Here is a 576,716-nt window from a genome sequence, read left to right as displayed (position 1 = left end):
AACAGACTTGATTGTGTTTTCCTCTTCGCTCATCTGAGCAAAACCAGAGTGGAGCTCCTGCGTTTTTTCTGTGTCTGTCTGTCTGTCTGTCTGTCAGTGGTTACTGTAACTGGGTCCCTGTCTGCGTCCAGGCCTGGTTCCTTTTCTTCTCCTCTGTGGCACACATTTCCAAATAGGGAGGTGAAACATGCCAAACAAGCCGGCAGCTCTTTCCCTCTTTCCCTGCGCTCATCAGAAGCTTTTCTTGCGACTTCCAATGAAATATTCTTTTTTCTCTCTTTAGTGTGTAAATTTTAAAAGAATGTGCAAAAATGTGTCCAGACATTGCAAACAGGGAATGCAGGTATGTATCTACACTGATGAAAGGAATCATCAACGTTTTAAATACATGAATTTTCTGTACATTTTTACTTATATATATACTGTATATATGTGTTTGTGTGTGGGTTTAAAATGTTTGGGGAGGTAAAATTGAAGTATGTGCATCTTTAGTGTTTCTGTGATGTTCTGGCTGGTAGCAACGCTGCGTCTGGTTTTCTGCAGCAGAACAGCTACTGCAGGTCGAATGGACAGAGTTCCTCACTCTGCTTCTGCTGACGGGCTGCAGCTTTTTTATCCTTCTAAGATACAAATACACTGAAAAAAGAAAACAGGTGATCCAACTAAAAAAAAAAATTGTTTCAAAATTACATTTATTCAAGTAAATGTATTAGGTTTATTAAGTTGTCGTGTCAAACAAATGCAAATAGATTCAATTTCAGAAATGTAATCTGATTACATGTAACTATTTTTTTTTAAGTTGGAGCTTCATTCTCTTTTTTTCAGTGTGGAGACTGTAAATATGGTTCAAGTTTAATAGTCACCAGAGTATTATGTGCACCAGAATTTCCCCACAATATTATGATATTTCTATTTCATACCAGTTTGATTGAAAATATAAAGATTATTCAATGACACAATAAACCTCAGAAAATTAGACCGCTCATCCAAACTGGCTCCATCCATCTCAGGCCTGACGTTTCGTTTTGTTCTTAAACTGATTTATAATTAATGTGACCTAGCTACTTACCTGTTATAACACCGACTCCATCTTCACAATCATAGTCTGATATCTCGCTGTCACTTATCCTCTGGGATCCTTCAGAACACAGACACGGACAGAAAAGGTTAGAAGAAACAAAAACAAAAAGGGTTCACTCACAGTAGATAAACTGTATTTTATCTAGTCAGGCCTCAGTGGCAGGTGGAAGCAGCTCTGCTGTAAATCTGAAACACATCACCTCCAGACCTCCATCACCTTCAAGAGAGGATTCCTCTGACCGAACTCACATGACCTCACCGGGTGGGCAGAAACAGTAGAGCTCTGCTGCTAGTTTTCGGAAACCATCTGACCTACATGCTCGTTTTGCAAGCGTGTGAAGGCAGTTCTTGCTATTATTGTCATAAAAAATACAGTACAAAGATGGAGAAGTTGGCTCTTATTTATTTGACCTGAGTCAAACTTTGACTTGACTCAGGACAAGTAGAGTTTACGTCTATAGTGCATTTAAAACAACAACAGTTGTCCAACCTGCCGCAAAAAGCTTCAAATCAGCAGTCGGAGAGTGTAATGCTCAGGCAGAATCACCTTGGGTTTTGAGAAAAGATCTAAAAATGTCTCCACAGTTGAGACTGTGGAGACATCCACTTGCCTTCCTCACAATACGACCAGAAACCTCGCTCTCTTGTTCCCCCACTGTCTTTGTTAACTTCACATGCTTCAAGTAAAGTTTCAGAAATCTCTCTTGGAGGTGAAGGTGTAAATAGTTTACATATGAGAGAGAAAGAGAAAGAGAGAGAGAGAGAGAGAGAGAGATTGCTCTTTTTGCACAGCATCAGAGCTCTATTAGTTCAGGGACTCACAGAAAAAAAAGTAACAGAAACAAAATAAGAATTAAAAAAGAGATAGAACTGTTTTTTCTTTGAATTTTGAACATTAATGCATGTTAATGAGAGACATCAAGTTGAATCTTCGAGTAATCTTGAAGGTGTGGATTGGAGAAGTAACACAGTTCTGTCTTCATCACCCAAAACAGCCTTAAACCTACAGACGCACTCTGATATCTGATACGATGCAGATATCAGAGGTGTAGTATCGGTAGGTATCGATCCGATTCAGAAAAATAGCTGAATTCACTTAAAATGCTTTTTTTTAAAAACAGACATAAATTTACTGAATTAGTAATTGATTTGATAACTCTGCATCAGTACAGCACACCGATAAACACCAATAGCTTCACAAGCTTGGTTAGAGATGTAGAAAACAACTTTAGTTTGTTCAGTCAGTGCAAATAAGAGTAAAACGGCCAATTTAAAATAAATAATAAAGAAATTGAAATGAAAACAATAGGTTGACTACTTTCATCAAACATGTAAAAATAAATCATAACAAACCTTCTTTCAAATGGTTCAGAAAGTGAGATTAAGAATTCTAAATATAATGTAAAATAAATAATAAAGCATGACTTCACTCAGAGCATAAAGCATAGAACTAGACTGAACAGATCTGCCATTATGGATTGGGCACATTGTCACCCATCTTGGATTTTTTTTTCCCAGGTCAGGACCGATACAGATGTTGGTATCAGATCGGTGCATCTCTAGTTAAAACATAAGTCCATCCATTACAACCTGCATCCACTTTCACTGTTCGGTCGACTTAAATCAAGAAGACAGCCGCGATTTTTCAGAAATAAGTGCTGCACTCTGTGCTGTGCTGCTGCCAGGCTCTCATCTCAGCTGACAGAGACTTTTCTTTCTTTCTTTCTTTCTTTCTTTCTTTCTTTCTTTTTTTTTTTTTTTTTACAACTGTCAGCTCTTTCACCTCTCACTAACACAAATGCTCAGAAAACTGTTCTGGTGAGGAGGAAGAAACCGCGAGCTGCTCACTGGAAAAGGAGTGCAGTGTAGCTGACAGAGACAGCACAGTTAGTTCACAAAATAAATGTTAGAAGAACTACAAAAGTGCAATTTGGATTTTAAACGGAGCAAAAAAAAAAAAAAAAAGTTAGATTATACACATCTACTGTATGATGATGAGTTTGAGCTGCTGCCAGGGCGTCCAAACTTTTTGTCACAAATAATCGAGACAAAAAGTACCAGCAGGACCAAACCTATTATTTTTAAGAGCTGATGGCCCAAATGGCCCCCAGGGCGCACTTTGGACACCCTTGAGTTATAGGATCATTTGAATTTTTTTAAAGCCTCTCAGTCTTTTTTTTTTCTTTTTTTTAAGAGAAAAACAATATTCAAGGAAAACAAACTAAAGCAGAACATGGAAAGCTGACAAACCACTAAATGCACTTAACAACGGAAAAGTCTTCATACTGATCAAATTACAATCACAAAACGGAGGGGAGAGGAGTGTTTAGGTGCAGCCAACTACAACTGGCTTATAGCCTCGATATTAATAGAAGAGTAGCAAATAATTCATTTTAAAAAATCTAAACCACTTTTGAGGCTATGGATGAGTGCTGCAGGGTGGGACTGTAAAACAGGTGAATACACAGAGGGAAAGCACCGTGTACGTAAATCTCTGCTTCCCCAGAGCGCGCGTGTGTCTGCTGCCCAGAGCCGACCGTGAAGCAGTTTAAGTTTACATCGGCTCTGCGTGCTAGAATCCATATAAGGCAGCAGAAACACGCGCTCTGTAGGGAATAGAGACGGGAAGTCGAAGCACAGGGAGGCATTTTTAAAGAGGACAGAAGAACAAGGCGCTCCACAGAGCAGCGACGGCAGGTAACACAGGGGTCGTTACCTGAGTTATACGAATACGAGCCTTTGTCTGTGAAAGCAGAAGCAGTAATGTTGATGTGCGGCAGAAAGTAAAGCAAGACATATTGTCTGATATCAGCTGAATCTCTCTATCTCCTTTTTTTATGTACAAAAATGTGTCCAGACTACATATTTAACATGGAAAAGAGCATTTAGTGGGAAAACGTTGGTAGAGATTCTCACTCTGCAGCCGCCGTGGTGGGCTCTCTCCGTGGAGCTGCCTGCGTTGTGCGTTTGGGGAGGAACGTGGGAGTGGCATGGATGACACGTCGTGTGTTTGTAGCTTGTACCAGTGAGGCTCGTCGTCTAAGAGAGCGGTCTCCAACTCGATGAGAATCTGCCACCAGAAATTGCAATAGTCAGGCAACAAGGCGCACGCAGAAAAATGTGATTTCTTGTAACTGGGCTGACGGAGCAGTCGTGGTCTTGAAGCTAAAACCAGTGGAGAATCTGTGGTAAGACTTAAAACATAACGATGCTATTTAAAAGAGAAGACAGGAAGGAAAAAAGGGAAGGAAAGGGAAAAAAGTAGGAGGAAAAAAAGGGAGTAAAATAGAAAAAGAAAGAAGAGAAAAGGGAAACAAAAATAAAAAGAGAAGAGAAAGAAGATGAAAAAAATAATAAAAAGGATGAGAATTTTTTTAAAAAAAAGGTATTTTCCAGGTTGTTGAAAACTGTTACAGATTGCCCAAATTTTTCTGTTTCAGACAGAAATAACAGGTTACATGTTTTCCTTATGGCTCCAAATGGAACTTGAGGAGAGCAAATGAGATTTTTAGACTTACAGAGAAAGTCAAGTTACATGACCAGGGCCTTTTTGGCCACAGTACTTCTAACAAACAGCTTCTTTCTTCAGACTGATTAAGAGAAACACAATGTTAGCAGGTAACTGTAGGATTGCAAAGGAAGCAGATTTCTGGGCTAACCACCTAATTTCAAAACCAATCTATCATCAAACTTTGCTTGACCTCTGACCCCCATTGCAAACCCATCGGCAAAATATGATTCAAAATATGTAAAGAAACATAAACTTTTAGTCACTATTCAATAATTGCCACATTATTGAATAGTGACTGAAATAATATAGTATAAATGGTGACTTAGGAGACCATGAGTTCTGTGATGGAAAATGTTATTATCAGATCATTTCTTATGACTCCATTACCTAAGAAAGTAATATTTTATCATTAAATATGTTATTTTATTTTATTCCCACTATTCTTATAGTTTTTTGGCAGCAGTGTTTTGCAAAAATACATTCAAATCAATTATTTTAACTTGTATGTTATTTTTACAAAATGATTGAATGACACAAAAAAAATTCTGAAAAATTTAGGATTAAAAACATTTATGGGCTCCACTTAGTTAGCACAGGTATAAGTGACACTTTGTTATTTGTGACATTTCACTAACTCAAATAAAAGCGAAAATGGATGCATTTTCTACCGGTGCCCAGTCTGTTTGACACAGAGCGGAAATCCCTGAAACTGACAGGTTATCATATGACTTGACGATGCTGTTGGCCCAGAGGTTTGATTCCCTTACCTCTCCCAGGAACTCGCTCTCCTCTTCCCTGACCCGGGCTTGGTCCCACAGCGTGATCTCCAGCATCCTCTCCCGGAACTCCCGCCGGTGGACCGGCGAATACATAAAGGTCTGATTCCATTTGGGCTCTAAGGATTTCTTTACTGTTTTTGTTCTCCTCTTGCTTTTGTCACTGGAGGAACAATAATTCAGACTGTTTTTATTTAGAACCTCAATAGGGAAGAGCCGCGGTCACAAGAGTTAAACAATACCACACAGCACAGGACACAGCACCACAGCATGCTCAGTGAGTGGACGCTTGTTTACTGCACTAACGCTTCACTAATAACCACTTCTCGAATGATCCAGAGAAACACACACAACCAAATGTAGTTTGAAACGTACACACAGAGGGGAGGACCCAAAAATTGTGCTAAAACAGGAAGAGTTGCACTAATGCAACATATGTTTACTCAAGTTAAAGTAAAAAGTAGCCGTCCAAGAAATTACTCCAGTAAGAGTGAAAAAAGCAGTTGATAAAAACAGCAACATCAATCATTTAATATCTAAAAACTACATAACCAGAGGAACCAAAATTTAAAGCTATGTGTTAATTTTGGTATTTTAAAGACCAAAATGAAAATAATCTATATAAATAACATAATTACAAAAATGAAATCAGGCAAAAATAATAAAATTTTTAAAAAAAACAGAAAATTTTTTTCTAAATCAATTTCTTCCAATATAAAATGTATGAAACTTTAACAAAAGCTGCAGGCGTGTCACTGGTCAGGTCAAAATGAGCTTGTTATTTATCCAGTCAAGTTACTCACAATATGTAAAGTAACCAGAAATTTTACTCAAGTAAAAATACCAATACTTCATACTAAAATGACTCAAGTAAAAGTGAAAAGTATAATAAAAAAGTGATCACCCCTCCGCCCCCACAATAAAGTTACAAAAGTAAATGTAACTGATTAAATGTAACTACACCCAACTCTGCATGCACATATTTGTCCAGCTTTTAATGGTGGAAACATGAAAACACAAGCTTGTGACATCACATCAACAATTCCAAAACAATTCAAAAAGCAAATCCAATAATCTACAAAGTTCAAATATATCTATACAGACAGTTTATTGACAAGATGATACAGACTTATATAACAGATTTGAACTATCACCAAGCTATTTTAGTCTTACCTTCTATCAGGCAGGAAGTAGATTTTGACGTAAGGGTTCCTGGGCCGGCAGTCTTCCCTGGGTAGCAAGTCTTTGGCACCCAGAATGGTTACAATTAGCTGATGACCCACTTTGTCATACCAGAGTTTTACCTGTAGGGGCAAAGCCAACACGACATGCTGAGACCTTACCAGGGGTCCACATGGAAAAATTTTTTAATAAAGACATAAGGAATAATGCAGGAGAAGATGACTTCATCAAGCCAGAGCAGAAGTTAGTACAGAACAATTGATGTCTAGCTTCACTGACTGTAACGCCCGTTTTGCTTTTAAATGAGTGATTGGTTTCAGTCCAGGATTTTCTCCTGTGTCTACCTGACGGGGCAAACATGTTTAAAGGACGTCAAGTCGCGCGTTAAGCAGGACATTTATCATGACGTCAAATCTCTTTGAATCGTCTTTGCAGATTCATTTCGAATTTGGATTCTGCTTAATTTGACGAAGACCGTCGTCTGAATGTGCTTTTTCTGGGATATGACGTATGATTTTGGTCACCTTAAAAAAGTGACTGAAAGCACTGAAAGAATACTGCAAGGGCTGGTTTTGGAGGTTCCTATTGCTGCAAAACTAAGGAGCAATTTCAACAATGACTATGTAACGCATTTGATGAACTCTGATTCAAAATCTAATTTATTTCTGTTAGTGATGTCTTACTTTTCCTTAACATAGAAATGACTCCCAGATCAGTGATTCTGTTTCTGTTTTGCGTATCTGTCTACTTAAACCCCCAACCGGTTGCAGCAGATGGCCGCTGACGCAGCTGAATTCCAGTTCTGCTGGAGGTTTTTTCCTGCTAACCCTCCTACGGACTTAAGAGATGGGGCCATTTGGACCCCACAAGTAGTTTTTTTCTGTGCGCAGTCTGGCGGGGTCGCACTGACCGTGTGTGAGCTTTAACAAGAATTTTTCTTTGTGTTGTTTCGGGAACTGGCGGTCTGACAGGACAACCGTCCCCTGAGTTTTCTTAAACAGAAAACTCCTTAAACCAATTTCAGTAATGACCTCCACTTAACTGCATTGTTTGACAACTAGAATCAATTAAATTGATTTTTCTTTGAAAAGTGCCTTGAGATGACGTGTTGTAAATTGGTGCTACATAAATAAAGTTGAATTGAATTAAATTAGATTGTCAAACCTGATACAAAGCAGAGATCCTTTGACACATTCTGTGTTTTGTGTAGTCTTTTCTCTGTCCAAATACACTGATAAAAAAAAATTAAAAATCCAAAACTTTGTTTTGTTCTCGCGCATCATCTCATCTCATACGGGGAATGTATCGTAAAATCCGTAATATAAATGCCATAATGTTATTCTAACTGAAATTAACTAAAATGTTAAAAGTGTCATGGTCTGAAATATTCCTTTAAAAAGTTTTTTTGTATCACTGATTAGGTTGTCTCAGTGTGTTTAGAAACCCCCTCAGTGACTTATAAGAAGAAACCAATCATGCCGATCAAATGTTAAAGGAGAAGTATGGACTCCGGTGAAAGACACTTAAAAGATGGAAAAGTTCACAAGAAGCCTTCAGAACAGCAGATGAAATGAGAAACAAGGCTTCGAAACATTTGTCCATACTTCATTTAAAATATGATCATGGAAAGGGAGTCCACTGTTTACAAATACCAGCTTTCATGCAGCAATGCGAGAAGAGCACTTAAAGATGTTTCAGTAAGCTTCACTTAAGCAAAACAAAAAATAAAAATACCATTACTATCTCCATTTAAAAGAAAAAAATATAGAGAAAAATATATGCAGCAATTACTTTAAAATGTTTAAAGAAAGTCCACAAACTATCGCTATTGCGTCCTCCCAGTCGGCCATGTTTGTTTATGCTGAACTCACGTTTGGTCTCCAGAGGTTTCGCGAGATTTCTCATCTAACACCTGACTATTGTTGAGTGGAGCTGGTTTGTGTGTGGCTACGACTAAAACCTGCTCTAACATAAGACTTATAATCTCCGTGTGTGGTTTCTCAGGTTTTGAATATCGGCAAACATTTTAAAGTCTTGCTGTGAGAAAGAAACAGGCATAAGTGCTATCAGACTGTGCTAACCAGAACACTCTTCAGTGTGGATGTTTTTACTGTAGCATGAAGACTCGAAGTTAACCTTTTCATCAGGATTAGTGGGGTGTTAAAAAAGAGGTCACAGGAAGCAAAAAAAAAAAAAGAGTTTCTCTACAGGAAACGAGAGAGCCAGACTTCAGCATGTGCTGGTCATTTCCCCCTTTTGCCATTTTGCACTTTTGAGAAGAAAAGTAGCGGTTTGGCAGAGGTCGCTGGTTTAAATCTGCTTTGCGGACAGACCTGGTCACATTGACCTGGAGATTGCCTTCACTTGATAACAGTGAACACAAAAATGTCCTGTTGTATTCTTCTAAGCATTCGATGTCGGTCTGTTGCAGAATACGGTTTTGTAGGACTGAGAAAAGTACAACAAAATCTCCAATGTAAGGTAAGAATCCAGATTCCTTGAGGAACAAACAGAGAGACTTATATCTACAATTGTATGATTTATATAATATTAGATTTTAAATACAGCTTAACTCTAAATAATTTGCCTTTGTAATACATTTGTAAAATTATATTTGAAAGAGAATACTTTCTCACATACCACTGTTCTTATATAAAGAAGAAGAAAAAAAAATGGAAACAACCTCATTGATTGCCAAACATAAAACTAATTATCCAGCTTGGGGCTGATCACTGAAAACAACTTTGGAAAAAAACAAACAAAACAAAAAGCAATGAGAGGGAAACTTTCAAAAGCTGCTCAATTTAGTTTAACATGCATTACAGTACAAGGGAATAATGACGTGAATGGGTTAAAATGAGAAACAACTAAGAAGAATTGATTGTAACCATGATACCAACACATCAAACTTAAGAAAAACCACACAATGCACTCTTTTGAGAGGGAAATTTGATGCTACGATTTCCCCCAAGAATGCATTTCCCAAAAATATGGGGGGAGGAAAGCCAGTCGACAGTAAGTGAGCAAAAACCAAAGAGATAGTGTGTTCCCTTTATACAGGGGCCATTACCTGGACCCTAGGGGCAAAAGGCGTTGTTCTTCTACTAAGGCTTTGGCTCTGGATAAGCAAAATTCAACAGCAAAAGAAACAAAAAAAAGAAAAAGAATATGCAATAAAACCAAAGAAATCTCACATTGCACTCAAAAACAACAACCAGTGTTTGTAGGTTCCACCAAACATCTGCGGCCATGGGTTTATTCTAAGGAGAAAAAATGCTTCTATAAAAGTTTACTGGTTCTGCTCCTTATCACCTCTATTTATTAGGTGTTTTTCTCTCTGCTTTTAGCTTTGTAAATACTCACAACAAAATCCTGAAATCTACTAATCAAGCTTTAAGTGTAATCCAAGAGGACTGAACAAATTGTTTGTGAGATTGATTCGTTTTATGCTAAATTTTTCCACAAAAAGAGAACACAAGATCTCATCTGTTGAGAAACAATTTAGTAGCTCATAGATCAACGGCTATGCTTGTGTCTTCATTAAACAACAGGAAACACTTGCAACGTTTGTCGTGAACAAAATTTACATAAAACATTTTTAAAAATTCAGGTTTGAGACATTTTTCGCCCAATTTTCACTATTAAATAACCAAACTTTGAGCAAGACGTGTTTCAGTGGTGTTACTATTTCTACACCAGCTTCCCTTGAGGATTGACTTGTTCCTAGTTTTAATGCAACCCTTTACCTATTTTACCCCAGGAGGCTTCTTATACCAGATACTGGAGAATGCACTTCGCAACCTGATCTAGAGTCCTGTCCTGGATTGGCTGAAGGCCAGCTGAACAGACTGACTGGTGAAAGTAGAGAACAGTCGCAGCAACAATCATCTAAAACCAGACTTTATAGTTTTATGGAGATTTTACGGAGGGCATAACTGTAAAGGTAAACACAAACTTAAATGTAGTTTATTGGGATTTTACGTGAAGGGGAAAAAAAGTAGTTGAAAGTGAAACAGAAGGAAAACAATGAATCGTTCCAAAGTTTTCACTTTTAAATAATCTGAAACGTGTGTTGTACGTCTCAGTTGTTGGCAGGACAACTGCTACTCCTTCACTCCACAAATTTACAATATTGGGGACTGGAAAGAAGAAAGCCAGTGTTGAAAAAAAGGCTTAAGAAGTGTTATTTGTTGAAAGAAATTAATGGAAATCCCCTTCAAACTGTGGTGGACATTTTTCACCAGCCCAGGCCTTGAAATCCAATATGGCTGCCACACACTTAAAACATGGTGACAACTACAGTCAACTTATTTACACTTGTCTCATTCACTCACTCACTATTTATTATACATCTCTTATTACAGTGTTAAAGCACAAAATACATCAATGTTGTTGGTATTTGCTTTCAATAGTTAGCATGATCACAAAGCAGAAGAGTAAAATGATTATTTTCCAGATGCTGATTTTTGATTCACTGCCGTTCATTTTAATTTCAATCTAATCTTTTGGCATTTGTAGCTTCCTATCTTGAGTTTAGCTTACACTGGTCTGCGTCATATTTAACAGTTTACGTCGCAGAAAGCAGCCAAAGAAGCACCAGTGGGATTTGTAGCACAGTTTGAGCACCGTGAGTTTAGATCAAAGCCACTTCTTGTGTTGAAATGGCCTAATTTCCAGACACACATCTAATTAAGAATCCATGGCATGACTTAAAGATGATTTTCACAGATTAATAGGCTAATTTTCATAGTATCTAGAAGTGCATAGCTGTTAGAGAGTCAACCCAAAAGACTTGCACCTGCATGTAATCGCAGGGGAAAATGGTTCCGCAAAATATTGGGTGCTGAATGAATATGCACTAGTTTGTGTTGATCTTTGACATAAAATCCCAATAATATCCCATTGCATTGAAGCTTGTAAGTGCAACATAACAAGATGTGGACAATTTTACAGGCTATGAATACTTCCATAAGGCACTGCACATGCTAATGTTGTATTCCACATTTACAAAGAACTCTCTAACTACAGACAAATTGTCGCTGTTTCTGCCTCGGTGTGTATGGAAAGTTGTTGTCACTTACTGAGAGTTGTCCTGACAGGTACTGGGGGGCGTCCCGCAGCATACTGGGACTCATGGGGGATGTGACAGAGATTGAGGGACGATCCATCTTTTGAGACTCAAAAGAGCTTGAACCTGGCAGACGATAACAAAACAGTTAAAACAAAAGAAGTGCTGATGTTAAATTTATGTTGTGCTTTTAATCAACTATAAAACTAGATAGAGAGAGAAAAGAGTAAGGAGTAGTACAGCATTGACATTAGATTGTTTTATAGCAGTTGTACCTTCAAGGCCATGGACTGCTATTGAAAACTGTGTGAGAATGTGTAGGTACAGTGGATTTTAAATGAACTCTGCATGTCTGCTCCATTCAAAATTATAACCAGGGACAATCCCAATCAGTTGTAAACACTCTCGTACGCATTTCAGAACATAAACGCTGAAAAATATTTTAACTTTACTGGTTAAAATCTCTGGAAAAAAAGGCTTTGATGGGAACCTTTTTCCTCTCTCCATCTCTGAAAGTCAGCGGTGTCTTGTATTTAAATGCAAACACTGCAAAACACTGCAAGGTGGCTGGGTTTAAACGGTGTGCTTGCAAATGAAAATACAGAACAACGTTTAGGTAATTTAATTCTGACAAAAAATATGATTAATAGGGTATTCAACCAGTGGGAAATGTTTAGAACAGGGTCCGTGCAAAAAGTCCTATTTCTGTAGCAGGACTGGTTTCTGTGTATATATGGTCCATGACTGCCCGAGAGAACTATTTGAGTTCTGAAAAGGTTTATGAATTGGCAATGAGTCTTTTCTAATCTTAATATTTACAGACATATGGGCGTGTTAATACTTGCTAAAGATTATGAGAATACTTACTTGATTCCAGTTGTGCATGTGTGCTGTCGGGTATCTTCGGAATATCTCTGGAAAACAGATATGAACAAGAAGTGAAAAGAACAGTCCGATATGGAAAAGAACTGAGTGGATCAATTTAAGCTAATGCTGAATACACTATATCACATTAATCTTCATTCTGCCTCCTCAGCAGGTAAAAGTAGGTTAGATTAGAAACTGACAAAGCAAAGTGCCAGTTTTTAAATAATTTTTGTTCAAAAACATTACTTTACCAGAAACTCTGGTAAATTTCATACAGAGCTGGTAATGACAAAGCCAGAAGGTAAAAGGAAAATATGCTGATAAAGCAATGTGGCACTGGCCCTTTAGAAGCTCATTTTTTTAAGATAACATGCTTTGCTCCCAAAAATTTGCTTTTAGAGTATCTATTTAACACATATCAAAATGGAAAAATCACAGACAGAGGTGGAGCCTAAAACCTCCCTAACTCATCCTTCAACATAAAATTTGTCAAGTATAACCCTTTATATCAGGGCTCTTCAAAACCTCGAGAGCCCGAGTCTTGCTTTTTAGATGTGTGCCTGCTTCACCACACCTGAATCAAATAAGGCGGCAGTAAGAAGGACTCTGGAGGACTTTACTGCGCTGAGAATCACCTCCTCAGCGCAGAATCACCTCCTCACACATCTAAAAGTTGACACTGGCCCTCGAGGTCTGGATTTGACCTCGAGGGCCAGTTGTTGCTCTATCTGAGCGCAACAACATCGAGGAAAAAGTCAATAAAAGCTACTGATGTGATGCTATGATGTGTTGTCCAAGATTATGAGACAATTAACTTTGATTTTGTGATTTGTGTTCTACATATAGCACTGATGCATTGCACTAAGAAGGTCTTGGGTTGAAATCCTGATGGGACTCTGGTTTCCTCCCACACACTGTTAGGATAAATGGTCTGTTTGTCCTGTGTGTCTTTCTATGTTTCCCTGTGCTGACCTGACAAGAGTTTACCGTGTCTCGGCCTCAATGACTGCCGGAGATGTGCACTGGCCTCCCAGTGACCGTACAAGGATATTTGAGTAAAGACAATGAATGGAAACCAGATACTGTGAAAGCCATGGCATAGGGTTGATTATGGGTCTTACAAATTTCATTGCTTTAAGCCTGCAGTTAATCTATATCAGATCATGATTTGAAAGTCCTGGTATTTCAAAGAGTCTGTTGCGTCATGCCTTCTCTAACAAGGTTTTCTCAGGGCTTCGGAAGAGATAAGGGCCAACGTACCAGGTTAGGGCCCTGCCATCCTTACCATTCTATCTGGTGAGCTAGCCTGTGAGTGGTCACGGAAGAGGGATAACCACCCGAGTCCAGAGAAGTCCCATAGCCCCCCCAATACATCCCCCAAAGCCATAGGTCTGAGACACAACCCAAGCACCTGCACAAACAATGCCATACTAAGAGGGGAAGACCCCATTGTCCCCTCCACCCTCTCCCTAAGATGCCGCCACTGACTCCAGGCCTTCTTACACCTACAGTCTCCACCAATTCTGTTCAATAACCAGGCCTTTAGCTTCCCTGTTCCCAGTAATACCCCTGGGTCCAGCTCTCAAATCACCACCCCCTCTTCTTCTACCCACACCAACACAGTTCCAACAAAGGTCAGGTAGCTCTCAGAGGTCTCCAAAGACACCAGGGAGGAGTCCCCACAGAGAAACCACCTACCTGGCCAGGAGCAGTCTGAGAGAACCTATCCTAGCCAAGCAAAGCGAGGCCACTAGCAGAGAGCCTTTTACTAGTTCCAGACTAGCTGTCATCCATCCATCAATCCATTGTCTTTACTTGCTTGTCCTTGCAGGGTTGGGGGAGGCTGGTGCTTATCTTCAGGGCTCATTGGGCAAGAAGGGAGGCATACCCTAGACAGGTCCCCTGTCCATCACAGGGCAACTCAGAGACACACGGGACAAACCACCATACACACGCACACACTCATAAGCGAAATTTAGAGATACCAATTAACTGAACAGTTCTGTTTGTTAACTGAGGGAGGAAGGACAGTCCCAGTTCACTTTGAATGGATGTTAGCAGCGGGTGTGGGACTGAGGTCTAATTTTCCGTGCTCACCCTATAGGCCGTGAGACTACCAGCTCCACCTGAGGCTCAGGCTTGGATTCTAATATGATATTGTAAACTTCTTTAAATGTGGCTCCCTGTAAAATCCGTCCGTTCCACTCCAGAACCTGGTCACCTGCAGAAACACCAAATGAGATCATTTATTTGCTTCTAGATATGGAATGTAAACAACAGACGGGGTGTGCTTTTGATACCTGGTCTTAGGTGTCCAACTGTGTCTGCTAGACTTCCTTTCCTCACTTTAGTGATAAAAGCACAAAGTCTGCCAGATTCTGTCATCTTGCCTCCAACTACCTGTGAAAGTAGAAATTATCACTGGATTAGCACAAAACATATTTGTGAAGTAAACTTGGGTAGAGCGTGCAGAGTATTTTTTAGGGGTGCATTGATAAATTGTCACAGATTTCCTTAATGGTGGGAGACCATAGATTTGCCAATACTTGTCCACCGTGCTTATCTACCTCTTCAAAGGTCTAAAAATCAACCACTGTCCTCTTTTGCTCTGCCATGAGAGAGGTTTGACTGATAGACCCACCCACCATGTCATGTCTGCACGTTTTCAATTAACAATAGTCACCCCACTGTTACCAGCTCAGTGACTTTCTTGTTATATTTAGCAACATTTTTGACCAAAAAAATCAGTATCGGCCAAAATCGGAATCGGCAGCTCAGGCTTTTGTAAAGATTTAGCCAGAAAACTCCAGTCAGTGCACTCCTAGTACTTATATTTATTTTCTGCTGAATGTCATGTCAGTAGAAGCAGCCTAAGAGATCTAAAACTAAAATAAAAGCGTTTCCTGGAGAAAGTCATTGGTAAATGTGAACCCGTAACTTCTAAAAACCGTCCGTGGCTCTACTTCAGTCCCCAGGGATGCTTTTTAGCACAGCTCTGTGGCTCTGAAACGGCCGTGGGTTAGGTATGCACGGTACAGTACTGAACTGCTGCACACTGCTGCACTCAGCTTACACCGGCAGCGTACAAATAAAAAAAAAATAAAAAAATCCCATTTAATGGCAGCTGAATGCCAACATACAAAGAAGCTTAGAGAAGTCGGCTAAATGAAATGACTTTATGTAATAGGCAGGAGCTCAAATGGAAGGCCAGCAGAGGAGATGAGAGAAAGATGGTCAGCGAGGGCGAGGCTGGCAGCCTGACGGATGGCTGGCTGGTCGGCTGCAGCTGCTGAGCGGACAGAAACGCACAGAAGCACTGAGCAGACACAAACATGCCATTTCAGGAGGTTCATTCAATCAGTAATGATTTTTCCCCATCTCGCTGCTCTAGGTTATCTCTCCTCGTGGCAGGCTTTATGCAACAGTGCTAAGTGACTGTAACATCTACAACTGCAGAAATAAAACAAAGGGGGAAAAAAAAAAAGAAATAAAGAAAAAAGCAACAGCATTCAGCCTGAGCAATGACGTGGTTACGTTGAAACAAAAAAAAAAAAAGTAGAAAACTCAAAATAAAACAGAAATAATAAAAAAAACAAACTAAAAGTAATTCAAAGGTACACCAGTAAAGAGAGTTAGCTTGCATATTGATATGATCCAATTATAGGAGGATACAACATTTTTATGTTGTATATTTTATGAACACTTGATTTTCCCCACTTGTTCCATATCAAGAACATAATCAAGTATATAAGAAGTAAAAGCGTTTCTAAGTATTGATACCAAACTATGCAGCAATGTAAAGCAAACAGCATTCAGGGCTAAAATTAGCCAAACATAAAAATAAACTAGAGAATTATGGACTTTAGAACCAAAGACTTATCATGCGTAAAATTTAAAAGTGAAAATTCTTGCTTTTAAGTAAAATTAAGTACATTTTTAAATAAATGTTGATGCTGTAACTGGTCATTTTTAAAACTTTGAAATTTTGTACAATTTTAGCAATTAAAACAGACTTGTCGATAACAAAAATCTTAATTCGTGATCATAGTTATAAATTTCAAAAGAATAGCATTTAAGAAAATGTGGAGCACATTGAGTCCATTAGTAAACTTCATTACATAACATTGAGTTTTTAAGTAATAAACCTTTTAACAGATGAGTAAAGCTACATAAAATACAATTCCCAGCTCATCTGTTCATATTTCAAATCTCACTAAACATATAACAATTTACAAAAACAAAGTCCTCATTAACTACCTGCTGAACTTGAGCTTGATTTTGCACATCTACCACACTGGCATAGGAAATAAAGATAAATAAACCAATTGTGAATAAACACAAAATCACAGGAAAAAAGTGATCTTAGTGTCTCTTAGAAGTTAAAGCCACTTTTTATAGCAATTATCAATCAATATTTAAGTGGCAACATATTAAATGTCTGTCATTACATATAGAATTTGACCATTATTTTACATGTTATCTAATGTATGTGTAAATCAGATCATTTACTGTGAATCATATGGAGATACAGCTACAGTAAACAGAGTTCCAGTGCTGTGAAAAAGTGTTTGCCCCCTTAAAAAGTCTGTTTTTGCTTTTTTTTCCATATTAAATGTTTTAAATTATCCAACAAATTTAAACTGCAGACAAAAATAAATAGAAAAAAAGCTATCCTAACCAGCATAGCAAGCCATCAGCAATGGCCAGACCCAAGCCTTATTACTACCTGACTGACAAAATAATAATAATGACCAATGGCAACACGACATTGCCTGATTTAAAGAAATGCCAACACAGATGACAGTCATTGAAAGCTTTCAGTCTAGAAAGGGTTCCAAAGCCATTCTTAAGACTTTTGGACTCAATTGAAACCCAGTGAAGATCTAGAAATGTAGGAAACATTAAGCAGTGGTAAACCTGCTTAATACTGCTTGATAATCCTAAAATGTGGCTGAAAAAAACTCTTCCAGAGTGATGTAAAACACTGCATAGTACACAAATGTCTTAAGGCAGTTTTTTACATAGGGCCAGCTTGGTTAGGCTAGATTTTTGCCTTAATAATAAAAGCATTTTGTATTTACCGAGGTTGACAGAAGACACCTACAAGGAGGCAAATACTTTTCCACATCGCTGTATTAGAAACTCACTTTCAGACCAAGTAGAGCTCCTGAGTCTCGAGGCACACTTCCATCTTTCATGCGCTTGTTGAGCAAAATACGGCCAATGAGGCGATCTCCGTCTTTGGATGGCTGCCATGTCACCGGGTGCTACAAAGTCAGAGCAACAATACACCTTTTGTTTAACAACTCACTCATTTGAAAGGGGTCAAACCAGAGCAAAGCAGACAACTGTCTCTGGTGAAAAGGGGGCATGAAGGTAACAGAGTTGACTTTGGGGGAAGAAAATTCACACAAACTCTGACGATTTATGAGGGATGCTTTCTTGTTTGAAAAATGCGTACATTGGTGGTTTAATTCTGAATTCACCAATAAATGTAATTCGTGCATTTGGGGAAGAAATTGACATTTTTACAGTCAGAATTCAGCCGGTGTAGTTACTAACTTCCAGAGCTTGTGTGAACCTGCTAGTGCGAGGTTGGAGTGAGCTTCATGCAGCATCCCATGCAGAGTAAAGCAAGCAGCCCTAACACTCCCCCTCAAACCAGCACTTTAAACAGAAGCAGGAAGAGCGGAGCGGCGCTCCGACGCTTCGCTGCACACGAACAGGCAACCACCAAGTTGAGCGGTGAGAGGAGAAGCAGACGGCACAACGAGAAGGAGGGGGGAAAGGCAACCCATGATACAGGTTCAAATGAAGTAGACCACTGGGTGCCGGATTAAAAAAAAATAAAATAAAATAATAATAATAATAATAAAAAATAAGGATGCAACACCAATGATTCAAAGTAAAGCCAAGAGACACAGATAAAGTAAAATCACACAACTGAAAGAAAAAAGAAAAAGGGGGGAAGGGAAGGGAAAAAAGAAAAACAAATGTTTACATTTTTGGTGCAAAACAAATTCAACCTTCCCATTTTTGTGTATGTTTGGGGTTTTGCTATTAAAGTGAGTGAAGGGGTGTTTGGAGGCACGGGGGAGGGGGGAGCAGGTTTCTGTCTGGACTGGGTGGTGTGGGATAGGAAAGTAGAGTGAGGAGGAGAGGCCTGAGTAGAAGGTGATCCTACTGAGCTAAACAGGACTGCTGCAGAGCAAGAAACACAATGTACGAAAGGAGAACGAGCATGCAACTAGGAGATAATCTCCTGGGAGAGACCCACATTTCTGTGTGCCATGACAAACAAAGAGGTTGTGCGTCAAGTGCTATCGTTTAACAGCTACTGTGTCATGTGTGTCTTCTGTTAGGAGAGCAAAACAGCAAGTACAAGTAGCAAGCAAAGAGAGAGAGATTCCAAAACTTGTGTGTGTCTGTGGGTTTTTTTGTTGTTTTTTTTTAGCAAAAATGTGATCGGATAAAAAGAAATAACCAAGTTGTGAGGAAAATTAACTTTGACAAATAAAAACTCTGAAAGTAAACATCTCATCCGACTGAACGTGGTGAGAGAAAGTAAACAAATACTGAATGGGTAAATCATAAACAAGAAGAAGAATCACAAAATGCAGGCTACATTTTCTCAGTACCTTCTCACTATGGCTATGCTCCTCGTTTAGGGTAGTGCTACTGCACGTATCAACTCCCGAGTCTTTAACCTGTGGTTCACACCATGCCAAGTCCTCTTCAAATGAGTGTCCCCCAAAGCGCACCATTTTCTTTTGCCTCTCAGATAAGGTGTGTGTCGGCTCGGATTTAAATGCCTGCCCAATAGTTTTTCTTTTTCCCCTTTGACTCTCCCCTACAGGCGTGGGATAAAAAACAGAAAGAAAACAGAAAAAACAACATGCAAAGGTGTAAATAAAACAAAGGAAAACATGAAATGACAAAGGACTCGGGGAGATCGGGGGGGTAGGGTGTTTGGGGATGGAGGAGATGGGGGGAATGGGACAGTAAAGACAGAGACAGAAACAGAGAGAGAGAAAGAGAGAGAGATGGGATTAGAGGACAGGACGTGGGGGTGGGGGGTACAGGAGGGGAAGAGGGTCAGGGCAGGGCTCCACATGTCTCACCAAAGACATTGGGGAGGCCTCGCTGCTATGCCATGACGCATGGTCCCACCAATGGCCATCCATATCTCCTGTAATGTGAGGGGGCGGGGGGGGTTAGAGGGAGGGGGGTGGAGGGGAAGGAGGGGGATAGTGGGACGCGAATACACGAGAGAGGACAGCAAGAGGGACAAGTGAGGACACCACAAACCAGACATACACAAGCACATACATGTATTACATCTACATCACTTTGACGAGACGTCCACATATTCACTCCAAACACACACACACACACACCCGCGCCTACATACTTTCACACACTGCCCCGAACTCAGACGGTGAGCATGTGTAACTGCTAAGGTTCCTGTGGAGAAACGACGATGCCACTCAGGTATTAATCTGATGGATGATTAATGATTGCACATGTATTAATATTAAACTGGGATCCAAGTTTTTACTCGAAATACATGAAGAGAATTCATCATGGATATTAGAAAACCTCACATAAAGAGTGGACAACAGCAAACTATATAGAAATGCTGTGATATACTTGATATTTTCAAACTTTTACTGTCTAAAAATGTCACTTTTGCGAATATTATGTTTGATTATTTAGGCACATCTTCTGTTTTTTACATTGAGACATTGCTGTAAAAAAAAAAATGCATACATATTTTTAGGATTCAGGCCAGTTGTTGATGTTGCACTTCGATGTCAGAAGCTAAGTTTCCACTGACAATATAGTCGTGCAATTTGACATTTTGAAGATGAACTCGTTAATGGAACAAAGCCAATTTTGAAAAAGTCTTGGCGCTAGGATGAGGTGGTTTTTTTGGTCGTATTGAAATTGGTTCTTTTCACAAAAAAACAGCAATGGAAACTTTTTTCACATCACACGAGTCACATAATCAACAACCTGATGTTGCCACTGGCTCAAACCACGAAGAAGAAAATGGTCGGCAGTAGTTAGAGCATCACTGCGTGGCATTTCTTTTAATGACTTATTGCGCAAACAAGCATATTTATTAATTTTATATTTAATAGAAACACAGCAAATGCAAAGTGGTGGTGGGGGGGTGGAGGGGTGATTAGCAGAAAACCTACAAAGATCTGCACACTTTTGTAATGGAAAAGCAGCTACTGAGAGCCGACTGCAGTACTGGAGGCAGCACGTACATTTCGTATCGTACCTAGAAATGCATTTTACCTAAACATTATGGACGTCACACGCGCTAGGATGTGTGGTCCTTTAACTGACAACTGAGAGTAGAGATGACCAAAAGTGTCTTGTAGCTGGTAGCGCATGGTCCCACCAATGGATGGCCATTGGTGGACCATGCGTCATGGCATAGCAGCGAGGCCTCCCCAATGAGTTGCATAACAACAGAACGGTGTGTGTGGTCTACTGTACACTCCGTTCTGTGGGCCAGGTTCAGGACAGAAAGCGTTTGCTGCCTTCCAGTTTGACTCTATTGTGTTTACATCTTCTTAGGCGAGCATTATAAAGTCTGGTTGTAGTTGCAACTACTTTAATATTTTTCCATCCTCCACACTCACCAGCTCTCTCTCCCCTCTCCGCCCCTCACTCAGCGTCCAGCATTTACACACTCCCTTCCCAGAAGCTTTATTAACAGTGGCACACCACAGTGGGGCATCGATTCCCACCGAGGCACAGTGTGGTTTTTCAGAGAGCAGGAAACTCATCAAAGCCATAAATTATGCGCATCAGCACTGCGTGCCCGGCCCTGCCGCTTCGCCCCGGCTCCGAGGCCCCCCTCCAAAGTGCTGATTCAGGTCGAAGGCAGAGCGCGGGCAGTGCCGGAGTTCACCAACTCCAGGCTCTCCATCACTCTGACAGCTCAATAAAAACCAGTGTAAACTATTAATTGGATCATTAATTATTGATGCTGTTTTTACTACAATTCGAAGTGTGAGAGCAGAAAAAAATTAATAAATAAATAGAGGCGGGGGTGAAACAATGTGTATGTTTAAAACATCGTCGCGATACTAAGGAGATACGATGTCCTGGTGAAACTCTAAGACTAAAAGGCCATTTTTAATATAGAAAAGCGGCAAAATTACCTTTTGAGGTGAAATGTCCAAATTAATAAGACTTTCTTTGTGGGATTTTGCGCCGTGTTGACAAACTACAAACCCATGGACTTACAGAGGGGCAAACACGGAGGGCAAAAGCCATTAATGGCAGTGTAATTTAGGTTGTTGTTACACAGTGTCCGCCTGTCTGCTGCAGTTAGCTGGCTATTCTCTCCTTTTCTGTGTGTTCGGCACTATTATGAGACTGCATGTCAGAGGAATCAATAAAGAGGAAAAGGAGAGAGGACCATCGCGGTAAATCAGTCTCCGGTGCTCAGAGACGGCAGTCAGACCTGGAACAGCAGACACATCCTTCCTCCTCCAGCTTCATCCTCCTCTCAGACTGAACCGCTCTTGTTTCCTCGTCTGTCCTTAAAGACCCCCAGAAGAGCGCTGCAGACCTGAGAGCAGGGCGTACATCCTGCTTAGCTCTGCTCTGTGTCACCGCTGCACCTTCAGCAGCTTACTGCTGTTTCACGTCTGTCTAGGCAGACTGAATGTACACATTTTAAGAGATTCATGTGCACTTATTACAGGAAGCAAAAGGTTATTTTTTGTGTCAAATCAAAACTCATAGGGCTACATCACATCAGGAAAATATTAGAGATCCACCAATCCAATACTGATGTCTGTATCGGTCCTGATATTGAAAAAAATTCTGTATCGGGTATCGATGACAATGTGCCCGATCCATAAGGGCAGATCTATTCACGATAACTCTATGTTATGTTTTGTGGAAACACAAAATACTTAACGCATTTTATCCTCATAAGTTAAATAAAATAAATCTGGATAAATATCCAGTATTATAGTAAATAAATCATTTCTCCAACTCAAGTACAAAGGACAGTAAAATAAAAAGTGCACTTCACTCTCAATTTCCCCCAAATCACACAAAGAACATCTTCGGTCTTCCACTGGGACTGAACGAAAACGTCCGGTCTCCAACGGCAAAGTGCCAGATCTAAACTGGACCCACACGGACCGTCGTTTTTTAGACAAGTTCCATGATGCATATGGCTCAAGACCATATAGGCATCTTTTAGTAAAATATAAGTACGTTATTTTTGTTTATATAAGATATCAAATGCCCACTTACGCTTACACACCTCAAAATAAAACAGTTTAAGCTGTTCAATATTACATCTTAACTTAGTCCTATAAATGTACTGAAAATCTGCCTCCTCAAATGTCTCAATTTGTCTGGTTCAAACATACCTGTTTGTGAAATCCCAAGGGAAAATGTGTTTTCTTAATATATGATCTGGCATACAAATAAACCTATTCCACAATCTGACCATATCTGCAATATATCTAACTTCATATTTTGAATTCCTAATTGCACTTTCTGAACCATTTTAAAGAAGGCTTGTTGCAGTTTAGTTTTTACGTATTTGACCAAAAATAGTCAAGCTGTTGTTTTAGTCAGCTTCAGTTTCTCAATTTATTTGTTAATCTCCTAATTGCACTGACTGAACAAATTAAAGTTGTTTTTACATGTTTGACTAAGCTTTCATTTCATTTATGCCTGTTTTTTGTTTTTTTTTAATAAATGTTTTGAGTCAATTTAGCTGTTTTTTTGTATCGGATCAGTATCGACCGATACTTAACCTCAAATATCTGCATCGGTATCAGAAGTGAAAAAAGTGGATCGGAGCAAACTTCATTGCAATGCTAATGCAGAAAACTATGATTATGAACTTGATGACATCAAACACACTTTTTTGTAACATTTTTCATCTTTTATCGTTAAACAAATCTCCCACTCATCTCTATGAGAATTATTATCTCCGCCACTGTATAAAAAAAGCGTATGTAGGCAGTCCATCGTTATAGCCAAATATATAAAATCATCAGTGTGCTCAGAATAAATATGACAGGATAATACTCTATCAAATACTTTGTCTAAGCAGTCCTTTGAGATGTTCATGTTGCACAATAATATTGCAATGACAAATGTAATGGAAAATGACTGATATCTCATAAGTGCCTGCAGCTGATGTAGTTGCTCTGGCAGCATCAGTGGACAATGTTGCACTTGATCATTAACTTCTGTGGCTGCCTCTTTATGAACAGGGAAGCAGAAACTGCTCTGGGCCGTGCAGGAGTGTAAAAACACAATGCCAAGAGGGCCGAAATAATCACAGACTTCAGGCAGTTTAAAATAAATTAAGAGAGTGAGAAAGATTACTCACAGGTGGAAAAACATTTAATACGACTCCCAATTTTTTTTCCAAACGTGGACATCCCAGCAAATTATCCCAAGATCAGACTGTGAAATTTGTAAAGTGAAGCTATGTTGCACATCCTGCAACCCGACTCTTAAAGACAGCAAAACCAGCATGAGGAGAAACAAGACAACCTGGCGTCACAACTTAGGTTTGTGAAACTGCATCAGAATGAACCACAGGACCAAAGCATTCTAGAGTCAAACCAAAGGCCAAACAGAGAAATGCATGCTGACAACAGCAAAACCTGCAAACTCCATATGAGCAGAGAAAAGCTGTCAAGCACAAGAGACCAAAATTCCAAAAGTTAACTTAAAATTGTTATGAAGTCATAGTCATAAAAATACACAAGATCTAATGTGAATCTGATGAAAATACTGGCAATTTAAGTAGAACCAGCATTACCAACATCACTAATGCGTTTTGCAGCAGCACACAATAATACTGGGCTTGTAGGAACAAGTGTTACTACAACAGGAAACAAACCTAAAAGATACACCGTCAAACTCCACCACCACCATCAGCACCCGGCTGGAACCTGTTAGACATCGATTTGCACAAGTTGAGGCACAAAGAGCAGCAAAGATATTTCAGAAATTTGAAATCATTCAAGACTCCTTGAAAACTAAACAATAATGGATGTGTGACAACCGCCAGACAGTTTCATATTTAGCATTTTTAAGTAGTTATGCTTTGATTGTGATCCACAAACAAACACAATGTTTTCAGATTTCATGTTTTGACTCTGCTGCATATCAGTGAAGCAAAGCAATAATCAGAACATGGATTTCTGACATAAGCTCTAATGAGAACAACGTTAGGCTTCGGCTAGTCTGGAAAGTTCAACAGCTGAGCTCTGATTTTCCTCTTCCTTTCATGAAGGCTGGCCTGTGGAAGATGTAGACACAGACAGAAACACAGAAGCTGTGACCCTTTCAAGACCCTATTTTGGCTACCTGTAAACATGGAAACTCCCACATTAATAATGTATTATCAGCGCTGAGCTGCTTCTCTTACCACAACGGACAAAAACTGAAGCCAGCCAAATGAATTCATTGGCCTTGATTTCTTATTATATATCGAAAAACTGAGCTTCCAATTTTTTTAAATTTTATTTCTTTATGTTGATAGTGTTATATAACGTATGAACATATACAGTAATTATTTTACTACATCCCTATTTATTTAGCATCAACTACTTCTGTCTTTTATTTTTGGGGTTGCTGCTTTTAGGCTAAAGAGTGTTTTAAAGGGGCAGTTTGATGTTTTTTTCTAGGCATATTGTGCCATTTTATAGCTTCAATCAAGTAACTATGTGAACTTCTCTTGTTATAAAAAAATATGACTTAAAAAAATGTACTTTGTTATTTAACACCTTGAAATTGGGCCTCTGTCTCTTTAAAAACTCCTGCTCTTTCTGAAACTCCGCCTTCAGAACATCATCACAACATGGCTCCTCTATTAACTCTTTAACAGTGGGTCAATAGAGTAAAACTGAAAAGTAGCTTGTATAATGAGCTCACCACCAGGTGTTTGCTAATGCTGGCTAGTCTGAAGGAGCAGAGTTAGGGGATCGCAGGAGGAGCTCTGCTGTGTGAGGCGGAAGTTCAGACGCCTGGCAACCTCCGAGGAGGAGCTGCAAATTGAAGGCGGAGCTAGGTCCACCCAAGCGTTTTGCGCAGCTCAATGGTTGCCATGGGAGATTAAAGAATTTCTCAGACATGAAAGAATCAAGGCAACACTCCAGGTGTGTTTTTGAGGAGGGAACAATATTTTAACATGATGTCAAGCTCACAAACATCAATATTTACATACATGAAACTGCCTTTAATTACAGGTTTAACATCAATTTGAAATTATGAAACTACAAACAAATAATTTTTAAGTTGACTCTGCATGATGGCATTTGATTAAAGTCCCTCAAATCACTTGTTGGAATGAGAGTTTCTATCTCAGTGCAGGCAGGACAAAAGATCTGGTGTCCGGTGTGTTCAGTTTTCTTTCTTTTTTTTCCTGTTTCTTGGTAAAGCTGATAAGAACCATACAGTACAGTAAACACAAGTGGTAGTAAGAACTAATAATTACAAATGAGTTTCAAATAACCTGACTACTAATCACTGGAATAAAGAGCTTATTAGAAAAATACTAGAAGCACATGCAGAGGAAACTATTAGTCTAAATGTGGCCATTAAGTCCAGAGCAGCTCTCTCCTATTTATCCTTTAATCTGAACAGCTTTCTTCCCGTTTTGATTGAATCGTACACTGTTTACCACCTCGTAGCAGCTTCCTTTACAAAGACTCATAGCACTGCACCAAGACAAAAAGCTCAGGTCAGTAGGATACAGACACGCCCTCTGGTCATTTGTTATCCTGAAACATTTCTAGGCATCAGTGAAGGATAAAATTATTTTAAAAAATTGAGACGGCATCCCTTTGTTCACCACACATCCACTGTGGCTGCTCCCTGGGTTTCTCCTCTAATTTGCCGCACCAATCATTAGAACAAAGAGTGCCGTTTAAAAGTTTTCATACCCCCAGTTCTGCACCTTCTCATGTTACAAACACAAACTTCGATGTATATTAATGTAACACAGTACAACACACAGTAGAGCACAATTGTGACGTTTACAGAAAATAATACTTTCTTCTTTTTTTTTTCAAATTTAAAATCTGGAAAGCGCGGTGTGTATTTGTGTTCACATCCTTAAAGTCAAGACATTGTAAAAACAGATTTCACTACAATTAAACCTGCAGGTCATTTCGAACATTTCACTACCAGTTTAAGAAATTACCATTTTTCTGTGTACAGTAGGTCAGGGCTAGTCAGAATTGACGAGGGCCTCTAAAGAAAAGCCCTTCTACAGCATGTGTCAACTAATAATTATTTTAGTAGTAGATTATTCTGACAATTGACAACTGATAATTCATTTAACCACTTAAGCCTTTTTTATACAATATTAGAAATACATTAAAAATGCAAATAAATAAACTCCTTTTTTAATGGAAAATAAAATAAATAAATGTATATATTTCTGGTACAGTTTTGGCCTAATTATAACTCTGAATGTATTTTTCTCTCAATAGATGGCCTTTTTTTTAGAGTCTGTATATTCTGGTTAACGATTAATCAATTAGCAAATTAGTTGATTATTTTCATAAACGATTAATCACAAATAATGCGATTGATCGTTTCAGCCCTGTTTTGTTATGGTGTGTTTATGGTGATATGGAACTACAGTTACATATAGAAACATATCTGACACTCATTTTAGTAACATTTTGGTCAAACCATTTAATTTTGACCAGTGCAGCTTCTACCACACATATAATCTTTAAACTTTTTTACATCATTTTCCATGTCCTGTCTGCTATGTTACTTTGTCTTCATAATGCTGTCAATGCACACAAGCTCTCTAAGACCAACTAAAACTGCTGCCTTAATACTGAAATTAAAGCTCACACAACTGCGTAGGGATGCCATCATGGCACATTTTATTCTTATTTGTCAAAAAAAACAAAAAAAAAACAAAGTTAACCTAATTTTTTTACTTCCAGTTTTCTGTTGTTTAGTCCCCAACAAGAATACATTGAAGTTTGTTGTTATAATGTGACAAAATGTGAAAAATTTGAAGTGGGGAAGAAAACCTTTGCAAGGCAGTGTGTAAAGCAAAGGAGCTGAGGAAGAAAACTTCAAGATCAGAAAAATTGCTGGAGATATGTTGACCTAATATGGTATGCACAAAAATTAACATCCGTTCACACTGAAACACATCAGGAGAGTTCAAGAACTACTAGCCTCCTCCTTAAAGGGACAGGAACTGCTGCAGCTGTTCCCTTAACAACTAAAGCTTAACAACTAACAACCTGCAGCACAGCACGGCTGAGATATAAGACTCATTACTGTCAGTTCTCACAAATATCTTCCCAAATGTGAAATTCTGAAGTCCCTTGTTTAATTTGAAGTCTTACAAGAAACATGCAGTGACTGCTACGGTCTCTTGACTTTTCATGCAACAATTCCTTACATAAATTTGTAACTCCAGAGAAGAGATGGTGATGATTATTGGTTTTTATGATTAGAAATAGCTCACATTCAAGTATATGTTTAACTGAAAATAATGAGTCATACACATAAAACTATACACACGCTCAGACACACACACACACGCACACACACAAACAACACAGACGTTCATAGCGCAGACTGGGGAAACTGAAAGTTATACAGTATTTAAGTCATCAACAGCATCAATAATCAACATGAGACAGAAGCAGTAATTAGATAATGAACTATTTTTAAAATATTCAATTTTCAAAAGAAAAATATTACTGCATAGTAGCTTAACAATGCCCAAAAAGCAGTACAAAATACTTGTATATCATATCGTCACCTTACTAAAATAATACGTAATGTTTTTGCCAAAAGTGATTTTGGCAAAAAATAAATAATTAAATAAAATACAAATAATCACCACCTCTTTTTGTTTTTTCAAAAGAAATAGGTTATTGTTTTAGGAAAGTGATGATATACTAGCATTTGATAAACATATAAATATGATAAAGAGTGAGAGGAGTGTGCAGGCTCCTACCTTTTTCACTGACTGACTCACTCTCAATCTCCACATCCTCACAGCTTGTGTACTCCGGCGTCGTGGCCAGCTCCTCCTCTGAGCTGCTCAGCGACACCTGCCTCATCTTTCCACCCTTTTTGGTTTTGTGAGGCTTGGGGGGCGGCGGCCGCACCGACTCCGACTGGTCTGAGCTGAGAGAGTCGTTCCTCAGCATGCTCTCCATCTTCTCCCTCTTGGTTTTGCGGACGGCCGAATTGGGATCCAGGTGGTGTTGCTGCCTCATCATGGGGTCCCCTCCGACGCCCAGGTCTCCTCGCCGCAGGTCCCCCGACCGGTCACCGAGCACGGGGCTCCGATGCGGCGTCGGGGGGCTGCAGTTGGAGCCCCTGTGACCTCCGAGGCCCGGCCCCATGGGTCCGGGGGAAGAACGGTCGACGGAGTATGAGCGCTGTCCCACCATCGGCGGCCGGCGCTCAGTGAGATGCTGGCGGGACAGTCTGATGGGGCCCGGCTCGTCCTGCTCCGTGTAGGCCAGGGAGACGTCGCTGTGGCGGCGCTCGTGCCTCAGCCGGCCCACTTCGGCGTGCATCCTCATCTGCTCCTCGTAGGGTTGGGGCTTCACGGGGTAGCGTGCCAGGTTGGGGTCGCTGCGGTACCGCGTCTGGAACTCCTCCTGGCGCTGGCGCTGGAGGTCAAAGTCACTGGGTGGCCCGTCTAGCTCTTGGTCCAGCGGATATTCCTGGGAGTGCCAGCGGCCGGGGCCCCGGCGGTCCCGGTAGCCCGACCGCATCGCATCGACGTCGGGGAATATGTGTGGGCCCTGCGGAACCCGCCGTGGGTCCACATCCCCGTAGTCTGACGGTGATCTGGGCATGCTGCCGTCTGTGGGTGCATACTGGTCCCCCCCTTCCCTTTGGTCGTATTTTTGGTTTGGATCCCTGGATGCAGACGGGCTTCGTTTCCTGAAGGGGAAAAAAGAAGAACAGGCGTGTCACACAATCCACTGAGCAAACGGCAAAGTTCAAGTTCAGATTTATTTCTATAGCACATTCAGCAACAAAGCAGTTCAAAGTGATTTACGTCATAAAAACGACATACCGTCACCTATTGCGAAAAAAGCAATAAAAAAGAACGGGTTAATGTTTAAAACCGGATAAACGTGACAAAAAGACACTTTAATGTCTCCATTTGTCAATCTACCTTCCAAGACTAGATCACGCGGAACCTTTGGACGCCAATAAATTGGAGCAGAAATTAGTATAAATAGTCGTTTTGAATCAAAACTCGAGTTTGAATCAAATCGAATCATAAGATGAGTGAAAGATTCCCATCACCAAAGATTCCTCAGTACCTTTTCATATTAAGAAAAATAAAACAGTAAAAAAAAAAAATAGAATAAAAAAATGTAAAAAGTCATGGTATTATAGGATTACATTAATACATGAACAACAATGGAGCCAGGTGAAATCATTGCATCCATTCTCTACTGAATCGGACGTCAAAAAGGAAACCCTGGTGAAGAAGATGGAGAGCCTGGGGGAGGCTAATTGTCCAATAATGCGTTTATTTCTTTATTCAAAGTTAATTATTCATGAGCCACTTTTCTCTTACATTTCTTCCCCTTTTTTACTCCAAAGTAATAATGACATTTCAGTAAGGAAAAAGCTCCGTGAAGCATCCCCTTCATTTTGTACCCGACAACTTTCCATACATTTTAAAGAGCTTCATAAATCACTGCTGCCAGCTCAGCTCTGTGGTCAAGGTAAGAAAATCCCAGCGTGTGATTGGCTGATGCACTGAAGAGGAATGAACAGGTATGACCCTCGCCTGCTGCATCACAGACAACTGAGGGTTGGTGTGACCGTAATGGATTGGCAATATAGCAGATATAAACACTGTGGATGGGTACAGCCGGGCAAACATATTCCTCTGTTCTCTCTGATGAGTTTTCTATGTTGAGTACTGAATAATCTCTCTAAAACAAAGTGCCAGCTCTGGGGAGAGACAGAATGATGAACGAGTGCAGCGAACAAGGTTGTGAACTACTGTACATTTAAAGTATGGGCTGTTAGAAAGGAGAGAAAGTTTAACAACTGTGTAGGACAAAATGTGCTTTCCAAAACAACAGGACACAAAAGCATGTGTTACTCAAATGGACAGGAAGGATATCAACAAACTAGACCATCACACTGACAGGAAAATGAAATAGCATTTTTCTTGAAATATATATGTTTGATGGAGTGCATGTGCCACTTTAAATCTGTAGCCTACAGTTTTGGCAACAAAAGGTGAAAACAAAATCAAAGCACCAGCTAAGTGGCTGATGATGTAGTGTTGCAAAAAAATAAAATATAATAAAATCATAATAAAGCTTAATTTGCCCCTTATTCAGTCAGCAGGAAACAAGGAATTAAAGAGCTGTGGTGTGTAACTCTTTCAAAAAATATGGTTGTTTTTTCTTTACATATTTTTAAAAACTCACTATGTTGTGACAGCATAATATGTGGCAGATAATCTGTGAAAAGATCGATTTCCTCCACCTCCTGCCTGAGCTACTGTTGCTATCTAAAGAACCACAAACCAAAAATAACCAGAGCCCGGAAGAGGGTCTTAGCAGTGTTAATCAGGCTCATGTACTCGCTGCTACATGTGCTAATGGCGAATAAACAACTTACCATTACAGAACAAACTGTTTATTGGCCGTCAATAAGGCCACTATGCTAAGTAGCCTTAGCTTTTATGGCAGGCTCTGCTGATGTGTACAAGCTGTAGCATAGAAGAGAGCAAGGTGAAGGCTGTGAACAGCGCATACATGAGGGTGATTGACAGCACTAAGACCTTCCTCCTGGTGCTCAATTTTTTCCCATTTTATCAGTCATACTGTCATGACATAGAGACAGTTTTATGTAAAAAACATATTTCTTAAAGGTTACATACCCCAGCTTTAATATTGACTTTCTCTATAGTTGATATAATTATTAAATTTTTTCTTATCCTTACCAGTTGGTAACATGACGATTAATTGCTTTTTAACTAATCTGTGGTAGACTTACACAACTTTACACAAAACCAGAGTTGCAGATGGAGCTGCGTTCGAGGCAAATGATTTACGGAACTTTCCTATGCACAGGTCTATCCTGTGCCCGTTCCCACATGGCAGTGAGTTTGGGTTTGCATTTCACGTTTGCCGCTGTAGAAGCTAAAGAAAACTTTCAGTTCCAAAGAAAAACTTGAAGTTTTAGGAAATGGAAAAACCAGAACACAAACCTCGTAAAGTAGGTGCACATGTCAAACACAGCAGACATAAACAAAGTGCATTTTGGCAACGTGTAATTCATCCTGACTCGGGTACCACATTTTACTGCCTACATTTAGCCTTGCATAAAATGCCCACGGCAGCTTGCAATCAAGCTAACAGCTCTGCTCCACCAATATTCAGTATTCAATTTGGACAAGAACAGAGAAAGAGCACAAAATCTGTCCTGCTCTCTCTCTCACACACACACACACACCCACACACACCGCTACAGCAGCCATTGTGATGTGCCATTTACCTCCACCCACAGCAGGGTGACCAAGACCAGAGCTAGCATCCTGCAACCCTTCTCAAAACACTTAGGAAGTATAGCACGACGCCATGCTATTTTACTCTACAACTGAAAAATGTAACTGATTTATCATCTGTAGAATAAAAAAAACTAAGCAGGTATACAAAATGAATGAATGGATTACATTTTTGAAAAGCAAGTACCAGGCAAATGTGTCCTGTTGTAGGTAGGAATCAGAAAATTTAGTCCACGTGTGTTTAGTTTGAATTCAGTGTGAACACAGATGATTTGTAAGTGCCACAGCATTTTGTTGAAGACCAATAATGAACCAACAGTAGCTAATAGTCATGCCTCCAGCTCCCCCGGCCCACCTTAAGAGCGCCACTGCTCTGTCTAAATGAGTTTGCACTATTGTGCAAAAAGAAATGGGCAAAACCTTTGGTTTAGATGGACAAAGTACCAAAACCTTCCAGATTTTGTTTAAAAAATTTTATCACCATTGTGCATTATATAAAATCTTAGTAAAACACTTCCCAGTTTTGAGTGGCCCTGTGACAAAAAGTGAACAAGTTCAAGCTATATGAATACAGTTCACAGTCTTTGGGGCTCTACGTCTTGCATGGAGACGTGGAAGTGGGAGCAGTCCTTGGTGTGGCTGTAGTCTTGTAGCTGCAGTCGCCGATAACAACAGGAAATGTTGTTATGCTGCCAGCCATGGCAGCCATTCTGCCATGGGTTCTGCTGCCAGCCATGTTGTGAACTTCCACTGCTCTACAGGTGACTCCAGTGATAATCATTTTTGTAAGTACACCGTCTATCAAAAGAGGCGTAGCGCATTTAGTCCACGGTTCACAAAAATCATGGGATTACACTATGGTCTTGTAAGATTAAAAAGTGGGGCCCAAAAAGATTATCAGTGACCTGACATTGGCTTGCCATGATAAAACCTTTATACATTCTTCAACACAAGCAAACAGAAAAAAAAAAAACAATTGGTGAAAATCCCTGATAAGCTGGTGTGTAATGACAAGTGAGTCTGTCGGTCGGAAGGCTGTCCCAGTTTGCCTCCAGAGGTGTGTTCGCTTTTTTGCCCCAGTAATCAGAAACATCCACAGTCCAGGCCAAGTTCCAGGGCCGACGCTAGACTATGCGACCTCCTCAGCATCTGTGTAGAGAATCAACTAAGAAGACCCAGTTAGAGGAAGCCCGAGGTATATATCACAAACATCTGATTTGGATTAATGATCGCTTTTGAAACGCAAAGCCAGAAAAACGGGAATGTTTTAGGATTTTGACTCCACTATGGAGAGTGTCAATTTGCATGTTTGCATGTTCTCCATGTAGGGTTCTTCCCTGGTTGCCTTTCTTCCCATTTCAGTCCAAAAAATGAATGTCAGGTAGTGGTGGGCATTTATGGTATCGCTTATCATGTATCGTGATACATTTCTTGCCATAATAATAATTTTTATTTATTGTTTTCACAAGGAATTCCAATTAATGATGTTTAAAATACGCCGAAACGGTCCGCATTGTTGGTTTTACCATTTTCTCAACTGTTTGTTCAATCAAAGTATCAACAAAAATAATTAAAAGCAGTTGGTGTCTGCAGTTTAGTGACACAAATCACACTTTGTTATGTGACTGGTGTCCTAAAGAAGCGTTTTACAAACGGAGGTGTTTTTCACGAGCAGTATTTGTGTTTGTGGGGCTGTGATTGTGTACCATGGAGTCACAGCCCATACAGTTACCCCCAAAAAAGAAGAAATGAATAGTTCTCATCATCACTATCATTGCTATCACATCAGATAACATGTACATTCTCTCATGTATTCACATTAACAATTAACAGGTTAGCTTATCTATAGTGTAACGCTGTACTATTCAAATGCCATGATCAAATTTTCAGTTCAGCTACAGATGCTTTAAAACCCTCACATCCGGCAGACGAGAATTGCATTTTCCACAGCAAAAAAACATCTTCTGTGAAACGACTGTATAGCTGCACCATAACTTTTCCATAAGTTCCATGTTTAACTGTAAAATCGACTCTAAAACAAGAAGTAACACTAACCTTGAACAATGAAATCGTTAAATCTGAAGGTGAAGCTCGGCTCAAATCCTCACAGAAACAGACTCTATTCACAGAGGCTGCCCCAGTTCAAATCCACGGCATCCGGAGGTGCCTTCCAATCAAAATATAACCAAACTGGAACTACGTTTCATATCTGCTCACCTACATGACAAAAAATAAAATAAAATTTAAAAAAATCCAGCAGGATGAGGTGAACACATAAATGGATAATGTCTCGCAGAAATGACTCTGCCACTGTTCTGCTTCTGCTCCTAATGAAGAAGTACGATAAAACAGGAAGCCAAAAGCAATCAAGGCTCAGACGGGGATGCCTCTACTTTACGTCTGACGAAAAGATGTCAAGAAAAAAAGAGAGAGAGATGTGCTGCACAGCTCTCATCTCTGACAAGATTAAACAGTTTTGGCTCAAAAGAAATAAAGGAGAGTAAAAAAAAATCTAAAGAAACAAAAAGGTGTGGAAAAAAAAGAAAGAAAAAACAAACCTGGAGAGGACGAAGGAGGAAAGACAAAAATGTCTAAAAGAGTCTAAATAAAGCTGCGAGAGTCATTCTACTGCACTGGCATGAGTCGAGCAGTTCCGGAGTATCTGGGATGTTCCTTAAAGTGAAAGTAAGGCATTTAATTCCCTTGTTCCAGAATACGATTAAAAACTATTTAAATCCCGATCAGACGAGAAAGGTAAAAATTTCCATCACCCAAATCACAGCAGAGCAGCAACCAGGAACCAGCAACCAGCAAGCGGCTTCGCCTCTGATAGTTTGGTTTGTGCAGTCTAATCTAAAACGACACCAACACACTGCTGGATTAGGATCAATGGCACCGTTTATGATTGTGCTCCAAAGGCTTCTGGGGCAAAGAGAGAGAGAGAGGATTTTTCTGATTTGAAACCTAAGTCATGTGATCTCCATCTGGCTGGAGACTGAGAAGTGACCTTCCTTCTAATTCCCACCAACCGCATCAGTCCTCAGCGACTAAATTGGGAGTTCTGGGTTCGCTCTTAGGGAGCTTGACTTTCTATGATCCCTAAAACACATAAAGTCAATGTGATTTTTTTAAGTGCTGAATTAAACATAAAGAAGGGATACGAAGAGGCGTAAAAAGTAAAGCCTATACAGTCTACAAATGGACATACCATGACAGATTCTGTATTCTCCTAAAGGCATCATACCTGCTTTGTTTTAATCTTTTTTCAGGCATTTTTATTTTCAGGTCAGGGATTTTGTGACAGTGGACCAATGGGACCAAATGTTTTCAGTGCAAATCTGTGATTCACAGAGTCTATTTCAGCATCATGAAGTTACTTCTAGTGCTTAGAAAAATCTGCACATCCGAACACCAATAGTTGACAACCTTAAACACTGGAGAGATGCGTGTCTGATCTCTTTATTGACAGATAAACAGGTCTCTTTTTTAATCATTTTGCTGATGTTGGTGCTGCGGCAAAACAATTTCCCACATGAGATTAATAAAGGACCTCTCTATCCATCTATATTTACATGCTGTTTAATTGGAAACCCAGCGGTTTTGCAGGTCCTGGCAGAAAAATATCGTTGAGAAATAAAAATTGTTGTTAAGCTCCAGCTTCTTACCAAGATGCAACAGCTATATGCTTTTCATTCCAGCCTTTCACAATATAATTGTTGATTAATGTGCGTTAATACATTCCATCGTCCCCAATCAGGCACAGAATTCGGAAAAGGACGGACAGAGAGAAACACTTTTTTCCCCCCCCTCTGTATTTTAAAAAGCAGTATACACTCAAGCCAGATGGTGACGAGAAGAAAATCTGTCTCGCTCTTTATCAGCAGTGGTGCTCTCCACACATTAGGCCTTCATGGAAGAGATGTAGGACAAAAAAAACATTGTTGGGAGAAAGTTGTAAGATTGCCATTTTCAGTTCGTCACAAGCCATGTAAGGCCAGAAGGAGGCAGAGGACCCAAACACGGACTCATGTTAGAGTAGAACCACTTTGCTTTTATTCAAGTAATAGTACAAAGTAGGAAATTACTCTAGAGTGGGTACAAATGTATTTGGTAAAACCGCTGTAGCACCGAATAACTCATCACTTTATAAGATTATTATTTAACAAGAATATCAGACAGACAACATTATAAAGCTATGTGAAAATTGTGGCATTTTAAAGACTATAAAGAAAAGAAATTTACAGATAAATAACATGATTTTAAAAAATTACACATTTAGGCATAAGAAGCAATTTTCCAAGTCCTTTTTTTTATTATAAAAAAACAACTAAGAAGCCAATACTTGTTAGAACAATGTAAAGGTCTTCCAGTAACAATACATAATGTTTGCTGTCTCCTGTTCACCTCCAAACGGCCCAAATGGCTCGAGCAGATAACGACAGAACAACAAAGCTTGTGTACAAACAGGAAGTCTCACTTTGACATAAACTGTAGGTGTGTGTGTGTGTCTTTGTCTGCCGTATTTTAGTTTAAAATAGGTTTGTTGTTCATTCACTGGAGTTGCTTGCAGTGGTTTTACTCCAGTAAGAGTGGTGATACTTTAGAGTAATATTACTCAAGTAAAAGTAAAAAAGAACAATCCTGCAAAAAAAATGGTAAAATATTTGAAACTGTGGTAGAGCTTGACCTTCCAAAAGGACAAAAGCCTTAAACATACAGCCACAGCTACTGTGGAAAAATGTGGATTGAAGTGTATTTCTGTGTTAGGATGACTCAGTCAAAGTCCAGAAGAAGAATTGAAGCTTGCGGCTGTGACATAACAAAATGTGGAGGGTTTCCAGCAGTAAGAATACCAATGGTTAGCTGGCAAATTACGAGGCAAATATGCAGTCATGTGTTAGGCAATAAAAGCCAACAAAATGTATGGTACAAACAGATCCAAAACTGAAATATCTCAATGCACAATAAGCAGATATCCAAGCCTTTGCTAAAATACTATTCAATCATATGACCTTAGAGTCTGAAGAAATTGTCACAAAGATCAAAAAATAGCCCTGCAATAATTCACAAACAGGAGAAAAAAAACCCCTAATTATTCAACACAATCTCTTTAAAGAACATATGTAGTGGGAAAGATTCAAATAGAGACCACAGACTGCAGATGTCATGCTCTGTCTGAACCGATTACACCCTGCCGGAAAGAACAGTTCCATCCACAGCATCTCACGACAGTCCCACATGCATTTCCATTAACACTTGACGAAAAGCGAAGCAAGTAAACGGAGAGCCAGCCACATGCCTCCACGGCTGCAAACATAACAAGTAGTGCTCTGTGTGTTTACATGGTGTTGATCTGCTGCATGTGTTCTATACTGTATCATGCATACTGCACTGCCTGTAAGGCTTCCTTTTTAAGAAGAGGCACCGCTAGCACTCTATGTAGGCCAAGCCTCAGCAGAATATTAGATTAGCTACAAGTCATGACTGTTACACTGCAGCTTGCTCCTCCCCTCCCTACAGGAAAAGGTTAGAGAAGCAGAGCATGTGTACTTTTTTTGTGTGTGTCATACTGCCAAGACCAGCTATCAGAAAAAAATTTAATTGCTCAGCACAACAGGAACGTCATCAAGCAATCACCTATTTGGAGCAGAAAACAGGCAGACAGCACAGGGAATTTCTCAGCAGAACATATGCTACTGAGCTTTTATGTTTGTATACTATTACAAACATAAATATTATAATTTACTGTATAAATGAAGACATGGCGAAAGTTCTAAACTACAGGGGAATGCGGTGTGGGCGAGTGCTTTGATTAAAACAGCAACTCTTAAAAACTGACTGCTAAGATTATCGCCTTGCCGCGCTCATGAGCACAAATGGGGCCGGGTCAAAGTGGAAGTCGACTCTGCCCCCAAGAGAACTTGATTTTAAGCTGAGAATTGAGAAATGTACACACTAAAGAAGAACATCCAGGGTCAGCATGCAGCTTCAGTTATTACTGCTAGAAACTAGAGAGCAAGTGCAAAATCTGGGTGTATTGATGGACTCAGACCTGAACCTTCAGCGACATGTAAATACAATTACAAAGTCGGCCTTCTATCACCTGAAGAACATTTCCAGGATTAAAGTGCTAACGTCTCAGGAAGATCTTGAGAAACTAGTCCATGCGTTTATCTTTAGTCGCATTGATAACAGTGTCTGCCTAAAAGTCAGTCAAATAGTTGTAGCTGATCCAGAACGCCGCTGCTGGTGTTCTGAGTAAAACCAGGAAGTTAGAGCACATCACCCCAGTTCTTAAGTCACTACACTGGCTCCCTGTAGCTCAGAGAATAGACTTTAAAATCCTTGGGTTAGTTTATAAATCACGGAACGGTATAGCCCCACAATACATTAAAGATCTGCTGTTGTTGTATCAACCTTCCAGACCTCTGAGGTCTCCTGGTTCTAGCTCTGGTTCTGCTCTGTGTCCCCAGCAGCAGAACCAAACATGGAGAAGCAGCATTCAGCTTCTATGCATCACAAATCTGGAACAAACCTCCAGACAACCGCAAAACAGCCGAAACTCTAGCTGCGTTTCTATTACAAATGTGCGCAAGACTTTGTCAATATTCCTCTAAAGTAAAAAAAAACAACAACAAAAACATTTCATAATTGCAGGGTTTCCATTAAATAAGAAGTGCAATTAAAATCAATCAAATGAATAAATCTGTTCATGTGATAAGCTACTGAAAAACGTGCCGCGCAGTCATCCTCCAACTACTTCCTGTTTTCTTCTTCGTGGTTTGCGCCAGTGGCAACATCTTGTTGTTGATCACAACAAGACTCCTGTGATATGAAAAGTGTTTCCATTGCACTTTTGCTAAATAAACCAATTTCAATGTGGCCACAAAAAATAAATCCCTCCTCATCAGAGCACCAAAAGGTTTTATAAGAAAATGAAAATTTTGTAAATTGGCTTGTTTCCATTAGGTAAATTTATTTTCGTATTGTCAGATAATGCTGCTACTTAAATCAAGGCTGAAAACCAAACCTGTGTAAAGTTGACTTTGATGAATAATTACCGGAACACTGATCAACATATTTGATGACAATTATTCTTGATGATTTTGAGAAAATGTGATATTCATTTCCCATTTCATAATTGATTACTGTGTTATGCTTAAATGATGTAAAGCACTTTGACCTGCCCTGTTGCTGAGATGTGCTTTACAAAACTATTTGACTTGACATACTAGGAAAAACCATCTTCCTGTGATTGTTATGTGGACAGCATCATGTCTTTTTGTTGCTTTAAACAAATCAGCGAGTAAGGGTCTTGTTTCCACGGTTGCTTGTGAATACATCCTACTTAGATCTTCTGGTGTCTCCTGGTTACTCATGAGAGATGACTGTCTCTCTAAAACTAAGTGTCACCAAACAGCTTTCTAAATGCATGTCAGAACAATGGGTGAAACTCAACTTATACACAAATGCCACAAAATATTTTCAAACATTAAAGTACTAAAAGGCTCTTGTGTTGCATACTTAATGTTCGGTGCTCGTCAATAATCGCTCATTATCCAAAGTGTTCTCGCCAGAGAACTTGGTGAGATGCAGTCTTAATTCTAAACCAGCATATTCAAACGTGACCAGGTGATTGACTCTATTTCTACTACGAAAGTACCATCTTAATATCCTCCCATTTTATCCTCTCTTTGACAGACAAGTCCTTTCGTATACACCCAGACTCCTCCTATGCATTTCCTCTTGTTTCTGCAATGCACGCATTTTTTCCACCATTCGAAGTCAAAGCCAGTGATGCCGTGTGGCTGTCTGGCACCAAGAAAAGAAATGGAAAAGCAGCACGGCGGCCCGCAGAATCTAATCTTTGAAGCCCAGAAATAACATCTCTGAACTAATCAATGACTCTCCTGTGAAATCAGCAGAGGTTCCAGCTGACTCGGGTTCCGCCATTACCTACCTACACATCTAAATAAAACACACTCACTTCCACCCTCTCTTTCCTCTCACGTCCTCTGAGTCTGTTATAATCATCAGATAAGACTGCCGCAGAACAGTCCTGCGTGGCACTGTGCCGAGCCGTATCTTCACCAAATATACAACAAGGTCAAGCGTGAGAGGGGATGTGTGCGCTGGAGACGGACTGCTCACAACACAGAGGAACACTGAGAGGGTGTAAGACATCTGTGCACACTGGAGCAATGTTTAACAGTCCTCTAACCTTCATCACCAATAACAACGGTAAGGTGGTTTAAGCTGGAGAAAAAATAAAGAAGTTCACCACCCACCAAGACACCTTCTCAGGATTTCCACTTAGAAGTATGCACAATTTTGGCAAAAAAAAAAAAAGCCTACTAACTAGAATTGCTTAACAAGAACTTGCAATTCTTACCTACAGGAAACAGTACTGTTAGGAAAACAAGAGACCCTAATGCCACTAAGGCTACACGGATAACAGGAAGCAGTGAGATAATTTCTAATAATAGTCATTTTCTACACCTGGTAAGCCCTACCAATTTATTTTGGGATCCTTCCATTCAGGTTTTGATGGTCATGAGAGGTTTTTTTTTGTTTGTTTGTTTTGATGCAGTTTGTGCCTCATCAGCCCAGGTTCCTAAAATAACTTCAACATACGTAAAACTCTCAGCAGGTCTGCTTCTGCAGAAGCTTGTTGAAAACACCAGAACACATCATTATCATCATAACTACATGCTGCAGTGTCGGTAATTTATGTGGACTTTTAGATGATGTCGTATTGTTATGAGTTCATTCAAGTTTCAGAGTTTTACAATATAAAGTGAATCTATTTCAGTAACTCAATTCACAAAGTGAAACATATGGGATAATTCCAAACAGGCTGATGTTTTAAAGTCTTTTTCTTTGTTAAATGTGATGATTTTCCTCTTGCAGCTACAGTAGATAGATTAGACTAATAATAAAATAATGAAAAGTTTGTTTATTACCTTCTTAAATGTTGTTATTTAGAAAAAGAAAAGTTATTTTAAAGCAACATCAAGCCTTACTGGATGTATAATCTAATATATTGAGTGTGACTGTCATTACCGGCGTCACAATAAGTGGCACTAACGTTAAGGTCTATAGCATAGTTGCAAGTGAAGCATTGTTAATATATACTTTATTTTTAAATTTGTCAGAGTTAAGAGATATTTAATGCTAATTCTTGGCTAATATTTATCCAACCAGTAGGGGGCACTCACAGAAGAGCAGAGTAAAAATCTCATCATCAGTGAACATCAGTTTTGCAGCGTTGCAAAACATAATTCTTGGAATTCTGAATCCTCAGTGTTTCATTTTCTTCATGTTTAGGCCCATGTAACAAGATTTTTAATGCACATCTAGAAAAGCTGTGACAGCAGCTGGAGGTGCCGATTTAAGAGACACTCTGGTCTACATATTGTTTTCCTGCAGCACAAAAGCCAAAAAAGACAAACTGCCAATTAACTTTACCTGTAGTTGTATAAATGACATTAAATGTGGTTAATATGGTGATGGAAGAAAAATGCTGTTAGGTAATCCAGACAGCAAGGCGAGGATGGAGAACTGTACTGGAACTAGAGAGTTTATTTACATAATTGAAAGAAAGCCGAGCTGAAGAAAAAAGGGAGGGGAAAAAAAACATCTTCAAAGTCAGCTTTTTCCAGGTCTTGGCCATCCCTGGAGAACAGATCAACCGCTATCCTGAAAACTAATGAAGTAGTATACACCAGAAATGGACTGAATATTACATACGCTTTTATTTATAATAAAACAGCAAATTGAATGAATGAATGAATGAATGAATGTAAAGCCAGTAATGTATCAAAAAGCTGAAATACTAGAATATCATGTCTCTAGAGTGGTTTGTTACGCAGTTGTTCTGATTTGTATCATAAATGCTCAGTTTTAATTTTCCATGTTGTTTTATATTTTAATTTTATTTTTACAGACTTGCCCTGGATATGAATTAGATAACAACAAACAAAATGGTAGCAGACGTTTAGAAGTTTGTCAAGTATCTCATGACAGAATGAAACACGTACACAATTTAAGATTGTCTGACCACTGTGTGAATCACATTACTTTACATTAATGTAACATTGTTGTGTATTACAATATTTTAGCTATTTGATTAATTTGTTTGTTACTGGAACACAGACGCTGTACACCATTTAAAAAAGGAAAGATCTTTGTAAGTTCAAAATAATTTTTGGACTTTCTGTTTTCTGAGTGAAGTGGTTATTCTGAACACATGAGCAGCTTGTAGAAAGAAAAGAAAACAATACATTTCTACACCAAACTTCTACAATGTCGCTGCTTAGGAGCAATTCAACAAAGAAAGCAAATCATTCCCTGACAAGCCACAATCATCATGCTAACAATAAACTACGACACAAAAGGCAAAGAAAAACGTACCACTGCTGTAAGATATTTAACGAGCACACACACACCAACAACGAAAAGCAAAACACCATCCATAGGACATAAACATTAATATTATGATACGATTTAAGGTCACACACTTATCCATCTATAAATATGCCTGTTCAACCTCTAAGGAAACCATTCTTGCTCCAGAAACATCAAAGGAGTCTTAAAGTTAAAGGGGCAGTATTACGGTAAGTCAAATCGACTTTTTGAGCTTTACATCATGTTGTAATGTTATTCCCCCATCAAAAACATACCTGGAATGTTGCCTTGATTCTTTAATACATGTTTAAGATTTCTTTTAATCTCCTGTGGCAATTGAGATGCAGCTCCTCCTCGGAACTGCAGTTTCCAAGCTTCTGCCTCACAGAGCAGCCCTCTCCCAGTCAGCTCCTTCAGACTAGCCAGCAGCAATTAGCAAACACCTGGTGGAACTGCACATCTGCTGAGCTCACTATACAAGCTATTTCTCCGTGAAACGATGGTAAAAACCCTTGTTAAAGGGTTAATAGAGGAGCCATGTTGCGATGACTTCCTGGAGGTGGCTTTTCCGAAAGAGCAGGAGTTTTTAAAGAGTCAGAGGCCCAATTTCAAGGCATTAAATTACAAATTCAAATTTCTTTTAAGTCAAATTTGATGTACATTACATTTTACAATAACTGAAGGTAAACGTTAACTTGATAGTGTCTTTATGTGCCTATAAAACATAATACTGCACCTTTAATAATCATGGTCAGACTTACCGTTCTGCTGATAAGTCTTTATGTTTCCCTTCCTGAATTTCTGTCATCTTCATCCTTGCTCACTATTGAGGATACCCTGTCTGAAGAGTGTCTTCTACATGTATTTACACTCTCTTAACTTTATCACCATTCACCACATTGCAAGTACAAAACTTTAGTGTCTTTCATTGGTAATTTATGTATTTGACCTACATTAGAGAATTACTAGGGCATGATTATAAAGTAGACTGAAAATAATGCATGGGTTTCAAACCTTTTAGAAGTAAAAATCTGGAAAGCCTGGAGTAACTTTTTTTACCCCAAGAGCCAATCTTTGCTGAAATTGCAGCTGCATATTATTTGGAGCAGCTACATATCCACCTGTTTTACACATTTAGAGACTTGGCAAAAATGTCATACTGCTTTGCAAAACAGCTGAAACCTTGTGGCAGAGTATCGGGATAAAAGACAAAACGACTAGCCACAAAGAAGTAAACTTTAGCCAACACACTACATTTCTGAGATCATTTTCACATAAAAAACAGCCACATCAGATTCCTAATACAGGCTAAAAAGCTGCATTTTGACCTTTACTCAAAACATCTTTAATATTTTCTGAATCCCTTACATTGTTTTTAGTAAACTCTAAACTGGCTTTTTTCCAACAATGCTTTTCTTCTTGTCAGTCCTCCACAAAGGTTATATACACAACCATAATTAATAGTTGTCCGGTCAACATATTCTCCAGCCTGAGCCATGGATCTCTGCAGCTCCTCCAGAATTAAAATTTGCGTCTGTGGTGATTTTCTGATTTATGCCATGTGGGGTATTATGCCAGGTCTTCTTTTTGGAAAGTGAAAATAATTGAGACGTTTGCAGCTTGGAGCTGTGTTTTATTGACTAACCCCGCATTAAACTTGCTCGGTGGTCTGCTTCTCAGTCTTTATGCTGCATTTGAAAACCATTAATAGTTCAACTTCCTCTCTCTAATCCTGTGTTCTGATGGTCTGACGCTCAATCGGAGATTCTAAAGTGATTTTATGTGAGAACTAAAGCACATCGGTACATTTGCTTCTTTCTTTTGTCCATATATACATCTCTCTGTCTCTATTCCTTCTCTCTCTCTCTTTCTCTCTCACATGCAATCATAACCATTCCCGTCTCTGAGACACCAAAGCAATAAACCTGAGCCTCCAATCTTCCAGCGCACACCTCCCCTGGTGAGGACAAAACCAATAATGGGCTGGCTTAATTACAGCTGCTGAGTTTCACCACCAGCCAGGTATAAACACCGAGGGGGTGCTGAGCGTGGGCCAGGTAGGACGGGGTGCTAAGCAGAGGTGAAGGGCTGCTGAAGAACTATTGGGGGTTACGGTCTCGGTTTGGCGACCCACACCAAACCGAAATCCTTGAAATCCTCAAGACGTTACTTTTGTAAGCAGTTTTCAAAGGCAGTGAAAAAAGACGAGGTGGAGGCCTTGAGGCTGGCGGTGAACGTGCAGGCAGAAATAAGGCGGGTATAATGTCCTACTCTCCCTAAACTGCTGCAGCTAAGGGGCCCTTCAGCCAGGCATTTAACTCTCAGTAGCTACAGGGGAGCAGCTTAGTCAGCTTGATTTTGCATCCACAAGGTTTTAATATGTAGCAGTGGGAAAGTATAGCAGGCCAACAGTAGAGCATAGAATATACGCACAGTCCATAAGAATACAGTAGAAGGCTCGAAAACAAAGTAGTAGTAAACGGTTTGTGCAGTAAACATGTTGCTGTTAGCGGTGTAGCGGTGTGAAAATGTAGCAGCAGTCACATACCGACCCTCTCTGTCACATAGAGAGGGTGGTCTGCATTACATCACATATAAGGTTTTGTTTTTGGTCTCAGCGACTTCAAAATTTGCCAAATTGTCGTGACATTTTTAGCACGGTGATGCTGATTCTAAGAGGAACGGAATCCGACAACGCTGTCTATTGCACAGGATATGTTTTATGTCCTTATTGCCGTCTGCAGAGCCTCACCCACCGTGCACCTAAAATTAAGATTGTTAGTAGTGTTTTTACAAGCAGCAATTTGCAACGTTATTTGTGTATTTGCAGCTTTTAGATGGTAAGAAGATTAACATTCATGTATAACATATAAGCTTAGTAAAATGCAATCAAATATCTCATTATGGAGAAGGTAATCATTAGCATCCATGGAGAACATGTCCCACATCAGGTAGCCTACAACATACCAAACCTCTGGAGGGCATCTAGACTTTCGTACGCTTTCAAGTCTCCTCCAGTGTAAGTGGAAACACTATTTATGACAGAATAAACCATGTGCCGTGAATTCAGGCAAAGTTGGCGATTTGACAAATCAACAAACCCATCGAGCTGGAGAAGATATGGGTCGGTTTCGGAGCTAGCTACTTCCAACTTCTGTTAACACCACTGTCTATGTGCCCCAACTAGGTGTGCTACATCCACAGACAAATTAGCTTGACTTGAACAAGTAGAAGCCATGGCTGTGCTAGCCACCAATAGCCGTTGCTCCTTTCAATACTCCTTGTCCTTCACTTCCGACATCATAGCGCCTCAATGTGATTAAGTGACGTGGTTGCAAAGGGTCAGTAAGCAAACACCTTAACTAGAATGACGGTGGTCTAAGAAATCTGACAATCAAGACCCTTTTGAAGACAGCTCACCTCTGGCTAACTGTTAGCTTGCTTGGGATTAGTCACTAGGCAGCTGGAGACAGAAGAGAGGACAAGGAGTTACAGACCTTGTCCTACAGTTATAAGTCAAAAATGAAGCTTACCCTATAGCTATTTTTGTTAAATAAATTATGCCCACTTTACTTTCACTAATTTCTGCTTGTGTCTACATGGAAACATCTGCGATATCACAGTGGATGATATCGCAGACATATTAGACAATCAAAAAACACAGAGTTTTTCCTTGTTATTCACCGAATATGATTTTAATTATAACTTCTTTTTGAAGACATAATGCTAACAATTGATGGTAATCATTAAAACCGGTAGTTGACATATTCCTAGAGGATATTACGATATAGGTTCCCAAAGTTAAAGTGTTCAAAGTGAAACAGTAACGGGAAGGAAAGTAATTAAGTTCCTGAATCCAACTAGATCTGAAATCTGATTTCTCTTCCTTCTCGTTTTATTTTTTCCCCCTTCACACTTGTTTCCTCCTCTTCTCTACCCTAATTATATGTCATAAGAACATGACTAAGGGAGCTGCAGAGGTTTGGCAAGCTGCAGTCCACAGCCTCTTGCTTGTCTTCATCTCAGTCGCCACGGTAACTGATGCTGGGATGTTCTTGTCTCTTCCTGGTACTTTTGTCTTAAATTCCGCTTGGTCCCTGCTCAAGTCAAATCCAAAAATCAGAATGGAAAAAGTGCGTCTAAGATGTGCGTACCGATAAGCTTGACAGAGAGATAGAAACTAACAAAACCCATATTTGAGAACTGCTATGTTAACATGTAGTTTTAATTCTATAATTCATTATATTACAGAAAAACACAGAGATATTACACTTCAAGGCACTGTGTTTTCGCTCCAAGTCCTAGAGTGAGAGTCCAAGTCCTGCAAACAAGACTATATTTGAAATACGGATTCTCATAAATCAAATTTGGTTTTATATCATATGCAAAATACGAAGCGGTAATACTTTCTATATATTTTGCATGTCAGCTGAATCTAATAAACTTACAAAAGTTTTTAAATCTGCTCTAGAAAACTCATCAAAAACAAATCATCTCTTTCATATGCTACACAGTGATGTCAAAGAACAGTCAGGTTTTCTGTGAAGGCATTTGAAATGTGCATTCAACTTGCTGCAGCACACGGGAATGCTCTGGGTGCGTGTGTGTGTGGGAGTGTGCATGCGTGTGTATACAGGAGGAAAGAGGCAAATTCGGCTGTAGTTTAAATGTAGTGACCACTCATATCTAAACCGTTGGAACCTTCTAAGAACAGATCCCCACACCCCATTAGGACCTCCGCAGACGCACGCATGCATAATACATGGCAGCTGGATCTGAAAAGGCACAGCCCATTAGAAGGTTTCTGCCTGGGTAAGAAAGAAACAGAGAGACAGGGGGAGATAAAAAAAAAAAAACAGACTAACCTTCAAACAGTCAAGGCTGAGCTGGGAGCAACATCTGTAAGGATGACACTCCGATCAGATTTACCAAGTTCTGTTGTTGTGTCATTGTGAGTGACGTTTCACGGTTCAAAGAAGTAAAACCAGCAGACAAGCAAACAGAAAGTGTGGATAGGCTGCCTTAGTAATAATAGAACATTTACATTGGGAGGTGTTCAAACTTAAGGACATTGAAGAGATAAAAAAAAAAGCTACTGATGGAGAATAAGTTCAATCCAATCAGTCAGATGTGATGATTGCTGGATCACGGTTTCCAGGCACACAGCCCCTCCCCGTTCCACCCTTCCAGTGCCTGAGTGTTCTGGCCATGTAATGTGAGGTGGCAGAGAGCCCAGCAGTGCTGTAAATTATTTCTGACAGTAGGGTGGGGGACAAGAGGGAGAGACTTGCAGTCCCAAGAGACAGACGACAGGGAACGGTGCGGCGATATGGGAATCAATACCAGGAGAGAAAAGAAACTGTGGCCACATGACAGAGGAACGCACGTTTGCGAGTTTTTTGTCTACTGGATTTATGGCAAGATTCAAAATCTCACGTTTTATTCTGACTCTTGACCAGTAGCCTAGTTCCAGCATTTTCTCTTACAGTAATACTAAGCTATGGTCGCACTGAAATTCCATGTTTAAAACGAACTAAGCGACGCCGTATGTGTTTTAGTAATGCCGGACAAGGCCCTCTGCTCGCCTGGTTCCGACTTGACAAATGCACAAGCTGAGTGAAAACCTTCCAAGATTTAAAGCTATGTCAGCAGAATCATGATTTAAAGCCAATCGCAGCATTTCTGCCATTTTTACTCTGAGCCAGTAAAGACGTCACGCACGCAGCAGCGGTCCGCGCACGCCTCAGACAGTAGTGCCTTTTTTCTTGTTAGCTTGTGAGCACTTCATCAAAGTTGCTGAATGTAAAAATACAACAGTAAAAAAAATAAAATAAAGTTAAAATAAACAGTACGTTTAACTGGAAAGGGGTCCCATTGGCTAAAATTCCACTTGGGGCCTCAAACACCTCGGGGTCGGCCCTGCAGCTGCTGGAGATGAGTAGGTGGTGGGCCTTTTTGCTTGTTAATCGTATCAGAAAGTTTAGTGCATTGTGAGAGACTAGAGCAGGGGCGTGGGAGAGAGTAGCAGAGGGCTGTACATTCACTTGTTTTAGGATCCTGACTCTTAATACCCCCCCCCCCCCCCCCCCCAATCATCCCCTCATGTTCTCCTCTGAGGCAAAGCAGCAGCAGCATCAGCAGCAGCAGCGGCAGCAACGGGGGCACACGGGGCTGCTGCAGCAGCGATGCGTTGGGCTGTACTCGCTCAACCAACAGCAGATTTAGAACCGGATATTTCCACAGTCTACCTCAACGAATCATTTTCAACTATGGCTCCTTCTTTTCCCTTCCTTTTCCTTCTCTTTATCCTCCAACAAGTCAATCAACAAACAAAAAAAAAAACAACAAAAAAAAAAACCTGAGCACAGCCCACCGCGGAAAGTGGTAGATCGCTCCCCGTCATCCAGCCGGGAAATATCTGCAGCAGCAGCAGCAGCAGCAACAGTACTACCGCTGTAAGGTTGCTGTTACGCAGGCTGGATGCGATCGATAAACGCAACAAACCCCCCCCTCCTCCTCCACCACCACCTTCCCCCCCCGCCCCCCAAACACCAAATAGCTGCTCGTCTTGCCATACCAAACGAGGGGGAAGCCCTTCCTCATAAATCTGGGCATTTCTTTACAAAGGAATCACTCACCCGATGTTGCCCAGCGCCTGCTCGAAAAGCTCCGTTTGCAGGATGTTCTGAGGTGCGGAGAAAGCCCCGTTGAAATGTGATAAAACCGAGCTACAGAACTGACGCAATGTCTCAAACTGCATTTTCCCCCTCCGTTTTCTTTATATCCTTTGGAAGGTGATCACCCTTTTTTCCCCCCCTCTCTCAGCACCACTTCATCCCAAAGCCGAGCCCCCCCCCCCAGCCACCCACCCCAGCCCTCTACCTCCACCTCCTCCTCCACGTTAACTCATCCGCTTTTTTTCTTCAGTGTTTTAGTTATTATCTCCAGGGGCGCGTGGAACGCAGAAAGACAGAGAAAAAAAAAAAAAAAAACACCGATCAAGTTCCATATTTCTCCTGCCGCTCCCGGTGGGAAAGTGTCCTTAAATGAGACGCAGTCGAGCTGGGGATCCTTCGGTCATAAATGGTTCAGGTCTCGAAAGAAATAAAGAGGTAGTTCCAATAATGCCGGTAAAAAAAAAAAAAAGAAAAAGAAAAGAAAGAAAGAAGGAAGACAGAAAGAAAGAAAAGAGAAAGCCGTCTGTTCTTTTCGCGGCGGTGAAAATCACATCTCGGTGTGCAGAGACAGGGGGGTAAAGGAGCGGCCAGAGTGGGAAAGAAGAGGCGGGCGGAGTAGCCTGTCCTACAGGGCAAGCGGCAGCGTCCCTTACCGGCGGTCGGATCAGCTGCTGTCTCGTATTCAACTCATATTTCCCGTAGCTTTGTGAAGAGCGGGGCTTCATACACACGCACACGCTCGCGCACGCAAACACGAAGCGGTCCCACGAACACGCGAACCAGAAGTGACAGGCTATGCAGCTCTATCGTGCGCGCGGCAGAGGATAACTCAGTGCAACGCGGCAGGGCGATACTGTCGTCAGAGTTTTTATATATAGACTACCATATATGGCTCCATACCATCAGCTCTGCATCAGTAATGAAGTTGGGCTTTGTGTGAGGAGACGGTATGCACAAAAGTAGGGCTCTCTTGACCTTATTCTTTTATTTTATTTTTTTTAAGGAACTTAAATCAACGAACCCCACAGACAAATTTTTTTACATAGACATAATGTATTTCATGAGGTTAAAACGGAATAGACACTTGAGTATGCCTGAAATTATATAGAATCATCTTTAAAAAAAAATAATAATAATTCAAACTATGTAAATAAGTTCTGTTAACACACAAAAAGCATTTTTCTAAAAAAATATATAGTTGTTGAAGCTAATTTAATTCACACACCATATGCACGCAGTCAGTGCGTTCATCACGGGAGTGGCTATCACAATGTTGTTGGAGAAAAGGGGAGGGTATTATGCAAAATCGACTTTTTGAACTTTATGTCATGTTATAATGTTATTCCCTCATCAAACACACACCCAGAGTGTTGCTTTGATTCATTCATGAATGTTTCAGAAACCTCCAGACTAGCAGCAGCAGCAGTTAGCAAACACCTGGTGAAACTCTGGTCTGCTGAGCTCCTAAGAGTGATTGTAAGCAGCGCCATTGTTGTGATGACGAACTGAAGGGGGCGTGTCGGAAAGCGTAGGAGCTTCTTAAAGTGACAGAGGTCAATTTCAAGGCGTTAAACATGGCTATGATGCAAAGTCAAATTTCTTTTAAGTTGTGTTTGACCTATACAGCATTTTCATAACAACTGAAGGTAACATACTTAACTTCTTTAAGTATTTAAAAAAATGTTGTTCTATCCAATGGTACCAGAGAGCAGCAACCAACCTTAAACCTAAAAGAATTAACATAGAATTTTAGCTACAATTATAACGGATGTGGTGGGGAAGACAACCAGAACAGCAAGCATGGAGGGACATATGCTAACCTTTGATGACAAAATCATTGGAATAACTAAAATGAAAACAAAAATTCTATTTACAGTCCTAACAATTCAAATAACGCTTTTACATAGTCTGCCACATTGTTTATTATTGTATCGTCGTCAAGAAAATCAAAGGTCAAAAACATAATTTGTTCAAAAACCAGAACCTTTGGAAACAACCTGTTTCCAAACAACCTGATGGCATCATTTTTTGCAGAGGTATTACACTCATTTTGGCTTTTTTTTAATGAAAATATGTGTGACTCCTTGTGCGAATTACAACATGTTATTAGGAAATGCAGAGAAGAGAGTCTTAAAATGGTGACAGAGCTGAAATAAAACGACTAGAACAAGTTTGAATTGAGCTAAAACCAATAGTTGAAGGAAATCACCAAAAACAAAATACTTTTAGAAGTTTTAGAAGCTTTAGTTTTGCTGAAGATAGAGATATCTTATCCTCAAACATTCAGCGATAATTTCAGCAGTTATTTATAAAAAAAAAAAGCGTTCAGCCCTCCTTCACAGACAACTTCACAGTCAAATATAGCCAAAATGATTCCTGTGCTCTACCACTTGCGTCTGTGTTTCTGAGAACTTTAATTAAGCCTTCTAATGACTGCAGCTCGAGTTGGGCTACAAATCATCCCTCAAACTACGTGAACCCAGTTAAAAGTTTTGGAGTTTGTCATACTTTTACAGTGCAGGTGAGATGGATTTGACTTGTCTGGAAAATGTGCCACTATTTGACGATCGCTGTCATGAATCACACGACTGCAGATGTTGTGTTACTGTAGATTCCAAAATGAGTTGCTTTTATTCAATCCTACCGTAACGCAACCCGTTACTGCACTTCTTTTAGAGGTTCAGATTTTCTATTATCTTATCTGTGCGGTCGCAGATCACAGCAAAACATATAAAATAAACATTTGATTTTTGTTCCATGAGAAGAAAGACAAAGACACTCCTTCTCTGATTAGTTTGGTTTAATGTACAAATGTAAGCTAAGCTAAGTTTTGTGATCATTTCTATCTTTTTGCACTGGATGTTGCCTTTGACTGGGCCAAGATTTTGAATTTCAAGAAGTCCTCCAGTGATTAGGTGAGGAATAATCGCCGTTTGAAGAGTCTCGGCCACGTTGTCGTGCTAAATCTGTGTGCTCATTTTAAATGACACCGCCGAGAACAGGACAAATTAGGGGTCTTCCCAGGTTAGTTCTTCACATAAATAGTCTGTCAGAGTCTCTCCTCCCTTCTTTAGCAGAGCAGACCCCCTGAATTAATTTATATATTGTTTAAGATTAATGAAAGTGGGCTCCGATGCCTATGCAGTGGGAGTTCTATTTATGGAGCTTCTGCTATCCATCACCGGGCATTATCCTGTAAATTTTCAGACATCCAGCTTCCTGTTCCCTGCTAGTGCAAATGTAAGCAACATCGGTGCCAGGTTTTCTCACTGGAAACAGTTCCACTCCTGCAACCGTACTATCAATTAATATGCAGTAGCCAGGGTTTAGACCAAGTCGCGTTTAGCGGTCTGAGTCACTCCCTGCGTCTCTCTCTCTCTGACTGATGCTTCACGTCTGGAGCAGCAAAAAAAAAAATCAGAGAAAAAGGGAAACCGGACAAAACGAAATTAGATCACCGAAGCAAAAACTATTCATGAAGAAAGACAAGACGACGAGAGATTGCTCGTAGATATTTCTGTGTGTATACAGATTCAAAATATAAGCTTCTCCTTAAAAAAAAAAACAGTAGAAGGCCCTCAGTGGGCATAAATTTAACTACAGTACAGCACACAACAATCAAGAAAGGCAAAGCAGAATCCCAAGTGCAGCATGTTTGTGCTCTCAGCATCTGAGTGTTTTACTCATTCACTGAATGAGGCAAAAGGAACAACAATCTTCTACATTTTCCCTACCTGAGAATTGCTTTTTTTAAATTATTTTTTTATGTTCCCTTAATTCCAAAGCAATGACATTTTGCTTTGAAAAGTATGTTTAGGTTTAGGCCTAAACATACGGCCAGTTTAGTATGCCTAAACTGGCATAGGGCCATAACAAAAATAACTTCAAGTAAATAACACCAGTTCATTTCAAGCACAAAGAAAACACAATTGATTATTACCACCCTTAATGTCCCAAAGCTCCATCCTGTCTGAATCAGACAGGCAATTATTTGTCTTGATATGCGCCGCTGAAGAGAGGATGAGTGGGTGGATGACTGTTGTAGAAATGCTGACTTAGAGCTGGATACAGAGTATGTGCTTCTGTCTCCTTTGTAGGCATCAGGGACTCGGTGTACCAGCGGTTTTATGTGGGCTCTTGCTTGGCTTGTGAGGTTCAAATCACATCCCACATAGACCGACGCACACCCATGGAGATCAGCGCTAACGCTAAAAAGCTTGCCTTAGTAGAATCCTGCACTGCGACTTATAGTTCTGATCTCTCCAAAATCATTGGATATAAATATCAATAAAGCATTAATATCCCAAACTTCACCATGCGTTAGCTTCTGGCTGGGGAAGCCCTTTGCAAAAACCCCCACAGACAATCCTACAAAATATGTAAAGAATTTTTTTTCCTCACTTATATTCACTATTTGATAATTGTTACATTTCTTTAACATGTACGCTGCCTCGTGCTTTCTGAGGCCTTTGGATGATTCCCTGCGTCTTCTTTTTTTGTCAGAAACGTTTCCATTTCATGCTTGCTAGTTATAACATTGCTAGCTAAAGCAGCAAAGCAGCTTGATAAATTTGACTGACAGCCAATTAGGAAGATGAGCGTGCAAATAAATAACATTTTATCAACTAAAATAATGGCGTATATGTCACTTTTTGTGCCAAAACCCTTTTTTTTTTGCCTAAATATTTTTTGGCAATGAAAAGTGGGTGATTTTTTTTTTTTTTTTATGTTTTTGCAAAACAAAATAAATAAATCACGCACATACAGTAAGTCACTTGATGACTAGTGCCATTAAATTAGGAAAGTGACCATTTCAATAAATTATTTTAACCTCTGTTTTATGAAAATGATTGAAAAACACATTAGATTTAATGCTACAAAAAAGTATTAAAAACATACAGCAGGGCGTGCCGTGGTGGCGTAGGGGTTAGCGCGACCCACATTTGGAGGCCTCAAGTCCTCGACGCGGCTGTCGCGGGTTCGACTCCCGGACCCGGCGACGTTTACCGCATGTCTTCCCCTCTCTCCTTCCCCCTTTCCTGTCAGCCTACTTCATGAAAAGGGACTCTAGAGCCCACAAAAAGACCCCCTGGAGGGGTAAAAAAAAAAAAAAAAACATACAGCAAAAAAAAATTTTTTAGAGTCGATATTTTTATTTTTGCTTCTTTTTTCCCTCATCTTCTCTCCAACATTCTGAAACCCCCCCTAGTGCCGCCCCATTCAGGCCCATGGGGCGACTGGCCCCAGCTGCATAAGTGGCTGGATTAGACAACATAAAGACCCTTTCAACTTCCATAGAGCATGAAATATCACAGAGCATACATAGCAAGTTTTTCAAAAAAAACAAATTAAAACAAAGAACTGACCTGTCTATAGGTGCATCACCAGACCCCGAGTACCTCAGCCCCGTTCCATTGTCAAGGGACGCCTGTCTGGGCAGGAGCCCGCCGTGAGGTCTGCTTCTGTCTGACGCTGGTGTCAAGTCCCCTGAGGCTCCCTGGTGGGCATACAGGGATGGGTGGTGTAGTTTGGCCTTTTTGCCCAGCGGCCCACCCTCAAACACGCCACGCACCTGACCGGGCTCCGAGTCGTAGAACCACGCTCCTGACTTAGTGAGGATTTCTTGTTGTTTTCGGCACAAGTTGCATACCCACATAACCTGTAAGCAAGAGAAGGGCCCATTTACAACTTCAAAACGACCAGGCAGAGATTTTCTTTTCTTTTTTTTATTTTAATTGTATGTTAGACTGTGATGATGTGAGTGCTTTGCAAAAGTATTGACACCATGTGAACTTTCATGTATTGTCTCGTTCAAACTACATAGCAGAATGTGTTTTTATCAGGGTTCTCTGTGACATATCAAAGTGGCTCATTATTGTGAAGAGGAAGAAAAGCAATACATGGTTTATTTTTTTGACAGTTAAAAATCAGTAGCTGTGGCGTGTGTGTTTATACATTTAGCCACTCATGAGTCAATAAGTGTACAACCACCTTCCTCTGCTATGAAAGCTGCGAGTCTTCTGGGTTATGCCCATTTTGTGCAATTTTCTTAATAAAAAAGCCAAACTCAGTCAGGTTGGATGGAGAGAGTCTCTGCAATTTTAAAGTTTTGTCAAAAAAAAAGTTCTCCTCCAGATTTTAGTCCGGGTTTTTGACATTGCCATTTTACTTGACCCAATTTCAGGTCTTCAGCACCATCTAAAAGGTATTCGTCCAGTACTGTTGCGTAGTTAGCTCCATCCATCTTCCTTTTAACCTCAATCAAGCTCTCAGTCTGAAGAAAAATATTTCAACAACATGATGTTTTTTTTTATTTATCATAGGAAAGGCGGCTGAGTACAAACAAATGTTCTTTGTAAACCATCCATCCTTTTCCTCTCACTTCAAAATGATGTGCTAATTTGTGTCGATCCGTCACAATGAAAGACTGCGGAGATTGTGTGGGGGAAAAAATCCACAGGAGAAAAACACTTTTGCAAGGCGCAATAATGTACGTTCAATACTGCAACATAACCGTATCACCAATCAAATCACTGCTGTAGGATGAAAATTACTTTTTAACCTCGCTTAAAAAAAAGTTGTTGTTTTTTTTACCCTGGAGCAACGCAGTTCATATAAATCCACAGTTTATGTTGAAGAAATGAATAATGAAACATCTTACACATGCAGCAGCTCTTGGAATCTTTAGAAATGGAAGTACTGCAGTTTCAAATTGACTTCTTTTTTTGTCGTAAACTCAAACACTGTGAGTCCATCCGGCACACACTCTCACTCCGGTTAATGTTTTTATTTGTAAATAAATTTGCAACGGCACAACACTATTAAACTCATTTTTCCACGTTCGATTGCGCCGAATTCAGGTTTTCCTGGACAGAGCCGTAGCGTACCAAACAGCCAGTTGAGAGGAGGAAAAAGTTTAATGCGGCACCACAAACCTCGTCTTTCACTGTCGCGGTGCTGACTCGGTTCATTTCTGTTATTGGTACGAGCTGAACCTGAATTGACCGATATGTTATTTCTATAGATTAACTGAATTCACTTAAACTACTATCATCTCTGCGCAGCTGCTCAAAAGGCTGATTTGTATCTGCTCCCTTTCACAAACTGAAGTAGATATTAACAAAAAAAAGAAAAAAAAAGAAGAAGATTGAAAAGAAAAAAAACGAGGGAAGATAGCAGGGTACTTATGTGAGGCTTGGGATGCACCAATGCAAAACAAACAAAGACACATGCTTGATTGAATGACCTAAGAACAAAGGAACTGGTAAAATCACTCAAGATCCCAGAATTCATAGTATTTCACATCTGGGTGTGACGTAAACACATTGGTCGAAGGAACTCCAAGGATGAACAGAGAAGGGCCTATACTTTTTCCTTTATCTATAAGCACGGCGCTACGCTGCAGAATTGTCTGGATCTCACTGGCTGAGTGAAAGACCTCTCTACTTGGAAAAACATTGGATCTGAGCAAAAATCAGCTGCTGATGAAGAACTGAACCCAGATCTGAACCCAGATCGTCAAAGTATAAACAGTGCACCATTCCCCAGTCGACATACTGCTTCTGTGTTGACCCAAGAGAATGGACCTGGTACTGGAGTTGTCCGGGTTCATTCAGCTCCAGGAAGTCTACCAGAGACATTATCTCACAGAACAACAATACTCTTCCACAAAAAGCAACTTTACAAAAACAAGGGAGTTTTCTAGAGGATCTCTTTGCCTAAGTTGCTAAAGCTAGCTGCCGGAGCCTGCTAGCAGACCTAGCTCCTTTGCTTACTGCGACGCAAATTTTATCCGCCATATTGTTTGCTACATCTGACACATCGACCCTGAGTAGCATCTTGTCTGTTAGCTAGCATAACCTTGCTCACTCACACACATATCTACCCATACACACGTTTGTGATGTTGCTGCATTGTTTTTGATAATAGTTTAGTTGACGGTTGCTAGTTTAGTGACAGTCAGAGTTTATAAACTGTGAAGCTGGGGTTCTGATTTAATAGATTCTGCTGTGACATAAAGAGAGGTTGTTGGTGTTTGTGTATATGTATGCAGCGCTTGCTGACTGAGAACGGCTCTGATTCTCTCCTTCCTCTATTCTTATATGATATTCCACCTGATCCCAACTGGTACTTGTACAATAAAAGCCCTCATAGACTGAAAGTGATTTGGCTATCGATTTCTGATAATCAGGTGGTGCCGCGACATGGGAATTTAATCACAAATTGCTCACTTCTATTTATAAATGCCCTTGGGCGCTTACTAGTAGCTATTGATAGCCAAGCAAGGCTATCATTTCCCAATAGAGGTACTGCAAGGTAGCTAATTACATGATCACACTTTTAGCAATAAACGTTTTTTAAAAACACTACACAACTTAGTTTATTTATTATTTTAGTACCACATTTCCTTTCAAAGAACTTTACAAGACAAACTGATCCGATTTACTGTATACAAGACATGCAAAGTCAAATCACTGCAATTATGCAAGCAGATTTAAATTGGATGTAATATATTCCAGTTTGATTGCCATTATAAACTGCAGTCATATTCAGTCTATAATGCTAAATGTTAAGAAATGATCTTGCTAAGGAAGTCCAGTCAACTGAAACTGAATCATTGACTTTGCAGCAATCCCTCCTCCTGAGCATCCATGCGATCACTCCACGCTACATCTGGTTTCCAATTATAGTTTGTTATGTTTCCGCCCAAGAGTAATAACTGGTAAAAGTACAGGTAGTTTTGGGTTATTTGAATTTCAATATCTATGAGGAGAAGGCAGAATATTCCCTTAAAAGTTTTGATAGGTGAAAAAAATTTATCCGCGAAAAATCTAGCAAAGCTTTACCGGCAAACATCTGCAGGAGTTGTACATAGCTTAAGGTTTAAAAACCTAATTTACATTTCAATTCACTCGGAATTTCTTCATCATTTTTTCAAGCTTTCGGAATTGCTGGAATATGGAGGTCACGAGTGACAGAAGGACAATATTCTTAAATCCAGTGCTAGGACTACGCTAGCTTCATACTTTTAGTTTTGCTAAACACACACAATTGAGCTAGGTTACATTTGTGTTTTCAGGCCCAACACTGCTGCCATGCTCCGGTTCAAGAATGGGCCAGAAACAGAACCAGCAGCAGTCCACAGAGAAACAGTAAAACACTTAGAGGCCTGAAGAGCTACTGACCAAGACCACTTGAAATAATTGCAAAAACAGCAAAATATAAAGAACAAAGCAAAAATGCAAATCTTTTTTGCTGCAATTTTTTCAGATATTTGAAAATGCTGAACAAAAAAAGACTTATGACAAACTGTTACGCCCCCAACGTCTAGGAGTATGATTCTCGCTTGGGGTGTGAGAGGTCCTGGGTTCATATCCCGGACGAGCCCCCACTTATGTTACGCCCTCAAGGGCGTAACTTAAGTTTTATAAAACCTCTTCCTGCTAGCTGCCCCAGTGGAGGAATGATTTCAGGAGCCTTTTATATGGTGAAGGTGAGCCTCATCAGCGTCTGATTGGCTTGACAATCCTCTGCTGGTCCAATGGAGTAGCAGCTCTCCTGCAGCCTCCAGGCAGCCAATCAGGAAGATGTGCTCTCACAGCTGAACCTGCATAACAAAAAGGAGCCTGCACAGCCTTAAGAGGCCAGGGGCCGTAACACAAACATTTTAGCCTTAAATTCTACATTTTTGTGGAGGGGGTTTGCTGTTGTTTTTCTGTAAATTGGATTGTATAAGTAGCTAAATTTAATTAGCGCCTCTTTTTTTTAATAGAGGAAAATAATAAAATGTGAAATATATATATATATATATATATATATATTGAGCTACATCACACTTTCAACAAAACAAACATGTTCTCAACATGCAGCTTGCATGCTACTGTCTGATTCTGACACAGACAACATTTATGACCAGCTATCAGTGTTACAGATGTGCTGTAACTGTGCTGACACACAATGGAAGCTATAAATTGCACTTCATGTATCCCGGGGGAACGCGTCCAGTAAGACAGTGACTGCCTCGTTTAAGTGGGGTTATACAAAGAACTCTGCAGTGAACCGCATGTCTTCGGTTGAGACCCGAGAACCACCGAGGTACGCGCACTTCTTTTCCGGGACATCCGACGAAGCGGCAACATAACGGCATCACGGGAACCCTGTAAAATTTTTATTGGTTTTCATCTTCTGAAAATCGGGTCAACAGAACTGGAAGAAACAGACTTGGTGACACATGCTGCAGTTACCAGAAAAAATATATATATTTCAATCCCACTCGTACCTTACGTCAAAATAATCCAACATAAACCCATTGTTGAATCCATCAGAGCTAGTGTACCTCTGTTCAGCAGTATGACGTCATGCAGATGTCTGCATTATAATATCAGTGTGTGCTGTACTGCAGTCACAAGGACTGCTTAGATGGAATATTTGTTAGCTTATTATATTTCAAGCATCATGCATTCACGCCCTGGTTGTCAGTGATATTTCTGGCCACTAGCATAAACTCTGACTGCCCTTCATGTCAACATTCTATATGATTTTTTTTTTTTTTTTTTTTTTTACCCAGATCCTAAACTAGGAATATTGTTATGATGGAAAAGTGGTGAAGAAAATATGGGCTAGAGGCAACTGTTATTCTTGTCACAACATTCAAAAATACGATCTTGATCACTTTTTACTATCTGGTAAAAAAAAAATAAAAGTGTGACAACATTTTTGTTGTATCAAATATCAAACCATTGACCTACATGAAAATAATGATTACCATTCACATGTTTAGTTACATCAAAACAAGTCATTGTATCAAAACAACAAAAAACATGAAAAATTGACTATTAAACATGTTTAATTGTATGAAAACTAGGGTTTCCCCCAGTGTATTATAAGCCTGGCAGGCCACCAGGCTTTACTTGTGCCCCCATCAGGCTAAGCATTGCTTTTTTCTAAAAAAAACTTTTTCATGTTTGCATTTTTTAAAACTTTCTAGTTGGTGTTCAGATATTAATCTTCCAATCTTTCAATAACACATAATTACCAAGTGATACTTTCAAATTTCCTGCCAACTTTAAGCATCGTTTAACTCTAAAACACGATGGGCCGCTGGATGAGTGACTGCCCTACGCCCAACCACCGGGCTTAGCAAGTTATCAGGGGAAACCTTGGAAAACAATTTTAAAAAAACATGAAAAATTGACTATTAAACATGTTTAATTATATGGAAACAATAAAAAACATGAAAAATTGACAACTATCAGCATGCTTGGACAGATAAGAGCCGAAAAGCAGAAGAGCCACGTCAACTATTAGATTTGGTTTTCTTTTCTAGTAGATTTTCTTATTTTATTTGAAGAAACCACAGTTAAAAATATGGTTTAAAATGTCATAATGCTAAATAAATTAAACTATGTCACCAATTGTGGCTTTAAAATTTAGAATGAAACACATTCTAAACGGTACATCCTGTTCGACGTACCATTAAAATTGGGAACAGCTGAAACAGATTATCTGCCTCCTAAACTGAAAGACGATGCAAAACGCAGACACGAGGCCAGGTGGGGATAAAATCCAGACACAGGTGGAGCTCACACAGAACGGTGAATTATGAGAGTTCATGTTCGCAGCAAAACCTCACCACAGATTCATACGCTGTGAAATAAAGCAGCCGTAACACACTCGAGTTGTGTATACATTCTCTGAAGACATTCTGCTCTGGATTCTCCCAAGACACACACACACACACACACACACACACTTCCCATCCATCTCGAGGATGATGGCTGTGGTTTGTAGACAGGCCCCATTTCTCAGTGTGATCCTGTTAATTTCATTGTTATTATAACAGCACTTAAAAAAAAAAAAAAGAAAGAAAGAAAAAGCCAAGTTCATTCTACATGCTGTGAGCAACGGAGGGGGGAGGGATGTATTCTGTTTAATGCGCGAGACGATGTTTACTGAGGCAGTGAAATAAGAGAAACAAACACCAGAACCCTGAGATCAATAAATAATTTCCCTTCTAATGGTTTCTCATCAGATCCAGCGATGGTTTTAGGGACACTAGCAAAAAAGAAACAACAGCAAAACAAAACAAAAATGGCTTCTAAAAATACATTTGCGCTTATAAAGCTGCCCAAAGCAAGAATGGAGGTCATTCATTATTGAGAGCCATGCTATATAGAAGGTAATAAAACATCATCATCTAATATAATGTCCCATATAGAGCCCCATCTGACACACAATATGTCAGCTTTAGATTTTAAGGGGAGAAAAAAAAACCCTAAACATTTTACAGTAATTATCCTTATCTGCCTCATGCTACAGCTTTCTGCCACGTACTCTCTGTGTCCCATTCAAAAGAATGGAAATGTAACCATTCACGCCTATGGAGGCTGGATTTTGCAGCATGTATGAGAACAATGAGCTCTCTCTTGTGGCCATCAAACTGCACTACAGCCTTATTTAACCCAGGATTTAGAATGAATCAGCAGGAAGCTTTCAGCCGTATCAGCACGCTGAATGAAATGCAGAGCTCAAAGTTAAATCAGCTGCTCCTCCGAATGGCGTGCATTTACTCTAGTCTCCGGCACATACAATCAAATCCATCTGAGAAGCACATTTCTATGTGTAAAAAAAAAAAAAAAAAAAAAGAGGCTAAAATTAGGAGAGAGGTAACCATTGGGCGGGATGCATTATTCATAGAGCAGTAAACGGCGTGTCATAGGTATCGTATTGCATTACCGTTACTCTCCTTTACCTGAACTGAGCCACACAGTGAACACCCATTGTTCTGCGAGTGGAGCGTTCCTCCAAACATCGGCATCTGGATGGAGTCCAGCTCCAGAACACACCCGCCAACAGACAGACATCCTGACCAACACACACCCGAGCAAATTGCTGCCCCAGCTGGGTGGGTGGCTGGGAGAGGGAAGCGGGGCGGTGGGGGGGGATACATGAGGCTGATGGGCTGCAGTGACAGGCATTTCAATCAGCCAGTGAGGCAATGGATGAAACTGCAATTCTACAAATCATTTCAAGTGACAGAGTACCCATGCATTGGCAAACAAAAAACAAAAAAAAACATCATGCAACACTTTGATCTCCCACTTAAAAAAAAAAGAATTCTCTTTATATATATATATATATATATATATATATATATATATATATATATATATATATATATATATATATATATATATATATTGACTTAAAATCAAAGAAGAAAAAGTGTGAAGAACATTTGAAGGAAATGAGAGGAAATGCTTGCTTTCACATGCCACTGACACAGCCTGCACGTGGTGAATTACATTTTAATGAGCTTCTAATTTTAGGGAGTCCGTTTGTAATAATAATAGACTTGATGAATATTTATGTTCCTTGTTTGAAGTTCAGCAATACAGAGGAGGGGAGGGAGAGAAAAAAAACCCGGAGATAGTATTGTATAAATCCGGCGAAATGGCTGTCTGTCAGACCCGCACATCTTCAGCCGCTCTATGACCTAAATAAACCGAACATTTTTTTTATTATTATTATTTTGACTGACGACGCCTGCTCGCTGACATAACATACACACACACACACACACACACACCCCCACCCACCCACACACACACACACACCAACACACACCCACACACACACATACACACACTCACAGTGGGTGGTTTCTGAAAACCACTTTACATATTGGTGAGAGGGGATAGAGGTTATATTTTAATGCATGTTTTGTTTTTTTACTTCGAGAAAAAAAAAAGGAAAAAAAAACAGCAGAAATGATCTGCATTACAAATGATGGCAGAAAACGCGACGTTCATTCATCTTACCCATTGTGCCGCCGATCCCTGAGCAGAAACACCGCGGTCTGCAAGTCCTTGCGGTGTGAGTGAGAGTCCGCAACCTCCCGCAGCCTCCCGCTCCCAAAGAGAAGAAACTGCTCCGACCTTCAGCACCGCGGACAGCTCCTGCCGCCTCCTTTTTTTTTCTTTTTCTTTTTTTTTGTCTCCCCCCCTCCCCCTCCTTACTGAAGGTTAAACTCAAATCGACCCAGTTCGATTAGACAAAGCACCTATAGTTCTGAATGTAGTGTGTTAACGAAAAAAAACGAAAAATTTACAAATAAAAATTTAAAAAAATACATCCGAGCCGGTAGGTCCGATCAGAAAACGTAGAGTGCGCCGTTCTCGGTGCTGCTGGAAGCCCCCAAACCAGCCGCGGCTTCGCGGCGTCGGCGGTCCGTGTCTCCGCTCGGTTCTTCTCCGCTCGCGCTCTCCAACGGACAGACGCGGAAACGCGCGCGCTTAGCGGCGGAAATACACCGTCTGCCGCTCCGTCCGTTTTTCCACAGAAACACTTTGCGTAATTGCAAACTCAGTTTGTATGTCGTTTTTTTTGTTGTTGTTCCCCCCGCCCCCCTGCTGCCTCCACTCCAACAAATCATGATTGACCGTCGCTGCTTTCATTGGTCGCTTCGCGTCATGCTGCCAGTTATCTACAGGTAGCCAGCGGATCCAAACTTTGTGGAGGAAACTTTGGCAGATACAAAAATCCTGCAATTATTAAGTTTCATGTTTCTTAAATGAGAAGTTATTTAGGGGGTTTCCGGTTTAAGGCCAGCACGTGCCGATGGTGGCTTCTTCACATAGACACAAATGATTTTAAGTTGCACCCGGCTGGATATAAAATTATGACCACTGACAGGTGAAGTGTCATGCAACAGTTTCATCTCCATAACCAACTAATAACCTAATGTATGCATCCTCTTTCCATCCCCAACGCACAGGGGATGGAAAGAGGATGTATATACTAGGTTAGAGCAATTTGTCCTAGAAGTTGTTGTGTTAAAAGCAGAAAACGTGGAAAACATAAGAATTTGTGAATTATCCAGCCAATACAGGCTGACGTTTTTCTAAATTCCTTCAAACTGAAGCGTCTGTGTTTGTGTTTCTGGTCTGCAAAGCTCACCGTCTATCAAAACGAGTCCAAGGAGGGAACAGTGACGACCTGCCTAGAGGGAGCGTTGCACCGATTGCAGTTTTAGGCCAACTTCCGATATTTAAAAAGGCTTACTTGCTGATTCCGATTTTGGTCTGAAAAGTTTCTAAATACAGTGACAAAGTTGGTAAATCGGCAACAGTGTTTTGTTGTTCATGTCTGTCTCATTTGTGAACGCCCACTGCTGTGTCCCATCAGCAGCACAGATTTTAAGGGACGTAGGGATTGTTCTCATCTCACCTCCTAGTAACTGGTATTGTGTTAATACTGATACTTCGTTTTATTAAAAAGAAACAAAACGAGTATGACTGTATTATGATTCCTACTAGAAAATACAAGTTCTGAATCTTTTTCCATGTTGTTGTTACATTAATACTCTAACCATGTGTAACTTCCCACCAATCCAAAAAAAATCAACAAATGTTGGTCACTATCTATTTCTATTTCCAAGTTAACATCAGTACCTCTTTTTCCAAGCAAATAAACAAACACCAAATCCACAGAACATACATCTATCCATCCATAAATTATCTCCCACTTAATCCGGGTTTGGGTTACAGGGCCAACAGCCTAAGCAGAGAAGAGCAGACTTCCCTCTCTCCAGCTGTTTGGGTCAGCTCCTCTCGAATCCCAAGGTGTTCCCAAGTCAGCTGAGAGACACGGTCCCTCCAGCGTGTCCTGGGTCTTCCCCTGGGGCTCCTCCTGGTGGGACGTGCCCAGAACACCTCACCAGGGAGGAGTCTAAACCAGATGCCCAAGTCTCCTCAACTGGCTCCCCTCGATGTGGAGAAGCAGCAGCTCTACTCGAAGTCCCTCTTGAATGACGGAATTTCTCACCCGATCTCCTAGGCTGAGCCCAGACAGCGTGCGGAGGAAACTAATTTCAGTCGCTTTTATGTCCTCTTTCAGTCACTACCCACAACTCGTGTCCATAAATGAGTGGGGACATATTGACTGGTAAATCGAGTTCTTTCTTCACCACAACCCACTGGTACAGCCTCCTCGTCACTGTAGATGTCGTACCAATCCATCTATCGAACACCTGCTCCATCTTTCCCAAGATTCTGAGATATTTATAATCCTCCATTTGGGGTAGGACCTCCTCCCTGACCCAGAGAGGTCACTCAAGACACATGGAGGTACCGATTCTCATCTCAGCTGCTTCACACTCTGTTGCAAACTACTCTTGCAAAAGCTGTAGGTGTTGAAGTCAATAGGCAAACATCATCTGCAAAGAGCAGAGACACGGTCCTAAGGCCACCAAAACACATCCCCACAACACCTCAACAAGAAATTCTGTACGCGAAGGTCATGAACTGAATCGATGACACAAGAAAACCTTGGTGGAGACCAACTCTCTCCAGAAGAAAATTATAATTACAAAAAAAAAATAGTTTGTCTTGTCACAGAGTAACCAACAATAATATAATATTGATTTTTTTAACCAACTTAACAGATATGTTTCTTAAATGACATGTTATTTTGAAGGCATAAATAATTTGGTAGGATGACCCAACTCTTAGACTTCTGTTTTTGGTTTATGTCATCCTCTCTCTTAAACGAAAACAGTACAGTTGAATTCTGTGGTTTTTGAAGTTCAAGCTGAATATTAGTGAACTTATGGTCATATAATGCAATCAAAAAAAAAACAAACATTGAACATGTCCAGTTAAAATCAATTCAGCAGACCCCTCATCTTACCCTGTACCACCAATTTCACAATCAGTTCCTCTGCAATGTATCGCATGCCGATGTAGCATGTAGAGCTCGGCCAGTTGCCGCTGACACAAAGCCTTGTGAATATTCAATAGCGTTTCACAGAACAAGATCTCTCTCGCCACTGCTGTCACCATCTGTGGTAGAGCGAAAGAGTAGACGGATGGAAAAAGAACGGATTTCACCACCGCCGCCTATTTCACTGACACACAAGCTTTTAGACAAGATTGCGGGACACACAAATGCGTGTTCCTTTGTCGGTCCCAGAGTAAACAAAGCATCTGTCCATCTGCGGCCACAAGCGCGCTTGCACAAAACGAGATACATTTTATATCACAGCGGCCCTGATGTGTTAATAATATATGGGAGTTATCTTGCGAAGCTGTTGCGCGCTTGTCTTTCTGAGGAATGTAGGGTTCACAAATTCCAAACGTCCACTTCTGCGTAAAAAGCTTTCCACCTCAGCAAACTCTTTGTGCCACTAACTGACCCTGTCTTCTAAACTTCTGCATCCAGGAGTTGCACTGCTTTCATAGTCCAAGGCTACTGTAACTCCTGTAACTGCCTACAATGCAGAGTCAAGTATTCCTTCTGTATTATACTCTCATGCTCGGTTAAAATGGAGTATGTGGCGTATTTGCTGTAACTTAGACCACTAATGGAGATCCTTCCTTGAGCACAGCAATCAAAATTCAAGCATTTTGAATTTAATGCAAATTCAAAATGCTTTGACATTGTATTAAAGGGGCAGTATTAGGTGTTTTCCAGCCACATAGCGTCATTTTTACAACACAATCAAGTGAAAAATGACACAGTTGTTATAAAAATGCTGTATATATCACATGACTTTAAAAAAAGTGCAATTTAACGCCTTGAAATTGGGCCTTTGTCTCTTTAAAAACTCCTGCTCTTTCTGAAACTCCACCTTCAGGAAGTCATCACAACATGGCTCCTTGATTAGCCCTTTAACAACGTTTTTACCAACATTGCACTGACAAGTAGCTCCTATAATGAGCTCAGCAGATGCACAGTTCCAGCAGGTGTTTGCTAATTGCTGCTGGCTAGTCTGAAGGAGTTGAGTGGGGGAGTCACTCTGTGAGGCGGAAACTCGGAAACTGCAGCTCTGAGCCGCGAAGGCGAAGCTAGGTCCACCCTGACGTTTTGCACAGCTGAACGGTTGCCACGGGAGATGATAGGATTTCCCAAACATGCACGAAAGAATCAAGGCAACACTCCAGGTATGTTTTTGACAAGGGAATAACATTATAGTATGATGCAAAGCTCAAAAAAGTCAACTGAAATGGTCTGCATAGTGAGGTAACAGATGTGACAGGGAGGCAGGGCAACAACAGGTAAGTGGGTACAACTAGAAGCTCATGTCCTAACCTATCAGGCACAGCCTATGAAGTCCATCGTCAGCCTGCTGCCACTGTTATTACTCAACACCATCTGCACAGAACAGTAACCGATCTCCCTGCTATTATAATCCAGAGGATGATGGACAGCCATACAGCCGGAGGTTTGGCATCAGGGGGACGAGCAGGACAGTGTTCTGCCTCTGTCTTTCTGCTGCTCTAATTTTTCAGAGGACCCTAATCACGTGTATTTAAATGTATCATAATCACCGTTTAGCAAAAAGAAAAAAGAAAAAGAATTCAAAAGTTAGCTGTCACAGAGTGAATCATTACATTTTAATACCATTACATATCCAGATGAACATTCACTAGCCAAATGATCCACATCTAGTTTTAGATGACAGGAATAAAGATGGTGAAGCATACAGAAAGTGATAGAAGAGTCACGATAATCAAACTGTTACATCATATTACCAAAGCAGAATCTGAAGCAGCTCCACATGCCAAACGATGGTTATGACAGTTATCTGGCCTCGGTTACCGTCAGGAAATAAAGCAGTGACACAACTGAAAACACAAGCGACGGCGACTTTATCGCTACACTTAGCAACTTTTCAAACCCCTCCGGTGCCTTTTTGTTGTCTTCCGCAGACCACCAACAGTCAGAACAGAAAGACTCATTTCACTTTGTGTGGCCCCACTGCAAAATAAATCACATGTGCAAAGCTGAGAAATGCGATCGCACACATCAACCAAGCTGTTCCGTTGGAGCCAATAGGAAAATTCAGCCGCAGCGCACACCTTTAGACCCAAAGAGGGCAGCACTGAGACGGTTTTGCGGCCAAATATTACAGAATCAAACTGATTTACCCTGAAATGTCGCAATTTGGACAAAAGCATAAAAATAGCACCCTTAAACCCTATTTAAACAATTTATCTGCAAAAAAAATGTAAGAAAATAAAAGTTGATTTAGGGTTTAGTTACCTTTTAACATGTTCTTTCCTGTTTATGAAAGACTTTTTTGTTTTTTCGTGGTCTCCAAGTATATGTAGTTTAGCAACAACAACAAAAAAAGGAACAGACTCACAGATGAGACTAGTACTTTGATTCGAATCAATCATGGCTGCTGAATGTGTATTTAGTCACACCACGGCATAATCACACAATGCTTGTTTTCAGATGAAGTCCAAACAAACAGAGAAATGTTCGCTAACCACTTTGTCCTCCTGTTGCAATTCCATGAGAGCAGGAATGCAGCAGAGAGAAGGAGCAGGGATACAGACGGCGAGGAGGGGAGTGTTGGGTGGGGGGAAGGAGTGGAAGAGAGGGGGAGAAACAACAGACCGTGAGCGTCACCAGATCCTGGGAGCACTGTCACATATTCCAAAAAAGCAAAGATAGATAGATAGATAGCATTTATTGTCATTGAACAGAATTCAACGAAATTTCCATTGCAGCTCCCGTGCAAAAGGTCAAATATATACAGTATAAATAAGCAAACACACAATAATAATAATAACAATATATACAACTAAATTAACTAAAGGCACTCAACCATCCAAAGAAGTAGCAGCAGGTCCAATTATGGCAAAGTACAGATAATGTGACAGTGCAAAGTGCAGAACAATATGGCTGTGTGGGGGTGGGGGTATGTATGTGTGACTGCGAGGTTATGATATGTGTGGGAGGGGGGGGGCGGCAGGGAGTAATGGCTCTGACGGCTGTGGGGAAGAAACTGTTTCTCAGTCTATTTGTTGTAGTCCGTATATTCCTGTACCGCTTGCCTGATGGCAGCGGCACAAACAGTCTGTGGCCCGGGTGGCTGGAATCCATCGCTATGGATCCAGCTCTCTTCTTGACCCGGTCTGTGTAAATGGAGTCCAGGTCTGGGAGGGGGCATCCCACAATGCTTGTGCTGTTCTCACCACCCGTGTCAGTTGTTTCCTCTCCAGTGCTGTGCAGCTGCCATACCACACAGTCATGTTGAGGCAGAGGATGCTCTCGATCATCGCCCTGTAAAAGTTCACGAGCAGCCGTGAGGAAAGTCCAGCCCGTCTCAGTTTCCTGAGGAAGAAGAGCCTTTGTTGTGCTTTCTTCACCAGGTGGGAGGTGTTTGTGTTCCAGGAGAGGTCAGAAGTGATGTGGAGGCCCAGGAACTTGATGTTGTCCACACGTTCCACCACTTCTCCATCTATGAGAAGGGGAGTGTGAGCCGTCCTCCTGGACCTTCTGTAGTCCACAATGACCTCCTTGGTCTTTCCTGTGTTCAGCACCAAGTTGTTGGCTGAACACCACTGAGTGAGCTGCAGAATCTCCTCTCTGTAGTGGGTCTCGTTGTTGTCTGAAATGAGACCCACTACTGTTGTGTCGTCCGCGTACTTCACGACTGTGTTGGTGGGGTGGATGGCCACGCAGTCGTGTGTAAACAGGGTGAAGAGAGCTGGGCTGAGCACACAGCCCTGCGGCGTGCCTGTGTTGAGGACCAGTGGGGACGATGTTGAGCCACTTATTCTCACCACCTGAGGCCTGTTGGTGAGGAAGTCTCTGATCCAGTGGCACAGTGAAGCGGGCAGCCCCACCTCGAGTAGCTTCAGCACCAGCTTGTCTGGGATGACGGTATTAAATGCTGAGCTGAAGTCTACAAATAGCATCCTGACGTAGGTGTTGGGATGCTGCAGATGGGTCAGGGCTGTGTGCAGAGTGATGGAGACAGCATCCTCTGTTGACCGGTTCGCTCTGTAGGCGAACTGAAGGCTGTCCAGGTTTGCGGGGATGAAGTCTCTGATGTACCTCAGAAGAATCCTCTCAAAGCACTTCATGATCACCGGGGTCAGAGCGACGGGCCGGTAATCGTTCAGGCTGGTGATGGACCTCTTCTTCGGTACAGGGATGATGGTGGAAGACTTGAGGCACTCAGGAACCATGGCGAGCTGCAGGGACAGATTGAAAATGTCCAGAAACACTCCTGCCAGCTGGTCGGCGCAGGTTTTCAGCGTCTGGCCTGACACCTTGTCCGGTCCTGGAGCTTTGTGGGTGTTGATCCTCCTCAGGGTGGACGTCACCTGATGCTTCTGTAGGACGAGGGGCTGGTGCTGCTCTTCCAGTTGGGGTAGATGTGCGGCTTCTCTGCTGCCCGCCGTGTCAAAGCGGGCAAAGAAACTGTTTAAGGTGTCAGGCAGGGTGGGGTCGCGGCTGGTCAGCTGAGTGCTGTGTTTGTAGTCCGTCATGGTTCTTATGCCTCTCCACATGCTTCGGGGGTTGTTGTTGATGAAATGTTCCTCAATCTGCTGTTTGTACTGGAGCTTGGCCTGCTTAATACCTTTTTTCAGTTCCGACCGGGCCCTGCTATAAGCCAACCTGTCTCCAGACCTGTAGGCAGCATCCCGGGCTTTCAGCAGGGCCCGTACTGTGCTGTCCAGCCATGGTTTCTGGTTTGGAAACACTTTTATGGTCTTAACAGGGAGGACAGCGTCGGTGCAGAACTGAACATAGGACAGAACGGACGATGAGTATTCCTCCAAGTCTGCGCCGTCCCTGAACACACTCCAGTCTGTATGCTCAAAGCAGTCCTGAAGTGCAGAGGAGGCCTCCTCAGTCCAGACCTGAACTATTCTGGTGGTCGGCTTAGTTCTGCAGGCCAGAGGCTTGTAGACAGGAATCAGCTCCACTGAGATGTGGTCAGACATGCCCAGATGTGGAGCTGCTACAGCCTTGTAGGCTCCGGGGATATTGCAGTAGACCTGGTCCAAAATGTTATTGTCTCTGGTGGGAAAGTTTATGGATTTGTGGAATTTGGGAAACACAGCCTTCAGTTCCACGTGATTGAAGTCCCCCGCCACAATCACGGCCGCCTCCGGGTTGGAGTTCATCTGCACGCTGATCAGGCAGTACAGCTCCTCTAATGCTAGCTTAGCATTAGCCCTCGGTGGTATGTAGACGGCCACGATCACAATGGACGAGAGTTCTCTCACCAACTTGAAGGGTCTGCATTTCACCGCCAGATATTCCAAGTCAGGAGAGCAGAATGTTCCGACAGAGTGTGTGGCTGTACACCAGGCATTGTGTACATACAATGCCAAACCTCCGCCTCTGCCCTTACCCGAAGCTGCAGTCCGATCCGCCCGGAACAGAGCGCGCCCCGTTATCTCCACCGCTGCGTCCGGGATGTTATCCTCCAGCCAGGTCTCTGTGACAACAGTCACACAGCTGTCCATCCGGCGAGAAGTAATCCGGAGTCGCATCTCGTCGATTTTGTTGACGAGGGACCTGGCATTGGCGAGGAAGAGGCTGGGGAGGGCCGGTTTATGAGGGCTAGCTTGTAGCCTAGCACGCACGCCGGCTCTCTTACCCCTCTTTTGTTTGCGCTGCCTCCTCCGTCGCCTTGGCAGCAGGGGGGGAATGATCATAGTCCCAGGTGTTCGTAGCAGCTCTGGAGGAATAAAGTCCAGCTTGGTGGGTGTGTGAAGTCCAAACTGTGTTCCTATGTCCCACAGTTCTAATCTGCTGTAAGTTGTAACGGCTTCCAGTAGTGTGTTGAGCGAAGACATCAATAAAAACAGGCTAAAAAAAACGAAAACACGGGAGCTCCGAGCCGCAGCGTCTACACGCGCCGCCATCTTGTTCATCTTGCGTGGAACAAAATAACACTTGTTTTGTTTGCATTTAGTTAGTGCAAAACTAAAACCTCTCAGTTAATCTGTGGAAAAGATTTTTGCATCAGTAAGCGACACAGGGAGTGTTGCATTTAAAAGAAAGCATAAAATAATGTTCTTTAGTCAGAACAGCAGTGGAGAGTGAGTTCCCTCTAGTGGTGAAACAGCATTAATACAAGCCATAGCAGTTTCTCGCACAGCTATTCATATTCTGTGAAAGTTTTCATATTTTGTCATATTCCAAGAGCAAACTTCTGTGTATTTCTTTTATGGTTTTATGCAATAGACACAAATGTTCACAATTTTCACTTGTTTTTTTTTTTGTTTTGTTTTGGGGGTTTTTTTTACAAATAAAACTCTGAAAAGTGTGGCATGCATGTGTGTTCTGCACGCTTACTCTGATGTCCCACAACAAAACTCAGTGAAAACAATTGCTTTTAAAGGCAGGAGACAGTAAGTATTAGTCATTCACTCCACAAGCTATCAAACCAAGTGTGCGGGGCGGGGCGGGGGTTCCTGTCAACGTCTGTGTGAGGAGGAAAACAAAAACTCACCATTCCCAGCATGAAAAATGGTAGCGGTAGCATCATGCTGAGGGGATGCTTTCCTCAACGAGGACGGGGGTGAAAACGTTTCAGAGTTCACTGGAAAACGGGTGGGGCTAAATTCAGGCCAATCCTGGGAGAAAACCTGCTGACGCCGGCAAAAGAGTTCATAACGGAGTGGAGATGTGAACTCCAGTGGGGACGTTGCCATGAGAACGGAGCCAGAGCTGCGATGGAATAGTTTGTCCGTCAAAGTTCAGACTTGACAATCGGCGGTCAGGCCTAAAACTCCATGCTCACAGATCACATCCGACACATCTGACTGACCTTGAACTATTTTTGCAAAGACAAAATGCACAAAAAATGAGTTTCCAGAAATGAAAAGCGGGTGGAGAAAAATCCCAGCTGTAATTGCAGCAACAGGTGGCGCTATAAAGTATAAACTAAGGGGAGCTGAATGCAAATGCAAATACATGCAACACTTTTCAGTCTTTTGTTTGTCAGAATAAAATAAAATCATGAGGGTTTTTTTTCCCACTTCATAATTAAGTCTCACCTTGTGCTACATAAAACCTCAGAGAAATACAGAGTTTGTGGTTGTGACAAAATATGTATATATAAAAAAAAAAATTAAGGAAATTTTATAAAATATGGAAATTCTTTACGAATCCCTCATCATAAATAATAAAGAATTAGAAATGCCTAATGTCTCAGAGCAGGTTAAATGTAAAGATTTCATTAGAAATACTGTTGGCTTAGTTCTCACAACAGGATTCAACTGCAGAGTTGAAGACATTAATATGTATGACTGACTGTTTGCTGTGTTGTGTTTGTAGTGGTGATGAGGCTGGAGGGGTGTGTGGCTGTGTGTGTGGGGGTGAGGGTGTGTGTGTGTGTGGGCGTGTGTAGGGGTGCGAGTGTATGTGTGTGTGTGGGGGGGGGTGCGCGTGTGTTACCTTGTTTGACCGCAGAGACACTCGTCCTCCGCACCTAGCACAGAATTTCGTTTGGCAATATGAACAGATGTGACCGCAGCCGTCAGCAAATTTCGTCTTGTGGCAAATTCCACAGGTTGGGGCTTCGCTCTTTTGGTCCTGAGCTGGCTTAGTCTCCTCCCCCATCTTCTTAACCTGGTCCTTGTACGATTCAAACTGCTGGTGTAACTTCCTGCCAGCGAATGGACAAATAAACCACAAAAAAACAGGTTAGAAAATCAAACTGGAAAAGCGGCAAACTGGATGACATGTATACCTGAGCATCAGGACAGCCACACCGTATGACAACATGACAGAATGTTTTTTACTGATAGGTATTTTCCTTTCGAACCTAAATAAAAGAAAGAACCACAGACAACGTATATGAATTTTATGTAGAGCTTTTGCAAAAGGAGAACGCTCTATCAAAACCTCTCCTCCGATCAGTTCTACAGAGCGTTCTGGTCTGCCCTCACAACAGCTTCTGTTTTTATTGTCAAGAAGGACAGGCAAGGGGGCAGTCAGGAAAAACAACAGAGGTCGTAAAGCTTCTAACCCAAACATCTAACAACCCAGGTCCAGATGTGATATCTGATCAAAGGTCTGAGCCCGGTTCAAATCTCGGTCAATACTGTCAAGAAAACAAAATACGACTGCTCACAAGTGGTTACTAAATTAGGAGGTGTTCTTGCAAAAGGGTTTAAGGTCTGAGAAACTTAGTGTTATCTATTTCTCGTAAAGTTGAACAGACAGTAGTGACCTCCAGGTCATTTAAAGAAGAGAACACTTTAAAAAGAAAATCACAAAGATCTATAGACTTAATGTGAACTAAAGTAAGAATAAAATGATAATACCAAAAAATCTCTAACATTACCATTTTTAATTCTTTAATTGCATTAAGTATTACATATATACTTAAAATAATGGGATTATTTACAGAAAACACAACAAGTCAAGCTGTTCTTGTCAATTTTGCAGGCAGCAGACACATTAAACGGAGGTTCAAGTTGCCACATGTTAATCGGAAATCAAGCACTTTCCAAACCTTCAAAACACCCAATTGAAATTCAAGCATTTTCAAGGATCCCAAGCATGAACGACATAAATAATGACACGGTTCGCTGCCTAACAACAGAGGTAAACAACCAACACTGTGAAAATCAGTTTTGTTGTTTTTTTAGCCCAAACTTACGCTCTTCCAATAAGCCTCTACTACGAGCCGAAAAAGTGACGCAACCCCGGATAAGAAGTGAATTTCTGAAAGCAAAAGCCCATAAAGTTACATCAGAGGTTTAAAAGTTGAGCCTCTCCTCCCCCCGCCCCCTCTGACACAGCATCTCTTCAAACTCAGGCGTTTGGGTATCAGTTCTGCTTTGCAAGTTTGAGGATATCACTTAATTCTGGTTACTCGGGTTCCTCTGTATTAGATGAATAATTTGCACCCGTCTGTCTGTATCAAGGCGGTTGTAATGCGAAGCGAGGAACACCGTTGATATGAACCGCTGGTTATTAAAATCCAAATTTAATTTTATTTATTTTTTTATGTTATCTGCAGGCAACCATCAGTGGTCATAAGCAGAAAACTTTACATCTCACTTTGCAGGAATCCACGCAGCCTTCCTGTGTCTCTTTGTGTTATCCTTAACCTGATTGCATAGAAAAAAGGAAGAAGAAAAAAACTCAACTACCACCCAAAAATAACAACAAAAAAAACGTCTCCTTACATGCATTTTGCATGACACATGTCAATTGAGTGTCTCCTTGGAAACTAAACACTGGGCTGACTTCATAATATGGCGATTAGAAGTGGTTTCGCCCCACATATCCCCTGCAACATTCATTAGCTCTTGTGAATTATTGAGCACTGCGATCCTTTTACCACATACAGGTCTGCATTTGACATAAACATGCTTCCTTTTCCCACAACCGGAGCTTTAGAGCCCAAATCCAGCGGGCGCACACATCTTAAGACACCGCATGTGTGCGTGCGTGGTGTTGTTGTTGTCGCGTCTGACTCTCTGTGCCATCAGAACATTAGATAAAGTGCCACTGACATGCTCCACGTTCTATCCACAAAAGGATTAAAGAGCTAATTATATCAGCCCTTGTGTATTTACTGAGCAGTGATTAGACTTGTGTGGCTCTTTGTTTAAGAGATTCAAACTAAATCACATTTACTCACAGAACGACTGATAACCAGCTGAGTTAAAGCCGCTGTTACCAAGGATCAGGGAGACGAGACATCAAACGACATATATATATATATATATATATATATATATATATATATATATATATATATATACACACAGTACAGACCAAAAGTTTGGACACTCCTTTTAATCCAATGACTTTCCTTTATTTTCATGACTATTGACATTGTAGATTCACACTGAAGGCATCAAAACTATGAATAACACATGTGGAAATATGCACTAAACAAAAAAGTGTAAAACAACTGAAAATAGCCCTTATATTCTAGTTTCTTCAAAGTAGCAACCTTTTGCTGTGATTACTGCTTTGCACACACTCTGCATTTTCTTGATGAGCTTCAACAGGTAGTCACCTGAAATGGTTTTCACTTCATAGGTCAACCTGTCCTGTCAGGTTAATAAGTGGGATTTCTTGCCTTATAAATAGTCATGAAAATAAAGAAAACCCATTGAATTAGAAAGGTGTGTCCAAACTTTTGGTCTGTACTGTATATATATATATATATATATATATATATATATATATATATATATATATATATATATATATATATACGACTAGTAGTAGGCCTATGCTGAGAAATACTAACTTCCATCTCTACTCAAAGAGCAGTTGGAGGTTTTGGCCGACTAATTTTCTGCCATTGTATAAAACGACCTCACCACAAAAAAAAAAATCTATTCAGACTTTGAAATGAACAGGATCACTAAACACATTAGAGAACATCAAATGAAACATCAGGAAGGGCACGTTGTCGACGGCGCGCAGCAAAACTACGGAAAGCGGCACAAACGCGATGCAGGTCGCCGCGGCAGCTGGTACGCGTTAGCCGTTCAAAACTGGGTGGCTTGTTGTGTAAAAACATGGTCAAACGCAGGTGAGACTGCCGATGAGTAATCATACACTGCTCATTGTCCAGCTCAGTGCTTGTGGATCGGAGCTCTCTTACCTATGAGACTGCAGCTATACCCGGTCTGAAACCTGAGCCGTCCTCCTGGACGTCAGACAGATTCAGCTTCTCGACAGCAGGGTGAACTACGTGACGTCTTTACAGCAGCTGGATTTTACTTATTACATTATTTATCGTTGATTCATTTGTAACTTTTTGGGAATCTTTAGCACATGTCCAAAAATTGTAAAAAATAAAAATAAAAAAGAATTAGCATTATAATAAGGAAATAGCTACGTCCTTGGAATAGGCAGCAAGGGCTTTAAAGCTGCAGTGAGGAAATTTTTTTGTTTTATTTTTTACATATTTGTTGAAATGGTGTGTTGAAACACATAATGTGTGAAGAAAATGGCCTTCTCCCAGTGCTCCTAATGCTAACCCTTACCCTAACCAATCAGAGCCAGGAGGCGGGTCTTAGCGCTGTGAACCACTCTCCGAGGGGTGCTGCTCATCTCCCCGTCTTGTTCCCCACCTTGCTCTCTGCTGTGCTGCAGGCTAGCAGAGTCTGTCGTTAATGCTAGGGCTAGTTAGCATGGCGCACCTATGATGGCTTGCTGTTAGCTTTGTCTAGCCTTAGCTTACCAAAACCTTTGGCTGTTTTCAGCTTACCCCAAAACAAATAGCAATGAACACAACCTCATGAAGTAACACAGAATACTATTAGCAAGGTGAAGCTAACACAAAGAAGCTAAAGAAGATACATTTACAAATACAATTTGCTGACACAATAACTACTTACAAAAAAGTAAAATGTTTTTGAGTGGTTTAGCCTGTAGTTTTTGCTGTAATATGGCATAGTATCTTTAAAGACACATGTATTCAGAAACAAATATAATTTTGGACTATAAAAATGTACTCACTTAAGCCTCTAAGTTCTTTTCTTTACTTTCACAGCTTACATTTTTACTGATGTAAAAAGCACAGGTGCAGCTAATATTGTTAACGAAGTCTAACTTTTACCTTTTCGCCTTATTACATTAGTACAGCTAACGTGTCAGAATCAACTTAAAGGCCTTCATTTTATTTTCCCCAGTCTTTGAAGTTTGTCTAGTTCACGGTCTTCTTTGGCTGACTGCTACAGTTTGAGATTACTGATTTATTCTGATAGCTGCTGAGGAATGGAACTTGGTGCTACTTTTGGCTAGCATCTGGAGGTTTCTGTCCTTTTTTTTTTTCTGGTGAAAAACAGGGTGAAGAACACCCGCTCGGAGTGACACGGCCTACATTTTATCAACTGAAGATGACACAAAGGAGCTGGAAAAAGCTAAATATGCTCACTCTGATGCACTGATGTAACAATTAAACACCATGCTGATAAACCTTTGGCGGGTTTCCTGAGCCTGCTGTGTTTAACAGTTTTTGGCTTTAATTTGATTTTTCCTGCAACACTTCTTGTTCTCTACCGGCAGAGGGCGCTACATAAGATTTATTTACCAAGGAGAAACTAAACTCTGTGGCAGAAACAACAGCAAATGAAATTGTCATTGCTGATATTTGTAAATGACAGGGGCATAGCTAATGGACTATAATTTCATGCCAAGAATGTTGCCTGAACAGCAAAACTATCATTAGCATTATTATTATTTCTTTATGTGACTCTATCTACCATAATGTTTACAATAAGGTTTTCATTTCATTCCTTAGAGTGCACTGATTATTCTAGTTGGGTTTCATCATTAGAGGTGATTATACATGTATATTATAAAATCTAGAAATGTTTCTTGCATTCAGAGTTTCACTCTTCAGTTTCTGAGATTCTTTGTGATAGTTTCCTGTGATTTCTGTGGTTCTGTTCCCTTCACTTCCTGTCGTGTTCGGGGGGTTTTTTTCTTACCTCTGTTGTTTGAGTTTTGTTATCTCCTTTTGTTTTGGGTTTTTTTTCTTGTGTTATGTTCTGTTTGTATGCTGTTCTCTGAATACTGGCCTGTGTGTTTTGCTTCTGCCCTGCAATTCTTTCCATTTGATTTGATTCTCTCTGTGCTTCAGCTCTCTGCTCTTCTCACTCAGCAGCTCACATTCTGGCCATTTAGTCTCCACCTGGCTCTTGCTCCACTGATCACCCCTCCTTTCCATACCGTACTCACCTTTCAGTATCTAGCCATGTAACATGCAGAACATTAATTTGCAGAACAAAAGTGTGGAACCCGAAGTTCTGCCGTAGATCTTTTAAAAAGTAGCAGAAAAAGGCCAAAAAAAAAAAGCTACAAATTCTTTTTTTTAAAGCATAGCATGTGAGTCAACACCAAAACAAAGCAGAATGGAAAACAACACTTACAATCCAAGACCTAGTAGGATTTCTTTTTTAAGTCTGTTGTTTCAGACCATTACAATTTCTTACCCGACCACTGTAACAAAAATAGATGCGTCAAACGAAAGGTTTGTGTCAGCAAGGTGTGAAGCTGATACTCACTTTATCAGACAAGAATTTGATACACCGCTAATCCAACACCAATAACCACTCTCCAAGCTGCAGTATGTAACTTTTTCAACAAAAAAAAAAGCTTTTTAGAATATTTGTTCAAATTATCATAATGTTGTGTTGTGCTGTGTTGAGTGAGTCCGATAATCTGTGAAAACAAAAAAATCGAGCTCCTCTGCCTTCTCCCAGTGCTCCCAGTACTAACTGCAGGAAACTCCACACACGGTCAGAAAAACCAATCAGAGCCAGGAGGAGGGTCTTATTGCTGCCAATCAATCTTGTTCTCACCCCCTCCTGCTTGCTCTTTGCTAAGCTACAGCTGCTTCACCAAAACATAGCATGCTACCAATGCTAAGGCTAGTTAGCATGACCACCAATGACGGCGGATAAACGGCGACTAGTTTTTTCACCATCAGCACATTGAGCAGCGTACAGGAGAATGATTGACAGCGCTAAGTCCCTCCTCCTGGTCCTGATTGGTTGTTTTTGAGCAGGAGTGATGCATGCTTGCACCAGAAGGAATTTTTTTTTTTTTCACCCATTATCTGTCTCATACCATAATGTTACAACATTGTTACAGTTTTAATAGATACAGAAAAAACAGCAAAAGTTTCATACTGCAGCTTTAAAAACATCTTAGGAACTTTGTTTATAACCAGCCTATTGAGCTCCTTTGGTCGCCAGTATATTTTTTGTTTTCTTGCTAAAAGTAGATCAAGACGGGTCTGTGTTATTACTTACGGGTCTGGTTCAGGCTTCTTGTCATTTTGGGGCTTTTGCTGGGGCTGAAGAACATTATTTACCAGGTCAGTGATCCCACTAAAGGGAAACCACCTGTTCAGATAAGCAAAGCGTGGCTGAAACATGGCAATCGGTTATCAAAGGAGAAAATAAGTTGACCGTTAAGAGAGGTTTTTGGGTCGCAGGGCAGTTTCAAGGAGTGAGAAATAGCAGTAACATTCACTACAACCACAGCAGATAGAGGAGAGGGCCAGGACACTGCAGAAGGGCAACAGTGGGGGCCACCAACATCCAGATATGGACAGAAATACAATGGAAAAATCAGAAGAGGGTAGAAGTGCAAGGCTGTCAGAGTTAAATTAGAAATAAGAATGGTAGGGGAAAAAAGATGTGAGCTCCACAGCCAATGGAAATGAGCGTTACAGACAAGGCTAACAGAAGTATCACTTGTTCTAGTTTACAGGGGCAGCAGAGGTCAGGTTTTCCAAATGACCAGTCTTAAAGAGAGATTGGATCAAATGAATCAGTAGCACAGTAGAGGAGCATTGAGTCCACGTTTGTAGTCGAACTACAGGGTTTGCACAGGCCAGCCAGAGTGCAGCCGATACACTGGATGAAGACGGACAGCCAAGTAGAAACCAGGGACAGGGGGAGGGTGTGCTAGAAGTCTGGCAAAGAAATTGAAAAAAGCACCAGTAAAAAAAAAAAAAAAAAAAGCCACTGCCATTAACGCCACGGATGTCAGCTGTTTAATATCAATACAATTCACCTGTCTGGTCAATTTCAGCTCACAGTGTGGCGTACATGTAATCACATATAGCTCGATTACTATAACTGTGGAGACACCCAGCTGTCATCGCATGACATTGATGTCATTTCTTTCGTTTAGCCCCCAGAAGACGAGGAGAAAGCCACAAGAAGCACACAGCACAAACTGCCAGGAAAAAAAAAACTGTCAAAGCCTAGAGCACTCTGGGTAATGCAGTTTACTTACTGTGCTTGCTGAGGTTTTGGTTCTTCTTTGAGCCTAAAACATAAAAAAATAAAATAAAATAAAAAGGGTATGGAGATCTCATTGCATACAAAAACAGAAATAGATGAGGAAAATGAGGTGACGACACGACAATGGGACAATAACGATGTTAACAGAAGACATGCAATATGTAGAATGATCTATATAAAGACTCAAACAACAATGGAAGAAATAGAATGGTAAACAAATATATGTTCACATGTCTATGTCGCTTTAAGAATGGAAGCCTATAAATCTGGCGCACAAGCGACATCTGGAAACAAAAACGACCGATGAAAAAAGTTAAATTCCGCTTCAAAAAAAAAATTTAAAAATCTTATGAGACACCGGAAAAGACTATTGTTGAGTTCCAGTTGCGCTAAAAGGAGTTAGCCTATCAGAGAAGCTATTCAACTAGCAACTTAGTGCTAAACATGTTGCAACAAGCGTTCCCAACGCTGATGTCAGCGTCCACAGACATAAAGAAGTATTTTTTCAAAGACGTTACATGAATTATTATGGCTTCCTGAATAAGTATAATACCACTTTACATCAGTCTGACGGCTCAATGACCTAAATAACAGATTAAAAACAATAAATATCTTTGTTTATGCGCTCATATGTCTGCAGGATTTAATATTCTAGCAGCAGGGTTTTGAACTGAAAACGTTTTCTTTGTCAATACCTCGTTTTCGATTAATTACAGACTCTGCAATTAGCTCAGTTAAAAAGTCCCACCACTACTTAGAAATTATTCATGTGATATTAAGAGGTTTGCTTACAGGAATAAAAGATTTATTAATAATAATAATAATAATAATAATAATAATAATAATAATAGTTCCCTATACTGATCAAGAAAAGCAAGGAGCAAATATTTGGTGGAAGAGATTTTTTTGAGAATGGAGAAAATACCTCCACTGGTGATCGGATAAAAAAACACAAAACATAAACGATTCATCTCATCTACAAGTTGATAGAAATATATTTTCAGCACTCCCCCCGCTCCCCATAAGTAAAGCAGAAGTCAGACAAACACACACACACACACATGTTTGCCCAGCTAACTTTGCGGGGACTTTCCATTGACTTCCATTCATTTCTACAGCCTAACCCTAACCCTTACCCTTACCCTTACCCTTATCCTAACCCTAACCAAAACTCAATTCACACCTTAGTCCTAAATCTGACCCCTGACTCAAAAACAGCATTTCGCCTTGTGGGGACCAGGCTTCGGTCCCCACAAGGAGCAGTGAGTCCCCACAACGTAGTATATGTCAGGAAAATGGTCCCCACAAGGTATTAGAAACAAACGCACACACACACAGCTGCTACATGACCATCTCACATGCCTCAGAAATCTGTACACCATCCGACACATGAGGCTGCGACTTTAGCCTCTCTCGCTCCTGCTTTGGGAGCAAACGTCACCTTAAACTAACCAGAAACGAGCAGCTGAGAATCCCACTGCAAAACCCCTACAAGCCCCTGGTCACCACTCAGTCATAGTCACAGTTCTCCTCAGAAGGTTCGTGCATCCCCAAAACAGTGCATCTTTGTTGTTTTGAACTTTGACCCCATCTGATTAAGACGGTGACCAGGGTTCACTGTAATACTTAACTTCCACTGCGAAAGCTGCTCCAATTACATCAATTGCACTTAATTGGAACTATTTAAAATTGTATGAAATAAAACCAAAGACTGCAGTAGCTTCCAGTAGAAAAAAAAATTAATTAATTAATTAAAAAGGTGATGCTAATGTAAGTCTTCTGAGAAAGCTTTCGGAATACTTAAGCGCTTCCTGGAAAGAGGTTGAATGGAGCGGCAACTCAACTTTTCTCCAGTCGAAGCAAATGTGAGCCTCGGAGTGAATATCTAAGTGAGACAAACACTTCCATCCAAAACAGAATTAGTTCTAATGCTGTGTGCATATTAAAGGGTGCGCTCCGTTTTAACCCAAACAAACAATTAAAAAAAAAAAAAATAACAAAGAAAAAACTGAGACCGAGTTTTGGACAGATGAAGCTTCACTTTTGAACACTTTTGGTGAAAAGCAGAAAAGCGGCAGAGCAGGAAATCGGCCGGCGTGGTCCGCGGCCAGGTCGGCAGCCACAGAGAGAAGATCCGGTCCTGCGTACCCGTCAGTGTCGCCGCTCTGCTTTCCGATGAGCCAGTCCATATTTATCCTCTCGCTGTGTTCTCCCGGTGACCTGCAGCGCCGTTCTGTATTGATCCCATCAGCCCCGTCTCTGTGGTCGCATTACAAGCCTCATATTTATCTGATGGAGCCTGCTGCCTGCCTGGACAGCTGCCGGGCACTGAGCGTTCGTGCGCGCGAGCCGACGTCGTCTACGCAGAGGTGTACGCGTGCGCCACTGCGCCTCCATCCGCCGCCCCCTCACCTCCCCCCACGTACTTTAGCGTGTGCGAGTGAGAGCGGCAAGAGACTTGGCGAGTGAGTGTGCCGCTGTGTTTTATTCGACACGGGGCAGTAAAAGGAGAGAGTGTAAAATGTCACAAGTGACGTATTCAGTGTCCTGGCTGCTAAAGGAGGCCTGCAGGGCTGATCCAGTCTCAGTTTTCCGTCTCTGTTAACCCGCAACCTGCGTCCCTTGAACTCCCTGTGACACAAGAAGAAGAAATAAATAAATACACCAACCTGTTGCAGTTTAGCAACTTGGTTCTTTTGCTCTTTCTCCACTTTTTATATCACAACAGAAACAGTTTTAGTTTTGTTTTTTGTATTTTTTTTTATTATTATTATTAGATTTGTGTGACTTTGAACCGAGTTTCCAACAAAGACTAATGCTACAGTGCCCTCTAGCGGACAAATGGATTTCTAATGTTTCAAGAGAGACTTGCACACATGAAGTGTCTTTAAAATATGCACCGACTGAATCTTTTTTTTTATCGGCTTCATGAGTCATTTGTGGTTCAAATTAGGCATGATCACAAATAAAAATGAATGGAAACTATTTTCAAGCAAAACCGTGCAGTTAAACTAGCAACAGATGGGAACTGCTCGGAACTATTAAAAAATAGCTTCTTTTTTAAAAAATAATTTATTTATCAAAAATGTTCTTTACATATAAATTACCACTTTGAAAGTCTTGAGTTTTTGTACAAGTTACTAATTATTTTTTGACTTTAGTGGCAAAATCCAAATTTACAATTTCACAAGTTGGATAAATTGTCCCAGTAATCATTGCCATAAATAATAACATTGTTGTTTCGGAAAATTTTCAAGTTATGTATTTATAATGGTGTAATAACGCAATTTTGCCCTCTGAAAGACCAAGAAACTGGAATATTGCAAAAAAGCATTTAGCACTGAAACTGGAAGGTATTTGAAATGTCCAAAACAAAAACCCGACAAACCAAAAAGCAATCAATTAAAACGGAAACCAAAACCACACACGACTGAAACCACAAATAAAATCTTGCTCTTCAAGAAATGTTAATCGGAATGGAAATGATCAAGCTCATTTATAGCAGTTTATCATGCGATTAATTAATTAATTGCTTATCGCGACGGGGCTAAAACCTTTCAAAAAGGGTCCATTCATTTTTACATTTTTACAAAACAATATAAAGGTGCTTATTGAGGGGATTATCTAGTTAAAGACGGGAACCGGGGCAATGATTCTGAAGGCCAACACAATCAGAGTGATAACTGGATCATGAGGAAGTGAGAAAATACCAACTACTGTACATACATCATTAACGCTGCCGCCCTGCTGGTCAGGAATGCCAGCAGATGCAGGGTCTGTATGAGGTAAGTCAAGTGATGCAGAAGGTAAAGTTTCACTTTCACTGCTCCTGCTGTCATAACGCGGTAAAATATCAACATGCTCAGTTACCGGATACAGGCAACTGCTTAAGAAGAACATCTGACGCTCATGTAATCAAAGACACTGAGAAGAAGAAGAAAAGAAGTTCTTAATAGAGTTTTATCAGTTTCTGAAATATGTCAAAATATCATCAGTGGCAAAACTACCCTATTAGCAAAAAGAGAAGAAAAAGTGACTGTAAAGTCTGACAAAGACGGTGTTTTCCTAAACAACTTCAGTCAGAAGTCGTCCACTTCAGGCAGCCATCCTAAGCAAATCAACATGCTGTGTGTGACGTTAAGTCTTTTTACAGCAAAGTTATGCAAGTCAGAATCCCCCCCCTCCAACTCTAGTGTGCAACCTGCAAATCTTAAAGAAAGGTAGAACGCGCTAAATATAGCAGGTCAATTTCTGTCAGTCGATGAGGCGGTGAGACACCTGCTCACTCAGCCTCTCCGGTAAATGCCAGGAGAGCCGCTACTGAACGCTTCCTCTCCGTCATCAAAGAGGATTAGGAGCGGCGGACAGGGCGCTGATGACTTCCTCAGGTATGGGGCGCTGGCATGGTGAGATAAGGCAGGGCAAACGGGGACGACGAGATGGCCTCGGCATAGACGAGTCGGCCGGCTACGGCGGCTGGGCCTTAGAAAGTAAAGATACGATTGAACGCACACGCCCCCACTCATCAGAATAGGCAATCGAACAGTATGCAAGCCGGACCCCCCGGACCGAGAACTAATATTCAGATTGTCAAAACGGGAGTTGGCAAGAGTAAGTTCTTTTTTGGTGGGGGGGAAGCGACGGGAAATGGCTAATCTGCAGCCAAATATAACTAAAAGTCCATCTGTTTCCTTAGATTACCCGCCAGGATTCAATTGAGCTGCCTCATATCTCCCTTCCCCGAGAGATATCCAAGTGGCAACGAGTCAGCGAGTCGCCACGCAGCCGTGTGACACGTTCACAAGTGCATCTTTTTCGTGCGAGGGCTCACAAGAACCATACGTACAATATTCAGTTTTGCAGCCACTTTATCACACAGCATAACTCATATCAACACCGTGCCTAGCATTTAGAGAAAAACTCACAGAGTCTGTATTCTTGAACATATAGATGAAGAAACATTTGTTGTCTCTCTGGGTAAAATTGGGTTCAAAGTCATAACACATATATTTTTTTTACAGCAGCATAACCTGGCTCTGAGGATTGTTTTTGGAAAAATATTTGAGTTTTTTAATCTTTAAAAGCTAAAAACAAAAAAAGCTTATTTTTAACAAAATTATCGGTGTCAAAACATTGAACAACCCACTTTCTGACCAACGTAGCTCTATGTGGAAATGTAACTGATCCCCTTAAGAAACATTAGTTAGCCTTGATTACGTTTTTTAGAGAATCAAGAAATCACATAACATGAGCCCGTCTGACGGCACACAGTGGGCTAGGATCTCAAAACGTAACACATCATGCACCGATCGAAAGAAATTCGTCAACTACTCCCTGAGGGCCACCAGACAACCCAGAACAGCTTTAAAACTCTACAGGCCTTACTTCCATCAGCTATCCTCAGTACCAATGACTTTCACATTAAAGAAACAAACGGGAGGGAAAAATGCCACTGAAAACATCCTGATGATCCCCAAGATCTTCTGAAAATATTTCATGGTGTTGGAACCCAGCCATGAAAGACTAAACTACAGCCGGGGAAGAAAGACACTATTAATCCCAGATTGCACTGCATTAGCCCACTTTCAGTTCAAAAACATGCTTTGTAGGTTTTCTCAGTTAGCATTAAAATTAGCTTGATGATGTGAAACATTTGATTGTGACCAAAAGTCAAAATAAGAAGAAATCGGCGAGACGGCAAATGCTTGTTTTCACTGTGGCACATTCATTACCTGTGTGTCACACCAGACCCAGATGGAGACTTAGCTGTCACTGATTTTATTTCTCTCTCACATTTGAATTCTGCTGTAAACACACAGCCATGACACCCCCAGTGTCTGAATCACTTTTTCCTCTCACAAGTCTATCTGCTACGCTAAGCTGTGTGTAGCTGGGGCGGGACAAACGTCACACATTTACCTCTGTAATGTGCTAGCCTGTCAGGGATTTGCTTGCTGTCTGGTGGAGTTCTGTGTCGCGGCCCCTAGCCCAGGCTCTCCAAATGCACGTAGTGCTTTACAAGCAAAAGCCGTTGTGCATCATGTTCAGCGTGGTATCATCTGCATCAGATTCTGCTGATTAAAGTATTTGTTAGATCAAACTCACACCGGAGGATTATGCGGTGGCCCTGTACCATCCGCACCCACACACTGCTGCTGTTTGTCTTTGCTTGGTATCGTATCACCACTTCCCACTTTGTTCCGCAATCCTATATTACAACTCGCAGATCACAGTTGTTATTGTTTTGTCTAAGGGTTTAATTTTTTTTCTTCGACAGTAGAAACTTTATATCTACTGACTGTTACGTTTGTTGTTTATTGGGTCCTCCATATTTTTTATTATATGGAGGACTCCCACTGTAGGGTTGCACATTTTTACCCACCCCAACAGCAGAGTTCAGAATTTGATTAATAACAAGGAAATCAGATTACTACTGCAATCATCTTAGATTGTTTCACAGCGATGTTTAAAATTAATGTTTAAAATCTGTGACTGGTCAACAATTGTTGGCAAAGTCTTCGATTTAATCTGCATCTCTGACCAGAAATCCTAACATTTGAATACATACAGACAACAGTCTGTATGTCGCTGTTGTCTTTAATAATTGTGCTTGTCCTAACATGTCGTTCTGTGTGAACACCAGGTTGCTTCTCCTGTCAGCCTAACCTACTCGTTCTGACGTTTTCATTACGTCTGTGATCAGCACTTTCTTGGCAGTTGACAATGTCCCGTCTCCCGTAAACGCCTCAACAGCTTCTCTGGGAACATTTCAGACGCTCAGACGTGTTTCAGCTCCGTCCGCTGCCTTTTTCTGCGTGTTAATCTAGCTGGATGAAGCCCACTCATTTCCATCTCTTCATCCACGCCAGAGACACAGCAACATCACAGCCGCTTGGCCAACACCAGCTCTGCCTGATCAACATTTTCTTGTAGAATTTACAGTCACGTGATCCTACGACGGCCATTGTAGATGAAAAAGAAAAGAGGAGGAAATTTCTGGCACAAAATCTCACAAGTTTTGAGATTAATCTCAGACATTTTCTAGAACAGACAAGGACATTTTTTTGCTTGAAAAGTCGACTTTTGGAAATTTTCAGTGTTTGAAAGTTCTGCCAAAAAATCTCGGAAATTTTCTAGAAAAAAACAAAGGCATTTCTAAGTCTGAAGAGTTGAAAGTTTTTTCATAGAAAATTCAGGGTTTTAAATTTACTCTTTTTTTTCCTTAGCTACAATGGCCCTAATATGCCGTCGTATGATCCAACTCTCAGTGATCAGTGATGAAAAAAAATAGGGTTAGTGTTCCGCTGTGTATTATAAAAGATTAACTGTAGCTGCTGAGATGATGTCCAGAAATTAAAATAAGAAAACATCTCGAATAGCATATATAGCAGTTAAAAGTGTCCTATTCCAAGTATTAGCATACTTTTAATTACATTTAGATCTCTAAGTCTCTGTCTCTATCCGAGATTTTTTGGGGGATCAGAACTAGTGAACCAGTAGAGAGCCAGTAATGTTCTTCAGACTTAACACCAAAATAAAACTTGCACATCATAAGTTGAAGAAAATCTTGTAACCGTTTGTAGTATTACAAAAAAAACAAAATTTCTTACTAATATTCTACTTTTATAAACATTCTCTCTAACGCTCCTCAGTCCAATGTTTAAGCAGACACACATGCTGGAATTGTTCCAGGTAGAAGCAATGGGTGGACTGTTCTAAAAATGTCTCACACTGAGGGTTATAATAGCCCAGTCATAGCTAACAATAGAGCGGTATTTGATACCTGGCCTATTGTTGATCCATCTCACTCCACTCCTTCTTTAACCAATTCCTCCCTACAGGCAGGGCTGCTTCTTGGCTATGGCCACACGTTTGCCAAGGGCGCCAGCTACAGAAGGGGGCGCTGCTGGGACAACTCAAAGAAGCAGAAGAAGAAAAAACAGAGTGGGATAACTATTAGAGCTAAGGCACAACACTCCATGGCACCTTTTTTTCTATTCTCTGTATTGAAAATAACATATTTGAAAATATAAACAACCTGCCCATGTTGCTCACTATGCTAACATCTTCCTAACTTACAGTGCAGCTAACATTAACAGGCAGACTAAGTTGTCGCTGAAGGCGGAAGTTAGCATATCGGTAGCTTCTGACCGAACTATTTCACTGTTTGTTTTCCACGTGGAACATTAGCATGGCCTTATACGAGTTTGAAAGTATTGAAATAAAATATATTTTCTCATAAGCACCGCTATCAGAAAAAAACACACTGCGGCTATCGATATTTATTAAATTATTCTCTGCAAAATATTAAAACTGAACTAGCTTATCTGCAAAATGAAACTTTTAAGACATACAACTGTTGATGGGCACTACTTCCCTCCCCAACCCTCTCATTTTTTTTCTTATTCTTTTTTTTTAGGTTTCCCTTTGAGGAATTATAGGCTCCCACGTGTACTTATTCCACCACATCCTGGCTACACAGAGTTCAAAGGTCAGCACATTCATCAAATGGACAGATGCGTAACTGCCACACACAATAGGACTTCAATTAAGTTGAACTTGACGACTCTAAACATCTGTCTGACGGCCGGCAGATCTGTTTAAATTCGCTTTCTGTAAAATCCCTAATGAAAGGATTTTCTTGCGTCAGTCGCCTCTCTGTGCAGATTTAAAGCCAGCCATGCAAACAGCCATCCAAGCAGCTGGCCCCCTGAGGATAAGGCGAAAGGTTTCTGCTGTCCGTCAACTCCAGCACTCCAAGTTCTTTTCAAATTTTTGCATCTTCACTGAAACTGAACTCCTGTTATTTGCCGGTCCCCTACCTCCTTGTTCAGCTGCTACATTTTCATGGCACCTTATATATAGTTTTTACTGTATTTCTTATTTTTATGTATGAAATTGGATGAAAGCGTGTATTTTGTGTTTATTTTATGGGACTATGGTTGGAAATGAGCATTTTTGCTAAAATCCAGTACATTTACGACAACAATGTATGTTCATTAAAGCTGCAGTATGTAACTATTTTTTAAAATGTTTTTTTTTAAATAAAAACTATCATTATGTCATCACAGTATAATATCAGGCAGATAATCTGTGAAAAAAAAGTAGAGCTCCTCTGCCTTCTCCCAGTGCTCCGAGTACAAACTGCAGAAATACACTGCTCAGTCAGAAACAACCAATCAGATCCAGGAGGAGGGTCTTAGCGCTGTCAATCACTCGTGCTCACCCCGTCTCACTAGCTCTTTGCTAAACTACAACTGGTTCACCACAACATAGCCTGCCGCCAACGCTAAGGCTAGTTAGCATAACCACCGATGTTGGCAGATAAACGGTTTTCTGTAACAGTAGGTTGTTTTTCCATCATTGGCACATTGAGCACTGTACAAGAGGTTGATTGACAGCGCTAAGACCCTCCTCCTATTTCTTATTGGTTGATTTTTTTATTTTTTATTTTTTTGCAAACCGCAGTTGTAGCACTGGGAGGTGATTGATTTTTTCACAGATTATTTGTCTCATACCATACTGTCACAACATGGTGACGGTTTATAATAGACATGGAAAAAACATATTTTTGTAGAAGTTACATACTGCAGCTTTTATATGTGTTGTTCAATTGAAATAAAATCAATCAATTCATTGTTGTTGTGATGGTAGCAGTATTTTATAAGGGAGAAGTGGTATTACGGAATTAGTTGGAGATCCTCTACTAAAATTGCAATCCCAGGATGGAAAATTAGCTTTTTGTGCTTCAACCCTCAGCAACATACTCATGTGAATTTTATTTGTTAAAAAAACACAGGCTCTTCTGCTTTTAGGCTGATTGTAGTCCAATGCCTTAAATGTCACAGTAGTGATCGCTCTTTGTCCTTCACTACAGTGTTTATCTCAGCTGGTCGCCTTGGCAATCTCTACCTACAGCAGCGTCCTCATCCACAGCACTTGTTTCAGCAGCGTAATGCTCCTAAACATCCCACCTCCTGATCAGCGCCAGGCGAGCAGCAATCGATACAAACAGCGTTCGCTAGAATGTTTTCACTGCTGACGCCGCTGTGTTTAACGTTTCCTGTGAAGCCAGCTCAAGCAAATGTAAAGTTATATTACAGTATCACTGCACCACTTATTACATAATGAAATATCACAATTCCCTTGTTGGGAGGCCTCTACGGAGCAACTGTGTGTGTGCGTGTGCGTGGGGGCGTGTGTGTGTGAGTGGATTTGCTACATGTCTGTGTGCGCGGCGCCGGGTACTTGTTTTAAAAAAAGCACTGGATGGTTTGAGATTTAGGCCAAACAAAGGCGTGTTTGAAGGGCCCGGTCGGCAGCGGCACACACGTTGTTGAGTCACCGGCTTGCACCTGCTTCGGCCAGCTGAAACCTGAATGAGTAAAACTTGGACAAACACACACCAGCTGCCGTCTGTTGCCTAGGTTTTCTAGACGGGTGCGTCCCCACAGGTTTTCTGCCTTTTCTGGAGGCCTGGCAGTATATTGGCTACAGCAGGAAGCTGAGTGTGTCCGCTTCCGCACTGGAAGCATGAGATTTCTATGAATGGAGCAAGCATGAGATAACGTAGTCTGATCAAAAAGCCGTGTGTTTCCCGCTTCCACCGTCTGCCTCTCTCACCAGATCTGCACAAACGTTTGCAGGAAATGCTACTTTTTTTCTCTTTTTTTTTTACCTCCACCGTTCACAAGTCTTAACTAAGAAAACAGTATATTTTATTAGAAATCACAGGCAGTCTGGCTCTTATAAACTCCACCTCTTATTTTTTGCCAAGGACATTTCTAACTCCGAAGCCAAGGGGAAGGAAAGGAAGAAAAAAAACAAAAACCTTCCCAGCTTTATTGGAGGGATAAAATCCGGACAGCCAATAAAACTACATGCTGACGAATGCAGATGTCATTTAAAATAAAACCAAAGGAGACAATAGGAGCTGGTGAAGTGCGGCTGTGTCGATGGGATTTTGAGGCGCTCGTATCGGCAGAGAGAACAGATAGGATCAAAGACGTCAGCGTCTCTCCTCTCATTTGTTCTCTGATGTCCTGCTCTCCTTTCCTGTCCTCTCTGCTCCTCTCCCGTCCCGTCTCACTTCCTCTCTTTTCCAAACCCTTACTCTACGGTACCTTCTTCCTGCTCGTCCCAGTCGCTCCAGCCGTTGGGCCGTTCGATAGCAAAACCGGAAGGCCCAACATCTGGACGTCACCGAGTGCTGGATGCTGAACCCTCACTACAAATCGACACAAAGGCACCACGCTTTGAACGTACGCATCCGCCACTATGGTTTTTGGTTTGGATAACATCTGAAAAGAGCTCTGGGCATTTGTGTTCAACCAGGGCCACAAAAGTTTTGGATTTCTCATTGTAGATTCGTTTTATTTCGTTGTGACTTTTTTGCTTGTCTACTTCGGTTAGCTTAAATTCGTTTTAAGAGTGTATTTGTTTGTTCTTGTTAGGCTTTAGTTAAATACTGTTTAGTTGATGTTCAGTCTGTATTATTTATAGTAATAGTTTTTTCATACTTTGGTTCACTTTTAGATGCCGATTTCAAAAAGGTCAAACTATTGTACTGTAATGAATAATCAGCAGAAGATACCATCTTCAAAAAAAAAAAACGGTTTAACAACAAAATGGTGTTTTCTCCAAAGTTTTGCTGTCGCCATTTTGCAGACCAACATAAGTTCCAGCAGGAGGATTAAGGAACGCTCTAATTTGCCGGCAGCTGATGTAAACAGCTTGAGCGGAAGAGAAGAAGAAAAGAAAAACAATTTCACATCAGTTGAAAAGGCTAATACATTGATTCATAAACATGAAAACTATTATGTCTCGAGTTTCAGTATGTTTTAGTTAGCTTTATAGATGCATGACATAGTTCCACTTGCTTGTAGTTTTTTTTTTCCAGTTGCTAAATGTTTTTATTTAATTCAGTTAACAAAGTTTTGTTCATTTTAGTGAACTATAAAAACCTTGTTTTCAATCATCTCTACTCTGATATCCCTGAAGCTAAACTAGCCTAAGATCCGAGCCGTTCCATCAATCTACCATCCAAAAAATGGTAGTATTAGGGGTGTTATCACACATTAAACTTGCAAGACAAGACGAGACACTTTGTCGAGTTTGTGAGAATGAGTTGAGAGTTGAATATTGCTCTCGAGAAAACTGCAGAGATCAAATTTCTGGAGCAAAAGCGTCCATTGATTGTTAAGTGAACCATACAGACTACGACAAAGGCTATTTGCTGAAAGCCTTTGTCGGAGGCTTTCAGAACCCTCGGAGAAGTAATTAAGCCAAAACTGTACAAAAGAAATAAATATAAATATTTTGCATGTAAGACAAAAAAAAAAACAAATACATCTTTGTGTCTAACTATGTTCTACCCAGAACTCCTCAAGTGGTTTTAGCTTCATCTGGTTCCAATTCTGCCAAAAGAATTCTCATATTAAGTACTTTTTGCTATCCGTTTATTAATTGTTTAATTGGAAAAAAATAGTCAACAGAACTTGGTAAGTTTGACAAGTCCAGCAGAAAGGGCTGAGCTGCTCACATGTTGATGTTATTCAGGGTTTATTCAGCTGCAGATGCATCCTTTGCTACAAATGACTAAACATTCACTAAAGAAATGCTGTGCTATTGCATTTTAGGCAACGAAGTGTTTATTTCGGAATTTTAAAAACGGAACCGAATTATTTATTTACTTGCATCTTTGAGCATATTTCCAACACTGTATATAAAAAAAAGCCGAAGTGGTTAAATGAAAAATCTGTAGAACGTGCCTTTTTTTCTAAATCTGATTAACCAATTAATCATCAGAATAATCATTAATAACCGATTACTAAAATCATCATTAGCTGCTGCCCTACTCTAAACTGTCACTGTATAATATTTTTTTTTTATTCACTGAAATTGAATTAGCTTTTCTTCTCACGGTGCAAAACTAGTCAAGTATTTCTGAACACACTGTCCAACACTGCACACTCTGCATTTTACTGTAAAGACATCCGATCTGAGACCAACTACGTGACGCGTCAACCGTCCGTGACTACTACACGTTGTTCCTCTAATTAGCTTGATGATGCATTCATTTGCAGCGCGCTCTGCTTTACAGAGTCAAGACGATACATCCTCTCCTCCACTTTCTGTTTCTCTCTCTCCCTCCCTGAGGGAAAGTGATGGGGGGATGGAGTGGAGGGTATTTATGACAGAATGTGCTCTCTGCCCAGGATGGCATGAGTGAGAGTGTACTCTACTACACTGTGCGGCGGAACGCCGTGGAGCTTTGCACCCTCATCGCATCCTTAAATTTGACTTTTAATTTAAGCTAAGGCGTTAGCTTCCGCCACGTTTGAATCGCCAGCTGCTGAAACTCCATCGGCGTGTACGCTTATGGGACTCAAGATGTCCGTCACTTCCTGTTGTCGGTTCGCAAAAAAAAGTGTACAGTAGCAGAAAAATATCCGAGGTCCAGGCTGGTGTGACGTGTGTGTGTGTGTGTGTTCTCCTCTCTCTTATAGCCTCCAGGGACACAGGACCTCTCAGGAGCACTGACCCAGCTGGTACACCGAGCACACCGTAGCACAATCAGATAAACGACCAGCAGGCAGAGGAGAGGGGTAGGAGTGTGGGAGGACAAAGGGGAGGTGTGTGAGTGTGTGTGTGGTGAGGGACGACTAGGGTGAATGGAAAAAAAAAAATAAAAAAAATCGGATGTGATCAATCATGGCTAATTTTAGGTCTGCGCACTCCATGTTGAACGCCGTGCTAAAGTTGCAATTCTGCAGCCATACTTTTAAAAAGTATCCACCCTTCTACCGACTGCCTGAAACGAAGGATAAAAATAGCAAATGAATCACAGTTTACAGTTGGAATTATAAAAAAAATAGATTTAAAATGACTCTGAAATCAGGTTGCTAACATTCGGCTACAGATAACAGTGTCAGCTAGCTTAGCAGCTCTGGTAACACTCTGTGGTTACCGAAAGTTTTCATACACCCTTGCGCTTTTCCACTCGGTCACTTTACAGACACACACTTCATTACAGCAGTGTATAATTGTGAATGTGTGTAAAATAACACAGAGTTTTAATTTTGTGTGTGTGTGTGTGTGTGTGTGTGTGTATGTGTTTGGGGGGAGGGGAGGTTGCAAAACAAAGTGTGGTGTGTGCTATTGTGTTAAAGCTAAGAGTTATTTGCGTGGCCTGACACATGCACATAGGGTATGATTCCTCATATTCTGAGTTGGATTATAGTCCGGACTTTGATTCCGACTTGTTTAGGGCTGAAACGATTAATCGGATTAATCGCGATGAATCGATTATTGAAATAATCGTAAGCTAATTTAATAATCGACTGATCGTCAACTGGAGTATACAGGCAAAAAAGGCAGTTTGCTCACAGAACAACACTCTCAGAGCAGTGAGTAAGCCAAAACTACATAAAAATATATACATTTTGTATTTAAGATTTTAAAAAAAGTATATTCTACCCAGAATTCCTCAAGTAGGCTAGCTTAGTTTTAGCTTCAGCCAGTTTCAATTCTGAAAATAAATAAATAAAAAGTTTTAAAAATAAAAATCTTTTAGCCTTTGATACAAATAATCAAGCATTCACTCATGGAATGCTATGTTATTTCATTTTAGGCAATAATAAAATGCTTATTTTCTTACATTAAAAATGAACATTATTTATTTGCACCTCTTCATGCTTTCTAATAATGTATATAAATTAAAAAAGTCTTACATGGTTAAGCGGTAAATGTGCTAGAACGTGACAATTATTTTATTTTTTATCGTCGCAATAATCTAGAGAATAGTCAGTTACTAAAACTAATCAGTTGCAACCCTAAGCTTGTTTCCTACCAGGATTTCCTTGTGACTGGCTAAATTTATCGTACAATCAACTCGGAAAAGAATCCCCAACGCGTGATGCTGCCGTGTTTCGCACTGTGAAGTTCTGTGGGGGTTTTTTGGTTTCCTAACCACACACAGCATCAGATCTCCTGTTTCGGTAACAAATCTCACAAAAATAAACGGCTCATGGCAACTTAAAGACACAGGCGCGAGCCACGTAGTGAGAATCAAACAGAAACAAGCTGCAGTCTGGTAGCGTTAGCCTATTCTGGTCCTCAGAACATCTCGCCCTACATGTTGAATTAAACCCCGTCTGACTCAGTGGACTCAAAACACTCAGGGTTGTGGGTTTCTTGAACCACAAAGAGGAAACAAAGTAATGAAGATTTAATGTTGTGGAGCTTTAGCAATATTTCTGACTGCAATTTAGGATGCCTCTGTCCATTAAATATTTATAGTCATTTTCCAGCCTTTTTTATGTGTGTATTACATGGTCGAAAATTATGCATGAGCAAAGCTGAATTACAGGAATAATCCTTACGCTCCAAGTCGGTGGGTTTTTAGGGCGCATTCACACCAGCCCTGTTCAGTCCGCTTTGGTCGAACTCCAAGAAAGTCCGGTTTGCTTGAGGAGATGTGAACGCGCAATCAAGACTCTGATGCGAACTCTGGTCCACCTAAAAACATCGGTCTCTGTTCGGTTGAAGGGAACTCTGGCGCAGTTTGGATGCATATGTGAACGTCAAGCGGACTGGAGACCGCTCCGAAAGCAGGAGGTGAACCGTAGCGCAGGGCATTCTGGGTAAATACAACCAAAACAAAGGCTTGTGTCTAGCGTTAGCGGCAGAAATGGCTTGAAGATTTTGGCCATAGAAAAAGAGAAATTGTGCACTCGCTAAAAATCTGACGCCACTCCATTTTTGTTTACATTTTCTGAAAAAGAAAGTAGTTCCTTCCTTGGTGCGGCGCCACAAATAAGGAGGTGAACGACTTTTTCACAGGGTTTGTTGTTTTTGTTTTTTGGTTGTTGTTTCTTTGATACAGTACAGTGTTGAAGTGGACCACACCAGCTGAAAACGTTACGCGCTAATTTTGGTCCCCAATCCAACAGAATGTAGCGGACTATCAGGTGTGAAAACGCACCATCAGGCCACATGTAGGCCTCAGTAACCTAAAGAACCCTGCAATCTTGCATACAGTTACCACTGTATCCATCGTTGTGGTCAGCTGAACTCTTCCTGGTGAATACATATATATATATATATATATATATATATATATATATATATATATATATATATATATATATATGTCTTTACGGTTACAAATAAAAGCAGGAAATGGGAAATGATGTTATCTAATACTTTTCCATCTCACTCACACCAAACCAACAAACAGCCTGACATTTCAGGCTGTTTGTTCTTGGTTCTCAGTGGAGAACCAAGAAGAAAGGAGAGGTTGAGCCCCAGGCTTTCTGTGGGTCAGCCCATCCCAAAACAGCTGATGCCTGGCTGGAGGGCACACGGAGCGCAAGTGAGCGGACCGGGCTTCCCATAATCATTATCACCGTGACCATAGACTGAAGCACCCAAGTCCAAAAGGAGGTTCTTGATAGCACAGCGTCTCTACCTGGAGTTCATTCCAAAGACTGTGTGTTTTGTTTATTTGTCATGACTGAAAATTGTTAAAATGTTGGCTTGGGGATGGATAATACATATGGACTTGAGGTTTTATCACGGTATGCATGGCAGCAATCCACGCAACACAAGCACAAATTCTGCTCTTGAAAAATATTTTTAATACGCTCCTTAAAGAAGTGTGATTTATAGCACTAAACTGCTCACTGTAACTGCTTTTGATCGTATTTTCAAATATATTGATAATCTCATTGAACAAACAGTGGAGGAGATAGTGAAACTAACAATCCCAACAATACGGACAGTTTACCAAACATTAATCGCAAGGATGAATCAAAATTCTTTTACAAAACGTATCACGATAAATGATAAATGACACGATAAATGCCGACCGCATTGTTGGGTTAGTTGCAATGTTGTACTGACGTGTCGAGCGCCACCATGAACTCTTTTTTTTTTTTTTTTTTTTTCCTCCACGCACACACACCCGCACACACTGCAGCAAGGATGAATCGACTCAGGCGGAGAGCAGCTAATTACATGCAAGTCAGCATTGCTGGATTTCCGTCCCCGCTCTCTGTAGCACCTCCGAAGAGATGACAGTAAGTTGGCAAGCCCTGCGTGCTGGAGGCTCCTCTCGTCCTCTCCTCCATCCCGCCATCCTCTCAGGATTCCCTCGGTTAGACTACGCACTTCAACGTTCGGACTTTCCACTTCTTCTTTTTTTTTTTTTTTTCTTTGCAGCACCAAACCAAAAAACTTCTGTGTGGTTTTTTTTTTTGTTTTTTTTTGGAGAGACTGGATTGTCGCTCTTTGCGTGAGCTAAATGAGACGTGGGAGTTTGTTTCTGACACTCACTGAAACGCCGCGAACGATCCGATGACAACTTAATCCGCCGCGGTCGTACCTTATTGCGGGGCTGAGCGCATTAAAGCTCCTCCAGGATATGTTATGCTTGTGTGATTCATAGGTTTAAAAAAAAAAGTGGGGATTTACTGTTTGATGAGTCAGGGTGAGTCACCAATTATGTAAAGACAGTGGACGTCAAAACAACTGTGGCGATTGTGAATTGAAACGTACAACAAAAAATGACTTTGCTTTTGAGATATAAGCACATTTATTTAAGAAAAGACAATCTTCTGGAAAATCCGAACCGAAAATATATATTTTTTATTTCTACTGTATCGTGGCACCATACAGCCGCTGAGCCAGAAAAGGCATGCAGAAAATATCTGAATGTTATTTTGTTTCTAGTCTTAGTTAATGTTCTTTAATTAAAAGAAGTTTAGGAAGTTAAACTTCCTAAAAGAAGTCCCTTTTTTTTTTGTGCCTATTGCGTCTTTTGGAAAGACGGAGGTGGTGACATTGTTGGCAAAAAACGGAAGAAATAAATCACTAGTGGCAAAAAAATGACAAGCCATTATTATTTTTTAGAAAAGTGACAATATGATGTGGGTGTGGTGATATTTTGCTCGCAAAACACAACTCGAATACATAAATAAATAAATAAATTACTCCATTTCGCAACAGGATATGAACTTGTACGCCTATGTTTACTTCCGGTAAACAGTTGGCAGGAGCGCGTGACATAAAAACAGATTGTGTTCTACTACTCAGATTTCCAAGCGTAGAATCATCAGCTCCAGACGAAACTTTTGGATAAAACAGAAAATGTCATACCACATATTCTACTGTATATCCGTTTTATTGGCGTCTAAGTTGTTCTCCGTTTGTGCTTCTCTGTGTGTGTGTGGGGGGGGGGGGGGGGGGGGGTGCGTGCGTGTGTGTGTGTGTGTGTGTGTGTGTGTGTGTGTGTTGAGAACTCTAAAAACAAAATCGAGTAAAATTCTCAACAAAGTCAAATTCTCCGGAGCCGCCCATCCAAACGATTCCTTTTGCATTCGGTACGTTATGGAATATCGCCCTGAAAACAGAGCGCTCCCTTTCACCTTTCACCCCTACGAGAAACAGAAATGGGGTAGAAAACGTGAAGTTGTTTTGGGGTTGTTGTTTTTTTTCTCTCTCTCTTCCCCATGAGGAGGGAGAAACAGAACGAGAAAGCGGGCGGAAAAGGCCTGGGTGAATCACACGGCACGTACACTGCAGCGGCTGAGGCTATTGCTGCGTCTTACAGAGGACATGAGTCATGGTTGTCGTGCAGCTGCACGAGGCAGGGGATTGCGCAACTTTCCCTGCTTCAGGAGCGCGGCTTTGGGAGGACGGCATCACAAGCGATCTTCGCTAGATAGTGGCAGGAATCTCTCATACTTCAGTGAGTGGCACAGATTTGGTGGTAAACCGCCTTAGTCTAGAGGCTCGACAGCCATTGCTAGAAATGAGAAGCCGGATTAGCGTCGTTAAGGGCGTGTGGGAGTTTAGGGTGCCGGTGTTTGCGTCTCCCACTTTTTCAGTCACTAGTTTGTGGAGTTTCTTCCTTCCACAGGATCTCATCTTAATTACATCATTTTAAGAAAAAAAAATTAAATAATAATTCTTCTAGTGGTTGGAGAACAAACACGGAATTATTTATCATCCGTTTAAACAGCCTAGAGCTAAAAAAAAAAAAAAAAAGAAAAAAAAATGTCATCTGTGTTCTTCTTTATGAATAGTTTTTGTGCGTCTCTTGTTACTATATGATTCTTGTAAATTGTACTGAAGTTTATAAAAGAATATAGGGATCATGTCCAGAACCAGAACCATACGCGGTGAAGCAGCATTCAGCTTCTATGCACCGCAGATCTGGAACAAACCTCCAGAAAACTGCAAAACAGCAGAAACGCCGAGTTCCTTTAAATCCAGGCTAAAACCCTGATCTGTTTAGGAGTTGCTTTCGACTCATATGGAAAATTGATCAATATGTCTGATGTGTATCGATGGTTTTGATGATAAGTGTTTGACAAAATGTAACGTTTGGTTCTGGTTTCAAAGTTGATGGCTACGATGTTTTTTATGATGTCGAGCACTTTGGACTGGCTTGTTGCTGAAATGTGCTCCACAAATAAGCTGTTTGATGGCTATAAATATTATCTAGAAGAAATAATTAAGTAGAAATTGTCCAAAACCAGCAGCTTTGTAATCCCACAACGAGAACAAGCCACAATCTTCTGAACGGACACATTACACCTTCTAAAAACTACAATTACATATATAGACACTGGCACACAAACATACTCACAACGTTTGAGACTTTCCGCATTTTGTCACGTTGTCAACCAAAAATAAATGTATATCGTTGCAATTTTATGTGATACACCAACATAGACTAATGCATAATTTCCAAGTAGAAGGAAAAAGATGGGCAGTTATTAAAATGTGTCACAAAAATCAAAAAACTGTGCTGTGTGTTTGAATAGAGCCAATCTGAGACAACACTTGGCAGATGTTTCAGTGGGTGTTTCTCTAACGTATGTCCTCATGTAGAAACAGATTATTTTTCACCAGCTTTTCGTAGCAAAACTCAAATGAGTTCAATCATATTCCATCAGAGCCACGGGCTTAAAAAGGCTCAACAGTCCGATAAAAGAAGGCTGGTTCCGGCTCGGTTCCGGGGACGACTGTGGCGCCTCTGGGGATGATGGTCAAAGAAGGATTTCACATACAACAACACAGTGTCTTCAGTCAGAGGCTTCTTCAGATTCTGCTGCAACACAGACTGCACAACGGGAGATCCCAATTGCCCACGGCCACCGCCATCTACAATAACTCGTTGAAGAATCTCGAAGGATTTGTGTTACAACATCATTTAAATTCCCTTTGGGACCAATAAAGTATCTGAAAATCAAACTGAGCATGAACCTCTGCCCCTGGTCTCAGGTCTTCTGTTGCTACTTGAAGGTTTTCTTCCAGACAACTTGACTGTTGGCCCAAAAGTTTGGTTTTGGGCCAACATTTTGGGCTTGTTTGACCTTTGACCTTCCTCTAGATGTTTGTTTCTGCATTGGAACTTGTCATGGCTCTTTCCTCTTGCCACTCTTCCAACCAGACCGGATTTGTGGAGTGCAGAAGCAAACAGTTACCCTGTCCACAGATTCTGCAGAAGATCACCATGGAGACTTTCTCGATAATACTTTTCTTGCCCCGCAGCTTCACAGTTAAGCTAGAGGACCAATGTCTTGGTTGTTTCCTTTTCTTTTCTATTTTAAAACAATGGATTGAACTCCTGAGACATTGACTTTCTTTTATAGTGGTTGTGTTTTTCAGCTTTTGATTCAGTGATATTTCTGTTTCATTGTGTTTTCTGTTCGTTTTTTTTTTTTTACTTTGTGAGGAACTTTGGTCAACGGAAAGCCAATGTTAGAAAGGAGCCTTATGAATAAAGTTTGATTTGACTCAGTCATACTCAGTCAAATTATAATGTATTTTCTCCTTACGCTTCAAAGTATGTGCTTTTGTTGGTGTGTCATAAAACAAAAACACAATAATAACATTAAGTTAAAAACTGTGATTGAAACATGACTGGATTTGAGCTGCAGAGTAAATAAAAACAAAGATGCTGCTCATTAGCCTAATAAGTGCATTTAAACAATGTTTTTGAATAGCTTAGCCTCAAAATTTAGTTATTAAATTCTGCTACTGCTTTTGTGGGGCTAACTATGCTAATCTGGCTTACATTTCTCCAATAAGCTCTTACTATGAAGTTAGCAATGATGCATTGAAAAACAAGAACACAACACATTCGCTTTAAGGCTGAGTACAGAAGCACGTTCACCCTGTCGTCAAAGGAGAACAAATATAAAGAAAAATCAACAGGATGGACACATTTAAGGTCACCACCTCTACATCTCCTCTTTGCTAATCTAGTTCGCATTGGAAACCTAAAGTTCAGCAACAACAACAAAAAAAGAAAAATACAACAGAAATATTTTCACAACCAGGTCTAGACGATGAGTGGGGGGGCGGGGGGTGAATTATTTAGTCATGAATTCAATGTATTCGCCAGCACAGATAAGGTTATGAAGTAATGATGGCGGAAGTGGGGAGGGGAGACACGCTCCGCTCCACCTTAAAAAGTAGAGGCTCGGAGCGGACAGCACCGCGGTGCTGAAATAGCTCCGCGCGACATCTGTACAGCGGCAGAGCGGAGCAGGGCGGGGTGAGGCGGGTTAGGGGGGTCCAGCGGGCTCTCTGTCCACACTTTAACGCTGGACGCCGGGCACAACACCGCAAAGGACACCTGGAATGATCTTTCCAGTGTCACATTGTGTAATCTCGGTGACGTTAGCGCGGGGAAAGGTTGGGGCGGCTTGGCGTGCTTTTTACGTGAAAATGGCGGCCGTCGCTGCTCACCCAGCCCACTGTAGCACATACAGGCTTAAATACAGTCACAACAAACGTGCGGGCGAAACTACAAACGAGTGCCGCATTATGGAGCGACACCCTGCCGTAAAAGACGAGACATTTCGATACGAGAGCGGAGGGGGGAGCTGACGGTCTCCTGCTAGAGGTCCAGAGTGAATGGGCTGGATGTCAGGGGGGGAGTGAGGGGGACAACATGACCCTCCAGTTTCCACACTGAGGGACAGAAATGACCACCAAAAACAAGCCCCCTCCCCCCCAAAAAAGCAGCCGCATTCCCGCTTCATTTCCGCCTTTTTTCTTACTTTAACATGGACTGCTCCTTCGCCTCCTCCTTCTTCTGTCGATCCATGACACCGAGGATGATCTTCCTCTCCTCCTCGGTGAGGTGGCTGAGGTCCGGCATCTCCGGCATGGCGCCGGCCGCTGAGGGAGCAGCGGCGGCGGCGGCAGCAGGGCCGGGGGCGCCCCGGGCCCCGTGTGGAGCGGACATCTTTTACCGAGCGGTCGCTGAAAGAATATCAAATAATAATTAAACAAATATATAATAGTAAATAAATGTTTATTCGTCTGGTCAATGTACTAAACTGGTGGTTAGGAGAAGGCACACACGGCATGACGTGACACGAGTTAGCTCGGTAGTCATGCACATTTTTCTTTTCATTCTTTCTTTCTTTTTTTTTTTTTTGGCTCACTGTGGTGCAGAAAATAAGTGTCAAAATGTTCTTCCTTGCAGCTGTTAAAGCTGTCACAGTGCGATTTAATAAGAGTCAAGCTGGTGGGGACTGGAGAGCCAAACGTATCTACTACTACTCATCAACATCTCTAAAAGAAGAAGAAGAAGAAAAAGGCTAGATTTCTCTGGAAAGAACCCCGGGTTGTAGGTTATAACCCTCAATCCAGGGGAAGGAGGAAGGGAGAGAGAAAAAACAACAGAAAATACAGTGTAAAAAGAATAACTCTTGCCTTTTACTTAGCAGACATGGTAAATCCTGTCTAACCCATCGCTGCCATCCTTCAGAGGGCTTTCGCTCGCATGTTGGAATAACAGATACCCGGCGCGTCCTTGTTTGCTTTCCCTTTGGAGCCCCGAGCCCCCCGCTGCCACTCTGTTCAGCTCGCTTTCCTCCAGGTTGGTAATTCTTGGAGATTTCTTAGATGCACAAAAATGGATGCAATGACAGAGAAAGTGGGGGGCGGGGGGTGGGGAGAGGAGGAAGGTTTGAGAGATACAGAAAGAGAGAGAGAGAGTGAGGAGGGAGGAGATGTGTGTGTGTGTGTGTGTGTGTGTGGGTGTGTGAGAGAAGGGTTGGGGGGGGGGGGGGGGGGGGTTCAGAGAGAAAGGGGGCGGAGCGGTGGAAACGTAGAAGCCAGAGAGGACGCGCTGGATGTTCATTGACAGCAGGCGCGACAGTGAGCGCGAAAACACGGAGTGGAGGTGAAGCTGGAGGAGGAGCAGCAGCAGCAGCAGCCGTGGCTGGAAGAGAGCTGATGCATATTTCATAAGCAGATCATGAGCGCTGACCGAGGGGACAAACGCGCGGAGGATGACTAGTGACGGGCGGCTGTGGCTGCAGGTGCGGCAGCGGTTCCGGTCAGTGCTTTCACACGCGCTCGCGCGGCAACCCGCGGGGCTTTTGTTGTCAGCTGACGTGACCATTTCTGTGACGTCGCATGAAAAGAAATACAACTCAAAGCGATTACACATGGAAGGACAGCTGTTGTTTCTTTTTTTTGTTCTTTGTCTTTTTCAATACACCAATATGAAAACGAGATGGTTCGATAATGTTTGAACAACTTAACATAAAAAAAAGTCAGCTGGGAAATTGTTTTTGGGGTTATGTTAGCTGGTTCAAATGTTTCAATCTTTGAAAAACTGCAACGTTTTTGACGATAAAATTGACAGGGCCGACCCGGAGTTTATTGAGGCCCTGGGTAGAGTTTTATTTGGATACCCCCTTCCAGAGGATAGTTTAAAGATGTAGGCATAGCAACCATTGGGGGGCAAGGTTTTTTTTTAACAATCACGCTTTTCCTTGATGATTCAAATGACTGTTTTTCCTGTATTTCACCAGCCAAGTCCAATTTGGACTCATTTCAATTCTAACACACAAAACTAAATACTATTAATTTTCTTTATGCATTAAAGCTCATGTCTCTAACACTTATCTGATTTTTAATACATCTTAAAAAGGTGCATCAACATACAGTATATATTGTCGTGTTTCTTGTTTGAAAATAGCCTTAGGTTTTCATTTTGATTCATTTCAAGAATAGAACTAAATATGTTTGTTGTATTTTGAGAACTGATCGGGGGGGAAATTGGCTCATTCCTATAAACCGTTACAGTGCGCATGAAATGTGAACACACACAGACACAGCTTCTGTGCTACCAGCAGAAATGATTCAATTAAGCATTTACTGATTTTAAATTTTTTTAAAAAATTATGACGATTTTCCGCAAACTGTCAACTTGCAGACTGGTACCGAGCTCTTGGCGCCCCAAATCAGCAGGAGCCACAAAATCTGCTTACAGCAATTTGGCACAAACACTCTGACCCTACATCAGGCAAGGCGAGTTCATTTGTAAAATACCATTTATGTGTACCGAGTAATTGGGAGTGAATTATAGAAAAACCATGACACGGAAGTTGGACACGTTAAAAACACCTAATGCATCAAAAACACAAAATTAATGAAAGGAATATCATTAAAAGAAAGAACGTGAAACCAAATCTAAACAGCTAAAAAAAATAAATAATAAAGCATTTGAGAAATTCAGTGATAAACGCGTCATTACGGGTTTGCTGCAGTAAACAGAAATGTTTTCAATCTTGATTGAAAAGAGCCAAAGACTTCAACACCTCAGTTCCTGACTCACTGTGATCTGTTCCCATCTCTACCGTCTTCGGAGCTGATCTCACTTTATTGGCCTCTTTATTTTTACTCGCACACGTTCTGAGATTTGACCGCCGATTCATAATGCAGTGAAGATGTGGGAAGTTTCTTGTCCAACTGACCAAAACTGCAACGAAAACACTTCTTTCAATAGTGACGGATTTTGCCACTGGCGCGAACCACGAAAAAGAAAATGACAGGAAGCAGTAGGAGGATGATGGCGGCGTGTTTTCTTTAATGACTTGTCGCGTCAACAGTTTATTGTATTTCTTATTTAATGGAAACAACGCAATTACAACATTGTGGTTTTTTTCAACATTAGCAGTATATTGACCACGTTTTGCATAAATCTGCAATGGAAACACATCTAGTGACTGCTGCTCCCGCTTAAACTTTTGCCCTTTGACGTGGTGCTACCAATGTAAACGAAGTCCTGCGAAGCTGGTAACAATCCTAAGTAGCAGAGCAAACATTCAATTCAGTTCAATTTATTTATATAGCACCAATTCACAATACATCATCTCAAGGCACTTTGCCATAATCAAAGAATAATTTTAATTCAGCTACTGTGGTGTATAAAATTTTAAACAACTTACCAAATGGCGCTGTAGGCTAAGACATGGGTGTAAATTTAAGATGCACCAAATCTTACTGTGAACTTTCGTTTTCCATTTCACAGTTTTGACAAACGCAAACAAAACACTTGGTTGTTTGTCGATCACATCATCACGCAATGGTGTTTCCAACAGAGGTGATCAAAAAGTCGACAGAAAATTGTTCACCCCACAAATCCAGGTCGTCTCCGCGCACCTGCACACACTCAAATTAATAACGCCACCACCAAGTGCTACCTCATAAAACATGCCCACGTATGGCAGCACAACAGGGTAAATTATCAAAAAAGAAAAACAAAGTAACATGGCTTTCATGCCTACATTTCTGCTTAGGCTTGTGCAACACTAACCTGGTAAAAACCAGACGCTTGTTCTATGCTTTGCGTCGTACAGAGGATCTGGACCCCCGGCTATTGAGACACAATTGGAGGTGTGGAGTCTGTCGAAGTCTAAAATTTTATCCAGTTGCTAGTGTTTGTCCATGCCGTATGCAACACGCCAGTTCGGCGCAATGAAACCGCCTGCGCCATAAACAACCGTTTCCCACCGCGGAGAGAGAAGTGCCGAGCCGAACGAGGCGGCTGTTGATGTCGATTCAGTATTTTTGAAAGCTCGATCGACACTGTCCGAACGGCTTCCTTCACTTCCTCCGCTGCCACTGCTAAAAATGTAGACTACAATTCTAAAACGGCGCAGAAAATCGACGGCACTGTTCCCGGTAGAAATTCTACCGGAGGGAATCCGAGTTAAAAGTTATCTTTGTCAGTTATCACAAACAAATTGCTGCAAACTGAATGAATTCAGCTGAACTTTTTTTTTTTTTTTTACAACTCCACCGCTTCTGATGAACCTCCACTAAATTCTTAAAACTTTGAGCTAACACTTTAAACCATTTTAAAAAAACAAACAAAAAAAAAACGACAAACAATTCAAGTTCAGATGAAAATATGAACCTGTCAGACTTAAAACACAATCAGACTGTGTTTAAGTCTGATTCAGGATCAAACTTGAACACAGTCAAGCGTAGCAAACATAAAAGAAAAGCAACAAAAATCAATTATTACATTTGAATGTGATAAGACTTCAGTGACAACATCTAGGACATTTATTTAAATATGGAATCAAACTGTAGAAACTAAAGAGTGGTGAAGGGACATAAGAGAATCTTAGAACCAGATTTATTTAAACCAACTTTATCTTTTTTTATTTCCAACATAAACAACTCCACTGAAGTCTTTCATTTTCCATGGCTCCAAAGTGAGGACCGGATGTACCATGAGCCTTAATAACAATCTGACTGACTCATGTTGTGTATTTACAGTACAGCTGACTAACATCCACAACACAGCCACTGGCGCTCGTTTTCCATCCACATGTGAATCCTCGCAGTTTTAGATTCCAAGTACGAGTCCTTGGTGTCTCCACCTCACCACCAAACAGGAAGTCCTTCTGCCTCGCGAGCGGGATCTATTTCACCACACTGACGACATGTTTCTCCTTCTCAGACACCACAGGCACGCTTCCTGGTTTGCTGTGCTTACGGACGTTCATCTCCCTGGAAAAACAACAGAGGAGCCATGAATTACTCAAACTGCTGGTGAAACGAGTCAGGAACAGGCAGAGTGAGAGAGAGGAGAGAGAGAGGAAAGCAAACAAAGACGAGGAACAGATTGAATGTGTGACTGTTGGACTAACAGCTGCGTCACACACTGGTGCTTTCGAAAACCAATGCATAAAAGTGCAGATTTAAAATCTTTTATGCATAACAGTATGTTACCAGAAAGTTTGTAAAACAAAATATGAGATTTGCAGTTAGAATTTGAGAGGATCAGAGGTTAAAAAAATACATAAAATAAAAAAATCTGAAGTGAACATATGGAACGATGTATTTCTGTTTATGGAACGAATCTGTCTAAAGAAACCAAAGAGAGTAAGATCTATTTTTACTTGTGAGAAAATAATAAAATATTATATTCTATCAAGGTACAAAGATAATACATGTTTTTTCTATCTTTAAATGCACACATTGTCTGTCTGTTTAAAGAAGCGTCTATATGGGTATGATGTTTACTTGCTTATGCTATAGCGAATTGACGTTTGAGAGAAGAGGTAGACTATATATGTTTTGTTTTTCCATTCAAAATGTGGCTTGTTCACTTTAAACTGTAAATGAATTAAATAAACAAATTTGCAAAGTCTTATGTCTGATATATTATATTAAAGCAGTGATGCAAATCAGAGAATAAGCTGCGATTCACAGGAGGGAAGGGCAAACCGGGACAATCGATCCGCCATCCGAGCTGTAAATGAGTATGTAATGCCTGTCGCGGCTACGTCAGAGCGGCCCGATCCCATCTGTGAAATTTTCCATCAGGACAACTGCGTAGGTCACACCTTCTCCCTGGCACCAGCCCAAATCGCTACCTCTCCCTTAAACGGAGGCAGCAGGGGATTCCCATCGTTTCTTCCCTGTGTGCTGCCGGGGGAGAAAAAAAAGAAGAAAAAGAAACTGGATACGCACTTTCGCCGGCGGGCCTCCTTCATGACCCTCAGCTCGTTCCTCTGGTGGTGGATGACCTTGGGCAGGTGTCGGTGGCGAGCGATGCGCTTGATTTGTGGGTGGTGCTGGAACTTCTCCTTCAGCTTCTGGCTGTAGTGAATGGCCTGCTTCTCTCTGGGAGACAGCTGTGTCAAAAAAAAAAAAACAGGGAGATGGAGAAACACAAATATACATGAGCCCAATTAGTTCATCAAGAAATGACTGAAACGTCTGTTAACACTCCCCGGTTTTCACAACCAATTCTCAGTGGGTCAATATTTTCATTTTGTCAAAATGCTCTGATCACTACAAGAAAGCCCTGATTAAAACAACATTTGAATGGCGGACACAATGTGTGTCAAGAACTAAAACCTCAAACATGAGGTTCAGGATGGATCGACATACAGACATGTCAAAAGGCCATTAGCTTTAAATATCAGCAGTAGAGAACACTCTTCATTTAGTATAAATCCAGAGTCGGCCATCCAAAGCTTAAAGCCAACGGCACCTAATGGCTCAGAAGGGCAAAAAAAAACAAAGTCCATTCTACCAAAAACAAACTAGAATCTCAAAAACCTCACAGCAGCCTATGCAAACATAGTTTTATTTTGTGAACTGGTAAACCATGTGGGTGGATATTCACACAGAAAGTAAAGATTAACACAAGAAATTGAGGTTGGAGGCGGTTTCATACAGGAATGATCCAGGATAAAACTTGGTAGAGCTTCAAACGAAGCGTTTAAAGCGAGCTCAGCTGAAACTGATATATTTGTGTGTCGTTACAAGTCAAATCAATTTTACATCAACAAAGTTCAACTCACTTGTAGGCCTGTTGCCATAAACAATAAATCAATTCATCGCATGATAAATTAAAATTATCGACCTCACTTTAATTTATCGGCTTTATCGTTTCTTTCTGCCTTTTCCCTCTTTCTATTGATGACACTGGCTGAAAAAAAGGCCCGTCTTCTCTATCTAAATCTAATGATTATTGAAGGGCAATATAGTATACAGACTTCATAATCTGCACTCTTTTGGTTGAACGTAGTTTTTGTTTCCACTTTGGTTTTATGTTGTGTTTAGTTTTAACTCAAGTGCATTTTTTGTTAATGGAGACCGAGAGTCCATTTTATTTTTTGTTCCAGTGTTCTTTTGAAAATAAAGTGCATTTACTTTTGGCAGAATGTGCCTGCATTATTATGTCATGACCATTACATGAGTTTAAAATGGTCTTCAAACAATATTGTTGTTTGTTGCAACAATTTCCGAGACAATTAATCGCTCAGCAAAATTTGTCATCGTGACAGGAATACTCGCTTGACCGTACAATGCTGATCCGTAGAGTTGAAATGACTTCGGAGCGACAAACTCGTTTAAAAAACAAATCAACGTCTGTTAAGAACGTGAAACCAGCAGCTCGACAACATGCCCACCTCCGTTTGGCCCATGAAAGCCACCGTCTGGTGACTGCCCTCCTCCGAGGCTTTTATTCTAATTAGAAGCAATGTTTTATCTGGGATTCAATTTGAGGGGGAACAGTTGGTACAAGCTGATCCTGTTGCACCAATCTAATCCCTCTAAAATAATAATAATAATAAAAAAAAAGTAAAACTGGGAGATTCCTAGAGAGATCTCAGTGGATGTCTGATCAACAGACGGTTTGTATCACCCAAAACTGATCAAAGACCAATCAGGATCAGGAAAACTGCTAGAGGAGGAGGTACCTGAGATTATGTCCTCCAGTTTTCTGGATCATCAACACCATCAAGCAGAAGTTTAGTTAAGATGGAGAGGGATTCCAAGGAAGTCCAACAAGTCTATAGAATCGTGGGCTCATAAAGACATTCTCCTAAAAAAAAGTCAAAACCTCACTTTAACCATTATTTTAAAACACTGAAGATTGAAAAAATAAAAAAATAAAAAACGCTCATGCGTTTGCTACATTTTCTGAAATTCAGTGGGTACGCTCGCCGGCAGCCGTGACGGTCCTGATCAAATCAATCAATCACATTTTATTTGTATAGCACATTTCAGCAGCAAGGCATTTCAAAGTGCTTTACATCATATCAAACACAGAAACACAATGCAACTTAGAATCAACAATCAAAACACGACATTAAGTCAGGTTCCATCAATAGATTTGTAATTGATTACGTTTCAAATACAATTTAGACAGGTGGATTTTTAGTCGAGTTTGCATCCATAAAAGATTTACCTGTTACACTCCTACTGTGTTATATGGAACAAAATACCTATTGCTATTTTCATTCCCACTCACAATCACACAGTTTAAAACGATGTAGAGGCATTTTAATGCATCACTGGAATCCAAATCTGAAGGCTTTTCTCTCAATTCTGTTGGTTCAGTCTCAGACTGGTAGGGTTATTTAAAATTTACCCCCATAAAGTTTTCCTGCATTTCTTCATATACAAGAAAAATAATTCTTATTCCATTTCCACTAACAACCAAACAGTAGCATCAGCAATCAGTGGCTGAATGAGGCATAGCGCACGTGACGAACCGAGTCGCTACTGAACTGTAAGTCTGCCTCCCAAAATTGCCCCACTTTAGCATTTATTGAAAAAAAAAAAAAGTTAATATTTAAGTTTCAGGTCAGAAAATGTTTTGTGGAAGTGTTTCACTAAGTGATATTCCAAAGTGATGGCCCAAAATAAGTTACCACAACAGTTCTTCTACAACAAAGAATAAACAGAACATGACTGAATATATAAATTTAACCTCGAGTCCAAACGTTCCAACATGTTGGGGAAACTTCTAAAAAGTGAGTCGCAGCAGTCAGGAGAGTCTCTGTCTGTCCAGAGTAATGCCTTCAGTCCCCCGACTAACCTTTGATTCAGCATCTCGGCGTTTCTTGATAATTAAAGACGCTCTCAGTAGAACTTCACCGTTAATGCTGCGTTACGTTCAAAGTGGCCTCCGTTTAAGTGATTGGCCCATTTCAAAGTGCTGATAGGAGCAGCGCTTGTCTGATCTATTTAAGTGCAGAGCCTGCAAGTAAATCTCCCCGTGCACAGTGACAGTGAAACAAGTGCCAAAAGCAGCCCGCCTCCACCAGCGAGCTGCATTAAAAGAATAAGCAGGAGCGAATCTGATTAGGAGTGAAAGACGGCTGCTGGAGATCATCTTAATAATCTGGCAGCAAACCGTTGTTTGAGGCAACAGAGCATTTCTTGGGAAGTCTTAACAAGTCCCATGCGACAGCCGAGGACGCAATATTATTAACGTAAAAGCAGATATTATTGACAGAATCCAATTGATATCAAATGTTTCCAATCTGAGCTTTTCTTTTCAGGCTTTCCTTTCATCAGGAGACACTGTGCCAACAGGAATATAGCACTTATTGAGAGTAATTGTACCCTAAGTCAGCATCCATCAGTGCATTTGGCAACGGTCGTCCCCCGTAGCGTAGCTGCTGGCAGAGTGGCCCACTGTTACAGTGCGGAGGCGGGCCCGGGGCCAAAAAGAATGCAGCCAATTCATAAAACTGGCTCGAGTAATAAAACCTGACGGAGATACGAGATATTAAGACAGCTGAGGAAAATTCAGCTGCTGATCAGCATGTAGACATTACTATTAGTAATGACCCGGGCCGCGTGCCAACAGGAAACTAAGCAAAAAATAAATAAATAAACTCACCACTCCCAGTTTCTCCGCCGCGTTCGCCTTCCACAGCCGGATGTTCATTTCGTCCGAGCCGCTCAGGACGTACTTGCTGTCCGCCGACCACTTTACGCAGATGACGTGCTGCATGCGCTTGGTGTGGTAGACTTCTCTGCAAGCACGCCCAGAGACATATTGCACCGTAAGCTTCTAAAAGCCGGATGGGCCAGGTTTTAAAAGCGGCGAACGCGACGAGAACCGACCTGCTGCTTGCAGAGTCTTTGGGGAAGATGCGGATGGTCTTGTCGAAGCTGGCGGAGACGAACTCCCGTCCGGTGGGAGAGTAGTCGACGTCCAACACGGCGGAGACGTGGTCCACGTGCACTTTGACGGGATTCTCCAGATACCTCATGTCGTATGTGTACAGGCTAGTGAGTCAACAGGAAGCAACGCTAACGTTAGAGTCTGCATCTTTGGTACAAACCAGGAGGTGTAAGCGACATTTGAGCTACTTGTGTGATGACGAGAGCTGGCAATCAATTTAAAAAATTTAATCAGATTTATCACCATGCTTAACTCGGGCAGAGTTAAGCATGGATCATCTTGAAATGTAAAAATTCACACTGTCCTAAAATCTTTTACAGTCTCAAACCAGATATCTCAGTTTTCCAAGTAAAGAAGTAATGTTTGTTTCAAACATGATGTTTGAAACAAACATTACGTTGTTTCAACGTAATTCAGAAATGTTAGCTGTAAGCTGGTTGTGCATCGTTGGAAGGGTAATTCATCATGCCATTAAATACATACTATATTGGTTTTATTCAGCACAGTGTTCTTTAAACCTTGCTCATCTTTTCACTCGCGTTTGCAACTCTGCGCTGCTGACCGCAGTACAAGACCTTGTAAAGTGTGGCAGTGAACTAAGTAACCCTCTCCAGGAGAGAGGCTGAAAAGTCAATAAATATAGCAACAAAGTTGCTAAGTTAGCAACAGTGGAGCAACGATTGTTAACCACGTTAACCACATTTTTGACAACTTTTCAGCACAACCAGTACAGACCTGAAAACTTGCTGCACCTTTCTTACGATCCCGCCTTAACAGAGCCAGTCATTTCTGTTGAATTAGACTTTTTATCTCAAATTAAAGGTAGAAAATTATTTAAAAGGATCTACATGCTTTTAAATTCACTATTTGTCTTATTAAATATTTTCAATAATTACACAAACCAGAAGCTGTTGAAAGAATAAACAAAATCCAATTCCCTCTTAGACTCACTTGTAGTCTTCATTTGCACAAGTGAAGTAGTAAGCTTCCATTGGGTTCCAGCTGATCGTGTTGGTCCTCATTGTCATGATCACCTGAAGGAGAAGCAGAATTTTTTCAATATGAACTTCAAAGAAGGAGAAGAAAGAAGAAGAATGACCCACCTTTTTAAGAGGTGTTGATTCCCTCATGTCATATAAAACTATACTTCTGTCAGAGGCACAGCTGCCAAGGAGCTCCGTCTGTGGAGAGGAAAATGATCCAATTGGACTAAATCAGCAGGTTTCATATGAAACAGGTGCAGTTCCAGAATGGTGTGCTATGTCTCACCTCCACAGGGTTAAAACGGACGGAGCTGAAGCTGTCCACGCCCCAGGTGAAGGAGCGGATGGGGGTGCTCCTCTGCTCGTCCCAGATGTCCACCTGGTGGCCGCATGTTGCAAACACAGCGCTCTTCTGGTGATGGTCCAGTCCTGTGAACACGGCCTAAAGAGGGATGCGTCTCTTTAAGCAAAAAGAAATCATAAAGCAGGAAAAATTTGTCCTGATGAATAAAATTAAAGAGGCGTTACCTTGCCGAGGATGGTGTTAAGAGGCTCCTCCTCCTCTCCGTAGCCCGGCGCTTCCATTTTCCAATGTTTGATGGTTTTGTCATCTCCGATCTGTTACAATCAAGGATAGGTTTTCATTAAGGGGAGCACTGATTGCAGTTTACTGGCCGATCATCAATCTATGAAAAAGACTCATTTGTTAATTTCAATTTTGGCAGATACCAATTTTTTTTGTCTGGGAAAAAAAAACAAAACAAAACAAAAAAAACGATAAATATAGTAAAGTGGCTAAGTCGGTCAGACCTCTCTCTCATGACAAAGCAAAAGAGGACAGTGGCCGATTTTCAGATATTTGCAGATAAGATAAGGTCAGTGGATAAGGTCCGTCTCACGTGTTAGTATCAGTCGCTTGGGGCTGATTTATTGGTGCAACTAAGCCTGGAAAGGTAACAGATTTTGCTGTAGAATCTTTTATAAATCTTTTATGGTTGTTTTGAAACAATTTTCAAGTATTATTATGGCAATAGCCCAATAATGCAACAACACATTCTCAAAGATCATTAAGCTTTAAATTCTAATGAGCATTTAACACTGGAAGACATCTTAAAGGTCCAAAATAAATAAAGCGACCGAAACAACAAATAAAATTAATTTTGTTTGTCACAAAATTATCCTTCAAAAAAAAAAAAAGGGAGGCTAGTCGAGACCAATGTGTCAGACTGAAGACTTTAGTCATCCAGGTTTTGGTGGGAAGACACAAGAAAAAAAAGATTAAAAAACGATAAATCGATGCAAATGGAAATTATTGAGCTGATTTCAATTTATTATGCGATTAATTGATTTACTGTTTATTGTGACAGGCCCAGGTGCACCCCTAGTTCTTATGCTGCTGATACTTAAAAACAAACAAGCTGAAGGGAAAAATGTGAAGATGATGAAGTAGACTGCTTACCGTAAAGAAGGAAGAACCGCAGTATCTGACGACCATTCCCCGGACAAACCCTTCATGTGCCTGGAGAGTGCGGACGCACTCGTGTTTGGTAAGATTCCACACTTTGACCTACAAACACATTATATATATATATATATATATATATAAGCAAACAGAGTGCATGAAGCTCCTCGACTTTCAAGGGCTTCAACGGCTTACCTCGCCATCGCAGGAGCCAGAGAGCAGGGTGGAGAGACTCCGGGGGTGCTTGGCCAGACAGTTCACCCCGTCTCTGTGTCCGTCCAGGGAGGCCAGAAAAGGCTTGGCAAACACGCGCTCCAACTTCGTGGCGTTCAGAGCCCGAGTGTACTCTCTGCTCACCTCGAACGGATGAAGGGAGGGGTCGTAGTTCCTGGGGACTGACACGGGGACAGCAGTCAAAGGTTGGTACAGCAAGTTGCGTCGCAGAAGAATTCACAACCTTAAACTATGAACATTTTTTTTTTTTACCAAAAAAAAAAAAGAAAAGATAAACCGAGACTCTAAATTCTTTCCGTTGCTCGAGGAATGCTGTCCTGCTTTTTTTTTTTTTAATGTGCCACTGGTCCAACACGCCTGAATCAAATCGCTTAAATAGTCCTGCTAATGACCCAACTGTTTGATTCGGAGCAAAGGAAAGCTAAAAGAAATGAACGTCACACGTTTTGTACTTAAAAAAAATAAAATAAAAGCTACTCAACAACTAATTCCAGCTTTGTGTTGGTTCTGTCGTATAAAATGCCAATAAAACACACAGAACTCTGGAGAGGCAACGAGACAAAAAGTTTAAAACTTTTAACTTTAGTTATTTTTGGAATGGGGTTAAATGTTTTAGAGTTTAACATAAAACTAGTTATGATAAACTCTTTCTATTTTTACCATACATAACTACTGTTCAATACAAAGCTGCTAATGCTGGTGTTGTCGCTGCAAGAGAAGATCAGAAGTTGATGTTTATGCTAATCGTTAGCCTCTGGAAGCTAACAGTCACGCGCTTACCTCGCTGAATATCGTGTTTAGTTTCCCGGACATAATCATCCGGGTTTCTTGAGAGGACCTTGACCTTCATTTGGTTTCAGAGCCAAGAGCAACGCCAATACAAAAGAATGTTTAATAACAATATCTTAATGTTCGTGCAAAAAAAAAAAGAGACTAGCCGACATGTGTTGATAGTGAAGAAGCGGCTTGGTCTGCTCGCGTTGCATTGTGGGACATCCGCGCCTGTTGATTGCGTCACTGAAAGAAACAATAGTCAAGTTAGATATTTTAGAAAGAGAACGAACCGGAAATAATACCGGAAAGGCGTCAATTTACAGACTTTAGTGGCAAGTAGGAGCACGCGAGGCTTAGGGAGTATAAATGAGATTTGTTAGCGTGAAAAACTGCAGTAGCAGCAGAAGCTCGCGCTGAACACGTTTGAAAATTACATGTACACTTATAACATTCACCTAATAGGGAGAAATGTTAAGAAATGACTGTTTTCAACTAAACTGTAGGTGTCCCAGTTATAATTATCATACGCTTGGACAATACAGCCCAAGATATCTCTGTTCATTTCTCCTTTCAGTCTCCTTAGGATGCTTGGTGCTTTTTTTCCCTTCACCTCCCTTCAGTGTTTGTATCGATCCAAGTCTGGAAGCTGAGGTGACCATGGAAAAAGATAGATTTTTTTAAAAATTATTAATTTATTTTTTTTGGCCTCACAAAATGACTACCGTTTATCAATACAATATTTTAGTTCAATCTCCTGGAATTTCAAGATGTCACATGTTCTAACATTTCCTGATGCAACGAACATTATTTTTTCTCTAATTGTCTTTATTTCACGATGGATGGATGGATGGATGGATGGATGGAGAGAGCGAGAGAGAGAGAGAGAGAGAGAGACAGACAGACAACGGGCTGGGACTCGAACCCGTGACGGCCGCGGTAAGATGTGGGGCTCGGATTCGAATTATTTTGAAAGTACATTCCGGAAGTACAACTCTGAGGAATACAACATGACATTTATCTAATCGGTTCCTCGCAACAAGGTCGAGCCGGAGGAGTGTGAGACTTGACACTTGTCGGTGGCGATGAGTTTCGCCTCATGTCAGAAACGTGGCTCGGCGTCCGACGTGCCGTGAATTTCAGGCGGTTTCCTCGTATCTGTGCCATATCTAAATGTTGTCGCGGAGTCCACCAGCCGTTTCACTGTTACTGAGTTGTTGGGGGTTTTTTTTGCGTTGTTAGGAGCTCAGCCAGCTGCGGCGGAGGAGGCTAGCTGAGCTCGGTTACCTGCTAAGGATGAGCTCCGCACCGAATCACCGTGACGCTACAGAGACAGCAGGGCAGCCCAGAAAACACGTCTCCGTCGCCGGACACGTCCAGCAGGTCTTCAGCCATGTGAAAATAGAAAACCTGGTGGCGGGACTGAGCGGTGGTGTGGTGTCCACTCTGGTGCTTCACCCTCTGGACCTGGTGAAGACCAGGTTTGCAGGTACAGCGTGAGGATCGGCTGTTCTGGATGTTTTTTTTTTTTTTTTTTTTTTTGAACACCTTCACTAAGATATGAACGTCTCTTCCAATGCAGTGAGTGACGGACTGGAGTTGAGGCCCAAGTACAGCGGTATTCTTCACTGTATGAAGAGTGTGTGGCATCAGGAGGGAGTGAGGGGTCTGTACCAAGGGGTGACCCCCAACATCTGGGGCGCGGGCTTGTCCTGGGGCCTCTACTTCTTCTTGTATGTATAAAACCTGCATCAGGACGACTTCACCAGCAACAGTGACATTCAGAAATCTGTTGATGTACGTTTTCCCTCTGACTTTCCAGCTACAATGCAATCAAAGGCTACACTAAGGAAGGCCGTCAGGCTGAACTGAGCCCAGCAGAGCACCTGGTTTCAGCGGCTGAAGCAGGTTAGAGCCGACCGCTCAGCTGGATAACTCTGCTCAGAACTGGATGCAGCCGAGACACGGGGCGTACGGAAGTGACTGCACACCCGTTTTGTTTATTATACTTCCTAAGGAGGTCACACTGGTTTGTTTGTTTTCTGGATAAATTTAGCTCGGGTAATAAAATTGAAGCTGCCACACAATATTTCTGTGTAAACAGACGGATCCAGGTAGGATAACGACATCATTCTGAGCTCTGAATCACTCAAGTAGCATGTAATGCCAAGGAACGGAGTGCAAATTCACTTGCACCTGCAAAACAATCGAGCAAAACGAAAAATCGCAACAAAATGCTGTATTTATTCCAGATATTTTATTACTTTATTTGATTTCTTTCTCTTTTTTTTTTTTGCAAGACGATTCAAGTTGATTACTATAAACAGAATAAAAAATAGCTTTGAAAATAAGGTAGTGATCCACTAAATATGTGGTAAAGGGACATTAGCATCTAATTTTGAGATTAATATTTTTTTTGAAACAAGCAGCACCAAAGCCCTATCTTAAAGACTTTATGTATTTTTCACATTCTTACAATCAGTCTTTAATTCACGCAACCATTAAAACTTCAAACTATGAAATGAGTTGCTTTTTGTTTTCTTTTTTTTTTGCACAAATTAACTATATCCTTCTTAAAATATATATTTTTCTTCTACTCCTGTTTAAGAAAGGTTTCATGTCAAAGCCTGAGATATTGGCCGTAAGTTTATGGTGAACATTTGATTTATTTAAATCTTTTTTTACTCGGCATGAAGTGCTGCTGAGAAAGCTGGATCTGGAGAAAAATGTTTATATGACAAACGAGTAGAAACCTATTAAAATCTTAATTGTGGTACTGAAATACTTTTTTAATATTTTTCTTTTGACAAAACTAACCTATTGAGTTGCAGCCAGACCTGGCAGAACATTAAAACAGTGTGTTTTTAGAGCGGTGTGTGTGTGTGTGTCTGTGTGTGTCAACTTGAGAGGCTCTAGCAGACCTTTAGAGTCTTGTTTCCTGCTTCTTCTTCTCAGGCATCCTCACTCTCACCATAACCAACCCGATCTGGGTCACCAAGACCCGACTGGTTCTGCAGTACAGCGCCGACCCCACCAGTAAGCAGTATAAGGGGATGGTGGACGCCCTGGTTAAGATCTACCGCCACGAGGGCCTGCCAGGACTTTACAAAGTGGGACATTTTTTTTGTGGACTTCCATGCGTGACATATGAAATGTGTCTGATGATTATAGATGCTAGATTTTGTGCCATGAAAGAAAAACGTAAAAGTCCAACAGGAAAGTCATAATTGCAAGTTTTATAGTAGTAATCATGAGGTTTAAAGCCGTAATTATGAGCTTTAAGGTCATCATTTGAGGGTGAGTTGTTGTTACTTTTGGAATAAAAGCCATAATTTCACCTTTCGGTCATAATTATGAGATCCAGTCAAAATTATGAGTCATAATTTCAACTTTCAAAATCATAGTTTTGATTTTAGTCATAATTTTGAGGATACAAGTCATCATTTTGACTTGAAAAGTAATTATTATGAGAATGCAGTCCACAATTTTAACTTTCCAAATCATAATTATTAATAATCATACTTGAGATACATTCGATTTCGTTCAGTGTCTCATAATCATGACTGTAAATTAGAAAGTCAAAATTATGACTTTGTTTTTATCAACAACAACAAAAAAAGATGACTTTATATCTCATAAGAAGTCTGCCTTTAAAAATCGGAATTATAACTTCCTGTTGAGCTTTTAGTCTTTTCTTTCATGACCTGAATGAGCTTCCATACTTCCCTGCCGTCACTTCGGCAGGAAATAGTCATCCCCCACTAGGGGGCATCATTACTCATCACACGCATACCTCCAGCTGAAGTAAAGTCCGGTTGTGTTCTGCAGGGTTACGTTCCGGGCCTGTTCGGTACGTCTCACGGAGCCCTGCAGTTCATGGCCTACGAAGAGCTCAAGAGAGACTACAACAAATACAAGAAGGTGCCTTCAGATGCAAAGTTGGTGAGTTTCAAACTTGGGGTTACGCTGGATAAAGTCATCCCTTCCTTCTTCCTGCTCACCCTCCTCTCCATCGTTCTCTTATGAGCAGGATGCTCTGGAATACGTCACAATGGCAGCGCTGTCCAAAATATTCGCCGTCGCCACGACGTACCCGTATCAGGTGGTGAGAGCTCGGCTCCAAGACCAGCACAACAGATACGGCGGGGTCGTGGACGTCATCGGACGGACGTGGAGGTACGGATCTGCCGGCACCGGTCGATTGGACCCGGCTTCCTTTTCACCCTCATTATCTCCTCCCCTCCCCGCAGAAACGAAGGAGCTTCGGGCTTCTACAAAGGCGTCGTCCCAAATTTGATCCGCGTCACGCCGGCCTGCTGCATCACTTTTGTGGTTTATGAGAACGTGTCCCGCTTCCTTCTGGGGACAAAATGAGAGAGACAGAGAGGACCCGGCATGGACAGCCACACGGGGCGTCAAGCTCCGGCTGAAACGTTGGAGACAAAGAGGGGAGCGTGTTTTCCCCCCAGAGGCTTTCCTTAAGTACGTGGAGATGCGTAGAAGTGAGAGGAAAAATAGTCAAAGCTTCAAATCAACTAACTCATTTTCGGTCAAACATATTGGAGGCGGATTGGGGCCACTGAAGTAAAAGAATTCTGACTTTAATCTCAGAACTTTGGCTTTTTTTTTTTCTTAGAATTTTGGAAAATAATTTCTCGTAATTTAGAATTTTTTTTTTTCTCCCAGAATTGTGACTTTTTTTTCCTCAAAATTCTGACTTTTGAACTTAGAAGATTAAAGTCGGAATTCTGAGAGGAAAAATTCAATCTGAATTGTGAGATTAAAGTCAAAACTCTGACTTTTGAACTCAGACGATTAAAGCCGGAATTCTAAAGAAAAGTCAGATTTTTCAGAGAAAAGTCAAAAATCCTGAGATTTAATCCTGAATTCTGAGTCACTTTTTTTTTCAGTGGCCTCAATCCTCTTCTGTGAAAACATGACGGGAATACGTGTCCGATTTAAGCGCACAGTTAGTTCGTGGGGATGTGTTGCTTCAGTTTGTCCCTTTGGAAATGATATAAATGTGATACGGTAACTATTATTTTCAAACAAGAGGGGCATAGTGTAACGATGTGTGGTGAATTCAGCATTCTACCACAGAGGGAGTTTTGTTTATGTTTTCTGGCAACAGAAGGACGAAAAACAAAAGTGTATTTTTAAAGCTTGATCATCAGCATCAAGATCTCAGGTCTCCAGTTTTACCTTTATTATCAATTATCCATGCATGAACTGCAGCATTGATGATGCTTCTTCCATAACGTAATTTTTTCCTCATTACACAAACTTAAGTGTGTTGTTTTATGGCATTTTGTTATGAAATGTGAAGTGCTTTATTAGTGTGTGAACACAATAAATGTTTTATTTTTGACCTATTTTACTGCAGGGTGTGGTCTTTGGTTCCAACGCGTAATTCCACATTTTTCCAGGCTGCCAGTTTCCAGGCTTCCCGACTTCTATGAAGACAGTTAAATGTTTTTGGGTATTTTTTACCCCTCCAGGGGGTCTTTTGTGGGCTCTAGTGTCCCTTATATGACAATAGGCTGACAGGAAACGGGGAAGGAGAGAGGGGAAGACATGCGGCAAATGTCGTCGGGTCCGGGAGTCGAACCCGCGACGGCCGCGTCGAGGACTCAAGGCCTCCAAATATGGGTCGCGCTAACCGCTACGCCACCACGGCACTCCCCGACAGTTAAATGTTTAATACAGAAATTTTACAATGCTTTTATCATTTGAAACCTGTAAAAAATAAGTGATTTTTTTGTGCAGCCTTAGACCACTATTCAAGAATGGCACAAGCTTGGTTTTCCAGCCTGAGGTTTATAATATACAACATGTATAAATGTCACAGTAAAATTTTCACTGCCTTTCAAAAAAAAACAAAAAAACATAAAAATTAAATTCCTCTAAAAAGTGAAGGTACAAAATAAAGTCATTTTTTTAAGCAACCATGTTTTTCCTTGTTTCATACTTATTAGGTTCGCAAACCTTCATGCAACAGCATTTTTTTTTTTAGTGCGCCCATTTGTCGTGAGATGTTGATGAAGATGACTTGAATGCAGAAACGCTGAGGCAGTAAGTAGATTTGAAGATTTAATGATTAAAAAAAGAGAACAAAACATGGGAGTATGGGAAGAACAAAAAAAAAAAAAAAATCCAGGGATCACTGACCAGCAGGGTCCTTGTGTGTTATTCTCACACAAGGAGGATAATAACGGGAGGAACCAATAAGGAGTGACTGAGAATGAGACGTATATTTACAGGAGGTTGATTATTGAACAAGGAACAGATGGCTGATTAAAAATGGGTTGCAGGCGTGAGGGAAGAGAGAGAAAATGGCACAGGATACACAAACTGGTAACAAGAAAAAATGAATCCAACACTAGCAAATACCTAGACATAAGGAACATAATTAAACTAAAATAACTATGAAAGGACTGAAGCAAAGAAAAGCAGAAACATGGTTGATCTAACGACTAGAAACTAAGGAACACTGAAATAACAAACAAACCCAAAAATGACTCAAACAACCCAAGATTGTGACGCCGACTTGGTAAAGTTTTAAATGAGTGACCCGTATCCTGTATCGCCGAGAATACACACAATAAAGTCCAACAGGAACAAAAAACAATCAACATTTAGGACATTATTTCTAGTTTTTATGTCTCAGATCTACGATGACTTACTTGCGTCCTCCCCCTACAGAAACCACTTCTTTATTTGAATAAAATATTTTTTGTTTAAGCGTCTGTAGGTGAAAAGAAAACGTTCAGCGAAATTGTAACGTTCAAGAATAAATCCACATTTTGTCGACCCTCGGTTGTCAGCTGGAAAGTTTTGGCCCATGTCATAAAAAAAAAAAGGACGTTTAAAAAAAACAAAACAATGGACAAACAGATGGGTGGGTTAATAATAGATGAGCTGACAGATGAATGATGTTGATTAAATGCATGGATCAAAAGACGCAACGTTGGATGAAGAAATGGAAAAATGGAAAAAATGGAAGGACGAACTAACGAATGGACACAAGTCAGACAACGGGACATTTTCTGTAAAATATAAATATGTTCCTAAGCTCAGTTTTCTTGTCCACATTTCTCAAAACCTGGAAATCCCACGTCTTTCACTTCCTACAAGCGATAGAGTCGAGTCTTTAGAAAAAGGTGATTTTATTGACAGAAACAATTCACACAAACACACACACAAACGTCATACAGTACATTTGAATGGTTACTGTAATCAATTACCAGGCCACCAGCAGACCAACAACAACAACAACAAAAAAAACACAGTACAGAATTTACTTCTAGGAGGCGGAGCAACAGAATTTTCTGTATGTGTAATTAAACAGAACAAAAGAAAAAAACATTCAAGGTACCATCAGTGGCTCTGTCACTCCTCAACCGGCCGTACCTGATTATTTCTGGCATGTCAGGCGACTTGCTCCTACACAACAAAGACCGGGTCCTCCCTTTCATATCGCTCTGTCTTCTCATTTAGGCAGCTCCTCTATGATGATCCTGGACACAGAATTCCACCCCGTGGAAGCGTCTCCCCGGGGATAATCGGCGCAGGTCCCCACCCACACCGCCACGTCCACCAACCCTGCCTTGACGCCCTCGCACAGCCCCTCGACTGCAAAAGGAAAACAAGAGCAGAGGTCAGAGGCAAGGATGTTTTTTTCTTCTTTTTTTTTTTTGTTTTTTTTTTTTAGCAAAATCACACAACTTCAATCGTTTCACGTCTTAAACCCTGAAGTTGTTTACTGACAAGCGGCGGCCCTTGTGAAGTCGAGAAGACGCCTGCTCGGCAGCAGCTGAGCACACGGAGGATTACCTGGGGCGTGCTTCTTGGCGAGCTCCAGCCAGATCAAAAGCTAAAAACGACCGCCTCTGTTATTTTCTGTTGGTTCGGGCCGAGCAAAAACACTGGCACAAAGATACGGTTGGTCTGTTTGGCAAAAAAAAAAAAAAAAAAAAACGAGAAGAGGAATTGTCACGGTTGATATAATGTATAGCCTCTGTCTGAACAACAGGTAAAAGACAATCCCGGCACGTTGAGGCTCCCGGATACGCTCTGCGACGTGCCGGTGTGATCCGCCGGATTTGTTTCAGAAACGTTTTGCGTTGCTCTCGCTCAAATTGTCCGGATTAAACACGAAACCAAACCTCAGTTGGTTTCCTCTTGAGACGACCGCAAGTCACCTTTCAATACCACGGTTTTAACTGTGAGAGCAAAATAATGACTAAATAAAACAATTTTTTTTTTAATTAGGCAAACCTACTCAAGTACAAAATGAGGTGGTAACACTTTATTTGAAGTGGGTGTGCATAATACTGACATGGCAACACCATAAGCATGAAGGTGCCTTCATGAATCCTGTTGTCATGAAGTGTCACTCGGTAAATAAATACACTTTTAATGCAAGTTTTAATAGACTTTTGCATTAAAAGTGTATTTATTTGCCACATGATGCAAAATTGACATGTTTAGTGGACTTTTAATGCAACATTTAGTGCAACTTTGCATTAAAAGTGGAATTATTTACCCAAAGACACTTCATGAAGACATTCGTGAAGACTCATGCTGCAGGTGTTTTATCATGTTTACGACAGTGTCATGTCAGTCTTATGCACACCCCCTCAAATAAAGTGTTACCAGTGAGGCACAAGCCACTATTCAATATTTTAGTCCTTTTTTTTTTTTCCTATTTTTTATTTTTATTTTTTTCACTACAGGTACTCCCTTACCTGAGGATGTTCTGTGGATGTTGATAGTGGAGTTGAGCTCCGGACTCCCCTGGTCCAAGTAGATGATTGACTCCACCGGCAGGGGTCCCGTGCACTCGGCCCCGTTGAAGGTGAAGTACCACCGCTGGCAGCAGGCGTTCTTGCACTTGAGTCGCAGGGAACCGCTGAAGAGGACTCTGAGAGCGCTGTCCGAGCGCAGCTTGGTGAACGTGCAGTCCTTAGACACGGCAACAAACAAGATTCTGAGTGAATTTGTGATGTTTTACAGAACCTATGTAGAAAAAAAAAAAATATATATATATATATACACCCCTTAAATTATACCATGTTTTCTCACTAAAACCATCCGCAAACTTTAATGTGTTGTACTGGGACATTATGTGATGGACCAACAGAAGATGGAGCAAAATTGTGTAAAAGTGAAAGTAATGAGAAAGAAAAAATGGTTTTCAGAATTGTATTATATATATATTTTTTTTTAACAAATAAAGACATAAAAAGTTTGGTGTACATTTGCACTCAGTCCATTGCAACACGGTGTCCAGGGTGACCCTGAGAAATATGACTTATCTTAACACTTTACAAGAAGACGGCTGTTTTTTTGAAAGAAACATAAGTAGATCTTTTTAACGTGTGCCACAAGTCATGTAGGGGGTTTAGCAAAATATATGGGAGAATGTACTCTAACCATGGGGCGGAAACGATTAGTCAGATTAATCGATTTTGGAAATAACCTTCAACTAATTTAGTAGTTGATTAATCGTTAACTGGAGTGCACAGACTCAAAAACAGGCCATTTGCTAAATGAAAAACACGCTCAGAGACAATACTGTACAAAAAATATTGACATTTTGCATTTAATATAAAAAAAATATTTGAGAATTATTCAGAATGTGCAAAATGTTTTATACGATTAATTGATGCAATAACTGCTCCTGAAATAATCAATAGTCGCAGCCCCACTGTTTCAGATGAAACAAAATAAAAATTCAACATTCAATTTCTAGATGCTCATGAAATATGGTGGCGGCAGAAACACGCTTTTCTTCAACGGGGACAGATAAGCTGGTTAGAGTTGATGGGAAGACGGATGGAGATAAATAACAGGACGATCCTGTGAGGAAAAGCCGACTGCATTCGACTTGGAGACGGCAGCGGAGAGGTCAACGTCCAACAGAACAACTGACCTCAACAGGCAGCGGGAGGATTCGGATCCCAGCGCATCAGCGCGCTGGGATTTCCCGAAGTCCACGCATAAACCTACATTTTCTGCGCACACATTCGGAAAACGACATCGACACACGATCTCAATCCAACCTGACGGAGTTTGAGTTAGATTTTTTTTTTTTTTTTACGAGAAAGAATGGGAGTTTCCAGCTTGAAGCCGGTGAAGACACACACACACACGCACACACACACACACACACAAAATAAAAAAGCCTGGAGCTGCAGTTCATGTGTCTCACAAAACACCAGTAAACTACATTATAAAGCTCGCGGCTACTTGAGGTGAAACTGTGAGCCCTTTCCGGAAGCGCCGTGCGAATTCATAACACAGACACTGCGCAGGCGGTGATACTCACCGCCACTTTACCCAGGTCGATCCCATAATTCAGTGCGTTCCAGGCGCACTGCTTGTAGTTGGGCCTCCAGGGTTCCTCAAAGATCTCGCTCACGCATTCCCCTTTTTCACCTTTGAGCCCGTCACGGCCCGGGATGCCCGGCGTGCCTGGAATGCCGTTGGCTCCGGGGTTGCCGTCTCTTCCAGGGGTTCCTGCTGGGCCTTGCAGGCAGCTGCCATACTGGAGATTAATAATAATAATAATAATAATAAAAAACAGGAAGGGAGAGAGTAGCCCATGAATGCCAAGAAGGGCAGCCGAATCTTGGGTAAATGAAGTTCCTGATTCGGTCTTCCGTTTGCTGCTGCTGCTGCTGCTGCTGCTGCTGCCTCGCGCGAGTTAAATCCATGTTTAGGAAACATGCACGTAAAATGAGGCAAGATTATATCTCATTTTACAAGTCACGTAAACAAAATCCGATGCCAGTCGGGGTGCGGTGGGGAAAAAAACCCAAACAAACAGATGTGTCTCCAAATCAAGGAGAAGGTTTGAGAACCGACGGACATCAAGCCACCAAGCTAATGAATGATATATTGTGCGTAAATGAGGAACTGCGAGCTCGGAGGTTCGTCTAAATTAGTAGGTGTGCGACTCATTGTCCTGCTCGGTTGTTGTCTGCCATCTTTGGGCAGATGCTGCAACACACTCAAGCTGACTCAGACTCACTCAAAAGTCAGCAGAGAGCTTGCCAAAAAAAAAAAAAAAAGCCACCGCACACAAACGCCGACACAATGGAAGGAGCCAAACGAGCGAGACGGGACACGTTCCTCGAATAGAAACACCGAGTGATTGCAGCGCAAAGGTTTGGAAAATTGGTGTTTTTTTGTTTGGGGAGGGGGTGAGGTGATGGGGAAGGCGGCAGATGGGTTTTAATTTAGGTTATTTGTAGGTGCTCTCTGTCAGGCAGGATAAACCGACACGTAGGAAGTGCATCCTTGACCTTAGGCAATCATAGTTGACTGGAGCAGCTGGGTTTGCTGCCCTTTTTTACTCAGCATGCAGCTGTGGAACAGCAGTGGAGCCAACAGACATTAAGTTTGGGGGGATGGGGGAGGGGTAAATCAAAAAAGTAGGGGTGGAGAACAAAGAGTTTTTACTTCGGTTTCAACATCTTGTCCTGACTTGGGTCCCAGAGGTAAAATTCTCAACCAAAAAAGAAAAAAGAAACAAAACAGTGTTTCAGATTTCCTAATCTAAAAAAAAAACCAAACAAACTAAAAATGGGACGAAATGCAGAATTCCTCTAAGTCTGTTCCTGCCATTAAGCTGCGAAAGGGTTTAGCTCCCAAGAGATACGAGACTTTACGTCGTCTCCAGAGGAAAGGCTGGATGAAGCGATGAAATTAGAAGGTTCTCGTTTGGCACTGAGTGTGCCGAAATAACACTGGAGTCCTTTCAAGGAAAAAAAAATGGGACGAGATACTTCCAGACATCCCGGGGGTTATTGGTGACGGCGTCTGGGAGTGATTCGAGAAAACCGGCGTATTCACAGGGTGGAAATGTCTGCAGAGTTTATTAGAGGTTGCATTTCTGGACGGCTTTCAAAGGCAGACAAATGAATGGAAACTCTGTCCGCCCTGCAGTACAGCTGACTTTTATATTAGCTGCCTGTATGCTCCTACAGTGGCAGCTTGCCTGCCTAGTTACACTATGGCCATATTGCACATAAGACAGACTCTGTTCCAGTACCTGGGTGCATGGCATGTGCATTAGTTCGGAAACCGTAGAAGTGCTGGCTGCATTTCATGCATTAGTCCACACCAAAGCACAGGCAAAAGCTTTTCAGGAACATGCAGAGTTTGATTTGAGAGATTTCCGATTCAACGGGTCTCGGGCGTAAAAAGCTGGATTTAGAGATTACCATGCTGCTCCGACAAGGAGGTCTTCCCTCGTCCGAGGAGTGTCTAGTGCAGTTGGGTTTGTCTGCATCGTTTCCTGTGCACTGGATACAGACGGTCACAAAATACGGACTTTGTTACACTCTACGACAAAAGAATTTTTGAGCGAATCGTAAATATTAGTTGTGGAAACTTAAACATCGGAATAGAGCATGTTGATTTGTAAAGGTGATGTTCGGTATTGGTTGAGCTGTAACATTTTTTTGATTTCGGTACCTAAAGGTTTCGATTGGTAATTTACCGTCTGCGGTGTCCGACAAACAACGGTGGAATTGACGTGTTTGGATTATGAATTGATATATCAAATTATTAAAATAAGGAAGTGGCGTAAGAGAAGGGGTCAGAATTTGAGTTTGTACTCAATTTTTAGCAACAGCGCTAATGCTAATGCTAAAAGTAAGGTCAGGTCAAACTACTTCATTTTGAAAGTGTTTTGCTAGCAAGCTTTGTCTTAACTAATAGGCTCCATACATGGGTTAGGGTTAGCAAGCGTCTCACTTGGGAACATACCTAGTTAAAAATCTGAAATTTGGCTATGTCTTTTCATTTTGGTGGGGTCAACACAACATCATTTTTTTCTTGCCTTTTTTACTGCCCCCCTTTTCACAAGCCCCTAGGGGAATTTCTGGATCCGCCCCTGCACAAAAAAAAAAAAAAAAAAAGAATCTGAAAATCTATCCATCAAAAACATATGCATATAGGTCTCTAACAGTTTGTTGGAGGCATAAATTACAGTAACTGCTTGAAGGTTCATTATGAACACTTCTGGGAGCAGAGGGACGGGGGAGGGGAGGGGGCACTGGTTCTAGGAAACCTAGCTAAAATAAACACAAGTTTTATTTATGAAACCCCAAAGTCAAGGGATAAATGTGTCATTTCTGCGTCAACGTTGCCATAGGCAGTAAATCTACACAAATATCCTTTGGATTCGGGGTGACGATCATTAAAATTAATCATCTGCAGAACCGTGAATGCATTTTTTTTTTTTCAACCGTGAAAAAAAAACAACAAAAAAAACAAAAAACAGCTCACACCTATAAAAAGTTATTTTCAACCGGAAAAATGGGAACACAAATAACAAAGCCAGACAGCACGAGCCAGACCCCAGCTTCCTGTTTTCCCTTCTTCTTCTTTTTTTTTCTTTTTTTTTTTTAAAGAGCCTACTCGGTTCTGTTGGAGGGCTGCCGACCGTGAAGTCACGGAGAACCAGCTGACCATAGAACCACACAAACGGCAATGATCTGCAGATGGAGGAGGATCATTTTAAAGTGCCTCGTGCTCCAACAAGTGAATTAACCAATAAAAATAATGAATTCTCCCGTGTTAATCAACTCCACGATATAAAAAGACACGTAAAACAGCGCTAAACAGCACAACAATAATAAAAAAAAAGGGCAAGAGCGAGACTAATGAATATGCAAAAACAAATCAATGAAAGTTACATGAGACGCATTAATAATACAAGGGGCGCTGACACGAAGGTCACCGACTGCGACAATCCCATTTTAATGAGATTGATCAAGAGAATCTACTTTGAAAAGTTGAGTCTTTAAGGTGACTTATTTTTTTACAGGGTCTTACCTTGTCAACGTCGGGTTCCTTTCGGTATCCTCTGCTTTTCACCTTTTCCACGCCGTAAAGAGGCAACGCCAGGCAGAGGAGGACGAGCAGGCGGCTCGCCAGAGGAGACATCGTGCCGGTGGTGACAGCCGAGTCAGTGTGCCGCCGTGTGAGGGAGCGATGCGAGGCGACAGTCCGTCTAAGCAGGAGGCCGGAGGAGGGCAGGCCGACAGGGGAAGGAGCCAGTCACCGCGCAGAGACGGAGCTAAAGAAAACATTCCCGGGTGATGTGGAGGGGGCACAGTGAGGCCACTCTGTCAAGATGTTGAGTCAGTGTAAAAAAAAAAAAAAAAAAAAAAAATCCGAGCTCAGATCAAGAGTGCCTCGCCACAGCGTAACTGTAAAGTGTAAGCGAAAAAGATTTTTTTTTAAAAAAAACAAAAAACAAAAACGTGGTTTTCGGTTCTTATTCTTATTTATTTTTTTGAAATAACAGTCTGATGAGTTCAAATCTTTAGTAGGGCATTTATATCTGCTTTCCATATCTTAAGTTTTTCTATTATTTGCAATAAATAAATAAATAATCAGGTGACTTCTAAGATAAATTGCTTGCACAGGCTTTTACTTAAGGGTGTCAAGAGTAAAAACAGCTGAACACCACATTTCAAATGATGATATTCTTTTCCTTCCGTTACCCAATTGTACGCTGATGTAAAAGAAAGAAAAAAAAGTCTCAATAAAATACAGTGACTCACACAAGGTGGAAAAGAATTGTACGTGTTTTTATTCAAAACATCACAGTAATCCGAGCTTACAAACTACAAAAGGTACAAAACTTGACCCAGGAAACAGAAAAAAAAAAAAAAGAATATTTGACAGACTACACAAGGCACATCATTAACTACACCTATAATAAGGTGACAGAAATACAAAACAAAACATTCATTGACACGGTTTCCCTTTTAATTTGTGACTCTGGAAATGTCTTATCTCCCAGAGTTAAAAAAAAAAAAAAATCAACTCAAAGAATCATGCAGCATTAAAGACGCAATGTATTGTCATATTAGTCACTTAAGGTGCGCAAAAACAACTTTAGATCATTTCTCTGTGACTTAAATGTTACGAATACTCCTCAACTAGAGCCAGTTCAAAGTTTAAGCAGAATTTGAGGCGACATATCGCCCCCTGCTGGCCTGGAGGTCCCAAGAGAACTTGAATTCACACAGGACAGGTCAAATGCACAGGTTGTATAGATATTAAGAAAAACCTTCACAATTTGAAGATTATAGTAACAGAGTTATATTGTGAAGAAAAGCCAGGCCTGCTCACACTTACATCTATAAATCACTGCTTGCATTTATTTATTATTCAGTAATTTGTGGTTTGTGCTTCTAATACCATACAGTGCAAAAAGGCCTGCTTGATTATGTTTGGATTATTTCCCAAAAGTGATTTAACCCAGTCCAGTTGATATGTCTTTAAAGACACCAGTGTACAAAAATGTAAAAACAAAAGTTCAGGACAGAAAAAAAGTGGAAAGCTTTTCAAAAATAAATTTGCACATTCAACTATTTCAAGTTTAAGAGCATCTTTTAAGAGTGGTACATACTTGGTCTTATAACAAACAATGAATCCAAAAGTAACAATAAGACTTCCAAAAACAGCACAGCTTTCATGTTTGGCGACATCATAAGCCACCTCATGAAGATTCAGTGTGTGGACTAATACAGTAAAAAAGCTTGAATTCTACAATAAAAAGAATATTTTACACAGGTCATGATGCAGGTTTTTTTTAAGGACTCGAACGGCGTTTAACTGAAACCTCTAAAAAGTGTTTGTGACGTATGCGATGTTCCTAAAAGTCCATTGGTAGTAGCCTGGTTGAGATCCAGCCGTGTTCTTCAACATTCAGACTAAAACATCGGTAAAGCTGGAACACGCAGTCACCACCTTGAGCAGCTGCAGTCTAAATCCCACATATTCTGGTCCAACAAACCACCTGTTGTTTGCTGCATGTTTAGGGTTCTAAACATTCGCTGGATACAACTTCAAAGACCTTTAAGCCACCATCAGTTGGAGGACTGAACAGGAAACATTTTTTAGCTTAGATTTCTTTTGGGTCCTTACTCTCCTCTGACGCCTTGTCCACCTTCTGGTGGGCGGAGTCCAGAATGCTGCTGTGCGATTGGTTCAAAGTCGGATGCTGCTGCTGCTGCTGTCCACTTGTAGCTTGTCTGGCGTCTGACAGCTCACTTCTTGGAGTCATTCTAAACACAAAGGCACAATACAGATTGATGATGTTTTTTAGATGCAGAAATTATAGCTGCTTATATGTTGTTTTTGTTGCTTAACATAGTCAAATTTACAGAGTCTCTGCTCAAACACACACTTTTCACCAAGTAAATGAAACCTCCAGTGTGTACTTAATCTGCAGAAGCTTTTTATTTCAGGGCTGAGGTGTAATTGGACAAATCAGCATAAGCAGTAAAAGGATTAAAATTTTTAATGAAACCCGTTTCATAAACAGGTGCAGCTATTCCTTCATCATCTCCCCGTTAATTAGGCCGACAGAAGGCTGATTCCGAGTGCGGCATTTCAATTTGACATGCTGGGAAACGAGATCCCCTTTATAAGCGAGACGGTCCAAAAAATTGCGCAGGAGAAAACGATCTTCAGAAATGGCCAAATTATGACGGCAAAATGAAAAGGAAAAAAAAAAAAGTATTTCATTGATTTAAGGTTTTTCAGGTGGTCAATGGCAGATCGGGGATAAGGCTGGGCCACCACGGAGAGGTTGAAGGTCTGTTACAGAGAAACGCAAATGCTTCTCAGTGACAACCTACAACTCGGATGTCAAAACAACACCTGTGTTCTGATGCGGCCTTGGTCGCAATGGAAGCAGAGACGACCACACCATCTATCAACCTGGATTTCACATCCAAATCCACGTCAACCTGGACTGAACACAGGCCAGGGTTCAGGCAATGCTTACTAAGGAGCCAAATCAATTTTTTAAGCAAGTTCTACTGCTGCTTTAGGTAAGGCTGCACCGAGTGCAGTTTTCTGATCTATTAAAAAGCCTGACCTGCAAATTCTCATTTTCATCATTTTTGGGTCTGAAAAGTCGCCAAGTACAACAAGGAACAGTGGGATAACTTCTGTTAAACACACATGTCTGGATGTCAGGCCTTTGCCGAGGTAGATAAGATCAGTGGATAAAATCGGCTTGTCACACAAGTATCGACCGGTCACTAGTCCCTCAAAACTAAGGAAATCGTGGTGATTTATCAGTGCACCCGTGGCTTAAGATTTAAGAGATATTTGATCTAAACCTGAAAAAAAAAAAAGACAATATAGGTTTCAATCATTTTTTTTCTAAACAAGAAAATTTACAATTTACTTTCATTGTATATTTTAATTCATATGAAAATGCCATCATTTAGTTGATACATGATGCACCTAAAAAGGACCAGTAGGAAAGCAAAGAGTTTCAGAAGACAATTCCCCCCCTCGTTTAATGAACTTTTGTCACATTTGTGTGCAGAAGAACCTATGAACACAGCTAAGTATCTGCACCTCACCACTACATAACTAGTCAAAGGGTTCAAATTTAAATACTGTGGCGAAATTAAAAAGAACTCAAGAAACTATCAGTTTGTAAAAAGTGTTTAGTTTTAAAGAAAAGAAAGAAAAAAAAAACCCTCTTACCTGCCGTCTGCTACTCTGTTCATGCTCTCTGAGCGGCTGCTGACCTTACTGGAGCTCCCACCTTTGCTGCGCCTCTCCCCGCCCTCTCGCTCCATCTCTCGCTCCCTCCTGGAGCTTCGGCCGGAGGCGCCGCGGTCCAGGTGCTCCCTGGCCGAGGTCTCAGACAGGGAGCTCCTCATGGGCAGCTCGTGGTTGCCGAACGCAGAGGAGCCTTGATGCACGGTGCTAGCGGGAGAGACGGCGGTGCTCGTGCCCATAGACTTGGAGATGACTTTGAGCTTGTGGGAGGTGGGTTTGTAGTGCTTCTTCTTGTGCTGGACGCGGCTGTTGTGTTTCAGGAAGAACTCGCAGGACTCCTGGAGGACCCGCCGGCTCTCGCTGATGGGGCTGCGGACCAAAGATGAGACCCCGTTAGCACGTCGACACGGCAGCTCTCCTTCTGGTTACTGTCGCTACATCACAGATGCAAGAGCCTTACTCTCTTTTGCGATTTCGTTTGAAAAAGTACGCCCACTCAGAACAGGTCTTTTTGCTGCTGACCCAGAACACGGCAGATATCCCGACCACCAGCGTCATCAAGTATTTCACGAGAAACAGAGAGAGGTCGGGACGGGTGAGCTCCGAGGCCTGAAACACAGACAGACACGAATGCTAACGAGATCCTTGTGATCTAGGCAAATTGTGTTCATTAAGAAATCCAATTTGAAGCAAAAACTGGCATTCGTCAAGGGGCTAAGTTGATTTTGACAATCTGGTGCTGGGAAAGAAGGCATTATGTGCTGCTGTGCCTTTCTTTTAATTTTTTTATTCGACTAAGCCATCATGATGTAATTGCAGTATGAAGACCAAATAGTTTAAACTTATATGTAGAAACTGGCCTCCTTGGACAATGCACAGCTGGCTCAACAAGAGGTCATCACACAGTTCATCAAAAGTTGAGTTTGCCGTTTCCAAGTGTTGAATCCACAGTTCTTCTGTAAAGAAAATAGCTGACCAGTTCTCCAAAAAAACCCACTGTATTTATACATAAATTATCTCTAATTTTTAATGACTTATTGTGTGTACAGATTTATTCATGTGTGATTTCAATTGCACTTCTTATTTCATGGAAACACCACATTTCTCAAATTGTGTTTTTGTCAAAATTAATTGAATATTGAAAAGGTTTTGTGGACGTTTACAATGGAAACACAGCTACTCGCTGATTTTCCAATCTTTACACAGGTAGATGAAATGAGTTGATAAGATCAGGGCCCCTATTTGAGAGTGAACGACGGAAACAGCCACAGATACCTTGTAGGAGCAGGGGATGCTGTACTCTTGACACCTGTCATTGATCCAGGTGTTCTCCCAGGAGCCGCGGTGACTCTGCTCGTAGGTGTAGCAGGCTAACAGGGTGACCAGCGGAACCAGGTAGAGGCAGCTGAACACGCCAATCCGGATCATGAACTTCTTGAGCTTCTCTTGGTTGCGCTCGTCGTGCTGGATCACCTGCCTGACGTGGTTGAGAGAGACGATGCCCGCCAGGATGAGGAAGAGGCCAACTACGACACCCACGCACAGAGGGGCGAGCACGAAGTACCGCAGCGCGTCGAGGTCGTAAAGCCCCACGAAGCAAACGCCGCTGATGTTATCTCCTTCGACCTTGTTCAGGGCCAGCAGCATGACGGTTAATGCGCCGGGGATTCCCCAGGCGGCGGTGTGGAACCACACCTAGAAACACAGGACACAGAGAGAATTGTTGCTTTGGAGGATAATTACCAGATTTTTCTAGATGTGCCACATTATCACCCGTAAGAACTTTCTCCCATTTCGCTATAGACACGTTGCAACGTCACGTAACGTGCTCAAGATCCTGCCAGAGCACTGCTCTCTGAGGAAGACCACCATTGGATTTATCTGTTGAGTTGTCATCATAACGCGCCAAATCTTAAATGTACACATGACATGCAATAGAAAAAGGAACGCAGTGCTTTGGTACCAATTGTCAAGAATACGACAACTAAAAAAGAAGGTTCAAGGCTCTCATTTCACAGGTCAGTGAAATGTTTTGAGTACAAAAATAAAAAAGAGTAGTGAGGGAGAGGGAAGTAGGTCAGTTGCGCTAGCCTGACTTTGACAACCTTAACATGTAGATGTGTTTCGGTTCAGTTAAAAAAAAATAACGTGACTCACACATCTAATCTCTGACAGACCATCTTGAGAGCAGGTGTTTAACCACCGCGTTCAGATGATCGCTTAGTAATAATCACAAAATAAACACGAAGCCTGAAAACATGATTCTGTAACACGCTGAATGTTACATTCTGTGGGAAATGTTTGTGTGTTTATTGGTGTTGAATTGTGATGCTTTAGTGGAGCTGTTGTCAGGCGGTTGCTATGGCAACAAGTCTATGTGTAGAACAGCTGATATGGAGCGACAAAAAAAGACGAATGCGAGTGGTTCTGAGTTGTTGTCCAAAGGTTTTTCTGCGTTATTTTTCCCTTTGCTGTAGCACACTGCACTACATTAACAGCGCCTGCATCTCCAGGTTTCATTTTGTAAGCACAATTGTTTTACCGCAGCAGTGAGGCTGTGAGTGGCAAGTAAAACAATCGCCTTTTTTGCCCTCCAGCGTTGTTGCGCATGCGGGCAAATGTCCGGATGTAAACAACAACGTGCAGCGTGTCTGGAAAACTATAAACTTCAACGTGTCTTACTGCAGTTTTTGGGAGTTTACAGATTGGAACCATACCGCTTTCTTCTCGATAGCCTCGCAGCTCCATTTGGGTCCAGCTGCCAGGAACCAGGTGATGGTGAGTATGACCCACCAGACGATCCCTGCCATCGTGAAGAAATAGAGCAGCATAAAAAGCAGAGTGCAGCCTTTGCTGTGCGAGCCCAGCACCACGGTTTCCACCGCTCCGTGGTGATCCGCTTTGGTGCAGGCGGCGCCGTTTCCGATCAGGAAGCCGAGGAAGTACACGAGCGAGACGACGCTGTAGCAGACTGCGTAGAAGATTATGGGACGCTCTGGGTATCGGAAGCGCTTGACGTCGATGAGGAACGTGAGGAAGGTGAAGAGAGTGGCGCCCAGGCAGATGATGGAGCACACGCCGATGAAGCTCTTGGCGAACGCGATGTCGTGAGGTCTGAAGTACATGTTGGAGCAGGGCGGCGCGCAGTCCTGGGCGCCGAGGAACGAGGAGCCGTGGCCCGGCTTGGTCTTCAGCTGCAACGGGCACCAGAAGCCGAGGTCTCTCTTCAGGGACGAGGAGGTCACTGGGGTGGTGGAGGGAAGGGCGGAACCATCCAACCCGCAAGGTTTCAATCTAGAGGACAGGAGCAGTGACAGGATGAGACTGATGGAACATTGTTGAACGTTTTACGCCTTTTTTTCTCATTCTCTAGCTGTGAACCTGAATGTGTTTTATTTTAGTAATAGTTGGTATAACAATGCAAAGTACTACAGCACAAGTGAGACGTGAAGGAAAAAAGATGCATCAAAATGTTTCACAGAAAACACAAATAAATAAACGGAAAAAATTGCTTCATTTGTATTTGGGGCTTTACCCTGATGCTCCTAAATAAAATCCAGAAATTTTTTTTTTTCCTTCATAAGTTACTGTAATTCAAATTCATCTGAAATCCAGCCGTTTTGTGAACGCCTTTTGGGAGTTTTCAGAGAACATTATAGACCAAACGATGTGGACGAAGATGCTCTGGTTGGATGAGGTCACATCTGAACTTTATGGTCTACATGCAAAACTCTATACTTGGTGAAAAATAGGGGATCACTGATCAATTGGACGGCCAATAAATCGCGCAGCTAATAAATTGGCAATTGGTAAATGACAGTAGTGAAGACTGACATGGTTATTGCAATATTCAAGAGCAATACGGCAAACCTAGTAATAATGTGCAGATCCAGTATATTACAAAAAACTTTATAAAGTACAGCAAAGGCTGTGGTTGTAATGTGACTAAACGTGGCACAGTTGCTGTTTGTTGTTGGTGGGTGTCCTCTTACTTGTTGCACTGTAGCTCAGGAGGCCAGGCGATGCCAAAAATGCGAATATTCTCCTCGCAGTCAGACAGGACGGCCTCACACTTTTCCCTGCATGGGCGGATCACCCTGTTCTCCTCGCTGCACGCTGGGATAAAGGCCTGGCACAGGAAGTGGTGGACGTCCGGTGAGCACTGTAGGCTTGCTAGGGGCATAAATGGCTGCAATGGGAGAGGAAAAAATTAAAATAAATAAAAAAATTGACTTTTGGCTACAGAGGCTATTTTTCTCAAATGAAGTCTATGGAAAACACAACAGTTTGCTTATGTTAAGCGATTGGTGGGGGGAAAAAATGTGAAGGGAATATCCTGAATTAAGCAGGTTACAAAAAGATCGACGATTAGATAACCTAAAACTATTTTTCGAGCAGAGAATCATCAATATAAGAAGGACCCGATTCTTCCCGTCTCCTCCAAAGATATCATCGGTGGTCATGAATTAACAATAATCTAAAAATAACAAAGGCATAGAGATCCAGGGAGATCATGGGTCATGTTTGCGTAATAAAATTAGACCGTGAGCTGATCTCCATCTGAACTATGTTGTGATAAGCTGCACCGTTCTTTTCGGCGGCGCACAAAGCTGCCCATTCACCGGCTGGAAAGGAAGCATACTCTTCTGTTTCAACACGCTGGTCAAGAACTTCCTGGAGAGGGGCGCACGAGGGAGCGGCGGCAGGAGTCAGGTGGTTATGGGGGGAATGCAATATAGCTGGCAGGAAATGAAAGGAAATACATTTCTGAAACAAGCAACTTGACGTTAAAGCCACCTTTTAACTGGAGACACTTTGTCTGCTGAGTAATGTTAAGATTTTTAGGAGCTGTAGTCAAGCCGCATGAAGGAGTTTGTGTTTTTGCCCTCAAAAACAAATGGCGCATACTCTAAAGCACAGACCACTATTCAGTGTTTTGCTTCTTTTCCCTAAATCCTTTCTGGCAGAGGTCCCATATCTGTGAGGCCAAGGATCGCCCCTCTCTCTCTCTCTCTCTCTCTCTCTCTCTGACAGTAAGCACCCTTGTTTCTCTCCTTTGGAGGTCCCTGACTCGGAGCGCCTTCTGGGCTCAACAATCTGACCTTTATTTTCTTTGCAGTGCTTACAGTAAAAACTGCTCACGTTTCACAAACCGTCAACGTGCGTCAGTGTGATAAAGTCAAACCTTTTTTGCCTTAAAGGGGCAGTGTTATGTATTTTTCCGGCACATAGTTCCATTTTGCAGCACAATCAAGTAACTATGTTACCTTCAGTTGTTATAAAAATTATGTATATATCAAATATGTTTGACTTGTCTTCAGTTTGACAGAAGAGATGCAATGATTACAGTTTTCTAGTCGATCACGACCAGGGTTTCCCCCAGTATATTATAGGCCTGGCGGCCCGCCATGCTTTACGAGCCCCTCCACCACGCTAAGCCTTTCTTGTTTATGATTTTAGAAAAATAATAATAAATTAAAAACCGCTATTTTTTATTTATTTTTTTAAAGCCGGATTGCAAGCGTCTCTGTTGCTCTGAGCGTTTCACTGGCGGAGCAGATTTATTCCTAAAAGATATGTTTACAGAAGATAGGTTTATAGTTTATGCATTTAAAGCCGGGCCAATCACACCGCTGGCGCCTCTGCGCGTTGCCTCGCGCGCTGCAGCAGCTGGATGTCTTAAGGTTACGTCAGCGCGCTCCTCCTTTCACTCAAACTGAACACAGGGTGACCTTTATGGATATTTACATCAACCCCCTGTGAGGAATTATGTTTTTTTCCAGAGGTTTTGATCAAGGTAAGAGTTTAAACCCCACCACGTTAGCTCTGGTTGCGCAGCTCCACGTGAACCGCAAGAATAACGAGGACTTCGCTGCAGCAAACAGAAAGGGGCGGGGACGGACCACTGTCAGTCTCATACCTTTATTTGGAAATGTGACCCTTGCACTCCGGAAGTGGAGGGGGCGCTATTTCGTATTTTATCCGCGGTCTCCCGTTTTTATTTTGTTTTGAAATCTGTGATATATCTTCACCTTTAGTTAGGAGTTTCACTCTCAAAATGCACTTGAACTTATTTCTGTTATTTACTTCAGCGAAGCTCACAGTTTTTAACAAATTCCATAACTTTCTGTGTACTTCTAAATCTGCTCCTTAGTTGCATATTTTCGGGCCTGATACTGCCTCTACTGGCGTGGGGGTGGTAACACTACTAATATAATTACATTACTAAATCAGAGTACCACAACGTTTTTATTATTTATTATTAATTCTGGCATTACTGGAACCGTAAAAGATAAAGTCCCTCACAAAACACCGTACCTTTTCATTTCATTTAGAAAGTAGAGCTAATTAAATGAAACCATATCGAATCCTTTGTCCACTTAGTCAGACAGAGTTAATGTGCGTGGCTGCGCGGAGATCTGAGAAACACGTCCTATAAACTGGACCAACCAAAAGAGTTTCTGTGTCCCCTTGTTAAAAACTCAACAGACAGGAAATGGAAGAGCTACTAAAGCCACATTAGCAGCATTAAATTAAATCTCCTGTTTGTTGCGCATCTCTGAGCAGTGCAGCGGATTTAACTCATGCAGGGCAAGTCCAAGGCTGTATGAGGCCTTGAGCAGAATTTTTCATTTATGTATACTGAAACCATTAATTCAAATTTAGCAGCACTGATAATCTCAATAAACAAATGTTACATTTATGTATCTGTGGTTTGTGTTAAAATATTAGCATTTATGGGCCCCTGAAGCCCTGGGGGCCATATTGAGCTGCTCACTTAATTTGGATTAAACAAAAGTGCAAATAACTAATATTCATTTTAATTTTGTTTTTCATTTGTTGTTTTAAAGACTAGTTGTGGGTTTAAATATCGTTTCACTGGCGATGTCTTCCCGTAACATATAATTGCCCAGTAATATTTTTACTTTTCCTGTCTACTTAACATCTTTCAATACCAAAACACGGTGGACCGCCTCGGCGCCCCGACCACCGGGCTTACCGAGTTTTCTGGGGGAAACCCTGACGACCTTTAAAAAGCCTGACCTGTTGATTCTGAATTTGGTCGATACCATTTTTTTTTGTCTGAAAAGTGACTATATATAGCAGTAAAGTTTCTAAGTTGCCAAAAGTGGTGTAGTTATTGTTAGAAGTGAGAAATTTGACTTTGTAATTTAACATCTTGAAATTCGGCCTCAGTTTCTTTAAAAGCTCCCGCTCTTTCTGAAACTTCTGCCGTCAGGAAGTCATGACATAACATCGCTCCTCTATCAACCTTTTAACAACATTTTTACCAGCGTTGTACTGACAAGTAGCTTGTACAACGAGTTCGGGAGATGCAGAGTTCCAATTAGCATTTTGCTAATTGCTGACGGCTAGTCTGAAGGAGCTGATTGAGGGAGTTGTGGGGGAGGGAGTTCTGTGAAGCGGAAGCTTGGAAGCTAAGAAGCTGCAGCTCTGAGGAGGAGCTTCATCCTCGAAGGCGGGGCTAGGTCCACCCAGACGTTTTTCACAGCTGAATGGTTGCCATGGGAGATAAAAGGATTTCTCAAACAAGCACGAAAGAATCAAAGCAAAACTCCAGGTATATTTTTTGATGAGAGAATAACATTATAACATGATGTAAAGCTAAAAAAAGAGTCCACTATACGTAATACTACTGCTTTAAAAGGGTCAACTCTTTTTGAAAAAATATCTTTATCTAGAAGAAAAAGATACATGAGGTTTGTCACCTATTACTTAATTTTTTTTTGTATTCAAATTTTTTTTTTTTAGGTATTCTAACAGCTAAAACACCTGAGCTCTTGAATCTTCTGGAATTTGGAGCAAATGCCTTCCCTCTGGAGTACTGGACTGATTAGCCGACCTCGGCTGAGAGTGAGGCAGTCTGTTGGATTCCAGTACCAAGGCTTAGTGATAAACAGCTACACATTTCAGACAGGGCTGAAGCCAGAGTGTTAGGCTGTAACATGGGAGACAGCTAAGCATACAGTGGGGGGAAGGGGGGGCAAATGAGTGAGTCATTAACAGACAGAAGATACTCGGTGTGGTATGCGCAGTCAGCTTTGTGTGGGACCAGGCGTGTCCCTCCCCTTCCTCCTAAAATCAAAGGCTCCACGCAACAAAGTCGATAGAGTTGCCGGTGGCCAAGGTTGCTGTGAAATCGAACACCTGCACCTTTGCCAGATGCCGCACAAAAGACTCCTTCAACAGATCACTGCTCATATTCACAAAGTCTGACACTGAGTGTAAAAGTAACCAGAACCCTGGGTCCTAAGGAATGCCTGGAGACAAGATGCTCTACCAAGAAAAACGAAACAAAAAAACCAAAAAAACAACAGGGATTTCTGCAGAGGAACACACACCTGGACAAGTTTATAGGAGCATAATGTTACAGATCGCCGCAAAAAGTGAACCAAGAGTTGATTAAAGTTGCATTTTCAGAGATTTTTGCATAAAGAGATCATTGCTGAGATTTTTTTTTTTTAACCCGCCGTCTCATAAAAACATCCAGAACAGTGAGTGTGAAGCAACACGCAATGTGGCATTGTGCAACTGTTTTAAAGAGTTTACCAATAAGTGCGTGATAAATCCTTCAGAGATTTGCTCTTTCTCTTTTGACCTGCAAACCGCTTTCCACTGACAAGTCAGAATTATGGTTCTGGCTCACATTTCCATCATGTCCTGACTGGCTGCTCCAAACACCTGCAGCCCTGCACTGTTTCCAAGTATTTTCAACCACATTACACTCTGGAACCACATGTTTAGTGTCCATCGGGTAGGGCGGGAGGGTCACTACTTGATTGTTACTAGGGATGCACCAATATGAAAATTTGGGCCAATAGCAGCATAGATATTTTATATACCATACACGTTCCCCGAACCCTTCAGACATCATGACTAAGTCTGTTCACACGATAATCATTCAAAAACATGCCACACCATGATCTGCCAGCTACTTCCTGTCGTCTTCTTCTTCTTCTTGGTTTGCGCCAGTGGCAACGTCTGGTTGTTGGTCTTGTGACTCATGCGATGTTTTGTGAAATAAGCCAAATTTTTATATGGCCACAAAAAAAAAAAAAAAAACACCTCATCCTCAAACTCGTTTTATCGAAAAACGAGTTTCTTCGAAATTGTTGTGTTTACAAAATAAAGCGAATTTATTTTTGAAACGTCAAATTGCATAATAATGTGGTCAATGGAAGTGCAGCTGCTGTCCCGTTTAGCTCTGTTGTGAGCGAGGGCTAACTGACTGACCCGCCCACAAGGTCACATCTGGATATGCTAACAATAGTCACCCCACTGTTGCCAACTTAATAACTTCGTCGCTATATTTACAGATCTTTTAGATGAAAAAAATCAATATGGGCTGAAATCGGAATCAGTAGGACAGGATTTTTTTTTAAAGATCGTTGATCGTCCAGAAAACTGCAAACGGTGCAACCGTAATTGTGCTTCATCAATTATTACATTGGCTGGTAAACTCATTACTCACTGATCAAAAATGTCAGAAGCTGCAGCGTGATTTATATACCAATCAATAATTACCCTACAAACTTCATTAATGCCTTGCAAAATCTGCTGATAGATTTTGCAGCGGTGGATGTTTTAGTTACTACTGAATTTGCTGCATTTGAAGATGCAAACCCTGATTGTGCATCTACGGTTTTTATATAGCAAAAAACTTCATTCACATACATTTTGTTAAAACACTTACGCCATATTTCGGAGTTTTGATAAAGGTTATGGAAAGAGATGCAGCTTGAGCAGAACCTGACCGGTGGCTGGAAACTCAAAATTCAGATTTTTTAAAAACGTTTTTGCCAGCTCAGTGAACACGCCACACACAGGCACAACCAGATAGTTGTAACAACAACACTCTTCAGAGTGGAAGTTGCTGCTGAAGAACGAAAGTTGGTTATTTTCAGAAATAGTATTGTGTTTCAGAAGAAGCAGAGAATTCAAAAGAAGCTGGACTTTCTATGGAGGTGGGTACAAAAGAGGAGGAACGTTAGGTCTTACGTCGTTTAGGCTTACCTCCATTTTGCTAGCTGCGATTTCCTGGTCGTAGTGATCCATCATGTTAGGAAAGAAAGTCATGTTGTAGGGCATCCCGAGGCACCGATGCACTTTGATGGGCTCACAGGTGAACAGGCTGTGAGAGCCGCAGCTTCCAACCCACGCCAGCGACAGCCACAACCACAGTGGCCCTGGCATCAACATGGCAGCAGCTGACTTGGTAATGAAAGTCTGGCTTCTATGTCAACTGGAAGAGGTTGCTCTTTGGAATATATGTGCCTGAATTTGATGGATTTTCTTTTTCCTTCTGACTCACAGCATCATCCACAGATCACTTTTCCTGGAGACATTTCAGAGGCCTGAGCAGCAGGTCCCACATCCCTGTAAATAAATTGCGATTAACATGAAATTTGTCACTTTTAGGAGCCCTACTCTGGCATTTACTTACTTTTTTGTGTGTGTGTGTGTCTCTTTACCTGTGTACAGCAAAGAGAAATGTATTACAGTCCCTGGTTCAGTGAATTTCCTCATGTCCCTTGAGGTGCTTATAAGACCCAGCTTGAGAAACTCTCCTAAGAAACATAACTCAGGCGGATTTTGGGAGCCATAAACCAGTCAATCCCTGCACAAACTTTGTGCGCATGCATCTGCACAGGCTGGGGGGTGGGGGTGGGGGGGGGGGGGGGGGGGGGATGCAACAGGATCATAGGTGATTCAGAAGAATCAGTCTCGGCTTGTTGGAGCCCATTAAAACTTCACATTAAAACGTCAGAGCTCCAAATACGCAATTGCATATTAGGAGCTTAGAGTTATGAATGCGAAGCCGACTGAAATGCTTTCCCATTGATATCCTGTTTCTCACAAGGTAAAAGCTTCACTATGAACGTGGTCATTTCATATGGGGCCCATGTGGAATTAGAAACATTTGAAGACACTATGCACATGTTTTAGGTTATGCCAAGAAGTTGTTTAAGATGATTTATCATATTTTTCTTTACAGACAATAGAACTTGGGATAAATATTAGTTTACAGATTTGATGTGTTTCCTAACAAACCTTCAGACTAACCTCAAAGCTCACTACCGACCTGTACTAGTGTGTACACTTACTAATATTACCCATTGACATAAGTAGTCTTATTAAACTTTTACATTAAGAGCTAGCGAGGTAACACTGACACGTACCCACCAATTGGCGAATAAGAAACATTGTAACTATGTAATAGTTGCTTTAGAACTGTTTAACTTTGACAACATTCTGGAAGCAGAATCGACTTTTAAGCCACGAAGACAGACACCGAGTGTGCGGAGAAAGTTCAGCCGAGATCCCTGCCTCGGTCGCTGCCGTCGTGGGACAGCAGGCTCCGGGGAAACTTCGGTGGAAAATTGGGAACAATAACACAAGCTGAAAAACCAAAAGACACGGATTAAAATGACTTACCTCCTACAGTCAACGTGTTTTTGTAGCAGCAGTTCACATGGAAACACTAAGGAGAGGGTTTTTTTAAAGGAATGTGAGGACCTATTTCCTCCGTCTCTGTTTTTGTCCGGTGCTCCCATCGAATAGCGTCGACGCCAGGAGGCGCTGTAGCCTCCCAACCGCTCTGAAAGCGGAGTAAGAAGAGAAACAGCTGTGCGTGTGCGCATACGTGTGCGTGTGTGTTGTATGGAGTGCCAAAGGTGCCACAATGTAAAGCGTATATTGTTGCTTATAGCCAAAATGAATTGAATAAAATTGAACTTAACTGTGATAATTATCAAGGAACTTTCTAAATAATTAGGAATTTATTACATTTGTCATTAAAAATACATGTATTAAACACCAACTCATCATATACCATGCTATCAAACACACAAAAGCTGTAATGAAGATGAATAAAAATAAAGACGACAAAGAACAACAAGTCAGTTTTAAAACATATTCACTGACAGCATTTTGTCACACTGACTGTTTAAGTAGACACTTTTTCATGAGGTTGCGCAAACTTGGAGCAATGGGTATGTCATAGTAACAACTAGTTTGCTTGCTTCAAATTCTAAAGCCCTGGCATATTAAATGAAAGTAATAAATTATGGTCTCCAAGTTTTCAGCCACTATTGGATGATATAATATCTACCTTGCATTGTCATACAGATGTTTCAAAATGAGATTGGCTTATGATCCTCCTAAGCAAAGGATTCTGTTTAATTTCTGTTTGAAAGCTTGAAAAGACGGATTGAAAAAAGCAAAAACATGAATAAGTCCTTGGCATACCATTATGTTTATTTAATCTGACATTATTTGATGCCACCTTCTTTATTAAGCAAGTTTCCTGCACGCACCAAAGTCAAGATTGGGAAATGGCATAAATCTTGTCGTCTGGACAACATGATCTCTACATAACACTTGATTCAGTTTGTTAGTCAGTGTTAGTAATGAAAGCCTTACTTGCAGAATTGGAATTTAGCTAATGACAAGTCCACAGAACCTGGCAGGAAGTCTAAAATTGTTCTAATTTTTATATTTTGAATGAAGAATTTTTCTGAAATTTTTCAGTTGTCTTTGCCTATTGGCTGAAATTTTTCTGTTTAGTGCTTGATTTTTCTTCTTTCTTTCTTTTTCATTTCATACATAGATACATTTTGATTTTCATTATATGTCGTGAACATTTTCATAGTGTGTCACAATACAATACAACCAAATGAAAATAATATATAGTTTTCAAACTATATTACCAAAAAAATAAATAAAAAATCTTACTTTGAGGTGTGAATTCCTATTTGTCTTAACTTTACTCAAGCCTTCATCCTGGCACTCTTCCATGAAGGCTGAATTTGTGGAGAGCGTGACTAACAGTCGTCTTGCCAACCGATTCTCTCACCTGGGCTGTGGATTTCTGCTGCTCTTCCTGAGTTACTATGGGACCCTTGGCTTCTTGTCTTGTTAATTCTCCTTTTGCGTGGCCTTGAGCTGGAGAAACATACTCAGTTTGCACTTTTGCAATACTTTTAGGTACTTTGTTAATAGAAGCCTGTCACAATGACACATTTTATTCACGTATTTTAAGTTGGGTCAGTGGAAAATACTAAATATTGCTTACTTTGATATACAGATAAGTAGCTTAGTATGAACATAGTGATTCACAAAGAGGTCTCACTTGAATGCTCGACGTACAATGAAGGATGATGCTGCTTTCCTGATTTATCCTCATTCTAAAACGCATTTCTTTCAGACACTGTTTATCTCCTGGAAGTAGTATTTTGTATTTTTTTTTTTTTTGATTTCCACTTTTGCATTTTCCTAATTTTTTCCCCCCAGAGCAAAATACACTGTTATAGTGAAGTACAAGAACTGGGAAGACGATTCATACATTTAAACTCAAAAATATATTTTTTAAAAGTAACCAAAGTCCCGATTAATGCTACCTGAAGAGATTTATAGGAAAGGCTGGCGTCTGGGAAGTGTTATGAAGGACATGGGGATTATAACTCCAACGTATTCCAGGAACCGAAGCAACAGTGCCTTGTGGAATCGTTAATTATGAACTGAACACTTTCCCTTATCAGTGACAAAACTGCTGAACTTTGACTCCTTGGAGAAAAAAAATGACAAGACTATTTACATAAATGCTTAAAAAAGCTAAAGTGATCAAATAAGAACATGCTTTTTTGGGGGGAAAAGTATGTAAGGAACTGTTTGAATGTAATGGTTGATTTCACCAAACTAGTTGTTCAAAACCATAATAATAACACTGCAGTTTTGACTAGCAAGAGTACTACAGCACAGCACTTATACAGAAGAAACATTTAAGCATTGAATATTCAAAGAAGACACAGATCTACGCATCAAACACAGATTTACAGCAATTATTCGGTGGTAACCATTGGCGTCGCCAGACAAGTTTAATGGGGTGCATGCTCCAAGATATGTCATCACATTTCAAAGAAAATACTATGAGTGTTAAACAGCAACGTTCTTTTTATATCTACTGTGAAAAGTTACATCAAAGTCTGACTGATTGGAAGAAAAATTAAAAGGAGTAGGAAAAGAATAAATACTTGTGTATAGATCTGTTTGTGTTTGCGTATTATGAAGCCAGTAACATCTAAAAATGCACTTAAATCTTACTCCTCAGTCTCAGGATTCTTATGAAATCCTGCATGTGCATGTTCTAATTCGGAACCCATGCGTTGGCAAAAATATTTCTTTCAACTCTGAGAGAAAATACAGTTTAGAGACAAGATGGAGACTTCCCTGAAGAAAACCCAGTGCAGTCAATTGAATTTGACAAAACGGAAACCATGAGTTTTACACTTTATGGTCTATAAAAGTGTTATATTCAGGCATATTTTTTTGTGCAGAGCTGCACAGCCTTGGGGATTATAATAGAAGAAAATAATACTGCTTACAATAAAAAGCTATGTACGGAAGAGTACGGAAGAGAAATAGGGCCACCGAAAGCAAAAAGAGGTCAGAACTCTTTTTTTTTTCGGTGGCCCTAATCCTCTTCCGTATTCTTCCGTAGCTATGTGTCTACAAAAAAAAGTCAGAAATATCATTATTCAATATGCATAGTGTGAATTAACCACGCGGGGGCGCGCTTTCTCGGCTATGCAACACCGGGGTTCACGTGACTGAGCACCGCTTAGGGGCGGGGTTATAATGTAATATCTGACGGGCTACAGCAGGGCACAGCCAATACAGAATCCGCGGTAAGTGAGTGCCTCTGCTAGCGGCTGTGTTCCCGTTTCGCCCCGCTGTGGACGGGAAGGAGACCAGCTCCTACGGACGTCAAATGACATTTGTAACGGCGGCGCCACCACGGAGGACGGGGCCGACTCACTTCACATTCATATGCGGTATGTGAGCCCGTGTTACATTGGGATTAAAAGCGAGCCGAAATCAGTAAAATGCCGCGCGCGTACATTTCTGGAGTAAGGTGCTCCAGAAATGTACGCGCGTGGCGCGGCTGTGGGATGCAACAGGGTCATTGTGTTTGTAAATGTGGGGACTTGTCCTCCTTCTCTGTCCTCGTAGTTTGTGGACTGAGGCGCTGGCCTGTTGCTAGGAGACCTTTTGACAGCTGGAAGCTTTTTGGGAAGTGACAGTTAATGCACTAATGGGGTCTGGTTATTTGGAAACCCAAACCTTCCTCCTCCTCCTCCTCCTCCTCCTCCTCCTCCTCCTCCTCCTCCTCCTCCTCCTCCTCCTCCTCCTCCTCCTCAATCCTGTTACCTGTTCATCTGTAAAGCCTTCTGTCTCCTCTGCTTGAAAAACATTACACAGGCATTGTTTCTGTTTTTTCTTTTTTTAGTCAGGAGATTAGAGCGGTTTGCAGGGAACAATGGCCTACTTGTTGTGATTATTAACTGCGAATACACCCACGTTGAAATATATTTAATCTCCACGGTCTAAAAAAAACGAAGACGAATTTTATCATATGTAACCAAAATTTACATGATCTAACCACGTTGTAAAACTCAATGAAAAAAGAAAAACAAATGATTTTATTTGATTGTCTGAGGGGTGCTCCCTGTCCCTCCTCAGTCAGTAGCTGCCTCTGACCATGTGGCTGAAGGTCATTCATAAACAGGTCGATCAATACATCTCAGTGGGGACTACAGAAGAGCCGGCTGTACATTCAGCCCTCAGCTTCATACAGAAAAAAGCATTTATAGGAGGATAAATGAGACGTACTCATACCCCTACAACTTTTTGCCGTTTTGTCACGTTACTACTTCTAACTCCAGTGAATTTTACTAGAATTTAATCTCAAAGTACCACATGACCCAGTATGTCTTGAAACCAGCTTTTTACATCTAACGATGGAATTTTTTCCTTTTCTTCTATTGGAAATACGCTGACGCTCAGTTAAATTGTGTGGAAGACATCTGTAAACATTCATTTTCAAGTCTTGCCACCGATTTTCAATTGGATTTAGGTCTGAACTTTGACTGGACCTTCCTAACTCATGAACAAGTCGTTATTCAAGGGTTTCATTTCAGCCTTGGATCCTGCTGGAAGGAGCCTCTCTCCCAGTCTCTAGCTTCTAAGGGGTTTTTCATCCATCTTATCATCCCAAAACTGTCCAGCTATCCTGTCCCTACTAGGGATGCCCTAATCCACTTTTTTCACTTCTGTTACCAATACAGATATCTGAGGTTTAGCACTGGCCGGTATCGATCCGATACAGAAAAACGGTGCTGAACTGACTTAAAACATTTCTTTTTTTTAAAACTCAGACATAAATGTACTGGATTATCAATTTATTTGATAACTCTGCATCAGTACAGCACACTGAAATACACCAACAGCTTCACAAGCTTGGTTTGATTAAACATGTAAAAACAACACCACTTTAATCTGTTCAGGCGGTGCGATTGGGCGTAAGACAGCCAATTTAAAATAAATACTAAAGAAACTGAAACTGACGAAAACAATACGTGGACTACCTTGGTCAAACATGTAAAAAATTAACTTTGGCAAACCTTCTTTCAAATGGTTCAGAAAGTCCGATTAGAAATTCTAAATATGAGAGTAGACAAATAAATAATAAATCATAAAGTCGCTCAGAACACAAAACATAGAATTAGACTGAAGAGATCTGCCCTTATGGTTTGCGCACATTACCACCGATAACTGATCTAGAATTTTTTTCCAATATCGGGACCGATACAGATATGTATATCAGATTGGTGCATCTCTAGTTCAGGGTTATATATGTGTACAGTGTACTTTGAAACCTTTTATACTTAAAAATAGATATAATAACAATTTTGGGTTGACATACTACATAAAATTCAAACAAATTAAATGAACCAAGTGACGAAATATGAAAAATGCCAATGATGAGGCAGTGTATATGAGAGGAGCTGGTGAGACTAATTGTTGTACAGGAAGTAGGTATGTTTCAATCAGAGTACAGAGTGCAGCTTGGATTTCAGAGTGCACCTGCGCTGACCTCCTGGGTTCCTGTTTATTATCTCCAGTGTATCAGATTCAGGCATGTTGCACATTATGTCAAGGTTGTAGCTACACAAGAAGGAACCGGGTGTAATTTGGACTCCCCGATTGTTCTGAGAACTGCTGAGCTTGTTTGTTTTTTTTGTCTGAACTCTATGTTGGAGGCTGTCACTACATCCCCCCGTGCTCCAAAAGCAGCTACAAGAATTGTCAAAGTCAACAGCTACGCAGTCGGTAGAAGGGAGAAGTCAGCATTAGGCATGACGTTCGATAACGTGTGTTCGCACGTCGCACGGGAGGTTGTGACAGTTCGGCTCTGTCCAGTGGATCCGCTGAATAAAGCTGACATGCTGTTCTGTCCTATCAGGCTGATGTCTGCACCCAGAGAGGAGACAACAGTCCTCAGGAGGCACATCACACCTTCCCCTCCTTCATCTCTCGCTTTGTGAAGGGGCATGCCTTCTGAACCCGGCCTCAGGTAAGTAGCGCTGTGAGGCACAACATATCTTACATCCATGTTGTTTTTTTTGGCTTTTTTTCCATGTATTGACCAAGAATGACTTTGATCTATGGAGACAAAATCACTGTTGTTTATTAAATCATAGGAAGTCCAATGTAGAAATCAATACAGCATATTGTATTGTCTCAAAAACGGTTAAAATCCTTCCAAATCAGTTTCCTTTATGTAGTTTTACTTGTGTTCCTGTATATTTATGAGCTATTTTTTCAGTATGATGTTGTATGTATGTCAGAGATATACTGACCGATTTACAATATATGGTTTTTGTAAAATTTTACCTTTTACTATTACAGATTTTAATTGACTCTACGTTCTATTAAAGGGCTACATTATGAGAGCATAAATGAACAGTATTGAAAATATGGCTCCAAATTTGTAAGAAATTATGCATTGGCAACGTTATTTGTTTCATACAGTTGTTTTTTGTTTTGCAGTTTCGTGAAATTCACACAGAATCAACAGATTTTGAGCCTTTCTTTTGCACTAGAGCATAATTGTCAGTTTTTTTGCAAATTTTTCACAAAAATGGTGGGAAAAAAGTGACTTCTAGCTCCCACCTGGAAGGGGTTTAACAAGGAAAAAACGTTGCAAAAATATTTCTAGAGTAGCACAGAAAAATCAGGGATTTTGACTGCAAAGAAATGGCAAAAATAATCGCAAAATACAGGTTATTGGTGAATATTGCAATGAAGTGCGATAAAGCCATGTCTTCCCTTTGCCAATGAAGCTTCCAACACTTTCTGTAGCCTTTGGGATTTTGAGCCAGGTGTGGTAATTAACTGCAGTGAGACTCCATATTTAGCATCCAGATTTCTAAATATTACACTGGCATGCAACATTTGAAGTTGTGACACTTGGAATTTGTTTGTCAACACTAATTTGCATTTAAAGCAGTACATTATAATATGAATATTGCACACACATATTATTCCAGCCTTCCTGCCATAAGTAATCAACATTTGCTAGCATTTTAACTGACTTTTGCATCTGATATTTAGCAATTAGTATAGTTAGCATGGCTAGCATTGATGAATGCTAAATTCCTTTTAAATGGCTTACTACGTCTCTATGCTTTCTTTAAAATGTTAACCACTAGACTGATTGAAGATAGTTGACTAAAAGTCTTCTTCCCTTGAATGCAAAATCTGGTGCATTCACTGACTGGAAACAGATAGGATATTTAAAGGTTTTTTTACCAGCTACTTAAGGGGTCTGGGCCAATCAATCTAAAAGAATATTTCTTTCTTCACACATGGTGTATATGGGTTTAACCAAAAATATAAACACTGGTCAGTGAAACCATAGTATGTGTTTAACCTGGGGAGCAGGCATGACATATTAAACAGGAAGTCAATATTCTGCACTTGAAGTGGATTTGTTAGATGAAGAAAACAAGAGTGCAAAAGTATGAATATTTGTGACTCCATCATGAACTTAATTGTTTTTTCATATTAAAGTGGTCAAGAATCCACAAATGGTTTAAAGAAGGAAAGCTAGCTGAGCACCAACAAGGTCATATGGAAATTATGGCATCTGCTCAAAAGTATCCTCCAGTTTTGTAAAAGAACAAAAGTGAGCAAGATACTTGAGGTTTAACTGTGACCTTATAAAAGTTCAGGCAGTATTGTAACATTTTTATTTCAGGAGTGACATATTTACTCTGAACATCAACAGATTCCACCCCTCTTCCTCTCTCTTATGTTACCTCTCAGTTCTCTGATTGTTAAATCGCTTTGCTTCTAAACCAGCTTCCTGCTTTTCTGTGCTGCCGGATCTCTTTTTCTGTCAGAGTACCTGACAAGCAGCATGAGTTATTATCCCCCCTACCTCCAGACCAGAGCCCCCACACACCTATTTCCTATTTCTATCACCATGAAGGTGACAGAGCAAGCCTCCTGGCAGGCAACAGCATTTAGAGAGGCAACCCAGACTAAAACTGGACATAAGATAGATTTGGGGCGACAGCTCTGCAGGCTGCATGTGCTGTGTATTTGACTATATATATATATATATATATATATATATATATATATATATATATATATATATATATATATATAAAACTTTAGCAGTACTTACTAGTACCTATTTAATTCTATTTCAGGAAAGCAACACTGCTGCTACATGGTTACAGATTGAGCTTGAATGAAACTAGTAAATGATTTAATAAGGAACAGACTGACAGAATTGCTAATGAACAGTTTGATGCTGCCTTTATCACCACTTTTTACAGACTCAGGTCAGCCTTGTTCATGTTGAGGTCAGTTTTTAATGAGGTCTCTCTGACTTTCAAGGCAGGAAACTTACTTTCTAGGTGTTTTAGGTAAATTTTCCTCGTGGGAAATTCTGACCTAGAATGCATCACTACCACTTCACCTTCAGTTTTTTTTAACCTGTGATGTAGGTTTGCTGGAAGTCTTTGTCCTGCATTAACTTATATCCATGACTGTGCATTAAATGATATAAACATCCTAGACTTATAAAATATATTAAATATATTTATTTCTTTATTTGATCAGACATCAAAAGCAAAAGAACCCCCCCAAAACAACAAAACTCCCAAAACACACGCGCACGCACTGTGGTATGTCTTTCTATCTTCACAAAGACTTTGGATTGACTACCAATAATTTTTCATTTATTTCTGTGGCCTAATCATTACTCTTACCTTTAACCTAACCGTAATTTAACCTAAACTCAATTCCCACGCAAAAATGGCACTTCTTCTTAATGGTCCCGGACTTTGGGCCCCACAAGGAGCAGTGAGTCTTCACAATGTAGTATTTGTTGCAAAAAGGGGGCTAACAAGGTGATGATAAATGCTAAAACACACAAACTTACAAAGCAAAAAACTAAACAAATTTCAAAATATAGTTATTTTACAAAGAAAATGACTCTCCAGTCGGCTGTAGGATTTAAGCAATTTAATGATCTGTTTTATTTTTCTTGATTCAAAAATGAATGAAGAAAGCGATAAGTACATAAACCACTTAAATATAAAGAGGATGTACTTTAGTTTTACTGTTCGATGTGGCCTCTTTAAGTCTATAAAAGTTATAAAATCAATGTTTGAGTTAATAGAAAGAAAAAAGGATTAAGAAACATGTTTGCACATAGATATTGCATTCAGTCAGACACACAAGTTTGTTGTTGTTCTGCAACAACAAACCTAGTTTATGAATTCATGCTTGTACTAATGGATCTATGTCCTGAAAATCATCTGATCTCATGTTTCTCTACTCCAGCGTATTTGGCTTTTTACGTCTTCTCACACCGTCCAAAGACAATCTGATTTGGTTAATAGGCAATTCCAAATTATTCTTAAGCATGATTTGGAGCATCCATGTTCTACCAAGCCTTTTACACTCTAGTCCACCCATTCAGAGCAAAAGCTGGTAGAGAAAATGAATGAAGAAACGGTGATATCATTATTTTTCACCAGTTGACACAATGAGTGGACACTATAGATGGATGGATCTAATAACACTACTGAGACATTTTATTAAAATATACCAAGGAAGCTTTAATAAAAGCTTAATGATTTTTAAAGTCAAATAAGTTATTCTTTAAAAATTACAACTGTAAAGGGAGATATCTGATTATAAGTAATAAATGAAACCCCCTGATAATACTTGAGAGTTCATAAAACTGTGGAATACATATAAAATCCAATAAACGCTAGACATTTATGGATACATATCTTACGCAATAAAATATGACTCTTCTTTTAAAGTACTTCTTTAAAAGCAGAATTAATATCTTTTTGTCAATATATTCAAGATATTTCTAATTAAAGGGAGAAAAAAAAATACAAAAAAAGCAAAATTGTGTTAATGATGTGGTACTTTTCAATATATTTCAATCTAAATAAAAAATATAAACTCTTCATTTTTTCACATTATGCATTTTTCAGAGTCAAAAATGCCACTAAAAGTTTATATTTCTTAAAAAAATTTCAAAGTATGTATTTACTCTTAGAGTTAAATTACTAGGTTCACATGAAAACATTGTGCACATTGTGGATGCAAATTTCTGTAGCTGTTATGCTTTCATACCAATCACTGCTTTCTGCTTATTGAAGGAATGCCGTGTTTGTTTCTGTGCGTCAAACAGTAAGGAGATGCTGACAGGACAGAGGCTCTGCTACTCAAAGTCCCACCAGGACTCAGTTCTCTCTGCCCTCAACCAGCAGAGGAAGGATGGTCAGCTGTGTGACGTCACCCTGGTCGCCGGCGAACAGAAGTTCCACGCCCACAAGGCCGTCCTGGCAGCCTGCAGTGACTACTTCAGGGTTGGTACACTTTGTGTTGATCATTACCTGGAGACTTCACACAACAAACCATCTTATTAGGGAGTGCACGATAATTAATTAATTTTTGGCGATCGGCCAATTTTATCTACCTCCGCAAAGGTCTGGAAGTCAGCCTTTTACTTTACCGTAAGAGGTGTCTGACTGACAGACCCTCCCACCAGGTCATGTCAGCACACGGAAGGTTGACAATTTACCAACTTTGTCGCTAAGTCTGTCACAATAAGCGATAAATCAATTAAAATACGCTTAATAATTTCCAGGGTTTCCCCCAGAAAACCTGATGAACCTGATGTTAGGGGTGCTAGGACAGTCCACCCGTGGGCTACCGTGTTTTTGAGTTAAACATTGTTAAAAGTTATAAAATTCTGAGGTGCATGAGCAGGCATCTTAACGGGTAGGTGCCGGGATGCACCCCCTCACGCACAGGTCAATGTGTCAACTGTATATCTATCTTAAGTAATTATTACACTCACTATTACTATTAAATAGGATTTTTTTTTACTGGTGTATCAAAAAATTCTATTTAAAATAAACCAACAATGCTAAGCCTGGTGGCCCGCCAGGCTTACAATACACAGGGGGAAACCCTGAATTTCTATTTGCATGTTTGTTTTCCTTGTGCCTCTGTTTCTACCAAAGACTGAATGATAAAAGTTTTCACTCTGGTGCATCTTTCTCTACGTTGTCGTTTCCTTAGCGCAAAGGAGGAGTGAACTCTTGAGTCAGTTACTTTGCCTGGTGCATGGCCTGTTAGTACAGAGTGTGGCATTAGGAGCAGCAAGCCAGAGAAGCGTTAGTAGTGTATTTGTTGCTAGTTTTGTCTGTTTTCATTGTCTGTAGCTCGTGATTATAGTTTTTTATGGGCAATTTTGTTTATATAGACTTTGGCCGTTTTTCTTTCTTTATTTAGTGTATTTAAAATGTCTTCCCATTCCAGTGTTAAGAGTTTTATAGAAATTAAATTAAATTACAATTGGCAGGTCGGGATTTTTAAAGATCGGTGCACCAACAATCCTAATGCTCAGGACTGTGGCGCCACCTATGACAATTTCGGCTCCAATGAACATTTTTTGTGAGATCACCCTTATCTGATGAGATATTCCACCTTCATTGGCCTCCCAAAAATAATTTGACCTATTTCATTTTGCAAAGAACTGTTGAAGAGACTGAAATGGTCCCGTTTGCAAGAAGTGGCAAACAATGAAATACAAAGTTTTGCTCACCCAGGCCAGGTCCTCCTGGACTGAACCCTAGCATTAGTTGCTCTGGTTAGGCCTCAGAGGAGCTTCAGGCAGACACATGCTGTCAGATATCCAAACAAGAGATTTCCCATTGCACATAGAGAACTGCAGCGATGAGATTTAATTTGGGGACTCTGAGAAGATTAGAAGGTAGATACTAATCCTTCTTCCAAATGAGAAGCAGATTAAATATGTCCAAGTTGCCCGGGGATTATGCCTCCCCTGTGTTACTCTGTGTGACCAGGTTATTTTTACATCTCTCCACAGAGCGCTGATGGCAGGGGGAGTTACACTCTTCTCCTTTTGTGTGTCTTCTTCCTGTCCCTTTTTTTTTTTACCCCGCCTTTGTTCTCCAAAAAGAACAAGATACATAAATGTTTGCCTTTTAAGTTTCGTCTCGGCAATAGCAACGCCGCGTCTCCCATCTTCCAGATTATTAGATCACTGTGCAACAGTAAGCAAGAAAAAGTGACTTCGCAAGCAGAGCTCTCCTGTTTCTCTGCGTTGGCTAACGATGTTATCTACAATTTGTCATCTGACTCCATCGCGAGGTTTAATTTTGTTCATTTGCTGAAGAGATGAGGGCGGCTCATGCGGTAAATGGCAGCTGTGTCTGGTCTCTCTTCCTGCCTCTTTTTATTTTTTCCCCCCTCACACTCAGAAAAACTTCAGCACTTGTAGCGGTGATTATAACACATTATGTGGTCCAGCAGATGAGAGCGACGGCAATGGAATACCTGAACAGGCGTGACTTGGCGACTTGTCCTGAATATGTCATCTTCGTCTCCATCCCAGTCCCTTTGTGACGATGTTTACTTCGGGAGACTTGGCTAAGTCAGTCACGTCCCACATCATTCTCCACCTTTAGCCACCGCATACATCCACAACTTAAATTGCCGGACTAAGTGAAAATGTAGATTATAAACCTTTACCCGAGTGTTGCTGATTACAAAGACAAAATTGTAAAACCAAAGCCTCCCCAAAACTAGTGATGTCTGACTGTCTAGGAATTTTAACTAAGCCTGTCGCAATAAATAATTAATCAATTAGTCGCTTGATAAATTAATGCATGATTTCCATTCTGAAGGACAGTTTTGTTTACAGACAGTTCATAATGCATTTTATTTTCTGTTTTTGGTTGTTGTATTTTATTTTGGATATTTAAAATATCTTCCAGTTCCAGTGTTGAGTGTTCTGTAAAAAATGTAAGTTTATTGCCGTTTGAGAGGGTGAACTTGCACAATGATGCCATTATCAACATATTACTTGAAAATATTATTAAAACAACATGTGACCAGCGCTGTGGGCTTGAGGTATATTTGTTTTAAAGTAATCATTTTGACCTGTTAATCAAAGTTCCTAGAAATACTACGTAGCCATAACTTTTTTTTTTTTACATCGTTTTAATGCTGTTGCTTTACATATAAATATGGCAGGCTGATGTTTATAGTGAGAGTAATGGCAATAAAATCCTTCAGCTGGCACAGAAATTAATATCCAGGGGGTTTATGAGGTGGCGACAAACAGTTTGTGTACACTACTGCAATTGATTCCTAATTGGCTAAGTGTAGAATAGCCAAAAGGCTATTTTTGTTAGGGCTAAGATGTTTGAAAACGTAGTGATGTTTTCTAATATGGATAGTTTTTGGTAAACAGTGATTTTTTTTCTCCATGAGAGTGAGGTTGGGGTGTGAGCTGACCTTGAGGCTGCTTGGGGTCCTCTGCTGTAGTCGGGGCTCAGGTCAGCTTTATACATGCCAGCTACATGCTGTATATAATTTGAAAGTACATCAACAGAATCACTTTTTATTGTTAATTTAATTTTTTTTTTTTGCTACTTGTGTCTAGGAAGGGGCCACATTTAATGTCGGTCTTTTAAACCTTTACCTAGCATAGTGCCAGTTTGCCTACAATTTTTTTTCTATTGTTGGATTTTTATCCAACAGTATGAGATGTGATGTGAATTTTACACTGATTCTTACTGTAACTATTATGAGCTCAGTAAGTGCTCGCGTCACCTTAGTTGATTGTTATCAATCAATCAAATAATCAATGAATAAATCAATCAAAGCCTGAAATATGTTGGAAGTTGGAGTGTTTGATCCCATTTCTGCCTCTCCATATTTAACCTAAATGAAGATACTGAAAGTCAGATATTTTTGCTTGACTTGTCAACTCTTACAAATCTCCAATCACATTAAAATGATTTTAATATAAATATGTTAGATGGCCCGACCACTGTGTTATTGGTGTAAAGTCAGACTGCAACACTTTTTGACAAACTTCCTTGGTAAAATAGCTTCAGCCCTCAAGAAATGACCCAATATTTCTCCCCTACAGGAAAACAACCTCTCTGAAAGCTAATATTTCACTCTAAGTCTTATCACAACATGCAGACACATAAATTTTGCCAGCAGGTCAGTCTATCCGCAGAGCTGCAGTTTTGTGCGAAAGGCCCAGAGTGGGCGGGGCTCTGTGGCACACTGTGTCTCTGAGACGGTCCGTGTTCCCAAATCGCAGGAGCCATCCTTCACCATCAGTGGCTACCTGGACGTCTCCGCCAAGGATGGCGGCGGTGACTTTGCGGGAGGCCGGTTCTGCCAACATAGTTACTCGATTATGTAACTTTAATACAAGTTACTGTACATATTATACAATGCCCCTATCTGGCTGGAAGACACACAATTTAAACATCACAATGTGTCAGTTAAATCAATACAGAATGACTTGCTTGAGATGGGGATGTGTCTTCCTCTGGTTTAAGTTCATGTGTGTTATAAATTAGAGAACATTAGGTGAGTTATTGCTGATTTTGTGGCAGTAGTGTGCATGCTACAATAACAGAATAGGTGCTTTGGAAACATGCAGAGCTGTTTGTAGTTGGGGGGGATGCTGCTGCACACTGTGATTAAAAAGATACTTAAAAATCAAGAGTTAGCAAGATTGCTATCTTGAAGTGATGAAACTGAAGAAAAAGAAAAAAAATTCAATTGTAGCAAAAAAATTCCCTTTTATGGAGAATTAATGGTTTTTGTTTGTTTTTTGCTACTGCTTTGAAACCCAGACGGAAAACATAAATTACTGATTACTTTTGATAACCTCGTCTGTTTGTTCTGCCCCTCTGTGGTGCCGCTCTCTACTGGTTGGCGCTGATCAATTGACTCTGCCTCCTCATCCCCCTCCTCCTCCTCCTCTTCCTCCGTGGTGTTGCATCAGTCGATATAGCTTTGATTAGTGAACGGCTAGCTGGACTCATGCTCAGCAGTGGCAGATCCTGTGTTGGCTGCTTTTGATTTCACATGGCGCCCAGCGTGCGCTCATGTGACTGTGTGTCTGTGTTCATGGATAGGAGGAAGACGGCGAGGCGTAGCAGAGAGTACCGATTGTGCTGTTTGTTTCTGCTGGTCTCCAGGCCCCAGGCCGGAAAATCGATGGTTGATAAATCCTGAAAGTAGTGCCTGTCAGGCTTAAATTGTCTATTTATGAAAGTCACAAGTCATATGAAACACAAAGTAAGTGTATCTGTAAATGCTGCTATATATATATAGGAGGAGTAAACTTTGTGAACATAACGCGTGTTTTATTTACTATGACTGAAAAAGTCTGATCCTTCATGTAGTTCTCCTTTGACTGATCATTTTGATTTTGTCTCATCAGGCCATGTTCAGCTTGTGTATGGTGGAGAGCGAGGCAGATGAAGTAACCCTGCAAGGAGTCACCAGTGTTGGACTAAAGCATGCTTTAGATTTCGCCTACACCGGACAGGTGAGCTGCTACAATCGAGCTACTCTGCACTAAAATGCACTTAAAGACACTGTAGTGCTCCCTCTTGAGTACGAACCATTAAAAAGCAAATAAAAAGAAAAAAAAGAGCTTTGTTTAAACTTATTTTTATTAAAAAGTTGTTTGAAACTTGCGGCAATGTGCATGATTCCCCAGTGATAATGTCAAATGAGATGTTGACCTTTCACATTTTGCAGCAACTATTACTACTACTTATCTAACCAGAACTGCCTCTCACCAGCTCTGTCTTTTGTTTAGCACTTATTGATGCCTTAATTAATGCAAAGGGTGACTATCTCTTAATTTAAAGTGCAGTGTAAGGGATTTGGTTTGCAGTCACGGCATCTGAGAAGCTTGAAGTCACTGATTTCACCTTCAATGTTTCGGTATATTAGCCTGTTCTAGAGATAAATGAGAAGCTGCCCTGTAGCTGAAGTTACAACGGTCATGCAACAGGATGAATATCCACCAAAAAAGTAATAGATCTACAAAAGTGATGACTGAAAACAAAGGAATTAATGTATTATTGGCCCATGATGTCTAGATGTTAAGATCTATGTGTGGAGACTGCTACACTACTAACAAAAAGGTAAGGATATTTGGGGTCAAATTTATGAAAACGTAAATAGTTTATGATACAATGATATATTATATTTTAAAAATAGGGCCTTTAAGAAGAAGCATTGTGATTTCCTAATATCAAACAGTGATATTAGGAATTGAATTGTATTGAAAGCCAACATCAGTGGTGGGTACACGGGTAACCGTGTTTCCACCAACGTTGTTTTATGCGCATTTTGAAGTATCGCATTAGAAAAGGTTGATGGAAACGGCAAAATTTGAATACAACCTCCTCAATTTCCCCCCCAAAAAAGTTTTTATGCTTACTTTAGGTGCTTTTTATAAAAAAATAGCTATAGCATAAAAACTATGCTATAGCTTTTCTGAAAAGAGCTAATTCGTTAAAGGATAGATGGAAACACATTTGCTAAATAAGTTACAATGTAGCAAATATTTACCTCACATGTCTGATGGGTTGTTTCCATTGTCAGCATGCATTAGATTTGCATTTCTTTTGCTATGTCTCTGGACTGCATGCAACATCCCCAGTATTAGTACTAGTGTACAGCTCATAGTACTGTAAGGCAAACATCAGTTGACTGGCTTTCTATCATAAAGTGGGACAAAATCCATCCACATCGAAATTAAAAACATGGATACTTCAAGTTGTTCCTAATAAAGATGGTTTGGACTCAGCTCCTGAGTTTTGAGTTTTACACATTGAATAAGCACAGACCTGAGATGTACAGTAAATACCTAAATTTCTGAATGAGTAAAGATCATATCACTGTGTAATAAATTCTGGTACACTAACCCCTGGAACTGAAACAGGGTTCTACTTTATTTTTATTTATCCTTTGAGTAAATGAAGCCTTACAGCCCTGAAAGAAATTCTGTCTTACAATTTGTAGTTGTTGACCACCGTCACACATGTCACATAAATAATTCAAAACGCGGGTTTTGCAGATTACAGTTTTAATCTCAGCACCATAAGCTCCCACAGCAGGATTTAAAAGCCATGCAAGAGTGTATAAGGTCTGTCCATCCTAGGCAAGTGGCAGCCAAAAATACAGAAAAACATATTTCGGACATAAAATGTACATTTAAGAAACAACACAGCATTAGATTTTCATTGTGAATCTTCAGGACAGTTTTTTGAGAGACATTGTCATCTGTCCTTGCTTTCTCACCCTCTCACCGGGAATTGTTTGCGGTGTAATTGTTTGTCTTGCCCTTTTTGTCACTATGGCTGAGCCTTCAGCAACCAGCGCTGTGGCTTATTTTGTATCCTGAAAAGCTGTGAACTTATTAAATACTCCTAATTTTTCCCACGAAAATGAGCGAAAGAGTGTGCCAGTAAGTAGGTCAACTGCAGGCTCGCAAGCCGTCCCGTTTCGTTTGACTCTGATCCTCTCTGCCTAAAGGAGATGATAGTGCATGAGACATTTCCTCACATTGTAGGTGGCAACCTACTAAAAAATCCTTAAGAGTGAGGGTACGGACAAGCCGCACACAAGATGCTGACCTGAAATCCAGAAAATTCAGCCCTTGCTTTATCTTCTTCTCCAGATGAAAGTTCACAACTGGCGAGTACAACACACGCCGGATTACACAAGAGCTCCCTTGACTCCCACACTAAAGTAGGCACAATGTTACAAAACTGACTTCTGCTGAGTGAGGCTGAAGTTTTCTAGCCATATTGGGCGGCTGGAGTGAGGAGTATGGCAGCAGGATATGAAGAACATTCACTTACAGTCACTTGGAGTCATTACTGACACAGTGGTGCAGGTGTTAGCACTGTTGCCTTCAGGTGAAAAGGTGCTTGGTTTGACTAAGGTCAAGTCTTCAGTAGCTGCATTTCTTCATTTTCTATTTTCCCATACTTCCTGTCCCTCTTGAGTTTTTCCCTGCTATATTTGAGTTCTTATAAGTTTTCAGTTTTTCAGTTACCAAACACTTTTTTGGCTTCACCTCTACCTGCCTCACTATATTGCAGTCCCCACTAACAGGGTGCATCTCAAAGACGGTGCTATGTCCACTCATGGTCAATCAAGCCAAGGGAGATTTACCAGTCTACCTTGGCTTAACGGTCGCCAAGGGAGATTAAATGATTTCTCAAACATGCATAGAAGAATCAAATCAACACTCCAGGTATGTTTTTGATGAGGTAATAACATTATAACATGATGTGAAGCTCAAAAAAGTCAATTTTACATAATACTTCCCCTTTAAGTCAAGAAGGGTAAGTGACAAAAAATATTGTCTGTCGTCTCATTTTTCTAAGTGCGTATTTTTGTAATAACTTTTCCTTCCATATGAACAGTGTCGCCAACAGCGACAATGAAAGTGAGCTCAGAAAGTTAGAGGCTGAATATATTACTATAAATCTGACTCTAAAAGAGAAGAAAAACCTTTTATTTTGCACTTTTTTGTGGTCGTTTGATTCATAAATAAAAGAAAAATGTTTTTAATAGTCAGAAAGACTTAACGGAAAAGGAAATTGGTCAAATTCTGTACCTCACATTTTTTTGTACTCCCCTTTAAGAAACAATACAAAAGCTTAAAAAAATAATTAAAATATTTTCATCCAAAAGTTTTTGTTTCACTTGAGGATAAAAAGAAAACTTACTCCTCAAAAACGAGTCCTCAAAAAACAAAAAACCCCAAGGCGAGTTGGTTTCTGTAGACCAACTTTCATTTCCCTGCTCCTTCATCATGACGCTGCCAACACCGTACTTACTGGGTTCAGTGTTTTTGTATTTAGGCTCAAAAGAACAAATGTGGTATCGTCTGACCACAGCTCTTTCTCCAGCTGGCTGACCGTTCTCCAACCATCTAGCAGCCACTCCTGCTTCCTCCTAACAGGAAACATTTAGTTTCATGTTTCTGTTGAAGAAAAAAAACAAACTACCTGAGTCTCCAGCTCATCTTCCTAAATCAGGACGTTTCACCAGAATACCGATTATGACTGGTGATTAGCACATTTCCGTTCTCTCTCCGAATCGGTGCACAGGCTGCCGTTTAAGCGGAGCGAATAACCTCTTTTTATTGCCCTCTTGTCTGAATACGTTAGCTTCTGGAGCTCATAGACAGTGCGTGTGGTTAACTGGCCTGCAGCCCAGCCCTGCCAGGAAGCCATGCTGTGATGAATGGAAATGTGCAGATGCAGCTAATTGCAAGCAGAGGGAAAATGATACGGCTATGAGAGAAGCTTTGTGGGATTTTTTTTCCCCCTTTGGATGCACGTATATCTATAGAAACACTTTAAACAAGTATTTTTAATGAATTTGCGGGGTTTAAGTAAGTCTTAAAGTGGTTAAATAGTGTGTTATGAAGCAAAAACTGACTTTGCCCATTACTTGGACAACATGCAGAGGAGGGGAGACAGAACATTTGTTCTCAGATCAGTTTTTTTCCCCCTCTGCCTCAGGATGAATAAATAATGAGCAGGATTCAGGAAAAACATGATAGCCAAGAGTGCCACTAAATAACGCTTACCTGTTTACTGTGTCAGCAACATTGAAAAGCACAATGATGAAGTCATTTTTCTCGTTTCCACCCCTGATGCAGTCACAGTTATGCTGCTATGCAGCTAATTGCATAGCAGCAATTAGGGCAGCGTTGCTGAATGGATTATCAAAGATTTCCGCTCGGTTTAGAAAAACCATTGCAGATTAGTCCTCTGTGTGTCTGGTTTATTGGGTTGTTGAAGGAACGTTAAATTTGTCGGACCTTGTTGTCTCCCAACAACACTACCTGGCTCTCCTCTCAGCAGCTTATGAGCATGACTTGGCGGATTTACGGAGTGTTATGCCAGGAAAGAGAGAGCGGCATGGCAGAAGCTGAGGCAGACTTTCATCAGATTAGCCCTAGCTTAGCTTCTGGTCATTCAGCTCAAACAGGAAGCAAAGTCAGCAATAGTTTGTTGGATAGTTTAACTTGAATCATGCCTTGACTTTATGAATAAATAATAAATTAGAGCAAATAGTAGCTCTAACAAATCAGACACACTCTGAGTGTGTGAAAATCTGATGGCCTTTTTTTTTTTTTTGGTCCAGATTCTGTTGGAACCGGCTGTTATCCAGGACGTCCTGTCTGCGGGCAGTCACCTTCAGCTACTGGAGCTGCTCAGCCTCTGCTCAAACTACCTCATCCAGGTAGACGTACATGTACACACACACCCCTGCACACACCACATCTTTCCATGTTAATGGAGATTTCGTCATGACTTCCATTCATGTTTTATTCATTTCTATAGCCTAACCTTGACCCTAAACCTAACCATTAGCAGTACATGCCTAATCGAACTTTGTTCCTTTTTTTTCAAACAATGATGACTAGTTTATCTATGGTTATTTTAGTTGAAATGATAGATAAATGTTTATGTATTTATATTAAATACAAAGCCCGTTATCTGTGACCCTTCCCCCTGCAGCTAAATTCCTCTGGAACTGGGTCTGTGCCTAACCCTAAGTGTAACCTTAACTCAGTTTACACCTTAGTCCTTAACTAGGGATGCACAATATATTGGCATTGACATTGGTATCATCTGATGTTGTTCATCTAACATATTGGCACAGCAATACTAATATAGGATATTGATATTGGTTCAAATTTTCACATCGGTGCATCACTATCCCTAAACCAAAAACAGAACTTCAACTTCAGGAGTCCGAAGGACCAACAGTAGGTCCTCGCAATGTTTTTTTTTTTTTTTTTTTAATGGGCCTTACAAGGTGGGAAATGCTAAAACACAAACACACCTCATTACAATTTTCCATTCTCTAACCCCAGTGCTGAATCTAGCCTTACATATTAATAGCTCATGCATAACCACACCCTTAACTCCTTAACCTGAGCTCAGTTGACTTTTTTTGTGCTAAACCTTTAACGTGGATCCCAGAAATGACACCCTTCCTGAAGAGGGCTGGGATTTGGTGCCATGAGGACTACTAATCCTGATTAAATCCTTTTGGTAGCCATGACAAGAACCCATATGTCATGTGCAACTCTCCTCTGGCCTTAGCTGTAAGCCTTACAATACGATCAAACCGCTGATTAACTTTCTTCTTATTAGATGGTTTTGCAATTTCTGTACCTTTATGGACGTGTTATTCTGTTGTATTGAATAAAGACTAACAAATATTCCCATTTCATATGGCGTTGTCTTGCTATTTAAGTAGTTTTTTGCTCACTAATATTTTTTTTTGGCATTGCAAATTTTTTAGAATTCTTTGTAACTTTTTTCAGAATCAGTGGTTTACACCAATATTACTACACTTTTAAAGACTTTTGGAAGGGGCCAGATGTCGATGTCATGGTTTTGTAAGCTTCTGATTTGTTAATTCACAACATTTGAATCAGTCGACGAATGTATTTTACCTTGACCACACTGCATCCTTGTGTGAGATAAGGGAAAAATCGATCTATAAAGAAGAATTCTGTACACCTAAACATGTCTTGTTCTTTCTTGGGTCCAGATGCTTCAAATAATTAGGAATATAAACAGCATGGGAATGTCAGGACGGAACCTGGTTCAGGGTCAGATAACCATGCGGGTGTGTTTGATGACAAAAGCAAAACATCTTGTGGAGATGTTGTTTGGCGACGTTAAAAGCCAGTTTACTGACCTCTGAATTTGCAGCCAGCCACTTCTACAGTTAAAAACAAAGGTTCACGTTGTGTCAGATCAAATGGTAGTTTATAGAGGATTTTATAACATATTGTAATGCATGTTGTAAAATATGTCTTCTCTGCATAAATGAACAGAAATATTATTTCATCTTGACAGTTGTGCTGAAATTCCCAAAAACAATCCAAAAATGTTTAGTGAGTTGGTGTTTTGGGGTTAATTTGTTTGTTTATGTTTATGTTTTGGTTATGACAAGATATCAATCATGGTTCTAACGTGCCATCTGGTGGTTGTAAACCGTCATGACAGCAAAAGCTTGTTTGACTTGCTAACGGAGTGACTCTTTTGCTTTAACTAAATGCTGGGTTCAGTATAAGCAATTGCCAATAAACTTTTAAATTGTAGATATTAAAAATATTGCTGAGGAGACTGATTTATCTGAACTTATTCCACATTTACTACAGCCTGCCTAGATATTATTTTTTGTAAAGTAGTGCAACAATTCTTTGTTTTATGGCAGTTTTTGCTAACATCAAGATCTTCTGCAGGTGCTACAGCCACTCTCAAATTATGTCCAGTAGTTTTTAATAGTATTGGTTTATACTAAAAGTAAACAAATTGGTTAATTAAAATAAAAAAATCTGAGATGTGACATCTTTTTGTATCGCCTCAGTGTCATGTGACATTGTTCTAATCACCGATTCATCTTTTTTCAAGTCAAACTAAGGCTAAATTGGTAGAATAGACGGTAATTTGCATTTATTATATTAAAGTGTCCAGTTCACCAAAACCTAAACCAGCAATTAACACCTAAACAGAGAAAAATAAAAGTTTCAATGGGTTCAGAAAAACCTTCCTCAGTCTGTGGATGGTTGGATGTAATTGAGATTAAGCAATTAAACCTTGGCAAGATGATGATGTTGGTAGATTAATAAATAAAACAGGAAAACGACTAACTGAGGAAAGAAAGTATATTTCCACAGTCACCTATGATGTGAAGTGTATGTTAAATAAAGGAACAGGGCAGATGGCCTGTCCTACGATAGGATAACTCTAATTTTAATTACATACAATAATTTACTCTAATTTGATCTACTTTCCTGGTTGGATCAATCCAAAAAGATTTGTTGACGAAGTTGTTTTCCTGGAGAATAATCACTGCTGTTCCAAATCAGAAACAAAGCGTTCCTCTTTTGGCCAGCAGGAGGCTCCCAAGATCGCTTCGCTTCTCAGAATATACCCAGCTCTCAAAACTTCAAATTTGTTGTTGCGTTTATTAATAAAAGCGTTACTTCATGGTTAATAAATACCACATGTACAATTCTTGCAAATTTAAAATATGAATTTATTTAGGACTTTAAACAACTGACAAGTCTAAATATTATGATGTATACAGAATTTTAAAAAAATTAATAAAAAAAAAATCATTTTAAAAATTCAATTCATTTGCATGAACATGAATTCATGTTCATGCAAAACTCATGAACATGAATTTTCTGGAGTCTTCTGTAAAATGGACAGTCTTCACTTTGCATATACTTTGCAACCTTCAGAATACTTCGCCATGGTCAGTTTGTATGTATGTTTTGTTTACTCTGCGGTAAAACAAAGCTTCTACGAATGTTTGAATCGTTTTTTAAATAAAACTTTTCACAATCTATCATAAAAGCTATCCACGTCACACTTTGTGTTTGAAAACAGACCCTTGTTTGATATAAATGGATTTTCATGGACACCCAGAAGGTGGCAGTGTTGCCTCATTTTCTCTTATCCACTCCACTCCCCCCCCCCCCCCCCCCCCCCCCCCAATCTGCCTTCATCTGAAATGTTGTCATGCCATTACAGTGAACACAATGCGTACAGTATTTTTAAGCCATGCATCCTTTAGCCTCTCCCTGATCCTCCTGCAGGAGCTGAACGGCGTGAACTACCTGGAGCTGTACCGCGTGGCCGACCTCTTCCATCTACCCGCCCTGGAGGAGGCCGTGGTGGGCTTCCTGGTGGAGCATCTGTCTGAGCTGAGGCAGAACCGACAGGATGAGGCCCTGCAGCTGCCCTACCGCCTCCTCAGGGAGGTGCTGAAAAGTGACCGCCTCACCTCCCTGAGCGAGGAGGAGATATGGAAGGTAGTGTCTGAGTAAGGGTAGACAGCCGTTTCACACTCACGTTACTGCCTGAATTATATATCACAAATACAGCAGTGTCCTGAAAGATTCTATGGATTCCAAGGGGTATGCGACCTTTACGACCTACAGAGCCATTTTGCTCTCAGGACAGCCAAATAAAACCTGTATAGAGCCACGTGACTTTTTTAAATATAGGATAACTTCTTAGCCAAATCTCTTCTTCAGGAAATTTCTTGTCATTTTTAAATAATATATTTGTATTTTCAGGCCTTAAAATAAGGATATACATAAAAGAGGATAAATAGGTCCACCCAGGCGTTTTTTTTTACAGCTGAATGGTTGATGTGGAGATTTAAGGATTTCTCAAACATGCATGAAAGAATCAAGTCATCACTCCAGGTAGTGCTAGTCTCACGCGCTTGTTTTGGTTGTATTTACCCATAATGCCCTGTGCTATAGTCCGCTTCTTGCTTTTGAAACAGTATCTGGTCTTTTTGGGGTTCACATATACATTTGAACTGTGCAAGAGTTCACGTCAACCAGATCGAGGTCTAGATTTTTAGGTGGACCAGAGTTTGCTTTTTTTGGTCCGTCCGCATCAGAGTTTGATTGCTCATTCATGCCTCCCCAAATGATCCGGACGTTCTAGACAAACGAACTAGAGTTCAATTAAAGCGTATTAAACAGGGCTGGTGTGAGCGCATCTTAATTACCACTAGAGGTCACCTTGTTGGTAAATAGAGTCCACATGTGTAATTCAATTTAAGCTTTAATCCAAGTGTTCCATGAAGGCGTCAGAGGTTTGTCAGAAACAAATAAAGAGAAACAGCAACCCAAAAATCCCAGTAACACAGCAGACAGGTCAGGGGTTTGGTTCTAGAACAGCGGCCACAAACCTTTTCAATTCAAACTAGAAAACATCTTTTGTTTGGAGTTACAACGAAACAAACGGAATGCTTTTTTGAGAGCTGAGGTAGTTAAGTTTATATTTATTTCAATTTTCATATTTTAGAACATTGTGAACAATCTGACATTTACAGTGGAAAAAATAATAATTTTGTGACGCAAGTTTGTTTGGAGCTATAAAACAAGTCATGAAATGACTTCTAAAAGCCTTGCAGCCTTGGTGACCTTCTGCTGTAGATGATCTATGAAGATGTCGCATGAAAACATACAGAAGGACTACTAAAAGGATACGCAGATTCACAGCTCAGGTAATTAAAATCTGTCAACCTGACAACTATTTCTTGTGCGTTAAATATGTTTCTTTGTCAGAAATCTGTTGTTGGAAGAAATGCATATAAAATCCAGTTGAAGGTTTGTCATATTCCAAGTGGAGGACAGAGCAAACATGTGGAAGAAAGTGCTCAGAATAGACGAGACCGAAACTAAAACTTTGGTTTCCATTCAAAACGCTGTGTTTGGCAGAAAGCTAATATCGTACATTCCCAATGTGAAAACTGGCGGTGGTAGCATCGTGTTGTCTTCATCAGCTGTTAGAAGACCATGACCTGCTACTATTTTGGTACCTTGTGTTGGTCCACCCCAGGGGTCTGCAACCTGCAGCAGTGGAGCCGCAAGTGGCTTTTTTAACCATAAAAAAGCCACTTGCTTTTTTATGGTTAAATCAAAAACATACCAGGAGAAATGGCTCCTGCTGGGGGAAAGACAAAAGAGAAATCCTATAACCGCTAAAACCTGACACCACTACATTTTTGTTTACGTTTCGTGAAGAAGAAAGTTGCATTCAGTGTGTCTCTCCCTTCTGTGGTTCTTAGTGCAGCGCCACCACAGGCGAGGGCGAAAACAGGTTTTTCAAAGAGCTTGGTTCACGTGACTCAGTGCAGTACAAAAGCGAACATGTAACAAATATTGCAGTTTTGTTTTTCCGTGAGTCTACCGGACTATCAGCTGTGAAAACACTAAATTTTATGCAGGGGTGTAAGACTAACGAGGGTTAAATTCTAAAGCATGTCACTCTTTTCTGATTTTTAGTTGGATAACATTTTGCATAAAATACATTGAAGCTTCTGGCTGCAATGTGAGGAAAAATGCAGAAAAGTCACAGAATACTTTTGCAAGGCAGGAAAGCAGAAGATTAAAAATAATCAGAGACTTGGCTGAACCCTGCCTTTCTCTGCTGAAGCATTGATATTGATGAGGGCATGCCGTAGTGAGCGGCGTGTCTGAATTTGCGTGCATAGGTGCAGGCAGACTGTCAGTCCGCATAAACACGCGTGTGTGTGTGATGAACTGGATTGTGGAGTAAGATGGCGGTGCAGGATGGGGACTTGCCATTTTGACTGTTCATTTGCACCAATCAGCCCCCACACCACCTCCTCCTGCCCCACCTTCGTTCTTTCTCTCCCTCTCTTCTCTGATTAGGCCCACCGCGGCTCCATCAGGACCCCCAATCCCCCAGCTGTCACTCGGCCGCCCGTCTGATTGAAAACAATCAGGCCTCTGATGGCACAATTACCCTGACCCTTTAGCCAGCCGCCGCTGCCATAATCAGCCTCTGATTAGGCTGCTTTGGGCCTCCTTCACTTCGCTCAGAAGGTTAATTTGGGCATCAGACGGGAGGAGAACGGCAAGCGCCGTCCGAAAGAGTGGGTGCCCGAGACGGTGAGGTTGGAAGGGTTTGGGGTGCAGGGGTACGTGCCAGTACCGGACCGATAACACCTCAGCCGTCAATCATCGTCACTCAGAGTTTTCTCTTACGCCGTGGAAATCGCATTTTCTCCACCTTTTGTATTTTTCCCCCTCTGTCTCTCTTTTTTTGCCATCCTTTGCTCTATGTTTCAGTAGCGTCCCCCTCCTCATCTTTCACACCCTACACACACACACGCCCACTCTTTCTGTCTCTCTTTTGCACTTTCTCTTTCTGTGCAGAGAGACGAAGGAGGGAGTTGATTTATTCTGTGCCCTGAGGAAGTTGTGTGATGCAGCGTGACCTTCACAGTCAGCTGCTGCGGTGCGCTCACGCTCGCACACTGTCACTTCACGGAGATGAGGAGGAGAGAGGCGGAGTGAGTGTGCGTGTGTTGGGGTAGAGGGGGTAAGGGGGGGGGTGACAACCGGGGAAAAGGAGGAAGAGAGATGCAGGAGAGTGACAGAGATGCCACAAAACGACAGACAGAGGCCCTTACTTGTCGCATATTCGCACCTTTAAAGTAAATTGAGGCGTTTTTGTTTAATCATCAGACATCAGATCTCGTGTCAGAACTCCAGATGTGTAATTATTGGGTCTTTTCCAGATTTATCTGTGGTCATTTTTATTTCCCGTACCCGTTTCTCCCCCCCTCACCCCTCCAAAATAAAACATCGCTGCCTTTTTTTCCGCTCTAATAAGTTCCCAGGTTCCGCACGGGTGTGCTAAGGCCCACTTTGTTTTGCTAATAATGGTATCAGTAATCTCCAGTCGGCTCGGCCCACACTCAGCTAAAGAACCTTCCACCACTCGGCAGGTTCAATTAAAGCCCTTCCCGCCTGCTTCCCAGTTCACCTGCGTTAAACAAAGCAGGGCCGCCCGTGGATATTTACAGTCTGTATATTGAATGCTTCTGATTAATAAATGCTTGTGTGTTGGCAGCTATGGCTGCAGCGCCGGCTCGCCGCAGTCCATCAGCTTCTTGAAGAAAACAAAGCAAAAAAAAAAAAAAGGATCTGATTAACAGCCCTTGAGACATTTCTTTTCCCTTGCTTCTTGCTTGGTTTCCTTTACTTCCTTTTAATAATTCTGTCCTCCTTCAGTAACCTCTCGTCTTTCCTTCTCTTTCCTTTTTAATGAAGAAAACAGGGAAGTCCAGAAAGCTATTGCTTGAAATCTTAAAATAAGCAACGAATAAGTACATTTTTCCTTACAACTGGACCAGATTGAACATGTTTTAATTAAAAGTGCATACAAGAAGCCTTTTCAAGGTCCTAGCCTTTTTGGCGCCCTTGGCGAACCACCTTACCGGCGACTAGCTCCTCCACAAAGTTGTAGACCCAGTGCGGGGTGGAGGGATATTCTGTTGAGTATTCATTAGCCAAACAACGAATGATGTATACAGCATCACAATCCAATACTTTGGTTAATGTTTAGTTGCAGAATTCAAAAAGGTCGAAGTATGAAAAAAACTAAATCTACGACTACAACTTATAAAAACTAAACGGAAACTAAGCAAAATTTAACTAGGAACTAATGAAAACTTTCAAACAGACTCTAAAAACTAATTAAAGCTAGACAAAAAGTCAATGAAATACAACTGTAATGAAAAACCTAAAACTATTACAATCCTGGTTTGAAACTTTAATTTAAATGCAGCCCTTTACCTTAATTCTGCGATTTCCCTGAGGCTGCCAACGTTTCCAGGTCCAGCTTCTTCTTGGCATGAATTCTGATCCAGTTCTCCTCCCTCTCCGTTCCAGTTGCTTGTTCTCTGGCTGGAACACGACTACCGCTACCAGTACGCCGAGGATCTCCTGCAGCACGTCCGCTACGGCCTGATGGACATCCCCGCCCTGCACCACCTCGCCAACAGCCACCCCCTGGTTCAATCCTGCCCCACTGCTGCCGCCCTGGTGGACGAAGCCCTGGACTACCACCACGCCACCTTCGCTCAGCCCCTCCGCCAGTCGTCCAGCACCAGGCCTCGATTCCAGTCGCTCACCCTTTACATAGCAGGGGGCAGAAAGCGGGAGGTGAGCAGAGTCAGGGAGCTGCGCTATTTCCACCCGTCGGCGCAGGAGAACGTGCGGATGGGAGGGGGGTCCAACTGGAGCGAGCTGGCACCCATGCCCACCGGGCGCAGCCATCACTGCATCGCCGTGATGGGGGACTTCCTGTTCGTGGTGGGCGGCGAGGTGGAGCACGCCACGGGCAGGACGTGTGCCGTGAGGACCGCGTGTAGGTACGACCCCAGGGGCAACCGGTGGATTGAGATCGCCCCGATGAAGGCGTGCAGGGAACACTTTGTCCTGGGAGCTCTGGGTCAGTACCTGTATGCCGTGGGCGGCAGGAACGAGCTGAGGCAGGTGCTACCCTCGGTGGAACGCTACTGTCCAAAGAGGAACAAATGGATGTTCGTCCAGCCCTTCGACCGCTCACTGTCCTGCCATGCCGGGTGTGTGGCTGATGATCTTCTCTGGGTCTCAGGTACACAGCGATAGGGAAAGGAAGAAATACAGTACTCTCTAATATGAACAACCGTTACCTCAGGTGCAAATATACAGTTGTCCGGAAATATTTTCACTCTCTTTAAAGGGACAGTATTATGTAAAATCTACTTTTTTGAGCTTCACCTTATGTCATAATATTGTCAAAACCATACTTGGAGTGTTGCCTTGATTCTTTCATTCATGTTTGAGAAATTTTTTTAATCTCTCATGACAATTGAGCTGTGCAAAACAACTAGGAGGGCCTAGCGCCGCCTCCGAGGACACAGGTCCTCCTCGCAGCTGAAGTTTCCAAGCTTCCAAGTTTCTGCCTCCCAGATCAACCCTCTCCTTCGTGACTCACCCACTCAGCTCCTTCAGACTAGCCAGCAGCAAGTAGCAAGCATCTGATGGAACTGCACATCTGCTGAGCTCATTGTAGGAGCTGCTTCTCAGTACAACACTGATAAAAATGTTAAAGGGTTAATAAAGGAGTGATGTTGTGATGACTTCCTGAAGGTGGAGTTACAGAAAGAGAACAAGTTTTTAAAGAGACAGAGGCCCAATTTCAAGGCGTTAAATCATGAAGTCAAATTTCTTTTGAGTCATATTTCATATTTAGTATTTTTATAGCAACTGAAGGTAACACAGTTAAGTGATTGCACTGTAAAATGGCACTATGTACCTGGAAAATACATAATACTGTCCCTTTAAACCTTTTGACATTTTTCTACCTTACAACCACACACACGTCACTTTACCTTACTGCGATTTTATACGATTGTGCAACACAAAAGAAGCTATATTGGAGAATTTGAAGGATAATGATATGTGGTTTTCATAAATAATTTACTAATATTTAAGTCTTGTCGAGTTTAATTTTTGTGTAGTACATTTCAACATCAAGGCATTTCAACCTGAATGAACTTGCTAAGATGAATGACAACATGGTGCGTATGAAACGTTGCAACCAATTTGGACCCAAAACCCCAAAAATCCAAAATCACAAAGGCGTCCATAAAAATTTCAATTCAAATTATTTGCGTTGCTCTAACAAGTATAATCCAAAGAAAACCCAATTGGGTTGTCTCGTAGAGTACGAAGGCTTTTTGCAAAGCTCTGCAACTCTTCATGATCACATGCAGACACACTTTGGACTTTCAGACTTCTGCAAGCGTATTTCTGCTATTATTTGTTACAAGTAAAAATAAAGTTCAACATGTTGCACTTTTGCATTGCAGGCGGAGTTACAAACACAGCGCAGTACCAGAATCGGCTCATGGTATACGACCCAGAGCAGGTAAGTATCAGACAGCTAAATCAGGCACTTAGAAATATTTAACAAAACAGATGGAATCTAGAACATCACTTAATTTCCCTTTTGGATCAATACATTTTTTTTTAATAGTTCACATATTTTTGCTTTGCTGTTCTGTAAAACTGATGTGAACTGTACTGTACCTGCTCCAAGTCAGTGGCAATCTGGAGAAATGGGATGCACCTTCATTTCTACTGCATAAAAATACGTGACTTGTGTTTTGTTAACAGTTATCAATCCTGTAACAGACATTGCTCTGACATTAGTTCACTACAGGAAGAAAAAAAAATGCAATGTTCAATAATGTATTTACCAGTCTACTAAAAGCACAATATACAGTATTAGTTGGTATATGTAGGTGTTCCAAAAAATATAAATAAGTACTTGGAGTATTTTGATGCCTATTTTGACTTCAGTACATCATAACTGCATTTTATTAGTACAATAATGCTTCATGGGGTTAACATAGAATACATAAAGCTATAAATTATAATGTTATGTCTTATCAATGATGATATATTTTAAACTAGTTCTTTTTTATAATAAAAATACATGACCATGCATTAAATTATACTTTATACTAGCTGGTAAAATATTAAGACACAAAAATCTTAGCAATTAGAAAGTATACATATATTATCAATATTTAACTAAATCAAACCCACAGAACATCCTTACATCAACATCCGTTCCCCCACTCAGCTCCTCCAGACTAGCAGCAGCAGCAATTAGCAAACACTGAGCATCTGCAGAACTCCTAAGAACAGTGACATGTTGTGATGACGTGCTGAAGGGGGCGTGTCGGAACAGATAGGAAGTTCTTAAAGAGACTGAGGCCCAATTTCAAGGCATCAGATACAGATTATGATGCAAAGTCAGAATGCTTTGAAGTTACTGATATATACAGCACTCTCTTAACTGAAGGTAACATAGTTACTTGACTGTGCTATAAAAAGAGACTATGGATATATGTAAGATTCAGACACTCAAATTGAAATTTCCTACAAGGTCAATGTGGCGAAGACTGAGTATAACTCAACGTGATCCAGCTGTGAATAGATCTACTGCTTCCATCATCAAACCTGACTGTTTGTCTGATGAGTTAGTATTTATAGACCTGAACAAAACCCCCACAAAATGTATCCAACTCCTATTCTCTTGTCCACTTTTCAAAACTAACTCAAACAGCTGAACACGTTGGGTTGTAAAGAGCAGCGTTTCTGTTTGTGCAGCTTTGAAGAGGATTGTGTGTGTGCGTGCGTGCGTGTGTGTGTAGCACAGAGGCATGCGGTGTGTATGCACGAAAAGGTGCACATCCATATGGGTCTGTGTTTCCACTTCCAAGCGAGGGAATGAAGAAGCGAGAGGTAGAAAAAGGGAGAGAGTCTCATTTGTATTCACCACGAATCTACATTCACCTGCCAGAGCAACAGCAACCCCCCACCCACTCTACCCTCAACAGATGGCCACCCGTCAGCTCCCAGCAGACACACACACACCCCTTCTCTCCCTCAATCAAGTACGCACACACACACGCACTGGCACAAAATAAGCTTCCCCACACTTAGTGAGATGAGCAGGGATCCTGGGTGTAAAATGGAGTGGATGAAACATATGATTAGAAATAGGGAGGGAAGTCATTAGTACAAAGCAGAGCTCCAGTGTCACGTTATTTATCTAGCACTGAGCATACATCAATTACCCATGCATGGATATGCTTAAATATTAATCTCCTCATTCGTCCTCGTTCCCTCTGCCACCTTTCTCCCTCTGTTCGCCGCCCGTCAGGATCAGTGGCTGGCCCGCAGTCCCATGCTGCAGCGGCGCGTGTACCACGTCATGGCGGCCGTGAGGAGGCAGCTCTACGTGCTCGGCGGCAACGACCTGGATTACAACAACGACCGCATCCTGGTGCGTCACATCGACTCCTACAGCATGGACCTGGACCAGTGGACCCGCTGCTCCTTCAGCCTCCTCACAGGTGGGCGAGGGCGCCGTCCCCGTGGGCGGGGAGGCCGTGCCCACGTAGCGATAATTACCGAGCGGACAGTAGACAGGCTATCGAACCGCACGAGCGGCGGTTGTTTGTGCGCAAACAGAAACGGTTTGAAGCGCCGGAGAACGTGACGTCAACGTCGCGGCTTCCTCAACCTGAGTCCAGTTGGACCGTCGTAGGTCAGGAGAAATTGTTAGGTAATGAAGAATCAAAGCAGTTATTGGTGTCTACTTGTGTCCTTTTGATGAATAAATTAAAGTTTTGGTTAAGAATACCAGAAACAATAACACATAACTTTTCCCCTGGGTTCTCCCAGTTGCACTACAAAGAGGGGGACCAGATGTGGCCATGGCCCCCCTGTTGGAAAATGTTGGCCACCTCACAATCCTCTTAATGAATAAAAGCATCATTTTAAATTAAGTTTTTATAATGACTTTTCTTTAATATTAAAATGACTAATGATCTGAAACAATTAAGTGTAACAATAAGCAAAGACATAAAATCAGTAAGGAGGGAAACGCATTTTTTTCCTGGTTTGTTTTATTATCTATAACAAAATATTAGGGCCATACTAAGAAAAAATAATAGATACAATTATGAGAATAGTCATGATATTGCAAGAATAGTCATATCACAAAAAGAAATTGTACGAGAAGTAAATTATAATATTACAAGAAGTCGTATGAGAATGAGGTCGAAATAATATGAGAACAAAGTCACAATATTTTGAGAATGAAGTCATGTTATGAGAATAAGGTCACATTTCCAGAATAATGTTGTATGAGAATGTCAAAACAATCCAAGAAAAAAAACTATACTAATATTAGCATGCCATTGTAACATGACTTTATTCTTGTAATTTAATTATTTTTTAATTTTCTTAGCATGGCCCTAATACTCCGCTGCAATAATCTGTTCCTTCTAACCTCTCTCTCTCAAGAAAAAAAAATTAATGAATAAAAATTCAGGTCACAGGAAATAGAACCAAATCTCAGTCCGAGTTAAACTTTCCTCTTTTTGCTCTCAGGGAAAAATGTAGCAATCTTGAGAACCTTCATGTCTGTCGTCCTCAGGTCAAAACGAGTCTGGAGTGGCCGTCCATGACGACAGGATTTATGTGGTAGGAGGGTACTCCATTTGGACCAACGAGCCTTTGGCGTGCATCCAGGTGAGAGCTGTGACTGTTGTACGTGACTTCAGCCGCAGTGTTTACTTTTAGAAACATGTGGCTCATTGAACGCACTTTCTGACTGATTGTCTACATACTGTATTCAATAACTGGCTGCAACACAGAGAGAGGTTTTTTTTTTTTTATCTGGGTCTAAATTTAAGCTGTGCATTTTTAAGCCGTTCTAACAGCAGTTAATTGAGAAATACTTTCTCAACCTACAGTAACTCCTCATTACACTGACTGCTGCCATGAAAATATGCCATATTAAAGGATCCCCGTACTGCTGGGCTGTCATGATAACAAATTTTGCTGGACGATAAATCGTACCAGAAGTTATTGCGGTAAATGATCATTTTGTTGTTTTGAGACCATTTTCAGGTTATATGAAGTTAATGACACAATAATGTATGAACACATTCTCAAAGACCAATAAACTTTAAATTCTAATGAACATTTAATATTGGAAGACATTTTAAATGTACAAACATAAATAAAACAGAAACAAAACTGTCCTTCAAAAAACAGAGCTAGTTGAGACCAAAGCACCAAACCGAAGACTTTTGTCGTGCAGTTTTTGATAGAAACAAAAAGAAAAACAATAAATCGTGCAAATGGAAATTATTGAGCTTCTTTTAATTTATCCTGCGATTAACTGATTTATTGCTTATTGCAACAGGCTTTGGTACTACAGAATGAATTTCCTGTTTCAGGTGCTGGATCTGAGCACGGAGGGGAAGGAGGAGGTTTTCTACGGACCGACACTGCCTTTCGCCTCAAACGGGATTGCAACCTGTTTCCTCCCGGCTCCTTATTTCACCTGCCCCAACCTCCAGACGCTACAAGTACCCCATCACAGGATAGGTGCTGTGTAGCCCACTGACTTGGAAAACGTCTGAGAACCAGACGACAGATCCGTTGGCGCTTGCGAACCAGAATGAGGAAAAACAGCCAGTAAAGAGAACTGGCTGCTCTAGCGTGGGTGTAACGAGGGAAGCCGTGCCGCTTCTTAAAGCTGTTCCTCCTGTATTAAGACCGGGACATCATTGAGACTCACTGGAAGGCCCGTCACCTCTGTTGAGACAGACGGGGTAAATATAGTTGAGCGGTCCGACCAGCCACAGGAAACGGAAAGTTGCCGGAATCAGGGTTTTCTACCCTGCAAACAACAACAACAAAAAACACACAAAAAACATCAACAATGTCCATCGATTCCCATTTCGAGTTTCCTAGGATGACCCAGACGAACATGTTGCAGAGGCAACACTTGAATTTTGTTTTTAATCCCCTAAAAGATGTGAATTTGACAACAGATTCAACATACAGAATGTAGCTGCATTTCCTTTAAAAAATGTGCGCAAAACTTTTGTCGAAAAATCAAACTACATTTTCGCAATTGTTGCGTTAACATTAAATTGGAAACGCAATTAAAATCAGACGTGAATACGTTTGTTCACATGATAAGTCATTCAGAAACATTCTCCTGCCACTTCCTGTTGTCTTCTTCTTTGTCAACAGCCGACTGTTGATCATGTGACTCGCGTGATGTGAAAAACAAAAAAAGGCGTTCTGTCGCAATTTTGCGAAATGAACAAAATTTTGGCATGGCCGAAAAATCACTTAATCTTATTGCAAAAACTTTACCTAAAAATGTGAGTTATTTTTCTCTTCGAAATTGGGTTGTTTTCATTCCTAAAATTTAATTATTAACATTCAGTAATTCCAATTTGCACAACTATACGGTCAATGGAAACGCAGTTGGTGTGTGAGCTATTGAGGCTTTTTATTTTACGCTCAGGACCCAAAGACTGTTTGTTTGTGTTTTTAAATGAATGTCTGGACATTCAATCATGTAATACGTATTATTCTGCATTGTCAAACATTTGCTTTTACTAAAAGAGAAAGAGAGAGAGAAAAAAAAAAGTGCTTGCACATCCCTCATGTATCCGAAGCAACACGTCTGCAAGAATATACGGAAGAAACTGCAGAATAAAGATGCTACTTAAAGGACATCAAAGCTTGGTTGTTGGCAATTCTTTATGGAGTTAAAGATAATTTTATGCAGATATTAAAACATTCTCACATTCCATGTGCTTTTCTCTCATACTGCTGCCATCGCAGGACAAAGCTTGCACCACCCACCCACCCCCACCCACCCGGTGAGACGTTCCGCAGTCAAGATGAGGCTGAAAAATGACTAGCAATGACAGAAAATGAGACTTGGGTGATTTTGGATGACAAGAGTGAGACTTCACGTGATTAGGTGCGAGCCAAATCCAGATTGCAAGAGATTGCTGCAACTTAGAGAAGGCGAGAATGAGAGGATCGGAACAAACAGTTCTCTCCATTCTCTCCCTCTCCGCTATTTTTTTCTCTCGAAGTCCTGAACTATTTGGAGCTCGCCCACGACTGTCATGGTATCTGCGAATTAGAGCAGAGATGGATCCCGACAGCTCGCATTCTTTGCTACTTAGAGATCAGAGGTGAGGATTTCTCTTTAAATGTAGAAAATGTCAATGAAAAGCTAGACCTTTTTTTATTTTTTACAATATGTGCATTATGTACACCTCTGAAAATGTTCAGGTTCCACCTATTGTGCCTCTTAAGACAATTTTCTTATTATTTCAGTGACATGATGGATGGTCCAGTTAACCACAAACACACTTAAGAAAGTTCGATTTCTCCCAGATGAAAAAGTTTGTTAGAGGAAAACCTCACAGTCGCTCTCCAGACTGTTGATTTCCTCCTGCCCACTTTGTCCAAGCAGAGACAGCAGCTTCATGTATGCACTCCTGCAACAGAAAGATGTGTCACCTTACAATAACAATAATATTATACACTGCTCAAAAAAATAAAGGGAACACTCAAATAACACATCCTAGATCTGAATGAAAGAAATATTCTCATTGAATACTTTGTTCTGTACAAAGTTGAATGTGCTGACAACAAAATCACACAAAAATCATCAATGGAAATCAAATTTATTAACCAATGGAGGCCTGGATTTGGAGCCACACCCAAAGTTAAAGTGAAATAACACTACACGCTGATCCAACTTTAATGTAATGTCCTTAAAACAAGTCAAAATGAGGCTCAGTATTGTGTGTGGCCTCCACGTGCCTGTATGACCTCCCTACAACGCCTGGGCATGCTCCTGATGAGGTGGCGAATGGTCTCCTGAGGGATCTCCTCCCAGACCTGGACTAAAGCATCCGCCAACTCCTGGACAGTCTGTGGTGCAACGTGACGTTGGTGGATGGAGCGAGACATGATGTCCCAGATGTGCTCAATCGGATTCAGGTCTGGGGAACGGGCTGGCCAGTCCATAGCTTCAATGCCTTCATCTTGCAGGAACTGCTGACACACTCCAGCCACATGAGGTCTAGCATTGTCCTGCATTAGGAGGAACCCAGGGCCAACCGCACCAGCATATGGTCTCACAAGGGGTCTGAGGATCTCATCTCGGTACCTAATGGCAGTCAGGCTACTTCTGGTGAGCACATGGAGGGCTGTGCGGCCCTCCAAAGAAATGCCATCCCACACCATTACTGACCCACTGCCAAACCGGTCATGCTGAAGGATGTTGCAGGCAGCAGACCGCTCTCCACGGCGTCTCCAGACTCTGTCAGGTCTGTCACATGTGCTCAGTGTGAACCTGCTTTCATCTGTGAAGAGCACAAGGCGCCAGTGGCGAATTTGCCAATCCTGGTGTTCTCTGGCAAATGCCAAGCGTCCTGCACGGTGTTGGGCTGTGAGCACAACCCCCATCTGTGGACGTCGGGCCCTCATACCATCCTCATGGAGTCGGTTTCTAACCGTTTGTGCAGACACATGCACATTTGTGGCCTGCTGGAGGTCATTTTGCAGGGCTCTGGCAGTGCTCCTCCTGTTCCTTCTTGCACAAAGGCGGAGGTAGCGGTCCTGCTGCTGGGTTGTTGCCCTCCTACGGCCTCCTCCACGTCTCCTGGTGTACTGGCCTGTCTCCTGGTAGCGCCTCCAGCCTCTGGACACTACGCTGACAGACACAGCAAACCTTCTTGCCACAGCTCGCATTGATGTGCCATCCTGGATGAGCTGCACTACCTGAGCCACTTGTGTGGGTTGTGGAGTCCGTCTCATGCTACCACGAGTGTGAAAGCACCACCAACATTCAAAACTGACCAAAACATCAGCCAGACAGCATAGGTACTGAGAAGTGGTCTGTGGTCCCAACTGCAGAACCACTCCTTTATTGAGTGTGTCTTGCTAATTGCCAATAATTTCCACCTGTTGTCTATTCCATTTGCACAACAGCAGGTGAAACTGATTGTCAATCAGTGTTGCTTCCTAAGTGGACAGTTTGATTTCACAGAAGTTTGATTTACTTGGAGTTATATTGTGTTGTTTAAGTGTTCCCTTTATTTTTTTGAGCAGTGTATATTTAAAAAATCCCTGACTTCCTGTATAGACAGCTTATAAATAGCTTAAAGGCTGTGAAAAATGTGCCTACTTGACCTCCTCTGTGATTCATGGTGCTCACCTCAGGGCGATGTTCTTGCCCAGGCCCCTTTTGTGTTCGCTGCTCCTCAGACTGAGAGTCAGGCTGGGGATGAGAGCTCGAACCGCAGCGGGATCCAAGACGGCAACCGTCTCCAGGACGACGTACACCTGCCTGTCGTAGACGCCCACGTTCTCTTCCACGAATGACCTGATCGCATCGAGAGGAAGTTCCCAGTTTCAGGGTGAACCGCTCATCTTCACATTCAAACGATTAGAAATCTCCCAGCGTGTTTTAACTGCTGTTAATTAATAATGTGTAATAATGCAGGGAAATGACGCAACGCTGAAGATATTTAGTGAAGTTACCGTAAGGCGGCGATCATCAACTCGCATGGCCTCACGGTAGACGCAGCGACGCATCGCTCCACCACGAGCTGCAGCGCATCCGTGCTCATCTTCCTCACTGGGCAAACAATAACACACACACACACGTACACGTACACTTGTTAATTTTGTCTTTGCATATGTGTAAAATGAACTGAATCCTTACAGTGACATTAATATCAGTTCATACACCTTGAACTTTTTTTTACATTTCATCAATTTACAACCACAAGCTTTATTTTTTTGCGTGTGTGTTTTTATCCAACAAACACAAAAGTTGTGCACAAAGGTGAAACAGAATGAAAATCTGAAAAGTGCGGCACGCATGCAGCTGCAAATCTGTTGGGATTAAAACTCAAACTCAAGTCGAATTGAGTAGAAAGGGCAGTGTAGGGATGCACGATGCACGATATATCGGCGCCGACATCAGTATCGGCCGATTTTAGTCATTTTGTAACGTATTGGTATCAGTCCAATAAGGAAAACTAGGCCAATGATTCCAACAGTTATTTATTTTCATCGGGTTGTTTTATTAACTTTCCAAAGGTGTTGAAACGGTACAGAAATATATGGATGTCAATATCGTTTATCGGCCATATCATCAATGTTAATATCAGATATTGATAACAAACCATATTTTCGTATTGGTGCACTTAGTGCCACGTACATGTAACTCCTCTCTTGACTTCGGCTGTTTGTCTTACCCGTCGGCTCATTGACCAGCATCAAACAACGCAGCAGAGCTGGAAGAGGCAGCAACAGGAGGGAGGCGTCCGTGTCGGCGTTTCGCCTCAGTAGCTCCAACAGGAACATCAGGACGGACGCGAGGCGAGGCGGGGGGGCGTGGCTTTTGAACTGCAGGAAATTCTCGCTGCGAAAAGCAACAAAAGGTGATTAGTCTGTTGGAGTTTTATAGTCAAAGGGTTCCCCAATCCTTGGCTGTAGAGACCTACCAAAGCACCTCCAGGACGGTCTTCCTCAGCGCCGCTCCCCTGGCGGTCGGCGCGCCCTCACAGGCACCGAGCAGCACCGGGTGGTTGGCGACCGCGCCCAGAGAGGGCGAGGCGGGGAGGAAGTGGTCCAGGTATCTGCGGGTTACAGAGCGAAGCTGCTGCTTGAGGCCGGCACCCTGGGACTGAGACACGCCCGACGCCACCGACAGACCCTGGGAGAGGATTCGATATCAGAGTCAAATCCTCAGAACAAAGTGGCAAACGATGGTTTTTCTGGTTTGCGTCCAGCAGATGTCCGTCCTAACCTGCAGATAAAGCGGTAAGCTGTCCCTCAGAGCTCTGTCCTGCTGCGGGAGCTTGGGCGGCAGCAGCAGCCCGTCCACGACCCGGAACAGCAGCTGCTGTGCTTTAGAAGTGGCCAGCAGGGGGCTCCAATGCTTCACTACGCAACCTGGAGACGCACAGCAACAAATCAACCCAACTCTAGCAACAATAATAAAAAAAAGAGAACATTTCTGTACTCTACGCTGTGTTTACATGCTGATTCTCTACGTACCCACAGCCCAGTATGCCAGCTGCATCCCCTCCTGGTTTTTGCTGACTACGTACGGCTTCACATGTTTCAGGACGTCACCGATGTAGTCCAGGGCTCTGGTCGCCATGGCCGACCGCTCCGACAGCAGCTGCAACCCGCTGTAAACACTGCCTACAGCCTGACAACGTAAAACACATAAGGAGAGAACACGTTTGGTTTGTAAACACAGGCTGCTGCAGACCGGACATGACCAGGACACAAGCAGAATGTATTTTACAATATATTATATAACAACTTGGGGGGGGGGAAAACAAGACATTCTGGAGTCAAAAGCCAGCAGTACAGCAAGATTAACTCATATATTATCATAAATACTGCAAATGCATCTGTCACCAGTGAGAAACGGTTACTAGCCGTGTCATGATAATAAATTTTGCTGGACAATAAATTGTTATATTCTTGTTTTAAGATAATTTTCAATGATGATAATAATTGGTTAATAATCCAAGTTCAAGCTCTCAAAGACCAAAAAACGTTTGTACAAAGCACTCCACGCTGGAACTGGTGTGGATTTTATATATCCAAAACAAACAATAAATATAAAAAGAAAATAGAAATAATAGAAATAGAAATAAAAAAACCCAGACAAACTGAAACCATGAATAAAATGGATTATGAAGTTTTTATAAACAAAATTGCCCTTCAAAAGTCAGTCAAAAATCCTCAGCAGACTGGAAATTAGCTCATTTTAATTGCAATTAACTGACTTATTGATTTATTGCGACAGGCTGAAGTGTTACCTTGACAAACGTCTCCAGGGCTGCAGTCGGCTCGGGCCTGGCAGCCGGGGGAGGAAGTCCGGCTCTTTGAAGAAAGCCGTCCACCTCTGGCAGTCGCAGGACGAGCCGGGTCAGTTCGCACAGCTGCTCCCCCACTGCCCGGGCTGGGGCAAAAAAATAGGAAGTATTCAGAAACTGCAATATTTGATAAAGAAGAAGTTTGGAGAAATATCTACAAAGCAGGGGTGTGCCGATAAATTGACCCTGATTTTCTTCATTTTGGGAGATTGAAAACGATCTTATCTAGTGATCTTCTCTACCTCTGAAAAGGTCTGAAAAACTAATTAAAGACTTTTCAAGACCTATTTAGTGTCACTTTGAATGAAATTTAGGACCAAAAACAAACAATGAATATGAAAGGTGTGTGAGGGGATCTGCTTTATTACAATCAAACTACATAAAAACAGTGGAACTTCTTAGATCTGTTTGTGGATCTTTCCTATAGCCCAAGCAAGACTCTTTCACCCAGAATGCACCTCACATCATATGGGTTGCCAACCGAATTGAGCCAGCGCTGAAAATGAATGTCATCCAACCACTTGCCCATGATAGAGGCAAAAAAGTTAGCTAGCAAGGGTAGCATCTGATTAGCGGTAGCTTCAACTGCCTTGAGTCACAGAACACAACCACAAAGTCTGCGTGTGACTGAAATTTTGCCTGACAGAAAAGTCCCAAAAGAAAAATAAACTATATAGACTATAAAACGCAAAATAGTTCTGTCACCACAAAATTTAAGACCTGTGGCTAACATATTTAAGGCTAACTTTAAAATTTTTTTTAAATTAAGACACTTTAAGGCCTTGATTTTAGAAATGTGAATTTAAGATGTTTGAAGAATGCACAGACACTCTGCTGACTGAGTGGACATGTGCAGAAGCCACACCACTGTTCCCAAATTAGATATTTTGTCCCTATATTTAGCTATTTTTAGACAACAAAATTGATATCAGACAAAGTCAAAATCGGCAGGTCAGGCTTTTCTGAGATCTGTGATTGGTCAGAAAACTGCAATTCAAGCACCTCTACTAAAAAGGAAAAACACTGAGAGATAACGTGCTAGAAGTTTGAAATCGTGAAAACTGACGCACCATATGCATACAAAGAAGAAAAAAAAAGTAATGTGTGGTTTGATGGAATTCTGGACCCAATTACCCGTTTTGCTTTCCGTTCCGTCCGGGTTCTTGTGGAGGTGTTGCTGTAGGACGCATCGGATCCAGGCCCTCACTGAGAGGCCCTGAGCTGAACCAGGGGCCGCGCCGCTTAGCGACGACACCAGCTCACTGAAAGGTAAGTTATGTATATAAGGTGTCGCAGGTACGTTTCATGAGAAACAAACACAATATGTTCACAGCCAGAAGCGGAGACTGACGCTAAAAATACGAGGGGGAATGAATGCGATTTGTAATTTACACTTAACCCGAGCTGCTGCGGCATTCACACTTCTTATTCTCTGACAGAAGGGCTTCAGCCAGGATTTACTGTTTAGTAGATGCAGAAATATGAAAATCCTTTTGTGTTGACAACAAACAAATGAGTCCAGCTACGCGTAAGACGATTGGATGCTTTTAATATAACAACTATTATAAATAACACTTAAAAAGAGATTAAGATGTGAAAAAAACACAAACTTTTATCTATTCAGGTTTAGGACCTCAGGGAACCTTGATATTTCAAAAACATCACAATGTTTCTGTGATGCGGACGGATGTGAAAGGTTGAGTCTAACCTGTTCTGGAGCAGATGGGGAAGGTAGCGCGTCACCAGGAGCGGGTGGACCATATCGTCCCAGCCGAAGAGCTGCATGATGGTCTGAACCGGGTTGGGCTGCAGGTCCTGAGGGGCAGAACTGGGCAGGTCAAAGGCGAGCAAGGTGAAACCTGAAAAGAAAAGCAAACGAGTCCTGAACGATCCGAATCCTCAAACAGGTGCAACATAATCCAACTCTGCTGTTAGACCATCTTGGAATTTCACTTTAGCCAACTTCAATCTTCTGCATAGGGCTGCAACCCACGATTGGTTTAATAATTGATTATCTTTACGATTAATCGATTAATCAGACAAAAAAAATGGCACATTCTGAAGAAATTTTCATTTAGACACTTACCGGTAAGTCTTTTTTCATAAAAACATCAATATATGATAACAAATAATTCACTTCCTTTTTCTAAACAACCAAAACAAAATGTTATTGGCTAACATGCAATGAGTGAACGCTTGATCATTTGAAGCAAAGAATGCAGAGAAAGAAATACTTCTAACATCAACATGTGAAAAGCTCAGCCCTTTCTGTTCAGCTTATCAGTAGAGTGTAGGGCTTTTGGATTAACAGATTAATAACTGCATGGCAAAATATTCTTAATGGCAGATTTTGTTTGTTTATTTTACAGATTTTGAACCGGGAGAATCAAAAGCTCCTGGGGCGTTCTGGGTTGAACATATGTGCAGATGTGATATTCATTGTACAGTTTTGGTTTAATTCCTGCTGAGTGTCTTTTTCTTTCAGCAAATGGAGTCTGTATAGTCCAGGTAATGATTACTGAAATAGTTGACGATGATTTCAATATTCAACTAATCACAATCAATCATTTCAGCCCTGCTTCTGAATTTAAAATTGTACACATTTTTTAAAATCTTACTCTATAATAAATATAAAAGTTTCATATAAACTATGCTCTCTCTCTTGTTGTTTTAGTTCTCTCCCTCCATATTTTCTCGTCTTGTTTTCCTCTCAGTGGGCTTTGTGTACCTGCAGCAGCATCTGCCAGCTGGGCCGGCGGGGTCTGGGAGAGGCGTAAGCTGCGCAGAAAGGGGAAAAAGTGCAACCACAGAGCGGAAGCTACCGCTAGGTGGCGCTCCCTAATCACACTGGCTGGAGCCGGAGCCCAGGCCGGGATGGGCGCTGACTGGACGCTGCGCTGATGGACCCGTCTGGTAGAATACACACACACACACACACAAATCCTTAAAACACGAGAACAGATAAACAATTCTATAAAATGTAACAACACTCCCTCTTGGTTGGGCTCCAAAACCCCTCCCTCTTTTCCTTCCCCTTTGCTCCCTTGTTTCTGTCTTTCACTGCTCCTTCATGTCTCCTCTCTCTCTCTCTCTCTGCTGTCTCAGGGGGGATTACTGAGTGTGGTGGTGCGCTGCAGTCAGGAGGAGGAAGAGAAGGAGGAGCGGTGGGGGTGTGAGGAAGGAGGATATCACAGGCATACAGTGGAGCCTAATGCTGATCCCCTGTACACAGAGCGTAGTTTGGCTCGTCTGGCTCATCCCTGGCCCTGGCTAGCAGAGCAGCCCCACAGTGGCTGGCATTAGACCCCCGATAAGCAGCTGAAGGAGCTGTAATCTCATTTAGACTGACGATGATCCTCCTGTCCCTCTCATTCTCCTGGACGGCGGTGTGAAAACGCAGGGGTTAAAGTGTGCAGGAGAAGGTTTGAGGAACTACCAGCAACCCCCTTTCCTTCCTTCCACACACAGACACACACACGCCTACCGTCTTCCCTTCCAGCAAGGTTGCATCTAATCCAGAGAGCTGAGACAATCGATTAGAGTCTGAATTCATTAGGCTTGTTACTACAGCGGAATGGGCCTTTCACACCCATCAACCCTCATTGTACAAGACATCATCAGAAAACGTTCTTAATCCTCCCTCTTTGTGGCTTCTTATATACAGTACACAAACACACACACCCCGACACACAGCACGGCTAAATACCATTAGTCTGTCACCCTTTCCCTCTTATTCTGCTTTGAGAGAAAAAGCAGAGAGAGTACTTTGCATCCTAAAAACACCAGACAGAATCCTCAGATACATCCAAGGACACAGGTTTCAATTAATTTGTGTCTTTTTCTAGGTGATGCAAGTTTGCACATTTATTTTACAGAAAAAAATAAATAAAATGCTTCAGTGTTTACTAAGTCGTTTAATGCAAATAATAAAGAGTGCTATTTTTTATGACTGGATATTTGCAAGTTTCAGTAAGTCAAATTTATTTTTTTGTTTCTAGTCCGCGTGGACTAGCTCAAAATTTCACATACACGAAGTTCGCCTATTCCTTGAACGCCTCATCGAGCAAGTTCCGTAGGAAACGAATGGAGAGGAAGCGACGTCGCCTTCAGTGTGTTGAGCTCTTTACTCTCTTACATATAATGCGCCTAGCATCTTATGGGTTGACAACAGAAATGAAGCCAGTGGCGGAAACGAATGTTGGCAATAGAAACGCCGATAAATTTCTACTAGCGCCCCGTAACCAGAAGCTACAGTCATCTCGCGAGTCGACTAGGACTATATACGGTACTTTAGCAGCACATCTCTTTTCCCACACTGCCCATACCTCACCTACTGTCTGAAAATGTAAAAAGGCAACTAGCGCCACCCAAAAAAAGATTAACTAGCTAGCAAGGGTATCCTGTATTTTAAGCCAAATTTAGGACCGGTTTCCCGTATTTAACTGCAGCCTGCAATTCGTATTTACAATCACTAGATGGCGCTCCTCTCCTCTCTTGCCTAGACGAAATGTCACGTCGAAATAGGAAGAGTAGCGCAGCTGGGCTTCGTCTGTTAACGACTCTTTCGGTCAGAAGTCGCAGCTTATCCGAACAATTAATTTTATATTGAGAAAAATACAAAGAACAGGAAACGACTATGCAACTGCAGAAATTAATGGGAACAAAAGAATCTCCGGGCTAAGCCTATTAGTGACTAAAGCTTTTAGCAGTTTAGGCGGTCAGGAGTTTTTGGACATTGAGGTAAGTACGATTTATCGCAACTGCATAATGATAAGTAATGTGTCGAAATGTAAGACTTTTTTAAGGACAAACACTCTGTACTAATCACACATTATGTTTCAATCCTATCGTACGGAAGATGTGCTAAATTAATTGTTTGTGCAAGCATAAGTAATATTAAAGAAAATAAAAAAAACCAACAGGGCCAGCCAATGCCAGCTCATTGTCTGGTCAACCAATCCGAAACAGAGGGTCATGGACAGAAATCAAACTGAGGAATTATGGCGTCTTGCCTCAGCGCCGTGAACGTGAAGGGCCACCGTCCGGACCCTCCGCCGTGTGGCAGAATAATTCTCTTAATGTGTGCAGATTCCACATGGCTCTTAATAGACATAATGATGCACTGGCTAAATTTGCCAGGCTTCATAATTACTCATTAATTGTGTCACAGGGAGAGACATTAATCACAAAGCGATACCAAGAATCGCCAGGCTTTAGGAATTAGGTTTAATTCGGTGGGATGTATTGGAAAGAGGGTTCTTGTTTGGCTAAATGGGTCAGCGTGGTTCGAGGCATTAACAGGGGGCGAGGAGTGGAGGGGGCTGCCTCTGGGAGTTCTTTCCTCTCTCCCTCCTTGGTCCATTAATGTGCAAATGTCTGCCCTGCCCTTCCCTCACATCGGAGTCCGAAAGTTTGGGATTACTGAAGTTAATGAGATGCGATGTTATAGGAACCAGACTGCGTACACCTGGGTCACTGTGAGGCTTTTGGGGTGTGGGCATCTGTGCGGGTTTAAGGTTTCAAAGATGGACCACCAGACCATTAAACCTATCCTCAAACATGTGAGACGGTTTCACAAAGGTTCGGTTTTCCGGTTTGATTATCATTTATTAACGTTTCTGACCTTGCAGAAATAACTAGAGGCGGTGGCGACATTGTGCAGTAGGGCTACTTGTCTTTAGGGCTAACCTGGTCAGATTTGGACCTTTATAGTAAAATATTGAAAATTATTAATCCTAGAGCTGGGAAAAATCTTGTAAGAAAACCCCCTCTACTAGACAACATGTGCATTGCTGAGAAATAATAGATGCCATTTCTGAAAACATGAGAAAGGATCCAAAAACCTGATTCTTTAGTCTGTAACCCTCATCTCTGCTCCTCCTCGCCTCCCCGACCACATCAACAGACACCGTCTCCTCCGTCTCCCTTTGACCTTCAGCTGGGGTCGTTCATGTAACCAACACCCCCGTCCCTCAGATGAACCCGTCCTGATGCTCCACCGGCCGAAGTTTCTAACAAAGCTGCAGCCCTGCAGCCGCTCTCAAAACAATAAGGGGCCCCATAGAGGTGTCCCCTGGCTCTGTAACTCTAATCAGGGCCCCGGCAGCACCTGGGGAGGGCCGTTTTGGGGTCAGCGAGCCTCCAGAGACACACACACACAGTGACTTCACAATTGTCCTTTTATCAGCATGAAGAGTGAGAAGAAGAAAAAGAAGAAGGGATGGGGAGAGCAAAACGCTCTCCTCTGCTGGTCCTGTTTCACTGATTTACAAAGTTCAAGACTAGAGGAGCCTTGATGCAGCTGCCGAGCGTTAACGGCAGCGTTCTCACCTGAGCTGTGCCAGGACGATCTGCAGAAAGCTCAGGACGGAGTTCAGCTCAGACTGACGACACGCCGGCAGCAGCCAATCGAAGCCCTCGCCGAGCAGCTTCTCCTCCGACAGGCCGAGGCCGGCGCTCGTCTCGAACACCTCGGCCACGCCCTCCAGGTAGGAACCCAGGGGCCCCCAGAGGGCGAGCCTGCGGGACGCCTCTGTGGTTTTACTGTAGAACTCCTTGGCCGTCTCGTTGAAAGAGGAAGCCAGGCAACCGGCCTGAGCGGCAACATCCAGACCTCTCTCCTGCGGACCGACAAATCGGAAGTATTTCCAAACGTGTGGACGTGCTGTGGGAGGTGGGGCGGGGAATTATGGATGTTTTCGGAAAACAAACCTGGAAAAGCAACAGCAGTGACAGTTGCCCTCTCCAGGCCAGTGTTCGATGTGCGGGGGGGCAGTTAGAGGGCAAGAAGCCCAGCAGCTCGCAGGCTCTGCTGGCCACGTCCTCCAGCTCCGCCTGCCTGGCCACCACCAGGAAGAGGAGCAGGAAGTTCATGAGGCCGCCTTCAGACAGCTCCTGCATCTTCTTTTTTGAGAACTTGGAGTAAATCCTGGAAGCAGAAGACCAGAGACAACATGGTCAGAGGAAAGGATCATTAGAAAATGGCTACAGTGCACTACAAAAATATTTAGACCCCCATAACAAGCACACATTTCAATGTTTTTGAAGGTTTATAAGACAAACCAACTCAAAGAAATCTGAAAATAATTTAATACTTTGTAGAAAAAAAGCTGCACAACTTTGCAAAACAAGCCGAGTCAGACTGGATGAAATGTTCCTTTTCCTTCCACGTCACATTTATTGCACTACTTTGTATTGGTCACATAAAATAAAAATAAAAAGTAGAGTGAAGCTTGTGGTTGTAGACAAAATGTGCAAAAAAGAATCAGACAATGAACAGTTTTGTTTTCTAAGGGTGCGCCAATTGCGGTTTTCTGACCGATCTTTGATTATCGATCTTTAAAAAGTCGGACCTGCCGATTCCAATTTTGTCCGATACAGAATTTAGCAAATGTAGCAATAAAATTCTTAGGTTGTTGCCAAAAAGTGGGGTAACTATTGTTAACCACCCATGTGACATGACCTGGTGGGCGGGTCTGTCAGCCAGCTCTCTCTGCCAATCAAAAATGGACAGTGGCTGATTTTCAGACCTGTGCGAGAGGCAGATAACCGAGTCTCTCTCTGCAGGTTTCACCAACTCAAATTCAAAACCTTTTTGACCATCGCAGCGGACCATTGTGAATGGAATTTAAGACCTACCAACATAAAACACAAAACGTTAGCTAGCTAGCTAGCTAGAAGGGTATGTTAGCAGTGAGTTACCGGCGGCCTCAACTGTCTCAAGTCACAGAACGTAATGAAGATGTCTGTGTGCGACTCCAACTTTTGCTTGATAGAAAATTCTCAGGAGAAAAAAAAAAAAACAAATGCACAGAATATACGAGCCCTGGCAAGACAAAATTCAAAGCCTTTTGATTAACATACTAAGGGACAACTTAGTTTTTTTTAATGAATTAAAACTTTAAAAGGAGGTGCGGATAAGATCAGTTGAGACATCAGTTGAATCGGCCGATCACTCGAAATCAAGAAAATCAGGGCAGATTTTTCGATGCGCCCCTAGTTTTGTTCATTTTCTTTCCATTTAAACTTTTTAACCAAAGCTAAGCTGATTAGGAGTGGGGGTTTTTTTAAGTGGAAGGAATGATTTTAAATGCTGACAAAGGGAACTCTCCACCCCTGCTGTGCATCTCATCAACCGCTTCCATCACCCCCTAATCTCCAGGAGAGAGTCTGACCTGCCCAGCTTCTGCATCTATGTGTGTGTGTGTGTGTGTGTGTCAGAGTGAAGGAATAAGCAGGAGAGTGAGTAAGAACAGAGAACCACCCAGCACGCCGTTAGATCCTGCGGGCGCTGTGGAGAAATGCCTTTAAAGATCATGTTAAATGTCAGAGACACTCAGACACGCAGCGGTAGGTGCTCGGTCCCTCTCTCCACAGCCAAACCAATTTACTGCAACAGCGGCGAAAGATCAATAAATCCACACACACACACACGCCCGTCGCCACACACCCAGCCCCGCTGTTTGCTTCCCTGGCAGGAGAACACAGAAAGCTAAAGCCCCCTGCATTTCCCTCCACCCCCTTCAGCCCCATCTCCCAAACACAGCTGCAGCCCACACAGGTGAGCCGAGCTGCTGTTTGGGTCAAAACACAAACGGCGCGCATCCCGAGACAAACCAAAGTGTAAAGAGGTACGGCTGGTGCAAAAGGATCGCTTCAAACCGATGGGGGTGGGGGAGGAGAGGGGGGAGAGACCAGGTTAACACCAAATCCGGCTTACTGACGCCTACAGGAGGCTGAGAGAGGAGAGAGTGGCCAAGCATGCGGTCAGAGCTGGAGGGGAAGGAGATTTAAATACATGAGTGGATAATATGTAACAGGGATACAAGCGGCACACTGAGCGATTTTCCATGATCCCTCAACTTGTTTATTTGTTTATGTCACTTTAATTTTTTTTTTTTTAAGTGCTAACAGATGTTTCCGACTTCTGGCAACACAATCGATTGCGATCCCGATTGTCGTCGGTGTCCCGCCGATAATACAGATGATAAGTACAATATCTAACAGGGATACAAGCGGCACAATGGGGATTTTTCCATCTTCTCCCAACTTGTTTGTTTATCTCAGACGGATTTCTTTCTTTCTTTTTTTTTGTTGCTTTCTTACTTGTTTTTAAGCTGGAGCAAACAGCTGTTCCCAACTTCTGGCACCGCAATCGATTTCGATCCTGATTGCCATCGCTGTCCCGCGCCGGTAATCTGGATAATGGGATACAAGCGGCACACCGGGGATTTTTCCGTCTTCTCCCAAACTGTTTGTTTGCTTATCACGTATGGATTTCTTTTTTTTTTTTTTTTTTTACAGATATACCCAACTTCTGGCACCACAATCGATTCCGATCCCAATCATCGTAGAAGAGAGCGTCGCCGAGACGCCGCGGCGATACGCTGGGCCTCCGCCTTGTTGGGGAGGAGGCGGGGGCTGGGGAGGGGATCGCTCCAGTGGAGGGCTGATGGATCCATCCCAAGCGGAGCCCGGCTGCTGCCAGGCCCCCCTCCCCCGCGCGGCAGAACCCCGAGCGCCACGCTCAATCCGTGTTGGAAACCAGCGCGGCTTCGTTAAGGCGAATTAACCGCCACGCTCGTTAGCTAATTAGCCCCCATGTCTGCGATGCTACTGAGCACATTCCAGACAGAGGGAAGTCATTAGCCGGATTTATCCGCGGCTGCTGCTCTCTGGCACGGAGCCGCCTTGGGATGCGGCGCTGTCCGGCGATGAGAACATCAGCCTGAGAGATGTTTAGCTTTCGGTTCCCCTCTCCCTTCAGCAGTCAGCGTTCCCGGGAGCAGGTGCGCTGTTGTGTGTTTGTGTGTGCAGCGGTAGGTGGTCTCCTTGGGTCTGGCCTGCGCTCAGGAGCAGGTGGTTGACTCCTGAGACACCTGCTCCGCTGGTGGGTCCGAGTAAATATCAAAGAGTCCGCCGGTGCACCTGGCACGCACACAAACGCGACTCTACTACTCCAGAGTTGGCAAACGCACACGGCGTGCGAGCGTTCCCAAAGGCACGCACCTCCACACACACACACACAAATCCTAAACAGCTGTTTAAACAAATCGCATGTTTTAAGATCAAGGAAGGAGTGGGGGAAACTAATCTTGTAAATCCTTGTCCACAATGGTCCAAACAAAACACCCCCAAATCCCTGCTTTACAATAGATGGAGTGTTAAGACAGCTGCCTGTGTGTAATTCCTGCTTTTTCAAGGTGGAAGCAGAAGTCTCCCCTCCGTTCTTACCTTCCCTTGATCTGCCTCTGCGGGGCGCCGCCGGCCCTGTCCTGGCCGAGGCACAGGGCCAGCACTCGGAGGAAGATGTGGAACGAGTTGGCGGATCTGTAGAGTTGGGCGTGGCCCGGAGAGCGCGGGGCAGAGGGGCAGCAGCAGCTGCGCGCCTGCTCCAGCAAGGCCAGCGGCGTCTTGCAGACGGCGCCCAGGCCCGACACCCCCAACCACGGCACGGTGAACGAGGAGTTCTGCAGAGGAGCGACCCGATCAGGGTGTTAGTTTTACACAACTTGCCAAGAACCCATCGGGACTGAGTGCTGTGGATTTCAGAGTTGAATATCGAAGAACAGGTAAGATGGTGTACATAAAACAAAACAAAGTTCTAAACTTTGTTATAATTGAAGCACACCACACTGATTATGGGGTTTTACTAATCACCTTTCTAAAATAAGTTTGTTTTTTTTTTGTTTGTTTTGCCAAAAGTGACTTTTTTTTTTTTGCCTAAAGAAAGTCACTTTTGGCAAAAAAAAGAAGGAAGGATGGAAGGAATCCATACTAAAGGAACTCGTGTTTTACAAACATGATTCTCATCCAAACCTGGAACAAACATTAATAACATTCCAGATTCTCCAGACCGTGGCTCAAACAAAGCAGCTTATCAAAGCGAAACATTTCGTGATACTAGTTGCAAAATAAACTCATGTCAGTATTTGACTCCCAGTTTCCCTCTGATTGCAGCCCTCACCAGGTTCCTGCTGTAGGACTCCCAGAGGGTGGAGACGGCAGCTGTGCTCGGCTCCCACAGCAGACACAGACTGAGGCAGCAGTGCACATGCATCCTGATCTGCTCCTCTGCAAGCCCACCCTAGCATTAGATGACAAATGGATTGAATTCATTTCAGCTAACTATTGCATTAATCTACATAAGTAAGCATTTTAAAAACTGTAGAAACCTTGGGGTCACAGGTCTTCTTGAGCAACCCCTCCACAAATGTCCAGTTATCCTCCAAATACTTCTGGAATCACAGGGAGAAAAAAAAAGACTTTTAATATTTAACATAATCTTTCCCAGACCACCATGTCAGGAGCGTATTACTCTCTATAACACCTACAGTACATACCTTGTTATCAGCACCGAGCCTAACGGTCTCTCACCTCATTCTGCATTGTGCCGTTGCGGCTGTACTGGCCCAACATGGCCAAGTGGGTGAGGAGCCACCATGTGAATCCCAGAGGGTCTTTACAGTGTGTCAGAGGACCACTGAGGTGTTCTGGTGTGGGCTGCCCATCTACCAGAGGCTTCAGCAAGGGGTTCATGTAGCTCCAAAACGACTAGAGGACACATGTCACAGTTAGCTCAGCGTTGACACGACTTATTACGCAACGGTTAACATTAGTGTCGCTTGTTGTTACCTGTGTGCGCAGAGCTTTATTTCTGTACTGCAGGAGGTACATGAGCAGCACCCAGAGCTCTTTGGTGCAGAGGCAGAGGAAGGGACTGCTGCTCAGCGTCTCTGTAGGTCTCACCTGGAGAGGAAAAGCTTCTAGTTAACGTTCACATCTGAAGTTTTATTAGGCAAACGTTTTTTTTTTTCCTTCAGTTTTAACAAAGCTTCCAAAAAGTTAAAAGTTTAAGATGACAGCACTCTGTTGCCCTATAACCATATACAAGTCGATCTAGGAAGTTGCAATGATTGCAACTATTGGCATAAATTCACACATTCGTAACTTTTCCACAAATCTGACCAATCACCTTAACATTTTCTGTATTTCCATCTTCTCTGACCAATCACTGCACTCGACTGAATTTTGACCAATCCTCTTAACCCCCTAGTAACTCGCTCTAACTTCCTGTTTCGCGACGTCTCTTAAAACCTGCAAGATGAAAACACGTGTGACGCTTAACAGTAATATTTGCCTTTTTTGTGTGTTCCAAAGAGCATTTTGAGATATTCTATTGAATTTGCTTCCACTTTGTATACAGCTCATGTTAACTTAAATGGCTGTACTGTATATGGATTTTTTTTTTTTTTTTGTATTTTGGCAATTCCTCAGGAAAAGATTTCATTTACATTAAGGCTGCTATTTCAAAAAGGGCACTTTAAAATATTTTTTGAACTTTAGATGTTTACTATATTAAAATCCTTTCGTTTTTGGGAAGGGTACCTGGAGCAGTTTCAACTTGTCTTTCTACAAAGACTATCTTAATGGTAAAAAAATAAAGCTTAAAAAATTTGCAAATTTGAACGCAACTTTTTGAAAAATCATTCATTCTAAGGCTGCTACAATCACAGAAAAAAACATGACAACATCCTGGAGGAACTGATGTACTAACTGCACTGCAACAAACAGGATCTGGTTTTAAGTGTCAATATCTTCTTATACATGAAATTAGACAGAAAAAACTTAAATGAAACTTTTCAGCAAGATATACAAGACGGTTATAAGTAAATAATTTTTTAATATTGATCAGAAATTATGTCTTGTTATAAGTTAAAACATCTGCCAACAGAACTAGAACTTTTTCACCAATATTAAGGAATTATTTACTTAAAACAAGCTTCTATATCTTGCTGAAAAGTTACTTGTAAGTAAGTTTTGTCTTATTTCAAGTTTGCTAAGACATTTGCACTCGAAACTAGACAAAAAAAAAAATACTTGGTAAGATTTTGTGTTTTTGCAGTGTGTAGTAATGACATGAAATCAGTGTCACACTCTTAACTAGAAGAACAAGCGGATGACTTTCCCACCTTGCTGTATTTGCCCGAGGCCAGAGCCGTCAGGTCGCACAGCAGGGAGGCCAGGTGCTCCTCAAACAGACTCGTATCGGTCAGGTTCTCCCCCGTCAGGTTCACGAACCGGTGGGCGTAAACCACCTGGCCTGCGGACAGTTCCCACGACGACAATGACTCGACGCGACACACAAACCCGCTCATCATTCACTTAGGGCTCCAGATCCTTACCTTGCATCTTGTGAGCCAGCACATGCAGGATTTCCAGGACCGACCAGTGAATGTCGAGATGAAGGTGCAACAAATGCCAGGAGGGAGGAAAAATCTGTGGGTAGGGTTGGAGAATTTCAAGCTCAGGGTCAATAAAAGAGAAATCAACTGAGCTGTGGGAGGTTAAGAAAAAAAAAAAAAAAAAAAGTTAGCTGCAATCACTTTATGCTGTTTCCTTTGACTCATCCCATACAGTGATTTTTACGCATCATAAATTCCACCCAGTACTTGTACCTTCCCGTGGTTTTGCATACTGAAGGCTGCCTGTACGCCTGCGGGCAGGTCTTTGAGTCGTCCTGTCAGGAGAGTGACGGCGAACAGTTCTTCCAGCAGAGCGGAGGGGAACTGCTGCTCCAGCTGCTCGTAGGGATGCGAGTGAGCTGCGTCCAGACACGGTTCGAAGTACCTGCGGGATGTCGGGCAAAGCAAAAAAAAATCCAACATAAAACATCACAGGCAAGTACACTGAATTATGTTGATTAAAAATATATACATATCTATATATACATTACCTGTGCAAAAAGACTTTAACATACTGAATAAACGAAACACACTGCTGCCGAAGCTCCTCCGATTCATAATGCAGATTCCCTGCTTGTCCTAAAAAAATAAATAAAAGTGTAAGCAGGTATATTTAACGTAACATTATATCTATAGGAAAATGTCATACATATGTAAAGCCCAGCATTGAATGATGCATGTTTATGATGCCTTCCAATCACATTTTGTCACATTAAAGCCAATAAATTCAGTGAATTTTGTTACAGTTTAAACTGATAAAACATTAAACGCCGTCTGTCTTTACTGACTTCGCACGTATTGAAACTGAATTTTTTTTCTCCCATTCTTCTTAGAGTAGCTCAACAGAGTCAGACTGGGTGAAGAATATCTAAAACCACAAATTTCTAACTAGGATCAAGAGGGGTTCTGGTGCCTATCTCCAGCTAACGTTCCGGGCGAGAGGCAGGGTACATACATGACAAACAACCATGCACACATCTGACAGTCATGTTTTTGGGCTGTAGGAGGAAGCCGGAGTGCCCGGAGAGAACCCACGCATGCACAAGGACAACATGCAAACTCCGGGCCGGGAATCAAACCCAGGACCTTCTTGCTGCAAGGCAACAGCTCTACCAACTGTAACTGTGCCACTGTGCAGCCTCAACACGACAATATTATTGTTTATCACAATAACTTCTGGGACAATTTATCGTTCAGCAAAACGTATTATTGTGACAGGTCTACTTCTTATGGCTTATTCAAGTTAATCTTGGTGATCTTGTGGTTATTCTGAAATCAAACAGACAGTGTAGGAGATATTTTTATTTGTATTTCTAAACCGACTTACCAAAGTCATGTGAACTCGACTGAACCAAAGTCTCCAACTTGTAAAATGTTTGTCTGAAATACAACAAACCAGAGTCAGAAGGAACAAACGGGCTTTCCTTCTAAAAATCATTTCATCATTAAACCTCAGGTCTAATAGAAGACAGCGTGCAAAAAAAAAAAAATCGAGTCGGATCGACTCGGGGTGATTTAAATTCCCTACCGAAACAGGCCAAAGAGCAATTTGGTCGACTCCACCAGCGCCGTTCCAGTAACCCATGGGAAGCCGAAAATCTCCACCGTGTCCGTCTCAAACTCAGCAGGGGCCGGGTCGAGACGCAGCAGCAGCCTGCAGAGGGGCAGCAACACCAACAGACTTCAATCACAAGTTTGTTTCGGTCAGATTAACACAATCTCACGCGAAAACTCGAGCTTGACTGGCCGCACGTCTCTGTAAGAATGTCAGTGTTTCTAGCAGGCACGACAGATAATGCCTTGTGGTCAAGCTTGAGCACCGGATGTTGAATATACCGTTTCAGGGATCCCCGTCCCAGGTATCCCTCAGGGCACAGAGCTGCAGCCTGCTCGTCTTTAGCTTCACAGCTGAAGCAGGGCGGTCGAGTGGCCGCCAGGTCACACCGGTTGTCCGCTGCAAAGGGGGACACTGGTGGAGTGAGGGACTCGCTGAACTCTTCCGCCATGCTGCTGGTGGACCGTCAGCGTCAGGTATTCACAAACACGCAGTAAGTGACAGATTAAATATAAACAATGATTAAAGCTATTTTAAATATTTGCTAGACAAAGTACAGCACAACGTCAAATATGTAAGATACGACAGTAATAATAAAATAACAACCAAAGTCAAAGCGTCTAAAATGAAATCTTTATAATCAGCAGCTTAAAATTATGAAATAAACTCTCAAAATGCCTTTTAAAAGCGGCCATTTTTGCAACAAAAGGATTTTACATGCGTATGTACGGTTTGCTAAGAGCAAAAACAAACGTTTCAGATACCGTTTTAATAAAATGCTATCTTACCTTTGACTTCAAACTCTCCTTTATGTTTGTATTTTGTGGAAATACCACTTTAAATCAAGGCAATAATGAATAAAAACGGGCCAGTCGTCATTACTGTTGTTTTGGTTTTCGGGCTCTCCCGCGCCTTGATTGTACGCATGCGCAAAGTCTCCTCGCGTCTCCTGATTGGTCAGAAGTTTCAACAGGGGTGTGGCTTGCCCTGTCTCGGAAACTTGACAAGAGGTTTCCCTGCTGAGTACTTCCTTTATCGCCAGTTCTTTCAACGAGATAACGTATGTTTTAGCTATTATTAGTATTAAATATATTAAATAGTAATAAATATACTAGATAGCTTTCCTTTTGAGCCTCACTCGTCTATGACATGACAATTGTAGGTCCTTGATATATAGAGCGACTGAATTTATTTTCCAATTTCCTTGAAACAGGATAAAAACTAAGAAGTCAAATTCTTTTCCATTTAAGGACTTGGTAAATGTCTACGTTTTTATTTTCCTTAAAGTCTGCATTATTTAAATGAAATATAAATGTACTTCTGATGTAGTACATACACAGCAAATGGCGTTCTTTCATAAAACGGTGTGTAGCAAACAACACCTGCTCGTCTTTTAATCATGCTATCGCAAAAAAAAAACAAAAACCAGTGGGCTTATTTGAAATATAGGCCACCGTACTTCGAAATATCAGAATTTCATACATTTTCCACCCATTTGTTACGACACAAGTGCACCTGTGTAGGACTCTTATGAAGGTTTGTAAGTCAGTCTTCCTTGTCTGAGTGCTGAGGTTTCCTCCCAGCCTAATTCAACATAATGCAGCAGTTATAGCAGCATTTTAACCACGCAGACCCTAATTTCCATATGCAGATCTGTCTCTCCCAGCCGTACCTCTCGCCATCACACCATTTCTTGCATTCTAATGCATTCTCACATCTTTACAAAATCCCCCCCCTCTCTCTTCCGCCACACGCCGAGGATGTGCTCCCTTTCTCAGTCCAGTTAAAACCCTGTTATTTCTTCCTGCGTAAGCCTAATTGTCCCAGCCACGAGAGGCACAATAAAGCAGGCTGTTTTGCATGGGTTTTTACTTTGCATCTTTTATCAATAGGAGTCAGTAGAGATCGTAAAAGAAAAAAGGAAAAAGGATGCGACGGGAATTTTTTCTTTTCTTTTCCGTGTGGAAGCGTCGACCTCCCGCTCTGCTTTCAACAGGAAGACTGAAGTCCGTCTGTGAGAAGGCTCTATCGCCTGGATGAGAAAGGTAGATGCCTTTTTTTTTCTTCCTGTTCCGACTCTTGCAAACCCGTTCTATCCTGTGATGTAAAGTGGGAGTGAGAATTGAGCCTCTTTCATCCCTCTCTCCTCCCCTCCCCTCGCCATCAGTGTACTCTCGTCTCCAAGCATTTTTTCCCCTACATTTTCTGTGTTCCCCTTATTTTTTGCCTGGAACCCCCCCCCCCCCCCCCCCCCCCCCAAAAAAAACTTTTAAATAAAGGACTAACTAACAACGTTACCGATGTAAACTTCATTCTCCGTTTTTTTGGGGTGGGTGGGTGCGTGGGGGGGATGAATTTATAGTCCATATCACCGTCGTATAGCAGCAGCAAAGTGTAAGAGGATTGGTGCCTATGCTATGCTGGGTGGTTTTAATATGTTCAGGTGATAACCTAATGCTGTAATTACTTGCACCCTTTCAAAGGGATTTAATGAGCTCAGTGTTAAGAAGAGAGCACTTCCGCTGTTGGAACATTTCCTCTCTGTAAGATCCAGTATTGCTCTTCATAACCAGTGGCGTTACTTAACCTCAGATTAGCTCCCATCCATGGCATATGCGTTGCTTATGCTGCTTTATGGTCATGACATTTTTTTGACCAATATTGGATCACCTGATCGTTGATAGTTGATTGTTAACGAGGGTTGCACAATTCTTAGCACTGTTGCCGTGAAGCAAGAAGGTCCCGGGTTTGAATCTCAGGGTCTCTGGGGTGTTTCGTGGAGTTTGCATGTTCTCCTTGTGCGTGCGTGGGTTCTCTCAGAGTACTCCAGTTTCCTCCCTCGGTTCAGAAACACGATTGTTAGGTTAATTGTTCTCTCTGAATTGCCCTTGCATGTGAGTGTGTGTGTCGGGGTGGATGTCTGTCCTGTGTGTTTCACTGTGATGGACTCGAAACCCATCCAAAGCCTCTCACCCACTGACCATTGAAGATGGGCACCAGCTTCCTTGCCGGTAGTTAGAAAAAGTAATAAATGCATTGACAATAAAAATTACAATTTGTGCTGTAAAGACATTTAAAAGCAAGTTAAAGGTACTTATGGTCCCTCTATTATCCCAGTATAGTCACAGTTTCTGACATTCACACAGCAGCCCATGTGGCACCAACAACTACATGCTACTTTCAAAGCAAATGAAATGGCCCTTTGTCCTCCATTAGTATCAGATCACTTTTACTGAAAGCTATAAAACAGAGATATCCAAATATGATGCAAAGAAGGCACAGGTGCTTGGAGAACATTACAATCTTAACTACAAACAGAAACTACCAGAAAGAGGGTGATGCTGAAAGTCCTTTGGGGATATCTGTGTACAATATGGACAACTACACTGGCGCTGTGTTTTGTGTACGGTGCTGCACTGATTCACCTCACAATCGAGAATAAAGTTCTTCTCACTCTTGTTGTGCCCTTTCTGCTCTGGCTGCATAACACCGAGTTTTTTTTAATTTCAGGTAAGACCAGACCTCAACAAAACAAGGAGATTATAATAATGCAAGAGTAAAGATTAAGAGAGTCGGTCACCGTCCGGTACCAAAACGTTTGCTCAGTCCGCCTTAAGGGTGTATTAAGAAAAAGCTAAAGAGGACATCTGTATTTATCCGCTAAGCTACACCCCGTACAGGGGCAAGGGGTCTTTCCCTGTGTAGGTCAGTGTCTATGTATGACCAGAACCAGTCTTAGCTGATTGCTGTGTTGGGTTGTGGTGTACCTCAGGGTCTCAACTTTGGTCCCATCCTGTTTCCTTTGTACAGGCTTCCGCTACAGGATTCAATGAATCACATTGAATTCATTGCGTTAACTATCAATCGATCAATCTAACTGGACTCTTTTCTCCAATGTTTCTTCCAACTAGTCATAATGGTAAGTCCAGGGTTGGTAATATTATCACTTGTCTTGAGGACATTAAGAACTTTATGGTACAGAATGTATTTAACCTCAATTTGGATTAAACAAAAATTCTTTATGTTGGTCTTTATTATGTCAGAAAATGTCAAGATCAGCGTGGCAACCTGTCCTCCTACATCAAGGTCTGTGCCAAAAATCTTGCTGTGTCCTTTGATCACAGTTTGGTTAAAGTCATTAGCTCAGCAATCACTAACAGTATATATTCAATCGTGCGTTAGATTAAAAATTAAGCCTAATCTTTATCTTGGAACTGCCACCGATAGTTCTCAACACCCAGCTCAGATCATTCTAATTGACTTTACGCTAGTCTGAGTCAGTCCTCGGTTTTATCTCCAGCGAATTTGACGAGTTTGAAACTGGCGACTAGCATTCCACTGGAAATCCGAGTCTGTTTAAGCTGCACTTGTATTCACCGGCCACTTACCTTCATTTTATGTTTCTCTTTTCTGATTATATATTTCATTTAACATTATATATTAGTACAGCACTTCCGTCAACATGATTTTTTTTTTACTTGCTTACATAAGTCCTAATTGGGCTTTCTGGGATGAACAGGTACAAAACAGTGATGAAATCATTGCGGCTTTTTATAACCAAAAACATGTGAATGATGCTTCTGCGTCGACAACAATGAAAGCGGTGACAACAGCTGTCTCGAAGAGTTTCTTGTGTTCCAGCTTTAAAGGTATATAGTAAAGCTGAGAGCGTCTTTAAAAAAACTCACACACACACACACACACATTGGCACACAACGCCATATTTTTTTATGCACCTTTAACTCCTTGGTTTGTCCTCGTAGATCGTCAGAAGCTGCGATGGGTGAATGAGCTTCTTGTTTTCTCAGTACGAACCTGCCGCCGTCAGACCCTGGAAGTAGACTCGACTTTTAAAACATGACCTTAAAACTTGCCAGGCATAATAATGTGAACGTTGTGAAACTGTGTTATCGTACGACCACTTTTATGACCTTTTGGACACCCTTGACAATACAGTTTCACCATTAACTCCTCCTCTTTAAGAACTACAGTCGGAGGCCGGTAATGACTTTGCATAATGAGTTACATCTCTTTTTTTTTGTGATGGCTCTGCTCTCTGAAAGATCTCTGTATTGTACAGAGGAGACTGCTAGTCTCTTTTATCTTAAAAAAAAAACCCTTGTGGGTTCAGTTTGATCAATTAAACTCCTGAAAGGACCTTCTCCCCCCCCCCCCCCGTCTTCCTCCCCGTTCCTTTCCATTCCTCTGCCTGAGAGGAATATAAAGTTATCTGTCTTCCCAAGCGATATGAGGGCGGAAATAAGTAGTTTGTCTATAAAAATGTCCAGGTACTTTATCAGAGTCCCAGTAGGCCCCGAGGGCCTGACACTGTTCAATGTGGCTCCGCTGTACTTCTGTTCCCTCCCTCTCTCCCTGTCTACTTTGTCTCTGCCAGAGGCCAGCTACTGGCTGGGTGGGGTGTAAGCTGGAGGAAACCCCCCTCTATCCTCCCTCAACACACACACACACACACACGCATGTTGGATTGACTGGGGCTTGAGCCCCCAAGTGAGGCTATCGATTTCAATCAGCGGCTTGGGAGATAGGAGCTGAGTGATGCTGTAGACTTTAAACAGTGGTCAGCTGTGCCGTTTGTTGTTTGGTGAAGAAATGCCGCAGGAGGAGAGGCTCTTTGCCTCTGATGAGAAGTTGGATAAAGACACAAACAGAATTACTTCTTCTGAGAGATGTCTTCATCTCCTGACTCTGTGGAGTTTTTTTTCTCTCCATGGAAGCGTGGTCTGGAGGCCCGGTTGCTAAAATCAACTACGAAACGTCGAGTGTCGTCATTGTGCATACATGGTGGAATTGTGGGAAGATCGAAAACGGCGATCTGCAGAGGATAAACGACATTGACGAGGAGTTTCTGACCTGCTTGTATGTGGCGCTTGCATAAAGTGCAAGGCAAAAAACATGAGCACAAACTCCCTTAATTTGGATTTTAGGCTATAGATGAACACAAAGTTGCACATATTTGTGCAAAGTGGAGGGAAAACGATTCACCGTATTCTCAACATCTGCAAGAAATGAAAATGTTAAAAGCACGCCATGCATTCACATTCCCTTTTACTCTTCTACTGGCCAATCAAAATCCAGTTAATCTCAGTTAAGTGAAGGCTTTAGCTTCGTTAGAGAACATCAGTGAACGCAGCGGGAATGGATTTATGGAGAAGTTGAAAACAGGGTTAGGCTATAAAACCACCAGTGGTAGAGTTTCTCACTTAAAATTCTTAATCCAGTTATTTGCAGGCTCTGTAATTGATTAATCACAATTAATTGCATATTTTTAAATCGCAAACCATATATCAATTAAAGAAGCAACATTTTAAATTCAAAAACCGTTTTTACTGCTAAATTATTGACTAAGTAGACAAATAAACTGAAGGGACATGGGAAACGTGTGAGAAGGTGCTCTGGTCAGAGGAAACTAAAATGTTACTTTTAGAATTGGGAATAGATAGAAATGTCCTTTCTAAAAAAAAAAACCTCAGGGTTAACAGAAGCATCAGGGCATGTAGGTTCACACAAAGATGAAAAGTAAAAACATCAAACTGACAAAATTAAGAATAACATGGTATACATCAAGGACAAAATTACAACTTAAACGCAACATGCAGTAGTCAGAAATAGTGCACTGCAATCCAAGGAATGTGCAACTGAGTGGAATCCTTTTTCAAAAATCGACATAATGTGCAACAATATATGAAAACTGAAAACAACAGAGATGTAGAAATAACAGCACAAACGTTATTTAAGGTGAGTAAATAAATTTGGCCTGCATGCAAAACGCACTAGGTGGGACAAAACTGCAACAGTGCATTACGGAGGTGGAAGCATCATAATTAGCTTCTTGGAGTCAATTAGAATAAACAAAGAATAGAAATAACTTTTATACCTTTGTGGGGAAATTCAGCTGCAGCAGGAATGTGAAACATGTAGATTTATACACAATAAAAATATAGAAACATAAGTGATAATATCATCCTAAACAGCAGCAAGGTCAAATATACAACATAGGAAATATTGTTATTAAAATTAGCATAGTCCGATAGAGGGGGGGAAAAAATAGTGCAACTGAGTAGGATTTTTTTTTTTAAATGACACAATGTGAATGCATGTTTGTGCATAAACAACAGACTATATAGATGAATCAAAACAAAACTGTAAACAACAGCAGGAATGTAAACGCTGAGTTTGACTTTGATGCTAGCAGTGACAGCTCTAGAGTCTTAACAGCTGCTGGGAGGAAGCACCTACATTAACGCTGCTTTGTGCACATAGGAGACAGTAGACTGTCACTCCAGTTCAACAACAGCTTTGTCCTAGTCCAAGTACAGATTGTGGTAAATCCCAATAAAATGAGACAAACAATAAAAATGTTCTAGGGGTATAAATACTTCTGCAACGCAGATGAATAATGCATCTGAGTTTGCAAACATGTTTTCTTAACTAGTCCTAATATTACACATTATGTTCTGCAATGAGTGGAAGCTGAAGCATTTCACGTGCAACTCTACGTTTGACCGTCGGGTTGGTTAGTTTTGGGTGACAAGTGTGAGGCAAACACTTTTTTTTTTTTTTGTTCCATCATTGTTCAGAAGAAAACACCAAACACCAGACAGATGAAGTTCCTGTTTTGCTTAAACAGGGAAGTTAGTTCGGCTCAGTGCTGCAGTTTTTCTTTTTCATTTTATTTTTCCTCCTCTCAGAAGTATTTGCATCAAGGCCAGGAGATTAAACGTGTGGGTTGGGAACTGGAGAGAGCGCGTTGTCTCGCTCGGGGCCCCCCCGGTGCCAGAGTTCTCGCTTTCATCGCGCGGGGTGAGAGATTTCTCCTGGACGTTTTTCGGGGCTGTGTGGCTACAGGTGGGTGGCTCACATCTTGTAGGTGGCAGCCGCAGCGGATTTTATGCAAAAGTACAGAGGAGGTGGCTGTGGGCAAACTGCTTCACAACTGCCAATGTTCATTAGTCTGCTGCATGGATCCCACACTGGAAACTCACGTTGTGTGTTTAGAGATGGCGCTTAAATTCTGCTGATAATTGTCGGAGGTTGCTATGAAAATTCATAAAGCAGCCTTTTGTCTATATGCGTTCAGAAACAAAGAAAGGAAAGAAATGCATTTCTCTCAATGCTAGTGAAAATATACATCTGATGTTCATTGTTATATAGTACACTGATCACAGAAATCCCTTTAATAATACAATTTTGCTACGAATCATCATCAACTACATTAATATTGAGAATACTTGAGATTTTTACCCCCCTTGTATTTAAAGGTTTTATTCCACCTCGTTCAAAAAAGCTCCAAAAATAACTTGGTGATGCAATTACGTCGAGCTTTGGTGTTTTGCCGTTTAAATGGCATGCGTAAGTGCTCATTAAAATGGGATTTATTTGACTTTTTTTCCCCCTCCTGCTAAAGGCTTCATGTTCAGTGGATCTTTACTGGTGTGCTGCATCCTGCTGCAGAGGAACCTTGCGACCACAGAGGGGCGTCATGGGACCAACCGCCACGTCTTCTACGCCGTCCAGATGAGAGGAGGCGCCACAGCCGTCCGAGCTCTGGCCGAGCAGCACGGGTTGGAGTTCATACAGCGGGTCAGTGCATGTTGAAGACCCCTCTTACGTCCTCCACCTATGAGGCCGCATAGTAGCAAAAATCCTGCAAGCGTGGGCTTTTTTTTTCTTTCCCCCGTCTCCTTCTTCTTCTTTTTAAGAGCTGCCAAAGTGCTGACTTCTATTTCCTACTTGAGGGATATCTGACTTTCATCAAATTACAGCAGCATTTCAGAATATTTCATATCTGATCAAAGATGCTCAGAGAAGCGCCTTCGCAGACTAAAACACCCCGTACACAAACGAGCGCCCTACACGCATACGGAGACACATGGCGTCATGCGCAAATACACAAAATTTATCAGCAGGCAACTCGTCTCTGCTGTGAGAAATTCCTATATGCGTCGCAGGATTCAGCTGGATGCCACTGGAGATGTTTGGGTCTTTAACTGTTTTGCCAGAGTTGTAATCTGTCCTGCTGAAATCATTCCGTATTTTAATACTCTAAAGGTTACTTTGGTTGTTGAATCTGAAACTGTGTCAACTTCTTTTAAAAATGGTCTTGACTTGACGAAAGGAAAAAGACCAAGAGTCAGGTTTTGGTGAGGTGTGTTGGGTTTTTTTTTCCCTGTGAGAGAATGGTTAAAGAATAGGTTAAAGGTTTTGAAAGATATACTGTAGATGTGAATGTGATGTCTCAGTCTTTTATCTGAATCTTCTTAAATGATTCCTCAAATGATCTGAAAATCAAGATATGTAAGGGACTGGAAGCCATTCTGTCATTGTTCTGTCACACTCAGGTATTTTGAAGTGATTTTCTCCCCTCTTAACATAAAACACATCCTTAACGCCACAGCTTATTGGTATAGACATGTAATTGAGAGGATCCCTCAAAGCAGTTAGGTGTACCATTCAATCCATTTTCGACCGTTTCACATCTTTAAAAAGCAAAACTTAATAGTTACATCTGGAGTATCGAGGTATGCTAAAGCACTGAGTAATTCACTGCTGCCTCTTCCACTTCTGTGGCTGCACATGGCTCATAGCTAGCTTAAAGAAGGCTACAGCAGTTGTCCCTCGCTTAAGAGCGACAAATTCAACTATTTGGAAGTATTTCCAGTTGCTTAAAACAAAGTCATTCATAATCTGAAAGCTAAATGAGCGCTAACTTCTCCTGTTATTTAACATTGTTTTAAACCACACACTTGTCAAGCTTTGTTAAGCTAACTGGTTACCCAAGCAGATAGATGACTAGCCAGCTTGTTACATATTAGCTACTTAGCCAAATGGAGGTTATTATCAGTCTCAATGTATTGGTAGTTATTGGTTATTGGGAGAACACTGGAGTTTTAAGAAGCTATGTCTTCAAACTTTTAAGCTAACATCAAACTTTTCCAATGGTTTCAAGTCATTTTACTGAGATGCCAGTGATAGTGGCTGTAGTTTCTTTTGGCTAAGCCGCTGAGGCTTACTGCCTCCCCGCCTCCCTCACTTGTTGAAACTACAGCTTTCCCTCATTTGTAAAAAGAGAAAATTTGGCAGTTTGATAAAATATCTGGTCAGTTACTGCACGAAGGCTCAAAGTACCTCACTTTTTTGCCAACTGCAGTTGGCCAGCTACAAACTGTTAAGCCGTTGAATGCAGGCTAGCTGTCTGGACAGAAATTCTGATTATTTACGAGCTAATCTCAGCTTGGTACACTTGTGATGCTCTTTAAACTGGTATTCCACACAATTAGCACTTGAAAACTGTCACCATATACTGTAGAGGCCTATTGAATAAATCAAAAATATTATTGAAAAGCCCATTTATTCAGAAACTTCATCACTAAATAAATGATAGACATTATATAGATTAATTCCACACAGATGGATGCTTGAAAGCCTTTATTTCTGTTAATTATGATGATTTTCCTCTTACAGGTAATATAAAACATGACATTTAAAATTGTAATATTACATCAATCAAACCAATAACAAAAACATTTTGTACAGAAATGCAGGTTTAATGAAAAGTACGCTCAATGCTTAAAGATTGGTATTTCCAAAAAGTTAATAACTTTCGTCCTACTTTTATATTTTACGTATGAAAAAGACCAAACCCAGTAACATCTGGATGAAAGATCTTAAACATAATAAAATCCAAACTTCCCCTCTGAAGTTACTTATTTAGATATCATCCATTTAAAAGCACAGTTTTACAACCCTTCGCTCATTCTCAGACGTGACTTATTGATACGTGCGTGTGCATTCTGACAGCATTGATTGGGTGTGATTGGGAGTGTCAGCCTGGTGTGAGGCTGTGTGCTGCTTTCCCTCTGGGGACCGGGGACGGCAGCTCTTTGTAACCTTGGCCCTGCTGCTCTGTTGCTGCCGCCGCCGCCTGAGTCATGAATAAAACATGGCTTTGACCTTTATCATGAGTATTGGACAGTCCACCCCTGTGTCTTCCTCTCTGCTTGTCTCTGTCGTTCTCGTTGTCCCTCCTGTATCCGCACGGACACTCCTAATTTATTCTAGTGTTTTTGGTTCCTTTTCTTACCCTTTAGTCCCTTGATTTAATCGCAGCTTGCTTCATGACTAAAATGAAGATGACTTCTATCAGTTTTGCTACTTTTATTTGGATTTTGAGTGAGGAACATTTACACCTTGTGGTGTCCAACTCAGCACCAATGCACCCACTGATGAGCCTCCCTTTTCATGATTCGCCGCCCCCCCTCCCACCAACCTCCTGGTCCAATCTGCTGACTGGCATCCTTTACATGCCCATCGCCAGAGGCTGATCCTAAATGTCAGCGACACTAAATCGCCTTTGTTAAGTCCAACCTAGCTTAATTGTGTCACCTGCGATTTGCTCCTCGCGTCGCGGCAGATACCATCGTATCGAGGAGAAGCGTCCGGGCTTCACAGTGCGCTCTGATACGCGATATAGTTTTGAAAACGTCGACGCGGAATGGAAAACGTCTGACAAGCCCAGTGCCAGCTCGAGAGGATCGTGATGTCTGTTGGCATTCCTGAGCTAATGCAGCAGGAGCGGAATGGGAATCAAATGTCTCCGAGCTGGCACTCAACGCATTGCTTGGTCTCTTTGATTTTTAGTGTACGGCATCCAGGAAAATGTCATCGCGCGTCGCTATTGTGCAGACTTGACGTATTCCTTTTGTAACTATAAAATGCAAAAAAAAAAAAAACAACAAAAAAAGAAATACAAAAGGAGGAAGACCTGAGATGATGTCTCTATGCCTGCGTGGACAGATTTACTGTGATGCATTGCTGTTCCGGGTTTCTCTGTTTTGTTGATGAGAGAATGGAGCTCTTTCTATCTGTGTGTTTTGTTTATCTACACTTATAGTGTATGTTGTAGTTTGTCAGCAATCCTTTATATTAAACGCAGAATAATCTTGCTCCTGACAGGATAGGGGAGCAGTAAATTGTAGCAATGTGATGCATCACTGTGTGTTAATAAGTCTCATCTTCAGTCATGGCTGCTGTGATGTTGTGCTATCATCACATATCAGTTAAAAAAAGAAAAAGGAAAAAAAAAAAAAAAAAAAACTCTGTCTGCTCAGGTAATGGCAGCTATCACAGATCCAGAAAGAACCTGATCACAATCTAAAATGGATGATTTTCTGGTTGCCGCTGTATCAGCAACAAAACAACAGCCCTGCGACTCGATGCTACACGTCGATAAAGCTCGCAGGCTTACTTACTCACATTACAGCCGACCCAGTTTGAAGTAGCGCCGGCGCCGCCTGATACGTGCATTGTTTACACGTATTGTTTCTTGCTTAGTTAAGAGTCTGCAAATCCGATTAAAGGGAGATTAGGTGTGCAGTTGTCATTGCTTTTATTCGAGACGAAATCACCACTTTACAAGAATCACACTCCATGCATGTGCGCGTTTGTGTGTGTGTGGGGGGGGGGTTGTGTGTGTGTGTGTGTGTCAAACTCTGACTTCAGGAAGTCCCTGGTCTCCATCCAGTGGTGAAAGGCCTCCCCTGCCCTCCGCTGAGGTGGAATACTGCCGGCAGATTAGCATGTCATTACCATACCATTAGCATAGCATTACCGTGGCGTGGCGCAGCTAGGCTACCAGCTCATCAAGAGATTCAGACCTCAATCCGCTCCCTGCTTCCACCCCATTTCCTGCACGGCTGAGGTGTGCATTTCCTTGAGTAAAGACGTAATTGAGGTAAAGCTAAATGAAATCACACAAACACGCCGCCGTCATTCGGGGAGGGGAGGTGGGAAGGGGCTCTTTCTTTGATAGCTTGTAGCGTTGCACCTGATTCGGAATTTCTAAGGTAGCCTCAATCGGATGCTAAGCAATGTCAAGCCTTCTTCTGGCTGGATTACTTCAGGCTGTTGCATTACAACCAGGTGTGGGGGTGGGTATGTGTGTGTGTGTTGAGGGAAAGTGAAAAAAAAGACTAACCTGCCACTATCTTCTCCCTCACCCTGGCCTCACTTATTTCCGTACTGTAGGGGCACTCAGGGATGCCAAAAAGGGACACCAATCCTCTAATGGTCGGGAGCGAGGGCCCATTCCATTAGTCAGGGGGCCCAGAGTTCATCGCTGCTCCTCGGTGTGAGGAGGGCGGAGGAAGCGAAATGGAAGCAGGTGTTGGCCGGGGGGCAAAACGGAGGGCAGCGCTGCACCAGCTGCATGCTGGGAAATGCAGCACTTTCATTTTCCCTCCTCATCTGTTTCTCTCTCTCTCTCTCTTTCTGTTTCTGCTTCCACTTGCAAGCGTGAAGACTCACGCCTTACGCACAGCACACACAGAAGCCTATACGTATAAACACACACACACACACACACACATGCACGCAACCTCCCAATCACCTGCTTTTGTCCCCCGTTTCAGTGAATTGAGTAAGATTTTTCTCCATTCTCCTTATCTCTTTCTTTCTCTCGCTCTCTCTCTCAACCTCACACTCATCCACTCCCTCATTCTCTCACTCCTATCTCAATCTCTTTCATTTTCCCTTTTGCTTACCTCCCCTGCCGGCCCCCACCCCACTCCATCTTTGCACATGCCTCACTTTCATTTTTAAATGGGGAGAAGGACCAGACTGTGGGATATGTGCAGAAGACGAGGTTTCCCCTCCCAGGTGGGAATCTCTGGTGAAATGCAAAGGTAAGCGTGGAGGAAGAAGAAGGGGGAAAAAAAGGAAGAAGTAGAAGGTGGCGAGCGGGCGGAGGAGAGCAGAAATTATGCTCCGACTTCCCGCTCGCTCTCTGTGGGCTCGGATGATGTATGGCTGCAAAGGCCACATGTTGGCCGTGTGATGGATTAAAGCACTTTGTAGGAAAATTACTGAGAGCGCCTCAGCACATCCGAGTCTAGCCCCTTAATAAAACTCTCTTCAATATTGAAATGGAGAGAGAGGGAAACACAGATAGATAAAGAAGATAAAAGACAATGTTTCTTCCAAGAGAAGGAAGAAACGCGTGAATCGCACAAACACACCCACACACACACACACCCACCCCCACACACACACACACACACACACACACAATGCTTCTGGAAATGAAAGAGAAAAGTGGGAAATTACTCACAAAATCACGTTGTGTTGCTTCTTAGGTGCGGTACAAATGTTGACATGCAAAATGTTTCTATGTTTTGTATGTCCATACCTGCCACTGTGGCAGGTTCACCTTCCAGCATACTGCCATACTGGAAGCCACAAAACATTCACCCACAGCTATGACTGAATAGTTGGTTCTATAAAGTATGGGCTAAGGGGACCTAAATATGAATTAACACTGCCCCCTTTTTAGATTTTTTTTTCCTTTCTGTTTGGTAGAACCATGTTCCATTGGCCTTCCACATGTTGCTGTGGTTTACCACGGAAAAATAGATTCAATTTATGAGTTGTGAAAAGTTCAATGTGTACGACTACTTTTCCAGGCCACTGTCCTGTATAGAACCAGTATAGAACCAGATAACGGTTCTATACAGTACTGGATTGCAAATGTGCAATCCAATTGCACATTTGTAAAATAATGTCTCTCTTCTTATAAAATTATACCACATTATACCTCTTGTGCAATTCAGTCCCAAACTACATGAGATAAATGGTTTTATGGCTTGTTTAAGAATTCCTATAACTTTATTCTTTTTCACTTTAAGATGGACTGTTGAACTCGGAGCCCAGCCCTTCTCCGTGGCTACATCCCCTGCCAATACTGTAACTAACAAAGCTTAACAGCTCACCCCGTTTAACCCCTAGCATAGCCCTCCATCATCCAGCCCCCGTCCCTCCGCTGTTTCCTGCTTTTCCGTAGCAGAGCCTGTGGAGCCCTTCATCCCTGTGGGGCTGTTAGCAGACACACACGCTGCTGTTTTCTCCATAGGGTGGACCATCTCAAACAGCTTTCACACACTGCTTCAATGACTCTGGATGTCTGTGTTTGTTTTTGGTTGCACGTTATGCTTCCTCCATCAAGTCCCTCTTTGTGTTGCCGTGTTGTTGTTGTGTTTTCTTTTCGACAGCGTGCTATTCAGCTCTTGCGGACGCTAAATGAGAAAGACTGGTGTGACTATTGATTGTTACGAGGAGCTACACCCACGAAAGCTTTTAAACATAGATTTAATGCAATTTTGTGATTGAATTCCCACAACATAATGATACTAAAAATTACCAGGAATATATTTTTAGATCTATTTTTCTTACCAGTAGGTTGGAAACTCTGAACTTTCTTTTACATTTGCAGCACACCAGTATCACCAATATCGACAGTCTAGACAAAAACATTTATCAGTGCCTGCTTTTGCAAAAATGTTACGTTTTACTTCAGAAAAACAAAAATTGTTGTTCAAAAATGACAAGTTTTCAACAGTGGATATTTATCAAAAATCAAAGCAGTCTCTTTTCAACAGGTTGTAACATAACAGGATGTAAATGAGTTTTATTTAGCTGGACTGGAGGTTAAAATGCTCTTTGGATTGTAAATATTGCAGACCCATCAGGTAAAATAAAGACAGAATATCCCTAATTTGGGCAAAAAATATTTTGTACTCTTAAATTCACCTTATAACTTTGTGAAACAAAGTTAACAAAGAATTAAGGGTTGTGCAACTGCAGAAATTTGTGCTGCAATTTGTGAATATTTCAACACATATGTAAAAAACAACAAAACGATGGTCTTAGATGATGTCCTGTTCCATTCTCTGTAACGAAACAGAATTTGGTTTTGAAAAACCATGTTGTTTTTAGCTGAGATTGGTGTGACAAACTACTTCTTTCTTCTTCTTGTTGTTTTCTTTTTGAGTAAAAAGTCACTGGATGTTTGCTGCCCTACTTACTAATTCAAACAAAAGCAACAAACATGCCTAAAAAAAGAGAAAACTATTCATGTTGTACCTAACATCCTTTTAAAAATACATAAATTTGTCTTTGAAAGTCCATCTGCGTCAGCTCCATTTACCAGTGGGCCAACTTTGCATCATTCATGGCCAAACAAAAATGATTCCTTTGTAATAGTCAAATTAACAGATAACTTTAAACATTAACCTGTCAGGAGTATTATTAATTGTGGACTTTACTGTAGGTCATCCATCACATCAAACATTTTCTTTTAACGGCTTTATAACCATGTAATGGGATCAACCCAGACTAAAACCGACTACCTGGAAAGAAGCTGTTGAATAGCAGCGATTATAAATCTGGTTGGTGGTTTGAAGGTGTGACTGACTACTTAAGCTGTCCACAGAACAACAGTGATACAATTGACCAAAGCTTCTGCCTTTCATTATTGCACTTAAACAAAACCCAATCCTACCAAAGAATTGATGTATTTTACTTTAAGTGGTTGTCTTCTTTTTTTTTTCTTTGTACTGTATGTTGGGGTGGCTTTGGACCAGAAGAGAAGTTGTCCAGCAAATGAAAGGTTCTTGGTTGGATTCCAGCTTTGGGCAAGACACTAAACCCCAAGTTGGATGACAACCCTAAAATACCCCATGATACCCTAAGCTGTAGAACTGTGCCAGTGTTTGTGAATCCGAATGGGTGAGTTGAAGTGTAAAAATACCCAACAAGCACCTTAAAGGGGCGGTATTGTGTGTTTTCCAGGTATATATTGCCATTTTATAGCATAATCAAGTAACTATTTTTACCTTCAATTGTCTTAGAAATGCTATATCAACTATGCCTTAAAAGAAATTTTACTTACCAATTTAAAACCTTGAAACTGGGCCTCTGTCTGAAACTCCACCTTCAGGAAGTCATCACAACATGGCTCCTCTATTAACCCTTTGGCACCGAAAAGTGGCTGATATAATGAACTCAGCAGATGTGCAGTTCCCTCAGGTGTCTGCTAATTGCTGCTGGCTAGTCTGAAGGAGCTGAGAGGACTGCTCTGTGAGGCAAAAGCTCGAAAGCTTGGAAACTGCAGCCCAGAGGAGGAACTTCGTCTAGAAGGAGTTGCTATGTGCATCCAGGTGTTTTTGACCAGCTGAATGGTTGCCACAGGATATTAAAGGATTTCTCAAACGTGCATGAAAGAATCAAGGCAACACTCTAGGTATGTGTCTGATGAGGAAAGCTCAATAGTTAAATAGTCAACTTTACATGATACCGCCCCTTTAAAGGTTAAATCCTTTTACAGTTCAGTGTATCAGTTTGAAAACACTTGACAGCCATTTATATCCAAATAAATAACTGGGAGTCACTTCACTAACTTTTGTAGGTAATATTTAACATGAATGAAAACATTTTCCATATATCAGATAGGTTTATAAGGTAACAATTTTGATTTTCTATATACGTTGACATCCAAATTCCTTCCTATCTTAGCCGTCTGTGTGGTCTCGCCAAGAAATCGGGCCAAGCTTACCTAGTCCATTGTGGAACAGTTCAACATGCATGTGTGTGTTTGAACACTTTCATGATTAGTGTTCCCATGATTAGTGGCTGGCAGATCGGGTGGATTTGTCCAACGGTACTGTGTGTCAGGCAAGCTCAGCGTCCGCCCTGGAGAACATGAGTGAAAGAGTGGATAATTGATAGTGACAAGGCGCTCACCAGTCTTAATTGCGGCTGGTGAATTAGATTACCTTTTCAAAGTGCCTTCATTAGCAAACGGAGAACCACACCAATGGTCTCCTGATTGGCCTCATATTGTTTTGTTGCCAACCTGCTCTGATGGGGTGCAAAAATGTGTAGATTTACTAAATGTGTGCGCATGTGTTTGTTTTCGATGTGTTTGAAATAGCTCTCTGATCTTTATAACTGAATTTTCTGAAAGTATGTATGTGCATTCGTTTTTTTGTTTGTTTGTTTATTTTACTTGTGCAGTGGCTGCCTTTCCATTTTTACTTGGGGTGGCATTAAAATGGTCTTTAAAAGTCTTAAATTCATATATAGCAAACTAAGGCCTTAAAATGTCTTAAATAGGTTTAAAAAAAGAAGACTGGCCTTAAATATGTTAATCACATGTCTTAAAGTTTGTCGTGGAAGGACTGTTTAATCTCACGTATGTCAGAGGGTTTTTTCTGCTGGGACTTTTCTACTGGAGTTTTTGCTGGACGTGAGTGTCTACTTACGGAATGAGTTTCGTCTTATACCTAAAACTCCCAAATCCTTCATCCCCCCGGCAGCTGCAGTATCAGCTATAACCATCCTTCCAGATCCTGTTTCCATATCTGTCTTCAGACACTGCTCCAGCATAAGCCCCCCCCCCCCAACCACAGGAGAAAAAACACACACACTCCCACGCAGGCATCCCCATATCTGTCTCATGCTTCATTCCCACCCCAGCCAGCCTGCAGCCCCCCTGCCGAGTTAAATGGAGTGTGCTGGCATCATGGGAGTCGTGTGTGCTCAGTTCAGCTCTACTCAGCTGGGCTGCCAGTGTTATAAACTTGCTGTGTGATTATTGTCAGAGCCAGACTCCTCCACCCAGGACGTCTGTGCTGATGGGTACTGTGTCACCGGGTACAGCCATCCATAGAGAGAGGAATGAGAAGGCAAAGGAGGGATTGAAACTGAGGTGAGAGAAAAAAAGGCGTAGAGAACTTATTGTTGGGAGAAAGGTAGCAGGGTTTGAAGGAGAGGACAGGGGAAAAAAAGAAAAGATGGAGTAAGGAGACCTGGCATCAAAGGGGAAGAAAAAGCCAAGCTGAGCGAGAAAAGACGGATGTACATCTGTGGCAGCAGACAAAGACAAGCGAAGACACAGAGGGAGTGATATAAAGACTGAGAGACAGAAGAATAATGTGCTGCAAGAAGACAGAAAGGCAGCAGGGAAATCAGTACTGCAGAGAAGAAGGAGAGCCAGGGAGGGTGAATAGAAAGAAAGCCAAGGAAAGAAATTAGATAGAAATTTTTCAAGCGAGTGATGTGTGCTGTGATTGTTTTCTCTCTCTCTCTCTCTCTCTCTCTCTCTTTCCTCTTCTTTCTCTGGCTCGTTCTAAACGGTCGGGATGTGGCCTGTATCTGCCGGCAAGAGGGAACTCAATTTGGGACAATTTACTCGGCAGTCTCAGCCCTGATGCACCTCGGGGACAGAGAATCGAGAGAATGAAAGCGAAGGAAGATAGAATCAGCAAGGCACGCGCGCGCGCATGCACGCGCCGCGGAGACACACAACATGCGCCGCGGCGGCACAATCGCTGGCGAGTAGATTTCACTTAGTTAGTTCTAACTCTCCCAGGCGGTCAATACGATTGAGTTTATAAGGCTTGGAAATGAAAAGCCTGGGATAAGGTTAGATAAACTCTGCGCTATTTGATTTCGGCCCACCACTCAATCGGAAAACCCCCCCCACACAGGACAGGTGGCGGAGGGTGGGGGCGGGTGGGGGCGGGGGTACAGCGCCGTCAGGTAGCGCGAAGGGTCACGAGGGTGATTAAGGCTGAATACGACATGTCGGTATCGACGAGTACAAAGTTGTGATTTTACAATAAAATAAAATAAATAATTCTTACACCTTTCCCACAAGCATATATTATTATCAATGTAATTTACAGCAAATTCTAGTAGGGAACACAGCAAATGCTGCTCCAAGCTATATCTCATGCAGTAGTTTAGCTAGGAGTTTAGCTTAACAGCGTGTTGTTGTTTTCTCCCTGGCAGATTGGCAGCCTGGAGGGCCTGTACACCCTGAGGGACAGCAGGGGGCGCTCTGATAGAGTCACCTTTGAGGGGAGACTTCTGTCTGCAGCAGGGGTAAGTGTTTGTGTCTGACCCGGAGCAGGGGGTAGATACTTACTGTACTGCAGAGCGACATAATCCCTTCAACGTGGAGAATTAAACAGATGTGTAGAGATAAGCAGTGGTTCTTGTTTCCGTCACCCTGGGTGAGAACCTCCTCCTATGTTCTGAATATGTGAGAAAACAGATGGGTTTTAATCCGAAGTGTGTTTTAATAAATATGTAAGCAATGTAAAAATAATTTATTCCAGGTTTGATTCAATTAAATTTTGCCTTAATATAAAAAAAGCACCAGAAGTTCATGTTTGTCCATCAGTCTATAGCGGCTTGTCCGTGCACGGTCACCGGGGGCCTGGTGCCTATCTACAGTGATCATTGGGTGAGTGGCAAGAGAGATCATCAGTACATGAGAGGGCAACACAGAAGACAAACAACCATGCATGCAAATATCACACCTAGGGGGAAATTTAGAGTAACCAGTTAACCGGACAGCCGTGTTTTCGGACTATGTCCGGAAGCCGGAGTGCCTGGAGAAAACCAACGCACGCACATGGAAAACATGCAAACTCCATGCAGAAAGTTTAGGTCTGCACCGATCCAGCTTTTGCTTTTCCGATACCAGTACAGATATCTGAAGCTCAGTATCGGCTGGAACCGATCCGACATAGAAAAACAGTGCTGAATTGGCAGAACACAGGGGGAGCCCAATCCCTGTTGACTCTCTAAAAATAATTATTAATAATAATAATAATAATAATAACAATCATACTACTACTAATAATAATAATAAAAAACCCATTTATCTCAGCTTCCCATTCCTCCTGCCACCCATTGACACAAAGGCGCCCTGGGTGGTAAACACAATCGTCTCCGTCAAAAGCAGCCGCTAGCAGACTGCTAGTAGCCTGTCCTGGCTGTGTCAAAGAGATTCACACACATCAGTTCTGATTTCACCCAACATGTGTATGCAAATGAAACTTCATTTGGCTGTCACTAGTCTTCTAATTGTGTTGATTAGAAGGAGAACATTAAACATTATATGGCGAGCGGAGCACAAAAGCATGTTCATGTTCTTTTTTTTTTTTTCCCCTATACTCCTGTCCCCCTTTGCACCACCCACTATCACTTAGCCTACCCCACCTTCAGCAGAGCGTTCTGCATCACCGGCTGAACGCACAATGCAGCCTCCTGACCGGGCTGCAGTTGCCAGGGAAACCGTCACCCTCGGAGATATCCCGTGACAGCGCGGGGCGAAGGAGGCAGTATGAGAGGAAGGGCCTGAGATGTGGCTCTGGCCACACACGTTCTCCAGGGCGCAACAGACCTTTGGACTCTTCCCCAACGCGTTCCCCTTCAGTCACACAACACACAAAGCACAAATCAGCTTTACACACACACGTATACACGCATGTGGGCATACTCGCACACCCACACACACACCCACACACACACACACATGGACAGGCATGCAAATACAAGCAGCAAAAAGAGTAGAAAATAAAGAGAGGAATATTCCTAACTCTGATTTAGAGTTATCATCTGGATCAGTGTGCATCTGATTAATTGAAGTAATTTATGCATAATCTCCAGTGACTCTATGTATGGTTCATGATTTCATTAAACTGTTACTTTAATTACTTTTCTACTTTCATAACTTAGGTTAAAATGAAAATGTTCCACATTTTCTAATGAGTTGTAAATTAATAGATTGCACAAATACGGCTGTGGAGGCAAATACGTTTAGCTTTTCCTGCCCGCTGTTCTTAAGCTTTTATATCTTTCTAATAGGAATTTCACCGTTACTCAGATCAAACACCAGGCATTTGTTTTTGCGATTTTATTTAAGATCCTTAAGTCTGAGTAGGTGTGAATATGTGTTCTGTACATGTAGATTTCATTATCCTGTTTTTTAGTTTTTATGGTTTTAAAAACAAAGCTAAATTTTACAATGAGGTTGGAAAAAAATACACTTTCTGGAGTGGAATGAGTTTTACTTCTTCACGTTTTTTGGGAAAGATCCCCTCTAAAGTAAAGAGTAGATTGTCTGCAGACTAATAAAAATAATTAAATCAAAATTTTCCTTATACCAATAGTTTAATTCTTCTGCGAACCTGCAAATGAAACACAGACACTAAAGTTAGCCTCCGTTTGCTTGTTCAAGTTAAATATTTGCCTATTTAAATTTTTGGTTGAATTTATGAAGAACCTCAGCGCTCTGCGACCTCAGATTAAAAACCAACTAGTTGACATTGCTATTGGAGTATTTACACAACAATGTCACACATTATTTCATTTTTTCAATTTATAACATAAAGTTATCTGTTACCAACACACTAAAACATTTGGATTATCGCAAATATCACATCTATGCCAATCAAATACTTTTTATTTTGCTATATATATGAACCAACAACATACATTAAACAAAGTGACAAATTACCTTAGAAAATTATTCATTTTTGCTGTTTAGCTGCCTATAGAGTATATTACAGGCACATATTGGCTGCATCTCTAATTTGATCTACTTTAAGTTACATTTTGTTCAGTTCTTTTGTTTAATAAGTAAAACATTGTTTTTGTTTATAAAGTGCATCCAATGAATTTCTTTTTTCAGATTTTTATAACATAGCAGGAGACATCTATGACCCAAGTTCTTACTTTCTGTCCTAATTATTTCACACAACTACATCATGTGCTATATCTTCCTTCATTAGGGTTTCCTTTTCTCCTTCTCTGTCTTACTGACTCCATTCAGTGACTCTGATCTGATCTGTCTATATCATACCTCATGCAGTTTCAGTCTAAAAATGCCCAAGCATGTTTCTGACTGAACTCCACACTGACCTTTTCCAAAATGTCTCCGGCACAAGCCCCCCCGCCAGCCTCAAACATACGCAAACTGGCCCCCCCGCTGGTGTATCACACACTTAATACGCACATACAGTAAATCTTTTGCTGCAACATGTATCAGGCTTGAGATTGGGTTCCCCCCCCCCCTTATTTTCTGAATTCAAGTTTCTTATTTATGAAACGCAACAGCCAACGGCAACGAGAATGCCAGCACAGACAATGGTGAAGTTAAAATTACTTGGAAGGTTTTTCCTCTTTCAAAAGCTTATTTACGTGCGGAATTTGGATTATCCTTAAAATTACTAATGTTGTTTTTATTTGTTATCCTTTTTGCCTCCATAACACAAAACAAACAAGAAAAAAAAAAAAAAAAACACCTGTAAAGCCACAACTACTGCATGTTTTAAATTAGCAGAATTTATTTAATATGTTCAGTTGGAGCATCCACTACATTTTCTTTAACATACACTAATTAACAGATGTGTGATAAAAATGTACTTTTACTTAGTTGGCATCTTCCTGGTTTCTTGGGGTTTTCACACCTGTAGTTCATTTACTTTGGTCCAAATCAGTTGATGATTTTTGCTAACATGCTTTTCAGGCAGTTCGGTTTTCTTTCACTCAATGGAAATTGTAAGCAAATCACAAAACTAAGACAAGAGCAGGCTGTTTATTGCCACATAGGTCTAGGCTAGGAGTGCTAAATGTAAATATAGGCAGCAGATGCTATGTTCTAAGCTAGGTGAAAAGCTAACTTAAAATGCAGCTTTTCATTCTCTCTAAACATAGGGGATTTAAACATAATGATGTGTTTCAGGTAGAACCTTATGCTTTCAAAAAAAAGATGCACAACATGTGTTTCTTAGTGCGTTTGCAATGTCCCACAATGTAACGTATACCTGTCCTCCAGAAGGCATTTGGCGCAAGCTAGCACCAAACACATAGCAGCTGTCGGCTCAAAATCAAATCACCCTCACACCATAAACGAACCTCTCTAAAGTTTGTTAGGAATCGTACCAAGACCGCGTTCTCCAAGCGGTCTTGGCATGGTTGTTTTGGCCCGTATCTTAGTGACATTGCTGTGTTCACATCTACACAAATGAACGACTCCAAGGTGGGAAACGAACCAGCTTGTTTTAATCCGACTAAACGCCTCAGGCGTGGAAACGTTCTTAAAGTAGGAGAGAAGTTAAATAAGGGTGTCATCATCAGCCACTGTGTCAGCCTGTGTAGCCCGAAGGACACGGTGGAGTGTTTGCTCGATGGGCATTCAGAGCTGATTCTGGATATTAGAGTCATTGTCACAGATGCTATAAAGACTTGCTGTACTTTTTGATAATAATTATCTGACCCACTAAGAGACACCGAAATAAACAGTTAAAAAAAAAAAGAGATGTTCAGATGATGGAATTTGACAAAATCGAATGGTTATTGCTTGTTTAATCAATTCATAAATGATATTTTTAAGACATAAAGCACTTTGGACTGCCTTGTTGCCGAAATGGGCTACACATATAAACTTGACTTGACTGGATGTCAGAGCTCTGCGAACACACACACACACACACACGCCCACACGCACACACACACACCCCTGGTCCCAAAATGCATGCACTATTCAAAACAGGAGGGCATCAAAAGTAACACATGTACTACGAAGAGTTGGCAGGACACAGTGTTCCACACAAAGCCCTTCGTTTCTTCATTCTTTTTTATGACCAGATGGTTCTGTAATGTCCTCCAATTTATATCCACACATAGAACAAATTACAATCTGAAGCAGTGGCTTATTAGATCAGTTTTACTTTAGCTTCCTGTGTGAATTATCCCTCAACAGAATCTTAATATGATATTACCTTTGTTGGGTTATTGGAGATATTATGGGGGTATTACAGTTCTAGGTGCCTCGAAGACTGTGTTAACCTTTAGGTGAAATCATGCAAGCCGCACTATTGATCCAAAGTGTGAGGATTTAATTATCAGACGAAGACGTGTTACATTTGGCTGGTCTTTTTTCATCGTTCTGTAGGAAATAAGGGCTTTTATTTTATCTTTTAGAAACAAATGTGAAAAGATTGGTTAAAAAGGAAATTGAAAAATCACAAATTGCATGTAGAAATGTAAACAGTCTGCTTTAAAGGGTTCTTAATTATTTCAAAAGGAGAGTTGAAATCTAACATTGGCGATTTTCTGATTATCTTGATTTTCTGATTTCTTCTGTCACACGTCTTCTTAAAGTCAGAACAATGTTATTTTTCCTAACCTTTCGAAATAACTTCAATAATTCATCGTTGCTTAACGCCTCGGCTTTGTGGATGGGATTCGCTTCTTGCAGGCAGCGAGGTAGAAAACATTGTTCAGCTGGTTTTCTTTTGCTTGGTTTTCTTTCTCCCCTCCACCTACTTATCCATTTACACAGAATAAAAACATTTGAGTTTTCCCTCAGTGCCTCCTCGCTACTGAGTCGTGTGTGTGTGTACGTGCGTGAGTGTGTGCGTGTGTTTCCCTCGCTTACTTTTTTTTTTTTTTTTTTTTTACATTTTTTATTTTTAGACTCCAGTCACATCCTCAATCCCGCGGCCCTATAAGGAGCTTTCACGCCTTTTGGTTTGCTTTAGATGTTTAATACCCCCTCTCTTTTGTGTCAGGGAGCTGGAGAGGCGTTAAGAAGCGCTGATAAACCCCACTTAGATCCCTTCCTGGCCCGTCACCCTGGCCTGCCGGGCCGCTTTAGCTGGGAACTGATCTGTGACGGCCTGCCACTCAAACTGAGCACTTCTGAAGGCTGACACAATGGAGTGAGCAACAACACCAGAGGGCCCAAGAGGGGCGTGAGGAGAGAGAGGAAGGGGAAGGAGGGAGAGAGGGGTAAGGGGAGCCCTGAAAGAAGGCTCAAGGAGGGGCCAGAGTGTATCTGTCTGTTATCTGTTTCCTCTCTTTCACTCTTTTCAGCTCCACATCCTCCTCCCTTCCCTCTGTAGAGCTCACACTCTTTTATTTTTCTACTGTCAGCAACACACACAAACTCTGTCCTCTGTAGTTTCTTCCTCTCTGCGGTCGAGGTTTTCGGTCTTGACGGGAGAGACGAGAGATTAAATAAAGAGGCTGGTGGGAGAGGCGGATAACAATCGTTGCACCGGCGACGGTGGGTCATTTGCAGCATTCGCCGCTGCCCACGTCGGCCGGTCGGCTCTGAGTTCAGGTCGGGTCTCGCGGGAAGCGCGGCGCGGAGATTGACGGGCTCAGGGGCGGGGTGGGGCTCGGCGAGCGAGGGTGGGAGTCGCGTCCACCACCGCCACAGATGCAATTGCCACGGCGTTCCCATGGGGCCGTGAAGCGGGTGGCGGAGCCCAAAATGTCAGCGCTGATGTCCGGGCAGCTCGGCTCGGCTATCAGGCTGCTGCAGCTGGCTGCTATGCACCACGTACATTCATTCATAGCGAGACAACAGAAAAATACACACACACACCCACCCCCACCCCCACACTTTTCTTTCTCTGGTAGCACAGAATATGACGTCAGCTATACAGATATATTTGAGCTCATGCTCAATATTATGGTCTTGTTTCTTCCTCTTCCTAAATCTTTGCTGCTGTCAGAAACTGATATTTTATAAACAATTGGGAGCGAGTCGCTGTTTTTTCCTCTTTGCATGCTCCCAGATTCAACTTAGCAAAACCTGTACTGTAAAATTTGCATGAATCTTAAATTCATTTGTGTTTGATTAGTTGGATTTCCCTTTATAAAGTGCTTCAGATTCGCCTTCCTAAGTATCCGAGGCTGTAGCGTACGCAATTAGATTCCCTGCTAAACCAAAATGTCAGATTTTATTTATTTATTTATTGTTTTTACAAAACTTCCACTGATTGAGAGTCACAACTCTGAAACCTTACAGTTTTATACTGCTGCTGGATTGATGAGTGTTTAAAAGAATTTATGACAGTAAGTTGTAACATTACTTAATACAGCACTATGCTATGCTATGCTATGCTATACAGACGTTCTGTTTACAGTAAAATCTCACCTTTATTGAAAGAACTCTATATTTGACAGCATTATGTTCCAGATAACCAGCTGATCAATGATTTTGAAAAAAGAATCAGAAAGCATAACATCAGGGAAAATGCACTGACGCAGTTGAACTCTGTGAGAATAACCCGTGGGGCTTCCAGACAGGTTTAAGAGTGAACAAACAGCTTTCTGTAGAGCAAACATAGAACATGTGGGAACATCAGCTTTTGACTTTAAATGGGACAATCATAGCTGCCCTTTTTCTCCTAACATCGTGACATGTCTGTAAGCGTGTAGCTATGAAAACAGACCAAAAGGAACAAACCAGTTGCTTAAAAAAAAAAGACTTCTTGCTGCAGCCATTAGAAGCAAACTGTCTCAGTGAATTCCACTTTCTTACTGGTGGAATAGAAATTGCTGCAGGTGTCGCTCGACGTTCAGACCCATGTGAAACATGGCTTTACACCAAACTGCACCTTCAAGTTGCAATCAGTTTATTTAACAGCATAAATTAAAAAAAGGGCCATTTTTGCTCTTTTCATCGATGTGCCTTTTGTTTAGTTTTCCCCATTGCATCATGTAAACTCTGTGCTGGATTTATTCGGTGTGTATTTGTATGTCAGCACGGGGTGTGTGCGTGCGTGTGCGTGTGTGACAGTTGGATGATGAATGTCCTGATGGCACTGAGGTCAGTGTCACAGACAGTGTTGTCAATTGCACCTTCTCCCCCGAGTGCAACCTTGAGCAAAAGTCCCCGAAGAGAGCTCAATGTGCTGTTAAGGTCAATTCATGCACACACACACACGCGCCCGCACACGCCCACCCCAACACAATCACGCATCCATTCCTTGCTGAGCATGTGCCATTAGTAGCTGGTAGGGCCTGGTTTGACAGAGAGCGATTAGCCTCCTATCATGTGTATTGATCAGCTTGTCCTGGCTGGTTCTCAAGAGGAGGGGCTGGAGGGCTTTAACAAGGCATTTGGGACAGACACTGATGCATCCAAACACACAAACACACCCTCCGAGATTATTGTTTATCTATCAATATGTAAATCTGTGTGGAGGTTTAATGTATTTTTTTTATATCCAAAGCTACCTGCCAGAATTTTCGGTCAAATAAACAAACTTTATTTTAGATATTCTTTCTCTGCCGTAGAACAAACAATATTTGTTTTGGTATTTTGTGGTGAATTATTGAATCAATATGTAAGATGGGGAGCTTCTATTCCTCTGGTGACATCACAGAAGGTACAAGGCACCTGATCGGATTTGTTTGGAGGATCTTCTTTTCTCATGATGTTATCTATTTTGTGAAGTCCACCACTCTCTCTTGCATCAGACCACACCCAAAACCCCCTCGTAATTCACAGTCCAGATGGTGACCTTAAGCTAACAAGCTTTGCATTTTTACTTTAAAAAGTGACATTGAAGCTGCAGTATATAACTTTTATACAGAATATGTGTTTATATATATATTTTTTTAGACGTTCACCATGTCGTGACAGTACGTTATGAGACAGATAATCTGTGAAAACATCTAACTCCTCCTCCTTGAGCTACTACTGCCATCTGAAGAAATGCATCGCTCCCAACCAAAAACAACCAATCAGAGCCAGGAGGAGGGTCTTAGTGCTGTCAATCATCCTCATATACTTGCTGGAAAATGTGCTAATGGTGGAGAAACAACTTACTGTTATAGGAAAACTGTTTATTCACTGTCATTGGTGGCTATGCTAACTAGCCTTAGCATTCACAACATGATCTGTAGCAGAGAGCAGAATGGGGGCAAGAGGGATGGGGACAAGATTGTGATTGACGGCGTAAAGACCCGCCTCCTGCCTCCGATTGGTTGTTTCTAGCACTGGCAGATTATCTGTGTAACACCATACTGTCACGACATAGTGACAATTTCAGCAAATATGTAAAAAAAAAATATAGTTTTTATAAAAGTTACATAGTGCGTCGTTAAGGCCAAAGACATATATTGCGAAAAAAAATAAAAAAATAAAACTTGCCTTATGTTTTGTGAAGGTACAACAATGTGTAAAATGTGACCACTTAGGTAAACTGCAAGCATCAACAGCCTAAAGATTAAATATCACAAAGTTTCTGTGTATTATGGTGCAAAGGTATTTGTTTACATTCCATTTCTTATTGTATGGGATATGAAATGTGAGCCTTGTGTTTTAAAAACGTATGAAAAATTGTGTTCCTGTTTTGCTGCTTGTAGGATTTACCTATGTATGCAACACATTCATAGAGCCTAAATGAACAAAGCTCATTATATGCTAACGTTCAAAAAAAAAAAAAAGAAAAAGAAGTGGTTTCAGACCCTCTGCCGATCTGTATGCATGGCACATCCTCCCTCTGTCCTGCGTGTTTAATGTCACGTATGTAGCGTCCTTATAACAGCTGTCCTTCGTGGGTAGTTAAGACCAGCTCCTAGCTTTTGTTAATTGAGTCTAATTGAAGAACATGAAGGGAGAATAAAGGCAGAAGGCTTTTAGGACATAAAAGACTGCAGCCGCCTCTCAGTAGTATTTATTTTCAACCTCTTCCACTCTGATTTAAGTGTGAGCGGACAATGGCGGCCTGACAGTGATACATATGCACGCGTGTGCCCGTGCGCGCAGGTTTGTGTGTGATCTGCCGTTTGATTTACTGCGCCCACCTTCACAAGGACCGGCCTCTTATCACATCAAAGCCACAGGCAGGCGGACTATGAAAGAGCGGCGTGCATGTGTGCATGCGCGTGCCCTGCAGAGGACAGAGGTGTGCAGGAGATGGGGAGTGTTTTTGTTGCTTTTAACCCTGGACAATGGCACTGCAAAAAGGAGAGAGCAAGTGGGCACTCTTTGAACTAATGAAGAGAACCTTTTACACTTCTCCACAAAGTTTCCCAACTCTCCATGCACTATGGATTTTTTCCCCCTTCTCCTTTCTTGTCCAAGTGAAATAAAATAAAACAGGACCAATTGTAGTTTTCCGTATTAAATTTGGATTATTTACAAAAAAAAAAAAGATCAAAATGATCAGAGTGTAGTTTGCTTGGTGGGGCAGGGAAGGATGTCATCATTTTTTTTGTCATGATAAAAAACAGAAACATTTAAAAGAAATGAAATTATTTGTTTCTGTGATTTTTAGGTCCTCTGGGTAGAGAGGCAGCGATGTCATTACAGAGACAAGCGGGTTCCCCTGATGGGACGAGACTACGGTCGGACGAAAGGTAAGTTTGGACTATTTTTTTTTTTTTTTTTTAGAAACATTTCAAGCCTTTATTTCTTGTGGCTTTAATGATTATGCTAACAGCTAATCAGAACCCAAAAGTCAATGTCTGAAAAAATTAGCAAGACAGAGGATGTTGAGCGGAAACACAAAGTGTGGTAGGAAAATGTGCACCGGCAACAGGGATAAACACAGCCTTCAGAGGATTGTCAAGCAAAATCCAGTAAATATGTTTTTGGAGCTTTACAGTTAGTGAACTGAGGCTGGAGTCTACATATCAAGAGCCACTACGTACAGATGAATCTGTCAACCAATGTGACATTTCTTGTATCAAGGTACTTCTGAACCAGAGGCAAGGTCACAAGATGTTTGTCTATAGAGACAAACATCTGGACTGCTGCTCAGTGGTTCAGTGTCCTTTTTTGATGAAAGTAAAGTTTGCATCTCATTTGGAAATCAAGGTCCCAGAATCTGGAGGAAGAGTGGAGAGAGACAAAATCCATGCTGACTTAAGTCCAGTGTGAAGTTTTTACAGTCAGTGGGAATTTTAGGCGTCGTGTCCTCGGTCCACTAGGTTTTCTGGGGTTCACAGTCAACGCAGCAGTCTACCAGGAGATTTTAGAGCACTTCATGCTTCCTTCCACTGACACACTGCTGCATGGAGACGCTGATTTCAATTTCCAGTAGGACTTTGTACTGGCACACACCGCCAAAGGTACCTACAGCCGGTTCAGTGACCGTGGTGTTTCATCCTGTGTTTGATTGGTCAGCAAACTTACCTGGCCTGTTCAGGTAAGTTTGTAAATGATGGAGAATCGTAAAGAGGAAGATGAGAGACATCAGAACCAACAATGTAGATGCTCTGAAGACACCTGGACGCCTTTTTATGATGTTTTATTTGATGTGTGTTGATCATTTTGAGAATGACACTCATCAAAATTGTTACTGGTTTTCTCAATTTTTTTTGTATATAGCTTTTTATTTTTACGATGTAAAGCACTATGAACTGCCTTGTTGCTGAAATGTGCCATTCAAATAAAGTTGATTGATTGACACGTTAATTCATGCAAAACGAGGTCCAACAAAGTTCTGAGTGTATAGAGATGAACATACTTTTCAGAAGTCTTAACATTTCTGCTTAACATATCTGTTTTTATTGATTTTATGTAATATAAAAAAATTATAAGACACTGAATTTTGTTTTTTTATTATATCTAAGCCATAATCATCAAACTTAGTAGAAATAAAAGCATGAAATGCTCTAATGTATGTGTGAGGAATTCATATAGTTTAAAGAGTTTCACTTTGTGAAACGAGTGACCAAAAATATCAAACCTTTTTTTTTTCTTTTTGTTTACAGTATTCCAATATTCTTGATTTGCATTTAGTTCAGATGCATTTGATTCTGAGTAATTCTTACATATTTTATTTTAATTGTGCAGAAAGCACCCAAACAAATTTAATTAACACTGTTGTTCAGTTTTTATCAAGCACAAATAAAGGAGCAAGCCGTTTTCGTCAAGTTTTTATGTATAGTGCCGATCTGCTGATAATGTTTAGCTTCATCATTAAATCTGCGCGGATCGTCAACTGACAGGGTGTGTGAAGTTGATCATTTTCTGCTGTCTTGGTGTTATGATGATGGAGAGTGTGCACAAGAATAATTAATAACTTACAGTACAGCGTGGAGAATTAGAATACACACTCAGCCAAGCAAAGATTAAATCTAACAATCAAAAGTCACCCCAGTTTGCATAAAGTGTGCAAAGAGGAAAAGGTGCAAATGAACTGCAAAAGTCAGAGAAAAAAACCGACATAGGAGTTATTATAGCTTTCTATAATTCAATGTGTGTTCAAAAGAGCACAGTGTGTTGATCTCAGGCATGTGACCAAGATAAAGTAAGCTGAGACACAACACTCAATACACTTCATAAGCTGAAGCACTGAGATTGATGCAAGGGAAAAAAAAGACAGATAATCAAATAATGATCCTAATAGAGCAGATGGATGGTTCATTTCACACGGCTCCCGCTTTAAAATCCAAATCGTTCCGTCACGATTGAAAACGACAAACAATAAAGGCAAACTCCCGCACAACTTCCGAAAGTTTCACATGCAACAATACTGTAACTACTGAATGCGCTTTTGAACAGGAAGTGCTTCTGACCAATCACATGCAAGGTGCACAAAAAATATAGATATCCATGAAAAAGAAATCAAAGTACTCACAGCGACACGAACAAAGGCCAATCACTTCCAATGCACTGCTACAGACATACAGTGGGGAAAATAAATATTTGCTACGCCGCAAATCTTTTAAGATTTTCCAATTTAAAAGTGGTTTCTTATCCTTTATGATCACTGATACTCCAAGACGAGAGATCTTGTATGGATCTCCAGTTTGAGGGAAACTGAAAGTTTCTCCCATTTTCTAACAATTGCACCAACAGTTGTCTCTTGATGTAATAAGCATGTGGACAAAATGAAGTGTTGTAGTTCTGAATAACAATGAAACCCGCTGCAAAAAGAAACACTTTACTTCTCCGCAGTTGGTTTGGTTTGATAGTCTGGCTACTGATGCTTGTATTCCCTTGTATTCCCTTCCCTTGAAGTTAAGTCTCTGCAGAAGACTTCCTTTCATTTTAGCTAACCTTAGCTTATATGCTAATGTTTGAACACTGAATGGAGTAATTTAAAGTTAGTCAACACAACAGCTGTAACCCTCATCATACTGGTAGAGTCAGTCTGATAGTCACTCAATATGCTATGCTAGTGTTAGCCCTCATGCTAACAATAGTTTTACATTGCCGTACTGTTGGCCACACTTTAGTTAGCGCTTCACTTCTAAAAAAAAATTATTGCAGATTCACTCTGAAGGACATAAGCTATTTGCTCTGATTTCCATAAGTTTATATATTTTTATTTGTTTTAAGACCCACTAATGAAAAGTCATACAGCAGCAGACTAATTTGGATTAAATGATACTTCAATTCCTTAAAGTTCCTGTGTGTGCCTAGCCTCACTGTGAGGCTAGGCAATGACATTGGGCAAATATCCATACTGTAAATGCCTGTAGTAAAGCCAACATCACCCATTTCACTCAGATAATGGAAAGTGCAGTGTACACGCACTGCAAAAAGACAAAATCTTACCTAGTAGTTTTGGTCTAGTTTCTAGTGCAAATATTTTAGTACACTTGAAGTAAGACGAAGCAAAGCAGGACAGATTTCTAGGCTCTCCCCTAAAACGTAGAGGATATGAGTGAATTGAAGTAGACTGTACATAATTAAATTGAAGTTGACACAGCTGAGTAGAACTGAATTGCAGTTCTTAAATCACTCTACGTCTACATAGGGAGTCGGATGGATCATGTGTGGCTGTAAATGGGAGCTGTCCGTGCGGAAGAATAAACCGACTCGTGTCCTTCTGCAGCACTTCTCTCTGTCTGCCTCTTTGCGTAAAACTTTCCTCACCGTGTCGCGCAGCCTGCGCTCTGACAGATGATAGGAAAGCACCAGAGGGAGGCAGAAAGATGAAACAGCCAGGAGATCACGGATGAAGGCTGCAGCTGTGTGCTGACTCTCATGAAGGAAGGAGGGAAAATAAGAAATGCACTTCTACGCTTTGACCAGATTGAACTTTTCACCGCTGAGGTTTCGCGCAAGTATTTTAGGATTTAAACTGCCGTTGTGAAAGCAAGCGCGTCGCATTGAATGGGCATTTTCAGCACCAGCGGCCTTTTCAGACATAATTGTTGAGTCCCAAACTGTATGAAACAATAGCATATTTTCTAGACATGATTAAATAATTTAGGAATTTCCATTTTTCTAGAAATGGAACTCTTAATGATGCTTATCTGTATTATCAGGCTCTTTTCATTGTTTTTACTTTTGCATTTAAAATGATCTGATTAGTTAACTTCAGCTGCTCTGTAATGGCTCACAACTTCTGGAAATACATTGGGTCTAATAGCAGGTATTAATGTTGATGAAAAATTATATATTTCTTTACATAATGAAAAATTAAAATAAGACTGAAGTTGGGTTATGGCAGTGGCGGTTTGGACAGTCCACAGTGGCTCTTAATAACTTTAAATCAAAAATCAAAATCAAATCAAATTTTATTTGTATAGCACATTTCAGCAGCAAGGCATTTCAAAGTGCTTTACATCATATCAAACACAGAAACACAATGCAACATAGAATCAACAATCAAAACACAGCATTAAGTCAGGTTCCATCAATAAATTTGTAATTGATTACATTTCAAATACAATTCTAAACAGGTGGGTTTTTAGTCGAGATTTAAAAGAAGTCAGTGTTTCAGCTGTTTTACAGTTTTCTGGAAGTTTGTTCCAAATTTGTGGTGCATAGATGCTGAAAGCTGCTTCTCCTCATTTGGTTCTGGTTCTGGGGATGCAGAGCAGACCAGAACCGGAAGACCTGAGAGGTCTGGAGGGTTGATACAATAACAGCAGATCTTTAATGTATTGTGGTGCTGAGCCGTTCAGTGATTTGTAAACTAACAACAGTATTTTAAAGTCTATTCTCTATATAACACTAAATTTGCCAGTAATATTTGTTTAGATTTTTTTTCCTTTGTCATTAGGTTGGATTTTTATATAAAATATCTCTTTTATCTCTTTTATGCTTATTTCTATTTTAAGTCCTAAAAATGAAAATCAAATTATGGCTCTTAAAAAAAACCCCAAACGACAATAAATATTGTAAAGTGAAAAGTTGTCTATTTTCAAAAGGTTGTGTGACATTTGCAGCTCTAAACAAGTTTTTTTTGGGCTGTGCTGAGAGCAAAATGGCTCTTTAGGTTGCAGACTCCTGTGTTATAGGTTTGACCCAGCACACTAGGTTAGGTTTTCAAACCAAAAAATATCTTAAAGTGACTTTGTATCCTGTATTGCCTTAACAAGCCAAATAAAAAAAACATCAGAGGAAGTTTCTGCCAAACCCACCTTCCTGTTTGCTTTTGGAAGAGAAAACGAACCGGTTCCTAAATGAGCTTCCTTAAACAAGCTCAGACTGACATCAGCTGCAGCTTCTTTAACTTCAGTGAAGCGGTGTACATCAAACCACAAGAGCGACATTAACAATGAATCACTACCACATAATGGCAGAAGCAACACAAGAATATCTCCATTAAATGAAGAGATAACAAAACATTATTTTCAACCAAGACACAGGGAACATATTTTAATTGAGTCGCAAAAAAAAGTGCTCAAACTTTAACAGCATAATGTAAAAACGTCCCCATTTATCTATTTGCTGCTTTGGTCCAGTCCCAGAACTAATAAAATGTGCTCGTTTCCCTGAGGAATGTTTTACCTGAGCACGCCTACAAGGAGAGAGAAATGACAGAGGCAAGTATTCACAAAAAACTCAACTTTACTTCCTTAAAATAGTCTGATTTTTTACGTTGTAGTTTAATCAATCACTTAAATAAATACTGAAAAGTTAATCATCAGAACTATCAAAATGAGGCCTGCTAAGGAAGCCACACCCAAACTGAACTGAATTATTCCATAAAGCCAAAATAGACCAACTCTGTTTCTGTGTTGTTTTTCTTAACTGTGCTGTACAATTGTGTTTTCACTAACAATTACATTCATGAAATACAAATGTAACAGTGGTTTGTTGTTCAGTGAAGTTTATGTGTGTAAGGCAGTTCAAAGTGCTTTACACAATAAAAACATCATGCAGTAAGCAATTATGAAACAAGCAATAAACATTACATTTAGTCAAATGCCATAATCAAGCAGATATACTTCAAATATGTTGATCGATGTTCCAGTTGCTATGGAACAAAGGCAACTCTAACCAGGTGGGTTTTTAGCCTCCATGTAAAGCATCTCTGTGCTTTGGCTGTTTTGCAGTTTCTTGCAAAACAGCCACAAGTTTGTTCCACTTGTGGATCGTAGAAGCTGAATGCTGCTTCTCCATGTTTGGTTCTGGTTTCTGGGGATGCAGAACCAGAACCAGAACCAGATACGACCTTCCAGTTACATCGACTGGAATGTGGATACAGAATGTCGATCTGCCAGAACTTTATTGTATTAATTATTACGGTGATGTTTCGTTTCAAGCTAAAATAACTTCGTACACTCGAAATAAGACAAAAAGTTACTTACAAGTAACTTTTCAGCACAAAGACACAAGATCTTATTTTGAGTAAATCAAATTCATTAATATTGATTTCAAAAAAAGGTACTAGTTCCACTGGCAGATTATTTCACTTTTGACAAGACAACTTCTTATGTTATAAGTAAAATAAATTGCCATTGGAACTTTTTTTTTTTTTTGTCAACATTAAGGAATTATTTACTTAAACCAAGCTCCTATATTTTACCTAAAAATGACTTGTAAGTTAGTTTTGACTTATGTAAGGTGTAGTAGGTTATGTGCACTAGAAACTAAGCAGAAATACTTGGTAAGATTTTATGTTTTTGCAGTGAATAATATGGAGGCCTTAGTGAGCAAAGGCGCTTCCACAGACTGAGCCGCGCTGCAGTAATGAGATGCTAATTAGATGCTAATGATATGCAAATATCCCCACAGTATTCCACCTCCGTGGTGAGAAGGGAATCTGTGTAGCTTTTCACTATTGGTTGGAAATCCAGGGATGTCCGGAAGTTAAAGTTCAAGATATTGGAAAAGGGGAAACTCCACATACACACACACACACACACACACGCCAACATGCGTATCTCACTAAAACCAGGAAGATAGAGCACATAACACCAGTTTTAACGTCCCTCCACTGGCTCCCTGTAGCTCAAAGAATAGACTTTAAAATACTGTTGTTAGTTTATAAATCACTGAACGGCTTAGCACCACAATACATTAAAGATCTGCTGTTATTGTATCAACCTTCCAGACCTCTCAGGTCTTCCAGTTCTGGTTCTGCTCTGCATCCCCAGAACCAGAACCAAATGAGGAGAAGCAGCATTCAGCATCTATGCACCACAAATTTGGAACAAACTTCCAGAAAACTGTAAAACAGCTGAAACACTGACTTCTTTTAAATCTCAACTGAAAACCCACCTGTTTAGGATTGTATTTGAAATGTAATCAATTACAAATTTATTGATGGAACTTGACTTAATGCTTTGTTTTGATTATTGATTCTATGTTGCATTGTGTTTCTGTGTTTGATATGATGTAAAGCACTTTGAAATGTCTTGCTGCTGAAATGTGCTATACAAATAAAATTTGATTTGATTTGATTTTTGATCACATAGATCTTTGTGTTTGCAGGTTCCCAGAGGAAACGGCCTCCAGCTGACAGCCCGTCTGAGGAGAGGATGGACGACCAGTCGCTCACCTTCAACGACCCGCTCTGGCCCATGCAGTGGGAGCTGGTGGGTGTCATTATCTGCTTGGGTGTGTGTTTGTGTGTGTCATCATTTCCCTTATCTGGAAGTCTCCCTCTCCCCCCTCTCTCCTCTCTTCTCGTCTTGGCGTTGAAGGATGTTCTTCTGACAGGCATAAGTCAGACAGGCTCTCACGTGTGACTGGAGAAGGAGACAGAAGACAGAGAGATAAGGGGATGGTGGGGAAGGCGGGAGAAGGGGTGAGTGGGTTGTCCATGTTGAACTGAGACAGATGTCTGGGATTGATGAGGCTTGGAGGAACACCGGCGCACAACTGGGCTGAAACAACAAGACATGCTTATGCCTTCAGCTGTCCAGTTCACACTGTTTGGACCAAACTGTGTTTCTGAGGCCCAGCAGGAATACCGCAACAGGATGGAGAATTATGTTTGAAGTCTGTTTGAAAAGCGTCATAAATCAATTACATCATGAGGGAGCTTTTGTTCCTGGAATAAGATTATGTCCGATGTCGGTTAAACTTGACCAGTTCTCATTTGGAATCTGACAAACATCATTTTGATGTACCTCTCCTGCTAAAGCAATAACCACAGCGATTGCTTTTCAAATGCTGTTTTCATGCATGTGTGTATTCACCCCCTTAGATGTTTTACCCTTTTTATTGCTTTAGCAAATCAATCGTGATCTGCAGAAATAAAGAAAAACAACTTAAAAGTCAAATTGAAAACTCATTTCTACAAAAACAATGACAATTAAATAAAAACACCAGAAATAAACAGTTAAAAAAGCTATTTAATTTTAATTCTTTTGTTCCTTAGTTGTACAGACATATCATTTAGATTTTCGTATATTGTTAAACCATGTTTCATTGTTAAACCATAATCAGTTGATTTATTTTAGAGTTGATTGATAAGATGGTCGCTTCAATCTGAAACTCTAAAACACAACATAAAGATCTGAATGGCTGAGGCTGAAGATGTCAGTTCAGTTTTTTACATCACACTGCAAAAATGACAAAATAGTCAAATATGCAGGGACTTTTTATTAGTATACCAGTAATATACTTTGCATTATTTTAAACTACGCTATCACTCAATAAACTGTATTCATTTGTGGTAAACTACATATTTCAAAGTAGATGTTGACATACTGAGTGAAACCTCTCTTAATTTAATCTTAATTTCTGTTTGAAAAGAAAAGATATGTTTTGGTAAAGTAGAACTGAATAGGTCAAGTTTTCTTGTATGTCACATTTCAGCAGTAAGGCAGTTCAAAGGGCTTCACATAAATTATAAAACGAGCAATAAACATTGCATTTTGTCAAATGCCATCATGAAAATTATCAATCCAAATCAAAAGCAACTCTAAGCTGGTGGGCTTTCAGCTTTGATTTAAGAAAGTCAGTGTTTCCGCTGTTTTGCAGTTTTCTGGACGTTTGTCCCAGATTTGTAGTTCATGGAAGCTGAACGCTGCTTCTCCATGTTTGGCTTAAAACATGATTCCCAATAAAAAAAACACACACTTTTTTATTGTTTGACAGCCCATTAAAAATAAAAAAACAACTATTACTTTTGTGCACTAAATACTTCCTGCTGGGTCTGTTGTGCAACGACAGCCTCTGTTTCTGCTCACATCGATGGAATTTGGCGATAAATGATATCACTGATTACTCTATCAATAATAAATCCCTGGCAGGTTCTTGCTATAAATACCCTGGGCAAAGCGTTCCCTCAGCCAATCGACTCCCGCAGACGGACATGAGTGACGCGCGAGGGCGTAATCTGGCAGAGCGAGGGGGAGGAGAGGCGGGCTCACGGATTCACCCAGGCAACCGGCAGCAGATTGACTGACATCTCAGCTCTTGGGGCAAGTTGGAGGGATGAGAGTCAGGGATGGGGGCGGAGGGTGGCGGAGACGGTATCGAGGCGAGATGATGAAGAGAAATGTGAGGCGGAGAGCTCGGAGCTCCAACATGAGCGCCATTTGTTGCAGCCGCTCGGCTCTGAATTTAGAAATTTTATCGACAAGATTCTTTTTTTTTTTTTTTTTCCCGAAGCCCACCATGATGCATGCGGTGTTACGTGAAGTATGACACATAAGTGATTATGTGGTTTTTAACTTATATGGGTTGATTACATAAACAAGAATATAGGGCACAATTATCAATCACAGAGAAATCAGGAAAAATGCAAAGCCTTTCTAAAACTTGGGACCTTTCGCTCTCTCTCTATCGGCTTCTCGCCTCTCTCTCTTGATTTCACTCTGTTGTGTTTAATCAGCCTCTTGTGGATGGAGATATTGATTGAGGGTCAGTAATCTGCTCAGGTCGAGACTTGTGTGTGTGGGTGTGTGTGTGTGCGTGTGCTGGCCATAGAGTAATATTTTCATTACCTACTCTAGGCGAGTTTGGCCTAACACACCTTGATGACAAGTTCAGCTCCTGTTCTTGCTGAGCTGACTGCAGCAAATCAATCAGTGGATGGTATTGCGTTGTTGTTTGACAATCTGTTTGTGTTCATATGTTTTCCTTGAAGTCCAGCCGAGATGAAGAAGGAGAAACTGTTTGCTTTTTTCCTGCTGCGTGACTGCTTGTGTACAGTGGACCTCCACGAAAATTCGCGGAGTCATCTTTTCGCCGCTTTTTCTGTGGAGCGTAATTCCAGGAACAATAAAAATCGGCCTATTTGTGGATTTGCTCATAGAGTATACCTAAAATATTTAATAGAAATAGCATCTTGAGTAGCTTGGTGTTGGCCTTTGCACAGCCGTCAGCTCAGGAGCGCCATTCATTTCCCCCGTAAGGACAGGGATAAGGGCGACTGGAGATGTTAGCTTCTGCTGTAATGCCAAGACTGTTTCCACTGTTTGTAATAATGAATAATATTAATTAATCAATTAATTATTTGATGTTTGAACAATTACAGTAGGCAGTCCTTAGTGTTGTTCATAGGAAGTCTCAAGACTTCATGGACTTTCTTGTGATTCCTGATCTCCAATGTTGTATTATCCACCGCGTCAACGGCAGTATTCAAATACTTCAAATCGATAAATTTGAAATTTTGAAATGACTTCATAACTTTTGAAAAAAGGTTATTACGCTTACTACAGGTGTTTTTTTTTTTTTTTGCCTTTTCCTAGAAAGAGTTACTCTGCTAAAAGGGAAATGAAAAGACATTTGAAGAATAACGTCCGACGTAGCGAGTCTTTATCCGTTTTTTACATCCATCTGCAAAATTGGGCTTTGCATAGACTGGTTTATTGACACATATTTTAGTTCTTTTGTAATTTGCTTTTTTGTGAAATGTTAAAAGTTTGTTCAAAATTCACCTGACACTTGGAATGGAAATGTAGCAACTTAAGACAAATGCACGCTCCCAACTATACGGGAACAGTTTTGGATTGTCTGGACATCAACCATAAGGACACGGCAGCATCTTTCACACAAATTAGAGCAGATCAGCCAGGTTACGTTGTTCAACATATGACCCTGCAAAAACACAAAATCTTATCAAGTATTTTTGGTCTAGCTACTTCTAGTTTGAAGTGCAAGTATCTTGGTAAACTTGAAATAGGACAAAATTACTGTAAGTAACTTTTCAGCAAGAAATTGGAGCTTGTTTAATTCCTTAATATTGATGAAAACATTTTAGTGCCATCGGGAAATTATTTGACTCGTAAAATGTGAAAAATGTCTCATAAGTGAAATAATCTGCCAGTGGAAGAAATACTTTTTTTAAAATCAATATTAAGGAATTGTTGACTAAACCATCTTCTATTTCTTTCTGAAAATTAACTTGTGAGTTAATTTTGTCTTCCTTCAAGTGAACTAAGATGTATTCGCAAGAAAGTAAACCAAAATGACTTGGTAAGGTTTTGGTTTTGCAGTGTACAAAGTACTTGGGAAAAAAAAATAAAAGATGACAAAAAATTCAATAAAAACACTAAAACTGAGCAAGGTGTGAGCTAGCAGATGCCATTATTGAAGTCCATTTATTTCTATAGGTAAACCTGTGTCTCTATAAATGCATCGATGCTAAAGATTTGCCACTGAAGTGGCAAATTGTTGTACTTTTAAGTGTTATTGTGACTTTGTGTTGTGTGTGAGGAGCTTTTTGCTGCTATCACAACATCACTTCATATAACCGAATGTGTATGAAGTGAATCAGCATTCAAGATGCCTCTCTACAGACCTATATGTAATTTTACAAAGGTGTGTGCCTTTTATGTGTGCTTAAAGTGCGTGTGTGTATGCATTCGAGTGTGTCCTCCCCTCGAGCCAGTCCCAGTGTTCCGGTGGACGTTAGTCTGCTAGCAGCCTCCATTCATCTGCCTTATTCGCTCACACTACAAAGCATTGCAGCTCCCCAGATGCTACCCGCCAAACACACAAACACACACACCCCCACGCGCAAACGCACACAATCCCCCAACAGAGACATTTTTCCCATTGTGCCTTTTCTTCCTTTCGTTCTCTCTTAATCATAGCAACAGTTAAAGGACTCACTTTGAATATCAAATTGGCCGTGTCTGTCTGTGTGTGCTACTTTTCTGTGTGGGAGAGCGAGTTTTGGGAACCCGTTGACATTTCTAGTTAGTCTGCCTTTGTGTGTGTGTGTGTGTATGTGTGCATGTGCGGCCTTTACACGCTGCCTTTAAGTGTTGGGTGTTTTTTTGTGTGTGTCTGTGTGTGCCTGTTAGCGCACTACATGTTTGCGTTGGGATGCAACATTAAAGCTGTATTAAGTGATCAAGTGAATGTATGTAGTTTGTGGGGATGGTGAGGCTCTGGGGAGCTGCTGTGATGGGTATTTTGCCTCACCGCCGTGGAGTTGTTTCTCTGCTGTAATGTGCGGTTATCTCTGTGTTTCCGTGTAGGTGGATTTGTGGTTTGAGGTGAAGAGGTCTGGGTGACTTGTCCGTGAACTTCCTGGGTTCCTTATGGCGCTTTGAAACCATGTGCAGTTAAAGATGCATACACCATCCCTTATATATATATATATATATATATATATATGTATTTATATTCTTTGAATATATGTTTCTACTGAGCTGGATCAAAACCACCTACTGAATGCTGTGAGGTGGCCCTCAAACAACCTGACAGGGCATTGACTCTGGGATTGTGTAGGTGTCATGTGACGTTTGAAAGAAAAAAAGTCGGCGGGCAGATTTTTGAAGTCATCCGATGAGGTGGGATGCATTGTCCGTTGTTTGCTTGAGGCACTTCTAGGCTGCTGTTCCGTTAAAAATGTGCGTAAATCTTTAGTTGCGTTTCCATTAATCATATAGCTTGACATATCGTACATAAATTCTCTGAATGGAAACCACGTGCATTTAAAAAAAAGAGCGAAACAAAACAAATTTTTCATCAAGAGTTTTGGCACTAGGATGAGGTAGTTTTTTTTTTTTTTAGCAAAACTGTGATGGAAGCACTTTTTTTCATCATCGCATGAGTCACATGATCAACAAATGGATGTTGCCACGGTTGCCAAACACAAAGAAGATGACAGGAAGTAGTTGGAGGATGATGGTGCAGCTTGTTTTTTTTTTATTACTTATCTCGTGAACTAATTTGTTCACGTGATTTTAATTGCGCTTCTTATTTAATGGAAACACCCCAATTGCAAAATTGTGTTTTTTAACATCAGCGGAATACTGACAAGGTTTTGCTCTCATTTATATAATGTGCGCAAAACTTTGCATTCTGCTACAAAAAAGAGATCAAAACAATTAAAGATTAAAAGTCATGGCAGTAAACTGTATGAGATATGATTATAATTCAGTCATGGCACCAACGCTCATCTGAGGAGACGTCACCATCTTATTCAGGTATTGGAGTGACAAGCTCCTTATATCTGGGAGTTGCGACGTATGCGGCGTTTTGGGGAAATTGTAGTTTTTTACTTTTACAGAAGAGCTATGGATTCAACACGTTGGAGTAACATCCTCCTTCTACCACTTCCTGTAGTCTTCTTTGTGGTTTTCATCAGTAGTAACATCCAACTGTTGTGCACGTGACTTGTGTGATGCGAAAAGTGATTCCATTGCAGTTCTGCGAAATAAACCGACTTTGGTATGGTCGAAAAACCACTTCACCATGGCTTTTAACCGAAAAACGTGTTTTTAAAAATTTTTTTCATAAATTGCCGTGTTTCCATTAAGCAGATTTAGCGTAATTTCAATTTGCGCAATTCTCTGGTTAATGGAAACGCAGGTGGTGCTGCATTCATTCCACAAGCCAACGTTTCCCACTTGGTCATTGCGCTGTACTATTTTGCTCAAATACAAGATCTGTGTCCAATTTCAAATCACTGTTTGTTTGTTTTTTCAGAAAGCTACAGTGATTCCATGGATTTTGAGTTTGGGTTTGGAGTAAGAGCACAATGAGAGTTTGTCTCTGCACGCACGTCCTGCTGTGAAAGCGTTGGGCGTCCTTGTGTACGTAACGCAGGGTTCTTTATCCTTGAAGCTTTCTTGTGTTCTTTTTGCAGCTCTGTCTTAATGAATCGCTTTCCTTCCATTCCTCGTAGACTGGTTCACCACACAGCGTCAGTACATTTGGTTAATTGGATTTACCTGGTTTCCATGCCACTAATCACCTTCCCAGGTTATAAGCCTCCAATTTTTAGTTATTCTGTCCATTACCAAATCTGTTCTCTCTTACCAAACCTGTTCCTAATATGTGTTCCTTGCTGTTTGCCCCCAGCTGGTTTTCCCTTAAGGTTTCCTCCTGTACATGTAAGTTTCTCCTTTTCTTGAATAAGTGACCTCAATATGAGACTCGTGTCCTATTTCTCAATTCAGACGCTTTGATTTTTAGCACATTCTGATTTCTCTTCAAAAAACATAGTTCCCATTTTTGTTGACATCCTGCCTTAAATGGGAATTATCTTTTTTATTAAGAGCAGAGGCAACTTCCCAACGTGTGTGTTAGTGATTTAGTGGCTGTAAAAGATTTTTTTTAAGGTTTGTAAAACACAGGCAAAATGATTCAGGGTTGACATTTTAGACCGTCTTTAGCTTTTCAGGTTTTAATTTCAAGAGAGACAAAACTTTCCCGTTAATAAGTTTAACCTTCTTGGTTTCACCTGAGCTTGACTGCAGGTCAGTTCTCTTGTTTGCAAATTCAATAAAACTGCTCCAACACTGCTGCGCATTGACATCTTATGGTTTCTTTTTTGAAGACAAAAGTCAAAAAATGACCTTTAAACAACAAAAAAATTTGGATACAAAGTGACTAAAAGTGAGCAAAGGATATGCCAAAATCTAGCTTCCTGTGTTCGTGACCCTAATGAACAAGTAACATCTGTCTGTAGAAAATATAGTTTACTTTTAAACATCTTCTAACAGTTTGTGCGTCCTATGAGTTCATTTTGGACACAAACTGGAAACTTTGAAGGTGTGTTTTGTTGTAGGAGACCCTGTACTCTTTTTGTGTTTGTTTTTTTTTTTTGTCCAAGTGGGCTTCAGGGTGAAAAATGGGGCCCTCATGTATCCATGTTGACAACAAAAATCCCTCTTTTGTGGAAACGCTAATGTGTTAACCCAGCGTCTAACCTGACCCTTTACCCCAAATGCTTATAACACATAAGAAATAACAACAATGGTGGATTTGTGGTTGTGCTGCAGCTGCAGAGCCTTTATCGAGGTTCTACAACGAAAAGTTTTACAAAAGACTCCACCTTCGCTTTGTTGTTTGCCTTTCCTGTTGTGTTTACCGCTAACCTTGTGTGGAAGCTCCACACATATTCCATGTCTAGTGCCACTTACAGGTCTGGGGGTGTAAAAACAGCTTTTTTCTTTGTGTTTATGTTTGGATGAAGACATTTCTGGAAGCGGTCATGTGCCTCTGATACTAACCAAACATTCCCATGTGGAAGGGATCAGAATCTTCTTTCTGCAGTAATTACTTCCACACTGAAGAGTGCTGTCATTGACATAACCTGGTAATGCTTTGTTATGGTGCCTTCACTTTTCAAAATAATGGGATTTTTTTTCTTGTTTCTGACCAGCTAGACGGCTAAAAGCTGGTCGTCAGTACTAATTTTGATATTTTGAAACGAAATCCCCCAAAATATTGTGTTTAAAAAGTAGTTTTTATCGTATTTCCTCCCTCTTTCAACTTGAGTGTAATTGCCAAGCTGCACCCCATGTATGATTAAAGCGCATCTTGCCGGCATTGGGTATTTAAGACTAATACAGATAAACGGTGAATTAATAAACTGGTCAGACTCCTCTTAATAACGTTGATCCATAACCACATGTGTTTGTGTGTGTGTGTGTGTGTGTTCAGTTCGCACAGGGTGAATACAACTCTAGTGGGTTTGACCTGAATGTGATGCCAGTTTGGAGGAACAACATTACCGGCAGCGGCGTGGTGGTCAGCATCATCGATGACGGTGAGTCTAACATTGCTGTAGCACACGTGCTAATAGGAAACACACAGACCTCGAGCTAGTAGCTGCGTTTCCATTAATTTCCATAAAATTGTGCAAATTGAAATTATGAAAATAAATTTGCTTAACATTACAAATTTGGACATACTTAGAAAGTCCAGAGGATACTTACTTACACTTATGTAGCAACCCAGAACAGAGACTAGAACAAATTTAGTCCCTGTTAAATTTGTAGATAAAACTACCTTAGCAACTACTTTTAGACTCCTATTCTTCCGACCCAGAAAAGGAATTAGAAGAAGATACTTACTTATACTTAGTATACTCTGGCAACCCTGAATAGGAGTATCTAGTTTATATACTTTGGATCAACATTATTAGATTCTTTTTTTTTTCTTTCTTCCTTTGCTCTTTCCTTTGGTTTGTCATTTTTTGTTTGTATTTCCTTTTAATTCCTGTAAAGCACTTTGAGTTGCCTTGCTGCTGAAAATGTGCTACATAAATAAAATTACCTTACCTTACCTTAATAGAAACACAGTAATTTTTTCGACATTAGACGACAGACAAAAACTTGCACACATTCATAAAGGAAGCTCAGCTACTGTGGAGGTTCTGGAAGCTTCTGGTCCGTTTTGGACCGTTTGAAAAGACGAAATGTTAATAATATTTATTAACATTGGAGACTGCACAATGCAATAATAAAAAATAAAAAAAATCAGGTTTGCTGTCACCTTTGACCTAGAGTGAAGAGTGCGAATGATTTATCTAAGCTCCCTGAGCTGCGCCCACCGCCTTACCTCCATCATCTTCGTTTCAGTCACGCCACAGTGACAATTCATTTCTCTCTGATTGCTGGGATATCTGGCAACAAGGGAAATGAGAGAGCGGCATCTTATGGGCTCATTCATCAAGAACTAATTGAACCCTCACTTGTCTCGAGTGCTGATAGAGCGGAGTAGTTGTTGGAGTGTGAAGGTGTGTTTGAGCCACTGTCTTTTTTTTTTTTTTGCAGTCAAGAACCTCTGATTCTGTTTTCTGCGGTTGCACAAATCACAGAGTTATTGGAATCAAATATTCTTTCTCCACTCGTTTACGTTCGTTTGTGTTTTTCCACAATTTCATGCATGTGTGTACGGCTGACTATTTTAGAAATGATTTGATTCTATCGAATCAGGCGATTAATCGAGTAATCGAATAAAAAAATGGCATATTCTGCAAATTTCAGCTTATTTTATACAATAAAATAAATAAAACATGCACATATTTCCAATTCCTTTTTCTAAATAGAAAATAAAATATTTTATTGCCTAAAATTCAAAATCAACCTTACGCTTGATTATTTGTAGCAAAGGATGCATCTGCAGCTATAAAGCAATACAAAGATAAATACTTAAATAAGCCATTTATTCTTCATTTAACATCAATACAGTGTTGGGCTGATCTGTTCACTATTTATTCAATTAACCAATTAATGACTGAATAGCAAAAGGTGCTTAAGTGAATATTTTCTTTTTGTACAGAATTTGATGCTAAAACTATGCATCTGGATAAAACACGTTTGCAGACAAAGATGTATTCTCTTTGTGTACAGTTTTGGTTTAATTACTGCTCTGACTGTGTTGTTCTTACAGCAAACAGCCTTTGTAGGAGTCTGTGTACTCCAGGTAATGATTAGTAGATTACCAAATTAGTTGACGATTATTTCAATAATCGATAACATCACGATTAATCGTTTTAACTGTATATGTGTGTGTGCCTTTTCTGTGTAAGGCTAATGTGCCGAGTTGTGGTGGGGAGGGGGGAAGTGCTTTCTATGAGGGGCCGTTTAGGACAAAATTTACGTTTTGTCTCTCACACACTACCAAAAACTCTCGCATACTCCAAAAAAGTAGCCACGCACACTCCAAAAAATTACGTTTTGTCTCTCACACACTACCAAAAACTCTCGCATACTCCAAAAAAGTAGCCACGCACACTCCAAAAAATTACGTTTTGTCTCTCACACACTACCAAAAACTCTCGCATACTCCAAAAAAATAGCCTCGCATACTCAAAAAATTACGTTTTGTCTCTCACACACTACCAAAAACTCTCGCATACTCAAAAAAATTACATTTTGTCTCTCACACACTACCAAAAACTCACGCATACTCAAAAAAATAGCCACGCACACTCAAAAATTACTCACGCACATTCAAAAAATACTCAAATTGCGTATACACACACTACTAAAATGTCACACACACACACACAAACGTTAACTTTCTCGCTCACATACACTACTATCAGCTCGCTCACATACACTGTACTAACAGCTCGCACATTCACAAACGTTAACTTTCTCGCTCACATACACTACTACCAGCTCGCGCACATACACACAAACGTTAACTTTCTCGCACACATACACTGCTAACAGCTCGCACATTCACAAACGTTAACTTTCTCGCACACATACACTGCTAACAGCTCGCACACACACAGACGTTTATCTCTCACATACACAAGACTAAAGTTGAACACACACACAGTACTAAGACTCGTTTTATGTATGTGTGAGAGCGAGACTTTTTATGAATGTGTGAGAGCGACACTCTTTATGAATGTGTGAGAGCGAGAATCTTTTTGAATGTGTGAGAGTTGTCACGGAAGAGGCGGGGCATAATTTTTGGATCAAACTGCGCATGCGTAGATCCTAAACTATAAGTTTCGATTGTTGACTCACTGTATGTTCTATTACTTAGTATATTTGTGCTTTTAAATATATATAGAACGTTTAACTTTCTTGTAGATTAAATGTGCTATAGAAATAAATGAATCTGATTGATTGATTAAAAATAGCAAAATTGCTGTAGTACAATCTGTCCACTGGGAATTTTGCTATTTTTAATCAATCAATCAGATTCATTTATTTCTATAGCACATTTAATCTACAAGAAAGTTAAACGTTCTATATATATTTAAAAGCACAAATATACTAAGTAATAGAACATACAGTGAGTCAACAATCGAAACTTATAGTTTAGGATCTACGCATGCGCAGTTTGATCCAAAAATTATGCCCCGCCTCTTCCGTGACAACTCTCACACATTCAAAAAGAGTGTCGCTCTCACACATTCAAAAAGATTCTCGCTCTCACACATTCATAAAGAGTGTCGCTCTCACACATTCATAAAAAGTCTCGCTCTCACACATACATAAAACGAGTCTTAGTACTGTGTGTGTGTTCAACTTTAGTCTTGTGTATGTGAGAGATAAACGTCTGTGTGTGTGCGAGCTGTTAGCAGTGTATGTGTGCGAGAAAGTTAACGTTTGTGAATGTGCGAGCTGTTAGCAGTGTATGTGTGCGAGAAAGTTAACGTTTGTGTGTATGTGCGCGAGCTGGTAGTAGTGTATGTGAGCGAGAAAGTTAACGTTTGTGAATGTGCGAGCTGTTAGTACAGTGTATGTGAGCGAGCTGATAGTAGTGTATGTGAGCGAGAAAGTTAACGTTTGTGTGTGTGTGTGTGACATTTTAGTAGTGTGTGTATACGCAATTTGAGTATTTTTTGAATGTGCGTGAGTAATTTTTGAGTGTGCGTGGCTATTTTTTTGAGTATGCGTGAGTTTTTGGTAGTGTGTGAGAGACAAAATGTAATTTTTTTGAGTATGCGAGAGTTTTTGGTAGTGTGTGAGAGACAAAACGTAATTTTTTGAGTATGCGAGGCTATTTTTTTGGAGTATGCGTGAGTTTTTGGTAGTGTGTGAGGGACAAAACGTAATTTTTTGGAGTGTGCGAGGCTATTTTTTTGGAGTATGCGAGAGTTTTTGGTAGTGTGTGAGAGACAAAACGTAATTTTTTGGAGTGTGCGTGGCTACTTTTTTGGAGTATGCGAGAGTTTTTGGTAGTGTGTGAGAGACAAAACGTAATTTTTTGGAGTGTGCGTGGCTACTTTTTTGGAGTATGCGAGAGTTTTTGGTAGTGTGTGAGAGACAAAACGTAATTTTTTGGAGTGTGCGTGGCTACTTTTTTGGAGTATGCGAGAGTTTTTGGTAGTGTGTGAGAGACAAAACGTAATTTTTTGGAGTGTGCGTGGCTACTTTTTTGGAGTATGCGAGAGTTTTTGGTAGTGTGTGAGAGACAAAACGTAATTTTTTGGAGTGTGCGTGGCTACTTTTTTGGAGTATGCGAGAGTTTTTGGTAGTGTGTGAGAGACAAAACGTAAATTTTGTCCTAAACGGCCCCTCATAGCTTTCCTTTGCCTCTCATCCCTCTGCACACTGACTGTACCATTGTGTGTGTGTGTTTGTGGTGCACAGTTAGAGGTGGATACAGAATGAGCAAGGCAGTGACAGACTGAGAGAGAGAAATTATATGGAGGAAAGATCCAGAGAGAAATGTCAGGAGATGGCGAGAGCGGAGAGGATTGCGAGCGGCTGTACGGGTTAATGTATGTGCGGCAGAGAGAGAATTAGACCTGCACCAGTGAATCTCCCCTCCTCTGAGGCTATTGTACTTCGCTCCACCTCTCCGTATTGATTCCGCCCGGGCAGGAGCTCCCTCGCTCTTTCTCTTCTGCCCCGCCGTCTTCCCCTTTCTTCCGTTTCCCCTTCGTCATTTTTTTTCCCTCTCCCCCCGCCCGCTCTTTGTTAACCGGACGGAGACGTCTTCCTCTTTCCTCGTGTTCCGTCTTTCCGTTTCGCCTGCTCTCCCTCCATTCCCCCCCTCCCCATCTTCCAGAGAGCCCTGCCTCTCTTCGGCCAGGGGATCGCGTTCCCCTCTCACCTTTAGCCAACCTTTCAATCGATGCCCATTGATTTTGATATCACAATAAAATAAATTATTTCTCTTTGAGTGAAAGCGTCCATGACTCAACCCCGCCGCGGTGTCTTTCTCCATCTCTGTCCTTCAGCTCTCTCCCTTTGTTTTAGAGGTAATGTAATTGGTATCTGAGGCTGATCCTCTTAAAACATTGAATCACATTTAGTATGCCACTTTCAATTTATGCACCCATGTCTGGGTTTGCTCTGAGTTTCTTTTTACAAATGCGCTCTCTCAAAGATGCACCTGCATTAGTTTCTGTTTCATTGCTGTGGTTCATAAATTCTCGTCTTTACATTTGCATATCTGATGAATACCACCATTAGTACCTTACAAACGCAACTTAAAATCTTTTTCATGTCTTGTTGCAAACATAAGCCTCAGATTATTTCATATGGATGTTATGTGTGACCATGATTCAATATGTGATTTTTCCCAAATCTTTTTAACAAATAAAAGCTCAAGAAGTGTACCAAGCATTACACTGATCCCCCAAAACAAGGTGCAGTGCAGCTGATTTAATCAAAGGAAGAGGATGAGGGCCGCTGGGAAAAACGAAGATTTCTGATTTTAGTCTCAGAATTATTACTTTTTTCCCCCCCAGAATTGTGACTTTTTTCGCAGAGTGAGATTAGAGTCAGAAATCCTTTAAAAATAAAAACCTGAAAAGAAAAACAATGCAATTTGGCACCAGCAAAAGTTTGGATAAAACACTGGAGTCAGATGGTTGTTCATCAATAATTGTATACATTGTTTGAAAATGTCTTCTGTTATGTATTCGTCAGCCAACCGATGTATAGATTGAATCACGATGCAACACTTTGGCCTTTTGGAATTCTGCACCTAAAACTGAACCAAATGATGAAAAAACTAAGAAAGACTAAACTCAAACTAAACAATATTTAACTAATAATTGCTAATAAAAACTAGAAACACAATCTTAAAAAGTTATTAAAACTTACTGAATTAGATAAAAAGTCACAATGACATCAAACTAAACTGCAATGCAAAACCCCAAACTACTATAACACCAGTTCTATAAAGCTTTCAATTCAAATTCAATTCAAGTGTACTTTATTGATCCCAAAAGGAAATTAAATAATAATAAATAACATTTAGAAAATCTGAAAGGCACTGCTCTAACAGCGGTTTTCTCCTACCGCTGTCGCTCATACTGCCGGCATGGCTGTCATAAAGTTGAAAGAAGGATAAGAAATAAAAAGCATTCAATAAACATGATGTTTACATGCCTGCTAAATGCCACCTGCCTTGTTTGTGAGGACAGCTCCTTAAAAATACTTATTAAAATCCATGTACGGTTTGATAAATGACGCTTCTGGACACATTTACAGCTGAAATAAAAGACAGCTGTCACGTCAACACAAGCTGTGTTCGTTAGAGGGTCGTGACCTCTGGGTTGGGTTATGGGTTCATCTGAAAAATTAGTGCCGTGCAGAGCCCCGCGTCACCCAGCGATCAGGAGTTATTGATCGATCAGCGCTGACATTGTTACGATATCGGTACAGAGAATGACTGGACGGACTGATTGGCGGATTCAGAAAGTTGTAAGAGTCCACACAAAGACTCCGTTATCAAGCTTGATCGTGTAAAACATCCAGTGTGTAGGGTGGAATGACAGCTATCGAATAAACTGGATTACCTGCTAGAACTCCTCTGCATCATTACTTAATGTACAAATGAGATACCCACGGTTGCTGTGAAGAATCTCAAACGCCCACTCCGGCTCCAGCGTTTGCTTTTTGTAGTTTTTGTCATTTCTCCAGAATTACACAGATGCCATCGAGTTAAAGACGGGAAGCGCCACTGAGGGAATAACGCAAACCCCAATATAAACACAAAGCTGCATATATGTTCATAATTGAGAATGCGTGCATCAGCTGAGGAAGGAGCTGTGATCAAATATTTTATGGCTGATTATGAAGACTAATCAGAGGCTGTGATGTGATTGGCTCACAGTACAGGAAGTATTTACTGCAAAAAACAAAAACAAAAAAAGAAACCAAAAAGCAAAACAGCATCTCTGTCACTTTTGGTTTAGATAATGTTCTTGCTTTATATTCAACACACAAACAGCGTGAATCCATTTCAGTTGCTTGTATAGCACAGCTATTGTCGTTGCGCATGATTACATTTGTGAACAGAATCTTTGAGGACCTTATAAAATTGAAAGCATTTAAATTAAGATCAAACATAGCGAAGCTGAAATCACTATGACTATTTTCTGTTTCTGATTTATTTGCATTGAGGACTGGATTTCTTCTCCACCGCTCCAGGAGGGAAAAGCTGAAAATCAGTCTGTGGAAACAGATTTCATTCGACACAATGAAGTGTTGACGATACGATCTGTTTAGATCATCATCGGCATTTAATATCATCAACTCAGATTGTGTTGGTCACCACACTGAGAAGCCTACTAGGGCTGAAACGAGTTTCCCATAAAGTCTGACCAACTTCTCTGTTCTTGTTTAAGAAAAAATGCTCCCACAGTATGACGCTTCCAACTCCATGTTTCACAGTGCAAGGTGGTGTGTTCAGGGTGATGTATAGATATGCAGTGTTTGTTTTCCTCCCACGCACCTCATTTAGCATGTAGATCAGAAAGTTTTTTTTCTTTTGGCCTCATGTAATTTCAAACCAATAACAAGACTTTTAAGTTACTTACAGCTTTCTTTCAAAGACAGTTTTTTTTTCTTCTCTGCCCTCTCTTCCATAAAGTCTGGATTTGTGGCACACACAGCAAACAGCTACCCACTTGAGCTGTGGATTTCTGCAGCTCACCAAGGGCCTCTCGGCTGCTTCTTTGATTAAAGAGCTTCTCTGCGTTGATACCTGGCCGACGAGCTCCGACTCGTGCTAGTTCCCCCCCCCCCTTCTGAAAAAGAAATGTTAGCTTTTACTAACATCCTCACAAGGGGGCGATGATGTGCTGGTTTATGCAACTCTACTCAGAAGAGTAGAGGAAGAAAGTCAAAGGGGGAAAAAAAACCAACAAAAAAAGAAGGGAGAAAGAGATTCTTCACCTGAATATTAATGGAGTTTTTGGATCCTTGTTGTCCCTGATAGATGAATGAGCCACATTTTTGTAGTTTTTCTTCTGACTTTTGTTTTCCTCGGTTGCTATGTGTAGAACAACACATAGCAACACATAGATTGTATAGTCATTATAGAATCTGCCAGCAAAAACAGGCTGGTGAAAACCAAGTTTCATTTTCCTTCTACTTCAGATTTATATGCAGCTTTGTGTTGGTCTATTACAGTAAGATACACTGGTGTTCGTATGGAAGAGGAATAGGACCACTGAGAAAAAAACAACAAAACAACTGACTTTAATCTCAGGATTTAGATTTTTTTTTCTTCAGAATTTAGACTTTGGTTCTCAGATTAGTCAAAATTCTGATTTTAACGTTAGAATTCTGAGTGTACAGTCAAAATTATAAAAAAAATAAATTAAATAAAATAATACAATAAAATCTCAATTCTGAGATTAAAAGGAGTATTCTGACAAAAAAGTGTCTCTAATCTTCTTCTGGACGTATGTGTTTGTAATGCAATAAAATGCAAAGTATTTCAAGGGGCTTCAGAAATGTGTTTCTGAAACATCTTTTTGTTTTTGCTTTATATCGATGAGCCGCAGCTCTTCAGTGACACCGATATTAATTCAAATGCAACTGAGGAAACCTGAAACTGCCTGTTTCAGTGTAAATAAAACTTGAAATCTTTGCTTAGTTTTGCTTTTGAACTCCAGGACTCTTGGCTGTTTTCAACATGGACTGCTAAGGTTTGTTCCTGAGTCATTCGATACATGTCATCTTTTTTATTGCGCGCCTTAATATCTCTACATCAGTGACTTTGAACGCTCCCATCATTGTGCGCCCCAGGCTCGGGGGCCAGAAAAAAATCGGGCAGAGGCTCGTTTGTGTCTGTTTGCACGGTTGGCTGTTTGGCTGAAGTGACACTGTCCGGCCGTGTAAAAGTGTCTCTGGCAGAAGGAGCGACAGAGTCAGCGCTTCCCCCCCCCCCCCCCTCTCTCACCTCCATCCCCCCCTGCTGTTCAATCCATCCAGCTGCTGTCACCACAGGGGAGCAGACAATCTATCAAGGCATCGGGATGCATTCTCCTCACCTGTGCCGCGCCTTTAATGAACAGCCAACATGATCCCGGCTGACAAGCAGGAAATGGATGTAATAAAGATTGTTTCTGCATGCTCTTTGCATCCCTGATAAATCACCTCGCTGTGCAACAGATACAGGAGCCACATGGAAATTTGATTTCACACAGCGAGGGGGAGAAAGAAGAGAGCAGTAGGGAGAGAAGAGAGCTGCTAGTGGTGGGGTCACTCTGTTTTATTTCTCTTTTGCTCCAGCGGAGCAGTGGACCAAGATGTGTGGGAGGGAAATACAAATGCTGTTTGTTTTTTTTTTAGGTTTTATTATGTATTTATTTATTGGGCTTTTTTCTTCTTCCTCATGCTCTTGCGTATCCAAGCTGGAAGATGCTGTAACTCCGAGCCTCTACCTAATTAATCAACAATAGACTTGTGGTTTTTACTTACAGTGCCTGGCAAAAGCATTCACAGCGACGAAATTCACATGGCGTCAACTTCAATGTATTTCACTGTGATTTTCTACATATGCGGGCGCAAAGGCGCTCAGACTTTAATTTCAAATATGGCACAAAAATTTGCATTGCACATCTCTACTGAGAAGCATGACAGTGGCTGTTGGGATATTTGCCTTTATTTTACCCCCAAATTGTGTGTTTTTTTTTTAGGAAAACAAACGGACTGTAAGGTTTCTCTCAAGACAGACTCTATTACAGATCAAAAGACAAAAAATAAGTTACCAGCTGAGTACATTTATTCTGAAAAATGTGATTATTTCACATATTTCCATTCCTTGATGCTGTAAAGTCAGAAATTTGCTGAGATTCATAAAGTCAAGCGTTTGCGACAATTATTGCCACAAGCCCTATAACGACGTCTGCCTGGTCCGGGATGGAAAATGGCCGCATCGAGTCTGCATCCGGGAGATTTCTGATCAATTTCAGATTTTTTTTCTTACAAATTTCTGACTTTACAATGTCATAAAATATCGTAATTTTTTAATTTTTTTTTTTACTTGTAAATATTCAGGTATAGAATACATTTCCTAAAAAAAACATCAGAGATTTAAAAAGCAGTCTTTCTTTTAAAACAGCACCAGAACCTCATTTATTACATCCAGGTTCATGTATGTAATTTGTAAAATGTGACACGTGACCAGTCTTCTACATTAGAGGTGTCACTAATGTTAAAACTGTCATATTTCGTATGAATATTTTTGCAGTTGTACCCCAGGAGGATTAGTAACCACTGGAAACTGATGGGGATCCTAATAAATAAATAAGGACATCTTGAATTTTATTAGGGTTTTTTGGTGGAGATTTACTCCAATGTCGTATGATTCCCAAAAGAAATAAAAAAAATACAATCATTTATGTATTTTTATAGGCCCTAATTTAACCTGTATATGAACGTTTTTAGAGCTTCAGTCCAAGTTTACATTAAGCAAAAGCAAATATACAGTATGTATATATATATATAAAAAAAGCTTTTGTTTTGAAAATCCATTCTATGTGCTCAAAGCGGTGGATTATTTGTTTTCGAATGTCCTGTGCAGTTCATTTCCACTCTGTTCGAGATGAAAAACAGTTCAGGTAATAACAAAACCACACGGTGTGAGATCATGTTTTTATAAACTCACAATAAAACGCAAACGTCAACAGCCTGGCCAGCAGCTACAGCTGCGTGTGTGTGCTAAAAGTCAGCACACACACACACACACGGTGGTGTGTAGGTGGAGAGCTGATCTAATTAGAGTTGCAATATAAGCAGGAGAAACTATTTGTAAGAACGGCTCCTGGGGAACATTTCTCAGCAGTGGAACTGCAACGGTCCTTTACGTTATTTATTTTCCAAATATTTGCTAAGAGGGAATAAACTTTCAAAGTTGGCATATTGTGCTTTCCAAATTTATTAATGCCACCTCAACTTTTTTCAGATTTCTTTAAATTTACAATAAATAAAAAAGCTTCAGGGTTCCACAGCTTGGGTGACAGTAGGAAAGTATTACTACCAGGTCTGTTGTTCACACTATGGCTACAACTTATAATTATTTCACTAATCGATTATATTGATATATTATATCGAATTCAATTGATTTATCGATTAATCTATTAATTGGATAAAGAAGTTGGCACATTCTGCTGATTTTTCATTGAACTACTAGAGAAACAAGTTTTTTTAAAGATGCAAATAGACAAATAATTCAGTTCCTATAAACATTTTATTGCCTAAAATGCAACAATGTGGCATTCCTTTAGTGAATGCTTGATGATTTGCAGTAAAGGATGGATCTGCAACTAATTACTTCCCAAAGCTGAGCTCTTTCTTCTAACCTTAACATCAATACAGTGTTGGGGTAATCAGCAGACTATTTTTTGCATTGACCTATTAATAATTAGACAGCAAAAGGTTACAAGGTTAAGGTAAACCTATGCCAATGGGTAAAACAAATTTACAAAGTTTTTTTTCTCTCCATCCTAAATAAAAAATGTTTGTACTTTTTGCACAGTTTTACTGCACTGAGTATGTTATTCTTTTAGCAAATGACCCTTTTTTGAGTTTACATACACCACTTAACGATTAATCGATTACTAAATTTGTTGACGATTATTTCAAAAATTGCTTAATCACAATTTGTCTGATTAAGCTGATTAATATGATTAATCGTTTCAGCCCTAGTTCACACAAATACACTATGTTATTTATAACCAAATAAAATCCTGAAAGCACGTATTACGTTCTAATAACCCTGCTGTGTGTTGGTCCATTACGGAAAACCCAATAACAGCTTGTTGTAATGTCATTGCGCTTTGTGTGCAATTTAGTAAGATCCCCAAACATTGATGGAGCGTGGAAACTTTTGCAAGGTGATACATTTCCAGGTTTGCCGGTGATGTGAAGACTTCCTTCCTGCGCCTTCCAAATGACGCGTCTGAAATTTATGAGAACAATGAACAGATAACATTTGCAGACACACACACACTCCGTACACTACTCCTACACACCACTCCAGTTCAAACACTAAATATTGGCAGACTTGTCCCACATGTCCTATTGTGGATATAGTAACCACATAGTCATCCAGGCAGAAAAAAAAAAAGAAAAAAGCATTCATAATTTAGAAGAAAAGCAGAGTTAGAGAAGGGAGGGGGACAAAGCAAAGTAAAGGAAAGAAGAATAATAGAAAGGGAGCTAGAAAAATGCATAGGGAATGGTATATAGGAATATAAAGGGAGAGTGAGGTTGAGATAGGGAAAGGATGGTGGGGGAGAATAAGATAGGAGGTGAGAGTGGGGATGCAGATATGGGGGTGGGTGGGTAATTTATGATTTAATCTAATGCATTCTGGACCTGCTGTAAGTCACACAGACCTCAGCTGGGAAGGCGAGGGAGGGAGAGGTGGAGAAATTGAGAGAGAGAGACATTAACCTTTTCTTGAAGCGAGCGCGGAGCTGTTTTATCTGACCACCATCCTCCCCAGTGGGGGGAGAAAAAACTAAATAAAAAATCCTCCTCACTCCTCTCCTCCTTTTCTCCGTTGATGCTCGCAACTCCTCTTCAAGCGGTTTTGTTTACTCAGGGAATCGTGTGGCGACTGATTCCTGAGAGGGAAATATTGCTTTTCATCACCTGTTGATGAGGAATATTGCTAATTATTTTACATGTTGAACTGTACGGCAGGAAGTTTAGGTAGGAACAGATGAATTTCGAAAAAAGCTACGAGAAAACCAACTATTTTATTTATTTTTTAAAAAAGGTGTTATTCTTAATTTATGTGTCTTTTAAAAAATTGCTAATTTCATCTTCGTTTCAACATATGACAACTTTTTTCCTCCTTTCTCTCCTTCTGTCCTTCCTTCTTTTCCTTTCTTTTTTGTTTTTCCTTTTTTTTGGAAAATCACATTCACCTCAAACACTGTGAAACTTCAACTCTTTTGGCTGGAAAACAGGATTTTGCTGTAAATATTGCGGTTCACTGTGACAAAATTAACAAGCGAGCTTCTGAACCGTCTGACCGAAGCCTGCGTGAAATCTAATTCCAGTGTCTTCACTGTACCGCCACTGGCGTTGTTGCTAGCTCTGCGTTTGCCGTCTTAAAGCATATCGTTTCGGATGCGCATGTTTGACTGTGCTTACTATAAAACATAGAGGAACAGTAATGCACAATCAGAAAATGTGAGGGTTTTGAAGCATAACGACCACAAAGGCCATTTTAAATCCATCAGTATGAGCACTGCAGGACTCTTTTTCCTTTAGATCTTACCCATTGTTATCTTTATCACATCCTTGTATACTGAGGTATTATTATATGTGATTACACCTTAATTATGCTCTGTGTGTTTGTCTACAACAGAGCTGCTCTTGGTACAATATGTTCTGTTTTTTTTCTTCTTTTAAGCAACTTCTCTTATGTCCTCTCATTATTACGTTGAACGTACGTCCTTGTAATTGCTGTGTTTATGTTCTTTCATTCACTTTGATGGGGGGTGAAAAAGAAAAATAACAACCAGCAGGTTTGTCATAAAAATTACATTGAAATGTGTGTTGGTGAAAAGAGGGTTCCTTCTTTTAATGTGTGTTGTCTACATTTGGAGCTGTGTCTTTAATAAAAAGAGTTGTTTGTACAGAGCATTAAGTGGGGAAAAAAATAGAGCTTCTGCTTAATTTTTTTTGTTAATTTCTCATGTAATTGCATTACATGAGAAATTAAACTTTATTTATTATGTTTGTTTGACATGACAACTTGATAAACTTCATAGATTTAGTTGGATAAACTTAATTTGATTACTTGTGATTTATTTAAGCTGGATTACCTGTTTGATTTTTTCAGTGAAGGCACATGATGACTAAAGTTTTAAAGGTCTCTAGATATGATGTACTTTCAAGACAAAGGTTTTTTGGTTGACCGTTTCCTTCATTTATTGGTCAGAACTAGAGATCAGAGCTTTTGTAAAGCTTTGACCAATCAGTCAATGCTAATCTAACTGTGTTCACTTTTAAATAAAATCTAAGAACTGCAATGAAGGGTTTTTTTCTTACAGTTCTCCCATATGCAGCCGCTAATTATCTATATCGGGAGTTGAGGCGACATCACACTGTGTGAGAGACAGCGGTTGGTTTAAAACAGGATTTTACTTGGTTACAGAGTTGACTTTTGAAACTGACTTTAGCATATTATTCTAGTCGGTATAACCAAGAGGATGTTGTATTTCATGACAGACAGGTTGAAAGCTCAAGGAAACGGTCAATGCTGTCTACTGTTAGACAGCGAGGATTTACGGGTTGGGATGGCGCTGTGCTCTTGGTCTTTCTGAAGTCCAGTGTATTGTGGATTGGAGATGCATGCCCAGCAGGTTCGGGACACTTCGGGAAGGGGGATCCGCCTTCTATTTGCTTGGCATTTCTGTTGCTGGTGGGTTGTGACAGGGTAACTAAGTTGCGAGCTTTACCTGCTCAGAGGACGTGACTTTGGGGTTGGGCACCCTGCGTCTCTCCCTGGGCCTCCCAGGCCTGAGGGCTGCTCCTTTGCTTCACTGTCGAGCCGGCCCGCCGTCATGCCAGTTGTTTGGCTACTCTGTGGGGCGCCTGGTGTCTGTCTGCCCGGGGGTGCTGCGACCCCCAGGAGCAGAGGCTACCTGCGCCGAGTCTTGCATAGTTTCTACTCTTCTCATCGTTGTACCACAATTTCAGGCGAAAAACTAGCACACACATTCATCTATGCGCGCAAACACACTCACCTTCACACTCATGCTTCCAAACAAAATATCCATAAGGGAAGGGGGTCACACAAACGCAGGTTCATATTTTATTAATGCAACCTGTCTGCTTTGATGCAAAACTCTGATTTAATAAAGTCAATCAAGCAATTAGAGTACCACCTCCAAATAACCTTTTTGTAGAGCAAAGCTGCCCTGGTTTATGTAAGCAACCAGCCTCACTATATGGTAAGCATGAAATGAAAAGTTATTAAAATTTCCTGTTATCTGCTGAAAATCTCTCTCTGTCACTCTTTGTTGCCTAAAATGAGCATCATACATGTCTTGACAAATCGTAGAAGACTCAATTTCACATGGCTTCTAACATCTTTGATCTTCTTTTAAACACCTTAGACAACTTTAAATCTTCCCACAGTAACAGCTGTCACACCGAAGAGTGTAGCTATGCGCTCCACCATGTAGCGCTTCGGATAGCGTGTTCACTGATTAGAAAATGATACAATGCTTGAGTTTCCATCTCATCTGTCATAAGGCAGTGCAGAGCTACTTGAAAGTTGTCAGCTAATTTCCCATTGTGTGCCTAAGAAGGACCCATTGTTTCAAACTGTGTCTAAATGAAATGTAGCCACACATCAAGTGAGGGGCAAACACACACAATGGAAATGTCACACCATCTATAGAGAAAAAAAAAGATTTAAGTAGACAAGTAGACCATTCTTGCACACCCACAAACAAACTCTGTTTCCCCTCTCTGGTAGCTAAAGCTTTTCATTGTGGGAGGAATCGAAAGCATTGAGAATATATAATCCGGCACCAAACTGCAGCTTAGAGTGCGCTTTCTTTCTTAGAAAGATGTGATTTTACACTTCTGTTAATACTCAACTCTACTTCTGTCTCACATCGTTAGGCTACATTTGCTACTGCTGATCCAAAAAAAACAATAACAAAAGCTTGATATGACATTTACTATGGTAATAATGATTGCGCTTTCTCTTTAAATAAGACATTTTGCTCTACGTATCAACACAACCTTTGTTCCTGTCTCTATAGGGTTCTTCTGATGATGCAGATACCCCCTCCTGACTGGACAGGGGAGGCTAAATGCAGTAATACTTCATTTTAGTGTTTTTTGTTTTTTTTTAGTTTAAAATGTCAGCTTCCAAATATATCCATTTCTAAGATATCAATGTAGACAACCTATTGGTTTACAGCATGCAGGAATAGAGTGCTCACAGTCCCAGATAATGCCTGCTTTGGAAAAAATTGAATTAGGGGTTCAGAAATCATAAAGTTACCATTTAAAAAAACCAAAACTGTTCAGTCTATTAACCAGTTCAGGTTTGATCAATCTAATTACATTGGATTTTGGATTAGAGGTTATAAAAGGACGTTCAGAGAGAATACAAAATGAGAATAGCCTCTCACTTTGCTGCCATTAGGAATCTGCAAACCTGGTGTTAGCTTTAGCGTTACTATCAGGACATGTGAGCCAGTCGAGGTGTTCTTATTGAGCTTATTGAACAGTTTGTATATTACAGTTTGCTGTGTTGTTGCTTCACTTTCTTGATAGTTTCCAAAATGTCACCACAGGAAAAGTTTAAAAGTGGTGGAGACTTCAACCGCATGTTTGTCACAGAGTCTCTTACTCCATCCTTCTTGATGCTCCCTCATTACTCAGGCCAAGAACTCTCCAGAAAGAGTAGCAACTGTCGTGGCAATGGCTAATGGGGATCCAAACAAACTAACTCTGGCGTACTGTTCATATTGGTAAACTCGCACCATCCGAATGGATACTAGCAAGTTCAATGAACTGGTTAGCTAGCCCTGTGCAGTCACTGCACATCAGTTAATGTGGCAGCTTGGTGTTGCTTACAAAACAGTTTGATGGGAAAACTGTTTCTCACCGAGGATGCGTTCGTAAAAATGTACCTTTGTGCAGACCTCCCACTTTTCTGTCTGACCACTCTCAAATAAAGGCCACTAAAGCCAATAAAACTTAAAAAAAATAATAATAATCTTATTGTTCGTAGATATAGGATGCAAAGCTCAGAGTGCACACTTTGATGTCTGGTGTTCCTGGTTTTTGCTTATAGTTGAGCTCTTGACCTGCTTCATTAAATCTATGAATGTGAGATGATCATTCACCTCTACCTGTTTTAAGTCAGCTTAACAAAAGCATTTCTTTCAGAGATAGATATTGTTTTCCTACAGGGGACCATAATATGTTGGTTATCACACTATTTACTCAGTGAAGAAGAAAAAAATGTTAAGAATTAATTTTGTGGTCCTTGAGCAAAAAAAAGTTCTAAACTCCAAGAAAACGGGATGTCTTCATACTGTATTTCTTTAAACAAGCGTCAGTGTTGTTTTTTGATTGTTGTTGGTTTGGTGCCACCATCTGGCTGGGAGGTTTATTGCTGCTCGCTGTTGTCATCAAAGAGTCCTCGCATAGCCTTACTGGTAGCTTACTGGTAGTTGAGACTTGGACATTACTTCATCAGACAGAACCACGTACTGGGACCAGCTCAATGGCACGTTGTGAAACAGACTTCACTTCAATGAGACTTTTTGTAACATTCAAATATTGCGAGATCTCACAACACCACTAGAGATGAAGTTGGCAATATTAAAAATCACAACCCAAAATCAAAATTTTAAATTTGTGCTGTTGTGTATAAGAGAATATCTGTATTTCGGTTTTATTGTCTTCGTCTACATTAGTCTTGCTATACCGGACAACCCCTAGCAGTTTAATGGGAGTTCATTAGACGCGGTTGAGTAAACACAGTAAATGAGGCAGTCAGAACACTTCCTCTGAATGGGTGGCATAATCTTCCAGATCACAGATTTCTCAACCAGCTGCTTCCTACACTTAAACTTACAGGCAAGTGAGCCTTTCGCTCCCATCCAAGCCTCTGTTAACCAGTGCAAACACCTAATCAGATGCCGCGTTAGCAGACTAGAGCCTACTGCTGGAGTGCAACTCCTTGTGGCTGCATCAATAATCTCTCTCCAGAGAACCATTTGCCTGGATAAATATTGGTTTTTACGTTGGCCCCTGTAATGGCACCATGTGCAGGCGACAGGGGCCCCCGTAAGTGACTAAGTGACGGTGTCTGTCATGCCTTTGGCAGGCCGGCGTGGGAGTCATTGGCACATTGCGGGGTCTCTCCAACGCTCATTTGAATTCGCTCGTCCCCAATCATGCCACTACACTCGGCGTACACACTCCACTCGCGCGCTATACTCCCACTACCTGTTTGGGCGCTGCGCGCTCATTTGCATGAAATAAGATGGAAATGGAGCCCTTATTTATGCCAACAGAAATGGAGTGTGTTATTAAGGGCACTATTGTGCAAAAGAGACGGCAGCGGTAAGAATACATTACAGAGGCTATTTCTGGAGTGGCTCGAGTCACACAGAGGGTAATGCTTTACAGGTCTCTGATGACTTCTGCTGTCTGAGCTCCAACGCGCCAGCAATATGTGTGTGTGTGTGTGGGTGTGGGTGTGTGTGTGTGTTTATGTGCGTTCTGCCCGTAAATGTGCGCAGGAGTTTGCTTTTGTGTGTGGGCCTCTGGATAATGCCTGTGTTTGATTGTTTGTCTGTGTGCTCAGTTTTTCTACAGTGCCTATACCTTCTGCATGTGTGCTTGATTCTTCTTTTTTTTTTACTTCCTCACACCGGGTCAATTTGACACTTGGATTCGATCATTTGTATACCGCCCAATGGATAGCGTTACCTGTGATTGGCAGCTCTGCTTTCGGTGACTTCATTGTTAGTTTGCAGACCGTACAGAAGGGAAGAAGTTCTTCATTTCTCTCTGTCAGGCGGTGATGCAGCGCTTCAAAGCGCTCAGTGGGACATTTTAGTTTTTATAACAGGCTAAAATCAGAAGAAAAAGAAAATAACCGTCTGCTGGTGTCTCAGTCCACTATTTTGTTTTGTTTATTTATTGTCAGTAAGATAAAAGTTGTGAAATGTCCGATAAAGATTTGAGAAACAAGAGATCACTCGGTAAGAAAAAGTATCCTGTCGTTGCAGCGTTTTGACTATTTTGATCAACATTTTCTATTGCAGTATTGTTTTTTTATTATTGATCTTTAATCACATTTTGTCTTTTGCCAGCAAAGAAAGAGCCTCTTTATTTTCAGATTTGTTGCTTGTGATTATCCTTCCACCAAATGAAACAATTAAATGTAATTTATTTAGCATTTTTCCAGGGTTGAATCACTTGTGTAGAACAAAATAGTCTCCAGAAATGCCATAGACACCATTACACTAACGGTACCAAGCTTGGATCAAATGAGTAACATATCTTTGATTTTTTTGTTTCACTACATAAAATGTCATCTTGACACACAAACACAAGAAAGTTGCCGGTGCCCTTTTAGCAAGAAGAAAAAAACGCAAAGATCTTGAAATAAGTTGAATGACATCCACTTATCCTTTATTCCATATTAACCTCAAACTGTTTTTGATCGTTCTTTGACTTTATTTTTTTCCTATGTCAAAGAAAATAAAAATATGCATGAATAAAAAAAAAACCCAAACAATGTTTATTTCATATTTTGGAATCATTGCCTCAGAAAATTGCTGAAAATGACTCAGACTTTTTTAATATATATCTTTGCTAGAATTTAAAAATGTGGGTTCATGGTCGAACCATTAAAGAAAATGTTGTCTTCTTGCTGCATAGTCTGTTGCTATGCTACTGCGGGACCCATGACTTGGACCTGAGCTCTCTGACACTTGGATGTATCAGTAAACTCCTGGATGCCTTGAAAGTCAAGAGAGTGATTGGCAGGGAACCTCGACACATTCAAGGTTCTCTGTGCCAGATAGAGCAAAACACAAAAACAGAACTTTGCAATTAACAGCAGTTTGGGTGTTCTTTTCTTTTAAAGATATATTGTCTCTTCTGTAAACATAATGCGATTGTCCAGAGAGCTTCTTTTTCATTAGTCCAAAGGAAAATCTCCCAGAAGCTTTTGGTCTTGTCAAAATGGATCTTGGCAGAGTCCAGTCTGGCTGGATTGTAGTCTGTAGATAAAGTGTGCTGACCTCGGAGTTCAGCTTCAGTGGTTCTTGGATGGTTTTTCTTGCTCTTTTTCCACCTTCCAGGTTGATCCATCTGATCAACCTTGGCTTTCATTTCCTCTTCCGTCCCTGTCCAGGGCAGTTGGCTACATTCCCATGAACATTGTGCGTTTTAATACATTTGGCAACTGTGTTCACAGGAACACAGAGCTGTGCTTAGATGGCCTTTTAGTCAACTAAACACACATGGTGGTCTCTAATCTTCTTTGTAAGCTCTCCTTCTTTGCTAAATGTGGTCCATTGATACCAACATATCTATTATTACTGTCCCATTAAAACGGTTGGATAACTGATGAAAATCTTAAAAACACTTGATTTGAAATTTGATAACGAATTTGATGTATCAAAATGAAATGATAAAAGGTATTGGTATCGGTATTGGTGATACCGGCCCTGTATTGACTTGGTATCTGGTTGAAACCAAAATATGCATCATCCCACACCTCTAATTTCAGAAATGCTGTCCCTGCAGTCTGACTGAGTTTCACTTACTTCACAAAGAACTAAGGGGGGGGGGGAATAAATCTTAGATTTACATGAAAAGTATAGATGTACATGTATTTGGAAATGCAACTCAATTTTCAGATTTTATTTGTTACAACTTTGTAAACCATGCATCATTTTCTTGTCCTTCACAGATATCTGCTTCTTCGCATTGTCACATAAAACCCCAATAAGACACAGTAACATTTGTGGACGTCTTTCCTAAGGACTGAATGTAACGATGGCTAAAGTCTGCACATTTGAGCCGAGGCTTATGTTTGCAGGGGCCGATTTGTAGCCGTGTTTATTTGCATGTGAATCTAGCACCTCATTTAACTTTTCACGGCCGCTCTGCCTGTGATGAAGACGTACCGTCGGACTTTCTCGTGAGCCGACGCCTTGCCTTTTCAGGCCGTCGTTTTTCAGGTGCCTTATAATGGAGGTTATTAGCATGTGAGCAGCAGCTTGTGAGCGCATCTCATCTCTCCTCCTGAAGGGTGGCCATTTGAGAATGTTAAAATAAGAGACAGGGGGGGTTAAAATAGTCCCCCATTAACTGGAAATCTCCCCCAACTCCTACCAGAGCTAAATTGGTGCAAATAGTATTGTTCCCTTCTCTGTCAAAGATGGATGGAATGTTGCTTTTGCTGATGGCTTCAGTAAAAGCTCCAGCCAGGCATGCATATAGATATAACAGCATCTAAGCGCTGGGCTGTGTAACTAGCCCTACGCTGCATCTGTCATACGCCGTGTGTTTCTGTTGGGGTGTGTAGATGTGTGTGTATGTGTTTATCTGGAAGCATATAGGAGAGGAAAACAAAGCAGAGAGACCAAAACGAACCAAACGAAACAGAGGAGAAAAAAAAGGGAAGGAAGAGAGAAGGATTACAAACGAAAGAAGCTGGTGTCAAGGCCGGCATGGTCCCATAACTTCTCCAGTGCAACCAGAGGTCAAACCGGGGTCAAGTTCTATTGATTTCCACCCAGGCGTGGTAGCTGTATTTCACACTGCTATTAGAAAGAGCCGGCCTATTGCAGCTCTAGATGCCGTTTGTTTGCAATGCTTTGCCTGATTTACAGCTTGCAGCTCAATCCGAAGCAAATCAAACCTTCTGGTGAAAGCAGCAGCTTATTTTCTTTTTACATATTTTTAAAACTTTTGTTTATGTTGTCACAGTATAATTTAAGGCAGATAATTTGTGAAAAAATCGAGGTCCTATGCTTTTTCCCAGAAACAGTCAGAAACTACCAATCAGAGTCAGGAGGAGGGTCTTAGTGTTGTCAATCACTGTCCTGCTCACCTTCTCCCCCTTGCTTTCTGCTGCGCTACAGTTGGCTCACCATAAAACAGTCTGCCATTCTGGCAAATGCTAAGGCCAGTTAGCATAGCCACAGATAATGTGGCTATGAAAACCATATGCTAAATGGTTTTCCTGAAACAATAAGATTTTTTTTTCTCTGAGCAGCACTTACATGAAGTTGATTGACAGCGCTAAGACCCTCCTCCTGGCTCTGATCAGATCTTTTTGGTTGGGGCGAGTGCTTTTCTTCAGGCAGCAATAGTAGCTCAGGGAGGAGGTGAAGGAGATTGATCTTTTCACAAATTATGTCTGGTATTATAATGTCACGCCACGGTGACACTTTTAACAAATACGGAGAAAAAAAAAAAGCTACATACTGCAGCTTTAATGCGCTGAAATAATAACCAAACGATGACAGGAAAATGCACGATTTAGTTTGGATCTGTTTATCTCCGCGCCTTTTGTCACACACTCACACAGCCGTGCGTGTGTATTCTCACCGTATACGCTTGTGTGGGTAAAAGCTTATCTTTTGGATTTACTTTACTTTGCCTCTGTGCGCGTGCGTGCGCGCGTGCGTATACCTATATCAGCGTGTTGCTGGCATGCAGTGATGGATCGCAGCAGTTCCCTGTTTACCTAGCCTCATGATTTCCTGTGCGTGCATGTAACAAGTGGAGTTTGGCAGGATTAATGAGCACACAGCTTGCTGAATGGGTGTTTGGCTCTGCAAAGCACTCCATCATGGCCTGATGCTGCTACCATGTTCCTCACAAATACTTACAAACGCATGTACGCACACACGCATACCCCCCCCCCCCCCCCCCCCCCCCCCCCCCCCCACACACACACACTATCATGTACTCTTCAACTCTCTGCTGATTCCTGCTCTTAATTACACATACTCACCCAAGTCCCATTAAGCAGCCCCCCCTCCCCCCAGAGGTAAATAAATGCTAAATTCTCCACATTTCTCACAGAGTGTTTGAAAGTAGTCCCTTTCATGCGGCATGTAGGAGGTAAATTGTTCCGACCTGTTTGCTCCCGAGGCGCATGGACGCGGAGATGAAGAGAGTTTCGAGCCTGACTTCCATGCTGAAACCTTTTTATTATTTTACTGGTTTTTTTTTGTTTTTTTTTAGAAATTATAGAAATGTTTCGGCAAATGCAGATTTTAGGGATGTTTTGATTGAAGGCTCATGCAGAGATTCTGAATTCTGATGAGAGAGGGTTGCAACAATGCGAGAGTTTAGAAACTTGGTAATGATGCAAAGGAAAATGTTTGCATTCTCTTTAATTCACAGCGGTTTGAGAGCAAAAAAATACGAATAATTACAACATGATCATATTTTAACTGCCTTAATTAGGGCAAACTGTGGTAGCTCATTTCCGTCATGAAAAAAGAATCAAAAGCCCAACAGGAAGACATAATTTCGACTTTTAAAGTAAATATTGTGACTTTTTTTCTTATAATTATGATTTTGAAAGTCAAAATTACGACTTAATATCTCATAATTATAACTTTCTATCTCATAAATACGCATTTGAAAGTCAGAACTATGACTCTGAATCTTATAGTTACAACTAAATCTCATGACTTTCTGTCTCATAATTTTGTCTTGGAATCTCATAATTATTATTTTAAAACTCAAAATTATGACTTCCTGTTGGGCTTTTATTTTTTATTTTTCTTTCATGGTGGAAATAAGCTTCCATACATCCATATAAAACCAATAGGCTGGAAAAAAACGTATTAGTTTTATAGAATTGAAGTATAACTTTTTTGAAAACAGCAGGCAGGTTAACATTTATAAGGGTTGGGAAAGTGTGTAATTTTGATTCAGTTATTTCATTATTTTATCATTATATTATAAGTGCTGATCATTAGTGTGCCTAATGATCAGCACTATGACACAGTTTTGGAAAATTCAGCAGAGATTTTTCAAAACTATGTCTTTCCGCTTCATAGTTTTTGCTGCTTAGTGTTGCTCCATCATATAAAAATGATTTAAAACACGTTCTGGTTTCTGGTGAATGTCTAGAGAGCACGTGCTTGTCTTTTTTAAAGTTAATTTTTTTTAAAAACATGATAAAAATGGTTAAATCACCATTTTATGTACGCTGTGTCGTTCCCTATGTTGCCTTTGCATTAGGCTGTCTTTTTATTACCTTTAAATATTAGAACTCATAAAACATCCTAATTTCATTTAAACAAACATACCAAGTTGTTTAAGGCGATACTCTTAAAATATTGTAGGTTACTCCTAATTTATCCAGAGAATAAATATTCACAACTATTACAAAACCCAAGCAGTGTACACTTTTTGAAAATAAATTCTTTGTAGTGTGTATGTGTAACTTGTTGTGAACATCATTTTCTGTACTTCTTTCTTTCATGCTCCATTTTTGTTTTTCCGGTCTTTCCGTTTATGTGTGTGTGTGCGTGTGTGCGTGTGTGGGTGTGCGTGCGGACTCATTTGCAGCCAGATATGTGGGTTGGGTAAAAAGGAGGACAGGAGGGTAGAGCAGAAATCAAATCACTTAATTGCCGCATTTTTCATCTCCATCTTTTGTTTTATGGCGGCTGAGGGCCGGTGAGCGACTCTGTCTGTGATTCATGGACGTCAGGGAGTCTCGCGAACAGCGCCATCCCTCATCAGCATCCAGCCGCCTGCGTACCCAGAGCACCCACACAATTACAGTGATGAATATGACTTGTTTTTGTTTATTTCTTTTTTTTTTTTACCTTCATTCTTATGCATCGCTACCTTTTTTATGTGTGTGGCTTTTGTGGGACCCCACTGGCGCTTAATGTAGAGCCTGAGCCGTTAGAAATAAACAACTTACCATTACTGGTTTATTCCTTCCTGTTCCACCTCTCATATGAGAACCAGGCCCACCGAAGCAGATTCAGACAGATAGGCACGCATGGAGGGAGAAGGTGGTGGTGGGGGGGGAGAGATCCGGATAAGGACGAGATAAATATTGGAACGGGAGACGAGGGATGTGTTCATAGATGGTGGGCGGAGATGTTGGGAGTGGAGGATATCAAAATGGAGAGGGGGAGTGGAGTGAAAGCGGAAGCAAAAGGAGAGGTACAGGAAGAGAGTAGAAGATAGAAAGAGATATTACATGTCTGAGAGAGACCTGGAGGATAAGGAGGAGGTGGATAAGGAAGGGAATACTGGGAGGAGGAGGAGGAGGAGGAGGAGGAGAGAGCAAGTACAGAGGGAAAGATAAGATGAGAAGAAAGCAAGAAAGGAGGCTTGATCACAGAACGGAGTCTTGTGTCATCGTGTTTGCTGTTGGATGCATCAGCGCTGCTCGTACCGCTTTGACTAATTTTATAAATACACACAAGTATTTGCTAAAAACACACAAAAGCATTTTTTTAAAATCAACAAACCTAACCAGTCTTTCGAAAGAACTCAAGAAACCGATGTCAGTCGTCTGAGGGCGACTGGGAAGAGTAGCCTAACTATCGGAAATTTGTGGGTTTGATTCCTGTTTGCTCACCTGCCACAGTTTGCAGTTTAACTAGAGCATGTCATTGTACAAATGTGTGGCTGTTTGTGAGTGCAACTGGCTGAATATAAAGTGTAAAGAGCTTTGAGTTGAAAACTTGCTTCCAAAAGTTCGTAAATTTACCATTTGAGAAATGGACAATATGGCTGAAAGACGTATCACCATACAAGCGTTTCATATCAGACGATATCGATAATCATTGATTAGTGTCTTGTTTTAAATATCTGAAGTACAAACTGGTGGTATGACCTTTCATGTTTTATCCAGTTTTTACTCCACACCATTGTGTGTGTGTGTGTGTAGGCATGGGTGCGTGTATGTATGTATGTATGTATGTATGTATGTATGTATGTATGTATGTATGTATGTATGTATGTATGTATGTATGTATGTATGTATGTATGTATGTATGTATGTATGTATGTATGTATGTATGTATGTATGTATGTATGTATGTATGTACAGTACAGACCAAAAGTTTGGACACACCTTTTAATTCAATGACTTTCCTTTATTTTCATGACTATTGACATTGTAGATTCACACTGAAGGCATCAAAACTATGAATAACACATGTGGAAATATGCACTAAACAAAAAAGTGTAAAACAACTGAAAATAGCCCTTATATTCTAGTTTCTTCAAAGTAGCAACCTTTTGCTGTGATTACTGTTTTGCACACACTCTGCATTTTCTTGATGAGCTTCAAGAGGTCGTCACCTGAAATGGTTTTCACTTCATAGGTGTGCCCTGTCAGGTTAATAAGTGGGGTTTCTTGTCTTATAAATAGTCATGGAAATAAAGAAAACCCATTGAATTAGAAAGGTGTGTCCAAACTTTTGGTCTGTACTGTATATTAAGCAGTTATGAGGTACAGTGGCAAAAGACTAAACCACTACTGTGCAAGTTACTCAACAGTTGTTGCTAGGTAACTGAAGAGTGAGTTAGTTGATGCCACCCACCTTGCTGAGTGTGCTAAAATCTTTCCTCTGTCTACTTCCTCCATAGTATTGCAGCATTCGTTTGAAAATCATAATCAGGTCATTGGCTCAAAATGTTTGTATCATTTGTGTAGGTTTTGTAGAGTTTTTTTTTTTTGGATAAACAAATGTCTTAATGAAAATCAAGAAATTATCAAAGAAAGTACCTGTGTTTTTAGAATCATCATTAAGGCTTCTCTTTGATAAACAAACCCTATCATTAGGGTTTTCCTGGACGTTCTATTAGCAGTTTCTACTTATCAGTTCCCTAAAGATTTAGCAATTAGAGCCACTAACTTATGAAACCCTGTCTCAATCAATTTAACAGCCACTGTTAAACTTATGGCTACTGTAACTCTGTTTTTCAGCAAAAAAGCTGCTTCAATAGAAAATCAATTAGAATGTGAATATTTTGCAGTTGATGCTATAGATTTAAAAGTGTCAATATTTAGACATTTTAGGATGTTGGTTTGTACATTTATAACACATCTCTGCTAAAACAGTGTTTGTTCCAACATTTGCACATCTGCACAAAACCATCATTTCTGCAGGAAAGTCAATAGGCGCTGCTGTCACACTACTACTGTATATACACACACACACACATGCGCACACACACGCCTTCACACGTCCAGAGGCTTTGATCACACACTTTGCAAAATAAACTTGTTCTGGCAGTGAGGTTGCCTCCCCATCGTCTCTCTATAAAGGAGTGTGTTGCACTCGGGCCTCACACACTGCGCTAAACATAGAGGGAGAGACAAGAGAGAGAAGATGAAACAAAAGCTAGGCCTCAGATGTCATGTCCGCTCATCACTTTGTTTGTTTGCTTGTGCGTTTGTTTGCATTCCTCTCAGCGGTGGACAGCAGCGAGTCGGAGCGTACTGCGTGGAAGGAACAACGGCAAACAGGAATAGAGCGTTAGTATTTGTGTTTTTGTTTTTCTCTTGGCGTGCAAATTCAGAGTTTTAGTGTGTCTTTTCCTGATGCGATGGTGTGCATCGGCAGCATGTGGCAAAAGAGAGACGGAGTGACAAAAAGAAAACTACTTCATTTCTAAATGCTGGTATTTGAGTAGGAATCGTTTCTCCACGTGGAATTAACAGCTTCATTAAGGTAAATACGTCTGGACACTTTGGGACAGAGATTATTTCAAATTCAAAAGCATACCTGGAGTGTTGCTTTGATTCTTTCATGCATGTTTCAGAAATCCTTTTAATCTCCCGTAGCAACCCATCCAGCTGTGCAAAACAACCTGGGTGGACTTAGCTCTGCCTTCGAAGACGAAACTCCTCCTCAGAGCTGCAGTTTCTGAGCCTCTGCCTCACAGAGCAGCCCTCCGCTGTGAATCCCCCACTCAGCTCCTTCAGACTAGCCAGCAGCAATTAGCAAACACTTTGCGCATCTGCTGAGCTCATTATAGGAACTACATCTCACTCAAAGGCTGGTAAAAAACTTGTGCCATGTTGTGTTGACTTCCTGAAGGTGGCGTTTCAAAAAGAGCAGGAGATACTTAAAGAGACAGAGGCCCAATTTCGAGGGACAAATTACAAAGTAAAATTTCTTTTGAGTCATATTTTATATACACTGTAAAAACACCAAACTTTACTAAGTATGTTTAGTCTTGTTTCTACTGCAGATATCTTATTACACTTGAAATAACGCAAAACTAACTCCAACAACTAACAAGATATAGAAGCTTGTTCTAAGTAGATCATTCTTTAATATTGATGAAAAAGTGCTAGTTGCATTGGCAGATTAATTTACTCAAAACAAGACCATTTCCCCAGGTTTCAAATGAATAAATCTGCCAGTGAAACTAGTACTTTTTCAACAATATCAAGGAATTATTTACTTAAAACAAGCTTCTATATCTTGCTGAAAAGTTATCTTTAAGTTAGTTTTATCTTAATTCAAGTTTACTTAGATATTTATTACACCCGAAGGTGACCTAGTTGCTTGATTGTGCTATAAAATTGAACTATATGTTTGGGAAATACTTGAAACTGCCTCTTTAAGAGCAGCAATGTTACTAAAACGATATGAGGTTAAGATACCAAAACAGGAATAGAAATGTAAAGTTCAAAGCTGTTACTTTGACGCTGGGTTCACGGCAACATAAATGGGATTTCAGGACAATGCCACAATTTAAACCAATCGATGTTGAGAGTGACAGCCAGAGACTGAGGGCTGCAGAGATATGTTACAACTTTAAGAGAAAAAAACCCTCAAAGGATTAAAAAATATATCCTTTACTCCACCAAGATTGTAAACACAAAATAAAGAACATGAGGGCAAAATCATATCAAGAAAAAAATAAAACATAAATGGCTGCATTTATTCTTTGAAAAAAAAAAAAAAAAGAAGCATCTTATGTCACTATTGATATTCTTCATTTATCGCTATCTGTTTCTTTATTTTATGGAAATGCATCTCTGACGTGATTCTGTCAGGATGAATCCTGCTAGAAACGTTCATAAATTGTGGTTTAACTCCAAACATGAACCTAAGGGCTGATAAGGTTGGAAAACCAAACGCGTTTTAACTTTGCTTTCGTCAGTTAATGTTGTCAAAAGCCATAATACTGATTGGTCTCTAATGCTTCTTTTACTCCAGCAATAAATAATACTGTAATAAAGGCAGATATGCAGGAAGCAGGCTCTTAAAGCTAATCTGTCACAGTGACAGGTATAAAGGATGAGCGGGAAGGTGGTGCATGGTGGTAGATATGTGGTGCCTTGCTAAATTTTTCATACGGCAAAAAATATGTTTATTTTCTCACTTTACCTTCACAAACTTCAGTGTATTTTGTTGAGCATTTAATGTGAGGGAAATCTAGAAAAATAAAAAAATTGATGTAGTGGAAGGTGATGTGAACTTAAAATTTTATCACGATTTTTTTGTGGGGCTATTGTGATAAAATATAAAAGTGACGAACAAAACCATTTGCCACTTTTTTCAGGAAACTGTATGGCCAGTCATATGTGATTTGTATCGATAAAATGCACACAATTACTGCATTGAATTATATTGGTAGACTTATTGATAAACGTCTATTGAACAAAAATTGGAGAGAAACAGTAAAACTAAGAATCCCGATAATATGGGCAGTTTTAGGCAGGTTTTAAACATCATTAATCGGAAATTCTCGTAACATCGATAAATCAAAACAGTATCGTGATTGGAAAATCCTCTACAAATTTGTGCATAACTGTAAAATGGATAGTAAACAATTTTTTTTCAGTTTTCAAAATTGAAAATTTTGCATCTTTTCTCTTGATTATTTTGTCGTGTAAAATCCCAGCAGAACGCAAAGAACTCTGACTACAACGTGACAAAATGTGAAATAAACAATTGTAAAGCTCTGTGTAAGCTTCTTTACTAAAGTATCATTTTTTCCCCTTTGTCTCATTCTTCCACAGCACACACGCACGTACATATATGAACCCTTTGTTTCTTTACGCAGTTTCCACAGTTCTGAACTCCAGGTAATGAGGAAGACTCGAGTGCGGCGTCGGCTGTGGGCCTCATGCTAACGGCGTGTGCATGTGTGCTGGACGGCTTTTAAATATTAAACTCAAGGTCACAGGGAGGGAGCGTTTTGATATTCATGGAGGGTGCTGCACCTTGTGCCGGGTGCTGAAGCCTCTCTCTCTCTGGCTCTCTGGGTCATTATGTCTGCCTCTGTTTCCCCCCCCGTTTCTTTGCTCTGATGTGCCGCCACAGTACTGAGCACGAACGCGGGCGCTCTCGGTACATCTGCAGTCACTTAAAGATGCCGCGCGTTCCCTGAGCAAGTGTCACCGCATTTACAGGTTGCACTTTCCACGTGTGTCGAGATTGTTATTCTGGGATGCCTGCTACGCGCTTTAAAATATTTCTGATTTTCTGCCAAGTGAAAACAAAGACGAGTCAGTTACGTTCACATTCGCCTCCTTGAGACGAGGAAGAAACAAACTGAAGTAGGACTGACCCTAGGGAGAGCGTGGTTATATGTATAGCCTACACACACACCCACACACCCGCACACACGCACCCCCCCACACACACACACACCCACACAGAGTGTTTATTTTATTCCTGAGGTTGGTTATGAATATTCCATCTGTGGTGTTCAGCTTCCAGTATCATGGCAGAAGAGAGGAACAGATTGATACAAGATCATCTTTATCAAAAGTAAAATTGCCACTAACCTTTGAGCAGGTGACAACATCTAGTGTAGGATGCCATATGGTAATATGAATTTATGATATAACGGGAAAAAAACACTCACAATTCACCAGTTTAAACAAGAAATGTGCTAAAGAATACAACCACAAACCGTAAGTTGATAGAATAGTGTTATTTTTGTCCTTACCGTAAACAATCTGCTGTATTCATTCCTTGCAACGGGATTCGTCCCCTTTGAACGTTATCACGTTTTCTTACGGCACAGTCAAATTTAAATGTATTTTATTGGGATTTTATAAAGACAAACACAAAGTTGTGCGTTGTTATGAAACAGAATGGAAATTAAAGATATTTTTCTTTTGCAAAAAAAAGAAAAGAAAGAAGAATCGGGCCTTTATCCTCTGTGACGCTGCACTTTCTGGAACCTCTGGGTTTTAGGGGTATTAGAGTAAATAGAGCTGAAAACATGAAAGTATTGAGAATTTTTGATTGTAAGAAAAATGGTAAATGATGTCGCACTAGAGGTGGGTGATATGGACTTAAAGTTTTAGCACAATATTTTGTGGCAAAAGTGACGATAAAAACAATTTGCTACCTTTTTTAGGTAACTGTATGATTGTGACTCCAGAAACACTAATATTGCTCCTGAGAAACCCGCCCATTTATTATATATTCATTTAAGACACCAGCTATATGTAGTTTGTATCACTAAAATGCACATAATAACTGCATTTAATTACATTTTTCGATTTAGTCATACATCTTTATTGAACCAACAGTGGAAAAAAATGAGTAAAAATAATATGGATAGTTTTACATTGATGAATCAAAATGATATGATAGAAAATTTGTCACGATAAATGATAAACGATACGATCAATGCCCACCCCTGAGTCTCCCTGTCCTCCTACTTCACAATTTGTGCTGGTCTATAAATATTTGATAAAATATTTCCGGCTGTACTTGACGGACGGAATCTGGACAAGTTCGAGGAATATCAATGCATTTGCAAGGCATTGAATTTGACACAATCAGACGTAGAGAATAACAAACTCAAAAGCCAACAAAAAAAGGAAAGGGGATACATTTTCCTTTTTATATTTCACCACAGAAATGTCAGCAAGCTTTCTGGAAAGTGATGTGTCCGGATGTCGAACCCAGTATTTTTTATACAAAGTGCTCAAGTCTGTAATGTACATAATGGTTGGCAGAGAGCAAACGTTACAGCTCATTATTTTCATGTAGACGTTTTTTTTTCTCCTCCTCAAAGCCGTATCTCTCTGGCATCACAGAGAGATATATGTTCTGCCCATTCCTAACAAGCTTTGCACAGCATGGGTGGTCTTAATTCTAATAAATACAGCCATCAAAACTGGCCTTATTTTCCGACACTAAATGCATGTGTGTTCATGCAATAGGCTTTGTGCTGCAGAGAGGAGAAACGTATCTGACAAGCATCTGACACTGATTATTGTACTGCAGTGTTTGGAGGATTTTTATGATGACATATATACCTCTCTCTCTCTCTCTCTAACTCCATCTCCACGCGGCGCTCAACAAATGTATGCTTTTGAGATTAGATTGCTCGCATGTGGACGCTCTTGTCTATCAAGTCATCTGCGTCACAGCAGTCCTACGCTTTAGTTAAGTCGAGAGCTCGTTCAACTCCTCGCTATTTGAGCCATTTATCAATTTGGCCGCTTCATCCTGTTTGGGGGGCATAACACGACGCGACGCAACGCAACAGCACGGGAGCACGCTAACTCCCGAGACGGCCCTAATCGTAAAGTCCAATATTTTCCTCCCCGCGTTTTGGTGAAGCAAGAAGTGGGGAACCTGCAGCAAATGGAACAAAGAGAAGCCCAAGTGAGCAGCTTGCAAAGAAGGAATTGGATTAGTGCACCAGCTCTGCATTCCTTCATCCTGGAGCTGCTGTACAGTCGTGTTGTGTCATGTAAAGGTTGATAAGGTTCAGTGTGAACATGGCAGGCTGTGGACTTAATGAGCTACACACCCATTCCTTCTCGTCGGAAACTGCTGATACATTCAGGACACGATGCTCTCCGCAAACTGTGTACTACTTTATGCATGGTAATTTGGTTAGAGGCTTGGTGGTAATATCATACTCCAAGGAACGCGCGCTCTGTCACTTTTTTCTGGGCCACCGAGAGTAGGGAGAAGCAGAAGCCGATCTTCTGCTTTATTTCTGCGATGATACTTGGGAGTATTTTTTTTCTGTACAGCATCAGTTTAGATAAGTGCAATTATTGGTGGCTAGAACTGTTCACTCTGTTGGACATTCAGCCACAAAGGACTGAAACTGACTTAGGGCTGGTATCGTAACTATCGATTCAACATAGCACTGCATTATAAGCCACTTTGGAAAAGAGGAAACGAAGAAGTTTTAGGGAGGAAACTGTGTCATGGAAAGCCTTAAGCCCCAAAGACTTCCTCTTTGACCTGATGCTATGGGAGGAAATATAAGGGAGAAGGAATAAACCCTGATCCTGGTTTTATTCATAGTTTCGGCAGAAGGAGTCTTGTAGCTACAGGATTGATATCAACAATGGAAGCTAGCTGCCACCCTGCCGAAGGAGAAAAATAGCTGTTGATACTCGTTCCAGAGCTGAAGACGGCACAGTCCAGGATGCAGATTGTCAGTTCAGGGCTTGAGACGGAGACTGTCCCTCTGCCCACAATTCTGGTCAGATTTAAGCTGGGATAGAAAATGGATGGATTCTTATTAAATGGATATTTGTGAATCATAGATGTCTCTGGGAGAAATAGATTTTGTAGAAAATATGTAACTTTTTCTACCAATAGTGGTAGGTGAGGCCTGAGTAAAGAAGTTTTTTGTTTTTTTTTGCTACCAGCTGCAGCCAAAGTATTTAAGAATGTTGTCAGGTCACAAGAGAGTCTTCAAAAGCAGCTGAGTTGAGCAAACAGCTTGAATCCCTACACAGCTTAATCACACAACAGCACTGTATTATCTGAAAACTTCTAGGGAAGCAATTGATAAGGAAAATACAACTTCCTCATTCCGTGCAATGGTTAAAAATAAAAATAAAAGCATGCAAGTTTGTTCTCTAAGCTGCTAGGGGAGCAGGACTGACAGCCTGAGGGGGAAGTGAAAAGATATAAGGAACATGCAGAAATCAGAGAATTAATCAGAACTAAATCCAACGCAAGGACAAATATCGATCTAGAAGGTTATGAAGAAGTTACGGAACTGGAACAAAAGGGGACCAGGAGGTGAACAGAACATGGAGATCGTCATTAAAACCGAAAATTGAAAACACGTCGGATCTATGATACAACAGAGTTGCACTGAAGGCAACAGCAACAGTTTCTAAATACATGAGATATTGAAAGAACATAACGGAAGGACAGCAACATCAAAACTAAAGCATAACTAAATACGGAAAGCAGAATGTGACACAACCACAAAGTATCATGACAGACATTGCTAAATACATTTTTATTAAGGAGATAATTGTTTTTGCTGCTGTTTTGTTTTTAGTATATAAAGCCCAGCACTGTTTAAGTTAAAATATTTTTCAAGACTTTTAAATTTGACAGTAAAAAACACAAATCCTGTCTGGCTGCATGATTAGATGTGAAACTGTACGATGCAGTTTCAGGTTAGAGGGACAGAAGTTGTCTCTGCATCCTTTGCTCAACTGCAGCTGTACTTGGTTTGTACTACACCACTTCCACACACTCGTTTTGCTGCCTCTCCTCACTTTTACAGGTCAGACTACCTTCTGAGGTAAAATAATTGGAAGGTCAGCTTCATACCATGTCAGGATCTCCTGCAAATAGCTGAAATCTGTGAACACTTGAGACTCCCTCTGAAAATGCTGATAAATGCCTATTTTATGAGTTCAAGCATATAACATTTATAATATAGTAACATCTTTACTTTTCTTATAGAATATACCTTCATATGAATTGATTCACACAGTGGAAATGCCTTGTCAATACAGCAGAGGCTAATTAGCGGCAAGGAGAATAAATGGCGCTCCTGGATTGGCCGCTTTGTGAACACCAGCCAATAGCATGTCCAGTGACGTTGCTTTTCAGCTTCCTTAAACTGCATTTTCTTTTGAACATTTTAAATTTGCTCTACAGAAAATTTCTGAAATAGACACATCTGCAAATACTGGCCCCTAAATAACTGGGCTCCACTGTACAACCATTCCAGCAATATCAGCTTATGCTGAACTGACAGTGACAGGAAAAGGAGTTTTAGAAAATATTACAGTATCAATTTCTTGTGCTAACCAAGTCAGTATGGCTGTTTTCTAATAAAATCCTGTACATTTACATGTATGGCCAGTAGAAAAATGTTGATGCTTTAATTGCGAGGCTCATATTTAACACCAGTTAAATAAAAGATGAACTCTTCTTTAAGTTCATCTTTCACACTTGGTAAATGGGAGCAATGGGCTAAAAGAAAAGAAGAAACGAGCAGTGATGGAACATGACAAGGCGTAGGTATAAAGCACTGGTGGCATTTGTAGCATTCAGTCTAATGTGGTGATCTAGATTCCAGCCTCAGGACCGCTTTTCTCAAGAAACACCCCAAAGACTTAAAGCCCAACACACACGGGGCTTGAGGGGCGGGGGGCTCTGGGACGTCGGGATCATGTTCTACATTGTCCTTTTCCTTTCCCTCTTCTCCTCAAATATTTGATCTGTCCTCACCGCCTTGTCTGCAAATGTAGCTGTCTGTCAATGTATTTTAACAGACTAACTCTCAGCTTTCCCCCCATCAGTGTCAGAGTAATACCCTGGCTCTGATCCGGGCTGCACTCAGGTGTGTAACTGACTGCTCTGTTTCCCCATAATTACATTGTGAGCTTGACGCAGTCTCCGACACCTGAGCATGTGCTATGTACGCAGGCCCGCGCGTGTGTGTGTGGGTGCGTGCGTGCGTGAGGATGTGCGTGTGCGCGCGCATCTTTTCACCCCAGGCGGAAACATGTCATTTCCCGTGCTCCTGTCCTTCGGGCAGACAGATACAATATTAAGAGCCACAAATCTGAGTGTGAGTTGAGAGGAGACGTGGCGGTCGGGGGAGTGGGCAGAGAGAGGCGGGGCGGACGGGGGGGGGGGGGAGGTTGAGGAAGTGTGAGGAGATGACAGTAATGATAGCATATAGACAATAGTCAGGGAAGGAGACGGCGATTGAGTGCATTCGTACAAGTCATGTCAAAAGACAGGATGTGCAGACAAAAAAAAAGATATCAGATATCTAGGTCTGAGGAGAGAGGAGATGAATGCAGTATTGTCACAAAGCCTTATCTCATTCAGAGCATGAATTATCCTATTTGCTGGTTTTTTTTTTTTTTTTACTTCATGCTCAATTATCATTCACACCAAAAAAAAAAAAAAAACTGTTATGGTTTACACTTTTATGCCTTTTACATAATCTTCCATGGAATTTGGCATTGTTTTTTTTTCTTCTGCTTCCCACTGAATGTCAGGTTGAAACAAGTAGATCAGTATGCGCTGCACTGCTTTTCCTAAATCTCTCTCATCTATATATTTATTCTTTTTTTTTTGGATGCAGGAGCAAAAAGGATCAGACGGTTAGGAGTTTAAAGCCAACGAGAATCGACCTGTCTTTTTGAGTTAATATCATTAATTGCTCTTACTGGATATTTTGTTCCCCTGATGACAAAACTAATATATTTTCTGTACGCATATTAATTGGTTGATTGTCAACATGAAACTCTGGTCAGTGTCGAGAAAATTGAGTTGCAAAAAAAGCCGACATGAGGTGAAATACACAAACTATATTGGTCACTGAGGCAAATGGGAACAGTGCACTATAAGCAAAGAAAGAGGCAAAATTCACTTAATATATTCTCTCTTCAGACTCTCCCTTTAGCATTTGCAGAGGAACAAAAGTTAACTGCACAGGTGCAAATCTGAGAACAAAAACAGCGATGATCTGAAATGCACTATATGAAAAAGTGAAATCTCATCAGATGTTAATGGTGCGTATGACTGTAGTAAATCTCAGCGAAATGGAGAGACTTCTCCCCGACGTGTTCGAGGTTTGAACTCTGAAATTTTTCCAAGTTTTGTGCCTATGGTAAGGCACAGACCCAGCAGTGGATTGGGAAGTTCACTATGTCACAGCTGATTCGGCAAATGTGTTTCCATCTCCCTTTGAGCGCATCAGCTGTTTTTTTTTTTTTTTTTTGGAAAAGCCAAAAACCGCCTCAAACGAGGATGAAAACTTGTTTTTGAACATTCAGAAAGTCATTCTGAACTATTTTTGTTTCAACCTTTTCTGATGCGATACTTAAAAATGCGCATTAAACAGGGTCTTTCCTTGAGTTCACACACCTGGAAGAAAATCCTTGCTAATGATCATTTAATCAAATGTCTTTTATTAGCTCCCAACTTTTATTTTCTTTGATAGTACCTCTGTATCCATGTCGACACACATCATTGTGATGCTCCGAAGGGTTTCCAAAAACGTGCAAACATCTGCTCATCATATTAACTCTTTTTATTGCCAAGACTGGAAGGAAATGCAGACAGAGAAACAGAAATGATGGAGCACTCGCCTAGCAAAAAAAACAAAACATCAAAACATTTCACTACTACTAGCCTCTCGGTAAACTTCCAGGTCTAAACACAATCGGCCCACTCTCTCCAGTCCCACCGGCTCCTGCGGAAGCCCCACATGAAGCTGGCGTGCACTCACTGTGCCCAAAGGCCTGATTTGTAATTCTGCCAAACAAAACCTGCTTTTTGTTTACAGGTACACACAAAATTGGCATGACTTTTCGAGAGCAAGCCAATCGACCTCGGCTACTTTTGCGCCGTCAGAATCTTGGCGCCCTCCAATCTCCACGGAGAATCACACCATGCACCCTCTGACCGGCCTCCTGCCGAGCCCCCGAGCCTCGCAACACAGCCGGATCTCTGTTCCATAGGTCACATCGGATGGCTGGCACGCTTGAGCCCTGTTGACAGCTTGTTGTTTACAGTATGTGTTGTCAGCATGGGGCGGCCTCTGCCGATCGGGGGGCCTGGTGGGAGGTGGATGCACCAGCTGTGTGTGTGTTTCGTACAGGTTTTTGGGAAGGAGGCTGGTGCAGGTAGGAGGCAGAGGCAGTGGCAGGAGGGAGTTGATGTCAGCGGGGGGGGAGGGAGGATGGGGGTCTTGGCGTAGGTTTCCTAGTGGGGAGCCCATGGCGTGAGGCCCAGCAGTCTTTGATGCTTTCTGGCTCTGAGAGAGAGAAGCAGCTCGGGGAGAAAGAGAGAGTCGGGGGGGGGGGGGGGTGTGGAAAGGAATGATAGAGAGGAAGGTTGAAAGAGGAAAAAAAAAGGTTACCTGTGGATCAGCCTGTCTCTGGTGCAGAAGGGCCGCGTGTGGAGGGCGAGGCTGGGGTGGAGAGGGGAGCTTTGATGTGAGTCCAGGTTGGAGGAGAGCAGCATTGCTCAGGGAGGCAGAGGAAGAGGATGGTGAAGGTGTGGAGGAGATGAGATGAGGATGGCCGGAGCTCACCCTCACCCACACTTCCACCTTTCTCTCCCGAGCAAAACCTCTGGAGTATCTGCTGAGAATGCTGAAGACGTGGTTTGGATGATCTCGGGGAAACGCGTTAACCGTGCACACTGTATATTGATCGTACGGTTCCCAGACAGTGGGTGAAGTTTAAGACGTCCGTCTCTCGCCGGCGTTCGTAGAGAATGCAAAAGTCTTTCATCTCTCTCCCATGTGTTTGCAGCAAGAACATGGGAGGAAGGGGAGAGAGGGGGGAGTTTTCCTCCCTCTGAGAGTGTATAAACCTGTGTAGAGAGAGAGAGAGAGTGTGTAGCCGGTGTGTTTATGAGAGCATACATGAACGCTTTGTTCAGAGGGAACCCTCTGTGAATATTCCAAACCAACAAAGGCAAGATCCTGCTGGGGCTGCTGTGTATCAATAGATCAGAGGTGTGTGTTTGTGAGTGTGAGTGCGGGTGCATGAACATCACTGATTCTCACACAATTATCAGGACACCAAACAGGCGCAACACCCGCTGGGTCTAGCACTCTCCGCAATGCGCCCGGGCTCCCACAATGCATCAGTATTTCAAAGCCCCGCATCCCGGGAGACTTCGCTCCAACAGCGAGGTCTCTTCTTCCAGGAAGTGACACGCCCTCCTGCTGAGACGCACTCCCACAATGCACCGAGGTGGCTCCCGTAGCGACAGCGTGTTTGCTCATGTTTGCGGCTGTGCGTCTGTCTACCGGCAAGCTAACGGCGCCGGCGTCTTTCCGTCTCGTTTGCTCCGTGCCGGCCTCCTCCGGCTTCGACTGTGCTTACGTTTTCGATCCCAGTTTGGGGTCGGCAGACTGAACTCGAAAGCTGACAACTAGAACAAGAACAAGAACACATCCGGCAGCCCTGTGCACTCTGGAACACCGGGAAATGCTTTCCTGTGGCGAAGGGTAACCCAAGGCGAGGCTGACACATCATTCGATTTCTCTTCCACTGACGTCTCTGAACCCGTGGCCAGTTTACAGCGGATGTACAGTGTGCTCAGACTCGGTCGACAGCTTGCCACAGATCGTTGGTGCGCCGCTCTAAAGGAGCAGGAATTCTTAGGAATCTGTCTTCGGAGGGCAGGAGTGACTGAAACCTCATCTTGACCTAAATTCCTCTCCTCTGTAACGTCGTTGCTCAGCTTGTTTCTACTGCAGCACACAAACTGTGTCAGTGAATAAACGATCCGTAAACACGCTGAGATATTTCCACATAGTTTGTCAGAAATGTTACATATTTAATTACTTCTAGTACCGTAACAGTGAAACTGATTTAAATGTGTATCTCAAGAAACGGCAACCGACGCAACAATTATCGCAGCAGAGCCGTATTTTTTCCATCACAAGTTGTAGAAAGAGAAAGTCTACCTCATCCATTAGAGAGATTTTGGTTTTAGTTTTACTCTTTTAATTTTAGGTGTTCTCAACCATAAATTGGATCAAAATTACTTTCTTTTGTTAATGGTAAATAATCTGAACTTGGCTTTTGTACAAATATTCTGAATTGCTTGGAAAATGTTAAATCCTCCATGGATCTACCTACAAACGTTAGCTGCAAAACAAATCATTTTTGTCACGTTAGTGTGACGCCATGTTAGGTGTTTGGGTTTTTAACCCGGCGAGATTACAACTGGCAATGGAGACGCACTCCTGAATCATAAAATGGTCGAACTGCGGGGTACCGCTTAGTAGAAACATAATTGTTAGGTGGAAGACAAATTCTATGTTATTTTTAAAAATATTTTTAACAAATACCAGTCTAAAAGATGTGGCATAATAAAACAGTTCTGAAATTCAGAGAAAGTAAATCCTCAAGCATCACCTAACTAGTGAGTAAAAGCTAGAATCCTAAGTTTTGGACATCTTTTGAGAATTGAAAGAGTATGGAGAGCAGCATAAACCTACCAAGACATGACTGTCTACCAAAACCAGTGTTTCTCAATTCCGGTCCTCGCGCCCCCCTGCCCTGCATGTTTTAGGTGTTCCCCTTCTGCCACACACCTGGATTGAATCTGTGGGTCATTAACAGGCTTCTGCAGTACTTGATGACTGCCGAAGAGGTCGTGCAATCATTTGGATCAGCTGTTCTAAAATAGAGACACATATAAAACAAGCAGAGCAGGGGGGCTGAGGACCGGAATTGAGAAGCGCTGACCTAAACCAACAAGCACAAGAGTGCTTTTCATAGAAGTAGCTGAGAGTCCTGTGGCAATAATAGAGGTGCTCAAGGGGGAACATGACAAGTTAGTCATGGAATCTACAATCTGTTTTTTTTTTTCCTTCTTTCTTTGTTTAAATTTGTTTTTATGGAAGCCTGGGGAGAATCCATGGAAGTATGTACTATGGTCAAATAAGACCAAAAATAAACTTTTTGACCTACAGGTTACAGGACCTACAGGCTATGGGAAAAAGTAACACTACGCGTCATCCTGAACATGGTGGCGACATCAACATGATGTCGGGATGCTTTTGTTCATCAGGGACATGGAGGCTTGTCAGAGTCGATGAGAAGATTCAGGACTCTTTCGTGGGAGACAGAGTGTACACTCTAGGTGTAGTGGGAGAACACCTAGAAGCTGCAAAGTGCTGGAGACTGTTTGTTATTGTGTTTGTGGTTTTATGTGAAAAGATTTGAGGTCTAAATTCTGTTGTAAGGCACTGAATATATCTCACAGTCAGTGTTGTTTGTTCAAGTTATTGAGACTTTTCTTTTTAAACGTAACTGGACAATGTTTTGTATTGGGGCAGTTTATGACATCTCAAATTTCAATAATGGCGATTTTCCTTTATCTGAAATTTAAAACAAACACAATTCTCTTGCGTTGATCAAAATTATATTGTGTCAGTAGAAGCTCAGACAATTTTAAAAGGTGCTGCTAACTTGCAGTAAATTTGATTTTGGTTCATCTACTCTTTGATTTTGTTGCTATTGAGCTACTTCGAACCTCAACCGTGTTGCAATGCCAAGCACACTCCTGCAGAGCGTTGTGTGAGATGTGTGGAAAACGTGTGATCCTACACAAATGAGGCATGTTGTTCCCCGATAAATTTACAGTTCAGTCTTGTGCGATGGGCTCAAACTTCATGTTCCAGTTCAGAAATGTTCCAGTGAAGCTGTGGGCTATGTTAAAGATGCGTGTTCATAATTAACGTTGTCATGTTGCTGAAATACTGAGTATACTATTAATAATGAGATTTTACTGCACATTACTCACGTTGATATGCTACTACTTTGCAATTGCAGTTGCATTTTGAAAATATGCACACATACCAATACAAAACGAGAAAATAATCAAACGTGTCCAATGCTGCATCTGCTAGCTAAAATCAAAAATAATGGGCCGGGAAGGAAAATAAAAGTCATTTTTTTCAAGCTTTACACTAATAAACTCTATTTGTTTACCATCATTTTTGTCTACCCTACATGTTTTAATCAAAAATATAATTATATAGATATAAACATTAACAGGGATTGGGCTATTTCTTTATTATTAATATGAACCCCGATATAACCTGTAAATAGTAGTAAACTATTGAATGTAGTAGTTCTGCTTTTGCGGTGGCCCTCTGACCACATAGCCATGCAGAAGAACTGTTGCAGACCAGATGCATTAACACATTTTATACACATTAACATGCTTTATAAAGACTAATTGATTTTCTCTTCGCGGACCTGCCAAGTAAGTCAGAACGTTGCGTCCGGCGGTCGAGGTGTTTGCTTTTCCGGCGCGTTTTAAGATGTTTTCAGCGATCGCGCTTTGGCAAAGCTTTCTGCCCTGGAGTGGCTCGTATATAATGGACTGCCATGAAATCATAATTGCGTGTTTATGAACAAACCAGCTGGTTGAGGCAGAGGGTAATTATTTTTCTCTGCGTTCTCCTTTCCGCTCACCGCACACTTGCGTCTGATAACTGCTCTGGTGGTAAATAAACAGTGGGCAAAGTAGAGGAGTGGAACCAAAAGGGAAAATGAGGCCTCTGTAGTTCTGCCTCTGTTGTTAAGGTGTTTATAAATCACCGTTTTCCCTGCCGTTTCCCTACACCCTCTCTTTGTTCTATGAGAAACACTGAGATAATTTAGACCGAATGGATTTTGAAGTAGAGCGGAGAGGCATAGAGCCATGACAAAGATGATACCGGAAAGTAGGCGAAACTTCTCAACATGGCTCTACTGCCCGGTGTTATGCTGCAAAAACGACTTAATGGTGCGGTAATTCAAAACCTGTTGCATTGCAAAAATAAAGATTAAATTGTAATTTCAGGAATTAAAGGCCTGCACACGCATACATGCATATACATACACACGGGAAGTTTGCTTCGTTGGTGCTACGGGGTTGGCTGTCGAGGCTCCGGGAACAAAACTAAGTAACTCCAGTCGAGCTGCTCTGGCGTGAGTCTGGCAGCGGGGTGTGATCATCAGGGCCAGTGAGAGTTGACCTGCTCGGGCTGGAACACAGCACAGTTATCCTGTCTCATTAACGAAGCCACTGCTCTCACATTTAGCCTCGTTAGCAGCTCTGAATGAACATCCAGCAGCCCGTTGAGGATCCAAGGGTTAATTGTGGCTTGTGTCAGAACTTAGACCAGGCCAGCTCAATAATGGGCTGCAGTTATTGGCTTTCTGGCTTTGGGGATGTGTGTATGCATGTGTGTGTATGTATGTATGGAGGGTGGGGATCAGGAGCTTGTCTTTGTACGTGTGCGCTGCCTGTCTAGAGGTATTGGTTTTGGTGTCGACCCGGGGTCAGTTCTCTTTCCTTGTGACGTCTGTACTAACAGACATCGGACTCTTGGGGATGACTTCTGGATCCCTCTATTCAAATAAGACACACAGCTTCTTGATATCCGAACTGCTGCAGACTGCAACACGAAACATGTGAACTCACATCCTTGGCCGGTTCATATTTCCTCTCTATTTTCTGCCTCTTGGTGTTCTTTTGCTTTCGTTTAACATAACCTTTCACTGTTGCACTGACGATATGCAGCTATATATACAGTATATATACCTGTCTATCAGCAGTTGGGAGTTGGTTATTAAATAATTTCCTGCTTCTTAACAGCGATAAGACGGATTCAGTGATCATCAGACCCCAGAAACCTCACTTTGTCTCAAAACTTCACCTTAAAATCTGATGATTATGTAATAAAGTGCAAGAACCTGGGTGTGTGTTTCCACTCTGCCTTCTTTTGAGACTCATCTAAAAGAGGTAACTAAGACCGCCTTGCACCATCTTAGGAACATCACCAGACGTTTTATCATCTGAAAATGCAGAGGTTCTTATTCGTGTATGTGTGTCCTCGCCTATGGACACAAACGCGAGGACACACATTGCCGAAAAATAGATCTTCAAAAATAGATTTAAAGATCTGCAGATGGTTCTATTTGAACCATTACCGGGCATAAACTCTGGATCCAAACAGGACAAACTCAGTGATGCAAACACATATTCGTGTATGTGTGTTTCTTTAGTGCAAATAAATGTTATTTGCCTATAGACAGTTGAAGTGAAATTCACTGTATATTTTAAACAGTGTCGTATATAATTAAATTAGCATGTCTTCTGTGTTTCTGATCATCCCTTATGGCATATGTTGTCGCTATAAAACACACTAGCAGCTCTAAGTGCAAGGTGTGGAACAGATGGCGGTGTAGTGACGTCCGATACATGTTTTGTTTTTTTAATTTCTTGATATTCAAGAAATGAAAAGTCAGCAAAAACATACACACACACACACACACACACACACACACACAAAATAACTTAGCTGAACATGAGCCAGGTTTTGCTTTTTGCTATCTCATGTCTGAGGATATAAAATGTTGGTGCTAAATGTTTGTATTCAATGAGTTAATGTTATAGTCTACATTAACATTTTATAATCATACCTAATTTCAAATGTTTTGTTGTTTTGGTAAAAATCAAAGGAAATCAAATTCTGTTTGAAATTAGACAATGATAAATCTGAGACTTAATGTCCTTTGAGTTTGTATAACATTATTCCATGGTCTTTAGTAAACTAAAGGTTTACTAACTCATTTTGCAATGAGTTTGTAGAACAGTGAGAAAAAAAAACACTCTTCAATGGTGGAATAGCTAAACAGACAGACACCGCATTTTAGTTGAATTTTGGTATTTTATAACTGATATGTTGGCAGTGGTGGAGAAAGTACTCAAAAAATGTACTTAAGTAAAAGTACAAATACACAGGCAAAAATGTACTCAAGTAAAAGTCAAAGTACCACATTAACATTTTACTTAAGTAAAAGTAAAAAAGTACTGGCTTTTAAAAATACTTAAGTATTAAAAGTAGAAGTACTTGCTGAATACATAACCTAATCGCTAACATCATTAAGTGTGCCGATAGTATTTAATTTGAATACATCATAAATGTGCCATTTTAATAAACAATGTCACAGATTAAACATGTTCTTATTGTGTTTATTCTCTGTAAGAGTTTAGACTTAGATATGTGATTCTATGCATCATAATTTCAGGGATGGAAACATCTTATTTCCTGTCCTAACGTAGCATGAACTTCATTAGTGACATTTATTTAGAAAGAAATCCAACTGAAAGGGGATGGAACGAAGGTGTGGGGGGGAAGACATGCAATCGAGGAGCCACGTAGCAGAGTTGTAGTCAAGACCACTGAACACGAGACCAAGACCAGCGCCCTGCGCTACATGACACAATAAAATGAAGTGCACCTATCAAAATTGGTTCTCAGATTGATCTGAAAGATCCACATTTCCATAAAAACACCTAGATATAAATACTTAGAGCTGAAATATATTTAACCAGTATCAATTACAACTCATTTCATTCTGTTTTGCTTTCATCGCTGTGCTACAATCCGCAGAGGTCGCCTGCCATCCCTATAAAAATAACGCCCTGGGCGGTTGCCCATATTGCCCATGTCAGAAACCACAACTGTCTGCACCATTAAACCATGAAACATAGCAATTAACTGTAATTGCTATGTTACAATTACAGTTGTAATTGTAACATTACAACAACACTATGAACACTGTCCAACGGCGCAACAAGCAGAAGGAGCACCATGACTGTTCTCATCCTCCCTCCCACTGCACGTTTGCCACCATGACAGGAGACAAAATCAATCAATGAGCATGCTCTGTGTTCATACGTTCAACTTTTACTTATTCGGCAATTAAATAAATGTGTGTGTGTGTATATATATATATATATATATATATATCTATATATATATAGCTATATATAGCTATTGCAGTGTATACAAGAACAAAGAATGGCTCTCAGTGAGGCTTCAGTCCCATCAACCTTAGTAAAGATCCGTCCAGAAGAATCGGATCGTTCCTGAATCCACACAATAATTCAGTGCGAGTGACAACTTTTTTTCATCGCAGATGCAACATGTGTCTCAGTACAGCTAGCTTTGCTAGCATCACGTCCACAGATCTTACCTTTCTTTAAGCTTTCCTTCCAAGTGACGCTAAAAGTTGGACAAAGTCCCACCGTCTGTGAAAGCGAAGCGCTGCTGGTTTTACATGTCGTCATATCTTATGATTTATGCAGCTATTATCGATTAGTTAGACATCTTCTCCCGCTCAGAGGAAACCACTGCGCATGTCTGGAGCTCCGCGTGCTAGTAAAGGGGGAGGCGATGGGTGACAACAGACACTAAGTCACGTTATTGCTTGGATTTTACGGCGCCACCTTAAAGTCCCTGAACTTCATATTTTAACGGACAAAAAGAGAGCAGTGCGACTTGGATGTAACGAGTAACGCGACACTTTTGTAGAAATGTAGTGAAGTAGAAAGTACAGATACTTACTGTAAAATGTAGTGGAGTAAAAGTAGAAAGTACCCATTATTAAATCTACTTAAGTAAAGTACAGATACATGAAAATTGTACTTAAGTACAGTAACGAAGTACTTGTACTTCGTTACTTCCCACCACTGTATGTTGGAAATGCTATTTTAATGAAGTGGCAACCACAAAAATGACATTTTGGCACAACAACAACAAAAAATCATCAGGTTTCACATCATTGTGTTGATTGAAGCTGAAGGTGATTATCCAGGGGCACTAGTGGGGTCGTGATTACTTTCCCAGGGTGGACATGGTCCCCTCAAGCCCCCCATTTCAAGGCGCCACTGTTTAGACACATTTCAAGAGTTCAACTTGTCAATCATCGGATTACGGTAAACTCTAAATAATGACCAGAACTTTCCTTTGTTAGTAAAGTCTAGACAAAAAACAGTTATGCACAGTTCATCTCACAATTATTCGTACCTTTGCTTGATTTAAGCTCATGCAATCTTCTAATTCTACCAAAATGTTTCATGTTAGTGGAATTAATATTAACATTTTGGATTAGTCCTTCCAAAGCCTTGACTTTATGAATGACTTTTACAAAGGACGCCTTACAACCTCAAACTAAAACGGCTTTTTCTTAGAACTGCTCTCATATTTTTCTTTTTCTTGCCCCTAATTAAAATAAATCTATTACCTTAACGGAATTGCAGCCTCTCATTGCTGTTTTCCACTGTGCTTACTCTAATAATGTAATAACAAATTGACTTTTTTTCCCAGGTACTACATCAGCTAATCAAACACAGCACAGCGGTCACCGCAACAATACTTTCACAGAATAGACAGAAAGTAAATATTAGACTTAGCAGACTTGGCACTAGACAGGCATCAACCTGATCCTTTAAGGAAATACACAGAAGACAAATAAAATATACTTCCTTCCCTCTGCTTTTATAGAAGCCATCGGCTATTAAACCCTATTTAACGTTGCCACGGTGAATCAGGCTTAGTTAAAGTTCCTCGGGTGCAGCCAGCGTCATCGACATGTTGATGCGGACCTGCCTTCTGCAGAGTGCGGCGTGCGATTCCGGGGGGTTCGAGCAACAGGCCAACACGCAGCAGCGAGGAAGCACAAATGGGAGCCGCTTGTGTTTTGGAAAAATGTTCTCGCCTTTAGTGCTGCTCAAAATACTCAGCGGGCTTTTGATTTTAACGAGGCCTGGCTCCGGCTGCAGTGCCCTGCCGAGCAGAGCGTTTCTGCGTGGAAAAGATGGCTGTGCGGCGCGCGGCCGGCGGATTGGCGTGCGTCGGAATGAACAGTCGTCGTACGTGTGCTCTTTCGGCTCTTTTGGAGTAAGGAGTGGGGGGAGAAATGACAGGCTGCGGTTTTGAAATGGCTTCGGCTAAATAAGACGTCTTGCTGCATGAGAGACACGGTGTGTTTGATTGGGTCTGCGTAGGCGTAAAAGCATTGTGCTTTTTCTTTCCTTTTCTCCCCCCTCCCCTTGCTTTCTTACAATATGTTTTCTTAAAATTATCTCTTTTTCTTATCCCACATCCCACCCACACAGACACCTACATACGCACACACACATGCATACACACCGCTACCACCATCTCTGTTGACAGGGTAAATTGTACGAAAAGCTTTTAAGGCAATTAGTGGATTGAGCTGGAGCCTTTCTTCCCATTCGCACTGTTCATTAGCAGCTCCTCCAGTCTGTGATATTACCATCACTCCAAGCTGGCATCAACACCACTCACTCCTCATGGATGTTTGTGTGCAGATGTGTTTCTTCGTGTCTGTCTGCGGTATTTTACACATCTCCTTGCTGAGCCACAATTTAAAAGCGAAGCTTTGTCAGAAAATAGATCCTCGCCGGCCGGAAACTTGGACTATTTTAATCCGTTTCATGGCATCACAAAGGAGGAAAATCTAATTACACACACACACACACAAAAAAACTTCAAGTAATCACTGTCATTGCTCTTTTTTTTTTTTTTTTGCTTGATTATATTTTGTTAGCCATTGAAAAAAAAAAAAAAGTACCATCAAGATGATGATGAACATTTCCGTCTGTTAACCTCCGCCGGGTTCAGACTTGAAGAAAATACTGAAACAGGAAGAAAGTCTGGAGAAAAATCTTGAGGTCACGATGGGATCACACCCTGTCGCTGTGTGTTCTGTAAACCACAAATGACTCTGTGTTGGGAACAGCAACACTTGACTGGATGAGGTAAACCCAACATGCAACATTTTTGGGAGTGTAACTTTCTGTTACCTAGACAAAATTTGACTCTGATATGGACCCCCACTAGGGGTGGGCGATATGGATGTAGAGCTTTATCACGATATTTTGTGGTCCTATCGTGATAACGACAAATGTGGCGACATGAACTATCTATGACTCGTTTTTGGGGGAACTGTATGACCGGTGACTGTGTGTCGCAACATTTTAAGCACAAACACAAATACTGGTCTTGAGAAAAAAAAAACATTCCCATTTGTAATATGCTTCTTTAGGACATAAGTCACATATCAAAGTGTGATTTGTATCACTAAACCCCTCACAATCACTACACTGAAACATATTTTCAAACGTATTTCAATATTTAGTTGATCAAACGGTGGAGAACACAGACAGGTGTGAGGGATTGCAATCATCATTAGTTAGAATTTATCATGTCAACGATAAATCAAAAATCTCCTTGGGATAATAAATTTATCTCAACAAATGATTAACGATGCAATAAATCGTTTATCATGTAGCTCCTACAGTATGTAAAAAAAGTTCAGACACAGTAGTCACATGATCTTTGTGACCCTGGAAATGTTTGACAAATTGCTCCAGGTCAACACTCCCTCGCTTAAAAAATAAAAAATAAATAAAAAATCTGATGGATTTCCTTTTTAAATGATGTGCTGTGCCTTGCAACAGTTCTGCACCTCACCTTGATCACACCCTCCTCTTGATGTCACCATCTCACACACCCTGCGTCCTTGTGTGACATCAAAAATAAATAAATAAAAAAATAAAAATCAGCTTAGTCGACTGTTGATCGACACAATCGGTCATTTTTTGGTATGATTATCAAATGGACTTTTAGTTTCGTCACAGAATGTTGAGATAGCAATAAAAGTGGTGATGAGAACTATGTAGTACTTTGTGTTACTGCATGACACAGCATTCTGTTCAACAGATACTCTTCTTTAGGACACCAGTCACATAAAAATGTATGACTTGTGTCACTAAACTGCACACAGTTACTACATTTGATCACATTTTCCAATTGATTGATACTCTCATTGGACAAACAGTGGAGAAAATAGTAAAACTAACACTCCCAACAATACGGACAGCTTAATGGATTTTAAACACCATTAATTGGAATTTATCATGACGACAATAAATCAAAATTCATATCTGGAAAAATGTATTGTGATACATAATAAACGATACGATAAATGCTCACACCTGACTCTAAGTACCTTGGTCATCTGTTTTTAACACTTAAAGGCGCCACATTATGTGAAACCGACATTGTTGGGCTTTACATCATGTTACAACGTTATCCAAAAACAAACCTGGAGTGTGGCCTTGATTCTTTCATGCATGTTTGAGAAGTCCTTTAATCGCCCATGGCAACCGTTCAGCTGAGCAAAACGCCTGATTGGACCTAGCTCCACCTTCGAAGCTCCTGCTCGGAGCTGCAGCTACTGAGGTTCTGCCTCACAGAGCAGCGCTCACCCACCACTCACCCTCTCAGCTCCTTCAGACTAGCCAGCAGCAATTAGCAAACACACCTGGTGGAACTGTGCATCAGCTGAGCTCATTATTATATTTTATAAAACGTTGTTGAAGGGTTAGTAGAGGAGCTGTGATGACTTCCTGAAGGTTGCGTTTCAGAAAAAGCAGGAGTATTTAAAGAGACAGAGGCCCAATTACAAGGCTTTAAACTAAGAAGTCAAATTTCTTTTAAGAAATATTTGATTTAAATACAGCATTTTTATAGCTGAAGGAATCATACTTTGTGCTAAAATATTGCAACATGTGCCTGGAAAACGCATAATACTAGCCCTTTAAAGAGATTGTGTTTTGTCATAAACTATGTGGATCCACCACAGAACAGCAAAGATGCTTCAAAGTGCCAAGATGCTGATTGAAGCTGGGAAGAGAGAATAATTATCCATAACACTAATCACTGCGCGTAACACAAACCCTGTAAATTCTAGACACTAACAGGTACCATAGAATTGCACAAAAATCCGTGAGGGATGGTGGAGTCCCTGCTCGAAATTCCGTGAAAGAGGTGTACAGAGCCTTGTGCCAGGAGCCCATTAATATGCTGTCTGCATCGTTTTAAACTGTGTGATTGTGAGTGGGAATAAAAATAGCAACAGGTATTTTGTTCCATATAACACAGTAGGAGTGTAACAGGTAAGCCTTTTATGGATGCAAACTCGACTAAAAGGATTGTATTCGAAACATAATCAATTACAAATTTATTAATGGAACCTGACTTAATGTCATGTTTTGATTGTTGATTCTATGTTGCATTGTGTTTCTGTGTTTGATATGATGTAAAGCACTTTGAAATGCCTTGCTGCTGAAATGTGCTATACAAATAAAATTTGATTGATTGATTGATTGATTGATTGATAACAATTATTATGGACTGAAAGGTCACTCAGAGAGGAAGAAACAATTACTTTCAGGATTATAAAGTCATCGTTGAGCCCTTATTGAAAAACCAATAGAAAATTTGCATGCGACCCACACACCTGACTCGGCTCCACTCGTCCTGTCAGGGGGGAACGCTTATGGAAGGAGACATGAAATGTTTCAGGGTAATTCTACCAAATACTGAAGGAATGTGTGTAAACATGTGATGCAGAAGAAAGTCATAAAAAGATTCTCTTAAAGAAAATTTTATTTCTCATTAGTCTGGCATTTAGGATGTAGAACAATCCACACAGGGAAAAACAGAAGGAAACATTTAGTCTGATTTAATGTCAAGACGGAGAAATAAAGGTTTTGTGACATTTACATACAACGTGTGTGCAGCGTATGTACATTTCTGGATTAATTTGTGTTTCTGTTTGTTTAAGCTGGGGACTTATTTCATTAAAGAAGAGATAAAATTGAAAATGCTCTTGAGATTTCGCTCTATATCAAAGCCATTTCTGGACCAGGACTTCTCGTTGGATTTTTCTGGGTATTTTTTAAATGTTGAGCCCATTTATATTTGTAGGTTATTGTGCTGTTCCTTCAGCTGTGTTTCCGCCGTGTGTGTGCGTGCGCGGGTGTGTGTGGGGCGCACAGTTGATAGAGGGAGAGAGAGAGAGTTAATTATGTGGAACACGGGAGTGTCACTTTAAAGGAGGGGGGGAACCAAGTGTTTTACATTATTGATGAGTGACACACATTGCTGACATGATCATAAACACAACACACAAGTGTGTCACACCCATACCAACCTGTAATCTGAACACACACACACACACACCCACACACACCTACACACACATATAGCCTAGATAGTGTATAGACGTGGCAGTGATTCCTCCTCTTATTGCAGGCACACTTGGTGTATCTGCTATACATTAGGCTTCCGTCTGTGGTCCGTATGGGACCGCCGTCGTTCCCCGTGTGTTCCATTATTCAGCAGACGGCGCATTTGATCCCACAGCTCAAGCCGATCTCGGTCCATCATTAACGCCGAGTTTGGCTTGAACCAGAATGTGCTGTCATTACCGCTTTACTCACGTACGCAAACATGCATGTGCGCACAATAATTACGTCCCTTATTACAGTGTTCAGCGGAAGAGTCCCTAAATTAACCATCTCAGATTTATTTCGTGCTGCTTCAGTTGGAGCAACAAAGCCGATTTCCTTCTGCGGGGGAATTTCTACGCACGTTTAAGGAAGGCGCGTACATTTTCTGTGTTGGTCGTTAGTATTTCACTTTTGTTTTAGCGTTTCCCCCTGCTACATATCGCTTCCTGTTGCTCCTTCCGCTGGTACATGACTGTGGAGAGAAGAAACTCGCTTGAAATTGAAATAATCGGGAAACACGCAGAGTTATTCCGGAAGTGGAGGTGGCAGATTTGTGGGACAAACGGAAAATAAAGTGTTTTTTATCAATACTAAATTGAAGGAAAGTGGAGGAAGAAGAACTTAGAGATTTAGCTTTAGTTTACTGTCACACATGGAGTTCCTTATCATGTTTGCCGTGTCCTTATATGGAAAAGTTAAAGATATATTCAATCACATGTTGTGGATGTTGGCAGCTGAAGGCGTTGCCATCACCACACGCCAAAGAAAGAAAGAAATGCAAACAGCACGATTACAGCAGCATAGAGGAGTTTAAAAACTCATTGTTAAACAGCACAATTTTGTTGCTAAAGAAAATACAAATTTTAATCCTGCTTTTATATCATAATATACCATTCAGTTCACATTTTCGCTGTAAATCTGTTTCATGCAAGGTGAAAAAAGAAGAAACAAAAATGTTAACTCTGGAGTACATTTACTTCTTCGGCAAAACTCTGCAAGAAAATAGTCTATCATTCAATTCAAAAACACTTCATTTTTTCTAAAAGGTTATGTATTCGGAACTCTCATTATTTGAGTATTTTCCAACATTATGCTGTGTTCAGTTTAAGCTTAAGATTAAAAATTGGAATATTATTGACATTTTCAAGGTGGAAAGTCTTTCTCCTGTTGAATTGAAAGCCACATTTCCGCCTTTTCTTACAGTGACAGCTTTGCAGTGCTAACGATATATATATATGTATTTTTTATCCTTTTCTGATTTGTTGACATAATCTTTTTTGTGTGTCTCCCTGGCCTTATGATTTAGCTTTTAGACACCAAATCTGTGCTGTTTTAAAGTTTCTAGAGAAGAAAATCATAACAAAATGTACATAAAATTCACAGCATCTGTCACGTTGGGTACGACAGAACTGATTTCAACCAATGATATTGCAGTGCTAAAGTTAAATGCATGCCAAGCGTCTGTCAAGACGGTTGTTTTCTCAATTCAAAGATTTTGAATTGAATTCAGTTTAGTCAGACGTGTTACTCATATAGTTTGGCAAGATTCTATTATTTTGCCAAATATTTGTTATGAGACCGATAGCTGTGTAAAAATAAACTCTCACCTTGTTAAGTGCCGCTTTCATTAAAGCGCCTCAGGTTGCAAGTTGTCACCTCTATGCTGTTGTTTTGCTTATAAATATCTTGATAGTCACTCCCAGTGTCTATAAAATATTCTGAAATCGACCTATCTGAACATTTGACCATAATAAAAAGTAAGCAGTACCTGTGGTTTATTTTATTTTCCTCCTCCGGTGCGGACACACTGACATGTTGGTTTATTATATCCTGACTTTATGGCGCCGTAGGGGTCAGGAGTCAAGCACGTACACTCTAGGCTCCGGCTGCAGATCAATACAGTATAGAGAAGGCCAAGCTGCACAAATATCGATTAACCAATATGCATACATCGCATGTCACACTACATCTCTCTAACACATATGGACGAAGCCATAAAAAAACAAAAAAACAAATCTCATCGGCTTGTGTTTAAGTGCCAGAGACACAAAGAAGTGGAAGGGTTGAGACTAAGATGATCAAACTGAGGTGCTTTTTTTTTTTTTTGGTGTTACCTTTTTAGCATAATCTCACAAATCAAACTAAATATGAATACATTTAGCAGATTGGTGCTCCATTTGTATTCCCATTTGCTTAGATTTAGCTTTTGTTTTTTGCAGCAAACTCTGTAGGTGGATTTGGCAAGAAGCACTGAATGAATATGTAAGAAGGACCTTCATGCCCACTATTGGCTTTGGTGGAGAATCTTTGATCTTATTGGTAGAGTTCAGATCTGACCGGGTCGGGTTGGACCACAACGATCTGGGCTCTTGAATCTGCGGTGCGTTTTGTAAGCTTGCAGCACCTACAGCGCAGTGAAAGAAAACCGAATCGTGTTAATCTACTTATTGTAGCATAAATAGAGGAGTGGACAGTTTAACCTGTTGAGGAAATAAAGTAAGTACGGTGCAACAGTTAATCAGACTGCAACGAGAGCAGCGTGCTGCACGTGCGTGCGTCTCCGCTCCTATCAATCACACTTCAGATGATTTGAACTCGACTCACCCCACAGTTACAACAAGTGACAAAATGGAGCTGGAAGATGCTCAACAAAAGCTAAAAACGGGTGAAGTTACACTTACTTACTTGCTTAGGCGCAGGGTCAAACAACATCCAGAGCGCCCTCCTTGACCCAACATGCTTAGAAATAGTTTTTGATGCGTTAGCTCTCGAAATATCACAGCTAATGATATTTCTCCTAACGCTCCCTGCTGTCTGAATCCTCAAGGTCAGCAGAACTTCCTCATGGACACTGAAAGATTAAACAAAAAATTGAAAATTATGGTTTTGTGCCATAAACAGGTTGCCCCCCGAAGACCACCACCTTTTTGGAGGTTTTTGGAGCACCACTTTTGGGTGGTGCTCCAAAAACAGATAAAGTATTAATCAATAAGTTATATTATTAGAAGTAAACTGTGTCAACCTGGTAGACCTTCGTATTACTCAGTAATCATAAAGAAGCTCTCAGTTTCGCCCTGATGTAGAGAAATCTTTCAACCTCAGTGTTTTGATGCAGTACTACTGGGGCGTTGTTGCACATTTGACCCCTGCTGCCATTGATTAGGTTATAGTGTCAATGTATGTTTTATTTTTTCCATTACTGATACGATATCTACTACAAAAACTCACAGTCATACACAGATTACTATATTTTGAGTAACTGAGAATTTTGTTTTTCCAAAACTAACGCTGACCTCTCCTCAAAGTTTCCATGTTCGTGCTCAGATCGCATTAAATTTAAGTTTCTTAAAGCTCATCAACCAAACTGCTTTTTAATTTCACAGATAATTAGAACTTGATAGATAAAACGAGTCTTAAAAAAAAGTTATGATAGAGGTAAAAAGGAAGGGGAAAAAACGCCTTTTAAGGTCTGAGACAGATCGCTGTAGGAGATAAGGTGAACTTGAAACAACAGATACGATGCTTTAATCCTTTGCTCCTGACTTTAACCTTTGCCCCACAGCAAGGACAGAACCTCCGTTCCTTATTCTGCCCCTCTGGCGTCTATTATCATGATGATATCAGATGTGGGTTTTTTTTTTGTTAAGAAAAAAACAAAAAAAGCCTCTCAGCTCCTCGTGACTTATTGAATAAAAAAGGAGGGTGATTTCTGAGGGCCCTGCGGTGCATCAGAAGCCCTCTGAGCTGCTGACCTCCTCCCAGACGCTGACACGTCTCTGACTCTTCCTCTCTCTTCTCTTCACCCTTTTGTTTCATAACAAGAGCAAAGCTGAGCATTGTGGGGACTGTTTTAATGTCCCTCTCTCTCGCTTTCTCTCTCTTTGTCTTTTGCTCTTTTTATCGCCTGCCCATCTCCCACTCTCTTTTCCGTCGCCTGTCTTCGCAAAAACCATGGTGACATGACCGGTCGCGGGTTGCCATGGTGACAGTCCAACTGGCTTGGCGGTGGCGGCGGCGGCGTTGGCAGCGTTGAACCCGGTCCTGCCTGTGTGTGTGTCTAGGTTTCTTTTCTTGCCCGTTAGATTGTTGACAAGTGTTCACAGTGTGTGTTGTTCGCTCATAGCAGTGACAGTGTGTGTATAAGCGGCCATTACTGCTTATCTCTTATGCCTGGGTGCGTGTGCGTGTGTGTGTTTGTAGCCTTTCTGCAGATGTTCTCTGGCCCCAGTACCTCCTGCCAGCTGCTCCGCCCCCAGAACTCACACATACGCACACACTCCTCTTAATTAAGAGGACTGTGCCATGGTGGGCGACTCAACAGGGGCACGATGGCACACACACATCAGACACTTTCACCAGGAGTGCTAAGCACGGAGTGTCTATTAGCCGCGCTTCCGTGTGGGTTGGTTCGTGCGCCGAGCCGATCCTCCGGCGGTGCCCTTGAAGCCCTCTGGTTATGAGAGTAGTGATGGTGGTAGGTAAACATGCGGCTAATCAGGCCGACGTGTCTCATCCACACTCTCCGCCAGGCTCCGCAGGCGGGGAGGGATACTGACACCGACAGGCTCGCCGAGCATTCAGAGGGAAGCGAGGAGGAAGCCGGGGCAGAGGGAACAGGAGAGACGGGAGGCGGCGAAGTTTTAGCCGGAGATGCGGTCAGGAAATTGGAGAAATTGGCTTATTTCCGATAATAAGGTTGACCCAGTCAGAGCGGGTCGTAGATGAGCGACTTTTGATTAAATAAAACATGTATAACGTTCCCTTCTTCAGAATTTAAAATAAGTGCTTAACACGGTTGTTAGATAAGGAAGTGGAATTACTCCGGGGCTTTGAGGTGCTTGATTTGAGATGATTATTTAAGCATCGTTCAGACCATCTTAAATAATGATGTCAGCTTGATAATGTCGATAGCAGTTAGGAGTCAAATGAAGACGATATCAAGACCGCTAGCATCTATATGGTTTTATTATTTCCGGTAATAAATAATAATTCAGGTATTTAATCTTTTCACTGAGAGCCTAATAAATTAATCCTAATAAAAAAAATGAACAAGAAAAGGAAACACACTTTTAGGTTCTTAAAAGTGTAACATTTTCAGCTCTGGTGACAATAACTCATAGATGATTCAGTGAGACAGAATCAACAGGGAAAGAAGTGTGTTTCTTATCTATTTGTTTTCTTTTATTCATTTATTTTTTCTAATTTATGGCTGAACTCTTTATGCACCTTCCTTGGGTCAGTAAACCAATTTTGTTTTATTGCTACACATTTTATGTTGGCGCAATGGCGATGCTTCCCAGCAGGTTAAATGACAATATTTGAGTTCAACGGAGTGACGACCGCGAATGTATTTTAAGACAACAAGGAAATACTGCAACCAAAATGAGAAGGTGAGACTGTAGCTGTCAGGAAACAGGGGAATGAACTGGTTTGGGTTTTTTGTGCTGCTTCGGAGTTTTTGCGCGGGAAATCAAGAACGCCTGCAGAAATCAGCGAATGAGTCTCGATGACTACCAAAACATTGTGGAATGAAAAAATACGGCCTGGTGTCAGAGTTCAGTCTTATCTGTAACTCTTGTGTTCTCCAGCAAGACAGTGACCCAAAACATAACGTTACAAGAAAAAAACCCCAAACACCTTCAACTACTTTTTTAATTGACATTCCGTGAACCCAGATCTTGATCCTATTAAATGTCCAGGAAAAAATCTAAAAAATTCTAGAGCGGAGACGCCGCCTTCCAAACCTAGGGTGACTTGTGCCCTTTCAAGAAGTGAAGAAGAGACCACCTGCAACAGCTGACATCTCATCACAAAGTACAGATATTGCTAAAGGTGCCGACACAAAACGTTCAATTAAGAACATCTTTTTTTAAAAAACATTGTCGCCTGTTTATTTGTGTGAAATATTCAGCTGAGTGAGTAGTTAAAAGCAAACTGTGATTTGTGTTTGCTATTAAGGAGGGCTATTTACTTCCTTTTTTTTTGTCAATTTCAAGTTATGTCAGAGGAATCTGTGTCGACCCCACCAGTGAAGTTCAGAGCAGACCGGTGTAACAGTTTCCAAATAATTAATGAAAGTTTAGATCTTAAGTGGAAGTGAAGAGGTAAAAAGCCTTCAGTGTTTTCTTGGATTGATCCTTTTCTTGTTCTCTTCCTCGTGTTTTACTTTGTGTCTTCAATCCTCCCTCTTTAATGTTTAACTTAACCTCATTTACATTCAACACCCTTTGGTCCTGTCGCTCTTCATGTTCCTTATTATTTCTTTCTGTTTCCCCCTCTGGTCTTCTTTAACTCACCCTTCTCTCTGGTGTCTTTGTTCTCTCTCTATTTTTGTCCTTTCCCTCTCTCTCTCTCTCTCTTCCTTCCTCCCTACCGAAGGTCTGTCATCTTCTCTCCTCGTTTTTCCTAACACACCCGGACACGACAGAGCACCACCGATAGTTAATAATGCTCTAATTTCCGCTCTTCACGGTGTGTAGAAGGTGTCGCGGATAACCTGATTTATCAGACGGCTATTAGAATGGGAATCAGGAGTATTAGAGCAATGGACATTAACGTTCACATTGTTTAAACAACGCCACGGGACTAATGGATTTCCAAATGAATTTGTCAACAGTGTTCTCGGGGAATATAATTAGTCAAATGAGAGGGAAGCGGCGAATGAGGCCAGAGGCGAAGTCGGGAAGTAGTTTAAGCTGCGGAAAAGAAAATCATACATGCAGACAGGTTAATGGAAGCTCTGAGGATCATCGGCGTGAGTTGGGTCTTGCGTGTGGATTCAGAAGGGATTACCAGGATGTCAGAGAGGATGGGGAAAAAAAGTTGTATGAAAAATAACTTATACATGCAGAGATTTGCAAAAAGATACGTTTTAAGGGTGTTTTCACACCTTATGTAGTCTGATAGACGCTGTTCAAACTTGGTTTCTGTTGATTTGGTTTGCTTTCACACTGTGTCAAACAGACCAATTGAAAAATCTGTTCGTCTCCTGGCGTGTGGAGGCGCTGCACCAAGAAGCACCGAAAGAAAGACATGAAAACCTCTGAAGAAGACATTAAGCGCAACTTCATTCTTGACTAAATGTAATAAACATGGAGTGGCGTCAGATGGTGGTAAGATTTCTCTTTGGTCATTGGTAAAAGACCACGAGCCATTTCTTGAGCCATCGCTAGACACTCAGATTTGTTTTGGTTGTATTTACCCATAATTCCCTGTGCCATAGTCTGCGTCCTGATTTTGAAGCAGTCTCTGGTCTGCTTGGCGTTCACATGTGCATTCCAACTGTCCCATAGTTCACTTCAACCTAAACGACACCTAGGTTGTTAGGCGGAGCAGAGTTTGCCTTTTCGGTCTGCATCATTTCCAAGGATTTCTTGAGAAGCTGAAGGGGATTATAAGATGCTTAAGAGAGGAAGAATTTGTGTCAATTGAACTTGTATACGTTAGAATTGTTAAAATATATCCTTCATCTTAATGGGATTTCACAAAACTGCAATGGGGACACTTTTTTCGCATCACACGAGTCACATGATCAAGAACAGGATGTTGCCACTGGCGCAAACCACGAAGAAGACGAAACAAGAAGTAGTTTTAGGATCGAGACGCAGCACTTTTCTTAGTGATTTACTGCGTGCACAAACGTATTCATGTGATGTTAATTACATTTCTTATTTAAGGGAAACACAGAAATGGCTAAATTGAGTTTTTTCGACATTAGCGGAATATTGACAAAGTTTTGTGCACATTTGTGATGGAAACACATCTATCGCCAAACTACAACCACCTATAGATGGATTGCAATTCTAAAACATAACAGAAAATCAATGTTATTGTCGGCCCAGTTAAAATCCAGAGAAATTGAGCTCAATGGGAGAAATCCCAGACAAAGCACTGAAGGGAGATGAGAATCGAGTTGAACTGCGTCGGAAGGAAACGGCGAGGCTAATGCACTGCAACTTTTAAAATACTTTTTAAAGGCAGGCTTCTGTCAGAACTACCATTTGCACAATGATTTCTTCTGGTGTTTCACATAAAATCCCAATGAAATACGTCGAACATGGGGTTCCAATGTGACAAGTTGAAAATATGAAGAGCACTATAGAATCTCTACATATCTCCCTTGTGCAATATGGTGTTAAGCTAAAGGAAATGTTTATAAATATTCCATTATATGCATATTAGAATACTGAAAAATACGTTTTAAGCGTCCAAAGCGAGGTGGACTTTGGCAGCTAAATCTTCTCCCTCCTCCTACCTCCTCATCTCTGGCAGTCATAGCTGAACTGAAAACTTGACACTTAGAGTGGACAGTGAGACCAGAACTGTGAAACCGCGTTTTCATCAGCTCTCTCTCTCTCTGTCTCTTTCTTTTTTTTTTTTTTTTAGTAATGTAAATACCCATAAGATGTTTGCATAACCCATTTCTTTCTTCTCATATCTTAATTGTACATCGGCTCTCCTGCACCACCGTTTCTGCATGTGGGCGTTTGCCGCTGTTCTTCTGATTCACACTTGTTTTAAATAACAAGAAATTTCAACTTGTGTTTACTCACTGATTGACAGAAAAGGTTTCAACTTGCGAGTGCAATTCGCTCATGAATTTCAGAAATAATTACAGTTAAAATGAGAGCGGGGAGTCGAGGCCCACACACAGGGAAAAAAAAAGAAGCTTTTTTTTTTCTCTTTTTCCTTCGGAACCCGTCGAAGCAAACGTTTCACCCTCCAAGTTGAAGCCCTGTGTTTTTTTCGTTGTTGTTTTTTTTTTTTCAAGTTCGCCGCAGGACGCGCGCACTGACCGCCGGGGCTGATGGGGCAGCAGGGCGAGAGGACGGTGGGGAGGAAGGGGAGGGCAACTGTTGCTGCTTGAATACTAATATCCCACTTTAGAAGTCAACTTTTTCCTGCATCATTACATCCTCTGCTCTCTGTTTGTGTCTCCATCTCCATCTTTTTATTTTCTCACTTCTCCCACTCCTCCCCAGCAGTCTTCACCGTCCTTCCCCTCCCGTCTCTCAGCTGGTCTTCTCTTCCTCTTTATATCCTCTCCTCCTCCTCCTCCTCCTTCTCCTTCTTTTTTTTAACACACCATCCAGCTCTGGGCTTTTCCATCATCTACGCCCCTTATCTTGTATCTGTCATCGAACTCTTCCTCTCCCCAAGATTTGTCTCTTTGCCATTCACTTTTCAAAGCACCACACACACACACACACACCCACCCACAAACACACACCCACACACGCACGCACACGCACACACACCACACACACACACACACGCCTATTCCTGACAAAGGCAGGTAATTACAGCCGAGTGTCCAGTCCTTTTTTTAAATACTGAGCTGATTAATGAGAGCGCGGTGCAGGGCCAGGAAGTCTCACCCTCGGTGGGTGGTGACACACACCCTCTCGTCTCTCTCCTCACACACGCGCTCCGTCTTCTTTTTCACACTTCCATATGAAAATTATCAGCTACGCGCAGCCTCATTACGGAAATATTGATATCAGTGTTACACGGTTTACATCCTCCCTCCTCCGACGTCGTCCTCCTCCTTAACCTCTCTTCTTCACCTCCGTGTCTCTGAGTCAGCCTGTTGTCTCCTGCTCTTTTATTGTACAGTAAAGGATCAGGTGTGGCGACTCATTTTCTCCGCATCGGCTTAGGCACGACTCCGGTGCTCCCCCTCGCTCCCCCCCTTGCGCTCCCCGACATCTTGATGTCTGATTTGTGTGTGTTTTTGACCCCGTGGGCCAGCGGGAACGCTGCCGGAGCAAAGAGATAGAGAGCAGCAGCAGCAGCTGCCGCCGAACGCAGACACACACATGCAGAAAAGCCAAGTGCCCTCACACACTCACGCCTGCACAATCACAATCTCCGCTGGGTCAGCCAGGTTCAAAGCATTTGTATTCATAGGAGGTTTTGCATTGGCTCCACCGCCTACAGTGTTCCTTCTAGCTGTGGGATGTGGCTTTTTTCCCCCCACTTTTTTTACTTTCTCACTCTGAAGACCTTGGACTGTGTCTGAGTGTGTTTATGTGACAGAGTGCTGCTACCTGAGTGAATGCACCTGGCTCAATGGATTTCTCTTTTATTTTCTCCGCTTGAACCATCCTTGAAAATATCGCTTTGTGTTGACACTTACTTACTTTGACCCTGTGTCGAACCAAGTCATGCTGCACTTGTTGGTCCAGGTTTACCTCCGCCCCACCTCCTCTATTCCACAGAGCTGTGTTCATTTTTAATTCAAGCATGGACAATTGAAACCAGACCAGTTTACACATAGGCCTGTCGCAATGAATCAATTAATTGCACAGTGAATTAAAACAAACTTGGATCATTTTAATTCGTGTGATTGTTTTTTTTTTTTTACATTTTTTTTATTGTTTTCTACCAAATGCTGTAGCCATGCTTCCATTGACCATATAGTTATGTAATTTGGCATTTCCAGAATAAATTTGCTGAATGGGAACACTCAGTTTGGAAAACAAAACTCTCATTTTTCAATCAAAAGTTTTGGATGAGGTGTATATATATATATATATATATATACACTGCTCAAAAAAATAAAGGGAACACTCAAATAACACATCCTAGATCTGAATGAAAGAAATATTCTCATTGAATACTTTGTTCTGTACAAAGTTGAATGTGCTGACAACAAAATCACACAAAAATCATCAATGGAAATCAAATTTATTAACTAATGGAGGCCTGGATTTGGAGCCACACCCAAAGTTAAAGTGAAATAACACTACACGCTGATCCAACTTTAATGTAATGTCCTTAAAACAAGTCAAACTGAGGCTCAGTATTGTGTGTGGCCTCCACGTGCCTGTATGACCTCCCTACAACGCCTGGGCATGCTCCTGATGAGGTGGCGGATGGTCTGCTGAGGGATCTCCTCCCAGACCTGGACTAAAGCATCCGCCAACTCCTGGACAGTCTGTGGTGCAACGTGACGTTGGTGGATGGAGCGAGACATGATGTCCCAGATGTGCTCAATCGGATTCAGGTCTGGGGAACGGGCTGGCCAGTCCATAGCTTCAATGCCTTCATCTTGCAGGAACTGCTGACACACTCCAGCCACATGAGGTCTAGCATTGTCCTGCATTAGGAGGAACCCAGGGCCAACCGCACCAGCATATGGTCTCACAAGGGGTCTGAGGATCTCATCTCGTTACCTAATGGCAGTCAGGCTACCTCTGGTGAGCACATGGAGGGCTGTGCGGCCCTCCAAAGAAATGCCACCCCACACCATTACTGACCCACTGCCAAACCGGTCATGCTGAAGGATGTTGCAGGCAGCAGACCGCTCTCCACGGCGTCTCCAGACTCTGTCACGTCTGTCACATGTGCTCAGTGTGAACCTGCTTTCATCTGTGAAGAGCACAAGGCGCCAGTGGCGAATTTGCCAATCCTGGTGTTCTCTGGCAAATGCCAAGCGTCCTGCACGGTGTTGGGCTGTGAGCACAACCCCCATCTGTGGACGTCGGGCCCTCATACCATCCTCATGGAGTCGGTTTCTAACCGTTTGTGCAGACACATGCACATTTGTGGCCTGCTGGAGGTCATTTTGCAGGGCTCTGGCAGTGCTCCTCCTGTTCCTTCTTGCACAAAGGCGGAGGTAGCGGTCCTGCTGCTGGGTTGTTGCCCTCCTACGGCCTCCTCCACGTCTCCTGGTGTACTGGCCTGTCTCCTGGTAGCGCCTCCAGCCTCTGGACACTACGCTGACAGACACAGCAAACCTTCTTGCCACAGCTCGCATTGATGTGCCATCCTGGATGAGCTGCACTACCTGAGCCACTTGTGTGGGTTGTGGAGTCCGTCTCATGCTACCACGAGTGTGAAAGCACCACCAACATTCAAAACTGACCAAAACATCAGCCAGACAGCATAGGTACTGAGAAGTGGTCTGTGGTCCCAACTGCAGAACCATTCCTTTATTGAGTGTGTCTTGCTAATTGCCAATAATTTCCACCTGTTGTCTATTCCATTTGCACAACAGCAGGTGAAATTGATTGTCAATCAGTGTTGCTTCCTAAGTGGACAGTTTGATTTCACAGAAGTTTGATTTACTTGGAGTTATATTGTGTTGTTTAAGTGTTCCCTTTATTTTTTTGGGAAATGTATATATATATACAGTACAGACCAAAAGTTTGGACACACTTTTTAATTCAATGAGTTTCCTTTATTTTCATGACTATTGACATTGTAGATTCACACTGAAGGCATCAAAACTATGAATAACACATGTGGAAATATGCACTAAACAAAAAAGTGTAAAACAACTGAAAATAGCCCTTATATTCTAGTTTCTTCAAAGTAGCAACCTTTTGCTGTGATTACTACTTTGCACACACTCTGCATTTTCTTGATGAGCTTCAAGAGGTAGTCACCTGAAATGGTTTTCACTTCATAGGTGTGCCCTGTCAGGTTAATAAGTGGTGATTAGTCATGAAAATAAAGAAAACCCATTGAATTAGAAGGTGTGTCCAAACTTTTGGTCTGTACTGTATATATATAATTATTCATTTATTTTTATTTTTTGACTGTATATCAAAATTGGTTTATCTTCCAAAACTGCAAAGAAAACACTTTTTTTTGCCAGTGGCAGAAACCACAAAGAAGCAGACAGGAAGCAGTCGGAGGATGATGTAATGGCATATTGTGAAAGAACTTATTCACTTGTGGCCTTAATTGCGTTTCTTATTTGATGGAAAATGTTGTTTTCTTGACCATTAGCATTTTATAGACAGAGTTTTGTGCAGATTTGTAACTTAAACCCAGTTAGTCTGACAAAAGCATTAAGTGTGGTTCATTGGTCTAAGCTAGCCCTTTATGTGAAGGACCATTTTGTTTACAGAGATATCCGTATCCTTTTTATTTATTGTTTGGGTTGTTTTGTTTGTCTATTTTGGACATTTAAAAATATCGCCAGTGTTCCAGTGTTAAATGTTCTTAGAGATTAAAGTTTATTGATGCTGTTACTATTATACCACTGGAAAATGGTCTCAAAACAGTATTACTGGTTATCACAGTAACTCTTGGGACAATTTATCGTCCAGTAAAATGTATTGTGAAAGGCCGAATTACATACTCTAAATGAAAATACACATATACCTTTTTTTCCCCCCTTGCTGTCTGAAGGTAAGTCAAAGCAAACCTCTCTTGTTTTATGTTAGTTAAAAACCTGACTCGGTTACACCAGGTTTTAACTCCTAAATTGTTGGAGTTCAAAAGTGTTGAACTCCAACAAAAATATCGGGAGAAACTTGTGGAAGAAAACCCAAAATGTTACCCAGTTCAAAGGTAACGCTACCGAATAGGATAAGAAAAAGAATGAGAACGTCAGATTTTTAAGATGTTAATGAATAATTTCTGTCTCTCATCGTAGTGACGTTTAGTAAATCGAAATAATTTTGATCACTCTAACTCATCTAAAACAAGACAGCACTTAAGTAAAATAAATAAATTAAAACTTCAGACTTGACTCAGACTTGTGCACTAATTACTTGAGACTTGGACTTGAGTCTTTGTATCAGTTTTGATCTCATCTAAGTAAAAGTGAAGGGAATCCAATATGAGCTACAGACTGCAGCTGCTGCTCATGTTTTACTGGGAAATGATCCGTTTGGCTATTAGACAGTAACGTTGGTGGATTATTATGGGATGTTAATGGCTTGTAGCAATCTGTTAAATGTTAGCAGCAGCTTCACAATAATGACCACAAGGATGTATCTCCAAATAAGCGCTGCATTAAGTGACTTTGGATCATTTTAGAACAAAATAAGCGCAACTTCTGGCTGAAAATAAAAGCACTTCCTGCTCCATTCTCTAACATTTATTGTATAGCTTAAGTTTGAATCTTTACTATTAAATGTTGATTTAGGAATTTTATTTTATTTTTTTAATGAATATAATCAAACATTCTCCATCTCAGAGTGAAGAGAATAAAACCCTCGAAACCAGATTTAGTGCAATATATAATGGACAAAATCAAGACAAAGATACACAATCTTTGCAAAGACAAAAAAGCCCTTTGACACATTCAGTAATTCAACATTAAAAGAGTTATTTATATTTCTAATAGGTAAATATAGCAGTTTTTTTTCTTGGATGGATTATTGATAAGTTAATAAATCAAGAGAATTGTTCATGGGGATAATTTATTCCACTCTTTGAATGCAAATAAATGACATCAAAATATTTACATTCTATGCAAAAATCAACTGAAGCTATTGAATAACATGAAAATGCTGGTTAATATTGAGTTGTTACAAACTCAAATGGTTCTCTTCTTTGGAGGAAAACGTCTCACGTGGAGTAAAGATGAACTCCTTAAAAATAAAGTTTAAGGGACAATTCTGATTGGTTTTTTAATTTATTTTTTTATTTTTTATTTTTTATTGAAGTACTGTGTCCCGCATGGAAAGTTATTAAGACTTCAATTGAGACTGAGGTGGCATACAGCATGGGAAAACTGATCTCAGTTTATCCAAAATGAAGTCGACAAACATGCAGAACCTTTTCCACAAAACCTGAATTCAAAAATATATCAAGTGTCCGTTTAGGGTGGCAATCTTTCACGGTGAGAAATATTATTTGCCAGGTGAAAAATGCATGAATACCAATGCGTATTCTCATAGGAAGCAAGTGCTCTAAAATATCTTCAAACTTGCAAGCCAGCACAAAAACAGGAAGTTCAAGTTTCACCTAGAGTCACATCTTTCTGAGAGACGCTGAGAAAAATGGCCACGGAGAAATTTAATAAATTATTTCAGACTCACTGTTACCAACATTTTTATTTTTATTTTTTTGGAAAACTTTAGGATTTGTAGAGACTGAAGTGTTGGTTTCCGTCTAAGGTGCTTATTGAGCAATTTTGAAGTTGCATTAGTTGCAAGTGTTTGACATGACTTAAGAAAAAATAATCCTAACAGCTAATTTAATGGTTCAAACCAGCTGTTTGGACTTTTGAGATCCGACCAGTAACAAACCTGAGCTGTGAGCGTTGAACCCAACAGATACTCTAAAGTTTTGGGTTATTTTACTACCTTTTTTACTTCAGACCTTTTAAAAAAAGATGTCTACATAATACTTCTATTCATATATCTACCTTTTGTCAGCAGTAATACATTATCAGCACTCTGTCGCGGTTGAAGTGCGTTTTTTCCTTTTCTTCTTTTATCTTCTGCTTCAGTGACTTCGCTTGCTCTTTTCCTGCTCAGCTAAATTCCCCCCAAACACTTTCAAAAGTCATGTTTTAAACATAGATGTGCAAAATTTTATTTTATTTTTTTACCATATGTGGTAGAAGGCAGATTAATGCGCATCCAGTGATGTCTCTCATCTCTGCCGTGAGAACTCAAATGGTTCGCTTCTTTAGAGGAAAACGTCCCACGTGGAGTGAAGAAGAACTCCATTACAATTCAGCTTGTTTATATGATGCCGTCTGTAGACAGTAAAAAAAAAAAAAAGATCTGCATGAAATTAAATTCAGTCCAGTTTCAACTCAAATCGATCTAATCATACAGGCAACGTTCTGGAGCTGTGCCGCTCCCGGAGGCAGCATGTTGGACTCTGTTACGAAAGTTCTGATTGGTTCTTTTTGTAAACGTTTGCTGTTTTTGGGGGGTTTTTTGGACAATTTTTCCTTCTGTTTTGGGATTTTGTGTAGTTGGAAAGATTTTCACTTCTGCTTTTTTATTTTCAGACAGTTGTTATTTTGCATAAACGTGGCAACAAGTTACTGTCTTTACATCTGGGTGAAGCTGATTATTCTACTATTTCATTGACCATAATTGGCAGAGATTGTGTCCCCAAATCCTATATTTCTCTCTGCCTCCTTTAATAACCTTATGGCCAAAACAAAACCTGAAAGATGAGTTTTGCTTCCTAGTTTAATACCTTAAAATTGGGCCTCTCTCTCTCTTTAAAAACTCCTGCTCTTTCTGAAACTCCATCTTTAACAGCGTTTTCACTGAGAAGTAGCTTCTATAATGAGATCAGCAGATGAACAGCTCCACCAATTTACTAATTGCTGCTGGCTAGTCTGAAGGAGCTGAGTGGGCTGTGAGGTGGAAGCTTTGACACTGCAGCTCCAAGGAGGAGCTTCGTCCTCGAAGGCGGAGCTAGGTCCACCCAGGTATTTCACACAACTCAATGGTTGCCACGGGAAATCAAAGCATTCCTCAAACATGCCTGAAAGAATCAGAAAGAATGTTTTTGCTGAGGGGATAACATTATTACATGACGTAAAGCTAAAAAAAGTTGATTTTACACAATACTGCCTCTTTTAATTCTATGGAAACTTCTACTTTTTTAAAGAAATAACCATAAACTCTCTTTAAAATGCAAATAAAAAAGCAAATTAGGAACTTCAGACACCGCTAACTCACGGTACAAAGAGTATTTGAGGCAAAATCTTTTGTAGGGAAGATGTAGACGAAGAAAAAAAGAATCAAATTGTCGGAGCTCGTGTCTGCAGAGTAACTGATGAACCCGGCGCGGCGTAGCGGGCTCCAACGAGGGCTGCACCCACCCCGCGCTCCATCCTGCCTGAGCTCCGACGCAATCAGGCCGTGACAGCGAAACCTTCCCCGGGTTACCATGGCAACCAGAGGCAGTGCCTGTACGGGACAATGGCGGGTCGGTCCTATGAGTGTGTGTGTGTGTGATTGAGAGACACAGAGAGAGTGAGTGATGTGCAGCAGAGCAGGCGCGGCCCTCCTGGGGTCCTCATTCGTTTGTCTCTCGCTGAGACCACAGGAGCCCCGCTGCAGCAGAGATGGAGGCAGGGAGGGAGGGGAGGGCTGGGGCTGGGGAGGGGGGCCGGAGAAAGGCAACTGATGTGGAAAGAAAGGAAGGATGAAAAGATGTGATGTGGAAAGAAAGGAAGGATGAAAAGATGTGGGAAAGGTGCCAGAAGAAAGAATGAGAAATTGAAAAAGAATGGCTTGAATTTGGATCGTTTGAAGCCTTTTGTTCGTTTCACTCATCTAACGGTCGTGTGCGGAGTGTGACATGAATCTTGACAAAACTCTTATTTGAGAGGGGGAAAAAAAGAGAGAGAAAAAAAAGCTGTACACTTTGGCAAATTAATTGCACCAATTAGCGGGGCACTCAAAATTCAAAATTTTAATAACCTGTCTACCACATAGTAGGCTCAAATGGCTCGAAACAGCACTACTTCTCTCATGGCTCCGTGGAAACGCAATAACATGACAAGTGCACTTAGGCATTACCGAACGAACAAAACAGGAAAAAAATTAGGCATGGATCTCATAAACATGATCTCCAGCTTTCAGTGGATTTTGATTCCTCCACACAGAGGAAGAGGCTGCACAAGCAGAATGAATGAGCCGACGCCAAACGGTGTCATCCTGCTTTCCTTTAATCGTCGCTTTAATTCTTGACCAGATTGTTGCGCCGTGGACGTTTGGGACAGAAAAAAAAAGAGAAAAGTTTTGTTTTTTCTCACAGGATTGTTACTCCGTGCTGTCGATCCTGCTGACCAACACAAAGAAATAACATATTAATTGATTCACTGAACATAAAAAGAATCACTTCCACTTTCTCATCCTATTCTTTATGGACACTAGTATTCATCCTGCTTATTTGTTATTTGAAAAACTTTTTCAAGTTTCTTTTCATACTGAGATATATAGTTTTTTTTCCTCCTTATTTTTTTTCCTACCCGCACCACTAACACATTTATGCATCTATAAGTATTTTTAGTCACGCTTATAGTTTTTCAGTATTCTTTCTGTGTACTCCGGCAGCAAAGCAACGGCATTTTGTTGCTAAATTCACTATCATGTCTTTGTGAAATAACAACAAAGTAAGCCTAAATCTATATTTACGGGTGTAACCGAAGGTTTTACTGAATTGAAATATTTAAAGAGACGGCGCACATGTTTTCAGACGTGTTAGTGATTTTGTCTCGCTGATGCGTCAACGTCGTTTTAAAAATGCCAGGAATGTTATCATCTACTGGGACGCGACAAGGCAGAAAGTTATTGAGAAGTTAATCCGGCCTTACAAAAATGTTTCTAATATATTGTTTTCTTGATCTTTTTAGGTGTGGATCACACAAACAAGGACCTGAGGAAAAACTTTGTGAGTAAACCAAACATCAGTTCCATGTAAATGAAAAGTAATCACACAACAAACAAATCAGACGAGTGGAAAACAACACAATACGGGTGCATGTACCCTCCACTGATGCTTGAATGAAAGTCATTTTTTTCAAGAGGAAAACTCGTTTTGTGGCCTCGAGCGTATATAGCCCTGGCATAATTCGGTCTGGATATTTGACCTTTCATTTTTTATCACAAATGAGTTTAAATGAGTTGGTTTCCTGGCACTGACCTGGCCGCTCAGCAAAGTGTGTTCATTTTAAATAGAGTAGAGGTCGAGGCCATTCCAGAAGCTTAATTTTAGACTACTTTATCCATTTTAAAGCCAGTGTTAATGTGTAAAGTCCACTGTCTCGTTGGAACATCAGACTGTCTCAAAGCCTCAAACCACCTGACACAAATTTTCACCTCGGATCAAAGGAATGGATGTTAAAAAGCACAAAGAAGAGCTAAGAAAAGGGGGGGAAAAGTTGAAAACTAACAAGGATTTGAATGTTTTATCGTGAAACAAGACAATGACCGAATAGAGTCAAGGTAAAGCTGTACCAGCTACCTGGCACAGTAGTGGAAGCATCATGCTGAGGGTTTGTTTAGCTGTCAGTTGTAGAGTAAGGTGAGTAAATATTATTAACCTGGCATGTTAGACAAAGTCAACAAATTAAGTTTGGCAAACTTGATTTAATTACATGTAAAAGATTAACTCTATATATATATATATATATATATATATATATATATATATACATATTGGAGCTCTATTCTCTTTTTTCAGTGTGATGACTTTGGCTAAAAATGAATAAGAATCAAGTAATGCTTCTAAATATAGATACAAACGCAGCTTTTAGCTATTTTTTCAGTCTTTTCGTGGAATAATTTTAGACAGTTTGTACAGTACACTTAATTTTCTTGCCATTATGGGAAACTATATGCTTCTTTATATTTTATCACCTTCCTAAAAACAATGGTCTAAGTCATTGGTTTTTTTTGTTTTGCTTAAATATCTTTTGGAATGAAAGAGATGGTGATTTTTTTTAAACCTTATTTAAAGTCACAAAAAAAGCGATTTATTTATTTTTGTTGCCAAAATCATTTTTGGCAAAAAAAAAAAAAAAAAAGACTAAGGCCATTATTTAAGGAAAGTAACAATTTTCCACTGTCAATATCCCATAATATAAAATGAAACCTTCCACTACTTGCAAAAGTTTTATGCATGAGTTTATTTTAAAATAATAAAACTGTAGTTCTTTAAAAACAACAACAAATTTCCTGCTGTAGATGTTTATCAAAACATGCAAGTTGTCTTTTTTTTTTTCTTCATTTTTAATTTTTTTTTAAAGATCCTGTAAACTCAAAACATGTTTTTATTTCACCAGACTGAGAGCAACAACACGCCTGCCTGCATTGAAAAGGCTGCAGAACTTTGACCCAGACACACAAACAATCCCCGTCTCCCAGAGAGACGTGAAGCCGTTAGCCTGATGTTCTTCAGGCTTGCCGTAGAGCGCGTGTGTCGCTTGCTGCAGCCGCTTGCTGCTGCCTTGTCATTTATAATCTCGCAGGCAGTTGGAAGCGTGCAGGCCAACTTGTACTTTGTCAGAGCAGATTGTCTGGCATGGATAAGCCTGGTTGCAACAAGAGAGATGCATAATTGCTCTTGTTGAGGGAGCTGCCAGGACGTTCCTCCTCGTCCTCCCGTTGAGCCTATACGCAGATCCTCGGCTATGCTCACTTTTTTAAGGCAGATCGCATATAAACTGCACCGGCAGTGACAAGCGACTGCCGTCAGTCAAAGGAAATATGTTGACAGACTAACACAAGTGCTAGTATTCAGAGTTTCTTTTTTTTTTTTTTTTCTGAGGGATTCCTTCATTTCCTGTCATGTCATTCTGATGTTTCGTGTCGAGAGCTGTTCGGTCCCGCACCGCACTTCATTTGTTTTCTCTCCGGCTTCTGCAGGAGGCCCTCGCCAGCTTTGACCTGCGGGCCTCGCACGGTCTGTCTCATGATCCCATGCCTGTCAGAGATGAGGAGAACAGGTAGTGATTGTTGTTCTTATGTTCCTCTATTATTATTATTATTATTATTATTATTATTATTATTGTTATTTTGGACTCAAAGTCAGCTGTAGCCGTCTTAAAAGCAAAAAGTACAAAGTGCCTACATTGGGGTTCAAATAAGCAGCGAAACCAGATAACGTGACAAGAGGAAGACTTTTACAAATGATTGTTTGAGGCTCTCAAGTTTAAAGTCGTCGCCTTCCTAAAATAATGGCTGGTCTTTTTTTTTTTTTTTTGCCAATTTTTGTTTTGACTAAAACATCTTTTTGAAATAAAGAGGTGGAGATATTTTTTGTTTTGTTTTCTTTTGACAAAGTCGCTCTTGGCCAAAATAACGACTTGGACCAATGTTTTCGGAAGGTGACGACATGTATCTGCAGAGCCTTGCTGTGCCTCAATGTATTTTATGTGGCTAAGTGTGAACTTGACGAGTGGCAGAAAAAAAAAAAAGCGCGGTTTTTCACGGTTTACTAATTTCCCCATGAATCACCAGATGTTGAAACAGCCTTTTGCAGCCAACGGTTATGTCTAGTTTTTTCACATCTGTCAACTGAAATTCTAAAGTTTTGCCACATTCTCAGTTAGATTTAGGTCTGGACTTTGACTGGGACATACTTTCAACAGAACATACTTTGATCTAAGCCATCCCACTGTAGCTCTGGTTGAATACGTCTACAATAGGTTTGCACTGATTGCAGTTTTCTGGAAGATCGCCGATATTTAAAAACCCTGATATGCAGATTCTGATTTTGGTTGATGCTATTTTTTGTTTTTTTTCTCTCTCTCTGGAAAGTCGTTAAAAATATTGACAAAGTTGCTGAGTTGGCAGCAGTGGGGTGGCTCCTAACGTACTCGGTTCTTTGTATTGGTCGATCGCATAAAATCCCCTCAAATATACGAAGAATATTGTAGCAAGAATACAATAAAAAGTGAGAGTGACTCAAAGTGCGAGGCACTGTATCTATTTAACACATTTGATCAATTTATGAAGCATCGCTTGTAATTTAAGACCAGCGGAAATCTTTTTTTTTTTTTTTTTTCTCTCTTTCTCTGATCAAGAAGAAATTCCCAGTATCCTCGTCTCCTCTTTTGATCTGAACCAATCAACATGTACCCGTGCGTAATCATTTGTCCTGGCACGGTTACCATGCGTGCTCAGATCAGAACATCCAATAAAGAAGAAGAGTCTCATCTCTGCCTATTTAGTCTCGGTGTGTGGCTAACATCTCATTCCCGCTCTGTTTCAGTCACGGCACGCGCTGTGCCGGTGAAGTTGCTATGGAGGCCAACAACTCCTACTGCGGTGTGGGCATCGCCTTCAATGCCAGGATAGGAGGTGAGGAAAGCGGTCCAGCTTTAGGAGACAATGGGAGGCAGTTTGACTGTGGGTGCAGCGCACCAGCCAAGAATACAACATGGGAGCCGAGTCTTTCTCAGAAATACTTGTTATGTTCCGGAGTCGCTCTGTTATTATTGCTGGTATGACTTGGCAATGCAGCGAAAGAATATTTAGACGTATAATATACCTGTAACGCTTTGGCTCTGCTAATGTTTTAACAGTTTTCCATGAAGTAATTGCATTGAATTTCCACAACATTGACACTAAAAGTACCAGAAACACATTTTTCTCACTGCGAAAACACAAAATCGTCCTGGTTTCTAGTGTAAGTATCTTGTTACACTTGAAATAAAGCAAAACTCCCTTAAAAGTAACTTTTCAGCAAGCTATAGAGGCTTGCTTTAAGTAATTAATTCCTTAATATTGATGAAAAATTATTGGTTCTATTGGCAGACAAATTGGGAAAAAGGTCTTGTTATACGTTTAGAAAGTCTGCCAGTGGAACTAGAACTTTTTCATCAATATTGAGGAATTATTTACTTAAAACAAGCTTCTATAACTTGCTGAAAAGTTACTTGTAAGTTGGTTTTGTCTTATTTTAAGTTTGCTAAGACATTTGCACTCGAAACTAGACAAAAAATACTTGGTAAGATTTTGTGTTTTTGCAATGCAAACTAATGACAAAAAAATATATAAAACACATTTGAAACCAGATATTTAAACACATTGAATTAAAAAAAAGACACACAAGCATTTTTTTTTCTCACTCTCTGAACTTTAATGAGACCAAACTTTTCTTGTTGTAGGTTAGTGAGAATGACCAAAATTATTTCTATTTGTTAAATGTCATAAAACTCAGTGATGATGTTTTTTGGGTTTTTTTTTTTTTAGAGATTTTTTAACTTTCCTAAAATTAATTTTTTTTTACAGTTGATCAGTATGAGAGATTGCTGTCTTTTAAAATAGATAACAGGGTCATAAAAGTTACAAAAAAATCTCTAACATGTTTTTTCCAAGTCTTCTGGCGTTTATCAAATAGAAGTAATTTTGGTAATTCTAACTATGCTAAAACAAGAGAAGATTGTACTGTTTTAACTTCAGGCAGTCAGAAAAATGTCTTTCTATTTGTTTTATTTACATTTTTTTCTTTATTTTGTCATTAGTTTGAAAATGGGCCTTTCCTCAAACATAATTTTCTACATATACATACTGTATATCAACACCCTGCAGAAGAAAATGTATCTGTCCTATTTGTCACAAAAGTTTAATGTTTTTTGGGGGGTGTGAATCTTAAAAAAAAAAAAAAAAATAATAATAATAATACATTTTTTAAAAATTGCTCTTTAATAACCACACATTTATTTTATTCAATATTGAACCACTCAGCCAGAGCAGGAGAAAATTATAAATCACTTTCAACTTGCCATTTTTAAAAATAAAATGTAAATAAAACTTTTAAATTATTTTCTCAAAACAGATATTCCCTTCAGTCTGTTTTATTATCATTTGACCCATGCCTATTTCTTTCCCCACAAAAACAAAGTTCTTGCTTGTCAGAAAGATTTTTTTTTTTTAACGTTTATAGTTTTTAATATCTGTAGTTTTTCCTGATATGCATGTGATCTATATTTGTATGTCTGATGTATATCCATTTGATAGACAATAAGTCTTCAGTTTACCGATGCATCCTGTTTCCAGGTACGCCCTCGTCTCTCACACCTCTAATCGAATTTAGCACAGTCAGTCTGAGAGCATGAAAATAGAAAACAAGATGCATCCTACAGCTGAACTCTGACATTTGAACTCTGAGCTTGGGGTCTTTTGTCTGTGCGCTTCAATCATTTGTCCCAGAAAGCATTTTGCAGAACTCAGAAAAAAAAAACCGGGAAACCCTTCATGAGGCGAGACCAGGAATATGTTTCCACAGTTAGTCTTCGTTTTGCCTTGTCGGGTCATAAACAGAGTCTGGCGCTGAGGAGATGAAGGGCAAAGACCCGCATGGAAGAGGCACTACTGAGAGCGGGGGCCATGTTGTCTGACATCCAGCAAAGTTTGTCGCTCTTTGTAAAACTGCTTAGAATTATATTGTACAAACCTACGAAGGAAGGGATTTCAGTTGTTTTACTGAGTACGGTGTGTCTTTGAGGACAAACAGTGTTGTTTCTGCCACACACGTCTTTTTGTCTTTGGCCCAGGGTTGTAATAGTTTTGTGACTGTATAGTTTAGATAGTTTTTATTAGTTCAATATTGTTTAGCTTTAGTTTAGTTTGAATTAGTTATAGTAGTAGTTTTAGTTTTTTTTTTTAATACTCTTGTTAATTTTTAGGTACAAAATTCAAAAAGGTTGTGATTATGTGTACATTACACAACAGAATACATAATAGAAGATACAATTTTCAAAAAATATGTTCAATTATTGTTGAACAACTAAGTGACTGGTGTTTTATTCCAGCTGCCATTTTGCAGACTAGTGTGAGGAGAATGGAGAGGTGTAATGTGCCGAAAGCTGATGTAAACTCATTGTGTTTGGGAAGAAAAAAAATCTATTTCACATCAGTTCAAAAGGCTAATAAATAGATTCATAAGCACAAAAGGATATTATATCCATAATTTCAGAATGTTTTAGTTTGTTTCATAAGCCCATGATGTAGTTCCAGTTAATTCTACTTACTAATTTTAGTTAACAAATCTGTTTTTATCAATTTCAGGTATATTTCCATTAGTTTTAGTTAACTATAATAACCTTACTTTGGCTCAGATGTTTGTGTTTGGCTTTCTCAAATCTCAACGCATTCTTCCATCAAAATCTTTGTTTTGGAAAACAAATATTTTGATTTGACAACTTTTTTTTTTACAGATAAACCAACGGAATAAAAGTGATATGAGGCTACCAACTCTCTGCTTGACCAGCAGCGGTTGTTTTGGAGTCCGTCGCGGCGGAGTGGGCCGCTCTCCGAAGAGCGTAATGACACATGCGAAGGGTCAATACAGAAGTGAACTTGACAGTTTGCGGTGTTGCAGGCAAAAATGGCACCGACTGCCTTTATAATTCAAAAGTGTTCTCCCCTTTAGCGCCTGGGCTTTCTCCACGTCCATCCGAAGGCGGCGGCTCTCGGTTCCATCTCCAGCCTCTAATTGGACGGACGCTGTGCCAGCCACAGTTTATGAGGGAACATCTTGCTGTTTAAATGCGGCGAAAGAAGCCAAGCCGTTGCTAAATAATGCACATCTGACTTGATTTTACTATTGTAGGTTCTAAAGTAAACCGCTGAAATCACCTCGCAGAGATCCATGAAAAAGGCATCATTAAGAAATATCATAACATTTCATCTGCTTCATTATTTGTACCCTAACTCAGTCTTTTCAAAACACATGAATATGAATTGCACATCAACTCTTTTATTCAGGTTTAATTAGATCGCAAGGAACATTTTGCACAGGTGCCTGGAACGGTGTTGTCATCCACTTATTTCAGATTACAACAGTGGATTGTTGCTCTGCCTCCCGAGGGTTCGTAATAATGCTGCAGCTAATAATTTTGTGGTCGTAAACAATGGGGATTCTTGTACTGAAACAACGGGAAGTTTGACATTTTTTAAAAATTCCATCAAAATCCTGATCTGTGCAACTGCTTCTGATTGGTCCAGGTATCCGTCTGCTGGACGGCGTCGTCACGGACGCCATGGAGGCCTCGGCTCTGACCTACAACATGCACTTCATCGACATCTACGTCTGCAGCTGGGGCCCGCGGGACACCGGGGCCGAGATGGACGGGCCGCACCGCCTGACGGAGCGAGCCCTCCGGCTAGGAACTCAGAAGGCGAGGCTTTCGTTTCCCAAGCTTCCTCCTCTTATTGCCTGTTACACCGAAAGCCCAGAAAACGAGGAGCAATTACATTTCACTGCCTCTCTTTGCTTTATCTGTTACAACTTTACACATCTCTCTTAAAGCAAGTGGTACATTTTAGGGAAATTAAAACCACTTTGCCGCTTTTTAGTAAGAAATCACAAAACAAGCAAAAGAACCTAAATCAATATATAAACGTCTCTTCGTTCTTCCCCAAAGGAAAAGCTGAATGAGTTGAATAACTGAGCTAAATAAAAACTCTCCCCTTGTCAAGACAGATGTCGCATAAAAAGAGCAGAGTTCAGATTTATGTTTATATTTTCCTGTGAGGGTCGACTGGCTGTAACAAGCCAACATGCTTCAGCTGAAAACTGGCGGTGAGACCCGATTAAAATCTTTAATGGAGTTAAATGTTATTAATTGAGTGTACTTGATCACATTTTAATTGAAAACCAGTCGTTGGCAAAAGAAACATTTTCCATTCAAAGACTAGTTTTGCTGCTGAATTATTGAATTAATAAACCTGAGAGCTCAGAAACAAAGCTTTTTATTGTTTCCAATTTGTTATTTAGTGCAAAGCGCTGTTCAGCTTTCAAATGTTTCAGGAAGTAATTTCTTGGAAGAAAAACCCTTCTTTAGAAACGTGGACGTTAGCCTGGAGGACGACTCTGCTGCTGCAACATGTTTACCATTTAGATGCAATGAATGCTGAAGCTATGTTTTTTTTTTTTTTTTTTTTTTTTTTACCATAACAAAAATAACTTGTTTGTGTCTACACAGCCTCTTGCACAACACCTGTGATGCACTGTGTTTACTGAAGCAGCATTAGCCATTGCAGACTGGTGTTATGTATCATGTGGTTTTCAGGGTGTTTCCCCAGAAAACTTGCTAAGCCCATTGGCGGGGACGCTTCGGCAGCCATCTACCGTGTTGGGTTTTTTTTCCATTTTTTTTCTCCGAAGAGTTTTTACGGCGCTAGTGGCTCGTATTTTTTCTACAGTGGGCTGACAGGAAACAGGGAAGGAGAGGGGGGAAGACATGCGGCAAAGGTCGTCAGGACCAGGAGTCGAACCCGCGACGTCCGCGTCGAGGACTAAGGCCTCCAAACGTGGGGCGTGCTAACCCCCTGCGCCACCACAGCACGCCCCATCTACCGTGTTTTTGAGGGAGATGTTTAAAGTTGATATTAAATGTGAAAGTATGACTAGGTAAGTATGTTGTTATTGGAGGACATTATTGACAATACCTAAACACCAACTGTAAAGTCGTATAAAAAATCTAAGATTAAGGTTATGGACACCTGACCTCAGGCTGCCTATGTGTCCTCATGCTGACCACACCATGTTGATATTCCAACCGTTTTACTAAAGAGACAATTTAACCCATGTTTGCTATCACCGTTCATCATCGTTGAACTCGCACAAATTCCTTTGCTTTCCTTTTTTTCTGGCTGCTAGCGCAGTGACTTGTAGGACAAAATGATCGCATCCATTGAGTTTGGTGTATTGGTATGATGTACTAATATCAACAACAACAAAAAAAGGCATCTTATCAAAACAAAACCGTTCTTGCGTTCTAATGTGGAAAATAACTCTCTACTTTTTGATGTTTTTAAAGGAAGAGCTGCTAAGTGGCAGCAGATGGATGAACGGGGTGGCAAATGGACAGATGCTTAACCAAGTCAACATTTTCCTTCCTTCAGGGCCGACGTGGGAAGGGCAGCATCTTTGTGTGGGCGGCGGGTAATGGTGGAACGCAGCGTGATCACTGTGGTGCAGACGGGTACGTTAACTCCATCTACACCATCGCCATCGGAGCCGTCGTCCGGACCGGGAAGCCCGCCTACTTCGGTGAACCCTGCCCTGGAGTGATGGCCGTCACCCTGACAGGTTCCAACATGGGAGACTCGCTACCTTTGGTTAGTGTGTCAATACCTTCTAATACGTCTAACAGCAGTGTCTGGCTCTAATGACTGTAGGGGTGTGTGTGTGGGGGTGCACGTGGGTGTGTGTGTGTGTGTGAACCAGCAGCGTGACTTTTAGGCTGCTCTGAGCAGAGAGAATCCTGTTAAAGAGCAGCCGCTGGTGTGATATTTATCGAGGCCTGCCAAATGACCTGGGTGATTGCCGGGCAAACTCTCGAAGACATACAGAAACGAGTGTTAATTGGAGGTAAAGAGTGGCTGTAGTGGCTGAGAAAGGGAGAGGAAGGAGCCGAAGTGTTGATGGCGGATGTAACACGGGGAAAAAAACCAAGAGAAAATGTCTCGCCGGCTCCAGAACTGGAGAAACTGAAAGGCCAATTTTATCACTGCGTTAACACTTTGCTCTAGTGGGATGTATGCACTTTTTGAACTCCTCCTTTGGACGGAGGTGGATATGATAAGTTTTTTTTTTTTTATTAACGTGAGGAGAAAATTGTTTTACATTTGCTACTGAGAGAGGGAAGGATCACAAACAATAGCTGTTATTCCATTACAATTGTGTGCAAATCTTTTGTCTAAATTCTGCTAATGTCAAAAAAACCCCCACAGTTTTGGACTTGCGGTGTTTCCATTAAATAAGAAATGAAACTAAAATCACATGTGAATAAGAAAGTTCACGTGATAAGTCATTAAAAATCAGCCATCGGAGGAGACGTCGGCGTCTTATTCAGGCGCTGGAGCAACAAGCTTCTTCTACCTGGCAGCGGCTGCGAATGCGGCGTTTTGGGTAAATTGTAGTTGGCAATTTTACACAAGAGTTATGGATTCGACACGTTAGAATGACACACAATATTTTATGAACTGCGTGATGCTGTGAGAGCTCTGGTGGAGCCAGCTGCTCATCATTCAAAGGCCCCAAAAACAAACCATCGTCCTCCTACTGCTTCCTGTCGTTTTCTTTGTCATTTGGCCGGTAACCAACAGCTGGCTGTTGATCACGTGATGCGGGAAAAAAAAAATTTCTACTGCAGTTTTGTGAAATGCATCTATTTCAATAGATGAAAAACCACCTCATCCTAGTGCAGAAAATTTTTATCAATAACTTTTTTTTTTAAATCAAAAACCGAGTACTTTTGAAATTGCTCTGTTTAAATGAAATACATTTCTCTTTGCAATTTCAACTTGCGCTATTTTATGATTAATGGAAATGCAGCTAATGGTACTCTATGGGAACTCGATCTATAAAGAGTGTAAATCCTGTAGAAAGAACCCACACATGTAAGAGCTTGGATTAGTAAATTCATGCCATGTCTGTTACCTAGTTCCTGGGTTTCTCTTACTTTAGTAAGAGTAGAGTATTTTTTTTTCTGGATGCTCTAACCACTGTGAATAACTTCACAAAATAAAGATATTTTGACCAAGAATGCACCAGATCCCTGGTAATAGATAGAAGGATTGGATGTGGCATCCTGACCCGCATCTGTTTTGTTTTTCGTAAGGTGACTGTGACCAACACTGGAGATGGGTGTGTCACCCGCTTCCCAGGTACCTCCAGTGCCGCTCCGATTGCTGCAGGGATTCTGGCTCTTGCTTTGGAAGTGAAGTAAGTGTCAGTCAGTCTTCTGATGCTGCACACCAGTATAGTATCATGATGAAGCACACAGGCAGGGATGGAAGCAGGCTAAGATGGATTGTACTCATGTGACCTCTAGTAGGTCTTTCTCAGATATATGGGTATTTGTTTGCACCACTCTTTTGCATTTCACTGCTGATATACAGTGAGAAACACCAACAAATATGTATATTATTAGTCATTCATTGAGCTATTTTCTACATTAAGTGGTAAAAAAATATGGTAATGGCCTGACACCAAAGCGGTCTGCAAAAAAAAAATGTTTTGTGTCTTATAAAATTATGTTTCTCTTCTTTTTCCTAGCTGGAAGATTGAGACTGATTTTGTATTTGCTAATTAAAACATTAAATATAGAAGATAAACAATGTAAAAAAAAAAAAGATTGTTTTTTAAATTATTTTTATGGTGTATGATAAGCACCCACACTTTGAGGCATTGTATAGAAACAAAAAAAAGAAATACTCGTTTCCAGGAGTTACAGTGTAAATAACTTCACAAAATTTCACCATAGAAACGTCACCATAGTAGTGCCTAACAGGTCACTTCTATGGTGACCTGTTAGGCACCCAAAAAACAAACCGAAAAGTCAACAACTTTTCTTCTTGCTTGGATTTTGTCACTTTTTGTGCATTTGTTCTGCATTTTTGTTGTACTACACATATCTCACAGTCACTTTAGCAGTTTGAACTTATGTCCATCTACACATATTCATACATGTATGTACTTACTGTGAGTCTCAATGAAATGATTAGATGAGATGAAACACCAATGGACTTTGAATTGAGTCCAAGGAGGCTCATATTACGCCCCGGTCAGTTAAATCCAGATAAGTTTCTATCTAAAAAGTTACTTTAATGTAACTTAGTTACTTTCCAAATCAACTAATCAGTAATCTAACTAAGTTACTTAAGTTACTTTTTAAAACTAACTATGCCATCACTGTATATATATATATACAGTATATACACTGCCTGGCCAAAAAAAAGTCACCACCTGGATTTAACTAAGCAAATAGGTACAAGCCTCCTATTGGATAAGTACTGCATAGGCGATTATCTTTCATCTGGCAACAAGTTATTTAACCCCAGCTGATGCAATGAGTAACTCCTCATTTCTTAAACAACCGTGGCAAAAGACACATCCTGTGGTCGTGGAAAAGACGTTAGTCTGTTTAAGAAGGGTCAAATCATTGGCATGCATCAAGCAGAGAAAACATCTAAGGAGATTGCAGAAACTACTAGAATTGGGTTAAGAACTGTCCAACGCATCATTAAAAACTGGAAGGATGGTGGGGAACCATCGTCTTCCAGGAAGAAATGTGGTCGGAAAAAAATCCTGAATGATCGTGATAGGTGATTACTTAAACGTTTGGTCAAATCAAATCGAAGAAAAACAACAGCAGAACTCAGGAGTATGTTTAATTGTGAACGCAAACGCATTTCCACACGCACAATGCGAAGGGAACTCAAGGGGTTGGGATTGAACAGCTGTGTAGCCGTAAGAAAACCTCTAATCAGTAAGGCTAACCAGAAAAAAAGGCTTCAGTTTGCTAGGGAGCATAAAGATTGGACTCTGGAGGAATGGAAGAGGGTCATGTGGTCTGATGAGTCCAGATTTACCCTGTTCCAGAGTGATGGGCGCATCAGGGTAAGAAGAGAGGCAGGTGAAGTGATGCACCCATCATGCCTAGTGCCTACTGTACAAGCCTGTGGGGGCAGTGCTATGATCTGGGGTTGCTGCAGTTGGTCAGGTCTAGGTTCAGCAACATTGTGTGCCCAAAGAATGAGGTCAGCTGACTACCTGAATATACTGAATGACCAGGTTATTCCATCAATGGATTTTGTCTTCCCAAATGGAACGGGCATATTCCAAGATGACAATGCCAGGATTCATCGGGCTCACATTGTGACAGAGTGGTTCAGGGAGCATGAGACATCTTTTTCACACATGGATTGGCCACCACAGAGTCCAGACCTTAACCCCATTGAGAATCTTTGGGATGTGCTGGAGAAGGCTTTGCGCAGTGGTCAGACTCTCCCATCATCAACACAAGATCTTGGTGAAAGATTAATGCAACACTGGATGGAAATAAACCTTTGACACTGCAGAAGCTTATTGAAACAATGCCACAGCGAATGCCGGCTGTAATCAAAGCTAAAGGCGGTCCAACAAAATGTTAGAGAGTGTGACCATTTTTTGGTGGCGACTTTTTTTTTGGCCAGGCAGTGTATATATATATGTATATATAGATATATATATTTAAAGTTCATAGAGCTTCTGAAGAACAATTTTCAAGAGGTGGGTACTAATTGTCTATTAGATGTTGTATCAATTGTTGTGTTACACTAGATGTCACATGTCTTGTGACATAAGTGTATATAAATATGTATAATTGCTTAAATTCGATGAGAACATGTAGATGAGGGAAATCTATAATAAGGTTGTGTTTCACATTACAGTATTCAATCTAGTCCAAGCTGAGTGAACTCTATATCTTCCATAAACCTCTTTAGTTTTTTTTTAAAACCTCTCTACTGTGATAGTCTATATCCTTGAGTTGTTGGGTTTTCTTCCATCCTCCCCTCCTGAAATGGATTCATACTTTATTGCCTTTGAGTAAAAATCTTGTAATTTATCCTGAAACATTAATCAGAGACTTAAAGCTCCAGCACCGGTTTACCTTTCATCATCGACAATGTCAAAGCCGAGTCATCATTCGGAGGCACGTGACTTAAATGTTGCTTTACAGCAGCCTCAGCAGATCCTTTCCAACTCGTAGGAGTTTTAGCAGTTTTTGCCGTGAGACACGGGCAGAAATCCCAGTGTCTTGGTTTGCCAAACTCAGAGATATATTCTCAAGAGATTTGTGGCTTAATTAATTGCTGTAAAAGTGGGCTCCACCAAATGCTGGTGGCGGGGTGGCAGAGCAGGGTAACGCTCCAGAGCCTAGTCAGTCAGTCTGGTTTCTTTCTACTCTTTCTGATATCTTTAATGCCCATAAAGTAGACAACATGCTGCATTGATTACATTATGTGAAAATGATAAAAAAAAAACACAATTTCTTTAGGAGATAAAGAAAACTATGAGAAGAGCATTCGAAATATGTCTTACCTTTTCCAGCTGTGATGCAGTCAGTGGTTATTTGAAGCAGGAGTAGAGGTGACGTCACACTGTGTGCGGAAAAGAGCCGAGCTGCTAGAAGCACAAAATGACATGCTGTTTGTTTTAGTCTTAGTCAAAGATTAAATGAGTGATTATCTCAATTAGTACACCAAAAATACTCTCTCATAAAGTCTCCTAGGAAAAGGCTTTGCATTTCCTAGACTAGAGTATGTACCCAGAATTATTCAAACATTTGGCGTGTTTAGATTTTAACCACTTTTTTGAATTATTTTACCAACATACTTTGACTGACTAGGAAGTAAAATGAATGTTTTGGACCAAAGATTAGAGTGATGAGAAGAAAACCGTCCGTCCTAAAAGCCTGGAGCTCATTCCAAAAGATAAATGATCAAAAGTAGGAGTGAAGACATGCAAAGTGCTGGTTAGCAATCATAAGACGGGTTTGCTCTAATGCCAATAAAGTCTTTCTTATTGGTCATTGACTGTGTTTCTGCTATTTTATTATTTTCGAGACATGCCTGTCTCCTTTCCAATCAGAAACAATCTTCTTGGGGCTTTTACATGCCTCAGCAGTAGAGCAGGGTTACCATGCAGAGTCATCAACACAGCTGTCCACAGTTTGTTTCTCATCCCCAGGCCGTTTGCTAAATGTCTTCCACTTCTCTTCTTCCTTTTCAGGTAATAATGGATAAAAGTCTCAGAAACCTTAAAAACAATTCTCTTGGTTGAATCAAAATTGTTTTAAATTTAAATCTGTCAGAGGTATGAATAATTTTGGGCCTAACTGAGCTGATGTCCTGAGAAGTCGTCTCCTATTTGAGCAATCCTGGGTTTCCATTGCATATGTCCGAAAAGCCTTGTCAATATTCTGCTAATGTTGAAAAAACAGAATCTCGCAATAGTGGTGTCTCCATTAAATTAGAAAGTAGGTAAAAGTCACATGTGAATAAGTTTGATCACATGATAAGTCATTAAAAAACATGCAGTGTCATGATCCTCTAACTACTTCCTGCCATCTTCTTCTTCATGGTTTGCACCAGTGGCAACATCTGATTTTTGATCACGTGACTCGTGTGATGCGAAATAAACCACTTTTGATACGTCCAAAAACTACCTCAAAACTTTTGTTTTTAAATCAAAAACTTGAGTTTTTCCAAAATTGGCATGTTTCCATTGAGCAAATTTATTTTCAAAATGTCCCTAGCTGGAAATGCAGCTAGGGAGCTTGTTGTAAAAGTACGTACAACCTCACAATGGTGGTAACAAACCTGTCACAGACTGTTAATCCGCCTCAACAGGTGACCTGGCGTATCGGCTCATTGAACTTTAATAAAATGTTCAAACATTTACAAGATCCAGGAAGCATCTTTGATGCAGTAGTGTACCATAATCTCACCCAAAAAGCGAGAGAGGACTGACGAGTCTTGGTGATTTGGTGAATTGAATTGCTATCAGGCTGAGTTAACGAAGGTCAACAAAGGGACAATATCAGCTAACATAATGCCATATCCCTCCCAATTTCAGTTTAAGTTGCTTTAAATTGCTCGAGTTAGCTGCTGTACATTGATTAGTTTGCTAGCCTCCTTATTTTAACCTTTAGCCTTGAGATTTTCAAAAAGTTGCCAACATTTGTAAAACTAGCATGTTTAACGACAGACAGGCTTAAAGCTCAAAAAGAAAAAAAGAAAAAAGTTTGCTTTATTATGTTTAGTCTTGATGCTACGTGCTAAAAGTGTCACTGTCTCTATCTCTCTCTCTCTCTCTCTCGCTCACTATCTCGCAGCCTGTAAAAACTGCAGATGTTCATTGACATGACAGAAAATATACGTTCCCTTTTTAAATAACCTTTTACACCTTTTGTGTTTTCTCAGACACGGCTGTAAACACGCCAGTGATGATGATAATACGAGTTTATCTCCAATAAATGCTTTTTGAATTCTCTGAAACGGGTTTATTTTGATTCCTGCACACCTCTTTTAACCTCAAATTTCTTATTTTCCATTCATTTTTTTTTGTGTTGTCAACATTCACGCCTCTGTCTTCCTTCTCCTTTGTCCTGTGTCCCTCTCCCTGCCGTATCCCGAGCCTTTTTCTGATTGCTCTCAATGCGGCAGCTGCTGGTGTGACCTCAGGCCCGGTGTTTTGTGGCCGTATCAGTGGTATCTGCGCCACCTTCACAATATGGATTGTCCTAGAGGCCAGCTTTACTGCTCCAGCTGTCATGCTGCAGTGTTCTCGGTCTCAGTTACTTGGCTGTAAAATGGAGTGTGGGTCCCCTGGGCGAGGCGACTCCCAAGACATTACTGTTAAAGGCTTTGTCATGACCTGCTGCCACTGACTAAACTATATATCACCTCTCTTGCTCAAACCAGCTGGATTCTGCTCACGTCTTTATGAGTCTGAGTTCTCTCTTTCTCTCTCTCTCTCTCCGTATATATCCGTACGGCTTTCAGGCTATTCCGTTTCTCGTTCTTTCTCGCTTTTTCTCTCATATGTTGCAGAAACACGCGCAATCTTGCATTCAGTCATACTTTCATGCAGCAGACCTGGATGTTTCTTTTCTTATCCACATTTATCAGAAACAACCTAAATTGTGTGACACGACCAACTACTTGAGCTAGTAGTGTCCAAACGTTTTGCCACGTGGGTAAAAATCAATCTGAGAGTGTTAGCAGGTACATAAATCAAACCTTTTTTTTTATCATTAAGAAGGTAAAATAAAAACATATATTAGTGTTATTTTTTTATTCCATTTCTTCTAGGGACCTGTAAATCACCTTCTTATAAGAAAATTTAATAGATTTTTGTGCGTTGATAACTTTTCTCTCCTCTTGAATATATAAGCGGATAGAATATTTTTTCAGTCTAGAATCAGTAGTGAGAATATGAGCCAGCCTCCCAATTTAAAATAAAAGCAAAAAACAAACAAGCAAAAAAAAAAAAGTTAAAAACTCACAATCACATACCTACAATTTTCAATTTTAAGTAGGGCCAGGACACTAACGCTTTCATGTAATTAATTGCATAATTTTTCAAATGTAAAAAATGTTAACACAGTTAATCGCTTCCCCCCATACCTCTCTCTTTTTACATACCAAAGTCCTGAGCCGGAACTTTTGTATTCGAGTGTTTCTGGTGACGCACAAACGACGTCGACAAACAACAGCGATGGACGACAGAGCCGCTTCTCTTGGCCCACTGCGGGTTAATATTTGCTTTAAAAAAACCCTGAAGGGACGCAGGAAGAAGAAAAAAAAAAGACTACTGTTGTGTTCATGTATAAAAATGAGTACGCCTTCAAGCCTAAAATACTATCTCAATTCAAAATGTTGCGGCTAGCACAGATGTCCCAAACGTTAATGTTAGCATTCACAGTTCACATTTCCTGTTACCACCGGTAAATGTTTGAATTCTAATAGCATAACGACATTTCCTTCCATTGACTTAGATTCTCTATAGATGCTCTGCTAGCAGTCTGACCACGGTGAGCGTAGCGTAGTCCGATCCTTGGTGCACAGTGTCAGGTCATTGTTGTCTGGCTGCTTCCTCTGGCCTCTCTCACTCCTCTTTGTCTGATATCACTTCCATTTGTCTCCATCCGTACTGTCAAACAAATCATCAGTCCCCTGCAGTTTGTCAGTCATTCGCTGATCGTTCACTTTATCACTCCGGCTGCCTCTATCTCAATTTCTCTACAACCGTCCATCAGCTGGACATTTGGCTTTGCTGTGATTCCACCTGATGCTTTAGCTTCTGCAGATCTCTACCGTTTAATTATTTAGCTATTATTTGGGCTCCCTGGTGAAATGCATTGCCTGCTACGTCCACTCGAACATTTTCTGTTCATACCAAATCCAAGTGTTTTTTGCTGCTGATCAGTTCAAGTATACTTTATTCAAATTTAGCTAACTTTTATTTTCCAGTTGGTTAGAAAGTTTTTTTTTTGCCATGCAAGAAACACAGTAAGTCTTCTTGGGGTAATAAGACTTATTGGTTTTGCCCTAATTCAGGAGGTTAAAATATCATATTGTATTTAATCAGCAATTTTATATTAACTACAAAAGACCCTGTGCATTCAAAAAACTCAAAAAAATGGTATCGAATATTTATCTGAGTAATGATATCAAGTTTGAAATTTTAGTTCCATGTATGCGTTTTTATTTATTTATTTTACTGTGGATGGTTGCTTATTTTAGAACAAAGCTAAAACTAATCAGCCAATCAGAATGCTTCAAAACAACCACGAGTTCCTGTTAAGAACATGGTGCCAGGAAGTTAATTTGTTTGGACAGATATATTGGTTGAAATACTTTTAAATAGAGTATTAGCATATAAAGATAATAAAACACAAGATAATGTAGATTGTGAACAATGTCAAAGCAAGTATGTGTATATTGTTGCATTACTTGTCACAAACTATAATGCACAGGACTCTAAATCTGTGTTTGCCCATGTACACACGCAAAAAAAAAAAAAATAGAGCTTTTTAGAATCTCCACTTTGGTCTGAGTTTGTATAAATATTTTTTTTAGTGGTATTAAAGTGCTCACATGTGGATGAAAGGCCAAAATAAAAATAAAAAAGTACTTGTTTTTCAAGATATCCAGCTTCATGTGGACTACCATCTTTCAGTAGCTAAAGTAGATTATTTAAAGGACTTTTTAATAGTTTTACTCCACACCTCTGAAAATGTGAATTGAAACACTGGTACAATTTGATCCTTTTTATGTTTGATGTTTATTGTAGTAAAGAAAGAACGATCTCCATAACAGTTTTTCTTCAATCGGATGCTTTCACCTGCTCCATAAACCTTTACAATTCCAACATGCCGACCAACAACCCGTGCATGAATCTGCATGAAAACACCTTTAATCGGGCTCGGAATGAATCCCTTCGGATGCCCGGCCCGTTCTATTTGTTACCAGAGTTAAGGTACATCCAAAGACTCTTTGTATGTAAAACCGTTAACCATAAGGAGCCAAATTTCTTCAGCCACATCAGGAAGAGTGGCTCTCAAATAATGCGTGCAGGCACACAGCGGAGGCATGCATAAACAAGAGCAATACAATTTATCCAATGGCTTTTGACATACTCTGCATAAGACCTAAGCAGTCTGAGAGATTTATCTGCTCTGTTTTTGTGTTTCCCTCGCTTTATATAGATGCAAATTGAGCACTGCTTGTTTTGCAGAGAGGGAAACATGCACATTCAACAGATTAAGCAGAACCAGTACTGTTGGTGTGCGCCAAGCACTTTCATAAGTCATACACGCCGGCCCACGCATTTTCTTCTTTTGCAGAGCCGCGCTCACACGCCGAGCTATACCAACAGACACACACGTACAGATCCAGACGGCCTGTGGTCTCACGATCGTGTGAACGTACACATGTGTCCCGCGCGCGCTCGCACGTGCGCTCATTAACGAGAGAAATCAGGGCTAAATTGGTGTAGTGTGTTTAAAGGAGACTGCAGGCATGCAGTTATTGGACTTCGCTTAATTGATGGAGCCATTAGTAACACTTGTTCAGATAACATGGGAGGAATCTCAGTCTGCTCACAGTCACTCCAAGTGGGTTCATTTAGGCTTAGAGTGCAGCACATTAAGAGGAGATTACAGAACCACATGGAGCATGTTGCCTGTCCATGCCTTGCTACTGGGAGATTGATCGAGACAAACTGGGGACTGTGACACTCGCCGGGGGTAGAGACGCTGAGTCGGACAGCATCTGATGCCTGTGTGCTCGTGGCTTTGCTCAGCAATGCAGAGTCTTGCAAAAAAAAAAACATAGATATTTTCAAATTGTAGTTTGGGGATTTGATGTAAAAGACCAACAACACAAGGAACGCATGACTTCAAAAGCTAAAAATCTAAACGTAATTTTCAATTTTCAGGCCCCTTTACTAACTTAGTCTTAGCAAAACCCAGTGCGCAAAATTTTCTTCTGAAGTCAGCTAATTGATCAACAGTACCCATTAGTGTAAATTAATCTCAATATAAATGTAGCTTTAATATGATTTAGAATTTTGAGTGAACAGTGGATGCCAGATGAAGCAAATAGTGGCGTGCAAAATATATATATATATATATATATATATATATATATATATATATATATATATATATATTTTAGCTAAAACTGATGTAAATCTGTTTTGATTTTTGCTTGAAGTGTTTCATTTAATGAATTTCTATTTCTGTTAAAGCTGCAGTATGTAACCTTTATACAAAAAATATCTATGAAAAAAAGCAAGCTCCTCTGCTTTCTCCCAGTACTAACTGCAGAAATACACCACTCAGTCTAAAACTACAATCAGAGCCAGGGGGAGGGTCTTAGCGCTGCCAATCACTTACATGTTCACTCCCTTATGTTTGCTCTTTGCTAAGCTACAGCTGGGTCACCGCAACAAAGTCTGCCTCAAATGCTAATGCTAGTTACCATAGCCCCCGATGACGGTGGCTATGCTAAGGGGTTTTTCTGTAATCATAAGTTGTTTTTCCACCATTAGCACATTTAGCAGCATACAGCAGGTTGATTGACAGCACTAAGACCCTCCTCCTGGCTCTGATTGGTTGTCTCTGACCGGGAGTGATGCATTTTTGCAGGCCGGAATAGTAGCCCACAGAGGAAGCGGATGAGCTCAATTTATTATTTTTTTCTATCTGCCTCATGCCCTACTGCCGCGACATGGTGACAGTTTGAACAAATACGGAAAAAACACATTCTTGTGAAAGTTTCATATTGCTGCTTTAAACCGCACATTGTTCTCGTGTCACCTCAACTTATTATGTGACACCCCAGCATTATAGTCATAAATCCAGACATCCAGAGTAATATACATTAACCAATCTGCAAAGTCTATAAACTCAGCCGGGGCATTACTGTTATGATTTGTGCATAACTGAATCAGATGCTGTGTTCTAAATAGTCCCTTGTTAACTTGCTGCAGTGTGTCTTACTCTTTGTAACCTACTTTGGATCAGGTTTACTGCTTGTATTGACGGTTCAGCTGGACCCATCGTAACTCTGCCTGCTCGGTGACCAATTCTGCCAGTTGTGGTGGACGATGTGGTTGTTTTGCACAGGACATGGATTTGACACCATTCCAGTCTGTGCTGGTCCAGGTTTTTCTGATGCAAAATGTTAGTTAGTATCCATACAATTAAACCCAAGTCCAAGGCGTTGTCAAGTTTAAACGGAGGCGAGATGCTCAGCAGTCACTCGGCACTCACCTTGAGGGAAAATGTCGTGGCTGTTTCTGCACGAAACATCCAACGTTTCCCCTTTGATAACAGAGTGAATCTTTCATTCACCATGGCAATAAGTCCAATTTACTTCTCAAGTATGTGGGCTCCATTCATTATCACATCGGTTTGAATACATTCATGGACAGCACTGTGAACAAAGTGGAGAGAATAATGGGGCTTTGGCTGTCACCAGAATTTCATTTTCAGTGGTTGTTTATGGGGGGGAAACATGGAGAGTCGTGCCTCTAAATGATCGAGAGCTGACAGTGTTTTCCTCTGGGCCCTGATCTCTCTCTCTCTGTTTAGTTCCTATCCTTCATCCCCCCACCACTCCCCTCCATCTTCTCCACTGTCCATATTTGACGTTTTTTCCCCTCGGCTGGACACTTTGTCCTCCTGCTCTCTGCCTCCTTCTCCTCATGCCAGTCCTCTTCCTCCTCCCTCCTCCTCTTCGCTGCCTGGGCCCACTGTGAGTGATAAATTATTCGTGGGCATGCTCTGAGGGCCCAGGGGCTGTTCATTCCTGTACACAGAGGACTCGCATTGATCCAGCCTCTGGTTCAACTTAATTGGAAACCCAGTTACACCAGCTACAGACACACTCCCTCACACCAACCCGCAGCGTGCACACATTGCCCATACTTGCGCTTTTAGACGTGCTATGGATGACAAGTGGCAATAATAAACACGTTTGGTGCACTGGGCCGGTTTCACTGTACAGTAATACAAGTGACTAGACTGGGTGCGTAGTTATTACACATGTCAACTGAGTTACTCAACACACGGACATGTGCACAATTGCCAAATTTATTTATTATCTGAAGATTTAACAGCCATTTTAAATATGTTTTTATTCCTAATGCATAAAAAATCGAATGCACATGCATTATATGCACACAATTTGTAGTAATACGGTATTGCGCGCGCGCACTCACACACACACACAGACGCCTTCATTGTAGTGCTGCATTTTTCAACAGAGCTAAAGTGGAGTAACAGTTCACAGTGGAGCAATATGGAGGCCCAGGTTTATCGATTTGACTGAGACACTGACTATCATACGGCTAATAGATTACATCAGACACATCGGAGTGGCCCAGTCAATGAGGCCTGATCCTGTTAACTGGGGATTTGTAAACAGTTGTGTGCTCACTGTGACGGCTGCTGTGGTGCTTTGTGAGCCTTATCGAGGGGAAGATGGCCGTAAAGGTCTGCAGGAAGCTCATAGGTGGTTGCCTTCAATTTTTACAAGCCATTGATCAGCCGGCTTCATCTTCTAATTCATTGCTGTTGCGGTTCAGTTTTTTGGGGGGGGTTTATTTGTTTTTTTTAATGTTTTCCATTGCAGGTGTTTTTGCGGTATTTAAAGCACTTTGACAGAATGAAATAATTAATGCCTGGAAGTACGTCATGAAAATGAGTTGAGACAGAAACAGATTCTAGTTTCTCTTATCATCCAAAAAAACATAATTCCAGATTTAATGGTCTTTGTCTGTGTTCTCTCGGCAAACTTTCTTCTGGCCATTGGATTTTTCTAACGCCATCATCATGTTGTTGTGTATCACCCTTCCTATTCTATAGTATTAACAGTAATAAGAACATATCTAACAGTGCCTTTCTACGCATTTGACATTGTAGCATACACAATTTAAACTCCTGACATAATTTTTTTTTAGACGTGTCAACAAATTTCACTGCAGGTGTCAAGCATCATGTGAACCCCCATGTGCGTTACTGCCACCACTTCAGTATAGCCTTGATTCAAATACAGCAGCAAGGACTCAATGGTGACATAATTGCACCCAACGCTGCGTCAAACAGACACTTTGCTTGCTTTACATTTGCAATTCTAAACACTGAATGTGAAGCTGGTCCGTGATGGACTGGCGACCGGTCCAGGATGTCTCTTGCCTCTCCCCCAATGATGGCCTCCCCAACCCCCAGCTACCATGCAAGCAAAGATAATGACAATGACTCACTGCATTGGTGACGACAGATAGCGGAAGCGGAGTAGTTCAAGAGAAATATCAACGTTGCTGTGCGAGTGCATATTTGCATAAAACACGGCAACAAACAAATGTCTGCGCAATCACTTCGCACTGCGCTCTGTGGAAATAGTTCGCCCTGGGCCTGGTGTCGAGGTTCAGCTCTCTGCAAAGAAAATCACACAATTTCCGTAGCACGTTAAGGTCAATGAGAGCCAAATGCGGCACTGTGGATGACTGATTGGGGGCGGTCAATTTGGGGAACAAACCAGTGACATTACAAACAAAGTAACACACCCGGTCATTACCCAGCAGCACACTGTGATTTCCAAACAAAAGCACACTCTGTACTACAAATATCCAAAGGATTACAGTGGACTCTTTTCTCTCTTTGCATATTTTTGCTGTATTTCTGTTCACCTTATCCTAATCCTAGTCCTAACACCTGTATTTCATTTGTTTATATCACAATTTAAAAAACAACAACAACAAAGTAACACACCTGGTCATTACCCAGCAGAACACTGTGATTTCCACCCCACTGATCACCAGCATACATTAAGTTTTCAAGATTGTAGTGAGTCAAATCATGACAGGACTTCATATTTCATCAAATCTCCCTCTTATTAATGGATAAGACTCGTTGCCAGTTATTACAAATGCTTATGTTAGTTTCTGCTGCCGACAGGGGCACAAGCAGTTATTGGGTTTAGGGGATGATTACTTTTTCACGTTGGCTTAGGTTGGTTTGGATACTTTTATTTCCCATTCGATGTCTTGTATTCTTTTCTTGACATTGCAATTTGATCTGAGACATTTAAACACGGCCAGAAAGCAGAACGAAGAAAAAATCTTTGAGAAGGAAAATACTTTTCCCCAGCGCTGTAAATTGTGAATGACTTTTCTTTAAAAAGACAGAAATGTTTCTACACAAACACAGCATCAGTTTTTTTTTTATAAGTGTTTTCATATTCAAATAAGATGCCACAAGTAATCAAAGTTGAGTTCTCGAGTCACATCAACGGCAGTAAATAATTAAAGCCATAAATCCTTTAGTCTCACTCCAGTGTTTTTTGTCAAATGAGGACCTTTTGTAAAAAGAAAAGAAAAGAAAAACTCCGCTAATGGTTCAGTTCAACCAGAGTCCATTACAGCATAAGTAACTCTTCTGTTTAACCAGCACTCCGGTAAATGCGGGTTGTGGAGTTTTCAGATTAATTTTGCGGTCTGAACCTATTCACATGTCCCTTCAGGGGTTGTGCTGCAAACAGGAGAGAGAACTCTGAGCGAGCGAGTCGGATAGCTCCGTTCTCAGCCAACAGTGTGCTTTTAAGAGCAAAACGACTTCTCCAAAATAAATAGATCTGTGTCACTGACTGCCAGGAGAGAGAGAAAAGCCCTCGGTTCAATAATTAATTCCTGAGTCGAGGGTTTTGGAGTGCCACTGATTGGGCTGATTTTTTATTTTTTATTTTTCTAATTCTGTTATGGTACAAAGGAGGCCGTTTGAAGTAATTTGTCCCAGAGAGAGCGGCTCGGAATACCATACATGCTTTGATTTAGCAAAGCAAATTTAATTTTGTTTGCTTTATGCAAACCAGCCGGGGCCGCGGGGCTTTCTCTGATTCCACCACAGGGTGTGATGGTGGTGGTGCTGCTTACGATAGAGGTGGGGGAGTGCACACAACAGAATCACGCTGCTTGCCGCCAATATACAACACGCGCGGCTACGTGCTCGCGCGGCGAGCAGCAACGGTTCAAAAGTACAAAGCTTATTCCCCCTCATATGCACGCACACTCTACGATCCCTTTGAAATCAAAGCTTAAAATAATTGTTTGTGCTTTGTGTTTTGTTTCGTTCCATCCATCTATTATTAGTGTTACTGGTATTATTCCTATCATGTTGTTTTAGTTGCCTGTTCTTTGCTTCTTGCTGGGGTTTTGCTTTATTCTCCTAATGAAAGCTTCTCTCCTCACTTTTGTTCTGCTTCGTTTTTTTTTTTTCCTTTCTCCAAATACGTGAATGGAATCTCCGTGTTTATGTCTGTGTCTGGTACTTTCTGCAATGTCTAACAGAATAATGAAGAGGGTACTTGTTATTTTGTTCTTTCGACAAGGTCTTTTCTTCACATTTGATTAGAAAGTTTTGCCACTGAGCAAAAACTGTGAACGAGCGCATGTGTAGAGGAAGTTGTGTATGTAACTTTCTGGCTTTAAAAATCATTCCTACCCCTTCAACTTTTCCACATTTTCTCACATACTTTATGTGTATTTCATTGGGACTTTTTGGGATGAAATGGGGAAAAATGGTACATTGGTTTTGTTTTTTATTCTTACTGCAAAAATGATTTTGATTCCCAGCTTGAATCATGTTGTGGGATGATTTTTTTCCCCCCTTCAGAGACGGGAAACAGGCTAATGGGAAGATTGATAGTACTTAATACTGAACAAGCCTGGTGGAAAAGGCTGCAAGAGAGCTGATTCTGTGTTGAAAGTTGACCTTTCCTCAGAACAATAACCTTAAACAAGCAGCCAGAGCTACAACGCAGTGCTGTAGATCAAACTAGCTTGGTACGAACCAAGCTAGCTTTGCTTTGTAGCTAAAACCAAAGCTACAAACCTCTGTTCTAGAGGTTTGTAGCTTTGTACAGAGAGGTTTTACCTTTAACTGGTGAGAAATGATGGACTCTGTTGAGATTTAAACATTTGGATCTGATTTTGGTATGTAAGGCTCCAGCTCGACCATGAAAGGAGCTACACGACGAAGCCTACTGGAAAAATTTGTGCGCTGTAAACAACCATCCTCCACTGCAAAGAGAGAAGTGCTGAGCAGAAAGACATCTTTTCCAGCAATGAAGTGATATTTGGAAGCATTGCCAACACAGACTGAACGGCTTTATTTTCCTCCGCTGCCATTGCTAAAACTACAGGCAGATAATTGCACAATTGTAAAACAGCGTCACAGTCGACATCACAACTCTTCCTTGTGTTCGCTGATTGACCCAGTTGAAATTCCCCCAGAGGAATCTAGCTCAATGTGAGAAATTCCATAACAAGCACCGAAGGGAGATGAGAATTAAGTAAGGCAACAGCCAGGCTGAATCGAAGCATATTTGTGTCCCAGATTAGCCTATCAATCAATCAATCAATCAGTCAATCAAGTTTATTTGTAAAGCACATTTTAGCAAGCCTGCATTTCAGAGTGCTTAACATTGTGAAAACGTAAAAACATCATAAACACGTCAATCATTAACAGTTGTGAAAACCAATAACAGACGTGACATTTTGTCAAGTGCCATCATTAAAATAATCAATTCACCTCAAATATGTTGGTTAATATTCCATTTATTAAGGTTCAAAAGCAACTCTAAATACGTTGCTTTTTAATCCTGATGTAAAGGAACCGTGATTCCTAGTCAAAGTACAGACTTGAATCAAACTGGGAATTGATGTCAAGACTTGAAAGTTGATGTTCACACAGAATCTGTTTACAACCTGCCTATTCTGCGATAGAGCAGGTAAAGGTTTGAGTCACTGGCTGGAAAAACGCTGGTAGATCTATTCAAAAAGGTGTTCAGTTCTAATTACAGCAAAACCTGGTTTTCCAAAGTATTGATTCAATCCAGCCGAATACAAATTTATGACTCGTTTATTCAATCTATAAATTCATAGGTTTTTTTTTTTTTTGCAGTCTCAGTTATTTCTTTTAATTCCTTGCACAACATGTTCTTCCCCTTCACAGTTATGCGCTACTTGGGTGATCCGAGTAAAGCATCTGTGGTTAAAATATGACAAAATGTCAAACTTCACAGGCGTTGAACACATGACGCTGAATAACGTTATGACATTAATAATAGAATAAGTTAGGTGTAACTGTGTTGTGCTGCTCTAAGAGTCTTCCTCGTCTCCACTGTGCTAAAAAAAGAGCGTCTGTGTTCGCATGTTGAGGCAGAGATCGGTGGCATTTCTCCTCAGAAATAAAAAATAAATAAAAAATTGCTTCTTAGAGTCGGCAGCTGAACACTTTTCATTCACTCCATTCAAATCATTTTCTTAGAGAACAATAATGAGTGGATAAAGGAGAGAAAACCCAATTTCTTTTATGCTTTTTATACGCTGGAGAAAGAAAAAAAAAAGAACCTCGTTGACGACCCTTTGGTCTTTTGTTATAGAAAACTGAGCTAATATCCTCCAGCTCTCTGCGCAGTTTAAAGGTCTTAATTGGATTCCATTAGTATATTGCTTGACATGACACTTGAGTCGGCTCTATTAGAATTCCCCTGCCTGGGATTAAAAAGAGGACTTTTGCTGCATTTGGCTCTCTGGACTCTTTTGTTAAGAATCAAATTTGTCTTTTTTCTTTTTTTTTTTGTTGGATTCACAGCTTTTAGTGACACCATTATCGTAAATGTAGGCTTAACGTAAAGAGGGCCTTTTTTTTATGTATGGAGGACCTGCTTTTAAAGGTGCGGTAGTGTCTCTTCGCAGCAGCTTACGCGTCAATAAACCTTTGTGGTGATGCAGTATGAGCTCTGTGGGTGAGCCTGATGAATTGTGCTTTAAGTCCTGTAAAGCGGTCCTTCAGCATCCATCCACAGAAACCTGTTTGCAGTTCCCTGTAAAATTCCCCATCACGGAATCACACGGAGTTGAAGTGTTTCCCTTTGTGCAATTCTGGTGTAGAGAAACCAACATGTTTAATGTTTTCCTCTTGCTATGTCTCCTTGCATTAGTCCGTTGATGACGTGGAGGGATGTTCAGCATCTGATCGCCATGACGGCAAAGATCCCCGATCCCGAAGAGCCGGGCTGGACCATCAATGCAGCAGGATACCATGTTCACCACAGGTATTGTAATAACACCACACACACAACTAGGAGTTATCCAGCTTTATCTGTGCTGACATTAAATCGCACACATGTGGGCTCTACCTACTAATTAGACTTCTAAATCTGACTGGTTGCACTCAGTTTTATTTAGGGGTGCCAGAGTGTGGAGGGGCACAATAAAAATGCACGTCACACTTTTTAGATTCTTATTCGTAAGAAGAATGTTAATATTGTGTAGCATTTATCTTCCACTTGACATCTACGCAACACTTTGGTTTGGTTTGGAAAATGAAAAGCTTCAAGTTGTGGGAAAACTTTCCCAAAGCGGATACCATCAGGGTTTACCATTTTGTTTTCTCCCTTGTTTTTTTTTTTGATGTTTTTTTTGCATTTTATGCATCAATAAGTAGGCATGGAAATCTTTAGGCACATGACCGTTTGATTCAGTTGCGATTTAGGAGAGTGCAGTGTAATTACAAATAGATTTTTGACACAACATAGTACGCACACATTGACGAAACGTACAGTAGTTTCTCGTGTTTATTGTGTTATAAAATATTTTATTTTACATAGCCCGCAACGCTTGTGCCTCTTTTCTTTTACCAGTCATGATCCACAAATTCTCCACAAATTGTCCTGGTCTGTCCTTTTCCATTCCTCAAGTTAGTAATTACAGTTAACGTTCAGCTAATGTAGTTTTTCTATTTGTTTGGTGATTTAGAAAACATCCATCGTGATACTTACAAAAGCAAATTTTAGCCAGTGAGGTTAGCAGCCTAATTCAGTTAAACTAAATAAAAAGTTAGAATTTATGCATGGAGTGCTCTAAAAATAATGTCAGAGATCACTCATTATTTGCATTGCTGCTGGTGAACTGTCAATGTTTAAGTTCTTTGGAATATCTTCAGATTCTTGGCTATTGGTAAAGGCATCATTCCGCTAATATCAAAAAAACACAATTTAGCAATTTTGGTGTTTCTGTTAAAAAAGAAACGCAATTAAAATCAAACAAGATTACTCATTAAAAACGACAAGTCATTGGAAAGCATGTCACTCCGTCATCCTCCAAACTCTTCCTGTCGTGTTCTTCATCGTTTTCGGCAGCAGTAATGGATGTTGGTCATGTGATTCGTGTGATGCGGAAAAAGTTTTTCCGTCACAGTTTTGCGAAATGCATGTATTTTCATACAGCTGAAAAACAACCTCATCTTACCTCAAAAACGTATCAAAATGTCCAAAATTTGTGTGTTTTTATTAAGCAAATTTCTGTTCGTAATTTCACTTTGCACAATTCTATGTTCTGTAAAATGCATCTGCAGAGAACATGTAGGAAGTTGCATGCAGTGGGGAATAGATACTAAAATTACTGTGATCATCTCAACATGATGTCTAAATGCATTCTCAACGCTACTTTACAGCACTGCTTGCTGTGTTTGATAAAAACCAGATAACCCCGTTTCGGATCAAAGGTCACCGAATTCTTCAGGTGGCGAAGCAAACTGATCGTGAAGCAGTCGTCGACTGCAGGCCGTTTCTCATTATTCTGTGAGCAACCCTGATCCGATCTGGACTCCACACATCGGCGGTGCGTGTGTGTGTGTGTGTGGGTGTGTGTGTGTGTGTATCAGCAGGGCAGAGCAAACGGAGCCGGTCGCCTTGCTGAGATGTTGGACGTGTGCATCCTGTCACCTCCGGCTCTTCATTCAGCAGCTCGCTGTGTCCGTTCTTTAATGCTTCGCATCACTTCCTGTTTCAACTGATCTGCTGTTTAAAAACATAATGACAGCTGCTTTTTTTTTTTATGTAGACGCGCTTAATGCGTAACTGTTTTTGACGAGGAGTATCCATTTAGTGAAATCTGTGGTTTTCATCAGTAGTGCATTTATTTAATATTCTCAAATTACAGCATATCTGCAGTATTTTCTGTGTAAAAGGTGCTCGACTGTGCAGCCTCTGTTTGAGACTCATTGCGGCCCCCCTTCCCATCCAGCCCAAGCTGCTGCTCTGATTGGCCGGCATCCAGAGGCTTCTCCTGAGCAAACTTCTGCCCTTGGATGTATTGATAACTGGAAACCAGACTCAAACATGCTGCCCAGTCATTAAATGAAAATTGCTGGCTTGGCACAGGAGTCAGACTTTTTTTTTTTTTTTAGTTTTTCTGTCTGAAACCACAGGTTCCCGCATGGTGTTTTGATAATTTTTTTTTTTAGCTTTGAGTGGGACAAAATGCACACAAAGTCATACAAAGCAATTACTTCTATGGATATAATTTTACACATGACAGTAGGGAAATGTTATAAAGGATATTTTGAAGATTTATTTATTAATTTTTCGAATTTGTGAGCCTATTAACGATTGCTTTACTGTATATTTTATAATGGTGGTCAATGTGAAAATGTTTTCTTGATCACGTTTTAATTATTCCTGTATTTTTAAGAAATGCTTGTTTACTTCTAACGACTTCAGTATAAAAAATGAGAATTGTTTTATGGAAAACGTTCATTTAAATTCACTATAACTCTAGATTAAACCTGACTTTAACTTCTAAAAACCACGTGCACCATTGTATTAATTTTTCCTTTAACCAATTCACTTTTTCACCATTTTTATCATTTAACAAATTTCTGCAGGACTTCACAGTGGTTGTTGGTTGCACTGTTGCCTTGCAGCAAAAAAAAGATTCCGGGTTTGAATCCAGGTCACAGTTTCCTTTTTGCATGGCGTTTCCATGTGAACCGTTTGTATGCGAGAAAACACGCTGGAAAATAAACAGGGGGTGAAGGATTTCTGCAGCAGTTTTGCTTTTCTAAGTATTGCTCACACTTTAAGTGTGTATTGTTCTCCTCATCTACAGTTTGAAAGCATTGGAAAGGCTTTTGAACATCTGACAGACCAGTTGTAGCTGTTAGTTCTGCTTAGATTTAATCTTCTTCATCAAGATTTGAGCAAAACTTTCACTCACTTTCGCTTTTATATTTAATCCTTGGAACGATTTCAGCTTCGCTTAAGCTTTTTGATCGTACGTCAGCTCATCCGTTCATATTATATTGTTTACATTGCATTTTTGTAGAAAGTAAAAAAAAAATTTTGGTTCAGTATAAAATTGATGATTTTCCGTATTTTGCTGTAGGAATGAGGCGAGTAGCGTGCAGTCATGATAAAAGAAAACAGGAAAGTAAATCTTTGTCTTTAATTCCAGGGTTTGAAGATGATCTGGTCTCTATTTGGCGTGGCTTGTATTTTAATCTAACCTCAAGTGCACAGAAACACACGACGGCTTCCATTCTGTAGCTGCTTAATATATAAGAAAAAATCTGAACAAAAGCAGTTGAACCTCCTAATCCCACAGTCTGTTCCATGACACGACATGGAACAGACTGTTCCATGTTCCAATATTACAGAGGATCTCGTAATATTCAGATGCTGTTATCACACTCCCAGCATGCCTCAGTGTACCTGGAAGGATTTAGAGAAGCAGCGCGAACCGTCTCCCTCACACCGTATGCAGAGTGAGCGAGCCACTGAATAAATGCTTTTGCAGTGTCCACCGGGGCAATGATACATCGGTCATCCGTCATGGTGTTTGGGTATTATTATTTTTTTATCCGCTATCTCCCTTTCTTCACCTCCAACTGACCGCCATCGCCTCTCCTTCTCCTTTCCTTTCCCCACTTTCCTCTTTTCAAACCTTATGTTATCTCCATGCCTTATTTCTCCCCTCCATCTCCTCTTGCCCAGCACGCCGTGTCATAAAATAGATTGTAATTACTGTGTTGCTGTGAGAAGAATGGATTAATTAAAATATAATGATGCCGATCACAGCAGCGAGCGTCTGCTGAAATCTGTCCATTTAGGGGGCCGTGGCAGAGGACTTGTAATGCCCTGATCATGCTTTAGCGGCCATTTAAATGATAATTATAAGGAATTGTTTATTGGATGGGTGAGAATGGGTTGACTGCAGTGCAATCAGTGCTGGGTCACTTAGTGTGATTGTTGCTATACATTAGAAAAGACGTCTTAACGCGAAGCGACTGCAGTTCAGGAATATCAAAGATAAGCAATTTGATTTTATTGGATTTAAGATGTAAGTATAAAAAAAATAATAAGGTATAAGCAGAATGGAAACCTTTCCACAATTTATGCACAAATGGCGCTCTGTCTAATATTTGACTCTTCTGTACGGCAGTCAATTTAATCAGACTGAGTTAAAAACTAAAAAGCTGGAAATCCATCTGGAGTTCAGAAGTTAACTTATCTTATGAAGAAGTAGTCCAAGTACTGTAGTTTTTCATTCCTGTCCAATTCTTGTGCTCCTGGTCCCAGAGAAAAGCTCCCTGTTGTGTTTTAGCAAGTAGCATAAAGGCTTCACGAATCTCAAATTGTGCTTAAAATAATCTCTGTTTGGTGTAGAGTTACCCACATCAGGTGTGACCCATTTAATTATTTTAGCTTCTCAGATATAAACAGCGAAATACTTATTCAAGACTTGTGAAATAGCCAACTTTGGATGGGCTAGCGACCAACAGTTAGCTAATCACAGTAGTAGCCATGTTTGTTTCTTTTCAAACAAAAGAAACAAACATTTCTTTTGTTTGTCTATCCTCCAAGACAACTTTGTCAAACCCTTTTAACACAACTCAATACTTCAACCCCTGTTGCTAACTGCTCAACAAGCAAAGCAGCTACTAGCACTACTAAAAGTCACAAAAGGTGCTAAGTGATGCTAAATGTCATCATCTAGTTTGCATGATTGGTGATCTGAAGCCATTGCAATGTACAGATGGAAAATGTGGAATCCACAAATAAGTAAAGTTGGAGTGGGCGATATGGACTTAGGTTTATCGCAGTATTTTGTGGTGTTATTGTGATAACTATTTGTTGCTATTTTTAAGTAACTCTGTGACTGCATGACACAGCAATCAAAGCCCCACAAAAACAAATATTGCTTTTGAAAAACATTCTCCTTTTGTAATACACTTCTTTAGGACACCTCTCACATAAAGACATGTGTTTTGTATCCCCTAAATTGCAGAATTTAATCATATTTTTAAATCTATTGACATTTATTGATGTTGCCATTGAACAAACAGTGGAGAAAATAGTACAAATAATCTCAACAATGCAGGTTTTTTTTTTATACATTAATTGGAATTTATTGTGACGAGAGTTAATCAAAATTCTTACCGTGGTAAGAAATGTATGAGAATAAAAGACGAACGATACAATAAAGGCCCACCCCTACAGCCTTTCACATGTTCTGAAGATATAAAAGAACAATTTATATGTTTAGAACTATACAGAAACTTCAAGGTTACAGTAATCTAACCAATAAAGCCTGTCAATTATTAAATTATTAAGAATTTACATCCCACCCTTACGGAAAAGGGACAAGCTGGTTTTGGCTGTGTGCAGTTTGTAAGCAGCCCGGAGGTGGTGGGAGTGGCTCTGATTGCACCTGGGAGGGACCACTGTGTGAGGACCTGGCTGCTAGTGAGAGACGATATCAGCAGGTCGTACTTTGGACAAGACAACTGGGGCAATTTAAAATCATGAGATCTCGGCACTCTCCTCGTTGCATCTGCGTATTAATCTCTCAGCTCACTTTGGTTTACGGCCACTTGTTTTCTGCTGAAGGTGAGCAGCACAGTCACTGGATTCACTCAAAGTGCAGGAACTCCAGTGGGTGAGACGTGTCATCGTTCAGAAGTCATTAATTCCCTCTTCCGATCAGAAAGTCACGGAGCCGCAGCGTCTGCGACCTTAAGCATTTCATTGCGAGCATGTGCGGATTGGGGACAGATGGTTGCACTGGAAGCAGTGGCTGTATGGCTTTGCGAAAGCTTCAGGGAAAAAAAAAAAAAAAGCAGCCTTCCTTAAAGATGATGTGTGAGTGTGTGTGTTTGCGGATTTGCGAGGCTTGCCGCATGGAAGGAATTGGTCGCCCGCATCCCGGCGTTCCCATCTGTCTGACCTCCATATAGACTGGAAGCTTTACAAAAAACTCAACAATGTCGTGGAGCGACTTCCCCACCCTCACCCCTCGAACCCTTCCACCCAACGCTACCGTCGCCATGTCGACAATAAACATGTCAGCCGCCACACGCCACAGCAATCTGCCATCAGATTTACTGTGCATGAAATATAGTGGCGCCTTTATTGGTCCAAAGAGTTGTCACTCACAATTTATAGGCCGTCGCCGGGGCCGACTGTGATGTCAGCCGGCTCCCAGGTCCCTTGGGAGAGTCGCAAAAAAAAAAAAGATGGCGGGGGCGGAGGGGAAGAGAGAGGGATGAGGGGTGATGTCGGGTGAGAGGCTGAGATACAGGCGGGAAGAAACGTTGGAGAGAGAACAGGACTGAGAGGAAAGGTGATAGAGCAGGGTGAAAGAAAGGGGGGAAAAATCACACACATTCATCCTGTTCCTTTCTGTTGTGAGTTTATCAACTTGAGGGAGTGAAAGTGCTAGTTTTTTTTTGTTGTTTTTTTTTAAGCCCCCTCCCCCACCCACCCTCCCACCACGCAGAAAGTCGCTCAGTGTTTGTTGAACACACCTATTGATCACATGTTCAGCACAGGAAAAGAAATTAATCTGTGATTCATATCTCTACTCCAAGCTCCTCCAACTCAGGAGCAAAAAAGAAAAGAAAAAGCTGAGTCTGGTTGGTGTTGGGGGCTTGGAGAAGAAGCAGAACCACCAAAACAAGCTTAATTTTATTTAATCTCTTTTGATAGCATAGGTGAAGCTACAGTGATTATCCTGTGGGAGATTTGGATAGAAAATAACAGTGGAGGAGCACTGGATCAAAGAGACGCTGGCCTCGGCGAGAAAACAAAGTGAAAATCAAGCAGAATGCATGATGTTGAAATGGTATTTTATTTGGGGGGGGTGCGGGGTATGAGTGCAGTTTAATGCTGTGGCATTAAAAAATGAGATAAGATTCAATCCATCTTTTGAAAAATGATACTAAGCTCACAAAGGACTATTAGAATGTTTACATTTGCTGCATTTTGTTCCATATCAAAATAATTAATTGCCTCCATTTTCAAATTAAAAGTACATTACAACACAATTAAGGATGCAAATGAGTCTGGGGGCTGTCGCGAGCAGCCAGGAAAAGTGAAGGAGTGACTTGATGTATGAGAGTTTCTGCGATTTTTGTGTGTGTGTGCGTGTGTGTGTGCGTGTGGTTGTGTGTGTTGCTCTGGATCTGTCTGTCTGTGTGTTCAAATATATATATTTATATATATGTATTAAAATAAATCCTCTTGCTGCAATTATTGAAGAGGACGATTCAGTGTTGAAGTCAACAGCACAGAGGAACATAAATCAGAGCTGTGCTGTAATAAACAACACAGTAATTAGGTCACTCTTCTCTCAGTAACTGATGAACCAGATCAACAGATACTGTTATTCTTTTTGTTTGCGAGGCCCGCGGCGCGCATTATTAACTCTTCCAACTTTAACAAAACACTCACTTTCATGCTCGTATTTCTCCATCAGCGCCCGCCCGACCCCCCCACCGAGTGCGCTCCGTGAATGACATCCACATCGGGCCGGAAACCAGGAACAGTAAAACATCATTTTGCCATAACCTTCCCTCTTCGGAGGGATAACAGATATAAAAGTATATAGCCTGTGGTTTACTGCGACTCCCCGCTTCCCTCCCCGCCGCACCCCTTCCCCTCACGCAGCCGAGTAGCGGCGCACTGGGCTGATGGATGCTGGGCATCGGCCGTCTTTTAATTGCTCGTAAATTTTTGATCTAGGGAAAAACGTCGCGTTCTCCTTGTCCCCCCGGCGACACGGGTGACGGAGCACTCCGGGAATAAAAGAGCTGCCATGAGCAGAGGAGAGGAGAAAGAAAAATAGACATCAACATACTGACTCTCTTTGACAAAAAGAAAAGAAAAACACAGACAGCTGCACTAAAACCAAGTCATACAGTACAGTTGCAGTTTGGTGAAGAAGAATTTTCCCCGAACAGATTTCTTTCGGGTATGACTGTTTGTTTTTTCTCTTCAAGGAGAACTGAAATCAAATCTCAGAGCACTGATATTCCCTGCATATTATGTTAGGGACCCATTTATTTGATCTAAAACTTAAATAACTTGTTTTTAGCATCGTTAGCATCTGTCAATAAATGCCAGAGGGAAACAGTTTTGCGGGGCGAAGTTCTGGTGACTTCCTGAACAGCGGAGTTCCAGGACTTTTTAAAGAGATAGAGGCCCAAGTTCAAGGCATTCGATTAGGAAGTAAGATTTCTTTTAAGTCATATTTCACATATGTAGCACTTTTATGACAACTGAAGGTAACATAGTTTCTTGAGTGTGCTACAAGATGATACTATGGTACAGCCTTTCAGTTCTCCTTTAATCTTACGTCATCAAACAAAGACAAAGTAATAACAAAATCCAGTTTTCAGATTAGGAGTTAATTTCCTGAGAGGTACAAACTACCCAAACCAACCTGCATCCATGATAAAAAGTAATCTCGCCCTCTTGCTAAATCATAAAAGGATTGCAAATAACTATATATTTTGGTAAAGTACTTGAAGAATGAAGAAATCACTTCCAGAGAACCTTTCTGACAACATGAAGTAGGCTAAAAGATCTCAATAACAACACAGGCGTGTTTGTCTAGAAAAAACAACTCCAGATTTCTGAAAAAAATAAACAGAGAAACTAGCTAGGTTAAATAAAGTTAAGGTTTTGGAGTGGCCTAATCAAAGTATGGCCTTAAGCTTGAGAACATTTGTGAAGAATAATGATAGGAAACACTGAAGTGAGTGGTGACATTGTGATGAGATGTGGACAGGTCGAAGGGCTGTGCAACTTATTTCCTCCGAAACTTCGGCAAATGGCAGTCACTGTGACATAAAGTTGCTTAAAGCAGTCATCCTCCTCAAAGAGGATCACTTTTCTTTTTTGTTTTGTTTTGTAGAGATGCATCTTACAAATTGTCTTTGCCGCACACTTTCCGCCGCCGCAGCGATCAGACGCGGGTCTAAAATGGAACGCTAATGGGGTGAAGATCAGAGGAGCATTAGCCCGCATTTGCATAAACCTCTATTTCTCTCCTTTTTGCCGCGTAACGTGCCTTTAAATGTCTTTACAGTGCGGACTGTAATAGAGATGAGATAAAAAAAAAAAACGGGGTTTCAGATCTATCCGGTGACTGTTGCCAACCCGAGCAGCTGCTCATCTGATCAATTTCTTACTGCGCTGGTCTTCCTCCTGGGATGAAAGAACGTGGAGATAAACACAGGTTTATCCCTCCATTTGCTTGCTGATTGTTGAAAGGTGCAACGTCCTGCCGAGCATTTTGATTATTTCCTCTTTCTGTGCCAGACTCGGCCTTGTATCAGATCTCTATCAGTATTCCCTGTTTTTTTTTTAGTGTCTTGTTCTTCTCTCTCCTCCAGCCGACCCCCTGCTGAGTTGTGTTGTTTTAGCCTCATTTGGTGGATCTAAGCTCACCGGGTTTGGCCTCTTGTGATCTTTTTTTTTTGTTTTGTTTTGTTTTTTTTCCCCCAGCATCGATCGTGTTGACTCTCTTCCCCTCAGTGGGTGGAAATCAGGACACATGCTGACCATCCATAGGTCACTGGCTGGGATAGAGGTCAGGAGAAGGTCGGGGCTCTTTTCACCTGCCTGGGAATGTGGATGGGTCCGCTGAGGCGCCGACTGAAATAGTTTTCTGCTTCACTTCGTGGAATCAAGCCAGCATTTTTACTCCGGAGTTTTGTGGTGATTCCTGGAGACTGAATACCTTCTACCAAAAGCAACTAATAGTTTTCCAGAGCAGTTGAGGAAAAACGTCCTTGCTAGCTATCAGGTCCATAGCTGCGTTTTCTCATTACAAATGTACGCAAAACTTAGTCGATATTTTGCTAATGTCGAAAAAAATGCTGTTTCACAATTCTGTTAAGAAACACAATTAAAATCACACCCAAATAAGCTTGTCGTGGAAGAACATCCTCCAACTACTTCCTGTCGTCTTCCTCTTTGTGGTTTGAGCCAGTAGTAACATCCGGTTGTTGATCACATGACTCGCATGATGCAAGAAAAACAAACAAGTGTTTCCATAGCATTTTTATGTGAAATAAATCAATTTCAATACAGCTGAAAAACCACCTCATCCAGACCTTTTCATCAAAAAATGAGAGTTTAATCGAAATCGCTGTGTTTCCATTAAGTGAATTTATGTTCTAAATGTCAAATTGCACAATTATATGGTCAATGGAAACGCAGCTTCTGTCTAATTAGTTTTTTAACAGGGCCATGCCTCAATCAGACCTCTAGTTACCAGCAGTCTGCTCACCTCATCCTCTGTTCAGCACCTTCTTCGCCCCTCCTTCCCTTTGTCGCTCACATTTTACTCCTTCTTCCTTCCTTCCTTTAGCTTTCACCTCTACTTCTTTTACCCTTCGTCTTTCCCAAGAACTCTTGTCTCTAAATCTGTCATCCCTCATCCATAACTTCTTCTCATCCATTATCTCTGCATCCTTCATCCCATCCATAATTTCTTCATCCCTCAGGCCGAAATCCTACATTTCTTCTTTAACTTTCATCTCTACCCACCTCGTCCCTTATCTCAACTTCCCCGACCTTACCTCCCTAACTGCTTCTTCCCCAACTCTCTCACCCTTCATCCATTACTCCTCCATCTCTCATTCTTTATCCATACATTTTTCATCCCTTGTTCCTGCCTCCATATCTCGCTTCCTCTCTTTCACCCCTGAAATGCCGTTCATCTCAAAATTGTTTATACTACGGGGAAAAAGAAAAATTTTAATGTATTTTTCATTCAGCCAAAAAGTTTGTACACCTTTTAAAAACATTTAAATTTAAAATAGCTTGTCAAAGATCATTCATAACCTTCTCAATCAAACCTTCTGTAATACTGGGAAAAAGTCTTTTTTCTGAAATACTTTATTTATGTTATACTAGTTGAGCGGATCACTAATTCAAACTGGTCTAAAGCAACATTTCATCATTTAGTCTTTGCTTTAAAAAAATGGCACAGCCCAACTTTACAATAACACACAGTGTGACGTCGCCTCTTCTCCTTCTGCTGAATAACTGCTCACAGCAGATTGATACTATTACTGCCAATCAGAAGAAACATGTAAAACGTAAATAAACCTAATAAATCTACCAGAGAAATGGATAAATTTAGTCTCAACCAACCCAAGTAAGGATGTAACTTATTGTTACATTATTACTTCCCTCTACCATATGCACTTCATTCTTCAACCCCGATTCCTTCATCACTCATCCTCTTCATCGATCTCATCCATTTGAATCATTAGTTTTTCTTTGAGGGTTTCCTCATCTTTCAGCCGGTCTACCTCGATGTTCCAGTCAAAGTTTCCGGATCCTCTTCTCCTAAAACATCTCTATTAGTCCTCATTAAGACTGGCATAGTTGTTGAATAAGGAGGCACATCCAGATAGTGCGATATCACTATCACGTTGTCTGACGGGTTAACTAACCCAACTTCCTGTCTGGAGGCTGACCGACTTGCAGACCCACTGCTCTTCCCCAGTGGCCACAAAGGAAGGGAGATGGGTGAGCCTGATCAACCCCAGCTCTGTCAACCCAATTACTCATTCTCTTAAAGGGCTATTAAAACATAATTGCCCGGCGATTTACATCCAAGTTAACGTGGCCCCGAGATAATTTATTATTTTCCATAAGCCCTTTCTTTTGTGTGCAGACTGAAAGAGTGTGTGGGGGAGAAAGGAGAGGGAGACTGTAATTTCCTGAGTCATGAAGAAAAGCATGTTGGCAGCCCAGTGTAATTGTTTAAACCCCACTCTCAGACACCTTCCAGTAACCCCCTTTTAATCCTCGTTATCGCTCTCATTAGCCCGGGGTCAAGGGTCAGTCGGCTCCCTCTAGAAAGACAAACACAGAGCTGGGGAGAGGAGGGCACGGATGGTGGGCTTGATGAGAGGCTGGAGCGATGGGGTTGTGATGGAGATTTTCATTTCAGCTCTGGGAATCATTTAGCTGCTGCACATTTTATTATTGCAAACTATGTGGGGGTTTACTGTAGGGGGCGGTATTATGTAAAATTGACTTTTCTTCAGCTTTTACATCCTGTCATAATGTTATTCACTCATCACAAACATACCAGGAGTGTTGCCTCGATTCTTTCATGCGTGTTTGAGAAATCCTTTGATCTCCCATGGCAACCATTCAGCTGTGCAAGACGCCTGGGTAGAAGCGAGTCACAAAGCGCCCTTCCACCGGCAAAATCCCCCACTCAGCTCCTTCAGACTAACCAGCAGCAATTAGCAAACACCTGGTGGAACTTCATTTCTGCTGAGATCATGATGTGAGCTATGTCTCAGTGCAAAGCTGGTAAAAAAACATTGTTAAAGGATAAATAGAGGAGCCATGTTGTGATGACTTCCTGAAGGTGGAGTTTCAGAAAGACCAGGAGATTTTAAAGAGACAGAGACCCAATTTCAAGACGTTAAATTATGAAGTCAAATTTCTTTTAAGTTATGTTTGATGTATATGTGAATAAAGCACAGTTAAGTAACTATGTTACCTTCAGTTGTTATAAAAATGCTAAAGTTGCACTAGGTGCCTGGAAAATCCATAACACTGACCTTTAAAAACAAATATTTTCAAGACTGTAAAAGATTCTAAATGTCAAGAAAGAAAGCTGAGCGTTTCACTGGAAATTCAACACACTGGTACACGTAAGAGTTGCATATTTTATTAATTTTAAGATATTTTATTAATATTAAGATGTTTGAACTAGAAACTGGACCGAAAGATGCTTGGTAAGGTTTTGTGTTTTTACAGTGCCGATTTAATGTTACATGCAGTTTGTTCAAACATCGTACATATCTGACTGGTTGATTTTTTAAAAATAATAACCGGTTGAGTTTGTCAGCAAGAAGCACTTCAGATGCATTCGGGAAACGACTTTGATCAAATGAATGTGTGAATAACACCTCATGTCCACTGTTGGGGAAGATGCAATGATGAAGACGTGCTTCACTTCATAAGGTGCTGGTCCAGAACTTCATGAAATCTCTGAAGTACTTGAAAATTTCACCTAAAACCTGATGGAATAGGATTTCAACAAATAGCATGATCAACACAGAAATGACTCACCTGACAGAATCCGCCTTATTCTGTGGTCATCTTTACTCTCAAGATCTAACTACTTCAGAACACATGAGGTGACCTGAAGAGAGGACCCAGTACTCTGGATGATTGAGAAGGGCTTTGTGCCATGTGTGCTCAATAATTCCTCTCTCTTTATAGGCAGTGATGGCATAGTTACTTTGAAAAAGTAACTTTAATCGGATTACTGATTACTCCTTGAAAAAGTAACTCAGTTAGATTACTGACTACTTGATTTGGAAAGTAACTACGTTACATTAAAAGTCACTTTTTTTAGTTACTTTCAGCAGCTGCTAACAACAACGCTGTGAAAATTACATTGATCTTTGCCAATACTTAATTGCAAGTTATTTTTTAAAGGTAACATCAACAATGTGTCTCCACTTATAAGATTGAACTGAAGGGGAGATTTTTTAATGGTTACAGTACAAAAAAACCCGTTAGTAATTTGTGCATATTTTTTGTGTGGTCCACTATTGTCTGGAAAACTCTAAGAAGGATTTTAACCCACCCCACCCCCACCCCCACCCCAGCCTCCAGGTTGTGCGTTACGGCCCTGCGTTTGTTGTCAGAGCGCAGCGCTCCTCCTGCGGCTCCACAATTCAGATGGCTGCTGCACAGATTTGTGACACTTATTTTAATATCAATAATTATAATGGCGTTTAGTTGCACAACTTTACGGACTCGTTCATTCGTGGCTGTTTTCACGTTTATTACTCTGTTCATATTAGCCTCGATGTTTCCAATGTTCCGGATAGCTCGATGTAATTGACAGGTAATATATTAACTTGACATTAACAAAAGGAATGTTTTGTAAATGTTTGGGACGGATCATCCGGGAAATGATGGACAGGGAGAGCCTGACTAAAACTAATTGGAGGTCAGACACATTCTGGGGTTTCTGTCTGCTTATTTCCAAGCCCAAATGAGCAACTTCACGTTCAAAAACGAGCCCAAAAGGCGCAACACGCGACTCATTACGTTTGCTAGCGACTTTAAAAAAAAAAAAAAAAAAGCCCACAGCCGCTTATAATAATCGGACTTGGCGACAGAAACTCAAAGTAGTTCCTGTTTTTCTACCAACAAAATGCGCATCTCCCTCTTCCCTCCATTGTTTACGTTTCTGTCGCTGCTGATACTGTCGCATAAAAACGGCGATCACTCGACAAGACGCGTAGAGGAAATAAAATTAAATTCCAAAAGAAAATAGTAACGCAAAATGATTTTGATAAGTAACTGTAGTCTGACTACTGGATATGAAATAGCAACGCGTTAGATTACTCGTTACTGAAAAAAATGGTTCGAAGTCAGTAAAGCGTCACTGACATCACTGTTCATAGGTCACATAAAAGTAGATGCCCAACACTGTGCAGCTTCAAATGTTTGGGTGTCTGAAGTCAACAGGAACTTGCATACTAAATCTGACCAGTTTGTTGTGTGCACCTTGGTTGGAAATCATCTCATTTAGTGAGAACTACAGACTCATGGTACAAGACAACTACTGAACCCAATAATTATTGGAATTCAATAAAATTCCCCAGAGAGGAGAATAAAATCATGTCTTTCCCATTAAATGCACCATTATAGATGCATTCAGCCATAATGAAAATTAACACTAAGTTTTACTGAAGCAAGTGCATAGAAGCCACTATTCTAAAAGCCTTGCAGCCACGCAACCCTGTTTCTGAAATCAAAAGGATTCCTTTAAAAATATGCTACAATAACAGAGCTTTAAGATTGGGTTATAATGATTTTTTTTTTTTTTTTGCAAATAATTTCACAGACCCTGTTTAAGACATTGGGAATTGCTATCATTACAGAGAAATGGAGCTGGCTTCATTGAGAGCACGTTTCTATTTACTTAGCAACAGTGGCCTCTGTGGTCGTGAGTGGTAATTACAGGATTCCTTTGTGATTGTGAGCAGTTTATCAATCAGTCTGGGAGCTGCCAACGCAACGCATAATTTCCTCACAGATATCGGACATTTTTGTCACCAAGGCAACAGGCAATTAAATATCTGTGTGTTCATCTGCATGACAACTTGCTTTAGTTTGCAAGATTTTCATTACATTTCTGTATTATTGGAGTGGCTCAGCTAAAATGAATGCAAAGTATATTACAGGATGAATTATTTCCAGCTCATCTTTTCTTGATCACATGATCTCCAATTGAAGGCACTTCTTATACATTCTGATGAAGGAAGTTTTGTTTCCGCGTTAACATTTTCAAAGATATATTTATGGATCAAACCAACACCGGTTTATTTCCTGTTAATAAGTAAGCTAAACAGCCAATTTTCTTACAAAAATTAGGGGCTATTGAACTTTTTAAACAACCAGATTCGCCATTCTGTAAACACCACAAAATAAGAGTCACAGTGAAATTATTTTAGCCTTTTCTTCTTTGCAGAATAGTTTTTAACTCAGACATATTGGAGGACTTTTCAGAACATGAAGCCCAGACCATCACACCACCACCACCACATTTGACTGCCACCATGATGCTTTTTTTTTTTTCTTTAATGCTGTTAGTTTTGCATCAGATGTAGCAGGATACACACCTTGCACCTGCCTACACTTTTTGTTTTTAACACTGACCTTAACTGAGGCAAGTGCGACCTGCAGTGCGTCGGTTGTTGTTGAGCCTTCCTGGATGATTCATCAGTGTGCTCTTGGAATAATTTTAAATGGGCCGTCACTTCCTTGAAAGGTTCATATTTTCTCTGCTGTGGTTCCTTGGAGTCCTGAAGCCTTAATAATGGCTTTGCTTTTTTCAGACTGATAGATATCAGTGAATTTTATGTAGTAAATAAAATAAAGCCTTTTATATTTACGCATTGAGCTTGTGATTAATGTCAGGTATGTCGACTGAGTTTGAAATAATCAAATATACAGATGATTTAAAGGGGAATTTATTAAAGCCTATGAACTTGGGACTTTAGACCATATAAAATCTGTAAAATAATACATGCAGGGAGTTAATAAAACTGATGCAGACTCAGAGTTTTGTCTAAAAATGTCCATAAACATTTATTTGAAGAAAGATGCCGCAAACAGAAAACATGCTTCAAATCCAGTTTAATTCAGTTCAAAAACTCTTCACAATACATACATTAGAGGTAAATGAAATGTTATCGTGACGCATATCAAAGAGTCATTGTGGACGGTGATGCTGTGGGCAGGAAGGATCTAAGCCAGCAGTCAGTGTTGCAGCAAATCTGCTCGCAGTTTTAAATGTCAAAACAAAACAAAAACTTTTTATCATTTTTGCCATGGTTACATATCATAGCAAAAATCCAAAATCCAGCATCCAAGACCAGAGTGAATAATTTTCCAAACAATGCCACAGAACAAATTAGAGCTAGCATAACAGAGCTGCTCCAACATGTTGCTACCACGAGTTACACAATTCTACAGTGACTTCATAGAACATTTAGCAGCTTTAAAATAACTTTTTTAAGTTTAGTAGGTTTATGAGTAGCTCCGACTGGTCAAAGGATCCAAGCTCCATTTGTTACCACTTCACTTGATACTTTAATCTATTTGACTTTCAAGAACTTTTAGAACCTAACTAATTATATTACTGAAGTGGATACTTCATCCACCAATAATATTCAACAGCTTGGTTGAAGCTGGAGCTGAACTCCACCGAGGCATACAGAACACAGAGGTTTTCCTCACGCCCAGCTGTGTGTGTGTGTGTGTGTGAGGAAAACAAATATGATTTCTGTTTAAAACTTGACGATAAAGTTCAATGTCGACTGATTATTATAGTTTCTGTGACTGAATCTGAGGAAAAGTCCCATCACCTCTAGCTAATGTACGAGGACATGTTCAACGCTGATGCATCACATCTGCACAAAATTCCAGCTTAATCTTAAATTCCTTTAATTTGGCTAAAGATTTGTGTTTGCCTGCTTCAACTTTTCTCCTCTGTTCAATAAAACGGTCTCCGTCTTTTCGGCGGTCTTTCTCACTTCCTCTGAACTTTCTGCCAGAATTAGAACCTTGTTTCCTCCCCCGTGTCCGTCTCTAACCGGAGCTAATAAGAATCAATCAAAGCCATTACAAACCCTGCTCACTAAATGCATTACCAGGCTCTCTGTCTTTCTCAGTTTATACCACACGTCTCTCTCCTGCCTTACTGTGCATGCACAGCAGGGGGTGGGGAGCCTGTTGGGTGTAGGGGCCCAGGCATTTCCAGGGTCACATCAATGAACTGTTCCTCTGGCTGACATTTAATCACATGGTCTGAGGCCAGTACTGATTCATTTGCATATATTTTCCCTTGTAAGATACACTCAGACTGATATTCCTAATGATTCAAATCCTCGTCAGAGATAGAGAGGATTCTGGTTTTCTTTTCTTTTATTAAATATTCTTCCCAGCCTCCAGAAGGTGAGGATTTTTTCCATGTGCTTCTGACTTTTGGCTAAATTAGTTCCACAAAAAATGACCTTAACAACAGTGTCAACTTCAGTCCTTGCCTAAAGGAAGGAAGTTGTGTGGTTTTCAATTTCTTTTCACAAATAAATTCTGTAAAGTGGTACAAGCATTTGTATGTTGCCACCTTTCTCTAATGCCATCCATCAATCCATTCATTGTCTTATGCATATGTAGACTTCCCTCCCCCCAGTCACTTGGGCTCCTCCGGGGGAATCCCAAGGTGTTCCCAGATCAGCTGAGATATACAGTATCTCCATCGTTTCCTGGATTTTCCTCTGGGTCTCCTTCCAGTGGGACATGCCCAGAATACCTCGCCACAGTCCGCATCAATGAGGCATTCTAACCAGACTGAGCCACTTGAACACGGAGAAGCAGCGGCTCTACTCTGAGTCCTTCCTGGATGACCTTTTCTCTAAAGGCTGAGCTCAGACAACCTGCAGAGGAAACTCATTTCGACCGCTTGTATCCACAATCTTGTTCTTTCAGTCACTGCCCAGAGCTCGAGACCAATGTTGACCGACTGATAAAGCAAGAGCTTCACCTTTTGACTCAACTCTTTCTTCATCGCAACAGACCAATACGGTGCTTCCATCACTGCAGCAGCAGCACCAATCCGCCTGCCGATCTCCCTCTCCATTTTTTACTTCTTTATAAACAAGACTCCAGGATTTCTAAACTCCTCCACTTGGGGCAAGAACTCTTCCCTGACCCAGAGAAGGCACACTACCCTTTTCCTGGCTCAAGACCTTGGTCTTGGACTTGGAGGTGCTGATCCTCACATTTGGCGGAGAACTGCTCCAGTGAAACTGTACATTACGACCAGATGAAGCCAACAGGATAACATCATCTGAAAAAATCTGAGACGCAAGCCTAGGGCTACCAAAATGGATCCCCTCAAAATCTTGACTGCATCGAGAAATTCTGGCCATAAAAGTTGGGAACAGAATGTTTTTGTACGATTCGCTCTGCCCTTTAACCCTCCCGCAGTTTTAAGAAACGGGATCAGCCAGACTCCACAAGGTTTTTGCTCTGTGCGTTGTCCAGCAGGGTTGCATTGACCCCGCGTGCGCTTTTATAAGGTGTTTTGTGTGTGGTGTCAGGAACTGAAGGTCTGACGAGACAACCCCCACTGCCTCCCCACTGTCCAGCCGTGACATCCAAACCCTTGAGCTAAACTCAAAATCCATATCAACCAATTGCTTTTAGAACAGTGTTTAATTGTATGCAGTACTTTGTGATGGTTTATGTAAAACACAGATGAAATACATTTATGGGTTTAACATGACAAAATGTGAATCCTTCGATGGTATCCAACTGACTTGACAACATTTTATACATATATAAATATCTGTAGAGTAGGTTTGATTGTGCGATCCTTATCCACTACCTTCAGACTTCTTGTATCACCACAGCTGAGTCTGGAGTGTTACTGCACTATCAAACGAATGTAACACCATTCCTGGTTCAAACTCAACAGAAAGTGATATGACAACATGATAAGAGAGATGAAGAAGGAGAATTGACCCATTCACAAGACAGCAGGGAGCCTGATGGTGCTACCGTGAGCTGATAGGAAGGTCGGCACACTTCTTTCAGATGACAGTGTGTGTGTGTACTTGTCTGACTATCTTATATAGGGCCATTTCTTGGCATATTCACCAACCTTCTGAAGACTGATGGGTCTTATGAAGACCAAAGCCTGGCCCCAATGCAGAGGACCCCCTTGTTCAGGGTTAAGGGTTAGGTTTAGATGTATGATGTAAATTAGGATTTGGTTAGGGTTAGGAATAGACTTGTATGAGATAGGGTTAGGGAAAATATTTGGGTTACACTGAAATACAGCAACTAAAATGAATGAAGGCCAATACAAAGTCCTAATATGGGTAGAAATATAAACTTGTGAGGATGAAGAAACACAATCGATGTTTTACATTTTGATTACAGTTTATTAGAATGTAAAAAAATACCCATTAAGTGTGGAGTTTGTTAAAGATTGCTGATGAAACTGGCGGTGGTGTCTGGTTTCAGGTGTGTGTGTGATGGTGTGTATGAAATAGGTTTTCATTAGTGAATGAGACTCCAGTGTAGCAGGCAGGAAGTTGCTGATCACTGAGGCTCAGCTCTGCCTCCCTCTCCATATGGTCACAGAAAACTCTGTCTGCCTCTTCAGGTCTCTGCCGGTGTGAAACCCAGTTGTGTGGAATGGATGGGAATTAGACATCACTCAGAGCAGACCTGCAGCTTTTACAAGCACTGCACACCGCGTGAATTCTAGAACCATAACTCCAAAAGTAGTAGTAATTTTGATTTTTTGGGGGGTTTTTTGTCTGTCATTTTTAGAGGAACTTATTCAAATAATAATTCTGGAAAGCCCAAACAGTAACTTGTATCGTGCTATGAAAAGTTCACAATTATGTTTGTGCTTACAGGGTTAGGGGGAAGTGTAAAGAGCCTAGATAAAATAGAAAGTATTGAAAATGAACCAGTTCTGGCAACCATTTCACTTCTTGTGTCCATAATATCGTCCCGATTTCACCTTCAAATAAACAATGTCACTGTGTCGTTGTCATTTAACGATTCACAAATGGGGGTGGCCAATTCATAAGCATAAGCATTTCTAATCGATCTGTCTTTTCATCTCATAAACTTCCTTCCTACTTCATAATAAAATAAAGTCTTCAACATTAATCTATCTTGTGAAGCTTGAATTTTATACCTATCTTGGTTCATTATGATCGATTACACTTATCAACAGTTTTAGAAGAACACTTTAAAATTTCTACGCACAAAAATTTGCATTCGTACAAAAATGTTATGAAATGTGGGATCTGAGAAATGAGTTGCAAAGGCGACGGCAATGACAGTCCTGTTTAGTCTGATTTAACCAAAACTTTAATTTGTTTGCTTATAAAGTCTTGTTCATTTAACAAGGTTTCAATTCGTGATTGAAGTTTTTTTTTCATTTCCTACAGTAGTTCTTGGTGTAGCGCCACCAGAGGCAAGCAGGTGAACAGGTTTTTCCAAAAGGTTTAACTCAGTGTGAAAGAGAACCACAGCAACTGGAAATGGAACAACAAGTCTACCGGACTATCGGATGTGAAAACACCTTAAGAAAGACTTGGCTTGGACTCTTTTAAGTCACTTTCTAATTCCTAAACTCTGTCGCTTAACTTAGTGGTGCATCTGTTTCAGTCCAGAAATGCCTAAGTTAAAAAGAAAACCCTCTTTTATTAAAATAGTGCTGCTCAACTCTGCTGCATTTTCTCCTGTTTGCTTCATGTCCTTCATGATGCTTGAGTGGGCTGCAGAGTAAATATCTCAGACTCATTATTACTAGCCCTATCCCCAAAAAGATGTTTTCATCCCAGAAAAAAAAATCTTCCTCGCCACTGTCAAGCCACTAAGTACAAAACGGTGAATTGCAGACACGGAGAGAGATAATTGCCACTCACGCTGGAAATTTGGCAAGCGCCTTCCCCACGAGACCCGGATGAAATGGTGCTTCAACCCCCGAAACTGTCATTCTTAATGAAATGGTAATTACAAACCCAGCGGAACAGCTGAGGGGCCTGCCGAGGCCCACGGAGCCCGACTACAAGAATAAACCTGCTTCAACAACCTGCCGAGAAGAGAGAGAGAGAGAGAGGAACGGAGACGGGAGGGGAGAAAGAGAGGCGCTACTACAAGGAATCTGCGATTTATTTCAATCGCAAAACGCAGCACACTATCTGGACTGGAGTATGCAATACATCGGGAGCCCTCATCAATAACACCGGCTGTGTGGAAGGCGGGAGTGGAGGTTGCTTAAAAGCGCCCACACAGCCTGAGTAATTGATTGCTTTGTAAGCGAACGTGTCTTTAACCTTTGGGAGGTCAGGCCCAGTCGGACACCATCAGTCCTGCCCGGGGTTGAACCGCTTCCAGCCGTTTGTCTTCCGCCGCTCCCTCATCTCGGGAGCCGATTTGTCAAGCATGAGATGTTTTGGGTGTTTAGATTACAGGCGAGTTTGGAAAACAAAAGGCAAAATGCCACCCCAAACAAAAGGCCCGAGCCTGGATCTCCCACTGATCTGCGAGCCGGGCAGGAGGCCAGCTACCTGGGGTGCTGAAACAGAAAAGGAGGGACGGTGGAGGAGAGGGGGGTACAGGCGGGATCTGCTAAAACAGAGCCACAATGAAGCCCCCATCCTGTAAAGCCCCCCTCTTCCCCCCCAAAAAAACCCACCAACAACAAAAAAAACCCCAAAAAAAACAGTCAAAGCAGAGCTTGAAGCGGAGCCAGAATGGAGACTGAACAGGAGCCAACGCAAGAGCTGAACGGCAGCCAGGACGGTGACATGAGATAGAGCCGGAATAGCACCTTGAGACGGAGCCAAAATGGCAGCCAGAAACTCGGGCTGATATGGGAGGGAGCCGGCGGGTGGTGGGTGGCGGCGGGGGGCGGCGGCTAACTGTTCTCTTAATGGCAATGCTTCTCATCACTGGAGATTTTAAAGTGTCCCTTTGCAACCCTCCCAGGTACTTAGGCCTGTCTGTCTGTCAGGCTGTTAGAGAGCAGCTAAAGATGATTTATCTGGGAGATTACGGAGGCCAGCGTGTCATCGCTCATGTGATGCCTTGGAGGGACAGGTCAGACACAGGTGCCACTTTTCGGGACCAGCGTTCAAACGCCTTCTTGTTGTTAGAGGGCTTGGAGTCATCTGTAGTCACCTCGGTTTGATGCAGCGACTAGCAACAGGAGTCCTTCACACTTTCTTTGCATTTCGTTAAGTTACATCTGAAAACTATAATGTGTTTTCAATTATGACCTGTTGCTCTAGAACCACATGTGGCTCTTTATCAGTGGCGGCTTTTGATAAAATAGATAAACAGTTAATGATGCCAGTGTAGAAGGCTAGTTTTAGCTCTTCTTCTCTGTGAAGATCAGGTTAGAAATGTCACAGGATTTTGTTTTAGAATCCTAATATTTCACTAAGCTGCTAAGTATTTGCTCTTAAAAAAGACAAAACATGCTGAAAGACAGACATGTTGGTGGTAGTGGGATGTTCTGGGCCAGCTTTACTGTTTCAGGAGGTGGATGATGGAACCGTGAACTTTGTACTCTATTATATAGTCCTGAAGTGGAATGTCTGCTCATTAGGCCAAAGTGTGCTCTGGTTTTTCAACATGACAGTGATCCAAGTTCAGGATTTGGAGAGGATTACTCAGAGCTTGTCTTTAAATAAGTTGTTGTGGAATGACCTTAAACAGTTGGGTGGCTTCTTTCTACAGCCAGGTCTTTTGGGAGTACATTTTGATTAATTCTTTATTTAGATTTTAACGCGTTACAAATAAAAGTCCTGAGCTGGAACGTTTCTGTTCTGTTCCTGGTTCACCCTAAAATCTGACGCACAAGCGACATCCAAACACAACCAGGGACGACTTCTCTTGACCCACTGGGGGAACATTTTTGCTTAAAAAAAAAAAAGAACTGGTAGGGCCCTGGAAAAGACTATTGTTATGTTCAAGTTGTGCCAAATAGAGTAGGCCTACCGCTAAAGCTTTTCAGGCCTAAAATACAATCTCATTGCAAAAAAGGAAGAAAAAAAAGTGGTTTTGTATTGAAAAGGTTGCTTACTTTGCAGAAATATGTTTTTCGAATACAACATGATTAACTGCTGCTTTATTTATTTACAGACCCTGCAATTAACTCGGTCAAAAATCTGACTCCCACCATTACTTTTTCATACCCCATAGCTGAAATCTTAATTTAAAAACCATTTTTAATGCTTACATCGGTTGCTGTCTGTGTCCAATTCTAAAAAAGGTGGGATTCACATGCAGAGCGACGAATCTGTTGGGGGAAAATCCATCTCTACATAACTCCAGGTATTTGTCATCAACCCAACATTTGTGCACTAAAAAATGACATAAAATTCTATTAACATACATAAGCACTGTTGCATGCAACTTGACAAAATGGGGAAAAGTTCAGTAGGAATGAGCAAAGCTCTCCAAAATTGCTGAAATTTTGTGAGACACTTGTGGATTAAGTCCTATTTACAGATGTGAGATTTTATCACCATAAGCTAAAAGCAGCTTGTTTTTAGCATGTCTGTGTCAGTGTGTTTTTACAACATATGAGCTACTATGTGCACTTGACAGAAGAGAGAGTGTGTGCCTGCCAGGAGCATCTGTTGCTCTGTTACCATAGATGTGATGTACCTGCCGCTTTGCTGCTTCGCTGAGGAATGTGTGTGTGTGTGTGTGTGTATCCTCCCATTCTGTTGTTGGATCTGACAACAACTAACACAAGATTATGTTGCTGTGGAAGGGGTGTGTGTTGGGGTGAAGGGGTGGGTGCAGCCTCTGGAGTTCCAAATCCCACCCTGAACCTGACAGAGAACCTGTCGAAGGCTGCGGAAACGCCGCTCTCTCCTCTTCGCTTACACTCCTCACCTCAGTCCTCTGCCGAGATTTAAGCAACCCCCCCCCCCAAATTCTATTTTGACACCGTTCCCTGAAGTGCAGTATATGCTCAGCGTGACACCATGTTCTGCTGCTTCTAGTCGAGGCCTTTATAGTGAGACTCGCTTGTTTCAGCTTTTGGTTTCACAGTAAACTTGTCCTTCACACTATTACAGCTGCTATTTCTGGATTTTTTTTTTTTTTTTTGACATCCTAAGGATTTGTTTTCCCTTTCTCACTTCTCTGTACCCTGTAGGAAAGAAACAGAACTTGACTCTTAAATCCATTTTCTGTCTCTTTATTTTTTGCTGAAGGTTTGGAGCTTGTTTTGTGTAGGTTGATTTTTGTATTTGCACGCCACATTAGACCTTTAGGTGATTGTTTAATCTCTCACTGGCAGACTTAAAGTGCTTGAAAATAGTTCAGTTTGTTAGCTAAATTGAGGATTGTGTATCTTATTTTTATCTTATAAATGAGTCATCTTTTTTGTACTTGTTTAAATAAGGCTCAGAGGATATATGAATATTAGTTTTCATTACATCATTTCTACAAAAAGCTCTGCAAGAGACATTTCATATTTTCCTACCTTATAAACAGAAGCGTATTATTTCTAACATCTGATGAGTGAATAACAAAGACATACATTCTAGATTTATTTTTCTTTTTTGGTCTCTACATCTTTGTTACAATTTCAAGATGAGTCATTTCACAACCATTTCCACTTTTACACTGTAATCTGTACAACTGAATCGGAAAACACATATGTTTGATAAAAAATAATAAAAGCCATAATATAAACGTGAGAAATGCAAGTCAAATATAACTTGTATGTTTATTTCTTGTTGTTTTGGGTGATCAGTCAAGCAAAATGGCGAATTTACACAGCCTCCCTCCCATCATTCCCACAAAACTTCAATCTGGGATTAACATTAATAAACTTAAATCTTCTTCTGGAGAAGCCAATGTTTTCTAGATTATGATGTATGCTTTGGATTGTTGTTTGACAGAATGAAATGGTATCTGGAACAGTTTATTATTCCTTAAACTTTGACTAAGGCACCAGTTTAAGCGGAAGAAAATCACCCCCAAAACATAATGGTGCCACTGCTGTGCTTCCCTGTGACTAGGCTCTGCTTTTGGGCGATCTGTGGTCAAAAATCAACATATTTTCCCACAAAGTTTTGAGAATTTTTTTTTTTTTAAAAGACAGACCTTGATTTCTTCTTCATAAGAAAAATCTTCTGCTAGGGAAAATTCACCTGAGACCTCAGACATATGAATATTATGACGTCTACAACACAGCGATTATTTGCCAGTAATTTCTGCATTTTACATTAGCATTAGCTTTAGCCTCTGTTTAGCCGTCCTGATCAGTTTCTTTCTTGACATTTCCTCAGTCTTGGATGGAGGTCCAGGATTCTGTTCATTGTTGAACCATATTTCCTCCCTTTGATGATGTCCGTTTAATGCCTTGGAAATCTTTCTGCGCTCTTCTTCATAGCATTAAGAATGGTAATGTAACAGTTATGGGCTAGGCAGCTAACTGCGGCTACATAAGCAGCATCGGAAGAGTGGCCTTTTAAGGAGCCTGAGGTGTGAAATAACACAGGAGGCAGTGCTTTTAGTTTTGGTGAATATATATATTAAGTGATTTGAATAAAAAAAACATACAATTACAATAACACAATGAGACACATGAGAATTGACTCAGAATAAATTGATTTCCAAATCATAAAGTCCATAGTCCATTTCTAGCTCGCCATCTTTCGATCCAGATGAGGATCTAATCCGACAGGTGGAAAAAAAAAACCCGACCTTTTTGAAGAGAGTGGGGCGTACTTAGCCACAATCAGCACTAACAGAATCCTGGTGATGGTCCAGGTAAGCAATGCCAGTGATTCCAGCAATCAAATCAATAGGTTCAAAGATTGTTTGAGGAATTCCTGAGGAAGACGCCAACAGCAAGCCACAATCACAGTGGAACAGGTGAGGATCTTTTTTTGCGCACTGGAGGCGTGGCTTTAAATAAGTTAGCAGCGTTCGGGCAAAACAGGAAGTGGGCCCGCAAAAATAAAAGTCCTTTACTAATTGTGGGTTACAGGTTCCCCCCCTAAACTCATGTACGGCCTCGTACATGTAACCGGCTGGTGACACACCACACTGTCACATGATGTAGAGGTCACAGAGGTCTCATCCAGTTCCAGAGCAGATGTAAAGATTGTACTGAGTCCTTGAAACAGGGTCTGGATGCTCTGCAGAAGTGGATGACCAAGTGTTGAATACTGCAGACGAGTTGGTGGCTGACGTGTTCGGGTAGAGCGTCTGACAGGTGGTTCAGGATCTGGGCTGGAGAGTTTTGCAGAAGAAGAATCACTTAACATGCTAGATTGTCCTGGAGAGGATGCAGATTCTGGGTGAGGAGAGACGGGTCCTGATTGAGAGGAGGAATTTTCCACAAGAGGCTCTGAGTCATCAGAATCTGTTCCATCTTCAGCCGTTTGTTCCATGTCCAGTTCAGCAATAGGTTCAGGTCCAGACTCCACTTCCTTTTCCTCACCAACCTCGTCTTCCAAAGAGCTCTGGGGATGCTGGCCAGGCGGATCCACAGGCATAGGAGCGACAGTAGATGTAGGAGCAGGTAAGTCAACCTCAGTTGTAACTCTGGTGACATAGGAGCTGGAGAAATCAGGTAAGTCAAATAAAAACAGTTCTTCATTTTCAGGGTCTAAAAGATCTACATTTTCTGAAGTCTCAGGTACAATTGCTGTTGTTGGCTTTATCTGTTCTGGTTTAGAGGCTGGGGACAGGTAGCCACAAGGCAACAGCAGGTCACGGTGGAGGGTCCTGATGGGACGATCTTTGCCTTCTGGTTTGACTGTGTATACTGGAAGAGTGCCGGCTTTCTTCTGAATAATATACACGTCTGATTCCCACCGGTCTGCAAGCTTGTGCTTGCCTCGTAGTTTGACGTTTCTAACCAGAACTCTATCTCCAACTGAGAGTTCTGCAGCTGTGACTTGCTTGTCAAATCTGAGTTTGTTCTTCCACATGACTTTCTCAGCGTTTTCAGTTGCAATCTTATAACTTTCTTTGAGATGTGACTTGAGCTTTTCAACATACTGTGAATGAGATGTAGATGGTTTTTCAGACACAGGCAGTCCAAAAGCTAAGTCAACAGGAAGGCGGGGTTGCCGACCAAACATCAATTCATATGGGGAGTATCCAGTGACATCATTTCGGGTACAGTTGTAAGCGTGTACCAATGGCTTCACAAAATCTTTCCAGTGAGTTTTATCTTCTTTTTGCAGCGTACCCAACATGTTTAAGAGTGTTCGGTTGAATCGCTCCACAGGATTGCCACGGGGATGGTAAGGTGTGGTCCTAATCTTTTGGATTCCTGTGATCTGACAGAGCTCTTTGATAGTATGAGATTCAAAATCAGTCCCTTGGTCGCTATGGAGACGCTCTGGCATTCCATAATGGACAAGGTAATTCTCCCATAGCGCTTTTGCTACGGTTTTGGCTCTTTGGTTTGGGGTTGGCACGGCAACAGCATATTTTGTGAAATGATCAGTTATCACTAGAACATTTTTGGTGTTGCTTCGGTCTGGTTCTATGGAGAGAAAGTCCATGCAGACAAGTTCGAGTGGTCTTGAGGTTTTAATGTTAACAAGTGGTGCAGCTTTCTCAGGTTGTGCTTTTCTTCGGATGCATCTCTCACAGTTCTTGAGTTTGTTACAGACATCAACTGCCATTCGTGGCCAGAAGAACCGTGATCTGACGAGGTCCAGAGTCCTTTCTGTACCCAAATGGCCCATCTGGTCATGAAGCTGGTTGAGGACCTCAGGCCGCCATTCCTCTGGAAGTACAAGTTGGTAAGTAAGCTCACCTCCAATATTCCTCCTCCTGACAAGAACATTATTATGGAGCTCCAAGCGTGTAAGCTCTCGCAGGAGTAATGGCAGATCGGGGAGCTGTTCCCTCAGAAATGGCGGTGGGTTTTCCCCTCGTTCCAACTGAGCGATGATGTGCTGAATGACTGGATCGGCTCTCTGTTTGTCAGCAATTTCACCTTCAGAGAAAGATGGCACAACAGGTGAAGAGAACTGTAGATCATTAACAAAACTGTCTGGTAAACTGTCAGTGTTAATGGAGAGGGTTTGCACAAGAGCAACAACCTGGTCCAGGTTGGGTGAGCTGTACACCAGTTGCCTGTCACATATTGCTTGGACTGAGTGCTGGTCAATGGAAATACAGGATGGATGTTCCAGATGTTGTTCAGTGAACTTCAATATTCTCTCTTTCTCCTTAAGAGACAAAGGATCAGCCACCTCTTCAGCATGAGGTCGCCGAGAGAGACCATCAGCATCCACATTTAACCTGCCAGCCCGATAAATGATCTTAAAAGTAAAAGTTGAAAGAGCAGAAAGCCATCTATAGCTTGTAGCATCCAATTTAGCAGAAGTTAGCAGATATGTCAATGGGTTGCTATCTGTAACCACAGTGAAATCGGATCCATACAGGTAGTCATAAAATTTTTCTGTAACTGCCCATTTGAGGGCCAAAAACTCAAGTTTATGGGCAGGATATCGACTTTCACTGCGGGACAGACCTCTGCTGGCATATGCAATCACCCTGTTCTGCCCATCCTGTTCTTGGTACAAAACTGCACCAAGGCCAGTAGAGCTAGCATCTGTGTGTAATATGTAGGGTTTACCTGGGTCTGCAAATGCAAGAACTGGTGCTGTACTGAGCTTCCGGATTACCTCTTCAAAGGCCTGCTGGCAAGCAGTTGTCCAGCGAGAAGCAAAGGGTTCTTTGGGGTCAAGGTAATGTTGCAACTTCATCTGTTTTGATTTTTTCTGACAGGGTGGATATCCAGCTGTTAACTCATTGAGAGGTTTGACCACTGATGAGAACCCTTCCACAAACCGGCGATAATACCCTGCAAAACCAAGGAATGATCTGAGCTCTTTTAAATTCTGAGGAACCGGCCAAGATGTTAAGGTGGAAATCTTGTCTGGATCTGTCTCCACTCCATCCCTTGAAACTACATGTCCAAGGTAGCGAACAGATGTCTGAAAGAAAACACACTTTTCAACTGACAGCTTCAATCCAAATTCTTTCAGGCGTTGAAGAACTTTCTTCAACCGAAGTTCATGCTCTTCTAGAGTTGGTGCAAACACTATTAAATCGTCAATGAAAACAAGCACTTCTTTTAAATTCATGTCTCCCATGCACCGCTCCATGAGGCGTTGAAAGGTGCTAGGAGCATTAGTTACACCTTGAGGCATACGATTAAATTCGTAAAATCCAAGCGGACAGACAAATGCAGTTTTATTTTTGTCTGATTCATTCATCTCAATCTGGTAGTAACCAGATTTTAAATCCAGTGTGGAGAACCACGTCGAGCCAGACAGTGCTGAAAATGTGTCCTCCAGCTTTGGCAAAGCATATGCATCCCTGATGGTCTGTGCATTCAACTTCCTGTAATCAATACAGAGCCGTACTGCACCATTTTTCTTCCGCACTACAACTATGGGGGAAGCAAAGGGTGAGTTGGATTCACGTATAACACCAGACTGCAGCAGTTCTTGAATATGTTTACGTACCGCATCCACATCTAGGGGGTGGATGGGTCTTGGTCGCTGTTTAAAAGCAGTGGGATCTGATAGCTTGATCTCATGCTTGACCTTATCTGTACGACCAAAATCAAGATCATGCTTTGAAAAAACATCTGACATACTGTCGAGCATGGTTGTTATACGTTGCTTCCATTCAGTTGAGAGCGGCGAATCTCCAAAGTTGTAGTTCAATTTGGTTGGATTTGGCTCGGAACTATGGGAAGGTTGATGCACACTCTGCTCTTTGTAAAGAATGGTTTGGATGGTACTGACTTCAGCGATGGCTGCTCTGGCTGGAATCACAATGTCATGGTTAGATTCATTAGTGATCACCACTGGCAGAGAAGCAGGCTGTACAGGAGGTAAATCAAAAAGACTAGATTTTACTATCAAACCACCAGGTAGAGAGAAAGAGGTTGGATGCTGAATAACTACTTCTTTTTCACCTTGCAGTAATGGGCAAATAAGAAGAGCATCCAGCACAACAGTCTTCTGTGCAGGAACAACCTGTGGGATGGATGACTGCATTTTTAGAATGCCATGATAGTCATCAGTTGTTAGTTTATGCCTTATCTCCAAAGTTTTGTGCACTGCTCTATATCCAAAAGGCACAGGATGGAACTCAGACTGTGACTGACAGCACTGGTTATACACAACATCCAAAGTGTTGGTGCCAATCAGAACAGGAGGTTGTGATGATCGCAGGTCTGGAACAACCAAGGCCAAGGTATTTATGTCCATCTCTTCTCCTGTGAACTCAGGGGGAAATGTCAAACAGAGTTCCACATATCCGATATAAGGCACCCTCTGACCATTTGCACCTTCTATCTCCAAAAGATCATTTATTGGGTTTATTTTGTGATCTGATAGATGGGTGTTATAGAAGGAATGTGAAATTGTGGTGACTTGGGAACCTGTGTCCAAGAGGCAATGAAAATTGATCCCTTTAATCTTCACCTCACCAGTACTCCTTGTGCCCACTAATCCTTTAGGTAATGAAAAATATGAAAATGAGTCTTTAGTGTGGGGACATTCACTGGTTGCAGCTCCCACTTGTCCCTCAGTAAGAACTGCTTCTAGTTTAATGGCTTACTTTTGTCCCAGGACTGCTGTTTGTGTTTGAGCTGGCGGCGTTTTTCTTCAACTAAGCTGGAATTTGGCTGACTGGAACAGTTGGGAGCAATGTGACCATCCTGTCCACACTTGAAACAGAACCAGGGCTTTGGCCTATTACTGGTCTGGCCAGATTTTGGTTTCTGTTTTTTCATCTGATTTTCTGGTTTAGCAGAATTAGAGTCCTTAGACAGCAGGGCTGACATTTGACTCTGCAGCTTTAACATTTGCTTCCTTAGGTCTTCGATAGCACCTGAGTCTGATAGATGGCTACATGAACATGAACTGGTAGTGTGAGCTTGTGCACTGACACGATGCTTGACTGATGGAATATGTTTTTTCATTAACATCTCTTTTGCCAACTGTCTGTCTTCTTCTGTTCTGAGTGTTAATAAAAGCTCTGAGAAAGGAGGTGGTTGGTCTTTTTTCTTTTCTAGTTGAAGTTTGTTAATCATGCTGTTATCCCAGCAACCTCTACAAAATTGTTTTAACAAATATTTGTCAATTTCAGTGGCTGGAATCCCACCACGCTTCACCACTGTGCTGAGAGCCAACTGGAGTCTCTGCAGATAAGAAGATGGTCGTTCCCCATGGTCCTGAAGCGTGTTTAAAAATTTTGCAAACAATTCTTCTCCATCCTCAACAGTGGCATATGCAGAATCAAGTACCTGCAAAAATGTTGCAGGCAGGGCACCAGGCCCCAAACCCTTCACTAGGTCAGCAGCTGGAGGGAGTAAACCTTCCAAAATGCGCCTTGTAACATGTAAAGGTGCAAGACTTGGATCTGCATTTAAGAGTTCTATTTGAGACCTCCAGGATTCATAATCTGCCTCATGCTGAGGTTTTGGAAGTCTTCCTGAAAAGGTGCGTAGTCTAAATGAAGACAGAGGTTGAAGATTTACATCATCTCTGCGCACAATGTGTTCGACAACAACCCTTTGAACCCCAGAAGGATTCAGATCATTCCCCGAGAGGAAAATTCTCGGCCCCACATTTGTAGTTGGATTAGGCTGAGTTTGTGGTCCCTGCTGGTAGGTGGTGGACTGATCTGATTGGTTTGCGGGAAGAGTAGATGGCTGAGTCTGACTGGACTCTCTTTCAATGGTAAGTATTTCAACAATATCCTCCTCATCACCATCCCCTTCATCATCCCCATCAGGCTCCCCTCCGGTAGCCGCTATTCCTAAATGAGCACTTATTTGTTCAAAAACTCCTCTTAAAACGTCATCAAATGATTGTCCACTCTGCTGGGAAATACGTTTCAGTTCATGGAGATAATCGGGAGGTAAGGTCGTGTCCACTGTGACTGTGGCAGGGCACTCTCTTGAAAGCAATTTAACAACAAATATAACATCTTCTACAACCTGAGATGGATAAACATATGGTAAAAGCGATTTTAGCTTTTCCAAATCTGCAGAATTAATGAATTCAACGGCCAGGTTTTTATAAAATGGACTCTCACATGCAGTAACAGAAAAAACCTTAATTCCACCATAACTACGTAAAAGATTGACAATCTCATCATCTGCTTGAGTGTTCGTTACACCACTAATGATGACAGAATTAGCAACATTGATACCAACTTGATCAAAGAAATCCATATTTCAATACCAAACCACAAAACACATTCACCAAAACATTCACAGTATCAGGCTCCTGGCTAGCTCGCCAAAGTAATGTAACAGTTATGGGCTAGGCAGCTAACTGCGGCTACATAAGCAGCATCGGAAGAGTGGCCTTTTAAGGAGCCTGAGGTGTGAAATAACACAGGAGGCAGTGCTTTTAGTTTTGGTGAATATATTTATTAAGTGATTTGAATAAAAAAAACATACAATTACAATAACACAATGAGACACATGAGAATTGACTCAGAATAAATTGATTTCCAAATCATAAAGTCCATAGTCCATTTCTAGCTCGCCATCTTTCGATCCAGATGAGGATCTAATCCGACAGGTGGAAAAAAAAAACCCGACCTTTTTGAAGAGAGTGGGGCGTACTTAGCCACAATCAGCACTAACAGAATCCTGGTGATGGTCCAGGTAAGCAATGCCAGTGATTCCAGCAATCAAATCAATAGGTTCAAAGATTGTTTGAGGAATTCCTGAGGAAGACGCCAACAGCAAGCCACAATCACAGTGGAACAGGTGAGGATCTTTTTTTGCGCACTGGAGGCGTGGCTTTAAATAAGTTAGCAGCGTTCGGGCAAAACAGGAAGTGGGCCCGCAAAAATAAAAGTCCTTTACTAATTGTGGGTTACAGTAAGTAAATGTGTAGGTTAAAGGTCAAATTGAAGATGTAAGAGGTTTTGAGATGATTTATCTTGGTCACTTTTTTATGTCATAAAAACCTGGCATTTTGATAGGAATGTGAGCCTTTTCACATCAACATTATGAACAATAAATAAAACACATAAGTGACAAAATGCTCCAATATTTGCGTAAGTGTCTTCTGAGCATTAAAAATGCAACACGCTTTAGTGAAGGAGAGGAACTGAGCTCAGGAAAAGTTATTTACCTGTGTATTATTTATACTTCTCTGAACTATATCAAAAAAAAGAAAAGAGCAATTGTGTTTAAGAAAGAAGAAAAAAGTGGAAATATGAAAAATTGATTTCATTGTGAAGATTTTCCACATTTGTCACAGCATATTAAAGCGGTGTATGAGCAGTCTGCTTTGGAAACAAAACATGTTTTTGCTTTTTTCCGCTCTTTGGTTCACCGACTGAAGATCAAACACAAAACCTTGCAAAAGTTTTTTTTACTCCCCCGACTTTTATTTATTTATTTACTTTATTTTTTTTTTTTACAATTTGTGACATAACAGCTGCAGCTTTGAAGTATTTCTTTGGAACTTTATGCGCTAAACTAACACATTATTGCAAAGTGGTGAGAAGAAAAAAAATCAATACATCCTTATGCCCTGAAAGAAAATCCTTTATGACTAATTGGACTCAGAAGTGGACTAAAAAAAATGTAGAGTAATATAATCTCAGGATCTACATCACTGATCTTTGTATTCATATATTTGATCATCTTTCTTTCATTTGAATCAATGTGCAACATTTTGGAAAACTGAGATTCATCATCACTTCATTGAGCTGAGGGAGAGAATCTCATTTTAAATTTCACTTGAGCTCAATTCATAGCATTTTATATTTTATTTTTTATTTTTTATTTTATCTGCAACTACTACTCAGTGGTAGTTGTTATTGTGTCTTGTCTCTATGCTGTAACTGCGAAGTAATTTCCCTGCTGGGATGAATAAAGTACTTCTATTCTATTCTATTAATTTGACATTTACTCTTGATTATAGCAACACAATTTGGGACACTTGCTTTCAAAATGCTCGCTATACGTAGCCAAATTTCATAATTTAGATTCCTTGTTGATTTAATCTAAAATAAACTGTACAAGAATGTGGACCCCTTGTCTGGAACTAGCTTTTTTTGCCTTATCTCTCATAGCACATTAATAAGTAGACCTACTCAAGAATTAATGCATTGTAGGGTTGACGTGTCCACCGAGCAGGAGTTCAAAGTTGCTCTCAAAAAGATTTTCCACTTAATTTTCAAATACATGTTTGTAATCATAAAAATTTCAAACATATTAAAGGTACAGTATTATGTAAAATTGACTTTTTTGAGCTTTACATCAGTGATATAATGTCATTCCCTCATCAAAAACAAACCTGGAGCGTTGCCTTGATTCTTTCATGCATGTTTGAGAAATCCTTTAATCTCCCGTGGCAACGGTTCAGCAGCGCAAAAAACCTGAGTGGACCTAGCCCCGCCTTCGAGAGGCCCAATTTCAAGGAGTCAAATTACAAAGGCATATTTCTTTCAAGTCATATTTCATATATACATCATGTATTTATAACAACTGAAGGTAACATAAAGTAGTTACTTGATTGTGCTATGAATTGGCACCATGTGGCTGGAAAACGCATAACACCGCCCTTTTTAATACGATTCATCTGATATGGGCCTACGAGTTTTCCATGAAATACAAAGCAAAACACGCGTTGATTTAAAAGAAAAAAATCTTTCCTGTAAAATTCTCTGGATAGACCGTGTCCTACGTATTATAAAAGCTTGGATATAAAATGATGAATACTTGTACTTTTTCATTGTGAGAAAAATGATGTTGGTGATCACTTTACCCTGGTCACAAATAAAAAGTCTGCAACAACCAGCTGTGCTGGAGCGGCCAATCACGTCTGCATCATGCCAGTTATTGCAAAGCATGTTTGTTTGCATCTTCCTGAGAACGGTCTTCAAGCCACAAGTGTGTGTATGTGTGTGAAATAAGGATAAGTGCATACACACCTACTGCATTTCAGCAAGCCATTTCCAATTGGAACAAGACCATAGATCGTCGGAGGGCAGCAGGTCTCTTGGTCCGACTCGCAGCCTCCCTGGTGGGGTTGTAAAACCGGCCTTGCGTCTCTCGCCCCAGCCACATAGATTAATGAATTATCCAGATTGCCTCTTTTTTCATGGCTGATCCAATTACTCTGTGACTGAGCATGTGGTCTATATATACTACTAGTTAGAGGAGAGAAAGGGATGGGACGCGTGCTTGCGGAGGGTAATTAAAGAAATGGCCCGGCCACAGACCAACAATACCACAATTACTTAATACTGAAGTAGCTGAGCAGAGATATTGTTTCCTTTAGACTGAGTGTGTGTGTGCAGTCGGGCGTGGGCGTGTGTGTGTGTGGAGGGCGTCTGTGTGTAGGTAATTGTTGGTTCATTGAGAGAAAGTGCAGCCTGGCGATGTGAGTGGGTGTGTGCATTAGCTGGAAGAAAGAAAGAAAAAAAAACTGAAGTCGTCTTGTTGATGACGATAACCCCAGTGAGGAGGACGAGTGTTGGCTTCATGAGACCACAGACTTTTTTTTTTCTTTTTCTTCTGCAACTGTGCATCAGATAAAACAAACGAATCCCTTTTTTTCCCTATAGTTTTCAACTTGGCTGACATAAAAGTGCAGAAATCTTCCAGCGTCCCTTTAATACGAAGCCCCTCCGGAGAAACGTAATAACTCAGCTTTGTCAGAAATGCAACGTGTTTATGGTAATTGTGTGTTTGCGCCGGCGTGTTTTGATTGATGGGTCAGCAGATGAAGCGGGCTCAACGCAAGGAACCGGGGGAGTCCAGGGGGGGTGTTGTGCCCTGAGGAACGGTGGGAGAAGCGGAGCGCTGCGCCTCCTGCAGGGGGTGCCGTGTCTCACAGCAGAGGGATGCAGCAGTCAAACAGAGGGGTGCCTGTGTGCCCCCTCCCCACCCCCCACCCTTGCATACAGACACACTCATCACCCCCAGTGCACCCTACTGAGCTACGAGGAGAGTGGATGTGGGGGTGGGGGGATCCTGCTCTCTTCTAAACCTCTGCTGATGCATAATTCATGTGTAAGTAGCAATTTTGGTATTTTGCTACAGGGGTTTGAAAATAGAAAAAAAATATGAGGAAAGTTTTTCCAAAACAGCATTACACTCATCCTCCTCAAACCTTCATAGTTTTACAACTTGAGAACATTGAAAACTGTAAATCAGGATTTCATTTTTTTAAAATATATTTTCAAACCTATCACTATATAGTGATAGCGGTATGTCTTTACCAGCTCCGCCACTCTATTTTTGCCCATTCTTCCTTGCAAAATAGCTTGAGCTCCATCTGATTACACGGTGAGTGTGTGTGTGAATGCCTATTTTTAGTCTTGCTACTGATTCTCATTTTTGACACCTGGATATGCTTTAAAGTAGATACTGCTGAATGTTAAAGTTCGTTGTCTTGCTGAAAGGCGAAGCTCCACCACAGTCTCAAAACATTTTGCTTCCTTTATAACGTTTTCTTCCTGGATTGTTCTGTAAATTAAAAGCTTCTCCACAACATGATGCTGCCGCCACCATGTTTCACCATAGGGATGGTGTATTAAAGGGCCAGCATTATGTGTTTTCCAGCCACATAGTACTTTATAGCAGAATCAAGTAACTGTTAATTTCAATTTTATATATATATATCAAATGACTAAAATAAATTTGACTTCCTAATTTAATGCAATTTAAGGCTGCACAGTGGAGCAGTTGGTAGAGCTGTTGCCTTGCAGCAAGAAGGTCCTTGGTTTGATTCCCGCCCCGGGGTCTTTCTGCATGGAGTTTGCATGTTCTCCACAGTCCAAAAACATGACTGTTAGGTAAATTGGTCTCTCTAAATTCTCTCTAGGTGTGTGTGCATGGTTGTGTGTCCTGTCTGTCTCTGTGTTGCCCTGCGACAGACTGGCGACCTGTCCAGGGTGACCCCCGCCTCTCGCCCGGAACGTTAGCTGGAGATAGGCACCAGCACCTCCCGACCCCACTGGGGACAAGGGTGTAAGAAAATGGATGGATGGATGATTTAATGCCTTAATATTGGGCCTTTGTCTCTTTAAAAACTCCTGCTCTTTCTGAAACTCCGCCTTCAGGGAGTCATCATAATATGGCTCCTCTATTAACCCTTTAACAACGTTTTTACCAGAAGCAGCCGGTATGATGAGCGCTGCAGATGAGCAGTTCCACCAGGTGTTTGCTAATTACTGCAGGCTAGTCTGCATAGGGCTGAGCAGAGGAGTCAGGGGCAGAGCTGCTCTTAAAGGTGAAAGCTCCGAAGGGGAGGCACTCGGTCTCACAGGTGTTTTGCACAGGTGAACGACCAAGGGAGATTTAAGGATTTCTCAAACATGAATGAAAGAATCAAATCAACACTCCAGGTATGTTTCTGTTGAGGGAGTAACATTATAACATAATATGAAGCTCAAAAAAGTCAATTTTACATAGTACCGCCTCTTTAAAATGAAAGCTAATCGATATGTATCGATATTGACTGATATGAAACCGCTTATATCATGATACTTTTTATTTTAACCATATCGTCCAGCCCTAGTTTTAATGTTGTAGTATTGCATGTAGCTGTAGCCACAGACTACCAGCTCAGTGTTTGTTTTGTCCAGTTTGACAGCGAGCCACTCTGGACCAGAAACCCAAGACTTCTGCCAAACATTTAGCGATGTTATTCTCACAGCTTCTCCCTCTCCTGCCTGTTCTCTTCTTCTCCCCACAAGGGCAGAGACTTTTTTTTTTTTATAAAGGACCGTTGGTGCGTGTCCAACAAAAGCTCTCCGTCCTTTTTCATCTTCTTTTGAGTCTGAGTTGGAACAACACGGCGGCCACAAATCAAAACATGTCGGACGCTTTGAGTGAGGTCATGGGTTGTAGATCACCACGGCTTCCAGAGAAAGTCTCCTTGTGTCTGAAACCCGAGGGCACGGCGGTGTGCCGTTGTGACGGATGGCTTTGGAGGGGCTGGTCGGGGGTCCGTCATCCTGGGACTTTAAGTCCGGTGCCCGAGCCAAACCCCTCATTTCCCTCCCTGCGATATATTTCATTAAACTTTTAACTCTTCACGAGCTTAATTTCTTGACATTTTGAGGCTTTTTCTGCTTTGTGTTTCTGCCCGTGTAACTCCAGAGGCTTCAAAATAATAATAATAATAATAATAGTAATAATAATAATAATCTAACATTAAAGAGATAAAAACCGGGCGGCATCGCAGTGAACCGAGCCGGGCCCGCGCAGCGCGTTGTTTCACGGTTGCAACAGTACGGGGTCCCAGTGGCGCAGATATAATTAAGACCCCTTCTTAATTACTTAATAAGCCTAATTAGTAACATTTCTGAGCCATAGATTTGGCTGCGAGAGCGATGAAAATCAGAGGAGTATTAAGTCTATTTGTTATTTCATTTAAATCCTAATGTTAATGAAATTAGCGCATTACGATACGACTGAAACAAACCACGCTGGGATTGACCAAAGGGGCTAACGCGGCCTTTTATGCTCCTGATAAGCTTCCAACTAAGAGGCACAAAAGGAGGAAAGGAAACGGGAGGAAAACAAAAGCAACATTTCTGCCGGCAGATGACGTGGCAGCTTCGGAGGCGCTCGCCGTTTCCGCTCGTCGTCGGGTTTTCTTTACCAGATGTGAAGGCGAGGCGCGTGAATTTGAGAATCTTGAAGCCCACCAATCGCCGCGCTTGGGTTGCTGTTCCTACTGCTGCTGCCGCCGCGTTCCCGGCCATTTAATTAGAAGTTGTTGGTACCCCAGAAGGTGTCACCAACCTTTTCAGGCACCGAACAGATGGTGTCCCCCTTTCTTTTTCTTTTTTCTTTTTTTTTTTTTTTTTGAGGTCCTGCCAATGCCCACTCTGTGGCTCCTGGGAAAATGACCTAACTCACAGGCAGCTGCTTAGTGCGGCTTGAGTGATTCTTTACAGCCGCTCATATTGGGGTGGATGAGTGGGGGGTGGTTGCAGGATGTACCACCGAAAACAAGGAGTGAGACGGCTATAGCATGTTCCCTGGGTAGCTGCAAAAAAATAAAAATGATCTGTTTCGGTGGCCGTGTACCGGTTGTTTAAATCTGTGTTTTGGGGCAAAGACGAAGCAAAGAGCTCGACCCCTCGGAGGCCCGGACGACTCCGTGTGCCGGCCGCGTTTATGCCCACAGTTCCGTCTTCTCGATTTGGGCAGATGGTGTGAATATCAACCGAGAAAGGAGCCGAGAAGATCCGACCGAGCAAAAAACAGAAAAGAAAAGTGAAAGGGGTTCCGCCACAGTTACAAAGAGGCCCCATGGAGAGGTGCGGGTGTGGGGGCTTGGGGTGTGTGCTAGCAGATAAAAAGAAAAAGGGAGTAAGAGTTTGCGAGGGGGCAATTGCAGTCGAGGAGCGAGAGTGGAAGGAGAAAACAGGAGAGCCGTGGGTTTGATATCTGAGGCGGGGGTCGTGGGATTGGAGCGAGGGGAGGTGGGGGGGTTAACATGCTTCGTGCTGCGTGGACAGAAGATTGGCCGTCGCCCCGTTGTCAGCTTGGCTCAGCCTACGTCCGACTACGCAGGAGGTGGAGAAAGAACAAGTTGAGAATTGGAAGACTGTGATTTCTGACTAATTACTTGATCTGCGGCAGATTATGTGGGTTTGATTGAAAGTAACATTTTGTGGCGCTACCACCGATCACTCGCATACTGAGGAGAAATTTTACAAACCTGTTTGTGGAACCACTCGACTGTATAACATAAAACCCCACAGCCGAAATCCGGAGCTGCACACTTTTGTAGTTAAAGGGCTGGTATTATTTATTTTCCAGCCACATAGTGCCACTTTATAGTGTAATCAAGTAACTATGTTAACTTCAGTTATTATAAAAATGCTCTATATATCAAATTTGGCTTTGTAGTTTAATGTCTTGAAATTGGGCCTCTGTCTCTTTAAAAACTCCTGCTCTTTCTGAAACTCCACCTTCAGGAAGTCATCACAGCATTAATCTTCTGTTAACCCTTTAACGACATTTTTACCAGCGTTTCTCTGAGAAGTAGCTCCTATAATGAACTCAGCAGATGCGCACTTCCACCAGGTGTTTGCTAATTGCTGCTGGCTAGTCTGTAGGAGCTGAGCGGGGAAGTCATGAGGAAGGACCGCTCTGTCAGAGGAAAGCTCAAAACTTTGGAAATTGCAGCTCTGAGGAGGAGCTTCGTCCTCGAAGGCGGGGCTAGGCCGCACCAGGCGTTTTGGAGAGCTGAATGGTTGCCATGGGAGATAAAAGGATTTTTCAATCATAAATGAAAGAATTAAGGCAACGCTCAAAGTATATTTTTGGTGAGGGGAAAAACGTTATAACAAGTCAATTTTACATAACACGGCCCCTGTAAGCTTACCCATAGGGTGCGCTCTTAATTCCGTTTCCTGGCCTTCGCTGTCGACGACACGGCAGAGAAAGCCCCGGGAACTTCCTGAAAAGCGCCTCGGCTCAGTGGTGCAGCTCCATCGACGTGGCAGGAAACATAAAATCTGTCGTTTTCATCACGTTCCATCTTGGGTAAACTTGTTTCCTGCAGCTTTCTCTATTAGTTATCTGTTCATGCGGGTTTACGACCATGGAGCAAGCCCGATCGATCAGCAGGGGCTGTGGGATTTAATGGGTGCAGCGCTCCCGCTTAAGGATACAGTCTCAGGAGTGTATATTTAATCACTAATAGGGATGAGGGTGGCGAGCATCGGTCACCAGCAGTCTGTTATATGAAGAGTCAGGTATTGGTCCGCCCCACGCTGTGAAATGTCTGCTGGGGAAGAGTTATTATTGTTTCTGCAGCCAACAAAAATGATCTGAGACAGAGATCCAGACATACGGGTCAAAAGTGATTTCAACTCCAAATCCTCCTGAAAGACCGAAATGTTCTCAATAGTAGTGATTTAGTGTGTTACTTTTCACTTGTGATGGTACATGGCTTCTAAAATAAAAAAAATACATTTATTTGTGAACCTTCAAAGAACACCTGCATTCATACTGAGATTAAATTACACTTCCATGGGTGGACTCTCTTTAATTGGTGGCACTGGATTTTATTTAAGGGCATCGGGGTCAAATGGGTTGAATGCAAATGCACACCTTTTTTTGGCATAGTTTTATTTGTAAAGCAGATTTTTAAAAAGAGGGTACTGAGCTTCTTAACATGTCTTGATGTTATTTCCTCATCAAAAACATACCTGGAGTGTTGCTTTCTTTCATGCTTGTTTGAGAAATCCTTGAATCTCCCGTAGCAGCCAGTCCGGGGTGCCTTAACCCCTTCTCCTGCTACATGCCGTCTATTTCCCCCAAAGCTCTGCTTTTTAGGTTCAGACCGCAGCCAAGCTCCCGCCCCACAGGTAACCCCTCCCCAGTGCCATCCCCACACAGCTCCTCCAGACTAGCGGCAGCAGCAATTAGGAGACACCTGGTGGAACTGTGCGTCTGCTGAGCTCCTCATAGAAACTACAACTCTCCTAACGACGGTTCTGAACAGCATCGTTGGGTGCAGTTGTGATGACGTGCTGAAGGGGGAGCGCCTGAAAGGGTAGGAGCTTCTTAAAGGGACAGGGGCCAATTTTCAATCATCAGATATGTCATGATGGTCAAGTCAAAAATGGTTTAAGTTGTTTTTGATATATACAGCATTTTCATAACAACGGAAGGTAACATAGTTGATTCTGCTACAAAATGCTAAGAGTGTGCATTATTTCACTACAACTTCCTGCTACAAGGCTGTGATCTGTTTTTGACTTCCCTGAAAAATTCTGGAAAAAAAATCCCATTTAAGTTTGTGGCTGAAAGAAGTCAAATTTAAAAAGGTTCATAATAAACACTTTTGCAAGGCAGCTAGTTGTTAGCAACGTGAGTTTCTAAGCAGTGTGTGTGAGGCAAAATGGTTAGGGTTTTATAATGTAATCTGTTGCTGTCGATCTAAGACGCCATGCACTAATGTCAAATATTCAGTTTCTATTTTATAAAAAAATAAAGTCATTCCATACTGATTTTGCATCTGCTGGCATCACTGGTATGACAAAAACACAAAACAAGGAAGGAAATCTTTGACAATAATTAAAGTCTACACTGCAAAAAGTATTTTTGTCTAGTTTCTAGTGTGCATATTTTAATTTAGTCTTATTTAAAGTGTATTACTTTACAAATAGCTTTTCAGCAAGACATTTTAGCTTGTTTTAACTCAGTAATTCTTAATTAAAAAGTAATGGTTCCTTTGTCTGATTATTTCACTTATAACAAGATATTTTTCTCATCTTATGAGTGAAATAATCTGCCGATGGAACTAGTACTTTTTCATCACTACTAAGCAATTATTGACTTAAAATAAGTTTCTGTGTCTTGCAGAAAAGTGACTTGTGCGTTAATTTTGTCTTATTTTAAGTGTACCAAGTTATTTGCACTAGATTTTGTTTTTGCAATTGTTTGCTTTCTATTTTCTATTTGGTTTAATGGCATCAATATATAAAAATCCCCACAGCATAAATGTTGCCACCGTCATGTTTCACAGCAGGGTTTGACCTCCCGTACATTGTGATCATAGTCAAAACTTTTAGCATTTGTTGTTGTTGTGATTTTGCTTTAGCTGGTCATATTCTGGAGCTAACTTGTGATTCCCGACCTTCTGAGCGCAGAGCCACATTAGGTGTGTGTGAGCTCGTTCTACTCTGACTGACTCATGCCAGCGATCAAATCTTCCGTGACATCCCCAACAGTGTGTGGAGAAACACATGAGGTGGGAGATAAGAAGAAATGTGAAGAAGAATTTGTTGACTTCGTCTTTCGTGGCCACGTAAAGTGAGAGCAAATAAAAGTGCCGCGATTTAGCCCAGCGATCCTTCTTAATCAAATTCATTGTGACTCGTTTCATTAGTAGCAGCCCCGACTTGAGAATTCATTTACGTGAAACGCGAAGAGTGTGACAAATATTTAAAAAAAAAAAAAAAGTGTGGATACTCCTCCAGGTTCATCAAATAAATAAGTAATTATATGCCCAACCTTTGGACCGGCGCTGCATGTGAAACCTGAAATTCTCTGCTTACATCGCAGCGTCAGTGCCAGATTTTCCTTGTTTTAACTGCTTGTGGCGGCGAGAGATAAACTGATGGCTGCGGTGATGAACGCTCCCAGCTGTAAAAGTGTTGTTTTCATATTTCACTTGAAACATGGAAATATTGCCGTGTGAACCATCTGAAAGTTTCACTGCATGCCAAAACAACACAAAGTACTCTCAGGTAGTTCCTTTACACCAGTGGTGCTCAAGTCCAGTCCCTGAGAGCTACCATCCTGCAACTTCACTACAAAAACATCAAATCTGCCAAAGTATTTTTGGTCTAGTTTCTAGTACAAATATATTAGTAAACTTAAAATAAGATAAACTAACTTAAAAGTAACTTTTCAGCAAGATATAAAGGTTTGTTTTGGGTAAATAATTCCTTAATATTGGAGAAAAAATGCTTGTTCTGTTTCCAGATTATTCAACTTATAACAAGACAAGTTTCCCATGTTATAAGTTACATTTTCTGCCAATAGAACAAGCACTGTGTCATCAAGAGTAAGGAATTATTTACTTAAAGCAAGCCTCTATATCTTTTTAAAAAGTTTCTCATAAGTAAGTTTTGTCTTATTTCAAGCTTACTAAGATATTTGTACTAGAAACTAGACCAAAATACGTGGTAGGATTTTGTGTGTTTACAGTGTTTCAGATGCATCCCTGCTCCAACACACCTGACTCAAATGAATAGTTTGTTACCAGGCCTATTCAGAGCTGAATGACTGCTGCTGAGGGAGTTCAGCTATTTGGTCCTGGTCTTTTGGAGTAAGGATGCATCCAAAGGTTTCAGGAGGGTCGCTCTGGAAGCCTGGACTTGATCACCCCTCTTCTTCTGTTCTTACGCCTGTTGTATCTCCTCCCTCTTTAACAAACCCCGAATGCCCTTGAACTTCACTCACTCCAACCCTGCACACCAGTCTGCCTAATATTATTATGTCGGGACCTACATGCTACAAGTCATTGGTGGTGATAGCGCCTGATTAGATTGTGCCCATTGATTGGCCGGCGTGCTGTTCGGTCGGCGGCGGTGTGTGCCGCAGCTCCTCCTTAGATACACTGACAGTCTGAGTCAGAGGACATAGAGCCCCATGCAGGGCGACTGATTGAGTTATTGATCAGTGCTCATCTTCCTCCCCCCCTCCTAGTCTTTCTCTCCAAGAAACCCCTTAATCAGGATAATGAATTTCACTTATTGTAGATTAACGGCACAAGGTCTGAATGGGAATAATGGCGGAAATTAGCAGATTGTTAACCCCTGTGATTTAAAAAAAATTAAATAAAAAAGAGGGTGATTGGGGAGGGAGGGAAGATGGAGACCCTTACCTGAGGATTTCTACTTCAGGGAAAGAGAATGAATGTGGCCGATTTGGCAGATTACGAGGGAGAAATTTTAGATTCTGAGGTCAGAGTAGAATGAACGGCTAAATCCGAGTGATGATGAAGAGCGGAGGAGAGTTTCAAAGAAACGCCGAGTCTCTCGGAGATATAGGGCAAAGCGGGAAAATGAGAGAAGATTATTCCGAAGTGGTGATTAGCAGAGTGGAAATGAGCAGCATGATGGGCAGTGGTCACACAGTCACCAGGCAGAGGCGCAGCTTAAAGGTCGGCCATTGTGTCGCCAGCATCAAAATTGGGCTGGTAAAGAATGAATAATGAGGCTTGATTACGGTCAGTGAGATGGAACATTGCTTCGAATCAATCCTCCAGACAATTACAGGCAGCGCAAACGGCAGCCCTCAGCCACAGCCCAGGCAGCAGGAAGCGATTGTGTCAGAGGACGACGTCTCCTTCATCAATAACTTGTTGCCTCGGCCGTGTTGTCCTCCTGCTGCTAACATGTTCTGGTCTGATACTGAACATGAAACTATCAGGGGACGCCATGTATGATTAAAACCACTTTGGGACTTTAATTACGCAACTTTTTGCCAAGGTTGTACTTCTGTACAATTTTTTGTTTTTATAAAACATAAATTGGATGTTCAAATATATACACACACTTTCACTAATACATTGTTAGACGTTCTTGTTTTTTTTTGGTTTTTTTACCATGACAAACCACATACCTTTCTACGGTGCCCTCCGAGGGACATGGGGAAAAATGTTTCTTTTACATTCCCTCGCAATATGCTTACTGCAATATTTGCTAGTCTACTTTGTATACAGTCACAAATGTCAATTTAAAATTTCAAATATATACACATTTAAAGAGCCTCAGTGAAAACGTGTTTGTTCTTAACTCCTTGCTGCAAAAAAATTGATGGAAAATCGATTTATTCACTGCATGTTTGTCTGTGTCAGGCTGAGATGGAACTGCACATGAAAACATCCCTCTAAACCATTCAGACCAGCACAAAAAGAGACACAATCAAAACTGTCAGATGACTTATCACCCCGCGATTATAACTCAGAAATAGTCCAAATACTTTGGATGTATTTTTTTCTTTCTTTCCTACTGACGGTTTCTGTTTATATCGTAGGTTTGTGGTGCCTTTCTATCCTAAAGAAACAGATATAAAACTTCAGATATGTCACAAGACATTAACATACATGAAAAACCTTAAGGAAACCTTATATTATAGCAGAAGGTGATGGCCACTGTAAGAAAGGCTTCCAGTATTCAATGATGCCGCATGAACTGATCGGCATATTAGTGCGAGAGAATGCAAAAGGAAAAAACAAAATCCTCCGTGTCCCCATGGGGCCTCCGTATCTTTCAACCCGACAACATGCTTTTGGCGTAATTCTGGTCGGACACCTGACCGCTCCTTCTGTCAGAAATTGCTGAGTCTATTTAATTGTTGATGTAGTGTCACTAAAATAGTTTTTAGGCATAGTCCACACATTTTCAAAATGGTGCTTTATTCTTGGGTCATTGTGCTGTTTAAACACCAACCTGTGACTAAGTTTCAACAATTTACAAATGGATTTTATTCACAGACCCCAATATCCTTCTCAACTGACCATAAAACCTCTTTCCATAAAATTTCAGTCAAGCTTTGTTGTTTTTTTTTGTTTAGTTTTTTTTTTTTCCAGTCCGGTACTCTCTCCGTCTTCGTCATTGCAGAACTGTGACCAGACCAGTGAAACTGTGTCATCTAGTTGCTTTCATGAAAACCTTGAAACTTGCTGGTTGCAGTGTCAACAAAATTCAAATGATGTTATTCATGCATGACAAATGAATTTAAAAATGATCCCAAATTTATCAACATCTTTCTTCTTCCTGGAGTTAATATGGAGGTTTTGGAGTGGTGCAGCCAAAGTCCTGACTGGAATCTGAAAGAGAATCTGTATAGGGGAGCTAAAGATTAGGGTGATGGAAGGAGGCCTGCCAACAAAGACTTGGAGAGGAATTATGAAAATATGAGAGGAGACAAGATGGCCAGACATTATAAGAAGAGGTTAATTGTTACTAGAATAAAATTGAGCCATTCAGGAGGGTATTAGAAATAAAATGGAAGAAAAAACCCCCAATCTTTTCTGTTTTGTTATGCTTTGACAGAAACACCGATTCCAATTAGAAATAAACAGATGTAACTGTACTTTTATGACCAGCGCATAAATGCAAGTTTTTTTGCATGTTATGCTATTTCTCACACACTGACAGAGCATCCCTCCCACCTGTTGCAGGTATGGGTTTGGCGTGTTGGACGCTGGGCTGATGGTGCAGCACGCTGCGCTGTTCCAGGGAGCTACTCCACAGAGGAAATGCAAGCAAGAGGTCGCATTTAATCCAGCCAGGTACAGAAACCTCTTTGGAATTATTATTAGTAGTAGTATTAGTATTGATAGTAGTATTATTGTTGTTGTTGTTGTTGTAGATCCTTTTCTGCTGGAGGCCAAGTGAGCATCAGCATCGAATCCGATGCCTGCCGAGGGAGAGCTAATGAAGTCAACACTTTGGAGCATGTGCAGGTGTGCAGCCCAAAAACATCTAATCAACAGATTTAGTGTAAAAGGTGCAACTTTTTGTGCTAGAGTTCAATTTTGCGCCACAGCCAAGTTGGTTCAGTTTTGAGGCGCAAACAAGAACCCAACAGAAATGTTTGAAAACATGAAACTAAAATTGAACTTTTAATGTCCACTACTGTCTAAACATTGGTCAGTCTCACCATGACGAGTGTCTTTAGGAAAGCTCTGTTTTTAAATCCATCTTTCTTTCTTTTTTTTTTTTTGAAAGTATGATTCAGTTTTAAATTTCCATGAAACACTTGCATTGATACCTTCATTTAACTATCTAAATTGTTGTTGTGTGTTTTGTGTGCTGCACACACCTGATTAATATTTAATTCTACCAATACACCAAATCTTCAGTGGAGATTGAATCGTCTTAGGTGCGACTGTAAGAGGTCATGTTTTCTTTTTTTACAGATTCAACAAATGGGATGTAAAAGGAAAGTCGGTGAAGTTTAAAGGGCCAAGCGCATGGATTTTGTTCTCTTTGACAGTTTTCCCTTTATCTTACCTCTAAGCCTAGATAAGTTAACCCTGATGCAGCTTGTGGGAGAATGATATGAAAGATAAGATCAGATTGGTTTCAGTGTCTTCATCCAAGTCTCGGCAAGAAGTGAAAGTAAAGTTTGATTTCCAAAATGGGAAACTTTTACTCTGAAGTAGAGAAAGAGACATTTGTCTATTTGACATGTCCTCACAGTGCTTTGTAGAAGTTGAACCATTTTTTGCATTTTGTCATCTTACTATTTACGTCTCAGTACTTTGTAGATCCACTTTTCACTTCAATCTTTTGGGAAATGCTCGCCAGCTTTCTACGCACATGCAATGAAACGTCGCCACATTCGCCTTTTCTTAATAGCTGAAGTTTAGTCAGCTAGATAGAGAGCATCTGCAAACATCAATCTTCAGCTATTACCAAAGATTTTCAAGCTGTTTTAGGTCTGGATCCCAGCACATGACTATGTTTTGATCAAAGCCAATGTGGCTTCACTGTTCACTGCTGTCCGGGCGGAAAATGAAACACTGTCCCAGTCTTAACAGGATTTTTTCTTAAAACATGCAATACTCCTGTTGGTCTGCAAAATGAAATCATAACATACATAAAGTAGGCATGCAAGTTATGAATTAATGAGTTGATTGATCTTATTGATCGACTAACGATTAACTGATAAGTGGCCGTTTTCTCAAAAAGCTGAATTTTCTCATTTCTAGAGAGTCAGCCATCCTTCCTTGGCTACATTTTTTATAATATGCCAACATAAAAAAAAGGCATAAAATTTTAACATTACTTTATGTCAGCTCTATTAAATTCTGACTGAATAAACAGAAAATTATTGTTCTCTCACATTACTAAACTTAGGCAGATTTATATGACATCACAAAGCAGGAACCTCTTAGGTGGCTGAATAGAAAAATAAAGATAAAAAGAATAAAATATGTGAAACACTTAATCCCCCGTGAACAGAGAAATACTCATCCAGAAGTGCCTGGTTGCTCTTGAAGGAATGTTAAAACTTTGCTCTATAAGTTGCATTAACTCACGACAGGCTTCAAAGTCGACGTTGCTTATTGGCATCATGTTTTTTTTTTCCATCATGTTACATTTTTTTCTGTAACGCCCTTCCTCTTTTCTTTTATCATCTTAAGTTGTTTTTTTTTCCCCCAAATCAACTTAAGGAGCTTGTCAAGTGTTTATATTTCAAAACAGAACAGCATAAGTTGCATTTTGCATCCCACACTGGACTCTTTTTGGACGGTTTCACTTTCCCGTTCTGGTATACTCCCGCCATCTTTATTTCTGTGTCATCTGGCTCTGCTTAAGGATGAAAACTGCAGCATTAAAAGAGAAGGTCTGAGTGGATCTTATTAATCGATTAGTACTCATTTTAATCTAATGAAACATTTATCGCCAATGAATCATAAGTCAATTAATCGGTTGCATCACAGTTATAGTGTAACAAAGCCTTTAAAAGTGCAAGAGGGTTTGGAATACTCTTGTAAGTTGCTGTGCGTCTCTGTTTGCCGTTGATGTCCGTGTTGTGCTACAGACGCTCCGTGTTCCCATTGCCCTTGAAAACGTGCAAATCAAGCAGAATTAGTTTCCAATTCGAACTTCTGCAAGCAGCCAGGGAGGCTTGTCATACAAATTGTCTTCCAGTGACTGTGTCATGCGCTGTATCTGAGAATAGAAACGATAGAGGAGATATAAAAAAAAAAAAAAGAATCCCACTGTGATGTGTAATGTGTTGGCAGTGTCATTTGCAGAAAATGGCAAAACTGTGTTTTCTTGAGTACCGCCACATACATGCAAATGTGTTTATATTTGATTGTGACAGCAGGCATACGTGTCTGTTGGTGCACATTTGAGTTTGAGCGAGTTATCTGTGTTTGTGAGTTTGTGTACTTGTGAAATAGCAGAGAGAGAGAGAGAGGGAGTGTGTCAGCATGTAAATTGAAAAGGCTTCATCTTTGCGGCTCCGCTCCCTGGCAGAAAGCGTGGGTCAGGCCATCGCCGCGAGGTGTGATTGATGGACGTGTTGCCGTGGTAACATGCCGTAAACAGGAGCAGGCTGTCAGTCTTTTTGCAGCTTGGCGGCTTTCTCTGCGATGTGCCATTGTCACACCAGATGTGCTGCTTGTGATGAACAGGGACAGGGAGGGTGTTTACCGGGTGGTGGTAGAGTGGTGTGCGGGGTGATTTGGAGGGGGGGTGCAGGGTTCGGGGGGGAGAGAGTGAGTGCTTATCTAAATCATTTAGCTAATACTCCCCTCAGCTGTTTCTCTGTGCTTTCTCTTTCTCCTCCACGCTCTACCTTTGCTCTTTTTTATTTTTTTTTATTTCCTGCACCTCTTTGGGGGGGAGTGGGAGGAGGGGGGTCATGGCCAGATCATTGCCATGTCCATCTGTTCGGCACATTCGGGATGACAGACAGGAGCAGCTGGATCTGGATGTAAATTCACCGGCAGAGTGCGTGGTGGCGCTTCGGTTTGGAGACTACATGGGCTGTACCGTTTGTTAGAAGCTGAAACGAAAAGGGTTGAGATCAGGTTCATGCTCGCGTTAAACCACGCAGGGATGAGATGATTAGCTTGTCCCGAGAGAGAAGTGGAAAAGTGAACTGGACTTATTGTGTGTATAGCTTCTGCTCGTCAAACATGTTTGGAACATTAAAAAAACCTGTTACTTTTTTTTTAACCTGTTTTGAGATGAAAAATCAGAAATGAGAGTAAATTATAAAGTACAACGTCCAACATGTTAAAGGGGCAGTGATGATTATGTAAAATCAACTTTTTGAACTTTACATCATGTTCTGATGTTGTTCTCTCATCAAAAACATACCTGTAGTGATGCCTTGATTATTTGAGAAATCCTTTAATCTCCCATGGCAACCATTCAGCTGGTCAAAACACTTGAGGGGATTGAGCCCCACCTTCAAGGATGAAGCTCCTCCTCAGAGCTACAGTATCCAAGCTTTCGCCTAACAAAGGCCTCCTCCTCCGCGACTCCCCCACTCAGCTCCTTCAGACTAGCCAGCAGCAATTAGCAAACACCTGGTGGAACTGCTGATCTGCTGAGCTCATTATGGGAGCTACGTCTCAATGCAGCAATGATAAAAACATTGTTAAAGGTCGTTAGGGGAGCCATGTTGTGATGTCTTCCCTGAAGGTGGAGTTTCAGAAAAAGTAGGAGATTTTAAAGACAGAGAAACCCAATTTCAAACATCTTAGCACTACTGCAGAAGCTAGCATTTACAGCCTTCCTTTTCTCTACTCTTTGGGTTATAGCCAATCAGTGCCAAAGAAATTGAAATGCGCTCCTGAATTGGCCGTTGTGCAAATGCCAGCCAATAGTGTGTCAAGTAGCCTTGTTCCAAAGTATTTCAGTTTCCAAGCCTGCATTGTTTTTTGAGTATTTTGGATATGTTCTGTAAAAGAAATTAGCAAATGTGAATTTCAAGATATGTTCTACAGAAAAATTGAAAGATTTGTGAATCCATGAATACTGAGTCTCAAATTAGCAAGAGCTCACTGTAAACTTCAAATATTTACTGATGCAAAACACAGACATAGTCTATAAAAATTAGCATAACATTCAGAAGTAGTTGGCCTTTGCTGGGAAACTTTTCAAATATAAGTCTTGAAGAACATCTCCTAAGCTTAATTTCTGACATCCTACAGCTACATGTATTATTTCTAAATAATGTCTCTATTCTCCACTTGTTCCTTGCTTCTCCTTCTAGGTGAGAGTGAGTATTTCGGCGCCGTGTCGCGGCGACCTCTCCATAAGTCTGGAGTCTCCGGGCGGCACAGTGTCTCTGCTGCTGGACACCCGGCCCAACGACGCCTTGGCTGCTGGCCTGAAGAACTGGACCCTGATGACGTTGCACTGTTGGGGCGAGCAGCCGCGAGGCCTGTGGACCCTGAAGGTCAGAGAGAGCCTTTCCCCCTCTCAGCTCTACTGATTCACATGTTTACCACATCATTTCTAGTTAGTTCTCAATGTCACTCAGCTGATGTCAGATGGTAAACGAAGGTTAAAAACCACAATATTGCTGCTTTTCGCTCTCAACCTCAGTGCTGCCATTTTTATTATTTACCAAAATTGCACTTTTTTTTCACATTTTGTGACATCACAACAACAAACTCCAGTACATTTTATTTGGATCTTACCTGATAGACCAGGTGGTTTTTCTATAAGGGCCAAAAAACGTGGAAACCAGAGAAAATGTTATTTTTAATAAAAACAGAAAAATACATTTTTTGGGACAGATTTTAGTCGTATCTTCTCAATGCTAAACCAATAGGACAAGATTGTATTGAAACAAACAAATAGGTCGGCTGTTTGTAGAAAAATCATCTGTAAATTATTGCCGATCCAACACACACAGAAGGAGTTTTGGGTCGACTGATTCCTTCGCAAAAGCCTGCTTCAGCGTTAAAGCTTCTGAACGTTTGTGGTTCTATTCACCACCAAATTAAGATGAGTCTGGAAATCTTTTCAATGAATGAGAAATAATTAAAAAGGTTTTGCGCAGCTGAATGGTTGCAATGAGAGATTAAAGGATTTCTCCAACATGCATGAAAGAATCATGGCAAAACTCCAGGTGTGTTTTTGAGGAGGGAATGACATTATAACATGATGCAAAGCATCATGCACAGAACGCTAAACATCACATCCCAGTTTGACAGAATGGTGGCGACAGCATCATGCTGGGGGAATGTTTTTCCATAGCATGGAGAGGGATGCTGGTTAGAGTTGACGGGAAGACGGGTGGAGCTAAATCCTGGATGTTAGAGGATGCAAAATACTTGAGTTTGAGGAAGCAGAACGAAAAATGCATCCATCTGCCATCTACCTCCTTGAATTAGATCAAAGCATCTTCATTCTAAAGTGGTTCAGTCAAAGTTTTGACTTGAATCCAATTGAGAGTCTTTAGAAATGCTTGGAATTGGCTGTGTCAGGATGCTCCCCATCCAGTCTGATCAAGAAGAATGGAAAAGACATAAAGACATCCTGCGTATTGTTTCCTGCTTCCTGTCTCTGTGGCGCTTAATTATACAAATCCCATTAAAATAAGCCAGTTTGTCAAGACCGGCATGATGTGTCTGGCGTCTTCCTGGAATATCGTCTCTCGTGATACAGAAATGAATTCCGACGCTTCACGCCATCCTCTCCCGGTTGTTGCGGCGTACAGAAGTTTAAAAATAGCTCGGCTCAGCTTGCTTCAGTTCATTTTGCAATAGCAAAGTGAATCATCCTCTACTTTCATCTCCGAGCTTCAGCCAAGCATGGCAATCTTCATTTTCCTTCCCGCGCTCTTCTTTTCTCTTCTTCTCTTCTCTTCTTTTTTTTCTTCTTCTTCTTTGGCTCTCATAGATGTGCTAATGTTTGATATGGAGGAAGGATCTAAAATGGAAAGGGAAATTAGGACTGGAAGGTTAAGTAACCTTGGCCGCGTTTGACAGACACAATGCTGTCTGATTACAATCGGCTCTCACAGACGGCAGCGCTGAGGTCATTTACTGTATATATGTGGGTGGTGGTGTTGGGGGGGGGGTTCACTGTGTAGAAATGTAACGCAAGTTTTGCGTGTGTGCAAATAGGCGTCAGCGCTTGTAAACAGTTGGAGTTTGCTAAATAAAAAGCTGTGAAGATGAAAGGCGCCCACCTTCTGTCCTCCACCACCTACCTCTTCCTGCAAACAAGCGCGCACGCTCTTTCCCTTCGTCTCTTCCTGTCTGTCTCCCTGTCTCGCCTCTGTCCTCCTGTAGATTTACTGTCCCCTCTGTGACCAATTACCAGCGCCTGGCGTGTCGCGGGGATGGGAAGGAGGCGGCGTCATTACGGCGGCCTGGGGGGGTCGAGACACTCACAAAACGAATTAACAGTCGCATCTGATGGTCGGAAGGACTCTGGACACACCAACATGTACGCACAACCAACTCAGGCCTGATCAGAGTCTTAAACAAATGAGAAATTAAACACTTTTCCCTAAACTGCACACTTAGTAATGTTAAAGTTACACTGGTTTTCATTAAAGAGACAGTATTATGTAAAATTGATGTTTTGAAGTTTTACATCATGTTATACATCATCAAAAACACACCTGGAGTGTTGCTTTGGTTCTTTCATGCATGTTTGAGAAATCCTTTGATCTCCCATGGCAACCATTCAGCTGTGCAAAAACCTGGGTGGACCTAGCTCCGCCTTCGTGGCGCAGCTCCTCTTTTTCGGAGCTTCACTTTCTGTGCTTCCGCCTCACAAAGCAGTCCTCTTTTGCAACTCCCTGACTCAGCTACTTCAGACTAGCCAGCAGCAATTAGCAAACACTTAGTGAAACCGAACAGCTGCTGAGCTCATTATAGGATCTACTTCTCAGTGCAACGCTGGTAAAGGCGTTAAAGGGTTAATAGAGGAGTCATGTTGTGATGACTTCCTGAAAGCTGAGTTTCAGAAAGAGCAGGAGCTTCTTAAAGAGACAAAGGCCCGATTTCAAGGTGTTAAATTACAAAGTCAATTTTCTTATAAGTCATTTTGGATATATATAGCATTTTTATAACAACTGAAGATTTTAAAGTTACTTGACTGTACTAAAAAATGGCAATATGCACCTGGAAAAACACATAAAATATTTTTTTTACTACTGCAAAAGAGTAAGCAATAAGCAGAAATGGCAATTCTAAATCTACAAGGACACTAGCCTGGTAAAAACCAGACCCTTGTTCTACTATTTGTTTCGTACAGATGGTTTGCACTCGTGGCTATTGAGAAGCGCTTTCTTACCGGAAGCATGGACTTTAGCCTATTGCTGACGTTTGTCCATTACATATGCAATGCAGCAGGTCAACCCTATGAAGCTAACCTTAAAATGCCTGCGCTGTAAACAACCATCCTCCACCAATGAAGGCCGAGCTAAATAAAATACCTAGTGTTAAGTCGATATTTGGAAGGGTGACCAACATAGACTGAACAGCTTCATTCACTTCCTCCACTGTGAGTGCTAAAACAAAAGACAGACTAAAATTTTAAAACGGTGCATAAAATAGACTTTATTGCTCAATTTTCTGTTGCTGACTGGCCTGGTTTAAATTCTCCCGGAGAAATCGAGCTCAGTGGGAGAAATCCCCAGCGGAGCAGGGGAGGGAGATGGGGATCTAGTGGAATTGAGTTGGAAGGCAATGGCCATAAAGACAGACATAAAGAGATGGCAACGGTGATATAATGGTAGATGCAGAGAGTGAAGGGTAAACCATAAAACGTGTGGCCAGGAATGAGACTTTAACCTGACTATCAGCTAGATTAAAAATTTGAAACTCAAGGGCGGCACAAAGTAGGCGTGGTAGGAGTGTGTTACTGGACGCTCCAGTAACACACTCCTACCAGTAACTGGAAAGAGTCTATATTGATTCGCCAAATGGTCAAAAAATTTTAAAGAGCACAGTGGTTGTGTTGGAGTAAAAAAGGAAGAGAGAGAGATTGAAGTGAAAGAAAGCGAATGTTATGGCTCGAGGCTCATGACCTTCCAGCTCTGTGAAGGACACAGGACCGCGAGGCTGAAAATCCTCTCTGTGTCTCTTCTTATGCTGTCTGCTCTCCCCTGTGCCGCCTCTGCCGCCATCTGCAGCGCCTCGACTCTGCTCAGGGCTTTCACTGCTGATCACAGACAGGGTGGATGATTAAGCTTTCCTCCCAGGTGATTTCTAGAGGGATCCGCGACTAGTTGAACATGTCGGCCTAAACACGTTGCCGGTTTCCTGTTGACCAAAACGTTGTTGTTTTCGATACCTAAAAACTCATAATTACTTCAAAATTTTATGTCTCTAGTTTGTTTTTTTGTTTTTGTCTGCGGAGGTAGCCATTTTTTCACCTGCGCGATGCTTGCCGGACCAATGACTCGGGCAGGTTAACCAGTTTTTATTGTCACCCTCTAAACACTTCCATGTAAGTCAATGGTTTCGCTCAGGACACCGGTGTCCTCACCACAGCTGAGGGGTTTTAAAGTGGACTATAGTCTATCAACAAAACACCTAGATTGAGGCAAACTCCCTCAAAGTTTTCATGTGCATGAGATATTTGTTGAAACAAACAGGCCAGGCCAGCTTCTAATCTACTGTTCACCATATTAGCTCCAGTTAGCAACATTAGCAGTAGCTAGCACGACTAGCAGTACACCATAAGAAGGAATGAACACCAAACGTAGTAGCTAACACCATTAGCAGGAGCTAACGGCATGAGCAGTGGCTAAAACCTTTCGCAGTAGCTTACACCATTGGAAACTTAGCTTACAATGTTAGCAGTAGCAAAAACTATTAGCAATACCTAACATCATTATCAGTAGCTAACATTACTAGAATTAGTTAATACTATTAGCAGTATCTGACACCATTAGCAGAAACTAACACCACTAGAAAGAGCTAACATCATTAACAGGAGCTAACACAAAAAGGATCCGTTCACACAGAAGGTTTTGATGCTAAATTTGGATTTTTAGCAGTTGTTTACATCTGGACAAGTCGGATAAAATGCAGCATGACCGTGCAGACTACAGGTGCTTCAAAAAATATCAGCTATATAACCAGCTTAGCTCCACAAAAAGTTAGGGGCACAGATCCAAATTGGGCCGTTCAGACTGCTGTGAAAAAGTCAGATATGGATTTGGATATGGAACAAAGCCATGGTGTCTTTAAGTTGGCCCAAAAGTTTCATTTTAGTCTCTTCTGACCAGAGCAACGTCTTCCACTTCCTAAAGGCTTATTTCACAAAAAAAAATCTCAGCTGTTCTGCATGGTTTACTTCAGTTTCCTCACATAGTCTATAAACTCATACCACATGGCAATTTTTACCCCTTTTTTTCTGTGACATCAGAAATATTTATTAATGGGAATTTATGTCCTGCAGCCACAAACGGGCAGAATATAACAAAATCTGTGTTATGAGAAGCCTCCAGAAGTCGAGGGGAAAAATCCGTCCGTGTGTAATTCGGGTGGAGCGACCCTTTCTGCGTAATGCTTTAGCGCCTGCTCTAATTAGTAACTATGACTGGCAGCATATTTCTTTCCCTCTGCCGTGTAACACAATAGGTTTTCAGAAAAGAAGATGGAGGGGTGTCATCACTGTGCTCCACTTTCACAGAAAGCCGCTCTCCTAAACACACAAACACAGAAAAATACACCAAAATTATAAACACACATCTACAAGTCTCTCTTTCTTCCCACCAGGCTTTATGCTAACGTGCCCACAGGGAGTGTATTCCATTGTGTGCGTGCGGGTGTGTGTGTGTGTGTCAGGAGGAGGGTGGCAGCAGTCTTTGAGTCTCCAGATCCCGGGGGACTTGGAGACTCAGTCGACTAGTGGTGCTGCTGGAATATAATGGCAATATTTAGCCTGAGGCGATGTGGACGCACACGCAAACATACAAACAGACACACTCACTCGCTGGCTGGCTGGCACTGACTGACTGTTCGTATATTTACCGTCAGCTTCTTAGGGAGTCGCTCCCCGCTTGTCTGCCCAGCAGATTGCACAAACCAAACACGCACAGTGAGCAAGTGATAAAAGAATAACCTGCAGATAATGTATTAATTATGCTTTTCAGCTGATGCACACAGCCTGTGGGAAAACATTATTAGCCAGCGTCTTCCACACCTGGAAGTGATGGATAAGGAGCTGCTTATTTTATCATACAGTATACTTATTAGCAAAAATTATCAATATTTAGTCTTTGTAGCAAGATGAATGTACCAAATCGCTGCCTAGGGACTTTTTGTTTATTTATTTATTTTTAATCTGAGAAAAATTAATTTGTCGATATCCGGTGTCGTGGTAATCATTTCATTTTTCTTTAAGGAGATATTAGTTGGAGTAAAGGGAAATGATTTCAACCCCCATTGTAATCATATCTCATCGGTTTTATGAATTTATTTTTCTATGTTTTCCAACATTTTCACAAATATCATCAAAAGTAGAACAAAGAAAAAAAAAACTATATGATCAAAATATTAACACACACAAAAAAATTGCTTGAACTTTAAATAAAAATATCCATCATTTTTCTCTGGTGACTACAGTTGTTCATCCTCTCCACTGTCTCCCCAGTCATGCGCCGCATGAGGTGTTGCAAACCTAAATCAACTGTCCCCAACATGCTACATGGCTCGGTTTACTTCGATTTTTTTTTTTCCCCACAATCAGAATAAACTTAACTTCACTTCTTTATTTTATAACCAGCATCAAAATGTCCTGGGTGTAATTTACCTTGCATCTGTGTAATTGGCCTGAATTGTTGATGTTTTTCTGTGTACTTGATATGCACTTCTTTAAAAGCAACAGCCATAATTGTTATCTGATTGCTGTTATTGCCATGATATTTACCCATTTTATATGTTATTGTTATGGTCTGAAACGCTGATACAACAGCTGGTAATGGCAACACGATAGAATTAAACATTGCTTATCAACATCAGCCCAGTTTTACTTATCAGATGTATGACGTTATGTTATGTCGATATATTGTGCATCCCCTACTTTGTAAAATTTTCGGTCAGTTAGTCTTGTGAAGTGCATTGAGACGTCACAGAAACAGATTTTTCTGAAATCTCCTGCCACCTAATGTACGAGTGCACCTAAGATGATTTTACCCCACCTGCCAATTAGGTTTAGCAAAAAGGAAGAAAAATCTAATTAGTTTCAATAACCGGATTTTTTTTAAAAACAACTTTGCGTCCAGAGCCTCTGGAGAAGCGATTTCTTCCAGTTTGAATTTTACTGACACTCTTGGTAGTCAGTAAAAGCATCAATTTGTGTTTCATCTGTAGAAACAACTCAGAATCTTCTTGTACGCATAACCATGTATGTTGAACTATGTACACATTTCTGGCATAATTTGCATTTTGCCGACCCCTGCTAGTTTATGTATTTTGATCAACTTAATTTTAATTGAGGGTCTAATCATTTTAGTCGCGTGTGGGTACTTAATATTCATCAAGACACAAATCTACATTGTACAGAGATCCACCGTATTCTCTCAGTGGCAGAAAAAATATCTTTGACACGTGATATTAATATTAATTGTGACTAAGTACATTTTGGGAACTGCAGGAAGGTTATAACCTCCCAGGTACTTCATTCTTTTTTTATTTGCGACTCAGGGCAGCTTTAAAGGCTCACGGCGTGCCGAGGGAGCCGCCGTTGAAACATCATCCTCTGCATATGCCGGTCGTTATCTCACCATAATTTCCCTCTGGGATTAATAAAGTTTTGTGATTGTGAATTAGGAAAGGCAGGTCAAGGGGCTTTTGTTACTGTGGTTCATACCTTCTTGCTTAAATGTCTTTCATTTGGATTCATGATGGAGCAAAGGACCTTCCTAAAGTAAAACAGGAGTTGAACAGGAATAGAATCCCATAATATCTGACCAAATTATTGATTTTTTTTTTTTTAAATAAGTCTACACCTGCATCTGTTTTACTCTGAAATATTTTTGCCACAGTCAAAAGAGAGTTGTTCTGACCAGCCTCCCAGTGCTCTTTTGTCCTTTCACAGGGCCAATTTTAATTAAAGAATGGACTATAAATGTTAATGTGGATATAAAAATCATCCAGGAGACGGGTTAACTCGCTCTGAATGTATTTTTTAAAAATGTTTTTACTGTTTAATTCTTTCTAGACTCTAGAAATATTGGGATATTCAGTTTAAATACAACAAAACCTAAAACAGTATTTTCTCTCTCTGTTTCATTCTTCTTAGGAAAATTACAATCAGTAATACTGTATTTTATCTAAGGAAGACCTTAATAGCTGTAAAGTTAAGCTGAGAGAGTCCTAATTTCAAAATATTATCCCAAACACTATTTGCTTAGTGAATTAGTTACGCAAATTTTGTCTTTTAGACAATTAAATTCATTGTTAAGTCAGATGTAAACTGTTGTGTTAAATACAGAATACAAAACTGATAACGGACATCAAATAAAAAAATGCTGTTGCATGATAAAAGTTATAGGTATGAACTATTTATCAGCACCTATAATGGTTGGTATGTATGTAATGTAGAGGCACACATAGTGGTGTCCAGCTACGCGTTGGGATTGTTTTGCTTTATTGTTTGAAAGAATAAAATGGAGAGAAAACACATTATCATTCCCTATTGTGGGTGGTAGTTAGATGGGTCTTTTTTGTGTGTGAAAGCCATGTCTTTGTACTGTCATAAAATCCCAAACAAAGTACAATAAAAGTTGAAGAAATATTGATTACTGTGAAAGGCGATAAATGTCAAAAACGAAGACACAAAAATCACTATACCCACTTCCCTGAAATGTAGTTTTATTGCCCAAGATAAAGGCTGACTGTCACTGTTTTCAGGTAAAATGATCACAAAGAGTTTGAGTAGAATATTGCCATTATGCTTCAGTAATCTACACCCATATTGTATCAGACAGGCTTTGGCGGAACTGCTATTTAGCTTTAAATGATCAGTTTTGCTTACTGGACTAATCAGAACGTCCTCTTTGATGCAAACCTTGACTTTTACCAAAATCTGCTTCGTCCTCTTCGTCCTTAAAGCTGCACTATGTAACCCTAACAAAAATATGTTTGTGTAAAAGTATGGTATGAGACAGATAATCTGTGAAACAAAAGAGCTCCTCCATCTCCTTTTAGTTCTACTATTGCAGTCTGCAGAAATGCACAGATCCTGGTCAAAAACAACCAATCAGATGCAAGAGGAGGGTCTTAGCGCTGTCAATTACCCTCGTGTTCGCTGCTCAATGTGCTAATGGCGAAGAAAAACAACTTACTGTTACAGGAAAACCGTTAATTCGTCCGTCTTCTGTGTCTATGCTAACCAGCCTTAGGATCGCTAGTTAGCACAGCTGTAGCTTAACAAAGAGCAAGCAGGAGGGCATGAGCTCAATAAGACCCTCCCCCTTGCTCTGATAGGTTGTTTCTGATGGAGTGGCGTACATCTGCAGGTAGCACTGGGAGGAGGTATCATATATGTATATATATATATATATATAAATATGCGTATTGATAAAAAAAAAATTAATAGACGTTACAAACTGTAGCTTTAACCATCATAAGATATTGATACCCGGTCCAGTGACCTGCAGACCTCCTTTTTTTTTTGACTTGACTAAGTCAGCACCTTGGACAGCGCCCAGCTGTGTCTTCCTTGTGGAGCTGTGGGCTTTAAGGACTGTTGCAAAGTGAAAAAGGGACATACTTTGTCTTTACCTACAGTCAGTTACATCTTACATCACCGAATCTTTCCTTCTTTTTTTCTTTTTGCAACATGTAAACATCTGCTGTCAAAGTCAAAGTATGAGCTAGCTGCGTAAGGGCAAACTGTCTCCTTAAACAAAGACATCATTCTTCACTTGAGAATTGAGTAACGCTGCTTTGTATTGTGGTGCTAAAATGTGACTCTTCTGCTGACCCGGTAAACTTTTCTGTTTTCTTTTTCACAAGAGCAGAAAATTCCAAAAAGCAGGATGAAGTTTTTATTTATTTCTTTATTTATTGGCAGATGCACTGTCAAAGCCTAAAGTGGAAACAGAATCACTTGCTCATTCAAACAAACTCTCACTTTCAACCACAAACACACACAAACAGTCTTCCATTCTCTGTGGCCCAAGGTGGATTTCTAGAGGTGCATACATTTGCATACATCTGCATGGTTAATGAGTTTTGGGAGATCAAGCGATCTGAGCGGCCCTTTGTGGGTATTTCTTTCTGTTATTGTGTGTGTGTGTGTGTGTGTGTGTGTGTGTGTGTGGGCGTGTGTGGGTGTGTGTGTGCTGCGTGTGGGCGGGGGTGTGTGTGTGTAAGTGGAGAGGAGGGGTGGAAGGGGGGCCTCCATGTAAATATCACCCACTGTGTGCTGGCACCCGTCACAGATGGTCGGGGGCGAGGGCGCCCTGTGGGCACAGGATGCCTATTTCTGTGTATCTGTGTGCTTTGAGGCTGCAAGGCAAAGAGTGTGACCCGGTGTGTGTGTGGGGGGGTGTGTGTATGCGTGCGTGTGAATACTTTGCACTTGATGTGTTTGTGTGCCATTAACTGTAAGAACTTGTTATGAGCTTGTTTGTCCCTGCGCTTGTTGCAGAGGGTTCATTTGAGTAATTCAGTGTCGGCACGCATGTCTGTTTCAACGGCTGCGGTCACATGACGGCGATGTGTGTGTGTGTGTTTAGACGCGCTGCGGAGCGTGCGCTCCTGCGCTCGTGTGGCTCCCAGCATGCAGTGTGGCTATGATGGCCCTGTTTTGGATGATTGATGTGTTGGAGGGAACAGTGAGGAGCCCAGGTTGGGCCAGAGCCTCAGTCTGACACGCTGCTACTTCCCTGCTGCTTTACATATGTAGACGCAGCACGAGTCCTCCTCCCCTCCCATCTGACTCTGCCTCAGTCTCACAACTCAGCCAACACTCACAGGTTCTTTTTTTTTTTTTTAGGAGGGTTGAGAGGAGGGATTTTATTTTGAAGCTTTCTGTTTATTGCGAGAGGGAAGACCAGAGCTGTCTGCTGCAGGCATTCCTGCTGCCTGACGGACACCGACATGCACACACCAGTTTTCACATGCAGATGTGGAATTTGTTTTGGTTCCTGAACACAATCAATAACGACTCTCGCAAAGAAGTTGAACCTGACAAAGGCTTAATGGCATCTTGTTGTTTTTTTTTCCCATATTTGACACAAATAATGCCCCAGACTTTTCATGTCATTAAAAACAAGAAACATGCTTAAAATTTCAATGAGTTGGTCAAAATATATGTCACGTCAAAACATCGATTTTGTTTTTGTCCCGTTTTGAGTCGGAGGATGATTAAGCTAATCTCCGCCAGATATGGAAAATGGTATTTGTTTGGTTTCTGACTTTGTGTTTGTACGGAAAACAATTAGGGCCACAAAATGAAAAAGAATTCTGACCTTAAAACTGTTTTATGTGGCTTTTATAAAAATGACTTTTTACATGTTTGTTAAAGCTGTCACTACGTTGTGATAGTACGTTATGAGACAGATAATGGCTGTGCTAACTGGCATGCATATTCGCGACAGGCTCTGCCGTTGGGAAGAAGCTGTAGCATAGCAGAGAGCAAATAAATAAATAAAAGTTGCACACTGACTGGAAGAGGATTAGACTTTTAGTTTCTCACCAGCTGATTACAACTTAAGGCAAGTTAACATTTGTACCAGGTAGGTATTATAATAACATCTAGCTAATATCTGTAGATATTAGTTTCATTATTTAAAATTACATTGGATATACTCAGGGGGTTTTCTGTAAATTATTTGTCATATTTGTTCATCCATATTGCTTGTCTTTATTTTCTCTACCAGAGAATGAATATCACAAAAAATGCAACAGCCTGCATAAAGCGGACTTATAAGAAAATTCTTCACAATATCATGACAGTGAATTGTCCTCCAAACTGCTGATTAATTATTTCATTAAAGGCCTTCAACGTTTGTAGAAACGTTGGTAAATCTAGAACAGGAAGCAGAACTGCCCTCTGGTTTTAAACGTGACACAGAGCTATCAGAACAATGTGGCATTAAATAACAGAATAGTGAAGGTGGTGCAGAGCATCTTCCTCCAGTGGCCTTCTGAAAAAAACAACAACAACAAAAAACTCATGGAGCATGTTGAAGTGGAAAGGATCCAGTCTCTTTTTGAATCAGAACCACCATGAAGAGCCTTTCCTCTCTCTTGTCTCCAGGTCTGCGTCTGTCTCTTCCGCCAGTTCTCTCTTTGCTTCTCCTTTCTCGCTGAAACTGTCTCTTCCCCTCTCTGTTTTTGTTCTTTTCATGTCTGTGTCTATCAGACTCCCACTCTCTCTCTCTTTCTCTCTCTCTGACTGTCTTCTCTCATCTTTTTTTTTTTATCTGGTGTTTGCCTAACTCAGTCTCAGGATCTCTTTCTAAACTCCTTTCTATCACATGGTCTCACTTTCCTCTCACCCATTTCGATATCCTGCCATCTCTCTCCCATCACTAATCCCCCGCCCCGCCGCCGCCACCTCTTTTCTTCCTCTCTGTAGTTTCTCCCCGGCTTTGAAAGCCTTCCTCTCTCCCTTCTTTATTTCAGCTTTTGCTAATCCCTATATTTTCTTTTGTCTCTCTCGTGTGTAGTTTGTTTCTCCAGCCCAGGCTTGGTTCGCCGTTGCTGGTGGCTCTTGCATTACTGCAGTGTGGATAAATGTAGTAGGAAATGATTTCTGGAGGTGTTTTACCGTGAAGACGGTGCACACAAACACTGAAACGCCATTTCATCAGAGTCAGAGACGTCAAGTTACCTACAAAATTAACTATCACCCCAATTAAAAGTGGCTGGCTTGATCGTATTTCCCGGCGACAGCGGGGTTAAGACTTCTCACACAGCCATGTCAGCCTCGTAGAAAGGCATGCTGGGAGGCTGGGAGGTATACAAGCCTTATTGATCCACCTGTCGCATCCAGCTGTTTGTTTACCAACAACAAATCAATGCAACTCTCAGCTGGGGAGCAGCCAGGCCTGGCCCCAGATCTGCTCTGAGCTCTCTCACACACACACACGCACACACACAAAACACCAAGCGCAGTTCAACACAGAATACACACAAATACCGCATACCCGCTCAATGCAGATATTACCGGTATACACGATTACTTGTATTCGAATCCTTATTTTTCATTTTCCAAACCATAAGAATCTTTGTTTCTCTAAAGGCGATAAACAAAACAAACATTGATATCATCTGAAAATAATAATATAAACTTAAGTGTATTTGAGACTTTACTTTATCTCGTTTATGTATACTATGAACAATTTGGGGCCAAATACACACCCTTGTGGAACACCACAATTTATGTCCATGTGAGCTGATTTGTACAAACTGTCGCCTGTTTTTAAGTAACTGAACTATGCTGAATAGTCCATTTATTTCAGGGGCAAGGTACATTTTCTTTCACCGGAGAATCACAGCTTTACTGCTGTGATTGGTTAAAACATTTACTGTTTATTGTTTCATATTTCCTGTAAAACCAAATAGAGTTGATGACTGGGTCTTTACTCATTGTGTTTTGATATTGTATCTAATCTGCATTTTTAACTCAAGTTCAGTAGTCCTGCAGCTCATTGACAATTTGGCTGACTTGAAACGTTAATTTTAGATTTTAGTTTAAAACTCGTATTTGGAGTGTAGATTAAACACAAAGTGATCTGAAACTGTTGGCTAGAACTGTTGGCTGACTAAAAGTTGTTGATTCAACCTAATGTCGGTATGCGGTTTTACAGTGAAAAATTTCACCTGCCAAAGTGGTTCCTCCTCTTTTTATAATATGCTTTTTTTCCTTTTTTTTTGCTGGTGCAAGATTTTCTCATCAATCTCTTTTGATGGAAAAATGCCATCTTTGCTGCTGTGTTTATTTCTAGGTGGCCGACCATAAAGGCAGCGTGTGGAGCTGCAGGAGGCAGAGCGAGGAGGAGGCTGCCGGAGCTCTGCTCAGCGCCGCACTCATCCTGTACGGCACCCACCGCCCACACAAGGCCACGCTCGGTATGTGAAAGTGTCTGCCTCTTTTAGTACCTTGAACTCGCGCAAACTGAGGTGAGCGTGCGAGCGAGGACGCCGGAGAAGTGTGACAGACGCCGAGCGAGATTGGAAAAGCTGACAAATGATTCATTTCGTGACTATATTTCAGAAATGTATATTTTGATTTATTTTTGTTTTTGTTTTTTGCTTGGCTCAAGCTGTGTTGATGCAAAAGGCAAATATGTCACCTGATTGTGCAGTTTGGGATAGTTTTGTTTTTATAAGTCTAATTTTTCGTTTAAAGGTACGTGCGCATTTAGAATTTTTTTTTTTGCATAATAGGCGCCCACTCAAAATTTATGTTTTGAATATATTACTTTGGTAATTTGATTTAAGATTCTCTTTATTTTGGTTAAGTGACAACATGACAAAAAACACACAAGCACAACAAAGTACTATTTTACAAACCAATAATTTCTACTTTTTTCCTTTCTCTAGCATTGAAACACCTTCAAAATGTCTTAACCTTACTTTTTATCTTAATAAAATGAATAAGTTATTTCATGTCCTGTAAATCGAAAACCTAGGAATGGAGTGGTGATGATTTTTTAAACAATTTTGCAAAAAGAGGGAAAATTGATATCTAAAGCAGTGTGGCTCCCATAGTAGTAACACAAATAACCCCCAAAAAGTTAGCAAAAAACATTTGATTTTTTTAAAATTATTTTTTAGGAGACTTTTAACAGATTTCAACAACTTGTAATCAATAAAATGATTACACAAAAATTTAATTGATCAAAATTCATCAGAATCAGTGTTGCTCCTGGTTGCTAAGCAACAAAAAAGTTACAATGTAGGGTTTCTTGTTTCTAAACTCAAGCAATTTTTCTTCAATCAAAACAACTTTTTCTTACTAAAACAGCCATTGAAGGGGTTAATAATTCTGGAAAAGGATTAATGTATCATTAGGATAAAGTAATAATGGCATTTATTTAACAAAAACCCTTTTAAATTTGTTGATGTGTAATTTATTACTGGCCATCTTTAGTATCCAAACGATACACAAAACGAAGGGACTCCTCTTGTTCCAAATGTGAAGATTTGAAATAAAACTATGACAACATCAGAATTTTCATGAAAACCTCAGAGAAACGTCACCACCTGATACCTCCCCTGCAGCGGCTGGAGCTCTGTGGTCAGCAGAGTGACCACAGGAGCCCTGATGTGTAATTACAGTGTGACCCCTGCCTGCCCCCTCCCTGGTCTCACATGCACCTCGTTAGCGACAAAGCTAAGCCAGCTGCCCCCGCGTCCCTGCTAGGGAGATTTGGAGACCCTGAGTCATACTTTCCTCTGTCAACTTGAGCTGCTTGTGGTCGAAAAAAAAAAAAAGTCACAGTCTTCCACAAATATTGATTGATTGAACATTTGTATTCATTTTATTTACTCCTTTTCTCTTAATTTTAGCTAAATTTTGTTGAAGATCAGACTAGAGGAAAGAGACTGTGATAGGAGATGGAAATATGACAGGAAACTGATGGAATTTCACAGTGGGAGCCTTCTCTCCCTCTGCGCGTGCGCGCGTGTGTGTGGGGGTGGGTGCGTATGTGTGTGTGTTTGGGGAGGGGAGGGATCTTGCTCTGTCTTCTCTTTTTGTCAAAATGTTGATATCTCTGTTGAGAAATCAATGGTTCCCCCCTCTTCTCCTCCCCTCCTCTCTCCATCCATCCATGTATCCCTCTCCATGTCTCTGGATCTCACCCAGGTTCAAGCTGTTACTCAATCTGCTGTCCATGCACACACCCCAACACACGCGCGCACACCCACACACCCCTCCCCACACACACACACAAACAGCTTCCTATAGGCTGCTGCTGCTGTTCCTCCTTTCTTATTCCCATTTCTGTCATTTACATCCTCTCACTAAACATCCAATACAGTCACAACTTTGTCATTCTAAAACCACAACAGCTTGCCATATATCAAGCTAAAGCTAGGTGTGGTCAGTACCATAAACTGTTTCTGCTTCTGCACGCTAAACTAGGCTAATTTGTTTTAGCAAATTTATATGTTTTTTGCTCACAGAGGAAGGAGAAGAAATGAGGATGATGAACATACGTTTATTTCTGAAACTAACATAAAATTGCTATGGATCTCAAAAGAAAAACGTCCACCTGTCAAATGTAAAGGTTTTTTGTGATGTAACTGAGGTTGAAACTAAATCTTAGATTCTGATAGACTTTGAATACGTAGATATTTCAAAGGTGTGTTGGTAGAGTCCTACAAGAGAAGACTGGATGTGTAGGGGTATGCCCATTTACGCAGCTGAATTATTGCAACTCTTCTATTTTTCACGTTTTCCCTTAAATATTTTTGTTCATTTGTTTATTAGTTGAATTATACAGCTAAAAAGGTGTAAAAATGTCCTATTTGTATAAAATTCTTCTGTACATTGTAAGATTGTAAAACTTTGAAGGCCTCAATATGTCTCAGCTTCTGTTTGGAGACTGAAGCAAAAATATATGCATAAAACAATAAATCACCCTTAATAATAATTGTATTATATAAATAAAAAAAATCTTTTTTTTTTTTTTTACATGTACAGGAAAACGTTCTTTTCTGCTTTCTATGTCCACATTCTCTAACGTATTTTTTCCATTCCCAGGCTTTAATTGTAATGACATCCGTCTATTGAGTCTTTATTTGGTCCTTGGAGCTTTTATGAAGCAGCAGCCATGTGAGAGCGGCCGTTGACAGCCCAGCTTTGTATCTGGCTAACTGAGGCTGCAGATGTTTGATCTCCAGGCTGAGATCAAAACTTCTTCAAATTGAATTTCTTCAAAACTTGTTGAGGTTGCCTAATGCAGCCAAGAAAGTTCAGTTCATTTGGGGGAGTGTGTATGATGTGGACCAAAGAATTGAACTCTAGTCCGCCTAAAACACGAGGTCTGGGTTCGGTTGAAGTGAACTCTGGTGCGGTTTGAATGCGTATGTGAACGACAAGCAGACCTGAGACAAGGCATTCTGGGTAAAAAGAACCAAAACAAGCGTGTGAGTTTACTGCTAGTAAGAGAAATGGCCCGTGTTTTTTTTTTTTTTTTTATCAAACATGAAAGGGAAATCCTACAACAGCTAAAATTTGACGCCACTCCATTTTTGTTTACATTTCTTGAAGAAGGAAGTTGTGCTCAGTGTCTCCTTCATAGGTTTTCATGTCATTTCCGTCAGTGGGTCTTGGTGCAGCGCCACCTCAGGCGAGGAGGTGAACAGGTTTCTCAAAGGGTTTGGTTCATTTGACACAGTGCAGTGTGAAAGTGAACCTCCCCAACTGAAAATGTAGCAAATGTTGCAACTTTGGTTCCCAATCGAACCGATTCTATCAGACTGTCAGGTGTGAAAACTCCCTAAATCATGATCGTTTCCAACCACAGATTTCTCAAACCCTGGTTGTACGCTGGGATGTGCCAGTAAATTCACTGTTTCTTAACTCCTAATGTCGAAATCATCCAGTGATCGTTTCTGCACCCAAATCTATGCTAATATTTGATAAAACTGGATGGTATGGCAAATATTTATGCCATGCAGAGAACATCAGAATAAACAGGGAGACTGTTCCCTTGATCCAACACTGAAACTGGGATGTAACAGTGACCATATTGGTTCATGATAACTATTCAGTTTTTAACAAATCCTTAGACCTTGGTAACAATTTGGATTCAGTAAAATCATTTTTACTCAACCTTACACCTGAACGCACCACGTCTGTTCCGAGCAGGCAGAGTTTTGGGAGCTTTACTCTGACAGGATGAAACCGCCGCCCGTCTTTCTGGACCAGCCTTGTCCTGGTGTGTGTTCCAGAGTGTTTCTCTAAGTGTACTCAAACCCTGCGTGCGCGCTTGTGTGTTTGGCGTCCGTGCAGCAAGCGAAGGTAAATTGCTGTGATTATGTGGCAGTAATTGAACAGGGATGGTGTGTTTAATTGAGTTGTTGTTTCCTGATGTTTCTCTGTAGTAGCAGGAGGCCCCGTGCTGACAGGTGCCTCATGTCGCCTCACTAAGATGAGAAGTTTCTTTTCTTCCTTTTTTTTTTTGTCTTTTCTACGGCAAAGTGCTTTGTGTGTCGGCTTAGACTTAATAGTGTTCGTTTGAGTTAGTTGTGGGCATGGGTTGGTGTGTGTGTGTGTGTGTGGGGTGGGGTGTGCGGGGGTGTGCGTGTGTGTGTGTGGGTGTGTGTTCGTGGGTGTGTGGGTGTGTGTGTGTGTGTGTGTTGTGAGGACTGCCTCAGCAGGTAGAAGAAAGCATTGACTCTACGAGCTTACATAGGTATGAAGCTACGTCTCCATTACAAATGCATGCAAATATTTGTCAATATATGTCGGGAAAACACAATTTCGTGATCGCAGTGAAATTAAAATCACACGTGAATACGCTGTTCATGCGATAACTCACTAAAAATCATGTCAGTGGTGGATATAAAAAGCTACATAAGATATAGTCATAATTTAGCCGTGACACTAGCGCCGTCAGAGGAGACGTCTGCATCTTATTCAGGTGTTGGTGCAACAAGCTCCTTACACCTGGGAGCGACTACGTAGGTGGCGTTTGAGGAAATTGTAGTCTGCGATTTTACAAAAGAGTTACGGATTCAACATGTCGGAATGATGCACAACGTTTTATGAACTGTGACGCTGTGAACCAGCTGCTCATTGTCTGAAAAACATAAATAAATTAGCAATCCTTCTCTGCTTCCTGTCGTGTTCTTCGTCGTTTTCTCCAGTAGTAACATCCAGCTGTTTGATCACATAACTCGTGTGACGTGAAAGAAGTGTCGCCACTGCTGCTCTGCAAAATACATCTATTTCTTTATGGCTGAAAAAACCACCTCACATTAGCACAAAAACCTATTTTTGAAATTGGTGTGTTTCCACCTGGCTTGTTTGGCGCCCGGGGCGAATCACCCTTAAGGCACCCCTTTCACGCAACCGGGGGATGAGGGTGAGTGCCGTTCCTACAAGAAACTGCCACTGTGTGTTTCTATTAAGTGAATTTGTTTTCATAATTTCAAGTTGTGCAATGTTATGGATTTCCAGTTCCTAAATCATGCAGCTACCTATAAGGCAGTGTGTGTGTGGGTGTGTGGGCGTGTGTGGGTGCGTGTGTTGGGGTGTGTACACTCATTTTCAAAAGAGTGTTGTATCTGATTATCTGATCTGCCTCCTGGGCTCCTCGACCCAAATCCAATGGTTTTGTTTCCTACATCTCTTCCCCACTCTTCTTCTATCCCTTCCACTTCTTCCCTTCCTAACAACATCGCTTTCTCTCTGTGGAGGTGTGATTACTTTCCTCCTCTGAGCACCAGTGATCTGAGGGTTCAGTGTGTGGGTGTGTGTGTGTGTGTGCGTGGGTGTGTGTGTGTGTGTTTGGTTGGTGATCTGAGCAGCCTGGTGCTGGGTATTGTGCGGCGCAATTCACGGACGATGTCTCCAGATGAATGCCCCCATTCACAATTACAGCTCCTCCATTAGCTGCAGCGCCGCTCGCCGCCTTGTTGTTGTCTTTTCTTCGTCTCTGCGAGGAGGAGGGGGGGGGGGGGGGAAGCAATTAAAAGCAGGACAAAAACAAGATAGAGGAACACAAGCAGAGTACCTGGAGAAAGAAGGGAAGAAAAGAGAATACGGAGGGTCTCTGACTGCGTCCGCATGCAGAGGGGATTCTCGCTGCACGCTCTTTTTCCTCCCCTGAACTTTTCAGACTAAATTACGTCTCTGCCTAAGTGGCTGGCGCAAGTAATCAGCGCTGCAAGCTTATTCCTCGTTTTGCCGCGAGTTTCGTGGACGATGTGCTTTAGGTTCTTTGGGTGTAAAGGTCAAGGGTGCTGTTTGAGGAATAATTCAGAAACCATTCATATTTGTATTTTTCCTTCTCAGGAAGAAAACCATTTTAAGATGAATTAGAGCGAAGGTAAACCACTGGGGCTAGTTCTTCAAGCCACGTTTCTACCGAAAAAGGAAGAAATGTGTATTTTAAATCAATAAATACAGTCCCATTCAATAAATTACTGACAAATTAATTTATTTTAGTAACTATACCACTAAATGAAGCGCATCATAAAAATTAATTACACACAGAGGGATGTTTGAGAGCCTATATTTTTGTTCATCGTAGTGATTTTTCCACATCCAAGTAATGAAAACATGACTTTTAAAATCAAAACATTACATCAGACCAATGAAAATATATGTATTTTTTAAAACATAAACAGGAACTTCAAGAAAAATTATATTTCATGCCTGCATGAAGGTTGTCATTTTCAAAAGTTGCTTTTAATCTGACATACAAGACTCATGTGGACATATATTCTGGTTTACTGGATATGACTTCATATTTATCACTTCATGAACCCAGTGAACAATAATGATATTTACATTTCAACTTGTTGATCAACTCTAAACTTAAAACATTAACTTCTACTTTTTGATGAGTCATAACATTTAGGAAATTGTCGTTGGGACTGAAGTTTTACACTGTAACCAAGCAGTTTCCCTTAAAGACTAATTGTGACACTAATAATCGTTTGATTATCAATCAAGTTTATTTTCTTAATACATTTCAGCAAAAAAATAGTCAGAAGTGTTTTACATCACGAAAACAAAAAAAAATTAAAGTTATAAAAACAACCTACGGTCACCAAAAGAGAAACCAGTAACAAACATTACATTTTGTCGATTGCCATCATCAAAATCATCAATACACATTAGATATATTGATCAATATTCAAAAGCAACTCTAAACAGATCGAGTTTTTAGCCTTGATTTAGAAGAACTCAGCGTTTCGGCTGTTTTGCAGTTTTCTGGAAGTTGGTGGAAGCTGAATGCTGCTGTAAAACGTTTAGACAGGGACTTAAAAACTTAGATGCTCAACAACTGTTGCATAACAAACACGTCAATCCAAAAGTTTGACTTCCTTAGTCGGGGAAAACATAAATGTATGTCACATAACGCGGCCTCCAAATGGGATTTGATCTGAAGGGTCAAACACAAAATGATCCACCTTACTATAGAAAGAAAATAATGGTTTTCAAGTTTTACAAACATTTTCAATGTGTAGCATGCAGCTCTGTTCAGCCTAATACTCTATGAAAAAATGAAATAATGTGAAAATGGAAATATTATTAAGGAATTATTTACTTAAAACAAGCTCTTATATTTTGCTGAAAAGTCATTTATAAGTTAGTTTTGTCTCGTTTCAAGTGTTTTAAGATATTTGCATTAGAAACTAGAAAACAAAATGACTTGGTAAGATTTTTGCAGAATTGAGCTGCGTTATGAATTCTCTGTTCTTCTGCTTTGTATCTCAGAGGGGCCCCTGCAGAGCGTCGTGTCCATGGGGGGCCGTCACCCGGTCCCTCACGGTGGGCTCTACCGGAGGGACCGCTCCCCTCCTCTGGACGTGCTTCAGTGGGTCTTCCACATGGAGAGGGACAGCAAAGTACGAGCTAGCGACATCACTTTGCCAAGCAAACACAAGGTACAGTACTGTACACAGAGGTAAAGCATCTCTCACACACCATTCACACACACACACCACACACACCCACGCTGTGATTTACTGTTCCAATAAATCACTGGAGCCGCCTAATTTCCTATGGATTTCAATTTCCCCCTGGACATATCTGCATTGATCAACTTCAGGTGTGAGGATGTGCCAGGCGTCGCTCACGGTGACACTGAAGAATGGCTCTCAGATCTCTGCCATACGGCTCAACGTGTTGGGGTGCGGGCGTGTGCGTGTGTGTGTGTGTGTGTGTTATAACTGTAGGACTTGTGCGCATGCAGCGTTTCTGTTCAGCTCCGTCGTCACCGGCGAGGCGTTCAGGAGACAAATCCTCGACATCTGAAAATGTCAGAGATAGAGGATCAGACGTATCGAGACTCCAGATACTGTTACTGCGATCAGATCGTCGTCTGTTCAGATCACGAGGAACAATTAAACATCCAGATCAGACCAGCGTAACCAGCAAGTTTCAATGGATGCAATCCAGACGCCCATCTTTTATCGCCTTATTAAACCAAGTGTAGCGCTGATAAAAGTTTGCCTGTAGATGAAAGATGTGTGTGTGTGTGTGGGGGGGTGTGTGTGTGTGTGTGTTTCTGGCTGATATGTCCTTGCAGAGGTGCGTGCTCCTCTGGGCCTGTAGATGAGTTTTGAGCCGGTGTTAGGAGGCGGCGACGAGGCCTGACAACGTCTTTACCCCGAGTTTCTCCCCTGGAGGCAGATCTGAATGGATTGTAGGAGCAAGGAGGAGAAATAAATTGGAGAAACGGATAAATCAATGCTTGGCAGAGAGGCAAACAGACCTTCCAACCCCCCCAGTCCACACGTACGCACACACACACCCACACACACACACACAGGTTCCACAGCGTGGCTTTTTTTTTTCTTCCTTGGGCTGTATTGGATTGGTATGCAGAGCTGAAGAGAGAGACACTCAGAAAAAGACTTGGCCTACAAATGATGTCCTTTGTTTGATCCATTACGTTGGAGGGGGTGGGGAGTTGTTGGTGGACTGGTGTGTGTTTGTGTGTGCGTGTGGTGGTGGGGGGGTGAGAGAGAGAGAGAGATGTTCTGTTTATTGCACAGTTCAAAGATTGTTTGAAAATGTACTAATAAAGCTTTAATCTCAGCAGTTATTTGCTTCCCTGTTGCATGTGGTTTTTCTTGCTTGCCACTAGCCGCGTTTCAGTCGCAAATATGCGCAAAAACTTTGTAAATATTCCGCTAATATGTCGAAAAAACACGATTTTGCATTTGAAGTGTTTCCATTAAATAAGAAACGCAATTAAAATCACACGTGAATACGTTTGTCCACGCGTTAAGTCACTAAAAAACACGCCGCGCCGTCATCCTCCAACCACTTTCTGTCGTCGTCTTCTTCGTGGTTTGCACCAGTGGCAACATCCGGTTGCTGATCATGTGATGCCAACAAAACTTTTCCATTGCTGTTTTGCAAAATAAACCAGGGCTGCACCGATTTATCGGCCATCCAATTTCCTTAATTTTGTGAGATCGATGATCGGCCGGTTTTTACATGTGAAGCCGATCTTATCCACCGATGCTATCAAACTCGGCAAAGGTCTAAAAATCAACCACTGTGCTTTTCTCTTCTCCTGGGAGGGAGCTTTGACTGACAAACCGGACGACCAGGTCATGTCTGCACATTTACAGTTGATAATAGTCCATTGTTGCCAATTCAGCAGCTTTCTTGATATATTGAGCAACATTTCAGACAAAAAAAAGTGGTATTGGCCAAAATCGGAATCGGTAAGTTAGGCTTTTTAAAAGATTGGTAATCGGCGATCGGCCAGAAAACTGCAATCGGTGCATCCCTAAAACAAACCAATTTTGATATGGCAAAAAAAAAAAAAACTTATCCTACTGCAAAAAGTTTTTTTATGGAGAAACTAGAGCTTTTTCTAAATTGCTCTTACCATTAAGTAGATTTCTTTACGAAATGTCAAATTTCAAAAATAAATGTCAGCTGCTGATTAGAGAAAGTTTCCAACTATTTCAGGTTGTTCGAGATAAATATTGTATGATTCCTGTCATCAGTCTGTTTCTGTTGCCCAAGAAGTTTAGAAAATCGTGCAAAAATACCAACAAAAACCAAAATTAATCTTGAAGACAGCTTTATTTTATCTGTAATAACGTCAATATGTGGAAAAACACAAATACTGTATTTTTGCACATTTAAGAGCGAAAACCTGAACAGTGGTAAATATGACGAGGTGTTTAAACAATCGGTACTTTAATGGTGAATGGAAACAACATGCATTTTAATCTAAAGCATGAGTAAATATGTTTGCTTTAGGGTAGACTGTGCATTGACAACTTTAGTTTGTTTTCATAAGAAAGAAAAAAAAAGTGATTTGAAGCGAGACGAAGCAGGATGTCCAACCAGCAGCAGCAGATCCTCAGAGATGACGCTGACCTGAGAGGAAGATACAGACAAGAGAACAGAGTTGAAGTTGGATTAGAAAAAATACCCTTAAATGACATTAAAACAACAAATTAATGAGTGATACAAAAACTCCTGAATTTCTGTATTATCGTTTGCATAGTGTAAAAGCTAACGTGAAGCTCATCTGGTAAAAATGCTGAGAGTTTTCTTCTTTGAGCTCTTTACTCACGGCTTCAAAAGTCTACAGTTATTAGTTTATGAGTTGAGAAAACGTACTTGTAACTTATATAGGCAGAAATATTGAATAAATGAAATCAGATTAAAAATGCCTTTTGAAAATGACAACCTTTCAGCGGGTGTTTAAACATACTTCATAAATGCCACATTTCTGTATTTAAATGTTATCTGATGTCATATCCTAATCTTAAATGTTGTGTTTTTTTATTACCTTTAAGCAGAAAAGCATCACAGCTGGCAGATAAAACATCTTAAAAGCATTAAGTTGATCAGCACACCGCAAAAACACAAAATCTTGCAAAGCAATTTTGGTGTCTAATTTCTAATGCAAATATCTTAGTACTCTTGAAATAAGACAAAGCGGACTCAAGATGTACAGTATGTGCTTGTTTACTTTCAATAATTCGTTAACATTGATGAAAAAGTCCTAGTTCCATTGGCAGCTTATTTCACTTCTGACATGGGAAAAATGTCTCGTTATAAATGAAATAATCTACCAGTGGAACTAGCATTGTTTTCATCATAAATACCAACGATGCTAGCTTGAAACACAGCCCCACCTCTAACACACACAGTGTATTAGTGTAGTCATTTTGTTCACGGACAGTAAATCACTCATCAGCCCTGAGCTGCTCTTTATATTTCCGCTAACTAGCAACTGTTAACACTTTATAACCAGCGTTCATGTAAAAGCGGCGCATAAAGCTGCCAGAACTTGTCGTAAACCCTTCTCACTTGCTTCTTAAATATGGATCTAATTGTATGAGGCCCCCTGCTGAGGTTATCAGACCATTTTCACTCTCAAAACAGACTCTTAAAATGCAATCAAATCTCAACTTCAACCTCCCTCTAATTATTTATGCAGCAATTTTTTCCCCATCATCGCTCCGCTCTGTCTGCGCTCCAACACTCTGTCTCTCTCTCTCTCTTTTTTATTTTTTATTTTTTCTGAGACATGCACCACTCTGAGTTCTTCACACCCCGTTTAGATTAGCTTGGGAGTTCTCTCTCTCTCTCTCTGTCTCTCTCTCTTTTTTTTTCAGAGTTTCTTTTTATAGTTTGGTCGCTCGTACTGTACTCCCTGCTGTGCTTCTATTTTCATGAATGCTGTGAGAAATAATTGAAAGCGCCGTGTTCGGCGCCGTCTGTTGCAGCTCTCCCACTTGCTCATGCCTTGTAAATACTGTATCGCTAAAACCCCCGCTGAAAAGCTGCCAGTTCGGGAATCCTCACAGCTCCGAGAGAGGGAGGGAGAGAGAAAGAGGAAGAGAGACGTCAACGCTCGCTGAAAACTTGAGCCGAGAATCACATTGTTACCGCGAGCTGAACGCTGCTCCTGTTTGGACGGAGCTTGTTCAGCTGCTTGTTCTTGTCGATTTTTTTTTTTTTTTTTTTTTTTACTGTGAAACTAAATTCTCTGTGAATGTCTTTTTCTCTGCGTGTTTGCTCGAAAATTTCTCACCCGTGACTTCTACGCGAAGCGGCAGAAGCATGTCAGAGGAGTCGTGACTCCTGCTGTAAGCCAGGCTGTAGCAGATGGAAGGCATCAAGGAACGAATGTTGTGTGTGTGTGTGTGCGTGCGTGGGCGTGGGTGTGTGTGTGTGTGTGTAGAGGAGCTTTCCAGACAATGACCTCTGGCCCTGCTGCCGTCAGGTATGTGGGGAACGAAAGCCCCTCACCTCTACCAGTGTGGGTCTAATAATGTTGAGCACTGATACTTGTGGCAGGAGTGTGAAACTCATTTTCATTTTTGGGTCATGTCAAGAATGTATTGATAAAACTGTTAAAATATTAAGAAATAGCTCTTTCTGCATTTGTTGAGTGCTTCTTGAAATCAAATATTGAGCGTTTCTTCATGTTGATGTACTTTGACAGTATGCAGAATTTTAAAAAAAAAATTGCTTTGATTTGGTTGATAAAGTCATATTAAAGAGCCGCGGTGTTCAAGCGTTTTTGCCCTGGGGGCCAAAACTGGCAGGTTTAAACTGCATCTTTAAATCAAAGATGTGAAAATTAGTTTGATTTTATTTATTTATTTATTTTTTTTTTGTATCTGCTCAACAATAAAACATTTTAATGAAATCTGTATATCAGTAAAGATCCAAAACATGAAAAAACTGTGGACTTATTACAAGAAAAATGGACATCTTCCACATTTTGTGGGTCGTGAACTGTTTTCTGTTTTAGTGGCCACATTTTTACTGTCCTAGACTTGTGGTCAGGGGTTGAAAAATCATTTCAAGGGTCACAAACGGCCCCCAAACCACACTTTGAACACTCCTGCTTTTAGAGTCCAGAGGGCCACGTAAAAAAGTTACACTGGGCCGAATTTGGCCCCTGATCCTCAAGTTTGACGCACATAACTTAAGAATGTCCTAACCTCTTCTGCTTTAGTTAGCTGCATGGAAGTGCAGAAAGCAGTAAAATAATTTCTGTATTTCTAATTCTGAAACTGGCATATGCCGCTCACACTGCCCGTTTAACGTGAAACATCTCCTCCATGATCCAGATATCGGAAACTACAGGAGGCAGAGCGACGAGCATGAACCTCATCGAGCCTCCGACGTGGAGGGGGGCGTTGAAGGTTTGTAAATTGCTGCGCGTTTTTGAAATTTTTTTTTTTTTTTTTTTTGGATGAGATGCAGGAAAATATTTTTCAATCAGACAAATATGTGTTTTCATGTGAGGCATACCTGGCAGGAAGCCCACTTGGCCACCAAAATGTATGTTTGTTTGTTTTGGGGGGGTTTTTACGTCGCATATGTTGATGTCTACAGCTGGAGCGGTTATTGAAGCTGGTAAATATTTTGACAATTATTCAGTTCGTAAAATCAATGTTTTTGTCCCACAAATATGCGGCTGTGGCTTTTAGGTTTCATATGTTGCTCATTGTTGGCAGGAAAAAATCTCACAGCATGAATGGCAACCTGGGTCAGCTGCTAGATTAATATTTACTCATATAGAAATTTCTAGAAACAGAGAAGTTTAGATAGATAGATAGATAGATAGATAGATAGATAGATAGATAGATAGATAGATAGATAGATAGATAGATAGATAGATAGATAGATAGATAGATAGATAGATAGATAGATAGATAGATAGATAGATAGATAGATAGATAGATAGATAGATAGATAGATAGATAGATAGATAGATAGATAGATAGATACATTTTTGTGAACCTACACTAGCTGCCCAGTAGGTGGCAGTGTGTTAAGTGAGGCTTTTATGCAAGTGTAGCATCAACACACAAGTAAATTGTAGCGATAACTATACTTGAAAGAATTGGCTGTGTAGAGAAAGAAGTGATTTAAAACTGGAGATGCTTAAATAAAGCGGCAACTCCTTAAAAACCAAAATTTGGATTTTGATAATGAATCAGAGGAAAACACTTAAACATATTTAGGCACCTTTTATAAAGAGCCATGTTTTCTAACACCAACAAATGACTGATTCTTTGTTGCTGGTGGCGCTCTCTATACTTTCTGCCCTGGGTAGTGAGCCATATCAGAAACCACTGCTCTTAGTAAGGTTTGCTAATTAAATGTGTATGCTCATCCTTAAAAACTCTTATATTCCTGTATCTAAAATTAAGGCTTTAAAATGTCTTAAATTATTCTCTGTTTTTAATCACAGGTATTACATTTTGTTGTGGTAGGACTATTTAATCTCATGTAGTTTCCCCTTTTCTTGCGAGACTTTACTGTTACGCAAAAGTTTGAGTCAAGACTCGAGGCGGTTGCAGCTAATGGTAACCAGCTGCTAATATGCCTTCGCTAGTTAGCTATTGAGCTTATTCAAGTCCATAATGGGTAAGAAAACGCTAAATTACCACCAGTTAACTGGGCGATGTTGGTCTTTGTCATTGATTCACTTCTGTTGTCAAGCTATATGACTTATTTACAATTTCTTATTTATAAGTTCCATTCAGAGTGGTCTTAAAAAGTCTTAAATTTAAGTTGGTGGCTCCTACAGACGTCCTGACGTTGTTATAAGATCCTTTTTACAGACTAAATGTAGACTAGCATCGACTGATTTATTATAACATATACAGTGGGTAAAATATGTATTGAACACGTCAACATTGTTCTCAGTAAATATATTTCAAATGGGGTTACTGGCATGAAATTTTCTCCAGTTCTCAGCAACGACCCAAGTAATCCACACATAAACAAACAAAGCAAATTAGTTTAGAAATAAAGTTATGGTCAAAACACATAGTGGAACAGGGAATAAGTATCTAATACACTTACATAAATGTCTTAAATATTTTTGTTTAGCCTTAACAATTGTCTTTCCATTGTCTTCCTTGGAAGTCATCTTCAAATTTATATCCAGGTTGTCCTGGTACATTTATCCATTCATCCTCCATTCATTTATTTGAAGGTCTGGCAGTAGCACATGTTATAAGATGACCCACACTATCATGTTCCTGCCTTCAAACTTCCCTTCTAACATGGTTCTTCCACCAACAATGGTTTGTGCAAAGAGTTTAGCTTAAGCCTCAATCTCCAGGTAAAACTGTGCCTGCTATTTCAGGGTCTCACTGTTAATGCTTCTTGGCCCTTGGACAACTCTTTTGACTTTTCCATCAGAAATCCTATGAGAGACCCCTGGCTGGGTCTGCTTTATGTTGAACTTCTCCTCTTCTGGATTATGGCCCCAACGAGCATTCGCTGGAATATCCAGAGGTTTAGAAAGACATCCCCCCACCATTGCCGTCCAAATGTTTTGCAACGGTGCGACTTTCTTTTTTATGAAGATTTCCTATCTCTCTGTCCAATACTTTGCTAACAAGAAACCAGTTTATATTAATGAGTTAACATTAAACCAGCAGATCACAGCTGATTCTAAGTGTTGACAGATCTCAGTTGCTTTGTTGTTTTTTTTTTTTTTTGGTCTTCTTGGCTTCGTTTGGTTCATGTGTACAGTAGTTATACCCTGTACCATTCCACTTTATTGCACATAACTTTACAAACAACTAATTTGTTGTTTTCTTTGCATGTTTGGATTACTTGGCTTGTTACCGAAATGCGGTGTGAGTTTCATGTCGATAGAGTGAGCCCCCGTCTATTGGCACTTCCATTTTGGTCCATTTTTTGGTAGAACGTAACTAAAATATTGGAAAGAAATCCACCTTGGGAAGCTGAAATACCGAAGCACATTGCTGCTTGACACAATAGGTCGGGGTTTACAAATCAGCCAAAGAAGAAGCACTATGTCCCTTCCTTGGCACTGAATGTTAGTGTTAGCTAACCAAGCTCCTGTGGTATTGCCAAAATGCTTCTACTGTGTGTATTAAGGCACATTAAGGTACATTTTATGTTTGAACTATTAAAACAGGCAACTCTTATCATTTCAGAGGCGTATTTAGCAATATAAGTATTTCTATATTGCCTCTGTTCTCGGTCAACTATGGTCCCTAACTCTCGCGAATCCTGGGTCTCCATATGCACATATGATTAGAATGACTGTCACTTTTTTTTTCTCCACAGCTACGTCCATCAGATGTTCAGCAGATGTCCAGACCTGTTCTCGCGACGAAAACAGAGCCGAAAGGAAGAAGACGGACAGACAGAACTGGTCCTTACCATCAAGAGACTCAAAGGGTGTCGCCACGAAGACGGACCAATTGGACCAATCAGAACCACTAGGCTGAAGCTCTGTAAGAAGAAAAAGGAGGAGGTTGGGAGGGTGTAGTATGGAGCAGGGAGTAGAAGACACAACATGGAACAAGATTAAATAAAGACTGTTGTTTTCCTCTGTGCAGCAAGCCAATTGATCAGGAATCGACTTGTATTTTCTACTGTGTGTGACCCCAGTGTCAGCTGTGATTATTGCTTGTAACTTCTGTGATTATTGCTTGTAACTTCTTTACCCAATCCCCTTTCCCACCTGTCCAAACTGCACACAAACACACCAATCCTTTCTCCCACCCCCGCCAAGAAAGAAAGAAAGAAAAAATAGTTTGAGGGAGAGGTTTCAAAGCTCCTCAGTTCGCCTCTGCGAGTTGCGAAGGGTTAGCGAGCGATATGTTTGTCTTTTTCCACTTCAGTGAAGGGTGAATTCAGCTTGGCAGCAATAAGAAATGGATTACCCGTTCATTTAGGAGGCTGCGTCACTCCTCATTGAGCTGGACAAATAACAAATTAATTCCTAGCCGCCTAATTTCTCTCTGTTCTCCGCTGAGTTTTCGATGGCGTCGAATTACAGATCAGAGCCGCGTGGCCGCTCCCTCAACTTTTTCTTCCTTTTTTTTTTTATCAATTCATTAAAAATGTGCCAGGAGGGGTGAGAGAGATGCGATGGAGGGAAGATATCTTCCTAGCTGCTGGTGGAATATTTGGAAGAAGGAAGAAAAAAAAAACTTTACAGGGGTGAAAAAAAAAGTTCTTTAGTTTTTCTTCTACTATACAATAGCATTTTGTTGTTTGTTTGTTTTGGGGGTTTTTTATCAAGTCGTCTCAATCTCGTATCAGTCAAGTGCGGGTCAGGTTGCTCGTGGTGTTTTGTAAAGTAGCGGCGGCGTATTGACAGGCTGGTATTGATGTTTCAATTAGCGCAGCGTTACATAGTGCTGCGGCGTGGTAACACGGCGCGGCTCCCGCCATCTGCTTCTGCCTCCGCGTCTGACGAACGAGGCACGTGGGGCTAATCGAGCCGCACATGAGCGATGGCACCGCGATATCTGGCTCGAGCACGCGAACGCGCACGTCCTTATGCAGGGGGGGAAAAATGGTGCTGAAGAGTGTGTGTGTGGGGGGGGGGGGTCGTGGGTGTGTGTGTGTTTGGGGGTTCGGGGGGAGGCTTCTTGTTTAAACAGCCCCGCAGAAAGAAAAAAAAAAAGAAGAAGAAGAAGCTTGTGCCACGGGGAGCAGCCAGCAGGTTATTTCTCCCAACAAGGATTCAGGCTATAGAAGCACCAGATGCACGAGATGGAAAATTCTTCAAAAGCTTGTCTTGATGAAAAGACAAAAAAAAAAAAAAAAAAAGGAAATGGCTTGTGCCAGGTTTCTCTTGCACTGGGACAGACTGGAATAACAGTGTGCATTATGCCTGGCGTTGCTGCCTGCCAAACCACACGAATCAAAGGCCTCATTGTGTGGATTACCTCGTTAATCTGCTGATGCCATTGAGCAGTATTGCAGGTGTTAATGTGCCAGTTTTTTTTTTCTTCCTCTCCTCACTATCTCTCTCTCTCTCTCTTTCTCTCTCTCTCTCTCTTCTTTTATTGGGGAGGTGTAGCGTCAGGTTTGTAATCTGCTTTAAATGCTTTCTGGGGAACGACACAGTGAAACTCTGCCAAGAGATTGCGAGGAGCTCTCTGTTAAAGGGGATGGAAAGGCGAGTGGTAGGGTGTGTGTGCATGGGGAGGTGGGAGTGTGTGTGTGTGGGGGGGGGTACGCGGTGCCGAAGCCTGTGGGGACTATAGCTGGTGAGCTGCATGGCCCACACCACTTGTTGAAATATAGGGCTGCATGAATAATGAAAGAGGGAGAGGGGAAGCGATATTGCTAAAGCAGTCCCACAATGACATCCATCATAGTAATGCCCCGTCGCTCTGCTTCTTTTGTCTCATCCGGCGCACTAACTCCAAGTTGCGTCTCTTTGGAGGAGCGAGCGTGCTCCGTGTCTGATAGATAGATAGATAGATAGATAGATAGATAGATATAGATAGATAGATAGATAGATAGATAGATAGATAGATAGATAGATAGATAGATAGATAGATAGATAGATAGATAGATAGATAGATAGATAGATAGATAGATAGATAGATAGATAGATAGATAGATAGATAGATAGATAGATAGATAAGGAAAAAAAGGAGTGAAAAGTGGAGAGAAATGTGCTTCTTTTCTGCTCCCCGGGGTGGTCTCTTCATCCAGGGGCCTCAAAGAGCGACAGAATACACCTCCCTGCTACAATGGGAGGGGGAGGGGGGGGGCTCACAGGGGCTGTTGCTATTTGAGTGTGTGTGTGTGTGTGTGTGTGTGTAGTGGGGGTGCAGCTTTAAGCAGGCCTTTGAGTGGCCTAATTGCATTGGAATACAGCAGCCTGAGAGCTGGTTCAGATCACGGCGGGCTGCTGGAGGGGTGAGCGCCCGCACCTCGACAGCCACACTCAGCAAAAGAGCCCCGGCACAAAGCGCACAATTAATGCTCTCCCTCTCGTTAACTCTCTCCCCACTTTTTGTCCTCTCCTACTTTTTTTTTTTTTTTATCCGCTCATCCCCCCCTCCCCCTCCTCCTCCCCCTCCATCTCCCTCCGTCCTGACCGAACAGCTCAGTATGTCGTCACTCACCCACTGTATTAATCCTCCCATGCAGCCCCGTCAATCTCCCCATCTTTGATGCACACAACAATTACAGTAAAGATGAAAGGCGTGGGTCGGCCGCCTTCCCATTATGTAAGACCTGAAACAGGGAGAAAATGACTGAGATGCAAGCATGCTGGTCTGAAATAATAATAATAATAATAATAATAAAACTTTTAGAGGCAGATGGACATGTGATGTGTACATCACGTTCTGTGCTCAAACAGTGAATATTGAAAGAAGTAGAAACAGAATTACATGACTAAATGTTAAAGTTGCATGTATAGAAAAAGAAAACTAGAATCTTTGCAGCCAGCCCAAACAACAGCAAACTTGCAGCAATGAATACTAAGATGTTTAGCATTTACACTTAAAAAAAAAAAAAAATTGCTGCTAGAATTCAACACAGAAAAGAAATTTGCATGCATTTTAATCTGGTAGATTTTAATCAATTATACTAAATTGGTATTATGTAAATGTAACAACTGAAAGATTAATGAAATCCAAACAGAACAAAATGTTATTAAATTCTAATTATTATGATGATTTTATTCAAAGGGTTTGTCCATCCTGGAAAAAAAAAACAAACAACCAAAAAGTAAGAATTGGTTCATAATGATAGAGCCACGAACCGTTACTGAAATAGTACAAACATTTTGTATGTCTCTCATATAATTTATTATGCTAATCTTTTCAATAAAACCGCAGCTGAGACGCATAATGAAGGTTAGCATGCTAGCAGCTTTGTCTTTAGCATTAGCGCTGTCGCTAAGCGACGTGTCAAAGGTGGACACGAAGCGAAATACTTAAAACTATATAAACTGTTATAGAAATTCTTAATGTTCACTAAGTTGATATTTGTTTAATAATGGGATCCATAAAGACATATGGAGACAGCCTTACTTCAAAGTTTAGTAATGGCTTGTTACAAAGTTAATAACGTAGCTAATAATGTAGCGAATCTTGTTAAGAGTTTTCCTATTGTTGCTCTTACAAACTAATATGCTTGATTGCAGTTTTAAGATATTTTTGGGCAAACATATCAAAACGAATTGTTTTGTGTAGTTGTGCCTCATTCCTCCTTTCAGAGTCAGCTCAGTCATTTTTAGTGATTATTAGAGACCTTACTGGTGAAAGCCTTTTATATTATTGTGATTTTTACTATTGATTACAGATGCTTAGATATGAATAAAACTTATTTTCTTCAACTGTGACCATAAACCTTGTTGTCTCGACGTTTTGACGTGTTGAACGTCTTTAGCATGAATGCTGTTTTGTAGACACAACGGGAGAAACATGTTAAAATTTAGATAACATGACCACCCTGCAACAAGGGTTCTTCTATGAAGCTGGTCAGTAGCATTCTGCTACTTTCTCTGCATCATATCAGTAAAAAAATTAAATAAAACCTTACAGAAGTGTTAGTCTTTTCATGGACTCCACAGTCCAATCACAGTCTAGTTGCTCCATATTCAAAAAGCCTCCACCTTGGATTCTCTGGGCCGAGTCGTGTGAGGAGGAAGTCGACGATTCTGAAAACATCTCATATCCAACCAGCCCCAGCCTTTGATTTCCTTTATTACCCGAGCCGTGTCTTAATAAAATCTAATTATTTCCGCTCGCAGGACGTTTTCGGGTGAGAAACTGGCAGAGGGATGTGAGCGGATGTATGGGGGAGACAGTCGCCTAATTAGAGTGTTAGAAATTGAATCTTTACAGCACACGGGTCATATAATTATCCTACTGTTAATTTAACGCTTACATTCCCCACCGTTCACTTCACTCCCTTAAATGTAGCTTGGCAGCAGCTCGGCACCCCGGTGCCTGGGAGGAGGGCCCCCATCGTTGGCCCTTCCGAGCGACTGAATAACAGCAGACCCCGAAGTCCAAATAACAAGGCTCGCATCGTTTATGCATTGTTAAGCCGTGTAATTGAAACGAGCCGTAGTTTGCATATTACGCCATTAAAATAATGTGCTTCGCGTTTCTCCCAACACGACTGTTTAAGCCTGTGTGGCGATGTGGTAATTCCTCGAATTACAGCCTAATTACCACAATGTTCTTTTGATTTGGCCGATTTCAATGTTACGCCACAATAATGTGGAATATTAGCAGAATGAATGACCGAGCCGTGCCCGGAAACTTTCCGCCGCGGCATAACTTAAATCCTGGCGGCTGCGTGAGCCGTCAGTGCAGCTGGAGCCACATCTATAAAGGATTATTAGCCTATGAAATGAGATCCATTAAAGGCCCAATCACAAATCTTTCATTAAAGAGCTCGGCTTTACGTGGAATAGGACCATTTTGTGTGCGTTACTCTCTTGATCCTCATTATCCACTTTAAATCACAGAGTGTGCATGTATTACTGCTGTAAACATCGTAATGATGTTTATGCTCGCTATAAAGATGTACTTAATTTATGACAGGTACTGGGAATTAACAGCATATTTGCATTTCTTGTCATTTTTTTGTCAACACGCGCCTTTAAAATAATAATGTAGTAAATTATTGCAGTTTATAGCTATAAATATAGTCAGCCTTTTAAAGTCTGATACGATAACTTGTATTCAGAAAGCAACATAGTTCCAATTTGAAATCTGCATTTGATTCTCCGAACTAGAAGTTGAGAGGGTCGCCTTTAATTTCTCTGTTTGTATCATAATTGATACATTAGGCATGTGTGGCTGTATTTATCAAGCTCTCCCAACCAAACGGAAATTTTTAGTTTGCCTTTAAAAACTACACAGTTAAGCAGCATTAACCACTGTACATTTGATCCAATCAAAAACAGGGGGGAAAAAATGATGCGTTCTGTGCTATTGAGATAAAGACGGTTATATCAAGGCCTCACAATAAACAATAAATCATTTAGTCACATGGTGAATTTAAAAAATCTCAATAATTTCTTTTTCTCTCTTTCCTTCTAGCAAAATTGGTCTTCAGTTTGATGCTTTGGTCTCAACTAGCCATTTTTTTGAAGGACAATTTTGTTTATAGAATCTTCATGATTCATCTTATTTGTTGTTTCTGCTGTTTTGTTTGTTTATTTCGGATATTTAAAATGTCTTCCAGTTCCAGTGTTGAATGTGCGTTAAAATTTAAAGTTTATTGCTTTTCGGGAATGTGCTCTTGCATTGTCATGCCGTCACCATTATATTACTTGAAGGTGGCCTCAAAACAACAATACTATCGTTTACCGCGATATCCTCTGGGACAAGTTATCGTCTATCAAAATTTGTAATCGTGACCGGCCTACTTATAGCTCCTATTAAGATTAAAATCGTCCACCCTGGTCACTAAAAAGCAGAACCAAAGAACCCAACATGCTCCAAAATAACATCTGCCTCTTCTAAGTTGTTGCATTTTATAGCTATGATCAAAGGGGCTTTCAAAGCATTAGGCAAAAGATAATATTCAGAAAGTAATAGTTTTCATTTGAACTCTTTATTTGATGCTTCTTACAAAAAGTTGCCTTTAATCTCCGTCTGTTTGGTATCATAATTGATACATTAGGCATCTATGGTTGTATTTATCAAACTTTCTCAACCAAATACAGTTATAATTTGCAGTATTATAGTATTTAAAAAATAAATACAGATTCAAATTGTCCACCCTGGACACCTAAAAATAAACAGCTTTCAAAGCAACCATAACATTTTTTTTAGGAACGCCGTCAACCAGCACATGGATGATAAAACAATCCATTCCGGGTCAGAGAGAACCGAACCCGGTGCAATTAGCACCTGAATCTCGAGAACATTGTTCTCATGTTCCCGTCTGCACATTTGACATGTGTCCTTGTGTGAACTTTTTAATTTTATTTTGTTGAATAAATTAACATGGCTGAAAATGATTTGTGAGTGTGAATCTTTAATATATAGGCTTTTGTGTATTCCCTGAACACTTTGGAATTTTTTTTTTTTTTTTTGCGAAAGTATTTCTTTGATTGCTTTTTTATTGCCTTTTAATTTTACTGCCGGTCCACGTTATTAAATAAAATGTTTAATTACAGTTTCAGTCATTTGCATAGCGAGAAAGTTATAAATTGGGGATATCGGGAAGTGTATGGGCTGATTTATTGGTTTAATTTGTAGTCACTAGGTAATAACGTTATATCTGGCGGGAAGTGAATTGTTGTAGGCCAGACCCAACCTACGGTGCTTTTTAATTGCGTCCGTACTGGTAGGACGTATCCGCGCCTTTAAATCTAAACCGGTGACAACACCCAGAAGTTGTAAAGTTGAAATCTGCTTCTGGTCACAAAATATTAAGTTTCTGTTCGGTTCTGATTTATCCCTCAGCAGAGTGAGGAGCAGCTCTGAGGAGAGACATAATCTCATCTTTTTCAGCTCTTCTAGTCCTTTTATTCTTTCTTTTTTTCTTTCTTTCTTTTGGGGGCCTGCGTTCCTCACTCCTCCCTCCTTTATCCATGCAAAGGCTTTGTCCCCGCAGCACAGAGCCTCTCTAAATAGAGGCCTTTAGACAGTCGTGGTTTGGAGTGGGGCGGGGGGAGAGGCATCAGCGGTGATGCAACTGCTGTTGTTTCATTTACCTCTCCCTATGGCAACCAGCAGCAGTGGGCCAGGAATGTCCCCTCTCTGGACAAAGTCCTGGTCCCTGAAGCTGACACCGGGGGCAGCGACAGCTGGGACGGTGATGGAGGCTTGCCCTCCGTGGCCCGGACTGGAGGCCTTAGCTTGGACTTAATCCTTCTGTTCACCTCTGTCTGTTTTCATTTTATTGGACGATGAGCAAGCCTTTGGACTCACTACTGCGTCTACAGCAGTTCTCTAGAAGACACGGGAACAAATTCACTGACTTTTCTTTCCTGCTGAAAGTCATTTTTGCACAACCTTTGTAACAATCCCACAACATATCCTTAAAGAGCTGCAAACATATTTAAGACGCCTCAAGTCTTCATTTACTGTCTTATTTCATATTTTTTAAAATCAAGAAATATTAACTATTCATATCACACGTGACACTAAAACTCAGCTCAAAGTTACGTTTTCTTTTTCTTGGGCTCCTGGCATCAGGGTGTACGGCAAGTTTTTCAAAAGTCGTCGTTTCCAAACTGCTACGTTTCAAGTCCGTGTTACTGAAATGCCAGACACTTTTCTCTGGATCATACATGAGAATAGCACGGCCCTTCCCCCGCCTGTTGCTGCACACTGCCAGTCAGCTGCCTGAAAGAAGGCTGTCACACTTTTCCCTATAAAGACAAATTTGCCTCCACTGGTATTTCACTTGCAAATAACAACCAGTCGATAAACGTCACAAGATAACTTTGACAAGGATCGACTTTATGTCTCATAATCAAAGTATCAGACCATGTTAGTGGAAGTCTGACTAAGTGCTGCTTTTCTGTTCGAGTTAAAAGCAACCAGATCAAGTTACACATGTACGCAGTAAAGCAGTGATATTTTTACTGCGTGCCAAGCCTGTAGCCCCGCCCACTAGAGCTTTAAGTTGATTGGTTGAGCTCAGTTTGTTTACAGAGAGCGGCTGAGCATCTCTGAGAAATATCCACTGAACAATATCAGAACTTTAAGAGTCCGGAGATTTTCCTCAGAATAAAAATGAACGGTGACATGATTATGAGGTGGGCGTTATTTAATCTGGGAATGCTGTTTTACAAACTGCTCATCACTAAATTAGGAATAGACGTCTTCTGTAGTGAAAATATATCTATTAATGAATTTTTAAAAAAACAACCTTTTTTTTGTTAAAACACGCTAGATACTCTTTTCCCGGATGATTTCCGGTTTCCTTTCAGACCTGACGCTCGTTCCCCCATGAGGACATGCAAGAGAAAAAAACCGCAGCAGTTTGTTTATTAAGTGTATTAAATGCAACAGAAAACGAGGATTGGTACTTCATTCAATCTATAGCTCATTTTCTTCTTAAACTTAAAACCTGCCGTTTTAATTACATGTTACTGCGATGATTGTATGTTTATGGAACTAAAAAATAGTGGGAAATTTTATTTGGTTGCATCTCTAACATACGTAGTTAGCATTTTTCTCAAAGTGTTGTTAATCCAGAAACGTCAAACAAAAAAACACATTTATTTGCCTTTTTCGGCTAATTAGTAGTTAAGCATTTATATAAAAAATAATCACTAGTTAAACTAAATAGTTAGTAAAGCAAGTTAGTATTCATTTAAAGAAGTCGAAATGATGATTTGTATGGAGAAATGCTGTTATGAATTTTTACACAACTAAATAAGCAACACTGCACAAATAAAACGGTCTAAATTCCTAATAATTCAACCAGCCTGCAGTGATAAAATATCAAAATTGTTCTAAAAAAAAAAAATAAGTCAACTTGTTACAATATACACATAAAGATGACATAAATGTGCAACTAACTGGTCTCAACTCCAATAAACATGACTAAAATAATCACATTTTCACGATCTAAACTGGTGCGCACAACAACACCTTAACCAGCAAAAATAAATCTGCTCTCTGCATTAGAGGAAATCCCCGCAGCTGGAGCTCGACTACCTGTAGTCTGAGTCCGGATAAAAAAAAACCCTGACTGCCAGAGTAAATCAACTGGATCTTACAGCCGCACCTGCAGATCCCGGAGCTCCGTCTCCTCGCGCCGCACTCCGGCTCTCCGCTTCCACAGGAGCCTCGAACAACTCGCACCTCTCCGGCAAAACAAGGCTGCGTTCGTTGAGGCTCCCGCCGAGCCAATCCGCGCGCCGTTGCCCCTGGCAACCGTGTCCATCATTCCTCGACGCCCAATGAGCGACGGGGGCGGCGCGGAGTCCAGGTGCGCCTCGGCGTCCACTTGGCAGAGCGCCTGGGAGCCGCCTATGGGCAGGAGCGGATCTGTCAAATGCGAGGTTCCTTTAATAAGAGCGACCAGTCCGGCTCCGGGAGTCATGGCGACCGCAGCGTCTAACCACTACAGCATCCTCACCTCCAGCGCATCCATCGTGCACTCGGAGCCCGGCGGCATGCAGCAAGCCACGGCGTACCGGGACGCGCAGAGCTTGTTGCAGAGCGACTACCCGCTGCAGAGCAACAGCCACACGCTCAGCCACGCGCACCAGTGGATCACGGCGTTGTCCCACGGAGAGGGGACCCCGTGGTCCTCGAGCCCCATCGGCGCGGAGCAGGACATCAAGCCCGCAGTGCAGGGCGCCAGGGAGGAGATGCACAATTCCAGCAGCAGCCTGCAGCACCAGTCGCGGCCGCCGCACCTGGTGCACCAGGCGCACGGGAACCACCACGACGCGCGGGCGTGGAGGACCACCACCGCGGCGCACATACCGAGCATGGCGACGACGAACGGCCAGAGCCTTATTTACTCCCAGCCGGGCTTCGGCGTCAACGGGCTGATCCCGGGGAGCGGCCAGGGGATGCACCACCACAACCTGCGGGACAGCCACGAGGACCACCACAGCCCGCACCTCAACGAGCACGGCCACCCCGCGTCCCAGCACCAGCACCGGCCGCAGAGTCACCACGACCACTCGGACGAGGACACGCCGACGTCGGACGACCTGGAGCAGTTCGCCAAGCAGTTCAAGCAGCGGAGGATCAAGCTGGGCTTCACGCAGGCGGACGTGGGACTCGCCCTGGGGACCCTGTACGGAAATGTGTTTTCCCAAACGACCATATGCAGGTTTGAGGCCCTGCAGCTCAGCTTCAAAAACATGTGCAAACTGAAGCCGCTGTTGAACAAGTGGCTGGAGGAGGCGGACTCCACCTCGGGCAGCCCGACCAGCCTGGACAAGATCGCGGCGCAGGGCAGGAAACGGAAAAAACGGACCTCGATCGAGGTGAGCGTAAAGGGAGCTTTGGAGAGCCATTTTTTGAAGTGCCCTAAGCCGGCCGCGTCGGAAATAATCAGCCTGGCGGACAGTCTTCACCTGGAGAAAGAAGTGGTGAGAGTTTGGTTTTGTAACAGGAGACAGAAGGAGAAGCGCATGACCCCTCCCGGAGGAGCGCTGCCGGGCAGCGAGGATGTGTACGGGGACACGCCGCCGCACCACGGGGTCCAGACCCCGGTCCAATGAACTCTACCGGACCGCTCCTCCAGGACTTGTTCATCGGTTGTTGTTTTTTTATTATTATTATTATTATTAATTAATATTATTATTTATCCCCGAGGTTATATATAAATCACTGGACTGTGAGACGATCTAGTGAGTGTTTTATGTATAATAGATTGCAGTGAGAGCCTCCACGATATCTGCAGTGAATGTGTGAGAGATTAAGGGAGTGGAGAGGAGGATGGGGGGGGGGGGGGGGGGGGGACAGTTTGTGCTCTCCGAGGACACATGCCCAGCACTGTGAGTCGACGCGGTTTCAAGGTGTAGCCCCTTGTTGTGTATTCAAAATTATATTTGACTCAAAAAAAAAATAACAATAAAATTAAAACCAAAAAAAATAAATAAAATAAAAATAAAAATCTCTATATAAAAATAAACAGAGAGGGAGGGAGGTATTTTTTTAGATGAAAAGCCTAGCAGAATAGTTTCCACTTTTCTATCAACTCCGGCATCGTTGTTGCTGCGTGCAGAAGCGGGTTAGTTTGTGGCCGCAGCGAAGGGGCCACTGGGGGGCGAGGAGAGGGCAGGGGGTCTGGGGGGCCAGACAGGGGTCACAGAAAGCTGCGTTAATGGAGTGAAGTGGAGGCCAGTAAAAAGGCTGCAACCCCAGTCCAGTGGAGTCCCATCTGTCAGCACAGAGGTCAGCTGCCACTCATCTATTATTATTATTATTATTATTATTATTATTATTATTATTGGTCGTGCTGCGACCTCTGCAATTAGCGGCGTAAACACAGAGACCGCTCTGTTTTTTTTCCTCAGCCATCACAGCCAGTTCAATAACATGATCTCCTCCACCAAAGCGTTTGTTCTGCTCGTAGAAGAAGAAAAAGGAGGAGGAGGAGAAGAAGAAGAAGAAAAGGCTCCACGGCGATTGATTGGACTATCTGGCACTTTTCCCACGACAAGATGGGCTCTAGATATCTCAGCAAAAATAAAAAAATAAAAAAAAACGAATAAATAATAATAATAATACGACGGCGGCGAAAACATTCGGATTCGAATCTGTAAATATTGTACAACTTTAAACAAAAAGTTATGGATTTGTATCCCTTTAAATATATATATATATTATTATTTTTCACTGGGGCACTTTTGTTTTTGTTTTATTCTCCCCCTTCCCCTTACAATTAGATTTATTTTATTGTACTTTTTTTTTCATTATTGAGTTTCAGAATCCAGCCTGCTGCTTTGCGTTTGGTGCTGTTCTTCTTGTCGCTCGAATTTAACTCTCAAATTTTTTCTTCTTCTTCTTCTTCTTTTTGTTCTTTTTGCGCATTTTTAATTTGCAGCTCGCGTGTTATCGATTTAAACGTCAGCTAATTCATTTTTGCTCTGAGTCACTTCCCGTCCACTCTGAGTGGAAAACAAAAACAATTCACAGGACAGAACAGAACAGCGCTTCAGAACCGGAACCGAGACAGATTATTGATATTTAAAAACGCTCAGAAATAATTAAAATGTTCCAGAACGACGCGTTCGATAGTAAATAATAATAACAACAACAACAACAATAATAATAATAATAATATTGCACATTTAGTTTTCAACTAATTTTAAAATATATTCCAAAAATTTGCATCTTATGAGAAAGTTATATATTATTATTATTATTATTATTATTATTATTATTATTATTATTATTATTGCTTCATTGTGGAGGAACTGTATGGTTACAGCAAGTCGATGTTATTGTTCTATCTTTGTTTTGGTTTCGTTTGAGGGTCATTTCTATTTTATTTACGTGACGCAAAAAACACGAGATGAATCTATTTAAGCTGAACTGAGACGCAGAGGGCAGGCAGGCAGGCAGCCTGGACCGGTCAGACACAGAGTTATTCTGTACATATAAATATATGTTTTAATTCCAAACAGTAGCTCGCTTTTCTTCTGTTTAAATGCAAAGATACATATCCAGGGATTTTATTCCCACCTTCCTTTTTGTTGTTTTATTTGCCTTCATTTTCATTTTCTTCCCCCTCTCTCCTGTTTCATCAGAAATGATCACTGGAATCTCTCCTCGGTAGCTTTAATGAAACGATCAGATTTGACTGAACTTGTGGGATGTAGACCTGTAGCAATCCAACGCTGTGGATTTGTTCTGTTTACTGTTTGTTTTTATTATTATTATTATTATTATTATTATTATTATTATTATTTGGGGCATATTCACTGGATGAACTTGGGGTAGAGCTATCAGAGGTGATAAACGCCTGCTGGTGTTTCGTCACTCGCCACATGAACAAAGGGACTTGCACATTTTTAAATAATGAGGTTGATATTAAAAAGGCTTCTCCTTTTTTTTTTCCAATGTCAAGCCTACATGGGTTTTTTTTTGTGTGTGTGTGTGTTTTGTTTTATTTTTGTTTCAAGCAAACGCAGTGATGAAGCCAATGCTGGTGGTGCTGCAGCAGGTTCATGCTGCGGCTGCAGCTCTGTCGGTTGAGAGGAATTAATGGCTGCGAGAAAATGAGGCTGGATGATTGTGAGCTGATGATGTTGTTTCTGCTTCCAAACGGACTGACTTTGGCCCGGAGAGGAGGTGGGGGGATTCAATTAGGTCTTCAAGCTGGGGCCCGGGGAGCAAAAAGTGGCCCCTGGAAAGGACTGAAAGGGGCCCACTACAGTGATTGCTTTTGACCCGCTTAAAATTGTAAGTCCTTTTATTATTGTTGCCATTCTTTGCATTTTCTGCTTCTCATTTCAGCTGGTCTGAGATGACGACAGATTTCTGTCATTTGTTTGCTTGACCGTAATTTGCCACTAATTCTAAGCTTAAAACGGGGCTGAACGGACCGTCTCTGGGGGACAGCAGGGATAAAATCGACACTTGTAAAACGGCAAAAGCAGACATGTCTTAAGTTCTCTGCTTTCAGAAAAGTACCGCTTCTCTGAAATGTTTCCTGAAGAAGGGGAAAACTTTAAGCTGCTCATTTTAACTCCAAAGTGCCATAATTTGCACTAATATTTATTATTATTATTATTATTATTATTGTTGTTGTTGTTGTTGTTTTGAATTGAAATCAAATTGTCCCGTTGAGCTGGGAAAGACATGCTCCGCTTTATATGCGGAGGAATAGTGGGAGTTTTTGTCCGATCACTCAGCATCTAGTCAAAAACACACACACTTCCTGTTTCAACCGTGTAATCACTCATCTGTAGTTTGATTGGTTAAAAAAAAAAAAAAAACTGAATGTTGGCCCTTTAATCGATCCAAACTCTGCTGAAAAGTGATTTTATTGACCTGATTGTGTTTAATCCATAACGGTTTTCATGAGGATAGACACGGTTTATATTATATCATCCCCACATCGGTTGCCTCATCACCGCCCCGTCATCATCATCATCATCATCATCATCATCATCATCATCATCATCTCCGTTTGACCTGACCTGCCATTTGGACGCGTGACACCAGGAAGCAGCTCCTCTCCCAAGAAGACTTTTTAAGGGGCCGCGTAGTAAAAAAAAAAAAAAAAAAAAAAAAAGGGGGGTAAAGCGCGTCCCGGTGCCCTTCATCCGCTCTCTAGCAGATGCAATTAATAGCGCGACGCGTTAATTACACCTTCCTTTTTATTTAGGTGACTTGAAATTTCCCATCAGGCTCACAGAGAGGAGAGAGACAGAGAGGGAGGGAGGGAGGGAGGGGGGGGAAAAATACAACAGGGCTGAAGAAAGTCTGAAGCAATGAAGGAAAGTCGGTGCGCAAGCGCCATCTAGTGGCGTCAACACGACCAAAGGGTGAGTTCAAGATCTTTAATCGCTGTACTGCAGTCAGGGGGAAAAAATAAAAACATGGTGCACGGAATCTGAATAGTTCTTACTAAACAAAATGCAAGATTGCAAAGGTGCGTGGTTTTAGGAGGGGGGGGGGGGGGGGGGGGGGGGACAAAAATAAATATAAAAATGGCAATTTTAGGTCCAAATTTCCAATTGAGAATTTGAAATCTTCAAGATATCAGAACAAGTAGCTTAAGGATGTCCTTGGTTATTTAAGTGGTTGGTGGAGTTTATCCATGCTACTGACACTTTTTTTAGTTTATTCTTTAAAAAAATGTAATAAAATAAAATAAAATCTCTAAAAGAAATGTCCGCTAACTCAAAGTGCTCAAACTCCGTCTAACGCATCTATGGAAAATAGGCAATGAGAATTATTTTCAGATGAAACAGAATGGGTCAAAGTTGGTCTTTTACGGCCACTTGCTGACCCAACGTGATGAAATGGTGCCATGTTTAAAATCGGTTCAGTCCAGAATTATTCACACCCCTGGCAGAATTCATTTCAAGATGATTTTAATTTAATTTTAAGTTTGTCTCTGATGGGCAACGTGACAAAGGATAACACAATGATGTAAAATAGTATAATTGTTTTTAAAAAGCTGTCATTTTATTGAAAAACAGAATTGTTGAAAATTGTTTACAGCTTTGCCAATAAATAACAGAAAAAAACTTTATCAAGCTGTTCTCATATAATTACTGAGCAGCCATTTATTTTTAATCTCCTTTGGTGTTTTGATTTTCCTTTTTTTGTCTTTTGGAGGTCAGCTGTTGGTGAGGTTGGGATGGCCTCTTTTCCATCACCCTAATCTTAATCTCCCTCCTAAACGTTAAGTACCATCAGACAGAAGGAACCTGTTGATTAAATTATACGTTTTGGGGTTTTTTTGTTATTTTTTTTTACCTGAATATGCCAGGGGTATGAATAATTTTGGTTTCTCTGGATACAATAAGCTGCAAAAATACAAAATTTAAAATGAAATTTCACTGACGGCAGACATGAGGAAACCTGGTGAGATATCTGTCTGGTGGGGAGGAAAGCTGAGCTGCTCTGGCTGAGCTGCTATATGAAATTCCTTTAAATTTTTAAAATATTATTATGGATAATATGAAATTCTCATCAGAACAACGCATCCAATATGAGACCGTGAGCTGGCTGGAGAAGAACTTGCTGATGATATACTGTATGTGAGCTGAGCCGCTGCTCATGGCCTCCAGGTCAGCAGAGGGCCCCCAAGAGCCCTTGATTTTTATTTTTTTTTTCTGAAAGCATTGAACTGAAAACTTTTTTGGCTGTTTGTTGCTTGTAGTTAAGTTGATCAGAAATTTGGTCATTTTAAAATTTTCTCCAATTTTTTTTGTTGTTTTTATTTATTTTTACAAATACCAGGTTCAAAATATTTCTCATAAGAAAATATAGATTTATTATTTTTGACGTAAGGTTGAAAACAACTTTATTATAAATGTCCTCTATGAAAATGATGCAAATTGACTGAAATTCATTGATGCTTACTATAAAAATGTGCCATGTTTTAGTAATTCAGCAAGATGGCGCTGTGGGGGCTCCGGTTTGGCCCTGCTGGCCCACAGGGGCCACTCAGAAATCACTCAGCAAACTGGAATCGAAACGAAACAATAACAAAATTATATTCTGTTTTTTTTTATATATATAATTAGACGAAATATATTTCAGTTTTATACATGACGGATGTATTAAAGAGGCAGTATTATGTATTTTGTGCCAATTTGTAGCACAATCAATTAACTACCTTCAGTTGTTATATACATCAAATATGACTTAAAAGAATGTTGATGTCATAATTTAACTCCTCAAAATTGGGCCTCTGTCTCTTTAAAAACTCCTGCTTTTTCCGAAGCTCCACCTTCAGGAAGTCATCACAACATGGCTCCTCTAGTAAGCCTTTGCCAGCATTTCACTGACAAGTAGCTCCTATATTGAGCTCAGCTGATGCACAGTTTCAACAGGTGTTTGCTAATTGCTGCTGGCTAGTCTGAAGGAGCTGAGTTGGGGAGTCAAAGCTTGGTAACTGCAGCTCCAAGCAGGAACTTTGTCCTTGAAGGCGTTGCTAGGTCCACCCAGGCATTTTGCCCAGCTGAATGGTTGCCATGGGACATAAAAGGATTCCTCAAACATCCAAGAGAGAATCAAGGCAACACTCCAGGTTTGTTTTTGATGAGAGAATAACGTTACAACATGATGCAAAGCTCTCAAAAGTTGATTTTACATAAAACTGTCATTTTTAAAGTGGAATATTATTACGTTATTTCACTACGTTGTCAGAAGAAAGTGTAACCGATCAGCATGTTGGAGCAAATAATGACTTGCCGCTTAAACAACATAAATATGAAAACATGGCCTCACATGTAGAGATTTTCTTCTTCTCTTTGAGCACAAAGTCAAACAACATGTCCACCTCGGAGCCTCTGTGTCAATCACTCCTTCAATCTGTACTGCTTCTGTCTTACACGCTTCACACCACACACATAACCCCAAAACACACACGCGCCCACGCACACACACCCACACACACACACACACACACACACTCACCCTCACAGCCTCAACGTGGTTCCACCGTTTGACATTGCGGCTGCTCACTCTCACTCAGATGCATCGCGGCTAATTACTCTTTGCACACTTAAGTACACAAATGCGCGTGTGCGTTCATTTGTAAACGAGTTATTGTTTAATTATAACTTCACATGAACTTTGTTGAGCAGCGGGGCGAAGCGTGTCTCCCCCTTCAGCGCGTAATTACTCGGACTATAATTGCTGAGCCTGTTTGCGAAAAGGCACTCGTCTCCAAGCCGCGTTCCCTCCTACACACACACACACACACACACCCCCCCACACACACACACACACGTTTGAGCAGCCATCTTTGCGGGGACTTTCCATTGACTTCCATTCATTTCTACAGCCTAAACATTACCCTTACCCTTATCCTAACCCTAACCAAAACTCAATTCACACCTTAGTCCTAAATTTGACCCCTGACCCAAAAACGGCGTTTCCCCTTGTGGGGACCAGGCTTCGGTCCCCACAAGGAGGAGTGGGTCCCCACAATGTAGTATATGTCAGGAAAATGGTCCCCACAAGGTATTAGAAACAAACGCACACACACACACGCCATCCGCGGTGGGGGCCCCTCCTGGAGGTTGGGCCCTGGGAGGTTTGGCATGGCTGAAATCTGATCACATAAAATCTACAGAGACTCAAACTTTTTCACCACTTATGACCACAAACCTGAATGAATTTCATTAGGATTTAATAGATGGTCATTTGTGACGTGAAAGGAAAAAGATACCTGCACCTTTCGCATTTGTGTTCAGTCCCGTTTAATAAAATCTTTCTCTGCAGTTCCATCTAGATGGATGATTCCACCAGCTTCACTCATCTAGAGAGAGAAACGTTTGTCCATTTTTTTCTTACAGAAAAACTCAGTCCAATGGGATGGACAGCATTTATTCAAGTCCTGCCAGATTCTCAACTGATTGCAGGTCTGGACTTTGACTGGGCCATTTTAACTCATGAATTCGCTTGTATCTAAACCCTATTTCGCTATGTTGCTGTCCTGATGGAAGCTGAGCCTCCAGCAGGTCGTCTTGCAGGATCGAACTCCCAATGACAAGCATTCCCACATTATAATGCTGCCCCCACCATGTTTTACTGTGAGAATGGTAATGGTTGAGGGTGATATGCAAAATTTTTAATTTAAAGCGTCTTATGTCTTTCTTTGTGTCTCTCATTCCGGCAGGTAAGATTTAAGGTAAGCTAGCTATGCTAATGGCGTTCCTGTCCTGGTATTCACTAATTGGTCGGAGTGGATTTTATTTTTAGGGGTATCAGAGTAAAGGGCGGTGAACACAAACACAAAAAGTCACTTTTTTAATATAAATGACAACATATTTATGTCTCTTCCGCTTTACGAGTATTATTTATTACTTTGTGTTGGTCCATCAGCTAAAATTCTGGTTAAAAAAACAAACAAAAAAAAAAACAACTAAATTTTGTGATTTCAATGTGAGAAAATATATTTAAAAATCAGGTGAAGTGAAAACCTTTGCGAGGTACTTTACATTTGAGCAAAATTTACTTTAAGTGAACTTTACTTTGCCGGTCTCTGTGTGTGTGGGACCCTAACGACCTCTGACCTCATGTCACATAAAAACCTCCGGAAACACGAACACCATTTCACTGTGTTTTGTTAAAACTTTATTCTTAACTATGTCAATGTTGAGTCAATACATATGTTGGGGTTTTTTTTTTCAAAAATGTAGAGGGAATACGCTACATCACGCTTCAGCTAATTTTCTAAAGGAAGCTATCTTTGAGAAAGAGAAACTAATTCCTTCTAATATCGATGTCTGAGGGTCACAAGTTGTTTTGCTTAAAGAGGCCGTGTGACCAAATCTCTCCTTTCAGTAAAATCCTTTTTTTTTTTTCTAGAAGGCAGCAAACAAAGACGCGTTGTTTCGAGCCTCCACAGGCTTTTATGAGACAAGCGATCCTGATCCTGAGCGACACTGTTTATCTCTTCAGTGAGAGTCGGATGGGATCTGCGAGCAGCCTCTGCGCGCCGTCGCCTGTTTACAGTAATTATACGGCAGTATCACAGTCAGACTGAGGCGCGTGCAAATGAGAACGGTTTCTCCTCGCCGACTTGGTCATGGCGAAGGAAAGCTGCACACGGATTTCTGGGCTTAAGTGGATTTGAGAAACCGAGCTCTGACATTCTCGATATCCTGGATTTAAAAACAAAAAAAGAAGAAGAAAAAAAACAAACACAGACATATCAAAAAATAATAAGCTTTAGACACGACAGTGCGAGCTGTCAGGGATGTCTTCATTGTTAGAGCCTGAGCTGGGGGAAACTAGAGAAGGGACGCCAAGCCGCATAATGACAGGTATCACAGGGAGGCCTCCCTCAGGCAGGCCTGAGGAGAGGAGTCCCACCGCAACATCCTGCAAGACGAGGCCGGTCCTCCCACTCTGCCTGGCGGGGGACGCTGCCAGAGGCACAGCCAAACACACAAAACTAAAACGCAAGGAGCTGCAAAAGTTTGTGCCGCCACCCCAACACTTCCCTGGTTTACACACCAACTGCTGTTATCACCAATGAGGAACACTTACAACTTTAAAGTGCCTCAACTGTGGCTCTTTGGTAGAGTAGTTGTCTTGCGATCGGAAGGTTGTAGGTTCGATTCCAGCTTCCTCCTGCCACATGTCGATGTGCCTCTGGACAAGGCACTTAACCCCAAATTGCCTACCGATCTGCATATCGGTGTATAAATGTGTGTGTGTTTGTGAATGTGACTCTAGTGTAAAGCGCTTTGAGTTGTCAAAATGACTGGAAAAGCGCTATATAAGTTCAGTCCATTTGTAAAAGTAAACCCTTTAACTTTTCTACATTGTGTGACATTAAAACATAAACATCAGTGCGACTTGAAATAGGCCAAAATGACACAATGATGATACCCCATGTGACAAGTGGGGTATACATTTGTGTTCAATCATTTTTGGTAGTGAGGTTTCACTGTCAAGTAAAATGTTTAGTTTGGAGTTAAACATTTAGTTTGAAGCTAAATATTTAGCTATCTAGCCAACTAAAGATTTAGTTGAGAGCTAACCACTTAGCGGACTAAATTAACATTTATTTTGAAGCAAAATATTTTGCTCACTAAATATTTAGTTTGGAGCTAAGTGTTTTGTTTGCTCACTTAATTTGCGAACAAATATATTTTAAAGCTAAATATTTAGGCTAAATATTTATGTAGTTGAGCTCTCTAAACTAAACATTTAGGCCAGTTAACTTAATATTTAATTTAGAGCTAAGTATTTAGCTGGCTAAAGATTTACTTTGAACAAAATGTTTAGTTCTAAAGAGCAGCTACAAGTCTTTGACTTGTGTATATTCATGAATATGCTTTCATCTAAACCTTTCCAGATGGAATTAGCTTTTATTTAAGGGTATCAGCATTAAGGACACAAGAAGCCTTCCAATTATTATATGTGAAAAAAATATTACAAAAAAAAAAATCACATGGCTAACTTTGTATTGTGGTCCATCACATAAGATCCCAGTGAAATTTGTAGCTGCGCTCTGACAAAAGGTGAAAAAGTTCCAGTGGTGTGAACACTTCTACAAGTTGCTGTGTGTCCCCAGTGCCGATGCGTCCTGCTCTCATCTGAGTGCTCTACAACCACAAATAAAAGACTCAACTAATTGCTATGGATCCCCTGGGTACTACATCAGCCTCATAGAGGAGTGTGACAGCAAGAAATCAAGCCGTAGCTGCACGGCGAGAAGCCGCCATGAATCACGTCGCGCTCAGCCGCGGCGTTAGGAGCTGAGGAATAATCATTGGGGAGGCAGTCCAAATTAATACTTCAGCTGAGGCCGCTTCGTTCTCCGTCATTAGGGCACATTACAGGGCCACAATATACATCATTAAACCAGGCATAAACAATTCATTAAAAGGCCGTTAAGAAGACAAGCTAATGTCACTTCTCCCTCTGGTATTAATAGACTGTAAAATGGCAGAGGGGTTAAGGCAAAAAGGATCATTCCGCTACAGCTACCCAGTCAGTCATCCTGAATATCCCTGAGCTGAGCTACCGATCACAACACGATGAAGAGATACGTTTACATTTGCTTTGGCATCATTGGTGTTCTGAAGTTAAAAAAACATCTTTGCAGGAATGAAGCCACTTTGTTTTCTGGTTTCTTCATAATATCTGTGATCAAAACAAAGACTGTGAGGATTAATGGAAGCCACGACGCGTCAGTCAACAGCTCTCCAGTTTATTCAAACCATCGAGCCGGTGAAGCACACAACCTTCTTCCACAACCACCACGCACGGTGCAAATGTTGATCACACGTGACATGAGAGGGTGAATGGTGGTCATTAGCTGTACACTGTAGACATCCAATGTGTTCTTACAGGGATACTTTAATTCACATCTACTTGAAATGATACACTTGAGTTTGGGGGGTATTAAATGAAGGGGGAAAAAAGTTATCAAAATAACTGACTTCACCTGTAAAGGTTAAATGTGAGGTTTTCAACCAACCACCCTAATAAACCTGGGAAAAATATCGTTAACTGTTGGACAAAAAGTTTTACCAGGACAAGAACTGAGTTGGTTCTTCTTCTGCTTACTTTAAAGGTACAGAAGAAGGGAAAACCTTAACACCGGAACCGGAAGTGGGAGTCAGGTGTAAAAAGCCTTAAAATAAATTCACTTTTTTTTTCAGATCCAGTATTTAATTTTAGTACATTTATTCAATGATGGGGGAATGATTAAAAAAAAACATATTTATTGGCATCGATCTGCAGGTGGAGGTCGTTTGCTCTGGTGGTTACTGGTCAATGCCAGGTTGCCAGGGCAACACAGAGGCACACAGGACAAACAACCAACTCAACCTTACAGACTGTTGAAGGAAGCCGGAGTACCCAGAGAGAACACCCGGCTGCTGACACCTTAACTTCATCATTTTCAAATATTAAACATTTTGATCACTTGAATTTTTTTTTTCAGTCTTTTTCAAGTCATTTCTTGGTCGACTACCTTTTTTTTTTTTTTACTTTTACGTGAGTAAAAATATGTAGTAGTGCTACTCTTTAGTACAATTTTCAGGTATACGGATGTTATCTGTATGCAAACCAGTTGTCTGGGAGAGAGGCAAGAAAAAAAAAAGGACTTTCTGGATGTTTCAGCAGCACAGCAGCAGACAATCCATAAAACAAAGATCTGAAAAATCCTTCCCAAAGTTAAGCACGGCGTTGGATCTCCGATGTTTCTCCTCCAAAAGCCACAATGATCTTGATAGAGTGCAAAGTATTATGGATACAATCGTCTATCAATGAATTGAAAACGTGTTTTTAACCTGATACAGATAAAAAAATATTCAACCAAATCAACGCAGAACTTATTCGAAGGCTTTTTGCACATCTTTAACGACAAATGTAGCCAGCAGTGTTTACAGAGTGAACTCAGCTGGACTGCGCACCGCACAGGAAAGTATAAATAAATGTCATTTTTGCATATTAATTTTCATGGCTGATGCATGGCGCTGGGAGCGCTCGGACCCCGCCCAGGACACTGTGAATTCCTTTGGCTGGAGGGGCTTCAGAGCGACAATCTAAACTCAACCACGCAACATTCAAACGGGACGATAAGGCACAGATATTTACGACTAGCAGGTCCTTCGAAGAAAAGTTCAAGTTTTCTTACTGAAAAGAAAAGAGTGGGGGGAATAAAACCACTTCTCAAGCTGACTCTCCCAAAGTTTCAGTCACTGAAATAAATAATCGGCTGAGTTTTCTAAACAACATCAACATACATTTCTGCTCCCTCGGTTACATTAGTGACTGTTGTTGTTAAAGCTGACTCGGTCTACTGTAAGTTACAGTACAGCTGTCCTTTGATTGTAAAGTAACTTGCATTATTAAAAAAAAACAACAACAACAATATGATGCTAAAGTACATTTTGCTATGTACAGAATGGATAAGCCCTGAGTTTGATACACGTTGACAAACTGTCCTTGGTTTAAAAGGGCAGGGCTCCTTCACAACCATGACCTTCATTTTAATGACATCACCAGGAAACGTTATCGGTGATGAATTCTTGAATGGGGGGGTGGGGTGGGTTTGAAATCGCCCCTGCTGAAGAAGCTAAATATTCAGAGAGTCTGAAATCCACGTACGTACACGGAAAGTTTAATGGAAGGAAAAGGACGCGGTAGAAAAAGGAGCACCAAACAAGGCCCGCCTGAAGGTCTGAATCTGTATTGTAATGGTATAACGGTAGCGGAAAACAGCAAAAAAAAAATTTTAAAATCTGATCGTTTGGTTGAACCAAGAAGATTCCATTTAAATCAACAGCTTTATGTTTGTGTTCTTTCTCTACCACTTTTACTTCCAACCAGTTTAACTTTCAAATTGATGCCAGTGGATTTTTCAACTCTGCTTGAGTTTTACATTTTAAAAGAAAAAAATACATAGAGCAAGTTTGATCATGTTCTTTTCTATCAGTATTTGCCCCCCTGCAGACTTGTTCACTTTTCTTTTGTTTGTTTTTTTTTTGTTTTTCTGTCACTTTACCCCCCAACCCCCGCCATCATCATCAAATAAATGTTACTGTTGTAAATAAGAATTTCATTAATTCATTAAGTGAAGCTATTCAAAACAACATGGTCTCATGTAACATAAAATCCCAGTGAATTTAGGAAATATTCTGACTTCGAACCGTCAGACATGGTAGCAGCAGTATGATGCTGTGGGTCTGTTTGCTGCTCCAGGACCTTGACGACCTTTGCTGCAACATGACAGACTCGTCTTTCTGCCTGAAAACATGACCAAATCTTACTAAGTCCACCTCTGAATGTTTTCAAAAACAAACCAAAAAAATTTGATGGTTTTGTTTTTGTCAGAATCCGAAATTTCTCCACGTTGACGTAAAAAAGGATCACTGCTGGAATCAGCGAAAAGGCTCACACAAATAAGACTGGCTTTCTATTTACTCCAGTTATTTGATATTAACGTTTGTCTAATGGTCTGAAGAAGAAGAAAAAGAAATCAAGGAAAGACGGGAAATCTATAAGGGGGCAAATACTTTTCCATAGCATTTCATCCAATGAGCAACAAGGTCGCTGATTGTTTCTTTTTTTCAGCATAAAATCCTAAATGAATCTGCAGCGATCTCTCTCCCTCTGATTTCAATCTTTCAGCCTGAGGCAACACAGAAGCAGGAAGTGTGACCCCGACTATGATGGACGTTAGCAGAAAGACGCTCATATGCTGCATGTTCTCAGCTTAAAACACACCAATCCTGTTTTATTATTATTATCATTGTTATTATCATTAATATTACTTTTTTTTTTTTCTCCGAAGAGTTTTTGCGGCGCTAGTGGCCCGTATTTTTTCGACAGTAGGCAGACAGGAAGGGGGGGGGGTGAGAAGAGGGAGGAAGACATGCGGGACCTTTGCCGCATGTCAAAGTTTAACAACTTTGACAACTTTGACAAAGTTTAACAACTTTGACATGCGTCCCGTCGGGACCGGGAGTCGAACCCGCGACGTCCACGTCCAAACGTGAGGCGTGCTAACCCCCTGCGCCACCACAGCACGCCCCATTACTATTATTATTATTCGTTTGCCTCCTGCTAGGGTTTAACTAAAAGGCCGATAACATCTCGCTGTGGTCCAAATGAGGAACAGGTAAGTGCAAGTACTTGATAATAAAATTCTAAGTTGATTTTCAGTAAATTACATAAATTTATTTTTTTTTAAAGGAGAAAAGGGGCATAAGCAATAAATAAACTAACAAACTGTTGCCTAAGTCTGCTTCTAAATACAAGAAACAAGGTGCTTTTTTTGAGGACCTCAACATTTTTGTCTTTATTTCACAAATGAACATAAATTATGCCAGTTTTTTTGTTTGTTTTCTACAAACAAACAACTGCTTAAAACACAATTCCTGGTTATTCTGAAAACCATCGCAGCAACCAGGAGTGGTACGCTGTGAAACTGAGAACATTTGTACCCGATCATTCTGACAAGGCACTAAAAAGAAACACCTGGGTTGTGTTACTGTGATTGAAACAAAAGAAGTTGTTTTTAACAGGTTTTGTTCACCTAAGCAAGCAGCACGATGCACGGATGTCGCTTCTTTCTCGTGCTGCTCGTCGCTCCGAGTTTCTCGTCCTTTTGGTGTTTGGCGATACAAAAAAAAAACAAAAAAAAACTAGACGTTGAGTGTCAGATTAAGAGAAGAGCTCAACAACCCTGATTAGGAGCGCGGCGCGAAATAACAAAGAAGGTTTGTCATGTCGTACAGTCTGAAGGCCGGCTGCTTGTCCGTTCAGTCAAAGTCCCAAGAATCTCTCTGACGACGTCCGACCCCTACGAGGACGTTAGCTCCTCCCGGTGTTCAGCGTGACTCGGACCCGTCGCGGAGCCAGAACCCGCTGGTGAACCGAACCTCTCGCCGGTCGTGACGCCTCTCGGCCGGCGTGGGTTCACTGAGTAAAACTTTTCTTGATGGCCACGCCGGGGAAGAGGCTAGAGAGTTCCTGGACCGCCCGGGTGTCCACCTGTGAGCAGAAGGAGACGTCCAGCAGGACAAGCCGAGGACACGACTGGAGGAGCTTCTTGAGAGACGCGGCGCTCACCAACCGTGTTCCTGACGGTGAAAAAATAAATGAATAAAGCAAAAGACTTTGAGATCCAAAACTATGAGCTAATTTTAAATGAAACTGAAGTTACTTAGTTCACAGATTAATGTGCAACTGGATTTATCATCATCAACATTTCCATCTTACATTTTTAATGCATTCATACGCCTTAGAACTTCTTACACGATAGCAAATTTAGCTGGACGATAAATCGTCCCAGAAGTTATCGCGACAAACAACAATGCTGTTGTTTTGAGACCATGTTCAAAATAATTAACTGAATTATTTTCGAAATTGCAAAAAAAAAATCTCTAGCTTAGTGGGATTTTATGCGAACGTCCCTTTTTTTTGAAACCACAAGTTTATATGCACCCAAATAAACCTCACTGTCTGGAGATAAATTGCACCTCACTTCTCTTGTTTTAGGTCAGTCAGAATGACCTAAATTAATTCTATTTGCTAAATAAAGAATGAGAGAGATTTTTTTTTATTGTCTTCAAATCAGAAGTTTACATACCTTTCCTCAGAATTTGGTAGAGTTGCCTTTGATCTGTATGAGTTGGGTCAAAGGTTTGGGTTTCCTTCCACTAGTGTGTGTGTGTGTGCAGATACTCTCAGTTGGGCTGCTGCTGCTAACTAAATACATTTTGCACTGTGTACTTTCCAATGATGTTAAACCGTTATATTACACATGCATATACTGTATGTTTGTTGTTGTGGTTTCTCCGTTTTGTTTTCTCTCTTTCTGCAGGTCTAGAGGCAGACTGTCACATTCTATCTATGCTTCTTTCTCTCTTCTACTCCTCTTTTCCTTTAGACCTTTTCTCCCTTTCTTTTCTCGTCTCCGTGTCCATTACATTTGAAACAAGCCCAAAGCAATTAACTTTAAAAAAAAATTAATAAAATCAAAACAGGGTGATGTGCAACGTTAGTAGCTGTCCAAACACAAAGCGTACCCAGTATGTCGAGGTGCTGCAGCGCCGGGCAGCCCGCGGCCAGCTCCTCTATGTCCGAGTCGCAGACGGTGCGGTTGGCGGTGAGGAAGAGCTTCCTCAGTCGGGGCAGGCTGCGGGCAAGCTGTTGGAAGCAGCCGGTGCTGCTCTGCAGGGTGGGACACCAGCCCAGGTCCAACTCCTCCAACGTCCTGAGCCGCCGCAGAACGCCAAACTGTAAGGGGCCGTTGCTCCGGGGTACGCGCAGCGCTCTAAGCGTGGTGTCGTGCTGCGTTGCTTACCTGCAGCCGGTAACGAGCTCGGCCAGGCCTCGGTCCGTCAGGTTCCTGCAGCGCCACAGGTCCAGAGAGCACAGGGAACGGCAACGAGTGGCCAGCATGCTGGCAACCACATCATAGTCCTCAATCTGCAGAGACAGACGGACGTCGACTCTGATCATCTCCTCAGGTGTGTGCAGTAGGAATGTAAAACTGTAGTTTGGAACTTTTATTTTAAAAAATCAGCTCTTACTATGTTGTAATAATACTGTGAAAAAATATGTGAGAAAAAAAAGGAGCTCCTCTGCCTCCTCCCAGCACTTACTGCAGAAACACACCACTAAGTAAGAAATAACCAATCAAAGCCAAGAGGAGTGTGTACGTGCTGCTCACAGCCTCCTAATTTCTCTCTGCTACGCTACAGCTGGTTCAACACAACGCCTGCCACAACCAGATGCTAAAGCTGGTTAGCATTCATTCTATGACGATGGTTAAATAGTTTTCCTGGAACAGTAAGTTGTTGCTCCACCGTTAGCACATTTAGCAGCATGTATACAAGAATTATTGACAACATTAAGCCCCTCCTGCTGGCTCTGACTGGTAGCTCATCTGACTCATATGAAATTCTCACAACATGGTGACAGTTTTAACAAATATGGGGGGAAAAAACCCTTTTGTTATAAAAGTTACATACTGCAGCTTTAACAAATTCTGCTGGATGATCTTTAATTTTTCAAAGAACATTTGACACTGAACCTGGAAGATATTTTAATCACTCTGGTAAATCTTATTTGCAAAATAGTTCAGATTCAGTTAGATTGGATAGAAACTGACTGAATACTGCTTTTCAAGTTTTACCACAGACTACAAATTGATTTTAGGTCTCATGACCTAAATCAGCATGGTTTCTTATCTTGGAATCTCTGTTTTACTTTAATCCAATATATTTTGGGTCTAAAAAAGTGGCTCTCAGAAGCACATTTACAGCTTTTTATTTGATTTGTTTTTTTTCTTACCCTCACACAACTCCCCAGGTTGAGATGTCTGATCTCAGGGCAGAAGGTCAGGATGCTGAGGATGGCTGTTTGCTACAGAGAGAACATAAGGGAAGAAAGGAAAAACACAAATAAAACAACAAAAAAAGAAAAAGCAGAAAAAAGTAAGAGGCAATTTTAAGAGGCGGTTTTATGTGTTTTCCAGCCACATAGTGTCATTTTAGCACACAATCAAGCAACTGTGTTACCTTCAATTGTTATTAAAATGCTACATTTATCAAACATGACTTAAAGAAATGCTACTTTGTGATTTAACATCTTGAAATTGGGCCTCTGTTTCTTTGAAAACTCCTGCTATTTCTGGATATCCGCCTTCAGGAAGTCATCACAACACGGCTCCTCTATTAACCCTTTAGCAACGTTTTTACCAGTGTTGCACTGAGAAGTGGCTCCCATAATGAGCTCAGCAGATGTTCAGTTCCTCCAGGTGTTTGCTAATTGCTGCTGGCTAGTCTGAAGGAGCTGAGTGGGGGACAAACCCTCCGTGACGTGGAAGTTTGGCAGCCACAGCTCAGAGGAGGAGCTTCGTCCTAGCAGGCGGCGCTAGGTCCAATCAGGCGTTTTGCTCAGCTGAATGGTTGCCATGGAGATTGAAGGATTTCTCAAACATGCATGAAAGAATCAAGGCAACACTCCAGGTATGTTTTTGATGAGGGAATGACATGACAACATGATGTAAAGCTTAAAAAAAAGGATACATTTATATGATACTGCCCCTTTAAATGTGAAAATGATGACAAAACATCACATCTAAATCGCAGTGTTGCATTCTGCTGAGTCAGTCATGTCATCTGACCTTCCTTCAAACAGAACGTCTGTCTTCCCAATCAACATCTGAAGGAATTTAATAAAGCCCAGGAGATCAGTTCTACGCACTGCGAAGCGAGCCGAGGACGGAGCCTTCTCCTGTGGCGCTGCGGCGCGCGCCCAGATATGGAAATTCAACACGCCGATTGCCAACACGTGTACATCTGTGGCAGGAGAAAGTGTCAAGAGATGAAAGTGAAAGCCTCTTGTGAGTGCGTGCGTGCGCCGAACTCAGTCTGGCATCTTTATAAACGCCTTTCTCTCTCTCTCTCTGCGGTGAGCTACTCATTTAATTAGAGCGCTGACAGGGTAATGACAGCTGAGATGTCAGAATCCCCCCATCCCCCCGTCAGGCAGACACACAGCTCTCACTGTCTGTCCGCGGCGTAAACAACCTGCGGCGCACGGCCCGGCTCCACCGCAGAAACCGCTCTGTCTATAGCGCGCCAAAAACGCCGAGGTGCGACACGAAAACAACGCTCCTCGGACGTGCCCGCACCTGAACGCACGCCCCGCGGACCCGGAGCTGACACGGAGCGTACGCGGCGAGCAACACGAGCCAGCAGATAAGAAGCCGGATCGTTTTACGACAAATAGTCTGATGGTTTTATTAAAGCCGTACTGTACTGTACGTGTTTTGTTATTGACGGGGCGTACAGGGGGCAGCGATACCTCAAGAGGTTTAAAGGTGAACCTGTTAAGTGAGAGACACTTACAAGAAAGCAGAGGTGGGAATAAAAACAGGAACTACTTTCATCTAAAAGATTTGCTAAAAGCCTTTTGATAAATGTATGTTTAACTGCAGTAGTAGCAAACAATTGAACCACATGAACAAATAATCGATTGTACCCCAACCAGTTCTTACATTGTAATGAACATTCATATTTTTCTTATTATTTTACTAATTACAGTACAATGTTTAACAGGTTTAACACTGTGGCCAGTAACTAGCATGTCAAACTTTTCAAAAAGTCAACACGCTCTCAGAATGCTAAGGCTAGTTAGCATAACCACCGACGATAGCAGATCAACAGTTTTCCTGAAATAGTAAGTTGTTCATCCTCCAGTGACACATTTAGCAGCGCATACACGAGGGTGACTGACGGGAGTTAAAACAACCCTCCAGGCTCTGATTGGCTGTTTCTGACCGGGAGTCTCTTCAAACAGCAATAGTAGCTCGGGGTGGAAGTGGAGGACATCCATCTTTTCACAGATTATCTGTCTCATATTACACTTTGATGACATGGTGATAGTTTTAAAGAAAATATGCGAAGAAACAAATTTTTATAAAACTTACACACTCCAGCTTTAACAGGAGCCTTGGTTTGCTGAGACTACAAATTCAGCTTTTACGCAGCAGTATGTTAAAACTCTTCCTAAGGGTCAGCTTGAAGTACCGAGGAGGATCCGTGGTGCTTTGGATCTGTTTCTGTACTGAAATCCTTCAGAACCTAAAAGTAAACTCTGAAATATGAAGTTATATTAAGTAAACATTGGGTGTTTTTTGCTGGCAGTGAATCTGTGTACACCCCAACCTTGTAAAATGTTACATGAGAATACTAAGAGCTTTCTTATGGCAAGAGACTGTGGCTGCACAAAGTATTAACTTTGCCAACATCTAAGCCACAAGTGAATTAAATGTGGTTTCACTGTTTTTTTCAGAATAACTGAATAAAACTTCCATTTATTCTAAGGCTTTTTACACATCTTTACCGGGGGTGAAGAGGACATAAAGGAAACCACAAAGACTCAAAACGAAAGCAAATGCTTGAATGGTTTCTTAAGTGAAGGGTTTGCCAAATTAAGTCTCGGTTTTTCTGAAAAACGCTCGGGAACAGTGGGCCTTCTACATGTTGTTGCAGTCCACAGGTGACCAACACCTACCTCTATCTTGGTGCGGTAGAGCACCAGCCTGCGGAGGAGTGAGAGTTTGGAGATGTGCGTGAAGGCCTGCGGGTGGAGGCGGTCGCACGACGACAAGTTGAGCTCCTGCAGTTTGGGGCAGGCCTGGGCGATGACCTCAAGACACGGCTCATTCAGGAAGTGACAACACGACAACTCCAGACACACCAGGCTGAGGCCGCGGGCCTTCATGAAACTAAAGGGGGAAAAAAACAGAACAACCTTCTTAATCTGGACTTAGGATATTTGTCTGCCGTTCTGCCAACTTTAAAACTGTTCGTCCTTGCGAGTCTTCCCCCCCCGAGGTCGTTTTAGTCTGACCTGCTGAAGCCCGTCAGGGTGAGAGCGCCGCGGCTGCCCGTCCAAGACAGGTTGAGCCTCTGGAGGAGGGTGCAGCGGCTCTGCAGGTGTCCCAGGGAGGCGTCACTCAGCCGGGCCCAGTACGGCTGCAGGCTCAGCTGGGTGTACTGCAGCGGGTCGCAGCAGTGCTGGTGCAGCAGCTTGCAGGTCTGGGCCAGACGGCAGAGGTCAGGCAGGGTCAGGTGGCTCAGAATCAGCTGGATGAGCTGAGGACGGCAAGACCAGGAGGGGAGAGAGAGAAGGGTCAGGAAAGGAGAGGCGAGGAAAAGCGAAAACTCTTTTTAAGTGACAGTAAAAAGCTGAAGGATAATAAGTAGAAGTGTGTAGCGTAGATTAATGTTTCCTCTCTATGTAGGAGAGATCTAAACGGCTCTGATGTTCCGCTCTGTGTTTGTGTTGCCTCTCTCGCAGACAAAGAGCGATTGGCCCCGCGCGAGTGTGTCGCGGCGGACCAACAACGTGCCGCGTTCCGGCCCGGTGTCGGCTGACGGATAATAGCTGTATTGTGTTTCGGAGGCGGGTACGCGGCGGTGTGTGAGGACCGCCTTTAATGGCAGCGGTTTGGAGCGCAGATGGGACGAGCGCCACAGGCGTTTTCTTGAAGCGTGCCGCAGACAACGTGACGCGAGGTCGGCCCGTTTGGACGAGGACGGAGCCCCAACACGTTAATGTGTTTGTGAGGAATGCAGGAACATGGGAGAGTATTTGGAAAACTTTTAACTTTTTAATCTTTTTGGTCACAAACCTCAGTGTGTCTTATTGTTGTGCCACCTGACAGAACAACACAGAGTAGAGCGTGATACGGGAATCCCCACACCATAATTCTGCCACCATCGTGTTTCGTAACAGGCAACGTGTTTTCCACCAATGATGCATGAAGTTACGAAAACATGTTGGTAAATGTTGTTAGCAAGGTATGATTTGTAATAAATAAACAAATCAACTGATCAGTGTTTGTGTTATTGCAAACAGAGATTCTAAATTAGCAACTCCAGCAACAAGAATGCAGTTAACCTCATCATTTCAACATGATTTAATTGGAAAAGTTGCCTTACTCTGCATCTGTTGCTGTGAAAATCAAACACTTTAGTTGAAGTTTCTAAGTGACTTTATCAAAGAACATTAAAGGGACAGCATCATGTGTTTTCCAGGCACACAGTGCAAATTTGTAGCACAATCAAGTAACCATGTTACCTTCAGTTGTTATAAAAATGCTATAAATATAAAACATGACTTAAAAGAAATTTGTCTTTGTAATTTAATGTCTTGAAATCGGGCCTCTGTCTCTTTAAAAACTCCTGCTCTTTCTGAAACTCAATCTTCGGGAAGTCATCACAACATGGCTCCTATTAACCCTTTAGCAAAATTTTATCAGCGTTGCCTGAGAAGTGGCTCCTATAATGAGCTCAGCAAATATGCAGTAACATCGGGTGTTTGCTAATTGCTGCTGGCTAGTCTGAAGGAGCTGGAATGCTGTAGCCCGGCTTGGAAACTGCAGCTCAGAGGAGGAGCTTCATCCTCCTTGGTTTGTTTTTCAACAACACTGTAACATGATGTAAAGCTCAAAAAAGTCGATGTTACATAATGCTGCCCCTTTAACATTAAGGTTCCTTTGACGTTCGTGTTTTGCTCGGCGCCCTGCAGTGTGTTTATTCCGCCGTCACCTCATATGGCAGTTTGTCAAAGTAGCCGTTGGCCGTCCTCTGCTGCTTGCCGTCTCCTCCTGGTCTGAAAGGACCGCCGCCGTCAGGCATCTCGTCCTCGCTGTCGCTCAAGTCGCTTATGTCGATAAGAGGCATCTTATAAAGTGCGAGCATGGGCCTCTCCTTCACCCCGCGGAGGATGACGGCGTCCAGCTCGGTGTAGTACTCCAGCAGGGAGCTGTTGACCTCCAGGCGGAGCAGATTGGTGGGGAAGTTGATGTGCTTGATTTTCGGGGAGAACCGTCGAGACTGTGGGGTCAGCGCTTTGGTGGGCTTTCCTGACCACAACACCTCCCACCTGGACAACAGACAGCACACTTAGCATCGCACAAGGTTTTACGGGTTGATTAGGGTTAATGATTGCGTGTTAAAGGATGTTAGCATGAGAAGTTGGTTTGCTGCTTCTGCTTACTGAATGTATCAATTAATTAATCAATTAATTGAAAGATAAATTAAAATTAGCTCAATAATTTGCAGGCTGATCATTAATCCTTCTTTGAAGGCCAATTTTGTTTAAAGTAAAATCATAATCCATAATCCATAATCCAAAATTATGGTTTCGTTTGTGGGGGTTTTTTCCTCTTGTTTATTGATTTTTGTTGTCATGTTTTATTTTGAATATTAAAAGTTTTTTCAAGTTCAAGTGTTAATTGTTCTTTACAAACTTACGTTTATTTCTCTCTGAGAGAGAAAACTTGCATTATTATGTAACTGTCAACAGTGTTGGCATAATTACTTTGAAAAAGTAACTTTAATCGGATTACTGATTACTCCTTGAAAAAGTGACTGAGTTAGATTACCGATTACTTGATTTGGAAAGTAACTAAGTTACATTATGTTTTTTCTAGAAAATGTCTGGGATTAATCTCAAAATTTCTGAGTTTGTTCTCCTAGGAAATGTTCCGCTTTTCAAACTTTGAAATTTTCTTGCTTTTTCTAGAACATTTCTGACTCAGAAATTTCTACTATAATCTGAGAAATGTTCAATAAAAAACAAGGATTTTTTTTTTTGTTTCAAATGTCAAAAAAGTTCAACTTTCGCAACTTTTCAAAAGTTGAAAATGTTCGAAAAACTCTGAAATTTCCATGTTTTTTCTTGAATATTTCTGAAATTAATCTCAAAATGTCCGTTTTTTCTAGAAAATTTCTCACATTTCAAACTCAGAAAAATTCCTTGTTTTTTTTTTTGTTTGTTTGTTTTCCAGAAAATGTTGAAGCTTTTTGGTTGAAATTTACTCCTCTTTTTTTCCTCCCCTATCCACAATGGCCAACGTTTGCCATGCTAGTGCAGGAACCCTGTTCTAGTTATTGCTGATGGAAGTTGCTTCAGGATGTCATCACTGGGGGGGCTGTTACCTGACATCAGTAGGCGGGCGTTGGGAGAACGGGTTGTGGGAGCAGGCCAGGATTTGGACGATGGCTCCAGGATAATAAGTCTCAAACACCTCCACCGCCGTGGGGTAGACGGGCTTCTCAAAGCCCAGCTCGATGTAATCCTGACTGTAGAAGCCGTCGGGGGTCCGGCGGAACGCTAAGGGAGTGCTGGCGCACTGTTCCCACCACTTCCCGTAGGCTCTGAACACGGCCGTCTGCGTGAAGTCCCCCGAGCTGGGGTAAACGTTGGGGATCCCGGCCAGGTTCCACATGGTGTAGGACATGCTGTTCTCACTGCCATAGTGGGAGCTGAAGTCCAGAACCTCCATGGCGTACTGCTCCACCACCACACTGACCGGCAGCACCGCCCGCTGGCCCGACTCCACGGCACGCCGGCTGGTCAGTGCCTCGCCTCGAGTCCCGCTCCTGGAGCGCCGCCGCAGACATATATAGTAAAACATGCTCAAGAGGGTTAACATAGGGAACTCTGGGAGCGGCGGGGGCAGAGGGGGGAAAGACGGAGGCTAGACGAAGGAAGAGCCTCTGGCTACGGGTAGCGCATTGTCTCGAGGGCAGGGGACGGACAAAACGCAAGCTAGCGGCCCGGCTGCATGCATGACCTGTGGGGTTAGGCAGAGACAAACACATCCATGAGTGGGACGAGGAAACATTAAATCTGACACAGCACAGAGTACAACAGCTGTCAATCACACTAAATACATAAAGTGCCTTGTAAAAGTATTTACACTCAACTTTTTCCCCATGTGTCAGGTTACAGCTACATGCTTCAATGCCTTTTACAGGGAAAGTTGTGAAAACTTGAAACAACTGGAAAATCTGTGGGGGTTTATTTGTATTCAACCCCCTTTTAGTTTGATACACCAAAATAAAATCCAGTGATCTGATAAATCCATTTAAAAAGCAAATAAAAAATTTGTTGATAACACATCAGATTTGCCAACATTTTGAATGATAAGTACCTTCTTCTAATCCAACCATGTGAACTATTTGTGTATTTGCCGTCTGGATGAAGGATTGGTTTCAGCGATTTCTTATAACTTTTATAATAATTGTGTTGTAGTTTTCTTCGTTTTTCATTTACTGTGTGTACTGATTGTACTTCTGAACAAAATTTGTATAGCAAAGTTATTCTAACCTACTTTTGTGGAACCTTGTTTTTAGCGAGACATATTACTGATCATCGAAGGACAGCAGGTGAAAGATAGCCGTTTGGCTAATTATGGACCATTTGCAGAAATGTTCAAGTGTTATCCAGGCACAGAGTGCCATTTTATAGCACAATCAAGTAACTATGTTACCTTCAGTTGTTAGAAAAATGCTACAAATATCGCATATGACGTAAAAGAAATTTGATGTTGTAATTTAACGCCTTGAAATTGGGCCTCTGTCTCTATAGAAACACCTGCTCTTTCAGAAACTCCACCTTCAGGAAGTCATCAAAACATCATATATTAACACTTAAACAACTTTTTCACTGAGAAGTAGCTTGCTCAGATCCTCCACCAGGTGTTTGCTAATTGCTACTGGCTGAGGAACTGAGTGGAGTTGAAGGGGGAAGCAGGGGAGAATGCAGCATTCAAAACTAGACAAGTCCAAACCTAAAGAAAAGTAATAAGAATAAAAACATTTATCTACCTAAACTAACAGGCTATGCAAGGAGAATAGCCCAAAGGCCCATAGAAGCTTTGGAGGAGCTGCACAGCCCAGGAGAATCTGAAGAAGTCATTGTTGAACAAAAATGAGTTCCATTTAGAGTGAAAATACATAAAACTTTGGGACCAAATGAGGAAAAGTTTAGGCGGTGTAAATACTTTTGCAAGACACTCAACTGCAATATATAGACTTTATCTTAAATCAGTCACAAATACAAAGTTGTCCTTGCTTAAAGAGCAGCCTACAACGGGCAGGTCGGTCTGTCATCAGTGACCACCATGTTGGAGGTTTGTTGACAGGTACAATCAGCAGCCAAGCTGTCTGACTTCTATGTAGGTCAATCAGCAGCACCACTATTCGGGAGAATATCTGAGCGACTGTCAGCTTTAGTTAAAGTTTAACTTTCGACCTTACACAAACTCTGATATATATATATTTTTAGAATCCAAGATAAAATAAGCAAAAAAAAAATCTTTGGGGGAAGGGCTTGTATTAGACAGCAGTGATGTAATTAGAGTTGTTAAAAGGTAAGAATATTTCTAAACATGAAACAAGGAACTTGCCCAATAACTCGTCTGGTTTTTGTAAATGGAAAATCCCCACTCTATAAGTAGTATATTTCCAGCAGCCAGTTTTCTGTAAAACTTCAGTAACGTCACACTAAAACGTGAATTTTGTTTGCTGACATTAAACAAGCAGCAGTTTTTTCTGTCAGAGGTGGCTAATGTTAAATAGCTGGGGTTAGCTAACATTCAGACAAGCTGAGCTGTCAAACATGAACCGCTGGCTTCCGCTTGGCAGCTTTAACAGCAAAACACACAAAAACAAATGAACAGGAAGTCAATTTACGGCAAACGAAGATCGATATGTCCATTCATGGGAATGTATCTTCTTCTTTTCATCAGCTGTAGCTGGATATTTCAGTCCGCTAAATACGTTCCTGTCGCTTAGCTCGTGTTGCCTTCAGTGACCAGCAGGACAACGCATTAAGTCACGAAGAGAGCACTAAATCCAACTAGAAAATGTCGTGTTTTTTAATATAACCATAAACAAATCACAGATTAAATTTGGTTTAAATTTGTATAATTAAATATTAGGTACCCGTGGTAACTTCAGTAGAAATGCTTCGTTCTCCTCCTTGTAACATCTCCACCGCTGCAATGAATTACTTTTGCTTAAAGAAAAAATAAACCAAAACGAAAAGACTAGCGAGTATCACTTGAACCGGTTTCATCAAACGCTACATATCTGACTTGTTTTAAAGAAGTACTAACTAGGCGCATGTACGTAAAATTAAGAGTTCCGGGCCCGTTGTGAAGGTGACACGAGTTGTCAACATCCGGACGGCGAGCTTTAATCGCAAAGGATTATGGGGATCGTAGTTCGTATGCTGCGGGGAAAAAAATACCACAGACTTTAAGAGAAAATTCGCATGTATAGTTGTACGTTCATCAAATTATATGTGTTATAGTTATTGGGAATTAAAATGTAACAGGACTAAACCAGAACGTGCAAGATAGCCAGAAATAGCTGTTTACCGGGAAATAAATAAATCTGTTTTGTTCATACGAAACAATTCAACAACAATAATTTAGATGTAACCTTTTTACTAAGTCCTCCTTAATGGCTTAACATCAGTTAACTGCATCTCCTGCTGGTTTTTCACATTTCTATCAAGTCACCAAACTCTCCCAGAGTGGCCTGGCTTTCTTACCACACTCTAGTCCAGATTTCACATCTGCCTCGTTTAATCCTCATCTGAACCTGTCCATGCAGCTAGGACCAAAACACTGAAGCACATCAGAGAGAGGGGGGGGGGGGGGGGGAGCAAAGCCACCACACCCACATATGCACAAGCACACCCCCTCTCACACACACACATACCAGTGATTCTTGAGATAAGGGACAAAATGGTTTTAAAATTCTTCCACCAAAAATGTTATTTATTCCTGAAGTTATGTATTCATACATGACAAATAATGTTTTGGGAATGTAAATATGTTAAGGTGCAGGCTCCCAGCTGCAGCATTTTCTTTTAAATTACATTTTTACTGGATCTGACTGAGAAATTTGTCAACACCATCAGACAAAAATAAATTGGTATAAAATTATTTTTTAATGAACTTATGACTGATATTTTTACTCTCTGTGGTGTCTTAATTATTTTAATTATGTCCATGTTTTTTAAATTAATCATACCACAATTTAAACATTTATTTAGTCTGTATTTAATTACTCCAGTTCAATTGATACAAAAAACAATTTTGAAAGTAATCACCACAATGAACAGTGTCATTTATTAGTAAAAAACACATATGCACCAAATACATGAATTCAGACATTTCACAAACAAATGCCTATCAAGAAACAAAATAAATATTATTTTAAACAAAATGCAACATAAACTACATCTGACAGAGTTGACGGCACATGACGGTGTTGACACAAAACTGATGGTGGTGACAAACTAGTAAGTAAAAAGAAAACACTGAACTTGAAATGACATTTAAGAAGAATTAAATGCTGAAATGTTGTAGAATGTGAAGATATGAAGAAAAAATGTGAAATAACCATATTTAGATTTCAAGGAACATCTAAATTTTTGAGAATGTACCTTTGTCACTGAAGTCATCAACCAGGACGATTTTCAATCAAAATGTAAAAGATGAATACAAACAAAAATATACACGACAGAACTTTTTGAAATATATTGTGAACTAATTCATATCTTTCTAAATCGCTTAAAAGTCAGAATATTTAATCCCCAGGCAATAGACGTGTCACATATTCTCCTTCAATAAAATCCATAACAGCTGGTGAAATGCGGTATACACCCCTGGTGCTGCTTGTGCGGACTGGTGAGGATGGTTTTCTCAGCCTAACTAGGACATCCGAAAATGGCACAAAGCAGATATCCCGACGACCTTGTTTTTGCTTGAAGCTAAGAGTTGGTCCATGAGGATGAAAAAATTCCACTTGTACATCTTCGTGCTCTTTGTCAATTTGTAAGGCTTTAGCCAGCCACCATTTTCCATCATACATCACAACAAGCCAGTCTTCACTTTGGACATCACAAGGATCTATCAGGGTTGTTGTTCCTTTAGGTGTCTTGCTCGGCTCCTTCTCCATTTCCTCCATCAGCATTTCCAGAGGATTTTGAACTTTAGCAGTGGTTGAACTTTCATGGACATCTGGGTCCTGTGTTGTGTTGCCAAAAGAGTGAATGGTGGGACTGAAGCACTTGCAAATCTGTGGCTCTCCGCAAAAACATGAAAGGAACCTACAATGGATGACATTCCCCTGAGCTAGCACTTGGTGAATGTTTCTTGTTCCTGGAATTGATTTCAGGGTTTGCAGGAGGAGAGAGTCATAAGACTGAAAATCTTCATTTGTCACAAATTGCAGCTTGACACCACTTAAGCTGTTGGACACCTTGTCAAAGAATAATTTGCCATCTATGATATCCTGACCTCTCAGCACAATACTGTCAGCACATCTCTTCACCGTCGCCCCAATGCCATCTGGAGCGCCTTTGCCATGTGATGTTGGGAAGAAATTCCATGTAGCTTTCTCAAATCCCAGACGTTGCGGGACAACACAGAGGAGAAAGAAGTTCTTCTTATTTTTATATTGTTTGCTTGGACCATCAGACCAAAAGTGGATAGTGTTTATAGCCGGATATCTGATGTGAATATCTGTGAGGATTTGATCCATATAGGTCCATATGGCTGCAGCATCCTGACGCTTTGACTCCGAGATTGTGCAGAATCCTGCTTTTTGTTGCCCAGTGTAGAACATGCCTGTGTGAAGTGTGATCTGCGGGAGATTTTGTCCATAGTGACAGGATTGTACTTCTGAGCTGAATTTACATTTCCAGGCCTCAGAAAAGTCAACATGAACAATGGCTGTATTTTCATCACAATTTGCTATCATATTCCGATACTCCTTGGTTTGATTTCGAACCAAGTGGACATGAGTGGTTGTCTCATTTTTTAATTTGTCTTGGTAGAGACACATAAGCTCTGACAAGGTGCCAGTGTATTCCTGCAGTTTGGTGTGAAAGTGAGTTCCAACTTCTGTTTGCTCCTCTACGCGTTTCCACTGTGACCATTTTACACTTTTCTGGCCTTCCTTTGCTCTGTTTCTGCGTTCTCTTGCCTCCTTTTGTTTTTGCTTCCAAAGTCTTCTCTTACGTCTCTTATCTCTTTCACCCAGATTATTGATATGTTTTATTTTTCCCTCTTCCACTCTCTGTCTCCATCTTTTCCTTTCCTTTCTTAAAAACTCTTCCTTCAGCTCAGGCTGGCTATTTATTTTTTCTCTCCTTCTTTTCTGATACTCCCTGTTCCTTCTCTTGCGCTCCTCCACTGACAGCTTTTCTCTGGCCATTGTAGCCTGAAATATAGGCAATTATCATCAGTACACTGCTTGTCATGGGATAAACATACCCTTCCCTTACAAAATAAACTACATCTTATTAATTTTAAAGGACTAATAAAATTGTATTAAATTTAAACCATTAAACTTTACAAGTTGCTGAAAATAATCAGAAACATTTTTAAAAAGAAATACATGATGAATGTGAAGTGCTGTCAATTATGTAAAATACAGTAAAATGAATTAACTGCACACTTAAGTGACATTTGTCAACACCATCACTAAGAGAGTCAACACCGTCAGTTAAAAAATCTGATGGAGTTGACATCTGACGGAGTTGACAAAACGCCATGCTAACTTCATTTATATGATGATATTCTGAAGGAGGCCATATTGTAGCTCATCAGTTCTTTTAAATCCTTAAAATATACTAAAATTAAGCATTTATTTAACAAAATTTCATCAAAATTTTGAAAAATGTTACTTATGGTGTTGACACTTTATGGTTGTGACAAACAACTTAGGAATAAAAAAGAAGAAAAAACAAAAGAATAATATAAGCTTACCAGAGCTGCTTATCCCCCCAAGCACAGGAAGAGAAAGGAAGTGGTCATGGGGTCCTCAGAATTTCTGGTGCCTTTCAATAATGCCTGATTTTTTTCACATTCTTTCTATGTCTGACGGAGTTGACAAAACGCCATGCTAACTTCATTTATATGATGATATTCTGAAGGAGGCCATATTGTAGCTCATCAGTTCTTTTAAATCCTTAAAATATACTAAAATTAAGCATTTATTTAACAAAATTTCATCAAAATTTTGAAAAATGTTACTTATGGTGTTGACACTTTATGGTTGTGACAAACAACTTAGGAATAAAAAAGAAGAAAAAACAAAAGAATAATATAAGCTTACCAGAGCTGCTTATCCCCCCAAGCACAGGAAGAGAAAGGAAGTGGTCATGGGGTCCTCAGAATTTCTGGTGCCTTTCAATAATGCCTGATTTTTTTCACATTCTTTCTATGTCTGACGGTGTTGACAAAAACTGAGGACACAATTTCAATTGAATTTGAAAATACATTAAATGACTTTTAATTGCATTCATTGATAGTTATGAAGTTAGTTGTTTGAATACTTATAAAATAATATATTATGACAACTAAATATAATTATTTTAGTTTTTTTAAACTATGATAATGTATTGAGTTCTACACCAGGACAAGGGCTTTTACAGACACCATTCACCTACTACAATGTTTAAAATAAAAAAATATTCAGCAAACACCAGGAAAACATACATTGTTGTGCTCAGATGACCCAGGTTAGTTTAGTCAGATATTTAAAAAATATATATTTGGTGTATATTTTATTCAAATTTTGTACTTTATCCATGGGACCTGTTTTGTCCCTATTCTCAAGAATCACTGATACACATACATAAAAAAGGCCCATAAACAGCATCCAGACAGATTTAGAGTTAACAAGATAGAATAATGTGAGCAGTGAGCTTCTGGGCCTGCACCCTGATTGACAGGCCAGGCTGCTGTCAGCTCCTCCAGGCAGGCATCAGCGAGCAGCAGCTCTGCTACTGTCAGAGCTCTGTTCTGGTCCACTGTGCCACCCATACATATGCACACGGCCAGGCTCACTCAAATGCAAATGGGAGATGAACGCACACACAAGTGCCTGAACAGATACATGTACACACACATAAATGCACACCCATGCACCGACACACCCTCTGTACGTTCTTTTTATGCCCCAGCTGGTAAAAGGCAGGAAAATAATAAGTCTGCTGTACCTCCCCTTCAAGCCCCCACCCACACCACCCTCTCCTTCTATTTTTTTTTTTTTCTTTCGCTTGGACACATGAAAGCTGGTTGTTGCGCATGTGAAGCACCGCGCTTGGTTATTCTCATTTAGATGGAGAAAGCAGCAGCCCTGCTTTGTTGCCGGTGTTCTGTTTTACTTCGATACTCGGAAATGAAAGAGCAATTTGTGATGTGTTTTTTTTTTTTTACACCTGAAAGTATTACACGGCTTTCTCCGGCTTCGCTTTTCTGTAAGACTGTCCTACACAGACCTCAGGAAGGGCGTGTTTGTAAAAGCAATTTCTCCAAAAGTTGAGCTGTGAAAAGTGAGCAAAAACAAGAATACACTTGGTTTGCTAAGTGTTAAGCACTGGAAAGTATAAAAAAAAAATGGTGATGTCTGCCAAAATATATCTCATATAACAGACCCACACATAACAGGATAAAGCAGTGAAGTGGAAGAAAAAGACTGTATAGTTTAAAAAAAATAAAATAAAAAAATAGTCTGAAAACGTAAACACTTTTTACAATCAACACACCTTTTGACTCGTCGGAGGGGCAGCCAGTATGAAGCAATGTTTCTTGTTGCTCTGTGAAAAACAGTGTCGTATTAACGGCTGTAACTGCTTTACTAACTGCTCTATTTGAGAGAAAACAAACTAACTGCACTACACAAAAAGTGTTCAAAAGTTCAAAAAATAAAAGTATACAGCTCAAACCAGAAGTCAAGGGCTTCACCACTCAAACATCAAAATTACTGGCAAAATACATTCAAATTTGCTGTCATAAAAACACATGTGGTTATTTACACTAAATATCTAGCTAGCTAACTAAATATTTAGTTTGGAGTTACTTGGTTGGTAACTAAATACCTTCGTGGCTAAATAAATGTTTAGCTTCAAATATTTAGCTTGCTAACTAAATATTTTGTCTGAGCTATAGCTAAATGTTTAGCTAGCTAGCAACCTAGCTAAATATTTAGGTTGAAATTGAGACAATTATAAATCAGTGAATGGTATTTTGATAAATTAAACCCTATTTTTTCTCTTGTTACTTTACAAACGTCACATCAGACCTGCAGCTAACAGCCAACGTAATTCTGGATCAACCACAGAAAGCCGGAGCTCAGGTGGAAGGAGTGACAGGACAAATATCAATCATACAGTCAGAAAGTCTGTCCATTATGGAAGAGATGGCAGGAGGCTGTCATCATTGAATGAAAACTATAAGAAGTTTCTTTTGAGGTTTGCCACAAGCCATATGAGGGACAGAGAGAATATCTGGAACAAGGTGTTCTGGCCAAATGGGACCAAAGGTTGACTTTTAGGTCTACCTGCAAAATGTCACATGCGGCAGGAAGCTGAGCGCCAAATCTTACTGATCAGTTTGTGCAAGACTTTGTGTTGGTTTATCACATTAAACCACATTTTAACCACATGGAGGTTTGTGGTTAAAATGTGGCAAAATGTGAAAACGACTGAAGGGTATGAATACTTTTTTAAGCTGCTGTAGAAGAAGAATGTGATATTACATTTTTCAAATGCCATACAGTTCTGGTTATTTTATTTTTTTTTCTCTTAGTGTGATTTTTTTTTTTTTATCTACCAGATGCAAACTAGTACAGCAAGTTCAGCAGTGTACAAATTCATTCCAAATACATCAGAGAGTGACCTTTGGAGAATGAGACAGTTCCTCACCTGAACAAGCCTCCCTCTCTCAATAACTTCAGATCGGTAATAGTTTAACACTTTGATTCGTCACATTTTTACTCTTACAGCTGCATCTTTGTTGTATTCGACTGTTTGGTGATTTTGAGCGTTGTTTGCGGGAACAGAAACAGGTTTGTTCTTACCGCCGAGTCAGGAGCCAAACATTCAGCAGACTTTCAAGCATATTCCCTTCTACAGACGTTTCCTCTTCACAATACTTTCTACACAGTTCGACACAAATGAATTCATTTGAAATACTGAGTCGTAAGAAGTGGAGTACAACTAACTCGCTCGAGTCAGTGCCAGGCATACCGTCAGAAAGCACCAACTTCTGGGTTAATTTATGAGGAAATAGCAAGCGGTTGTGTTTTTTATGTTTGTTTTTCTTTTTTTTTTTGTGCAGATTATTGACATAAAAAAAGCTCCTTTTTTTCCTATGTTGTTTTTCATTAGCTGATATTTTTCCTTCTTTTTTTTGTTGATGTCTAATTGTAAGCCCAAACGTGTGTGTCTTGTGTGTCCTGACAAAACCCACAACACACAGCCGCCACGAAAAGTGCACACCGATACTTGAGTGAACTAAGGATATTAACCCCAGGTCTGATTTTCAGTGGGGATGATTTAATTCAGGTCTTCCTCTCACCTCCGCGGCTCTTGGCTCTCATGAACACTGATCATTTCAGTCACCGGCACGTTTGGGCCGTTTCCGGCTGATTGCAAAAGTTCCCCGACTTTTTAAGTCTCGGCGACAGAATTTGCAAATATAATTACCGCCGCGAGAAAAAACCCGGCCGAGATAGCGGCGAGGAGCTGTCATCTGCCATTGTTTCTCGCCCGTGTCCTCCAACTGAACTTCACCGACCGACAGTTTAATTGGTTTCAGGGAATCGAGTGTGAAGAGGAGCCATGACCTTGATCTTTCTCTCTGATAAATGATTTTTTTTTCCCCCCCCCCTTCTCTTTTTGAACCAGCTATACATGCAAATATGAAGACCATGTGTGTCGGAGTGCTGAGAGGAAAGTAAACAGATACACATTGTCTCCTTTTATTGTGTGTTTAGTGGCTGATTAGAGGCCTAATTAAATACGGTGTTGGTGAGCTCGGCGGCAAACAGAGGAGACACTGACCCCGCGACTCCTGATGCACCCCGGGGGACGATCTGAACAAAGAGAGGAGATGCACTCGGCCTGATAGAGAACATGCATTCAGAGACATTAAACAATAAAGCACCATCAGACCCGTTATCATGGTAACCTGTCCTGAATTCGCCTCTCCCACCCCCCTAAACCGCCACGGTTTGTATGATAAATATTCATCAAAAGGCCAGCAGGAAATTGAACAAAACTAACAGCACAATAGTGTTGGCTACAGTTCAGACCTGTAGGGATAAATGCAACGCAAGAGAGAAAAAAGAAATCAGCGACAAATGTCTCGGCGTGGGTTTAGGAGGCCATCTGCACTTATAGTACCGTACCTATATATATATTTAAAAAAAATCAATCACCTGCTCAAATTTCTCTTCTGCTTTTGCTTTTTTTGTTACATTTAAATGTCGATCAGATCATCAATTGAATCCTACAGTGTGACCAGGTGACTGTGAACCCATCCCAGCAATGAAGAAATGCTCCGAACAGATCAATGTGTGGGTGTGCCGAAATGAAACCGAAGTGATAATCTCTAGAGTCGACGCACAGCTTCAGTAATTACAGCTGGAAACTAGAAGTCGGGCCCGAAATCTGAAATCTTGAGATGGACTCAGGCCTGAACCTTTCAGAGCCACATAAAGACAGCTACAAAGTCGGGTCTTCTTCTGAATAAAGGAGCAAAGTCCCAACAAGACTTGGGGAAATTCAAACAGAACGCTTCCTCAAACCAGGAAGATGGAGCACATCACCCCAGTTCTAAAGTCCTTTCATTGGCTCCCAGAATAAACATTAAAATACTGTTGTTAGTTGTTTTTTTTTTAAATCACCTGAGGTCTGATTTGATGTAGCATTTTTATATCAATTGCTGGTTGATTGTGCTATAAATTGACACTGTGGCTGGAAATTACATAATGCCATCCCTTTAAGACACCTCTTATTCAAGATAACTGGGGAACAGTGAACTAGTTATGATTTACCTCTGCTTAGTTTTTTTTCTTGTAAAGAAAGTTAAACTGAGGCTGGAAAGTGAGTTGACCCAAAAGTCGAAATTCTGATTAAAAAAAAATATTGATTTATTTCACATTTAAACTATATGAAATAAGTATACTATACATGTTAAGGTTGTGTAGTATACTTCATGGAAGACATGGGAAAAAAAACAAATTTAAAAGCCCCCAAAAATGAGCTCTAATCCTGCATACAGTCTGTAGATAGACTAAATACAAAGATTGCTTATAACAGCTGTCAGTATAAACTGCTCCAAAATCACTGCAGTGGGCGAACGTTTGATTTTTTCCTCTGTGTGTCTGGAGGCCGGCGAGGGTTGTTTCACATGCAACCCCAACCCCTCCGGTCTGGTGCTCCCTCTCCCCCACCCAACCCAACCCTCTCCACCCCATCGGCACCAACAATACCCCCTCTCACCGCAGCGCTCCTCTCTCAACAGGCTTCTGTGCAATTTATTCAAATATTTTTGACATTTCGCCTCCCCTCACTTCCCGAGCAGAAATGATTTGTGACAGCTGGAGATGGGCTCTGTCGGAGGAGCTTCCTCTAAAAACGCTCTGCCTTCTTTTATCTCATCCCCCCCCCCCCCCCCCCCCCCCCCCGGCCCTGTCTTTGCAGAAGGGCACGTTTTTCTTTCTACTCCCATCTTTTTTTTTTCCATCTTCCTTTATTCACCGCCGCTCCTCCTGTCAGCCGGTGCAGCCCATAAAGCAGCTCCCCTTCCATGTTTTTGGTGTGTGATTTCTAAGCGTGATATATAAACTATTTGTTGAATTTTTTTTTTTTATTTCCTGTCTCATTCCGGCCTTTTGCCCACCCAGTGTTTTGACTCCTAGCTTTGAGCCATGTGCTTGGCAAACAAAGACGAAGAACACAAGAAGCAGCAGAAGCAGCAGCAGCACACGAGTCGCTCCTCTCAGCTGACCGTCGCTCATTGTGCTTTTGGGTTCATATCAATCCTCTGGTCGCTTTGAATAAGTCGGGAAGATCCCACAGTTCAGGAGAGAGGAGGAGGAACTCGCTGACGGTTTCAAGGCGCCTCGGTTTTTGTGCTGTCGCAGGTGACAAACTGATAGAGCAGAGCGTCAAAAATCACGCAAGGCTGCCTGTTACAGCGGGGTGTGTCGACAACAAAGGCCCCATTTGAATAATGCTGCTCATTAGCTAGCAGGGAGGGCTGCAGAGGGGGGGAGCAGGGGCCTTGTTCTGTTGCCGCCTGTCCCCGGTCACTTTGCGGCACCGCGATATGGACAAACGAACACATCGCTCACCGGACCGTCGTCCATCACTGCACGCGAGACTCCCCGTGACAAATGCATCTTTCTGTGGGGTTTATTTACTCTGCTGTGATTAGATGCTTTCTTTCCAAGAGCACACGCGCCGAGGGGAGGAAAAAGGGGCCGGCGGCTCCCTCCGTCCACTGAATGCAGGTGAAAGGCGGATCTGAGAACCGAGCGCAGACCAGCTGCTGGAAAACAGAGTCGAGCTTCACAACGGGAAAGGATAATGAACTCCGCAAGTCACCGTGAAATACTAAACATCACGACGGGCTGCTATCCAAACAGTATGATAAGAAGAGATTTTTTTTAAAAACAGCAGTTATTTTCAGGTCTTTAGTCCACAAAACTTTATAGTACCAAAGTGTTCACAGGTTGTAGAAGACAGCGTCTATTGGTGAAGAGTTTTAGTACATAGTCTGAGAAAACAGTGGATGCTGTGTATTTATTTATAGTTTTTTTTTTCAAATCCGTTTTAAAACCAATAAAAATAACATTCTATCAAGGTACAATTATGTAAACTGATTCAGTAGAGTTCTACTAAGACAATGCATTTTGTCATTGTTTATACAAATTGTGTGTTTTGTGTTTAAAGATGGATCTACATGGTTGATTTTTAGATGTTTATATTGCAGTGAACTAACTAGAGAAAAGGGGTAGGATATATAAGTAGTTTTTTTTTCTTCAAAGTTCTCGTTTTCGTTCAAAGTTTTGTTTATGTCAACACGTGACAAGTGCATTTTAAACCGTGTATGAAATAGACAGATAAATGACAGCATTTGCTCTGTTCCCAGTGTTCAGGCAAACAAATTACACACAGTAACCTCTCCTGTCTAGACAGCGTCGGCTCTCCTACGTAAAGGAATGAAAAGATCAAGGCTGGCTCTGTTGAGGCGCTTCCTAAGTGAGAACATTTCTAAATCAACTCTGATGTTGGTCTTTAGTTTGTAAGACAAATCACGAGCTCCTTTACCGTTCTCCATTTTGTTAATAGTCCCTAGCCCCCCTGTCCCTAGTGGGGTGTGGGGTCGGGAGGGGTGCTGGTGCCTATCTCCAGTGAACGTTTCGGGCGGGGTACACCCTGGACAGGTCGCCAATCTGTCGCCATCGTCGCCTCTTACGGTTAAAAATAGTCCTCACTACTCATCTTGTCCATCTACTGAAACACCCCAAATACAAGATTTTCTGTGTCCAAGCAAATCTCAGAAATGCGTTCACTCGTCGGATCTTAAAATTAGGCAAACGCAACAATAAGACACGGTGTTGAGGTAGAAGAAATATCATTTAGAAGGAGGGGCTGTAGAGGGTTGTGGACGGTTGGAGTCGGGTCAGATTGGACAGGATTTCAGCGGATAACGGTCTCCACCAACAGGCGCCCTCTGTCCAGACAATCTACATTGATAATAAAGCTGGAGTATGGAGTATCTATTAAAAACACACACCAATTATGTATGGATTATATGCCAAGTATCAGTGACGTATTTATTTAGGTTAGGAAATAACTAACTTTTATCCCGTTTGATATCATTCTAAGGTATAGAATAGAATAAGAATAATAGAATAAGACCTGATTGCTAGGACTTTGCTTATTCCAGACTGGATTTGGTTCTCGTGTGACCCTGATCCCCATGCTCCAATCCTTTAAAATAAAAGTCCAGAGACGAACCGGCCGACACAAAGTTTTTGGTAGATTATGCTTCGTCTTCTATTTAACACAACAACACAATATGGGTGAAATATAAAAGCATAAATATTGAAATGTCTGTGTGTTTTAGTAATTTGATTCACCAATGAAACACACAAGCCTCTATTTCAGTTCAGGATGATCATTTTCAGCTTCTAGCTGATGAAAGTGTGAGATTTATTACATCAGACCAATGAATTCATAAAAAGTGTTTAAGACTGACTTAAAAGTTGTTATTCTGAAAATATTATTTTAATCTGACAAATAAGCCTCACTGGAGCCCATGCTCTAATATATAAGATGTATGGATTCATGCAGGCCTGGGCTGTTGTAGCCTGACTGAGCATTAGCGTTAGCTTTTAACCCCAGAAAAGGGGCGAAAGTGACTAATGTATAATACTAACGCTACCAAGAGTTTGGTTAACAATAATCTGATCCATATCCTGAATTACTAAACCAACCAGCCATATTTGACATTATAATATAACAGTACATTATATAGCAACCAATATTTAGGTCAAAGTGTGGACATTTAGCACAACACTAGCTTGCTGTGCTGTGCAATTTAACCATTTCTTATTTTACCTTTTGAAAGACGTCTACGGAGATCTGACCAGGTTGTTGTTTAATTTAAATAAAAAAGGTACCTTCTGGTTTCCTCTTAAACTCAACAAACTAAGTTACAGTCTTCAGACCAACGTTCCTACCAGCATATTTTAAAGAACATAAACCTGGCAGAAATCAATAATGCAAAAGCAATAATTTATCCATCCATCCATCTTGTTAGACCTTTATCCCATTGGGGTGAGGAGGGACGCTGGTGTCCATCTCCAGCTGTCAACGGGCGAGAGGCGGGGTCACCCTGGACAGGTCGCCAGTCCGTCGCAGAAGCAATAATATAATAAAAAAACATTCAGTGCTTGATCTCATTGAGATGCTTGTAGGTTCCCGTGAAATGAGCTGTACGCGCAAGAAATCCTTCAAGCAGTTCGCAGCTAAATGTGAGGGATGGGGCAATGTTTCCTTGGACCAATCTCAGCGCCACTTAATTCAATATACAAAACGCTTCTCACTAGTTATTTCAAAGTTATTTCAACAGGAGGACGTAAGACTGTGCATTACCTGGGTGGGGCGTTTTTAATTTGTTTCAGTCAGAAAACACATTTTAATTAATAAGTAGAATAAGATTACTGTTAGAGATTTTTATGTATTATCATTTTATTATTCCTTTAGATTACATTCAGTCTAAAGAACATTGTGATTTTCTTTTAAAGTGATTCTCTTCCTTATGTGTGTATGAACTGACCTGGAAGTCACTACTGTCTGTTTATCTTCATGTGAAACAGTTAACAATGTGTTTCTCAGACCTTTGATTAGTTATCACACCTAGGAAGTGGGTTGCTAGTTGATTATATCAGAAGTTTTACGACCTTTGTTGTTTTTCCTGACTGTCCCCTAGGTAGAAATTCCTTAGTCGTAAAACTGTGTTTGATTGTGTTCGTTTCGGGGGCTTCTAATCTTATCAGCACCAGCCCCCTTTGCTTTTGTCTTGTGTTAATAAAAAGACAAGCTCTACTGCAGAGTTTCAGAACTCATGGTGAACTGGTCAGAGGAGCAGTTCTCTGTGTTTTCTCCTTTTGCAAAAGCTTGGCTATAAAATTCATAATACGTTGTCTGTGGTTCTTTATTTTATATAGGTTCGAAAGGAAAAATACCTATCAATTACTTTATTTATACCTGTAATATAAAGATGACAAAACATCAATATGTCATTTTTGTTGTTGTTGAGAGAACTGAATGTGTGGTGGGTTATCTTTATTTCTTCACACATAAAGAAGAAATCAAATGTTATGCGGTTGATAATAGACATCCTTTTCTTCACCATTTCATCTCTAAGATGAACTATTTGTCTTTTGATCTTTTGCCTGTTGATCTTTGTGTTGCTGATTCCCAGCATTTTTAGTGAATTGAAGCTACTCTTTAGAAGAGGGCTAGGCCAAATTCATCAGAGAACAACAACGTCGTACAGAAAGTGATTATCTATGCTGTGTTCTAGCTGGTCTCACATCATAGATACACTTTGACTTTTGGGCTTTTAATGGACTTTGGACTATTTAATGTTCATTTGAAGTTGTATTTGTCTAACATTAAGACCTTAGTAGGATAAAGTAAACAAACTGATAAGACCAACAGAAATGAGCTTGTAAAATTTCATTGCATTTCTGGGTAGAGGTTTTCAAATTTAACAAAAAAAAAAACAAGAGAAAAAAACCCCGCTGGAATTAATTGGTGAAATTCCTACCACGGTAATTTTGTGTATAAGGCTTAGGCCTTATAGCGAGAAACCCTTTTTAAGTTTATTCGTACAAAGTGACATGGGAAGTTGTCAATTCATTACAGCCAATCAGTAACAAAGAAAATGAATGCGGCTCCTCAATTGGCAACCAATAGGATGTCAAGTAGCATTATGTTTAATAGGCTGGGGTCTACTGTAATATGCCTGAATGAAATTGAAGTTATTGTAAAGACTGATGTTTAGCAGTGTACAAAATTCCTTTTGTAGTGTATCGCATAATATTTTAATATACTACTTTACATTTAAAACATGGGTAATTTTATATTGAGATTATAATCATGGTATTGTAGCTATTTATTGTTTTGTATCGATTGCATTTATAGACGGAATTTGGACAGTTAAGCTCATTAGTGAGACAAATTTTCCAATTGTCCAGGGAAAACAGATGAAAAATAACCAATTGGCTAATTCTAGCACATTTACAGTGAATGTTAATTACTGTACATAATCCCAGCCCAAAATATATCACCAAATTTCAAAAGTGACCTTCCTGGGACAGTCTGGCAGGGTTCGTTCTAAGTGAAGTGAAAACAGAAACAGTTTGACTCAACCCGAACACAGGCGCTTTGCAATTTGTCTGAGCAGACCTGAGGAAAATCCAGCTGTAGCTCTACAAAAGGAGAAAATCAGTCATCTGCCAAGGACAGCCGGAGCTAATAAGTGTGTAACATGATAGAAAAGAAAATTAGTTCATAGCTGTCATCTTCTTGATGAAGAGGCAATCAAAATCAAAGTGAATCATTCTGCGAGGAGGATTGTGTTTTGGAATTCAAACGGGCAATGCCTCAATATGACAAATCAGCCGGTGTGGTGCATGTTGATTGATTCCGTCCATGAAAACCTAATAGATTTAGCCCTCTGTGAATTTGGCTCTCATTAACCTCGCAGCGTTTTCATACCAGAATGTATTGGAGCCGTTTTATCCACCACTCAAAGGCAATTCAGTGGGTGATAAATCCTTTGGCTTATCTGGCTGCAGGTGACAGCACAGCAGAGAAATGCCGCTGATGGGGGGAGCAGGAACGCGCACACACACGCACACACACACACACACACACACAAAAGATTTCTCTGAGGGGTCGCCATGGTGACCCCCACACAGGGAATAAAAAAAATAAATAAAACTTGTGATCCAACCGGAACCGAAAGACACGCTCTTTGACCCGAACGGGGGCATCCACCGCCGGGAAAAATAAAAAATAAAAAAATCTTTCTCTCAGCTTCTGGAATAGAAGAGGAGGGGGGGGGAAAAAACAGAATTCAATTACACAGTCGAAACCCACTCTTTGCCCTCGGGGAGTGATATCAGCACCATTTAAAAGTCTGATTACTCACAAAACCAATAACATTTTGACTCCCTGGTAATGGACCAGTAGATTAGAAAATTTAGATTACATTTAACTGCCTGTAGATTCTCATTAAAACGCCACCAACTAGTTAGAAACAATAGGTAATTAAGAGTGTAATGAAGCGCAGTAGAGTTAGCGCCAGTCGGCTTTATGCTACTCTTGTGGGACCCAGCCTTACTTTGCACTTATCCTGCAGCGAAGCCGTGCCCGCCGTCTCATTTGGGCAATACGACATATTTAATTAGATTAATGAATTTCGGTGGCGTCTCCGTGGGGCTGGCGGCTCTCCTTTGTGGTGACAGTGTAACAACAGATTATATATTTGGGGGGGGAGGGGATGCGAGCTGCTGGCAGGCCAGTGCTGGTTGCTCCCCTGACAGACAGAGGTGTGACAGTTTGGGGGGGGGGATCCTGTCTCAGGTTTTACTGCTGCTAAATAGTTCAAATGCAAATACTCACAGGCAAGCACGCTGCATGAGTAAACACACAAACTCTTATCCAAAACTCCAGATTTTTGATTTAGCAAAAAAAAAAAAAAAAGGAGGCCCATTGAATGAAACATGATTGATTGTGACACGGCGGGGGGAAAAATCGCACAAACAAGAGGCAGGAAAGCCCACAGTGATAAATGAGCTGGTTGGCCGCGTTTAGCTTTAAGCTAGTGTTTGCGACTCTGCTCAGCCACGAGTAAACGAGCTGAAGACTGAAGGAAATGAAACGAAGCTGAGTTTCTCTGAAGCTAGCTAAAGTTTGTTCAGAAGTCTTCCGGTCTCCCCCAGCAGTCAGCTGCTTGAGCGTTTGGTTTTTTTTGTTTTTTTGTTAATTTTCAGAAAAGAGAACAAGGATTGAAGAACACGCGCGCAGCTGTGGTTAAGAGTTATTTGAAAAAGCTGCAATAAGCACGAGGTTTAAGGTCAAGCTAGCTAACTTTGGCGGTGGCTAAAACAGGGCTCAGTGGTGGAAATACTTCGAGGTTGGATTTTTCTTAATTCCTACTTGGAACTCCAACCCCGACATGATGGAGTTCCTTTTTGAAAAGTCCAATATCCATCATGGCTGCTGAACACCAAACACACTATTAAAGTTGTAGATATAACTATACAGCTTTTATAACTTCTGTATCTCATTGCAGACATACAGTCCTGTATCTTCTCTATCTCGTCTCTTAGTGTTCAAACACACATGGAGGGAAATATGTTCTTCGCACAACGACAACAAGCTAATCCCCCTGGTTTCCTGGCTTGTATCAGGGTGTCCAACTCGGGTGTGGTGCGATTCCTGGTTTTAAATTTGAAATGTCAGAGACAAATAGCATCCTCATGCTGAGCGCTGTTTGTACTTGAAAGCTGTATTTTCTTATGCGTTTCCAGATGAAAATGCAACAGCCATGCTCCCAAGAGTCAGAGTTCTGACTTGGAAAGACTGGCTCTCCGGACAGGCCCAAGTTCAATATCCAAAATGGCTGCAGAGCATTTAACACGCTGCTAAAGCTGTAGGTATAAACTATTTATTAGCCCCTCCTGACTGTTTGTATCTCATTAAAAAGACATTACTGTAAAATGTATGTGTTTTTTTTTTACATGTTCCTTTAGTGTTTGAATGCACAAACCAAACAAAATGAATAGTTATTAGCTTGTCTTGCTGTTAGAAGTTCACACACCAACAATTAGCAGCTCTCACCCGTTTCCCAGCTTGAAGCTTCGAAGGCAGTCCCCTGGGATGCGGCATAATTCCCAGACTCGAGTTCTGACTTTTAAGAAAGCTCTAATGCGCCATTGTGCTGCATTCTGTTTGTACTCAGAAGTCGGATTTTCCAAGTTTCCAGCCGCAAATACAACAACGTTCACCGAAGTAGGAGTTCTGATTTGGAAATGTTGGCATCACCGAGCAGCTTCTGCATGAAAGCCTAGCTGTGGATCTATGTCTCACAAGATCTAACTATAAATATCTAGAAGCCCTTTAGGGTCAGATCATTAGGTTATAGGCCATAGGGCTTGATTTAGGCCACCTGCAATGTTTTCTTTGACAAAGCCACATCAATCGTTTCAAAACCCACCACTCTCTTTGACTAACTTTATATGCTGCACTTTTGGAATGTAGCAAAACCTGTAGATCTAAACTATTTATTAGGAATTCTGGCAGTTTTAGAAGCGACACGCACAAGACTGCGTAACGTTTCCTCGTGAACATGCTCCTTCAGACGTCTGAAATCATAAAACCGAAAGATGCGAGTCGTTTCTCCTCGCAATGCTAACGTTAGTTAGCGCCACAGCAATTAGCAAATCCCACTGGTTTTTAGTGAGCAGAACGCATTCAGGTGTTATGTAATTCTGCTGAATGCCACAATGCAGGCAGCATGTGAGGCAGGTATAATTTGCTGCGGCTGTGACATTTAAACATTTAAAGGTGCTAAAAGTGTTGCATGAGCAAATGTTGGATAATCTTCCTCCACTATGACACTTTAGTTCTCTCTTGAAAGCACATCAGGGTTTCGGCATATACGGCTGTATAACAAAGCGATTGATAATGTGCAGGTGAACAGGTTTGTATTTTAAAAAATCATCTTCAATCTAACACAAAAGTTTTTGTTGTCATTTTAAGAGTCGGTCTAAGATGATTTGGGGCCCTGAATGGAATTTGTTTGGAATACCTTCCAAGTACAATCTATTTAACTAATATCTGTTTATATTTTTAATGGTGGAGTATTTACACAAATCACTTAACACACATTAAAGTTCACACCTGGAAATAACCAAAATTAACAGGAAAACTTCACGAGACTTTAACTTGGCAATTTGAAACTCATGAGTCATTTGTACGATGTAAAAATAACATGTTTGGTTTTTTTTTTGTATGTTTAGAAATCTTAAAAGATTTGATTTTATTTCGTTGCTGATTTTAAAGGACTTTTGTTGTAAATTCCGGAGCTGAACTAGACAATTAGAGGTTCACATTTTTTAAACTGTATGCTTTTTTTTTTTTGGACCAGGGTATTCAGTTCTTCCCCCTGCTGGTGCGGCGACTTTCTTTGTCACATCTAGTTTTGATGAGCTGCATGCTCCAATTTTAGATCTCAAGATTTCTGGGGTTCCCTTTCTGTTGGTGCGGTTACCAGTAAAAAAAAAAATATTGTGACACAAATATGCAATATGTATGTAATGTTCTTATATTGGCAATTTTTTTTTTTTTTTTTTTTGCACACAGACATAAACCCCTGCCAAATCAAAACTGCCTATTATGTTGTAAACTCAAAACACTGAAGTCTAAAGAAAAATATGGATAATAAAATACCAACAAATTAAGCAGAGTAAAGCTTTAAATCAAAACGAAACACGATCAGAACAAAAATATGAGATAAAAATAAAGCTCATGGAACACAGTAAAAACTTAAGCGTGGATGTCAAAAGGGAGAGTAACGTAGACACATTAGAAAACGTGGAGATAAAAGGCAGTAAGTTTTCTGTTTGCGCCTTTTTCTCATAAGGTCACGCGCTACAGGTTCTCTAATATAGCAACACACTGCCCTCTATCGGACTGCACTGTTACTGCCTAACACAGATATGCACCCTGCCCAGCTGTTTCCCCAGCACCTTATATCCACATATATATTCCAACACGGAGACAATTACAATCTGCCGAAGAGCATTTCAGCCGCACCGTCCTGAGCCGAACGTTTTCTGGGTCAGCTGTAGACGAGCCGCTGTTTTGTTTTTGTTTTTTTTTTTAAAACTTTTGTCCAGATGACATGGTGAGAGAGACACAGATGTTACATGCTTTGGCTGTATAGATACAGAAATCACAAAGGGAATACGTCTTAAAACACGCGCACACGCACACACGCCCACACACCCACACACACACACCCCTCCAAACAGGCAGAGAGTAAACACTGGAGCAACTGAGCCAGATTCAAACACTTTGTTTTGCAGAAAGGAGAAGGCGAGCAGATGGCCCAGAGCAGATAGACTCTGACACTGAAAGCGAGGTGTGTTCTCTGAAGGACGAAGTCCCGCATTGTCGCGGCTGCGACGGCCTCCCTGTCACACCGCGTACCAGGGGTCCCCAAAGAGCCGGGGTCTTATGGTGTCAGAGCCCCACCGCTCCTCCGTCCCCCACCTCCCCTCGCTCCTCGCCCTCCAGACCTGGCCTTTTGTGATTGCCATTTTTTAATTTCTCTAACGCAATCAAGTGTGACACAAACTGTTTACCTCGCGTGTCTGCCACAACCAGAAAGAGAAAGGGGTGAGAGAGAGAGAGAGAGAGAGAGAGAGAGAACTGCCTCATAAGCCAGGATCTCAGCACAAAATAATCCTCCATAATACCAGAGAGTTTAAAGAGGCTTTGCCAACACCTCCCCGAGTCCTCCCTCAACCTGACTTTGCTCTTGTGAAAAAAAATAAAAAATAGGAGAGAGAGGGAGAGAGGGGAAAAATGAACACACGAGAGAAAAAGAAAATCTGTTAAATTCACATCCCTGGCTGTCGTTTTGGGATTGCTAATTATTGTTTTTAGAGCTAAACAATCAGGGTATTAGGGCGTAAGCGGATGGAGATAACATCCGAGGCGGAGGGCAGGGGAGGGAAGGTGGAGAGCAGAGGAGAGGTACACTGGGGGGAATGGATAAGAGGCTGACAGAAGGGAAGTTATAATAAGGCCTGGTACCATGGATGTTTGTGTCTGGGCTGTGAAAAGAAAGAGAAAAAAAACAGAATAAAAGGAGACACAATGAATCAGTCCTGCTCCAAATGTCTGGAAAAGTGAAGCGAAAGTTTCAAAAGTCAAACAAGATCAGAGAAACAAACAAGCAGGAATTAGAAATTGATCCAGACTGCTAAAAAAACAAAAAAACAAACAAATATTCCACCATAAAACTAAGGTTTTTTTATTTCATTGTTAGATGACATTGTAATTGTCGTTTTTGCGGTTGAAAATGGTGCTGGACTCGATGTTTTACCGTAGAAGAAAATGTTTTAACTAAAAGGTGGGGGGGGGCTATGTTTTCCCTGAAGTGCACATGAAAACAACCTTTAAAGTGAATTTCACCGATTCATTTATTAATTCGCATCAAATCAACAATTTTAGATAGTTTTATAGTCTATATACAGACACTGTTTTTGTGCAGGAACATCAACACAGCTGTAACAATCTGGAACCAGAGAAATCAAACTTCTTTTGGCATTTTTATGCTTTACCCCCCAAAGCTGTTCAGAAGACACTCATCATAATGTCAGACGGAGATGAAGTAATCGTTTTATGTTGTAAAAGATTGTTGAATAATGTCCAGATTCACTCTGACGCTATAAACTCTTGATTTACATGCATTTCAATGTCACCACATTTCTGTGAGGAGTGAAGTGAATCCTGGTAGTTTAGAAGCCCACAGACCTTGAAACTGAACTTGAGCTTATGCTGCTTTTAGCCAGTGGTATTTAAAAAAAAAAAAAAAACATTTTTTTATTTATTTATCTTTGGTTTTTGGAGCATCTCTGAAAATGTTGAATGTTTCTACTTTAAAAAAGCAGAAAAGCCTATTTTTTTTCTCAACTGCTACATAGTGATTTCTGTTAGCCTTAATTCAGAAAGGAGCCCAACAGGTAACAAATACAAGCTGTAACATGTCGTTTCACTTGCTAAACTGTTGTTTTGTTTTAATCGCAAATTTCAATAGTTTAATCTTTGCGCAGCAAAAACACAAAAATCTTACCAAGTATTTTGGTCTAGTTTCCAGTTTGAATATTTTAGTGCATTTGAAATGAGACAAAACTAACTTACAGGTCAATTTTCAAGTCCTACTGGCAGATTATTTCACTTATTACAAGACATTTTCCCCACGTCATAAGTAAAATAATCTGCCAATGGAACAAGTACTTTTTAGTACTTTTATTATCAAGGATCTACAGACTTGATCTTATTTATTTTATTTTTTTAAGGAGAAGCAGCCAAAATGCTTTGATATGTACAGCTCAGGCGAGGAAATCTCTTGACGGAACCGTCTAACCAAATACAAAACATGATATGCGGTAGGATATTTTAACTGCATACCCTGAACGCACCATCCCCGTGTAGACACGGCATGGTGACGGCAGCGTCAAGGCGAGCGGATGTTTTTTCTTCGGCGGGGATGGAAATGGTGGAGAAAGTCGATGGGGAGGCGAGTCAGGCGGTCGTGGAAGAAAACCTGGTAGAGACTGCAAAACATTCACTGTTATGAACGGTCAACCAACAGGCCAGAAACTGTCAGAGGCAACAGTTTCCCTTCACTCGAAACAACAAACATGTGGAAATGAAATGTCAATTTAGATACTTAGACAAGAAACGGCCACACACACACACACACACACACAAAAAAAAAGGTAACAAATGTGCGGAGGCTTTATAACAAATGCTTTAAAATATAACATAGAAGGAGAAAATGTAAATAAAACGTGTGTCTTTTGTGAGATTTTTGGAAATATTTAATTTCTCAATGATTAAAGCTGGCAGAAACATAACCAATAAAGTGGGCAAAGCTGACTCAGAGTATCGACTCTTTATGGTGTGCAGTTCAGTTTTTTCTCCTTCACAGATATTAACTATTTCATGTTGACCAGTCGCATAAAATCCCCCCCAAAAATATGTTGAACGTTTAATGTGACAATTAAATATTTCCCAAGGTGTCTTCTGAAGGCACACGTTTTGTTCTTCCTTATTTCCTCCTTAAAATTTGTTTTCACTTTTCTGCAGGCGTTTCTTGCTCAACAATGTACATTTACATATAATTTAAAATGAAATTCATTTTGCTGTTTTGAGTGAGGAGAAACTTTTTTAGAATTAGAAATAATTTTGGGGAAATATTGAATTTCTCGATGTACAAAAGCCGGCAGAAACGCAGCCGGTGACGCGTGCAAAGCTGATTCAAAGTATCGACTCTTTATGGTGTACGATTCAGCTTTTTTTTCTTCACGGATATTAACTATTTCATGTTGATTTTACGATCAATCGCATAAAATCCCCCCCAAAAAAATACGTTGAACTTTGTGGATTTTATGCGACAAAACTTCGGGAGCATGAATAGTTTTGTGAGACATAACTCACCAACTTGTTTTCATTGTTGTAAATAAATTTGACATCAAAACATGTAGGTACATCCCTAACAATGACCTAACTAGTAATCGCAGCATTTGCTTGTAGATAATTCAGCATTATTAATCCATCTCATGACAATGATAAAAAACAACGTCAACCTTTTCAAAATATACCTCATCAACAAAGCTAATTGAAAGAAACTCGGTTGTTTTTCCTGATCCAGTGTAACGACTCCAACCCGTCATCTGCAGGGTGAACTTTTACCCGGGTCTCTCGCACGGCAGGACACCGTCAACACCTCATCGCCTCCCAGCGACGACTAATGAACGAGACGCTCCCTCCAAACACCGCCCCGTGAGCATGATCCAGTCAGCGGCGCCGCTGTTGCCAGCAAAATATAATTAAAAGGCTTTGTAAAATACGTGCGCGACGTCTTGTAAACATGCTCTAGCCTTTGGCAAAAGCAAAGATAGACGGGTTCAAATCTAGATGTGAAAGATTAAACGGTGCCTGGCTTTGCACCAAAGGGAGAGAAGAGAGCTGTAAAAAACAAACAAAAAAAAAAACAGACTTCACCTGAGAAGAGTGCAGGGAGAAGAGAACTCCCATTTGAAGCGACGGCGTCCAAATGAATCCGTTGGCAGGTGTAACTGAGTGGAGTTTTGTAAATCTTCTTTTGGCCTCGTGTCTGATGTCGTTTGAAGCAAGTGAAGACTTCCTGTTGTTGCCACGGGAGTCCAAGGCGCTCTGGGAACTCCTGAGTCAGATCCGTCAGTGGATTGAACGCAGAAACTCTGTGAAAGTTTGTATTGCTCAGCTGTTAGATAATCTTAAGACATAAACATGACGACAAGCAGACAGTACTGAAGCTGTGTGGTTGAGAACAAAGTGGCAGAATGCTCTGTGTGGGCTTTCACTGTCATTTTAATGATCAGATGAAATTATTAAAGGGTCAGTATAATGTTTCTCCAGCCATACAATGCCATTTAAAACACAATAAAAGAAACTATGTTATTTTCAGTTGTTTTAAAAATGCTATGTACATCAAATATGACTTAAAAGAAATTTGATTACGTAATTTAACGCCTTGAAATTGAGACTCTGTCTCTTTAAGAAGCACCTGCTCTTTCTGAAACTCCGCCCTCAGGCGTTTAACCCTTTAACAAAATTTTTTTACCAGCGTTGCACTGAGTAACAGCACATATGCTCAGTTCCACCAGGTGTTTGCTAATTGCTGCTGGCTAGTCTGAAGGAGTTGAGTGGGGGAAAAGGGCTCTATATGAGCCGGAAGCTCCGTAGATTGGAAATATCCAGCTTATGTATGTCGCTTGGTGTCCTGGTAGAAATGTGGCTTTAGACGACAGTCCAGACATTTTCTACGGAGTAGAAATCAGAGCGTTGGAACAGCCATTAAAGACACAGAATTTTCCCTAACTTTATCCATTCAAAAGTCAGTTTTAATTTACCTTTGGGATCACTGTTCTGCTGGGACAAACACAAATACGTCTAAGTTTTAAACCTCTAATGCCAGGTTGGAGGTGAAGTCGAAGACTTTCGATGCGGTTTTCCTCCTTCATTATTCCGTCCCGCGTTTGTAAGAACACTGGCAACGAAAGAGCCCCTCACCATGATGCTGCCGCAACCATATGTGACAGTTTGTACAGTGTTCTTACAGCAGAGGTGGGCAGATCGATCCAAACTATTGACAGCATTAATACCAAGTCGGTATCGGTATCAGAGATGCTGAGGTGATAAGATCGATTGCTTAGATTTGCTCTCAAACGATCATTTTTGTGGACTTTGTTTATTTAGAAAACAATGCAGTTTTCCATTTGTTTCTGTTTATCATTTCAATATGTCGCTAAAGTGCGTTATAGACACCCCTTATCTAAATTCTGTCCTAGGTTTTAGCAGAATAATTCCAAGGTAAAATCACAGCAGTTAGAAGTTTGGTGATAAATCATACATATTGAGTATTGGTATTGATATCTGCGATATGGACCCTGTATTCACTTGGTATTAGATAGATAGCAGAATATGCAGTATCACATACCTCTAGTTGTTAAAGGAAAGGAAAAGTCGTATTTCCTTTGAAAGTAGAGTGAGATGTAAATTAAGACTCTAGAATGGCCTTGACTTCAGTTCTTACAAAAATAGAAGTTTACAACAGAAAGTTATTAAAGTTGTGTTTAGTTGATTATTTCTTTGTTGTCTCGATGTTTCCCTTTAGCATAAATCTTAAGCTATGTAAAAGGCTGTTTATTTTTCTCTAAATGGTGCCACATTTGTAAGAAAAAGTCATGATAAAAGTGCAGTTGTGGTTGTGTATGGTTCATCCTCGCTCTACTGAGGCTCTTATTTGTTAAATCAACACCAATATATCTCCTTTCTTCAAACATCAATCACTATTTAAAAGCCGACAGCAAATGAGAGTCAATAGCAGATTAAGTCGTCTGTCCTTTACAAACGAGGCGCCGTTTTCAAGAGAAATATTCACCCTGCGAAGATCTGTCGACAGGACGCACTGGTGCGCCAACAAAATAACCAAGCACACATTTCTGCAAAGTTTATTAAAGAATCTCATGGTTTGTGCCTCATAGAAAAGAAGGGAAAAAAGCCCAACACACACACACACACCCACACACACACAAACACATTGGCTTTTATCCTGCAAACCGGCCAAAGTCATCTGGAAGCTTCCACATGCCAATGAATAAATAAAGTTGTAATTAGTAAAGAAAACAGCGCCACCTGTTGGCGTCCCACCCCTGCGAGCCCAGGCTATTATAGCGAGCTGTGGGACGCACCTGAGCCTGCAAAGGTTCTGTGTAAAGAGTTGGCACCCGCCAGCGCCGCGGTGTTTCATCTGGGCCACCCATGTAACCATGTGTGTTGCAGCGCCTCCATTTGTAAAGAGGCTTACTGAGCATATGTGTTGCTATTGTGAGGAGTGTGAACGTGCTCAGTATGTGTGTGTCGGTGTGTGTGTGTGTGTGTGTGGGGGTGAGTAAAAGGTCCTACTGTGCATCCTGGGACCCACCTGGCAGCGCCGGGCAGATTCTGGAGTCGGAGCAGCTGGCCTGGGGGCTTTTCACGGTGTTCGGAGAGTGTGTGTGTGTGTGTGAGAGGGGCCTTCCATGGCCTACGTCCCACCAGAACCAGGCGGTACAGGAGGCAGATGGACAGGCCAGAGACACTGCCAGAGGGCCACAGGGGCCACAGGCCTCAGGGAGGGAGCTAAGTGAGATCAGTCTGCAAAAAAATAAATCAAAATACAAAGTGGCTACCATAAACTTTTTCAGTGTTTTGTCGCATTTCGACCACAAATTTTAAAGTATCTTAATACAACTAAATGTGATGAATAAGTAGCACATAATTACATTGCAAAAACACGACATTTTACCAATTAACTTTGGTCTAGTTTCTAGTCAAAATATTTCAGTATACTTGAAATAAGACAAGACTGACTCATAAGCAACTTTTTAGCAAGAAATATGAGTTTTTTTGTTTAAAGTTGACGATTCTTAAATATTGATTTAAAAAGTAGTATTTCCATTGGCAGATTATTTCACTTATAACAAGATATTTTTCTCATGTTATAAGTGAAATAACCTGCCAATGGAACAAGTGTTTTTTCATCAATATCAGGTAATTATTGACTTTAAAAAAGCTGAAAAGTTACATGTAAGTTAGTTTAGTCTTATTTCAAATGCACTGAAATATTTGCACTAAAAACTAGACCAAAATTACCTGGTAAGATTTTGTGTTTTTGCAGTGTATCCTCTGGAAGGAATAAAAATTTAAAAAAAAAACATTGTTTTTTTTTTTACGCATAAAAATATGAATAGTGTGTGTATTCCTTTGCATTTGTCCTCTTACTCCGATACCCCTAAATAAAATCCAGTGCAACCAAATCACTAAATTTCCCCTGTGTAAATATTGCAGGAGTATTTATAATCTCAGTATAAATACAGTGACTCTGCAAAGGCCTCAGAGGTTTGTTGGAGAATATTTGCTTTTACAACATCTCAGTAATGTTTAATTTATCATCTGAAAAGTGGAGAATCTGTTGAGCTGTGGACTCAATAATCTACGTTAAATTGAAAAATGGCAGGTAAGAAAAGTCGCATTTCCAAATCTACAGCGAAATGACATCTTACTCTCAACTGCCACCAACCATGTAACCAATTAAAACTTTTTTGGCACACCTGCAGAATGTACAAATAGCTGAGGACTAACAGCAACGCCGCCACAATCCAATGCATTAGCACCATCATGCTGTGGGATTGGTTTTCTTCATCAGCGACAGGGCCGATAGTAAGAACAGTTGAGAAGATAGAAGACACAGATTGAGCATATCAGAACGGCACAGTCCAAGTCCAGACCAAAATGCAACCAAGAATGTGCAGCAAATTAAAATTAAAAGTTCAGTTTGACTGAGTTTGAGGTATTTTGCAAAAATGTGTTGGGGGGGGGGGGGGGGGGGGGGGGGATTCTGTCTCTAGAAAAAACTTACAGCTATAAGTACAGTGGAAAAGTAGTTCCTCTTTAATATTCACTTACCTGGGGCTGAATACAAATGCTCTGCAAATATGATAAATTTTACTAGTAAAAAAGAACAAAAACTCACATGCTTTTCCTTCCACTTCACGTGAGACACTATTTTATGTTATCCTATGTGGCTAAATTTCAATAAAATGCATCAAAGTTTAAGATTGTGACGTGAAACTGTGGAAAAAGTTGAAGGCACTCTACAGTTTCTGTATTTAAAGGGACAGTCTCCTGCTTCTCATGCTTAATGGAGGAACTGTTATGACGAAGTGCTGAAGGCAGCGTCAAAAAAAGCCGGAGCTTCTTAAAGAGACAGAGGCCCAATTTCAAGGCATTAAAATTGTAAAGTCAAATTTCTTTTAAGTCATGTTTGATATTAAAATAAGCTGCGTTTCTTTAAATAATGCATGCAAAACGTTGTCAGTATTCCGCTATTGTCAAAAATGCACAATTTCTAAATTGTAACGTTTCCGTTAAATAAGAAATAACCTTGTTAACACGATAAGTCATTAAAAAACATGCCGCGTTGTGATCCTCCTACCACTTCCTGGTTGTTCTTCTTCGTGGTTTTTTGCCTTTGGCGACATCCAGTTGTTGATCATCTTAGCGCCAAACTTTTTTTTTTTAAATCAAAAACAAAACAAAACAACAACAAAAAAGCTTTGGTAAATTGGCATTAAGAAAATGTATTTTCTAAATGTTAAATTGCGCAATTGTATGGTCAATAGAAACGCAGCAATTGCGCCTGGAAAACACATAATGCTGCCATTTTAAAGCCAGGTAGAGCATAATGGGGCTTGTTGACAGGATGAGTAGAAAGGAACACGTCGAACTCGCGGTGTCGGAATCAGCCACCGACTCCGGCGGTCCGAGGAGCCACAGATGCTTCCCCGTTTTGTGTGTTGACTCTCCGTAATTTGTTTGCTCTAATTTGTTTTGCCGAGCCAGGGGGAGTTCTGATTTTAATTTTGCTCCGTGTGTGTTTACTCCTCTTTGTGGATCGCTGATCTGTTAAGCGTAGAGAGAAAGAGAGAGACAGTCAGAGAGAGGAGGATGGGCTGTTCGCAGAGCCAAATTAAAAAAAAAAAAAAGAAAAAAAAAGGAGCAGTGCAGATTGTTTTAAGCTCTGGCAACCCCGTCAGGCCCAAAGGCCTCGCTCGCAGCCTGCACCTGCTCCATCCCCCGGGAGCCTGGTTCCTGAACCGTGGCCCTCGAATCTTCTCCTCAGGCCCCCTGTAGCCCAGCCACCTCAACCCCTCCACATCTCTCCTCTCCTCCTCACTGAAAATTATTTCTCTTCCTATATTTCACTCCTTTCATTCCCTCTCTCCTCTTCCCCCTGTGACTCCCAACAATCCCTCCATCCCCAGCTTTGGCTTTTTTTTCACCCTCTCTCTCTCCACTCTACCACCTGCTCCTCCTCTTATCCCTCCTTTCACTTTTTGCTCCTGGTTACTCCTGCATTTGCCCCTGCTGAACTTTGTCTTCCCCCACAGCCCCTAGTTCCCTTCTTTTCACCTTCAGTAAATCTCTGCTGCTATTGGCTCACCCTCCAGCAGCTGGTAGGTCCCCTTGGCACCTGAATGATTGGAACTTGTTTGCCTGTTTGATAACACAATCAGACACAGAAAATACAACCAGAAATATGACAATTAGGGATATAAAAAAAAAAGGAACATCTGCCATACCCATCTTTACTCCCTCAGGAGATTAAAAAAAAAAAATCTTAACAAGACGTTTAAAATTGTCACAGCTAGGCTTTATTGAAATCCTCCAGTCGCCCCACTCTTTATGACTGCACAGCCACAGGTAGTTGGATGAGTCAGTCAGACATACAGTAGGATACACATTGTCACACAATATTTACATTACACCGGCATTAATTGCTATGACATTTCTCCAAAAACAAGACATCTAGTTTTAATATGGCTTGATTAAATCAGTCTAACTGTACGGTTTGTGGTGACTGGATTGATCAGGTCAGACAAGACAACATGGAGGAAACAGAACCTTAAAGTCCAACCGAGCTCTGAGCTACAGCCATTCGAATACCTAGCCAGCCTTCAGGTTACTTAAAGGTCCGGTGACATGAAAATAATTTTGGTTTCAGTGCCCAGCTACTAAAACTGACCATTTCTGTCGCAGACCAATGAAGATGAGTGGAATTTTGTAATAATATCATTTACACAACTGTTTTAAACGGAAATATGAGTACGTGATCTAGTTTTAAAAAAAGAAAACGCTTCAAGTATTTTTAGAACCATAATTTGTCTCTTTTGGGGTATAGAAATATTCGTACCTTCTTTTCAACCAGCTAACTGGCAGTGTGCAGTCTGGGGGGGTTGGGCCAGCTCTACATTAATTTATGGTCCAAACAGCCAGAGAAAACACGTCATTTCAGTCGTTCCTTTATCCAGTTAAAAAGGACTTTAAAACGTTGAAACAATGACATTTTACCAGCTTTTTTGTAAAACATTTAACCGCCCTTATTCCACCGTAATGGGGCAGGGATTATGGGGGTAGGAACCAAGTTCGAGACGAGGCGTGGGGCTCTGTGCGCACGCTCTAATCACACCACTGCGCACGCGACACCACAAATTTTAGCACTTTTTTTTTTGGTAAGTATTACAATTATTGGCAGAAAACCAAGAACGGGGGTCGAGCTCGGGACGGACGAGTCGAGGTTTGTGGTTTCTGTATGCGGGTCGCCGCTCCAACCAGCCGCCACGTGATGCCGCAAATTTAAGCACATTTGAAACTTTTTAACAACCTTCACGTCGGTAAATGGCCCCTTGCTTCGGGAAAAGAAAAAAAAATAGGGTTAACGCTAACTTTCTAATTATTTCCAGTTTTGTACAGAAACCTCGAGCAGCGTATCTTCCTGTTTGGTTGCCAAACGCTCAGTTGGTGCGCTTCACCAGCCAGGCACTGGCTTAATTGGCGAGTCATTTGTTTTGGAGCAACCATCGTACATGGGGTTTCGGTTTTTCCTCTGCTGAATGAGCGGCCTGCTGCTTCTAGGAGGGATGCTAATGAGAGCAGTGATACTGAACCAAAACAAAACAGAGAGGTCGTGTCACTGGAAAAAAAAAAAAAAAAAAGAAGTGATATGCAGATAGCTTTTGACAAACTTGTCATTTCAGAAAGAGTTATTTTTCTTTGACTTTTTTTTTTTTTTTTTTTACCCAATATACAAGCTTCTCACTTTTTGTAACAGCTTTACTCTGAGAAATCATTCATCTGGTGACGACTGTCCCAGACAATTCAGAGCAGCAGAAGGTGTAAAAAAAAAAAAAAGTGACAAATAAAATTCCACTCATCTCATTTGTTTTATGGAGGTCTATAAACCACTATGTGTGGGAAATGTATTCTCCAATTTGACCGATTTTAAATACAGACGTGTACATATTTATTGGTAACAGTGGTAAAGATGTGTGAACAGCCCTAAAATTAATTATTGTATTGCAGTGGAATAATTTTACACAGGAAAAAGTCAGGATAGTCCAATTAAAAATGTAATTGTGTTTATTAAAATCAAACTTGTGGGAGCCCCTAACAATCCTTTTGACATAAATGTAGCTGAAGCTTTTTTAAAATAGATTTATTTTTAGTTGTTTCGTTGACTTTCTAGGAACTTCTTAATAGTCCAGAACTTTCTGTTTTCCTGGGATGTCCATGTGATTTGACACAGGAATCTGTTGCTTTAAGCCAAAAAAAAAAAAACTTGTCCAACCATCACAAATATAAACATATGGTTTACTTAACTTCAGTAGTACTACTAACACACTCTGAAACGTTGTGTTTTCTGTCAGACAAGACGATGACTGATCTTTTCAGCATAAAATAATAAATCACTTGTTTATTTCTGGCATAAATGCAGGATAAAAAGAAATGCAGACAATGATCTCAAGCCCCATTATTAGGTACGGTAGAGGACATGTGATGCTGAGTCTGCTTGCCTTCCAAAGGGCCTGGGAATCTTGTTAAGAGTGCCAGGCAACGTCAAGTCATTAAAATATCGGGGGATTTTACATGACAATCTGCTGGACTGTAATGGGAAATAGAAAAAAAATAAAACCCAGAATGGACCATCTAGGCGTATTGTTCAAAGAGACCAAAGATCTCTCTGTTCATGCCAACTTCATTAGATTTAACAAGACAAGACTCATATTTATTTCCAATGTTGGATTTCTGTCATCTTTAATTATCAGTTGGATGAAAAAAATGGTAATGTGAAATGATGGTAAAGCAAGGAAAGATGAATTCATTTTAAGGCTTTTCACGCATCTTTACCAGCGGTAGCAACAAATGTCTCCACATGTCTACGACTAGTTTCATGTTGTGTAATCATTTTTACATCCAACAAGTTGCCTTGTTGAGCTCTTCTACCTGAACGCTCCCCAGATACTTCTGGTCCATGTTTTTACTCGGACGCTTCTCATCCAGCGACTTTTGGTTTGAAATCTTGTCTCGGTTCATAAAGAGCTTTTCATGAACTGTCTCACTGATGACATTCACGCAGGGTAACATTCACATCCACACAGCTAACAGGAGCGATGCATCCTCCCTCACTGAATCATCATTACTAGGACCTCTTTAGTTTCCCATATGACATGCATCATAGCATTTCTTTTTGGCCTTCACAGCAGATTTTCCTTTAACATAAAGTGAAAAAAATTATTCCACTAGTGCAAAAATAATACATCCCTGACAGCAATAAGAAAACAAAAACATAATAAAAAATATATATATATATGTAAACATAAACTCATTAGAAAAAAAATCTAATGGCACTGTTAATAAATTATGATAGAACAAAAGAAAATGACTAATGTCACCACTTTATAAATATTCTGAGCACTAAGGCTGATTTGTTGCTGTGTGCTCAGTTTCAGTTTGCAGTTACGCTTCACCCACACACAACACCTACACGCTGCGTGACAAGTCACCAATGAATAGGAATTACAATGTCAGGAATGAAGGACAAATGCTTTGTAGCAGTAAATAACTCATGTCTCCTGCCGACGTCTGCTCGGTGTTACAGCAAAGGAAGGGCAAAAGGGATGTCTTAGGCCGCCATCTAGTGGTCGAATATGGCTGTGACACATCAAATGAGCTGAAATTATAATAAAGAAATGAATAAAATTGAAGCTTAAACATAAAGTGCATGTAAATAATTACTCAAAATAAAATCTGGCAACTGATACAGGCACAAATTCTTTCTTCTGCTCTCAATTCAATAAACCTGCGACTAGACCTGGGTTAGAGATGATGAAGTCATAGACCTCCTTCCCCGGTGTTTAGTCAGATTTCAACAATACACAGCAGCATAAAGGAAATGACACTAGGATCTGTGACGGACGAGAAGTGGCACTCACTGTTGTCTGTGTTTACTATTCAGCACACGGATGGTAAACAGCAGAGACACGGCAGCTGTTCCCTTTTGAGCCACATGATCAATCTGCACCTGTTGGAATGGATTTACGCATTTTTGACACATGGCAGGATGGTGATTAGTTGCATCATCTCGTAGCAAGTGAAGTGCCACCTGTCACGTCTGCAACACTTCCTCCTCCGTCGCCGCGCTTCTCATGAGATCCGATGTTTGGTTTGTGTAACTTTTGCGCCGGCGACTTCTGGATCTGAGGACGAGACAAATAAGGCAAAGAGGAACTGCCAACGCGACAGTTCGGATGGTAAGGAAGGGGACGAACGGGTACGCTATACGTGTTATTATGAGGTTTACTTTGTATCCTCTGCATATACACACCCAGTCTGTTGGGGGAAGTTGGAATTAGCGAGTGGAGACGCTGGACTAGTTTCTCCAGATGTGCAAAGCGTCATCTGGACAGGTTGTAGCTGGCTGTAGCTGCCTGCCGCGTCCGCTATTCCGCTTCCCTGTTAAATCCCGCTCTTACCGGTCACAACTCAAACCTCCAGGTCTGGCATAATCTCCTCTTTGAGCTGAATGTCGTTTTCGGAGCCCGTCCCCACGTCCGAGTCAAAAAGCGAGTGATCCGACTCGGGGGAGGGTGTGTGTGTCTGTCTGGTGGACTGGCTGCCGCTGTCACTGTCATCCAGAGTGTCAGTCCTGGAGAACAGGCCAAAGTCCAGCAGGCCTGCAGGGGTGCTACTACTGCTCTCACTGTCTCCGTCGTAATAAAGGTCCTCCACCTCCACGAACCACTCAGGCCAGAACTTCCTTCGCATCCGCTCACAGAACATGGCCAAGTTGATCAGCTCTCCTGAGAAGACATTAACCACAGATACGGTGTTTCAGAGCAAGAGTTACAAAGTCTGGTTTAAGGACTTTCGTCTTGTTCATTTCACAACATTTAAAGGGGACGTATTATGCAAAATTCACATTTTACACATTTTTGTACTTCAAGTTGGGTCTCAACTGCTTCTAAAAACAGTCCAAGCACTTAAAAAAAAACGGCTAGGTGTTTTTTGGCAATAAGTCGATCTTGGTACCACATCTCGGAGCAATAAATAATTCAGGAATTGGAATCTTACTGTATTCAGTCGTTTCTTGTTCCTCTGGATGCTTTTTTTGACTGAGCAACTGCTACTTTTTTTAAAGGTATGGATGTGTGATTTATTTCTGCTTTATTGTTTGATTCTGAATGGAAACATGTCAGAGAAAACAAGAAGACAAGACTGGGGCAGAGTTTCACTTTCTAGATTAAAGCATATTACTATACATGTTAAGATGGCCCAGTCAAAGTTCAGACCTAAAACAAACTGGGAATCTGTGTCAAGCCTTGATAATTGATGCTCACAGAAGCGCTCCATGAACTTTAATTGTTATACTGATCCTTTAACTTCTGTATCTACACAGAGATAATTTTAGAGATTCACATGTCAAGTACATTGCTTTTTAAAGATCTGGTTGAAAACGTTTTGTTTCTTTCATCATTAGGAGAAATTAATGCCCTTGTGACAGAGAGCTATTTTAGTATTTTTTGTCACATTCTAATTAGAAAAAGTGATTTATTATTCTCCTACCAGATGAAGTTTAAGGATTAAACACCAAAGTGCTCAAAACTTCTTCTGTTGAGCAAAAGACCACTGCCATCTTGTGGTCAAACGTAAAACATCATTAAATATTCCTCAGGATTTCCTAAAGTCATAGAAAACCTTTTGCATAAACCAGCTTCATTGTATCTTTACCCTTCAAATGGCTATATTAATTGGCCACTTTTGCAGTTGTATGGATTATTAGAGCTAATCAGCCCAATTCGGAAGATAAGTTTACATTTGCAATACAGGTTTAAAGACTACACTGAGACACAGGCTTGCTTACATAGCAGAGGTTTGATTAGACTAAAAGACAAAACTCGGAACAAAACATCCAGAACAAAGCATTATTTATGTTTTGTTTAAAAAAAAAACCAAACTAAAATAAGATTAAACAGGTGGTGAATCTGTGTGAACCTTTTATATGTGTTTTACTCCAGAATAAGCTGTAAATAATGAAGCTGCTGTATCAGATCTTAGGGTCTCTGGTTTGACAGATCCTACTCCCACACCTTTTTCATTTCAAAATGTCACACTTTTCCTGACTAAAATCTCAAAACGTTATTTTTTAAAATCGTATTTATAACATTTGTGTAACATTGCCTTCATTAGGTGTTATTATGTGCGTATCAAATTTAAAAGCTAAAGTTCTTAATTGTTTTTTTTTCAGATTGGTGTGAATCAATATTTATTTAAACTTAACTTGTGGTGGAAAAAGCAAAACACTGGTCCTGAATGATAATGACTGACATATATATTCATACAAGTTTGTCTTGATGACCATTTATCTGTCAAATACCTTTTAGTTGACCTACTTTGACACAAGTAGTGATATACTTCTTACCCCTATAAAGTATAGGAGTACCCCTATATTATATAGGGACATAAGCTTCTAACCAATTTTATGTAACAAGCCAACACAAAGTAATTTACAATCAAGTTCTACAGAGTGCTGCTGATGACCTAATGGCAGATTAAGGTGTGTTGGAACAGTGGCACATCTAAAATACATCTGAGGGCTGCAGTTTCACCCCTGTGGGTTAGATCAAAGCATATTTGTGTCTAACAGCGGCCCAGTCAAAGCCCAAGTTTAATTTAAAGAACTGTGGCAAGACTTGAAAATTGCTGTTCCCAAAAGCTCTCCCTTTCTGCTGACTCAGTGGAGTGACGCAAATGCAGGCCAAACTTTGATTTTTATTTGTAAAACCTTTCAAAAACCATCTATTATCTTCTTTGGGTCAGTTAAAAAGAACCGCGATAAAATACAACTAAAGTTTGTGGTTGCAATGCGACAAAATGTGAAAAGGTGCTGGAAGGACTCCAACCTTTGATGAGTTGCTCTGGCCGGGTCCCGGGCAGAGTCCACATAGCCTGAGCCAGATGGCCGAACACTGTGGCATCTAACGTTGACATCTTGGAGCCCATAAAGTATTTCTTATCTCCTACATGACAAAACAACAGATACGTTAAATCCAGAGATTTTACAGCATGAGCTCAGCTGCTCCATTGCCATAAAATCAAGTCATCACGTGTCACCATTTTATCTTTATCCTAATTAAGGATTGGGCCAGTTACTTTCCAGCCAACTTCTCTCTCACTGATCATGATGATGCTGATGATAAAGGAGCTGATGATTTCCTGCTCCTACCCAGCAGAGTGGCCAGCGTCCTCATGTCCTTCTCCATCAGCGTGTAGACCTCCTCCTTGGAGAAACGGCCGATGCCGTGGCCGTACATCTCTCTGCGCACCATGCTGCCATTCAGGTGGCTCAGCAGCCATTTCAGCGTGTCGCTCAGAGGACCGTTCATCGCCAGCAGCTTCTGGGTTTCTTCCACGTTGTCCACCCACTGGCAGTATGCTATTGTCCTGAGGGAACACACGGAGTAACTACAGTTGAAAATATTAATGAGAATCAAAAACTGCTCTGCCTCAACTTTGAGTTCACTGCAGTAATAGGAATCTCATGTTAAGGTAAAGAATTCCACCGGTAATTTTTTTTTTTAAAAACATTGAACAAAAGGCCAAGGGAGATGTTGTAATCTCTATTAGAACTATCCCCTAGATGGATTCCATTCTTTTTTTATTTTCTATTTGATCTCAGATTTAGTATTTCTTAAATGTACTTCTAATAATATGCTTGCAGAGGAATAAGTGTTAAGTCTTAACATAGCAGAGAAGGTAGCTGTTGATGGCTTTTGTTGCATGCCCTAGCAGGGTTAATTTACAATTTATCTTAAATCTCACAATGTTTGCTTCTCACTGCTGGATTTGGCAAATCGTGTGGATCTAACATTAAAGTTGCACCGATTGCAGTTTCGCCACCGTACCCCATAACTACTTAAAAATAAAAAAAAAACAAAGGTATGGAGTGAGAGGAGAAAATGATTACAACGGCTCTAGAGGAAACTGGATAAAACAGGAAAGGTCACACTACCAGTTTTGACATATTTCAGATGTCTAAAACCAAAAACTAATCAATAATTATCAATATCGACTGATATAATGATATTTTACTCAGCCATATCGTCCCGACTTATCAAAACAGATTTAAATGTGCAACATTTTTTAAAAGAAGAATGCATGCAACTTTGGGTGAGATTTGACTTTTTATTTTATTGGAGTAAATCTGATAGATTTGATACAATAATAATAATGCAGTGTGGTGTTTTGCTAATGTTGTGCAGCTCTGATGGAAAAACTGTAAAGAGTCGTTTCAGTTTATAATAATAATAATGATAGTGTGCTTTAACCAGAGGCTCAGATCCTGCCTCTGTGTCTACACAAAGTTCAGTCTAATTAAAAGAAGTGCACCACTATCAGTCACATTTCTCTCTGCTGCCTGCCAGCTCTCTTCATCTTATCAGCTCCTTATCCTGCCTGCTACTTGTTATGTACTTGAGACCAAGCTGCAAGATGGCAAAAAAAAAAAGTGACAACGGGTGACAAGCATTAACATTTTACTGAGGAGAAACATTTTTAAACAAAAACATCTTCACATTGCAGCTTATCATCTTCTCTTAAAGAAAAGGAAACCAAACAAGTTGAACTAAAACAATAAATCGATTATCCTGATTTCAAGTTAGAATTTGTCTCAAACCACCGTTACTATAAACTGTGTTGTGCGTGTGTAAGAACAAACAGACCTAACTCAGTTCTCCAACTAGAGTCGTCTATACGTTTGTGTCTATCACAGAGCTACATTAACACAACTGCTAGAAGAGTGACTGCTTTTTAGTGCTTATATCCCATTTGATACATTTATTTTTATCCATTTTTTAGATCAAGCTCTGTGTGCATGCAGTCACTTATTAATGTTTCAGTTGCTTTGCTCCCTGAAAACTCAATATTTATTACGAAACAGGCTGGTGGAGGGAAGTTTTTTTTTTTTGCTTGACTGAACCTGACCAGTGAGTCAAAGTTACAATGTACGATTTTTCTAATCAGTAAACACTCCATATGTAAACGCTACCAGGTCACACTGAAAAAAAGAAACGCACCTGCTAACCAGGCTATTATAACAGAGTGAGACTCTGTTGGTTATTTTCATGTAGCTTTTTCATAAAAATGACTGATGTTTATCGTGTAGCTACCACAGTAACCATGCTAAGTGCTAATACAGGATGCTAAAGTTGCCTTTGAATTTAAACCCATAATAATTGTGTATTTGTTTTATACAAACAACATACTAAAATGTCCCCTCACCAACTAAAGTAAATAATTACATTAATGCCAGAAACGGTAGAAAAACAAATATTTTTAATGCAAATTATTTTAGTTCTTTCAGAGATTCTGCAATCAGCAAAAAGAGGTCAAGGTTTTACAGAAAAACATAAATCAGGAATCAACTCAAAATCTCTGGTTGGTAAATCTCTAGTCAGATCTTTGAAGTCTCTTAAACAATTTCATACTATGATGAGCTTCAACCTATCAGTTCATCTACAAAATCTGAAGCCTGATGTCAAACTCCCTTTTGTAAAGAGATGGAAGAGGTCCAAATGTTCTGCAGCACTCCTTCTATATAATGTGTATGACTGGTTCCTTGACACAAATTCAATCAAAGACTCTGGGCAGCATCATGTCTGACTGCACACTGACGCTTGTATCTGATATCCCAAAGACAGACGCAGCTTTGTTAAAATAAAAATAAAAACTGTTCAATGTGTGAGATGTTAGCGAGTATACAGTCGCCTAAAGCGACTGCTTTCTAAAAAGGCTTCCAGTACATGAATACCTTCCATAAAACACATACTAATAATAAAAATCCCCAGCAGCGGTTGTGTGGTATTTAAGAGCAACATGCGAGCTGCGGCCTCTGGGGCTCAGGAAACAGCCCGCTGATGCTTGCATGCATCTCATCACGTAACGAGCAACAAGCTGTCACAGTGCCCTTCATCAATAATTCAGCCCACAGATCTAAATGTGGGTCTAAATGTGGCAGGTGGATGTAGTGGCACAAAAAGCAGTCAGTGGGGAGGAAGGAGTGGAGGAGGATGTGGGTTACAAGACTGACCTCAGCTAATGCTGTGAGGAATCCACTGAGTGTGGGGTTAAAACAAGATTTTTCTGGATGCTGTTGTCCTGATGTTATCAAAGGGATGGAAATGAAACAGCAGGTAAAAGCATTGTGTGTGTAGGGGATGAGAGGTGGAAGATGGATGCTGCTTTTAGGTAATGGAAAACAACCTGTGTGTGTGTTGGAAGAGGGGAGAAAACAGTTTCCTAGAAGCAGAAGTAGCCTGCGTTTGTTCCAGTCGATCTGGTGTGACTCAACTCGCCATCAAATCAGGAACCTTCAGGGCCGGATCAGCCCATAGAAACATGAAGAGTATTATGCTTAAGTAAAGCTAGAGGGCAGGTCAGGAAACAAACCTTTTTTTTGTTTTTTTTTTTAATCAGAATGATAAAGAGGACATTATGTAGCTAAAATAATGTCTAAATATCAGTAGATGTTTTTCTATTGTCTCCAGAGTGGAAAATATTAATATGTTTGTATTCAGTAGCAAAAAGCTTACATTACCGAGGAAGAACGAAAGATTTCTTATCGCTCAAATAATATCAACCTGTCTAAGAGAATGTTCTGTGAGCGTTTCTGTGGGTCACCCCCTTACCAGTAGAGGTGCTCCTCAACCATCTTGGTGACTGCTCTGGACACGGCTATTTCTTGTGGGGTCAAGTTCTTGTTCAAGTTGACACCCAGTTTCTCCTCCAGAAAGTCTACGATGAACTCTGACCCTGACACCTGCTCATGGTTGTACTCGATCCACGGCATCTTTCCCTGCGGCGACAGCTTCCCGTCAAAGTAGTTCTGCAGGTGATCAAAACAAAAAAAATAGATGTACTCAGGTATATTTAGTCCTTCGTCATTGGTACTCAGGCTTTATTTTGAAATCACTTTCTCTAAGGATGATCAAATACAGCAACTGTGTCTCTGTTACCTGGTAAGGCAGATCCAACATGCGCAGGTACGTCTCTATTTTGAGGCAGAAGGGGGAGAGGCTGGGGATGCCGTTCTTTGGTCTGGAGAACTGATGGAGGATAATGGCATCTTTAGAATCCAACTCCTGCTCCTTCCTATTCACACAGAGAGGGAGAACACAAATAAATAGAAGTATGCATTTAATAAAGTTAATTTTCATTCTATTTAATAGATTATTTTGAGCTCATCATTAATAAAATGGCAGTTTCTTTCAATGAATTGATTCGTACGAATATATTTTGTCACCTAGTTGAAGCTTTACACAGAAAGGACTCTGAGTTATCAGTCTGAGATGTTCAGCACTTGAAGAGATAATTTATTCATGGAGGGTCATGGAGCAATAGGTATTTTAAGCTAGGTTGAAAATATAGCTGATATGCCACTGTCCTGCTCCAGTGTATCAGCTGAGCAGCATCAAGGGCTTGTGAAGGACCTGAATGTGTAAAGTAAATGAGTCGTTTTCCCCCAGCTCAGAGCAAACATAACGATCTGATCTGAGGCCTGCAGCCTGGAAACACTTAGTGGTGTGCTCATTTGTAAGAAGAAGAAAACTTCATGAGGGGGGAAAGGAGAAATCAATCACATTTTCCCTCATTTTCCTGCTCACATCACAATATTCAATCAAGCAACTGTTAATTTGGTTCCTCCAACAGGACGACTCCCCAATTTTTCTTCAGAGCTTAAATAATAAAACGCAGTACAAGAAATAGCTTTGGTATGCAAGGCAAGACAAAAGCAGGCATGGGCTTGTTTTAGATTTGATTGAAATAATGACCTTGAGTAAAAACACAAAGGTTACACTGCGTTATTGCACTGGCACCACCAAGGGGAGAATTTGTTGGGGTTAAAAATGTTTATACAAGCAGTCAATCACAGTGAATTGCTGACAGTTCAGCATCCACATTAATATCAAATAAATGACGTAGTAAAGTGACGTCACTTTACTACATCCTCATCACAGTAATGATGAGGATGTAAGTGAGGACTTATTTTATTTTCTTTTTTTACCACCATTTGGTACCACTCATTACCAGTTGGTGGCGGTAATGCTCCATTAAGCTATTCGCCAACTGGCATTGAACAAAAAAGTAGAAGAAAAACCGATTACAGTTCCTAGAAGACAGCTTAAGCTATACTTTTGACTTCTAAACATGGAGCGTAATGTGGAATCCAATCAATTTTGGTCTCATCTGATCAGTAGTTGACTGCCGTCTCCAGATGTGGCTAATTCCAGGTCTTTCTGAAGCTCTTCACCAATAGTCCTTGGCTCTTGGACCACTTAGTAGTTTAGAAAATGTTCTGTAACCAGTGTAATGACTGTTTAGGTTGCAACGGTCTTGAGAGAACACATTATTTTTGCCAATTATGAGAAGTTTCTTGTGCGACATTGTGGTAATCAGACCCAGGGGTCATGACTGCTTTCTAATTACGGATAGATTTCAACTGGTGTCGTGGCATTCCTTGCACCCTTGTAGCCCTGTTTCTTCACATGCTCAATACATTTTCCCAGTGGAGTTTTTCCCCACATCAACTGCACCTTTAGAAATACATTTACTTGGAAATTTGGTGATTTGTTCGCTGATTAACATTTGTTATTTTGGTTTTAGAATTTAGCACAAACTTGAGCTAAATTCTACAATAAATATAAAAAAAATGTAGTAGTACTTTTCAAGTAAACATGGAGAGTTTTGTTCCTTTTTGCCATTCTGTTCTTCAAAGTATCAATGAGATTCCAAATTGCGGTTTTAAAAACAGTCATTTCTCAATAGGATTGACAGATCTTATTTCTAGTTTTCTCTAGTTTTGCTTTTCATGGCTGGACAGGCTGTGTTTAGCTCAGTGCAGTCTTGTTTTTTATTTAACTTTTAACTACAACTGTATAATTTCTATTTTTTTGTATTTTTAGTATTGCCATTGTATACATGTGTGTTTCCATTTGCCATGCGATGGAATGGCATCACTATTGGAAAGTATTTTATTCCAGTGATGGCCCATGCTTGGCTTTTCAGTGTGACATGTTTCTTGCAAATGTTGAGTCATGTTTCTGCCCATCTGTTGTTCTAGCATTGTATTATCACAGAAATTCTCAATTAAAAGCTACTTTCTTTGTCACAAATATATATTTTTTTCTTTAGATGAATTATATCAGTGTCACTTCAACATCATGGAACGGTTCCCAGAATCTGCTTTGTGTGCAGACTGACCTCTCTTTAGTTATTGATTTGTGTAGCATAGGGCTGTCTGCTGCTGTGTCCTCACATCTCCCCAGCTCAGCAGTGCGGGACACACATGAGATCCTCTTCTCTGTCCTTGAACTGCTTCTTTGCCTAGTTTGCTCGCAACTACAAAAATCCTTTATGTTCAGCATTTGTTTCGGCAAACTTCAATCTATCATTGGATTCTGTCCTGTTTGTCCCTATTTTTGCAAAATGATGACAAAGATTTCAATGGCGGCTGGCTGTTAGTGATTGCTCTTGTGGATCAGATTTGCAGGACAAGTGCAGTCATATACATTGGAAAACCGACTGCACTCGGTTTTTTTTGTTTTTGTTTTTTATTCCTGTATTCTGAAGATTTGTGTTTGTCCTGCAAGTTCCCCTTTTTGCAGCTGTTCCACTTTAATTGCAATTGCCTTTAATTGCCAACAAGCTGTAGCCACACAGGCTGTCTGGTACCTTTTGAGGGGAATTTTTAAAAATCACTTTCTATTGATTCAATTGAAAACTATTTTTTTTATATATATAGGAAATGTTTCCTGTGAAATGTGTTACAGTTGTTCAATGAGGGTCTTAAAACTGCAAAGCAATCCTGCATTTTGTACTCAGGCTGGTGTTTGTTTTAGAGCAAGCCTCCAAACTGTTTCCTCTATTTAATTCTAGGAAAAACACATTTCAATAAACTTCAAGGTTTTTAAACATGCTTTACAAGCTATTATGTTGAGGTGTATTTTATCTACTTTTAGCCTGACGTTTGAATGAAAAAAAGGAAATATGTTTATTTACTATGAAGTAAACAAAATAAATTATCGCTGTTATATGCAGTTCTATATCCTGCATACTGAGGTGCTGAATCTCCATTTGTCAAAGTTATGAGTAGCTCATAAATCGCTGTCCACACACTTATGGTGCTGAAAGCACTCCAAATACTCTGAGAAACTTCAACCTTGATAAATTACAGTATTAAATGCACCGTCAGCATCCTTTGCTTTGAAATTTTGTTCATGCAAAGAAGGAGATGAAATGAAGAAATGAAGAACTACCTCAGACTTCTTTGTTTTTTAGACAGGAAGTATCCCAGTGAGCAGGGTAATCTAAGATGGTTTATTGCTGCCACTGCCAACAAACACGTCACTTGGTACAAACAGATGATTCCGGGAGGCTGCATAGCCGACATCAGCAGCCTGCACGTGATTCAGCAGCGGCTTCAAACACAGCTTACAGGAGATGGGAGGGGGGAGCGAAAGCACAAACTATCAGGCCACTGTAACAGGATGTACTTACTGCCCGGCACTGGGCTGCTCCAAATATATAATCCCTCTCCTGTCAGGCACGCATTGCTGCTCTGACAATAGTCCAGTGTTATCCACTGTACTGCGATTGGAGATGCTGGAAATTAAATTTTACTGAGGGTCTTCTCTGTTGTTTTCATAAGCATCTGCGGTATCTATTCATTGCAGATGCATGTATGACAGGCCAGGTTGACTGTGGAGCTCCTGAGTTTACACTCACTCACAACCGACCTATGACTCTGGACTTAATGTTTTTTATTTTCTCCAAACATGTCTTGTCCTTAGTAGGAGGAAACAGTACTTAAGTGTTCTTGTAACATCCATCTATGTGTGATACCATTTAACATTGTTATAAAACCCAATCAATCCCGATTGTGGGATTTTAAACACTGACTGGTGAATGATAATAAAAACAAGACAGTCCAGGTCGCGTGCCCACCTACCTGATGGCGAGCAGCTCGTGCAGTAGGTAGGCTGCAGCAGCCAGCAGGGCCCCCCCGGTGATGTAGAGGGTCTTCTTCCACCAGGACTCCGAGCCCAGAGCCGACATGATGCCGCCGTAGTCCTGCAGGGGAAAGGCGATGATGTAGCCATACAAAGACTGCTGCTGCTCGGAGCCGCACAGCGCGAGCGGCAGGCTGTGATTCCGCCCCAGTTCCACCACGCACGGCCGGGAGGAGGCGAAGCCAGCAGCCCAGTGCATCCTCCCACCTTCGGTTACAACCACCCGGCTTCCTGCCAGCTGCGGTCCCCGTTCGGCTTCATCCAAGCGCCCGGCGGGTTACCCTACGGCATGGCGGCGGCGGGACTGCTAGCTATTCATCCAGAAAGCTGTCTGGAGTAAACATTGCCGCTTCTTTTTCCTAGGAAGATGCTCAGCGCCCCGCTCACCTCCCTCTGCGGCTCCTACAAAGCATTGTTACGCATACTGCAAAAACAGCAGCGCTACTTCCGGTTGTATTTTTCTAAATAATGGCCACGGCTAAGGTTAGTTGAGGGTTTCACAATGTTCCGATCTACTAATATTCCTTTCATTAAATATGCAGGTTAGTCAAAAAAAATAAACAAATAAATAAATCTAATGAAGGCGCGGCGATGACGCAGGGCGACCCATGTAGGGAGGCCGTAGTCCTCAACGCGACAGTCACAGGTTCGAATCCCGGCCGGTTGACGAATGTCTTCCCCAATTCTCACAACTCACTTTCCTGTCGACCCATTGTCAAATAACTATCCTGAAAACCTAAGACATAATAACAATAGACCAGCGCAGCCTGAAGGACCTTATGGTGCGTTCACACCAAACGCCTTTTGAGCGCCAGGAGGGTCTGATTTGCACTCAAGGTTTATGTGGATTCTCGTCGTTGCGGCGCGTTTCGAGTGTCTAGCGCGGCGCGATTTGAACCTGACGCGCCTGACGCTGAAAATGCGTTTGGCGTGAACGCACCAAAAGTACAGTGTTTTAGATGCGTGTAACGCGCTTGGCGTGAACACGCCATTTCTTACTTAACAGCTGGCCATTTCACGCTCCAAAATATCATAAAAGCAATTTCTTTTACTTTGTAACAACATAGTGACGTCATTTCCGCTGTGGAGGTGTTAAATTCTGTCACCTTGATGTAGCTTTCCTATTGTCTGACGGGGTCACCCCGCCCTGACGAGCCTCCAGCAGCATCCCAGTGAAAACAGTAATAAACGTACGTCACATTGAAAGAACTTCCCAATAACATAAAAGTAACCGATAAAAACGCTAATAAAGCATAATTTACTTACATTTACGAAATTGATCAACTTAAATTCTATAGTGTTGCCTTTTGTAACACCGTTTTTAAACATGCTCAAAGGACAATAAAGTACAGGCAGGCTGCTGTAACAAAAGGTAAAATATAAAGTAGGAGCAAATATCACTGGAAACTGACAAAGTTTTCTACTCACTCTGGAACAACCTCGAAAGTGAACGAGGGCGGTCATATTGACGGCTTAATCCAGCAGGAGCAGCCGAGTTGGGAATTTGTTTGTTGGGCATGCCGAGGACAGGAGGACGGAGGACAGGAGGCAACTTCGAGGAAAACGACCCTGGAGCTTAATAGTTAGACGCCATACTCCAAAATGTCCCGCTGCTGTCCTCCGCCTGGTGTCTGCGTCCACGTCAAGGAGACCGACGAAACGGGTGAACTAATTGTAGACCTTTAATCTTTAAGGCGTTTAGCGCTGCTATGGCGACTGTGCAGTCGCGCGCCTTCCGGGAACGTGCACATTAACAGCGCGAGCTTTTGTTATTCTTCACAGCTGGAGGTTAGACAGCGAAAAAAATAGTTAGCCTTGTGGGCTCATTAATATGATATAGAATAAGTGATATTTTTTATTAACAGGTAGTCACTGTTATGTCCTTGGAGTCATTAGAACATTAGTCAATGTTGGGAATAAGTCAAACATGACTTGTTCTCTGCTGCAGGGACATTCTGTATTACATAATATCTCCATAGAAAACCCAGTATAATCCCAGAGGAAGCCCTCTGAATGGGCTTAGAAGCTAAATATTTAAACTGGGTAGCCATGTTTATATTAGCAGACAAAAATAAAAATAATTCCAAGATGTATAACAGTGAAAAGATACATTTTAATAGAGGAAGATGCATTTTGAGAAACATTCACTGGTGCAGAATGGCATAAGATGAAAATAACAATATGCTCTGACACAGAAGTCTTAGAATTACTCCAAGGCAAGCTTCTTTCCATACATCGACCACATTAACATTTTGACTAAATATCATGTCTTAATGACTAGTGCACACAGGTCATTCTATACCAAGTCTGTCTTTAATCCTTGAATAATCTCAGTCTCTAATTGGTGTTTCACAGCTGATCCTAGGGACACCAAGAGTCTAGCTACACACCTCAATCCCTGTTTTCTTTTCTTTTTTTTTCAACAATGTGGTTCAGCTGTGTATGGCTTCATCGTGGCCCCCCCAGGTGAGTGCTGCCATCCTCAGCTTCATCATCCTGCTTGACAGCATGGAGGGCATAGTTGATTTCAGTGTTGCTTGTCCAGCTCCAGGCTCCAGAGATCGGGTTGTACAGCATTCCTTGGACAGACTGCACCAAGAAACCATCTGAGAAGGGAGAGGAAGGCAAAAGAGACAAACCTTTACCATACAAAGTAATAGGAATAAAATATTTGGGTAACATGCAGACAAGTAGTTAACATCTGTATGGGATCTTAGTCGGTACTTTTCCCTCCTTTTTTTTGTACATTTGAGACTCACTGGACTCCAGGAGGCGCTCCAGCTCCACGGGGCTGACGAACTTCTCCCAGTCGTGTGTCCCTCTGGGAACGATGTGCAGCAGCTGCTCGGCAACGACGATGGCCAGCGCATACGACAGGTTGGTTTTATTTAGAGTGGTGATGAAGAGCGAGCCTCCGGGCTGCACAGAGAAGAGGACCTCACGGGCTTAGATCAGAAAATTCTGACGTTTCTCGATTGTAATGCACCAAAACATAGAGGCGTAATAAGCTACTGTATTTTCTGCCACACGTTGAGACACGTCTGATTCATTCCGCCAGAGAAAGTGAAACTTTCTGCAGGTAACGGGAAAGATTACTAGAGTATAGCAAATGCTTGATTTGGAAAATGCTGCCAGGTTTTTTGACATTTCAAAGTTAATGTAAATACCTACATAATACATACACAAAGACATATTTTTTTAAATTTTTATTTTACAGTTTAAAAAATGATTAGGATTCAGTCCTAATCTGACATGATTAGGACTGATTAGTCGTTTATTGAAATCATAATCAACTACTTTAGTAATCGATGAATCGTTAACTAGAGTATAGACTCTTCCTTTGCTCCAAACAAGCGTGCACTAAAGGAATTCTATTTTCTTGCATTGTAGGCAATAAAATGTTTGTTTTATTATTTTTTAAAAATAATTATTTGTTTATTGTATTGTTATTGCATTTTTAGTATTGTAGAAAATAAGCTTAAATGACAAATGTGAAGAATGTGGCAAACTTTTAAGATTCGATTAATCGTCACAATAATTGGTGGAATCATCGATTACTAATATAGCGATAATATAATCGCTAGCTGCAGCTCTATCTGAGATAAGAAGTCAACAGCGGCACCATATGCACACCGTGGGCGCTCAGGCGAACGGGTGTTACCATAGCAATGTAAACGGCTAGAGAAGTAAAACGACACAAACGCATAGAGACGACGCACCTTCAGAACGCGACTGCAGCAGATGGCGAAAGTGTCCAAGTCGGCCAGATGCTCCACCACTTCAGACGCCATGACGGCGTCAAACTGGGTGACCCCCTGCTCCGGCTGCTGCTGCTGCTGCGCCTCCCCTCCGCCGGCGAGCTCCTCCAGGGTGCAGGCCCGGTAGGACACCCGGTCGCGGAGGTCCGGGTCGTGAGCCGCGTGCAGCTGGGCGATGCGGACGCCGTCTTCTACTGGATCTATACCCAATACGGTGGCTCCCAGGCGCCCCAGTGGCTGTAGAGGAGGAGGGGGGTGGGGGAGAAAATAAACAAAAAAACATCAGTTGGAAGTTTCAAACCAAATGATTTTATTGAAGAAAAACATTATTATTACCAGAATTTGGCCTTGTGTTAACATTGCTCCAAAGATTTAGTCTTCTGATTCCTAAGAAACAGAGTTCATGTAATAACTGCTGCCCCGTTTATGGGGTTAATATTAGCAATTTTTTTTGTGACAAAACACCACAAAATCTGGAAAGTATTAATCTTTTGGGCACCTTACACTGATGATTATGAACGTTATGTTGAAACAGAGCCAATTGTTTGCAAATTATAGGCAATGTGCTAAGAGAACAATTAGTTTTCTCAATAAAAACATTAAAAAACTGTCACATTTGAGAATGTGTCAAATGGACACTTAGTAAGGCCTGTCAATATCAATTCTGCTGTCAAAGTTATTGCGATAAACGATAGATCATCATTTTGAGACCACTCTCGAGCAATTCATTTTACAAATGCACAATTGTAAACTGTAAACAAACCTGTTCCTCAAAAAATACATAGCGATTGTCAGGATGGAAATTATTGAGCTAATTTTAGTTTATGTGATTAATTACGCAATTGCAACAGGTTTATGTTCAGTCAATTATTAACCACAGAAAATGATTGCTATAGTGTGTAAAGCAAACGGGCAACAGATCACATATCTGTGTTTTCACCTTCCTTCTAAGCTTTGTAGCTTAAAACATATTTTTAAGGCTAAACAATATATTTGCCTTAAAAATTGAACAGTGAGTGTGACAGGCAATGTTCTTACATTATGCCAGGCCAGATAAACTCTTGGGAGTAAACAAAAAAACAGACTGATTCTGCATAGAAAAGTCACTTTTAGAGACTTTTAGCTGCTTCCACTCAGTCTGGGTTTGTAGGTTTTACATACTCTGACTCACTTATATTAAGTAAATAGTCCACACCTCTGAGATTCCCCTGTTCAAAGTTGGAGTGATAATAATTACAATTGCCTCACGAATCTCAGTTACGGTCAGCGGTCATGATTTAACAATGAGAAAGGAGACTAAAGAAAAATAACAGGATTCAGGAGAGTTCCAAAGCAAAAACCACTGCTGACCCAAAAAAAAGAAAGAAAAAAAAAACATCTCACATTTTCAGAACTTTTGAATAAAATATTCTGTTGAGAAAAAAGTGGAACCATGAATTCAGCTCTCTATTTGGACAATCCTGTTATGTTAGGTGTTGACTACACTGCCCTCTTGTGGAGAGATGCAAATATTTGCCCAGGAGGCTCCATTCATTCATTCCCCCTCCCCACGTCTGATCCACTCTGATGGGCAACGCAACCCGACACACAGTAAACATGTATCATCCTAACATGGCCTTATATGGGCGCGTTTGCGAGTCTCCATAAATATGACAGGATGTGCCCTACGGAGGCCTGATTTTGTCGTCCCAGATCACACGACCGAGCTGGTTATGTCCTCCGTTCAGAACACAGCTGTCCAGCCATCAGCAATAACAAACAGATAAACAACAGTGGACGACTGGCTGTCCAGTCCACCACACCGCGACCAGTTAGACCACAAGAGAGTAGAGCTGGGACGACACCGGAGTGCGTGTTTTCACATGCGGATTGGAGTCGGCTGCCACTGAAACGTGAATGAAAAGCTTCAATGCGACAGAGAAAAAAAAGGAAAAAAAACAGCAAAGTAGACAGATACTACAGAGCAGGATGTGTCTCGATGTCTCTGTGCTCACTGCGTTGCTCCCCCAAACAGAGAGGGGAGAAGAAGAAGAAAAAAAAAAAAAAGATCTTCACCTCTGAGAGCAGGCCTCCGCCACAACCCACATCCAGGATTCTCAGTCCTGCCAGCGGTTGTCCGGGGTGACGCTCTCTCTGCGCATTCAACAGATTATCCCTGAAAAGATGGCAGAGCCGTCAAAAGTCTCGCATTCAAATTTGCTGTAGACCAGAAAAGTTTTCTTTCAATCTGGATAAAAATGAGCACAAGCTGTCAATAAGTCAAGAAATTTAAGACTTTGTAAAATCTTTTTTTTAATGCCATTTTGAATACGAGACAGAAAAAACTAAATCGAGGGAATAGCCGTGGGATGATGACGCATTACAGAATAAAAGTAGAGTAAACAAATGTCCACCCAACTAGCGATAAATTTGCACTTGCCAATGATAGATGTAAAAAAAGCTATCTAGCTAGCAAGGATATTTTAGCAGCTAGTTAGTGGTAGCCTCAACCGCTTCGAGTCAGAGAATGCAATAAAGATGACTCTTTTGCATGACAGAAAACTACGAGATTAAATAGTCCTGCCATCCCAAAATGTAACACCTCAGACTGACATATTTAACGCAAACTTCCTTTATAAAAAAAATGAATTTAAGACATCTTAAGGCCTTAATGTTAGATACATAAATTTAAGACTTTTTAAGGATGAGCGGACACCCTGTAAGAAGCAGGAAACCCAAGATTCAAAATACTTTTTAGTTGTATTTCAAAGTGTAAAACCCAAATACAACTTAAGAACTGGAACAAAGCAAGTCCGTGTACAAGTTCACTACACTTTTCTCATTTTGTTCCATGCGGTACTGGCAGACAGGGGATGAATACAAATGCACATCACACATTTTTCTTTTCATTACACAATTATGTTGATCTTCTACGCATACACATATTTTTTTTAAAAGTCTGCAAAAAAACAAACAACTAACCAAACCGAAAGAGTGACAGACTCACCGTACAAAAGGCACCCTGAGGTCGTTCATGGCATGAAGGGCAGCAAACTCTCCCTCTTCATCCCACCACTTGTTGGCCAGCAGCTGGAACCTCTTCACCTCACCGGGGTCCACAGTGGTGTGGACGGCTGACCTAACGCTGTACATGGTTCAGTGGTCATCATCATGTCAAACAAAAAGATATTAAATGTAGCTTTTGAGTTTCCTTTTACAGCAGCGTGAACTCGATGCTGTTACTTCTCAATGCTGCATTGATCTGCATTTAGAAATATAGAACAGATTTTATTTTATTTTATTTTACAGGAACAGTCTGCTGGGTTTCCTTATATATAAAGCTTTTAAAAACTAATTTGAATATTAAACTGAACTTGACTGCATTGTTTGGTAACTGGGATCCATTGGAGTACATGTATGATTTGATTGAATTGACTTTTTGTTAACTGGTTTGTGAATTGGCACCATGTAATTAAACTGAATTTAGTTAAATAGAATATAATATGTCCTAAAAATATACTTTTTAAATTAACAAATAAATTTAGCTAGTAATGAGGTTAATGCACCCTTTCCATTGGGAGGCAGGGAGAGCAAATTTATCTTACATTTCCTCACTCAGTCTATTTGTAATCAAGAGAATAAAAAAAATTGAATTGTTTTTGGAAAATTCTATGTTATTTGGGATCATTTTAAGTAGATTTTTCATTGAAATTTTTAAACAATTAGCAAATGTATTAGCATTAGTTTACTGTATGACCAGTTGACCACTAAAACAGGCTGGTGAAAGGTGTCCTGAGTTTGGTACCATATGGAGGACTGGCCGGGTAAAAAGCGGGGTGCGCACTGGTAATGTTAATATAATCCGATGGAAAAATCTTAATTGTCTAATAGCAGTCATAATCAACTACAATTGTATTGGCTAAATTGCTACATATACCACCAGCTTCGGCTTTTTGTTAGGATAGCCAAAAAATCATCGGAAAGCTCACTGGACGTCATTGTTTTTCACGCGGACGCCGCACACCAGAGGCTCAGGTGGTCATCAAACCTCCCACCCTCGGCTCGCTCGGTTCCGGTAAGTACCCGGTCTGGTGCATCCCTGCACAGGCGCTCCTCTGCTGCCACAGTGTCCGCTGCTTACACACCGCAGCCCAGCTGAATCCGCTCCTAGCCGCCGCTCTCTGGAAGGCACCGCGGGCGGAGGTCGCTTTAAGGCCCTTCAACCCGAACGTGAGACTTGTGCCAAACTTGTTGCAGTACATCTCCCCGCAGTCGTCAGCTGTGCAACACCTTCTTGTTTGTTTCCTTCTTCTTCTTCTACTACCAGGTTTTAATGGCCTCGCGGTTGGCAAACCGCACCACAGTGCATTATCGCCACCAACTTGCAAGGAGTGCGAAATAAGATAACATAAAAATATAATTTCCAACCCTCTTCTGAATTTTTAAACAACAATCTTCCTTTCTTATCTTCAAATTGTTTCTGGCATTTTTCTTTAATTTTCCTTTGAATAAGGCTTTTTTTCTTCTTTGACTGTCTGGTCGGAGCTGTGGGCGTCAACACGTCTCTACCGCCACCTTCTGGATGTGATCGTCACCCAGGTTGGTATATTTTCCAGTTTTACATATTTTCTTCATGTTTTCCATTTTGAGTAAGTTTTATTATTAGGTTGTAAAGTACCTTTTGCTCTCAAAGAGTGGACACCTTTACTATTGTGAACTGCCATTTAATAACGCCAGTTCAGAAATTCCCATGCATTTTTTAAATAACTGAAATGCATAATACAGTAATGCAGTGTTGTACAAACATGACAAAAACTTGGAATTGATTTTGTTCTAACACACTTCACATTATAACCTAATATGGTCTTATTTTTCTTTTGGTGTTACAATTCAACACAAATATTTTCTATATCTTTTTGAAACCCATCATTAGTTAATGAACAGTCATGTTCCTGTTTTGGCTGGGAAACTATCGTATTTAACCCTTTTCCTCTCTGTTCCCGTATTATAACAATAGTTGCCACCTCTCCAACGGTAGTTTTGGGGGTCAACTGATGAGTAATCCCTGGAATCTTGGTTCACATCCCCAGGCCAGCTGATTTGCTCTTGAGCGAATTTGAATCTTTTCTCAAAGACAGCTTGGCTTCGTATTGGCATCTTCTAATTGTAGATCACTGGATGAGTCTTCACCATGTCAGTGACTTTTCATCAATCCAATTGAAACTGTTGTACGTTTCTCTGGTCTCGACTTGAAACGTGGCTGGGATTTTAGATGACAAGCTAGCATATTTAGTCTTATGCACATTTTCGATTCTCTAACCCAACTATTTTAAATCCAAGGTACACCGGTCTTCTGAAATGAACTCTGCAGTTACTTTGAGAACACATTTTCCAATTTCAAAGGATCTGCAAATAAATTTCAGAACTTATTTTCATTTAAACCTCAAAACAGGACTAACTTTTCACAATTCACAAACTGGCTTTGTAAGACCAGGCATGTGGCTTGTTTTTTCTCATCTGCTAAAGCTAAATTACATGGACAAAGCCCACTACCCAATCCTATTTCTAATAAATCTTCATCTTCTGATTCGTTACAGCAATGACAATAGTAGCATTTGAAATTACATGAGACAAAACAAGGAAGATAACGGCTTTATTGGACATCGTACAACAACGTGAGAAGGGAAGGAAATGTTCATATTATGTTTTAAAACGGTACAACTTCAGATTTTAGTGCGACTAAACTCTGCATAATGAAATCTAGCATTCAAAATGTATTGTTTGTCAGTCACACTTTAAAAATTACAGCATATTTACAATAAAAGAAATGTATGAGGGGGGTGTTCACCTACACAACTGCCTCTATAATGAGACAAGCCTGCTCAACTCATGGAATTTTAAGCGGGTAAATGCACAGATCCAGATGTCGACTGTGCTCCTCAGCGTTTGCTTCGATGGGATGGGGATGCGGACCTGGAAGAGAGGCGGATGGCGCGACATTAATGATATATTTAGCGCTCAAAGCATACGCTACAACATGCAAAGATAAATTCTGCTTCCCAGCCATCATAGCAAAGAGACTAATGTCCTATAGGTCTCTACATAGGAAGCTACCATGAAGACAGTGCAACGCAACAAACAGTTTTACATTTTACTACGAAGATCCTCAAAGGCAAAAATGATCCAAGGTGTATTGAACATATGGCATAGAAAACCGTCATAAGCCCTGTACTGTATAACACTTGATTTTACACAGTTGAGCACTTTGCGGCAACGACAGTCAAAATTTCTCTGAAAATACAAATTCAAGTGAGACACACAACAAACAGAGTAAGTAGAGGGAATAAAAAACGAATACTACCTTGATCGTGACTTAGACTTGTGTTTGCGGCTTGCCTTCTTACCAGACTTGTGAGATTTTTCCACCGACCTTGACCGGCTACGTTTGGATTTCTTAGATTTCTTTTCCTTGCTAACTTCGGGGGTGGGGGATCTACTCGAGTCGGAGTCTGAGCGCTTCTTGCTAGCTTTGCTGGAGCCCTTCTTAGACGATTTGCTATCTTGCCGAGAGCGCTTGTCGCTCTGGGAGTCTGTCAAAGAGTCGCTCTCTTTCCTTTTCTTTGCCTTGTCGTTCTCCTCTGTAACGGAGCTTCCTTTTTCCTTCTCCTTGTCTTTAGATTTAGGCTTCTCTTTCTTTTTGTCTGAATCTTTTTCTCTGTCTCTATCTTTCTTTTTCTTATCTTTTTCATGGCTTCGACTTCTGTCTCTCCTCCTCTCCCTGTCCCTGCTGGAGACCTTTTGTTTGTGTTTGCTGCTCCGACTGTGACTGCTGTCCCTGCGCTCCCGGCTCCTCTTCCTGTCCTTGTCCCTAGTTCTGTCTCTGCTGCGACTGCGGCTGTCTCTGCCCCTACCCCTGCCTCTGTCCCTGTCTCGCTCCCTGGACCGGGACCTACTCCTGCGGCTCCTGTTCTCTCTGGAAGCGCTGCGCTCCCTCTTGTGGCGACCTGAGCGCTCTGCGCTGCTCCTCCTCCTGTCCCTGGCCTTCTCGCTGCGGTGCCTGTGGGAGCTGTGGCTGCGGCTGCGCCGCCGGGCTTTGCGGGACGAAGAGCGACTACGCCGCCTCTTCCTTTGCGGGGACAAAGACCGAGAGGAGCTACGGGAAGATGCAGAGGAAGACGAGGACGTGGAGGAGGAGCGGGAGCTGCTGCGGCTGGAGGTGGAGCGGGAGCTGCTGCTGTGACCGTTGGCCGGGGAGTCGCTGCCACCTCGCCTCGATTGTTCCTTCCCTCGGCCTGAGTGCTTGCCCTCATCACTACGGGACCCGCGCCTGTCTACCACAGACTCTGGCTCCTTCTCGTTTACTTCCTGTTTGTGTGCATTTTCTAACTGACCCTCATTGTATTCCCCCTTTTCTCTGCTCAATCTCTCCTTTGCCATCTCGTCTGGAAAACACACAAAGAAAGATTAAAAACAAATGTAAGAACCTTAGTTTTATATAAAGTTGTAGTAAGTGGTTCTCATTTGTATAATTTAAGTTTTTTCATTAAAGATGCAGTATGTAACTTTTGTAAAAATATGTTTTTTTTTTTACATATTTCTTAAAACTATCACAAGAGCTTGATTGACAGCACTAAGACCCTCCTCCTGGCTCTGATTGTTTGTTTCTAACCAAATTGCATTTCTGTAGTTGGCACAGGAAGCAATGGGGGAAGACAGAGTAGCTACATTTTTTCAGATTATCTGTCATTCTAGTGTCATGACATAATTACAGTTTTAACAAATATGTAAAAAACACATTTTTATAAATTTTACCTGCTAAAGCTTTAATTCCTTTTCATGTAAACGTTTACTTCTATATCAAATTAAGATAACAAAGGACATAAGGAAAGGAAGAAAAAAAGAAACCAAGGAAACAATGAAAGAAACAATACACAGTGGAGGAAGGAGAGAGTTAATCAAAGGAGAACAAAAGTAAGGACACGAAGTAAGGAAGAATCATATTTAGTCAAAGAGAGGGAATTACAAATATCTTTTCATATGTTTCCAGGGATGGAAAACAGCAAAATGAAATTCCACACTTTTAGACTGTATTTGAACTGTATTTTTTATAAAATGTTTCAAACTACATCTACAGTTGTAAAATGTCTAAAATAGCATTAGTCTTATATGACATGTCGTTTATGGGATCAGATTGTAAATGTAGTGTATATCTAAGAAAGAAGAGGTTAGACAGTCATCAAAATAATTTTATTGTACTTCTATGTATATAATTTTACACTTTGGAAACTTTTTCTCCTTGTTTTGATGTGAGACAACAGAAAAAGAAACTCAATGCCTTTTGCTTGAAAGTGCTTAAAAAGAAAAAAGCTAACTTGAGACTCACCACGTGCAATCAGAGCTTCTTGTGCCAGTTTTTCCTGCAATTCCTGCTCTTTACGGCGGAAGGCGTCCTGCTTCGCTCGGATGCGGTGGTGCAGTTCTTCCTCGTCTGTCTCCGAAGAGTCAGACCCTCGAGCGCTGCGAGCGTCGTCGTCCTCGCTTTCATCTGAGCCGTAGTCACCAATCCCGCCTGCCACAACAGAGCCCCCCCCCAGACCGTTCAATCGTTGGAAGGAAAACGAGACGCATTCTCATACAATTAGGTTCCAAATAATGAAACAGACTCAAACACAGGAACCCCCATGAAAGGCACTTTATCCTATGTAAATCTGCAGTCATCACTGATAAATCTAAAAAAAAAAAAGAAAAGAGCATGCTTTTGTGAAACTAAACAGAAAACGTGTCTTGAATGACCTTAAGAAACTAATATATTTTGCCGTCATGTCTTAAAATTCTTATTGTTTTGCCCAATATAACTCCAATCCATGATTTCTAAGCATTTCTCGTCCCCCCCCCCCCCCCCCCCCCCCCCCGCACCCACCCACCCACCCTCCCAGCGACAGAAAAAGGGATACTCACTGAGACCGGTCAGAGAAGCCAGTGCACTTGACTGTGCCAGCTGTTTTGCAGGAGCTTTGATTCACATCAACAACAGGAACAACATGTTAAAACACAAACTGCCATTGTCTCTTAACGGAAGAGAGTTGCTAGAGAAGGGGCCACAGATTTAGCACTAGTCACAAGAGCTGCCGTAGGTAACAAGAGATTAAAGCAAAAATGAAAATATACACAAAAAAAAAGAAAAATAGAGAAAAAAAGAGAGGGTTAACAACAAACTTCAAGTCAAACAGGGTAAGAAACCAATCTGTACTAATGCAGTAACTTCAATAAACCATGTCACTTGCTCCCCCTAGAGGTGAATTCAGTGACTACAGACACTTGTTTTTTTCCAGTTAGTTTTAGATTTTTTTAGCTAATTTATCAGAGGCATGCTCTCTCTCCATCTGGTGCATTAGCAGAGAATGGTTTAAAAAAATGCATATCAGATAAACTCCATATGATGCTCAATCAACTTTCTTACATGTGACTAGATTATAAACATTATTATGCACATCATTTATCTGCAGACTTATTGGTGAAAAGCAACTGGTGATGACATGGTGAGGGAAAGGGGCAAGCAGACCTCGAGTGGCTTTTCTGTGGGTATCCCTGGCAACGTGCATGATCTCCTCGTTGGTGACCGTGAGGAGGATCTCAGTCAGGAGAGTTTTAGTGATGCCCATCTGTAGGAGAGATGTAAACAAACGGGTTCATGTTTGACATGGGTGCAGCCGGCTGTTTGTGACGTTGGGATGATGTGACGGAGGAACCGACCAGCAGCTCCTCCTTTAACTCGTCGGTTAGTTCTGGTTCGCTGTCCTCCACCGATGGAGACGGGCTGCGGGCGGTAAACTCTCGCTTCACGGTCATCTTCTCTTCGCTCTCGTGCTCGTCGTTGCCCTCGTCGTCGCTGTCCTGATTTCAAAAGTTAGCAGGAATTGGGAGTCGATACTACTTGATAACGAAAAGAAAATAACACAGAAAGTGTCCAGCATCAAGATCCAAAAAGATTCTTACAAATTTGCTCTTGCGGGGCAAACGGGGCCCATCCCCTTCCATGCTGACTTCATGTTCTTTCCTGTTGTCCTTTTTCATTTCGGCGCGCTCCTTCTCCATCCGCTCTCGCTCCAGCTTCTTCTGCTTCTCCCTGTCCATCTTCTCCAGACCCTCTCGGATCCATGCTGGCAGCGTGCGACGCTTTATGGCGTCTGAAGAAAATCAACATTAACGATGCAAGTGTTTAATTTGTCAGGAACTATCACCGAGTAATCACATTCCTGTCTACAACATGAGATTTTCTTTTAGCTTGTTGACTTTTCAGTGCAGAACAAATGACTGGAAATCATTTAAAACTGATATTTCTTTTAAGAGTTGTAATAAACTCGGATGTTTTTCATAAACTAAACTTAAAAAATACCTGAAACATTTAGAAATTTAATTCAGGTAACACTGCAATGTTCATGTATATACTGGAATATTCTAACATAAACCAACGCAATTTAGTGCATACTTGAGGTAAAATAAGAGTAGAATTTTGTAGTCTGATTTTATACTTATATCATGTTCAAAATAAATAAATACCTTTTTTTTAAAAAAGAATAGTCCTACAGTGCGGAAATTAATTTGTTTGTCGGCAAAACAAAATATAACCCATTGGATGTAATAAAAAAAAATTTTTTATCATAAACTGTAATTAATTAAATATATACAGATAAAATAAAAACAACTGAAAATTTGAAAGATTTTTTAAAACAATGGGTTTTTTTGTACAAGGTCATATGTGAAAAGTGTGACCAGACAGACCGTTTATATAAATATTGAGCAGAATGGACAGAATTACACTGAAATGTTGAATTCAAATTAAAAGGAAAATACATCACTTTCTTCTACTAATATTTGTGTCATGGTTTAACTGGTTTTCTTCCTGATTGTCCTGTATTTAGTCCCATCAGCTGGTTGTGCTGGATATTATTTACGGATATCAGAATAAAGAGGACAAAACACAAATCCGCACTTTTCATTTGTACAAAATGTTGAAATGCACTTCCTCTCTTCGCAACTATGTACTACTCTGCAACATAAAGTCTCAAAAAATACACTGAGATTTGTGGTTGCAATGTGAAAAGGTTGAAGGTCTGAATACTTTAGCAAAGGCATTGAATACGTATTTAAATTCCATCAGGTTTACAAAGCAATGGATAGTGAAACTCACCTAGAGGTGCTAGAGGAGCCAGAGGAGCCGGGGCCTCTGGAGGCTTGACGGGGAGCGGGATGGGGGACCGGGGCCGGTCCCTGAAGCCGGGCGGTCGGGTGTCCCGCCTGCTCTGAGGGGGGCCCTGCCAGTACGGGGAGTGAAACCCCGTGGGAGTCGGGGGGAAGGATGGAGCGGCACCGTGCTATGAACAGACGGAACAGGCTGAAAATTAAATACTGGACCAAAGCAAATGGAGCTCATCGTTTCTACCATCACTGTAGTTGTTAGCTAGACGGCCAGATTTCCTACCGGAACCTTCTGGAAAGTCAACGGTGGCCCTCATTGGGCTTTATCTTTACATCTGGTCGGCATTTGTTACTTTATATTCAGAGAATTAAAGTTGCTTTTGGTTCCGGCTCAGCAACATACAGCAATATTCTGCTATAAACTCCTACTCTGAATAAATACTTGTCATGTTAAGATGCTTCTTTTTAGAGCAGCTAATCAAATGTTGTAGAGCAGACGTCATTTGATTATCTTAGTGATTGATAACCACTAACGATTATCTTAGTGATTGAATAATCAATCAATTATTCTGACAATTAATTGGACTTAAAAAATACCACGCTCTATAGATTTTTATTTAAGAATTTTTTATACAATATTAGAAATTCATTCAATTATACAAATAATTCAATTCCCTTTTTAAGTGAGAAAATAAGTATTTTATGGCTTGATTTCAACATAGCATTCTTTAAATCTTTTATGCTGATTATTTTTGGAATTAACTGATTAATAATTACATTTAAAAATGTGCATAATATGACATTTATAAAAAAAAGATTTTTTACAGAATTTGAACATGTGAAGCTAAAATTGTTTTAGGTGAACATATTTATAGAGAAAGAAGGATTCTTTGTTTATCTTGAACCCAAAATGAAAATATTTTTGGTATAGTTTTGGCTTAATCACTGCTCTCAGTTTGTTTTTTCTTTCAACAAATCCCAAGTCTGAGTCAATATAATCCAGTTAATTAACCGGTTACTAAATTAGTTGACTTCAACAATAAATTCATCACAATTAACCCGATTAATGCTCTCAGCCCTTCTCTGTTCTTAGGAAAACATAAACTAGATGTGTTTGCTGTCTCAGCAAATCCTCTCTGTTTTTCCTAATGACACGATGGATGTCCAACTTCTATACAAAGTGCAGGTGCCTCACTTCATAAGTTGAAATTTGCAAAATGATGCAGAACATCTGCTGTAACATTTTATTAAACACTCCAAACATGCAGAGTGTAAAGCATTACATGTGGACAGAGTCTCTGACGCAGCTAGACGCTGGCGTCCAGCACAGACGTTGCGGACTGCCTCTTCCTCTGCTACTCGCTTCTCACACTAAAACCCAACAAGCTTCAACAGTTTCTACCGCAGCATCTGCATACCTGATAATCAAACTGGTTCATGGCCATGGGGGCCATGGCGTAGCTGTCGGGCTGTGCCCCATACCCATGGCTGTTCTGGGGGTAACCCCCGCGGTGGGCTTCAGAGTTGAACTCCACGCTGTCCTGGCTGTTGCTGTCCTCGCTCAGGGCCACCACGTCCATCGGGCCGGACCCCGGAGGAATCCAGGGCTGCTCGGGCGGGGGTGGTGGCGGAGGGGGAGGGGCCTGACCGTGTATCCCCCACTCTGCAAAGCAACATGTCACCATTTACTTATTATACGCTTTCCACAATTTCCAGTAAATCTCATCCTTTATCCTAATTTGTTCACACTGATTTCTGGGTGAGAGGTGAAACCAAGACAGGTTTCACCTCTCGCGGTTTATTGAGGCTTCACTCAATAAAACGAGTTCAAATGGCTAAATATGTCATATTTGCAGACCCTGGACTGATTCTGTGCTCCAGCAGAGATGGAGACTTTTTTATTTTAATCAAGGTAAGATTATCATGGAGAAAATGATTTGCTTTTCCAATCAAAAACAGGTCAGGTTAAAACACAAAACACCTGTCTTTTGATAACCACACTTATTTTTAAATTCTCTCTCATTTCATAGTAAATATGAACATATTCATCCAGTGACTCTTACTCAAAAGAAGACTTTGTATTTATTTGTGAGCATATAAAAAATTGACCCAAATCCTGTTTTTATTGCTATGAGAGTTTTCCCCTCTATTTGTTTCAATTGGGCACAAAAGAATGTGCAAACTGGATTCGTTTTTATAGAGAAAACGCAAACTCCTTTTTAAGCTTCAGATCTTTGATGATTTTCACATTCATTTTCTACAAAAAGTAAAAAATAAATCTACTTTTTTTTTTTTTTATTACTTGAGCAAAAATCCTAATCTCATTTTTAGGGATTTTAGTTTTTAACAAAAGTTTTGTTTTTTTTTTTCTTCAAGGATTACTTTTAACTTAACGATTTTGGCAAACGCAACAAAAAGTTTGGACACTCCTGGTCTACGGTCTGTTATCGTACATCTGCCACATCCTCAAGGAGTCACATGGATGCAATTTGCATAAACAGTTTTAAAAAAACAGAAACTGAAATCACTGCCTGGTTTCATGAGCACAATTTATACAACGACCTTATCGGAAGAGGCAGGTAGTGACTAGTTACATTTATTCAGGTTTACTTACTTGAGTAACTTTTTAAAACACATATCTTGGAAAAGTTTTACTTAAGCATCCTTTTTTTTTTTTTACTTCTGTTTGAGTAATTTTTTAAAACACTGCTATTACGTTTGTCAAAAAATACCTCTGGTAACTTCACTGAATGAACAATTTTCTTAATCAAAACTGCGCAAGACACAATCACATCTACACAGTTTATGTTAGAACGAGACTTCTTGTTTTCAAAACCTTCATTCTTCTGATGCCAGTTTGTATCTGATGATCCTGCTGTACCATCTGGAATTCGAGTGACGATACAATAAAATATTTACATTGCCAATTATTGCACTGATCTTACTAATCTGGGTGTTCCCTGACCCAAGTAATCTTCACCTTTTACAATTACTTTTGGTTCTCTCCATCACGTGACCTGCATGTCTCAGAAGCAGCAGGACAGAGAACTGCTGAAACACGAGTTATTACATTTTACAACATTCACAGCAAAGGACTAAGTTCACAAACCTGAAAAACAGCCTTTCCTGAACGCTTCTTCCAAACAATTCACTAGAAATGTTACAAATTTAATACTAAAAGTGTCATATCAAAACAAAGAGTGAAAAAAAAGGCTAATGCTAGCCTAGCACTCTCGGTATGTGTTGAATCAGAGACATCAAGCATTACGTTAGAGTTCTGATCTTTTAGTTGGAGCAGAATTGACCTGAGAAGTGGCTCTCTGGGAAGCCTACAGTCAAATCAAAGTATCCCCTCCAACCCCTCCAGCGTTTACCTGGTTGCCACATCCGTCCAAACCCTGGTTCACCCTGAAAGGCTCCATGGTTAGCCGGCGGAGCAGGTGGACCAGGTGGACCAGAATCATGGCCAGGGAGGTCCTGACCATTAGGCTGAATGTTGTGCGGTTGTGTTCCTGTTGACTCCTTTTGGGCTATCCAGGCCTGTGCCAGAGCAGCCCAGTCCACCTGACCTAAAAAAAAACCCCAAAAAAACAAATAATCCCAACATATCAACAGATAATCACAAACAATCGTGCATCGTTTTTCTTATTGGAGAAAAGAAAAAAAATGTTTAGAACGTGAACGCATCTTTCACTGACCTGGGTCATGCTGGTGCTGGAAGGACTGCATCCATTGCTGCTGGCTGCTCAGAGGCCACTGCGGCCACGGCTGTCCTCCCTGGTCCCACATCTCTCCTCTCCGCAGTAACACCTGCAATATCCCCGAACAAGTGACATTCAGGTTCGGCTGAGACGACATCCGCAATCTAACACACCTTACAAGACAGCCTCTCATTAACAGCCAGAAAAGCGCCAACGTTGCCGCTGGCTCACTAGCTAAAAACGCCGGGGATTACTGAAAATTATTGACAGTTTTTTCGGCTGTTGTGTTGGATACAGGCGAGGTGAAACGACGGGTCTCATGTCATGTTGACGTGCGAGACCAAAATAAAGCGCACGGGCAGATGAAATGCCAACCTCCAAGACAGCCTCGTACGTAGAGCTAAGGAAGCTAACGTCGGCTAATGCTAGCTAAGATTTAGAGCTCGCAGGGGACTCTGTTGTTATCTCTAAGGCAACACAGGAGCGAGTCTGTGGTCCGTCAAACGGTTCAAAGGGGAGTAGACATCAAATTAAACACGCGTGCTTTTCTTAGCGTAACACAATTCCCACCTTTTCCAGTCTGCTTCTCTCCGGAGATACGGTTCAAATCAAAATGGCTGCAGTTAGCAAGAAGCTGTACAGGAGGAAGCGGAGCTATGCTGCCTTCACTGAAAACTGGGAATGTTTAGATTCAAGTTTAGAAGCGGTAAAGATGTGTGACGCTGCACGTAAACAGAACGAATTAGGTTATATGTTCAAAAAGAAAAAAAAATACAAATATAAAATGGTGGGACTTGCTTAGAAGTGGGGGGTTTTTGTTACTTAAAAATGTATGTAGCTTTCATATTTCAGGATTTTCTGTTTCAATAAAACAAACAAGAAAAAAACAAAAAAGAATATCAGTCAACTAAATATTGAGCCAGACCAAAATCCTTTATTGGCTTTTTAGTGGTGGATGAATGAAATACCTTTTCTTTTGGACTTCACTATGCGCTGTAAAGGAGTCGACGAGCGCACATAGCATCTAAACGCAGCACCAGTGCAATCTTTGGTGGGTGAACCATCACAGGCGGGTCAAAATTGTAGCGGGCCCAAAGCAGAACAGTGCCCCCAAGCCCCCCACCCTCCCCCTCTTGCTCTCTGCTATGCTGCAGCTAGCTAAGAATGTCATGAATACTGAGGTCAGTTGCTATGGCCACCAGTGACGGCGGATAAACAGTTTTCCTGTAATGGTAAGTAATTTCCCAGCCATTGGCATGTTGAACAGTTGATTGACAACATTAAGAGCCTCCTCCTGGCTCTGACTGGCTGGTTTTGTTTTGGAGTGGAGCTTTGGAGGCGGTAGAGATCGATCCTTTCACATATCTGCCTGACATGGTGACAGATTGAACAAGTAAAGAAAATCTAAAAAATTGTAATATTTATAATTAAATTATTATTTTTTTTTTTTTACAAAAGTTACATTTTGTAACTTTAATCTACACTAAATATATCACGCAAATATTATTCAGGTTGGCAAAGTAATCACTTGCCAACCCTTGATAAAGGATTTTTGCAGGTGTTGTCCGATGCTACCCCGAGAAGAACAAAGCCCCAGGCACGTGCTGTCCAAGTGTGTCGACGTCAGCATGAGAAAACGTGTTGAGTGCCGGGCGCCCGCGTCTGTCGAGGTGAGGCCGACAGTGACAGCAGATTGCATGGTGAAGAAGACAATTTTAACCTCCACTGCTGGTAAGGCAGCAACTCCAGCAGCACCTTATTACTTTCATCCCAGTGTCTCACAAATTGTTGGGGGGTGGGCAGAGGAGGGAGGGAAAAAGGCACAATTCATTAAGTGAGATTAAATCACGTCAAAACGCCTCGGCAGCATCTCCTCCAGCTAGACGCCCTTCTCTTTCCCCCCCTTTTTTTTAAAAATAGACAAAACACATTTCAGGAGGGATTTGCCGTTTTCGTTGGTGGCCGCGTGACAACCGGTCCCGATGTTCCAGCTGCGTGACAGGCACGTCACCGCGCGCGGGGAGCCGAGAGGACACGCGGGGCGATGCTTTTCGACGTTGCCCTTTTCATGATTCCACACCCACCTCCTCTTCACCAGCTCGCGACATGTTCCGAAGCAGTGCTGCTTTGCACCCGTCATGGCCGGGAACAGGCCACGATGGGCGGGATGCGGCTCGGCGGGATGCGCAGTGACAGCCCGGACAAAAAACAAAAACAAAACTGTATGACAACAGTTTCAAAATAGGAAACATAAAATCTGTCTTGATCTCTCTTTAGCAAGCACTGTTCCACACAAAGATGGAATGTGAAAAATAAAGGAGTCCTGCAGACTGTACAGTTCATGAATCTGATTTATTTTTGATACAATGTGTTTTATACTCATTCCCAAACATTATTGAAGCGTTACAGAATTTCAATTTTTCTTACTTTCAGTCCCAGGAGGTGGGAGGATCTTTCACACCCAAAGCACCATGAGTTTTTGTACTGTCTCTCTTTTATACAAATACACATACTTTGTACTGTTTCTGCCGACAGAAAACTCTACACTGTACATAAATAAAACGCACACGTCCCTGTTTAAATTACTCTGCAAATATTGTATTCTCATCACACACAAGTTTGTTAATATGAAGGCAGAGGCACTGAATTCATCCTTTCTTCTTTAAACTCAAGGTTGTGACCCGATGGTCTGATCGGGTCACAACCGATCAGGTCTTTATACATTTGTGGCAAAATGATTGGCGAGCAAACGAGAACAAAAAAAAAAATATTCTGATGCCAAAATTAGGCAATACATTCATTTGTCCCCAAACCGGCCTTCATTGAGTTCTTTAAATTGATATGAAGAATGTTTAATTTTTGCTCTCATCCCCGTGACGACATGGAGGAAGATGACATCTGCTGCTCTGTAAAACACATCATTTATCCTTGCGTGCTTTTAGTCACAGCAAGTTCCACACCCGATGCAAAACGTGTCTTTGGCAAACTCGATCACAGAAAGTCTGGTATTTGTACATTCCAATGAAATACAAAGCAAATGGGCTTACAGAGAAACTGCTGGTAAAAGATGCTACGTGTCGCAGTTTTCATCAGTATTCGCTGACAGCTGTTTGTAGTGGTAAACGGGCGAAACTGTTGATGAAAATATAATTAGTTTTTAGTAATATTAGCGGGTTTCTCATTATTACCAACGCAAGAGCAACTTGCATGGATATGTTTCTGTCTCATAATGCATTGTTTTGTCTTTGCTGTACAGCAGAAAGAAAAAAAATAAATAGATGTAAAGAGATATCAAGAAATGAGAGGAGTCGTCGGACTTTAGACTCGACCAATCGGTAATCAGGTGGCGATATGCGACAAGCAATAGCCCCACACCCGAGTGTTGCCAGGTCGCACTAATTAAAAACAACCTTCAGAATAGAAGTTGTTTCAGAGGGAAGAAGACTTAACTTTTTTATTTATTTCTCTTAGTTTTTTTTGTCTTATTTGTTTCCCAGCTGATGAACCACATGACGACTCAAGGTGAGGTTTTTCTTCGCAAGGCGGGACAAACGCAGCCACACACATACCTCTACTCAACTTTTTGAAGCAACATAAATCATATTTTTAAATAAATATGAGGTAAAATTGCTGATTAATTTGTTTTGAATTTTTCAAAGCATAAACTGAAGACTATTAGCTTAACAAAAATGATTTTTTTTTTTTTTTTACCATTTTGCCAGCATTACTGAATGACAAACAAAATTGGACCCTGTGTTCTTCTTACAACTGCTCTTTAATAAATGCCGTAATAACCCACAGTGACCTTGACATTTGTAGCGCAGCAGCTAATCTCACACCAGACGACGGCGCCACAAAAACAGCCGGTGATTCTCCTCTCGCAAGTGCATGATGGGATGCAAGCGATGGCAACGTTAAAGGAGCTGCAGACAAACAGAATTTGGAAGAGCAGCTTGGCAATATTGTCGTGTAATTCAGACCAGCATAAACATGGAGACAATATAGACGAAATATAATGATATATTTACTGTAACTGCCCAAACTGATAGTCATAGCACCTTTCAGCTACATTCATTTGTCTTTCACTCATTCATTCTGACACACAATGTATTGACATCAACAAGTCAGTGCAGACTGCGGTTAGGCATGCATTGATTCTGCTAGTTGCTAGTCCGTTACGGTAGCAAACTCCGTCATGCGTTTTATACCTTCAGCAAGGTACTCAGACTGAGACTCATTAGAAATACTAACCAGCTCCAGGTCTTTCTCCGAAGCGCGCTCTCAGAAGACGAGAGTTTGAATTCGGGATCTGAAATGAAATTCTAGGTAAAATCCAGATGATGTCGACATTTACTTTTTCTCTTTTCCCTGGCATATCCTTTGTGTTTGAAAATGTCAGTTGCTTCCCCTTTTTTTTCTTCTTCTCTTCCTGTATTCGAACTGCATGAGGAGCTTATGAGGAGGATTGAGTCTTTTTTTTTTTTTTTAAATACCAAAAATAGACCAAAAGAAGTTGAGCGATGCGGAGGATCACAGCATTTCCTCGTAAAAGAGCAGGTACGCCTGAGAGCTGAGAACTCTGGACTCGGGTACGGTCTGAACGGCGGTGTCGCTGACGTACACCCACTGGCCCTGGGAGCTGCCGCCGGCCTCCTTTGCACCTGAAAACATGGGAAGCATCAGCATCGTTTTGATTTAAAGTCAATAAAAAAAGTATTCAGATTTAGTATGCTTTTGATTTTTGTGTTCCACTGAAATGTTTCAGATCAATAAACTGCAGATTTAAATGACGATTATATTTCTTAAAGGTAATCAGATCCATCCTGCACTGCAAAAACACAAAATCTTACCAAGGATCTTTGTCTAGTTTCTAGTGGAAATATCTTACTACACTTAAAATAAGACAAAACTAGCTTACAAGTGATTTTTTTTATTTACAAAGATAAGTGTAATAAGTGAAAAAAACATTTTTTAACGCATTAAATAATTATTGACTTATATTACAGTGATTCATCCTTGGCCTTGAGCATTGTTTTAAAGTTTGCAGATGCCACCTCGGCTCTGTTTGAGTTTCCAGCCTTCGATAGTGTGACCTGGCACACGAGGCACAATTTAAATGCCAGTTTCCCGGCACTTCAGAATGTGGCGCTCGCACTAACGGCATCGTTTTAAAATTCGAAGAAAAGCAGCCGGAGCGGAGAGAAGAACAAACTGTGACAGACGAGCTTTTATTAGCAGCTCTTATCGCTGACCCAAGAAGACATCACGTTATTCTAAGGACGCTTGCTTCCTTCGGGTTTCTGTGACCTTTCCCAATACGCGCAATTTTCTTTGAGCGAAAAAGGAAAAAAAATTAAATAAAAAAGATGCCACTTTCACTAGGTTTCCACAGAACAATGCCAGATTGTAAAGAAGCTGACCCCTGACCTGACAAGTTCTTGTGGCGCTGCTCCGTTCTCCTCTGAGGGGCTCGCACTTTGACGTAGGCGGTGTAGTGGCCACCCCGCATTGAGCCGCTGTGTTCCACGATCCCGTACAGGCTGTAGAGGACGCGCTCGCCGGCAGCCAGGTTCTGGAAACCATGCAGGAACAGAAAGAAAGAAAGAAAGAAAGACAGACACAAAAACTGAGCAAAAGTCTAGATTAAAATCTGAGCAAAGACATTAGACTTACAGATGTAGACTCAAGACTAATTGGCAACGAAATGTCAGATTCTTGTGCCGCTAGAGATTGGAATAATGTCATGTTAATTTATTAAAGGAATGTTTATATGGTTGGAACCTAACCAGAAATTGTACATAAACATAAAGATACCATACAGTGTGTGATTTTGTTGTCACCAACAAATTCACTCTGACAATACTAAGAGTGTTAAGGCCGTGCTATGAAAACATAAAAAAATCGCGAGAAGTCATACAATTACAAGAATAAAGTTATAAAATTATGAGAATAAAGTCATAATATTTTGACTTTATTCTCATACGAGTTTATTCTTGTAATATTATGGCTTTATTCTCATAATTATTGTTATAATTTTTTTTTCTTAGAGTGGCTTTTGCAGCCTGCCATGTTATTTACTATTTACTAATTTACTAGTTTGTCTATTGGTGACTAAATAAATCGAAAGTGAGCTTGATTTATTTTACATAAAGATTTGCTTGGTAGATTTAAACAGGTACAAAGTAATTGACGTTTCCCTAATTAAAGATGAGTAATAAGTGAATTTTTGAGCTATGGAAATATGATGTTACCTTGCAGGACGCAGAGCAGAAGGGAGCCAGATCCAGGATGAGAGGAAAGTCGACATGACGATTCACCTTCCTGAGGTTCATCCCTGCCTTTACACAGACACACACACACACACGCATGCACGCACACCACCCCCACACACGCACACACACACGGAATTAAGCTATATGTACCACATTTCAGCACTAATGGGCGTTGCTGAACAGGAGGCGTCCTACCTGGTGGAAGCGTTTCAGATGCAGCGTGATGACAGGAGGCAGCAAGGATATTAGCATCTGTTTCCTGGCACTGGTGTAAATCTTCTCCATCTTTTTATCTGTGGAATAATCATTGAGTGTTAGAAGATCCAGAAATTAAATGTAAAACGTACATGGAGGTTGAAATCTTCCCCTGACACTGCAGTGATTATAATCCTGTTTCAGAGCGGAATCTCACAATTCAGGGCTGCAGACCACCGGATTAACCATCCTACTGACAATATCACAGATCTACTCTTAGTTCACTGCAAAAACAAGAAAATCTTACCAACTTTATAGTGCACATATCTCAGCACAGGTGAAATGAGACAAAACTAACTCATAAGTAACTTTTCAGCAAGATGTGAGAGCTTATTTTAAGTAATTCCTTAATGTTGATGAAAAAATACTTGTCCACTGGCAGAGTTTTTAAAGACATGGGACAAATGTCTTGTTATAAGTAAAATAATTTACCACTGAAACTACAATGTTTTCATTAATATTAAGGAATTATTGACTTAAAACAAGCTCCTATATCTTGCTGAAAAGTTACTTTTGAGTTAGTTTTCTCTCATTTCACGTGTACTAAGATATTCTCTCTAGAAACTAGACCAAAAATACTTGGTGAGATTTTGTATTTTTGCAGTGAGATTTTGTATTTTTACACCAACAACAGAGGAAATCTACATTGGCAGAATTCCTTTAAAGTATGTTATGGTCATAAAGCATAACTTCGACTGGTTTTATTGCTAAAAATCACGTGTTTATATTTTTTTTAGTCGCAGGAGACGTTCTTCCACTCACTCGCCAGATAAGTCAAGAAAGAGGAGGGACCTATTGCAAAAACAACACATTTTACCAATGAATTTGGGTCTAGTTTCTAGGGAAAATATCCTAATACACTTGAAATGAGACAAAACTAAGATATTTGTACTATAAACTAGTCCAAAACTACTTGATAAGATTTTTTGTTTTTGCTGAGATATGAACATAGAGCTACTCGTGCGTGTGGGGTGTTGGGTCCCACCTGCGGCGGCGCTCTTGCGCAGCTGCTTCTGCCTGCGCTCGGTGCAGTTCTCACAGAGCAGCTTGTTGTTGCCCATCAGCAGCTCCACTGACGTGAACTGGTGCAGGCAGGACTGGATGGAGCACTCTTTGGAGGTAGGAGTGTAACTGTGGGACAGGGCCTGGAACGCCCCCTGGTGGTGGTAGTGGTGGAGCTGGTCTCGGCTCTGGACGTCCCCCAGCTCATCAGGGGCACTGTGACCCGACGCGGGCGTGTCCCCCGGAGAAGAAGAGAAGCCCAGGTTGACTTTAGAAACCGCGGTGACCAGCTGCTCCACGGCGCCGCCCTGCTTAGCGGAAGCCGATGACGACGCGGGGCAGGAGGAGGAGGCAGGCGTGGGGGACGGGGTGAGGGTGGAGGTGGACGATGGGGTGGAGGCGTGGCTGTGACCGGAGGCGCCGCCACGCGGTGCCCACTCGCTCTCGGACGCCTCGCTGTCGGCGTCGTTGCTGCTGTCCTGGGCGCCAGAATCTCTCTCGCTGCCGTCCGACAGGCTGCCCGCCGCCGCCATCTTGCACACGGAGACGCCGCGCGCCGAGCCGCCGGCGATCGCCTCCTCTTCGGCCCGCTCGGCACAGCAGGCCGCTCCCTTCTCCTCCACGGAGCTGGACGGTCGTCTGATGAGTTGTTTCTGGAGGAGGAGTAACAAAAAGTGGGTTAGGTCCTTTCACAAGTTTGGCCATTTTATAAAAATGAGCAGCTGAGACAGTTAATCATTCAACTCTAGTGCTGAGCACAGCTTTTTGTTTAAGATTTGTGCACAAATGAACTGGAACCATCAATCACGCAGAACTGTGAGCTTCATCTCACTTTTAATAGAGACTTTAACAACAACAACAAAAAACATCTGAAATGTATGCTAATCACAATTATAAATGTTTCTGAAACATGATGTGATTCTCAGGATATTTGTTTTTATAGAGAAGGATGCGGGACCAATAAAAATATGTGAGATTTTTCCAAAGGTGAAAGTAACTAGCTCTTAGCTTTTATTACTTGTGGACACTCCATACTTTATAGATTCTAGCAATCTCAGACCTAAGCAAGCAAGCTAAGCTTGTTGTTGAGTAAGTAAAGTAAAGTAAAGTAAGCAAGTTAACTAAGTTGAGAAAGTAAAGTATGCAAGTTAAGTAAGTAAAATACGTAAAGTAAAATTAAAAACATCTGAATGTAAACTAAAAAAGATACTCAATAATTGTGACTTAGTGTTGAAGGTAATGCATTTAAATTAGATTTCCTGACAGGAAGCAGTTTGCGTTGGCAGCCTCACCGGTCCGCTGAGCTTCCTGGAGTTCTTGTTGACAGAGTGCGCTGCTGAAAGAACCTGCTCACTGTGGGCTGCATGGCTGTCCTGCTCCCGGCTGCCCTTCCCCAGGCGACCCGGGTTGGACGGTTTTGATATCTGAGGAGACGGAGGAAGGGTTCAAAAAATATATATAATAAAAATTAGGAAAAACAGCCAATATTACATGAAAAGCAAGTACAAGAGCGACTTTCGATTCCACCAAACAGCTGGCGTTGAACATGAATCAAAATGACTCACCCTCTCCTCTATGATTGGTAGAGAGATGTCTATGAAGGCTTCCTTTACTGTTGAGATCTGGAAAAGAAATGACACAAAAGCTCAATATGTGGACATGAAAATATGTCCGCGTGTTTATTAAGCTCTTTATTCAGAAAATGTCCACAAAATAATAGAAGAAAACAGATAAGCGTTTTATGAAATAAGAAAAACGTTAGTTTAACAGATGATCTCACATTCCTCTGATACATGGTCAATGTGGGCAAATCACCTCAAACCATGACACTTCCACCGCCGTGCTTCACAGTTGGAACGAGGTTATTTATTTTTAGAGTCATATGTTCAAAGTGCATCATCTAGAAGGCCTGTTTTTTGTCAGTCACTTTACTTTAGCCTGGCTTTGTGTTTTTATTACAAAAATAAAAGTTGTGCAGTCTCTTTTTGGACAACTTCAAAAGTGGTGGCCACTTTTATATTAACAGGAAGTAGGATTTCTGGCTATTTAAAAATATCCTCAACTTCTACACCAGTTTCTGTACTGTAGGATTGATTACTTGATTTATTTTTAAGCTTATTTTGCTCTTTTTATTGATCGTTATAACATATCCATGGTTCAAATAAGTAAAAAAAAACAACCTTCAAACTACTGAGTAGTGCTGCTGTAATGATTTTTATATAATGTAATATGCTTTATTTAAATGTCTGATTTTATCCATTTCAAGTACAACTACATGTAGGTGTCTCTAAATTTTTTATAGGTTTTCCTTAAAAATGTCTGACTTTAATGCTTGACTTTTTTCAGTGTTACAAAATTTTCTTCTAAATATGAGTACCGTATTTTCCAGACTATAAGTTGCTCCGGAATAAGAGTCACGTTGATCAAAACGTGAGAAGAAAAAAGAGCAAAACGTACACAAGTCACGGGAGCAGCTAAATAACGACAAAAAGTGTGACTTATAGTCTGGAAAATATGGCATGTTCAAATATTTCAGAAAAACATGCAGGTTTTCATTTTTCCATATCAGCGTAGCTCCACTTGGGCTCAAACCTCCGCTGCAGAGTTTGCACCCATTTAAGTGAAGAAGCTGCAGCTTCCTTCGCCTTTTTTTTTTCTCTCTCTTTCCCTCCAGCTGCACACCTGGCGCTCTCTTCTTGCAGCATCCTTTTTTATTTTTCATGGTGGCATTCGTTCTCTTAAACAGCCACAGCTCTTACAGTAAGTGCCTGGTGTAAACAGTTGGTGTTGGAGCTGGTCCTTGAAGTGCTTTTTGTTTCATTTTTTTTTTTTCCCCATCAATGTCTCCTGTTTTTTTTTCCTCTGATTTTTTATTCTATTATATCATCGCCATTTGTTCCGTGCATGACTAACTTAGAAACGCTTAATAGCTGCCACACCTTGTAAAGAAGACGATTCCTTTTTTTTTTTTTAAGCTGTCTTGACTTCGGGTCAAAAAAACCCAACAAATATCCGCCACAAATGAGGCTAATGAGGAATGCTTTTGCAGCTGGAAATCTAATAGCCCTCCTTAGCCACCACTTAAAACTAAACAATTAAGAGGAGGACAAAGTTCACGACAAATTAAATAGCTGCTTCTGTCCTACATGGTGGCTGAATCCAGCACAACACGTGAAACTATGCTGCTTCATCGGCCATTTGTTCTTTTTTTTTTTTTGTCCCTGCCACATGCACTTACATGCTCGCACTCTTCACACATTATCGTGTTGGTAAGCTCGCCTACGAAGATCCGGTCAACAAAGGTCATCTTCACACCTTCTTTTCCATATGCTGATGAAAAAAGAAACATTTTTATGTTTCCCAGTGTTTGTATTGCTCATAAAATGCTTTAGCTTAGCACAGGTCAGTGTTCAGACACATAATAATTGAAACCTGCTTTAAAGAAGAAAGGGACAATTTACAAAATTAAGATGGGTTACAAAAACATCAGAAAGTAAGACAAAAAAACAGTGAAACAGTGTTTGCGCATCTTTTTTTAAAAATCTATCTTCTGACTTGACTTGTGACTGCATTTTTATTTACCACCACCAGGTGGAACTATTGGTCTTGGACATCTTTGTAGTGCTGTTTGTTCAACCTTTGACTTGGCGTTTGGTCTCCTCATCAGCCGTCTTCTCTGTTGGATTGTTGAATGCCTTTAAAATGGCCGCTTTCACTCTCTGCAAGCAAAAGAAAAACACAAACAGTGACAGTTAAACTTTAAAATGCTGTTCAGAAATATAAACAAAGTGCAAAACTAAACATCCTTTTTCATCCGTGATGATATGTGGGCAGTTGGGGTTAAAGTATTTATTATTATTATACAAATTAGTGAGATATCAGAATCTAGCCTGCAGCTGAGTTTGACAGGTATACCCATTATAGGCATCATTAGTGTAAAATAATTATTGTGCTTGTCTACAACTGTTACCATGTAAATCTCATAATGAACTGTGTGTGTGTAGGTTTTAGGTAGGGCCCCTCTCATTGAAGGTGACATGGTCAGTGAGTGTGTTGGTGAGAGAGCTGTGAAGAGGCACAGCCACTGTAAAGCACCAATCAATAGATAATTGGCCGAGGTCTATGTCTGAGTCATGACCAATCAGCCCCACTGACCCCCATTGTCCCGGGACCCACGCACCAAACTGGCTATTTAGGTCAAAAAGCCCCTGCTAATCCCACCAAAGTCAAACCAGGCTGTGGCTCGCCTACTAATTAATTACCAGTAACCCCCTTCCCTGCGATTCCTTTCCCTCCCAAAAATAAAAGGGTGCACTGTCCCGGAGACGATAGGAAGGGAGGAGTGGGGGTTGTCGGACTGGTACATGGAAGCTAACGCGAAGATGGAGGCGAAGAAGCGCCGGAAGAGAGAAATATTCCCCTTCTTGGTTAATTGCCGATAATTGCTTGGGCCCAAATTAGCATATTCAGATCGCTGATCCTAATGGGCGATCAACACAAACACTTGGGGCTACTTGAAGCTCTGTGACCTCCTAGTGGGAAATGCATGGGTCTCTTCCTGACCCCGTGGTCAAGGAAAGCACGGGTCGTTCCGTCGTTTGAGTTGAGGTTTTATTTCATTTTTTTCTTCGATTATTAAGACGGATTAATTTCAAACAGTGGTTAAAATTTGCTGTTGGCACGCAAAAGCGACCAAATCCACTTTGATTGCTTTCTATTATCCACTCGGTAATTAGGAAGGAAACTGGGATAATGTGTGCGTTCAATTAAAAATATTCCACAATTTGGGGTTTACAATGCCACTGTATCTTTGCTGTAAAAATGAGTTTCTGAGTGGATGAATAGAGGTGCCCCCCCACACCCTCCTTTTCTGCTTCCTTGATTGGATTGGAGGTGATTGTGTGTGTATGCGTGTGTGTGCTGGAGGGGGCTCTGGGTGACCCTCGAGCACAATGGAACGGCCCTGGAGCTCATTCAGCAGCTGTGGGTTTCCCAAGATAACACAATGATGCCGGTAGTGCCACTTGCAAGCCCCCTAAGTGGCACAACTGTTGGCGTTCACAAGTTTGAATGGGAGCAGAGGGAGCCCAGCCTGTGGCTCCTCCTGGGCCTGAGGCTGACTACTAAATACACCCGCTAACCTTTCCTCCTTGGTTCACGTAGGCACTGGTGGGCCCCTTCCAAAGAGATGCTGTGGGGTCTCCTAATTGCCCTGTGGAGGGGTTGAGGGAAGGTGGGGGACCTCCGTGTTTGCCAAAAAACCCCCAAAAAACAGGGATTTCTGCAAGTTTCACCAACTCAGATTTAAGGTTTTTAAAAACAATTATGAATAACATTTAAGACTTGTATCATGACAGAAATGTACAAAAGAAAACAGTAATGGTAGTGTCAAGCTTTTTTTGCACAGAATGAATGTTGCATCGTTTGGGTTGGCAACAGAAGTGAGCCAATGGCAAAGACAAACGTCATCCTGCCAACTAGCAATACATTTACACTTACCCATTATAGATGCAAAAAGCTAGCTAGCAAGCTATGAAGGGTATGTTAGCAGTTGGTTAGCGATAGCCTCATCCACCTCGAGTCAAAACATAATGAAAATGTCTGCATACGACTCAAACATTTGTCTGATGGAGAAGTTCCATGAGAAAAATACAAAATAATCCTGCCACCACAAAATTTACAACCTCTGATTAGCGTGTTTAAGGCCAACTTACATTTTTCTAATAAATTGAAGGTATTTTAACCCTCTCGCGATCTTACAAGACAAAGATGTTAAGAGACAGGGGTCACAGTGTAACCCACAAGCTTCTTACACTGTGCGCAGACCAAGGGGGTTGCACTGACCCCACATGCATTTTATAAGCTTTTTTTGTGTGGTTTCGGGAACTGACGGTCTGACGGAACACCACCCCCTGACTCCCCGCTGTCTGACGGTGACATTTACCAGGCCCATCCTGAGCATCACGCTAATATCACGGGAGGATTATTAATGCCTTACATTCAGATACATGAATTTATCTAAAAGTAAGTGAGTAAGTAAGAAAGAATCGATTAATTAGATTAATAAATTCTTGAAATAATTGTCACTAATTTAGTAATCAATCGTTACAGGCTAAAAGAAGAGCCAAAAGAACATCTCTGAAAGAGCATTGCTGAAAGAGCATCTCTTATTAAGCACCTTTGGTTAATCCAAAATAATGAACAGATCAACCCTACATTGTTGATGTTACGTCAAGCAGAAAGGGCTCAGCTTTTCACATTGATGTTAGAAATATTTATTTTGGGTGTAGATGCACCCTTTGCTGCAAATTATTAAGCATCCAATAAAGGAAAGGTGCAGTTGCATTTTAGGCACTACACCATGAAAATGTTCATTTTTCTATTTATGTGTTATTGTCATTTTTCATGAATTTCTACTATTGTTAGGTCAAACAAAAAAAATCTGCAGAACAAGACCATTTTTTATTCAATTAATCATCAAAAATAACCTACAGTTGCCATCCTAAAACCTTATCAGACCTTCAATGAACTTAGCAAAAGACTCCTTATAAAATGGATTCTGAATTCACAAATTGTAAACTTACTTTAGTTTCTTCTACTCTTATGGAGTCCAGCAAGTAGTGCAGAAGTTCCTGGCTGTCTTGTTGTTGGTAGCCCTTGAAGCGTGGAGCTCTGCAACAGAATGAAACTCTGAGATCAGACAAAATAATAATAATAAGAAGAAGAAGAAGAAGAAGAACAGAGAAACAGAAAGTCTGGAAAAGAGATTTAAAAAAACAGTATGCTGAACAGACAGTGTTGGGAGTGAATATTCAACATTTTACAAAACAAAGATACTGGCAGACAACACAACAAACATTGAGTACTTTCAATGATGTCAAAAAGAACTCCCTCACACAATGAGCCGAGAAACAAAAGAAACATGAACAAAAGATGAATCTACAATTGGGTTTAGTGAAGGCCTTTTCACACCTTTTCATTGTTGGATGATATCCTGGCTGGAAGCAGCTCAGATTACTCACACAATGCATGTGTGTTAGGTGAAGACATGACAGACTACCAGGCAAATAAACTTTGACGACGGCTGCATTGTTGAGTACGGAACGAACTGGCACAGATCTGAACATAAAAATGCAAATATTGAACATGTTTATGCAGAAAAAGGCAAAAAGAAACTGCACTCCTCCTTCTACAGCTCTACATTATTATATAGTTTTAAAGCTTTATGTATATGAACATTAACATTATCATTTCCAAAAACACAAACCAGACTCCAGACAATATTTTGAAAGGAAACTGGTGCTGCTCTTTTTGCCGCCTGCCTTTTTTACATTTCGATTTTGAGTGCAAAATGCAACTCTTTCTAATGCAGGACATTTTATGAAGGTCAGGGGAACATTTCATGCCTGGCTTGACAACCTGCGGTTTCCAGTAAATCTCTATTCTTTCTTCATGGTCTGCTTCAAGGAAATGTTTTTTTTATTAATCTAATACATAATATCTACCAGCAAGAAGTCATTTAGAGTTGTTTATTTTACCATATCAGGGTATAATTTGTCATATTTCACAAGTCAGGAGTCAAAACAATGATCAGAATAGAAACCGGATTTAATACAAAGTTTTCAGAAAATAATATGCAAATACTTTAAGTGACAAGCTTTTTCTATATAACCATTTACCACCGTATTTTTTGAAAACACTGAGCTGTTATTCTCCTGGCAACTCTCCCAAACAAGCAACACCTTGGCACAGAGATGAACGTTAACATTTAATATACAAAAAGGCTATTAGAGTATGAGATGTGTTGTAGATATGAGGTGTTTGTAATTTATCTGAGATTGGTTGGAGCATTTACTATTAAGATTTTGTAGTTAAATGTCTTCTAATTTAATAATTATTCTCACTGCGGAATAAAATGCAAGTTGCTTGAAAATGGCCGCATTACTCTTCTGAGATTGACTGGCAGCCACAATTGCTTCTCGAAGGATACTGTTGACGTCTTTCCAATTGTTCCCCAAATTAGACCAGATCATGTCCTTTTCTGCATTTAACATAATTATTGGGGTTTTACAGATTTGCTACCATACATTTAATAACACATTTCATTTTGTGAATTCGAACCACTTCACTGTCAATAGGACGCCGGTGTCCTCATGGAATCATTGGCTTGCATGGAAGTGTTTTGGGGCTGACAGTTAAGGGGTTTGATAACCCACTTACAATAATAACCAAAATACTACAGAAGTATTCGCATGAAGACGGCAATAATACAGTAAGGCATTTCTTTCACAGTTCATCAACAAAGCTAAAGTCAACCTCCAACAGGGTTATTAGTGCTAAAGAAATTAAAGGGGAGGCTCTCCTTAGGTTCCTCCCTGGCTGTCAACGGTGAGGCAGATGTGCGGACAGATGCCAGGGGCAGATGGGCAGCCGAGACTGGAGCCATGGCAACCTGTTGGACCGAGCCAGCCACATAACTAAAGACAGGTTGGTCGGGCCAGCTCACTGAATGGAAGGAGTATTTTTTGATTGGAGATGCCATCAACCAATACCAAGGTTGTTTGAATGCCCAACTGCTCTAGCATTACTGGGGTTCAACTTTATTATGTTTTTTATGTACTAAAAATAGAATTATAGCAACATAAAAAAGAAAAGTGTCAAAAAATAAATATCGGCTATTAATAATCTGAATCAGAAGAGAATGGTTGAACAGTGCTACACTGTTTTAGGTGTTTTGGTGAAATAGAGCAATTTATTTCATTGCCTGGTAAAATGTAGGAGCTCTTGAGAACATTGTGTTTTTGAGCTCTCAAAATTGACAAATTTATAACAAATTGAGGAAAACTGACACATTGTTGGTAATAAGCCTGGAGAAGATTAGGGGGACCTTCAAAATTTAACAGAAGATGAATTATAGCTGATGATATACATTTAGTTATTCCAAATTAGAAAACAAAACAAAAGAAACATAGGAAGTAACAGCCTGGTCTGAAGAAAATTGAAATATAGCGCAGATTCGAACACAAATTGAAAAGTGGAGGTAAAAAAAAAAATACACACACAAAATAGAAAAGACAGAGATGGAACTGGAAATGAAAAGCATTGTTGGGATCAGTGGGAATGAGGAGGTCTGGAAGCTCATCCCAGTGGAGGGAAGCAGAAGGGCCCTGTAGCGCTGCTCTCAATCTGGCCAATGCAAACAGCTGCGGTGCTAACACAATTAATAGCCGGATGAGTTAGTACCAGACACAAGGCCACACAAGCTTCCCCTCCCCATCCATCCACCCAGTCAGAACACATACATGTATGAGCAAAACAGAGGCGCACACTTCACACAATACAGCAATCCTTTGCCCACAGATAGCCATATTATACAGAAATACATCTGAATGGGGTAAATTCAAACTACAAGCTCAAAAAGTGTTGAAAAATCTTTTCAGTGCCACTCTGAAACGTAAAACACTATTTTATTACTTAAGTCTTGCATTACACATATCAATTAATGTAAATTATTGAAAACTGTTTTGCAGTGGAAATGCTCAGAAAAGGGCTGGTGACGGAATTAGTCCGGTTTTTACGCAAGCAAAAGAATCCGACTTTTCCCCCTCCACATCATCAGTGAATGCACCACACCTAGACTTCAACAAGTCTCACTTACAACAACTCTCTCCGGTGTGCAATTTGTTACTGAGAGGAGAAGACTCCGTTCTTTTCGCCATGAAAATAACTGAGCATAAAGGAAGTCGAGGGAAGCACAAAAAGTTTTAGGCGCTTCAGGAAAGAAGATTCAATTTTCTATAGAGGCATGTGAGATATTCCGTTAGGATAGCATTTGATAAAAGCAAATAACAGGAAGCTGACCGTATTATTCCAAATTTGTTAGTTTCTATCCTTTTGAAAAGTTCAATTCTATCATAGATCTACAGGAAGTCTTTTTAAAATCAGCTAACATAAAGGCCAATTTACTCTACAGAAAATACACAACAATTCTAAGTACTAGTAACGCTAACCTTGCTAACTGTGCTAAATGTCAATTTATTAAAAGGCAGTTTTAAAATACTTACTGCATTGTCATTTTGTCTTTATTTTGAATGATTAGTGAAGCCCTGAGGAAAAATTACTCCGCTTTCTCACACAGTGTGACGTCACCTCTGGTCCTAAGACAAATATTGATTGCTCAGTCACTGAAAGTCTTCTGGATAGTAACAATAAATGAATAAATGATTTAACATCTGTTATATCTAGTAAATTCAATTTTTCTAGATACGATGAACTACATTTTAAGCAGTTCAAAAATAAAAACAAAGCAGAAAATAAAGTTTGATACATTTCTTCTTGGGTTTTATTCATTGTTGAGGGGTTTGTTTCTGGTTTCACATTTGGTGATTCTACTACGTTTTTTTTATGTTTTTATGATGTAAAGCATTTGAAATGCCCAGTTATTGGCTCATAACACTGGTATCAGCTTATCATGACCTCTGATTGGTGCTTCTCTATTCTGTATTTTTAATGCAAAGCAATAAGACAATGTAATGTTCCACACATATTTATTCATTTTCAAACAATACTAAAAGGTGTTTTTTACAATTAGTTTTTGGTTCTTTAGCTACATTATGAATAGCTTAAAATACCAACCATGACAAAACAAACAAACAAACAAAAAAAAAAACAGTCTTATTTCACGGCTAACACGAACAAATGTATTTAAAAACACTCAAAATCGTCCATATTCTGTTGGGAAGATATGCGCAATCTAACACTTCTCTAATTGAATAGTGTGTGTGAATATCTGCTTCGTTAAAAGTATGCGGCCCGGGATGTGTGCGTTGCGTTTGTGAGACTCGCATGATGGAATTCATTGTTGTCCTCCGCTATTTCTATCAGGGATGAAAGGCTTCTCACAAAGCTTGTTCCTCAAAAATATTTGAATGATGTGGGTATGCAGACTTTAATCCACAATAGAAGAAGAGAGGAGGAAGCCTGCGTACTCTTCACGCTCGCAACAGACACACGCGCGCACGCCAACACAAAAACATGTCCAGTGGCTATCCTGAAATTGAATCAGCCCTTGAAAGAAGCAGGTGTAGATTGATATCTGTGTGGATAATTCTGTTCAGCCAACATGTTGGTGACACGTGGAGTGTATATCCAGGTACAGAAATGTACTGAAAGTAGTATTAAAAAGTGTAAATGTTGCTTTGGACTGTGAGATTGGTGGAACACAATATTTGAAACCTTGGTAAGCTCCTATTTTTGTCTCCTCTGTCTCGCCATTAGCTACAAGCTAGCTGCTGACTAGCTTTGAAGTACACTGGTTACAAGCTGGGACCGTCCCTGGCACCAGATACAGCGTGGTGCTGACCACACACAGCCTGGCGCCGGTCCAGGCAACGACCGGAGCCCCGCGCTCTGGCAGAAGGACGAGGAAGAAGGCTGTAGGGAACTCAGCTGGTCGAGGTCAAATCCAAGTGAATCCATGCGCAAAAACACACACACACACACAAAAAAAAAACAAGAAGGGCTCTGGCGCACATGAAACACTCAAACAGTCCTCAATTCGGAGCCAGAAAGCATTATTAACCTGCTTGCCAAGGCGCACACCGAGAAAGACGCTGAAAGAGACGAGGTAAAAGAGATGTCAGTCCCCCGCAGGTCAAGGGCAAACCCAGCCTCCTTGAAAGGGAAGACCCTGCAGCGGCAGCGGCTCCGGATGGTTGTATTCACAGAGTGCTGCTGTCACACGGGGTCACTGCTATGAAAAAGTACATTCTTGACCCTGCACTTTTTATTTCAGAACTCAAGACCTGAAAGAATGCGGACGAGCTGCTCTGTGAGAAAGGAATGAATGTGTACCCAGATAAACCACGAGGAATCAAAACACATGAATTAATAAGGAATAGTTTGATTTTAAATGAGAAGGAGTAACAGTAACACACAAAAAGCTGATATTAGCAGGTGTATCAGTCAGGCTATTTGCTTGGGGAACCACACAGCTCATAACTTGGCCGACTATTGATTCTTTGCAACTAAGTCACCTAATCATGTGGAGGCGCCATGACGGATGTCAGACGCGACACGGATTATTGAACGGAGCGACTGCGATAGTTTCCCCAAGTTGATTTTGCTAGTGTAGCCATGACTTCTACTTGTTCAAGTCGACTTGTTTTGTCTGTGGAAGCAGCTCGCCTAGTTGGGGCTAGAAAGCAGTATCTACAGTACACAAGCTGGAAGTAGCTAGCTTAGAAACACAGACCTCTTTTCCTCCTGACATGTTTGTTGATTTGATCAAATCCTCCTAAATTCATGCCACATGATTTAATACCACCATGTCATAAACAATGTTTCCTCTTACACCAAAGCAGACTTAAAAGCAATGTTATTTTTTCTTTTCGTGCAGGCTGTATTATCGTGGCGCTTGTTCCCCATGGTTACTTATGTCATACCTTCTCCATATTGCAATATTTAGTTGCAACTTACTGACTTAGGAAGTATATAAATGTGAATCTCAGCAGAATGCAATGATTTTAGGGCATTTCACCAGTAAAATCCTGTTTTATTTTTTCTCTAAACACTTCTGTGTTGTAAAGAATGTCTATATATATATATATATATATATATATATATATATATATATATAAATAAATGTCACCTTGTTCCCATTTAATCCTGCAAAATATCAAAAAATCCCAATGGAAACATTGTTATCGGATTTTAGGATGACGATATTAGCTGCAATAAATAAACTAAGGCAGAATTACTAAAAAAGCAATTGTTGCCCAACAAGACAGCACAATCTTACATCTACATTCGAGAGCAAGTTTTCTTTTTTTTTTTTTAAGAAAAGCTAAACGTGACAAATATTAGAAATTCAGCCGTGATTATCATGGATTTTGGAGAAGGAGGAATTATTTTGTTATCTGGAAAATGAAGTAAAAAAAAATGTTTTCCTTTCAAAATTTGCAAACACCTTCAAGGATTTCCGCTTAAAAGAATGAAAACAGAGAGCTACAACATGTTTGTAATCTTAAAAGGGATTTTACACAGACACATTTTCTAAAGAATAAAAATAAAAAATGCTCACAGTTGTGAAAGAAAATAAGCGATTTGGTTAATGTACATTTGCTTTTCCAGTGCGACTCAATACGTGCCACTGTTTGAAACTGGGAGGCATCGCCACTAAAATAACAAGGTCACATTGGAGAATTCAATTGAATTTCTAGCACAAAATGTCTAGACCTGCATCGCGGAGCACAAATAAAGACTTTGCAGGTTTTCTGGTTCTTTCATGGTGCTTTGTCTGAAAACTTATTAAACTGAGGAATTTTCAAAACTGCCTCAGTTTAGATACATGTACAGAGTTCCAGTATAAACATAGTTTCCTAGAAACTATGTTTTTAATCTGTTATTTTTCAATTTTCACACCAAGGAGAAAAATAACAATTTCCCAGTGAATAGTAGAAGAGTTTTTTTTTTTTTTTTTACATGTTCTGCTTGGAAGAAAACGGCAATTATTTTATAGTCTTAAATAAAGGGGAAGAATTATGTGTTTTCTAGGCACATAGTATAAATTTATAGCACAATCAAGTCACTATGTTACCTTCAGTTGTTATAAAAATACAATGTATATCAAATATTAATTAAAGGAAATTTGTTTTTGTAATTTAGCGCCTAGAAACTGGGCCTCTGGCTCTTTAGGAAACTCTTGCTCTTTCTGAAACTCCGCCTTCAGGAAGTCATCACAACATGGCTCCTCTACTAACCCTTTAATAACGTTCTTACCACCATTGTAGTGAGAAGAAGAAGGTATATTGAGCTCAGCAGATGTGCAGTTTACTATTATTTATTTATTTATTTTTTTACCCCTCCAGGGGGTCTTTTTGTGGGCTCTAGTGTCCCTTATATGATAGTAGGCTGACAGGAAATGGGGAAGGAGAGGGGGGAAGACATGCGGCAAATGTCGTCGGGTCCGGGAGTCGAACCCGCGACGGCCGCGTCGAGGACTGAAGGCCTCCAAATGTGGGTCGCGCTAACCATTACGCCACCACGGCACACCCTGATGTGCAGTTTACTATAGGTGTTTGCTAATAGCTGCTGGCTAGTCTGAAGGAGCTGAGTGGGGGAGTAGAGGTGAGGTTGACGCTCAGAAACTTGGAAATTGCAACTCTGAGGAGGAGCTCTGCCTTGAAAATGGTGCTAGGTGTTTTGGACAGCTGAATGGTTGCCACGAGAGACTAAAGGATTTCTCAAACCTGCATAAGCGCGTCAAAGCAACACTCCAGGTTTGTTTTTGATGAGGGAATAACATTATAACATGACGTAAAGCTCCAAACAGTCGATCTTACATAATACTGCCCCTTTAAAACAAACATGACGTCTAACTGGGTGATGGGTGTTGAGGCTTAAAACCAAATCTCTCTCTTCACGAATGCATGCTAGTGGAATAGATGAGCCCCACCTGAAACTAAGCGAATGAGTGCATAAAGGTGCGGGCATTTCGTGATGTTTGAATGCACAATTGCCTGCATGCATGTTGCAGCCTGAGATGGTGCCAGGTGAGGTGGCCGTCCACGCTCGCAACACAGAAGCACACGGCCGACCGTCTGATGACGGCGAGGCACCAGAATAACCGTCAAAGCCGCACCAGAGCATAACTCGCTCATCCGGCATTAAACGTCCTGGTTACCCACCTGCACTGGCAAACAGTGGGAAACCCACCACACACACACATATACACATACACACACAGGCAAGCTGGACCCAACCAGTAGTACTCTCAACAGGAAGTCACTGGACCTATTCATGAACATTGCTGTTCAGCTCACAGAAGCAAAGGCGCTGGGTTTGCCGGTCACACAGCGTGTTGGAGATTAGCCAAAGTTAGCTGCTGATCATTTAATAATGGACAGAGTGTGATGACGGTACCCTGCTGGGAGCAGGTGTTACCTGGTTAGTAATGTTCAGCACTGCTGAAATGGGAAGAAAGCAGGTGAAAGTAAAGGCTGCTATGGCTGAGAGGGAAAGAGTACAATCCAGATGATTACAACTAGAGGTGTGCCGATCAATTTCCAGATATTTACATGCGAAACGGATCTTATTTACATTTAAATAGCATTAAAAAGCTGCTGCATTTGGGTATTTTCTTTTTAAACTACAAGAAAGAAAAAAAAAACTCAAGACAAACAAGTTGTTTTGTTAGTTTGTCCTCAACTGACCTCACTTTAGTTTTGATAAGAGGCTCAAAACAGATCTGTAGCTCAAACTGCTGTCCAAGTTTTGCTTTTAAAATGTTAAAGTGAAAGAGTAGTATAGTTTAGTTATGAAATGATATAAACCTTTTATTGACATTTAAGAACACTACCTTATGCAGTTAAAACTAGTTTGTGTTTCTTTGTGGGCATTGTTGATTTTTTCCCCCCATAATATTAGATCCAGACATTGAAAGCGTGTTGTGACTGAGACCTTTTAACACCCGATAGCGTCAACTTAAAAACAAATCTGTATTGGTCAAAATCGGAATCAGCATGTCAGGCTTATTAAAGAAAAAATAATTTACTTTTTTGTTGTTGCGTCTCAAAAAAACATGTTGTAAAGCTCTGAATGTTTAGTTTTTTAACATTATTGACCAAAAAAAACATAAAAGTTGTGTCAAGAGAGTTAAGACAGTTGAGGTCAAGAGTGAGGCATTAGATGCCGATATAAAGGGTTAGACCGTACTTCTGGCAGAGCTGATTGAAGAGGACTTTGGGGTTGACGGGGCCTTTCCCCGACTCCTTCATGCTCTGCAGGAAGTGGATCATGGCTGCAGTCAGCGGGTCAGGGCTGGACAGAGCCACGGTCAGCTGACTCTGGAAGAGTAAGGAAGTGTTAGAGGGAAAATGTCATGTTATCGGATCAAATATCTGTCCCTTTAATTGAGCTCTAAGAAGCAAAACAAATTGTTTTTATGACTTTATCCACATTTTCAAGCTTCCTTCAATTGGATACAAAAACCGATAAAACGTTAAATTCCTTATGATATGTTAACGATCGTCTCTGTGGGAAAAAAATGAAAATCATGAAAATTTTGAATTACAAAATTAGAAAAGACTAATCGGAGTTTACATTTGTCTCATCAGAGGAAGAATACACGACAGCAGACTGTACCAGATTTGTCTCGACAGGCGGACAGATCTTCAGCTTGTATCCTTTCTCCTTCACTTCCTGAATGAGGTCGATGAGCATGTGCGTCTGCGACAGGTTCTGTTAAATCAAAAGGAAAAATACTTTTGTGATTTCATTCATCTAAAAACTGGATACCACTGAATCCGTATAATCATCACACATACAGATGTTCCGCTGTATTAAGACCCAACTATGAATTATTAACTTCATGAGTCGTGACCGGTGGCCGCCAGCCGGAAAGATCCGTGCAACACCTAAGAGCTACCAGCAACACCCTTCATTGTGGAAGTCGTTACCGACAGAAATCGACTCAAAGTTAGATATTTTGAGAATCTGAAGTACCGATTTGAAATGAAACTAATTTTTACAGAGGAATGTTTCCTAATTTTTTTCCAATTTGCTATTGATTTCCATCAATAGCAAATTGGATGAGGTTTTGTCTAATTTCTGAAGAAACAAGTTGACCCGGAGCCGACTTGAGAAAATACAAGGAATACTTACTGCTAGCAATGCTCAACAACCTAATTGCTAAGAAAATATAAACTCTAATCATTTTGTTTCTTATCAACATTAAATCCTGTTTATAAGTGAATTCTTCATTTTCCACACAAAATGTGATGTTGGTTCTGATTCTACTTACAGCAGGAAGGACCCAAATAAATGTTGTCAACAGAGTTAATTGCATTTCCTGAGAAAATAAAATTGGTGAGAGCGTCACAAAATGTAAATTTGTAAATTGGCCAAAAACCTCTGATGGTTGCATCGTTGGTTTATGACAGCGAAGACTGCTTGTGGGATTCTAAAATGCTGTATGCAACACCTGTGCCAATTGCTATGTCCATTTTTGCAGCATTTGGAAATTCAGGTGAGTTTATTATTCTGAAAGAGGCTTTCAAAAAAAGGCTTTCAAAAAGATATTTATGATCCGTGGCGTTTCTCCACAGAGAAGGAACCTTGGTGAGAAGTTGGCCTGAAACAATGGCTGCCGCTTCACGTTAGACAGGCACTTTTTTTTTCTCCTCTGCCTTTCAATGGATATTTGTTTTGTCAAATCCTGCCAATAAACACGGTTGCTATGGAAAACACACAATAAAGCCTGTGGGCCTGTGAATGCAGACACTGCTCATCCTCTGACAATTATGTGTTTTCACTGAAAAAGATTGCAATTTTCAAGGGGACAATACAAACAAGGGGGAGAGGGAGAGAAAGAGCGAGAGAGAGAGGGAGAGAAAGAGAGCCAGGGAGAAGCATGCAAAGCGCGCTCGCTCGAATTTCAATCAGCCGCCGAGACCCTGAGGGTGATTAACAAAATGGCTGAAAAAAACAGCTTCATTGTTGCAGAGGCATGTCAGTTTGCAGTCACCATGACATGACCAGGGGCCGGCTGAGGAGGCTGTGTTGTCAACGCGCTCAGCACCGACTGAGCACCACTCGCAAGGCCGGTGTTTCCAAGCCAACTCGGCGTGATCTGCTGCCCTGTGTTTCGCTGCGCACCGCGGCCGGTGGACTCTGTTACTGTGGGACTGTATTCAGCGTCGCTACGGACCAGCCTCATAAATAGATGAGTGTTTACACGTTCTACAGAGTTCTATTTATCGCTGCGGCAGAATGGAAATCCTTGTGATTGTGATGTTAGGTAAAGGGTCGGCAAATAAAAGAATTACTTGTAAGCAGGTTGTTTGCGATGAGATCGGCACTTTATTACACAGCTCTGCTTCGGGTTTATACCAGCTACTGTCATAAAATAAAGGGCTGAAACAGTTAATTGGATTAATTGTGATTAATCGATTATTGAAATAATCTTCAACTAATTGGTTGATGATTGACTCAAAAAATTTCACTTAATAAAATATACAGTAGGTCTGACAAGTAATTAGATCAATCGTGATTAATCGATTATTGAAATTATCGTCAACTAATTTGGTAATCGATTATTAACTCAAGAAGAGGCCACTTAATATAATTAAAGGCTGAAATGATTAATCGGCTTAGTTGATTATTGAAGTAATTGTCAACTACTTTAGTAATCAATTCATTGTTAAAAAATGCCACTTGCTGGGAAAAAAAAGCACTCAGAGCAGTAATTGATCCAAAACTGTACTAAAAAATATACATCTTGCATTTATGACAATAACTTTCTTTCTAACTACGTTCTCCCCAGAACTCCTTAAGTAGCAAAGCTTTAGCTTCACCTGGCTCAAATTGAGCAAAAAACTAAATCTCCTATCAAGCACCTTTTGCATTCCAATTATTAATTGGTTAATGCAAAAATGTATAATTAATCTACAAATGTTTACATTAAAGAAATGCTACAATATTGCATTTTAGGCAATAAAATATTTATTTTCTTATCTGAAAACAAGAACTGAATGATTTGTTAAATCATTAAGCAATCAATATAATAATTGATTACAAAAACAACTGTTAGTTGCAGCTCTAATATAATAGAACTAAAATAAGAGATGGGGGCTGGTTTCTAAATTACTGCTCTCTGCTCCAACATCTGCATCTTGTCACTAACAGAACCTTTTTGGACAAGCTAAAGTAATAACAGCTTTATTACCAACCTGCATAACAGCATTGAAGAAGCAGGTGTTCCCAAGGTTAATTATCCCCTTAACAGGGACCAAGGTGCTGTTGATGGCTGGATTCTTTCCTCTTTGTGCTTCAGCGTAGTCTGATGGTTCTTCTCGCAGCTTGATGATCTTGGGTGATGCTGCTGGAACACACACACAATGAAATGCAGATGGCTAGCTTAGACACAAGCAGTCAAACACACCAAAAATGGTGAGATTAAATGGTAAGTGTTGCGTGGTTAAAAGAGAGCTGGATTTCTCTGCAAGACTTTTGGTCATTTTTGACTTTTCAGAGTCAGTTAAATCTCTTTTCTGGCCCATTTTGCTTCAAGAAAAAAAAAAAAGGTGCCCATTAATTTCACACACCTTGATGTTGGGCGTTGACCTCCTTAGGCCACACCCTCCCTCATTACACACCACCTGCCATGATTAACTCCATCAAACATTCAAGTTTATCCAGCTTGAAGTTAAAAAAATATGCCCAAAAATGATGATGAGGTCAAAATACTTACTTGGCTAACTATGCACATAGCATAACTGGAACTCTGGAGCAAATCAAACCACATTAAGCATTTCTGTTTTAAGTTGTAGTACTTTCCATTATGGTTAAATCATGAACAAAGCTGGAGTCAAATTTGGAGATAGAGATGCAAAAGTGTGCGGTTTGAAATTAAAGTTACATATAGAAAATGATAATCAGTTTCTTGCCAACTTTGATTTTGAAAGAAAATATATACAAAAAAGAAAGTGGTTCAGACTTGACATGAGAACTGGGTTGGGAGCAGGGTGCTGCGATGGCAGCTGGAAGGAGAGCTGGGTCATTTGGGGAAGGCAGATGACAGCTGTTGAAGTTTCTGCTGGTTTGTGAGGAGGAGGGGGGAGCGGGGCGATGGTTGGGGCAGGAGAACTCCCCTTCCATAGCCAGCTGTTACTTCTGATCACCGCGGAAAACTAACCTTCGACAGAAACAACGACACAGATGGTCAGTGTGGAGCGGTGCGTGGAGAGACGGACGAACCGGAGCGGATCCTGCAGCTGCATGAGCCAATCTCAGAACAGGAAGGTTAACATCTGACTGACAGAGTGCTAACACGTGTTAGCAGACGCTGATATGCCATTGTTCCAGTTAGTGACTAGCAGCTACAGTGCCGATAAAAGTATTCACCCTTTTGGATGGTTGACCCTCTCTACTGCTTTTATAAATCAATCACGTTCAACTAAATTTGGCTTTTTTGACAAAATTTTTTTTACACAAAAATCCTTTTTGTGTAAAAAAAAAAATAAAAGTTACATTTTGTTTGTATTGATAGCAAGTCCAGACCCAAATCCCAATGAGAATCTGTGGAAGAGCTTAAACCTGCTGCCAGTATATCCTGTATTACCCATCTGACTGAGCTTGGGAGAAAAAACAAGTTTTAAAATTCATAAAGTTGAAAGAAAAACACACAAAAAGACATTAACTGTATCCATACACACAACGCACTTTTCAAAATTTATTCGGAAACCTTCTTTTAACAACTAACTACTCAAATTCCTTGCTGCTACTATGCTCCCTTTTTAAGTCATAAATGATTTTAAGTCATTTGTGACTTAAAATCCCAAAAGTCAAGCAGTTCAGGGAGGTACTTTTGTCATCCACTGGACAAATCCTGATGCTAATTATTAGGTCTGATGCTCTGACTTAACTTGGCCACATTTTAGAGAACTGGGGAATATCCCTAATATTTGTAAGTAATGGCCTCTGGAGTCTAAACCAATCACACGTGTCAACAAACTATAGGACAACAACAAAGACCAAACATTTCCACGAGTCAAAAGAAGAGCAGTTTGATGCAACTTTTCCTCTGAACTTTTTGGTCAAACAATCTTTACTGCAGTACAGAAGGTCACAATTCTATCCTCGCATTATTGTATGACATGAAAGACAAGGAAAAAAAAATCATAAATCTAACGTAATGTTAAAAACTTTTTCATTGGAGAAGGAATTTCATGTTAACAAAAAAAAACTACTTCCTTCTGGTTTCACAATGACAGAAGCGATTCACTGAAGTATTCAATGGTTCGTATTGAAAAAGAAAACTTAAAATTACTCTATAGACAGACGATAATGATTTTTAAAAAAAGTCACAAAAAGGCAGACTGTGGAGATCTCAAAGGAATACCGAGAGACACAAAGGATTCATAAACACGGGTCACAAGCCCGACCTGTTCACGCCTAAACCAAAGAAAATCAATCGAACCGCAAGCCTTTTGTAAGAACCTGCATCTTTACTTCGACGCTCAAATGGCCTTGCCTTTGCATGGATTCACTTCTTGTGCGCAACATCTTTATTGCAGATCTATTCTCACAGTGACAGCCACTACCCAGAAGGCTTCTCTCCGCAGGGGCCCCACAACTCTAAAGTCGTTGGAATGTAAACCTTGGACTTAACGCTCTAACAAACACACTCAATGTGAACGTCTAATTCTCTTTACAGAGAAAAGTAAAGAAAAGGGTGACTTCTTTGGGAAGTTTACAGTCTTGTTTTCAACAAATGCTTTGACTTTGCATGACTTTTACCAACTGCCGTTCGGTATTGATGAGAAACAGCGTACACATCCTTCAACTTGTCCCGGAATTTTAGGGAGAACGACGGTAAAGGTGAGGTTCAGCTTGTCGGGACGACAAGTTGTCGAAGCGCGCTGTATAGGATAGCTAACTGCATCTGGACCTCTGCGCTTGAAACATCTGTAGGCCTGTTTTTTTATCCTCGTCAGGCTGCCATAAGGGAGTTCCCAGATGTCAACACACACGAATCCAAAGAAAACAAACGGAGATGGGGAGGTAAGGGAAAAACTGTATTTTTGAAGTTGGTGTGAAACAATCTGCTCACGCACGAGTCAACAAGTGATTAAAAAACAAAAAACAAAAAAGAAAATGACCAGGGTAAGCGTGAGTGTCCGAGCGGCATTTGGTTGTAGAGTTTGTGAGACGGATAGTGGAATCGGCAAGGGTTGAAAAAGCTACGACCGGCACTTGAAAGTAAAAGAGAGTGCAGAGGAATGAGAAAGCCAAACGGGCGGAAAGAAGATGCCGATGGACACGCTCTGCATCTGGGACCGTCACCCAAGGTAAACAATGTTCAGGGAGCCATCTGGTTGAGACTGTGGGGGGCAGAGGAGAGGGTTGGAACGAGCGCAAGCATATGGAAAAGCAGATCTTTCCTGTCCCTGCAGCGGTCGGCGAAGGCAAATGTCAGCATGCGCCGCGTCCACGCTTGAGTGTGCCGCGCTCGGCACCACCACCTGGCCCTCCTTGCTCAGCCACCGAGTGTGGGCAGCAGTGACACTGTGGAGCCTTTCCCCCGGGGGAGGAGGAAAGCACTGAGGTGCCCGAGCTCGACCACAGGCATGCATGCACACCAACACCTCCTGTAATGCCAGCCCAGAGATGGACAGAGGAACCAGTGACTTGGCTTTCCTTCACAGGGGATAGAGCAAGAGTCCATAGAAACGATGCTGATGATCCTCCTGTTGATTCAGATCATTCTTACAGGGTCAAATTACGCTGAATATTTTGCACCAACAGCTCCAGTTCATATTTAGAAGCTTGTATACCAAAGTCAAGCTGATTACACTGAGTCTACAGAGATATATTATGACAATCCTTCTTGGGGATGATTGGCTAATGGGCTTCACAAAGGGCGAATGTCAAACGACATCAACAGGAGAAGGTTTCCGCCAACCAGGGAGAAACCCAGCACACGGGGCACGATGGCAATGACAGAAACTTTCTCGTGTTGTGTCGTTTACCCACATGTGCAGGTCCGGTTGCTGGGTTGAACAAGGGCAACCATTGTTATTATTCAGAAAACAATACCACTTACTTGCTGTTCTAACATTTACACACATAGACGCTAAACGTTTCTATCGTGAAACGACAAATGACATTCAAGTGTGCCATTTACCAACATCTACTGCTTTTAGCACCAAACTTACCACAATCCCCCCATCTGCCACTTGCGACGTCAAAAACTATACTGATCTAAAACAACAACAAGTCTCTGCAAAGAAATATTTTCCAACAGACTCTTCACAGCCTTTTTTTTTTTCTTTTCTTTTTTCACATGCTTCACAGCTGAATAGAGAGGCAGCCGGATCGCACGGCCAGTTGGCTTCATCCGTGCATCCATGCTCACTTTCAACGCAGCAGCGTGGAGGGCCAAGGCCAGCTCACTTCATGCAGAGCAGGCAGTCAAGAGGAAGCCCAGGCAACACCAAATGTCTTATTCATTTGCTAATTTGTTGTGACTGCAGGGCATAAAAAGCTTGCTTTCTTGCCATCTGAGGCCAAGAGAGCCCACTGACATGCTACTTAAAGACACACACACACACACACCCCAACAGATTGCGCTACCAACTATCTGCCCTACTTTTATGTGCAATGGTGGTAATAAATGGAGACTCACTCTTGATTACTTTCACCACCAGGGGACAAGCATCTAGCCACTGACTCGGCAAAGCTGAAGTGACAGTTCCTAAAGATGGCCGTTTGCAAAACAAATAAAAACAGGTGAGAAGACGTGCGTAAATGCTTTGCCTTTAGCGGTTGCCATGGTGCCTGAACTCAACCGCGGCTTACCCAATATGAAAAGACCAAAGCACTAATTCATCATGTAACAATGCGACTGTTTTTCCAACAAGATGAAACCCTTTCAAAACATGAACAAACTTTACACGTTTACATCAACATTTTAGCCAAAACACTCTCCAAACAGCATTATCCTAATTTATTTGACATAAAGGTTTTTGGAATAAATAGCAGCAACATGAACATAAATGTGGTGACCACAAATTCTCTAATAACTGAAAATGCATGTTATTTTAATTAAGGATGGACCAGTTTTTATTTAGCACGTCGGCTTTCATTAAATACCTTTTTTTTTTTTTTTACCCTAAATAAAACAAAGAGAAGAACTGCATCAAAACTCAAAATTAAACAACTATGACAAAAAAAAAACCATTTACATTTTTGTTGCTGAATTTAAGTAAACTGAGTGTAGACAGAAGAGAAAATGCAGAAAAGCAGCACAAGATTTAAAAATAACCAATGAGACTGATGTTGTGGTGTCCAGGTTGGAGGTGTAAGATTATCTCGCATAAATGTTGACATCAGGAAGACAGGAAAGAGCGGGAGGCTTCATGTTCCTTAAATAACACGAAGCAAGTTATGACTTCATGTTTTAGTCGATTAAATTTAGAGTAAATAAAATCAACTAAAATTAAACAAGAATTAAAATGACTACAGATGATTGAATTATATTCAAAATTTTGTCAGTGTTTAGTCTAAAAAAATTAATTTAAACCAAAGTCATGCTATACTTTATTGTTGTCCGTCATTTTGACTGACCACTTTTTAAAAAATCTATAATTTCTATTTTTAAATTATAATTTTTGTTTTTACTCAAATGTGATCACAAATCTCAGGTTCCCATTATTTCATATTATAATATACTGGGCAATTTCTGTCAAATGTGTTTTATTTATTTATTTCAAGCATGATAGTAGTATAAAAATCACACACGCAAACAAGGAACGCAAAAGTCACATTTTGTTACCACAAAAATCTTAACATGCTCGAAAATATGGCTAGAATTGCTCGTAACCAACAATCGTAAATGTAGAGCCACAGAAAATTATAATTAACTTGCCAACATTTGCTAGAAAATCATTTTAATTCATTGATTAACCATTACCAGTCATATTTTGTAGTAGAAGAGATTTCTATTACCCTGAACACCGTTTTAAAAGTGGAAAAGCTACTTTTCCGTTTTTGTTGCTGCTTCAGAAATGTTATACTTGCCCAAACACCTTAGAGGTGGATTCCCCCACCCCCCACCCCCTTGTTCTTAATACATAGTGATGCCCCTGGGGATCAATGTGTAATAGATCTGAAACATAAAGATTCTTCCTTGTTTTGATTTCTGCAGTTTTTGTTTTCAATTTTCTTGCTCTGAAATCGTTTTTTGTTTAGTCTCACCGAAAATGTTTAAAGAAAGTGTGTGACCAGGTTTGATTCTGAGTAAACGGTGCCAACAGTCTGTGTAAACCATATCTGTAGCGTTCTTGAAATGCAGCTCTGGGCCACTCTAAAACATTCTGACGGCTACAAGTGGCCCCCGGGGCTCAGTTTTAACACCTCTGCTGCAGGTGAACCCTGACGTGTAATTACAGCAGGATCTCACTGTACCCATCAATCACAGAATGTCTATTTGTGTGTAAGTTTTAGTTTCTGAAATGATCTAACTGAGGAGAGGAAACGTGATAAAAGTTGCCAGCGTACACTGGAAAAAGACGTACTCGGTTCTCACAAAATAAGCCCGCTTCCGATTAGCTTTAACTTTAATTTCAGAAGAAACAATCACGCTTTCATTCCAAAACTCATTTCGAGACTTCTTCCACACCGAAACGTTGGCGGTCAAACGTCAAAACCGGCTCATAATCTGATTATGTTGCCGGTTTTGCAGGATGATGTAAAAGCAGAAAACACAAGAAGAAACAAAGAGCATAATAGCGCGCATATCAATGCAGCACAATCTGAGGAAGAAAGGCAACAGCTTGTGAACAGAAGCGGGATTGTGGGATTTCAATGCGAAACAAGCAGCGCCGTCCTTCCAACGCCGACATTTTAATTTACTCAACAAAGCCTCCCCAGCTGTGTTACGACGCCGGAGCCCGGCTCCCTGAGGTCAATTCGATTTCTACTGGGACTCTGGTACTTGAGCTGAAGGCCTTGATGGTGAGAGAGCACAGTTAATCGGCTTTCTTTCTTCCCGGAGCTGTTGTTGTACAAAATTATTATAGATTCTGAAAAAAAGACGAAAAAGAAGGGAAAAAAAGCCGGAGCTGTGGCTCCTTTTGTGCTTGAGGTCTATAGGAAATATATATTTTTTTAAAAACCCAGAACATAACAGTGGCTTCTTAAGAAAAACCTGGCCTTCACAATCAAATGCAATTTCACAAGCTGCTTACCAGGCAACAAATATCTACTTTGCTGCGACAAAGAGGGAGCGGCCTATATACCCAGCCGCAGGGAGAACTGAGAGGCAGGGAAAGGGTGAAAGGTCAGTTAAAAGAGGAAGCTATAGAAGAAAGGTGTAGGAGGTCACTTTCCACTTCGGGGGGTCAACAGCAAACCTGGTGCCACACAATATGGCTCCACCAGAGAACGGATTTGTTCTGGTTTGTGAGGAAAGACCCCAACACTGGATTTTTATGAACGCATTTCCCTCAGTTTTTCTGAATTTAAGATATTTCTGTCAGGTGTCATCATGGATTAGTGATAAGTGGCGTGTTGCAGCGCCACTATGTTTGATCAGATTACACAGTAACGCTTTTAGAAAACAATAACTATGTTTCCATCCAACTGTCATGCAAAATTTGAGCGAACTTTTTAAAATGTTGCAAAAAAGCTAATTAAATGCATTTCCCTCCACTTGTTTGGAGCGAATCAACCGGTCTGCAAAAAGTGTCATTTTGGTAGATGCTGACGCTACGCATTGCTGTAACAAACAAAATGTCGAGGTCTGCAGACTAGCAGGAACCACGCATCTTAAAAAAAGACTGAAGGTTCGTTCACACCAGCCCCGGTTAGTCCGCTTTAATTGAACTGTAGTTTATTGGTCTAAAAAGTCCAGTTTGTTTGGTGAGGTGTGAATGCGATATCCAGCTCTGATGTGAATCCAAAAAATGCAAACTCTGGTCCACCTTAAAACCTACATCTCAGTTCGGTTGACGTGAGCTCTGGTGCGGCGCCGCTGGCCAGGCTGACACGCCTCCTCTCCCGTGCCGGAGGTTTGTAAAGTGCAGTGTGATTAGCCAGAAGTTTTTTTGTTGCGCTCAAACATCAACAAGGATATTTCTCTTCAACTAGTCCGCTTCCACGATCTGGTTTTTTATGGCGCGATGACATAAAAAGTAAAAAAAAAACTGTATTCTTATCTCAGTCTTAACAATTCCTTAAAATCAATTTCTAAAAAATAATAGTTCCACTGTCAGATTATTTCACTTGTAACAAGGTATTTTCCCCATGTTATAAGTGAAATAATTTGCTAGTGGAACTTGTACTTTGTCATCAATATTAATTAATATTCAAAGTACAAGTTTGTCATCAAACTTGATGTAACTTTTCAGCAAGATACAGGTTTCTGTATCTTGCTGAAAAGTTACTTGTAAGTTAGTTTTGTCTTATTCCAAGTGTATTAATATATTTGCACTAGAAACTAAACTAAAAATACTTGGTAAGATTTGGTGTTTTTGCTGGATAGGTAAAACATTTTTATTTGTTCTAAAATCTAAAATAATTTACACTGATATACACATACATTTTGTGGCGATAAATTGTATTTTTATTACAAAAAGAGCGCAAAAGTGCTGAAAAGAAGGAGGCAACGGTAAATATAAAGGTTTATGAAAGAGGACTTATTTTTCCTCCATCAAAAAAAAAAAAAACTAAAAAACTCAGCATTTTAAAATACAGACATGCATAAAAGAATAAATCTCCAATAAGAACGCAACTTTTTTTTTTTTAGCAGGGCTCGCGGCACATTTGTAAAGTCGATATTTTCACGTGGAAGTTGATATTTTCAAGGTTCAACGTCCTCCGCCATCCCTTTCTGTGCGTCAGCATGTCTCCGCTGAGAGTTGGAGCGCTCCAGCTGTTAAAATCCAGTTGCTCTGACTTGTTGAGGACCCTGGCTCCCACTAGTGCGGCGCACAGGCCCAGAGGTGGTGAGACGCACAGCGGCTCTGCGGGAAGGACGGCTACAGATAGCGACGGAGAGACAAAGGATGACGGCGCGGGAGCTGGACCCCCACGCAGCTGCTCGCGTTCTTCAGGGAACGCAGGCGGGAAGCGTCGCTCGAGCGCTTAATTCCTTTAATATGTGCAGTCATGCGATGCGCAAGGTGGGGGTGGGGGGGTAGGATGGGGAGTAAGAGGAGGGCAGATAAGTCCTGCAATGGTAGACATGAGGGACCAGCTTCACTGGGCCTGGGCAACTGGCCGCTTGGCCGCTGGCGACATGGCACCGGGCAGTGGGCCACGCTGAGACCAAAAAGTGCTGATGCTGCCCACCACCCTGATCAGATTCAGTTTGTTAGTCGAGCTCCCTGCATGCCAACACAACGCAGTGGGGGGCACCAGGAGCCAGCAACAGAAGGTGTGTGTGTCTGTGTGTGTGTGTGTGAATACATGAGATTATCAGGAGTTATATGGCTGACTGAGCGAGGAGGACTCAGGTGGTCTGAATGAGGGGAAAAGGACAGCTTAGTCTGAATGTTTAGTGCAGCTACCAGTCTATGCCAGTATCTGCTGTTCCCTTTAACATAGAGAAAATCATAATTCATAATTCTTCAGAACGAAGAATAAAACATGAACGGGTTTTTTTCCTCAGTTTGTCTTATTTTGTGACTGATAGGAGGAAGAGAAAGCTCCTGCCACAAGGGGGAGCCGCTGTACGGCAAGCCGACTACTGCAACAATTGGTTTAAAACTGGTTTTCCTTTACTATGGAAGTTGATCAAACTAAATAACATAATATTTTAAAACAATCATGCAGGTATTCCGTGCTATGATGATCATCAAATGAAAAACTGCTGCATCAGTAAACTTCGGGGATGTTCCGGCTTTCCGACATGACTGTTTTATTTGCTTTGGTGTGCAGCACCAACGGTGTTGGTTTAAAGTGCTTCATGAATAAAATTGTATTGTACCGTATTACCTGATGTCGCCTTGGCAGAATGTTTCTGCAAAAAGTCGAGAGTCTGAGCCAAAGCCTTCTTGTTGCAGTGTGTAGAGAGCTCTTCGTTACATTCAAAGCACCTGTTGAAAATGTAAAAATATATTTCATTAAGAATATGACAAAAATACACAGCAAAAGCAGACAAAAACAGATGCACTGATCATTTTAACAAAACCAATTTGGTATGAGTGGAGGAAAATTGTTTGGTTAAAATTGTTCATGTGAATTTTGATTAAAAATCGGCTAAATTTGTTTAGTTTCTATACAAGTTAAACACGTTGTCATAAATCAGCCCTTTGGTTGTGCAGCTTTACTTTTTCCTCGTTACGGTGGCCTGCAGGGATTCTCACCAGGCCTTCCACGTGTTCAGGCTGATGGTGATGCAGTGCGACTCTGGATGAAAGGTCTGGTGATGCTTGACGGCATGCTGGATTCCTGATTGGTTACAGCCCTGTGAGACAGTTCATTGAGACAGCTTATGTTTAAAATATCATTCTACTGATTGAAAAAAAATTAGACTTATTTTTGCATTTTGTCACATTACAACCTCAAACTACTATGTATTTTAAAAGAATTTAACATGAAAGGCCGACAAAACTGTAATGTAGATTTGGGAAATGGAAGAAAGAGATATGTTTTTTTTTATTATTATTCACAAATAAAAAGCTTAAAAGCAGACCATGCATTTATATTCGCGTTCCTGCATAGGGGTGCTGTGCAGTGCTAGTTTTCAGGCACATCTTCAGCTTTGAATATAGGAGTAAAAGTTCCATGTTGGCATCTGACCAGAGCAGCTTCTTCTACATGTTCGCCGGGGTCTTGAAAATATGTTTTCTTCTTTGAGTGAAATTATATTAACGTTTTGCTTCAAATGCTGTTCTTTCATTGTGATGCTTCTCGTTCATTTTCTCAAGTTTAGAAACAAAATAACGCAATCTGTACGCACCCGGCCTGATTTATTTCAGTAAGCAAAGGTAGGCAAAAAAACTAATTACATTGCTTCCTTGGTTGCAAATTTGATCACAATTAAGTGTAGTTAGTTTGATACAAGAGGCTACACAAATTAGGGCTGGACTGATTAATTGATTAATCACAATTAATCATGATTAATCGATTAATGAAATAATCGTCTACTAATTTAACAATCAAATAATCATTAATGGAGTATACATACTCAAAAACCTTACTGAATGAACACAGCAAGAGAAGTAATCAAGTCAAAGCTGTACAAAAAATATATGCACTCTATTGCATTTTCGGCAGGAAAATTTTTATTTTCTTATTTTAAAAAGGGCTTGAATTATTTGTTTGGTTGTATATTTTAATATATTTCCAATATTGTAAAAGAAGTGTTTAAGTGGTAATATGAAAAATCTGCTGAATGTGCCAATTTTTTAATCCGATTAATTTGATTAATCGTCACAAAAATTGATAGATTAATCGATTACTAAAATAACGGTCGAAGCCTTAATAAAAATGTGTTTTTCTCTCTCAAAAAAGCAGTAAATAAATGGCCAACTACAAACATACTGCAAGATAAAAGGGAGCTGAATTTGTTGCTCTTACAATGTTTTATGTAAGAGAAGCAAATCTGACCTGAAAACCACACTTGAGGCAGACCAGGATGTCGTGGCACGCTGCCGGCTCGCCGTCGATCATCGTCCTCTCCCTCAGACACTCGGCGCAGACCAACCACACGCTCGACAGGACCGACTTCTTCACCGAGCTCAGGTCCACTGCTTTGTTAACATGTTGGCATGTCAACCCTGGTCGTCAAACAACATTCAATCGATGAAAGGTTTTCTATACGTGGACTTCTAAAGGGGGACCACTTATTCAGGGTCTTTGGTTTTAAAAAAAAGTGAACAAATTTACAGCGACAACAGATCAGAGTGCTCCTAAAAGCTTGAAGTACTACTTAATGAATGGTTTTAGCAAATAATCGCCTGAAACTGAAAAAACAACATTTTAGAATAGTAACAAAATGGGAGTGGTAAGGTGAATCCTGGCCTTTAAAAACTGTTATAAACACGTTTACTAGAGTCAAGGTTTTAGTCAAAATCAATTTTGGTTTCAAAATAAGTCAACAGAAAAGAAAACTCTAAAACCAGCTATGAATGTCAGTCTAAATGCAAACTAAAGTTATGTTTATTCACATTATGGAGTTGGAAATAAATCTTTAACCGATCAGAACTAAAATAAAATTAGATAAAATTAGGGCTGCAACTAACAACTGTTTTAGTAAATCAATTATTCTATTGATTATTGAATAATTTATGGAACTAAAATTTGCCACTTACTAAAACATAGCTACAAACAAAGAAGGCATTTTTATATAAATGCAAAATGTTTTTTTGTTTTTTTTTACAGTTTTGGCACAATTACTGCTGTGAGTTGTTCTTTCTAAAATCTGCCGTTTTGTTGAGGCTGTATACTCCAGTTAACGATTAATCGATTACTAAATTAGCTGATGGTTATTTCAATAATCGATTAATCATTGTTGATCCAATGAATCGTTTTAGCTCCAGATAAAACATAGAAAGCAGTAGCAGTTTCAAAAGTTGAGCAACGGCAAAAGAAAACTAATATTTCAGATTTCTGTCTGTTCAGAAAACGTTAATATTTTGTTAGCATAACAACTAAACGCTTGCCCTGGTTGAACACGGCAGTAATTCCTTCTATTTGACGTGAACCTAGAGTATTTAGAACCAAACCTGATCATTAATGGCACGCCAAGGCTTTTGAGCTGACTGCTTTCGACTTACCGCTGACTTCATCTGATGACTCCTCATCTCGAGGTTTCCGTGGTTTATTAGTCCGCTTTGTCATGTCGGCGGCTTTCAAAGAAAAGGGATCCTTTAGCCGCATCTGGAGCTCTGATAGTGCGGATAGAAAACGAGCTCAGGTTAATTTTTTTGTTTGTTTGTGTTTTTTTGGAGGGGGGGAGATGGGGGGGGTGTTTTGTTTTTTTGTGAAAAAGAGCAAAAAGCTCTCAACAAAACTTTAAAACCAAAGTCCCAAACCGCTCATAAGTCAGAACAGTCCAATATGATAGATAGATGGATGACAGACAGCTAAACAACTAATGGATAATTTGACATTGTTGGTGAGATTGGTGGATGGATAGACAGAGAGGTAGAAATACGGATAAAACTTTTTGACAATGGAATCAGGAGGGAATACTCTGAATCTATAAGTGCTTTCAATAATATGTTTTTGTATGCCGATCAAATTATTCCAGGCTCTCCCAAACCCTGGGATCAAGGGAAAGGTTGTGTAAAATTTGTTGCGACAGCTTCATGTGGTGTTAATTCAGATGAATGATTTAATACAGCAAAAACCTTCACTGCTTATTCTGATGTTGCTAAAAGCAAGCACTTCAACCATATTCTCATGTTGCCACAGGAATCCAAGAGACCTTTCCTTAAATGATTTATCCAATACTCGCTCGTGATATTTAGAGTTGTTACATATTTATGTCAAATCTAATCATCCTATCTGAACAAGAAATGAATACATTAGTGTAATAAAAAGGACGGGCGAACAAAGAGAGTTAATTCAGTGAATATCTACTCTACAATGGGCAAGAACACAGATAGGAGGCCTACTCAGTGTGGACAGTCCGGATGTATGCATTAAAAACTTCCCACCGTTATAATGTACAACCTACACCTCAAACACAACCCCTCCTTTCATGACCAGACGCGAAGAAAGCAGTTTAAACTTACCTCTCTCAGCTCGCCGCTTTGCTGTCTGTGTTGGCTGAAAGTCAACAGTAACGTCTCAACTCTTCCTGGCTAGCTAGCAAGCTAGCTGCATTAGCATGTCGCGACAAATGCAGCAACTAACACGTAACTTTCACACAGAACAACACTTTGACTTTACGACATCCCAAATGTTTACGCTGGCGACGAGCGAACACGCCGCAGACTCTGTGTTTTTCCCCCCTGTCGGTTTCACTTTCACCAGAAGATGTTGCTAAGCTATCAGTAGCTCCAACTTTAGCCGCAGAAGTCAACATGTGACGCAACTACGGCAGCGCAGCTTGATCAAATGCTGCATTCACGTAAAATAGCAAACGTTTCTTTCAGAATTCAAGAGCGTTAAATGTTTTTTCTAAAACTTTCAATGGGGTTTAGTCCTAAATATGTGCTTATAAATAAATAAATGAACTACTAAATGGCCATAGGTGATATTATTTACATAAGTTTGTCCTTTAAATGATCTGCACTACTGCGCAAGCGCAGAAGAATCATTCTGGTGTTACTTTTGTGTGGTAACGTGGTTTTCTGTTCACACACTGGGTATTATGGCGCTTAGAAGATGCTGGAGGTTGACCGGTGTTCTCTCGAGACTCCCAGTTCCTCGTGGGTCTTCTTCACCTGTGGGACGGGTAGCTGTGTCCTGCTTTGTCGACACTTACCGAGGCTGCAAAAGTGAGTTTAACATTAAACGACTCCTTGTTTTGCAACGAAGCCCATGTATAACCCTCATTTCTCTCCCTGTTTGTTTGGCTTTCAGAAACAGAGTTCCAGCTCCGCAAATTTAGCTCTGAAGGACGGAACACAGATGTGAGTTATGCGCAGCTCAAGCAGCTCCTGGCTGAAGGTAAAACTGTAGTTGTGGATGTCCGGGAACCCTGGGAGCTCCGGGAGTACGGCTTCATCCCCGGATCTGTCAACGTCCCACGTGAGTGAGTTGAAAAAGCTAATTGAATCTACATTATATGGTATTCATGGTTTAAAATCTGAAAGTACTTTAAGTGAATGTTCTTTAAAAAGCAGCTAGCTTCACACATGTGTTATATTGATCTAACAGCGCGTTCTTTTTCTCTTGACCTCTTTGCGCTGCCTTCACTGCCCAGTGGGACAGGTGAACACTGCCCTCCAGCTTGCTCCGGAGGAGTTTAAAGATAAATATGACGGCGAAATGCCCAGGCAGACGGATAACATTGTGTTCGTGTGTCTGGCCGGGGTCAGAAGCAAGACTGCCCTCAACACAGCCGCTTCGCTGGGATTTACAGAGTTAGTGATTGTTTTGAAACCTCCAAATTTAAAGTGCAATGCAAAAAAAATAAAAAATAAAAAAATTCATACTCCTTCAACTTTTTTTAACCTGTGTTACAACTACAAAAAAAATATTTTTAAAGAAAATCTGATTTTAAATTTGGTTTAGAAATAAAAATCTGAAAATGTGGTTTCTACTGATACTCCAAATCTCCCTGACATTAATCTTTTTCCCACATCTACTTTTACGTTAAAGTAGAAAATCTACTTCTACTTTACATTAAAGTAGAAGTAGATCTACTTCTACTTCTACTAAAGTAGATTTAATGTAAATCTACTGTACATTAAAGTAAAGTAGATGTGTGCCTTGCAGTGTCATGTGAGACTCTGTTTTATTGCGGTTTCACAGTTTATACCCTGTTGTTGCAGAAAGCTTTATTATGTGGTGTTCTTTGGAAAGATGCCACACATCTGTTACACGTCAAGCCAAAAAGTACACAACACTTAGTAACAGGAAAAAACCTTAAGTTTATTTTTTGGTAGAACAACTTCACACTGGAAATAAAGGAATACAAATTTAACTTGATCAAAGTGTCACAGGATTTTCATCTAATTGTCATATCATAATTATAAATATGTAACAAAGCCACCATTTTTCTTTTGCTCTTCTCACTATGATAAATAATAGAGAACATGCCGTTAAAGTAAAGTAGATGTGTGGCTTGCCCTTCAATAAAAAGAGACTACTGGAGAATAAATTTTTTTTGTTACTGAATTGAAACATAGATTTAATCGGTAGTGAACATTTAGAAAGACTTGAGGGATTTTCTTCAGGTTTTTTTTTTTTTTTCTTTCATTGCAGTGTTCAGCATTATCCCGGTGGATGGCAAGACTGGGCGGAACAGGAACAGCTGAAGTGATCCACACATTTTGGAAAGAGGAAGCTACGATGAGTGCGATCACAGCCGAGACAAGCTGGCGACCTAGTTCCTCCGCTTTCTGTCACCTCGGTATTGGTCCTGTAAGTCCCCGGAGCTCCGCTGTAGGGATTAAAACCCAATTCCTCCAAACTTCAGTCTGAGTTCTTCAAGTTGGCCAAGCAGGTGGCGTTTTGTTTACTGCTATACAATAATATGACGAAAGGGTTTCAGAATGAGTGAATTGCGCTGGAATTCCATTTTTCGGTGTCAGTGTTAATCGGGCTGAATAGAAATGCATGCCACACTTTTCAGATTTTTATTTGTAAAAGAAAAAAAAAAGACATTAACAATAAACTGATATTTTATTCTCCCTCTAGTTATGCAGGTTTCACCTCGTATTGGAGAGTCACATACTAAAGAATGTAATTAATATTTCAACTTAACTTGAAAGTGTGTGTGTGTGTGTGTGTGTGTTTGCATGGGTGTGTGTGTCAGAGCTTAAATTTTACCCAACTGTTAATCCAAAGAGTAAAAACCATAGGGCTCAATAAACATGTCATGCGCTGCTGAACGTTTTGGATCCAATGTAATTCTACTTGAAGTCACTTGCAACGTTTTTTTGCACTTGACAATTTGTTTTTATATGTTCTTATTAGTGAATAACTGCATGAAATTATCTATTTCTTGGAATTTATTCAATAATTTTTCAAGTCTAGATAATTCTGGAAACTGAAACTGGTTGTAAAAATTCTTTTTTTTTCTAGAATTTTCTTACAGGCTAAAAGAAAAAGAAATCTAGCAATGCTTTATAATATGCAGTGGTTTTCGCATGTATTTATTTTTAATTGCTGTACTTTATGCTTGATTTGCCACATGGTGCCTTGATTTTAACATTTTACTCATCAGTTTATTTTTTGCGGTTTTTTTTGTTCACTTACTAACTGAATATACACTAATTTTTTCAACTTTAGACAACTTCATACTCAGGTTGAACTGATCCAGTTGAACTGACTGAACAGGCAGGATGGAGTCGCCTTTATGACATAACGGCACCAAAATTCATAAACTCATCTTGACAGAATTAGCATTAATATTGGAAATATTATTTCCTATTTGTTAGAGTTAAGAGTTTAAAAGTCGGTTCAAATGCCAAAAATAAAACTGGGAAATGGCTCCAAGCAGCATTCGGAAACCCGGTTTTAGCTTTGTTTTATTTCTAGAAGAGATGGTTATTTACGACGACGCGTTAGGGCCACTGGAGAAAAGAAAAAAAGAGTACATTTGTGAAACAAACTCTGAAATGTTTAGATTAATCTTAGATATTTTCTAGAAAAAAAATTGGTACATTTCTGACCTCCGAAAGTTTCAAATTTGCAAGAAAAAGTCAAGAATTTTTTTTATTAATCTCAAAAGGTTTCTCAAAAAAAAAACTCTGAAATTTCTGTGCTCCCAAAGTTGAAAATTTGCGAGAAAATTTTTTCGAGAAAATTTCTAAGATTAATAAAAAAAATTATTTTTCTCGCAAGTGTATTTAACGCGGCCCTAATACGCTGTCTTACTTATTCCAGGTGAATATTTATCTTCCAATGTTCAGAGTGTTACAAAAAACCATAGAAAAAAAACACTACAAATGTATAAAATTTTTGGTTGTTAAATATCTAACAAGTAAACAATCTCTGTATCTCCTACCAAAGCCAACGATTTAATAAAATCCATATTTTAACGATGTAAAAAAAAAAAAAAAACGTTTCGTCTTTCCTTCTTTTTTTCCCCACTGTCTGCTGTGGGACATTGTTGGACGTGTCCAGTGGAGCTGACCTGAGAGGACATTTAGTGTCCAGAGTCAGATATAAATAGACGTGGAGATGCTGTGGGGTGACAGCTGCTGTTGCCACGATGATCTACTGTGTTGAAGGTTCATATCTAATAGAAACTGTGTGTGTGGGGATGAATTTGCCACTGACCCTACAGGAACCGTCAACAGGTTCCCCCATCAACCGACCGCCATGACAAACAGGTTTGTCTTCGGCTGACTAGTCCGTCTCTGAAACAAAACACGCAGGATGTCGTTCTGTTGTTCACTCTAGAGTTTAAAATCCCTAGAAGAGCTCAAACGGTAATCGTAGTCCAGTTTATTCTGGTCATTGTTTCTTGTTTATTCCAAATCTTAGAGGCAGCTTGTTGACTCCGAGCCATTGGCAGTGAAATGAAAATGAACTCGGCGTGACTTCCCAGATATATGAGCAAATAATCTGGCTCTGTTGCACCGATACTATTCCTGACCACGTTAAACGCCACAGGTACGGAACGTGATCATTCAACTCGTGCTTCAGAAGCACATACGGAAAAAAAAAAAATCATTTGGTATTTTATATGAGATTTGCTCTTTATTTTTGTCATATTTGCTTTGTAGAGACTATGAAAGATATTTTATTTGGACTTTAGTTTGATTTAGTAACAATAGAATTCACAAAATTATTCACCGCCCCCACCCCCAGGCAGATTTAGCTTTAAATATATATATATATATATATATATATTTTTTTTTTTTTCAACCAGTAAGTTTGTTTCTAATTGCAAATGCATCTCTTCAAAGATAATAATGTCAAGGTTTCTTTTTACATTATGTGCAAACTAATTGCGCTTTAAACCTCAGTCTGCTGGGGTTTTGTGTAATTTTGGGCACAGCTGTCGCTAAAAAAAGACAACTTTGGGTTAGCCTAAAACAAGTCTGTAAAGTCTCTGAATAAGATGTAGCCCGTCTACCATAATCTTTCTTCATTTATTGGCTAATCTTGATTTGATTTTGTCCTGTTTTTCTTCTAAACTAGCTAATGTCTTAATGTTATCTTTCCGTGTGATTGGCAACAAAGAATCTTGACCTTTAGTGTCATAAAATCGTCAATTTATTGTGATTTCACTGCTTCGAACGCAAGGAGCATTTTCAGTTTTCACATTTTCTTACTGAAATTTGCATTGATTGCGCAAGCAGTGTTGTACTCTGCGTGTTCGTTCCTGTTCATTTCGATGATTCTGACTAAAACCAAAAATTTTAATGCACAGTTGATATTTGACAGCTTACATAATCACGTGGAAGACCGCCGATTTTCAGTCACTGATTTCGTTCGTAAAGGATTTTTGCTAAAGAAGCTAGCTGTACACAGAGTGCTGTGTCCAAACATAATCATGGAAAGTTAAGAGGAAGGAAAAAGTGTGGTAAGTGCACAAGCTGCTTTACACAATAACATCACCAGGACGCATGAAGCTACTCTATGTCTGTAGTCGACCAATAGAGCATGCGTAGGGTTCTTCACTAAATTAGAAGCTTGAAATATTTAATAACTACATTAGAAAATATCGTAGTGATGTGCAACATTATATGACTGCGAGCTGGAAAGGAGCTAGTGAGTAGTAGGATGATTGTACACATGGCTGAAAGATTCCATCTCTCCTCCAATGTTTCACGTTGCTGTAAGACGTGAGGTCAAGGTGAAGGAATGGCCGCCCGCTTTGGATAGTACCTGTTAATTCTAATCTCTTTTTTTTTCTGCACAGCCCGGTTTTAATATGTTTCAAACAGACCAGACTAATAAGTTGTAATTCACGTCAAATCTTGACCCGGCTCTTCTACAACACCTGTCTGCTCAGCGTTCGACCAGGCCCCTCGTCCAATCAGAGCACAACACATCAGAGCTGCACCTACTGTAGGGCTGGACAATAAATCAATAACAATACGTATCGTGACAGACACGTAATCAATATCAATAGATAATACGTCTGATAGGATGTTCAATAATTTCACTGAACTCTGATCCAGAACCGCACAGCATTCTGGGGGATGTAGGCAGAGGAAAGTCTTTAGTTCAGGGGTATCCTAACTTTTTGTCACGTGGGAAAAAAAAGATTTTTTTTTTTTACCAAGGTGTATTAGGGCCTTTAGCAAAAAGGAGTAAAATTTCCCCCAAAATCTCTGAAATTTTCTAGAAAACTTGTAAACCTTCTAGAATTTTTTTAGATATATTTTTGAAATTCAGAATTGTTCACATTTTTGGTAGAAAATTTCTGATATTCATTTTAAAAACTTTTTCTAGCAAATTTCCTAATGTTTTTTTTAGATTACTCTCAATTTGTATTATTTTTTTTTTTTTTTTGCCATAGTACGCCGTAGGTCTAGTTTCCAGTTTCTTTTGGGTTCTGTTGAAGAAATTTATTCTCAGTAGTAAGAAGAGGATTTGGGTCACGTTGTTTCAAAAATGTTTGCTATATTTAGCCAAGTTTAAGAAAGAATAAAAGCTGATTTGGATGCAGCAAAGTTGGCTTTTTCATTTTCCCGTGTAAGAAATTTATGTTGGCAACAATATTTACACCGATTATAAATGAAAAGTCTCCATCTGCATCTATGGGACGGATTTGTATCAGTTTTTAATTGCAGTTGAGGGCCACACAAAATCAGTCCAAGGGCCACAAATGGCCCCTGGGCCCCACTTTGGACACCCCTGCTTTAATTGCTCAAACTCTCATGGCCAGCTAAGGAAGGTTGGTGTCATCAACTTAACTCACTCGCTCTTTGGTTACCTAGTAACAACCTGCAGCAGCAGCTTAAGGTTTCGCCATCTCAGAACTGTTACAATTAAGAGCAGGAGCAAAAAATGTGGGCAAAACACAAAAAGTGACGCCACACTTGTATTTCAGATACTTAACCACACCGACAAAAAAAAAAAATCAAAAATTACTAATATATCGTGATACGTTTCCAGCCACATCGTCCAGCCCTAGTGTACCGCCTAACTTCGTCCTCTCTCACTGGATCCCTATGTGTCATCCTGCTGATACTTGCGCGGCACCGCAACCCGACAGATTACCGACGTTTCTAATAAAAAAACAGCCTGATACATAATCACAATGAGCATTCCGAGGAAACATTTGACACTACGAACCGCTTTCCCAGCTCAGCTCCGCTCCTCACAGGCTGCTGACAGATATCTGAGCTGACAGACACCTCAGCACCGTCCTGGTGCTGAGGTTCGAGATTCCACAGGTGTTATCTCATGCGCTGGGGGCGGTTCTGCTGGACCCAGAAGCATCGCTGACAATGAAGGCGGTATAAAGCCCGACTCCTGGCCGGCAGGACGGAGAACGAAGGATTTCTACACAGTTAAACCCCGGCTGAGTTTAGTTCCCACAATGAGTCGCAGCCCGGAGAGAATGTCATCTTACCGCCGTCACTTTGAGGACAGCAGCAGCAGCAGCTCGACCTACCAGGTCAGGGTGTCCAGCCCGTCCCCGACCCGGAGGGAGGTCCGCCATGCCTCCGCCGGCTACTCGGCCAGAGCCGGGTCCCGCAGTATCCGAGTGGACTCGGTGGGACGAAGGAACGTGTCTGCGGCACGGAGGTCACGCGTTGCTGGAGTTGGGTAAAGAGCAACAAAAACATAACGTGGCTGAATTACACTGTAAAAACACACAATTTCAGCAGGCGTTTTGGTCTGGTTTCTTTGCATACTTGGAATAAGACAAAACTTAACTCACAAAGAACTTTTCAGCAAATAGGAGCTTGTTTTAAATAAATAACTCCTTAATATTGTTGGAGGAGTAGTTTGGCATATTATTTCACTTATAAAAAGGGGGGAAATGCCTGGTTATAAGTGAAATAAAAATAACCTCCTAATGGAATTAGTTTTTATCAATATTAAGGGATTATTTACTTAAAACAAGCTTCTGTGTCACACAGAACAGTTACTTATAAGTTAGTTTTGTCTTATTTCAAGTGTACTAGGACATTTGCTGTAGAAACGAGACTAAAAATACTTGGTAAGATTTTTGCAGTGTTTCATGTTCTCTAGTCCATGTGGGAAATTTGATCCCCATCTACTCTCGTTTAATATAAACTGTGTGGTGCTTTACCGATGTGTGTCGTCAGAGTAAGCGCAGGAGCCATGGTGTGTATTGGGCCAAGTGGAGAAGCTCCCATGGATCTGGACGCTGCCGCAGCAGAGAACCAGGAGTTCCTCAGCACCCGCACGAATGAAAGACAGGAGATGATCGTCCTGAATGACAGACTGGCTGTTTATATCGACAAGGTAGAATGTTTCCTGAACTGAAATCATTTTCCATGTTACAACCCAAAAAGTAAAAGTTACATTTATCAAACTGGGGTGTTTCATAAATCCACAAAAAGTAGCACATGGCAGATGGAGGGAAAATTAAAGAAAGTTTTTACTTTTTTTTTCCACAAACAAAATACTGAAAGGCTTAGAGTGCTTTTGTATTCATCCACTTTTACTCTGATACCCCTAATTGAAAGCCGAGCCTTTCAGAAGTCAGCGAATGGAAAATAGAGCGTCTTTGTGTAATGTAATCTCAGAATAAAGCCAACTATTCTGCGAAGGTCTCAGATTTTTGGTTTTTTATTTTTTTGGAGAACCTTAGTAGGAGAAACGGCAACATGACGACCAAGTAACACAGGGCAGGGAGAAAGTTGTGAAGAAATTTAAAGCAGGATTCATTGTTTTATTTGCTAAAGAGGGACCGTTTCCATTAATGAATATTAAAAAATAAAAATTTAAAACACACCCCATAAAGTCAAAAAGGCTCATTTTGATTGGGGTGCTCCACAAATCCATTGTGGGTAGACGGACGCCATAACAACATCTAGCAGGCACAATTTTATGTATATGATTCAAATGTGTCTTCATCCAGGTTAGATAAGGTGCTCAGAATTGAGTCAAAATCCAAATTTAAATCCAATCAAATAGAATGGCAGGACTTCAAAATTGATTTTCACAGATGCTCTATTTTACAAAGAAGAACAGGGGAAAATGTCTCCAGATGAGCAAAGCTGGAAGAGACCCACCTCAAACGAAACCTAGCTGTACACAAAGAAAAATGGCTCAAAACGTTAGCCATACGTTCAGGTTTTTATTTGCACAACAATTTGGAAACTGTCTAATTTTCCCTTCCGCGTCACAATTACATGCCACTTTGTCTAAAAATCCAAAATAAAGGTTTGTGGTTGCAATGTGACAAAATATTTTGAAAAAGCCTGAAGAGAATCAATACTCTGGCAGGGCGCTAAATTAGTTACACCAGGCTAGAATAAAATGGCTATTCATAAGAAGTATGCTCCTGATTGCTGATCACAGTAAAGCCTCGCTTTTGTGTGTCGGCAGGTTCGAATGCTTGAGCAGAAGAACAAGTTGCTGGAAGCAGAGATCGAGGCCTACCAGAACAGGTTCCAGAAGCCTACGGGCCTGCGCTTGCTCTACGAGGAGCAGCTGAAGGAGCTGAAGAAGATTGCTGATCAGATGAGAGTCCAGCGGGTAAGGCAAAAAAAAAAAACTTTACACTGCATCTCCTGTTTTGTTTGGTCTTTTCCCCCTACGTTTCAAATGTTCAGTAGGGCATGAAGCTTTACACCTCGCTGACTTAGAAGCTCTGCTCGAGCGACGCTACAAGACGTCAACTTGGTGTTTTCAGGGTTCTTTACCTGGTAGAACGTGCCGATTTCTGGCAGGCAAATGTAGAGGTGCCTCTGTGCTTTTAGGTGTCACAGAGTACAGCTGTCATCGGTTATGCTTCATGCACAGATGATGGCTTGCTCATGCAAGTCGCACACAGTCACCCAGATGCAGGAGGGACGTTGCAGCAAATGCAAATGGGGTTGCATGAGCTACATTCCGCACACCTCCTTGGGTTCACCTTCAAATTTAAATGGGCAGTGTTATGTCAAATTGCCTGTTTTGAGCTTTACGTTATTCCCTCATCAAAAACCTATACCTGGAGTGTTGACTTGACTCATGCATGTTTGAGAAATCCTTTAATAGTGGGAACTATTCAACTGTGCAACACTGGGGGTGTAATCAAGCACCGCCGTCGACAAAGAGTGCTGTTTCAGTCCACACTCTATTGCAGTTGATGGCGGTAATGGACACCTCAGCTTTTTTGCAAACCGCCACAAAACACTAAAGGAAGAGGAAGATTTTGCAATGACCTGCTCAAGGCAGAGCGTTGGAAAGAGCAGGAACCTCTTAAAGAGACAGAGGCCCAATCTGCAGGCGTTAAATTACAAAGTCAATTTCTTTTTAAGTCATGTTTGCTATATAAAGTAATTGTATAACAACTGACTGTAACATAATTACTTGATTCTGCTATAATATGGCACTATGTGTCTGGAAGAATAATACTGGCCCTTTAATGCACAAAGGAGTTACTTCTGGTTATTTTCAGGACGTCTCTTTTGCTGCTAAGGAGGCTGCAGCTGGTCAACTAGAGGCAATCAAAATCCGATATGAGGAGGCCTTGGAGCTGAGAAAGAAGGCAGAGTTAGAGATCGAAGCCTTCCGTCCAGTAAGTGCTATTTTATCTCTATCCAGAACCTCTGCTTCTAACGACAAGCCTGCAATCATAAACACGTTACAATCAAGGCTTTGTAACGCGTCTCCAGGATGTAGACAAAGCCACTTCCTCCCGCATTGCCTTGGAGAAAAAGCTGGAGCAGCTGGAGGTTGAAATCGAGTTCTTGAAACGGATCCATCAGCAGGTAGATGAAGTGTCTGTGGGAGAAATGATTCCCTCCCAAATGATTCCTAAACGTCTCCTCTTCGTATAGGAAATCGAAGAGCTCATGAAGCAGATCTACGCCGCCCACGTCTCGGCCGAGAGCGCCTTCTCTCTGCCCGACCTGGCTGGCGCTTTGAAGCAAATCCAAACCCAATACGACGACATCGCAGCCAAAAACCTTCAGGTGAGTCGCTGCGAAGCGCAACAAGACAAATCTGCAGTGTGCAGTTTAGACACACTGCAGATTAAACTAGCTTAATTTCCTACCTTAGGAAATGGATTCATGGTACAAGAACAAGTTTGAAGATTTAACAAAAAAGACGTCGAGACACGTAGACAAAGTTCGAAGTGTCAGGGAAGAAATAGCTGGGGCCAAGAAGGATGTGAGTATCTTAATTTTATATACGCAAATAGAAAAGAAATTCTACATTCTGTCAGCACTTTGCATCATTTATTGCAAAACACTGCTAGATCCAAAACAAAGAACGTGGCTTGGACTCCCTGAGGACCAAAAACGAAGCCCTTGAAGCACGGATTCGAGAGACACTGGAAAAGCACAAGAAGGAACTGGAAGAGCTGCAGGTAAACATTGGCTCATGTGGTCCCAGGGTGGACACCTGATCGCACCACAGCGATCACGTAACCATCTCAGCACATCTGTTTCCACAGGCTCGGATTGAGGCCCTGCAGCTTGAGCTAAAATCCACCAAGACGAAAATTGCCCTGCACCTGCGTGAGTACCAAGAACTTTTAAACATCAAGATGGCTTTGGAGATTGAGATCACCACGTACAGGTACACCCCAAGCAGCCAGGTTTTTCAATGAACTCTGTGTACTGAAGTAAACCGTGAGACGAAGAAATCATTTTGTTTTCTCTTTGCAGAAAATTAATTGAGGGGGAAGACCTGCGGCTCTCAGGCATGATGAATTCTCTCTCTGTTACCAGTTGTAGCATGAGCGCCATTGGTGCTGGGGTGAGCATTAGCGGAGGAAGCATTGATGGTGTTGGTGGTTTGGGTGGTGGACCAATAATAGGAGGCGGCAGAGGAGGAGTTGGAAGCATGGTGGGTGGTTTGGGATTGAGTGCGGATATGGTTGCCGGAGTCACAGGATCACTTTCTGGCGATGGAAAAGTTCTGGATGGCAGGAGTACCGGTGATATGAAAAGTCCCGCTGGCAGAGCAAATATTGAACAGGGAGGTGTAGGTGTCAGAGCAGGTGATGAGAGTCTTGGCACCGATGGAAGAATGAGTGCTTCTGGTGCTAGTGGTTTTGGCTCTGGTAGCTTTGGTCCTGGTACTGGTAAGGTGGGTACAGTTGGCTCTAGTGCTAGTGTTTTAGGCGCTGGTCCAGAGGGTTCAGGTTTTGGCACTCCAGGCTTGGGTACTGATGTTGGTGGTGAGGGATCTATCCATAGAGGAATGGGGGACATAAGTGGAATCAGAGCACATGCAGATGGTGACATCTCAGAGTTAGTAGGTGGTGTGGGTGCCGCTGGAGTTGGATTCAAAAGAGGATACAGCGGTGAGACTGAAGGCAGAAGTACTGATTTGGATAGTGGTGTTGGTGGGGTAGGATTTGGCTGTGGGGGAATAGGTGACAGCAGTGGAGTTGAAACACGTGCAGATGGAGACATCTTGAGCTCAGCAGGTGGTGTACGTGCAGCTGGAGCTGAGATTAAGGGTGTTGGGTTGGACACTGGTGTTGGTGGTGTGGGACTTATTTCCAGAGAAATGGGTGGCAGCGGTGGGGTTGGCACACAATTGGATGGTAACATCTCAGGTGGCGTGAGTGCAGCTGGAATGGGACTTGGAAGAGGTGGTGCAACTGAGGGCAAGGGCACTAGGGTTGATGGTGGAATGGGTGACTATGGAGGTACAGCCCGTGGAGCGGCACTTTCTGAAACCCGAAGAGGAATCTCAGGTGCTGCCAGACCTGCAGGGAGGGGCGGGGACGATGTGGGTGTTGCTCTGTCAGGCGGTGGCGGAGTTGGTGGAGTTGGTAGGATTGGTGGAGGGAAGGGGGACATATGTGGTGTCAAGATTGGATCCGGATCTGATGGTTTTGACGGCAACACCGAGTCCTATGTGGAGCAGGCTGTGGAGCTGACAGAGAGAAGAACAGTGCTTATTAGGTAAAAGTACAGCTGCTCCTAACTTTTTTAATAAACCCTCTTTAAAACGCGTGACTCAAAGTCGGAAACTGTAACCAAACCAATTTGGTAACACTAATCCTCATGGTTCATATGAGTTTTAACTACAGCTCCACCAGTTATCAGAGTATTCCTCATTATTCTGTCTCCTCTTTTCTCCTCCCCTGCAGAACAGTTAAAAAGGAGGATGATGTGCTTGAGATGGACCACCAAGAACAGACCTACACCATCACTGGCGCTGCCGATGACTCCGATGTCGAGTGAGGATCGCAAACTCCCCGGTGACCTCCTCTCGCCCTTAAACCTCCATACCCTTTGAGCTTTGCACTGACCAAAAAAAATCCCATGTTTGGGTGCTGACCTTTGCCCTGTGGCCTGGACAAGAGAACCCCGAATGACCCCTTGCTACACACTGAAGATATATTTAAATAAACAGGCCCTGGCTTCTCAACTTTTATGTGCCTTACACCCCCTCCTTTTTTCCCACCTGCCATAAATAAAGTTACCAGCATTCAATAACGGTGTCTTTCTTTTTGTTTTGATGTCTTCAAGAAAGAATTTTGGTTCAGTACCGAGAATGCCGTTTAGTGAAGTGACATAGTGGTGATAATTTGCTAAACATAAAGAGATGCAGTGCTTTAGCAAAACAATTTAAATCATTTCATTTTTTTTTCACAATTTGTCATGTTTACAACCATCAACTTGCCAAATCTATCCTCTCATCAA

The 576,716-nt window shown here is 40.9% G+C and overlaps 17 protein-coding genes and 2 long non-coding RNA genes across 73 annotated transcripts in view; 6 read left to right on the top strand and 13 right to left on the bottom strand.

The window, feature by feature from the left end:
* rims2a (regulating synaptic membrane exocytosis 2a) overlaps window positions 1-103,708 on the bottom strand; it is a 159,749-nt gene extending 56,041 nt beyond the window's left edge. For 5 of the 35 annotated variants that reach the window (XM_032557724.1, XM_032557729.1, XM_032557751.1 and 2 more), the window contains exons 1-19: window positions 103,423-103,706; window positions 102,762-102,966; window positions 80,675-80,707; window positions 79,681-79,773; window positions 73,340-73,550; window positions 68,401-68,412; window positions 54,493-54,785; window positions 28,497-29,440; window positions 19,123-19,334; window positions 17,632-17,751; window positions 14,785-14,884; window positions 14,582-14,705; window positions 12,485-12,531; window positions 11,631-11,743; window positions 9,620-9,667; window positions 6,541-6,671; window positions 5,359-5,551; window positions 3,997-4,150; window positions 1,070-1,138 (exon numbers count right to left, since the gene is read on the bottom strand). In XM_032557724.1, coding sequence (XP_032413615.1) covers window positions 1,070-1,138; window positions 3,997-4,150; window positions 5,359-5,551; window positions 6,541-6,671; window positions 9,620-9,667; window positions 11,631-11,743; window positions 12,485-12,531; window positions 14,582-14,705; window positions 14,785-14,884; window positions 17,632-17,751; window positions 19,123-19,334; window positions 28,497-29,440; window positions 54,493-54,785; window positions 68,401-68,412; window positions 73,340-73,550; window positions 79,681-79,773; window positions 80,675-80,707; window positions 102,762-102,949 — 3,085 coding nt within the window. In that variant the 5' untranslated portion in view covers window positions 102,950-102,966; window positions 103,423-103,706. Of the gene's footprint in view, window positions 1-1,069; window positions 1,139-3,796; window positions 3,818-3,996; window positions 4,151-5,358; window positions 5,552-6,540; window positions 6,672-9,619; window positions 9,668-11,630; window positions 11,744-12,484; window positions 12,532-14,581; window positions 14,706-14,784; window positions 14,885-17,631; window positions 17,752-19,122; window positions 19,335-19,605; window positions 19,674-28,496; window positions 29,441-49,087; window positions 49,251-54,492; window positions 54,786-62,946; window positions 63,137-68,400; window positions 68,413-73,339; window positions 73,551-79,680; window positions 79,774-80,674; window positions 80,708-82,830; window positions 82,987-102,761; window positions 102,967-103,422 lie in introns of those variants that run through there. The other 30 variants (XM_032557732.1, XM_032557765.1, XM_032557728.1 and 27 more) reach the window with 30 other exon arrangements.
* Window positions 103,709-105,035: 1,327 nt separating this feature from the next.
* dcaf13 (ddb1 and cul4 associated factor 13) lies at window positions 105,036-116,133 on the bottom strand. Its single transcript, XM_032557769.1, has 11 exons — window positions 115,913-116,133; window positions 115,094-115,293; window positions 114,896-115,003; window positions 113,965-114,054; window positions 113,723-113,878; window positions 113,557-113,634; window positions 113,405-113,487; window positions 112,393-112,557; window positions 112,166-112,301; window positions 108,490-108,653; window positions 105,036-107,523 (listed from the first exon to the last, which is right to left on the bottom strand). The coding sequence occupies exons 1-11, from the start codon at window positions 115,980-115,982 to the stop codon at window positions 107,436-107,438; spliced, it is 1,338 nt and encodes a 445-aa protein (XP_032413660.1). The 5' UTR covers window positions 115,983-116,133; the 3' UTR covers window positions 105,036-107,435.
* Window positions 116,134-116,917: 784 nt separating this feature from the next.
* On the top strand, window positions 116,918-121,280 carry LOC116716844 (mitochondrial folate transporter/carrier). Its single transcript, XM_032557770.1, has 7 exons — window positions 116,918-117,392; window positions 117,486-117,636; window positions 117,726-117,811; window positions 118,859-119,013; window positions 119,732-119,845; window positions 119,934-120,079; window positions 120,154-121,280. The coding sequence occupies exons 1-7, from the start codon at window positions 117,200-117,202 to the stop codon at window positions 120,275-120,277; spliced, it is 969 nt and encodes a 322-aa protein (XP_032413661.1). The 5' UTR covers window positions 116,918-117,199; the 3' UTR covers window positions 120,278-121,280.
* A 1,765-nt stretch (window positions 121,281-123,045) lies between these two features.
* On the bottom strand, window positions 123,046-130,297 carry cthrc1b (collagen triple helix repeat containing 1b). Of its 2 annotated transcripts, XM_032557771.1 has the most exons (5): window positions 129,752-130,297; window positions 128,134-128,214; window positions 126,234-126,452; window positions 124,651-124,867; window positions 123,046-123,535 (listed from the first exon to the last, which is right to left on the bottom strand). In XM_032557771.1, the coding sequence occupies exons 1-5, from the start codon at window positions 129,860-129,862 to the stop codon at window positions 123,393-123,395; spliced, it is 771 nt and encodes a 256-aa protein (XP_032413662.1). In that variant the 5' UTR covers window positions 129,863-130,297; the 3' UTR covers window positions 123,046-123,392. The 2 variants fall into 2 exon arrangements, with proteins under 2 accessions (XP_032413662.1, XP_032413663.1); XM_032557772.1 differs by lacking the exon at window positions 128,134-128,214 and having other exon boundaries at window positions 129,752-130,291.
* A 194-nt stretch (window positions 130,298-130,491) lies between these two features.
* fzd6 (frizzled class receptor 6) lies at window positions 130,492-145,057 on the bottom strand. 3 transcript variants are annotated; one of them, XM_032557767.1, is made up of 9 exons: window positions 144,914-145,057; window positions 143,950-144,129; window positions 143,492-143,854; window positions 137,449-137,645; window positions 136,174-136,750; window positions 134,732-135,151; window positions 133,917-134,065; window positions 133,439-133,825; window positions 130,492-131,997 (listed from the first exon to the last, which is right to left on the bottom strand). In XM_032557767.1, the coding sequence occupies exons 3-9, from the start codon at window positions 143,675-143,677 to the stop codon at window positions 131,835-131,837; spliced, it is 2,079 nt and encodes a 692-aa protein (XP_032413658.1). In that variant the 5' UTR covers window positions 143,678-143,854; window positions 143,950-144,129; window positions 144,914-145,057; the 3' UTR covers window positions 130,492-131,834. The 3 variants fall into 3 exon arrangements, with proteins under 3 accessions (XP_032413658.1, XP_032413659.1, XP_032413657.1); XM_032557768.1 differs by having other exon boundaries at window positions 143,950-144,045; XM_032557766.1 differs by lacking the exon at window positions 143,950-144,129.
* A 3,062-nt stretch (window positions 145,058-148,119) lies between these two features.
* On the top strand, window positions 148,120-180,228 carry klhl32 (kelch-like family member 32). The gene is made up of 11 exons (XM_032557722.1): window positions 148,120-148,311; window positions 150,783-150,893; window positions 155,049-155,226; window positions 160,146-160,253; window positions 164,891-164,989; window positions 168,375-168,590; window positions 173,004-173,730; window positions 174,971-175,029; window positions 176,836-177,028; window positions 178,117-178,211; window positions 178,925-180,228. The coding sequence occupies exons 2-11, from the start codon at window positions 150,871-150,873 to the stop codon at window positions 179,084-179,086; spliced, it is 1,860 nt and encodes a 619-aa protein (XP_032413613.1). The 5' UTR covers window positions 148,120-148,311; window positions 150,783-150,870; the 3' UTR covers window positions 179,087-180,228.
* LOC116716839 (uncharacterized) lies at window positions 172,174-172,997 on the bottom strand. The gene is made up of 2 exons (XR_004338639.1): window positions 172,662-172,997; window positions 172,174-172,354 (listed from the first exon to the last, which is right to left on the bottom strand). It is a non-coding gene; the product is annotated as an uncharacterized LOC116716839 (long non-coding RNA).
* mms22l (MMS22-like, DNA repair protein) lies at window positions 179,257-201,211 on the bottom strand. Its single transcript, XM_032557716.1, has 27 exons — window positions 201,007-201,211; window positions 200,500-200,670; window positions 200,192-200,317; window positions 199,991-200,043; window positions 199,155-199,242; window positions 198,877-199,048; window positions 198,604-198,697; window positions 198,391-198,521; window positions 197,054-197,167; window positions 196,796-196,972; window positions 196,594-196,656; window positions 196,386-196,505; window positions 195,653-195,888; window positions 192,131-192,347; window positions 191,750-192,039; window positions 188,148-188,329; window positions 187,128-187,278; window positions 186,554-186,681; window positions 185,363-185,505; window positions 184,584-184,740; window positions 184,333-184,478; window positions 184,028-184,239; window positions 183,779-183,945; window positions 183,057-183,153; window positions 182,731-182,898; window positions 180,930-181,003; window positions 179,257-179,370 (listed from the first exon to the last, which is right to left on the bottom strand). Exons 2-27 carry the CDS (start codon window positions 200,667-200,669, stop codon window positions 179,366-179,368), a joined length of 3,681 nt encoding a protein of 1,226 aa, XP_032413607.1. The 5' UTR covers window position 200,670; window positions 201,007-201,211; the 3' UTR covers window positions 179,257-179,365.
* Window positions 201,212-201,547: 336 nt separating this feature from the next.
* LOC116716835 (furin-like protease kpc-1) lies at window positions 201,548-430,545 on the top strand. Of its 4 annotated transcripts, XM_032557717.1 has the most exons (21): window positions 205,364-208,084; window positions 208,644-208,819; window positions 219,863-219,955; window positions 229,948-230,029; window positions 237,297-237,400; window positions 245,664-245,769; window positions 314,954-314,991; window positions 316,968-317,047; window positions 318,316-318,404; window positions 322,056-322,228; window positions 323,958-324,173; window positions 325,679-325,782; window positions 342,900-343,013; window positions 389,843-389,953; window positions 390,034-390,127; window positions 394,408-394,593; window positions 408,076-408,199; window positions 415,533-415,702; window positions 420,881-420,955; window positions 423,870-424,026; window positions 426,680-430,545. In XM_032557717.1, exons 1-21 carry the CDS (start codon window positions 207,841-207,843, stop codon window positions 426,793-426,795), a joined length of 2,652 nt encoding a protein of 883 aa, XP_032413608.1. In that variant the 5' UTR covers window positions 205,364-207,840; the 3' UTR covers window positions 426,796-430,545. The 4 variants fall into 4 exon arrangements, with proteins under 4 accessions (XP_032413612.1, XP_032413610.1, XP_032413608.1 ...); XM_032557721.1 differs by lacking the exons at window positions 205,364-208,084; window positions 208,644-208,819 and adding an exon at window positions 201,548-202,263; XM_032557719.1 differs by lacking the exon at window positions 426,680-430,545 and having other exon boundaries at window positions 205,355-208,084; window positions 423,870-425,366.
* LOC116716838 (uncharacterized) lies at window positions 355,089-377,577 on the bottom strand. Its single transcript, XR_004338638.1, has 2 exons — window positions 377,547-377,577; window positions 355,089-355,216 (listed from the first exon to the last, which is right to left on the bottom strand). It is a non-coding gene; the product is annotated as an uncharacterized LOC116716838 (long non-coding RNA).
* A 2,726-nt stretch (window positions 430,546-433,271) lies between the features above and the next one.
* On the top strand, window positions 433,272-438,633 carry pou3f2b (POU class 3 homeobox 2b). Its single transcript, XM_032557723.1, has one exon. The coding sequence runs from the start codon at window positions 433,447-433,449 to the stop codon at window positions 434,725-434,727; it is 1,281 nt and encodes a 426-aa protein (XP_032413614.1). The 5' UTR covers window positions 433,272-433,446; the 3' UTR covers window positions 434,728-438,633.
* Window positions 438,634-445,350: 6,717 nt separating this feature from the next.
* On the bottom strand, window positions 445,351-461,054 carry fbxl4 (F-box and leucine-rich repeat protein 4). 2 transcript variants are annotated; one of them, XM_032558986.1, is made up of 9 exons: window positions 460,930-461,054; window positions 458,137-458,774; window positions 456,742-457,078; window positions 455,039-455,283; window positions 454,700-454,913; window positions 451,970-452,041; window positions 450,978-451,102; window positions 450,700-450,887; window positions 445,351-449,751 (listed from the first exon to the last, which is right to left on the bottom strand). In XM_032558986.1, exons 2-9 carry the CDS (start codon window positions 458,631-458,633, stop codon window positions 449,588-449,590), a joined length of 1,842 nt encoding a protein of 613 aa, XP_032414877.1. In that variant the 5' UTR covers window positions 458,634-458,774; window positions 460,930-461,054; the 3' UTR covers window positions 445,351-449,587. The 2 variants fall into 2 exon arrangements, with proteins under 2 accessions (XP_032414877.1, XP_032414876.1); XM_032558985.1 differs by lacking the exon at window positions 460,930-461,054 and adding an exon at window positions 460,678-460,808.
* An 849-nt stretch (window positions 461,055-461,903) lies between these two features.
* Window positions 461,904-465,380, bottom strand: LOC116714034 (uncharacterized). Of its 6 annotated transcripts, none has more exons than XM_032554366.1 (4): window positions 465,121-465,380; window positions 463,954-464,223; window positions 463,590-463,595; window positions 461,904-463,278 (listed from the first exon to the last, which is right to left on the bottom strand). In XM_032554366.1, exons 2-4 carry the CDS (start codon window positions 464,215-464,217, stop codon window positions 462,586-462,588), a joined length of 963 nt encoding a protein of 320 aa, XP_032410257.1. In that variant the 5' UTR covers window positions 464,218-464,223; window positions 465,121-465,380; the 3' UTR covers window positions 461,904-462,585. The 6 variants fall into 6 exon arrangements, with proteins under 6 accessions (XP_032410257.1, XP_032410260.1, XP_032410243.1 ...); XM_032554369.1 differs by lacking the exon at window positions 465,121-465,380 and adding an exon at window positions 464,772-464,877; XM_032554352.1 differs by having other exon boundaries at window positions 461,904-463,685; window positions 463,976-464,223.
* A 24,518-nt stretch (window positions 465,381-489,898) lies between these two features.
* faxcb (failed axon connections homolog, metaxin like GST domain containing b) lies at window positions 489,899-506,411 on the bottom strand. 5 transcript variants are annotated; one of them, XR_004338622.1, is made up of 8 exons: window positions 504,609-505,105; window positions 500,617-500,752; window positions 500,290-500,486; window positions 496,830-497,047; window positions 496,507-496,623; window positions 493,710-494,406; window positions 493,540-493,628; window positions 489,899-493,277 (listed from the first exon to the last, which is right to left on the bottom strand). XR_004338622.1 is itself a non-coding variant. In XM_032557624.1 (7 exons), the coding sequence occupies exons 1-7, from the start codon at window positions 506,131-506,133 to the stop codon at window positions 494,090-494,092; spliced, it is 1,143 nt and encodes a 380-aa protein (XP_032413515.1). In that variant the 5' UTR covers window positions 506,134-506,411; the 3' UTR covers window positions 489,899-494,089. The 5 variants fall into 5 exon arrangements, 2 of the variants coding, with proteins under 2 accessions (XP_032413515.1, XP_032413514.1); XR_004338620.1 differs by having other exon boundaries at window positions 493,540-494,406; XR_004338621.1 differs by having other exon boundaries at window positions 489,899-493,628.
* Window positions 506,412-506,760: 349 nt separating this feature from the next.
* Window positions 506,761-512,947, bottom strand: coq3 (coenzyme Q3 methyltransferase). Of its 2 annotated transcripts, XM_032557625.1 has the most exons (7): window positions 512,782-512,947; window positions 512,490-512,744; window positions 511,414-511,551; window positions 510,483-510,582; window positions 508,389-508,664; window positions 507,429-507,588; window positions 506,761-507,275 (listed from the first exon to the last, which is right to left on the bottom strand). In XM_032557625.1, exons 1-7 carry the CDS (start codon window positions 512,814-512,816, stop codon window positions 507,118-507,120), a joined length of 1,122 nt encoding a protein of 373 aa, XP_032413516.1. In that variant the 5' UTR covers window positions 512,817-512,947; the 3' UTR covers window positions 506,761-507,117. The 2 variants fall into 2 exon arrangements, with proteins under 2 accessions (XP_032413516.1, XP_032413518.1); XM_032557627.1 differs by having other exon boundaries at window positions 512,490-512,917.
* Window positions 512,948-514,042: 1,095 nt separating this feature from the next.
* pnisr (PNN-interacting serine/arginine-rich protein) lies at window positions 514,043-523,991 on the bottom strand. Its single transcript, XM_032557619.1, has 12 exons — window positions 523,877-523,991; window positions 523,304-523,415; window positions 522,980-523,174; window positions 521,024-521,268; window positions 519,598-519,781; window positions 518,403-518,593; window positions 518,160-518,300; window positions 517,969-518,068; window positions 517,365-517,418; window positions 516,790-516,975; window positions 514,768-515,848; window positions 514,043-514,379 (listed from the first exon to the last, which is right to left on the bottom strand). Exons 2-12 carry the CDS (start codon window positions 523,392-523,394, stop codon window positions 514,346-514,348), a joined length of 2,502 nt encoding a protein of 833 aa, XP_032413510.1. The 5' UTR covers window positions 523,395-523,415; window positions 523,877-523,991; the 3' UTR covers window positions 514,043-514,345.
* A 1,648-nt stretch (window positions 523,992-525,639) lies between these two features.
* usp45 (ubiquitin specific peptidase 45) lies at window positions 525,640-563,402 on the bottom strand. 4 transcript variants are annotated; one of them, XM_032557620.1, is made up of 18 exons: window positions 563,082-563,399; window positions 562,119-562,229; window positions 560,950-561,119; window positions 559,704-559,804; window positions 559,333-559,433; window positions 549,564-549,715; window positions 546,979-547,074; window positions 546,550-546,680; window positions 537,420-537,507; window positions 534,473-534,554; window positions 534,074-534,165; window positions 532,401-532,457; window positions 532,128-532,259; window positions 530,819-531,488; window positions 529,774-529,871; window positions 529,558-529,644; window positions 528,734-528,878; window positions 525,640-527,967 (listed from the first exon to the last, which is right to left on the bottom strand). In XM_032557620.1, exons 2-18 carry the CDS (start codon window positions 562,219-562,221, stop codon window positions 527,837-527,839), a joined length of 2,436 nt encoding a protein of 811 aa, XP_032413511.1. In that variant the 5' UTR covers window positions 562,222-562,229; window positions 563,082-563,399; the 3' UTR covers window positions 525,640-527,836. The 4 variants fall into 4 exon arrangements, 3 of the variants coding, with proteins under 3 accessions (XP_032413511.1, XP_032413512.1, XP_032413513.1); XM_032557621.1 differs by having other exon boundaries at window positions 549,564-549,712; window positions 563,082-563,398; XM_032557622.1 differs by lacking the exons at window positions 525,640-527,967; window positions 528,734-528,878 and having other exon boundaries at window positions 529,552-529,640; window positions 563,082-563,402.
* Window positions 563,403-563,600: 198 nt separating this feature from the next.
* tstd3 (thiosulfate sulfurtransferase like domain containing 3) lies at window positions 563,601-567,567 on the top strand. Its single transcript, XM_032557628.1, has 4 exons — window positions 563,601-563,789; window positions 563,875-564,042; window positions 564,218-564,377; window positions 565,222-567,567. The coding sequence occupies exons 1-4, from the start codon at window positions 563,663-563,665 to the stop codon at window positions 565,277-565,279; spliced, it is 513 nt and encodes a 170-aa protein (XP_032413519.1). The 5' UTR covers window positions 563,601-563,662; the 3' UTR covers window positions 565,280-567,567.
* Window positions 567,568-569,370: 1,803 nt separating this feature from the next.
* LOC116716779 (keratin, type II cytoskeletal 8) lies at window positions 569,371-576,506 on the top strand. The gene is made up of 11 exons (XM_032557618.1): window positions 569,371-570,693; window positions 571,200-571,359; window positions 572,449-572,598; window positions 573,506-573,625; window positions 573,723-573,818; window positions 573,888-574,022; window positions 574,111-574,221; window positions 574,310-574,420; window positions 574,508-574,632; window positions 574,722-575,972; window positions 576,161-576,506. Exons 1-11 carry the CDS (start codon window positions 570,464-570,466, stop codon window positions 576,252-576,254), a joined length of 2,583 nt encoding a protein of 860 aa, XP_032413509.1. The 5' UTR covers window positions 569,371-570,463; the 3' UTR covers window positions 576,255-576,506.
* The last annotated feature ends 210 nt before the right edge of the window (window positions 576,507-576,716 follow it).

Source organism: Xiphophorus hellerii, chromosome 3, assembly GCF_003331165.1.
Source record: "Xiphophorus hellerii strain 12219 chromosome 3, Xiphophorus_hellerii-4.1, whole genome shotgun sequence".
Lineage (NCBI taxonomy): Eukaryota > Metazoa > Chordata > Actinopteri > Cyprinodontiformes > Poeciliidae > Xiphophorus > Xiphophorus hellerii.
Note: the sequence above shows the minus strand (reverse complement) of the source record. Positions and strands in the feature narration are given on the sequence as shown.

Bases quoted from the DNA above. Each gene is read 5' to 3' on its own strand.
- pou3f2b (XM_032557723.1), top strand. From the start codon at position 433,447: ATGAGCGACGGGGGCGGCGCGGAGTCCAGGTGCGCCTCGGCGTCCACT.
- tstd3 (XM_032557628.1), top strand. From the start codon at position 563,663: ATGGCGCTTAGAAGATGCTGGAGGTTGACCGGTGTTCTCTCGAGACTC. The intron at 563,790-563,874 runs GTGAGTTTAACA...TTTGGCTTTCAG, and splicing joins CACTTACCGAGGCTGCAAAA to AAACAGAGTTCCAGCTCCGC. The intron at 564,043-564,217 runs GTGAGTGAGTTG...TTCACTGCCCAG, and splicing joins CGGATCTGTCAACGTCCCAC to TGGGACAGGTGAACACTGCC.
- klhl32 (XM_032557722.1), top strand. From the start codon at position 150,871: ATGCCTTCTGAACCCGGCCTCAG. The intron at 160,254-164,890 runs GTGAGCTGCTAC...TTTTTGGTCCAG, and splicing joins ATTTCGCCTACACCGGACAG to ATTCTGTTGGAACCGGCTGT. The intron at 173,731-174,970 runs GTACACAGCGAT...TTTGCATTGCAG, and splicing joins TGATCTTCTCTGGGTCTCAG to GCGGAGTTACAAACACAGCG.
- usp45 (XM_032557620.1), bottom strand. From the start codon at position 562,221: ATGCGGCTAAAGGATCCCTTTTCTTTGAAAGCCGCCGACATGACAAAG. The intron at 559,805-560,949 runs GTCAGATTTGCT...ACTGTCTCACAG, and splicing joins GCCTCAAGTGTGGTTTTCAG to GGCTGTAACCAATCAGGAAT. The intron at 559,434-559,703 runs GTGAGAATCCCT...CATTTTCAACAG, and splicing joins CTGAACACGTGGAAGGCCTG to GTGCTTTGAATGTAACGAAG.
- LOC116714034 (XM_032554352.1), bottom strand. From the start codon at position 463,626: ATGTTCTACACTGGGCAACAAAAAGCAGGATTCTGCACAATCTCGGAG.
- fzd6 (XM_032557767.1), bottom strand. From the start codon at position 143,677: ATGTTGATGCCAGGGCCACTGTGGTTGTGGCTGTCGCTGGCGTGGGTT. The intron at 135,152-136,173 runs GTATGGTTCCAA...CTGTGTTTCTAG, and splicing joins AGGCTATCGAGAAGAAAGCG to GTGTGGTTCCACACCGCCGC. The intron at 134,066-134,731 runs GTATCTGTGGCT...TCTGTGTTTCAG, and splicing joins GCATCCCCTGCTCCTACAAG to GCCTCGGAGCTCACCCGTCC.
- mms22l (XM_032557716.1), bottom strand. From the start codon at position 200,669: ATGGCGGAAGAGTTCAGCGAGTCCCTCACTCCACCAGTGTCCCCCTTT. The intron at 192,040-192,130 runs GTTTGTTTTCCG...GTCGGTCCGCAG, and splicing joins CACTGCTGTTGCTTTTCCAG to GAGAGAGGTCTGGATGTTGC. The intron at 186,682-187,127 runs GTTAGACTCAAC...CTTACCTTTCAG, and splicing joins CCCCATCTGCTCCAGAACAG to TGAGCTGGTGTCGTCGCTAA.
- LOC116716835 (XM_032557717.1), top strand. From the start codon at position 207,841: ATGAAGTTCCTGTTTTGCTTAAACAGGGAAGTTAGTTCGGCTCAGTGC. The intron at 314,992-316,967 runs GTGAGTAAACCA...CGGCTTCTGCAG, and splicing joins AGGACCTGAGGAAAAACTTT to GAGGCCCTCGCCAGCTTTGA. The intron at 389,954-390,033 runs GTACAGAAACCT...TTGTTGTTGTAG, and splicing joins GTCGCATTTAATCCAGCCAG to ATCCTTTTCTGCTGGAGGCC.
- faxcb (XM_032557623.1), bottom strand. From the start codon at position 504,868: ATGCACTGGGCTGCTGGCTTCGCCTCCTCCCGGCCGTGCGTGGTGGAA. The intron at 500,753-504,608 runs GTAGGTGGGCAC...CTGTGTGAATAG, and splicing joins CACGAGCTGCTCGCCATCAG to GAAGGAGCAGGAGTTGGATT. The intron at 494,407-496,506 runs GTTGGAGTCCTT...ATGTCTTCTCAG, and splicing joins GCCAGAGCAACTCATCAAAG to GAGAGCTGATCAACTTGGCC.
- LOC116716844 (XM_032557770.1), top strand. From the start codon at position 117,200: ATGAGCTCCGCACCGAATCACCGTGACGCTACAGAGACAGCAGGGCAG. The intron at 117,812-118,858 runs GTTAGAGCCGAC...TCTTCTTCTCAG, and splicing joins GGTTTCAGCGGCTGAAGCAG to GCATCCTCACTCTCACCATA. The intron at 119,846-119,933 runs GTGAGTTTCAAA...TCTTATGAGCAG, and splicing joins TGCCTTCAGATGCAAAGTTG to GATGCTCTGGAATACGTCAC.
- pnisr (XM_032557619.1), bottom strand. From the start codon at position 523,394: ATGTGGGACCAGGGAGGACAGCCGTGGCCGCAGTGGCCTCTGAGCAGC. The intron at 518,301-518,402 runs GTAAGAATCTTT...TTTTGAAATCAG, and splicing joins TGCCCCGCAAGAGCAAATTT to GACAGCGACGACGAGGGCAA. The intron at 514,380-514,767 runs GTAGTATTCGTT...CCTCTCTTCCAG, and splicing joins AAGTCTAAGTCACGATCAAG to GTCCGCATCCCCATCCCATC.
- fbxl4 (XM_032558986.1), bottom strand. From the start codon at position 458,633: ATGTTAACCCTCTTGAGCATGTTTTACTATATATGTCTGCGGCGGCGC. The intron at 457,079-458,136 runs GTAACAGCCCCC...TCTGTTGTCCAG, and splicing joins CGCCCGCCTACTGATGTCAG to GTGGGAGGTGTTGTGGTCAG. The intron at 455,284-456,741 runs GTGACGGCGGAA...TGCCGTCCTCAG, and splicing joins TTGACAAACTGCCATATGAG to CTCATCCAGCTGATTCTGAG.
- LOC116716779 (XM_032557618.1), top strand. From the start codon at position 570,464: ATGAGTCGCAGCCCGGAGAGAATGTCATCTTACCGCCGTCACTTTGAG. The intron at 570,694-571,199 runs GTAAAGAGCAAC...GTGTGTCGTCAG, and splicing joins TCACGCGTTGCTGGAGTTGG to AGTAAGCGCAGGAGCCATGG. The intron at 572,599-573,505 runs GTAAGGCAAAAA...GGTTATTTTCAG, and splicing joins ATCAGATGAGAGTCCAGCGG to GACGTCTCTTTTGCTGCTAA.
- coq3 (XM_032557625.1), bottom strand. From the start codon at position 512,816: ATGTTATCTTATTTCGCACTCCTTGCAAGTTGGTG. The intron at 512,745-512,781 runs GCGATAATGCAC...GCCAACCGCGAG, and splicing joins GCACTCCTTGCAAGTTGGTG to GCCATTAAAACCTGGTAGTA. The intron at 507,276-507,428 runs GTGAGTCTCAAA...CTCCCTTCTCAG, and splicing joins GGAGCGCCTCCTGGAGTCCA to ATGGTTTCTTGGTGCAGTCT.
- dcaf13 (XM_032557769.1), bottom strand. From the start codon at position 115,982: ATGAAGGTCAAGGTCCTCTCAAGAAACCCGGATGATTATGTCCGGGAA. The intron at 115,294-115,912 runs GTAAGCGCGTGA...TCCCCGTGTCAG, and splicing joins TAAACACGATATTCAGCGAG to TCCCCAGGAACTACGACCCC. The intron at 113,635-113,722 runs GTGAGACATAGC...TCCTCTCCACAG, and splicing joins TCCGTTTTAACCCTGTGGAG to ACGGAGCTCCTTGGCAGCTG.
- cthrc1b (XM_032557771.1), bottom strand. From the start codon at position 129,862: ATGTCTCCTCTGGCGAGCCGCCTGCTCGTCCTCCTCTGCCTGGCGTTG. The intron at 128,215-129,751 runs GTAAGACCCTGT...GTCTGTATCCAG, and splicing joins AGGAACCCGACGTTGACAAG to TGCACAGGAAACGATGCAGA. The intron at 126,453-128,133 runs GTAATCTCTAAA...ATTAATCTCCAG, and splicing joins CTCCTTGTCGGAGCAGCATG to TATGGCAGCTGCCTGCAAGG.